At 40.7% G+C, this 576,716-nt stretch overlaps 4 protein-coding genes and 2 long non-coding RNA genes across 16 annotated transcripts; 3 read left to right on the top strand and 3 right to left on the bottom strand.

The window, feature by feature from the left end:
• The first annotated feature begins 70,936 nt into the window (after positions 1 to 70,936).
• Positions 70,937 to 73,923, top strand: FOXB1 (forkhead box B1). Its single transcript, XM_053988899.1, has 2 exons — positions 70,937 to 70,991; positions 71,412 to 73,923. The coding sequence occupies exon 2, from the start codon at positions 71,436 to 71,438 to the stop codon at positions 72,396 to 72,398; it is 963 nt and encodes a 320-aa protein (XP_053844874.1). The 5' UTR covers positions 70,937 to 70,991; positions 71,412 to 71,435; the 3' UTR covers positions 72,399 to 73,923.
• Positions 73,924 to 219,847: 145,924 nt separating this feature from the next.
• ANXA2 (annexin A2) lies at positions 219,848 to 240,496 on the bottom strand. The gene is made up of 12 exons (XM_053987985.1): positions 240,439 to 240,496; positions 236,746 to 236,845; positions 230,278 to 230,372; positions 227,373 to 227,486; positions 225,364 to 225,454; positions 224,773 to 224,852; positions 224,398 to 224,457; positions 223,703 to 223,796; positions 222,892 to 222,987; positions 221,882 to 221,940; positions 221,119 to 221,245; positions 219,848 to 220,217 (listed from the first exon to the last, which is right to left on the bottom strand). The coding sequence occupies exons 1-12, from the start codon at positions 240,484 to 240,486 to the stop codon at positions 220,162 to 220,164; spliced, it is 1,020 nt and encodes a 339-aa protein (XP_053843960.1). The 5' UTR covers positions 240,487 to 240,496; the 3' UTR covers positions 219,848 to 220,161.
• On the bottom strand, positions 236,819 to 280,261 carry ICE2 (interactor of little elongation complex ELL subunit 2). 6 transcript variants are annotated; one of them, XM_053987982.1, is made up of 15 exons: positions 280,175 to 280,261; positions 279,159 to 279,263; positions 276,735 to 277,002; positions 275,529 to 275,648; positions 274,097 to 274,231; positions 273,623 to 273,739; positions 272,390 to 272,549; positions 270,709 to 270,893; positions 269,288 to 270,242; positions 267,155 to 267,333; positions 265,617 to 265,746; positions 261,188 to 261,272; positions 261,043 to 261,093; positions 240,439 to 240,498; positions 236,819 to 236,845 (listed from the first exon to the last, which is right to left on the bottom strand). In XM_053987982.1, exons 1-14 carry the CDS (start codon positions 280,201 to 280,203, stop codon positions 240,462 to 240,464), a joined length of 2,556 nt encoding a protein of 851 aa, XP_053843957.1. In that variant the 5' UTR covers positions 280,204 to 280,261; the 3' UTR covers positions 236,819 to 236,845; positions 240,439 to 240,461. The 6 variants fall into 6 exon arrangements, with proteins under 6 accessions (XP_053843957.1, XP_053843954.1, XP_053843955.1 ...); XM_053987979.1 differs by lacking the exons at positions 236,819 to 236,845; positions 240,439 to 240,498 and adding exons at positions 257,952 to 259,035; positions 259,731 to 259,986; XM_053987980.1 differs by lacking the exons at positions 236,819 to 236,845; positions 240,439 to 240,498; positions 267,155 to 267,333 and adding exons at positions 257,952 to 259,035; positions 259,731 to 259,986; positions 267,011 to 267,099.
• A 125-nt stretch (positions 280,262 to 280,386) lies between these two features.
• On the top strand, positions 280,387 to 296,194 carry LOC128813637 (uncharacterized). The gene is made up of 3 exons (XR_008439114.1): positions 280,387 to 280,485; positions 281,024 to 281,120; positions 296,019 to 296,194. It is a non-coding gene; the product is annotated as an uncharacterized LOC128813637 (long non-coding RNA).
• LOC128813635 (nuclear receptor ROR-alpha) lies at positions 282,500 to 532,075 on the bottom strand. Of its 4 annotated transcripts, none has more exons than XM_053988924.1 (13): positions 531,948 to 532,075; positions 531,725 to 531,854; positions 531,485 to 531,627; positions 394,675 to 394,704; positions 311,989 to 312,074; positions 303,961 to 304,102; positions 301,900 to 302,295; positions 298,994 to 299,115; positions 297,646 to 297,778; positions 296,841 to 296,948; positions 295,385 to 295,495; positions 294,004 to 294,116; positions 282,500 to 292,799 (listed from the first exon to the last, which is right to left on the bottom strand). In XM_053988924.1, exons 3-13 carry the CDS (start codon positions 531,531 to 531,533, stop codon positions 292,635 to 292,637), a joined length of 1,455 nt encoding a protein of 484 aa, XP_053844899.1. In that variant the 5' UTR covers positions 531,534 to 531,627; positions 531,725 to 531,854; positions 531,948 to 532,075; the 3' UTR covers positions 282,500 to 292,634. The 4 variants fall into 4 exon arrangements, with proteins under 4 accessions (XP_053844899.1, XP_053844898.1, XP_053844901.1 ...); XM_053988923.1 differs by having other exon boundaries at positions 531,729 to 531,854; XM_053988926.1 differs by having other exon boundaries at positions 302,089 to 302,295; positions 531,729 to 531,854.
• Positions 324,970 to 344,705, top strand: LOC128813636 (uncharacterized). Of its 3 annotated transcripts, none has more exons than XR_008439112.1 (3): positions 325,020 to 325,189; positions 325,894 to 326,054; positions 343,969 to 344,705. It is a non-coding gene; the product is annotated as an uncharacterized LOC128813636 (long non-coding RNA). The 3 variants fall into 3 exon arrangements; XR_008439113.1 differs by lacking the exon at positions 343,969 to 344,705 and adding an exon at positions 334,307 to 334,452; XR_008439111.1 differs by lacking the exon at positions 343,969 to 344,705 and having other exon boundaries at positions 324,970 to 325,189; positions 325,894 to 327,387.
• Positions 532,076 to 576,716: the final 44,641 nt, after the last annotated feature.

Raw genomic sequence — 576,716 nt, 5'->3', positions numbered from 1 at the left:
TGCTTTACCACAGAATAAATTGTTTTGAGATACCACCTGGATATGGGTACAGCTTTTAGTTACTATTCTGCCAAGATATCGATAGAGATCACATAACTATTCACTTAAAAAAAATATTAAGCTACAGAAACAGCTTTTTGATTAGTCTCATAGTTGGGATTTCAACTACTCTTGTAAAACTATCTCTACTTCAAACCTAGAGGCCCAAGAACTGAAATAGAACTAACTGTTCAGGTTAGACAAGATCAAATGAGACCAAAAGCAAGTGGATGAGAAAGTGTGTGTTTCTCAGAATGACTTGGATGCATTATCTAAAAATGGCGTTCATTATCTAAAAGTGGCGTATGCTGCTGAGCAAAGCCATAAAGGAAAAGAGTTTTCTGCCGAGGCTTCCTCACTAGGATCCTTTTGTACAGTTTGGCATCCTGACAAACATGAGCATTTGATTTAGCAGTGCTGCCTAATTGCTACGAGATGTCACAACTACCTTTCCAACACAGACATTCAGCTGCAAGGTTTGTCTCTTTAAGCAACTCTTGTTGCCCAGATGAGTTTTCTCTCTTTCTTCCCCCGTGACACCTTTCTTGCTCTCCCCAAAATGATCCCCTATGTTTATATATGATGAATTTTCCAGAACAGTGAGAACAGACTTCTTAGTGCAGCATCATTACCCCTTTGCTTGGCACAGAAGTAGAAAAGAGCTTGTCTGAGCTGGCAACCATCAAGCTTTACAGTCTAACAAGTTCCACTACTATAATGAAAATCCAAAGACCTGGAAACAATATACAGAGCTTCCCTGACTAATTTTATTACATAGACACACTTAATAGCTCCTGTTACAATCACATTTATGGCAGGAAAACAGTATTGGATTGTGACTATCACACTAAATCGACATGGATTATCAGTCATTAAAAAGGAACAAAATTAGCAGCAAGCAGCAATATTTTACACTTATCAAATCTACAGCTGGTCAAGGTTCATTACAATACTGTGCAATAAAGTCAGGAAGCATTGGCTCATTCTACAGAACATTTAAATCTCTATTGTATTTGTGTAGGATATAATTTCTGATAGTAATAAAGCCTAATAAAAGTTACACCCCGATGAATAAAGTGTTAATAAATTGACCCAAGACATTTAAATGGCTAATTATATTTGAGATAAAGGAGGATTCACTTGTTTCTATAGATTGTTTGAAGCTGTACTCTAACCAGCTAACTAACCAACTACAGATTTTATATAAATATATCTGTGATATAAAATATTGATTTTTCTAGCTCCTTTTTCAATAGATTAATAATTAATCAGAATTTCCTAACATATTTCCTATTCATCAAACGACTCATACCTCTCTTTAAAATGTCCCAGCTTTGCATAACTTAACTATTCCCTAGATTTGATTTTATTTAAAGGTATTTATTCCAACTATGTTTAGCTTTTCCATAGGCCATTTCGGTAATAAAAGGGGTATTTTATTATAAAATACCAGCGCTCTCTTACTGTATGTAATGCTTGCATGGTATATAAAAAACAGACCAAACAAGCACTGACCAGGTCTGGGTATTCCTGCAGGATAATTACTGTGATGGGCCTCCCAAATTCCTGAGCCTGACTGAAAAGCTATCATCCTTTAAGTCTGAACCAAGAGCTAAATAGACAGTAATCCTACAGTTAATTCCTTATAAAAAGTGACCTTATAAATTCAGAAGTACCTCCCTGATCTCGGGGCATCACAGGAGCAGATGCTGACACACATCCACACCCCCCTCGCCAGTGTTTGGGCAGGGCCAGAGCCAGGCTCCACAGGTGGCACTGGCTTGCACAGGCATCCAGAGAGCTGGGGGATCAAGGATGAGCTAAAGAGAGACAGATTTATGAATAGAACTGAGGGAGCAGTGAGGACCTGTCTGAATCTTGACAAACACAAGGGACAAAATCAACCAGCAGCAGTTGACAGAACAATTTCTTTGGTATCATTCATTGCTGAAACTACACCAGAGAGTTTTGGAAATCTTTGGTGATTTGCTTCTCCAAACCACTTCAGAGATAACAGTTAAAGTAGCAACAGCCTTTTACATGAATGGAATTGCCCACCAGTGTCACAGTTTTTCAGGGTGCTGGTTTCCAGATACTGGAGAAATAGTGACTTCTGTGTGGAAAATGACTGGAGTGATAAAAAAGGGAGGCAAAATGAGTAACCTTGTCAAACCCTGTTAGCAGATACAAATTATTTTGTTAGTGATCAGGATGAAAAGTAGTTGATAATATTTACAGTTTAAAAACCCTGTATATTTTTAAAAGGTATGAACACATGAATCACAGGTAGCTAAAATTTCATTTGCTACATTGCCCTTACACAAACACACAATGAAGTACAAATACTTCAGAAAGGCATTTGGCACTCTAAATCAGTCTACTAAACTAAAAAGTCTAAATCAGTTTACTAGCTATTGATTGCAATAGCTTGAGCTCCCAAGTCATACATCTCTTTTGTAATTGAAGCTTTAAGATCAGGTACAGGAAAGGCAAACACTCAAAATATAGTTACTTGGTTAAAACAAGACCATCCTGCAATTCCATGCAAAATGTCTGATTCTACATTCAAAAGCAAATCTTGCTCATCTTGCTAAGGAAATCACACTGTGTGAAACATGCAATTGATATTGCTGTTGTTAAATAAAATTTAAAGTGTCAATAGCTGCAAAACCAGTATTTACTTTCCCCCCTTTGATGTTTTTTTCAAAATTCTGTATTAAATCCCAAAAGCCTAAGGGTGTTTGTTCTTATTCAAAATAGCTTCAGTCTCATCAATGCACTACCTTAATTCTTTGCATGCTCAATTTCCTTCCTAAAAGATATCTACATTGTGTGCTTTTGAAATGGGTTTCCAAGCGGGTGTTTGCTTGGAAATGCAGTCCAAAGCAGAGAGCAGCAAGTGAGCCTTCCTAGAAACATCCTGCCTGCGGGGAACACTGGGCAGGCACAGCAGTGGGGTCCATGCTGGAACCTGCAGGGTTGTCTTGGATAACTCTTCATCAGTGCTCAACACAAATAGAAGGTTTTAAGATAGGTGCCATTACTCTGCTTCCCACTGACCATCTGCCTGTGGACCTCAGTAACCCACTCCTCATTTGTTTCATTAGAGTATAAATACTTGAAGAAAGGATTTGGAGGGGTCACTAAGAGGGTTGGGACCTTTCTGAACTACATATAACTATCTCCTATAGACAGAGTTGAAAAATATTTCCACTTTCCCCCAGGGCATGTAAACATGAAAACTGCACTGTGCTGATTACCCTGAAGTATTCAGCTCCTCTGGGAAGCCTGGGACAGGTTAAACATCTGCCTTCTCTATCTTCTGGAAGGTATCTCTAACTTCTCCAGCAGCATTAAACCATTTGACCTGCAAGCTAAGTTACAGATGCTCTGGATTGTCCAGGTTCACCTCACCTACACTTTAACTATCTCAATTTTCCCACAGGAGCCTCTATAAATAAGCAGCATGAGATCTTACCAACACTTCTTTCAAATATTGTGTATTTCCCTGCTTTTCTTAATCAATGGTTGAGTTTCCCTACTTATTCAGGAAAGGTATGCTATAAAGGTTTAGGTTGCTTCTGTCATATTGCCCTGGCTCAAGACAGCTTAATTCCAGGACTATTAACAGCAGTTAAACCTGTCAAACTCTTGAAAAGGCAGCTAATTGAAAGTCACCGGAATTATTCATAGCATTTGCAAAAAAAAAAAGGTTGCACAATCTGTCCTTTCTCCAGCAAGCCATTTCAATAGCCATCAGACTACAGCACTAGAGTAAACAAAAATCATGTTCTAGAAGCGCAGCCCACAAACATGAAGAGAGAATCCCATGAGAAGTGGAGGAATCATCTCAGGGAAGACAGATCAGTCCCTGAAAGGCAAAATGCAGTCACATTTATTCAAAGATGACTTTGATCTTTTCAGCTGAAGGTTTGTGAAGCTTTAATTTTTTTCCTGAATATCAAAGTGTTTTCATTACAGCCTCATTCCTTGAACACGGAGACTGAGAACTTCAGCTTACAAAGACCTGTGGGTACTAGAATTTCAAACCATCCACTTGCACTTAAGTCAGTCCCTGGCAAATTCCAGGAGTTCTGAATGCTCAATTTCTCCTCAGCCTTATTTATTTATTGTAGGTAGCTCTTCTCAGCAACTGTACTACGTATCCATACTGAAAATATAAAATTAAAGATGAATATTTATGAGGTGAATTAATCATCCAGAAGTTTTCCTAAGTAACCATGGGGGGGGGGGGGGAATTAAAAGCATGCTCAAAACTATGGCAGCAGTACTACATGAAATACAGAGAGAGGCACAATTATATGTGAGGAAACTGCTCTCAATGGCAAAGAGGAGCCAGCCTGCATTTCCTTCACACTTAAACTGCTCACAAGCATCTGCCTCATCTTCACTGGCTGCTGCAGCCACCTCGGCAGGAAGCAGAAATCCTTGTCTCACTGGAAAACATCTCAATATAATCTTGAGTCCAGTTTTGTATCTGTAACTGGGCCTGTGTAACTTGCTTTATTTGTTGCTAGAGGACACATTCACTACCTTTCTTGAAGACAAAGGGAGTTGCAGGTGAAAGTCAATTGGAAGGGACCAGCTATCTGGTAAATTAAAAAGGTGTGCTCAGCCATGCAAGGAATTTGCATGACTTGTCAGAGAAAAAGCACAGACAGCTCTCAAAACTGAAATCCAGTAAAAAGGAAGAGAATTTCTTCCTGTGGAAATGCTGGCCTGCAGTACAGCAGTAAGATGGACCCTGTACAGAACCAATGTACTGAGGCAAGTGCAGCACAAATTTGTACAATGTTCTGAACCAGAAATCCTCAGCTGCAATCAACTGGAATAACTCCGCTGTATAAAACAAGGTATTTCCATAGTTTCTTCCAGAAAACTCCTAAACCAAAACTGACTAACTTCAGAGAGGGCAGTTTGTAGTAAGGAAGAGCCAGTGTTGTGGTGCTGCCCAGCTCTAACACCAGCACCAAGTCTCTTCTTCTGAAAGGCAGATAAACTGCACACAGCACCACCAGAATGGACCCTGCTCCAGGAACAGTCAAAGTCATAAAACACCAAGAGCTTATGGGCCTTGGAACCACAGCATGTTAGCAAGGGCCTCTACAAATAACTGGATGCCAGCTGCGACTGAAGACACGTCTTTTTTCTAACTTGTTTCAACTCTGGGGAATCATGGATGGTAGCTGAGAAACATAGAATAGAAAACAAACAAATAAAAAGCAGGAACAAAGAGATTAGTGAAAAACAAAAGTAGAGGATAATGGATCAAAAAAGGCATAACACCTGTGTTATGCATAGCACCTAATGCTGACCTGGTGAAGAATCAAATGAGAGCAGATTAAAAAAAAGGTCATAAATCAAACATGTACTAGCTAGGCGAAAATCTCCTTCAAATTACAATGGAATTAGAGGAGAAAATAGGGGACAAAGTAAAGTTTTTAATGGAAAAAAATGTTTATGTAGATAAATGACCCCAACAGCCAGTTTCCATCAGTTCTACCCATCCCATCTCTCTGCCATGTTCCATCACATCATCCTGGGATCCAAATACTGACTTGCACAGATCTGTCATGGATGTAATGCTGGTGCACACTGCAAGAATATGTTATAATCTAGTAACAGTTTTGAGAGACATTATTCCTGCAAGTCACTGCTGGACATTTTCTCAGTAAGTTTCCAAGAAAGGAACCCTTCAAATACTTACTTTCTTAATTAATCTAAATCTCAGTCATAGCAAGACTGTTGCTTAGTGCCTCTTTGCATCCTCAGTTTTCAGTTTCAGTTTTCTTTGGGTCTCTACGTAGGAAGCAGACTGTGCAGAGACACAGAGATAATTTACTGAATTCTCAAGGACAGACAATTCTCCCAGATTAAACAACATTTACTCTCTGTCAGAAGCTCAGTTTCAAAATTGCCAAAGCATGAGGAGAAAAAAGTGCTGCTTAGACCTTTCTGTGCATGACAGGATAAAATGCAAGACTTCTCTGCCTAAAGGAATCCAGATAATGAAATAATCTTTAGTCTTTGTCCCTTCAAGGCACTCTCAACACCTGTTATCCTTGATACTGTCACAGGCAAAAAAAAAAGTGTGTGCATTCATCTCAAGGCTGGTGATTATTTTAGCTAAATGCTCATTTGGATGTGGGGCAATTACCAACACTCCTTCAGGTACAGCAGTAGTCACTTTTATTCTGGCTGATATTTCACAAGGCAGGAGAGTTGATGTTCCCTCATCTCTGTTCTTACAGGAAGATGAACTCCCATGCTACTTAAAATTACTCCAGTGAAACAGCCTGGCCAACTGGTTAAACCCAAATCTTCAGCAATTCATTTTACAGTCAAACACCACTGAATTCATTCAATATTATTACAAACAGCAGCACCTCAGTGTTCAGTATCTTTCTAGAGGAGTGTGTTTATCTGGTACTGCATTTCCAACCACCTTATAGTTCCTATAATCAGGAACTAGATCTCTAACTAATGTATTTAAATTTGACTTTGTTTTTCAGAAATCAAAGGTGGTTGCAAATCACAAATACTCTTGATGAACTGAAAGCAAACACAGTTTGGAATCAGGGATTTTGGTGCAGCTCTGCAAAGGCACAAAATTGGCTAAGTTCAGTTTTATAGGCACAAAGATGCCAAGACAGTGCCCTTTCTTTGTATCTTCAAAATAATTTCAAACAAAAAATCCTTTCCAGGCTCTTCCTGGGGCTAAACCCAACCCGAATTGTTTTCTTGGTCTGTTGGAGAGCTCAGACTGCTTCTCCTGTACTATGCCTTCAGTAAGTATTTTACCTCCATCTGCCCAGAAAAAAAATCAAGCAAAAGCTTCTCAGCCTCCAGCCAGGGTGAAAGTATCCAGCTGTGTTTTGATGTGGAGACTGCTCATTCCTCTCAGCTACTAATTTCTAATTCACAGCAGTTCAGGGCTGTGGACACTCCAACACTACAGATATTCAAAACTGGGCTTGACACAGACATGAGCAACCCTATCCAGCTCTGAAATCAGCCCTGCTTCCGAAGATTCCTCTCACCCTCAGTTATTATGTGTTTTTTTGTGATTATTGGAGGAATTGGTATCACTGGAGGGGCACCTGCCCTTTTTCAAGTCACAGGTATAAATAAGCCAGTCAGTTGAAGGTCATTTTTCCAGAGTGTGACTGCTGTGGGCAAGAGGGAGTGGGCAGGAATACCCAGGGCTGGGCAGGGAAACCACTCACCAAGCAGCTGGGATTGAGTCAGAACACAGCTACCACTCAGCAAAGGAAAGGCACCAGCAATACTGGTTCTGCTCAGCTTGAATTTCCATTCATGTATCTGTACAAACAGCAGCACAGGTCCTTCAGCACTGCTTTTCTCCGCAGCAGGCCAAACCTTTTAAAATTTATGTCTCATAAAGAGAAATAAAGGAACAGCATATTCCTCATTTCTGAGAGAAATCTCCTTAAGGTTTCCTTCAAAATAATAATAAAAACAATTTTTTACTAGGAAAAAAACAGATTTTTATTTATTTAGCTGTCTTTAGTTTTCTAAATGTTAAATTATATAAAAATACAGTACCATATAAACCAATCATTTTAGTGCACAATATAGCACATTGCTTTGATTTTTCTTTTTAGTACTCACCACTCAGAGACTGCTTCAGGTTCTTAAATAATTGGGAAGACAATTGTAGCCCCTCGGATTCCAGTGGTCATTAGCAGCTAAAGATCCTAAAGAGCTGCACTGCTCCAAGCAGCAGAGTGGTTTTATACTCTTAAAGAGGCAATTAATACCTCTGTATTGTTTTGTTCTCATCAGCTGGTCTGTGCTTTAGCAGAGAGCATTATTTATGGTCTAGTTTGCTATCGAGTGGGATTCTTTGCTGACCGATTGATGTCTTCTGACATGCCTGACACAGGAGGGACACAATATTGGAAAGAGAAAAGTGGCAAATAGTCCATCCTTTGAGAGTCACCAATCAGCAGCACAATCCCTCATCATTAGCATCAGTGCCACATTCTCTACAGCATCTAGTTTTGCCTGGAAGATAAATGTACAAGGGTGGGATTTTTTTTTTTTTGTACTATATTTAGGCAATTAATATTATATCACCACATGTGTCTCTTCAGGACATGATCTAAAAAATGAACTCTGCTCTCTCCATACTTCCAGCACACATTCTGACAACATCACAGGAATTTCTCTTTTTTTCTGTTTACTGTCTACAGTAAAGATTCACTGCCATTTGGTCCTCTGGGTATTCTTCCCATAATACTTAACACAGTAATAGATAATACTGTAATGGTTCTGATCTTCTAATTGTTCTTTGTCTGTTAGCTGATCAAACTGGTGAATTGTGGCTGCTGCCACCCGTATCTGCCCCTTTTCCGTAGGAAATTCTCTCCCACCAACTAGTGCCTAGAGTATTCCTAGGGAGCCTCAATCTTGTCCCTTAATTATTATCCTTATTCTGGTCCACTTTCTGCTCCTCCACCCATGAAGAAGTACCTTGAGCTGCACAAAGGGAAGCCCTATTTCTTCTTTCCTTGGCCGGAGACCTGCTTTCTCCTTTCTGATCTCACATGTACAGACATCACAGGCTCCCAGTTCCAGTGTCTTCCTTCCTGCTCCTTGCCTTCCGTTTCTATTAGCCAGCTGGAAGGATTTTCTGGGACCCTATCTCCCAGTAGAATGCCTCTATCTTCTCTGTATCTCACCCCAGAAATTGTCCCTTTTGTCTTCTTCAGCTATCAAAGATTTGGTTGGGATCCTCAAGATTCTTCAACCTGGTCTGTCTTTGGATATTACCTTACTCTTGTGTGCTCAGTGTGTTAATCAGATACACTAACCAAGACAGCCCAGGAACACTGCAAGCAAATGCTGCAACTTCTTTGCTCACCCAGCCAAGTCATAACCAAGCAGACCTGGTTCCACAGGAAGGGTTTGAACAACAGCTGTCCCATGTTCCTGCTTCCACTAGATCTGAAATAGACTCACAGATAAGTTGTAATTGTGTAAATATTTCAAAACTGTTTGTACCAACAATCACAGATGATTTAAGCAGATATTTTCAAAATTTCACGGGGCTTATTTTACTTGAACTGTCACACTTTTGTAATTCAAACTTCCAGGTGGCTGAACTCAGGTACCTTTTTTTTTTCCATACAGCAATATGGTCTTTCTGTCCCTGGATAGATCTCTTTCCCTCACTATCTTTCACTTAAAGATTTTCTTCTTCTTTTCCTGACCAGCATATAAGCAAAAATCTAGAACTACTGGATTAACAGTGAGATGGTCTATATTACTTTGCTGCCTTCTATGGAAATATTAAATGTGGAGATGAATCTAAGATCATAATTACATAGCAGCAACAGTAAAAGAGGCAGTGCTTGAACTGACTGCATTAATTAGACTTGACAAATAATATTACCTAATTTGCTAATATTTTGAAACCAAAGTTTTCTGTTAGTTACTGCCAAACTCATAACCCAGAGGAAAACTGCCCATTTAAAAACATCTACGTTGTACACCTTTGTAAATGAGAATACAGAAAACCTCATGCCCTGTAACTTGTTAACATGATACCCTGGCATTACAGAGTGAAAATACTTTGACAGCTTTAATGTGTCCTTTTCCAGTGTAATGACTTGGTGCTTAAAAATGAATGCTTTTTCTACAACATGATCCCTCAGCTCCTAACAGAAGATTTCAGCTCATTTTACAACACATGATGAAGCATCTTCCTTGTTATAATGTGACAATGGCACTACTGAGCACAACAATTTGAGCTTGAATGTGCCACTGCAAGACAGAAAAAATCTGAAGAGGCAATTCCACCTAGAACTATGCAGCAAATGCATAAGAAAGAGGAAGAAGAATGATTAAAGATGCATTAGCACAGTCTGACAAACAAGGCCCTCGACAAAAGAACGCTTGGTCCTCTGGTAAAAGGGGAGCAGCAGAGATTATCGAGTGAGACACAGCCAAAGAATCTGATCAAGTCTAACAAAGTCTCATGTTTTGAAGTACTTGAGATGAAAATGTGTCTGCTCAGACAAAGTAAATTCTAAACAATCTCACTATAAAATATATCACTTCTGAAAAGCTTTTTAAGTCTAGAAAAAGACCTCTTTTCCTAGTTACCCAGCCCAAGTATTAAATTTGGCTTGTGGAATAGCCAAAAATATGTTACACATGACCTCGATACTTTAATTTCAAATAAATTAACATACAACAAATGGGTTTAACGTCTCATGCCAGCTCATAACACATCACTTCTGCAACTTGTGTGTTTGGTCTCAACTCCGGATCAGGAGAAATCCAACCACAAACACCAGCAGTTAGTGAGATTTTGATTCAGCCCAGGTCAGACCTGTAATAATTAGTGTGCCCTCAGAGAGAAGCAGCTGCTTGGGTATTTTCTTTTGGTATGGACTGATCTTGGCTTACAAAGTACCTTTAGAGAGACTGCCCCAAGGAAATATAAGTAAAGCCGTATCTATATTTGACATTTTAAACCCCCTTTTTAATCTCAGTTCTCCCATACACTATTTTCAAAAAATAAACACCACATTGAATCTCCTCTGCTAAGCAGACTAAGTCATCTTCTGTTTTGCAAAACTGCAGGAGGACCCACATGTGACCTCACAAAATGACTGGTCCCTCAACCTCTACCTGTGTGATGGAGAATTACAACCACCTGACACCAGTTTCTAACATATTTGGTAGCAGCCTTCATTTGACAGCCTTCATTTAAGTCTCTGGATTTCCAAGAAGGAATACATTACTGATTGCTAAACCAGTTAACCAGTTCTCCACAGTCTCAAAATGAAATTAAGACATTAAGATTCAGATTGGGAAAGACACCTGCTTTAAAAACATAATTTGATGAGTCTCTATAAAGATCTAAATACATTTTTTTTAGAAAAACTCACATTTTACATATGATTTGAGGTTTGCAATTGCCACATTAAGCTATCACTTGCTTTTGCACAGTGCATGGACTCTTCAGAACAGTAAAAACTACTTGTATACACAAGGATGGAATAATTCTATTTTAAACAGAAGGCAGTATTCTTTCAGCTTTTGTAAATCTCAACATTTTCTTGCCCCTTCAGTAAATCAGCACTGTGCACGAAGCTGTTCTGAGTGCCCCCCTCGGTACAGAGCAGCAGATCTGTGCAGATTGCCAGCCCCAGTTATTGGTAAGTCCTGCATCATTTACTTGTGTTTCCTACAGAATTAGCTTGCGAAGAGCGTGGGAGAGCGTGGGAGTGATGGACCACCACAGCTCCCCTGGTTCTGCTGCAGTGGATGAATGCCCAGCACCCTGGCATGTCTCACAGGGATGCATAACCAAACTGATCAGGATCTTCCTGAGGGAACTCTTCATTAAATCCTAGCCATTTACAACACTAACTCATTACAAGGAATAATTACCATAGCAACCACTGCACACCATGCATTCGCTGGCACTAACAGTGAGTCTTCTGTGGGGAAGATGTAGGAGGGAAATGAGTCAAAACAAAAACTTGTACAGAGGTTTGGCATAGTCAGGCACAACTCTATTATGTTTCTCTGTATTTTATCAAAATACCATAGCCTATATCAAGGATACTGTTTCAAATAAGCAGCAAACATTTTAGAATTTAGAAATACAACATAGTATGTCAACATTTCACACAGCATTGTACCAAAGCCCTTTGGTGCTTTGACATACAATAGCACTTTACATACTCCCGTTCTTCTGACCTCCCTTAGAATGCCGAGGCAAGCTGGACTGCAGCTGAAGATGTGAGGAACCTGGGGTTGTCTGTTTTTTTCCTTTTCCTCTCTGTATCAGAAGGCCAATGCAATTCCTATTTAAACCCAGACACTCTAAAGACATTTAGTTGTATTTTGCCCCAGTTCCTCAGAGGACCCAGTCACAGAAAACAGAACACAATTTCCCACCCATAAAAATGGAAGTGGCACTGCCCTAACTACTTTATTGCAAACATACTCTAGACTCCGACATCCTTAGATTCTCAAAGGATGGAACCACACAACAGGTGACAAAGACAGATGTAGAACCAGGGCCAAGAATGTCTTGCAAAAGACAGACCAGGGGAGTTCAGATCTTCCCCAGCATGAAAAACAGAGGCAGAGATGCACTGGGGACAGCTCAGTTGCCTTAAACTACCTGAGCCAGCATCATCAGAGAAGCCTTTATGCTCCTACAGAACTCACCAAGAGCTTTTTTCATTATCTCCTAAAGTCAAAATCTATTTCCACTGGTCAGGATTTCAACGACTGCAAGACCAACTGTGCAAGGCCAAACTCGAATATCTTGTGAGACACCTAATGTGTCCAGAGAGCCTGAGACAACTTTAGCTAACCAGTTACAGTTCCATCTGCTGTTTTGAATGCCTGGTTATCACAGAACAGGGAACAAGACCTGGGACTTGTGAGGATGGTGTTTGTCATCTGCACAGAGGAGTGGAGATGCTCAGCTGGAGGTTGTCCAACCAGTTCAAACACATTCTTACACTTAGCAATTGTGAGGCTTAGAAAAATAACTCTGGAGTTTCTGGCCTCTGAAGGCTGGAAAAGTGTGTTTCATTGGGAAGTTTTACAATATCCATTATAGATTCCAAAGGGCAATAAGGCAAAAGGTTCTGCCCCCTTCTGAGCTCCTCCCATTTGTTAAGCTTTCCCTTCCTTTCTACAGGAAAAAAAAATCACCATTATTTTACTTTACAGGATTAAAAAAGCAAGAAAATGAAACCCTGGGGGCTGGGAGACTTGGACTTTAAAGGACTCTGTAATGAACTGTTTCATGGTAGTTAATCACTTTAATCGTGCTTCCTTTCCTCAATAAAAGTTTTCCTGTCTGTACTCTCCAAGTGATCTCCAATCCTCTCTAATACAATGCCTGGAGGGTTAGAGCATGATCCAGCTCTGGAACATTGGCCTGAGCAAAGAGCAAAAATCCCTTATTCTTCTGGCTGATTCTTTTCTGAATTCATTCCAGAATTACCACATTTAAACTCCAGTGCCATGCAGAACATGCTCATATTATCAGTTACAACAGGCTCTTATTGTATTGCTTTTCAGTCATTAGCTTTCCATTTTATATCTGGGTTTATACTTACATTTCAGAAATTATTTTTAAAAAACTTTGGATCAAAACTGGATTTCTTTCATGACTATAACTCTTCTTATTTTGGTAAAATAAGCTCAGGATTAAAAAAAAAAAAAAAAAAGATAAATAAGTATTTGAGACCCACTGCAATGGTTTGGGGAAATGGGAGAAAGAAAGGAGAAGATGTCTTATAAGTTTTGGTCTTCTGTCTTGTTGTCAAAGGAGACGAGAGTCCCAGTAAACTGCTCTGTGCACCTACACACACTTGATCATCAGTGCTTTTCTGCAATGGGAACAAAGGATTCCTGTTAGTAGTGGGGGATCACTGAGCTCTTTTGGCATCTGCCTGACTCCCCTTCTGCAGTGCTTGCTGTGTACACAGTATAAAGCACAAGCTTTCAGGCATTCCTCAGTATTAACAAATTATTGACACTGTGTCTATTTAAGTCAATCGTTATCTGAGGGGTTCCTATTTTCAAAATAGTTTCTTTTAAACTATGTCTGCGTTCAGTCCTATTTTGAATACAACTTTTAGTTTATTATCCCAGTGGAAAAAGTGCATCCCTTTGTCCACATTGAAAAGAATCCATTTCTCTCCAAACACTGAAAAATTTCTGTTCACACTGAAATAAACACTGAAACTTAGAGCAATGTCTTCACCTCCACAACCCCATCCTCCCCCCACATTTGCTTCTTGACAACTACTAACAATAAATGTAAAAGTAATCCTAGTTTTTATTTGAAGCTATCTCAGCTTTAAAAGAACCTTCCAAATATGATTGAGTCTATGATTTAAACCCATAGGTAACCCCTGAAATCTGCTTTGAATAGCAACAAATGCCTAACAAGATCTTGAGCGCTTGCAGCAAAGAAATCTAATCTCTGAACTCCTAAAGGTCAAGATTTACTGCCTGGTAACATGGCTCAAGTGTAAATGCTCTGTAATGCTACAGCAGGTGATTGCTTTGCTCTCTAGACACTGTCAATTTTGCCCAAGTAGCAGCAGATGTGTCTAGCATTAAGCCAGAATGGTGTCAAGGGCCCTTCTTGAACAGAACTGCTTCTCAGAGAAACTGGTCCTAAAGCCCTAGTCTATTAAGACCATACCCAAAAGACAGACATTTAAAACTTAAAGGATGCTGGAGAATCAAGGTGCTTTAGAGCCTCGATTCTAAATTTCAGAGTCCAGTATCCTGGGAGAAGAAATTCTCTTGTGATACAAGCACACATCCTCAAATGTGTAAGCACAGCCTCTACTGCACAAGCCTGCCAAGGCAGCTAAAGTACACCATTACACCAGAAAAGTGTTTGGCTCTGAATATTCTTCCTCCTGAATTTCCTCAGTGAGGTGCTGCCATGCTGTCACAGTTAATGTCAGTGCTCCCACCAGGGGTGCTCCTGCATCCCCTGACTCCCCTACCCAGGCCATTTATGCCCACTACCTGTGGCAGCTATGAAATCCTAAATCTACTTGTTGAAATCCTTCATCATTGCTCTGACCTCTCCAGGCTATAGAGACACAAAAATTAAAGATTTCATTACATTAAATACTACCTGTTTTTATATGATACATTCTAAGTTCAAGAATAAGAAGATAGGGAAAGCACATTCCATTTGCAAATAAAGAGCTGTAATCGGTTTGTAGAGATCCAGTGCTCTTTAGATCTACTTATGTAAAAGAAGCAACACAAAATGATTCCAAAAGCAGCAGTAGAAGTTCCTCACACACTTTCCCATATCATACTCTAACACTTGTGGCTGCAGGCCGAACCCTTTCCCAGCAGAGCTTTTATCCAGCTGTTGATAGCCCTTCCCACCTTGGTGCTGCTGGGCATAGATACTCCCAAGGCTTCAGAAAACACAAAACAGCCCCACAGTATTTCTCAGGCCTGCAGTCTCTAAAGAATATTCACAAAGAAGTTTAGGACAGCATAGCCCAAGAGTCTGAATTTGGTCTTGCTTGCATTTCAAAACAGGTCAGTGAAGACAAATAAGGAATGCAGGTATGATTTTCAGGATGTTGCTGAGGACAAGTTGTCCTTCTGTGCTGATGATACTTCTGAAAGAGATGATTCTAAATACCTGTACCTGGGCTGAACAACATGGAAACAACTTGGCTGCCAAAGTGGAACTTAGTCTGTTGAATAGGAATTTAAGTGGAATATTCTCTACTTGTTACAGGGATTAAGTTGCCCTGGTTAAGTTGAGATTTTCTGTTTTTCCTCCAAGAACATTTAGAAAAGGTTTTCATAGAATTCACACATGATTAATAAATATTTTGACAACTGTGTAATTACCCAATGTGTACTCCAACAAATTTAGCCCATTCTCTGCTTTCATCCAGCTGAGAATTCTTTGCACTTCACATAATACAATTTCTTGGATGAGGTTGCTTTGTGTTGCAAAATTCCTGTCTGGGGTGCTTTGTGCGGACTTGGCATACACACACTTCATGTCTGTAACTTACCTGTAGATATTTAAGATACCTAGCAGGCTTTTACGCACCAGTTCTATGTGAAAATCAGTATTACAATGACTGAGGTCTTTACAAAACATTGTTTCTGCAAGTCTGAATCTTGATTTTGGACTTCCCAAGAGCAGAAAATAATCTCTCCTTCAAATTAAAATTTTCATGGAGGGCAGTAAGCAGCCTTTAGAAAAAGCTCTGACAGACCCTGTTTATGTGTAGAAGTCATACTTGGACAGCTTAAAAAAATGAATGTAAAATCCTACTGCAATCAACAGTTTAAAATTAATTACATTGGCTGAGTCTCTGGCTTTAAATCATACAAGTAATTTCACTAGTGCTAGCAGAGTAGGCATCCCTGCCAGACCTCACTGGGAGCTTGCTCACCTATATAATTTGAAGTAATCCTTTTGAGGTCTTATTTATGGATGCATGGCAAGCACAATGCTATCCAGCCCCATGCTGGGCATACTGTCATTAAGCAGTGAATGGCAGCAAATGCAATTTAACTTCTCTGAACAGCATCATTTGGAATAGTCCCAGGAAAACCCAGCCTAAAACTAATTTCTAGCTGCATCAGATATGTAAGTATTTACAGAGCTCTTTGTAAACATACTGCAATTAAAAACATTTAATAGAGAACAAACCCACTTTACCATATGGCAAGTCATCTTCAGTTAAGGCAAGAGAGACTTAGTGTCTGACAAAGAGGGCAAGGGAGACAGACTGTAAATTCCAAATACTTGACAGAAAAGAGGCCCCCAAAATAGCTTATCTGTGTTGGAATTATGATGATGACATAGAAAAAGTAGCACCAGGCCTCAAATCTTTGCCATGGGATACAAAGACGCCTGTAAAAATCCCTGAGTAGGACCAACACATCTTACATGAAAAATAATTGCTTCAAACAGCAGGAAGCATAAGGTGCAGCATTATCCCAGAATATCCCAACCTGTTAGTGCTGTCAAGAACTGCATCAGGAGATTATTCTCCATCTACACAAGGCTTTCTCTCAAGTTAAAAATTCACATACAAAGTTGGCATGAAGGGAAGAGGCTGACAGTGGAATGGAAGATATACCCAATTCCTGCAGCAAGACCTCTTTCAGGATACATTTGGTACAAGATAATAAAAAGATGACTCAGAAGATTCAACCAAACTCTTGAAATCGCTCAGAAACACAGATTTTTCCAAACAAACCGCAGCTCCAGCAGCAACAGCTCTCCCTCTGTGCCATGGAAAGCAAAGGTCTGCTGCACAGGAAGGTCTCACCAGGGGTACCAGGATTCAGTCACCTTCCAAAACTCCCTGCGGCAGGAGTTCAGAGGATGACCTGGGTAAAACACAAGTAGGGATGGCCAATGCTTTGTAGAAAGTGCTGTAAAATACACAGAGAAAAGAACAAGAACAGGAACTGGAACAGGCTGGGCCTAAGCCCAGGGAGGGAGAAGCTGCCTCACTTCATCCCCGTGCCGACCCACTCTCATGGAATTTGTCAATCTGCAGGGAAGCACATCTGAACGCACTCAGAGTGAGCCTTGGCACAGCCAAGAACACCCCCCCAGAAGCCCAGCTTAGAACCTGCAGTGATCCTGGTGATTAGAAGTACCTGTATAAAGTCCATTTTTTATGTAACTTTGACAGGATGTCTGAGTTGTTAGATGGCTCAGAAACACCTGAGTATTCTTCAGCAGATTAAATGCTTTCATAACAGGTTGAAGTTGAGTGACATTTTTAAGCTCCTAAGTGAACCAATATGCAAAACTAATGAGATCATAAATTTTTCCTCCAGTTAATGTACTAGGTGGAGGCTGGAGAGCAGAGAGAAACAGGAAGATGAGAGGCTGCCCAAACACATCAGGTTGATTAAACTAATTTAATCTGCAACAAAGAATAAGACCCACAGAAGCAGAGCTGTTATTCACTGGGCTACAGTATCCCCACCAAGGATACAGCCTTCAGCTGCTCTGCCTGCCCAGGGTCCAGACTAACTCAGTGCTTTTAAAGTTACAGCAAGAAACTGAAACACAGTGTTGAGCAAGAAAGCCACATCCCTTCATCCTTTTTTCTTTTAAGGTTCAGTAAAATAATGCGCTGCTGTCACAACCCAATAACTGCAGTTTTCTGTGTATCATCTTTGGAAAGCAATAGGGACAGTCTGGCAATGGCTGTCACTGCAGGGGAGGCAGGTTACACATGTGCACCGCCGGAATTGCTGCTCCTACAGCTGCAGCAAACAAAATGCACAGTGTCACTGCAAAAGGCAACATAACCTTATACGTTGTTTCTGTTAGCAGATACCACACATCAACAGAGACAGACTGAAGAAACAGCAGGTAGATCCAGAAGAAACCCACTCAGAGCAATGCTTCAGCTACTGTGTTAGTTACAGTAACCATCAGAACATGAGACCATCTCAGCCAAAATTCTTGCTGTTTTTAGTCCTTACAACTTCATTTGAGATGAATGATTCGTATTCTCCAACCAAAGGTACTATTTTGATTGTATATACATACACAGACCAACTTACCAAAATTAAACCTATGCATATTAAATTGCTCATTATGTAAATGTTTTTTAAAAATAATAGTATTTTATCTTAGTAAAAAATTAGCTACTTGCAAACTAACTGCTTATTTCAAAATTCAAGTTCAGTAAGCCTAAACCTTGGCACATTTGTGAAAAAGCATCCACCAAAATCCTGTCTTTTCCTGGAGGCAGAAGTACCAAGCACTGCCACAATATTCCTCACTGCCAGATGGGGAATGGACTGGCACTGCACAAGGTGTGTTGCAGCTGCTGGGAGACAGGCACATGTAGGCACTTAATGATCTCTCTGCCTTGTTTAGCTTGGAAACTCAGCAGTCCTTGGAAACCCTGAGTGTCCAAGTTGATACTTGCTTTACTTTTTTAGGGGTTCCTCCCTTCTCACCAGTCACAGACTAGAGTAAATCTTAAGCATGATGCAATTGTGGTGTTATTCATATGGTGCTTGGGGAAGATGATCAGGTTTTGGGTTCACCAGGACTTCAGACATGTGCAAGATAAACACAAGATGAGCAAACTCCATGTTTGTTTGAAAGTAAATCCCATTTCCCCAAATATTCCAGGATAGACTCGTTAATTAAAGTGGAAACAGTCACATTTACTCGCTGCAGCATCATCTCTTTGTGCTTCTTCCTCAGGAACAGTCAAGGTAACAAGTCACAAGGAAGCGGGTGTTCCCAACCAACCTGAACTGAATACTTAGACCTGTAAGTCAGATCACAAGAATTGCTTTTCTGAATCCCTTTCAACAGATCTGTAACACTTCCTATATTTCTTATATTTCCATACAAATTTCTTCTTTCCTTTTCCCAGTTCAGTACTGAAAGAACACTACTACTCTGTTCAGCTGCTGTGTCTTTCCCTGTTGATTATCACTGGTTTGAGTTTCCAAACACAACAAGGTTTGTGTCTCAAACTCATAATTGAGACAGAGAAAGGAAAGTCTGCTGCCTGGCAGGCAATCCCAAAGCACAGGAAACCAGATCAGCCCCAAATTAGTTTGTGAATTCTGCTAAATGGGATAAAGCAAGGTTCTCAAATCTTAGTGCCAGCTTCTGTGTCTCAAATCCTATTTTTTCTCAGCCTTGTGGGTGAAGTTCTTAAGAGACTAAGTTAAGGCAATAATATTAAGGAATCAAGACTTTCCAGAGGTAAAACCAGACTATAATACTCTGTTGACGGTTGATATTTGTTAGCCTTTACTTCCCGCATCACCCAACAGATTGGATTTCACATTGACCCAATTCTTGCCTTAAACACACCTTTTTGCCCTGATAACACCTAAATTCTTACATTGTTCACCTGCAGATCATCTCTTTGCCTTGTGCTGTGCACCACTGGCTATTAAGGATTGAAAGGAGACCAGCCTATCTCTATTATAGCCTTGGATTTGAATTACAGAAGTGTTAAAATTCCCAGCATGAGACCACAACTGAAATGAGCTAGGCCTTAATTAAAGAGTTGAAGCTCATTGTTTAATTAAACAGATGTAAGTGCCTAATCATTCAACTATTCCAAGAATACACTGCATATCATTTCATCTCCCCACCCACACAATGAAGGCACAGCTCTAAGACTTCACTACAATCAAACTATTTCAAATAAGCCAGGCTATGCTTTTAACACAAAAAAGAAATTTCCAATGACTGGATAAGCATGTAAAAGAAGAGTGAATGTGAATTTACTGAGAGAGTCATTTCCAGTACAGTGTGTGTGAAATGAGAATCTCTCTGTGGTGCAGCACACCCACATCTCTTGATTTTTCTGACTTAGAGAGGCCACACGATGAAAGGCCTTTCAACACCATGAATGCCTTTCAAACAACACTCCTGCAACGTGTAGGATACTGCATAGATCCTTGTTTGGGCAAAGAGGATAAATTTTCCTCAGAACACTTCCAGAAAGCCTGGGCTGTGTGTGCACACATCCAGGCAATGTCTCAGTGATCTACCAGAGGAACCAACCTACAGTGCTACACTCTGCCTTGTGTGGTCCAGGGGAGAGACCTGACAGCAGAGGAGGGAAATACTTTCCTATAGATCCTTTTTGTGTAGCAGTCATAAGATTACTACTTCCTGGAGCAAAAGAGTTTATCTGAAAGGAGTTTGCTGCATGGAGGGAAAATCAAAATTGATACATTGGGCAGTCAGCTTTTTACCCCAACCTAACAGATCCAATTGTTTATGAGGAGAGCAGAGGGAAAGAGATTGACAGATTTCTCCAGATTCCTCAAGTAGCTGGCAAAACCACGATGGATTCCAGAATGGATTAAAAAACACGGACAGGGAGTCTAAATTATAATATTTAGCAGTGAAAGGAACCTAAGACATAGGCAGAGAAGCTGTAGGTACATTCCATGTTCCACAGGAGAGTCAGCAAAAAAGGATCCTCCTGACATGTCCAGCCACTTGTTTCCATCCCTTGTGCCAGTGGCTACTGTCCTCTTAGGCTGCACTATGGCATGCACTGAGGGTGGCAGTGTGACAGAAAGCATAGTCCCTTGTCTCCCTTATCCAGTGACTTCAAAGCTGTGGTGCCAGCTCATATCCCAGCAACAGAGCATTTCTCAGCTGGATCAGGTTTGGCTGAAAAGAACTCACTGGCCTAGACCAGCAAAGCACAGGGAAAGTGAAAAGATGAGGAAGGTGTTAGGGATTGAGTTGGCTTTGTGAAACAAATCCATGCAGACTTAAGAATGTACATCAGATTATTTCTCTTGCTATCATTATTTCAAATGGCAGTTAATTTTTAATTATTTAAAAGTGAACAGTCAAGTTAATTTCTGCAGTGTTGTTCAGAAGACAAAAGACAACCTCACTGTAGCAGGAATAAGAGGCAAAAGCAGAAGAAGAACTTCTCAGATAAGCTTTACCCAAAGGCTTCATAATGCAGTCCTGGCTGTGCCCAGCACTAGCACTTTGACCTGAAGATTCAGGTACTTGTAGCCAGGAAAACTCTAAGTTTTAACAATGAGATAAACAGGTGGAGTATTCACTGCTTCCTTACAGGGGAGGCAGGATCAGACCTTTGCAAGGGAACAGAAGTCACTTATTCATAGTATCAAGCCAGTGGCCTGACACAGCCTGGATGTCTCAACAATCCAGTAGTGAGCAAAGCAGGCAACCCCACAGCACAGAGAATGTGCAAGGATTTATCACACTTGGCAGGAGGGAGTCCTTTCTACTCTTATTGCCCAGATAAGCAGCCCAGGCTTTAGCCCTTACAAGTATCTGAAAATTGTCTGAACTTTTACAGATACCCAGCTATGAAGTCGATTACTGAAAAAGCACAAGACACACTTGCAGCAATTACTTTTCTGAAACCACACATCAGGTGGGAAATAAAAATATGGCAACTATTACGTGAGGGAGAATCAAAGACATTTGAAAACAAATTGTTCTAGCTTATGTTCCTCAGTAGTAACAGGGTCACACTTGCTGGCATGAGTCTTTCCACAAGAGACCAAATAATTTTGGATAGGTTTCAAAGTGAATACTACAATGCAATCATATAGGTTTTTCCCCCATATGTATTGCTTTTGCAGGGAAAAAATGTATCAGGAGAGAATTATTCCACAATGGTAAATTTGCAGTCTTTGTGCTGGGTTTTTCTGCAGACTGTAAAGTAAAAAGAAAAACAGAAATTTAATCTTCATATCAGCCAGTGCTAACAAATGACCGTGTGCTCCCAGTAATGTTGCAAAGTGACAGGATTCCTGTTGTTAAACTTGATGAGCAGCAGCACCGCTGAGGAACACGTAACAACCGGTGAACTTTCCACAAAGACACTTTGCTTCCCATAGATCTCCATACATAACCTTTACTGGTCTCAGTAGGATCATTACATCCATTAGACTGTGGACTCAGCACTGCTTTAGCTCTTAAGTTAATACAACTGAGACTTTTTTTTTACTTTCCTATTGGGAAGTAGCATGTGCAATTTTAGTGATTTCTTAGATCATTCTATAAGTAAATCAAATATTCTTTCAAGCCTAGTTATCAAAATTGTGTCCTTTGATACTACATCCTCCATCAAACTGCAGTAATCCAGATCAACACATTTTAAACCTCCACTATCTCTCCTAATATCATTCTAGCAGATAGAGTAATTAAATTTGTACATTTTTTAAGTCCTACTCAATAAATCTGAATAAATTAACAACGCATTACTAAGGCTGATACATTAAATTTGCATAGTGCATTTAATGAATATGCAACTGCAAGTGAAAAGGTCTGCTACTGTGAACCTTCCACATTAGCATAACTACTTCCAGCATGTTTCTTAAATAATGCACTCATTTGCACATCACTGACTTGGCTAATTCTGACTTCAGTCAGGGTAGCCTTGTAATTAAGACTCTTGCTTTAATTTTTAATGAAGTTTATGTTACATCAATCCTGACAGTAATGAGGGGACATGGAAACAAAAAGGCTGCTAATAATTAAATTCACAAACCAGTTTGAGGGATAATAATTCCTGAGGAGAAATTACATGACTAATTATTAATTAAATATTCATACTATTGCAGGGCCATCTCCCTTAACTGCTCCTTCTTGTTGGTAATAATGCTGAGATGTGGATGCCTCCTGCAACCATTCTGATTTTAAGGTCTTTGGTTAATTTTAGTGCACCATTAATCAATATGACACAAAAAATAAAGTTGCTTTAATTGGTATCACTTTATTGTTTCTAAATATTACTACAGTTGGTTTAGTTGTGTAGAATTAATCTAGTTAGTCGGTGCCCATTTTATGGCAACATAAATCCAGTTTATATCCATAAACTTCTAATGGCAGGACAACTTGACCTTTTTTTATACATTACTGTTTACAGATAATTACACCAACTCTTTAAAAGGTTGTTTAATAGCTTTGCATTCATCATAGTAAAATGAAAAACATGCATATTATTTAACTCCAGACTGTTCTAAGAAGGTCTCAAAGACCCTAATTTACCCCTGCTGAAAAGTAAGCAATATTAATTTGTGTATTTTTAAGAAATCTATGAGAGCTTTTCCTCAAATGCATACAAACAGATCAAAAGTGTTTGTGTATGGATCTCTATTCATCTTTCACACATGTTAGATGACATATATAACAGAATAACAGCCCTTCAATGACATCTTTCACAGAAAGAAAGATGTTGGTGTGTGGCTTTTCTATCACACAGGTCTTGAATTGATAATTTTCCAATCTCTCATATACAGATACCATAAATTCACATAGGAATTAGAATGATTAATCCTAATTTATGTCAACATTTCTATCAGCCAGGATTCTGCTTACTGAAAGTGTCATCATAGACCTTTAGGATTACATGTTTACTAAAATAAGTCCAGTTTGTAGGAAAGTTTAGCAGGAGGAAAGAAATTACTTAAATGAAGCTTATTAGTCACCAAACTCAGTTGGATTTTGAATTTGTTTTAAAGTATATGTTAGTGCTTTAAAGAGAGAGTATTTTGCATAGCATAAAATTGATTCTCAAATTATTAAAAAGACATAAAGCACGTCCTTTTATCCTGAAGGGGCATTTGGAAATTCTGAACCAGGGCAAACATTTCATTTTTCTAATAATTCAAACCAGTTGATTCATCAAAGTGAAACAAGTCCATCACCATACATGGGGCAATGATTCCCTTTAGCAAGCACTTGTCACATTACTACAATCTGACAGGTTTGTAGGGCATTATTACTAGCTCTGATTTGTACCAATCTATCCCTTTTACCAAATCTTAAAAATCTTTTTAACTTTTCTTTCTTCCTCTACTCTCTTAAACTAACACCTGAAGGCAATTTAAATATACCACTCCATAATGAAATAGCACTTTCATTCACTCTAGAATTAAGATGTCATTAACAACCATCTGTTCCTGGTCCTGCTCTCCATTTCTTCCATCAAAGAAATAATTCCAGGCATGAAACACCTCATTGGAGCAACAATCACCTGAAACTGCTGGAGTGCTGCAATATGAGGGTGGGCCCAGCTTGCAGGGGAAATAGCAATTGAAGAAACTTTTTCAGGTGTCACTTTATGCAGCAGTGGAGGAGAATTGTACTGGGTCTCTCTCCTCATTCCTAGTCTCTACAAGCAGCACCATTTCATTGCTACCTGTGCTCCTGAGAGTGTAATATCTGGTACACAGGACAAAAAGCATCTCAAGAGTTCTTGGGTCAAAGCCCCAGTTTGAGGACCAAAGATACAGGGCTCATACTGAGCCATCTCAGTGGAATTCTGTGGATTCTGAACTAGGATTTGATTGTAGCAGTCAGAGAAGCACAACTACAGCTGTGCTTCTCTGAACATCACCAGCAGTTTTACATTTTTACACACACAAGCTGTGTGTGTAACTTGACATGATTTGCTTTCACAAATCTAACATCCTTCTGCAAGAGAATAACTACCATGTGGGAGGGAGAATCAAAAAGGAAAGGCAAACTTCATGGGTTGAGATAAGAATGGTTTACTAACTAAAATATAATAATCAGAACAAAAAGGACGGCTTAGATAGAAATAAAACCCCAGGAGAAAGAGCTGATGTACAGAACAGTTGCTCACCACCCACTGACTGACATCTAGCCTATCTCTGAGCAGCCATCAGCACTCCCCAGCTGACTCTCCCCAGTTTGTGTGTGACATTCCACACCTTGGAGCATCCCTTTGGCCCATTCAGGTCAGCTCTCCCAGCTCTGCACCCCACCCAACATGCTGTGTACCTGCTCACTGGCAGAGCATGAGGCCCTGGGAAGTCCTTGATTTAGTGTAGACATTACTCAGCAACAACTAAAACATCAGTGCGTTATCAACATTACTCTTGCACTGAATCCAAAGCACAGCACTGTAGCAGCTACTAAGAAGAAAATTCACTCTCTATGAGCCGAAACCAGGACAAGAGTGAACTCTAAACCAGGTAGAAAATCACCCTTGAGAGCAATTCCTGTTGTTCCGGTGTCAAACTCCACTGTGGGGTTGGGCTCTCCATGCTTCCCTCCTGCATTAGTATCAATCCATACTTTCACTACTGACTTGGGTGAAAAGACAGCATGCCTATAAATCTACTGCAAGGTGGGAAGGACTGTGAGTGCTCTCAAGGAATACAATTCAAAGTAATCTTACCAGATAAAACATAACATTAGAGCAAACAGATTCCATTGGGGAAAACTGAAACAACTGGGGTTCTGTTTGGCCCATAGAAGAGGTTTCTCACAGGAGAGAGCTAAAGGCTGATATTAAGGAAATTATTTCCCCCCACATCCATGATGATTTGTAATAAGAAAAACTAGTCATGTACTTCAGCAGGAAAAATAAATATTAGCATTAGCACTGAAATATGTTGTGCATCTTAATTATCTAGGTTTAAAAGCAGTGTAGACAAATGTAGAATTTTACATGTAGAATTCACTCTACAGTGTAGAATGTCTTCTGTAGGACTGATCCAGACTTAAGAGAGAGCTACATATCTTCTTTGGGTATCCCAGTCCTGATTCTAGAATGAGTTCAGTTTTATGCAAAAGCTGTGGTTGTGTATGTGCTTGTGCATTACAACAAAGCCATCAGGATGACTAAATAACTACTAACAAAAACTTGAGGTCAGTTTTGGGGATTCAGAGGAATTACAATGTTTAAATGAGGCCTTCAGCTCCCTAAGAAGATAAAATTATAGGTGCTGAATAGAAGAATGTAGATCACTCCCATTAGACATGGAAGCGAAAAGGATGAGGAGCGAGTTGGAATCAAAGGAAGGGACTGAGGAAGGGCTAGGAAGCAAAAGCTTCCTTGTGAACAGGACACAAAGAGGGCCAAGGATTCCTTGCTGTCTCTGTTCCTCTCTTCTTTTTGTGCTGTTCACCTCAGAAAGTGAACCCCTTGAGGTGAAGACAAAGTAAAATTCCAAGCAGTTCCCCTCTTGCACTGCTGTGGGCTGCAGTGGCTCCGCGCTGCCTGGGACAGAAAGCATTGCTGCACAGGCACGAGATGCGCCCGTAAACCCAGAGCTGATCTGTGCGCCACAGCTCAGCTCCCAAGCCCGGGCCCGGCCTCTTTGCTGAGTTTGCCAACAAAAAAAGTCACTGAGGTGATTTTGTGGAGACTCACCAGCACCTCCCTCTCTACTCAATATATATATGTTTTCAAATATTCTTGGGATATTTTTGAAATAGGTTTGGCTTAAAGTGTAAAAAAGAAAGTTTCAACTGACTCTTTGTTCTCCAGTTAATTCTATTTACGTGAAAATAAGTATTTTAAAATAAGAAGATGCAAATATTCAATTTTGACTATGTTTGTTTGGTTTGGTTTTGTGGCATTTGTTTTTAATTAGAGCTCTCTTCTCCCAAGCATACTGCCATTAAAAACAGCACAGATTTTGGAAAAAATCATTCCCACTAAAATATCTTCCAACACACCAAACATTTACTAGAAGATTTTTACTACCCTGTACTAAGATTAGTAATACTTTGTTTTGCACAAAAATTACTGTAACTGAAATCTATTATTAATGTAGTAATGAATTAGTTCTTAGATATGAAACCATGATGAGTTCTCCCTGTGTGAGAAGATAATGGCCTGATCCTATGTGAAAGCAACAAGAATTAAGACAGCAGATAGGATCCTCTGAAAACTATTTGGCAAGTGAATAATTATTTTATTATATTGCTTTTAAACAACAATTCAGTAAGAATAATAGGCTGAAAATATTTGAGTAGCAGGATAGCTTTTAAATCAAAAGACACTCTAACCAGCTGGTTTTAAGCACAAATCTGTATAGCTTTCAGAAAAAGTAGGAAACACAGAATCCTACTAGCACTGAGGAGCACAAGTGGAGTGTTAGCAGTATGAACTGCAGCGTGACTGAGTAGGATATCACATTATTGTAAATCTGATGAAAGAAATGGCACATGGTACAGAAAATCAGTGTCTATACAATGCCACTTCAGCAATCAGCCCCTTCAAACACCACCCTCCCATGAAGTAATGCCATGTAAAAGAAGTTTTTTATACGTTCATTTTTCAGCAGCCACCATGTCAGATAAGCTGACATATTAACATTCAGTCCTGCAGGGTGTCAATATTTCCTAGAGGAAAGTGGCCTCAGCCACCTCCCAAGCCATTTACAGCTACAGCATTCTGACCAACGTGGGAGCAAGGGCTCCAAGTCAGGGAGCCTAAGAGTGCCTGGCACAGGAAATCAGCTTGAATCTGAGTGTCCCCTAATACATTTTCCTTCTACAAATTCTCAGTTTTGGTAGTACCATCAAAAGCAGAATAGGATGTGAGGGAGCAACCATACTTGAAAATTTGTGTGCAGCTCTTTCAGGAATATACAAACTCAAATTTATCATATGGACAAAATAGCCTGAAGAAGTGAGGCAGCATTTCAGCACATAGAATTCAATATGATTTCATAGTTAATAGCTTAGTATCCATTCCTCATGTGATGTATACTGTAATGCCTAAATATCGCTTCATTACCCTTAACATTACACCCGCAAAAACCTACAGCCCACCAGCATGCTGCCCAGTGGTTTAGTGTTTGAAGACACACAGATGATTTTGGAGACACTTGGGCCATATCAATCCACATTGATTAGTCAATGTCTAATCTGTAGGAAGAATATGCAATTTATCTCCTAGAAAGAAAATGTTTAGGCAAAAATTCCCATGCTGGTTTTTCTGCACTGTTTAGCAGTGCATTCAATAGAGGTACAGAGACTTTAATATAGATTTGAAGTTAGCACTGTTCTGCTTTTAGGTGGGAGTCAAGTGGGAGAATATTTTTGAGTTTGGCAGCAACAGTGCCAGGCATTCCCTCCATCCCACTTCCCAGCATAAAGAAGAGGCAAAGCAAAGGGACTCTAACAATGCTAGACAGCACCAGCCATATCCCCAAATCCCAGCTGGACTGGTTTTGTCTGGAATGGAGTTAATTTTCTTCTAATGTGCTTTGGATTTGCCACCAAGCAGTGCTGATATCACACAGATGTTTTAGCTACTGCTAAGCAGAGCTCACACAGTGTCCAGGCTTTCTCCATTTCTCACTCTGTCCCTGCAGTGAGGAGGCTGGGGGTGGGCAAGAGCCTGGGAGGGGACACAGCCAGGACAGCTGACCCCCGGTGACTGAAGGGATGTTCTATAATGTACATCATACTCAGCAGCAAAACTGGGGCAAAGAAGAAGGCAGGGGGGACTTCCAGAGTGATGGCACGTGTGTTCCCAAGTAACAATTACATGTGAGGACACTCTGCTTCCCTGGAATATGTGAACATGTGCCTGCTGACAGGAGGGAGTGAATGGATTCTTTACTTTGTGTTGCTTGCTTGGGCAGCTTTTGCTTGACCTATTCAATTATCTTTACCTCAACCCACAAATTCTCTCACTTTTGTCCTTCCAATTGCACCCCCACCCTACTGGGGGTGCAGTGGCTGTGGGTGCCAGGCTGCCTGCTGGGGCTAAGCCATGACACCAGTCAGCACAAATCTGTATTTTGGCCATGCACAAGCCTGCCTTTAGCCTGCTGGTGTCCATAGCTGTGCAGCACAACTGGCTGATCAAGTTTTTCAGCCTGCATTTACAAGAACTGCCGTCCATCCCTCCATGCAAAGCTGCCAAGACTTTTAACCCCCAATACACCAATTTCAGATGCCACTGCACACTCCTCCCATGTGCTGACATAAAATCCCAGTCTTGGAGCAGTTCACTTTCTCACTCTACAGAACAGTGTGGAAAGCAGAGTGTGTCCCAAACACCTCTTCTGCCAGAATTTGGGTCCTTAGCAAGAATAAAAGAATACTCTCCAACACTCTCTTTGCTCACTGCAGACTCTGATACTGATGATAATTCAGTTTCTGCTAATGACTAATTCCACAGTATTTTATTGTTAAGATCTAATAGTTTAAACACCTAATGACAATAAACACAGATTTACTCATGCAGTGTCTTCCCATTGTTTTAGATCCACAATTTCAGTGAGCATTCCCAACATGGAATTTATTTCTCAAAACTGGAACAAAAAAATCATCCCAGGATCAAGTGCAATGAGAGCTCTAAACCCACACAAGGAACTCATGGTTTCCAGGGTGACCTACATTAGTAGAGAAATCTGTTTGTAGCCTGCAAAATGCAGATACTCTTTTATAAATATAGTTTGAGTTTTACTTTTTCAATCAGCAAAGCTGAATTTTCATTATACTTTCTATGAACTCAATTTGAGTTTTGTTTCAATAATTACAACAACAACACAATGATGGGAATTTCTTTTCTTTTACCCTTCAACATCATGAACTAGTCAGATGAGAACTTTGTATTGCATAATACATGATGCCCTGACTTACATGTGGTATGCTTTACAAAATTCTTAGACTAATTGTGAAAGACTACTGTTACAAAATATTCTCATCACTGGCATGTTTAATTGAGCTCCTGAGAGGCAGTATCAGTAAGACTTAGGGATAAATAACTGGTAGTCCCATTGGTCTCACCAAGAATCCATTGATGTTTCATAAATCCTAGTCAGTACAAATCTAATTGAGTTACCATGCTGAATTAGCTTACATCTAAATGGCATTCATGTCTACAAATGGAATAATTAGAGGCTAGAAAATGGGATGTATGAAGTGCTATCCCAAGTGACAACAGCAAGACATTTGTATTCATTCAATCAACTGCTTTAAAAAGCAGATGCAATACTTGATTTGGGGTTGATAACAAGACAGTGTTATTGAGTCTAGCAATGATATTAGACAGAGAATGTTAACTGCTTCTTCATATCTGTCTATTTATATTTATTCTAAGAGATTCTTCACTTTGATTCTTTCAGATTTTGCTTTAGGATACAAAGTCATTACATGACTACCATGACTACAGACTCCCTATTTTATATCTAGGGTAATGAAATCAGTTACACTCATTGGCTCTCTTCTTTCCACTACCGAATAGAAAATAAATCAATAAATAACAGAGCTTCAAATAGAAATTTCAAAGCTACTAGTATTTTTAGCCTCAGCACAACAGAATAAAGCAAATAGGACTGTTAATTTTGTCATCTTGCTTAGCCACTTTGTTCTGTGCACTAAATTAAATAAGATACTGTCACACTCACACTGGAGTCCAGTGTCACCCTGCCAGTGATACCCTGCATTACACACTGGCATTTATCAGATGCCACTAGTTGGCTGGTTCAGGCTTAGTTAAATACCATCTAGTTTTTCAGGACAAATATGAAACATGGCCATCTCAAACTGTATATAAAACCTATTAAATTAGGATGAATCTTTGCAATACTGGATAACAGATTCCTTTAATTCAGAAAGTAGTCTAATTTGCATGCATATTTTATTTATTACACCAATTAAGTTTTGCAAATAGTTTGCAATGAGGTCCCTATGACCTAATAATTCACAATTACTCCTGGGATATCCTGCCCACTTTAGCATGTTTTGAATAATATTGCTATCTCCTTGAGAAAAATAATGCATTTTTTACATGATGAATTTATTAAGAGTGCACACACCTTTTTCTTAACCAATTTTACTCTAGACAGGGTTCCTGGAGCTACTTCATAGACCTTTGTCATGTTGGTTAATGAATGCTTTCCTTCAGTTTCCTCTCTTTTCACATACTTGTCTCCTAAGCTCTTGTGGAAATCCCACATATATACAACCTAGATGAGCACTCCAGGTGGTAACACAATATAAATGAATAATAACCATTTGAAGAGAGAACCATAAAAGAGAGTCTCTTTCTGCTCTGGCATTAAATAATGGAGAATAGTTGAAAATGGACATTGTGGGGCAAACTTATTGCAGTCTAACCTCCCCAAGACTAGCAAACTTGCTTCAGATTGATACTACAGAATTTAACTTCTAAAAAACTGCATCAGAAAATGAAAAGTTGATAGTAACGTGAATCTATTCAAATAATGACAAGTTACATGGACTTAGTTTATAAAAACAAACTACTATTTAGATTGTTTTGCTTTAGAGAGCTTTATAAGGAATATTTTATGAGCACAGAGTATGAGAAAGTGCTTTATTTTGGTACAGTGTTCAATCAAGCATTTCCTTGTACTTCACACATATGGCTTCTTCCCTTAAATCATTCAGCTAGTAATCTGCATTTATATATTTTAATTCCAATACAAGCAAATAAAACTCCTCTTTCCAAGAAAGAAAATTTGTAGCTTGCAATGGCAGTTATGGAAGATTATATATTTGCTAAAAAAGAGAAAAAAAATTAGGCTTATTTTTCATGGGACTTTCACATACAAACTTACATATCTGACTGTTTTTGGAGAACGTGCTTTCTATAGGAGTAGAAATCTGCTCAAGAAGGGAGTACCCTGCAAGAGAACGTAATTTTCTTTTTAAACTGTCTATATATAGTGATATGGATCATCTTGGTATTCCTACATCTGGTTTTTTAGACTGTTTACTTGGACACACTCAGATAAAACCCTAAAGCCAATATGTCATAGTGAAAAGCCCACCTTCCCAAGTCCTTTCAGTACTTTTGCCAGGTGCTTTCCAACACTTGAGAAGAGCAGGAGAGGCCCCAAATTCCCTCTGCCCGCCAGCAGGAAGGCGGGAGCTGCCTGCCCACTGCCCCAGAGGATGAGGGAGCCTCCCTGGACATTCCCTTTCCTTCGGTGTGATGAGCTCTGCTATCACACTCTGCTCAAGCACAACACTGAACACACCCTGTTCTTTCCCTGTGCTAAGAGTCCTAAACACTTGTGAGCACATCTCAGCTTCAGTCTTCACAGAGCAGCAGCCTTTTGCCAGAGCTCACCCCCTTGGTGGCAGCTCTCTCCTGAGGGATTCACACCCCCTCTCTGCTCTCTCGTCTCACGCAGCTCTCTGATAACCAAGTGCTGAGCACTGCACTCCTCGTAGAGCCAGGCCCTGCCTTCACATGGGGGAACCTCCTCTGGTGCTCTGTGCACACAGAGGGCAATATCTGCAGCTCTTACACTCAAGATCTACTCAAAAATAGCCAAAATCCTTCCCATTGCTGCCTTCCATCACTACTGGCTCATGCTGAGCCTTTGCAATGGCCCACAAAGGCTCCTGTCCCATCCCTTGGCTGATCACCACCATCTCCTCAACCAGTCCCATAAGTAATCTCAGTTCAGATTACTCACCTAGAAAAATGGCTTCATTGGCACCTTCTACCTTTTCTATCACCTTTAGATTTAGATACTTTTCTTTATGTCTGAAGTTCCCCTTGATAAAATGCACCTGGCAATGTCAGCAGTAAAATGAACAATTCCCAATTAAGCAACTACAGGGGATTGTAAAAGTACTGGTTGTACTTTTAATTAATTTTCTTGTTTTAAGTAGTTAATTCCTTATTCCCAGCAAACAGTTTCTAAAGAGAATGCTGCAAAAGGCCTACATATAGCTTTGCTTAGAGTGGGACATAGCTCAGAGGACAACAAAATGAAGGAGTGACATCTGCATTTTGGTCTACAGAAATTTGTTTTTAAACAAGTGGGACCTGTGTTCATGTGCATGAGAAAATAATCCAAACCCGCAAGAACATGCAAAATAAAAGCCTCTTATGCAGCATAACTCTCAAGTGTCTGGATTCAATGGAGCAATGAGGACTGAAACTGAACCCCTCCCTGGATGAGGGATGTAATGAAAGATCCTACAAAACAAGCTTAAAACAAAGCATGTTTACAATAGTCATAAGTATAATAGGCAATAAGCACAAACTACAAAATATTCCAGTTCTTTGAGATCTTTCTATTTTAATTCTGTGCAATTTCATTAACCCCCTTGCAAGGAGAGGTGTTTGAAGGAACTCTATAATATAGGTCATTTTTAGTAGACATTTATATTCCATTGTTAATTGGCAAAGCAAGGAGGAATGAAATAGCCTGGGAAGTATCCTACAGGGAATAGCTTGCGTTGGCAAACAAAATGAGCAAGTAATCTCACAGATCTGTTTCATTTTCCAAAATCCTTCTACAGCGCCACATTCCCAAGTATGAGCGTGAAATGCAACAAATTAGGATTAGTACAGATAATTTTGTGCTGTGCCAACAGTTAAGTGATTAACAGGGCAGGAGAACCCAACCCCCATTTCTTCTGTGCACCAAGCCAACAGCTGGAGGTGGCAAACACAGGGTAAGACATCAACCCCAAAATGCTGTGGCAACCACGTGAAGCCAAAATAGAACATTTGGTTTCATTGTGATGGAGGAAGACTTGGTTGGACTACATTTCCCATCATGCACAGTGTAGGAATATGATTGACAGTTTTGGTAACTTCATTTTCATAAAAAACAGTCTTGTGACTTGGCTTCAAGAAAAAAATACTGTGTGAAATTGCTTGGTGTTATTTAAAAGGACACAGACTAAATGATAGCTTATCAGTACACAAACTCCTGAGTGAAATTTTCACACAGGAGTAGCAGCCTGAATAGTATTAACAGTGCTTTAAACTGTAATGAATTCCCAGTCTAATTCACTATGAGGTTTCAATTTATACCACATTTAGAGTACTCCAGGTTCAAGTAATCACTGCAGTAATTAGCTTACTTCCAGTCCTCCAAAATAAACCCACTAATTTTTGCAATCAGCCTTCATTTGGTTAATCACCAGTTTAATTGATTTAATTAGTTTGATCTGCAAAATTAGTCAAGTGTAAATACTGTTTTGTAAACAGAGTTTAGCTCCAAGCTGTAATGTAGGGAATTCTAATTCAAAGCTAGAGTTAATAATAAAAACCAACACACACATGATTTTTGTTCCAGTATCCAGCAGTTTTAAGTCTGCAAGACACAAATTTACACTTTTAATAGATTATATGATTTTATATTAGTGATAAAACTGAGGACATTGTCTCTCAGGATTTTATTCCTGACTTATGATTTTTACACTCCAGCAATTGACACTAGAACAGTGTTCTTACTTTCTCTAGGTTAAGAGAGAAAATTTTCCTTTTTAACTTTTTGGTTTCAAAAGGTAATAAAAGGCATTTATTAAAAAGCTAAACCAAAGGAAAATTTATATATAAGGAAAGCTGCAGTTACTCCTAAACAAACATTTCCAAACATTTAAGAAGGCACAAGAGTAAAAGAAGCAGGCCAAGCTGCCAACATACCAGGCAGAGGGAATGTCTAAACAAAAAGAATGCCCTGAAATTAGAAGTTGAACAAAATTTGAAATAGTTCTGGAATCAAAGATTTGGCATTCTAGCACAGCTCCATCAGCTGCTGATACTGACCATCCTAAAAGTCCAGTTGATCCCTCTGAAAATCACTGTGTATTTCCTGACAGACATCCAAACTCACCCCGTACACTTGACGCTCTGTAGGGTCACCACAGAGGCTGCAGAGCATTTGATCAAACCAAGGTAAGATGCTCAGGACAGGCAGGTTGGCACGTCCCTGGGAGGTGACAAACGCTGTCACCCCGCGTGGTGCATCACTGCCACACACAGCCCAGCCTTCCACCCTGGCCTGCAGAGAAAGGGAGTGACTGGGATTTACCAGCTATGACCATGAAAGATTTCTTCCCAAGGATACAAATCCAGGATGCAGATAAGGGATCTGTCCTTAGCTCTGCTGGGCTGCCTCTAACATCACCATCAAGTCATTTAGATTTCCTGAATCTCAGTTCAAACAGTAAATGTAAATAGTGTTCATTCCTAACTCAAAAAGAGATTGCGTCAACCTATTACCAAAAAGGGTAAAATAAAAAATCCTATTGAAAAATCAGACTCTATGGACAAATCATCAAAAAGCTCTCAGATTATTTTTCCCTATAAAAGTGTATTTTTATTCCAGTTTGTTTTAAATTAATTCTTTATTCTATTTGAGTTTATTTAAAATCTACCTTTTTTTTTTGTAGCAAGCTTTACCGCATCTCTCATCTCAATCTTGTGCCTAAACATAAAAGTATGTATACAACTTATTTTTCTCCCATTTCCACCACCCCCTTTTCCTAGCTGAAACCTTTCAAAATATTTTGAAATTGAAGAAATTGAACCACTATCCTCAAATACTGAAGGATTTCCTCCACTGTCTGATAAATTATCTCCTGACAGCAGTCCATTCTCCTAACTGCAGAGACATTACACTTTCAGAGGAGGAAAAGGAAAGAGGGAAGAAGGAAAGAAAAAACATACAAAAACCCAATTACCATTTTTTTTCAGGTCACGTCACTGTATGAAATGGAACGCACCTGACAAAAGATATATTTAAGGAAAAAAATTCAACAGTGAAAACAAAATTCCGTTCATTGCAATTTGAATTTCTCTCACAAAATACCTGCAAATTCACATAAAATGTTTTCTTTGAAGTATATTTAATTTTTTGTTTCTTTGATTAGCCGCTTAGGGGGAAAAAAACAGCAACAACAAATCCAAGAGCATCTCATTGGAGCCCTTCAAACTTTAGAAAAGCATTCATCCAGTTCTGGATGGAAGCAGCCAAGAAAGCTGCAGGGATTGCACCCAGCCCTGTGCCTAAGCTCAGTGCCTGACTTCATTCCACACACTGCATCACTGCTCAGCCCACATTCCACCCTGGAAAGGCATTGAAAACCCACAAGGTTTAAACCAAGAAATTGGTTTAGACTGTGAATTCCGGTTTGTACATGTGTGGTTACCACTGAGGGGGTTCACAGTCCCAGGTGTTTTTATCCTCATGATTTGCATTGATCTCATATTTGTCAGTTCTAATTATTAATCAAATTGACTGAATTAAGTCAGCCACTCTGCAGAACACCTATTTATACATGTGATCAAAAGCAGAGCCATGGTACAAAACCTGAAGAGGTTCCCAAGCCTCCTCAGTGATGGGTCATTTCATGGAAGACATAACCCTGCCCAGCCCCATCTCCTGAGCAAACACAGCCTGTGTAAGTCTCTCAGTCTCTCTGCAGGATTTCTATGTGAATAAGTAACATTTGCTGCATGAAAACAAAACCTCTAATCACCAAGCCCTTGAAGAACAGCACCCTGTGGGATAGATTACAATATTTTAGCATGTTCATTTCATTTGGTGTTTCCACCAGTGCTGCTTTAGCAGCGATACAAACTGCACATGGGGTACTCATTACACCACACTGGAGAGAGCAGGGATCTTGTAAACGTGCTGCATTAAACTGGGGGTTACATCTTCCTCCCTGCACGCTGTGTCTGAGCTATGGCACAAACTTGTGTCCTTGAGAGCAGGAGTTGGGGCATATTCCTGGCATGCTGCCGCTGTCAGTGAAATATGTCCTTTTTACAGATGTTCCTTGTACTACTGGGAACAAACTGCTCATCCACATGCACAAAGACATACCTAGGTAGACAGAAAGTATGAAGAAGAAAAAAAATTATGTCTATATATTGTGTGAAAAAGTAGGTTTAAACAAATTCAGTTTGGAGAGAACTAAGTGTGGACAGCTCCCACTTTCTTAAACACAAGTCAGAGATAAAAACCACACAAATTCTACACAGGTGGGTGTAGAAATGTGCATCACTGGGTTTAACCAAATGCAAAGCAGAATTAAAGCTTAATAGCTTTGTTGACATATATAAAAAACTCATTAACTAGTTTTACAAATAAACTCCAAATTGTCCCTTCATATCCTGTTGAAAGATGTCATATGACTATGAACACTGGGAAATATCCAGAGTTTCTGAAGCCAATTCCTGCTGAAGATCCAGCACATTTCCTTTTCTTGAGAAATGAAAGGTGCTCCCAGAGCTGTTTGATAAATGGGCTGGACAAGAGCTTCAGAGTACACAATGATCTGACATGAAAGAACCCTGCAGATAGGACAGCTTTATTAGCTTATGAGGCTTTAAAAAATATTTTAGCTTTTGCACACCTATAAAAAGAACACTTCTAAAAGTTTAGAGGATGGGAATCTATTTAAGTTCAGAGTCCTATCTCCACAATCACCTGGGCTGGATCTCTGCATTGGCATTTTGGGAGGATCTCCACAGTTCTGTCAAAGCTGCCAGAATATATGAGATAATGTTTAGACCAGATTCCTGCTCTCAGTTTTATGCTCTCTATGGAAAGGTCCTGCATATACCTGGAGGTGTGTGGATGCAAGATATATAGTCCAGAATAAACACTGCTAGTGCAAAGCCCTGTCATCAATATTGTTTAAAAATTCAGTTTAGTAGAACAAACTTAATATTGGCTTAATAGCATGTACTATGTAGAGACAAAGTTGTTGCTTTAGTAGTTAGAAACCCTAAGAGCCTTTGTCATTGAACTTTATCACTGAACTTGGGCTCCAAAATCCTGACCACATCAACCATATTTTAACTAAACTGCAATTTACTTTATTTTATTAGTATAGCAAGTTCTTTTAGCTTTGCTTTCACAAGAGGAAGAAATTAAGGGCTGGAAATACAGTCTGTATTCTTATTTATCTGTGTTATTCATGTTTTGCCCCAACTGATGGATTTTCTAATTTGTAAGATTTCTTAGGCAATCAAGAGTAACTCTGAAACAACAATGAGCACACTTGCTATATTTGATTTAATGCATTTGGCCAGAGTGAGCCTATTTGTGTTTGTTTCCTTCAACCATATGTTAGTAACGTTTCATTAAAATGAAAAAGGATCATACATATACCTGCAAAGCATCCTGCATAATCTTCAGCAGGTTTCAGGCCAGGTAATTTCCTGGTTTGAGGGAGCAAACAAGTCTCAATAGAAGCTTTAAAACTTGGATTTTAACGTTCACATCAACTTATGTTACTGATCATGAATGCTAAGAACTGATTAAGACTGGTCCATAAATATAACACTTAAGAAGGAAAAATAGAGCTACACACAGCAGGCAATTCTGTTGGAGTCACAGTAGAGATTTCCCCTCACCATGCCAGTACTGGTTACCCTTTTCCTCCCTTTCCTTATGGTCTGTGGCTTCTAATCAGAGGAAATGTGAGCACAGTGCAGAAAGCATGCAGCAGTACAGGCCACATGGGTCAAGGAATAAGAGACAGTTACATTCCAGGAGCTCTCAGAATTTCTGGCAGCAGATTTTAGGTGACTTTGAGCACAACACGGTCCCAGACAATTGTTCAATGACCACTCAGGCATAGGCTCAGTCTCAGATACACACCCGAGTTTCAGTCTTAATTCTAAAACAAAGTTACTTACCCTCTGCCTCTGATCAAGGCCTCAAAGTTCGATCGAAATAAATGTCTCCTTGGCCATGAGGACTGTATCCAAGCAAACATTCCCTGCTAGATGTGAAGCGCTCCCCTGAGCCGAGGAGAGTTTCCTCCCAGCCCACGCCCTTCCTCTGTGGCAGGCAGATGCTGGCTCCAGGGGGTGGCAAGCTCCTGTGTCAGCACTGGACTCCAGGCCGCCTCCAGACCCGCACCTGCCCCGCAAACCCAGGCGATCTCCCACCAGGTGTATCCCGGAAAAGTGATTGCACATCAGTACCCTCTCCTTTCTCTCCTTAGCACCACCTCTAAACAGAGACTGTTTCCAGGCATTGCGCTGCGTAAGTGGATGGCTTCAGGGTAGAGAAAAGTTAAAAAAAAACCCCAGCCTAAAATGGGTGGCAAGAATAGAGAAAAAAGACTTTTACAAACCTCCTGGAATTTGTTTTGAATGCTAATTAAGATCACCTCACTCTTCTGAATGCCTGTTAGGTCACACCCCACAGCAATTTTCAGAAATGCTGACAATTACTTGCAAATGCAATCAGCAGTCCCTTGAGCACCCTGCGCATCAGGTGGCAGTCCTTACCTTTGAGACACCGACAACGCAGCAGGAACCTGCACAGAACTTTTCCATGGCATATAAACAGGTTTTTAAACGAATGATCATCACCTCCGTTTTTATAATCTATATCTATACGATCCCTATATTCATGTTTTATTGTCCCGATTTATCCCTCTAAATCATACATCATCTTCCACTGGTCTGTTTCTGCAGCTCTAGGATTGTTAATGTGCCCTGCAGCACGTGGCTGTATCCGGAACTGTAACAACCAAAATGAACTAAGAAAGCTCCTGAGGATACTGGGTGATACTTTGTATTTCAGACTTCGAAGGAACGCATTGGTTTAATGACGAATCTATTCCTGAGCCTCTCCCCTCAGGACTTTTTAATAAGTAGATGATGTCACATGACTGCCACCATCTTCAAACAGAAGTCATTATGCTGAGATCAATAAGCAACAAGGAGCAAATACTGATATTTTTAAGATTATTAATGGAATCCAGGCCTGAAAATTGCAAGAGTCAGAGAGTCACTTGTAGGAATAATGCAATCCCAATTAACAGCAACAGGTTTATATAACTATATCTGAAGATAGCAAATGTCACCCATAAAGGAAAACATTGTCAGAATAAATTTCTTAAAAGTAATGAGAATAAATGAAGATATAAAATCTGCCTGGAGGTTGGCACTTCACCTATTCCCCCACTTTCTGTCTGCACCACACAGTGCAAGTCAGCTGAGCAGAGAAAGAGTTAATAAGTCCTCTTCATGCAGTTCTGTGCTTTCATATGATGTTTATTTGGCTATATTCTACTTGCTTTAAGAAATTATGTTTTCATAAACATAAACCAGTGCCTTTCTTGATCAGCATATTAAGGCATAGCCACAACTCTAAACCTGGGTTGAAAACACAGATTTGGAAAACATTGACCTGTCTTCAAAAGGAGCAGCCTAATGTTCCACACATCTGTGTGTATGCACACACATGCATAGCATATTGGCTACACATGACAGAAGCTGCTAAGACATTTCATGGCATTTGACCCTTCCCTCAATCCCTCATCTTCCTGCAACAGAGTCCCAGGATAATTTGGCAGATGCTCTCACCCACTTCCCTCAAGAGCTGCAGCTTCAGATCCCTGCAAGCCCTGCTGAGGTGTGTGTAGGCACAGATACAAAAAGTGCCATTGAACTGATCCCAAATCTCTGCTGACATCCCTGCTCCATTTGAATGGTCCCTTGGCTGGGTGGCTCTGCTGCTCCTGCTGCTGCCTCACCTTCAGGAGCCTTTTTGGTCACTGAGGTCTTCACAGTCTCTGGGAAGTTTTGCCCATTCTAAACTATAGCTTCATAGTCTCTCCAGTGAAGCAGCTATGTCAAATAAATATGTTTTACAAACAGTGGTGTTCATTTGATGCTGAGGTACCACAACCACTTGAAACACTCAACTCCAGTCAACCTTTATAATGCCTTTTCTTTTTTTTCTTGGTAGCATTGCACATCCTTATGTAGCTACTGTGAATATTCAAATACTGTAATTGGAAATGATTTACTTTGTTTTGAATTAACTAAAATTCCATTGTTAAGCACAAATACTGCTTCACTAAATCATCAAGCTTTTAATAGGTCCACATGAGCAGGTTACCGAGCGTGTTAGGATTTATAATGCTCCTGGGGAGCTGACCACTGTATTATGTTTCCTGCTGCTAGGTAATATGCATGACACATTTCTGGACACTAATTCATTTATTTAATAGTAGCAGTATGCAAAAACAGAGTTCAAAATGAGGCTGACAAAGAAGGTATAAAAGTTTTATTAATCCATAGCTAATCAAAGGCCAGAGGAAAGCATATAATGGTGGCATTTACAGACCATATCGAATGTGAATAAATTAAATTTTTGTTTCCTAAAATCTTACTAATAGGCTGTATTCAGCTTGAAACATTTATACTTTTAATTACAGTGGCAGCCAATTTAGAGTAGGTATCTGGTTGTACTGCACTTAAAACTTCGCATCAAGGATCTCCACAAATCCCCTCATCAGCTATTCTTTGAATCTGATTTGTTACTGTGTGCACTGTGTCCATGCTCAGAAATAATAACATTATTTACTTTCTCATTTAATTATACAGTGACAGGGGGAAAGGTCACTGAGGGAAAGCATTGTCTTCCTGTGAGAGAAATCCCCCTGAAAGACTCAGCATCATGTACATACAATATAACTTTGCAGATCTATCCTTCATATGTTTCTACACAAGAATAAATCGATAGAACTACTTATATGGAAACAGTCACTGCTTCAGGCAAAAGTTTTCATGAGATCATAATCTCATTTCCAACAAGTTATCAAACACTCAGATTGCACTGCAGATTTTGTTTGAAAAAATATCTAATAGTCAGTTACTAATAAACATTAGATGCCTCACAAATATGAAGAAAATAAAAAGGAAAACTAATAGAAAAATGAGATCATACTAATTTGATCTGTGTTCTGAAAGACCCTTAAAATTTTAATCACTTTGATCTAAACCTTTCAGAAAGCAATCCAGGGAGACAATGCTCCGATTAAGAAATGAGAGGAGCACAATGCTTGTATGGAATATTTTAGATGTCAGGATGAATTTCGATAACACTGTCATTGCTTCCTGTTCTGCCGCACCATTTGGAGCTGGGAAGATAAGACATTTTGCTGGAAATACAAAATTATCATATTTAGTTTACTTCTGAAGCAAATGCATGTGTGAAATTTGTAGTTCCATGTCACTGATAAGCCCTAAGCTAGCCAAGAACTCTGGCATTTCCCAAACAATACAAAAGTTCTGTGCAAATGGAGGTGACTGTCAGCTGCTTAAGTGAAGGCACATCCTTCAGTGCTCTGCTGAATCACAGAGTTTTTGCCACACACACAGAACCTTTTTGCAGAGCTGGAAAGAGAACTCACAATCTATTGACTGCCAGCTCAATATTTTAACTGTAGCTGTCCTGTAAGAATGATCTAAAGCTTTCCCAAAGAAGTAAAACTCTACAGAATTGTGGCATTAGATTTTAGTGTCTAATAAGGATTACTTTGTAAAAATCTTTCCTCTCTTCTTAAATGAGGTATGCTTGCTGCCAACTGAAGTTCTGCCTTTATTTCTTATCAGATTTCCTCTTTAAGATTAATTAATCATTATTTGTGCTACCAAATAAGCACAGGACTCTTGATAAAAGCTGAAGGCTAAAAGAGGTTATTTTCATTTTAAATTTTGGAGGCAAAGTAAAACTGGGTTAAGATAGCAATCTTAGTGTTCCCATTATAAACACTACTGACTTGCATTCAGAGCACAAGGCTGTGACTGAGCAGCAGCAGTCGCTGCAGGCAGTGCCAGGGAAAGCTCAGCAGAATTCACAATGGATTTGTCCAACATCCACTGCAACAGCAGTGAATGTTTGAGAGATCAAGTTATCACTGCCTTAAATCCCCAGCCATGTTAGCATACACTTCATAAACCAACTGGACAAGCAGACAACATGGAAAACCTAAAGGTTAAGTACACATTATTGACCTCAAGGACACTGTGTTCTACAGATCATTAAATAAGTTCTTTCCTCTTTCAGCCAGTCAGACTGAGAAGTGCCCTGGGAACATTATTTAATGCTTAGATGTTCTACCTACATTTGTATGACACAAAATCAATACCTTTCCCCTAACCTCACTTGCTTAGATTATTCTCAGCTATTAGCTGCTGTCTAAACCACAATGATTCCATCCTTTGCACAGCCCTGTATGAGGCTGTTCCTACATTTTAATGACAAATAGACACAGATTGGGAACTCCCCTTCCCACATTGGGTACAGCCTTCTCAACACATGAAACAGAACACAGGTCAGAACAATGCATTTTTTTGTTTATTGTTTTGCAGAGGCAACTCTGCTTTTTAGGTGGGAGGGATCCCACTCCCTGAGGGCCATGCTGGTGCCACACAGCTCCCAACAGGTGCCCTGTCCCTGCTTACTGCACTACTCCACTCTCTCTCATGGAATTCTAAACTTGAGCTGAGACTTACGCCATAGGATGCTCCTGGCATCCTTAAACAGTGCATAACACTAACTAGGGGCAAACACTGTTAGCATCCCTCACTTTTCTTTGGTAGCTCCTTCTGAGAATTATTTAATGATTAGGACATTTCATTCTCAGAGCTTCCACTTTAATCCTGTCCTTAATTCTTGACTGAAGCCTACATCAGGAATGTGGCCATGTGCCTGGTTTACATAATGTCAAGGACAATATCCCACCAACTGTTCTCAGGCTACTTTGGCAGCTCCTCTCAGTGCCATTCTTACCCATTTCTCAGTTTAAGTCTTCTGGAAAGCCTGACCCCAATCCCAGCTCTAACCCTAGACTAAGATTTATGCAGTGGAACACACTGAGCTCCAGGTTAAGGGTTACTGAAGGTGAGGGCAGTTCTCGCTTCATTTTACCACTTATTTCTGAGTTCCTCTGTTGCTGTAAATCTGTCCCAGTTGTCTGTTTCCTGGAACTGTTTCCTATGGCTCTTTGGGACCACAACTCCCCTGTTCCAGAAGAGAACAGCCCATCTCAAACAGCTGTCAACCTCAGATACACAAGCAGTGATCAACAGCTGCCAAGTGAGAACCCAGAGCACCACGGACTGGGGCACACCCTTGGGATACTCATCTACTGTTGCTTTTCCCAAATACTACAAGGCGCATGTGCTGAATATGAAAAACTCGGGCACCATGTCAAATCCAGTGATTATCCAAAGTACAGGAACCATTTATGCCCTGGGAAACAGTAACTGAACACAGAATTATGGCTGCACATTTCTAGGACAAGCCCAGATGACCAAGGAAATGGAAATAGTGGCTTTAGTAAGTAGTCTGTTACATCATGCTGTTGACTAACCCATGGTCTGGGAAGAATAAGAAGGTCTAAGAAAGCTTAACACAGGCCCAGCCAATTACTATGTTTAAATGTCCAATAACCAAATGCAGGGTATTTCAAATCCAGTTCTGCCCTTGTGGGATTAACTGTACTTTCCTTGAGATGTGTCATTTTGATGTCTTCAGAGGCTCTAAATTCTCAAGGAAATTTTCATTGATATTTTAAAAATAAGTTGAAGCTGTTTATTTCTCAAATCCCTTCAGTTTCTCTCAGACAGAAAATTGACAACACTGATTTGATGTCAAAAACAGGAAGACTGAGATTAGCACTGAAACTACCTAGAGTCAGTACCTGGCTCTGGAGATTAACATGTGAAATCTAAAGTTCTCCTTTCAACTCTGGTATGAATTGAATTGCCCAAATTAGTATTTTCAGATATACACACAGCTGTTCTTGGAAAACTGCACTTCATCTCCTGGTGAAGGCAGGCCAGAGGAGGATGAGAAGCAAAGCAAACCTGAACAATATTCAGCATGTGGGAGATATGCCCACATTTCTAACCCTTGCAAACATCTGCACTGGGAACCATTTTTCAATTACCAGTTCCACTTCTGAAAAGTTATTATTTACTTAATGATTTCTCCAAATACCAGCAAAGTTGTGCCACACTTTTAGTCCTGATTTCTGTTGTCATTGTCAACTCTCACTTGTTTGTAGGTGTTCTTATGCGCACAGTAGGCCAATCTCAAACAGTGATAATATTAAATATATGAATAGATTTCAAAGTACATGCCATGTCCTTTGAGGACATATCATCTTTAGGGAGGATCCAGATATGAAAAAAGTTCAACTTTAGAGCATCCATCAGTTCCAGTAACCCAAGTCTGAGCTTGCATGAGTTCTTTGTTGTAACACTTGGGAAAAACACCAAGGAACACTTTTCTCAGAAGCAGTTTGTCTACACACTGCATATCAGGCCTCTTAAGGAGTCTGTACGTCAGCGCAACTTTTGTGCCAATCCATGACAGTCCATCGCCTTTAGTGCACCATCAATTTTTCATGAGTTTATGAAAAAGCTTCAGTAGGAAAAAACCCAACCCAACCACAAATCCTCTAATCCACAAGCTGAATGTATCCCTTCTTCGTTGTAACCCTCCTGCATGTTGTATCTTCACACTTTTCAGTTCTGTCCTTCCATTCACTCCCTCATAATTTTCTTTTTTAACTCCAATGTGCTGTATTTATTCCTTATAATTTTTGCATGGTCATCCTTATTAATCTGCTTTGGAAATGTACTTACACTGCTTATCCACTTTTTCACCCTTTACATCAAAATATCCCTTTTCTACATTCTTTCTTTTCTTCTCACACAAGTCAGGGGGTTTTCCTTTGTTCACTTTGTATTCCAAATTCCCTTTTGCAGTCCTTTCCTCAACCTTCTTCCCATATGGCATCAAACAGTGTGTTGGAATTTCATGGGAGTTACAATTCAGCCATCTCCTGGTCCAGCCACAGGCTGCTTTCTGAGCACACGGTCTGGTGTCAGTCATCCCCCACAAACTGGTGGCCCCCATTTCTCAGAGCTCTGTTATGAGCCAGACAAAAAAGAGACTCTGCTACACATTGTGGGAGAAAGTCACATCCAGTGAAGCACTGCAAGTGTTGGGGTCACAGTCAGAGCATCACCATTACAAGTCAGTATTTATTACCCTACCCATTCACAAATTAGATCTGAAATTCCACTGCTAGAAAAAAAGGAAAATATTTTTCTCTTGTCTGTGGAAAAAGACAAAATATTAGAAAGGTTATGACAAAAATTTCCATTTCAACCAATTCAACAAATAATCAACAAGGCCAGAAACTATCAGTAACACTGAGAGTTGTTTCCATCCCAGGAATACCAAATGATCTAGTAATTGTCCGTAGGGACTGTTTCTCTTCCTGCTACTTTTAAAATTCACAAAAAAATAAATCCTAAAAGGCACTGAATAGTGATCTAAGAATGGTTATAAGTGACACTCAGTGATCCATGGCCATTTACACAGATATTCTATCAGCTTTGACAGCAAGATAAGTAATTTTATTGGTCTACTCAAAAAGATTGCACTTCAAATGAAGTTTTATTATTTTATATTAAAAGGCATTCCTTTGCTCAGCTCCAGCGGCACCTCTGCTAGGTGTCAGGTATGATTTTATATTTCCAAATGAAAATAGTTTCTTATGGCTACTAACAGATTCCTGCCTTTACTTGGTGTTAGATACAGTGCTTCAGATACACTGTCCCAGGTCATGTTTTGTTACACAGAACTGTGCAATTGTATTGCTTTGCAACATAGAAATCAATTAGTCTATATCTGTTATTATGAAGTAAAGTATATATATATAAAAAATATATATCTGTATATAAAATATATATCTGTTATTATGAAGTAAAATCAGTGTCTGTACTTGATCTCCCATGTTTCAGCAGCACATACCAAGAATAACCACTGGAACCATGTTACTGAATACAGTTCCCAAATTATTAATATTACACTTTAAATGCACTTCAATACATAAAGCAAGTCAAATACAGAGACATTTGTAAAATATTACTCAGCTGAGGTGTCAGGTCTGTATACACACAAACAACAGAGGTGTGTCCCTGAAGGGTCCCCTCTGATTTTCTAAGGGAAGAGAAAGGTCCTCCCCACAGGTTCTGTGGGTGCATTTCTAAGACTTGTGAAAGCACATCCAGAATCCAAGGAATTCTTTCTGTTTGGTGATGGGTAGCACTGGTAACAGAAGCTTCAATCATGAAAATGCCATTTCACTGAATATTTATTTCTCATAGTAGTCATTAACTTGCAAAAATGCACTGTGTCACACTGCCATGAAAATGCAGCCTTCCCTAAGGACTTCGGCATCTGAACAGAGACATGACAAATGACAAAAGACAAAACAGAGGAAGTGAAGTGCAAAATGCAAGATATAAATACAAGTTTTTCAGTTATCTTAAGGGCATTATGTTGGTCTGGTTTTCACATCCATTTCTGCTGTTGCTTCTGTCTAGATAAGCATGGTGAGGGGCTGTGCCCTTTGATGTTACATCAGTCGATCAGTGGACATATCTAGATACAGAGACACTTGTACACACCTATAGACACATTTATATACCCTCAAGTGCATATTTCCAGGGAATCTGGTAAATGGATTTTCTACCTAGATTGCTCAATACTTTCAGTTTTAGAGGACATCTGTGACCTCACTTTTGAAAAGTTCTCACACCTCCATTGTGTGTAGAAGGCCTTTGATAAGCAGCCCTGCAGGTGGTGAAGTGCCTTTCCTTTGTCTCATGAAATCCCATTCAGTTTTGGCAGGGAGATAAAGAGGAGCATGGTGGTTTCCCTTTTCTTGCTGGCTCTGCAAAAGCAGTTTGGCAGCTCTCTGGAACTCCTGGAGCTCCCAACACGGGCTTCCCATCACCACCAAAGGCGCTGCAGCAGCCGATGCTGCAACTGAATGTAGCCCTGACCCACAAAGCAGGGAGAAAGCACCATTCCCTCCTCAGCGCGGGCACTTCTGTAGCCCTGACCCACAAAGCAGGGAGAAAACACCGCTCCCTCCTCAACGCGGGCACTTCTGGCGTCTACTGCTCCCTTTCCGAGGCCACAGATAAAGGCAGCGGGGTCCTCAGCTTGTCTGGGGAGAGGGAAGAAGATAAGCAGAGAAACTCCTGGACCAATTCACTTCCCCAAGCATTCTCACTCTTCCACTCACTCCTCTTTGTCGCCTTTGCCTTCTCTTTTCTCCCTTCTGTGGGCTCAGCTGCCCACAGGAGGGTTTGCTGTGTCTCAATTACACTCTCTTAGTGAGGGTACCAAAGGCAGGCAAAGTTCTGTTCAGCCCCATGCCCATTCAACTCTCTGGAAAATGACCAAGATTTCCAAATTGCTTCCTGATTTATTGAGTAGGAATTCCAACTAGGCTGCCAGTTCCAGAAAACAAAGAAAAATGAAAAGGTCACCTTAGGCAAGTCAAACAAAGTGGTGCCACAAGCAAGAAAATCCAGAGGCACAACACTGCTAGCGGGGCATCCTTGGGGAACACCTCTGCACAGCACCTGCAGGTCAGGTCAGGAGTTCTCAGCTGTGTCCAAAGGAACACAGGTTTCTTTGCCACAAACAACTGTGAAACCCCAAGATAGTAATAATAATAAAGTTTCTCCTACTACTGTGTTGGCCAGTTCGCATGGAATATAAAAGACAACCATTGTTTTGCTAGTCTGAAAACTCAAGGTGTGCAGATCTATACAACACATATAAAGGAATTGCTACTGTCTAAATTAATATAAATTTATTTTCACAGTATTTTACCTTTTATTGTGGCTTATTTACTTGCATTTTAATTGGGAAATCTTTTAAAGCAGCTTAATTGAAAAGTTAAGCCCAGAAAAGCTGCCTTGACATCTCTAATTTGGCCCCTTGTGACTACACACCATCATGTAAAGAAAAAGAACTGCAGAAATCACTATGACTGCATTTCAGTGCTGAAGCTTTGATTTCAGTAGATTTAACATTAGTGACAAAAAAAGCAAAGCAAAAATCCTTTTCTCAGCCTAACTGCAAACACACCTTCTGTGCCCACAAACATCTGATCTACTTTGTCAGAGTTGCTTCAATTAGACCTGGAACTTCAGGAGCATCCCTGCTGGCCTACCCAGGGCTGAGGAATAGCACAGCCTCAGAACTGGGTGCAGAGAGGCACACTGCTGTGGTGCTCAGCCCGTGGGTGAGAGGCTTTGCCTTTCCTTCTATTGCATGCAAGATGAGCATCACTCATTTTTAACATTATTGCATACACTTCTATGGTCTGATCTCTGTGTTGTAACAAGCTTTAGTGACTGAAGATTAAGAACTGTAGATTATTAATTGCGGTTTGTCTTACTTCAGCCACTACCTGTAGAGATACTTAAATTTCTCTTCTTATTTGACTCCATGGACTTAACTTCAGGCACCTTCTTAACAGCCTTTTAGCAAAGATTTTTGTAGTTTGTGAATCGGAGCCTTGGAGAAAAATTATTTTCCCTCATGAATAAATGTTACAGTTTAATGATAATGAAGCATTTCCAGGGAAATATCCACAGTATTGCAGCTGATGCACCATTAACACCACAAAATAATAGAAAACAAATATTAATCCATATCTCAGCTTCAAAAGGACTTTTAATTGGGCAGTCCATGACATTCTATAGAAACACTCCCTCACTTATCTTCATACTCCATCAAGTGGCAAGAAATTAGGCAGAAGACTGTGAAACAATTGCACGCCCATCACAAAGTGAATGTGTGCAAATACCAGGTGATTTTGTGCCCCGTATATTATTACTAAATACAATCAATGATGTTATTTTTGCTCATATACCTTAAAAGCATAGGAGCACCAACTCTGTGAAAGAAGGGTTCACATTAAAGGAATCTGTTCCCTTCTCACCATTTCCACCACTCACCTCAATTTGTTCCTCATTGAAACCCATGTCCTGTTCCCCTTGTGGCACCTCCAAACCACTCAGAGATCTGCCTAACTCCACCTTCCCAGGCTCCATCCTCATCTCTCAGACCATAATAACTTCTGCCTAAGTCTCTCACAGAAACCTGCTAAAACACTTGTATGTCTCTCTTCTCAGTTCCTCTTTTCTTAATGGCTACTCATGGATATTCCTGACCTTTCAAAGAATCTGCCTTTTTGTTCTTCTTGCCACCGATACAATCAGCTGGCTCTAATCTCTGTCTCATCAGAACCTAGGGCTGCTGCCTGCAGAGGTCAACAGCAAAGCTTACAAAATTTCCCACGAGTTCAGAGACACTGGTTAGGAGGTCAGGTGCTCTTTTACACAAACAAGAAAACATTCAACCTCAGTTTTGGGAAAAAAAAAAAGTCAATAAAAATGCACCAGGAAACATCTGGATGAAAAACATTCCCAAAAGCAATAGTACTAAGTAGAAAATGTTATTATCCAGATATGGCCTTCCTGAGGCACCCTTCCCTTTCTGGGCAAATTCCATGGAAGTCTAAGCTCAGCAAGGTCACTGAAATTATTCGCCGGGCTCCTGTAAGAGGGTCAGTGAAGCAGTAACTGTTCCATGATGCTAGATTGAAATATGTGCCTGCAACACCACACCTGGATGATTCAGAGACCTGCAATGCATGAATCCCCATAAAGATCCATCCTTAAGCATAACCTCTAAATTGTAATTTTATACCAGCCTCTTTTCCACCTGTTTTCTCTTCGCACTGAAATTCCTCCCCCTCAGCTGTGAGCAGTGAATCTTCCTTTAGAACATAGCAATATTTATTGACTGTATTCTTTGTTCACATCTGTCAGACATGGGAAGTCACCACTGCTTTACAAGACTATCAGTTTTAAGTAATGCCATTCATCACAAAGTGGAATAGTGTGAGCAACATTTCCTCAACAGCAATGAATTATACAAGGGTCAGCAAGCTGGAGTCGCGGTTGGCAACACAAACATTGGCCTCAGGTAGCAAACCCATCTTTGCAGCTGTTCTCATCCATATGGGTTCAATGAACTGCAGAGAGTACAGGTCTTTGCTTATTGAGAGTATCTGCTGGAACTATTTCATCTAACCAGCATCATAAAACAACTCCGAAGTAAGGTGAATGCTATTCATCTAAAGCTTGTCTGGTAGCCAACTGCTGACAGAGGGGGAAATAGAAATGGCAAAACAGCAGAAATGGTCGGGAGATGCAGGAGTTCCTGGATTTCAAAATGCAGAGATTAAAACCACAAGAAATGGAAACAAAGCACCTGTAATTCACAGGCATCTGGTCACCCCAACAGTGCTCAGCTTCCAGACAAACAATTCCCAGGAGCCCTCAGTGAATTTCCTCACCAGCATAATGCCCTTTTAATGGACATGCTGTCAAGCAGATTTGTTTGGCAACCACACAATTAGCCCTATTTTTGGTCTAAACCAGAAGATTTTGTTTATACACATGGTTTTGCAAGTAAGATTATTCTGTGATTAAATACAGACATTTTCCCAGAAGCCTCATCACTTGTACACAGCACACACAAGGCTGGGGTCCCTAATGGCGTCTGTCTGCCTCCTGAATGCCCCAGCATTCACTAAGGTTTTACTTGTAATAATGGGTTCTGCAATAAGTTCGTTTTTCTAGAAGAGACTATTAACACCAGATTGCTTTCCTCAGCCTTGTTTCCCTTTTCACTTCCATCAGTATAATCGGATCCTTAGCAGTTTTCTATTTACAACTGTGATTGTGTGAACAATTGCCCAAGAATGGCAGAAGTCCTTATTGAATTGGTAACCATTAATTGCAAAAATACTACAAAGCTGTCTTAGCCTAAAAGAGGAACAGATTCAAAAGACAAGGCCTTTAACAGAAATTGCTTCCATATACAAGAAGCCTAAAGATGCTTGAATTTCCTTTCCTAATGACATTTAACCTAATAAAATTAATTACAAGTTAAGCAATCCCAAGAAAAGAAGAAAAGCTTGTAACAGAAACATCAAAACCTTAAATGTCAGTTACTAACAGAAATAATTTCCAAGTAACACCATTGACCCAGTTTGCTTAGCACAAAAGCTGTAACATTTTGGACTGTTCACTCAAAAAAACGGGATCTTTAAGAGGCACTGTCTCTCTAGTTCAGGATTAGGCTAAGACAACCAGATGAGTATCCCATCTAAGGGATAACAGCTCCATAAATTGTCTTGTTATTAGATAAAATAAGCAAATCCCGTCAAATATGGATCCACTGTACTCATGGGTTGTAGAGGAAAATGATGATATTAAAGGATGGCTTCATGACCATACGTGTATAAAATTTCATTCTTTCAGATGTTTCCTGAGATGAATTCAATTATGTAAATATATGTTAACAATAATTCATAATATTTTAATAAAATCTTTCTCTTGGCTTCTTAGAAGTGCAGTACCAGGTGTCCTTAGGGTGGTGGGTGTTTTTTTTTTACACTTTAAGGACGCACAAGGTTATACACTTCATAAGTAAGGAAGCACAACTATTGATATATAATGCAGATAATGATGCTGGGCATCCTTTGTCTGGTATCATTCCCAGTTTTTGCTGGGAGCACTGTTCATCAACAAAGTGACTTGGTATCAAGAAAGGGGATTCACATTTTTCAAGTTTTCTGCCAGATAGCTATTCTGGGAAAGAAAAAAGTATTTTGATTTTCTTTTTTTTCCCTCTAGTGGAAGATTAAACAGTGAAGGTGTCTTTACTGTTGACAGATTTTGTATTTGTAAATGCAATCAAATCTACCTGAGACTCCTGCCTCAAGTGAACTTACTCACTGAAAAGTACATCCCCAGAGACATTGCTCTCTGCATGGTCCCCCTGTTCAGGCTGTGAAAGTTCATGAAGTTTAAGGTGACCCTTTCTTTAAAATAAAAAAAATAATAATTTAAAAAATTGTAACTAAGTAGCTGCATAGGAATTATATAAGAGATATTTTTCACTGCTGCCAGTTTCATCATCATCAGGATTCTAGCACAGGTGGGAGGTGATCCTGTGTCCTGGAATGCAAAAAGTTTCCCCACAGCAAAGCAGCTCAAAGAAGCCCATCTGTGACACAACTCAAGTTTCCAGGCTGAGCAGAGCAGCCTCTCTGGAGCTTTTGGGCTCTTCCCCCAGTGCTGAATACACACCATAACTCCACTCACTCCCTGATGTCACAGATGCCTCGAGGTCCCACCTTGAGATCAGATTTCCTTTGGGTATCTTCCCTACACCCTGGCTCCCTCCCTGTGCCATGTGCAGAGCTGGTTGTTCACTCTGCTTCTGCTCTGCTGTCCCTAATGCTGTCTTTGACAGGCAGCGAGAGGGATGGAAGAGCAGACATCAGGACAGAAGAGACATTTCCATGGTCACAGAGGTTAAGAACTTGAACACCAATGTACAGGGTCACGCTACACATCACTTTCAGTTCCTTGTTTCCACAGGCTGTGATCAGAAGCAGGTAATTAAAACTGAGTCTTTGACACGTTCTGTCCAATCACCTGAATTTGGAGATAAGGATCAAGCATCAGAAGTAGCCTGTATTTTCAGTTTTCCTTTGATCGCATTCTTTGTTTCATTAGAACTCCACGGGAAATATCTGAAAATTATTTTTCTATTTAGATCCATATCAGCTCCTTAGGAAAGGGAAATGCACAAATTTAACTTTTTTTCCCCCTCCTTTAAACACTGTTGTCATTTAAGGACTCGTGTACTGCTAATGCTTTCAGTTTCAGAGAGTGTTGACTTTGCTGAACACTCCTATTTCATTCTTTCTTCTCTTTCTATTAAGCAACTGTCTCAAAACAGTAACATCTGCAGTAATCATTAAAAAAAGCCCAAAACAAATCAGCAAACCTCTAAATATGCTTTCTTATTTTTTGTAAAGCATGCTTACTACAACTGCTACATAAAGTTGGCTTACAAAATCCCCATAAATTAAGATTCAACGTGCTGTACTCAAGAGCATGTGTGTTCCTATGGAACCTGCACAGCAGGATCAGGGTCTAGATCTGCAGCGCATTCACTGAAACACAGCCAGAGCACAGAACATGCACACAGGTCCTTGAGCCACAAACTTCCAGGCCATTTGAGATACCTTCGTGCAAGAGCTTCCAGTGAGGTCACGAGTGCTGCGTGTAGCAGTGTTGGCAGACCTGGCCCCGAGCATAAACCTCCCCTAGAAATGTGCCCTGAGGCTGAACTCCAAGCTCCATGAGTCAGACAGTCAGGGAATTCACCCCAAGCACCTTTTTCCTCACCCCAACTGCCTTGTTCCCAGCTCCTTTCAATAAAGGGGTGACAGCCAGCAGAGCTCTCTGCTACCACTGTGTTTGGGAGCACTGAACACAACTAAACCCTGTTTATACCAGTGCAAAACCTCCACACAAAGCCAGCCACAAATCACCCAGGGAGCCTCACTGGACCCCGAATAGGACCAGACATACACCAAGTCTGACTACACCCACCAATATTGACAAGTCTAAAAGCAGCATTAGGGTGACAAGTTTCATTGCTTAAAGCACTCAGGATCAGCTGGAATATTAGAAACCAATATAATTTTCTCATGTTTTCAAACTCTTCGGACCACTCAGCACAGGACTGCTTTAGACAAACTGACTCTTCCTCAACATGACAACTTTCCAAAACTAATGTAACGTGAGCAATATTATTTTCTAAGTGTTGACACACTAATGTGCTGAGTACAGAAATATAAAAAGAACACATAATTCACAGGGGAATTATTGTGGGACTAAAAATTTAGCTACATTTTCCATTGATACCACAGAGTCCAATTAAGTTATAACCCCCATCTACAAATCTTGTCTACCACAGTTCTCAGATCTGTACAGTTACAGCCAAACTTCTGTTTCTCCCTGTATTTTTATTACTTTTCTGTTACTGCAGAAAAAGGAAGCGCCTAAACAATGTGAAAATGTGTCACAATTGTATCCCCATATAATTTTAGAAGGTTTTAAGCATTCACCCATACACAGTAACACCATACCTCATCAGAAGGCTTCAAGCATCTGCCCATACAGAGTAACATCAAGGCACTTTAGAAGACTGGAAGTATCTGCCCTTCTTGTCCTTCAGCCCAACCTTTTGTGTTGATGCATTGCACCTGTGTGCCCTCTGTTCCCTTTGGTGGTTGGTCAGTGCCCCTGGGCACTCCATGGCTCATTGCTGTCAGTGCTGCTCACCTGCTGCTCACAGCTGAACCCACTGGGGATGAGGCTGGGCTGCAGCCCCACTCCCAATCACCACAAACTGTGTGCCTACAACAATGCACGAAGGACATTTAAAAACTCCATTTAGGCCAGTATTTACAAAGGTTTTCATCTTCAGGATTAAATTTAATCATGCATTTGCCAGTCATTGAACAGATGAACTGCATAAGCCAAATTCAAGTTCCTTTAGTGACTTAGGACTCAAGTAAAATAGGCTTTAGCAGCTTTACATTACTTTTGATCCCTTGACTTTTTAGAGCTACATAAACTTCTGCCAGAACATGACAGTGGTCCCAGCTCCAGCCACTTTGCTGGATGAACCAGCCACGGGCTGAAGAAAGGGCTTGCAGCTTCCCAGGTAACAGGACACAGAACAGAAGGTGGATGGCTGGGATGAAGGGCTGAAGAGAAGGATACACAGCTTTTCATATGCCATGAAATCCACACCAAACATGACAGTCTAGAAAATGGCACTGGAAAGACTGGTTCTGTAGACTCTTCAGCCTACTCAGCTGATTGACTCCTGCTGCTCAGGGCCCTTGGGGCTGAACTGGGGATATAAAGAGAATTGAAGAGTTGAGGATTGTGGCCACTGAACAACCCCAGTGGTCACAAAGCTTTGCAGAGAGCAATCCCCAAATGATTGATTCCACACCCACAAATTAATAATCCTCACTCTAATCCTGACCATAGAGAAAATACACTTGATTAACATAATTCTCTAATATCAGACCAGACATGATTAAGTAAATTAATTTTAGTGTTGTTATATGTTAATACATCCCAAGGTCCCTTCTTCTCTGCCTGTTTACTCTGTCCTCCTCTCTTTTGCTAGAGGTTCTTATGATAAAGCACTTTTCATTCTAACAAGGTCTCTCTTTAGAATAGCATCCTTAAATTATTTAAATATTCATCTGGTAAATAACACAGTATTTTTAGCAATAAAGTAAAAATCATGTTGCTTTCTGAACCAATCCCAAGGGAAATGTTGGATTATACAAACTGGTTTATTTCTTAGTCGATAGAAGGCGTGCTCAAGGAACTCTGAGCATCAGGACATTATGATTAAAACCAAACTGTTTAACTTCTAATTCTGTGAGGAAAGAAATGCCTACAAAAGCCCTCTGCAGTAACTGTTACACACACAAAAAGTTGATGAGAAACGCAGAACGCTCTTGCCAAAAATAAGGACCATACCTTCAGCATCTGCAGAATATTCCTTTACACTCTGCAGAATAAGAAAGAAAAAAGCCTAATCCCTTACAAAAGTGACCAAGAACCATTCCCACTTTTACCAGTGTTACCAAGGCAAAAACTGCCACTGTTCAGCCATCACGTACCTCACCCACCTCTGGAGTAGGATGCACCTCTAGAGGTTCCTGGGATGCCACAGGACAGCATCCTATGGTGAAGGTCCATCCCCCCACAAACACCAGCCCAACAAATGGAAGGCTGTCATTATAAGGAAAAGGGGAAGACAGAAAAGAATCTGCCTGTGCATAAATCCTTGCCAGGACTTTGCTCATAAATGATTAACATCCCGTGTTGCAGCAGTGACCCTGCTGCAATCCTGTGATCCCTGAGCAGGAGGATGTGGTTCTGCAAGTGAGACTTTGAGTCAGTATCAAAGCTGAGCAGCACCGAGGCTTCCCTGTTCTGTTCCTGTGGATCCAGCACTGTGTGCCTGATTCCCCACATCCTCCATATGCAATATTCTCATTCCCTGCCCTTCTGTCCCACTGAAGCCTGCAGGAAACTTTTGAGTGAAGAAGATAAGTTTTCTATTTTTCCCTCATAAGTATCTTCTGACTGGACACAGGGTATTTCAGAGGTTGCAGAAATTAGACATGGGAGGGCAGGTACACATGATGAGACAAAAGGGCCATTTACCAGTTTACTACAGCCATAAAAACCCCACAAAGACACTATTTCTGCATGAGAAGAAATCAGTTCCTGCTCTCTGAGTCAGTAGGCTCAGTGTAGGCATAAGTTCACTGCTGACGTAGTTGATTTAAGACCCTTTGCTGTGATGGCAGTGTTGGTAAAAGATTTAACCATAGTTTTTATGACGCTATTAAGTTTTAGCCATTTGTGGGTTTTGCAGTATATGAATACTATGGATGCCACCTTAATTAAAAGGTCTTGTCATCTTGTGCAATTAAAAAGAGAAAATGTACTCTCCTATGAATAGCCAGGAACAAATTGAGCAAGCTGCATTATACATGCTAAGTACACAGCAATTTTGTGCCCCGTCCTGTATCACATCTATTCTCCAGCATTCAGTACTCTTTAATATTCCCGTTACATTGTTTTATGTTTAATTGACTTCTGAAGTAGCAGTGCCACGGCATCTCTGACCATTAATGACAACCAAGTTAAACAAAGTTCTACTTTGCAAATGCATACAAACTTTACATGCACAGCACAGAACCGCTGCATCTCCGGATTTTTGTGTACACTCAATAAAAGAGGCATTCTTTTTTTCAGAAGGAAATATATACAGATAATCAGACAGTCTCTTCCTAAAGAGCACATAAGACAAATATAACTTTAAATAGCTTTAATATCCATGCAAGTATTTAGTTGGACAGCATATGCACATAAAGTAAATCACACACATGGCATTCACAGCCTAAACATGAAAGTGCACTTCCACAGCTACCTGCAAGGGATCCCAGCAGATGGTTACCAGCATGTGTCCACTCTTGTCAGCTGCAAATGCATTCACCTTCATCAGTCTGGCTCATTATTTCAATTTTGACTCCAACTCAAGGTCTTTCAAGATAATGAAGCAGCAAGCGATTGGCTGCCTTGAGTTTTGTGGCCAGAGCAAGTCTTCTTCAGGATCCACTAGTAACTTCCGACCATGAGAGAAGTCCATCTATCGTCCATCTGCAGCCTATGCCCTGAATGCCCCAGGACATTATATTGACAGGGCAGCAAGAAATCCAGGCACATCTCCCTGGGCCAGTTAGACAGAAGCATTCTCAGGATTTGCTCTAGGCTACAGAGTCAATAATATTTATGGTAATTTTTGACAGACATTCCTATAGGTCCATGCATCACAGCTCTTTGTGTCTGGATCATGAAGAAACTGAACATTCAGAAGGCACATACAATTCATGTGTTCATTACCATTTGCAAAATACACCAATTCCATTGATGTCAAATGTAGCAGAACTTCCTGTCCTTGGGCCTATTTTTGAAGTTATATAACTCCACTGGAAAACTTGTCCTTAAAAGGTGCTGGGTAAGTTAGGCTCAAAAGGATGTTATCTCCAAAGTCTTTACCATCTGACATCATTCAGATGAAAACGTAAAGTTTACATAAGTAAGGAAACCATTTTTTCCCTTGTGTCTTGCAAGTAAAGTAGGGTCTTCTATTTTGGAGAGCTGACACCTACCACCATCCAAACAAGTAACACAGTGGTCTTCAGATTGGTACAAGCCAGCCATAACTTGGGGGCTGAGAGCTTACCCACAGCTGAACAGACCATGCTCTCACCTCTCCACCAGGGAAACAATTCTCCTCCCCACCACGCTCCCCCTCGGTGCTTTGACTCACACAGGAGTTCCCCACACAGCTGTTCTAGCTTCTGGGAAGATCTTCACAATCTGCATAGAGGATCCTGGCTTGCTGCCTTGTCTCTGAAGTGCCCAGTGCTCCCCTACAGAAGGAAACTCCAAAGCTCCTCCTTGAAAGGAGCTTTTCCTCTTACATCCATGCCAACAGACACCTTTGGGGCTTTGAGGCCCGCAAGCGCCTGTTTCTGGCTGCTCTGAGCCTGCAGCTTCTCCTTTGAAGTGCAGCAGCCTTTGGGGAGCATCCTGGGGCGCTTTTGAGCTGCACAGGCAAGCAACAACTGCTGCAGCTTAGACAAGCATATGCTCCAGAGGAAGAGGCACATTCTAGATGAGGGATGAGCAAAGTTTTGATCACAGAAAAAATAAAGGAGAAAGGTTTTCAAAGGAACAGGAGAAATACTAAGGATACAGGAGGCTTCAAGGCAAAAACTGCAATCATCTTGGCTGTGATAGTGTAAACGAAGTATAAACTAATCAATAATCCAACTGACAAGCTACTGATGATCAGAATAAATACCCTTAGGCATGGATCCAAGACCCACGGTCCCACATGGACAGGAGCCCAGCAGCCAGTGAGCAGCCGGTGCAATGCCAGAAACATCCCAGCTATTGAGCAAGGGTGATGGAGCCACATCACAACACACACTGTCCTGGCAGCACCCTTGGGGCCAATGACACCTCTGGACAGGAGGCTGCTGGCATGACTGGCCTTCAGAGTGTAAAACAATAACCTAAGGTTACTTGTATGTTGAAATGGCAGATGAATGTGTATAACTATGCCACCTTCTGTACAAGTCTGGGTAAATATACACTGCTACATGAGATACAAATAGAAACATATCTTAATTATAAAAAAAAAAAAGAAAACCAAACCATTAACAACCCAAAAACCCACAAAAATGTGGCATATTCCTGGATTTTACTGATCATCACCACTAATTTGTGCACCTCACTACTGGTTTAAAGCATGAAATATTCTATAACAACCTTTAAGTTACAATGTGGGATGAAAGACTGCTTCATCACTTCCTATTTTACTGTTGATTAACTATTCTAGACCACTTTTGCCCTATCATTTTACCTGTGTCAACTATATCCAGTGTTCAGATGCACAACCCTTTCTTTTGAATTAGTGCATGATCCGTAATCCTTTGTGGTCCAGCCATGTAAGCCAAAATTAAAGGGGACAAAAAAGAAAAGAAAAAAAGAAAAAAGAAAAAAGAAAAAAAAAAAAAATTCAACGGAAAGAAAAAGTAAGCCTAGAGGGTGATGCCCAAGCTGCACAGGCTGCTCTCATTACTCTCATTATCAAGCTCTGTTACTCTGCACATGAGTAGGTTCAGTGCCTTCCTTTCTGGAGTATGCTGCCTGCTTGTGAACTTGAGATGCTGAGAGACTTTATGAGCAGAACTGTTGTTTTATTTACTCTCAATTAATCACGCTCAACTGTAAACAAAGTGTCTGTTTTAGTTCTGTTGACAATTATCTACTTGTCAACATCTCCCTCAAGTACCTTCAGCATCTGGCAACAGCACAAAACTGCTACATCAAAATGAACATTTTGTCTTAATAAAAAGATAGACGTGTGGCAGGGTTTCATCTGTTTTCTAGCCCATCAACAGTCAGGCTGTATTGTCACTGATGCAACCAGACAGTGGTCTATTCCTATGGAATATTTACCTGCAAAGGGGAAGGAAAGCCAGATTTTGTTTATATCAGTAAGGCAGACTCACAGTAGAAACATGAACTCCCACACTTTCCCACAAAGGCAGAAGCCAGCCCTCCCTGCAGCCTGCCTGGTGCCTCCTATTCTGCTGGGACAGGTCCAGTCCCAGCTTCACCAGTCACCTAGCTAAAAGCTGCGGAGTAGGACTTGTTTATTTTGTGGTGTTCAGCAAATCCCAGTGTAAATGGAGACCGCTTACTGGTGCTTCCCCAAGTACTCTCAGTGTGATAGTCTTTCCACTACCTGCTACATAACCTGGGCTTTTTTCAGACCCTAGGGCTCCCATGCTGGTTTGAATTTTGCCATTTTAGCCTGGAAGATATAATTATTCCCATCAGCTAAAAATCCTTCCTGCATTTTAACACAGCCTCCTTCTTGCTTAAACTGAAAGCTACAAAGTAAAATGCAGTCTGGCACCTTTTTGGGTACAGTCAGGTACAAACTGGACACTCCTTTTATTCTGGGGGGGAGTAAAGAATCTTGTCAGGTAGACTCTCTAACAGGTGAGGAGGCCCCAGGGTGCTGGACCTGTAGAGAACATCCCCTCACACCTCCAAGGCACCAAAACTGTGTGCCATAGCTCTGGCTACCTAAAACTGTTAATATTATTTGAAGCTTGTTCCCACTGTTGCAAAGTAATAGGAAAATCTGACTAACTCCACTGGAAAACACCCCAACCTAATGCCTGAAAAATCACAAACCTGGTTTTTCCTCCCAGAATAAAATACTCAGGGGTGCGGGGGAGGGCAGGATGCTCCACGGAACGGAGCGGTCAGTGCAGAGAGCGCATCCCGGTCTCGGGCCGTACCGTACTCAGGGCGGCTCCTGGCTCCGGCGCTCCAGGCTAGTCTCGGCAGGGCCGCCGCGTTAATCAATCTCGGCGGTGTAATTGATTCTAATGAGCGCGGCCGGCTGGCTCCGCGCTAACGACCGCCCCGAGTTGGCGGCGGTTCCGGCCGCGTTCCCCGCCCGCAGCGCTCGGCCTGGCCGGACCGCCAACCTCCCCTTTAACCTCCTCCTTCTCCCTTCACAATTAATTGAGATATCTTTTATACTTGATGTGTTGTAAAATTAATGCCTAATTTATGTAATTAGTCAATTAACTGTAATTCTAGCATATGGTGCCAAATGCCCAGAAGGTGTTCTTGTTTCCCAGGTACTTATTTTGATGTCATGAAATGCAGCTAATTAATTTTACATGCATATTAATTTCGGATCTATTTAGCGGCTCCCTTTGTGAAGACAGATTTAATATTTGTCTTTCTAACCTTTTTGGGCAAATTCCGCGCTCGGTGCTGAAATGGAGGTGACTTTTAAAACACATTTCCATCGGTCTCCCTTTCCTCTGCGGAGCCTTTGCTGACACTGGGTCGATCCCTCCTGTGTGAAGATGCACAAGGGCTGATTATCTATAGCTTCCCACACATCTATAACTGTCGCAGGATACGGCTATTGAATTTAAATCCGATTAATATTTAATATTAAACATTTCTGAGGGAATTTTTGTTTGTTTTTTGCAAAGCACAATATCCCACGGACATTTTTTTTTAAATAGCTGCTCTTAATACAATGCTCCTTGGAAAAATTATGAGAATTTAAGTATTGCCTAATTAGAAAATAAGCGTAATCCTGATTGCTGGCTCCTGATGTTCGCAGTTCTCCTGACTGCACCGAGAAACTGCGAGCCCGCTGCCAGCGCGCCCCGCGCTTGGCTGCTCCTGGTCTCGGGAAGCATTCGCGCTCCTCCCCAGCAAAGCGTTCAGGTTACGCTTCTGTCTCTGTCGGAAAGTGATCGCATTCGATTTTGTCCATAGTACTACGAAAGATGAGATTACGCCTCTTCTTTCTGCAGGTGTTTTTTTTTTTTTTTTTTTTTTTTTTTTTTTTTTTTTTTTTTTTTTTTTTTTTTTTTTTTTTTTTTTCCCTGCGCAGAGATTAAGGGGTAAATCGCATCGTGGGCTTTTCCGCTCCCCAGATGCTGAGAAAAGATTTAAGTAGAAAAAGAGATGAAACTCGAAGACTACGCTTCAAAATCCCAGCGATAGCCTTTTTCCCTTTGCTGCAGCAGCACTAATTGCCGCATTACACTTATCTCTGGGGTGAGATAAAGATGCACCTGGCTGAGGGGCGCGGGACTCCGCGCGTGGGGGGGCTGCGCCGCCGCTGCACGGCCTCCCGCCGGCCCCGGGAAACGCTTTCCTGCGGAGCGCCAGGGCGGCACTTCGCTCTTTGGGGCGTCTACGCGAGTGCTGTGGCGTCATAAAACTTTTTATCCCCCTTTCTGGATAAATTAATGAGCAATTTAATTAATAAAATCAGAAAGTAGCGTAAGTGCTATGATAATGAAGTTAAATGAGCGCGCAGTAAAATATTCACTAATCCAGCACATTGGCAAATGCCCCTTTAATTCTGCTTAGCACTAAAAGGGTTTTGAGCACCATAATGAGATTCCTCTGTCTGCTAATTAATTGACACTCTCCTGAATATTCATATGTGCTAGCACCAATACGTTCCTAATTGCACCGTGGAATGGATCTCAGAGGAAAGTAAATCGCCATAGACTTAATTAAAATAATGTATGCCAGATCCAGCTCGCTGAAGACGAGACATTTGCCATCAAACGGTGTAAGAAAGTGGCACCTGGTTTGTAGCGAAAAATGAGGAGAAAATCTTTATCCCTCCCAAGGTGAAGTCAGCAGGGGCTTAGAAGCGCCAGGCTTTTCAGCCTGAAGATCTGAAAGCGAGAGCTTCGCCTTCAACCACTGCTACAAGTGCGCGACCCGTGAGGGCGGCGCGGAGCCCGTTCGCGGGCGGCGGAGCTGCGCACGGAGCACCCGCGCTCCGCAGTTCAGAGCGGGGGGAGCGGGCTGCGCACGGCGAGGTGGAAGAAATCTGGTCAGGGATGCCCTCTACAGAAACGTTCGGGGAAAACCGTTTGTCTCCGGCGAGGGAGGGGAGGAGGGGGAGGCAGGGAAGGAGGGAGGGAGCAGCCACATTTGTAAACTTTTCCTTGAGGGGAATCCGGTGCCTTTGAAGCTCAGCCTCTGAATGGATTGTTCTTTGCACCTCCAGACTAATACTGTGAACTAATATTGTACATTTAAATTGTTCTGCTGTTAAAAGCGTGGCAAGTTGCACTGAGAAATGAGTGCCTGCCGCTGCCTGGCCGCGGCCTCCATCCCGCGCCGGGGGAGCGGGCGGTGGCTGCGCCCGGCGCGCTCCGGGACGCGATGCGGCGGGCAGCCAGAGCCCGGGCCCGCGCATCCCCCGCTGTCACTGAAAAGCAGATGTGAAGCGCTTTGCTAGGTCTTTTCCATCCCTACCAGCTCAGGAAACGAAAAGAAAAATTGGTTACTTGGAAAAGACAGCTTTTAAAAAAATCACCACAGGTTAGAAACTAAAAAGAGTTTATTTGAAGACATACAAATGCATATTTATTATACACATGTAGGCATTAACAATGTAAATTACACCGCCAGCACTTGCTGGTTGTTTATTCATTAGATCTTTAGAAAATCTACATTGCCTGCAGATAGCGGGATGATAATGTGAAATACACAAACAGTTTACCCAGGCAGCTCCGCCCGGCTCCGCGCAGCTCCACGCGGGGTTGCCAACAGGTCCGCGGGGCTCAGCGCCGGCCCCGGGTCCCTTCCGCTACCGGGGGCGCTTCTTACAAGTGTAATTCTACCTTGGCGAGAAAACAGCCGTGCCGACTGAAAAACTGCCGTCGCCCAAAATACAGAGCAAGGCTTTTACAGGTCGCGGCTTAAGAGAGCAAACTTGGACGGAAATACTTCCTCGTAGAAGAAATACGAAAGGGCTCTCCTCTGAATGACAGCGCAGACATCTCGCTCTCAGAGCTCAAAAAGCTTTGCCATTCCCAATGCCTTTTATTCCCATGTAAAATCTTTGCTTGCCAAAATGGGAAAAAATACTTTATCAAATTCTATCCTCTTTAACTGGTTGGATGCTGCATGACTACCATTTCTCTCGATAATAAATACAGAGGAAAAAATACATGGGAAGAAATCGCTGCGGGGAAGTCTTTTCTAAAGTTAGATCCAAAGAATTTCTTCCAGGAATGAAATATTAAAGAAGGTTAATACGGTTTTTGCTGCAGAGCTGAGGGTTGATGGGGAGACGAGAGCTTTGCTCGCGTCGTGAGTATAGCGGGCGAGAGGTGGGGCGGGCGGAGGATGTCAACAGATAGAAGGAAGCGACGGAAACCGTTAGACTCGGGAAACGCAATCAGCGCTTCGCTTGCAGCCGCCAGGCTGGCCTGTCACCGTCCCGCCCCGCTGCACGGGCCCCGAGCGTGCGGGGCGCTCCACTGCCGAGCCGCCTCCCGCAGCACTCGCAGCCCCGAGCTGGCCCCACGGATCCCCTTCGCCGCGGGGTGGCCGCTGAAGCCGGCCCACAGCACAGGGAGGGGGGAGAAGCCCCTCTGCTTTTGCGGACGCACGGCGTGGCCGAGGAAGCGCTGTCGCTTCCCCGTGGGACGCAGGTGCGAGCGCCGGGGGGGGCTCTGGCGGGCGGTGCTGCCCCGTCCCGTCCCACCGAGGAACGGGGCCCGGCGGAGCCGCGGGGGCGGGGAGCCCCGCGCTCGGGAATTGTGTTCCCTGGCCCTGGGCAGCTTGGTGGGTGGCGGCCGGGCGGGGGCGGCGCGGGGCGGGGGCGCTGCGGCAGGAAGGGAAAGTGCAGAGCCCCGGCGCCCACACAGTCACACCGCACCCCCCCACCGCGCTGCAGCTTCGCGGCGGCAACTTACGGATCTGTTTGCAAACATGCCCCCCGCCAACAGAGAGAAAAACACAAGCATTCAAAGTTCTGACCCTAATTAAAGCCCGGCTCGTTAAAGACTTCACACAATGCAGGAAAAAGTTTGTCCGAGCCCGAATTCCGAATGCGGTTATTACTTTTGCTTATAAAGACGGGAAACAACCGTAACGTGCGCGCTATTATTCTTGTGGATATGCAATTTAAAATCATCGTCAATTGTCATAAAAACCATTTCACAATGTTTGGCTAAGCAATAACTTTGTAATTTAAAGGTGGTTTTTGCCGGGCGACATGCACATGCAATTCAAGAAAGATTTACATTGCTTACAGATTTTGAACCGCTGCTCTGACTGCAGCGAGAACGGGACTCAGCCTAATATTTTTTGCTTTCTGGCTTTGCACAGAACACCAAGGCAAGAGCAGGCTGTAGGAGAAAGCATAAATGGGATGAGCATGTCTTGTAAAAAAAGACTCATGATAAAATATAAAGTTTATGAAACTGATGGATCTGGAAAGAAGAGTCCTTGAAAAAAAAAAAAAAAACGAAAAACCAAAACAAACAAACAAACAAAAAAAAACACAAAAAAAAAAAAAAAGAAAAAAAGAAAAAAAGAAGAAAAAAAAGAGACAGAAAAGAAAGAAAAGAAAGAAAAAGGAAAATCAAGTTTGCTCCACCCAGCTATTAACCAAAACACAATACCTTTTTCTGGGTGGTACTGCACAGAAGTTGATTCAGTTTTGACAATGTTGTTTAGCTATCATTTGCTATTTTGAATGAATGGGAGCAATCCCCCTTTTTACAACAGTTGTTTCCTATTATGGAGAGGTGCAGCAGTTGAGGGCAGACATGTGAAAGTGGCTGTTTGATTCCCTTTTTCATCCCCCTGACCCTGCCTTTGTCCCTCCTCACCCTGGGAATGTCACGCCTCACTACTTCACTTTGAGATGCTCTAGAAAGTGGCTTTGTTATTCCCTTTTAGACATACACGAAATTGTTCTCATTCCCCCTGCTGTAAAAGATACTTCAAATTGGGACTCGGTTCACAAGTGCAATGCAATTTGGCTTAGCTCAACCTTTGTTCTGCTTGTACAAATGACCAAACAGTGCACACATTATACAGTTGATCTACTGCTCCCTTTACACCAGAGTTAGCGGCTGGGAGAAAAGCAAGTTAATCCCTTCAATACTAAGGTGGCATTTTCAATATTTCCTACAATGTGAAGAGGAGAAGAGAGGGCAGCTTGAAATGCGACATTTGTTTAAAAGGGAAGATTAAAAAGAAAAAGTTTGCCAGGCCTCCCCTAATACTTCTCCAAATAAACAAATAAACAAACCAATAAATCCCAAACGTGTAGATAAATACTCCAGCACCTCCGGGAAAGCAAGAGGAGTTTACCACAAAGACAGACAGTTCAGGGCAATAACGTCGAGACTCAAGCTGCAATCCGCGCTAACAGCACAGTACTTAACAAAACGCCGGGGAGTCACGGCTGCTGTGCTGCCTGAGCCCGCGGCCCCGGCGCGCACCTGCGCGGTCCCGCGGAGGGGGGCCGGGCCGACAGCCCAGGCGGGGGCAGGTGCTGGCAACGACGGGTGCGGAAGCGGCACGGCGGGGGCAGCGCTGCGTGCCCAGCCCGGTGTGCCCAGCACGGGTTCACGCACTAGGTGTAACCGTGGCACTCCTCGGAGCCGTCCTAGGGAGGTCTTGGGCATGATGAGGGAGGGGAGGCTGAGGTGCTGCGTTTACCGGCGCGTGGATTTACCGCCGGCGGCAGAAGGAAAAGAGGTCTCCCGGAAACCGGCTCCGATGAGGAGCCAGGTGCTCCGGAGCAGCGCCAAGAGCCATGAGCGGGAACAACAGCCTCCTCTCAGGGTTAAGGAATTCGGGTGGTCCCAGCGCGGGCTCTCTGAGCGCTGGAAAAGTGCGAACGGCTTCCCGGGGCCCAGGCCCGACAGCGATGAGCTCGGGACACGGGGGACGCTCCGTTCTCGGGTGCGCCCCGGCGGCGCCGCAGCGGGGCCAAGCGCCGGCTCGGGCTGGCGGCGCTTGAAATCCCCGACGGGGCAGCCGAGGACAGTGCATACGGGCAGCCGGCTCTCGGGAGGGTGACAGCAGCGACGAGCGAGCGGGCGGTGGTGGCAGGGCAGGGCAGGGCAGGGCAGGGGCGGCCTAGCGCGTTGCCCAGCGCCGGGAGCCCCGGGTCCCGAGCGACGCAGCCTGGCCCGGCCCCCCCGGGCACAAAGCGCACTGCACATCCCAAGCTATCGGGAATACAGGTTTGGGGAACAGTTCTCAGTCCGGCCTTGACAGGCAGGGGGAGTTTGTTTAGTGCTCATTGGGAAAGGAACAAAATCCTTTTGAAAGTGCGCTAAGTAGTTTCACGCCAAAGTGCCAGATTTGGTGAAGAATGTGGGGTGGGACAAAGCCCAGCCGTTCCCAGAGCGGCTGGAGCTATTCGGGAAACCGCACCGGGAATTCAAGCACACAGAAAAGCAGGAGACCTCAAGTATCTTGGTTTCCTCCTCAGCTCCCAAGAAGCAGAACCATTAAAAAAAAAAAAAAAGAAAAAAAAAGAGGGCAAGGCTTAGCCGAAACGCAGCCACAACCAACACCCTGCAGTTGACTTTCCAAAACGGGGGAAGCTTGCTCAGACACTGGCATTGTGTTTTGCAGCCTAGGAAACCCTAAGAAGCTGGTACTTCCCCCCTCCTTTCTCTTTTCTCCTAACTGGTTTGTAAATATTAACAAGGTTGTGAGTATTCTCTCACACAGAGTGGATTTTTTTATCCTTGGAAAACTTCTTGGCTTCCTCCCACAGCCCCTCTCCCACTCCTCCCCTCTGCAAAGCTACACACCTGCTTGCATCCACAACGATTCAAAATCAATATTGTATTTGTCACTTTTCTGTCTCCTTTTCCTCTCTCAACAGCCCTGCTTGCCACTGAGGCGAATTGTGGATTTATGGAGGAAAATTAGCATAAATTATTACCAAATCTGTAAACGTGTGTGGTCTTGCTTGTGGGAAAGGGGGCTATTGCAAACCTTCCATGCAGAAAGGTGGTCCACGATGGGCTCCATGCAAGGGCTGAATGGCTCTTGCATGAAATAGATTTCCACTGGGTTTGAACACTGATATAATTTACTTATGTGTATTTTATATAGTTTTCCCAACACTTCCTCTGAACTCCTTATGTGAATTAGATTTCAGAAAAACGACTATTTGTTTTGGTTTTCCACACAATGGATTTGGATTCACTTCACTTTCTCCTCCTCCCTAATGTTGGCTTTCAAAGTAAAAGGGAAATGCTACAATTACCTTTAAATCCTATATTGCCCAAGTCTATCATCTGTTGCTTGCTTAGCACGAGATGAAACTTTGGGTATCAATTACTGGGATGACTTTGACTGCCCTACCCCTCCAATCACACATTCCTTTGCAATAGGAAAAAAAAAAAAACCAGGAAAAAACATTGGACGCCTTACAGCCATACCTCGTTTGCACTTGGAGTAGCAAATGACAACGGAAGTCGACTTTCCTTTAGCTTTACAGCTTGAGGGTTCCTTTTTGCATCAGCTGGTTTGGTTTGGTTTTTTCTTTCTTCAAAAAGAAAAAGTACTGGCAAAGAGAAGGGAAAAGTTTTTGTCAGTTTGTGGATTTTCTGAGCTGTCTTTTAGATAGGTAGATAGGCATCCCAGAAGTGAACTTGGGCCGAGAGACAAAACCTGAACTGGGGGGTGTTAGAAGTTGGGGATGGGGGAGCTGGGTGTGTACTGTGTGTGGGAGGGCAGTATCCCTTACACCTGCTTATTTGTGGGTTCTCAAGACAAAAACAGAAGTCTCCTGTCCGGTGTTAGGGGATGCTGGGAGGAATCCCTCTGCATTTCAGAGTATTGTCTTTCCTACCCTCTAACAAATATCCATCGTCTCAACATCTCTTACCCACCCCACCCACCCACCAAAAAAAAACCCCAAAAAACAAAAAAGAACAAAACAAACCCCCCCCCAAAAAAAAAAAAAACCAAAAAAAAAACCAACAAAAAAAAAAACCAAAAAAAAAAAAAAAAAAACAAAAAAAAACAAAAAAAAAAAAACAAAACAAAAAAAAACCAAAACCAACAACAAAACCAAATACAAAAGTTGGAGGCTGCCTGGCTGGATGAAGCATCTCAGAGCTGATTAACTGAGGAAAGCAACTCCCAGGCTCTGAACACACAAACACTCCCGGGCCCTCTCTGCAAGGGGCAGAGGGTGGCATGTGGCAGGTCTATCCCCTCAAAAGAGCTCGTTAACTTGGCAGCGCGGGGCCGGTCGACTTCTCGGATTCCTAGAAACACAATTATTTACTTATTATTCTCTAAACGGCATCCTCCCCGAGAGAGAAGGATTAGATGGGACCGAGGGCAGCTGGGTTGGGACGAAGGGAGCACGGTTTAACACACACGAGGTCGGCGCTAGTCGCAATGTGAAAATGCGTTTTGAGGCTCCTGCCAGGTTTGAGGGAGCCCTACTTGATGGGGACCATCCCTCCGAAAGGACTCCAAGGCTCTCGCAGAGACCATCTCAGCAGCCGCGCTGCACAGAGCTGCCGCCGCTCTCCCTCCCCCAGCCCGGCTATTTTTGCTGAATTAAGAAGGTGACATTATTCTTCTTTTCAAGTACTTCTGTTAATATTGAAAAACGTGTGCTTGCATTTCAAGCACGCGCGCTCAGCCTCAGCGGCCATTTCAATATTAATGAAATTGTTTAATCTCCTAAATTCATCGTGTTTAAGTTACGTTTTGGTGAGTTATTAACCGACTCCGAAAATACTGTTAATGGAGTTGATGTGTATTCACCACAAAGGCTCTTCCTCCCCGGGCTCGCAGCTTCCCAGACAATCTTCGGTTCTGGCTCTAGGGTGACAGGATGCACCGCAGCCTCGGGAATACACATCATGCAAATTTCCCTCCTGTGCCAGGGCAAGCCTGGGACCTTCTGGGCCTGATTCTCCCCCCAGGATACACGGCTGGCAGTGAGCTGCTCGTCTGGGCTGCGGTTCCAGGATCGGGCCTTGGTTCCCGGGGAGGAGGGAGTACCGTGCACCAGAAAGAGCCGCAGCTCGGCTGTTACACGTCCTGCCTGCTCCCACACGCACAAGTGCTCACCGAGAAGCATACAGGCAGGCGAACAGTCTGACACATATCACGCAAACCCCGCAGAAAGCGTCAAGATGACGATGTTTAGCAGACACGGACCCATTAGTCCGGACCAGCTCTGCGGGACCCTCCAGCCTCGAGGCCGGCCGAGTACTCCCCGGTCCCGCGAGCAGAGCAGCGGTGTGAAGGTGGCTCGTTACCGAGCGCACCGGGACCGTATGTCCGGTCATGAGCTCGTTCGCTCTGGTGTATTGAGAGCAACTCCCGCGTCTTTACACCAACAGGTCCGCGGAACTAGAGCAGCGGTCCTGCAAGGGCTGGGGCGGGGTGCTAGGGGAGGGAGGGGGACGGGACGGGGCTGACTTCCCGGGGCGGCTACCGAGGAGCCCCGATCTTACCGCTCCTCGAAAAAACCTTCGCTCGGGGAGAGCGGATTTGGCAAGGAGAAAGTCCCTCCTTACAGGGGAAAAGGCTCGCCTTAAGTTAGCCAACAATACAAATCAGATAACAATGCAGAACAAACAGAATACCACAGCCAAGCAATTTCCATGTCAAACATCCCACTGCTCAGTACCTCCATTTGTAAGTGTGAATTGCAGACTAAGCTTCCTGCAAAGTCCACACAGAGGTTTGTGCATACCTTCCCCCCACCCCCAGCCACCGGGTACCATCGCACTGCAATTCCGCTGGCGGAGCCTTTTCACCCCTCGCCTCGTCTTCAAATGGAAATGATTCCCATTGGCCAAGGTGTCCATGTAAATAGGTGTAAATGAAACCAGATTATGCCTTTCTCTCCAGCCCCCTCCTCCCTGCTCCCCTCCCCCTGCTCCCAAGGCGATTGTCATATGATAGCAAAGAAGTGGCACATTAATGAAGCGCCTCTACAGGGGTCTTTTCTGCTCATGTCACCACATAAAACTATCAGATGGTTAGAGGAAGGACATGGAGGCAACTAGTTAGCTCATCGCCGCTGCAGAGAAGCAAACAAGCCTCTGCTACAGTGCAGCTGCCGGTGGTGTAAAAGAAGCTGATTCAGCCCGCGGAGGCGAAGGGAGGGGTGTACAGGAGGATTCCCAAAACCAAGCCAGCCCGCTGCCTCCTCAGGACTAAACCGGAGCAGCGTGGCCGCGGAAGGAGCGAGAGACACGCCGGAGGAGAGGGGTGGGAAAAAGTCCGGACTCCCAGCTGCGTCCCGGATGCGGACTGTCAACTTCCAGCAACTTTAAGGTGGGCACATGCAGGGGCTGGCATGGAGTTGGGTGGGAGTCGAGGGGAGGGGATGGGGTCCCCTTCATCCTCGCAGAGACCAGAAGCCAGAGCTATCACTAGAGTAACTTCACGGACGCGGGCTCCTGCGGGAAGGCCAGGCTGAGGGAGGCCAGAGCTTGGAGAAGCACATCGCTTTTCCCCCTGCGGCGGCACAGGGCTCTGGGCTGTTTTCTCCTGCCCTCATCTGCGCCCCACTCCACCCCCCCACCCCACCCCCCGCGTCCCCTATTTCGAGGGCTGAGATCCACCGTGCCCCTTCCTTGTGCCCTTCTTTCTCCAGCCCGGCCCCAGAGCCACCGGCTGACCCGACTGGGTGTCCGTGCAAATCCTCTCGGACTCACCCCTCTACCCCCTCCCCTTGTCGCTGCCCTTCTGCAGATCTCCGCGGGTCGCCTAGCGAAGATGCCTCGCCCGGGCAGAAACACTTACAGTGATCAGAAGCCTCCCTACTCCTACATCTCGCTGACCGCCATGGCGATCCAGAGCTCCCCGGAGAAGATGCTGCCCCTGAGTGAGATCTACAAGTTCATCATGGACCGCTTCCCCTACTACCGGGAGAACACACAGCGCTGGCAGAACTCCCTCCGCCACAACCTCTCCTTCAACGACTGCTTCATCAAGATCCCGCGCCGCCCCGACCAGCCGGGCAAGGGCAGCTTCTGGGCGCTGCACCCCAGCTGCGGGGACATGTTCGAGAACGGCAGCTTCCTGCGCCGCCGCAAGCGCTTCAAGGTGGTCAAGTCGGACCACCTGGCCCCCAGCAAGCCGGCGGATGCGGCGCAGTACCTGCAGCAGCAAGCGAAGCTGCGGCTCAGCGCCCTTGCGGCCACCGGCACCCACCTGCCCCAGATGTCCACGTACAATCTCGGCGTGTCCCAGCCCTCCAGCTTCAAGCACCCCTTCGCCATCGAGAACATCATCGCCAGAGAGTACAAGATGCCCGGGGGCCTCGCCTTTTCCACGATGCAGCCCATGCCGGCCGCCTATCCCCTCCCCAATCAATTGACTACGGTGGGCAGCTCCATTGGCACGGGCTGGCCCCACATGTACAGCTCCGGCATGATCGACACCGCCACCCCCATCTCCATGGCCAGCAGCGAGTACGGCGCCTACGGCGTGCCCATCAAACCGCTCTGCCATGGGGGGCAGACTTTGCCGGCCATCCCCGTCCCCATCAAGCCTACCCCTGCCGCGGTGCCAGCCCTGCCCGCCCTGCCCGCGCCCATCCCCACCATCCTCTCGAACTCGCCGCCCTCCCTCAGCCCCACGTCCTCGCAGACGGCCACCAGCCAAAGCAGCCCGGCCACCCCCAGCGAGACTCTCACCAGCCCGGCGCCCGCCCTGCACTCCGTGGCTGTGCACTGACCCGGGCCGCCTACACGGACGCTGCCTTCTTCCCCTTTCTCCCAAAGTTTCCTCGGAGCTCTCCTCTCTCCCCCTTCTCTCCCTCCTTTCGCTTCTTTCCCCTCTCCTCTCTACTCTTTTCCTCGAAAGTAGAGACAACTCCCCGCGGGAAGCTGAATTCTGCCGTTCGCGTGAGCTCCCTTTCCGCTTCGCCCCGTCAGCCGAGCCCTCCCTCGCGGCTCGGTTTCTCCTCTGGTTCTGAACTTTGTTTTCCGTTCTTCTGAGGCGAAGTGAACCGGCCCGGCCCGCCCCCTCCCGCCCGGTAGGAGCTGCCACTTGCATTGCTAGTTTTCCAAAAGTACTTCAGGCATCTTCGATTTGTCAGCGACCAGGCAAGCCTGGCTCGGCGATGCCTCTTTCCCTTCTTTTGTCTGGGGTTTATACAGGACCAATCTTTAGTACCACAAACAAGGATGGCTGCTGTGTCACTGCATGAGAGCAGCGACGTTTCCAGCCTCCAAGCAGCAAAGGCTTGGATCTTGGAAACGCCGGGAAGCGCTCGGTGTCCTTTGTGTGGGTGCGTGTCCCGTGGCGCCGCCAAGGGCAGCGTTTCAGCGGGGGAGGGCCGCGGCCCCGGGGCTGGGGCGGCCCGAGCACGAGCGGGGCCGCGGTCCGCAGGTGAGGGAGCGGCGGGGGCGGCGCGGAGCGGACCGGAACCGCGCCGGGCCGCTTACGCCACCCCTGCAATGTTTACAAAGCGCCTGTGTTAATGTAAATACTGAACTTGCATCTGTACTGTACATCAGATGAGGTCCCTTTTGCAGTACCTGTTGTAACGTGGATGTTTACTGTAGTTTTCAGGTGAAAGAGAAGGAGGAGTTGACTTGTCTGTTAACTTCTGGTTAACCCGAAGGTTTGGGGGAGCTGAGGTTTTCTTTGTTATTAGTTTTTTTTGGTTGTTGTTGTTATTTTTTAAATTTTGTAGCTATTTCATAGCTTAAAACCAAACAACAACCATAATTATAATCAAAACAAACCTGTTACCAAGCACATATTCCGACACAGCTTAAAGAAAAGCGATTGAAGTCACCGATAAAATCGGGAAAAGTAATACAATAGCAGGTACAAACTCTGGAGGTCATCCTGATTTCTGCTGGAGCTTTGCAGACGAGAGGGGGCTAGGGAAACTGTAAATGTTTCTGCATATGAATGATTATAAAATGTGTAAAATGCACTTTTGTTTGATATACTCCTTTCTAGTTTTAGGTAGTTTGCTGGAAACTGAACTGTTGTTCTGCTGTGAACTGCTTAAGTTAAGAGAAAAAAAAAAAAGAACACGCCCTCTAAACAGCATTAGTGTTTATCGAAACTGTAAAGACATTTCTTTTAAATTTTTTTTTTCCTGTACAGAATAAGCATGGCATTTTAAATATTGGTGTTCTTGTTCCCAGCATGTGTGTTTTAAGACAAAGGTTAAAAAGTGTCTACGTTAAATTATGAACCTAGTCGTCCAAATAATATTTTCTCATTAAAATATGTAAATTCAGATTTAGTTTCTTATTTGTCTTTTTAAAGAGTTTACAAGAGAAAAGTAAAAACACTAGTTCATGATGAAGGAATGGTGTTATTCCAATATTTAGATAATCTAAACAGCCTTTTCATGCAAGGTTAGTATAAACATAGTTATTAATATAGCACAACTTCTTAGATAGAATTGTCATTGCTGGTTTAGCAAAGGGAGAACATGTTCTGTGGGGTTTATATCAATACATCTGTACATCTGTGCATACACACACATCTTCATTTGTGCCCTATACACTTATACCCAATATAAACACGTATTACATTCATGTCTGGGTGTATATATACTCATCACCTATTTCCTCCCAGCTTTTCTCTAAAAAGTGTAAAAATTACTAAGCTTCTGCAATACAGAGCAAACATTAAAAAATCTTTAAAGAATTAGTTACTTTTTTGGGACTGAGAACACTAAATTCTTTTCAGTGATGTTTTTTCTTACAAGTGGCAGTGCAAAATCTTTTTTTTGAGTTAAAGTGAGTTATTGTAGCCTTTTACCTGGCATTTAAACCTGCTTAAGCACAAGTTAGTCCAACCACTGCTAGAATTTCTCCATCCTTATTGATCAACACTTTCCCAAACCGGTAATTTGCAAAGTGTAACACAATTGTACCAGTTTTTCCATAATTCAATACACAGTCCCTTTTAAAAATAAGGGCAAAGTAGTTACAATGAAAACTGGATTCTGAATACTTTCTAGTAGGATTCCCCAAATCTGTTAGGGATTTTACAAGGATTCTGCAACTGTTGAAAATTAGAGAAGACGTCTAGTGAAATGAGTAAATAAATGCTTTGGAGATGAGGCATTCTGTGAGCACAGTTACAAGACAACTGAAGCACTAACTAGCAAGAAAATGACATTGTATTCTAATGAAGCGGCAGGATTCACGAGTTCTACGGCAATGATGTTACAGAGGTTTTGTCTCCGACTGATCTCTGAATTTCTGGACCATAAACACGGTAAGTGACATCCCCATTTCCTTACTACACATCACAAGATTCTTGCAAAAGATTTAAGATTAATGTAGAGGGCAATTAATCCAGTTGTGACCATTAAAAAAGAAAGAAAAAAAAAACCACAAAAAAACAACGGATCCCACACACAGAAAAAAGGTGGAAAATACATGAATCATTGGGCTGATTAAAATGCATGAAGCTGCTAAAGGTTGTCGGATGGGGGACAACTGAACTCATTCATCAAGTCCAACTCACGATTATATCAACACGATCAGTTAAAGAAAGCATTCAAAACTTATCACCAGATCAATGGACACATAACTCGACAAACTTTTCCTAAACAAGCGATGACCTACATTTTTAGACAACGAGGAAGCTTTTCCTCCTTCCCTTTTTTTCTTTAAAGATCTAGCAGTCAGAACAAATCCTCAAAGATGAAATCCGAGCCCGACTAACAAGATGAAGCTGCATTTTCAGAGTATTTTTTTAAACTATACAGTAACAGCGGAGATAAAGATCTGAAACTATTCTACCCCAAAGCAAAATACTTTCAAAAGGTGCAATAGGTTTCTCACTGCATAATGTGAGTGTGTGACTCGCCACCGTACATTTAAAGTGCCATTTTCCCCTTTATCTCTGCGATTGTCCGAGACTGGCCCAGCCCGGGGAACCCCGGTCTCCGCGCCCTCTCCCTCCCGCGGCCCGCAGCGTGCAGCCCGCGGAGCCGCCGTGCTCCTCCGCGCATCTCCGCCCGCTTCCCCATATGTTGTGATGCTGATTTCAAACAAATACGCAGCTCAGCGCGTCGCTTGAATTTACTGCTTTGACTTGTTAAATCTCCCTAATGGCTCAAGTCCAATGTCAATAAACACAGATTTGAAATAGAGCAGCAACAGACAACAGCGCGGAGGGAAGGGGCGGATGGGGGGGTGGTGGGGGGCGAGGGACCAGGGAACCAGCCGCGGCCGATCCCTCCGTCCTGTTTAGACGTTTCGTGGGGGGTCAGGGGGGATTTTTTTTTTTTTTTCTTAAATTTTATTTGCCACGGAGACATTATAAGCTTAATGCAAAGACACCGCTCATTTCAGGCAAAAGCTCTTTTCTTCCGGAGGATGGGTTGGAGCGCGGCTGTGTAAGGTAAGCCCGAGAAGCCAGCCCGGCTTGGCGACTCGGGGGTTTGCTTCATGTCAGCCCATGGTATGTGAATCCTTTCTCGGAGGCGGCTTTTTTTTTTTTCCTTTTTTTGTGGTCTTGTTTTGTTTTGTTTTCTCTCTCCTCGACATGTGACAAGACACCACCCCACAGGACTGAATCCTCTATTGAAGACAGCCAGCTCCTTCTCACTCAGAATATTTATTTTCTCTCGAACCGCGCCTTGCAGGGAAGGGCGGTCTGTGCCAGGTAGGGAGAAAAGAACTCCCCGGCGACCCCTGAGAGGGAGTTTTATGAGCCACACTTTTTTCAAAGTTCCTTGGGAAAGGGAGAAAAAACTTAGCAGCTTCATCAACTTCAGTGCCGAATTATCTCGGAATCTTAATAAAAATGTCACTTTCTGGGTTGGTTGTGGTTTTTTTTTTTGTTTTGTTTTTGTTAACAAAAAGAAACCGAGGCTGTGAAGCCTTGGAGGGGCTGTATTTGTTTCTTTTAAACTAACAACAAATTATCTAATTAATATGTTTCAATTACAGCATGAAAAAGAGAGGCTTTGGACCGCCTGCAGTGGGTTTACAATAGCCCCAGAGCCCACTATAAGAATTTACAATAACTTCACATCTGTTTCTTTATTTCCCACTTTTCGAGTCTAAAACTCCTCTTGAAATCACTTCAAACCGTAGCCCAAGTTATGAAATATGGTCTCTCCAGGAAAAAAAAAAAAAAGGTAGAAAGAAAAAAAGGACAAAACTTTGCAGATCGAGGCTTCATTTGCAAGCTAGAAAGTGAAAGCCCCATTGAAGAGCATTAAACAAATATATTAGAATTCTGTCACTTTATGCAATTGAGTAGATCAAATAAAGGGTCCCAGGCCACTTCATTCACTCTCATTCACTTGAATAGAAAATGCAAAGAATAGCAAACCTAGACTGGGCCACCGATGTAGATTTAGCCCTTTTTTTCTGAGAGACAAAAAGGCTGAATTTTCACAAACACATTGCTGACTCGGGGACTAGGAAACCAGCACTGAAACCCCTTTGGAATTTAAATTCATTTTATCTTCTTCTCTCTTTCTGGGTCCCTTTGCACTACAGAGTGAGTTGCACTGGCACTCTTGCTTGGAAAAAAAATACAACAACAACAACCAGAAAAAAAAAAAATGTTCCAGATTTTTCCAGCGGAGTCACAGTACAGTTTGGAAGGTGAGGTTTATATTTGCAAAGAGAAAAGAGGGAAGAGCTGCCCTTTGCCCTAAGGATCACAGCCCCTTCAGCCCCTTCTCAAAATGCTTAGGCAGAGTGTTCCTGCCCGGCTGTTCTCTGGGGCTCAAGGCTCTGTGTACCCTGGGAGTGCCACACCAGGGCTGCCACACTCGGGGCACACCGAGAGTGCCACACTCGGGGCACACTGGGGCTGCCACACTCGGGGCACACCGGGGCTGCTACACTCGGGGCACACTGGGGCTGCCACACTCGGGACACACCGAGAGTGCCACACTCGGGGCACACTGGGGCTGCCACACTCGGGGCACACCGGGGCTGCTACACTCGGGGCACACCGGGGCTGCTGTGCTGCCCGGGGCCAGGGCTGCAGCCGGGAGAGTGTGGGGAGATCCTTCCCTTTATCCAGTGCCGGCATTGCCCTGGCTATACCCGCAGACGAGGCCGGGCACTGTGCCTGTGCTGCACATCACAGGGCATGGCAGCACAGCCGTGTCCATCTGTGCCACTGGGAGCAAGCAATGGACAGCAGAGACATGGCCACTCTTTTCACAGAGGTGGGCCAGGGGGTGCCAACTGCTGTATCAGGACCAGGTGACCCTCCCCTTTTCTTCTGCAGCTTCTATATGTGAAGGTTTTTATCTGCCATCCTCCCTCTGCTGGGGCCCTCAGCACTGAGGCAGCCAGAGCAGGGCAGAGCACCTTGGCATCCAAGGTGGGCCTCACCACCTCCTCCCTTACATATCCCTAACATGGCCACACCAATGTGTCTGACAGGTTAACTCACACCACAACTGCAGACACTACTAAATAAAGGCTCTCGATTTTGCACTATTTTGTAGGGCCTCAGTATTAATTAAGCAGTAAGTAGAGTATTTTGCATTAATTAGAGCAGCTCTTTAGAGAGATATTACAGCCAAGACTAATCTTACACCACAGGAAAATGCTCAGCATTTCCACTGCCCCCAATTACCAAACAGCACAGACCATCTGCATGTGTTGGGCTTGTTTGCAAGCACTAACCTGTAGACATTTTTGCCAGGGATGACATCAAGGCACTTTGAGGTTTGCAGCTTCCATCCTCCTTGCTGGCTTTAATGACTACTAGTTAGACAATATAAAAGTAGGGATTGAGTCCAAAACCCAGACCTGGTTCTACTCCTAGGTGGGCTCACCAGCCATGGCCTTGACAGCTTAAGGTGCCTTCTCAGACTTTAAAAACCTCTAGCACAACTGTTTCTTGCCAGAGGATCTGGGAACTCTTGCTCCCAAGGCTGTTCTCCTGAGTCCATGTTAGTTCCATATTTTAACAGTCTAAGCTAGTAATTAGGGGGCACATTTATTCCTATTATCAACAGTGCCACTGCATTACAAATTATACATGAAACAAATACAAACTCAAATGAAACAAGCAAAAAGTTACCAGAGCCTGTCTTCTGGAATACCTGAACATAAAAGCACACAAAGTCATCCAGCTTTTGGCCAAAAAGAGCTGCTTTAAAGGTTAGGTCAGACAGGAAACTCTGCTGCAGAATATCAAGGTGGACAAAGCATCCATTTCAGAGCAGGGAAGACAATTCCCCACTGCTAGCCACAGATGGCAACCATTTATTCACACAGTTGCAAGCCCACATCTTCCACACCACAAAAGTGCAATTTTTTACCAACTCAAGAAATATCACCATCAGATTCTCTTCCACCTCTTCCTGTATTTCTCTCCTGCATGAGCATTCTTCTCTGTGGCTCTGACTGTCAAATTTTCACCTCAGCTTAATGATGTGTGTTGCTGGGAGCAGAATTCTGAGAAGCTGAAAGGTGCTGTCTGCATCCTGGGGTCTTTAAAACATTTTTGCTTTCTGCCTTGGAGACATCCCTCCCTGAAGGCTAATGGGGCATGAACAGTTCCCCAGGTGTTTCCCACTGGAGTGCTGGACCCACAGAAACACGGCTTGTGCCTTGTCTCCCTGTGCTTCTGCCTCTCCTTGGCTTTTCACACCAGTAATGAGCCTGCTCACACACAGAAGGATGGGAATCAGCCTGCACGGACCTGCTGAAGGACACCACAGTTTGTGTTTCTTCTCAATTTGTGCTGAATGCACTTGAGCTCTTGTTGAACATAATTTCATAATTAACTCATATAATTTTCAGGTTAAGGAGGTTCTCTGGAGAACAGGGAAGAGGATCAAGAGAGGGCTGATCCCTGTTACACGTAATTTAGTTCCAAATTGGTGTTTTGTTTGCATCTGTGAGAACTCTGAGAGAGAGAGAGAGGAATTCTAACAGACTTGAAAGCAGATTTGAATGATTGCTACACCTGCAGAAAGTTGTTAATAGCCATACTCATTTCCTTATTGAGCTAGAGCTTCCTCATCTTTGCTAGACCTAGAAGGGTTGGGTATATCCAGAGGCTCAGAGAAGCAGACACACTCCTGAATGTAAATGGGGTTGGGGACAAGCTGGACCACCCTGAGCTGCTCTCCTCACCAGCCAAAGGATGCGTTTTAGAGGTACCTTATATTCAGCCATTCATGATTTGCAAGACTGGCACCAGTAGTTTCTCCCTAAGAATGACAAGTACTGTGTATGGCAGAGGAAGACACACAAGTCCCTCAACAGACGATTCCCCAGGAGGGGAGGCTTGTCCCTTCTTGCTTGCCCTACCACTGCTGAGTTTTCTCACCTCTCAGGCATAAAGTCCTGTATAGTTACAGCACAGCTCACCCAATTCATGCTTGCAAATGCATGCACTAAAGGAGAGGTTCAGAGTAAAAATTTAACTGCATAAAAAAACCACAGAAAGTTCCCAGTGAATTAAACAGAGTTAGAGTTTCCCTATCAAGGTTTTTCAGAGCATTCAGATGATTTTCTGATTAGGTAAGTAATTTGTCTTTCTCTCAGTTTGGGGTCACATTCAGTGGATATGGAAGGTCACATGCAGCTGTACACAGGTGCCCTAATGCTGCATGGTCATGGGCAGCTCTGAAAGCTGTGGAAAATGTCTACATTCTTTGTCATTTTTTCTTCATGTGTTAGTCCAGTGCTTTCAGACCATAAGCCAGAAGCCTATTTTTTTTTGCCTCACATGCAAAAGAACTTGCCCAAGAAGGGCCAAACCCAGACCAAACCATGTTCCTCTCTGCCTATAACAAGGTTTGGGTGTTTTTGCATTGTTGTTGGTGGTGGGTGGTTTTTTGTTTGTTTTTTGGTTTTTTTTAAAGTTGGTTGGTTTGAGTTGTTTGTTTTTTAATCCTTGGAGGAAGAAAGGACAGCTCATTATCCATTTTTAGGATGCTAGGGTACTTTTCAAGATGTGGACTCATCTATACGAACATTAATAAAATCACAGTCCTAAATATTTTTGACAAAACTCTAGAAAGTTTTAAGAAATTATCTTTTCTATGTTTTGACTCCACCTTCTCGATGGTGAGGAATTTTTCAAATCCTTTTGCATCAAAACCACATCATCTGCTTCTCATCAGTAATAGCTCAAATGGATTTCCTCCCTCCTTTTCTAACAACAAACAGATCACTGGAAATTCTCCAGCATTCAGGTTCTCTAGGATTGTTAAGCAAGGTATCAGGCACTGTAAAACCTTTGCTAAAGTCTTACTAATACTGAATTTTCTTCTGAAAGCATGACTAAAAGAGCTGGAATTCCAGTGAGGAATCCAGAGAGGGTTTTGCTAAAACAGAGCCATAGGACTGGTCATGTCCACACAGGGGAGACAGCAGGGCCAGAGAGGAGCAAGAGGGCACAAGGGGGGTGAAACTCCTGCTCTGCCCCCACACAGCCAGCACTGCCCAGCACAATCTGGAGAATGGACACCACCAGCTGCAGTCAGCCAGGGGCTGACTGCTCTGAAATTGCCTCCTTCTCTTTCTCACTCCTTCAGTGAACAAAAGGAGGGACAATTAACAGTAAATTCCATTGTCTGTACATAGTTAGATACTACAATTTCTCTTACTGTCTATGTATACTTACATATTATAAATCCCTTTATGGTAAGATGGTTTGGGATAAGTCTTTTGAAAGCACAGGCTCATCTTGCAGAGCTTTGGTTTTGAGGAATTTGGGTTAGGGGTTTATTTTTTTTTTCTTTTTTTTTTTTTTTTTTTTTTTTTTCTTTTTTTTTTTCCCTGTCAGAATATATACAAAGATATGTCTTTTTATCGGCTTGGCATTACTCTAGGATTTTTCCATAAGCTCAAGATCAGGCTCTTTTGAAGTCATTGCACCGGAATCACCAGGGGCACCTACTGCATGTTCAAATGAAGGCTCTCCATTGGAAAATAAACCCAGTGCTGCCTGTAGCACTCCAATTCTATCAAATTACTCCTATTTTTCTATCTGCATTGATGTGTCCGAATTGTATTTCGGAGAACAGCATTTTCCTCCTAACTGGTCACAGGCATAAATTATAAAACAAAATACATTTCTAAAGAGAAATAAAGCCTTGTCAGACCACTGAGTGTCTGACAGCCATCAGATCACACAGCCACCCAGAACATCAGAAAAGAAGAAAGCACATGAGACATCTAGCACTCTCGATCCCTCGTTAGCCCTCCCTTTGCACTGAGGACTGTGTATACCTAAACGCTGCCTTTTCTTTTGTTCAGAATATCAAAAGTCCCTCAACATTATTCTATTTTCCTGAGCATTCTCCTTTGTCAGTTCCTACAACTAAATAAAACAAGCCAAACCCCAAACTATTTCTCCATGATCAAACTCTGATTTTTTTCTTTCCAAGTAAAGATATACTGCTTAAAAGGACAGTTTGGGGGTCAAATGCCGCTGCAAAGAAACTCAATGGGATGAATTTGGGTCAGTAACAATGCGTTCCTTAGTTCTCAATGCAAGTCAGGGAGGTTATGATTCTGTGAATGTGGATGTGGCACTGTTGGGTAGGAGGTCAACAGCACAGAGTTAAGTACTATTTTCAGCATTGTCTTCTCCTTCATCCTTTTGAGAATACAAAGCAGAAGCTGTCAGTATTCATCCACTTGAGCTCTGGAAATACCTCTTAGGAAAGCTGGGAATTGATCTTGCAGAAAAACAGCAAGCATCATTATATAAGCCTGGATCCTTGGAGTATCCTGGCATAAGGTGGAATTCCTGGTATCTCTCAGAACAGCAACAGTAAAAGCCTTTCTCCCTGGAGTGGGGGATGCAAACATGCCTGTCCATTTCTTCACAGTGTCAGGTGAGAGGAAAGGCTGTCCCTTGCACTGCAGACCTTGAGGCAGTGGGTTTGGTCATTTGTTTTGTGTTAGCTCAGGTAATTCATGTACCAGTAGCAGGATGAGGCTTCAGATAGGCTGATTCACTTCTCAAAAGCTCCAAACCATGGCCTCTCACTGTGCTGTGAAAAGAGTGGAAAATGTTCCACTCTTCCAAGCATGCTACACCATGCACTTTCTCTCTTTGCATTAGTAAATGGTAAACGTTAATTTGAAAAGAGAAAACTTCTTTGTTACAAATATTTTTTCATTCTGCCTAAACTTTCTCTTTACTCTGATGGAATTATGATTGATTCATTGTCTGTATGGAGGCAAACCCTCCTAATACACTGCTTTAACTAGAGTAAATGGAGTGAACAAACATTAATCTCTATAGCAAGCTACCAAAACCTGCTTAGTGTACTCCTTATTTCAGCCCAGCAGAGCTGGTGTCATTTCAGTTGTGCAGACCAAGACTGTCAAACACAAATTCATGAACAAAGTTCCTGTGCTGCCAAGATGTGTATGCAAGTACCAACTATGTGCACAGAAAACATCAAGCCCATTAGGCTCAAGCAAATGGGCATGAAAATGCCACCAATTTTTTCTTTTCAAAATAAAACCATATTTCTCAATCCTTGTTGACAGTTCAAAACTTTGGGCAATAAAAAAACTTTTGGCCATGTATTTACTTGTTCTTTGCAAGGCAGCCAGCAATGCAAAGCACCATATATAATTGTGTAAATCAAAGGATTCAGACTATTTTGGATGCTTTCATTTAATCTTTCACTTGCTGGCATTGTGTAATTAACACAAAATCACTGGAAAAATCAACAGTTTGAAAAAGATCTGCTAAAATATTGCTGTTAAGCGTTTTCTCAACTAGTCGCAGCATCCAGACAAAGACATAAAGAAAACTTTAGTTTGTTCTTACAGGCCCTCTCCATGACCTTGTTGGGAACAGCAAAAGGATTTCATTCTGGAAATCCTGTAAGGAGCTGTTAGTACTGGCACTCAGGGATCTTTCTCTGGACACAGAGGCTTTTCAAGATTGTACATTCCCATTCTTTATGCTGTTATCCTTTCAGTCCACAATACAACTCCCATTGATCTCAGTGGGGATGGCTGACAGACAGCAGTACTGAAAAGCACACTGTAGTGTAAGCACTGGAATAAATTTACCTGATACCCTACAGATAATGGTCTTTGTTCCCTAAACTACACCTGCCTGAAGAGCCCTCCTCCCTTATTTCTGTATGATAACCTACCCAACAACAGCAGAGGGAACAGAGCTGCCCACTGACTTGTCAGAGCAGGTACCACTGATGGCTGGCTTGTTACTGCCACACACAATGAACAGTGCTTGAGTTCAGACTGGCTTTCCCTCCGAGACTAATTTGAGCCTGCCTTTCTATCTAGTCAACATTTTAAGAAACCATTTAAGAGAACATTTTAAAAAACTGAGGAACTCAATTAGTAGCAAGAGGCGTTCCACTCCTCTCAATTTTGACTGAAACTGGCCAAAACATTCAATATTGCTTGGGTTGAGAGGAGAGAACATAAAGGCATAAAATATGGTCTCATAACCCTCACTTCCTCAGCAAACCAGGATAAAACTTCCAAGTTTAGTTAATACAACCAAATCCCATGTAGTCACTAGGATTGCCCAGGAAATATTCTCTACCTCCACAACTATCTAAAAAACCCAAGTAACATATCAATCTCATCACCAAACTGAAGCAATTCTGTTCAGCCTCCAGTTCATGCTCTGAATGGTGCAATTTTCAAATGTATTTTCTCCTTGTCCTACTCTTTGTCTTAACTCCTTTGAACTCCTTGTTCAATAACAGCAGATTAATATTGCGTCTTACAAAGAGGAATTAGGATGGATTTCATTAATGCTAACAACTTGGCTATGTTCTCACCATAGGAATATGCCATAAGTAAAACATTTTTTATGCCAAATCTTGGGCTTATGAAACACTGAATTATTTTGCTCAAAACCCCTGTCAAGTTTCCATTAATTACTGATAAATGCTAAAATGGTGCAGCAAATAATCTCCTCCCATTTGGAACATCTGTACTCTCTTTGGGACTGGCCTATTTACAACAGCTATGATGTTCCACAGGCTGGGATTTCTTTCCTTCATGCTCTGAAAGCATTCAGACTCTTTTTAAGGTTTTTTTTTTGTTTTTTTTTTTTTTTTTTTAATTTACTGTTTTCCTACATTTCCCATAACAGGCATGAAACTTTTCTTTCCTTTGATCTGAGTATAGACCAACCCTCCACAGGCAAAGAATCACATCTCCTCCATGTGTGGATGGATATTTTAACTTGGTTCCCAATTGTTATAGGTATATCAGGTTGAGACATCTAATCTCTGGGAGACTCTGCTCTCTGCATCAACACTTATTCCACTGGTAACCTTATTTATATATAGAACAGGAAAACTTGAATTTGTGGCCTAAACCTGAGTCTGTACATTTGTGATTAGAGACAGAACTACTCCCCTCAGAAAGAGGAATGTCCTGCTTTTAAGGAGCAACAAATATTAATTGATTGTTGCTGAGATCCCAATTATTGATCAGTACCTGTGGAGAATTGGCAAAGGAAACAGATGTCAAATGACAGGTTGTGCTGTGTGCTATGCTCAAAGAAAATGTGATCTCTTGAGTGTTTCCAGGTAAAGGCCTGCCTCTTTCAATCCCTTCTCTTCTGCCAGGAAATCCCAGGATCAATTCTAACTCACAGCTGGACTTGTGGCCATCATATCTACATTTCTGTTACATGACCCTAACTGCTAATTCTGCCTGGCTGTACAGATACAGCCATGGAAATACATTGAACAACATCTTAATTCAAACAGAAAAGAAGGCTGCAGAACTTAATACATTTTCCATGGAAAAGAGGGGAAAGTGCCTTCTACCAGTTCAATGTGAAAAAATAAATAAGAGTGAATCAAAACAAAAATGTTTGGAATTGATTCTAAAGTATCTGACGACATGAAAGTCATTAATATTTATGACATCAAATATTAGTTATATTTGATGTCTAACAAAGACTTATCTGTTTCATTGGAAATAGCTTTCTTATTTTGTCATGAATACAGAGACAGCCTTATTAATAAAACAAAATACCATAAAAGAAAACAAGCAGAGACTGAAGGTTCTGCTAGTTTTTAAGGGTTTGTATTCTGCTATGTTATGTACTTATTTTTGATGGTTTTCCCCTTAAATTATGAGCTTGGGGAAAGAGAAGAAAATAACTTGAGTGTAAAGTTTAAACTGCTTATAAATAAGACAGATATGTTTGAAGCTGCATTTCCTTGTCTGGGGAAAAAAAGGAGCTACTACACAACACACTTGAGTATCATAAATCAGTTCACACACACAATCCCTGCAGTCACCGTCTGGAGCATTGCCACAGCTGTGGATCCGGTCCTGGGCATTGTAGCACGTGAGGTCCCAGAGCCTGAGCAGGACTGGCTGCTGGGGAGCCCAAGTTATGTTGGCTAAAATGTGTCTGCTCACAGCTACCACATCTCTGGATTTTGTGTTTCAAAGACAGGACAATGGAAACAGAAATACACTTCCTAAAACTTGGGAAAAGTAGGTTAATAGTCCAACTCATTCATGAAGTGCCCACAAGGTCTCACGTGGAAACAAATATTAGAGCAGATGGAATCTCAGAACACTGCAGAATTATTTAGGTTGGAAAATACCTCTAAGATAGAGTCTAATCTTAACAGAGCACTGCCAAGCCCATGTCTAAACCATGTCCCTCAGTGCCACACCTACACATCTTCCAATGTCTCCAGGAATTTTGACTCCACCACTTCCCCTGAGGAGCCTATTCCAGTGTTTGACAATGCTATCCATGAAGAAATTTTCCCTAATATCCAACCTAAATCTCCTCTGGCACAACTTGAGTCCATTTCCTTTCATCCTATCACCTGTTATATTGGAGATGATGCCAGCCCCCATCTGGCTACAACCTCCTGTCAGGGAGTTGTAGAGAACAAGAAGATTCCCCCTGAACCTCCTTTTCTCCACACTAAACTGCCCAGCTCCCTCAGCTACTCCTCACAGGACTTGTGATCCAGACCTTCCCCTGAACTCGGGGGAGTCCTGCCCTTCTCTGGACATGCTCCAACACCTCAGAGTCTTTATTTTCATGAGAGCCTAGAACTGGACCTAGCACTCAAGCTGTGGTCTCAGCAGTGCCCAGCACAGGGAGATGGTCAGTGCATGGCTCCTGCTGGACACACCATGGCTGGTACAGGCCAGGTGCCATTGGCCTTCTTGGCCACCTGGTTCAGCTGCTGTTGACCGGCACCCCCAGGGCCTTTAGCAGCTTTCCAGCCCCTCTGCCCCAGCCTCTGGCACTGCAGGGGTTAGTGTGAGCCAAGGGCAGGACCCAGCCCTGGCCTTGCTGAACCTCACACAGTTGGCCTCACCCCACTGAGCTAGCCTGTCCGTACAATGGTTTTCCTGTACCCAGACAGCCTGAAACAGACCTGGACTGGCTTGAAAGCACTTGTATAGTCTCTTCTCTAAATTTACAAAGGGTTTACAAGACCCTACAATGCTCCAATATCTAACTATCTTTGTTGCTGGTATTTCTGAGACATGACCTATATATTCTTTGCTGCAAATATTGTACGTTGGGCCCCTTTGTGCCTCTTCTCCATAAAGAATCCAGTGCCATTTGCCAAACTCACAATAATATTGTGCAATTGCGTGCATAAATGTTTGTGAAGAATTTGAATCCTATGGTAGGAAGAATCACAGAAGTATCTAAAACTTTGAATATAAGGAGCCTCTGAGAAATGTGAACCTCAGCTGCAGGAAGCCTCAGGCTCACTCAGAACACAGCACAGAGCTGATGAGCTTTGGATGGAATTCTCTTATCACAGAGGGCCTGTACGAAGACCAGCACCTGGAAGAAGTGAAATAAAAGTGGAGAAACTTGCTCCGAGTACCTGCCTGTACCCTAGAAAGACCAGTTAAAGAAGGTGCAAGTAAAGCCAGTATAAAAGCTCTGCGTGGGACAGTTCAATATCTCAGACCTGCACTTTCTTGTGACCTCAGAAAAGACAGCTCTCTGGCAGTACTGAGTTTGTTCCAGCCCCGACTCCCACTGCTGGGCTAGCCAGGGCCAGGCTCCCAGCTACAGCAACAGTGCCCTCACCAGCCCGAATTGCTCTTTTTGTGCCCTGACTGCCACTTAGATTTATCTATGTATTTTATGTCTTCTCTCTGGGTAGGCAGAAAGGTTTTTTGGGTCGGTACCCTATGTAAATTAGAATACATGAATAAATTGGAAAGCTTATTTAATTATCTATGGACAAAGGAAGCATGACAGTTGTTTTGAATAGATAAATAATTTTGTGAATGAATCAAATTCCAGTGAAAAAAGATGTTGCACCTGCAGTACACTTAGTCTGATGACTTCACCAAGTTTGCTGCCCATTAACTATATTATATATAATAAATTGGTCAGTTGCATAATTCCTACAGCATAGTAGGGAGCATGCTACATCTCATTTTTGAGGTCAAATGCAGTAAGCTGGAATTTTGCCAGGACAGGGAATGTCATGGTGTAGATGAAAATAGCCTGTGCTTTAAGGGCTGAATTTGACTCTGTGTTTTGGAGATATGGGTTGGACTTGCATGACTGAGGAAAAATAACCCACAAAATTCCTGCTTGTTGGTTACAGTATGAGGGACCATGAGAAAGTGAACCAGGACATACGCCAGGTGTCACTCACACTGGGGGACATTGCACCAGCAGAAATGAGTACCTAGGCCAAAACCTGGTTCCACTTCTTTTCTGTGGTTGAATGGCTTCTGGGTACAACACTGATGGTTGTGCATCATGGAAGTTCTTCTTGGGATATCCCTCATGACAGAAATGCTGATAGATACTTAAAACTCATGGAAAATCCTGCATTATTTCTCAATACAGTGAGTCTGCTCTGGTGAGGAAACAGGATCTGAAACTACTGCTACATAAACCTGGTACTGGGGGACCATCAAGAAATCAGAAATGTTCTTCTGTAAGCTGAATCATGCATGTCCTGGCAGAGCTGCAGCACATTAGCTGTGTAAATTCCTTTAATCTAGCAGTGGGTTTCATCTCTGTTACTGAGGGAAGGTGATGCTGTAAGTGCTTTTAGGACATATCTAAGTCATTTGCTAGGCTACCTTATTTATTTACCATTTTTTTTTAAAGTGTGTGGATTTCTTATCTCATGCACACATGCAGACAAACAGAGGAAAAAAAAAGGAAGACAGAGCCAAGTCAGCTCCTCTGTTGAACCAGCAGAATTGAAATTGCCAGTGTTTCACTGGTCTGCCAGTGTTTTCACTGGCCCTGTGCCAGCCAGGTTTGTCACTGTTGTCACAGCAAGGACTCTCACTGCAGTCACCAGGGACAAGGAACACAGGACCCTGCTCTCTCAAAACCTGGAGGAAGCAAACATTTGTGGGAAGACTTGGAGAAGACTGGAAGATCTAAGAAGAATATAGGAAAAAGGAAGAATGTGATACCCCTGCAGGATTTTGAGGGCTCAGACTTAAACCAGACCAAGAACAGGAGGCAGAATTCTGCATACAAGAAGAAATTCACCTTGAAGCTTGGGCTTACACATCTCCCTGTCCAGATGGCAAGGTCAAGTGCAGAAAATAGATAACTGTTAAAAAACTTATACAGCTTTTTTGTTTTGTTGTTTTTTTTGTTTGGTTATATAATGAAAACTAAACTCTGACTCCATGTTTCTCAATAAAACTTTAAAAGAAAAATTCAAAAATAACTTTTAAAAATGTCTTAGTATAACTTTGTCAATCTCCCTCCTAAGTGAGACCCAGCTTTTACCTGGACACTGATACTGGCAATATTGCTGGGCACCTCTTAGCAATGAGGTGTGACTGAGGTGTTGCTTCAGTGCTGCCAATTATAAGAAACTTGTCAGGTAGTTCAACTGGCACCCCCATCAAAACTGCACCCAAATGGTACCAGATGTCACACTCTTTTGAGCCCTTCATGAAGACCATCATGTCTCAACTTCATAGTTCTTTCCACAGTGAAACCAATTAGAAATTTATCTATCCACCATTTGGGACTGAGCCCAAAGCCTCCTTTGCTTTGGCCTGTTCTGGGATGGAACAAGGTACTGCAGTGAGCTGAAAAACCCCCTTATAGGTGCTTCCATGAGCCTTTTGCAAGGGAGGAGAGAAAATGCTCACTCAAAACGCCTCTAATTCTAACCTAACTGGCCTGAGAAAGATCTGGCAGTTTACACACAATGTTTCTGCTGCACATCAGAAATCTTAAGGCCAGATACTGGCTGTATAATTTGTGTGTGACGAAGTGTGCAAATGAATGTCTGTGTGTGTGCGCGTGCGTGCAGGGATATTCCTAGAATTTCTTTTGTTTTTAAGATGTCCTAGAAATTTAACTGAACTCTCACATGGAATAAATTTAAAATAGAAGACCTGGCATGGCTTTACTTGTATATCTTTCTTATGCATTTGTTCAATCAAAATGATAATGTAGACAAACTGTGGACTGCAAAGCATATTATCCAGCAATATCTCATTATTATGCAAAAAATCAGATATTCACAGCAACTGTCTCATCTATTTATTGTTTGGTTACTCATCTGGAAATTTTAATACTTTCTTCAGGGGCAGGGGCTGGCAATAAAAAAATAGATCTATATATCAAACCTTTAACTTCCAGACATCATTGTGTGCCATAATGCAGATGGAGTAGCTATCAGCTCTCTTTACCTTGTTGGTTTATTTACTTCAACTAAGAATAGAGATTTAAAGAGAATACAATAACAAAGTCCACTGCAAGCTAAATTTTCATGCTCCAGTGTGGAAAAAACCTTGACAAACAACAAAAATAATAAAGAATAATTGATATACATCTCTATGACCAATTAATTTATGAAAACTATAGACCCAACCTTAACAACCTTCAAACTTCCGTGTTTTTCCCAAGTACATCAGTGGGCCTGCTGAAACACATCACCAGGCCTGCACCTCTGTATGTGTAAGTCACATCTTGGCTGCAGCAGCATTATTCAAAAATTTTGCTCCTTAGTTTAAAGCACCTGACTGATCCTATTGAACTCTCCAGCAGGATTACACATTATCTTTAAAAGGGTCACAGCCCCAAAACAGGGAGTTCAATACACAAGAACACACAACTGTTGGGAAGCACTTCAGTCTGGTCACCAAATTCAGCAACTGCAGTTGCACAAGTGAGAAAGTGCCTTTGGCAGCCTGAGCTTGTGAAAGCATTTCAACTGCCACCATGTCACTGCAGCTTCATATGCCACATAATGATATAACAAAAAGATTCTACCTTCTGAAAATTAACAAAGCTTGATTTTAAGGGTACAGCAGAATTTTCTGCAGTCATATACAAGAAATGTATGATTCAGGAAGATCAGCCAGACTAAACTAGAGAGGTAGGTGGGAAACTGCTGCCACACACACTGGCTTTTAGCCCCCTTGCCATAAAGAGTCTTTTACCTGCAGTGGGGCAGGCCTGAAAGAAATCAATAGAATTCCATGAGTAGTTCCCCTAGGTACAAGTATACAGTTAAGATGATTGTCACTTCACATCCACAAACCAGCTTGACTTGGAATTGCCATATACCTACAGAAGAATGGAAATTTGAGGAGATATGGAAGAGTTTCAAGGAATTGTGTGAGTACTAACCTATTCCAATGTAATTCAGAATTTTCCTGGTTATGTATTTGGAGCAAAAGAAAATCTAGTTTCTATTTACTGCTTTGTTTTGCAAATTAATTAGTGTAGAACTTAGAACCTGAATAAAATAATAGTCAACATTATGTACTTACTCCTTGCACCTTCAAGTGTTATAAAATGAAATTACCCCTATGCTTTTGCAAATACCTGTTGAAATTAAATTCTGTGTTGCTACAGGCATTTAAACACAGCAAATAAATCACAGGATCATCACTTTACTTTTTAAAATGAAACTTGCTTTATATGTTGCTTTCTGATGGAAAAAACTGCAGACAGATTTGGCATGCTGGTACAACCTAAACAAAGCATACAATGTCACAGTATTCCAGACTCTGTTTACATCACCCATTGCACACACACTTCTGCCTGCCAAGCACGCATTTTCCTTAAATCTTCATTTTCTTTAAACTGTAAAAAAATACCAAAGGGCTTTTCATTTCCATAAACTATTTTTTGGTTGTAGTGAGCAAACAATAATCACTGAAATGTAACATTTAAAAGCCAGTCCTTCCAAGCTAATTCACAGCTCTCCTATTTGTTCCTGATGCTTTTCAATAGAAGTGATCAGTCAAGAAAGGATACACTTGCCTTGGTGAGGGTAACTTAGTCTGGCAGCCAGGAGCTCTGGAAAACTTGTTCTATGTCTTAAAAAATAAACTAACGGTATTGCTTGAAACTGGTTGTGAAACAGCAAGTGATTGATGGGGTTATTACCATCTACTGCTTCTGTTTACCCCAAATTAATATCAAGTAGACTTCCTTGTAAATAATTTAGCTGTAGGTATGCAGTATCCTTAGTGAAAGCAGGAGTGAAGTTCCCCTCTCTGACAAGAAGGGAAGGGTGGGGAGAAGGTGCTTTAAAGATTTAGTTTTATTTCTCACTACAGGCAAAGCAGAAACTGCTTGATATGACAACTTTACATTAATCTTCTTAGATAGCCCAACTAATTCTTCTTAATAGCACAACTAATTTATGGTCAGAAGAGGGTTAGAAATCTAAAAATTTAAAGAAGAATGCAGAATCATGTCTTTCATCCACAGGATATGCCCAAGCGTATATTCAGCATGTGAGGTGATCCAAACTACAGCACTGTTTTAGGAACTGCTACAGCAGGCAGATGTGAGCAGCACTTCTATGCTTTCAACTCACATAAACACCAGTAATTAACGTAATTTTACCATGTTGCAATAGAGAAAGCAGAGGAACATCCCCCCAGTACTATTTCCCCATACAAACTACTGAAGATGTGCAATAATGGCTGAAGTCAATCTTTTATTATCTCAAAAGAACTTTGTATGTAACAATGCTTTTTTATTTCTGCTTATGGATCCTGACCTTTGGATTTACTCAGTACCCACTTTGCCACCTAGCAGTGCAACCTTTTAGCTGATTCCCCATGACACTTAGGGGGAAGGTAAACAGTTGGGCTGCTATTTTCTTAATTCTGCTAATTCTGTTCTTTTGTGGGGGTTTGAAAAGCTGCAGGAGTGGTGAGCAAGTTCTCTGATGATTAGATGTGCAAGTTAAGGTACACAGCTGTTGAATTCACCCCTCGGAGCAATGCTGTCTTCAAATACCTTTCATATACATGCTGTGCATGGGTTCTTGATAACTGGTGCTGAGAACCTTCCAGTGTGGCACTGTGCCCAGCCAGAAGGCAGCTAAACCCATTTCACCCACCCCTGTATGTCAGACAGGGACATTCACAGGAGTTTGGCTGAGTCCTCTGGTTTCAGTCCCTTTCCCTACACCAATAAAGTCCTGTTGGTTCGATAAGCTGCTTCTTTATTTATCCCAAGTGTTAACGCTTCCATGCAAAAATAAGAATCTCTGATCCATGGAGAAAGACAGGCAGAGGGTTTGTAGGCACTGGTAGCTGCCAAAAAGACAGGCTGTGATAAGGCAGGCACTTGGGAAATCTACTGAAACCAGATGGCTTGTCAAAACATATGCTATATAAGAGCACAGCCTGCAGGCACCGAGAGGAAGACAAGCCCATGGCAAACAATGGCATCAAGGAATGACTGAAATCACACAGGAATCACTGCAATGAGGAGCAAAGCCTAAACTGCAGATTCACCCAAGGAACTGCAGATGAGATTAAATCTGTTCTGAAGCGCATATTAAAATTCATTCCACAAACAGGAGATAGAGAGAGATGCAACATTTGCATGCCAGCAAGTTTTCAGCTTTCTAAAATCTGGATCTTTCTACATGGAATAAATCGGTCACATACTATGAGCACAAACCTTTTAACTCATTTTCACTGTAACCGAAGACTTTGCTTTCTATTACAATGTGTGAAAGTCAAGTGTTGCCACAGAAGACCTCAGAAAAGAACCTAAGAACGGAGTCAAGCACAAAATATTTAAACAAATCTTAAAAGTTAGATTGATGCCACATATACAATACATTGTTCATTTCTCTTCCTAACATACCTTAGATTAAATAGTGTCCAAACATGTAAAATTGTTTGGATGCACTGAATACATAGGAGCACAATTATTCCTATTGCCATGTAATTATAGAATGGTTTGGGTTGGAAGGGCCTTGACCAAGTCTTTTGCTGTATCACTGAAAGTGGTTTCTGTGGTAGGAGATAACCACAGCTGTATGGGGCAGCTATTCCTTTCAAACAAAGCAACATGAAATGAAATGAACCAACACCAAAGAAATCATAAGGGTAGGACCAAAGGATGAGCATCAGAGGGTTGGAACTATCAACAAACAGTGAATTTAAACCAGAAAATTCCCATTTATTTGTGTGAACGTGCACTTTGGCCAGTGCACAAGCAGCAAACAATCAAACAGGGAGCTGTGAAGAAATGGACAGGACACCATGTTAGATCAACGGGGAAAGAGGAGGACACAAATGCGCCAGCATGACTGGCCAGGAGCACACCTTGCTGTTATATGGACTGTGAAGGAGGGTGAACTGCATAGATGGGAGAGATGGGCAACCTTTGCTATTTTCCTTCTTAAATACTCTCTTGTCAGCCACAACACTCCTTTTCGACCCAGCAGTTACTTGTCTGGCAACTGAAGCACATCCAATGAACAGTTTCTTTATCTGGATTTTGGGAAGGCACAGAGGCCTCAAAACTGCCAAGAACAGGTAAACAAGAACAAAATAGTAAACTCCAGCAAAAGGCAAAAGAGAAAGGGCACATACAGGCTTTGCTTTTAAGAATCAGAATCAAATGAAGCATTTAGTCTCTGCTGCTATTCCTGCTATTAAGCTAGTTGTGCTGCCACTGTGGACAAATCCTTTGCAGGGAACAGTGTAACTGAATTGTTGTGCCCTGATCACTTTTGAGAAGCCAAAGCCACTTAGAAAGAACACACCAGGGACTCAGATAATTCTGCTGGTTTACCACTAATATAAAATGCCAAGTAAATGAGAAGTCCTGGGAAATTATTTACTTCTGTTTGTTTTGGGAATTACCAATACTACACCACTCTTTAGCTTCATTCCTTCAAGAATGCCTATCCTTTCCCTGTGTGTTGGTCCTTGCCGTCCCAACACAATCATAGCTTTTCATTGAAGAATCTCATTTCTTAGCACTGCAACAGAACATGAACATTTTTCAAATTTCCCAGTGATAGCAAGGGTAGCTTGTTCTTTGTATTTACTACTTAAGTGAATTAAACCAACTCAAATGTGTGATCTCTCCAGACAAAGATGAAGGTTACATAGTTTAAGGATGAAATATAGACCATCCTCTACAAAACCACTGTGTTGCAGTTTAATTAAAAGAATTCATTAAAGTCATGCCCCATCCAAGGTAATTAGTATGCATAATTTATGCTTTGCCTAATACACAGGGGCAGTAGTTTGAATAATAAACTCAAGTTAACCTTAAGTGGAAGAGATTGAATGGTCAGATATTTATTTAGCTCAGGTTTGTTCAAGAGCTAAGGTTAAAGAGGTGAAATTTTATTATAGTTAATTAATTTCTTAAATTTTCTTCATAAAATGATGCCTACCCAGTAGGAAGAAAGCGTTTTTTTTCTTTTCTTAAGGAAGGAATCCAGTAAGTGTCTCTGGTTCCCATCAGCTACCAGAACACTGAGTACACTTATCACATACGTGTAGTTCACAAGGTTATGACTTGAAGGAAGGCTCCCATGAAAATTTTCACCAAGGAGTAAATGTAGCAAAAGTTTCCAAGACAGCAATCCTCAAAGTATAAATTCACAATCCAAAGTCAGTAGCTTCCATGGCACCCTGACCTACTGCCTTTCCACTCCATATTTATTCAAGCTCCTGACTCCCTGTGCACCAAATCAGCAATATGATGTGACCAAACCCCCAAACCAACCCCACACCCTATTCTGAACTCTTCTCAGTAGAATGCAGTTCAGAGAGCCCTCATGTGCCATCATCACTGAGGTGCCCACCAGAGCATCCTCCATAGTGCCTTGAGCTGCTGTTGCTTCTGGAGACCCCACTAACCTTACTACAATGCCCTGAGCATTGAGCAGCTAGAAGTCTCTCTTCCACAGAACAACGTGAATCTGCCCCCTACATACAAATTACTCTATTGGACCTATACTGCTATTCATGAGTGACATCCCTGCTAAGCCCCAGGGACCTGAAGTTCAAGCCCTGAGCTCCAGTGAGCTCCTGTCACAGAGTTCTGCTCCGTATGAGCAAAGCCAGAGGTGTCAGGCAGATTTGTGGTAACAGGATCTCAGCGTTTGGGGCAAGAGATATGAGGTTGGCAAGACTGTCAGATGCCAGATTTGTCACTCCAGCAGAGGAATTATAAAGTTTATTGCTGGAAAAGAAGCCCCCAAAGTATTCTGGTATACCACGGAAACAAGCTTGACTAAAGACCACTTCAGTGACAAATCCTCTTTCAGCCAACAGCCAGTTACAGCTTACTCAGGACAAGCTGTATGCTTGTAAGGCTTAAGGCAGGATAGGGGCACCACAGGAACCACCTTCACATCTGCACTGACTTGCAGCACAAGCTCAGCTTTAAGGCACAGGGGTGAGGCCATGTGGGTTGGTGGATGGGAAAGACCTTGTGGGGTGACAGGAGGCAGAAGTAAAGCTGCAGGGCTCTGCAAAGTTTGAAATGAATAGGTCTGAAAAATGCTCTGTGCACTACTTTTTTTCCCCGATCATTTTTTTTCCAAGTGCAGAAGGGTTGGATGTGATCTATTCATCACTGGAAAGCATAAGAAATGTTCATCCTTGTCAAAGGCCAGTTGAATTAATGTGCCTGAAATCCAAATTTCACTTAGATGCAGGAAGTTCTGTTAATCAGAAACTCATTAGCTGTTACACAGGTAGATTATTTCCCCCAAATGCCTTTGTCTTGTCAACATATTTGACTTGTTTGCTTTCGCATTTCCCCTTAGGCTCTACCCACACTAAGTCTTCATAATTCCAGCATTCAAAAAAAAAAAAAAAAAAAAATCTGTGCTGGATTTGGTCATGTCTTCTGTTGCCTGAGTGGGGAAAGTCCTTGAAGTACATGGGGCTTGAATTAGGCGTAATACTGAATGTGTGTTTTCTTTTCTTTGAACTTACATTTGATTTTTGCTGCCTGTTGCAGAACAGCAGAAAAGCTACAAGCATTAGTCTGAAGTAGCACAGGAACTCTGCAGCTGGAAGTGAATCCAGGTCTTTGTGCACCATCCTGTCCTCATGTCACCTTCTTTCCTGGACAGACAAGTGAGAGAATTGGTATAGTAGATCATGCAATAACCTCCAGATGCTTTTTTTTTTTTTGAGTTGCATTCTTGAGTAAATCTGAAGTATTATCTGCAGCAGGATTTTCACTCCAAAACACAGGTATGATAAAAATCAAATGTTTATTTTGGAGTTTGTATCACCAAATGACCCTTATTTGCTTCCTCTCTGATTTATTTGTATCAATAGACATATGCAAACTTTCTGTACAGGATTAGCTCTTATTTAGGGATCCCACTCCACGGCTCTAAACAACAATCCAAGCGTTGGCTTAAACATCTCCCAGTCCCACACTCCCAACAGGAAGAGGCATTAATAAGAGTTGTCCTGTACAACAGTACGGGACGCCAGGTCTCAATCTTACTGAAAGTGCTGGCAACAGACAGCTTATATTTTGCTCTTAAGAAAATTGAATCTATGTGAAATGAACTCTTAGAGCCAACAAAAATCTACTTTCTTTGGATCTGAATACTCTGTTCACATGGAAATCCTTTAGCTTCTGCCAGTATCTCTCAGCTAAGGCTTGATCCCATAATCACTAAAAAAACAATCTGCAGAAATCTGTGTATATTAAGATTTTTTCCAAGTCTTCTGGAATATGTAGTAATAGAGAATGCCAGCTAGAGAATTACTGCAAATTAATGTATTATTTGTGCTACACATTTCAGACCTTTTATCCTCTTTTCTGTCAATGTTCAGATAACTCAGACTAACTAAATTTTAATGAGGACAAAATGGTGGAAGAAAACAGTTCTCAGTCGCAAATGCATATGTTTGTATAAATTCAATTGAATGAATTTTTGCCATACAAAAAAAGAAACCAAAACACAGAAGAGTCTAACTTCTAAAAACAATAACCATCACCTAACAAAACTCACATTGCTAAGGCTAAGTAGTGTCCAAGAGATACAAATGTATTTTTGAATAATTATCCCACTTTTTTTTTTTCAAAAATGTGAAAATTCTCAAGTGTACTTCCTTGGAAATACATTTGTGAAAATTGGTCTTGGGGAAAAAAAAAAGAGGTCACTGAGCAAGCAAATTTTATAAAGAAGAGGCTAGTTTGCTGCTGTTAAAGTGGAGTCCTGCTCAATCGATCAAATTATTGCAAAGAGATCATGGCATTACAGAGAGAAATTAATTTCACTAGAGCTGAGGTTCAAACTGTAGATGTTCCAATTTCATAAAATACGATTAAAACTAAAGACAAATTTAAATAAACTTTCTTGTATTTCCGTATAATAAAAGAAGACCATTTGAATTGGATACTACTCAGCAATCACCAAATTCAGAGTATGATCCAAAGCCAACTGTTCAGACTTTCAGATTCTGGGGAAGCAACTAACTAGTTTCAGTCAGGAAAATAATCAACTACAGAACAAAAGCAGAGGAACAGGTTTTCTATAATTCATCAGCATTCATATAACTACACTATCGAACCTTATTATGAACTACAAGACATAAAATCATGACAGATTTTATTATATTTATTATTAAAGGGTTTTTGTTTTTAGCTTTGTAGCTAGACTTACTCCTGAAAAATCACAATAATTTCATTAACTTAGTTGTTTTCAACCTATTTTTGTTGGAATGCTTGTTTTCCTGAGGTGCCTTATGCCCTTAAAAGAGCATAAGGCTCTTTTAAAGAGCTGGCCACCCCCTCCTCCTCCCCACATCCAGCTCAGATGTCATTGCTTTTAATAATGTGGCACATGTCCAAAGCTTTATCAGCGTCAATTCACTGGGCACCTCAGCAAGTCAAAAGGTGCTCAGTGCATGAAGCCATTTACTTCTCTTTCTTGGACTCCATTTTTAATTTTAATTAGAAAAGGATGCACAAATAGAAGCAGCTATGAATATAGCACTTTTCCAACAGATTCCTTCAAGGCAGAGATTTAACAGCAGACACAGCTTCATTAAACTTACAAAATTACATTTCATCATCTGATTTTTTAGAATTCAAGTACAATTATTGAAGTGCCTATCAGCAAGTCAGTAAACAGAGTATACGAATATGATGCTCAGAGTGAAACTCCTGTAATGCTCTTTTAGTATCTGGAGCAATGCTATTTACAAATCCTGGCTGGAGTGAGTATGCAAGACATTTACATCAATCTTTATCCATTTCAATTACCAACAAAGGTAATACCACAGGCAGCACACATTTAACATTAGATGGCACATATCTGGGCAGACCTGAGAAGCTGCAGAATAAATATTGATATATTAAAACAGAGTGTATTACTCACCTTCTGAATAAGCCACAGATTTTAATTTACCTACAATTTTGCAATAGCATCTTTCCAAGGAGGAAATTAGATTTTTACATATCATAGCAAATCACAAAGCCAAAATGTCAATTTAATATATCAAGCAATTACTTGTACTGTTTATTTTTGGGGAAAATTTTAACATATATTTACTTAGAAAGCCACATGGGTCCCTCCAAAATAAATAGGGGCTATAATTCTTGCCAAAAAAACCCACAGTTCCAGAGATCTATTCATCAATTTCCTGCAGCATTAATGAGGAAAGGCGCTGAGACAGTCATTCATACTGTCTTTATGATAAGACTAACCTACAGGGCAAATCAAGATTAAGGACAAAGGGAAGACAAATTAATAGAATCTAGAAAGAGGGTTTTTTAATGCCTTGCTAGAAATTTTTGTTTGCCATCTTAAATGTAAGTACTACACTCAAAGTACACATGAAAATGAAAGATATTCTCCCAACAGGAAACTAAATAAATGGAGAGATGGAGTTATTTTTACCTAAAGATTTATTTGGCTAGAATTGGGAGGAGGGGGAAGAGGCTGCGTTACTCATTCCTTAGAAAGCACCTGCGAAATTGCTATGAGATACCTTTATAAGAATTTAAAAGAATTATTTATAATTCTTCTCAGAAAGGCAACTTGTAGCAAAGGTAACTTGTAGCAACTTCAGTTATGAAACAAAAGGTCAGAAGTCACAGTGATCTGGCTCTCCAAGGACATTGCCACTGTTGAAGGCTTGTGAAGTTGCTCAAATCTTAGGAAACTCCTTCCAGAAATATTTGCATTCATACTCTCAACTCCACAGAACTACATTTCCATCTGAATATTTCTGGGGTTTTGGCTTCATGCTACCTGGAAGGGAACCAGTAACAGCCTATTTTAATGCACAAGAAGGTCTTGAGGAGTCTTACACTCTTAAGAAAAAAGGATTAGAAATGATGTAGTAAATTCACCCCCAGGCATTTGAGAATACAAATCCTTGCATAAACCACCCTCAAAGTGGGTTAATAAAATATGCAAGCCACTGGCATAAAGGACAGTGCCAAACATAATCCTCTGTCATATGCTCACTTTTCCTCTACTATGATCTCCATGCGATTCATGCTGAGATCCAGACACTCTTTTTTAAAACCTTGTGACATTTTAATTTTTTTAATAGTTCCTCTGTACATCCTTGCCAGGCTGAGACAGTCTCTATTTCTGAAAGAGATGTATCAGTATTAGGAAATGACCAGCTTGCTGGACTTAGGCTATAGACACTGGAGATGGTTCTGCCAGTGCTAACCTTGGCACCCAAAGTTTTGGGGGATCAGTCCAGATGAATTGGAGCTGGCTCTCTGTGACTCAGCTAAATCCCAAAAACAGAGCTGCAGTGTGGATGCTGGCTGAGCCAACGAGCCTGCCAAGGGCATTTATCACTTCCCATCACTGTAAACCTGCCCGTAGGAGCTCACAACTTAGCAAACATGACCTGCAAACAAGGCCCAGCTTCTGCTCCTGACAGGAGAGGCACAGTCACATGGAACTTTCTGAAGCAATAGCAAGGATTTTTCATTTCAGTCATGGCATAAACTGTCTCACACAATAAAACAGTCCACCCAGCATTCCATGAAGGGAGGTGATTATATTCTTACCTAAATTCTAAACAAATTGAGGCAAATAGATGATATTCAAACTGCTTCTAGTGACATAAGCTTTCATGAATGAGATGGGCAAATAGTATCACTGTGTGTTTTTATTCTCAGACATGTTTTTATTATTTTCTCTACCTTCTTTTTCACTGCTTTCTAGTGCTTTTTCCTTCTCTCACAGACACCACCTTAGTTACTCTCACATTAGCTACTGCCACTTCAGTGGAAATAACAAGACAGAATTTATCACTAAGCCCCTCTAAATGTGCTACTAAGCCCTTCAAGTCCTAATTGATTTAGGAGGCTGGCCCAGCTGATAATGTTCTCTAATCCAGACACTATAGGTTTGACCTGATGGAATAAAGAAACCTTTGGAGAGATTTGAAATGCTTTAATCAACTCTGAGGCTTCATATGCTCTAACCCTACTCTTGGTGTCTGTGCCTGCATCCCTGTGGCCCTGGGCTTCCTCACAAGGGACACGATGACACCCAGAGCCATCCCTAGGCCCCCTCAGGCTCCTCCACAGCAAGTGTTCCTGCTGAGCTCTGCTTGTGCCTGTACAGCAATATCACTACACAGCACATTATTTAACCCTCTTTTCTCTCTGTTTACCTTACCTAAGCAGGCAGAAAAGCTGCAGTCTGGTTTTCTCAAGGAATTTTTAAGTTCAATCTAAAACTCATGCATCATTATTTTGGTTGCAATTTGGTAAGACACCAGCCAGCATCAGGAGCTACACAGCCAAGTGCCAGCTGATCAGGCTTCTTCTCTGTGAGATGCTTAAATAGCTCCACTGCTAGGTTCTCATTATGCAAAAATACCCGAACCAAAAAATTCTCCCTTCCAGCTCTCTCCTTCTGGACTCACCAGATGGCTGAAAACAAACAAACAAACAAACAAATAAAACACCGAGAAAGAAAAGCAAAACTAAATCAAAATAAATCCTGACCACTTTTTGCTTAGCAGCCAGTTGATAAAATCTCCTGCAAGGCCAAGGTCAAGTGGGCAGGTCCAGGCACAGACTACATTTGACACCTGCCAGCCCTGAATGGGCAGGAAGAGAGTCTGCCTGCTGGCATGTAGAGCACGTAGGGAAGAGGAGCGAGTCTCTTCCACATCTTGTTTCTTTATTTGGGAAAAGGAAGAGCTGAAGGCAAGCCAGAGGGCTCTTTCAAAGCACAGGGGAGATGACAGGGAGTCCAAAAAACCTCATTAATGCCTCCTGGGAGAAATACAAATGATGACACATTGTCTTGCAGAGTATCAACAATATTAACCTGTGAAGTTTTTTTCTGACATTAAATACATACAAATGGCAAGGACATTGAGAAATTGTAGATTGTCATAAAAACGTCCAACATGCCCAGAGTCTGAAATACAATGACAGAAAGCTGATAAAGAATATAATAATTTATCAGCCAGGCTCATTGCACCATCCACATCCAACTTGTTTCCTTTTCCTATCAAATTATTCTTTTCCTCTAGCTGCTAATATCAAATCTTGGCAGATTCTTGAAACTCGTTGTAGCAGGATGCTCTGCCTAGAGTGGGGTAAGATAATTGAACAATACCTGATTAGCAAAGCTCTCAGTGGTGAATGGAGCAGGGGTGTCGTGCTGCTTTTGGTGCTGAAAAATGCAGAAACCAGCCTGAATCATCAATCCCAAAGTAAAACATTCTGAGGTAAAGCAAAGTACCTGATAAAAGGAACTAACAAGTGATACTACTGACAACTTATCTAAAGATGCTGAGCTGACTCAGCCAGCCTGCACACTGGCACTCAATCACTTCATACTATCCAAGCCCAGTTCCACTTTTTAATGGCAGGGTCTTCTAACATACCCCTTTCTTGGAGTGTGTGGAGATTCTTCCCTTGTGTGGGGATGCCCCTCAAGGTTATTCTTTGAGGATGAGTGAAGATTTGCCCAGGGTTTTTCATATGGGTGAGTAATATCAGTCTCTACTTGATAATTGGTTCTGCTAGCTTTAATATAATTGTTTCAATATTGCTTCAGCATGCTTCCAGTCTGAAATGTTCACATGTCCCTGAAACAGCACATCTGATACTGGCAGGGTTTGCTCAGCTCTCTGTCCTTCTGAGGCAAATAAATTTGCTTCTGCAAAGTTTACTGAGTGTCATTCTTCTGGACTAAAAACCCCCCAAGTTCCTTTTTATACTGAATTAATTTTAAAGATCTGTCACATCTCAGACACGAGGACTTGTTCAAGTGTCTTAGCTGAAATCTCTTCCCTTTGCACTGCTGCAGTATTGCCCATGCTAGCTAGGTCCTGTCTTCCAGCTCAGTGCGGACAGCCTGTTAATGGGCTGTGCATGCAGAGTCTGGAATCCTTCCAGAGGACAGGAGATCTGTATATGCTCCTGTCCTCACACACTTCAGTCATGGCTCCTGTCAGATCCAGGGATGCCAAAGCTGAAGCACTGGATGACAGCCACAGGCAGTTCTGGACCACAATAAATTAAAACTGAGGAATGTCACATGGCTCATGAGTACCTATTATTCTCATCAGTGCTTGATAACAATCCAGATCTTTCAGAGCTCCCAAACTCACACAACACTGGGAAAGCAGCAGGCAGGTATTTTTATGTTTGACAGTTTGCTCTGTTCAACCATCAGGTGCCACCAAGCCCCACAGCAACTCCTTGGCATCCTTGTCAGCAATTCCACTATGGAGCTCTGAGAATGTTTCTGCCATGTGCCATTGGAGAGTGCCTTTAGATCTGTGAATAACTATTCAAAGCCATTCTTTTGGCTTTGCTGTGACTTTTGGGTGCCTTTCAAGAAAAACAAAAGACTTTCTTCAAAGCAAAATAAATCTGCTCTTTCACCACAATTAACTGCACTTTGCATGGAACTGAAACAAAACTACGAAACGGGGACAGAAAAATCCACAGTGTTCATACTTGCAAGTTTTTACTGTATTTGTAGTGAAAAGCTAGATTTCTGAGGCTGACTCTGCCATGATTATCCCAAGAAGTCTCAGGATTGCACTTGACACTAACTGAAGTGGGAAGCAGTTCTCTTCAGAGAGAGCAACTGGCAAAGTTGTCCATTCCATGGCAGAGCAGACAGCCAGGGCTGTCCCCAAGGCAGCCCACTCTGGCCATGCAAGACCCACAAGAAGCCAGGCTTTTTGCTGGGACAGAGCACAGAGGCCATGGGAGGCAGCAGTCCCTGTCAGGAGCAGCCCTTCCCTGGCCATCCCTGCAGCTCACCACACTGTGCCAGCTCCACATCTCTCCCTTCCTGTGGCAAACACAGCTCAACCCCAGCCAGGCCACATCCTCTTTCCCTCTTCACGATGACAGCCTTGCACTACTCCCAGAGACAGAGTTATGGGACTAAAAAGGAGAAGAATGTCTGAGCCTTATGGCCTCTAACCAGTGTCTGGCAGGTGGGTGTCAATCTGGCTGTGGTTTTCTCTCTGGCCAGTGTGCTCAAAGATGAGGTGCATATGGAAGCTGAATTTCATTTTAGCTCCAGTGGTGGCTGCTTGGAGTGAGGATTTTGGTGAAAGATCTTTGCAACAATCATTAATGGACATCAGTCCCCAGGAGCAAAATTGTGACATCTTTCAACTTTAAGCCAGACAGAAATAGTTAAACAGTTTTGAGAATAAAACCATCTATTTCATACAGGAATTATGAGAAAAATCTGTTAAACACACTGGAAAAAAAAAATCAAACAACAAACCAACTAATTGCTAGTAAACATGCCTGGCCAGCCTCTAGTACAATGGCAGCACTGTGAGCTCCTGGGCACAGGGCAGGGCTGTGCAGCTTTATCCAGCCCCAGACTTTGCAGGAAGGTAGGAACTTCCCTTTGGGCAGCTGTGAAAAGGCCTTGTCTGCCTGATTTACACAGGTATGGTGTGAATGGCTGAGAGGCTGAGGCCTGCTCAGCCAAACACCCATGTGTGCATGAAATTAGAATGTCAACATTTGATTCATGCTGCCAGGCTGTGACTGTGAAACAAATTATGTCAGTGGGTGGCAATTGCAATATTAGTCTAAGCAGATAACATTTAGCTAAAAGGAGGGGCTCAGTTCACATTCTCTCTACCATTTTAATATGTCAATATCATTAGACTTAGAAGGCCTGGAATTTTGTCAGAATGGAAAAAATATGGAGACAAACAAAGATATTATAGGTTGAGAGCGGGTTTATGATAAAGCACAAGCAGCACAATCCAGACAAAGGTTCAGCAATTTCATTACTGCTCCTTTACCACATACCTTCATTATGAACAGTTAAGTCTTTGAATTTTGTCACCCCCTCCTCCACCCCAACCCACCCCCATTTAAGGATTTTAATAACAGTGACTGACCAGAGTAGAATGGAATGGCAAACAACATCACCTAGAGTATGTTAAAAATTGCCTCTTTAAGGAAGAAATGCCATGTACTAATTAATTTTTTTAAAAAATCCTTGGAAATGTTTGGCTTGAGCAACCAAACTTTTGAACACATGAAAATAAGGCTCTAAGTCTGGCTTCTTTCCAATACAAAGAAATACAAATACATTTTTTAGAAGACAGAAAAACCCCAGGTTTTTCTAAGTTGCTCCTAGCATTTCAAAGTGCAGTCCTATGAAATCAACAGTTTTTGAGATGTGAAGTCAACATTTTGTAGTAAAATTGATTTTAGGAAAAAAACCCAAAACATATCTGAAAGCAATACAGGATACTTAAAAGTAACTGGGTTTATTACAGAATTAACGAAGAACTACACAAAACACACCATGCTGTAAAGGTAGAAGATAACCTAAGAGAAAATAGTAGTTTTTCTGGCTCTCATTTAATTATCAAAAAGTGCTTGTATCAGAAGACAATATTGCCACAGAAACTATCATAATCTTAGCTTCATTTTTTTCTCCCTTGTCTTAACTGGCAAAATGGCAGAACATCAACTTAAGGTTTTAATCCATAGCAAACAGCCACGTTGTTAAAGTTAATACTGTGAAAAATCTTACTTGTAACAGTGAAATGTTTATAGAAGCAGCCACTCATTCAGTTGCAGAACTAAGGATCAGCAATCACCTTTGTAGGTAATGTACAGAAATACAGAGTTTTTAGGCAATTCTACCAAAAAATAATTTATCAGCTTGATGTTCCAGCTTACAAAAACTAACTTTATCTAAAAGTCATTCAGAGGGAAATGGACTGCAGGCACCTCCACTGGCCATCACCCTGTGCTCTGTATTCCAGAGCAGTCACACACCTGTCCCAGTGCCCCATCCCAGAGCCATGCCCAGCTCAGCCTGGCTCTCACTGGGACAAATTCCCACTGCCTTCCTCACCTGACAAATTCCACTGAAGGTGATGTGCCAAATGAATCACTGCTGTATCTCCATGGGCTGCACCAAAGACCAGTTTGATTCAATAGGAATTTTCAGTATGCCAGGACTGGATGCATGGACTTCAATGGGACTTAGATGGGCAACATAATGAAAACCCAGATCATTTATCTGTCAAACTTTGCAAAGATTGTTTTAAACTGACTTCAGAAAACACACATTGCAGTAACACATACACATTTGTGGCCTAACTATCATTTTACAAGCTCAAAAGTCAAACTGGGCTGCCAGTGCAGTTACTATGTGGTGTAACAGAGATTTCCACAGCCTTACAAGTTAGTCCTTATCGTGTTTCTCCAGCAGAGTATTTTAAAAATAGGTTTATGTGAAGGGACTATAAAGACTCAGACTATAATATTTAACTACTTGGAAAAAGCCCAACAGAAAATGCAGCTATAACTGACTCCCTGAGTTCAATTACACTTATTGTATTTTTAACAGCTGTTACAGTGTGACCTTTACAAATAACAACAACAAAAGGGAAAAAAATCACAGTTGGAGATTGCAATTTTTCTATTGCTTCACCTACTTCAGGGTATGTGTTTTTGGAATCTTTTCAGAAGGGAGGATTTCTCATTCAAATCTTTTAGAATTGTCCAAATGAGCAAAAAGGTTCAAAAGTGCTGATTTTTCTCTCTGTGATATAAACTGTTGAGTTCCCAAAACCTTCATTAAAAAAAAATCTGCTTGCATTAGAAGTTACATCTTTGTCACAATGGAAATGTCTCTCTCCAGTTCAGCACACTTGCCTCTCCATCTCCCCACCCAGTAATTAATAAGGATATAATAAGCCAAATAAAACAGAAGAAAAAAGTATACAAAAACTGTGGAATTGAAAACTATTTTTGCCTCTTTGGACTACTTTATGTCGAGGACAAATGTCTGGAGAGAACACTGTAGCTCATTTTAAAAGCTCAGCTATTGCCCCTGTATAGAAAAATAAGGGTAAACAATCAAACTTCTCCGAAGGTAATTTGGTAACAGCATTTACAAAGAGGAAAGCAGAAAAAACAGCAGTGAGAGTGCAGGAAAGATTCTTTCTTTATGGTGTAGTGACAGCCTTGTAACTTCTCCATTATGATGGGAACCCCAGCATAAAGATTGCATTATCATCTGTGGTTAACTGTCAAATGCATTTTAATGCTTTATTTGGGAGGGCTAAGTTAAAGACAAAACAATCCTTCCCTTCTTAATCTATCCACCTCTCAGAATGTAAATACAGCTCATACTTGTGTGTCAGAGTGTGGGGAGTTAACTGTATTCTTTCAGCTTTGTGTAGATTCCTGAAGATCAGAGAGCTGAGTAAACAATATTTTGATGTAAACAGATTATCAACATGAGAGGAATGACCGTCTGGTCACCTGTGGGGGTTTATTCACTTAACACTTCCACCCCATAAAGACAATTGTGTGCAATCAATGCATATAGGGCCTTTCACTGGGTTGCTAAGAGATATGTAGTGTCAACAGAAAAATGCATGATGTACAGAAGGGCTGCTCAACAGCCAGGAGAAAACAACACACATGGATGATATTTTAAACTTAATTCAGTGTGTTATGAAGATTGTGACAGGCACAGTGGCTGACCAGAAAGCACTTGAAAAATTTGACTTTATAAAGTTGGGTCTCCCACATGTGTAAAGAGTTTAATTTGGTAACAAGTGAATCACAGCGCAGAGCTGTAGCTGGTTCAAATAGGAAAAGCCAACCCAGCAGGGAAGCACTGAATATTCATTCACTGGAAGGCACAGCAGTCATTTTACAATCCAGGCTTCAATATATGAGCAGATCATTTGTCTAAGATTGTATATGCATTCTCTCATTTTCCTCATCTCTGGAAACTATTTTAGTAAAAGCCCAGAAGCTGTTTTCAACAGTTTCTTCAGAATTTCTAAAGAAAGGAAAGAAAGTTGAATGGCATCACATTGCCCCATACAACCATGAAAACCTGTTTTGTGGGACATTCTTGAAACCAACCCAGAAAGAAACCCTTAAGAGGTTTTGTATTTATTTACCCATTCTCTGCCCACCACCCACTTGATAGGTTTTATATTCAAATGCAAAATACATCTGCTTTTGTTCTAAGGATTCAATCTGATTTTGGTCTGATTTACAGAACAAATCCTGAGAAATTCAGTCTTTTGCCAAATTTTATTTTTCTAATAGCTGCACACAGCAAACAGAAAACATCCAATCCCCCAAGCTTCTCTAAATCACTTGCAATGATAGTTCAGCCTACTGTCATATTCAAAGGTTCCTCAGAGACCACAAAGCTCTGACCAAACATGTTGCTTGCTGGATCATTAGTGCTATTTTCTGTGGAATACAATTCCCAAACTCACTTTTTTCTTTTTTTAACAAGATATCAGAGAGCTCTGTGTTCACCAGGCTGCTCCTGACAGTACATGGGCAAAGTGAGGATCTGTGGTGACAAAAGGGGTAACCCCATATGTATCAGACAGGTCTAGATAGGCTTGTAAATCCCTGAGCTTTCAAAAGGATATATTTACTAATATACAAAGGTCTCTTCTTTGAAACGATTTGTATTTAACATATTTCAGAGGAATTTTCATAATCAGGAAAACATTTTATTAAAGGAATCTCTTCTGAAATGCTACCTAAGTCAATGAAGATTGTTACTAGTGTTTCTGAGCTACACGTAAGCAGATGTGATCTACTCAGAAGACTCAGCTCCCCAAAAGTACTTGCAGGCTTCAGCCCAGGACACAAAAAGCAAAGAAATTCCTCTAAGTTCTTCCACTGGAAGGTAGAAAAGTACTGAGTAGAAAGGAATCAACCTGTTCAAGGAAAGAAGGATAATTAGGTTTTGAACTGTGTCACTAATCATTTCCTAAACAAGTCAGGTTGCTGGATTTCTAAATTGAAAACATACCTAGTCAATAAAGAGAAGTTTGGAATTCTAATTTTGGCAATATACTTGGGTACATGACAATTTTCAGGACAGTAGAAATTTAGCTCCTTATACAATTAGCTTGCAATTGAATTTGAATTAATAAGTTAGATCTGAATCCTAATAAAACTGAGAAGATAATTTCTTTCAATAATAATGTGTAATTACTAGAATAAAAATATTCCAATAGTTTATCAATATTAATAAAGTTAACCTACTGAGGCAGGAACAGAATTTTATGCTCATCTTCAATGAACTACCAGATTGCCTGGAAGATAACTACAAAAAGATTTATCTACCCTGTAGAGAACTCCCACTCTACTTGGAAAAGCTCTCTATAAAAACTAAAATTAGAATATGCACCTTATATACTGGTAAAAATATTACCCAATCAACCCCTCCTCTCCTCCCATATGCTGTGCTATTTTTTTGTAACAATTTTTGAGAAGGAAAAAAGAGAAAAAGACACAACCCAGAAGTGTAGCAAAGCTTTGATGCCATTCACAGCAGTCAGTGCAGTGTAGCAAACACAGCACTGCTCCAGTGAAAGAATGAAGGAAATGAGGCTGAGCACAGATCCTACTTCTGAGCCACACACAGTCTGGGGAAGCATCTCAGAAGCTGGCAGCAAAGTAAATTCTTCTAAGGGCAAATTCTTCCACTACCTGGAGCTGTGTAAGGAGTGTAAAACCCCAGTCTGAATTTTGCTGGTTCCAGGACCCTTGGGCTGTGTGACACAAAGACAACAGAGGATCCTATCTCATTATGCCAATTCTCCTCTAATAACAAACCATAAATCAGAGCTGCTGGAAGAGGTGGCTCTGGGTTACATCAGGCCCAGAATAATTTGGGAATAAAATCCCTATATCTTCAGCTCAGTCAGTGTTGGGATGAAACGGTTTTACTTGTCTAACAACAGTTCTTGGTGCAAAATTAGAAAAAAAAAAAGTCTTCCTGTGTTTACTTGTCAATGTCAAATGACACATCCCAAGCTTTGTTTTAGAAGTCTGGGTCTAAGAACTGCTTCACTACACAACTCTTAGTCTTGGAGCTCAGTATTTAAAGATAAGTGTGTGCCCTTGGTGGGTGTGTGCCAAGAAGGGCAGTGGCACGTGGCCTGTGCCAGTGATGGTGTGACAACAAGGCCAGGGATGTGGAAGATCAGACAGCTACAGAAGCTGAGCTGGGTAGCGCTGCCGACCTCTTGGTCCTGGTACAGTGGAAGCTGTGGGGGAGAAACTCAAGGTAAGAACCGAAGTGAAGACATCATGTCTGGTCACTCTGATGAGAGAAGATGTAACAAGGACATTACTGGTGCAAAAGAACGTAACAAGGACCTGATAACCAAAAAGACTGCATTGCTACGGGACCAGGGCCAAAGGGGTCCAAGTGGAAAACTTTGTGTGGAACTCTGAGAAGTAGAAATACAAGTGATCATTGTAATCACGTGGCTGTGCTTGCAAAGCATGGCCCATGTGCCTCAGCCCCCGTGAGTGGTGCCCCGTGGGAGGAACGACAGTTCCCCTACCTGGCCACCCGGCAGGGAGCCCCACAGGGCTGGAAGCGCTGCTGAAAGGAAGCAGGAGCTCCATCAGTCAAGTGATTGTCCCTCAGTACTGGGCACTGCTGAGGCCACACCTTGAGTTCTGTGTCAGTTCTGGGCCACTCCTGAGAAGAAGGACATTGAGGTACTGGAGCGTGTCCAGACTGAGGCGATGGAGCTGGGAAGGGTCTGGAGCACAAGTCTGATCAGGAGCAGCTGAGGGAGCTGAGAGTGTTTAGTCTGGGGAAAAGGGGGCTTGAGGGGGATCTTATCACTCTCCAACTCCTGAAAGGAGGGTGGAGCCAGGTGGGGGTTGGCTTCTTCTCCCAAGTACCAGGAAGAAAGGAAGTGGACTTAAATTGTGTGATGGTAGGTTTGGGTTAATTAAAGCACAGTCAAGCACTGTAAAGGGTTGCCCAGGAAGCAGAGTAGATAGGAGTGCCCAGATGAGTCCCCATCCCTGGAGACACTGAGAGATGTAGGGTTGTCACCAAATGACACAAGCAAAAACGACGCACCACAGCCTTGGTCACGATGAAGAGACTAATTTATTTTTTCTGACTCCAATCTTTTATAGTTCTCAAAAGATGCCAGTGGATTGGAGGGTGAACGTGCCACCTCTCCAACGACACTGGACAAACTACCTGTACATCAAATTTCTCCACCTCTATGAAAGAATGCAAAACAATAGGTTATTTACAGAAAGTTGTGTGAGAAAGTTCTCTACAAAAATGTAAACTCAGAAGGCTTTAGAAAACTCTTGATAACCAGGGCGACATAGGGTGGCAGTGAGGAACATGATTTTATAGTGGGTTTGTCAGTGGTCTGTTAAAGCCTGGACTTGATCTCAGAGGTATTTTTCCACCTAAATGATTCTGTAATTCCAAGGACTTGGTTACGCCTTTATAAGTAGATGTTTTGCTTTTGGTTAATGCAAAACTAAAATGGGTCTAAAGTTAAACATTTATTTGGTCTTTTATTTCCTGAGTCAGCATATTGCTCTTTGAACACCTAAGTGTGCAATTACACAGTCAAGTATCAATCTGTTTAACTGCAAGACTGCCCCATGTTCAAGGTAGCCTCAGCAACACCAATTCTGAACTGCCTTCCTGCCCCCATTTTGAACAGGAGAAGTATTCTTATATGAATCTCTAGAGGTTTGCTCCAAGTAGCTTGTTCTTTCTCACACAGAACATGTCTGATACAGCCCCACAATCCCCAAGGCTCAAGGAGCAAAGGCTGTGAGTCTCACAGAGCTTGTTCACCTGGAAAGGTCTGTCAAGAAAAACTGGCTGCTGCTGGGACTGTGACAGCAAGTCTGCTCCTGCACTGTCATGCACAGAGGGCCTCACCAGTAGCTGGACCACTGTTCTTTCCAACTTGGTTTTTAGGCAAATTTGGACAAGGCTGCTCATAGAGTGGAGGATGTTCTCAGCACCACTGCATTGAGGCAGTTCTGCTTTAGAAGGCAACATTAAACCTTGTAACTCCTCCGCCCAATTCCCCCCATCCTCTTAACACTCAAGGCCAAAGGGTTACTGCAGCTGTGAGGAGCATCCCCCAGCCCACATGGAGGGATGGGAACTTTAGCACCCCAGTTGCTTGGAGGAGATTTCCTAGGAAGAGAATGAGAGTTTTGATCCGTTTCCATTTAACAGGAATACAGCAATAAAATGCTCTTTTATCTTAAAGCACTGATGCAATTAAGTTCAGACTAGCCGAAATACCAAGCCAAACTCAGTAACATTGCTGGACAACACTGCTAGACAATAGAGGATACTTAGCTTGTCCTACATGAACAGGTAGCCTGAAAAGCTGAGTAGACATCTTGGCCACTGTAACCATTGTTAGGACTGACTGCAGCTGGTGAATACTGGAAAGTAAGCAACAAGGGCTGAAGTGGGGGAACACTTGACCAGCACTAGATTACAGCAACCAGTCTTGGGGAAAGCTATCCTCAAAACATTCTCAAATCCTCTGTCACTGGGAACAAAGGAAATGTTTGCTTCTAATTTCTGAGTCTGTGGACAGATGAAAGGACTGTACAAGTGTGTTTCAACAATACCAAAAAGCTTTTCCATATAAAGTAGCAAATTTACTGTTATGGTTACACTTAAGTCAATTAAAATGCTTTATTTGCAAGGATTTGAATCTCTTACCTTCATTAACATTTAGCAGTAAATGGGAGAAAAAAGGTAAATAAAATATTATCTGGCTTTTTAAAGGTCATTCCAGCTTGATCATTATGAAAAACCAGGTAGGAACATAGAATGTGCCCCTTTGTGTGGATGTAATACAAGCAGCCAGTGCAGAGTAGTACCAGTGGAAGACAGCAAACACCAAGTCACTAGCTGAGAGTCTGTAGTGCTCGTGTTTAATACATGCTTAATGACAGCCACCCTTTGTTCATCTGACTTGAGATAATTTTCCTTTTTTTGCTCAAGCCTCCCATCATAAATCACTCTCATCACAGAGCATTTTACTGATGCACCTATTCTTAGCACCTGCTTTTAAACAACCCTAGGCTAGCAATCCAAACTGATGAAGTGACATACCTAATACTTTGCATGCCTTTACCAAAGGAATAGTCAGCAAGGTTCTGGAATCTGGGTCCTACCTAGGCTGGAGGGTGTGTAGAAGGGCAACTCCTCCACTGTAATTATGCAGTGATTGGAGTGTCTTACTTCAAGAGCTTTTATATTCCTGTTTATTAAAAAGAATAACATGGTTTTCAAAATTCATTACCACAAACCTCTTTCAAATGAAGATTTTTATTGTTTGTAAATAGAGATAAAACTAATGATGCAGGAAGACCCTGAGTTTTGAATATATAAAAAAAAATTAGACCAGAAAAGTAAGAAATATTTGTGCTCCTGTGGGCAAACATTTATTCAAACACACAGTTTAAATTAAGCTTGCTTCTTTCCCTTTTTCTACATCCCTCACTGCTGATACTAACAGGAAAATAGAAATTCCTCACAAACCACAGAACATTCACAGGAAAATGCCACCTAGTACAAGATACAGTTATTTTCCATCACATCACTGTCCTTGGTAAACAAATTGTCCTCAATGCAAAACTACAAATAAAAGCTCTCTACAAATGTTTAACATAAGGGTTCAAATGCTACAAATCTCCACTCAATGCACACTGAAAACTAAACCCCTGCCCCTAAGACCAGAGGAAAAGAGACCCTTAAAAACCTTAAAACTACAGCATCTGAGAGACATTCCCAGAGTAGACATCAGTCAGGAGTCCTGCAAACAACTGAACAGCTCAAACCTCATCACCCTCATCAAAGAGCACAAGTTGCAATGAAATCCCCAGAGCTCCAAGGCAAGTGCAGACTAACTGAATTTACGCATGGGTGTATACTAAAGTTTTAATGAGTATTTAGCTAGTGACAAATTGCTCTGTCTAAATTAAATTTTCATAACCACATATTTTCAAGATGATTTCTTTCATTTTCAAGAAAATGAAGACTCCCAGCAAATATTAAATGCCTTAGGATTTTGCAGTGGATACTTCAAATGGTTTTGCTTCATAGTGATTCAGTGATTAAAATCCAAAGATGATTTGTTTCTTTGTTTATTTCTTCTCCTTGGCTATCTATTCTTCACACAGGTGCTTCAACCACTTTGTATTTCCTGTGGAGGAACCAAGTGGTTCCTCTTGTCTAAAGAAAATAATTAACTGCTTGCTCTTATTTCCATTGGAGTTGTGTGTGTGAAAAGCCAGTAATTCAAGAAGCAGGATTAACAGACATGAACCTCATAACCAAATCTTAAGCCTTCCAGTTAAAACCTTCCTCTATCTAAACTAGAGGACAGCACAGATTGCACTATTAAAATAAATAAATCCACATAGCATCCTATGCAAACACATAGCACCCTAAATCTACATAGCACCCTAGCAAAACACACAACATAATGTGATGAAATGCTACCCTCTCATTCAAAGCAGGCCCACCAGTTATGAAAGCTGCAGCAGTGCCAGACCCACGTGGTGCATGCAATGCCCAAGCTCCCACATCCTGCTAAGCACTCCCGTGGCTCAGAGAGGGGCACCTGCCCCAAGAGCTGCCACCATGCACCAGGCTGGCTGTGTAAACTCGGGCTCCACAGAAATTGCAAGACCTGGATTTTTCAGTCAAGTTGAAGGTCACTTGCTAGAACCAAGTAACAAGAGGGTCAGAAATGCCACAAAATTGTTGCTGAGATGAAAAGTAAGATACAAGTTACCATGACTGAGACACAGACTTCATCTGATTCTACAATGATTGTCACCACCACAGCACACACTGAATGTGACTTGGAGAAAAGTGAGGCAGGAAGGCTCCTGGCTGCTTCCACAGAAAGCCATTCCAAAACTGTATTTCACAAGCAGCTGCTAGGAAATGTTTATCCAAGAGTACTGTAAGAACTGCTTCAGGCAAGGGTCACCATTACATTGAGCCCACTTTTTTGGCAGGGTGGGGAGCAGAAATAAAATATTTTATTCCTTTCTGCTGCTATTTACAGAATGTAAATCATCGAAAATCTGGAGGTAAGACTTTAATTGCAGATTTAGGAATAGCTGATAATTAACTTACATTCTCTTCAAAATGTAGTTTTCTCTATGACCCAGTAACCAAGCAACAGGAAAAGTAACAATAGAAAAGTGTGATAAAAAAGCCTTTTTTAATAAATACAGAAATTATATTTTCAAGCTAACCATTATTTCTTATTCTACGTGTAAATTTATTTCTGTCTCATACTGAAAGAGCCTGGATCAAAAAAGGAAATACAGTTAACATTAAATAAATGGAATATTTGGGAACAGCATGAGGCTACATCTTAATGTGGCCTGCTGTTCAGCAGTCACCAGCAACATCTTGCCTATGTTTTGCCAGGATGGAATACACCCACAGAGGAGAAACACTATGAGCTACATTACTCCTTTTCTAACAGAGATAACCAGGACCAAGTGCCAAAAAGTTTTGAACTCAAGTCAGAGCCACTAACAGAGACTTAAGGGGAAAGTATGTGCAACAATATTTTTCAGTGTAGCTGTTCAGACTCTGACCTAGTCTGTTTTGCCAGCCCATGTCCATCCCCTGCATCAGCACCCAGAGCAAACACAATCACCTTTTCCTTCAGGGCACAGACAGGTTTGTAAAGGTTGCCTCAGGAAACAACTCCTTGACAGACAAATCCAGAATTCTGAGCACCATTGAAAGACTGGGGAAAAAACAGCATTCTGGCACAGAAACATCTGCAGATACATTTCATACTGAGTGTGGGAAGGTTTACACAGCCCTTAGGAGGTGTTTTCTGCTCTTTAATTTGAGGAGCTCTTTCTCAAGAGCTTTGCTATTTAAGGAACCAATTCCCATCTTTCACGTGCTATGTCTTTAACAAGATGGGCCTAATCAAGTCTTCAAACATAAGAAAGATCAAAGCCTATATCTGTAATAAAATAAACGATATGTGTCTGGCGTGTATTGACAAGGCTACATGGCTTCAGCCGTTCAGTGTCATTATTACTGACATTCATCATACAAAAATTGGGATGGCATACTAGAAGTTCTTCCCTAACTTTCTAGCAAAAATGATGTCAAACAGCAATAACACTTGACTTGACCTCAGTTTTACCTCCTTAATACCTGCAGTCATTTGCAAGCTCAAACAACGCAGCAGCACTTAGAAAAAAAATGAGCTTGTCATTATCATACAGTAAATTTGAAGAACAATAATTTTATGGTAAAAACTTTAACTATTCATTGACACAAACACAACACAGAAGGGCTATACAGCTCCCTGATGGACCCTTGAAAATGCTTGCTGGACATCAGCTAAGCCTGACTCCATGCCTTGAGGGAGGTTGCAGTTACTGGGGCATTTTCCAGATAGGCCTGTCTGGGGCTTGAACTTAATTGAGCTCAGAGATCTGATTCTCCTCTGCTCTGACTAATCAACAGTGCTGTGCCCCAATTAAAGGAGTGAACACAGTCTCTGGCATTCCCTGGCACATTCAGTCTCAGTAATTTTATTCTTTCCTTCTCTTCTTGTAACTTCTCAGTCTGTGTTTGTGTAACAATTCTTTGAACTTGCAGCACACAGAGTGGAAGCACCAAACATCAGTTTTTCTTAACTTTTAAATAATGGCTATAATAAATCAGATTTTTAAAATCCTTTGTCAAATTGAAAATTAACAAAATCCAAATTCAACTACTTTAAAATATTTGCCTTTTAAGTCACAAAATAAAAATAAAATCTACACAAAATTTTTAAGAATCACACTTTCACATTGCAATAATTTGAAAAATTTGAATCTCAATTTGGCATAATTGCATTTTACTTTTAAGGTCATCCTAGACAACCTAGGTTATTTCCAGAAGTCTTTCACTGAAAATATGTCACCACTTGTCCCTCAAACACGATACAAATGAAGACCTACTACATTTATGTGACTAACAGGACAACCTGCTTTGTGAATCCTTCCTCTGCATGCAGGAGAAATATGAAAAATAAAACCACTCCCTCCTGAAACACTGTCTCTGATACTACGAGAAAGCCCTGCAGAGCTGAAGTGACTCTGCTGATGGCTCGGGGTGACCACAGCAGCTGGGTTCCAGTTACTGGCGTTCAATAAGGGTCCCACACTTGTGTCTCTCACTGAAGACAGTCTCTAAAGACAGAAATTTGTTGACTCAGGATTGTGAGTCGCAGTACTTGGGCTCTGTATTTTGTCTACCACAGATCGCAGCATTAGTGTCAGACAAAAAAAGAAAATAAATTAAGAAAATGCATTCAAGATAAAAGCTAGCGGCAAATGATTCCACAGATCCAGCATTTAAGAATCTTTTAAGCTTCGCTGAAGGGAACAAACACTTCAATACGAGGTTTACTGGTGCTTTGCATTTCAATTGTGTCACTCTCCTAATTGTTCTAATGTCAACAATGTCCTATGCTGTTTCTGAATAGTCAGTCTTTTCTTAGATAAAATAACAACGTTACCACTTCATCCCACACACTGTACAACTGCATAGCCATTTGTTAGGTCCTGCCTTAAAGCCAATTCAACCTTTTTCTATGATCTCTTTTCAGAAGTGTCAAAGTTCTAGCAATCTAACTTTTTGCAGTTTCTTTTAACAGCATAATCTGGCTTTTATGACAAACTAGCTGTCCACGGGTTATAATAGCCTTTGCTCCTCAAATGTACTGTATCTGCCCTGCTAATTATCTGTCAAAATCCATATGGAGTGGACAGAAACCAGACTGTCAAAGGGAATTGATGCAATCTATTTTTTTCAAATTTCTTACTGTGTTTCTTACATCAAGACATACCTTATTCTGGGACATCAAAAAGTGCTGGCACAGGAGCAATCCAAAGCATTGCCTCAGAAAGGCTTTGAAAGATTTTTATGCTGGACAGCCACCTATTTAGCCAGTGAGTGAGAATAATTCAATGGGAATTTTTGGGAACATCTATAGAAAGTGTTTTCACACATCCTAGTATATCTGTATTAGTGATTAGTCCAATATTTGTCTATTTGCTTTTCTCTTCACACCACAGTTCCTTTTCAGCCCTCAGGAAGAGTTGTCCAGACAAGGCTCAGTCATTTCTTACTTAGTAACAGCACATTGAGATGCCAGCGAGAAACAAAGGGTAGTAGCCCTCAGTCAGTGCAGTCACCATTTCCAGGGATCAAGTCAATAGGGAGGGAAAAATGGAAAGAAAAATTCAACATGTATTTTACCACAGATGAATTAAGTGTAATTTCCAACCAAGTTTTTCTGTCACTATTTAGCAGCAGATGATGACAGAATCCTGCCAGCACTGCAGACTCAAGGAAGTGAGGGAAGAGAGCAAACTTGAGTTACAAAGCAGTTGTGAATTTTCATACAAATCCTTTCACACCACCTAAACAGAGGATTCCAGAGTGCCCACTTTGCAGAGTGAGCACTGTGCACTTCAGAAAACAAAAAAAGCCCTAAACCCCACCAGAACTGCAAGGTTGTCCTAAATTCTGTTTTGGCCTAAAACAGGAAGATAATTTAATCAATTTATATTAATAGCCAACTATAAATATTTACAAATAATTATAGATATATATGAACGTAAGCTAAGTAAATCTAACATAAAATAAAAATACTATGATTAAGAGATGATGCAGTTTAATTTTCTCTTGAAGGAATGAATCCCTTTGTGCTATGCTACAAACAAGTGTATCTACGCATATTTAACAATTTAATGTAGAATCACAACTGCTCAGGGAAGTTCAGATCATGAGGGACAATCAGTATGAAATTCAAGTGCTCAAAAGGCCGTGGGTCTCTGTGTCTGTTTTTCAACTCTGGAATTCTCTAGTGAAGCAGACAGGAGTCAAATTATTTTTTGAGGCAATGAAATCATAATTACATATCTAAAGGGGACTTAAAAAATAAAATAACTGGCAACATTTAAAAGTGATAAATCATAGGGAATGAGGTCTTCCTGAGAAAGCTGGCTCACAGACAAGAGCGGGAATAAGGCAGCCACGGTACAAATCCCACAGGCATCATGATTATGACAGGTTTCTGTCTCCCTCCACCACAGAAGTCCTTATTTTCTAAGGAAAGCAGTTGTGGGGGTTTTGCTGGTGGGTTTTTTTTGGGTGTTTTTGTTTTGTCTTGTTAGACACACTTCCCCGTAACATCTAAATAATGAGGATAAACTATTTTAAGCATCCCTCCTTAATACAAAAACCCCACCTGCTTTACACTCAGAAAGCAAACTCCCTTTTTGCTTGTGTTCAATAAAGCAGAAGAGTATCAAGGACAGCCATCAATTTCAAACAGACCTCTTGACTGTGGAATGCCTTGCTACCTGACTTGGAGCTTCACTGAGGACCAGATCAGGTCTCTGCTCTCCCTAAAGCAGGCAATCTGCAGATCTGGCCCATTCGTGCATATCTGAAATATGTATTCACTGCTTCTCCTGCCTCCTTTTGCTGTTTACTCTCACATCCTGAGAAAGTCTTGAAAAGGCATTTGGCATTTCAAAATGCTTTTGTTTTTAAGAAGAAACAGCAGCAAATTAAACAAATGTTACTTCAAGCAAATAAAGATCCTAATTTTCTTTGCCTGTCACCTGGCCTTGAGACTCATTTTAAAAGCAATGATGAGAATTTGCTATAGGTATGTAATTTGCTGTTCTTGCTACAAGAGTTTACACAAACAACTTTCAAAGCTTGACTGGAGAACTGGTCAGCATATCATTCTGGTCAATTATTTGCCATGCTAGAAATGCATCAGGATAATGACACAGGGAGGGCCTATATGGCAATATTGTTCCCCAGAAGCCTTTGTCTAACAAGGTAATTTATGACCTGTTCTGGAATCCAGTCTTTACAAAACCATTAACTCACACTTGTATTCAACTTCAAAGGGACCATTATCAGTAAAGGTGGCAGAAGGCATCAGACTGCTGCAAGCTAAACGGATAAGTGAGACTCTCATGGTTTTCTCCTCTAGGTCTGCTCGCAGGACAAAGGTACCTAAAGGTGCAGCTGCCCCTCGGCATTTGGCCCTGTTATTTGCAAAGTTCACCACTGAATGTGCTACTTCCCTTTTACAAGGTGAGGAAAACCTTACTCACTCAAGTGCAAAAACTCACAGCACTAGCAGAGCTTTGAAAGCTCTTTCAAGAACCTGTCAACGCTCACCTGGGAGCTGGTGCTTTCCGATGAACACAATGAAATGTAGAGCAAAAACAAAGAAGAAACAACAAAACCCCCACGAATCAGTGCTTTGCATCCAGAATAAAAATAAAATGAAGGCCCTGCAGAGCAGCATGGTTTAACTGATGCGTGTCCTCACAGCTGGAAAACTTTCTGGGGCTCTTGCAGTGGGCTCTCTCTGTTGCACTGGATGAGCAGTACATGTATTTGCATTGGTGCTTCCAAGTTGGACTGAACCCCTTCCCTGAAGGTGGGAAATCAGAGCCTCTAAGGACAGTGCTGCATGTGAAAAAAAGGGCCAGATTCATATTCAGTGCCTTTCAAACAAAAGCTGCTAATTTTGGACAGTTATTCTTGTCACACTGGAAATTCACAGCACAATACATTTGAAAAAAATCCTTGAATAATCCCATTTTACTGGAGCAACCAAAGGGTGATAGGGAAGGCAGGCAGCTGCCCCAGGTGATTAACTGTGCTCGGTGCTACCAATGTGCCTGATTAGGCACTCAGACACCAGAGGCTTAGTCAAGAGCCACTGACAGCAGCACCTTAGAAACACTCCCTTGCTGAGAGTGAAAACTTCCACCTACCCTTCCATCTCTTCTGGAGAGATTAATTAGTTGATGTTTGCACAGTGTTATGAAGATCTAATGAGCCAAGTGTGAGCGTGGGTGCTGACCAGAATGACCTCTAATTGATGTGCTGGAATAGAATATGGCATTGCTATGGGAAGGTGTGAGGGGACAGAACAAATGGCCTTTTTCTGACCCAAATCTCCAGCAGTGACAGTACTCTCCGGCAGAGCACCTGGGACAGGGAACAGAAGCTGGGCGGTGCAGCCAGCAGAGGAGGTGAAGCACAGCACAAAGGGAAGGATTCAAATGAAGGTTCTCAACCCAGAGAACACAAACCAACCCAGGCAGATGACTGCAGCTACTCTCCTGCTGAGGCCATTTATTTACGGACTGCATTTTTCAATACAGCTTCATGCAGAACTGTCTTCTGATTAAAATTCAGCCCTGTCTGGGATAAGACAGAAGGAGTTGTGCCCATTTAAGTTTTATGTACTGAAAAAAATGTAGGCTACTAATTTTGTATCCCTGGCAGGTAAAAATGCCTGGCAAAAATGTTATATGTAATACTATTGATGGATCCTACCTGAAGTTCTAGATGACAAGCAGTACAAGCAGCATTAGCTAAGCTCTGTGCTCCAGAAACAAGCCCTTAACACTATTATTGTCCATGCTATAATTTGGTCTTTTTAGCTGAAGTTATTAAGACATCAGTGGCAGAATTAGCTGGTGTCCTCCAGACATTTCACTGGCCACTGTCAAGGTTTAACCCCACCAGCAGCCCAGCCCCACACAGCCACTTGCTCACTCTCCCAGCAGCTGGATGGGGCAGAGAATCAAAGGGGGAAAAGCTGGGAAACTCATGGGTGGAGACAGAGTTTAATAGGGAAAGCAAAAGCCATGCACAGGCAAAGCAAGACAAGGAACCAAATCACAGCTTCCCATGGCTGGGCACTGGTTCAGCCATCCCCAGGAGAGCAGGGCCCTGTCACAGGTGACTTGACACCATCACTCCAAACGTGTCCCTCCTCCTCCTTCATTGTTGCCCAAGATAAAATGATGTCTTTATGGGTTCAAAGTTTTCTGCAAAAGCAGTGATAGCACTGATGTTTGATATGGCTATTGAACAAAGAAAATTTAAAAAATGTTCAAGTACCAGGACCTGGTACTGTCCACAGTTCATCACCAGCCTGTGTATCTGCATTTACTCTTTCCTAACTCAATGACACATTTCCCACTTGATAATTTATTATATAAAGAAAAAACAGTTTTACTTAAGGTTAGCCAAAAAATCTCTAGCCTTAAGGAAAACACAAAGTGTTGGGGAGCTGAGAATGTTGTTCAGTACAAGTATTCCAGCAAAAATTAGTAATTCCCTGCATCACAAATAATGGCTAACTTTGGTTTTCCTCCATGACTTCAATCTGTTTTTAAACATAGGCCATTGAGAAGAAATCACTACTGTTCTCAGCAATACCCAAGAAGTTCTAATACTTCCACAATAGCCAGCCTAAGCAAGAGATAGTGACCTCACTCCTTAATTTCCATAAAAAATCCCTGATTCAGGAATCTAGGAATTGCTTGCTAATTAACTGGGGGGAAAAAAAACCATAATCCAAAAGCAAGATAAGAAAAGAAAAGAAAGCCCAACCCAACAAAGCCAAGAGCACAAACACAGTCATACCCTCAGGATAAGTAATGTTTTCTGTCCCATCTCACTGCTCTTTCTTGCAGGGCCAACTCCTCACCTGAGCCAACACTGATGCAGTGGGACACCCCAACACTCAAAGCAAAGAATGGGCAGAGACAACTGCAACAGCAGCACTCACCCTGCCTCGGCTACCCCTCTGCAACCCTGCTCTTCCTTTCCCTCTGCTTTCTCTACTCCAGAGGCCCAAGCAGCAGAATAAACTCAGCCTGAAGAGCAACAAACCTTGCTTGCTTGTTGTACTCTCAGTTCCCACTCCAGCAATGCAGAACACAGACTAAAGGGTCACAAAAAAATAGGCTATTAGTTAATAATCATCAAATCCCAGAAAAGCTCAGTGACAATTGAATTTGCATGTCATAGCACAAGCCACGTGGTTTTTGCTTTTCTGACAGTAATTAGTTAACCTGATGTTTTCTTTTGCAGTTTAATACTCAGATGTGCTTTTAAAAATTGATACAGGTTAGCACCTTTAACTACACAAGCCAAAACTATGCAGCAGTTTGCTCTTCTTTGCATCAAAAAGGTTACCATTAAAAATGGTTCCATGACAGACATGGTCTTTCATGTGTCAAATGCTTTCAGGTTGTGGACTTCTGAGCAGAAAATGCAGGGGGAAAAAACCCCAACAAAAGTCCCCACCACCTTGAAAAAGTCCCAAACTGCAAGTTCTAAATGCAAGCAACCAGCATGCAAATGGCATTAGTGATGAAAACCCCAACCCTGAGCAGCACTGTTGTCCTGCAAAGAGTAACTTCACAGAACTAAAGTTTGTTTCTCAGGGCTAAAGAAAAAGAAATTTGTCCCTTCCCTGGGAGCAGCTGGGAGCTGATCCCCACCAGCAGATACAACACCACTCTGTTAACACGCCAACACATCCCTGCTCCCACATCTTGTCTGTCAGCTTATCCAGCACAGAGGCTGCACTCTCAGTGCCACAAATCATCAGTTAATATAGTTCTGCCTCTTCAAAGGGGAAGGAAGGAGATTCGGGGGGTGGTGTGTGTTGGGTCTTTAAACAAGAGGGAGAGATGCTCAAAGTGATTTACAACCCCCCCTTTGAGAACAAGCCAGACCTGAGGAAAGTAATTTTTTTTGCACCTGGACCATTATGAGGCAAAAAGGATGATCTCTCAAGGAGCAAAAGACATTCAAATGTACAAGTCAAAGACCAGGACAATTCAATCTTTCCAAGGATCAGCCTGGCTTAAAGAGAAAAATTCTGGGAAAAATATACATCTCTCTCTTCCACAGAGTAAAAGGGAAAGGAGATTAGGAAACAAGAGGTCTTGAGTATTCAAAGTGCTAATTCAGAACTTCTCTCTAAAGGATTCATGAAACATTTTAATTGTCTGATTTTGCATTCAAAAACCTTGTTTGCAACTCTTAATTACAGACAGCTTTGAACAAATAATTGAAATGCATGACTTGTGGGGCCTGCTTAAACAATTATAATGTGCTTTGCCAATAGGTACTTTGTCCCATTCTCCTCCCCCCACCTTTTTCATAATGAAAATGAGCTAGCATGATATTTGGAGCAAAGTTAAAACCTTGCTAATTTGCAGCACTGAGATCTGGGACTGTGACAGCGGTCGTACCTGTACAACTGCTTATATCAGCAAAAAATACACTAATAGTTCAACTGAATGCAAAAAAGACCTTTTCATTTTCTGCTGAGAACAACCCACTGGGAGATTCTTTTCTAAATACAAATCCTTCATATGTCTGTTAGTTTTGCATTTCCTAAGATTTATGTAGCTATTTTCCTGAAAATTCCCTTTGTATGGTTTAAGCAGAGCCACCATAAATATAAACAATCTTTTCACATAGAGTTCAGAAAATAAGTTGAATCAAACCATATCCTTCTCAGAAGACACAAAATATTTTGGCATGGTGTAGTCAAAACCATTCTAGGCAACTTATTGTGCTCCTCAAACTGTAATAAACTGAAAAACCGAGAGCATTTTATCCTCATTCAGAAAACAGTCAGCAGTTTATGCCTATCCCTGAAGGTAAAAGTGCCCTTGCAAGAAAAGTGAACTTGGTTCAGGTCAGCTTATTCAAAGTCCTGACTTCAGTCGCCTTTTACCCTGCTCTGCTCTTAGTCTGTTGGGAAGGATCTTCCCTGCTAATTTCTGGATGTGGAATGTGATTCCTGTTCCGATGCCTGACATTTAATCCAAGTCTGGGGATGATTCAAGCATATTTCAAACTGTCTTACCTCAGACACTTGGTTCTGGGTGCACACAGGACAGAGGCTCTACAGCAGTTCCTAGAGTTATTTGCACTTCAGTCTGTTGAATTGTTGGTGTGCTGATAAGCAATGCTGAGTAACTCAGAATCAGTACTACTGCATTTGCCAAAACCAGGACCTCCTGTGTTTCAAGGCGGGAGGAGAGCAACTAATGAGGCACTCACTTCCTGTTAACCCAATTCCTCACTACACAGACTCTCAGCTGGGCACAGGCAGCTTGGACACCTGATAATCACTGTCACTCAGCCTCCTCCATCTCCAGCACAGGCTTCAGCTCCCTTGAGCAAACATATCTGCAAACTCAAGGATTTAAGAACATCAAATCTAATTTAATGAAGAAACAAAACTGTAACTATAAATCAAATTTAATCAAGATCTAAAATACAATCAAATGAGGCTAGTAAGAGCTTTTCTAGATGAACTCTAGAAGCTGGAAAAGCTGCAAGAATTTTAAACAATACAGAGATGTAGCATCCAACCATCTGCCACTACAAGGTAAAGACCTTCTGTTGCTATTGCTCCTGGCTAACATGCTAAGAAAACAGGAAAGCAGTTTTCTGTAGGCCCAGTTTTGTATTTCCTACTTTACAATCCACTGTGCAAGATGATGACTATCTTGTTTTTCCAGCAGTATAAAAAGCATGAAAAGGATTCAGAGCCCTGCAGGATTAGACCAATACTATTTTTGCAAGTAAATTTCACCAAGACTTTAGAAATGTAAGCAAGCTACTTTGGGTTTTATTTCCAGAGCCATGTGTCAGTTTAAATAAATACCTTCTGAATATAGAAACCAAGCCTATCTATAGGAAGCATAGGTATAACTTCCTTCATAGGAGTAAAAAAAAAATCGCATATATGCATTAGCAAAATTTAAGCCTAAGTTTATAAATCACCATGCAAGTTTATGGGGCCACATAACAGTTTTGTGATAATTATAATAAATGCAATCTCTGGCAGGAGTTTAATAACTCATTCTGAAAATGCTTCCCATGTTCACTACCCATTTCATTGGCTACTCCCATCAATAACCCAACTAACATAAAAACAAGGTCAGCCAAGCAACGGAAAGACTGAAAAAGAATGTTGAGAAGATCAGATTCTTACAAGCACACCAGGCCTGATAATTCAGTTTCAGATAATTCAGAGCGCAGATAATAACAAAACCAGAGAATGGCACAACTGGAATTCAGTATGGGCATGTAGCATTTCATTTGTGGTTCAGTCAGCCAATATGGGGCACACCATCCACAAAGCAGCAATCATCCCCCTTCCCAGTAAGTTCTGTAATGGCATAATTCCCACAACAAACTCATCCTCCACCAGCAGGAGTTTGAGCTCTCTCTCCACACACAGCCAGTTCTCAGAGCCAGCTCCAGGCATGGGCACCCATGCAGCAAGTCATGAGACACACTTGCACAGAATTGTGCCCTTAGCTGAGAGGCAAAGGATTGTGACTATTCCACTCAGAGTTCTGCTGGGAGGCAGTTATCCTGCATCACTCAGTGAAAGCTGTCACTCAGAAAAAGAACATTTAACAGACGCTTTCTGAGTGGTGTGAGTGTGTTGAGATAAACAGAGTAAATGCTAACAGAGGTCTTCTCTCATGTACTCAGTAAGGGAGTCTTGCTAGTTTTACTCCCTGTATTTTAGTACGTTGCATTTAGATTGTCTTTTAGTATGGACGAACTAAAATGGGAATTTCTCTGTCCCAAGACAGCAGGGCAGCCACACATACTAAGATATTAAATACAAAATTAATTTCCATGGTAGGAGAAAAGCTCACCAGTGAACTGGGAAAGTAAAGAATTATATTACAGAACTGTGATAGAAAACTACTGTGTGGTACTGTATATTTTATGAGAAAAATTGTGGCAATAATTGGTACTTTCAGATGGTCTTCCAAGGTCAGTCCCTGATCCCACGAGTCAAGCCCTATTGAGGGAATTCCTGCTGACACCTAGAGCTCTGCATTCACAAAGTACAGGCTGTACAGTCCCATGAACAGACAAGAATTTTTTCACTTAATAAAAGAGTTGTTTAAACATTAAGCTGGCTAAATATATTAGGGTGAAAGCCCAAAGGGATTTACCATTTGAATTGCTTGGTACAGACCCAAATCTTGAAAAATGTTTAGCAGACAATTTCCCATGAAATGACCCCGATTCCACACAGGTAATTTAGTCTCACAGTTATGTCTGTGCACACAGCTTTGAGTATTTGGGCTTCCTGTTTCCTTTTCACTTCCTCCAAGCATCAATAAAGCACCTCTGCCAAAGTTCAGAAGCACAACAAATGAAAGAGGGGACCACACCCCTTTAGGCAGACTTTACTGGCTTCTTTTATGCAGGAAAAAATACACACACAAAAAAAACCAACCAAACAAAACAAAACAAAACAAAAAAAAAAAAAACAAAAAAAAACAAAACAAAAAAAAAAAAAACACCCCAAAAAAAAAAAACAAAAAACTGAGAGGTGAGAAAGAAGAAAGAAAGGGACAGAATTCTATCCTGCAGCTGCTCAATGATGCAAAGTCCCTGGCTGAGCTCAGAAGTCAATAACTACTGGAAAAGCTCTCTTCTCCAGTCAGGATGCATCCTCCATCCTCATTCTGCAGTCTTATTCATGCAACTCAATCTTAGCATCTCACTGGAAATCTTTGGCCTGTCACAAATGCAACAACCCACCCATTGCAATCAGAAAGGCTTCTCTCCCAGGTGACAGCTTGGGCCATCACGACATTCAAAGCATTTTTCAGTAGGATTAGCTTGATTTAGGTTCCATAAATGTAGAACAAAATGAGTTATTCCAAGAGAATCTGCATTTCTAATAAAACAACCACTTCACTGATCTGTAATTAAAATAAGACTCAAGAGTCTTCCTTTTGATTTGTAAGGTGTACATCAACAATACTTTTCTGTGCAAATATTTCACTTACGTTTTGTGTTTTATCTAATATTCCAGCTAATAACCATTCCATAACCAAAACAGTTCCTCTGAGAAATGTCTGAAACCCTGAAAAGCTAGTAATTATAAATGAAAAAAAAAGTATTTTTATGGCACTGATGAAACACTGATAAATGTGAAACATTTGATAAATGCACAACATTGGAAGACTTTTAAGGTCACCCATTATTTTAGAAGAAGAAATAATATAAACCTTGTTCTGTTTAAGAATTTATATGAAGTTCTCTTTCAAGTGAAATTTTCCATGTCCCACCAACATAATTTTAGATGGTGAAAAAAATATAGACATCTTTAGAGCAAGATGTTTCAGCTAGAAATTTTCAGGAAGAAAAGTGGATGAGTTCACCCTGAGATTCATTTTGCTGAACAGTGAAGTTCAATAGGACTAGTTATATTACTGATGTATTTTATTTATCTCCAGACAAGAAAAATTCATGTATTGATTTGGATTTGGGCATGTAGTGGGACACAACACATTCATGCCAAAGCAGTATTCTAGAAGAATTTTATGTTTGCAGCTGAGGAAACACTTCACTGTATCCTCCAAAATTACAGTTACAGGGCAGGGAAGAGAAGCAGGATGGCAAGTACAAGAAAAAAGCAAACACTGGGCAGCTGACAGCCTAATTGCCATCTCTGTCCCATTCATGCACACTATGGTTGTTTCAAAATGGCACGAATTGACACTGCTTTTAAAAATTTCTCCAAAAAAAAATAAAGGTTTGGAGTGAAAACGCCAACATTTATTACAGCTCAGGTGCCTGAAGCAAGAGAATTATTGCTGAGGTGTTTAAGTGGCGTGTGATTTTCTGTTTTATTTTCATAGAGAAGTGTGATTTTTGAAGTAACTGCTGCAATTGATGTGCAAATTTTGACACAATTTGTATGACAAGTGACTAGCCCAGTGGTACCTCAGCAGATCAATAGTAGCACATCTCAGTTACCTGACTAGTGGGTGTTTGGAAGGAAAAAGGAAAGGTTTCCAATCATGCCCAGCAGCAAAATGATTCCCAGAGGCTTTTGCTCTCTACATAACTGAACACCTGAGCTGTTTTTATGGAACAAACTCAGACAGCATTGCTAATTCCCTGGTGTGAAAGGCTTGGATGCATAGAAGCAGAAGTCAGAAATATGTGGCTTCACTGATGTTAAAACATTCACAGATGACCTAATAGTTGACATATTCCAGTGGGACATGAATTTCAATTTAATTTAATATGCAACCCAAAGTATACCAGGAAAGTTCCACCAGAATTCTCTGGAGATGTAAAGGCACTCACCTCAAACTGATTTTAAAGAATTGGCTACTTTAATACAAAGGAATAAGTACCTCAAGGCCCCTTGGGCTTACCAGGAAATAAAGTGCTGAAAAAAACCACCACAAGCAAGCACAGTAAGATACACCATTCTTCTGACACGAGTGCAAATAGCAAAGAGTTCCTATTCCAGAGAAGCTTTCTGGAATATTGGGAGCTCAAAGAATGCTTGATATTTTGCATTGTACAGTTTCTTGTTTCTTAGGGGCATGTTCCCCTAAAAGGCTAAAGAGAATGTAAAAACTTCTAAAATTTCTTAATCTCAAATGTTTTATTTGTTTTGTATTTTAAAAAGTTTTTTCCTCTCCAAAGGGAAGGAGGTACAAGTCTATGAAAATTGCAATGGGTTCCTATGTAAAATGCTATGCAATTGTCTCTGTTAACATTTTCTCAACCCAGAAATGTACTGATAAATCTTGGCATGTGTCATGGTTGGACACTGGCTCAATGCCAGCGTCCCTATGAAAATGCACCTTCTTTAAATAAATGCTGTGAGATGTTATCAGGAACAGAGCAGAGCAAGCCTAAGCTTAATAACAAAGGAAAAAAACTTTATTAAACTACTACTAATACAGAAAACACATAAACTAAATCCAGGATGAAGACCTTTTAAACTACCCTTCTTCTTCTCAATTCTAAAAACACTTAGCCATGAAACATTACCCGGGATTCTTGATCAAATTACCACCTTTCAGGTAATCTATACTTAAACTATTAAGGGAGAGACAGCTGCCCCCCTGTGTTTCCCTGTCACACATGGCAACCGCCTGGAACAAAAATCTGCCAGTGTGACACTCTCCATTCTATGTCACAGTGCTCTCACCACTATGCATGGACAGACGGCTCATAGGGCTCCTTTAAGGATGCTTTGCCACGGACCCAAAAATACAACAGTTCAGTTTCTCATCCTGGGACTACAGTCCCCCCCATTTTCCCCTGGGGCCAAGGGTCCAAAAACAGGACTCATCTTCTTCCCGAAGACAGAGGGTATCACCATTCCCTTTTCAGCTTTCTTCGTTTCTCGCCATTCTTGTGCTGTTCGAAGCTGAAACAGGTCTCCCTGGGTCACCACTGCATCCCTCTAAAATGCAGTCTCTATTGCAGGAGATTTTAGTTCAGTCCATGGCTAACAAGAAAAGTCCAGCTAAAAGCTACTTCATCATCTCCTCCCACTTAAATATTTCTTCTTTTAACATCTCAGGTCCCAGACCATCTCTCTTCTACTACAAATCAAGGAGGAGTAATACTTTTAAAAAGCCCTCATTTCCTGGAAAGGGTTAAACATTCAGACTCCTTGGACGGCTGATATCTCGGTCTGGTGTTCCGCCGCCTCCCACACTGGGCACCATCCCCCCCCTTCTCCTTCTCCTCTGCCAGCAAATTTCCAGGTGCCGCCAGGCTCTCTGTCTCTTTCCCTCTTGGGGGGGGGGGGGGGGGGAACAAAGGCATCTCCGCTCCGCTCTACCCTTCCGTCCGCAGGAGCTGGCTCGGTTCCAGACCCTCAGCCCCTCGGCCTACCTGGACAAGGCCGCGTGGCTTCCCCTCCCCCACCCAGCCCGTAGCTGGGCAGGGGAGCGTCTGCACTCTCTGACGACCAGAACCAAAAAAGAGAGTTCTCCTGGGAGTTCTTGCTTTTAACCCCCTGTGTTCTCAGAAGCGTGTCCATACTTTCAGTAGTCACTCCAAGTGCCAATAGCCAAACCTGACCACTGATTAGTTTGACTCAACTTCCTAGAAAAAAATCACTTCCATGTCAAACCACGACAGCATGCTTCTGTGAAAAACAGATATACATGACAAATGCAAGACAATTATAAAAAACACTGCATATTGTGTGATTTTCACAGAAATGTTCCCTTTCAAAACAGAAGTTTAATAAAATGGAAGCATTTAAAATAAATATGTTCATCTCAACAATACATTTTATGAAACCCAGTCTAATTATGTTTTTAAAATGAGAAATTGTACACATGTCAAAATATCAGCAGAATAAAATATTTCTTTCTTTCTTAATCATTTACTGCAATTTCATCTCACTCACAAGAAGAAAAAAAACCAGGTGAATCAGGTCAGCTGGTGAAAAAGGTTTGAATACATGGGAGAGGTGACCTCTGCAAAGCTCATCAAGTTCAACAATGCCAAGTGCAAGGGCCTGGGCCTGGCCAGGGCGGTCCCGAGCACAAGCAGAGGCTGCACAGGGAATGCAGTGGGGGCAGCCCCAAGGAGGACTCGGGTGTTGGTGGATGAAAATCTTGTCTTGACCCAGCAGCACCAGGACATCAGCTGTGTCCTGGGCTGCGTCCAAAGGAGTGTGGCCAGCAGGTCAGGGGAGGGCATCGTTCCCATCTGATCCAACCCCTTTGTCAGAGCCCCCCTGCAGTGCTGCACCCAGCTCTGGGACACTCAGCACAGCGACAACATGGACTGGAGCCACTCTAGAGGAGCCCATGAAGGTGATCAAAGAGCTGGAGGAGCTCTGCTATGAACACAGGCTGAGAGAACACCCTGAACTCCAGCTTGGAGAAGTAAAGGCCCTGAGGAGAGCTTAGAGCCCCTTACAGTGTTTAAAAGAGCTTCTTAAGTGGGGCCCAGAGAGGCTGTGGCTGCCCCATCCCTGGAAGTGTCCAAGGCTGGGTTGATGGGGCTTGGAGCAACCTGGTCTAGTGGAAGATGTCCCTGCCCGTGGCAGGGGGGTTGGAAAAAGATGATCTTTAAGGTTCCTTCCAATCCAAACTATTCTGTGGGAGGGATTCCTGCTCTCCCTTGGGAGGCAGCAACAGTTTAGAAAAGGTTGCCAATCAACTGCTGCCCTCCACCCCAGAAGAGCTGTCCGTCAATGCTTGGTACTCTCCCCAGTTCCAGAAAGTTCAGTTATTCTGTTACCCCCGTTGGCTCCTGTTAGAATACCACTCCTCCTCTGTACCCCGATTAGTTCTCTGTATGTCACCCCACTCTGTTTCCTCCCCTTTACCCGTTGCCCGTTGGCTGTTTTGTACCCTAACCACTCCTACTCCTTTGCCCTTAATACCCAGCCCCGCCTTCCCTCGGGGCTCCCGGAGCTGGCTCCCTTCGAGAGAGCTTGTGTACCCTCATCTCCTCCTCCTATTCCTGCGACTCTCCTGAAATAAAGCCTCTAGGAATACAGCTAGCCTGGAGCCCTCTTGTCCTTACGGTGGAGCTATCCGGGTTCCCGCCACATCCTCCCTGCGGACCGGTCAGTTGAGGGTTTTCCCCCGGACTGGCTGGGCACCCGGGTGAAGCCCGGAGGACTTGTAATTTAATACACTATTCTATGATTTTTGGGGAACTGGAACTGCTAAGTCATGAGAGGAACAAGGACCTGGTGCTGTAGTCAAGGTAATGGCACAAGAGGAATAAAAAGAGTCCACTGATTTCTAACTTCAGCCATACAGTGTTTGTTAACTTCTTAGAGATGATGAACACACAGCTGAATCACATCTTTTTAATTGACCGTGATACCTCTGACACAACAGAGGCAGGGACAGAGCTGAGCTGAAGGACAACTGGAGGAACTTAAGTGTTAGAAGTTAAAATTTATTTGTCCCTAAGTATAGTTCTATCCTACCTGGAAGCAGCACAGTAAATTCTCTTACCTTCCACTCAAGAAAATGCTTTGTAAAAGGGTTTTATAACATCACCTTCTAAGCCTGTTCATTTTTGTTCCTCCTGTCTTTTCAGCTTTTCTAGTACAACCTTTCTATATAAATTTATTAGACAATAATTTATAGTATTGCCATCAATGATTCTTCCTGCAGCATTGTAAATATGCATAAAGGTTTACATAAGTGATAAGGCAGGTTCCTGCCCCAAGGGTCTGTGTTAGTTATTAAGCCAAGTCTTTATACTTTTTACATTAATATACCTCAATGCAAATTTTAAAAGGCATCATTATGAAAGAGCAAAGTAGAACAATGAAAAGCAAACAACCAAGAATTACCTACTAACAGATTCTAAATAAGAACAACAGTGTTTTGACAATACTGTCCAAAAGTTCTTAATGTTCAAGGAATATCTACAATATTATTGCCTTCAGTTCAGTTACAACTTATTGATATCAAACTTCACAGCACCTGAAGCAACAGGTGCTACATACACCTGTAGCACAACTAAAACCAACAGTTTCAAACTATTCACACTGAGAAATGGCCTTCAGTCATTTCAGCACTGAAAAGGAAGAAAGTGTTTCTCAATTTCACTGTTATGAATAAGCCTGTCTTACCCCCCTGCATTTCTTTAGCTCCTTGTATGCAGGCAAGACTCTGGGCCAGCACATGAAAAACAGCAGGCTGGCACATCTTTCATGTTCTCTCTTTTAAATTTACTATTTCACTTAAAAACAAAGTCATGACAGTTGATGTGAAAGCCTCAGAAACCTGAGCCAAGAGCCGAAGTCGGTAAGATCTGCCAGCCTCTGGCAAAGCCTGACACATGGCTCTGAGAGCAGAGGCCTGCACTCTTTCTCAAAGGGTGGAAAAACTGAACATGGAAGATGAAGATCCACATCACAGAAAATTCCACAGGAGAGCCTGAGCAAATGCAATAATGCTGTGAACCTGCAGTCACCCCATTTGCCTTGTGAGCCAGCAAAAAATCACCTGTGTGACAAACCTCTTTCTTCCACCTCTATGTGATACAATTTCCTTTTTGGTCAGCATCCTTTAAACCCTTTCTCTGTGGGTGTCCATAAAATGCTGTGGTATCTTAATCTCATACAGACCAGCTACTTGCCTGTGCTTCTGAACTCCTCCCCTGGCATTTACCACTCTGCCTGACACAGTTCCTCCTGAATCCTGCAGGTATTTTATGTCATCCTTTCAGGCATCCTTAAACTTTTATTCAAAAGGAGCACTCAGTACCTCATAGTTTCTCACACTCCATGGCTGTTAGCTCTAGCCAAAGCTCTGCCACCTAACCAAAGCTCACTGAAAATTCTGAAGTCCCCCCAAAAAGAAAAATATGTGACATGACAGGGTTATTAAAACCCTGAATATCTACAAGTTTTGCTCATGTTTCTTTCTCAGATATGAGAGACACATAAAACAAATCAGGGAAAAAATTACATTAGTAAGAAGTTGTTTTTATTATCTCATCAAGATTGGGATGGCAGAAGCCTCAGCTTCCATCTTTCACACCAAGAGGCTCCACAGCATCAGTCAGAGCACACAGGGCTTATCTCTTGGCACACAAGAATAGCCTGTCCTGCCCCTTTGAGAGTTCCTTCTTGGGGGGGGGGGGGAAGGAAATTAATTAGTACTAATTAGTTAGGTCAGAAGGCAACAATTATTTCCAAGCTATGCACTGCATGAGCGCCACACGTGGACTTGCACACACGGACACAGAGGTTGCCCCACTTGGTGTCTTTCTGAAGGACAGAGAGCAGCCTGTGGCTGTGGTGTACACGAGGCTGTGCTGGTTTGTACATTCCCACAGGGGAACTGTACAGCTCCAGTGGGGCTCACTGGTGTCAAACATCTCCCCATTTACACCTTCATAGCCAGGAATGGCCTTGATCAAGAGCCTGTGGCAGCGACAACCTAAATGAATACCAGGGAAATACTAAATTCAGCAAGTAATGTTGAGATAAACATGAAAGGCCTTATTAAAAGCTACCACAAATCCTTCTGCAGATTCCAGCAAGCTTTGAATCAGGCCTTATTAGAGCAGCTCTCAAGCTTTGACCCTGCTGAACCAGATTCAAGGCTCCTGCCCTTCATTTTGCCAGTTCCATTTTCCTCTGACTCATGATCTCATGGACAAAGGCCAAGGTCCCCATGTGAGACCTTCCTCAGAAACACAGGACGTGACTAATGTAGAGTGGTAAGCAAAACACAAGACCAAAGTTGGAACAGTCACAATTACTACAGTGTAAGCCAGTGCATTTAAAAATGAACATAAAACTAAGTGCAGACAAGAATAATTTTCATATCAGAAGACAAATATCACTGGTATAATAATAATGTAAAATTAAAATATTAGAATCAGCTAAACTTAGAAGATAGATAGCAAAATGAATAATATATGCAAGTACAATCCAGAGTTCTGTTTTATGCATACAAGGGGAATAATTAACTGATCTGGAAACATGTAAATGAGGGCTTAAAAGCATTTTCAAAACAGCACATCCAATTCCAGTTACACACGCAGAAGTTGCTACATTATAATAATTAGATTTTTTTTTCACAAAAGATTTATTTATTTTGAATAGGAGTATTAAATATTATACTAATTATTAGTTATTTTACTTTGTACCCAGGGAAAAGGAATGAATATTCATTAATTCCTCAAGCTACCAAACCCCAACAGGCCAGATGATTCCAGCATAGCTACTGATAAGTAAGGAAAAATTTTGGTACAAAATCAGTCTCATCTCTCTCTCTCCACAAATTGCAGCTCTGTCTTTTTTACATGTTAAATGCACTTCAAGTAGCAACAGACAACAAATAAAATCACAATATATCAGTGTTTTTCCTTTAATTTCTAAGTCTTTTTGTATAATGCCCTCCAGTAGAATTTTTATTAGTATCATTTTAGGAGTATTATATCAATTTTGCTGGGGTAGCAAAGGTAAAACTCAGTGTATTCTGGAAGTAAATAATAATCAAAACTTCATACACATATTCTTCTGTCCATTATTCTTTATGATGTCAGAAGCTCTGCTGGTTCTCTGCCATGGTTATATAGCAAGGGTGGGAAAGGCCCTTGTCCCTCAGACTCCAAGGTCCCAGAACAACCCCACCCTAGGGGAGCTCATCCCTGAACACCACAGAGCCCAGATGCAGGCACCAGTCACAGTGTGCCTCAGGCTCAGTCCCTGCACAGCTTCAGCCAGGGGCTAGAGGCTCCAGCTGTGCATCGAAAACCTCCCCAGGCTCCTTGGAAGACCACCCTTGCCTGTCTAAAGATCTTAAGTGGTCAGAGATAGAGAGGAACTATCTGCCTGGAAGTTAATCTGATATTTATGTTATAATTCCCATTTGTGGCATTTCATTCAAATCCAGAATAGTTGCAGACCAACTAAATTTATTTCTCAAACTAGACCTAAATCTTACTGGAATTAGGTGGACTCTCTTGACAGTGTCTTAGTGGAAGACATGAATTCTGTATGAGCCTGGATGCATTCTGTTGCACTATTTCACTCTTCAATTTAAATTGTCTTTATTTTAGAGACAGTGCAAGATGAATTTTAACATGCAAGTTCAGAATCTGATCACTGTCATAAGTAGCCAACTCATTACTTTATAATTTGTTTTATTAAAACATTACTGTTTATTAAAACATCATTGCAAAAAAACCCTCAAAATTCATGAATTGCTTCCACATACTTCTAAGAGGCTAAAATTTAAAAAATAAATAAAATAAGCCTTAAGAGAATTTTTACTTTAGCTGAAATTTAAGTATTTACACTTTGCACTTTGAAATCAGTCTGCAGTTTCACATTTAGATGTTCTCAAAGAAAGTTAAAATCTCTTATTTGGACACTTAATCCAAACAGACATGTAAGAAACCCCCTCTACTCCCTATAAGCAGGATCTACATCTGATCTAGTGACTGAGATGCAAGATTCCCATGGCTTTGAAGAGCGTTTAATAATATACGTAAAATATTTCTTTTGAGCAGCACAAATTTCCTATTGATCCTCTCATTTTACAATAACCCAAATTTTGTTCTCTCTTAAAGACCCCTCACAGGGCTCATGCCTTGGAGTGGCAGTGTAAAACAGCTTTTCTTGGATTGACTGTTTGCACTTTGTTTTCCTTGCACAGGCACAAGAAGTCACCTCTCCCAAGTCCAAAGGATGAACTCCAGATCATCTGCTGAGGAACTCATCCGTGTCATTCCATACATCCCACTGAAAAAGGGCATTCTAGAAGACAGTATGCACTAAAGCTAAAATGACATCAAGTCCCTTGCCAACCCCCAGCACTCTGAGAACTGAATATGCCTCTTTTGAGTGCAGAACTGGACTCACTCTTAGCTCAATGGGAAGAATAAGGAGGGTTCTTTTGTTTGTTTGCCTTGCCTCAGCTAAAATCCAGAAATACAAACACATGAAATCCCAGGCACTCCTCTCACATTGCACATACTGTTTCCAAGATATTGGAATGCAGTGTAGCTCTGAGCAAAGCACGGAAACACACAGTGCGGTGTCAAAAAGTGTGCCAGGGCCTGATCACAGCTGTGCAGGAGCAGTATGTAAACTGAAACCAAATTCTTTTCAGCTTGGCACTAAGTCCTCAAAGACCAACAGTAATTCAGGGAACATGCTCTAGCCCTAAATATGTGAATGAATGGTGAAGTTCTTTCCTGGACAAGAGGATATGTGACGAGTTGTTTTCAGAAGTTAACCAATTACATGGATTTTTCTATTACTCTTTTTTGTTTTAAACTTCTCTTTTTCTTTTATACTCATGAGGACAAGTTATAACATGCCATGATTGGTAGGAAACAACATAGTGATATAAAGCATGTCACCGCTTTTTAAAGAACCTGTATAGATAAATAACATAAAATAAACCAATTAAAACAAAGACATTGAAGTATAAATAATATAAAAACCATCATTTAACAAGCTACTGAAATAAACTAGTAGTTTATGTATTTACTATCAGTCTAACCCAATGTTGTCAGAATCTGGTTAAGTGACTTGTGTGGATACAGAGGTGATAAATTAGTAAAAGATAACTCTGACCAATGTGAGATGCTACTATAAAACATGCAGTGAAATATTTCAAAGAAAATGTTATTATATTAAATGTTACCTTTTTTTGCTATTCAAGTAATTAATTATTCAGACTGTTACGAGAAAGTCTAGATTCACACACTTGTAATGACTAGGAGGGTATTTAAAATTCATTACAGTACATTAAACTTCCACTGATTAGTTAGCATCACTGCAAAATAAATAAATAGCCAATTTGCTTTGATCAGCAGAAATTCTGATAAAATCAGCAAAACACCAATTAAAATGTGAAAAATGCCACCTACTGTTATTATTCTAATGGAACTAAGACATATAGAAGAAACTGATTCAATGTTTATTTTCATATCAGCTGCATCTTCAAACTGTAAATCATCACAGCTTTTACTTGCATCTCTTCCTCATAAGCCCAGAATTAATTCTGTAGATGGATTTACTATGGACTGCATCGTACTAGAATAGACCATCCTATCATTAACAGAATAATAAGGTCTTGCTGTACTTCTGTGAACTCCTGTTGGGAGGGGCAGTGGGGAGCAGCAATTCACTCAGAAATATGGTAAGAGAGATGAAACTTGACATGAGGGATTTTTGCCTGAAACTTTGTTCTTTGGAAGCAGGTGGAAGGGAATGAAATTATTAAGTAGAGGTGCTATATTTAGTTATACATATTTCTTATTCATTGGGTTCCTCAGCTTTGAGGCCCTGAGCCTGCAAATAACAATGCACTTGCCTGTAAATTGGCTGGAATGTTCTGAAGACATGAGAGGTAAAATCTCAGCAGCTGGTCTGCAGTTTTTAGCAGTTCTAAAGGGTATTTCATGGAATGAACAATACTTATACCTACACAAGCTTCTGACAATGCCAGTGCCTCTAATTTCATGTATGTGATCTCCAGCTGGAGTGATTGCTGGGTATCCAATTAACACAAGCTGAGTAAATCCCTGGAGCTCCTGGCTGTTTCAAGTGAACACAGACTGCACCTTTTGAGCACAGCCTCACATTTTGGGTTGACACAATTGCAGCCTTCCAGTACTTGCAGAGAACCAACAGGAAAGATGGAGAAAAGCATGGAGTGACAGGATAAGAGAGAAGGGCTTCAAACTGACACAAGTTTAGATTAGCTATTGGGAGGAAATTGTTCCCTGTGAGAGTGATGAGGCCCTGGCACAGGCTGCCCAGAGAAGCTGTCTGCCCCATTCCTGGCAGTGCTCAAGGCCAGGTTGGGTGGGGCTTGGAGCACCCTGGTAAGGCACCCTTCCCCGGCAGGGGGTGGACTTAGATGATCTGTTATGTCCCTCCCAACCCAGGCCAGTCTGTAATTCTATGATGGCTATAGTTGATTTGAACTACTGCATTCTTATCATCTTAGAAGTCTTGCCAGCTCTCAGAAAAGAGAGCCACACCATCTATCCAACATACCAGTTGCCTGTAGTGCAGCCTGGGCAACATAAAAGGAAAAGCTGTGGCCCACCAGAACCAAATAATTAGTGTTTACTCTTTCCCTATGGGAAGTCATTTTGGTCAGATATCTTCTGCATGAACCACACCACATGAAGTGTTTCTTTATGTACACAAACCAGCTTCCTCCAAAATGGGAAATTTTCATAGTAACTGGAATGGAAACTGAGCAAAAACTTGATCTACTGTGGTCACTAGGTCCCGTACTGACTGTCAGCAGCAGCTGGCACTTGTTTAGATATAAATCAAGGGCTTGCAACCACAGGGAGACATAGCTCTGGAACAAAATATCAGCTAACAGGGAATTAAAAAGCTTAATCACAAGCATATTCTTCTCTTGGAGTAGAGTTCCTGTGAGAGATTAACTCTGAGTGCCCTTGCAAAACAGGATTTGATATCAGAAGGACTTCAATGGAGAGAAACTAATGAACTGACACACAGGAGGAAAAGAACCCCAAACCATCACAGGTTTGGAGAAGTCAGCACAAAGATAAGAAGAGCTGGTGTGTCAGCTTGAGACATGAAGGGAGAAAAGCCAGAGTGTGCGTGCGCCAATGCAAAAGAATGCAGAGTGCACAGCACCTTGAAAAAAAAGGAAAAACTAACCTTGAAGTCAATGAAGGAATTCAACAGTAAAGACCTGTCAGTTATGGGGTAAAGCCCTTGAAACAAATTCACCAGGTAACATCTCTTTTCCCCGCTCTCATTACCTTTCCCTTGCTGACAAAATTTGCTCAGATGGCAGAGCAACAAAAAAACCCTACCACACATCTCCCTAAACCAGACAACTTTGGCCCAAGGCTTATTTTTTCTCACCACCTGCAGTTGTGGCAGCAAAAATGTGAGCAAGGTGACTAAATAGATGGCTAAACAGATACAAAGTGCCTGCTACAGTCAGTGTCAGGCTGCCCTGAGACTCTTATAAAGTTCATTCATTTTGGTCTCATGAAAAACCAATAGATGCCATAAGAGTTTACTCTAATTGGTATTTTGATTTCTAATGAGGAATCATAGCCTAAGAATAGACAGCTTGTACTCATGCTGCAAACCCAGCTGCTGACCAGAATCAATAGCAATCAAGTTGATCTTTTTGGGTTTTTTTTCTGTTTAAGCAGCAAAGGAAGTAGGATTTATTTGCTCAAATGCCTATTAACCAACACATTGTAATGTCTAAACTAGCTCTTCATGAGGGCCCAGGTCTATTTGAACACAAACAAGTGCACAAGAACACATAAAAAATAAAATAAAAGAGAAACATTAATACATCAATCTGTTTTTCCTACTGTCACAGTCCCCACGGCTCACTTTCAAGCCATAAGGCTGGTGAAGCGCAGACACTGCTCTAAAATGCACACCACATCAGAGTCCTGCCACCAGCGCACAAGGTACCTTAGAGCCACATGCAGCTCCTTATTAAGGGGTTTTGGGTACAGTCAGGAAAACATGGGAAAGATGACACAGTTTTTGCTACCCACTTCTTCAGTGTCCAGCACCCACAAGCCTCATGACATAAACAGGCTCATGCTATCTCTCGCCAGCCCATGCCTATATGAAATTTTGTAAATTCTGTTAACAACAAGGAAGGAATTCCATGTGTAGTCTCAGCCATGAGAAGAGAGAACCATTCTATGAGAAGACAAAATTTCATACCAGATCCACAATACAGGTAACAAAAGTGTTCAGAAGGAGAGACCTGGCCTTACATCTCTCCCTGCGCCTGCATATAGGATGTGCAAAGAAGACATTAAAGTTGATGGTTCTGGGCAATCAAGGAACCCTCACAGCCTGTGGATCTCTGTTTCTCCAAGAAAGTGCTGTTTTAGGATAAGAGTGCAAGATGCAGCACAGACTCTCAGTTATCTTATTGTCCTTGGGTTTAAGTCAGCCTTTAACACAATTTCCTTGCAGAACCTGCAATATATTAATTTACATCTTCTGCTGTTCATTGTTTATGAAACCTGCATCTTTCACAATTTCCTTTTCAACTATTATAGCACTTTCAAATACACAGGAAAAATAGATACTTGAAATGTTACTCTGAAGTTCAGTAATTTGGAAGGAAAGTTACAGATACACATACACCAGCAATCGTAAATGGTCTGAGGATTGAATGATTTTTCCACTTCAGTTAAATATATTGAGAAGTATATTCAAATAATTAAAAAGTGCTGGAAATAAGCAGTATTTGGAATTAATGGAAGTTATATATTCACCCTGTTGCATTCATTATTTTTAAATTATAGTTCCCACAGATTAAGAAACGCAGTGAAGTTAAAATGAAGCAATTTTGTTGCTAAATATTGTCATTTAGATTAAAATATATGTGTCTGTTGAATCCAAAAGCTAAACAGTACTACTGCAGCTGCTTTTATATTTGCAAAATCTAAAATAAACTGCCAACAAGCAACAAACAACAAATGGGAAAACATTTAAAAACAATAAAAGCCTCAATATCCCCATCTCCCTGGGTAACTGTTTTCTTACATGGTATTTGTAGTCAATCGTATTATGCAGACATCAAGAAAGTAATGTTATATTAATTGCACATTTCTAAATAGCCTAATAAGGGATATATATATATCTTATAGATGCTGAAATATATGGTTGAGTCCAAAAGATTGTTCATAGCCCTCTCTTGTCCAGTTACTAGCACTCTGTAATTAAGTACCACCTTCATCATTTTGGCAACACAGAATATAATTAAAAACCTTTGATAAGCCATTTTAAAATGAATATGACTGATTGGAAGCAACACTGAAAGAAAAAATGGAAATTCTTGTCCTGCCAAGAGTCTTACAGGATCCAGCTCACACAATTGCACAGGTCTACAAACTCAAACATCATTCTTCCAAATTACCAAATCTCTATGGACTTCTGAACTTTTCAAGTTAGATCCTTCATGTGGGGGAGCAGTCATTTGAAACAAACTACCAGACAGTTTTACACCCATCCTTTCAGGATATTGGTAAGACATCGAATGTTAGCAGCCTGTGTTCACTAATCATGGAAGAACAGGTATTCCACAGCACAGTGGAAAAATATAATTTTAAATACATTATCACACAAATCAACACATAAATAAATCCACATTCATGGCTCAAGTTTTATTTACATTAAAGACCCTACTGGTTCCCTTTGAGGCACAATTTCATCCCAACAACTCCAGAGAGAAGGTAAAGTTTTGTTGTAACCCATTTTCTGTTTCAAAAACTTCAGTGTATTTTAAAGGGAAACATATAATATGCATTTTACATTTACTCCTTCACACTAGTATAGAACTTAGAGAAATATCACCAACCAGTTCTTACACATTTCTATGGTTCCATAGAGACTTTACCAATTTCTTTTTTTTCCAATTCCATTCAATAAACTATGACATTTCATATCAGATCAAAACAAACCAGCTAAGGCAAATGGGGTGGGAAGTATCTCCTAAATGATTTTACTAAATAGGTTACCATTACTACATTTTCCTACACCCTTTACATGCAGTTCTTCATAGGCATAATCACCAGCAGAAGTAACACAACAATACTTCAGAATAAACTCTCTTCTCTGCTGCTTTGATGCAAAAAGTGAACATGAAATTCTAGAAGCTTCTTGAGAATGCATGTTCCAAGGACCTCACCAGTGGCACAATGTGAAATGACACCAGAAAAATTCAATGAGGAAATTGGGGTGGGGTGCTTACCTGGCTCAAGGCTTCTGGGCTGAACTGTAGCTGCAGTATTTTCCATTAATTGCCACTCCTTGTTCCCCTCACAGCAGCTCCAAAACCAATATGCCATTCATTAGCTGAAAGAGAAAAGAGAAAACATAACTAAACAAAAATTTGAAAGAAAGAAAGATAGAAAATGAGAAAATTTGCCTATGTGTTTTACAAGTGAGAAGAGTTTGTTACAGCATTTAAAAAGAAATAATTTCCTCTAAGCACATACTCAAAATACTATGAAATCTTTAGGGGTATATGACTTACCAGTCAAGGAAACAAGTTTTTTCTTTATGCTACGTGGTTATCCTGTTTATTTCCTAATAGTTCTATATCCATAAAAGGCCAAAGGACTCTGACCTTGGCAAGCTAACTAAGCAAGAAAAGGCAATCATGTGTGCAAGGTTGTCACCTACACTACAAATTATGATAAAATATATCTCAGTATTGGAAAAAATAGCTGTATGTCTTCAGTGACATCCACTGTAGTACATTTAAGAATTTGAATAGGACAGCAATTTATTTTGCACTAAAATGTTTTATGGTTATCATAAAGCATTATGTCTTCAGAGACTGAAAGGAGATGTTTTTATGGACTGTTGCTTCTTGTTGCATTATCTTTGTAGATCAAAAATTATTCCTCTGTTTTTTTTCCTTTTTTTTTTTTTCAAGTGGCCCCCATTGCCCCACTAATAATAGATGTCACACAGTGGTTCAGTCTGATAAAAAGTAAACTGTTAAACAAAGTGCACAAGGAACATGTTTCTAACACTAAAGAGTTTTACAATGAATGATTATCCAGTTAATTAGTGAAATAAATAATAATAATTGCCTGTCCCATCTTATTAGGCTCTTAGAAAGAAAATGGAGCCCCAAAGCAGAGTTCTAGCTTTTGATTTGAAAAAACTGGACTTTGTTACAATTTTATTATCACTTTCCCAAAAATCCAGTCCTCTTGCACATGGAGAGGTGGAAAAAATGACAGGCAGATTGACTGATGGGCAAGATGTCCATATTTAGCTTAATAATAGTTTTGAGATGGTAATTCAGTAACCTTATATGGTTACTCTGCTTCTGATTTATTCCTTCTGGAGAGTCTGGACTACCAGTGAGGATTAGATGGAACAAATACCCAGTGTGTGCTTTTGACAGGGTAATCTGATGGATTTCAGGCTTATCTAAATATATGTAAGTTGTAGATAGTGTATAAGTTGATTATGCTTCAATGCTATCAATATATCAAAGCCCCTTCCCTTTCATCACATGTTCTTCAGCCTTTGACCAAAATTCTGCTTGCACATGGCTGACATTGGTCTATGTTTCTGCCACCTTTGGATTGTCCTCTTGTAGTCTGTTTTCCAGACTTTTCGGAAAATTCTACACTTTACACAGAAATAGAGTGTCTGCAAAACAAAACACATCTAAACACATTACTTGATGCTGGAGGACTTTCACTGGCTTCTAATGAGGCAGCGAATCAGCCTGGAGGGTTGTGGTTCCAATGTGATGCTGGCATTAAACTGAGTTATTCACATCACACAACCAATCAACCTCTCTAGACTTTAAATAGCTCTCAACAGCATTTTTCTGAACCAGAGGCCTTCAGAGGATTAGCACAAGAACTTTCTGTTCACTAATATGGTATTACACATTACCCCCAAGTACCAGCAAGCTCTTTGACTACTGTTGTCAGATACCAATAAACAGAACAATCAAGATCCCCTACATAGCCCAAAAGAGATAAGGCTAAAATATGGATATGCTTTCAAGAAAATACATGGAATGGTTGCTTACTTATTTTAACATCACTCCTTGCCATAATCCCAGTGTGATCCATATAAAATGTCCCATACATCCTTATGCAAAACTGCACTCCCAATCCTGGATGCCAGTTTAGGTGCAGAATGTAATCAAGACAGTGAAGAGGACACCAGAGTTTTAAAGAGCCTCCTTCAGGCTGCAGTATTATAACTCTGGAGCCCTTCCAAACATTTCTTTGTAATGCTTTATAATTTTAGTCTTTCAGATATTAAGCTTCAATTTCCAATTAAAAAAAAAAAAAAAAACAAAACAAAAAAAACAAACCCAAGAAATAACAAATCAATCCCACTATCAAACCAGCAAAACCCTCAAGATAATCTTCTAACTTTACCATCCTTTACAGATTTTTAACTTAAAATGTCATGTAAAGCTGCAGACTTCCACACATGCTAGATAAGGAAACTTACTCACTGATGATGTTCGAAAGTCTTTCCCACCACAGGGTTAAAAGTGGCATTTTTTGAAGCAACTTTTCAGATTATATTACCAGAGGAACATTTATACTTCTCTAACTCCTTTGTTTCTTTGGCTGTGCTCCCCAGTAGAGTAAGAAATCATAATTTTTATCATCTTTGTACTGCACATAGCACAGAACTTCTTCTGTCATTATAAAACAGTCCTGGAGCAAATTCCATTGACAAACACACAGAACCTCTAAAGAACTTTCATTTCCCAAACAGAAAAGTGTGAGTCACAGCACATGAGCAACTGCTTCTCTCTAACTCATACCTTATATCTTCACATTAATAAATGCTTTTTCAAGTTATAAACAGCAGCATATTTTCCTAGGGTTTTTCTTTAATTCCTGAATGACACATCCCACAGATGACATGTAATGTGCAGGATGGAACTGGGAACAAACTAAAGTGGACGGAAACAGCCCTTCAGCAAAAACTCATACAAAAATGGAATTCCTAACATGGAGTTGCTAAGGTGTCCACATGAAAAGCACATCTCCTACATTCATTTTTATGTCATGTGCTACAAACTATGTCTGGATAAAACATAAAAATTCCTCATTCTCATGCCAGAAGAAGTGGATTTGAATTAAACAAATAACACTTTTATATACCTAAAAGCTCAGATGAAAACCCCAAAAAAACCTCAGAGCTGTTCAGAAAGGCATCAGTGTTCTTATTCCCGAGATGTTCAACTTGGGCTCATTTCTGATCCAGACTTGTGAGATCAAACTAAATGATATATTTCTGTTTGGTAAATAGCTATATTATTTTAATCTCCCTGTTCCAAGATAAATTAGTGTCAGCAGGATTGTTGCAGCATACGTCACAGTTGGCCACAATACACAAAGTATCCCCATACAATTTCAGAAGGCTTCAACCTGTACAGAGTAACACCATACCTCATCAGAAGGCTTCAGGCATCTGCCCACACCATGGGCAGATTATACTTCAGAAGGCTGCAAGCATCTGTTCCTCTTGTTCTTCAGCCCAACTTTTCATGCCCCTCCCATTGATGCATTGCACCTGTGTGCCCTCTGTTCCCTTTGGTGGTTGGTCAGTGCCCCTGGGCACTCCATGGCTCATTGCTGTCAGTGCTGCTCACCTGCTTCTCACAGCTGTAGCCCATTCCCAATGACCACAAACTGTGTGCCTACAGAGGATGAATTAGATCATCACACCACAGTATCCCAGAAAGCTGATCATTTAAACAGTTCAAACCCAGGGCTTGCTGCAATCAGTCTGAGGTCCTTCCCAACAGCAAGAATCTAGTTATGAAGGCAAGTCAGTTCAGTTGCTGAGGCCTCCAGATCACACTCTGAATTACAAATACAGAGCTGCCCATGTTCCTCACCTGTCAGGCAGTGATGGGTATCTGCTGTTCGATCCATGAGACCACACCAACTCCTTCTTTGTCACATCCATTTAATGTTAGCATGCAATAAAACGGGAGATTGCGTCCACACATCTCTACACAACGATAAAAACTGTCTAAACAAAAACTTCTTTAAATGCTACTCTCTCAGAGGGTGAGCCAAAGCTCATTAAAATCAATGGAAGTTTTTCTTCTTCACTGCAACAAGGAAGAAGCTTTTCCTTTCTCAATAACGTACAAAAAATGTACCACACAAAGATGTGCATTCCAAGAAGAAAACACTGCATCAAGGCAATTGCAACCTACCAAAAACTGGACAAGCCAGGCTCATTTTCAAGCATAGTTTTGAATGGAAGTCACGTTGCACACAACATCTGATTATCATAAAGTTGTACCATACATCTAAAATGAAAAGTGAAAATCCTCACAACATGTTACTTTGGGAGAAGGGCAGCTATTTTGCCTGAATCTTGAATAAAAGGGAAACAGACTCCTCTCTCTGAACAGTAACCAAAAGCTCTCATTAGAAGGTTCCTCTGTTTTCACTGATTATTTTGTTGCAACAAGAACACCTATAGATCTGATTGAATTAGGTTTTTAGACCTTTATTCCAGGTAATTTCCTCTACTCATGTGGACTTTCTCAGGAAATGGGATTTAATGAGTCATAGTCCTTGCTGATAATCACAGGAGAGCTCATTAGCTTTCTGTCAGATTTGTACCCACTATTTGCCCTCAATATGCTTGTGACTTACTAGAGCTAAATAGGACACAACAGAGAAAGCAGACTTACACAGATGAAGCAATACAGTGGATTTGAAATACTATAGAGATAAATATTTCTCCTTAATTTATTTAGAAAACTTAAAGGAAAAAAAAAATCAACACGCTTTCTCTCCTTTTTTAGCCTACTTTCTCTATTGTGTTGGCATTGCTGCCAGCAAGACACGCAGAATTAGAGAAAATTAAGAATGACATTTGAAGACTCCTTGGAGATACTGTAGCAGAGAACCAGCCTAAACAGTCCGAAATACAAGGCACTGGGGTCCAGAATACATTTCTGTTCCAGAATATAAATTTTGGTTTACCACAATCCTGCAAAATCGTCAGGCTATCAATGACACTGATGCACAAGGAGGGGCAGCTGAACCTGTTTTTTGACCTGCCCCTCCCCTATTTACAGCTCTTGATGTCCATTTCAGACCTTGCAGGTGGGGTTTTCTTCCTCTTAGCCCCTCACTGGCACAGCCTCCTGCTGCTGCCTGCAAGGCTTGGCTCTGAGCTGGGCTATGCAAGAACTGAGCCCTATGGCTGCAGCACTGGGAATGACATTTCTGCTCTCCAGTGCTCGGTGGAGCAGCTGGGCTCCTCTGAGAGACTGGGAGATGGGAACTGTAGGTGGAGGAACAGTAAGGCCATACACATCTCCTGAAAGGAGAGGCTGAGGGAAGCTGTCATTCTTGTTTCCTGGGTTGTTCCCAGCATTACTGATGGAATGCTGGTGGTTCCTGCAAGGTGCTGGTCCCAGACAACTTCACAACTGGTCACTTTCTTAGATAGTGTTTGCTTTTATCTCTCTCTACAGCTTTCACAGAATTTCTTAGCTGGAAGGGAAAACTTATCCTGCTTCCTAGAAAACTGAAGGTCACGCTGCACTCTCACAATCTGCGGTCACAAAATACCCCCTTTTCCAAACATATCTGAAGGACACCCAATAAGCAGGTATTGAACTCACAAGGGGTTTTACTAGATTGTAAGTATTCAATTTTTCCAGAAAATAATCCGTAGCACAAGAAAAAAACCCTAGAAATGAACACCCTTCTCAAACAATTCACTGTAGTTCCAATCCCCAAAGCAACAAGTACTCTTCTCAGCTTAACAGACAATAATATTTTGTTTTAACCCTCTCCCCTCAGCCATCCTTTGTACAGCCTCTCCTGTTCTTCACTCTATCTTCTCTCCCCATTGTGTTTTCACATTTTACACAGAGAACAGCAGTGATTGCAAAGGGACTGATGAGGCTGGAAGGGGTGACATACAAGAGTTGTTAAAGCAAAGGGAATTCTAAATTTCCTATTTCCTGAGCTCATCAGAGCTGATACAAGCCCCTTCTCCATAAAATTCTATTGATCCCCACATATTATAATGTTAACAAAGTCTAAATAAATCATGGGAAAATTCTGAAGATGTGTATTTTTAAATGTATTGTAAGTCTGGTCAAGTAAAGGAATTATCACTAGCAATGAATGTGGCAAATTTCTAGCATGTTTATTTTAGCACCATTAACAGACCCCAGATGGACCTAAGTTGAATTCCATCAGACAGGATGAAGATAAAAACACATAACACATTTTGCTACTTATTTCCCAACTATTTTAATGACCTGCTTATTCTCTATAAAGAGGATTGCTAGAAAACAGAAACTTTCAGTGAACAGTGGGTTAAAAATGATCAGAGGTCAGTGAGGAAAACTGCGGCGTGGGTTTTCGCTCTCCCCGGCTGCACGCGGCTCTTGGGAGCCCGGCTGTGGCGTAGCTTCCACGTGCTGCCAGGGTTTGCTGCCGCGGGTTCCCGGACATCGCTCCGTGTCTCGGGCGCGTGGACTGGCCAGCCTCTGTTGCCGTGCGCTAGGGATCCGGCAAAGAGGTAAGGAATTTGTCCATTTACTCTGTGCTTGGCAGGAACGGTTTATTGGTCACACATGGCGCGGTTCGATGGAAAGACGCGACCGCTCCCGGCACTTGCATGGGAGAAAATGGCGCCTGGGTGCCGGCGGGATAGGGTTTTATGGAGGGGCGGGGCGAGAGGATCCACGGCCTGCCGTCCAATAGGGGCGGCTGCCGTGGCGGTGATGCCAGCAACAGTGACCAACCAGAGAACCCCGCAGGGGCGGGCACCGAGCCGCGGGCTGAGCGGGATCGTGTGGCTTGGGGTGGCCAGCACGGGGTTTCCAGGGGCCGGACGGCAGGGTGGTTACAGGAGCGGCACAGGGGTAAGAATCCGGCAGGGGGCAGCATGGGGCCAGAAACCGCGGGGGGGGACAACACGGGGGAAACGCGGGATTACAGAACTTGACTTATTTTAACATAAATTAAAAACCCTAATCTAAACCCAAACTCCAGGATGCAACATCTCCCCGCTTAATAAAATATAAAAAGAAAGCAGTGGTATTGATTCAGTCTCTCAAGCGGTGGCCTCTTCTCCCAGCTTCTTCTGCTGCTGCAACTCCAGTGGCTGCTACGCAGGTGGAGAAGGCCTGGAGATGGTACTGGGGCTGGTTCTTCTCAGGGTGTTTAGGGATAGGGAAACTGGGACAACTTTATTACAAACATGGGGATTTGGGACACATGCAGACTGGGGTGACTGGAAAGTTTTCCTGGGGCTTTGGGGAAAAACATTTTTTAAGGAGGTCGTAGGGTCCTTTTTCTTTTGCGTCGCCTGCGGTTTGATGCAACCCCCCGATTGATGGGGTCATCTGCCGCACTCAAAGGCACCCTGATGTTCTGAACTACCACCTACACAGTTACTTGATAAATCACAGCTCCCCTTAAGGTGCTGTGGCCTGCCTTACTTTTATCTTCACGCGAGGCAGGTGCGCGTTGTTTTTTCAGTTTTTTGGGGGAATGGGGCCTCCCTGCCCCCCTCTCCCCCCTCCCACTGTCCCTGGGGGTGCCCTGCCCAGAAATGGACACTGAACAACAAAATGTCCTCTCTGATTACAGTGGAAGCACTGGCGTTTTGCTGGAGGCTGCTTCGGACCAGCGTTCTTTGGAGGCACGGCATCCAAGGCAGCAGTGTTCATGGATGCCGCTTCCAGGACATACTTGTCCTGAACCTCCGATCCCTCTACATGCCTCTCATCTGTCGGCTCGACCCATTCCACGGAATCTGGAAAATACTCAGAGACCCACATCCCCCTGCTTCCCTCCCTCCCGGCTCTCCGGGAAACATGGGACTGCAGAGTCGGGGGCTCTTGTTCCCCCCTCCCTCCTCTTCCCTCTCTCTCGGGTCTCCGGGATCCATGGGAATGTGGAGGCAGGGGCTCCGATTCCCCCCCCTCTCCTTTTCCCTCCCGCCCAGACGTCTGGGGCCCATGGGAACTTGGAGGTAGGGGTTTCCGTCCCCCCCACCTCTTCCCTCCCGCCCGGCTCTCCGGGGCCCATGGGAAGATGGGGATAGGGGTTCCCACTCCTCCCTCCCCCCTCTTCCCTCCCGCCCGGATCTCCGGGACCCATGGGAAGATGGGGACAGGGTGCGGGCAACAGGACGGAGGCTGCCTCCCTCAGGCAGCGGGGTGGAGATGGCAGAGCTCTCCCTGGTGGAGGAGGGCAGAGTCGATGACTCAGCAGGGACGACATGCAAAGGACTCGAGGGAACACCCATTTGAGGGAGAACAATGGGTGAAGGGAGTAAACTGACCTCCCGAGGGGGCGGCGCCCACGCCCACAGGGAGGCAGGTTGGGGCTGGGTCAAAGGCGGGGACACCAGGAACAAAGAACAGAAAGGGGTTGTGGGAAGAAGAGACCCTGCCATGTGGCTGCCCTCCATCTTGGGAAGACAAAGGGATCAACCACGTGGCCTCGGCCTCCTCAGAGGAACAAAGAAAGGGCTTTAAAGAAACAGAACTGCGCGGGGTAGCGCCGAAACTGGGATTTTCAACTGGGAAAAAGGGATTGGAAAAGGGGTTTAGGGTCGTGGCCTCAGTGAATCGACCGATCTCGCTAAAGCGGGGATGCTGGGATGGCTTGGGGGAGCCAGGAGCACGGTCCACGTTTGTGGAGCTGCCCTGCGTCTCAGACTGACGGGGTGCCCCCCCTCGCCCACCCGGGTTAGGGGAAGAAGGGGTAGCAGAAGGGGATGGGGAAACAGATTCAGGGGGAGTAACAGATTTTCTGGATGGTTCTTTCCTTTCCCCAACCGAGTTTCGTGCGGGGTCTGATTTTACTGCATCTGAGATCAACAAATAGAATTTAGGGAAGCAGTCATCTATGGAGGGATCCCTACCGATCCCCTCTGCTAGCCTTTTTCCCACTTGCTCCCAAAATTCTGTTTTGTGCGCGTCCTCGGTAGACAAACGGGGGAAAGCAAAGAACAACCACCGGACAAATTTCTTCACTAAATTTTTTGGGTAGGGGCCCTTCACCAAAAGGATTTCCTTAACTTGGGAATAAAATTCCTTTTGTTGGGCAGATAGCACGGTCCCCATGCTTCTTCTACCCAAACCACCCCACCCCTGGGGCAATAAAAAAGAAAAAAAAGGCAAAAAAACCGCAGGTAACTCCAGCGGCTGCTGTTCGTGCTGCGCGCCGCACGTCCCAAACTCGGGAACATGGCCAGCCCTCCCCGTATTAGCTGGACACGTTTCCACGACTAATACTTACCAGACTGAAGTCTCTGCAAAGAAAAGCTGCCACCAGGGTCCGGGAGTCCCGAGAAGTGTCCTTTCTGCTGCCCTCATGGCTGCGAAAGTTTACACTTCCTGTCCCACGCAGGACACACTGTCTGACCCCACACTGGGCGCCAATTGCAGCGTGGGTTTTCACTCTCCCCGGCTGCACGCGGCTCTTGGGAGCCTGGCTGTGGCGTAGCTTCCACGTGCTGCCGGGGTTTGCTGCCGCGGGTTCCCGGACATGGCTCCGTGTCTCGGGCGCGTGGGCTGGCCAGCCTCTGTTGCCGTGCGCTAGGGATCCGGCAAAGAGGTAAGGAATTTGTCCATTTACTCTGTGCTTGGCAGGAACGGTTTATTGGTCACACATGGCGCGGTTCGATGGAAAGACGCGACCGCTCCCGGCACTCGCATGGGAGAAAATGGCGCCTGGGTGCCGGCGGGATAGGGTTTTATGGAGGGGCGGGGCGAGAGGATCCACGGCCTGCCGTCCAATAGGGGCGGCTGCCGTGGCGGTGATGCCAGCAACAGTGACCAACCAGAGAACCCCGCAGGGGCGGGCACCGAGCCGCGGGCTGAGCGGGATCGTATGGCTTGGGGTGGCCAGCACGGGGTTTCCCGGGGCCGGACGGCAGGGTGGTTACAGGAGCGGCACAGGGGTAAGAATCCGGCAGCGGGCAGCATGGGGCCAGAAACCGCGGGGGGGGACAACACGGGGGAAACGTGGGATTACAGAACTTGATTTATTTTAACATAAATTAAAAACCCTAATCTAAACCCAAACTCCGGGATGCAACAGAAAACATAATTAAATGAGACCAAAGCCTTGATCCCACTCCTTTTTCAATTAAGAGTTGTCTGTTCAGATCTATCCTTTAATTTCATACTTGCACACTTCAGCACATATTCCCTGTGTACCCACAGCACCCATAGAAACATGCAGTCTTTATTTTACATTTGGGAAGTAGATGTGCAAATGGTTATCTTTGCTGCATCAGAAAGAAAAATCAAATATGCACAGCACCAGCTACTGCTTCAGAAATGAGACCTTGTAAGACTTTCACAAGGCTTCTATTTCACTAATGTCTGAGCACTTCCATTACTGTAATTTTTGGTAGTCGTCTTCACAACCTTCCCTTAAGGTAGGAAATGTTTTTATTTTCTTTTTTTCAGATGAAGAAGCAAGGCAATCTCCCAGTATTCTGAAAGGAAGTTCAGAAAGGAAAAGGGGCACAAGGATTTTATGTCCCATGCTAGCTTACTTTGTCATGAACCAGCCCTGCAAGGTCATCAGGTCACTTGACTGTACATGCAACCACTCAGTTCTTCACCCAGGAACATGACTGAAAGCAATGAGCTCAAATAATCGAAATCCCGTACAGTTTATAGTGTTCTGCACCAAATCTCACTTTTCTCCAGCTTGAATAAACTCTTGATAAAAGTTTAAGTGATAATGAGCTATACACCCATCTTTGGCTTTTTAAGAAAATTACCTTGGTCATGAGGCAGACTAATGGGCAGAGTAACCGACTGAGACCAGGAACTATTCTATCACTGCCTCAGGTCAGAGTTCTGAGCAAAACAATCCACCTGTTTCATGCACCTTACTATAAATGCAGGAGGGGAACCAACCTGTAAGAGTTTGAGATCAGCCAGTGCAAACTTGTATTTATACAAGCTATAACAGCTCTGCATTTTCAATGAGTAATGTAGCTTTTATCACCAGTTCAATAGGGTTAGTGGGTAAGTAGCAGTTTTACATATCTGCTCTTTCTTGTACTTGGCATCTCTCCCCTTCTCAGAAACTTCATGTTGAGATAGTATTTTCTTTCCATTTCGAGTCTTTCCTGTGGGGCCAGTGATGGCCACTGAAGCTGGAAGTTCCCTAGTCCAGCACTGAGAGGGGAGCAGAGTCAGCTGTGCACAGGAACAGGTTGTACTGAGATAAGGTCTTCCTGAAGATCCCAAACGATTTGCCTAATCAGACCAGTTGCACATTCACGTACTTTTCATCTGTCATTTTCACGGCAACAGAAATTGTCAGTTTTTTATGCCATTATTTAAGGGATTTTTCCCCCCCAGGAAGCTAATGGTTTTAAAGTCTGAGACATTGCAAATAAGGATTGCAGGTGTGATTCCAGCTCAGGATGACTTCAGGGTTCCAGTGCCAGTCATTAATCACCTGACCTGCACTTTCTGGGTTTATGATTTTGACAAAATCTCTTCATCTGAATTGTGGCCTTGTATTTAGCACATGTGTTCTTCTATACACAATTTTTAAATACAAAGTGAAAGAGCACGGAAAAATTAGGATCTATGACTTAAAAAAATCTAGTCCTTTTATGGCACTGGCAAACAGAATGCTCTTGACTTTAACCTATGGGTTCCATTTCATATGTGGTGTATTTTTCATACATCATGGGGTTTTATAAATTTGCTGTATAAAGCACCAGAGCTACGTTACCAGCACAATAGAAGGAAAACAAATATGTCAGGGTAATGATGCCAGGACAATTCCTTATTGAAAAAAAAAAAAAACAGTTTATTAATACCCTATTGCTACAAGCTAGATCTTATTATCATCTTGGGTCATTTAGAATCTTATTAGGTATTCTGATGGTGGATGAATAATCCTGTGATAAATTCTTTGCCATGTCCTTCACAGTTGTCATAGCAGGATCATAAACAGCATTTATAACAATCTAGCCTGGAGGAAAAGGCTTACAATGGTCTGTTTAACATGCAGGAAATATTCCGATCGGCTGTGTCTGGTTAAATTTGAGACCCACAGGAGAGATACCAAAGTTAAATGTAGCATGGGTTTCTCTGAAGATTAGCTTTAGAAAAGGCTTTGGGTCAGGGACAGGGGGACTAATGCCAATGATATGGCCACAAGCAGCCTTCTTTCAAGAAAGTCAACTTGAATAAAAATGGTGGCTGTGAGTTACTTTCTTACTGAAAAATCACCACGTCAGGTTACTTGAGCTGCTACTTAAGGAGCATGGTTGAAAATATTTGCCACTGAATTTCTTGGACCTCAGTCACCTACTTCAGTGATTATTATATTAAAAAAATAGTGTATGCACTCACATGGTGAAAAATATGCAGATTTTTCCAGAGCTATAGATATCTTGTTTACAGTGTAACTTCTTGAACTCTTGCAAGCTCAGAACTGAAAGCTTCAGAACAACTACAAAAGTAACATGGGTAAAGTAAACTGTAGGAAAAAGATAAATTTACACTGCTTTGAGTAGGTACTTTAAAAAAAATAAACCCCAAATAATCTAAACATATAAACACACTAAACCTAGTGAATCACTTATATCTGCTGTTACTCATTGCCACATTCGAAGGTACAGTACCAATTCTCCAAGCCTAAGTGCAGCCAGTGCCAGTCAAACTGCTAGAAGTTTTCAGAATTGGCATTAATTTTAAACACTTTGAGTGGTGCAAATTAAAGCTCAACCAAAACTAATCCTGCAGGACCTGTCAGACACATTTTCAGGAGAGCAAAAATAGAAAAGGGTGGTTCATTGGAAGAAATTGTGGTGGCACATTTGAGTCCAGCCAGATGCATACACAAAGTCTTTCTCTACAATAGCTGATGTTGCTCTCTGCACAAGGAACTGGAGCTGCCCCTACCACCTACAAAAATGGATTTTGCAGATATCTATGTGCACACACAATCTTTATACCAACACAGAGACACAACACTTCCCAGGACAGCACACATGGCAAGAGACTTAAATGGGTGCAGGTCACAGTCTCCACATGATGAGCTAAGTACTGTCATTTACTCAGAATTTGTTCACAACTCAAAATAAAGAATTGTCAGTAACTCTGAAGTTTTAACACTTTGGGGATGTACCAGCAGAAATAAAACCGCAGTAATCACAGAGAAAAAAGAAAAAGAGCTTTGAATGGAGAAGTTAGATCAGATGGAAGCCTGCAGGACAACATACTCTCCAAAGGCTCTAGGCTTGGGGTACTATGTAAGTTTAGCTGAAGCTGAGACACACATTTTCCCTTGTGACTAAAATCAGTCGTTCTGGTTTGGTCTTTAGACAAGTCTAGTTAGGCTGAAGAAGAGCTCACCTGTAGCATTCCAGCTGCCACAGCAGAGCATACCTGTGTCAGTCACACTGCAAACAGCATGGTACCTCAGGTTCTCACATCTCTAAAACAGTGGCAGGTGGGATATGGAATTATAGCACTCAGGAAACAGAATTACAATGGCCTCTCTTTTTTTTTTACTAGTAAAATTACTTCTTCTTGAAAAGCCATGCTTCCTAGTGAGGAGTAAAGGTTTTAATTATTTTTTTTTCAATGTGAGATTCACATTGATAATCTTCCTTATTAATTAAAAAAAATCTTAAGTATACTTAAAATCTTAAGTATGACTGTACATTAAAAAAAAGATAAAATTATTTACCTTCTTTGCAAAAAAAACCTCTCCAAGACACCACAAACATTTCCATCTCTGTTTTGATAACAGAAGAGCAGTACAAAGAAGTACCATCTGTGAAGATTACTATATTGGATGCACAGATAGATAAACACTTAACCAGATTGAAAAAGCAGGAACATAAAATTAATACCCTTAAGACTGCAAGTTAACTGAAAGTCTTTGGAGATTTAAAATTGTTAGTACCTTTCTATAAGTGCACACAATCCTTCCAAGCCAGCTCTCTTGGCATAGTCACCTAAGCACATGAATTTACAAAAATCTCTCCAATGTCAACACATTTCAAATTCTAGGTTCTAGTTAGTCTTCTACTAAAAAACTTAACTGTGATGAAAGAATCTCTTTTACAAGCTAAAAAGCATTTTCCTTTTGTCTCTAAACTTAAAATTAGTAAAACCTGCTTATCTTAAGATAATGTCTCTCTGCCTTTGGAACACATCCCTACAGCTGTTTCAGGCTGAGGTAAGATCTCAACATGGTGCAGTTTTCTTCCCCATCCCTTGCTCATGTAAAATCCATTTTCCTGCTGAAATCAGTGGGACTTCTGCCTCTGATCTGGTCTCATCTGAATCATACCAACCAATTTCCTGTCAGTTTTATTGCTAGTATGAAAGCACATATGGGCCAACAAGACCATCTCTGTTTGATTTCACAGCATTTTTACAGTGCTATGCAATGAAATAATCTAGTTTCAACAGATATGACCCAAACTAACATTATTTGACAAAATTTGAAGGTTGCTCTTAAATTGACATAATCCAGCTATTGACATAATCTAGCTCCACTGGACTACCTCTAACACAAAACTGATATGAATTTATTTTTATTTTTTAAATGCACATTACTAGATTCAAAATTTTTTAGCCCTTGCTCAGTGTTTTCATTCAGCTTGCAAAGCCCATGAAGGTAAGTGTCTGGACAGCTTTCACAAACAATCCTCTACAAATCTGTCTGGGGAGGCTGATTTCTGGCCATGTGCTTGCCCACAGCTTCTTGAAGTGTCCTGGTAAAAGGTGCAGATATAACCTATGGCCAAAGGCAGAATACAACCCAGTATGAACCCACTCAGATAGAACAGAGCTTGCTTGAGTTTCCTGGTAGAGATTCTCAAGTCTCTAAGCTGAGTTAGGCAGTCTGCTCTAGGGTAGGGTGATGGTTATGACACAAAAGCATCTTCCCTCTAACCTACTAATTCCCCTCAAGCACAGCTCTCTGGAGTTTCTAGAAAAGTGCTATGAGGCTCAGCAGGAACCATCAGAAGAAAGATTTTTAAAGATCAGGCACTGTCAACTCCCAAATCAGGGGCTAAAGACCCTCAGAAATTTTGTGAGGTAGGGAAGTTAATTTTCAATTGGTACCTGTGACAGAGCCTTGAACAGCAACACTGCCGAAGGAAATTAACATTCAACATTCATCTCATTGCCAAGGACCCTCTCCTTCTGTATACAGAAGTAGTACACAATCCTGATTAAGAATGGAATTGAAATATGCTTGCCAAGTGTGCTGATTAAAATATGAGCCCCAGCAACGAAAGGTTACATTTCTTTCCCAGGTGCTAAGGAGAAGGAGAGATGGTTAGTGACTCGGGGAAAAGAGGCTGAGTAGGGCTGTCCCACTTTCTGGTGCAGAGGGTCCCAGCCAGAGGCCCCTGCTGTAGCTGAAGGCCAGGTGTAACCTATGTTTGTGTGGAGTGAAACTCAGCCAGCTGAGGCTGCCTTGCTGCAGTCACAGCTTCAGGTGCCTTGACTGGAATCAGCATTTTCAGGGATATGAATCCAACCCTGGATCCTGAGCAGCTGTAGTCAGTTCTAATTGCAGTGGGCAAAATGTCTTAGAATTATCTCTTGGATGTGAAAACCCTATAATACACTAACAGGGAAGTTGATGCCCAGGTCATATCAACTCAGAGGTCAGGTCAGCTTTGCACCTCACTGCCAAAATGCCGTTGCTACTGCTCCAGAATGGATACGTGAGAGCAATGTATAAACACTGCAGAATATTCCTCATAGACACTGCACTAGCTCCCATGGAACTGAAGTGAGAGATAAACAGTGGGCAAGACTGGCTTCCAAATCACTTGGAGCAAAACAAAGAAAGATGGTTAATACTAGTGAAGGAAAAACAGTATCCTAGCAATTCCAAAGGGAAGAGATTTTCAAAATTTCCCTTATTTTTCAAAATTAACTTGCATTTGATTTTATATCCTTAAGTCTGAATGAAACCCCTCCTCCTCGCTCACTCCCCAGAAAACAGAAGTATTTGTTAAGAGGTTTACTGGGACCTGGCTTGGCACTCTTAGTGAAACACCTCTTCCATTTTCCTCATGCAATGAGATTCATTTACAAAACCATTTTCATTGAAAATGTAGATATACACTATAACTCAAAATGTGCCCACATCCATATTTCCCACTGGAAACCAGTCAGATGTCCAAATTGTAGCCATGCTCTTCTGCACCTTACTGGGTATCTGTGAGTACCTAAACCAGCTGTCCTTTGGAGCCACTCAGCTGTGAACATGTAAATGCTTCTGGAGTACAAAGCATCGATTAGATCAACTGCCGATACAATTCTGAGTGAATGCTCTGTACACTCCCTGACTGTCTTAAGTGTTGCCAATTAGAGCTTAAATGTCTAATTAACAAGACATAGACAGAGTTCTCTACTGCTGACTTTGGAGGAGTATGACCAATAACTCTACCGGCACAGCACAATGAGATGAAGAAAATGAGAAAGTGAAAACTAAATTAGTTTAGTAATGTCTGGACAGCCTTAATGTGTGTATACAAATATAAATAAATACATTTTAAAAACCATGTATGTTTGTGTGTGTGTGTGTATACATCCCTGTAAACATTCCAAACCCACCTGAATGCATTCCTGTGTCACCTGCTCCAGGTGACCCTGCCTGAGCAGGGGGTTGGACTGGATAATCTCCAGAGGTCCCTTCCAACCCTGATTATTCTGTGATTCCATGAAATAATGTGGGTATAAATTTCCTTGGGTTATTTCTCAATACATTGTTTATTTTTGAATAGACCATCATTAGTTTCTATTGATTTCTGCTTGATTTGCCTTGGCTTCTCCTAGAAAATACAATCATTTTTGAATGTGAAGTAACTACAAAATAAGAACCTGTAGCACAGTTAATTTGGGTGTAATAATAGTAATGATCCTGGAATCTGAGTGTTTGAAAGCATCCTTGTAAGCAAATAATGTATGGACTAGACTGTACTTTTCCTTTAAAAACATATCATGCATTATTGACATTCCTCTTGCAACAGATGAGACAGAGAAAAGGCAGATTAAGAAACTCTACAATGCAAACTTAGTGCATTCATTGCCAGTCTGAGCAGTTAATCAATACACATTATGAACTGCTCTGGTTGGTTTAGAGCCAGTTGCTCAATATGTTGATAGATACCTTGCTCACAAACAGCCCCAGCATTATTTCTCATGGTTCAAAGCAATTTTCCCCTCTTGACCAGGATTAGACTTTACAACTGCCAAGAGCTACACAAATAAATGCAGGGCTACCTAGAACAGAAATCTGCTGAGAAAGACATTTGAAACTGGCAATAGATGCAGGCACTGGAAATAATTTTTCTGTATAGATAGACGATGCACCAGAGACCAGCTCTTATCATAAAAAACTACAATAGCAGATGTCAGTGAAATAATATTTAGCAATGACATGGACATCCTACAAAAGTCAATGAGGAAAAAAATCTGCTCAGATACACGTGTATGTTGTTAATCATAATTAAGGCAAGTGTGACAGTTTCTTGGCAACAGACACCGAGTTCCCTTCCCTGACAAACAAATCCTGCAGGAATACTCTCTTTCATTACATCAAGCTTGCAGTTCTTTACACTAATATCCTCCACTTGGAACACCCCAAGTCATAGGGAAACTTTTGTTTTGTCAATTGGTTTTTTTGCTGGGTAATCCCATGATGACCGCCACCAAAGAGAAGAGCAAGCTTCTCATTAGCAAAGTAAAAAGAGCTTTAAAAGTACTATAAACAAGCACACATTATACTGTTGTAGACAGGGGTGGGAGAACAGGGACAAAAGAGAAATTTACAGCATCCAAGTTAGGAAAATAATGCCAACCATATCCTACAAGGAGATTCAGAGCAGCACATGGAAAAGCAAAGCATGATTGCCCTAAAAGCAGCAAGTGGATGACAGTCACTCTGAAATGTATTTTTACATGCATAATATATCTGATATATGCATAATAGTATCTGTAACACCTGGCTATCAGCACCTATGTGTAAACATTGCCAAGAAAGCAATTTATAGTATATGACTGTATATTATAAATACATATATATATGTGTGTGTGTATATATATAAAGTTAGTATACAAATACATTTACTACTGGTGTTTGAGTAATCAGGGGATTACTGGTTCTTCAACAGCAAAAACCTGATGGTTTGGAGGGAAGCAAGCATTTTCAGAGAACTTCTGTTATCCTCCCTCCTTTAAAAAAAAACCCTTTTTGATGGCAAGGTTTTGGTCAGCAGTCAAAATAAGTCATCTTTTACCATGATGCATTAAATTTTTTATAAAAGGAAAAAAGATTGAATAAAGAATGCTGAACCTTTTAAAGAATAAGCCATAAATGCATGTTTTAGCTAAAAGGCTTGCAAAGAAAAATGGTTATGATTCTAAAAGACGGTGTAAATACCACAGAGAGAAAAGAAATCCTTTACAGTATATATAATTACATTACTGATAATTATATCTCAGTAATGAGGAAATTACAGTAGAACACCAGCAAAGCATCTCACAATAAATTGCACAAGTTTATGGAACAATCTCTTCAGGGAAGTGTGGAAACTCCCTACATCATCTGAAATCCATAACACACAGGAGACAAAACACATTCACAATGTGCTGTGGGGACAATACTGAGCATGAAGAGAGATGGACTGGCCTTTTCCATCTCTCAGTACTGTGCCATAAGCCTGGCAGTGGGGTTTAAAATCACCACCTCTGCTATCTTCCCATTTTGCTGTATGTTCCTGGCTGTATCTCATGTTAGTGAGATCCCACCGGGTTTAGCAATTAGCATGAGGAAAGCAGTATGATAATCAGAAGAAATTAATGGTTTAAAAACATAATCTTACACTTCCCGTGAGACTTGTTCCACACAACTGGATTCTCAAAAAAAAAAAAAAAAAAACAACCAGGTAATTGATTCTTATTAAGAGAATGATCTGCCACAAAATGCTATCCATGTGAAAAAGATGTAAATTTTAAGTGCTCTCAGAATCAGTGTGACTGGCTTTCCGAGGAAGAGAGGGATCCTCAATGCCACCTTTGCTTTTGCACCTATTTGGAACAGCTGAGCACAATGGGTTTTCATCTGCTAACAACCAGCAGCTGGAAAAGGGAGCATGATGTGACAATGAAATAGAAATCTCTAAACCATTTCAGTGAGAAAAGACAATTTCTCCACCTTTCTCAGTCAGTTGTGTGGAGAAGATAGGAGAACTCCTGAGTCATGAATAAGCTATATATATTGCGCTTGACCATGTCCATTGCTGAATTTTTATATACCTCTTGGAAAAACTGAGTTACAGACTTTATTCCCATGGTTAACTACACTATTATTAATAACATTTTGTGTGTTATTTATTCTGGCTTAATTCCTGTCTCACTGCATTGTTTACTAATGTAAAAAAGCATTTAAGTAAAGCAGAAAACTCTTGGTAAACGTCTTGTCCTACTTCTATAAGTGTAGAACCTAAATGGACCTCCTAGGGACTTTTAAAAAAAATTAGATAGAAATGCTCAAGTACTTCAGTCCAAAATAATGCTTCCTTATACTCAGTAGATCAATCTGCTCTTGATTAAAATAATTTTCAAGATTGCCATTCTAGGGGGGAAAGATATGTTTCATATTAAGCTTTTTGACAAAACAGTAGAGGTTCTTCAACTCCACAATTTCTTTATACAGTTTTCTCTATAAAGCATGAGCAGCATTTTTTCTGCGAACCTTTTCATTAGCCGTGCATGCTCTGAATCACACAGAGCAGCGGTGCCTCAAACATTCGCTGAAGTCAAAGGGAAAGGCTGCGTGCACATTTTCGGTGTTGCGGCAAACCCAGCCCCGCGGCGCATCTTCCCTCAGCTGCCCAGCAGCTCGCACGGCACAGAACAGACTGGAAGTCCGTGTGATCCAACGCCACCTGGTGATCCCTGTCCCCCCTCACAAGGGGACTTAAAGTTATATTTCTCGTTTCCAAGACGGAAAGGTTAAAAAAAAATAAAAGTAGGTAACATTCCCAATCACAAAAAGTTGTAATTAAAATTTTTAATTGTCTATAAAATGCAAAAACGTTACTGTTAATCCTAAATCTCAAGACCCCAAAGTTTCTTTTGGTTTTGGGGGTTTTAAATTATTTTCTTTTGTTTGTTTGTTTTTAAAAAACACGGTTTGTATTGTAGGATGGCAAGAACAAGTCACTTGGGGAAGGCTGATCAGGAGACTGAGATCAGCAAGAGGCAACTCAAACCAAACTGAAATCAGGCACCACCAAGACACCAATTTATCCTTTGCCAAACCCCACCGGTTTCATAGCAGGGAGAGAACGGTGCCCTCCCTGCAGCCAGAGTGGCTGCTGGCGCCTCCTCACCCTGCCCTTCCTTCTGCCTGGTACACGAGGCCACGAACTCCACACACACCCCAGCGCGTCCCCGCTTCAGCTGGGAAAGCTGCAGCACATTAACCTAAGGAGGTCTGAGTGGAAGGGATATCTATGCCAGACATCAGGAATCTCTGCATTTCTGAATTACAGCTGATTTTTAACACACACAGCTGGTGTTCTTCACAGACCTGAAGCCCCCTTCAGAACCAGACACCAGTTTACAGCATCATGCCCTTAGTGGCTCCAAACACAACATCTGTAATATTAGTCCAGGAAAAACCAGAAGAAGTACTGTATTCAGAAAGATGTCAAAACAGTTCTTTTCCCCCAGGGACAGTCTGCCTGACTGCCCTGCTGGTTTTGTCATTCTGAGAGCTCAACACAACTCTATTAGGATAAATTTTGTCATAAGATAAATTGCATGCTCAAAATGCCTCCTGAAGTTTCAAAATCCACAATTAACAATTTCATATTCATAATGGTAAACATCAATACATCTTCCTGGGAAAGAAACTACCATCTGCATAAATTTAATGAGTACTTCATTACAGTGCTATTGTGGTAGCAGACTCATGCCACTATCTCTCTTGTGAAGTCTGAAAATACATACTAGAAATATATTGACGACATTGTAGTTTCCTAGGTTGATTTCACAGGCTACACAAAACAAGCAGATATGTTCACAAAATGTGTTCATGATTACAGGGGAGAAACAGACTTGACCCTCAGGGAGTGATAACAGACACTGCTTTTTTACATTTTATAAGACTGGACAATTACGGCCAATGGAAGCTCGCCATGAATTGGGCTGGGGTTTTTTTTTTTGTTGTTTAATTTATACTCTGCAACGGAATATCAACCTGCAGAGAAGCTAATAAGGAGGCAATGTTGAAAAGGCAATACCTTCTAAAATTCAGGGTATTTAAAAGGATGAATATTTGTCAGGTATCTTTCCCTGTTGTCCAGTGCTGTCTTTTACACTTTTGCAAAAGCATGACCGGGAAATATAGTCTCTTTGGTTTTGTTTAATTTCTCAGTACCAGAACCTTGTTCTATCTGCTTGAACTGGGTTAATTTACTAGAAAGCTCTCAAGGAGCTAGACATTTTTTCCAAGCATTGAATGCTGTGTGTCACAGTCAGCCCTCTGGTATTAGGAGTAGATTCCATAACAGATACATAATAGCATTTGATTGATTGTATTCTCAGATGGAAATAAAGGAGAAGGTTGTAGAGAACTTGGAGCTTGCAGAGGATGTGTCTGATGCTTTCTTCTTTTAGAAAATACAGTAAAATCTACATGAAAGATTGCAAAAAGGATTTGATAGAGGATGTCTAAGCAGGAAGCTTTTTTGAACTGGAGGTAGCCAGTCAGACCAGACAATAAAGGTGCACATGGAGTAGCAGATCTGGCAGTTCAATCTGTTTTGCCCCAGATCATTATGGTTATACAATTATACTCATGGCATACTGTAAATAAGTCTGATCTGTATCAAAGATACATTGCCCCCTTATTTGTAAGAACAACTTATAGCAGAGACATTCCAACAAGTCCAACTAATACTATTAGAAATATTAATGTTTACTATTCCCTTTTATAAAGGAAGGATTAACACCACTATCAAAGAAGGAATGGCAAAGGGCAGCTAAAATAAGTCTTTGATCCTCTGCCATATGGTTTACCAAGCCTAATTCCATAACAGTCTTCTCTGAGTCTATTAAACAATTCCATAATTTTCAGACTCAAAGTCAGCCCAAAGTGTACAGAGCTGACCACAAATAAGAATTAGTCAGAACTCTGAGCCACAACAGAAAGCAGTAGCTTATTTTTTTTTCTGAATTTCTAAGAAAAACACTGTGGTGAGATGAGGTACACAATTTCAAAGCAGCTGCTTCATTGGCAGAGGTAGGATTTATATACACTGTATAAAAAAGGAAATTTTCCATAACTGTACAAATGAACAGCCACCCTCTGAAGGGTAATATGCTGTTGGTTTCGGAGGCACTGATGCTTTATTGTTATCAAGGACTTATGGATGTTGTGGGAACAGAAGATATTCTCTGACTTCAGAACTAGAGACAGGCTGTTAAACACCCAATATCTCCAGCATTCTTTTCTTACCATCTAGTTTGTATTTTTATTATGAATACTGTGTTCAACTTCTAATTTTCTAATCAACTGAAACAGCAAAATACTGATTAATCTAAATGATAACATAATTATAGTGAAATCAGATGCGCCACTGACTGAAGGCAGACGTAATCTGAAGAGAGTGATTGGTGCCTTAAAAATGGCATCCTGGGATAACAGCAGGGAACCTAAAAGGATTTTTAATGCTAATGTTACAGTTGATAAGTAAATCCTATGACATAGAGCTATTTAGAAAGATAGAAGGAAACAAGATTAGGGTGGAGGTTTTTTTTGTCACAGAATCTCCCAAATCTTTGTCTAGGAAGTGCCATCAGTGAAGGAAAAATAATTCAGTAAAGGATGTTCATTATTAAAATGTTTAATCTATCACTCCTTCCAAATCACTCCAGTTACATATTCTGTCAAGATCATTTGAAATTTCTGGTTTATTTGCTGATCTGGTAAAGGAGCCCTGGGGTTTCTCCCAAATTAGCTTTTGCTCCTCTAGAAAAAGAAACATTATATTTCATTTTTCTTTTCTATTCCATACATCTTGGGTAGCTTCTGACTGAACTGGAAATCATAAGACTAAGTTAAAAATTGTGGAGATGGCTTTTTAATGTTTAAGTGGCCCTGATTTAAGTTGGACCTTCATAACTCCAACATTTCTCTTCATTCCAGGTATTTAATCAAATTTTTCCCTCAAATAATTTTTAAATGACCAGTGATGTACTCAAATAGCTATTTAAGAAGTCATAACATTCTATTTAAAAACCCAAGCAAATGAAAGAAACCAAGAATTATGTAGCAATAAGATCACTAAACCTATCACCATTGTAGTATAAAGTTCCATCTCACGTCCTGCTTTCAAGTGACTCTGGGCATGTCATTCTCCAACCTTACATCCTAAGAGGTTTGATCACTGCAGAGCATGGGCAGAGGAAATCAATCTCCCTCTACATCTGTTCAGATACACAAGTTTTCCTCGTGCCAGAAAAATGTTTGTAGTGCAAGCAGAGTATCATAATGTTATAGACTGAACTCCCCTCCTCATTTCTCTGTGTTTTTTCTCTCAAACAATTCCAATACAAGTTATTTAATTGCCACTGCCTAAGTTCCTTTTTTGGTAGCTGAATATCATATTAGTGTCCACTATCTTACTCCAAAATGCAGAGTAAGTCACTGTGCTGTCACAGAAATAAGAAAGTGACCCCAGCTACAACCGTGTGAGCACCTGAATGCTGCAACGGGCTTTTGATCCATCCCTTTATGTTGCTCATTACTCAAATTCCCTTAGACCGTACCCTATTTTTTTTTTTGTTTGATTTTTACTTAGGCTTACATGCAGGTTTGAGATCGAGATTCCTAAGATTCTATACTATCACTTTAGCTCTGATTCAACAGTTTCTTATCTGATCATAGAAAATATGAAAGCAATTTTAAATTTAATTTTTTCTTTAAGCCTTATTACAGATGGGTGTATAAGAAGTACAGGTCATTTTTCTAATAAAAATTTGTCAAGTCAGAAAACTGAATACAGTGATGATACATTTGGAATTTGTTGCTCGAGCACACTTTATAAATGCTTTCTGATGCTGGAAGGACCTGAAGAATTTTGACTGGTGAAGTAGAGCAAACCAACTAATGTCCATCTGCCTATGTCCTTTGCCTCTACAGCAAATAATCCTCAAGGTACAGAGAGCTTGGAAGCTGTTGATTACACTCAAACATATTTTATTACAAGAAAGGAAATTCCATGGTATTTCTTTCTTCAGAACAAGTAGTGTCTGTAGCATTTGTTGTCATTGGCTGAAGTTCCACACAGAACTTCCTGCCCATTCCCATTTTCTTTTTAGAGCTTCTGTTAGCACTCAGAGCAATCTGTGATCAAATACAGGCTTAGCATTCTGATATAAATCCATCATATTGGAGATTGCCTGAGTGACACCTGAGTTTACTGAACTTATCTTGTCTCCCATAACACAAAACAATTAAAGATGCACTGCATTAATTTTACTAATCTTTCATAGATATAATTGAAATTAGATTCTCCAAAGGGAGGGTTTGAATATCTGTTTACCAGTAGAAGAGTGACAATGATTGATCAGAAATAAAACCAGGATGTTTAGTCTAATTAATTTCTTGGTTATTTGAATGTAACTCACATTTTATTTAAGGTTGTTTGTCTAGAAAAACAAGATTGCCACTGGAAACAAGAAATCCCTTAGCTTTCTTCTTTCCACTGGCAATCTGCTAACAGCAGCAAATTACATTCAAATTGCACATCAACTAGTATTAGTATTAATTCTAAACTAACCTCAGTTCACTTAATTGTGGGCATAATGAAGTATTACAATTAGCCATAATTTATTATTTAAATAAGAAATATCAACATTATTTAGAGCAGGTGCCAATTACAGCAGCCAGTGAAATATGTTACCAAAAAGGATTTCAATTAGAAATTCAATTTCAGCAAAGACAAAGGTCCCAATCACGTTGTGAAAGAGCCAAGAGCCCCAGTTTGCATGATAGGGAGGGCAGGAATGTGGAGCTCACCTGCTCAATGCACCATGGATTTCAGGGGAGTTCTGGAAAGGTGGCTACAGACACACCTGCAGAGCAGCTCAATACAGCACAGTACAGGAGAGAGAAATCACTACACAAATCCACCACATTCGACCTTAAAATTCCTTTGGTCAAAGTCACATTTCATATCTATATAGTCACTACTGCTTGAAATTCTCTTTGCTTAATGCAGTGATAAATACAAAACCTAGTCTTCAAAGGATTTGGATGCAAAAACTCTAGGGCTGAATATGTGTTCCTTTTTCAGTATTTTAGAACTTTCAAGATCCCTTCCTGGCTTCTTATTCCTGTTCTCTGCAGTTTTGAGCAAAGTAGTAAATGCTGAAGTTTAAATCCCCCCTGACATAAATTTGGATTGAAGATCCTTAGCTCTCCTATTAAAAAAGAATGTATCTAGTTCAGTGTTTCTACACACAGTTCTCTATCAGGATGAGGACGTTCATTCAAAATACTCATGTCAAACTTACTATTAGATGGAGTAACCAATGCTTTTGTCAGAATATGTTTGCCTTTGCAGTAAGGAAATTGCATCCACTAGAACAGTATCTGCCAAAGTGGAAACAAGAAGCATTTATAAAACAGCCTAGAATAATTTATACTAATTAAACTTTAGTATAAAGATGACATACTTGTGCTGCTAAAATCTAAATTTCTCACCTCTCACATATTCTTACTTCTTCCTACCTCAGTTTGTATAATTATAAATGAGATGTCGCAACTCCAGGTTAGCAAAGCATGTAACATCTCAGGGGAAAAAGCCAAAACAACAAACAGGTTTTGTGTATTCCATTAGGCCCTAGAAGTGCTCCTGGGTTATGTTGGACTCGAAAACTGAGACTGTCAGATGAATGTTGCCAACAACAAAACATGGCATCAGTGGTTCTTTTACTTTTTCTGGTATCTGAAAGCATTAGTCAGTTCCTGACTTCATGTTGCAATAAGACAAAGCAAGGAAAAGATTTTGATTAGCTAGGAAATGTTGAAGAGAAAAATTGCAAGCTGAAATATGCTGCAAGTATGCTCAAGTTTCAGCCACAGGCCCATGGTGATAGAACTTTTCTTGCTGTACGTTAAGATAATTTCAGTATACTACAATTATGTGCCTAATTAAAATTAAGAAATTAGAACACAGTTAAAAGGAATGATATTTTGCTCACAGCTAATTTCATTAAAGTATTAATGAACAGGACTCATTTTATGGCTAGAGGGCAACTACTTTCTGCAAAGTACTTCCATGCTAGCTAATTTATTCATGCATGAAAAACAATCCAATGAGAAATGAGTGAGCCGGGAACTGCTGGTCCTAATTAAAATATTTAAAACACCATGTCTATTCTGTTCCATCCAGCCAAAGACCTAAGCTAGGAGCCAGCACGATACCAATTAACATGAAACAAGCAAACACACAACACCCACAGATTCTGATTAAAGTGCATATTATTGCACCATACAATATATTGTTCTACACATGTATGTAAATGTTTAATTAACCCATGTCTAAATCTCTGTAATGTTCAGGAATTGATACTTTAAATCCTAAACAAGTGACAATCAGACTGCATGATGCTCACTTTTATTTATAACAATGCTTTCTTAGCACACTCATTGGAGTAATCCTGCAATTACGGAGTGAATTTCTTAAGGGAGGGAGGCGAGGCAGAAGCAGAGGAGGAAAAAGGAATAGGTAAAAGATTTTCTTCTCTGCATTTTAGACAGCAATGAGATTGCTGGTTGCCAAAGGCTTGGAAATGGAACGAAATGTTGCGTTAGCCTCAGGTAATACAATATTTTTCATTAATAATTGAAAGAAGAGCCTGGGACTAAACCCATTTGTCAGTCTTGGACGCCAGCAACAAAAACAAAATAAAAGCGCTTCCTTTATAAACCAAAGAACTGTTTGTGGGGGAAGAACCCAAGGGATGGTTCCCACTAGAGAAGAACACTGCAAAGGCTCAGAGAGAAGTTGGAGACTTGCAAACTTACTAGAAAGCAGGATCAGAAAAACAGAAAATTCTCTAAACTTCATACACAGATGAGAAAAATCTGAGTTCAAGGAGACTTGAAAAAGCAGAAATTTGCCTCAGTTTGCACCATCATAGGTCTTCCTTTTTGAAAAGTTTCTAGGGTCGTTCCTCTCCCCTCAGTTAAAACATTTCATGAGAAATTTGGTTCCCCATAGATGTTTTTTGGTATGCCATTCCCCTACAAAACTCAAATACCAGCTTCGTAATTAAATGCAGCAAGTGAAAGAAATTAAATAGCCTTCCCTTGCTTTTTTATGGCCTATGGGTAGACTATTTTCTACCCTTTACTAAATGACAAGCTTTGCAACGTTTTGATGGAACTGCCCAAAAGAAACCAGAGCTGCCAGAAATCTCACTGGAGAAGCTCTTATGAAAATCTTCCTATTATCAAATCATGCAAATCTGTTATCACAGCCAGTACCCATGCAAACTGATGTGTGCCCAGTCTTCATGCACCGGCTGTGGAGAGGTGAGACAGGAGTGACCCCACACCCAGGCCAGGTATTTTGACTCTTCCCAGGCCAGCTATTTTGTGCCCTGGACTTGCTCCTCACCTTTCTCTGGCTCAGTGGCAGAAACTGAGTGCTGTAACCCTTCAGAGACCAGGGATGCAAAGATACATGGCTGAAAGGGAAAGAGGCAGGAAGAGCCAGGGAACTCAGAAAGACTAAGGATTTGGAGGGCAGGTGAGGTCTGAATGCAGAGGGCAGTGAAAGGCTGCAAGGAGCTTTTAAGGAAGACATACAGGCCAAGAACAATTAAAGTTCCTGGCAGAGGGAGCAAAAAGAAGTGTTTGTAGGGGAAAAGAGCAAATAAAAGATCTGCAGAACAGAGAAGAACTGAAAGAAGTCAAAGAAAACACAGGTACAAACCCAGTGGAAGGAGATCCACTTCATCTCAGGTCAGGTGAACACAAAGAACAGAAAAACTAAAAAGACAGCAAAGTAATTACCCAGAAGTACTGAAATGAACAGTTTGTGTTACAGTGCCGGGATGGAACTGGCAGTTGAAATCCACTTGTGCCTAAGGCACATCTAAACCACTCCACAGAAAGGTCACCTTGCTCTGACAGCACTAGTTTGCACCAGGCAGTTATAACTTCCTGTGAAACAGATTTGCCCCAAAATCAGTTTCAACACCCCTGCTGCTGCCATTTACTGAAAGTAAATGTAGACTGTAGTGTCTTCTATGACAAAACAATCCTGTAGCCTCCTATAATGTCTTCAGTCTCCACGTGTACATTCTGGTCTACCAATTTGAGCAGCGAGATACACTATACGTCCCACTCCAGTTCCTATTCCCTGCTCAGTCTCTCTGCTGCCACAGCAGCACAACCGAGTCACATTCAGGATCCAGCTTGAGGTACAAGACAGAAAGATGACTTAGGGCTACTTTAGTCCATCTTCACCCTCTGTTGTTCTGGCACTCAGGACAATTACCTGACCAAGTCCATGTATCGGGACCAATGCATGATCATTTTCAGACATCATGGTTGTTTATTGCCAGCTAATGTTGTTTCTCTTTGTCAGTATTTTTAGTGCTGAACTGGAAAAATACACAAAAAGGTTCCGTAGTTCCATATTCTAAAGCCTGCAAAACACCTTTACTGTCCATACAAGACTATAAAGTTTTTGTGGTTTGCCCCCACTGCCAGACTCTTAAAGCATTATCTGCACATCACTGAGTGATAATACATTTGTGACTCTTGTAACTCTATACATTTAAGATAAAATCATGTTTCATGCTAAATAATTCTGCTGCCTGTCCTTCACAACAGATGCACTTGAATGTCTTGTGTCACATGGTAACCACTGAGGGCGTTTTGCTACAAACTACTGCATGTGGAAACAAGATTCTGCTCACTCAGCGTGACTGGCAAGAACAGGACCAAAGAGAGCTCTGGGTTGTCAGTTTGGAGGTTTTTTTCATTTCCTGATTCATCCCATACAAGCAAGCATGAATACAAAGATATGTAATTGGCTTCATCAGTGTTGAAATCCTCCTTGATATTCAAACAGCCGATAGACAAAGAGCTTTTACTTTGCCTCAAACTCTGGTGGAAGTGAAGGAAGGTTTTCCAACAAAACTGTGGGTATTTTCTCAGTAAGGTGTCATCTCTTTGCAAAGACCTAATAGTTTCTTTGAGATCTGCAATGAAATTTGAATAGCCTCTGTATACTGCATACAAAGGCAAAAGTTATTTGTGACAGCCAAACCTCTAAACAATATACCCCTATGGATTTTGGGATTTTTAAAGACACTGCAAAAGCAATGTTTATCTGAGATATCAGATTTCCTGCATTCTCTAATGGGAAACTGTGCTTTCACTTGTCTTCTAAATTATGCGGTGTAGGTTAATTTCAACATTCTCAAGTAGCAGGAGCAAAGAGCAAACTTCAAAGAAGACACTACATTTTTATGCATCTTTAGCCAGACAAACATTAGTCCTTTCCCCTAACTGAAGGAGCTATTCTAAAGAATGTTAACTGTTTTCTAAATATTCCGATGTTCTGTTGTCATAGTTTCATAAAGTAATGAACAGCTTCTTAATATTTAATAAACCTTGCCTGCTGTCCCCAGGCAGGGAGCACAGACTGATGATAGCCAGCTACTAAATGTCCATTAAAATACAATGTCTCTCCCTAAAATGTACTTAACAAACAGGTTTTATCACCTGGAATGAAAGACTGAAATGGTCTTATCCTGCAAGGAACAGATGGGGAGCAGGGAAAGCTGGTACTTCCTGCACTCTATTCTGGCTCTGATGGAACCCTTACCCTGTGACAAGTGCTTGTTACTGGTGCCATTGCACTCTGCTGTGTGGCAAAGTGACAAACCAAAAAGAACTGGGACAGTCAAGGAATGCTGCAGAGAAGCTATTTATAAAGCTGCTGCTAGGGAGTCTTGTTTATTGCCTCTTGTATGCAATGCAAGTCAGAACATATTGCAATAATGATCTTCACTAATTGGATACAGAAGTCATTAATACAGAACAATAATATTTGCACACTTTAGTTCTAGCTTTTTATGTTCTCAAAGCAAAAACTAATACTAATGGGATGTGAAAGAAACAAGGAAAAACATAAATGCAGCTAGGCCCAGATATTGCCCTTTATGGTGCTGCCTAATTTGAGATCCATCTGCGCATTGGACCCTAGCTGGACTGACAGCCATGTGGCCTAAAGATGTGTCAAAGTGCTGTGAAAGAAAAGTGCCACCAAAAAATGTGGGAAATTCCTATCTCCTCCTGCCTGATCCACACAGGTGTGCAAAGGCCACATCCAAAGAACTGTTCTGTATCTGCAGTTATCTGTTGATATCATCTTTATCACTTAACTCTCCTCACAAATTACCTACATTGCCAACACAGATGTCATCAGTTGAAATAAAATAAGTATGTTAATATCAAAAGACAAAAAAAATGACACAATCAGAAATAAATATGACAACCAACTATTTCACCAAAGGCCCGTGTAGCTGACAGGGAGTTTGGCTCTGGTTTTACAGGAAACACAGAAATAGGAGGAGGAGAAGTATTCTGCTTTAAAAATTTAGAGAGTCTTTAAAACTGATCTCAACTAAATCTGTAAGAATTTTGTGCAATGAACTTTATCATTTTAGATTATATTTCTTGGTGTCTAATTGGTTCGATGGCTGAAGAGAAGGAACAAACATGATTAGAGAAACACAATCCGCCTTTTGAAATCAAGAATGTCTTAGAATCTTGAATACCTCTTAAAAATGAATTGGCTTCAGTTGGCTACTTCAGTGCTTTTGAACTACTAGACTCCAACTGGGCTACAGTTCATAACTTAAAAGCTTGTAGAAATTATAGGGCCAATCTTCTCTAGATAAATGCATACAGAATAAAAAAACCTCATGTGTTCCCTGAAAGACTGCAAACATAAAAAGGGAAAAGGTTAGTACCAGACATCACTGATTTTTTTTTTTTCCACTTTCATATATGTTGGTCCTTGGCTGCAGCAGCCTGTGATGATATGAACCTGGGTTCACATCTATCCATAACTGACCAGGAAGCAAATTGGAAATAAAAATGTTCTCGAAGGCTTTTATTTCTACATATCTATGAAAGAGGCAAGCATCATGCCTTGAGAAGAAAGAGCATCTGCTAAAAGGATCCAAAATAATAAAAAAAATTTTATATTTCTTATCAAAGTACCACTGTCCCTTATTTCTCACTAAGATTTCGACACATCTGTTTGTTTAACTAACTACAATTGTGTCTTTTAAAAACACTCCTAATCTAACCAGTTGTATTCATCCTGTACAGCTTTCAAAGTTTTTAAAAGGTGCACAACAGTAGCTTCCCAAGGATATTCTCAGAAACAATTTTGAAATCAGGATGCCATCCTTGCTCCTGGTCTTTTTCTGATCAGGTGAATTAGAAATACAGCAATTTGATTTGTTCATAGGTCTTGCATGGCATGAGAATGGACATGGAGAGAGTTTGCATGCTTGTGGGGATGAAGGAAAAAGAGAATGAATTGAAATATTTTTTTCCCATAAGCAAGGACAGTTGTTCTGTGTCTTTCAAGTGAGAACTCTCGTTTGAAATCTTACAGTCTCTTGAGTCAGATGAGCCAAAAGCCAGCAAACTTCAGATACTGTGAAGAAATAATGGAATAAGGCATATTATGCTGAAACCACAAAATTGTGATGTGATTTTGGTAATTTCTTTCTCTAAACCTTTCAGAAGCATTAGAAAGATAAAGAACCTTTTTAAGAACTCAGTTTTTATCACTTAGATACACTATGTCTGCTGTGATGGTATTGAACATCAGCAACAAACTACAAACCACAGACACATCCAGAAAACAACGTAATGGCAAAAATATTTATCTAGAGACTGGCTTTTCCTTACCTTAAAGACAAGATAGATTTAGAGATCTCAAAGTAGATCAAACCATGGATCTTCCTGCTAAGAGACACAGACAGTAAACAGCTAATAACTCTCATACTTGCCTTGAGTTCAGGCCTCAGTTTTTGCCACCCTGTAGCAACTCCTGGGTGTGAATGCCCAATCAGCCAGGCTTAGTAAACGGAGCTGTGGCTCTCCATGTGATCAGCTGCTGGAACCAGTAGCTCTGTCCTGTTATAATCCTTGTAAGGTAAGTCTCCTTATAGACAACTGGGCATAGATAGTATGTACCCATGCTTAAAACTGAGGTCTAAAAGCAGCAGATGTATCCACAACCAGAAGGAAGAATTAGAACCTAAGCCTAAGATCTGGGAATGCATGCCATATCCCTGGGCTCTGGGCTCTACCCAGCCAAGCAGGAAGGACAGAGGATGCTGCTCTTGGCAGCCCATGAAAAGTGACACTGTCAGTGTTTGCCACAGATTGATGGGGGAATGTAGATTAGCAGCTACTCTCTCCCTATAAATGACCTGAAGGCAGACCACAGCACTGCTGTAGAGTAAAAAAGTTTTCTTTCTCAGACAATTCACCAATACAAATACAAAATCTTATTTGGGGTTCCTCAAAAGTTGTACTGAGATTCTGATGAGAGATTGCCTCCCATGAAGCTGCTGTTGAGCCCGACTGCCAGCAGCCTGAAGTTTCCAAAGGGAATTTCTACCACATGGAGAACTAAATATACTGCCTTTATACACTTGTCGTGGTTTGACATGGAAGTGAATTTTTTTTCCAGGAAGTTGGGTCAAACCAATCAGTGGTCAGGTTTGGATATTGGCACCTGGAGTGACCACTGAAAGTATGGACACGCCTCTGAGAACACAGGGGGTTAAAAGCAAGAACTCCCAGGGGAACTGTCTCTTTGGTTCCGGTCATCAGAGAGTGTAGATCTCCCCTGCCCAGCCTCAGGCTGGGTGGGGGAGGGGAAGCCACACGGCCTTGTCCAGGTAGGCCGAGGGGGCTGAGGGTCTGGAACCGAGCCAGCTCCTGGACGGAAGGGTGGAGAGAAGCGGAGATGCCTTTGTTCCCCCCCCCCCCCCCCCCGCTCCAGAGGGAAAGTGACAGAGAGCCTGGCAGCACCTGGAAATTTGCCAGCAGAGAAGAAGGAGAAGGGGGGGGATGATGCCCAGCGTGGGAGATGGGATGCTGGACCGAGATATCAGCCATCCAGGGAGTCTGAACTTTTAACCCTTTCCAGGAAATGAGGGCTTTGTGAAATATTACTCCTCCTTGATTTGTAGTGGAAGAGAGACAGTCCGGGACCTGAGATGTTAGAAGAAGAAATATTTAGGTGGGAGGAGATGATGAAGTAGCTTTTGGCTGGACTTTTCTTGTTAGCCATGGACTGAACCAAAATCTCCTGCAATAGAGACTGCATTTTAGGGGGATGCAGTGGTGACCCAAGGAGACCTGCTTCAGCTTCTAACAGCACAGGAATGGCAAGAACAGAAGAAAGCTGAGGAGGGAATGGTGATGCCCTCTGTCTTCGGGAAAGAAGATGATCTCTGTTCTTGGACCCTTGGCCCCAGGGGAAAATGGGGGGGACTGTAGTCCCAGGATGAGAAGCTGAACTGTTGTATCTTTGGGTCCATGGCAAAGCATCCTTAAAGGAGCCCTATGAGCAGTCTGTCCATGCACGGTGGTGAGAGCACTGTGACATGGAAAGGAGAGTGTCACACTGGCAGATTTTCTCCGGGCGGTTGCCATGTGTGACAGGGAAACACAGGAGGTGGCAACTGTGTTTCCTGGGGGGTCTGTGGTGCAAGAGAGACTTCTCTCTCCCTTGATAGCTTGAGTATTGATTATCTGAAGGGTGGTAATTTGATCAGGAATCCCGGGTGGTGTTTCATGGTGGGTGTTTTAGGAATTGGGAGGAGGAGTGGTGTTTTAAAAGGTCTTCATCCTGGATTTAGTTTATGTGTTTTCTGTAGTAGTAGTAGTTTAATAAAGTTTTTTTCCTTTGTTATTAAGCTTGGGCCTGCTCTGCTCTGTTCCTGATAACATCTCACAGCATTTATCTGGGGAAGGTGCATTTTCATGGGGGCGCTGGCATTGCGCCAGTGTCAAACCTTGACAACACTACAGTTGACTGTTACATATTATGGAGGAAAGTAGTTTCAGCCTTGAACTTCAGAAAATAAATATCGTATATTGAAATATTTCCTTTGTAGAGACCTCGACACCTTGAGATTGAAAGACTCCCACTCTGGGTAGATACTGTAATTAGGATAAATAATCATGAAATGGATATTGAGTAAAAGTTGCAGCTTACAGCAGTAGGCAGAAAAAAAAAACCCCGAAACAGCAAATTTCTGAATTTCTTCAACTTAGTAATGATCTGCAAGTTCTTTAAGACAAACTCATTTAAAAGTTCCTGGTACTAGGTACCTCTGTCCAACATTTAGAATTTTATTTATCATAACATGGCTCAAAAAAACTCCACTTATACAAAAAGGCTTGTACAGGAGCTATGAAACTGTGTGTCCTAATGGTTGATTTCCATGACACTGCACTTTCAGCTATCTCAATATTCATAGAGGCAATTAGGCAACATCTGTGAAGAAGAGACTTTAAGGCAAAGAAAATCAAGCCTAAACAGTCTGAATTGAATAATGAATGAGAAAACTAGAAGCTTCCAAACAAATAGAATGGCTGACTGCCTGTGGAACACAGAATCTTGAATAAAGATGCCATTGGTGCAGCATTCAGAACTTGTCTTTAACTAGACCTTCCACAACACTCATTTCACACCAGAACATTTCCTGAAATTGTATTGTTCAAGCCTACAGGAGTTCTGAGTAAGGAATGCCAGCTAGGGCCCATCTTGCCCTTGCCTTGTGATTGAATTTGATTTTAAGTCTGTAAATAGTTTTATTGATATCTATACATTAATTCTAGCTATTAGTCCAAGACACTGGCCTATGAGATTTTAGGAATTTTCATACAGACATCTTTGACATATATCTTAAAGATGCCTATGTTAACACTCTGCTACCTGTGCTGTGGCTGCAATCAAATATTGAGAGGTCGGTATTTGTATCCCACATGACTGGATGCACCAACATTTGAAGTAAGAGCCCATCTCCAAAAGGAAAAAAAAAACCCCAAATTTCTAAAAGCATTTTATGACCTGTCTGGTTGTTATTTGAGATTTTTAAAGCATTTTTAAAAATACAAAACCCACCTTGAGCTTAAAGTTCTGTAATGATTGGTATCTGACTTTACCAACACTTTTAAATCAAGAACGTATTTCTTTTTCATAAGAGTCCATAAAAGGTAGTTTCATTTTCCTACCACCTAATAAGCTCTTTCTGTGGAGGAACATTGTGGAGATTATCATCTTCCAAAGCAGATGATGTCTCAGACAATTAAAATATTGCAAGTGCTGATTGCTGGTGATAATATTAGCTCTCAATAATTAATTTCTTTAAGAAGATATCTGATACTTTATTTAGAAAATAATTATTCCTATAAACAATCATTAGAAATATACACATGCTGCATAAACTGGAGATGCCCTGAGCAATGATCCAAAGAGCAAACCTATCAGAGGAACACGTCAACAAGCCTGTCATCAAAATAGCTCCTTCCACCAGCCACAGATGCTGCACTCTAATTATAACTTGGATTAACTTTAAAATATATATAACTGCTGCTAGAATTTTAAGTAGAAAACAGCCTTTTGTATTATTTTGATATCACAAAACCATTACAGACAACCTTCTCCCTCTGAAAAAAAAGGACTTTATGTATGTACTGTAACTCTTTTCTCTGTGGGTTTGAAATTATACACAGTAGTGCCAAAGGTAAGTCATTTCTAGAGGTTTAATACATTTCTGATTTTTTTCCTCCCTCTTGTGAAATATATTTGTGGCCCACAGCAATCACTTTAGACTTTTTAGACACGTCCGGATAGAGATAGATGACACAAGTAATCTACTTATCTTCCTTTTCCATCACCAATAAAAGTGACAGCCTGCCTAATTAGGCCTAATAAAGCAGCAGCCGAGAGAGGGGCTCCGCAGCGATCTAAGGCGGAATGGCATTGACCCACAGATACAGGTGCCGCCTTGAGGCAGTACTGGTATTGCTTTATCTTCAACACATTACAGCCAGCTCATACCATATTCAAATGCAAGTAGCATGTTTTTCTCCTCAATTCTTAGATCAAGAACAAAAAAAAAAAAAAAAAAAGTCTCATCTAATCAAAAAAGGCACTGACAATTTTTCAGCCTCACATTAAAAGCAAAGAGTCATTCAGAACAGTGCACTCCATATTCTATTTTATAATATCACTTTAAGCTATTTCTTTGAATCACAGACATTTCTTTGTTAGGAAGGAAAATCAAAAATTCATCAGAAGAAGTTCTCAGTTTTTTTTTCTTTTTTCTCCACCCCTTTTTTCCTTCCCCCCCCCCCCTCCCCCTTTCCTTCAAATAGGGCTATTGCATGGGGTTTTTAGCTGGAACCAACATTTATAGAAGTTAGGGATCCTTAAGCAATTATTAGTGGTGAGACTTTGACACGCCTGAGAGTTGTCAACAACTGACTTTACATAAAGTGGAAGGGAAATAAACGGTACTCAGCAAAATTAATACACAGCCCTGCAAATTAAAGATGATGCATTTTTTAAACAAGGAAAAAAGTGAACTTTGCATGAAACAGCATTTTAAGTATATCTTTGTAAAAATTATCAGATTGTCAAATGGCATAAAAGTAAATCAAATCTGCAGCTATGTGTGATATTCTACATTTGCTCAAAACAAAACAATCTTGTTTTTTTCTATCTGCAAGTGTTCTTCATTCTTATTAGTCCAGACAGCCGAAGGCTGTTTTTGTTCAACTGGTACTGGAATACCACCACTTTCAGTACATTCCTTGCCAGTGGAGGGTTTGTACCAGGAGAGTTGAATACACAAAGGACTTTATTACAAATTATTATTCAAGTTTCTATCTTTTCTGAATGATGTGGAAAGGCTGCTGTTCTGTGGTCCAGAAAGGTTGTCAATGTTTTGCATAAGAACACCCCCAAGTACCCCACTTCAAATGGCAGCTTGTACATCTGTCAGTAACCCCTGTCAGTGGTATCTGTGCAGGCAGAACTTGGATTTACTGTTCAAAATGGATGCAGAGTATAGTAAATGAAGCAATCCCCTTCCATTAGAGAACTGTTGCTGTGAAAATATGCAGTACCAGTCTGTGCAAAAGGTATCATCAAGACTAAGGCCACTGGAGGGGAAAAAATAAAAGAATATAATGTTATCTAAATAACATATTTTGGAAGGAACCAGACCTTCCAGTTCAGGGCATTAACTCACCTATGAGCACCAGAAATTACTGAAAAACACCCTCTTGTTGTTGTTCCTTAAGAACTGAAACACACATTTGCTGACTGGGAATCCAAAATACTTTAATCAAAAGATTGCAATTTATGCCAATGCCCTTGATTCAGATTTTTTATGACTACAGGAGAAGACTGTTGTAGAAATTTAAAACACAGAAAAAGCTGACTGCTTGTGAGAATAGAGAATTTGAGAATATAAATTATCACAGTGACATTTTCTATCCTTTCTGCATCATAGAAAAATGACCCTTCACACACAAGGCACTGGATAATGACACACTAGTGGATGCCAAAGAGCAGTTTTACTTTTAACTAAGCTTATCTTGTTAAAGGAGTCCTTCAGAAGAAAAGTTTAGCTAATCCCATAGTTACTCTTGAAATTAAATTCCTACTTAGCATAAAATTAAACAAATAATACTTTTCATGCAATCACTGCACAAGGGTGACATGGAAGATACAAATGAGAAATCTGTGAAAAGCTTCTTCAGGTATGTGATATAAACCTAAACCTACAGTTCAAGGGATGATGTGTCAACAGGCACATATTGAAGAAGGACATAAAGAATTGAGACTCATTATTCTGATTTAACTGATTCTAATGAAAACACATTTCAGCCTAAAAGTGTTAATATTCTACTTCTCATTCATCAGTATGATACTTTCACAACAGCTGATGTCTTGTCATTGTTTGACAAAGTTTCTTGTAAAGGAGTTTTCCCAGTTCACTATGACAAAAAAATTCAGAACTCAGACCCCACTAAAATATTAACTACCTTAGGAGCCACAGAAAAGGCAGAACCACTGCTTGTTTAACAGGTTTTCTTCCCCTAATTCTATTGAAAACAGAATTCAGTTTTTAAAAAATTAGCTATCTTAATAAGCCAAATGATGTGCAAATTATGCTGAACTGTAACATCAACAGATTTGTAATTGGAAACTGGAGTTGAGTAAGGGACAACAGACTGCTGACACCCTTTTTAGAAAGAATATGGGTGTACTACCAGAAGCATTTACACAGAGCAGGAAAACAGAGCTGCCACCAAATAAACAACGCAACACAATGAACACAGAAAAAACATAAAACCAACTGGTTAACATCAAGAAACCACTGCAAGGTACTCAATATTTTCAGCTTTGAAATCATTTATGGAGGGATAGAACTTATGTTAGGTTCAACTACCAGAATCAGTCAAGCTATTGCTATTATCAGCTCTGGTGCACTACGTACTTGGAGGCCTCTGACTCCAGCCTCAAAGTGTTCAGTGTATTACCAAAATATGAGTATCTGGACTAAGAAAAAGCCAGACAATTTGATTAAACAAAGTTCTCTGCAAAAATGAGATCATTTTTGGTCTGCTTGCATACTCATATTTTGTTTTTAAGTGGCCACTGTTACCGGTTTCCTGTTTCAAAACAGCCATTATGCACAGAAACTCTGGAAGGTTATCTAAAGGGCTGAGTGGAGCAGGTTTGGTGGCTCAGCAGCATAAATTCAGGTGGGCTTAACAGAGAGGGAAAATAATCCCTCACTATTACATTCAAACTACCTCAAGATTCAACCTCTTAGATCATAGCTCATCTCACTGGTTTAGTATTCTTGGCAAAAGATGAGGGTTGAGGAAAAAGAGGTAGGTGCTGCTCACAGGTAATGTCCCAGCATAATCACAGGTAATAGTAATTAGTTTACTATATCTGTTGCTTCTGTTTTCTCCACATTATGGAGGAAAACAAGTTATTCCTGCTCCTCTTATGTGACGCTGATTTTCTTACTAAGGAGAGCCAGGACTTCTTCCGTAAGGATGTGGAAACAACCTAGAGCAGGCAAACATGAAGTCAACATGGCCAGCTCCACAGGACTGGAAGAGCTGAGAGAGGTAAGTGAACCAACAGCAATCAGAAGGCTGAGGGGTTTGGATTAGGAGGGGACAATTTTGGGTCACTTACTCTGAGAATCAAAAATCTGTGGAACAGAATCAGTTATGTATTTCTTATTGCCCGCATGACAACTGTACTTACTCAAGTCACTGGTTTATAACACAAACCCCAAGCCCTTTCCAATCAGACCCCTTCAGCACTGACTGGGATTGTGCTGGAAGCAGAGGACATCCACCTCTGTGCCAGCCCTCAATAACGTGGCATGTGCTGGCTCAGCACTGCTATCTCAGCCTGAATTGGTAATAGACTGACATAAAACCCTTAACCCTTAATGAAGTGAAATAATGTGATTTGCTGAAAATGCTGGGCCTTCTTTTTTATTGGTATTATTTGAAAGGAAGTAACAGATGTAGGTCAGCTTATGAACATAACAGATGAACAGCATTTCACTGCCTCATGCTGGTCAAAGCTAAGATGCTCTGCTGGGACTGCTACCTGCAAGTTTGCAATGTGCAACATCTTACTCATTTCAAATTAAGGTTTCCACTTTGGTACATTAATGATAGAAGGCTTGTCATTATATAAATTTATGGGTCAACTGGGCATGAAAAACCCATGTACATTGTCTTAGGTGTTTCAAGATTTGAAAGTTTCCATTCTCACTAACAAGCCCGATTTAAATAAATCAGATCTTATTAGCAATTTTGTGCAGTGGTGATATCCCTTTGTGAATGAGGTCATAGATCCAGAAGTACAGGGAAGTTCACTGCCAGATCCTGCATTAAGAAATGGAATTTTCCTGCATCAGCTTCTGAAGACATTCCAAAGCTTCCTGACTTGATTGAAACCTGGTGATCCACTGTTTTGAAGACTTGACCCAAAAGACATCTCTTAGCAAATTCCAAGACGAAGTTACCATATTGAGCCTAAAGTTAAAAGCATTTTGTTTGCTGATACCTACCAAAGACACCACATTAACTTTAGCTGAAAATATTCCTCAGCCTCTTCAGGAAGCTGTTATTGCCTTCTCATTTTTCAGTCCAATGATTTACTCACATAAGAAAAATCTTTATATTTATGTTATGAACTTCAGGAAACAGGAAGAGAAAAAAGCATTTTATCTAGTTCATCCATTGAATGATTTTTTAATCTGAGTCTCAGAATCACCCTCCTTGATACCTAGGCAGCAAATTGCTATGGCTTTACTCCAAGTAGGTCCTGGTTAAGAATCAAAAATCCTCTTACAACATCCTGCAAGTACACATTTATGGTTGAACAGGTTACTAGTTCCACCCATGCAATGACTTGTCCACCTGAAGTGAAGTCAATGTGTTTTGTTAGACTGGGTTTCTGGTGCACGTATTGTGATCAGGAACAAATGATGAAGAATGAGGCCTAGACAGAACTGATGAGCAATGCCAAGTGGTTTTCTAAACACCTGTCTCACCTACATCTTTTCTTAGGCTGATTCTATATCACCTCCCCACAAGCAGAGAAAATACATAAGAGATTGACAAAGTTAAAGTTTAAGATAAGCTACTGTAAAAAGCATTTTAAAAACTGGTATTTTGTATCAAACCTATCAAAATCCCACCTCATGCCCACAGAAATACAGTCCTCAAAAGCCCTGTACACTTACCCATGCTTTATGACCCTGTACCTCAGAGATCAAGGGCATAAGAGAATACAAAGCTATATATTTATGAATCCATCATGTGCCAGGATTTTTTTCCCCTCCTTTTTCTTCTCTCCTTTTGTGAGGGATTGGGCAGGTTTTCTAGAGAGACAGATATTTGTAACAATGCCCTAAGGGTTAAATAATGATGTTGAGGGGGAAAAGTTGGGTCAACCTGCATAGTTTCATATGGCCTTAGTGACCAGAGTGGAGCTGATCACCACAGTTAACGATTACATGGAGAAAAAAATTCCCTCAGTGCTCCATAAGTAAATAGAAAATGCTAACCTTAGCATATTCAAAGGAACATTTTAGCATGCAGTCATTAAGTTATCTCTTGGTTATTTATTTCTTCTGCTTGTTATTAGCTGTGTGAAGAATATTATTCTAATTATGCCAGCCCAATCAGCAGTATTGCATGTCCAGGCTCATTTCCATTAGTTTGAGCTTTGTCTTTCACACTGTGATACTAATTCAATGAGACATCAAACATTTAAATCGACCCAGGATGCCGAGGTCAGGCAGTTTTGCCCTTCCACTCTATTAGCACTCGAGTGTAATTGTGTTTGTCACTCCCTGCATGACTAATAGTATCAGGGTGACTATCAGAGCACAAATGAGCAATGCACTAATATATTATTTTGTTCTATAATATCAATATGTGTTTATTCAGTGGTTGTGTTAGCCAAGTTGAAATGTTCGCTTTAATACAGTAACCATAAACTGTTCACTTAAACAGGGGCTCTCACTCATACAATTACTTTACAGCAATAGGATTTTTACTTTGCAGCACTAGAACGTTGCTTAAGTGGGAAAATTGAAAAAAACATTTCATTTTAAAAAAAGCTTTCAGAGATGCAGCAAATCTCAATTTGGACTAAAAGCATCAGAAAAACTGTGCATAGTTCATACAAGAGCATATAAAACAATTTGCAGTGTATAAATATAAATGTGTTACGAGCTATATGTAATCAGAGAGTGCATATACCACTGAAGCAATTTAAAAGCAGTTTGCATCTTTAAGAACGATTGCTAAAAACTTTAAAGCACCAGACCTTGAACCAGAATATTTAGATACCCAAAGAAAAAGAAACCAAGGGATTTCCTTTACATCACTGCAATGACGCAATCCACTATGGAATTTCAGCATGTGGCAGACTTGAAAGAGTCAGGTAATCACCAGCTGATGCTGTTCATGTACTTAAAGCTATAAATTTGCCTTAATAAATTCCTGAAAGGGAGACACGATTAATTTCCTCAAAACTTACATAAATATGGGAAAAAGAAGGGGAAAAAAACCTAATTATGAATTCAGCACATCTGATAATTATCAAATCTGATAATTTCAGAAAAAAAGAAATTCTTCTCAGTGCAGTAAAGCCTCTGAGTATTTTAAATGCTGCATCATTAACAGATGGTTTCAGAATAACTATCAATGTCCTTATGAATTTTCTTTTCTAGTTCATGTTTCAAAACAAGGTAAAATTTATTCTTTATACTTTCTAGGGCAGAACTTGCTCCAGCTCCGGGGAAAGTAAGTTTTCGCCTATAGCAGCTGTGGTTTTGCACTTTCCTTCTCTAGTGCAGAGGAAAGAGCACACAACACCTTTTGTGCCAGCTTTAAAAATACCAACAGTAAAAAGTATTATGTCACAGCAGCATGACATAATCAGCTCATTCAAGATTAGAGATGGATAGGGGAGCTCTATGTCTTCATTGAACAATTTGCTTCTCAATAATATACAGTAGTTTTCAACATTTGTAATGCACAAATAAACTTCATAAAAATAATCCAAACTTTTTTCATTTTTAATTGCATCCATTAAAATAAAAACAGAAGGACAAAATACACAGAACCAGTCAACTCTGAGAGCCATCTGCCAAAGTTCTGGGATGCTTTCCTGCCTGCCACCATGTATGTGCAACCCTTCCTCTAGGCAAAGTTTCAACATTTGTTGAACTTAAAAATATCTTGTTTGGATTCATTAGAGGTAACATGCTAAAATCTCCCAGATTTGAATACAGACTCTGAATATTAAGATAGATGATATCACCATCATTGTCAGCCTCCCCCAGGAACGTACACTGTGTTTACTCACAGCTGCCTGCTTCACTCATGCTACTTAAAGTACAGGTAAAGCTCTTCCATGAAAAGGTATTCCAGCTCATGTCACAAATTGTTTTAGAAGGACATCCTTGCCCTGTGACATTAACTAGACCTAAGTAACTTCTGAAATTTCAGACTGAATAAAACCCACTCAGTAAAATTCACTTCAGCATGACAAGTTAGAACCAACAAAGCAATCCCACACAGTACACCTGGCCCAATCCTTTTTCTTACCAGGGGTTTTTATTCCTGACTTTTCTTCAGCAGGATACACAAGACCCCCAGCAAACTCCACCAAAATTTCTTCTGACTTCAGGCCAGAGTACAGGGATTTAGGAATGGCTTCAAGCTCCAGGAATGGTACCTGAGCTGAACTTTTAAACATTTATACATCACTGAGCTTTAGTGATCTGCACCGTCTTTACATTGTCAGCTTGTGATGAATCTGCAGCAGACCAAATTTGGCATCATGCCCAATAACTTATCTATCTTCTCCTAATCATAAACTTCCTAAACTAATGCTTCCCTGGGCAAAGATACTGGGAAGAAGATAAATCTTCAGCCATAGCAGCTTGTTAAAATTCACTGAATTTGCATGGGTTAACTGAAAAAAAAATGGTCTTTATAAATATATTTTTTTTAAAAGTACATTTTAACAGTTTTTTAATTGACCTTTCCCTATATGAACAATCTCTCAAGAGAGCAAACACATCTAACTTCACACCACATCAAATATTTATTAACTTCCCTAATTTGTGCAGGAACATTCTATCTCATTTATACCTCAGATAAAAATTACATTTTTGTTCAATCCTCACAAGTTTCTCAAATTAAAAAAACCAACCAACCAACCAAATCACTCCCCACCCCTCTACTTTTATGGAGCATAGAACAGATGGGGCAGCTGTTTGCTGACCTTCCTAAGAGTAGAAGTCTCAAAGTATTAACCCCCTCGACATTGATTTACAACACAGCCTTGGACAAATTACTGAAAAGTATCTCTGTATGTCCCGGTTCCCTGTGTGTTGAAGATACGCTATAAGCCACCAAGTGAAACTCAAGAGTTGTGTTTGTCTCTAGTATGCTTATCCTCTACCATGCAAGCAAATGTTTCTGTTCCCTTCTGTGCCCTTCCCAATTAGAGTTTTATGTATTTCTAATGAGTAAAATCAGCTTTCTTTGTTTTAACTTCAAAGTTTTCTTTTTTATTTATCTTTGTCTGTGACAAGTAATTACTATATATGGTAGAGTTGGTGCATGTTTTTCTATCAAAATATTTATTTTGATAAAAAACAAGGAAAGTGTGGGTGGCAGGAAAAAATGCATTTTCTGCCCAACTCTAATTATATATGTATATACACACATATGTGAAGAGTAAATGTACTGTTTTGCATACTTTGTTTTTGCCTACCCATCCATGGTAATTAAACCCATGTGTATTATATTTATTCCCCTGAGTTCAACCCTCCCTTTTGACAAATCAAATGATTAAACATACACTTTACTTCTAACAAGACTCTATGCAGCGCTAAATTGCTGCCACTTAGTTGCAAGAGCTTTGCTTTTTATAATAAACAACTAACTGTCTCTATTCCCCACCCCCTTTGACTCATGCTTTGATAAGCAGGAGCCCTAAGCTCTGACAATATTTTGCTTCCTCTGGGGAGGGCATTACCCTTCATTCTGCAATGCAACTTCTGTGTGCATCCCTTGGACCACTGGCTGCTTCTAAGGCAGTCACACCAGCATTTTCAGGGTGATGGACACACCCCTAACTACATCCAGGGAAGACCAAGAAGTAGTGATCTCATATGCAGTAAAATCAGAGCACAAAAGAAACTTTTGCCAGTGGAAAGGCTTTACTTTAGCAGAGGAAGCAGCTCTGCAGACTCCCCACTGCAGACAGCACAGGCAGCCTTGGGGTTCCTGCCAAAGCACAGTGGAAGGTTAATAACAGAACTTCCTGCTCAGGCCTCAGTATATTTTGTTGATTTCAGTTTCCATAAAATTGGTTACTAATCCATTAACTTTTTGGGAAGGAAGATACTTAGGTCAAGCAGCCATTTGACTGCTCAATCAACTAGAGGACTTGGGTTGCAAATTGGTGGTGCTTCTTTAAGTTCTACAAATGGATTATGCAAGTATGTCATGTTTGGAAACAGGCTTTTTCAGAAAATTCACCATGATTCTAGAGAGAAACAAAGGAGTCTCGATAGCAAATGAAATGACACTTCAGAGTAAAACATGTCCCATAGGATCAGGATTATGGCCTGGTACTTGAGCTAAGTGCCAGCAGGAGTGTGATGGTGCAACTCTTGTCCACCAAAAAAACAAGGAGATGTTTGCTCCCATCTCAGATAAACAAAGATAAAGTTAAAACCCCCCCTTGAGTTTCTTTGAAAATTCTTCATAAAGACAACAGTGGTTATAACAAAGTATCCAAAAATTTGTATACTCTTCCTGTTAATTAGTCAGACAAACTGTGTGTTGAGGGAGCTCACATCCTTTAAACATTGCAAATTGGCAGACTATTTTGCTAGCCAGAGAATGAAAACTTAGTTTCAGGCAGATATCCTGTTGGACATTTCCTTCCAAAAACAGAATAAATGACGGGGGTGAGGGGAGCTGGATAAAACAGACAATTTAAACATTCAAATTCCCTGCAGTCCCTATTTTATTGGGAAGGGAAGTGGCTCTCCTCCTTTCTAGAGGTTCTTCTTTCACAGAGGGTCAAGGCCTGCAGATTCTTTATAACTTACTCATGACATGTAAAATATTGGCAGTGCAGTTGACCAAGAAATCCATAAAAGTAGCAGTACTACACCCAAGCCCAAGAAGAACTCAAGTTCTGTCGCTTCTGCAATCCATCAGTATCCTACAGTGGGCTTGTGAAGGCTTACATGTGATCCATTCCCAAATTCCACATCCTTTAGAAGTGGACATCTTTTAGATTTGGAGAAGATGACAGTTCATTTGAAGGATAAACATAGGTACATGTTAGAGAAAAGCCAATGTGATGCAGGAAAAAAAAAGGCAGGTGCTTTTGAACTAGTAACACAAAAATTTAAAAATCAGAGGTCTCAGATAATTTCCTTATAAGAGTCTGCTGTAAATATCCATGTTTTAAATCCTCTACAATAGTTTTCTGGTTAGTTTCTAATACAGATTAGAACACATTACTATAAAATGCCACTAACTAGCTTTGAAACTCAATATCCATAAATTTATATATATACATCTGTAAGACAGGGTTGGTTTAGCTCTGTAAAGTGAAACACACAGGTGTGACACTTCAAAGGGATTTGCCTTTATTTACCAGACAAAAATTACAGACACATCACATTTGCAGTTGTGGTCCTGATTCCACTTTATGTGAAATATGTTGTCCCTTTGTTTGCTGCTGACAAGCGTAAAGAGCCACTTTCACTGCAGATAATAATGGTTAATTTATCACACAGAGCAGTGGCTGACCTCTGTGCGTCCCTGGCCCTCCATCACCTTCACACCTGCTCAAGCTAATTGTTAGAGCCAAGTGTAAATGAAAATCAACTGGGCTAATAATGAATGGAGGCCATTACTCGCAACAGCGCATTGCTTTACAAAGGTTTATCAAGTTCCGATAGAACCAGTCCCTTAGTCACAGGTCCCTGTTTTATAAATGACAACAAGGCAAATTCTTCAGGCCAGGAAAGAAAAGCAGGCAGTAAGGTGAAACACCTATATTTGCCACTGGTTTTATAGATCTTAGCACAGCAAATATCCTGACACTGGAAAAGGCAAGCCAGAAATCCTGGTTCATAAAGCAGTAGAAGTATTTTTAAAATTCTGGAACTGGATAAAGAGTTTATTCATTTAACATGGTGCTGGACTCTTAAGATTCATGGGTTCAAGTATACAAACTAATGAACAGGCAAAAATCTGTTGGTAAATAGGGAGGAATTGGGTGAAAATCCGACCCATAAGTCACACTGGAGACTTTCCCTGTAAAGAGCACATGACAATCCACCACTTCAAAAGCTAAAATGTCAAGGAACTTTACCTTGCTCAAAACAAAACATAGAACTTGCTATATTTTTTAGCAAACCTGACATCTTCATCCATTTGTCTTCAGACAATAAGGACAGAAATAATAAAAACATCACAAATAATCATTCTCACACAGTCATAAACTTGAAGAATTTAGGGGATGGAAGGTTGTCTATAACATCAAAACTGAGAACATAGAAGATATAAAGATGTAAGTGCTATTAAATTCTCTAAGATCCCACCTCTGTAATTGTTTTCTCATACAAAAAAAATTGTGAGGCCATCAGTGCGTTTTATGTATCTCCTCCAACCCCCTCCAAGAGAAAAAAAAGACAGCAATTACATTCAGACTCATACAGCACATAAATAAACAGCTTGATAAAGATTAAAACAAAAACCAAAACCAAATAGAATTCCACTTCCAGCTTCTTATCCACGTTCAGATTATTTTTCAAGCAAAAACTCAGGACCTACAGACAGTGAACACTGTGTAAACAAGCTTTAAACACATCTGAACTGGGTCCTGCTGCCTTCAGTGATTTACTAGTGGAAAAGCAAATACCTGTTTTTCTGTAAGACTCTCATTACTCCTCTGTACACATCACCACAATTTTCACTTCTGCTCATCTGAAAGGAACACAGTATGTATTAAAATTGTTCATAATCTGATAAAATAATTTTATTTACCCAGTGGAATATTTTTTATTAAAAGCAAATCCATACTCAACCTTCCCACAGAGTATCATAAAAGCAGAACTTCTGATCAATTCAAAAGTATTATTTCATAAAAAGTTAATACAAATAATGAAAACATGCATCATGTCTTCTACCATGTATACTGTATTAACAATCACCTAGATGCCTTCAAATTAGTAAAATGAAGTGCTTTCTTGCATGGATCTACAGGACAGAATCCAACACCTATACAAATAAGTAAAGAAGCCGCAAACAGTTATTGAACATCACATTACTTGTGGCAGGGCAAAGCTTAAAAAAAATGGAAATGAAAACTTGAAGGTGTGACAGAAACTTGGGACAACAAGGTCAGCAATACTGCTGAAAGTTCAATGCACAGAAGCTGAAAGAAAACTCTATATGTACATATTTCACAGGTTCACAGTGCTATCCTGATTCTCCAGAATTATTTAGTAAATTTGCCTGACTTACACTTTTGGTCCCTATTATATTTTCTCTTGTTTTCCCATCCTCATCAATACAGAGCTAGCATAGAATTGTGCATTATGAGCATGGCTCTCTATTGCATGGTGAGGATAAGAGAGAAAATGCCTCTGGTGTAACCTGGACGCAGCCAGAGCATGTCCAGTCTGAACAGAGTTCCTGGGATCTCATTACACTCAACAACCCCTCAAAGACATGCAAAATAAAAACCCAAACTCATGTTCCATTTTCCTTAAGGGGAAAATATCTCTCCATATGTGCCAGTCTTATGAAAAAACTGTAATTCCTTTTGCCCTTCTCATGGTCAGACTTGTTTTATGGCACAGTATGGTACACTACACTAGCTAGTGCTGTTTTTCCACTGTATAGGGTCCAAAATCTTATTTGACGAGAAGTGCCATACATTCACAAAGCTGTACCTTTTACCCCAGAATATGTGTGTATATTTCTGAATAAGTACTGAGCTATCTTCAGTCTTTTCCAAGAGTACTAAAATACTAAAGAAATGTAAGCATGTACAACTGTTGCTGTTTTTCACAGAAGGTTCTTTGCCATTTTATATTAGTTACATATAGGAGAGACTTTCAGAGCCACCATATCTGTTTCCCATGTTATGACCAGAAAGAAGCAATTATATTTTATAAAAAGTGATAACAGATTGCTAGCCAAGCTACTCTAAGTATTCTCCATCAAATATCCTTAAATATCCCATTCCTTTCCCACAGATTGTCACAGTTGCACATGCTCCAAGTGCAATATCTAACACATTTTCTATAATTCAGTTCAAATGTGGTATTCTTTGTTCAGTTTTAGCTGTCAGTTGAAGGAAATTGCTATAAAAACATTGAAGTAAAAAATAAAATCTGAAAGAAGATTTCAACAAACTTTATGCCAAGCAAGCAGTGCATAGTGCCCCATCATCCCTGTGAACAGACCTAAGGATTTTCCCCATATGTAAAAAATGCTCAATCAGAATGCAAAGCAGTCACTTGTGTACAATCAAAAGGCACATTTCTTTCCAATATGTAGATCTCAAAACATTTTTCAGAGTAAGAACAGGTCTTTGTAAAGAGCATTTAAGCAACTGTCTCATGATGGACTTGATTCTCCTGGTTGAGCCTATTGAGAGGTAAAACCACAGACTCCAACCAGTCTATAAACCAGGTACTGCAAAATATGGCCTTCAGTTCAGCACCACTTTCCCTGTAGTTATCATATTGACTGACAGATGACATATTTGCCTCAGAAGTGGTGTACTCCCTCCCCAGCCCTCAAGGTACAGACATTGTTATCTGAAAGGGTATTCTGGAGTAAAAAGTTCTCAAGGTCATCTCAGCACCTCTATTTCCCCTTGCCTCCTCCCCAACTCAGTTCAAAAAGAGCATCTCTCCTCAGCATTCTCTACCTCCTCTGCTCATGGTCTGGCAGCAGTGCTGAGCATGGAGGAAGATTCCAAGTTAATCCATGGAAGTAATTTTCCAGATATTTTTCCAGGAAGACAGCCAGACCAGATGAGGGTCTGTGAGTAGAGCAGAAAAATTCTTCTGCACAACTGCCCAGGACACTTCAAATACTACAGCAAGGACTCCATCTGTCCATGACTTCAGAAAAGAAAATATATGTGCCAGAGTAAAGAAGTCTGATAAAGCAAGTACTGTGCTCATACTAGCAAACATTTTGTATTATACTCCAAGAGCAAGATCATCCTGAATATATAACTGGATTGTATTTTTAACTTTTATACCCATTAAAACTTCAAAGTATTTTATGAATAGAAAATTTATGCTACATATCCCATGAAGCTGTGCTAACCCTTTGGAGAACTAATCATCCCACTAAACAGAATTTTCCCTCTCAGTAATATTTAATACAGTAGAGAGGCTGATTGTGATAGCAAAAATATGTTTTAGTTTCCTAAAAGGAAAAACCCTCAGAAAGTCCATGCTTGAGCAACTGTTTTCTTACACAATCAAGTTTAAAAGACAGGGAATAAAGCTTGGAGCAAGGTTCTATTTAAATTGCATTGCATACTCTCATATTAGTGAAAAAATATGTACTCGGAAGGGGGGTGGGAAAAAACAATAATCTAGATTATATAGTTAATGGAGAGCATGTGATTCATTAATGGTAGGGGTATTCAGTAAATCCAGTTAAGGAAGGCAGCCAAAACCAGTTGATGCAATCAGAATGCTCTCCCTATCTATTAGGCATACAACATTTAAGAAAATTTACAAGCAGCAACATTAACTACTGTTCCCAGCCTTTACCATTTGTACAATGAAGTCAGTCTTCAACAGACAGAATAATTATGCTAATAGAAGAAAAACTTTCCAAAAAAAAAAAAGGCAGCCAAATCTAAGAGACCTGTCAATGCCAGTGTCATCAGTGGAGTGATAACTAGTAAAGAGCAGATATCAAAGGCTGTCTTTTTCTTCCCCTCCATGCTCTGTTCTGTTTGAGCCCATGGTGGTCACAGCTCCTTTAACAATATTTATAATGAAGGAACAACGTTGGAGATGTCAACCCTGATTATTCATAAAGGCTCCTCCTGCCCAGCTCTCCCCTTGGGCTAACTGTAAAAGTACCTGATTCCCAATTCTCAAACACAAAAGCGCACAGAGCTTGAAAGCTGAGCTGACTAATAAAGTTTGCATATCCCTAAGAACAAGAGCACACAATGAAGAAGAAAAGGAATGGCAAGATTAAACAAAAACAGTAAGCTTGGATGGGAAATAATAAAAATTTAAAGAGGCAGGAACTTAGATACCCCTCTACCCTCCCCACCCCCCCCATACTCCTGTTCATTTACATTTCAGCATGTCCTAAGAAGTTTCTGTTTTATCTCCTGACTGCTGCATCAAGGTATAACATACACCACAAAACCTAAATCACAGTTTGGAGTTGGAATGATGAGAGGTTGTGAGCAATGTAACTTCTAGGTCATGGAGCTTCAACTCAGGAGGAATCTAGAACAAGGGATAAGACTGACCCAGCAAACACATCTGGGTTACTGTTTCACTTTGGACCTTTATTGCATGTAAAACACATATAAATATGGGAAATAGCTTCAAACAAACAGGACACAGCATCCTTACCATAGTACCATGAGCTGGACTCGTCTGCTGTAGAACTTCAATGCATTTCTGAGCACTTGTCAGCAATAGTAGCTCAGGGCTAGACCATCAGAGATTTTTTTTCTTATTCACACACTGGACTAAAAGAATACAAGGCCATCTTTGTCCCTCTGCTCTGTCTTACTTACATTATGACTGACTGCTGGAAAGGGCAGGGGTTTCCTGCCCAGTACAGGCAAGCAGGGAAGAAGGAAAATCAGGGAAAGGATTCCATGCTACCCCAAGCAGCCAGCAAGCTGCAGAAGGAGAAACTGCTTCACTGCTGCTTTCTGGAGGCTGACTGGTACCACAGCATTGCCTCACATTCTGAGAGGCCTGCCTGGTCAAACAAGATATGGGAACCTTGGAGGCTGCCACCTCCTCCTGAGAAGTGTGAAGCTGTTGGACTCCACTCTAAGTTGCTTAAGGCAGAAAGAAATAACAAAACCACTGTATCTCAAGAAAGCTGCAGGGGCATTTTGAGGTGGGAATAGCAAAAGTACATAATCATCCAATAGAGAGTTTGAAGAGGATGCTGGAAGAACAGTTTAAGCTGGAGGAATGGACAAGGCATCATCTCTGCCAAGCTCCCTTCCCGCTGGTTACTTCCACGGCAGAGTGGCTTAGGACTGAGCAGGCACAGGCTGCCCACATGCCCACAGAACTGCTGACAGTCCCCTGGCTGGCAGAGCCACATGGAACAACATCAGAGTCCCTCCTAAGTGAGTGCAGTGGACCACACACCTCCTATCCATCTGAACTGCCAATGAAAAGAGTACCTATAAATAACAAATGGGAAAAAATTATTTTACTTAATCTTTAACAAAAACTGAGTTTCTTTCACCTCGCTTTCACAGACTGGAACAGTAATGGAAGATGGGAGCGAACTATATTAGCAGGATAACACTTTCAAGCAACCTTGAAAACTCTATAGAAAGTGTGAATGAAAAGGAAACAATGAAACAGAAGGAAAGATACATTCAGCAGTAATATTTTAAAACAACTGTTACTGTACAAGTCCACTAGTAGTAATTTTTTTAATCACACATGCACTACACAACCCTTTATGAAGCAGTGGCATGGGACTGGCAAAGCTAGTTAATCATACAGGATACCCAAAATATCCCACAGAAGGCAACGGGGAAACAGCTGATCCATGTAATTTTTTCAGAGCATCTGAAAGCAGCTACCCCCCTCAGCAGGCAGGCTGTACTTCTAGACCATCCATAGCAATTGATCTCTGTACAGATGTGCCATCCCAGTGGGAGTGGCAGAATATGTGTTACGAGAAGCAAGGTGTAAAGCATCTGAGCTTTACAAATACAAGAGATAGCAGTGACAAATTAAGCTGGGTTAAAACTTGTAGCAACTGAAAAAAACCCCACATTTTCATTAAGAAATTCACATTACCCATAACAACTTTTGTAGACTGTAATAGTCTCTCTAGAACAACTGGAATAGTCCTTCTTAACAGCAGCAACAAAGGATCTACTCTCTTAGTGCAACTGCAGACATTTTCCTTTTTGTGAAAGAATCCTCCATGCTATGACAGGTAATGGGCCAGGCCTATCTCAGTTGATTTTGCCAACAGACACATATCCTTGTGCACATTTTCTTGGAAGAATTAAAAATGGGTAAAATTTCAGACTACCACAGCCCAGACTAGGTTTTATCTTACCCTTACAGCTCAAGTTATGCCACCTTAGATGGCAGGACAGTCATAGTACTGTCTCTGGGACTCAGCAGTTTTGCCTTTCAACTTGCATTGTCCTGCTTTGGTTTACTGTAAATTCCACAAGGAGGACGATACCGTGGGTGGTTTTTACCCACAGATGACATATTCTCTATTGAGATATGCAAGGCAGCATTGCAAAAGGTCAAACAGAATCTTCCTCAGAAATGTGGTTCACTTTAATCATTGTTCGTAAACAGGTCAAGAAAAACTGGCTTTCATTCTAATAGATTGGGAAGTTTTGTGTCTTTGAAATGTAATAGCTACTCAATCTCAGATTTCAAATTCTGTCTGTTGATTCCCCTACATATAATGGAAGCTAAAAAAAAGCATTTCATTTTCTATGAGATACTTTTTCTATCACAACCATGCTAACCTGATCTAAATGAGAAATGGCTCCAAGAACAACTTAAGCATTGAGAAGTCCATAAAGTTTAGAAACTGGTGAAGAGACTCAATTATACATGCTCCAAATGAAACTATTTCTGCTCAAGGATCAAATTAGTCCATTTTAAAAAATCCCAGCTCTATCACTCCAGAAGTTTTTCTTGAATTACAAGTCTTTATACTTAGCTGCTGCAGGAGTTACAGACCTTTGTCTAGCTAGACAAACAGCTGTGTCATTACACAGTGATGTGCAGGTGTTTACAATGTCACTGTCCTCCTCTGCTGAATTTTATTAATGTACCTTTGTCATCTGGAAACATAACAGAACACATTCACCTCGATTGCCACCCTGATGACCTCAGTGTGATTCTAGGAGGAACGTGCTCAGCCCAGTATTCATGATACACATCTCACATCTCTAGCAAGAGGGCAATGCATCGAGTGATCAGGGAGATAAGGGCAGTACCCGACTCAGCTCAGTAGCCATAAGGCCATGGCCTTTTTATTAAGTAGCATGATTTCAAAAATAATTGGCCCTCTTGACTAAGCCACAGTGCATCAAATGAAGTTGAGTGCAAAGAAAGTGGCACAGTAAACTCATTACTGTGTACTCATTCACTGCCAAATTGTTAAGAGAGGTCATTTAAAAGGTCAAGAGTGATACTACACTACATGAGAGCTTTAATCTAAACATATAAAAATTGGCAGTACCTAATTACGAAACCAGAATTTATAGGGAGATGGTTCAGAACAAGAAGATAAGCACAATACAGTCAGAGAGGAGTCATTAACCAAAATAGTCATATACCTTGGAACAAGCCAGCCCTACCTTTCTAGTCATTGTAGAGTACTGCTCATCAATTTTATAGTGTATGTCACTAGCCATTCACTGAACTGCTACCTGGAGCTATTCACTATTTTAAACCTCTGCAACCTAAATAGAGATAAGGATGCTAAATCCCCCTTTTTTGACATTGTGAGGCACCCTATTTTAGGGCAGTATGAACTCACAGGGCAGTGCTCCTGACTTGAGTCTTTAGGCTTCCTCCATACCTCACAACAGTCCTTGACAAAGGACTGTCAGCAGCTTTTGGTTTGCAAATAAGCTTTTTAGGAGAATTGTGGTAGAAGTAAACACCTCATGCTTGTTCCAGTTTTTAAACATAAGAAATAAACCTTCCATCTATAAAACAAACTTACAAATCTCTTGCCCTTTTACACCTTTCCACTGCTCTTTACCAGGAGCATTCTTAATAAGGCACTATCCAGAGAAAGCTGGAGCTGCCTTTGGTGAATTGGGGCCAGCTGCTTTTCCAGGTGGTTTGTGTTTGAATAGATTGCCATTCCTATTGAAAGCTTTTTCAGTGTTTGATTCACACCTATCCCAGCTGCCCGGTCTCCACTCTGACTTGAAGACAGAAAGGAGAATGCCTATATACTGAAAAAGAGTTTGCAGCTCACTAAAGGCACACACATATAGTAGAAAACAATTTTAAAGTAACACTCTCACAAACAAGACAAATCTTGCTCAATCTCTCTTCTTAGTACACAGCCTTCTCCGTAAAAACACCATGCCTTAGGAAAACAGGGAATGGGGAGGGAAGGAAAAATCACATAAGCAAACTCTCACACACCACCACCTGAAAAAAAACTTAACTTTAACCCTCCCTGTCCCAGCTGCCTGCCTCCCAGGAGTTACTGCCTTTCCTAAACATTCCAGCAAAGCAGTGGCATCTTTGCAAGGCAGCCCATTAACCATCACATTGGAATTTCCCATTCCACCAGCAAAGTTGCATTTTACATCTGATTACCTAGAACATTTAATCAAACTCCCACTAGGAGCCAAGTACAGGTCCAGAAACTCATGGCAAACTTCAGTGGGTAAATGAAGTAAATTTTTAAAATCATTAATTTCCCAGCCAGTCACTGTTGGTAAAATTAGCTTTATAGCATCTGCAGCCAAACACATAGACATGTGACTAAAGAAGCCAGCTCTCCATTTCCTAAACCACACATTCAATTTAGATTTAATAAGACAGTAATTGCACATTAAGTACTCATTGATTACCTAAAATACATTTATGAAGAAATAACAGCTATGTAACGCATCTCTTAGATACTCACATATCTATTACAAAGCTGTTAAACAGCAATAAATGTTTATCTAAAAAATTAGCATTCAGCTAACATAAAATACACATCCTATTAAATCCAAGAGAAATACACATGAAGACAATTAAAGCCCCTGTCTAGTTGCCTCAATTCTTCCGAGAAATGCTGTTCTCCCAATGTCTTGAGCTGCAGCACCAAACTTTTGAATAGCAAACTTCTTCTTGAAAAGATTCAAGAAATTTTCAAGAAGAAATCTCCAGCCTATCAAGAAATCCTTCTTGGAGTTCATTTACTTGGTGAGAGAACACCACTCTTCACAGCTCTGACTCAGGGATACAGAGGGTGGCTCTTTTTACCACACTCCATCCTTCAGTGCAGACAGGTTCCCAGGAAACTCATTTCCATGGGACCTCAGAATGGTAGCTTCAGATGGAAAAGGAATTTGTGTATTGCATCCTTATTTCTGTGTCAGTAAGGAAAGTACTTGTCTCTGCTGAACAGGTACACACACAATGAGGTAAGCAAGGGAGGTGGCATTCAATGAAGTGAAGAACATTGCAGTCCCATAAGATACATTGCACAGAGCTAAAAATAACACTCAGCCATATCTAACCTGGATCAAAGACTTCTGAGAAAGAGCTGGCAGGAGTCTGGTGAAAGATGCCAAAACAAGCACCAAAAGGAAAACAGAGTGCAGGCCTTAGGGACAAGGGCTCTACACAAACATGAGGCACTAAACAAATACATACAAAATGGGAGCTGCATTCTGAACAGTTTCTTTAAGCCCAGAGAATTGCCTTTAGAGAGAAAAAGCTATGGAAGAAAATGAGGTACATTCTGTCCAGTGGGCACTCCCTGGAATCAGATCTGAAGCACCTATGTAGGGCAGCATAATGAAACTTTATTTCTGCTGCTCACAATTCATCAATTTTCTAGGTAAGTCCAAAACTCCTACAGACTCACTGGCCTCCTGCTGCAGCAATTAACTCACTTTTCCAACTAACTTATTAATTAATTTTAGAAAGCCCTTGCTATTGAGCAATGCATATACATCATTAACATCAGAGAACTCTTTTATTGCATTATTGTTTATTAAAACACAAACTCAGAAAAAGGAAATTGGAAAGAATGAAGGTTATAAAGCAAAAACAGCCAGAGATGGGTCTGGAGCATAGGCATACTCAGTCATGGAAATTCTGTTTGAAGCTTCACTGTCTGTTTTATTATGGATTCTATCGGCAGCTTCTAATTTAGTGCAGCTGTTAACACTCCTGCTACATCAAAAATTCCCTCTGCTGAACTTTTGTAGAGGTTTTTTTTTGTTAGACAAGAACCAGTCCTTTCCAATTTCACAGTTTCCTAATTATGGTATTGCAGTTCTCATTTGTACTATAAACCTGATCAGATTTTTTAAAAAACAGTAATTTACAAGTGTTGGTAGCACTGTTTTTCCCAGCTGCTGCATTTACCCAGTGATACATAAAAAGTGAGCAATAGCTGGTCAGTAACCAGCTTAGCAAATCGTGTCTAAGAATATTGCTGTGAAATATGCATTACAGCACCTTCGGTAACAAACCACCTGTAAAAGCTTTGATCTTCAATTGCTATTCAAAGCCTCAATACTAATTTCTTTTAACTGCATACTTTAAGAAAATTAATATCAACAAATAGCTCAATTACCAACAAATGAAGGGTAAAAACAAGAAGGATTAACGCACTGATTGGACATTCAAAGCTTTAAATAGTAAACTAACTCTGAATGACTAATAAAAAGGCTGTCACTGTTAAAATATGTCTGATAAACAAGACAGATTTGTTTTTCTTCTTCTATGTGTACAATAGCCACCTTTCTTTCCAGTCACATCCACAGAGGTATTTCCCTTTTCTTTAACATATTGAGTTTATTGTAGACAGCACAATTCATATCTTTTTCCAGCAATAATGGTTCAGGGCCCCTCTGAAGCATTTGTTCTGCAAAGTGACATATGGTGACAAATACAGTGATAATGGGGAAATATGGAAGTCTGACAGAAATATTTTACTCCCCATTTCCACTAATGAGAATAAAAACAATGAGAGACACCTATCAAAAAAATTGCAGTAAGCAATTTATTTGGTTGAAGCACAAGCAGTGCTTTTTCTTTCCTTACATCCCTTTCTCTTACTTTGCTTAGAGCAGGCTTTTCATTTTTTTCTTCGTTTTGCTTTATATTGTCAACCAAGAACAGAGTTCCTGAGGAGACAAACAGGGGGTAAAGAAGACAAATCTGTCTCCTTTGTGTGAGAGCTGTAGGCCAGAGTTATCAACTCCTCTGCTATTCAAGATAGATTTGCATATCCAAGGCCACCCGAGGCAGAGAAGGCATTTGGAGTCTGATTTTTTTTTTTTTTCACAAGAACACATCAGGGAGCTAAGAAAAATAAGGAAACTCCAAAAAAATACAAGTAACTGCTGGGAAAAAAAAAAAAAAAAAAAAACCATCCAAACCGCCACAAAACTTTGTGGACGGAAAAAACGTTTTGTTCAAGAATTCATTTCTTTAAAAAAAAAGACATTTTATACAAAATTTGGAAATACTATTTTTAAAGAACTTTCACTGATAGAACTTGGCACAAGAACTGCAGACTGACATCCATGCTGCTTCTGTTTATATCTTAATACAACACAACTTCTCTGGATTCAGGAATCAAGGAGGATGGAGCAGGCAGTCTGCAAACAGGTCAGTCACTTTCCCAGCAGTCTCATCCCAAGCACACAGACATAAAGCCCCCGAGGTGGGTACTCGGCGTATCAACTCTCATTAATACCTACTCTTTGGTAGTATTGCAGAAATGTCACTGGTGAGGGGTGAGGCTCCAGTAAAATCCATCCTTAATTGCAGTGCTTGTCTTCTTACAGGTACAACACTGGAATAGAACTCATGATAGCAATGCAGTGCCTGCAGAAATTACTTTTAGAAGTGTTCTCAGGAAAGTCACAATTAGTACAAATACGTTTAAGTTCAAGTTCACTTTATGTATATCACATAGATACCAGGAATGTACATGTAACCTACGGGCTGCTCTGGAGACTCTACACATTCAGTACTTCCACAAGTGCCAGCTAATTGGCTGCTAAGCTCTGCTGCTGCCCCGTTACCCATTGGCACACACCCCTGCTTTAGTCCAAGTCGGAGCTTCTTGTGCACTTCATTTCCTCCCCAAATCCATTTTCAGTGCAAAAGGGCTGCCATCTATAATGGTATAGGAGTACTCTGGCAGATCAAGGTGCTATAAACCCGAGTAAAGACAGCTAAATTCCATTCCTCAATAGATTCCTCAAAAGATCCTAAAATCCCCATTCTTGTCTGCTGCCCACACTGAACTGCTGTTAAAAGAATCATCTTGACTTCCACAGAAGTTGATGTGCAATTTGTTCTTGATATTATGAATATTATAAACACCTGTCTTAGCTAGACCTGAAACACTACCCAACTGCCCAAATCCAAACTGTATATATATGTATATGCAGCTAGACCATGTTACAGAACAGTTCTTAGGAAAAAGTAGTACACAAAGACAACATTTGTTTCAGCAATTTAAAATCACTGTTCTGAGTCTAAAGCTTTTAACCTGTGATTTGTTTGGTTTAAAAAGAATAGTTGTGGATGTAACATTTTCATAAACATTTATCAGTAGCATGAGAAATTTATCAGTAATTAAAAAAAATCAGAAAATCAGAAATTTATCATTTATCAGTAGCATGAGAAACACTTCCTAGAAACCATTAGATCTATTCATATCTGTATTGCACATTAGAGAATTCTGATTACATTAATTATTTATTAATTTATTTAGGCATATTTTCCAAAGAAAGCGAGGAATGTAAGTTTGCTGAAGTAGAATCTGAATTGAATTTGTATTAATTTATCAAATATGAAAATAGATATTATTTTAGTGCAAAACAATATGTGGTTGATGAACAAGACAAAACAGACAAAAGTCAGAACAGCAGAGTCATGTGAGTCAATCTCCAAACCAGCTGATTTTTTGTTTTGGAGCTTGTGTGTGGTTGTCTTAAACCAAATATTTTTGGGGGTTTTTATGTGTATTTTGCATTATGGGGCTTTATACAGTAGCAGGACACATATACAAATGTTTCTCTATAACAGGATTTCTGTGTATTACAGTGTATTAAAACTACCTCCCACACAAAACCAAGCAACCCCCCACAAAGCCCCTCAAAATCACTGATCCACATGGTGCTGAAGTTGAAGAAAAGGAAGAAAGCCTCCACCAAATACTCAGAGATCCATTGAAATACAGGTTACAGGTATTCATAGCCTGGCATGTGATTTCCATGCTTTCTTATATGCTGGGAAATATTAGTAAAAATGTCAATGCCAACATAAGAGGAGAGTTTTGCTGTGTGAGACACTGGCTGGGAGCAAGTAAAGCATCAGAACTCCCTTTCTAACCTTTCCAGTTGCCTGTTGCCACAAAGAGTTAAAGGCTGGTAGATGCAAAAGGATGAGAAACTGCAGCAGAACAGAGTAGAAACTTGGAGCAGCTCAAGCTTTTCCTCATCTATTTATACACCACCACATTTCTTCTCATAATGGCCTTTCTCACATGGCACATTAACTGTTAATGTAGCACAAAAACGAACCTGTTCTCTCTTAGAAGCTTCCCAGAATTGGTGTGACTGAAGTGAGATTCCTCCCTTGGTGCCCAGACTGGATTCTTCTAATCAATGTCCTATCTTCAGGATAGCAGTTGCTAGAAGTGAAGAATATGGCCTGTAGCTCCTAAAATTAATTGGAGGGCAAGGCACAAATGAAAATCTGATGGCACTACTTTGCAATCCTATAATCCATCAAGAGAAGAAAAACTAAAATTCATATAATTTACATATGTGGTTTTTAAACCTATGAAATTACATCCAACTGAGGAAAGGTCCAAATTCTATTCTTACTCCATCTGTTTCATAAGCATTATGACTTTCCAGGTATTAAAAGACTCATTTTCAGTAGCAAAAAAAAAAAAAAGATTCCGCAGGGAATCTTGAACAAGAATATGCAAGTCACACATCAGGCTATTCTGCAGGAAGAGGATAAACAAAAACCACACATATATAAAACACTTACTCTATGAATACTTAGCATTCTTTCAGGATAAAGAATACATCATAGATGTTAAAATTGTGCAAGTACCACGAGCCACACCCTTGGAAGTACAATGTCCCAAACCAGACACTATTTCAGGACAATTTGGACCAGTTTCAAGTAACTCAGCACTTTCTGTAAAACAAACCAGTTCATAGGTGTCACAGTATACATCACAGTTGAAATGGCCACGATACACAGAGTATCCCCATACAATTTCAGAAGGCTTCAACCTGTACAGAGTAACACCATACGAGAAGGCTTCAGCCATCTGCCCATACAGCATAACATCATTTCAGAAGACTGCAAGCATCTGTCCCTCTTGTTTTTCAGCCCAACCTTTCATGCCCCTCCTGTTGATGCATTGCACCTGTGTGCCCTCTGTTCCCTTTGGTGGTTGGTCAGTGCCCCTGGGCATTCCATGGCTCATTGCTGTCAATGCTGCTCAACTGCTTTTCACAGCTGTACCCATTGGGGATGAGGCTGGGCTGCAGCCCCACTGCCAATTACCACAAACTGTGTGCCTACACATAGGTATATTAATGAGGTCTCACTGCTTTTTCTTCCATTTACAAGGGTCAGCTTTCAGAACAGTTGCTTCTTTAGCCTAGATCTTATCAAAGTACTGCTTTCTTTCCAGAACATTTGTGCTAGAGGAGGAGCTGCAGGACAATGTAGGTCCTGACAGACTCTGTATAGCAACACCTGCCTTGGTTTGCTTGAGTGTCACTGCTGGGCCTTTTCCAGCCAGTGCTTTTCAAGAAATATTTTCAAGAAACTTATTTCACCCTTCCTGGACAGAGGCAACCTGCAACGATTAAGGTAATAAATTGTTTAACACCTACATGAAAATATACAACACCATCAACTATGAAGTTTAGCTCTTCTTTGAAAATGGGGCTGCTGAGTCCATTGCAATCAGTTATAAATCATAAGGTAGACATTCAGAAATAGTAATTCAGAGCCTTTATGAAACTAGAACTGTAGTTTCTTAATCATTTAAGGTCCTGTTGAAAAAGCTGCTAGAAAGGTACACTAAAAAGATCATAGATAACAGACAAGGTTAAGTCTCATGATAACTGCCTTTAAGGCTGATCTCAGGAATCAGTTCTTTACCCTATGTTTTTCATACTGCAGATATTTCTTTTGCCAGAGTGGGTCAACTCTCTTACACCTTTTAAATCTCAGTTCCTAAATTAAATATGCTAAATACCACCCTTCTCAATGGAAGCAAGTCAAGTAATTGGCTGTTGCAGATAATGGACATTTTTTCAGCTAATGTAAATCAATATGCTCAGTATATAGATGCTCAGACAGATCTACATCTGTCCTGCATTTGGTATAATACTTCATTTGCCATAATATTCCCTTTTTTTGGCAGGTGTTCTTAAAAATATTATCTCACATAGGTCTGTGAGCAAGAAGTTGGATAAAAAACTGACAAACAGTTGGAGGTTCTAAAATTGAGTCCAATATACTTTGTTTGAGAATCTGTGAAGTGATAGCATTTTCATTTCCATATGCCCCTTTAGATTATAGAAATGTAGGAACTTCATTTGTTTTTAATTCACTTTGAAAATATAATTAAAAGTATTATTTTTGAGCCAATACAAATACAAAGTTTCCCTATTTCTTCCCATCTCAAATAATTTTTATAAGCATTTGCTCCACAGCAGCTAAATGTAGAATTGGGAGAGCTTGAGGAGAATTTGAAGATATATGTAAAATTAAAGTCCTTCAGTTGTAATGTTACTTCAAATATTCAAATGTTCAAAGACAGTAACATAGCACCAGAAAATTAACTATCTTAAAATTCATGTCTTTTCTAAGCTCAAATGGATTAGCAGCAGATTTGAGGTAATTAATTATAATTACAAGTTTCCTAGGGAAACATGGTATAATAGACTCATTAAGTGAAATGTTACATTTGTTCTGTGTTTGATTCTCAGATTATTTTAACACAGTGCAACATTAGTTAAAGTTTTTTGGGCCAGACACCTTCACTTATGCTGAACAGTTGCTCCCTCAATGAATAGCGCCAACTGACATCAAAGCAAACCCACTTGGGCCCTTAATTAGACATTTTCAGCCTACGAAGGTAAAATTCATTTCTCCTGGGTCAAATTCTGTGGTGTCTATTGAATGTCAGTCAGTGGGAGCTTTTCTCTAGGAAGGACCATTGAATCTGCCTCACAGTTACTTCCCGATACTCTCTTCAGTCCTGACAAAAGATTTACCACCTAACCAAGTATCTAACTAAATAGCACCTGCACAGTTTTGAAGTAATCTTAAAAAAGGGTGCAATTATGTTTTTAATTTTTCAACTATCTTCTGTTTGAGGCTATTGCTAAGCAGAGGAGTATTTTACATCTGCCTTTCGTTATGAAGACATAAATGCCACTGAACTCTTTATGAATTGAATACACAGAAAACTCACTGCAGTCATTACTACATTCAATACATAGAGAATTCCACACAGCTATTAATAAAATTCCTCATACAAGCCACAGCTCTCAGTCTAGACAATGCCAGGAACACGAAAGATGCCTACTGATGCATGCAGAAGATCCCTCTTTGATGCCCGTGTACCATTACCTCAATTTGAAAGTCAAGGGAAACTGATGATGCACTTGCCAAAGAAAGTAGCTGCAAAAATGAAGTAGTGGCTAATTAAACCAGAAAGGATTATTTATTTTATGGTCTTCTGTGCTCTCGGGAAGTTCTGACGCACAGAAGACAAATTAAAGAACGATTCATTTTGTGTCTGTGCTTTGAGAAACATGCCCAGTAAGATTACAGATAGGACAGTGATAGGTCCAGCAGGGATTTCTACCAATTAAGCTTCCACACTCTGGGTGGGTTGAGGTGTTTTGTGAGCCGTGAGTTATTTTTGCACATTTCATGGGTTGCAGTGGATAGCCACAAAAAGGCTACATTAGGAGCAGTGTTACAGGCTTTGCTCAGAGCTACCGTGTGTTCCTGCAAGTCCAGACCTCTAAGGAGATTTCAGTGAGAGAACTGAGAATGCTTAGTTCTCTAATACTATCAAAAGGTTGATAGGCATGCTTTTACTTACCCAACCTTTACATTTCTGCAATCAAGAGGGAAAAAGAAAAGATTACAAGGTTTAATTGAGAACAGATACAGCTAGATGATGCCAGGTTTTGTTCCACTGAATATTTATATTTTCTCCTATATGCCACCTAGCAACCCAAGAAGCTATAAGTCACAGTCTCTTTGTAGCTAAACCGGAGCTTTCACATTACCACCTTATTTTTTTTTTTAATGAAAGGCACAGTTTATATCTGTTCTACACAGAAATAACAGTAGTATTTTAGGTATTTCTCTCATATGTTTTAGGAAACATCAATTCAAAAAACAATGAAATTAAATTAACAAATTTTGGGTGTGTCGCACAGTAATACCAATGTCCTATTTTGTAGAGTGACAATTCAAAGTTACACACACACACAGAGAATTCAGTAAAGGCAGTTTTCCTTTGATAGTTCTATAAGTCCACCAGACCACAGCAAAAGTATCAATATATGTACACACAGACAGTGTGATGTATATCATACAGGTGTGGCACACATCCTGAATATAGCATCTTATCTTTAGAGGACTATGATCAGAAGGCAATCCCTGTATTATACCTTGGTTTTCCCTTGTACAGAGCAAAGACCTGTGTTTGGCACAGTAAACATTTTGGCTTAGGTTTTAAGCATATTTTGAAGATCAAATGCTTTAGAGAAAATGTAAACTTCATGCTATTGTAAAAGCACAGAATCTGGTGTTGCAGGCAAGGCTGGCATTCGGTGCCAAAATGCAAAAGACTAATGAAAGAAAAAAACAAAGCCACTTTTGATGCAAAACCTGTACAAGATGGAATATACTCTATCAAGAGACCAATGGAAGCAAAAATTTACTGAAGGTCATGGGAGAGATGCAGACAGTTGCTTTGATTTCAAATGTCTGTGAGGAAAGCATGAGTGGAAACAGAGATTTGAAAGTAAAAAGAAAAAATGGATAAAGCCACCCTGCCTGAAACAATCACATTTTTAAATCACAAAATACAATTTCAAAACAAAAGAAAGAATTTATTATTAAAATCTTGTTTTTAACCATTCATGCAAATTACCCAGTCATAATTTCCCCTTCTCAGGAAGACATTCAAATAAAAAACAGAAAAAATATATAATTAAACAGGATATGTCTAAAATGTCCGTGTTCCACAAAATTTTCTATGTTTATTTTACCCTTTAGTTAATGCTAACTGAAGTCTTAAAAAGCTTCAAGAATGATTTTCTGGTAAAAATAAGCCAGAACTACTATTAATTTCCTGTCATCACATACCTCACACACACATCATAGAAACATAGGCACACCTCGTTTTGCTGTCCTAAGGCCAGAAGGGGAACCTGCACATCTGCTGGGATTCATGTTTGGTTTACTGCCTGAAGGAAAAACCTCCTTCGGTCAGTCTCAGCATAGAGCTGTTTTACTAAGTTGATACATAAAACTAGGCTTTCCTCCAGTTAACAATAATTTGTTTTAGTTTGATAGGTCTTTCTAAATAATGGTGTGATCAGTAAACATCTGGCTACTTCCTAGCAGATTAAGCCTCCAATGAGGAAAGCGTGTTTATAATTCTAATTTGAAACATAGCACATTAATATGCTGATTCTCATAATGTTTGCCTTAACCTGTTTGGAGAAATTATGACTACAAATATCTTGTACACAACACCTCTAAACTACCAGCTTGTACAAACAACATGAGAGCGGCTGCAGTCTCATACAGATGATTAGAACCACTTCAGAGGCAATCATGATTAGCGCTTTGGCTTGAAGCCATATTTTACACATAAACAAAGCATCTGTTTCTGAGTTCCTGTCCCAGGCTAATAGACCCACCTCCACTATTACTAATAAGCTCATTCAAGAGAGCCAGATGGCATATGTGAAACAGCCCCAACTTCTTCCTGAGCGAGGCAAACCAGAGCCATGGAGGCAGAGCTGGCTCTAAACCGTATTTCCTTGGGCTCTAGGAGCCAGTAAAACAGGGCATAAACTGGCTCCGCTAAAAAAGAATACAAATGCTGGTACCATCCATTATTTAGAATTGGTGGGAGGCCAACATCTGCCCCTCCAGAAGATCCTTTCATGTGGGTATGATGAAGGAAGATGAAAAGTACAGCACACTTCTGCAGGAGTCGGTGCAGCGCAACACTCAGTGTCCCCATCCCTTGTGGGGTTTTTTTGCAGACTTTGCAAATCCCTGCCTGCAGCCAGCACTCCTGCTCAGCTGTCTTTGCTGTACATTGTGTGTACTTGACAATTGGGTGGTTTTACATATTTAATAAAAGTGTCATATTTAATTAGTAGAACTGGTCTCTAAAAAAGATCTTGTGTTCCTTAGCAGCAACAGAAAGTGTTGAGAACCAAACAGAGCAGCACTTGGCTCATCCAGTTTTAAGATCTCGTTTTTTAACCTGTGATCCAAGTTCTCATTTAACTAGTTCAGTTTCTAAGTAGATTACAGTCAAGATGCTCCACAAGCCAAGGAACTGATGCTGCAGGGAAACCCATAATTGACCCAGCCTAGGAAGACTCCTTATATTTTAGTTCAAAGCAAACAGACAGGTCAGAGTCAGTGACAGGGAGAGATGGCCATTTAGGTCACCTGCCCCAGCAAAGCATATGTATAAAGAGAACTCAATTTCCCCTCTTCCACTATGATGCACAGACTGCTTTATTCTACTGTGTTGACAACTGAATTTCAGGAGTGTGTGTCTGCAGGAACTATCAAAGACAATTCACTACACCAGGAGCAAATGAACTTCACTCTAAGAGCAGCAGCAGGTCACATCACCCCTGCAAAAGTAAGGAAGTTTTGCAGAGATAAAGTCCTTTCAGAACAGCACGGCCACAGTGAGCATCCTTCTTGTGTGCTACTATCCTGAAGCTACAGACAAAAAAATCCTTTACTTCTGTCTCACGGGGATACCAGCAGAGTTGCAAAGATACAAACCTTCCCAAATGCAGCTCTCCTCCCCCTCCCTTCACCATCAGAGACAGAAAAATGAACCACTCTGTGAGAGGAAAAAAACCTCATGGAAATGTGCTGAAACCATTGAGGCCTGTCACTCTTCTTCATTAAAGGCATGTTCCATGGTAGTTACCGAAGCTCTGTGGGATCTCTTGGGATAAAAGCTAGAATAAGATGTGTAAAGTATTGTTCTTCGTGTCATTTTGCCATACTGCCAGTCTTGTGAGCTATGAACACAGGGCATTCCTTGATTTAAAGGAAAGCCCTGAAGAAGTCACATTTCAGTGCCCAGGTCAAGTGTGACCCCCACCCTGTGCCACTGTCCACACCAGCAGCTGAGAACAGCCTGATTTTCCTCAAGAGCCCAAAGGATTTACTCAAAGGTGCGTAACCACAATTGTCCTTCTACTGCAAGGATTTCAGCTGTTTTTCCTTGAAGCGATTAATACAGTGCAGGTAAGCAGGAGTATGAGATTTGAATATTAAAAAAAAAATCTCTTTCTGCATATCTAGAAATGTAAGAATGCACTGCCTTATGCATATGGAAAGAATTACTTGTAGGTTCCAGGTTTTCTCTCTCTTCATATTTTGAATTGCACAACACCAGTCATTTTGTAGGGGTAAAAAGAGATGAGGGATAGAAAGAAGGGGCTAAGTAGAAAAAAGGAAGAGAGGAAAAGTGATCAGAAGCAAAACCAAACCCCTTGTTCCAAGAGGAAAAGCAGGTACAAGGTTCTTACAAGCTTCATATAATTAACAAAATTCATAGCAGTAATATCAAGCACTGTCCGCACCAGGCATTACTGAGACCAGCATTCTCTTACATTCTCTGTACCAAATGAAGTAATTTAGAATAAATCTTTGGGATTCATTCTACCCTCTGAGAAAGCTGGTTTAACAGAACAATTGGGAATGAAGTCTTAATCCAGCAAAATATCGTGTGCCCAGAGCAGCCCGTTCCAAGGGACACTAATGGATTTCCCAAAGTTTTTCGAGGAATTCAACCTCAGTCTGCTACCTGTAGGGGAAAAGGAAAACAAAAAGCCCTTTGTAATTTTGACAGACTATGACATTCTCTGTATCACTGCTGGACAATTTCACTCTGACAAAGAGGCTTTCCTCCTCTGCCACAGCACCCTGCTCTATCAAAGAGAATTTCCCCATGGTGCCACTCAGTCTTTGCTTCCTCTAAAACTGATCACGAGATCTTATCAATTTTATCACAGCACAGGGATTTTCAATTGAATGAAAAATCTCAATGTGTTGCCATTTTTCAGAGAAGCCTTCAGATGCTATTTCCACTATTAATCTGAGTAAGAGCACACCAGACATATCGTGAAACAGTGTGAAATGTACACAATTACTCCTTTTAAGCTGAAGACTTTGAGATCTCTTTGCTTATTACTCCCCACCAAATGGTAATGCACAATTTATTTAATGCCTACTCTGTGTGTGCTGAATTAGTTCACAACGCTGCTGAGTGTCCCTTGTGAGCATGTGCTCCATTTGCACATGTCAAGCATCCTGGTCTATTTACTCCTATCCCAACTGCTTAATGTCTGAAACAGAAGCATCCACTACATTCTGCTTGATCTAAACAGATCATTTAATACCCTTGGACAAAAGGGACCTGGTGTTTTCGTAAGCTCCCATGGGTCTAACTATCACAAAGAAGAGATTGTTGAATACACACACACAAAAAAAAAAAGCAATAGGAGGCAGGCAGTCTGATCTTTATGACCCACTGATTATTCCATCAGTAAGTAGCAGCATAAATCTAACTCCCGACCTAACAAAATACTATTTTACTTCCCTTTGCTCTATATTTTATCTTTTATAGCCAATAAAACATTAAACATTACAAAAGGTTATGTTCTCACCAATATTTTCACTAAATGACAATAAATTCCTAGTTGAGCCAAGCAGACGTTTCAGCAGCATCTCTCCTGACTTTGCTGGACACTCTTACTGCAATTCCCTCTGAATACGCTGGTGCCACTAATACTGAGAAAGCCCATCTGAAAAATCTGACACTGAACTTGCATCAGTGTAATGACCCTCTTAATGATTTAATGGCAAATCTATACACTAATACAAAGCTGAGCTCTTTTCCAATGATCTGGGCAGTATTTACCACAGAAAGGAAAATTCCTTCCTTAACCTTGTCTTTTTGAACATCCCCAAATACCAAAATCAGTACCAGCCTTCTTAACTGATCTCCCTGAGCTTTTAGATCAAGGCTCTGGGCTTGTTGTCATTTTTTACTCCACGAGTTAAGAGGAGAAAATTAAAAGAATTGTAGATTAAAAAAAAGAAAAAGGAAAAAAGAAGAGAGATGGAGGGTAGCTCAGAAGGATCGGGAAGGGAGGAGACTACACCTTTAATCTGCTCTCAAAGCAAAGCACACCATTTACCTGGACTATATGTGTATGAAAGCCACGTAGATTGCAGAAAAGATGTGAAAAACAATACACATTTCATGGTCTATTTGGGAGAGAACAGCAGAGCATGCAGTCATTTCCAAACAGATACAGAAAATCCCCACCCAGAACCATCAATGACAGAAGACTCCCAAAGAAGATTGGCAAAAGAGTGTTGGAATGACAGACAGGACAGTTCCCCTGTCACGACACAAGACTTGCCCAAATATTTCAACCTAACAGGTTCACTCATACACCAGCTGCTCCATTTATTCCACAGAACATTGTATATTGTGCATTGAACTATGCATTCTCATCTGAGCTGCCTTGTCCCAAGTTTTCAGATTCACTCTTGCCCTAGTACAAGGTAGGACCAAGACCTGCAGCTTGGACAACTGTGGAAGAACTTGTCCACCTGGGGAAATAACTCAGATACACAGGCTATGAAAATTGGGTCAAAGCTTCAAAACACATTTCCCAGGCAGCATTTGAGCTGAAACACAATCATTAATGTTAATCAGTCCTGAAGAACTGAACTTGGGAACTGAAAACACTTAATGAAAACAGCTCATCAACTGCTGTAATAGGTTTGCTGTATCAGGAATTACTAAAAAACATAGGCTTTTTGGTTCTTTTTTTTTTATTTATTTAAAAAGAAGAAATTGATCTCTGATTTAAAAGGAAAACAGAAACTGAGATAAACTAAATTACCTGGATAATATCATACAATAGATGAGGAGAAAAAAGGGAATGGCAATCAGATGATTCTGTCCCACAGAGTGTTTATTTCTTTTCTTCTATCAGTGAGTCCAAACTGCTGCCAGAATAATTAAACAGAGAACAGTACACCTTGGTAATACTGTTTCAAAGCATGCACTCATGCCTACACATGAAAATGTAGCAAATGTTAACTACCACTCTGCTGGGGGGAGAAGAGGACAGATATACTTATAAAGCACATAAACTACTGTATTAATCCTGAATCAATGAGATTTTCTGATGACATGAGAATATGTGATGACAAAGATTAAGGTAAGAGACAAAGAAAACTGGGATCAAAAAAGACAGGAGGTCTGCAAGCCCAGTATTTGCCCTATTTAGGAGAATCTCTGAACAAGGTCACTGGGGCACTGTCCTGGCTGAAGAGCCTGCAGCACTTCAGAACCTGATAAATGCCTGATGTTAGGAGGCTGTCACACAACAGGAAACTCAGCCACTGAAAGGTGTTTAGACACCTAATTCCCATTGCTGAAAATGACAGGTCTGGAGCTTCCAGGACATTGGAGTGCCTAATGCTTTATACTGCAGACACAGACCTGAATTTAGAGCTGACTCAAGGCTCCAGCTGAGCATGCTACTCACACAGACAGCTCGGGGAGGCCCTTACTGGACACATCACACCAGGGCCCCAGCGTTCCTTTCCCATCTCAGCGATTTCCTTCCATAAATTGCACAGCATATTCCCTTCTTTTCTTTTTAATATTGAATCAGAGGAGATCAATCTGTGTATGTACTCCTGTCCTTCTAAAATACAGTTCTTACACACAAAGCCTAGAGAGGCAACTCTGCAGCTTATTCATCCAACATCAGAGTGTTTTCTGAGCTATGACCTCCACTAATCCAAAATACCTGCCACACAATTGCTTAAAACAAAAGAAAGGCAGATTGCAAATTTATTTCCTATGTTGTGTTCTACTAAGTCAAAGCTCCACTCATAATACACAGTCTGAATTTTTTTGTTAGTTCACCACTTACATTAGTGGAGTTCATTATTTTCAGCCTTGTGACTCCTATGCAAATCTAATTCCTTGTTTTAAACCACTGCATTAGCATTATCACCAATTACAGATACAGCAGTTTATTTCTGAAATAACTGCACTTCTGATTTCTCTCCACAATCCTGTCTCCATGTCTATGGCAAGAAATGGTGGAGGGAGAAATAACTGAAAAAGTACCATTCCATTTTATTAGGTTTTTAAAAATTTTCTTCTACATGGCACCCTCAGACTAATACAGCTCATGTCCAGGCAGGTTTTGAACCAGCAGGATATCTAAGCCTGTTTTCTCAAAGTAAAATAAAATAGATCAAGGTAGAAGAGGAACAGAAAAAAGAAGAAAATTGTCCCATCTACCCACATCAAACATGTAGCATGTGAGAGCTGAAAGCAACCAGAATATAAAAAGCAGTTTCTTTGGTAAGACTTTCTCTAGTAAAAAAAATCTAAAACCCACCCAAAACCCAAACCAGGGTAAACAAACTCTGCAGTATTCCAGGTGTAATTATAGCTCACATCAGCCTCTTTTTGCCTTGATTTACCCTAAAGATTTTCTAAATAAGATCTTTTTATATAAAATGTTTAAAACTGAGCTATTAAAACCTTGACATGTTGAGTGCATTTGCAATATACAAAGTTCCAAGAGACCAGGAAACAACCCTCCTGTAGTTCATCATTTGCAATAATAGCACTACAATGCAGTCACAGTCCAGAACCACTACAGAGTACAGCCTGTTTCCTGCTTGCTGGGAAAACCCTCCTACAATGAGGCAGAAAATTCAGAACTGAGTTCACAGTAAAGCCTAAAACACACATAAAGAGCTCCTAACACCTTCTGAGGAAAAAACTGGAAAGAATTTAAATCCCCTGTTATTAATGTATTTGTTGTACAATGCCAACTGTTGCTTTACTGATGTATTTAAGCTCATCATTGTTCACATATTTGTAATAACTTAATTGCCATACCTTTTGACAAACAAAATGCAATTTACATATATATCTACAGAAAGCCTATAAATTAATAGAACTTAATATTTTTTTTACAAAATGTTAACAAAAATATTTTCCCAGAATACTTACCCATCTTTATTGCTTCATAGATCTAAAATACTTTAGTATTTGTTTTTTTAAAAAATCTATTAAAGCTATCTTAAATAAAACTGTCTCTTTCATAGAATGTAATCACAAAGTAGTTGATAAGTTCAACATTTAATAAGATGCCTATTTTGAATCTCATAATTCATCCTGATTTTTGTACAGAAGTGATAAAATAGATTCAATGAGTATTCAATAACAATATTAAAAGCTGATTTTCAAATAAGTTCTGTGTATGCTTAGAAATAGGCTTTACAAGCCTTACATTTTATTTTTACCTTACAAGTATTAGCTGAAAATAAGTCAGTATGAGCCAGCCAGCTAAGGACACTTAGCAGAGGAGAGTACTGCCCACATTCCTTAGCAATTATTCAGTCGGCAGTCACAGCAATAGTCTGTGTTCCAATCAACCTTCTTAAATAGCTACATATGGTGTTGTGGTTGTTGGTTTTTTTTTTTTTTGTGTTCAGCATTAAACAGGACCTTACGTAAACCACACTCAAAAGATTAATTAATATTTTCTTTTCTTGATCCTAAAAATGCATAAGATGAATTATGAATTTAAACAGCCACCTCACATAACAAATTTTTTCTATATTAAAATTTTAAAAACATTGCCTATTGTGAACAGATCAAAGTGAGAGGAAGGGAGGGTTAATACACATGAATAAATTGAAATATCTCTTTTAGAAAAGCTACTTTAATAACACATTTTTTTTTTATTAGCAAAGGTAGTGAAGAAGCAATGAGTGTGCAATGCTCGCAGTTTTTATATTATGAACACAGCAAAAGATATGGGGTTGTGTTTAATTTTCTACAGAAAATAACAGTATACCTGATTTAAGTCAGGAAGCAGCAGATAATTTCAAGATCGAAACCCCTTCCTTCAAAGAAAAGGAAGAAAATTCCTTTACACTTATTGTTATTATTAACCCACTCTTTGAAAGGTTCTTTTTGGAAAATCTCTCCGTTTTGGAAACTCACAACATGATTAGAATTTAAGAAACCGTTTCATTTGCCTACACCTAAAGACAGCAATTATTAAAATTGGTGAAGTATTTCAGAGAGGAGAGCAGGAAAAAAAATACTGGAAGATGAAACTGAATTTTTGACACGAAGGCTTAGTGTCGGGGAATGTAAATGTTTGGAGAGAGCAGAGTTCATGTGCACGGAGCGCGATTCCAGCGCTCGGTGTTGTTGTGTTTGGCTGCGGGAACACCTTGGCGCTTTCTCCGAGCTCCCTCTCGTGAGCGGCCGCTGCCAGTGCACCCAGAGCGGCCCGCAGCGCTCGGGGAAGCCGCGGCCTCTCCGCGAGCTGGTTCTTAGCCCCGAAAGGACCTTGCGAACAAATGTCTGCTGCCAAAATGCTACCCAAATACGGCTCTTTCTCTAGAAGCGACAGGATAGAAACAGAAAGACACGCCGGACACCCCACCCCGAACCAAAACCCCACCTCTGCTGCTCGAGGTGGTGCTTCTGAAGAGCTCATGTGTCCTCACTGCAGTGGGAAAAAGCTACACTTGAGGAACAATCCCTACAAACAATCAAAGCAGTGTTCAGGGAGCAAACGTTACCCATTAGAAAAACGAAATTATAGACAACTTTTTAATATTAATTAGAAAGGTGTTTTAACAGCAAGGATTCAAAGCTTCCATCTTGCAAGGAACCTTTTGATTTACCAGAATGCAAATGTTGGCTGCGGTTTTGGCTGATCTACATTTAAATTTAATTAAACCATTCTACATCTGATTCTCACTTGTAAAACATCTTGCATGACTCCTCATCAATGCACAGCACTGATAAACTGCTTGTTTATAAGATGTTTATATGCTGTGCAAATGAAGGCAGGAATTGCAGAAATAAGGAATATGGCTTAGTACAAGCATGACAACTATTCTTTAGTGATGTTCTGTTGCTCTGAATTGGACTGTTTAGACCCCGACTTAGAAAAATTCCTCTGAAATATGAGTAAGGGAGTTCTGAAAGAAACAGTAAAGTCTCCCTTATACACAGGATAAGGAACCACCTTTCCATGTCAGAAACATCACTACTTTCTTACTAAGTTTAATACTGGCCCAGAGGTACAGCTCTTTAGCTCTATATTCCAATGTCTGTGTTAAGCAGTAGGTCTGGTAAGAAACACATCAAATTAAATCCTACTGCTGCTATTTGCTGTGCAATTTGGGGTACTTAAAGAAACACTGCCTATGAAGTGTAAAACTTCTGGTTATTGCCTGTGCTATTGGAATGGGAACACCAAAGAGCAGACACAAGAAACTGAATCAAGATCTGACCTAAAAAAAAATTTCTTCACAGATTCTTGGGACAACAAAGACTAGCAAATTTGAAGGTTTGGGTTCTGGCTTTTTGTGGTGTTGGTTTTTTTTTTTTTTTTTTTTTTTTTTTTTTTTTTTTGTTTTTTTTTTTTGTTTTTTTTGTTTTGTTTGTTTGTTTGTTTTTTACTTCTGAACATAAATAGATCTTAGATAATAGTCTAAATTACCTTATCAACAACTGAAATTTTGTTTGTTTTTAATAACGTATTTAATTTGCCATGTGGGGATTTACTAGTAAAATGTTACAACACTGTCAAATGTCATTCTTCAAGGTATTCCTATCTTTCAAAGTCTTGGAGACCTGATTTTTGCAATACATCATGGAGAGACTCATCTTGCTTATTAGCAAGGTTGCAACCAAACAACAGGATCAACATCAAAGCTTGGAAATTTATTCCTATCTGAAACATCAATAAGCCAGTAATTTAAAAAAAATCAACAATTCCAACAAACAAATTGAATTTCTAGAAACCTTCTAGATATCACAGGAGACGAATTTACTTCCTAGTCTAAAAATCAGTAAAAGTAGTCCTGGCCTTTGAAATCCTGCTGGTTTATTTAACATGGTTTTGCTCCTGAAGAAAGACAGCCTGCAGTTTTGAACATCCTGTGGCAGTGAGGCAGAGCATGCCAGCCATCAAATTCTAGTTGTTCATTCCACTGACTGGAAAAATGCTTGCAGTTTGATTTCTTTTATAAGGCCACATTTGAACAAGCAACATTTATAGAGATGACTTACCTAATTAGATTTAAAGAGTGATTTGCTATCTCAGCAATAGTTTTTAAATGTACAAATCTAGATAGAGGCATTTTGTAAACAGGTGTGAATGACACTGCTCCATCAGGCATTAAATTGGAGCTGCTCCTGAAAAATTGTATCATTTGCACATTTAAGTTATCAATATTGATATCAAATACTGAAAATATATACTGCAGTATTTTCACACCAAATATTTTTTGTAGTCTACAGCCAATGATCTTTTAGCAAAATCTCTCACCCTTCTAATGGTGGCATGAAACAGCCTCCTTGTGTACTTCTCACATCTCTGAGGAGATCAAAATTATCTCTGAGGCGTACCCGAGCCTTTGAAACAGACAGCTATAAACCAGATAATGACAGAGGGAAAACACCTGATAGTTACAGGCAGTTTTGCATCTCCAAAGGAGCAACAGCTGTGAAAAGAGGAAAGCATTTTACCTCCTGACAACTCTGTGATACTTTTACGAAGTTGTGCTGGGGATGTGATCACCAGCTCCCGGAGAGCCCCTGGATGGCTGCTCCCCTCAGCCTTCACCCGTGAGGGCAACGCGCCGCACTGTCAGCTGGGGGCGAAGGTTTTGCTCTTCGCACCTTTTCCCTAACACTCGGGTGTGAGTTTCATGCTGCAGTAGGAAAAAGTGTCTCAATAAGACAAGAGCAGCGCATCCTACTGGCTGTCGACGGGCCGGGTGGGGACGCTCCGTGGTGTCCTCAGCCTGGCCCGGCCCCTCCGTCGCGGGAGGCAGGCGGGGGCTCGCCCCTCACAGAGCAATGCCTACCGCGCTCCCCTCCGACCGGCCCGGGCCCGACGCACCTGGACAGCGAGCCCCGGGCACGGATCTGCTGCAGAAAACACTCCTGTTACAGACAGGCTGCTCTGTGTTCTCAAATTATTGTCCCTTGCATACAGGCACACAAAGTGTTTGAACGTTGAGGAGGGATTCAAGTGTTGGCCCCTCACAAGCAGGCAGAGAGGGCTGTGGTTCAGGTTTCAGTGGCACTTAATTAGGGGAAAACTGATCACAGAACAGTCAGGTTTGGAAGGCAACTCTGGAAATCATCCAACCCGGCTGCCCAGGCAGGGTCACCTGGAGCAACTGAAACGCATCCAGGTGGGTTTGGAATATCTCTGGAGAGGGAGACTCTATGACCACCCTGTGCAGCTCTCCCGGTGCTCTGCCACCCTCAGTGTGAAGCTCTTCCTCATGCTGAGGTGAAACTTCTTGTGTTTTAGTTTATGGCCATTGCTCCTCATCCTGTTGCTGGACACCACTGATAAGAGTCTGGTACCATCAACTGGCACCTATTTTGTAGATGTTTATAAGCGTTAATTACATCCCCTCTGAGTCTACTCCAGACTTAACAGGCCCAGCTCCCCCCATGTCTCCTCATCAGAGAGATGCTCCATTCCCTTAATCATCTTTGTGCCCTCCACTGGATCCATGCAGGAGCTCCATGTCTCTCTGTACTGGGGAGCCCAGAACTGGACACAGCACATCAGATGTGGCCTCAGTAGGGCCAAGCAGAGGGGCAGGATCATCTCCCTCAACCACTGAAGAGAATGCTTTTGGATCTGCTGACGAAGTGAATCATTAAACAGATGAAGGGCTTGAAGGAAGAACATAAGCTTTCACCCACAACTAATGAACTTGAGGATGGAAACAACACAGAAAATGGACAGCAAAAGCTAATACACGTAACTGTTCAGACAGTTCTCAAATTAAGGTCTGAAAGACCCATACTCTTAAAGTAAAACGTCATTTTTATTTGTTTTATTAGAAACATTGCACAGAGAGGCAGAGCTTTTCACAAGCACATGTGAGCCCATTTCTCCCTGGAGGGTTAGTGTCTCTGCCTATACACTGTTAGGACCTTTGGCAGAGCCAAGCACAGCTGCCAAGAGGGGCATGCACAGCACAGGGGAGCAAACTGCAGCAGGGCTCTGGCAGGGAAAGTGCAAGTCAAGGGTAGCTAGGAAATTCAGGTTTTCTAGGATTACAGTAAAATGAAGAACAAAAAAGGCATTTCTTTGGACTTGGGTTTCTTCCATCACAGTTTTCAGTCCTCTCCACCACACAGGTTCAGCAGTGCCCTCTGGTAATCCCCTTTTGTGTCTTGCTGTAAAGCAAGGGAAGAAAAATACAAAATACATATCAGGAAACAGCCAGAAAATGTGAAAGCGTATGAATTATATTATAAACCTGTGGGACAGTCTATAATCCACATTGAAGCCTTCTCAGCCTGAAGGAGACTATCTTGACTGAGTTTTACTTATGTGTGTAGTGAAATTATTTAATCATTCTTGTAATACAAATGCAAGGCCAAGAAGAGAGAAATTTGGGTATGAAAAAGAGTAACACAACAAAGGAAAGCTGAAGGACTCAATTCTCCTCTCACTGATCACTGCAAAAGTCATACACCAAGGGCACTATTAAAAAAATTTGCTAGTAATCTACAATTGACACCTTCAGAAAAAGATTCTGGGTTAAGACTTTGACTCAGTTTCATCTACACAAGGCATAATGTAGCATATGCTGTTGAGGGTGAAGATTAGCTTTGAAACAGACGCACAAGCTCTTTACCTATGCCCCAAGTTAGACAAAACCTAGCACCTGTAACTCTTGTCTAATCACTGAAATGGACAAAAGTCACTAGCTAAAGAGCCTTCTCCTTGAGCACTGAAATGAAAGGGAGTAGCAATTTAGATGCTCTGTTTTCTTTCAGCAATCACAGAACTATTGTCTCTTCTTTAGAGCTGAGGTTTGGGACTGGTGAACAGAATTTTCTTTCAGAACACATCAGTTGATTGCACAAAGCCCACATACACTGTCACGTGGCTGACAGGAACTGTACCAGCTGTGGACTGGGAAGATAAAGGTGGGTTTTCCCATTGTTCATAAATAATAGAATACTCTCACTGTGGCCTCTAACACACCTCCCATGAATTCTAGTGGTACCACAAATCCAATGAAGACTGCTGCAAAAGCCCATGATATAAAACCTAAGATGAAAAACTTGCCTGGATGAAATAATAGAGAGATTTTCCGTACTTCCTCTTGAATTCACTCTTGATTTTCAGCATGTCAACCTCACAGCGGGATACCATAATCCTGATCAGGACCTTGTCCCGGGTTCCCTTGCCCTACAAGCAGACACACATTTAGAGCTGCAATAGCTGAAATGTTACCATTAATTAATGGTAGGACAGCAAACTACAGGCAACCAAGATGAGCAACAAAAGATACCATGAATCAAAGTTTCTAACAAAGGTCATTATCATGATCCAAGAATTTGAGCATGAATGTACTTTTCTCATCAGCAGTGTTTAACCAACTTGCAGTCACAAATTTAGCTTAGACTGTAAGCAGCACTTCTGGCTCACCAAGTCTTCCTGGAATAGCTTAATGCCTGTCACCAGGTGTTTCTCTTTCATCCTGTTTCTTCACAAAATGTTTTGAGGCCAATTTAATACCTTATTTTGGTATTCAATGAACTTTTTCTGCTATGAGCTCTTGGTTACAAGCAAAAGATGTGTCTAACTTTGCTAATTATAATCAACTGATCTAATAAAGATCTTTATAATGGGACCCTTTCCTACATTTCCCTATACCAGAGGAATCTGAATAGATAATCCAGGCTCATAAGGGTTAAAGAAAACTTTTGAACAATATTAGATAATTGTTAGTTTATTCACATGCCAGTCACATTTCATATGAACAGAAGTTCCTAACAATGATAACAAAAAAAAATAGTAGAAAGAAAAACCAGTCTTTCCTACCTTCATGGAATCATACAGTCTGTCTGCAAAATACAGCTGTTTGTTCTGAATGCACTGGACTGAGGAGAGAGACAAGAATAGTTAAATATCCTGCCCATGCACAGGACACAGAATATTGCAGCCATTTTTAAAGATCTGATATGTAGTTAAAATAAGGTTTTCATGAGAAGTTCCTCCAAAAAAGGGACACAGAGAAAATATTTTTACCTGACTTGCTACTTAGAAGTAATTTGGTTTAGCTGGTGACTGAACCACAGATGCTCACATTCTTAGGAAGGGTTTCCTTCCATTAAAATTGCATAATTTCAGAATTGTATAATTTCAGAATGTTAGCCCTCCTCCACAGCTCCCAGTTCATGGTTCCACTTCTAGAAGCAATCTCTCCTCTGGAAACGCTCTTCGTATACTCACCCATGAGAAGCCTCCTTTTCAGGGCTCAGCTCTGTTTATACTCCATTTGCACTACACTGCTCTCAGTACACCCTTAGTCTGAAATGGACTTTCCCCTTAAAGAACTCCCTCTTAAACACAGTGACATCCTTGTCATCTTCACCTCATGACACAGTATCAGCCTTACACCCTGCCTCCCTATTTCAGAGAATTCAGTGTCAAGTCAGCTCTTCAATTAGCCCCCACCACCCCTCACTGTCTGCCTGCCTTGCCTTCTCCTCTCACACACACACTGTTCTTCCTCCAGCATATGTGGGTACTGAACAATTTCAACCTTTTTGTTTGCTTGGGGAAACAAACATTAGCCTCTCTATCAAATAAAAGTGGAACTAACAGCAGATCGCAACACAAATGCATTTTAACTGGAAAAGTTTTTATCTTGCAGAGGGCAAAAATAACCTGCAATAGCCTAAAATACACCACTGGATCCAACAATACCAGCACATCCAGCTAATTTCTCATCTAGCAGGGCAAGTCTAGGCCCTACCTTTATCATGATACATTGCAAGAGCCCTGAAAAGATCCTATATAAAGACAGTCTTTACTTCAGGGTAACATACCAAGATTAAGAAAGGCATTCTCCAAATCTCCCTTAACCTCCTTCTTGATGCTCTCCAACATATCATATGGGCTGTAGCTCTTGTACCTGTCAAACACTAGCACAGAAAAGAAAGTAGATGAAATCAAAACCAGACCAAGAACTGGCAGAAATAACCAACCAAAGCATGAATGCAGACACAGGAATGTAGAGACACATGATTAATAAATATCAATGCGAGTCCTTCTGAGAATCTCAAATACAAGCAGAAGTTTGTAAAGGTCCCATGCCGTGGTCTTTTTGTTTTCCTTGAACACCTCCATAATCTGGGAAAATACCATCTTAATCCTGTACTGGTATTTTTTTGAAACAACAGTGATTAAAGCTCTGAAAAGTCCTCAAATGGCTTTTTCCATGTGCTGCTTTACAGCAGTATCAGAGCTGCTTTTGAGTCTTCACTGACATATTTAAGCACATGATATAGCTAAGCTACCCTGGCACAGAGGTAAAAACTAAAGGACTTCTCAAGGTATCTGCATCCATATTTTCTAGGTTTGCAACATATTTGTTTTCAGTGTATGTGACATGTAATTGAGCATTGTTACAACTATGTAAAAAAGAGCTGTAAACACTTAAAATGTGAGATCAACACATCCACAGAAATAACTATATTTTCTTTAAAAATTAACACCTTGCACATGAATTAAGATTTATGAGATTTCCTGTGTTTTTCAGTGCTTTTCACAATAATTTTAATCATATCTGGGATAAAATTGTTACCATTTTGTTTTAACTTTCTCTAACAGGAAAAAAGTCTGTCTCTAGAATAGTACCTTTCTGCAGGTGGGGAACACTTCTTTCAGTCATGATGTTGATCCACTTGGGGACATCAGTTCCCTTTCTCTTCACACCAGCATCGTAAAGGTCCTGGGGTTAGAAAGAAAAAGAAAATCACAAAAAATCAGGAGCTGCACAAGAAGCCATTGCAGATGTATACAATTTCCTTATTGGAAAAACAAGCACTACTGAAACTGTGTCTGTGAGAGAAACACACAAGGACACGTGGTTGGGCAGGTCACGAGGTCAACATTTAAGGATCTAAATCTGACACTAAGACTAATTGCTTTGTATTCACCTCTGGCTACAGCTTTACTCTGTATTTAGCTCTGTTTACCTCAGCAGAACTGCTCTTGACAGATGCAAATGTAACAAACAAGCACTAACAGCCACTGAGTTCACTGCAATGGATGCATTTCCTTTTGTTAAAGGCTCTCTCTCTTCATGTATCTAAAAGAAATACCAAAGATTTTCTGTATAGTGGGTAAGTACTCTGTGAAAGTTGATACCTGAAGGCATCAGGATTGCAACTGGCAGATTCACTGACACCATGCAAACATTACTGTGCAGGACAATCTGAAATACACACACCTACTTCACAAATGCTCTCCACTTCCACAGTATGTTTATGTTCAATATCCCCCAAAGCCTGAACAACTGGAGATATTTCATGGTCATTACCAGCACTTACCCTGGCATCTTGGTCAATCAGCTCATAATCAATCACAGAGGTATCTTCACACCTTTTGCCCTTCAAACAAGGTATCGGTATTTTAGTAAGGTTTCATAGAAAGTAAGCAGTTTGCTATGTGTATACTCAGTTTTTTTCTTTTTTAACCTGAATTTGCTAAATGAGTAACTGCATACTCCACCCCCATTATGAAGCTAATGCTGTGAATGCTGCATTTCTGTTAAATACTTTACCCTTCAACATTTGAATATTTTTTCCCCCCAAAGGTCAGTGAAAACACAGGGAAATTTAAGAGTGCATCAGAAACCCAGTTGTTTCACTGGCAGCCACCACTCAGACACATTAGAAAAAGTGAAAAACTATGAACAGCCCTACCTTGGCCAGGACAACCATTAGCTTGCGGAAGTCACCAGATGTGTCTGATATGATGTCCTTTTCCAGTTCTGTCTTGTACACTAGAAAACAAAGAGTTCTTTTCAGGCAAAGGAGTGTCTCACAAATACTCCTTTGTAAGAAAAAGGGCTGCTAATTACTTGTAGCCGTTGCTAATTACTTGTAGCTGTGTTTGTAGCTGTTTATGTGCTGTTTTATGCACATAAATAGCTACAATCTAAGTCAGGTGTGGAGGACAATGAAAAAGAGCCCATGCTTCCCTACATCAAACCCAGCATTGCTACCAGCTAGTCATGAGGTCCATGCAATCAGTCTCTCATGGAAAGCTTAGAAAAAGATTTCATTTAGACACAACTTGTATTAGTAGCAAATAGCCTTCAGTCTGTTTGCTACCAAGCAACAAGACAAAACTATATAAACCACACAAAATATCCAGAACACCAGTACAAAATGTCAGAGAACCAAAGCAGATTTGAGTTAGCTTTCTAATAATGAAATTCACACTGAGGGGAATTTATCCAAGTAATTTAGTGTAAAAGACATAGTACATGGAAACTTGCGAAGTAAACTCACTTTCCCTGTAAACTCTGTTGATTTCACAGAGCTCCTGGTTTGTTCGGGAGCAGATGATTTCAATGAGTGTGTCTTCATCAGTTCCCAGCCCCTACAACAAAACAGGACTCATTTAGGAGCTAGCAATGAACAGGAATGCTTAAATGGTTTAAAAATATTTTACAGACATCTCCTCTCCCCAACTCTAACAGTTCAGGGATATTTTTTGCCAACTGCTCCTGAGAAAAAACAGATGGAATATTTCTAGTGGCTTAGATATCCTGTAGATGTTCTCTCTGGGCAATGTGCATCTGCTGTGAGTGTCTAACAGTGGCCTCCTCACCAGCATAACTGGAGAAGGTCTGCTTATCATGGCCTGTGTGATTTTTTTCTATCCACCGGGAGCGCAGGAAGAACCTCCAGTCTTATCCTCCTGTTAGGATGCTGTTTGTTAAGCCCATCTCTAACAGAATGTCATTTTGCAGCTGGCAAAAATGGGCATAGTTTCCACAGGATTTCAAGAGAAGTAACATCCTGGGAGAAAGTCTCATGCTGCAGTCTTGAATGTGTGGAAAACAGAGGCAATTATGTGGCAAAGTACCCTTTGGGTAAAATGTCTCCCTTGAAGGGGAAAGAAAGTGGGACAAACCAAAAAAAAAAAACCAAAAAACCAACAACAACAAAAAAAAAAGTGGGGTAAACCAAAGTAATTTTATTAACATGGCTTAAAGCTGAGAGAGCTAGGAAAGCTTTCCACACAATGGCTCTAATAAGCATCTGGGGAAAAAATGAAGATTAGCAACATATATAATTTTCTAAATATTTCTGAAATATTTTCAGAAATGTGTAACAGAAAAATAATTAACTCCTCAGTGATAACTTTGCTTTCCTCAACTTTGATGCCAAAGCTTGTAATGCTCTATGTATCAAGCCAAATTTAAGCTCAGGTAAATTCAGAACTGAGAGGTTTTGCTAATTCCGACCAGGTCAGGAGTAATGGGAACTCCTTGGGAGCTGGGAAAAGCAACCCATGGAGAGCATAGAATAGTCTACATTTGGGACTACTCTGACGAAATTGTTTGGTCTTTAATCCCAAACCCCAGACAAGTCTGAGTCCCAATAAATTACAGATAGCCTGTACTCAGACCAGGAGAGGGCAGCATCTGATTACTCAAACAGGGCATTTGGCCCACAGCTGAAGAGTTACCATGTCCATGCTGGGTTGATTTGTTATGTTTGAGGACTTAAGGAGGTTTTTTTCAGGGGTCGGGGTAGTGTGTGTGTTTATGTAGTGGAGGGGGTGGTTTCGTTTTCTTATTTGTTCATTAACTCTTTTTTAATCACCTGGAAAAGTTAATTAATTGGTTTCATTGACACGTTCTAAATTTCAGACATAACTTAGTACTTGTCTTTAACTCTTAAAAAAAATAACTTGAACAAGAACATCCAGAATGTGATGATTACATAATTGTAACTACGATTTCCTACACCTAAGTTTGCTTACAGAGGTGACTCTACTGGCATGAGCACCTCTCAGTTTTTGTTTCAGATGCCTGCAGAGCAGATATTTCTTTCTGCAGAGACTGCTTTTGATGCCCCATCTTCCTCATCTTCTACATGGGACAGGTCTGGTACAGGATGTTCTTTCCAGAGCAATGATATGACCAAGTAACTGGAAATTACTTTTTAAACCTATAAATACCAGCAGAGGATCTGATGGGTTCTGCTAACAGCTGCTCTCTTAAAGCTTTCTCACACTATGAACCTGTGCATTGTTGTAAGAGCAGCCAGGCTGTTACTCCTGAGCTGACAAGAATGACTTTTTCCTTAAAGAGAGGATTTAATTAAGAGTTTAAAAACCACATAGTTCCATGATTTCTCTCCTTTTGGATGCCTTGCAGCTGGATATTTAAACTGTAGAACTAAAAAAAAATAATCAGTTTGAAAATTATGGCCCTGGATATGAAGTCCATGTTCTTTCTGAGAAAGTGACATCAGATCAACAATGGTAAATTTCAAAGCTTATTTACCTTCATGGCAGCTTTCAATTCAGAGGCATCATACTGTGCTGGTGTCTTCAGCAAGCCCAAGATCACTGCCTCCAAATGACCTGAGAGAGCAGACTTGAGTGCTGCAGAAAGTTCCTGTAAAATAGATGGGATGATGGAAGAAGAGAAATTAAAGCTTACTTCTGATCTCCAGAGAATTTAACCTGCAGGGCTTAAAGCCTCCAAGCCTGCAGCAGTGTTTCTTACACAATTGACAAGAAAACAGAAACATAAAGAGCTTTCTGGCTGTGAAAGCCTAAGAAAGAAATTAGGGCAAAGAAATTTTTTTCTAATCCTCTGAAAATAAGAAGAAATGCACCAGTGTCTGATAAAGTGCTGGAAAGCACAGTGCAGACACACCTAAACAGCTCCACTCCAGTGAAGCACTGGTGCTTTGGTGGAGCTAATAAGCACAGATGGATCTGAGTTTGACTCACTGTGGTCACTGCTTCTCCATCATATTCCCACAGTCTTCCCAAGAGCACTGTATTATATGTGGTTTTCCTCTTATCCCAGCCCTTTACTAGCTAAGACATTGGAAAATTGACTGCACATTTATTCCACTGTAAGGCCCAGTTCCCAACCTGAGGTACCTGATAATTCCTTTATCTGAGGAGATAAAAAAATCATCCCTGAGCACTGAAAAATTTAGTCTGTCTTCAAGGAAACTATCAGAAGATTGTAGCCTAAATCCTTATTGTTAATTGCCAGTCAGCCGTCAGCCCTAGGAAAAGAAACAGTCAGGGATGTTCAGTGCAGAGGATGCAAACCAAATAGTCAGAGCCCATGTCCTCCTATGGGTTTCAGATGCAACTTGAATTATGCTAGTTTATCAGCTTCCCTGTAGTGTATGTTACAAAGCTGAAATCCCCAGGATCAAGTCTGAGGTTCACACAGATCCATGTATTCCCTAAGCTGAAGTTAAATCTATAGCATTCAGAAAGGAATTGCTGCATTTCAGTTGCTGGTTTCTCACTAACAATCACTGAGCTGGAGAGGCAGGGGAAAAGGGGGTAGAAAAGTGACCTCAGCTGAATTGCAGAGAAGTTTGAGCCGGAGAGATAATGAGCCAAGGCATTTAGTTAATTTCCAGTCACCCACTTAATCCAGGGCACTAATTTATGCTAATACTGTATGCACCTACTGCATGGATTGACCAAGGGAGGGAATGGGAGTTTGGAGCATCTGGCTGCTTTAGACCTAGAAACATTTTAGTACAACCACTCCATGTGGGATACAATGCTCCAGCCTTTCTTTGGGTGAAAACAGATTCTTCAGAACTGCCACAGGAAAGACAGCACCTATCTCCATAATAAATTTTAAGGAACAAGTTGCCCAGAGAAGTTGTGGCTGACTTATCCCTGGAAGTGTTTAAAAGGCCAGGCCAGGATGGGGCTTTAAGCAACCTGATCTAGTGGAAGGTGTCCATCTTGGGCACCTACAGTCCCTTCCAACCTAAACCAAGAGTTTCCATCAGACACTGCTCATCCCAAAGAAATTAAAAGAGAGGTAGACTATGTGGCATTTTAAAATTATCATCTATTGACAGATCCTGCAACACACAAAGCAAGCAGCCTAGTACAGCACAACACATTGCTAACAAAATCTGCACAACTGCTGGCAAATAAAACCATCAGACACTGTCCCTAGAAGATATACCTACGTGTCTTTTCATATCCCACTTCCTTCTCACATGTTTATCTGAGTGGTTTCTACTGCACATTTCCACTGTTTATACGATTGTTTTATTCTTTGGCACTTGTTAAACTTCTGATAAATTCAGTTTGTTCTTGGGTTGGAGCAAGGGAAAAAAGTGAGAGAGAAACATGAAAAAGTTGCAGATTTTCTTGATTGTGCATTTCTGTTGTCATGCAGAACATTTAACAAAGCTTTAAGTGACACATTTCATGACTGGTATCCATTTATGTGCAGACTGTCCCAGTGTCCCCAGGGCAGGATGTGCAGGCGTGTGCAAACATGCACGTGTTCAACCTGGCCGTGCCTCTGCATATGCCTCTATCAGTCATGCAGAAAAGCTGGTGAACTCCCAAATTTAACTCTACATTTACATTTGGGCTCAGATGAGTATTCTGGGATGCTACTTGAGGACTACCATTTGGGGTCTGGCAAACCTGGAAGAGATACATTCATCATCATCTGAGCTCTACATAAAGTTTCCTCTTTTTCACTGGCATGAAACTTCAAATATGGTAAGATTCTCAAAACTTCAAAAGAGAAGAGCTCTTGCCTCTCAGACAGCAAGACTCATTTTGCAGAATTCTGCACATATCTTACAGATTTCTCTCCATCAATAGATCAGTACCTAAGGTATTTCTGCCAGGAAAATTTTTAATGACAGTTCAACTCATTACATCACTATTCCACAGCTGCAGTGCTCATAGCAAAATTGACTGCAGTCCTTTCTCTACTAAGCCAGCTGTGTGAACAGAAACAGAACACTTCCCTTATGCTGAGTTGTCTTAAAAAAATAAACAAAAAATCCAACACCCCCCCCCAAAAAAAAAAAAATCAACCAACCAAAAGGAAAAAAAACCCAATCCCCTAAAGCAGCTCTCTTTCATTTTTTCCTTCAAATGGAGGCACTTCATGCCAGTGACTTCTCAGTATTTTTAGCACATTTCACCAGGGAATCCTGTGGATTCCACTGTGATTTCTGAAGGTGCTAGGAAACCACCATCTCCAACAGATTGCAGTCCCAATTGTGCATAATATTATTCAACATATTTCAAAGTTCTACCAGTCCTAAACTGTGACAGCATGGACAAAGTAGATGCATCTTGAATTTCAGTGACAAAACAAACCCTGGCAAATCTAATTGTCCACAAGAAAAATATTCAGTAATTACTATTTCTTTGTATTTTACTACCTTTTTGGTTCTCCTCTGATAGGCAAAAGCAATGTCCTGCCTCTGTTCATTGCTGCGGTTTGTCAGGATGTTGATGATAGTGACCTCATCCACACCTACAAAGACACAAGACAGAGAGTTAGAGAAGCTTTCTTGTCACTTGTTCACATGTTCTTTTATCAGGATGTTCTCCAACACTCCAAACACAGCACATGTGCTGTCTGGAGCAGAGCTCAGCAGTTCTCACTAGTAAGTGTTTATCCTGTCCTGGCCATGGGGAAAAAGCCACCAATTAGAGCCCAGACTTCTGATGGGATGCAGATCTTTGGACACACCTCAAAGTCTAGCTTGTCACCAGCTTTGCCACTCTGTCTAGTGCTTCACTTACATGTCTGTGCACTAGTTTTCAAGCACTCAGAATTCTCCAAAAAGTTGCTCAAGAACACAGACTTTAAAACTTGTACTAACTAATGCCTTACTAATGTACTTACTAATGACAGGGTCCTGTCATTTTAGTGGAGTTTTTTCAATTAAGACTTAATAAAGCAGTTATATTTTCTATTTAAGCCATTCAATCCATCACTCCAAACATGGAAACAGGAAAATAAAACAGTATATTTAATTCAGTAAGCTTCAGAGGCTCAAAAGACAGAAAGGAATTTTGACACTGGAAGAATTAAGTAGGTGCTACTTCTTTTTGAAATCACTGGAAGATCCATGCTGAGCTGCAACTGGCACACCTCAAGGACGTGGATGCTCAAACTCCCAACTTATTTTTTTAAGTACGTGAACTACACATCAGCAAAGGTTTACTTTCAAGGGAGCCATTCCAAATCCATGCACTTCAGTGCAACTGTCAGCTTTTGAAGCAAACAGGTGGCTCTAATCTAGAGGTCAGAACAAGCCCAGATCTTCACCTGAGCTCTCTTTGTTTAATGAAAGCATTATGAGTCCCTTTTCCCACACTTGCACACCCATCAGTGTAAAAGATAATTTCTTGATAAAAAACCCCAAAAAGTAAGGATTGGATCAGCAGCTACTAGCAGGACTCAGATCCCTGCCAGAATTAATTTATTTTCCCTATTACCCAAAGTAACCTGAAACAAGAAACTGCAACCAGTATTATAAAAATGAATCATATAAAGTAGGAATCTTGCAAAAAACCTTTTAGCCCATAGCTGCAGAGTCTAAAATTATAAGTCAAATCCAAAAATTCTCTATCTTTCTTCAACACATTTTTCATTATGAAATACTACATTTGCTAGCCTCATGTCCTTAGCTTGTGCTGAAGCAGACCTACATCAGTGCTCTTATTCACACAAGCTTGGCCTGCAAATGATGCCATAAGGTCCTGGAAAGCATAATGTGTCTAAGTTACATACTCTTGAGTTGAAAACGGGCTGACTGCACATTTCAGCCATAATCTACTCTGGCACATATAAAGTGTTCCCACATTATAAATATAATAATATATATTTATATTATTATTATATATTTATATTATTATTATAATATATATAATTATAGCAGTGCTATAATAAAAGAAAACAAATTCTCCCTGTCCAGAAACGGCCACACACGGACATTGAGCCTTTCAGCTGTTGCAGGCCCACAGTACAAGCCAATGTCTAAAGCCTTTTAATAAATTCTGAATTTAAACCATACTTGGCATTCAAAAAAGCAAATGACATTTTCAAGTTGTAGCACAATTGCTTCAGATTAGAAGCCCACAAATGACTGACTGCATCCAAGTTTCTCATACACATGCCATGGAAATATGAAGTTAACTCATTGCTCTGGCATCCAGTGGAAAGTAAGAGCTTGTACTTCATTCACACTGGGGAATCGTGCTGCACGCACAGGATGCTGACTCACAGCTGCTGAGGTGGGGCAGAGCAGGACAGCAGCTCCAACACTTTCCTCTGCTGTTTGCTAAAGTCTCTGAAAGTTTCAAAGCAATTAAACAGAGTTTATGTTCAAATTTATTCTGGCTAGGTAGATTTTATCCCTGCATTTCTATCAATGGGGAATGGAAAGAAAAATTCTGCTTAATAACAGCTTTTCTTGTGAAAGAGGCAATGTGTGGTGGCATTGGTAAGATCATAGCATTGGAGCTCAGTCAGCAAAAATGAGGAAATGAACAAGAATGGAGTCAGAGGGGAAAATTTAGATAAAACAAGACCATAATTTCAGCTCTGCTATTTTGCTTAGCAAGGGTTCACCAAACCCAAACCATGTTGCAATGAGATATTTCTATAGTGACACTTTAAATATTTGGAATATGTGACTGATGCAGTTTGGTGGATTTCAGGCACTGCCCTCTCTCACCAACAAGCTAGCAGATATCCTCTATAAACTTTTACTTCATGATCTTAAAAATTCCATCAGAAGTTATGGGCATGTTGGATATACTACATAAACAGAAGATCTTTCTCTAAGATTGAGCTGACTGGTTCACATGTCATCATTGTTTTAGCAGTTTCTGGATATAATGAATTTATTACAGATCTATGTTCTGAGCCTTTTCCTACAACAAACCTGTGCCTGAATTCTGCCAGCCATGGAATAAAAAAGTATCCCACGAAACCTCAATAGAAGGCTGCATATAATATTCGCAACCTAGACTGACAGAATTATTTAACAAGTACTTGATACACACAAAGTGTCAATGCCAGGAAATAACTCTGAAACAGAAGAGACACTTCAGCAGTTGTCTTTGCTACAAGATAAAAAGGAAAGGAAATCTAACATAAGCTCTTTTAGTGCCCTTCTAGATAGTTTCTTCCGCTTAGGTTCATGTACAGCAGCTAATCTAGACAGAGAGCACAGTAGAGCATTATACAGAAATTAAACAGCTTCTTGTCCTATGCAGCAAAAAGCCAACACTTACAAAGGACATGCCAAGGCACTAAATGAATTTGCTGCAGAAACACTAAAGAGCAAAAAAATGAAACATAGCCATGGCATTTATACCAAAAGGAACAAGCCAGAACTGTGACAAGTTATTTGTACTATGCAACTTCTAGGTTGAACAATTGTTAACTACAAGGTTCTATATGACCTAGAGACATTTTTGGACATTTCCCTTCATAGGCTGGTGGATACATATAAACCCCCTGCATTTAATTCAGCTCCACTCAAAGCCCTGAAAAGGGCTGGACAATGTATTTGTGCAGTATAGTTTTTGCAGGTAGATCTAAGCCTAAATAAACACATCAAAGTATTTTCCAGAGGTCCCCACACATGAACAGATGTTTTAGCAACCTCTGAGGAATTAATCTGAAGAGTGTGAATGAATGCAGAAATATTTAGATATTACATAGAGCAGAGAAGTCACACACTCTGCCCTAGATCTTTTCCCTAGACCAAATATACAGCTGTGATTAGGCAATAAAATAAGTTTTAGCCATTTTACACAATAATCACTAAAATGGATATTCACGACTCTAATTCTGGGAGTTTCCATTACTATATAATAATTACCATATAATTATGTATATGGTAACTCTTCCATCCTGGCCTGCCCTGATGGCAAACACCAGACTTCAGGCACTGTTTATATAAGGTATAGCCAGAGATAAGATTCCACAAGTTATCATTTCCAAGGCAGTGCTATAATTTCCAAGCTATTGGAAAGTCTTCTTTGGTGAGTGTGAAACACAGGCTCATTATAGCATGTACAGACCTTAATTTCCAACCCAAAGAAAGCCCAAGGGTTCAGACACCAGGTGTCCTTTATCCTATAGAGAGTAAAGCCCCCCAAATGGTTCTTACATGCTTGTTTTGTTTTGTTTTTTTTTTTTATTTTCAACCACAAACCAGCTTGCATATATATTTATAACTTACCTCTCTCACTGTTTTAAAATGAACAAGTCATATTCCTCTGCATCACTCTGTGATAACTTACATGGCTTATTTCTACTTCCCATATCCAGTGCAAACTAATTGCTAGAAAAATGGTGATATTTCCTAGGAAAATGGTAGCTGCTGTGGATGTAGACAGTTTGTTTATTATTGGTGTTATATTTTTAGTTCAAAAACTACTTAGATATTTCCCAGAATTATTTTAAAACTTGTTCTTGCAGGTAGCTCTTTACATCACTGTTCAAAAAAACCAGTTCTTGTCTGGATGAGTTGGAATTTTCGTTTGAGGAAAACCCTACACATATTTTAAGAGAGCTCACATTTTATCAAATCTTCTGAATTAGCAGGTGAAAATATCCTGTTCCAAAGCATTCAAAGTGCAAGGAAACAGTACCTGGAAGAAGGGTCATAACTCTCTCATACTTAATTTTCCACAAGAATACTTCCATTGTGAGATTCTTTAGGGTGGAAATCCGGTATCAAAACCATAAAGAGATTTTCCCCTTAAAGCCACCTTTCCGAAGTAAGTTCTGGGTAACAAACTAATAAACAGAGAGAAGCTCAAGACTACAAACATGCAGGTCCATGAGTAAGCTCCTTATTATTCCCTCAGAGAGTTGAAAATCATCTCTTTACTGAAATGTTTTCATGTAACTTAACTGCACTGCTTAATTTGCTGGGAGAAAATGGAAAGACAACATGAGCTTGACTTTCCTGACTGGAAAAGCTTTTGTACTGCCTAGGAGATTGCAATTTCCTTTTACAATAATTAGCAGCTTGAGAGTTCAAGTGTGTAAGTGTTGCATCCCGGAGTTTGGGTTTAGATTAGGGTTTTTAATTTATGTTAAAATAAGTCAAGTTCTGTAATCCCGCGTTTCCCCCGTGTTGTCCCCCCCCGCGGTTTCTGGCCCCATGCTGCCCGCTGCCGGATTCTTACCCCTGTGCCGCTCCTGTAACCACCCTGCCGTCCGGCCCCGGGAAACCCCGTGCTGGCCGCCCCGAGCCACACGGTCCCGCTCAGCCCGCGGCTCGGTGCCCGCCCCTGCGGGGTTCTCTGGTTGGTCACTGTTGCTGGCATCACTGCCACGGCAGCCGCCCCTATTGGACGGCAGGCCGTGGATCCTCTCGCCCCGCCCCTCCATAAAACCCTATCCCGCCGGCACCCAGGCGCCATTTTCTCCCATGCGAGTGCCGGGAGCGGTCGCGTCTTTCCATCGAACCGCGCCATGTGTGACCAATAAACCGTTCCTGCCAAGCACGGAGTAAATGGACACATTCCTTACCTCTTTACCGTATCCCTAGCGCACGGTAACAGAGGCTGGTCAGCCCACGCGCCCGAGACACGGAGCAGTGTCTGGGAACCCGTGGCATCAAACCCCGGCAGCACATGGAAGCTACGCCACAGCCGGGCTCCCAAGAGCCGCGTGCAGCCGGGGAGAGCGAAAACCCACGCCGCATGTAAGTTTGTACCTACCTGAGAGTCTCATGGTGTATTTGAAATGACTAGATTTGCCCTATAATCAGAGCTGCAAAAAATTATAAAGTCTAGACAAAACTCTACATATATACAAAGCATCTGCTGCCAAACCTGATGAGATATATTTAACTCTCTCATCAGCGATTTTTTTTTTTAAACAAACCATAAATGATTCAAAATTAGAACTGAACCCACTTTAATAGGGAATTTCTCTAGTTAAATTGAAAAATCTTATGAAAGAAAGCCTTGTGCTTGTTATGGAGGGGATATATTTTACATTTTATAGCAAGTCAAACACATGCTTTGCTGGCACTGATGGAAGACTTAGCATTTCTTTCTGATGAGAAATTGTTTGGCTTTTAAATTTCTCTCTGACATGAAGGCAAAAGAATGGCTGGTTCCATCTAAGCCCAGCTGCTGCTCCTCTGGTCTGGAGCAAGTGGGGAAAGCATGGCACTTCCTGTCCCAGGACAGGACAGGATCACAGCCCCAGGAGTGCCACCAAGGCATTACTTCAGAGCTGTAGTTCACACTCCTGGCTCTCCTGATGGTTTCAATATACCAGAGGGAAGCCTATCTAATATCCCAGCTCAGAGAAGCTCACAATGCCCTGGCCCTGAAATACTGCAAACTCATTTCAGAAACTAGTTTTAGGACCTTCTTTGACCCCAAATTAATACAAGATAAATGAGTAATTAGTTCAAAATCCAGGAGAAGGATGTTCAAACCACTCCTATGCATCTGTCTTGAGAGCTGAAAGGAAGAAGAAACGTCCAACCCAACAATCCAGTAGAAATCCATGATTCAGAGCACACTCCCAAACCACTGCCAAAGGAGCTGACACTTCATTCTCAAGTGGCAGAAAAGAAGAATTTTAAGTACTGATGAGTCAAGAGAGAAAAAGTGGACACTTTCAGTGAAAATCTCAACAACTCATGGCTACAATCTTAAAAGCATATTCAAAGCACGCACTTACAGGGTTCAAAATCTAACTCGGCCAAGATTTCAAGGAATCCAACATCTCCTAAATTAGGTATCCTTGAGTAAGGATATCAAAATGTTGGTGTTGAGACAAAATCCTGTTCTGGTTTTTGCAAGCCAGCCTTCTACCTTACCCCAGGATGGAAGCCCCAGGCCCTGGTGCTCACCTTTGGTCTTGATGGCCGTTTCGAGGGCTGCAGCATCCCGGTCAGCGTCGAAGTTTGAGTAGGCCTTCACTGTGGCATAGGCACTTGGAGGGAGAGAATGCTGGAAGGAAAAGAACAAAAAGTACAAAAAACCCTTCAGAGTTAAATTGTGCAATTAATAAAACACATGGCTCTCAGTTACCTGGTGTTTAGCCCAATGTTTAAATGCAAGAACTACCATCAGGTATCTGTGAAACTGGATTTCTACTAAGAGCCACTGAAGTTTCTTCTCCTCACGTGTATTGCCCAGAAATCCACTCACAGCCATGCTTATTATAACACAGAATATATACAAACAGATATTATATTTATTGCAGCAAAACCCCAACACCTTCCAAGCTTACTCACGAAACTTCAATATTCTAAAATCTGGAGTTTTCTGGCTAGATCTGAAGGAAAATGACTACAGGAAGCTAATTCCAAGAAAGTTAAAGTCTACAGTAGTTTAGATTTGAAGTCAATATTTTTCTTTTGATTACAGGCTACAAATAATAAAGAAAAAAGAAGGAAATTGAAGATTAACAATGATAAAGTCAGAAAAAGTTTTGTGCATTGTCTCATGAACTTGGAAGATAATACAAAAAAAAAAAAACAAGAAACTATTGAAGGCCATAGTTCTAGAAAGCAAAAGTTATTCATAATTTTTTTAAACTCTTGGCCTCGAGATCCTTGCTTTAAGCAGCATGAGGCTTGCAAAACCAAATGACATTTCAAATTACCTCTGCTAAGAGTAAGAGGACTTCCAGGTAAGATCACTTAGTAAACAAATGCAACATTTTCCAATTTACCAGATTTTATCAGCTGTTTATCATGGTCCTCTCCTGAGGATTAGAGCTGCAAACAGAGGGTGACCAGAACAGATTCAACTCATCTCAGCTGCTTCAGTGTAAGCTAACAGCTTGTTATCGCCTCCCAAGGAAAGGTTAAATTAAACCACAGATTTTCATACAAGTAGCTGGGTAATATTCACAAATCCCATTCTGCTGAGTTCAATTTAGAAACTTAAACCTCTGGCACAGAGGTAGAGCTACTTGCACCTGAAATTGCCACAGCCATTTCCTAAGTGAATGAACAACTAAGCCTTCTTGGAAAAGATCCCCAGAAACTTTTGTTTCCATCTCTAATTCCAAAAAGAAGCTGGGTTCATGAACAGAACTAAGATATCCTAATATGCCTGGAAATTTTTATTACATGCAAATTTTTAAGAGGAGCACTTTGAACTAAAAAATTCCATGGTTTCTGACTAATTTTGACTCCATCCCTGTAGAGGTCATGCTGTTCTGTACAGATTCATCTGGCAGCTACCCCTGTGCCTTCTGGAGACAGTCTGTTTTATGCTGTGCAGACGGGAAGTCAAAAAAGCACCAATAAACTGAATCATTTTCTTTTGTCCCTTGCCATTTGTTCAGTCCAGCAAAGTGGCCCCAGTTTGGCCCAGAGCCACACCACAAAACACAGCCTTTGCTTTTAGTGGATCAAGTAGGCAATGGAAACAGTAAATGGAGATGTGCAACACAGCCTCAAAGAAATCTGTGTGCCTGAAAGATTCCTGAGCCAGGCTTCCACCTAGCACCCGGGGCACTGCTCACTAACCTGCACTCTGCATCATCTGAAGCAATTCACCTGGTGACCTTAGCAGAGCTGGGCACCTCTCCTTCCACCCAGCTCTAAGTATTTCCTGAGTAATTTGGATGGAGTAGTTTACTGTAAAGATGATAGCATACACTAACAAAATCCACAGCATATTTGCAATTTGGTGGCCATTTTTCCTCTGTCCCTCCACCCAAGGCATGTACCAAGTCAGACTGAGTTTCCCTGACACCTGACAGGTCTTATCAGGGTGACTGCCTATGAAAAGCAGCCATTTCAATTCCAAGCTATTCAATTACTCTGGTACACTACTGTACCACAGTAGTAGTACTCTGTTTTCAGACAAGACAGCTTTCAAACTGACTTTCCATTTAGTTCAGTATAAAATTCTTTACAATGTGGTAGTAAAAGTCCAGATAATGTGCAACTGTGCACCACCTATCTGGGCCAAACTAAAGCAGAGAAATTGGTTTTCTCTCTATGCATACTTCCTCTGAGCTCAAGAAATTTAATCCTATTGGGAAACATGAGGGAGAAGCAAATATCACTAACAGCTACAGAGGCTTAATTTAACCTAAAAACACCAGGACCCTTTCACAATCTCTACACCTGAGTATTCTGAGAATCTTTCTGTACTCTTGTGGAGAGATCCAGAAACTGGGAGCACAGATCAACCTCAGCTCAGTTCCATCCTCTCCTGAAAGGAAGGTCCTTTACCTTCACTCAAAGCAGCTGCTGTACCACTGATACAGACCACAGTACAGCACTGGGGTTCAGCCACAACCACTCTATACCCTCAAGGTTAAAACTTTTAAGATTTTAATTGCTGGCCCAACTACTCCGTTTAACATCAGTTAATTTGAGACATCACTGCTTAGAGGAACTGGTCTAATCCTGCAGAGCTACACAGGTCAGCTACTCAGTAATTCTGGCTTCCAACTTACAGCACAAACCAGCTGCCTGAGCCTTCTGACACTCTGCAGCAGGATTTCTGATGGAAATGCTGCCATGGAACAGTATTCAAATCTGACTCTTGCAACTGCTTGCAAGAATCAAGGAAGAAACATTTCTGCTCTTGAGAATATATTGCTTAATTATTATTCCAAAAGTAATTCTCCATTGAAAAACACGACCATGAAAGCTGAAGACTTCACTGCTTTTGCACTACAGAACCAGTTTTACTACTTACCTACAGTGCGCTGGCCAGTTCTTTGCAACAGCTCTTCCACAAACATAGTCTGGTATAATTAATTTTGCAACAAGTAACAAAAATTGGCAAAACATTTGCTTGTACCAAGCCCAGATCCAGAGCTACCAGCTGTAAGATTTATATGTGTAGCAAGTTCATTAGAAATGTGATGAAATAATGCATAGATAGGATTCACTTCCTCTTCAGTGACAATCACAGAACCACAAATTCACGGCGTGGTATGCTGATACCACACTGGTAATCTACCATCTGACTGCAACTTAAGAAATCAAACAAAGACTGTAGCTTTCTGGTATTTCAATAAAACGATAAACCAAGTGCAGATGTGGTGAAAAACACAGAAAATAAGTTTGAGAAAATAATTTTTTTCAAGAGCTGTTTGGTTTTGGTGATAACCATTACAGGAATTAGATCCTCAATATTTTTGTTCTCATAATCTTCTCCATTTTTAACTGAAAAAAAAGAAATTCAGAGGGTATCAGCAAAACCAAATTTATTTCCATCTTCTGTTCTCATCCATAACTTGCTTGTTTCTTTGGAAGAAAGAGGGACACAGATGCAAACCAGCCATTGTTTGCCCTGTGATCTCTTTGATAAGGCCCAGCAGGAAGATACTGCTCGTGCAGTTAGAAGAACTGTCATTAAATCATGTAACTATCCTGTGGTTTACAGCTGGTTTGTGGATAAAAACTGATCACTGCTGATTAGGTTTTTAGCAAATAAAAGTTTAAGAGATGCGTGGACTCTTGTAAACTGTACAGCCCAGTACAATTGTTGGTGCAGAGTCCTGTAAAAGGAACAAGATGAGACATTTAAGTCAAACAAACTTTTCTTGTTTAGATAATAATACTTACATCTCCTTCAAGGCTGAGCTTGCTTAAAATTTCATGAACAGTGGACATCTTGAAAGAATGCTGGAGGAAGAGAAAAAAAAGACAAAGTATATTTAAGTATATTTACATTTACATCAGTGTGTTCCACCAGCCTTGAAGCACCAGCCTTGAAGCAGTGGATCTGCTAACATCAAGCAGGAAAGATTTAAGAGTGTCCAACCACACCACCATCATTAATGCAACAACAAGAGGTCTTCATTCCATTGTACAATAAAAATTTCTTAAACAAGCATTTCTTCTACATTTTAAATACTCAAACAGGAATTTGAGAAATCTCTGCCTCAGAAACAGAGCTGCCTAAGCTGATAACTCAGTACCAGGAGAATTATTTAGAAACATTATAGCTTGTCCAGCTCAAAGTCAAAGAAAAGCAATTACTATTACCTTTTAAATCACATGCCCAATTCCTCAAGTACTCAGGAAATGCAGTGGAATGATTTCTTTTCTTGCAAGCATTTTACAAAACCATAACCCTGCTACCCAGTCATCCAGGATGGCTGTTGAGATGAAAGCTTTTTTCCCAGGAACTCTACAGTCCAGCTGCAGAGAACATTATCAAACAGGGAAACGAGCTAACTTAGGAGAGGACAGGAGAAAGGGCACCTCAAAACCAGAGACATTCCACTAACTGATAAGTGAGCCCGATACCAAAATTGCCTTGTTTTCAGCTGGGTGCCACACCCTTCATTCTACACTGTCACCGGCTCCCCAGGCCCGCTCCTTGGCTCCATGCCCCACAGACAACTTCCAGCTTTTGTGCAGCCATGCTGGCCATGTCCTTTCAACTGGCTTTCAGATGGCTTTTAATCCTCCATCATTCACCCTTCTGATAGGATGGGGTTTCCTCAGGACCAGCCACCCAGGCCAACTGCCCAGAGAAACCAATCTCCTCTCCACTCAGCGACCAATTAAGAGCTTGGAGAACCAGAAAAGTTTGAAACAGTTTCTTGATAATGGTGATATGGTTACAACTCTAGGAAAAAGTGTTTTGTTCCTGTTGTTGTTTTGTTTGTTTGTTTTAGCTCCTGTAAGGAGAAAAGCAAAGAAATCTTTTGGCAAAAATAGCTAGTGCTACAAGAATAAAACACAGCAGCAAAATCACAGTACATTTGTAGTGTAACTGCTGTTATCTCACATTTCCTCACTGAGAACACAGAAACTTCCATCTTCTGAAACAATCTAGTTTTAAGTAACAAAAGCAACTTTATTTCAACAAAAAAATAAGATTTCAGGGGAAGAAAAATAAGATCGAGAATAAAATGACAGTCATGCACTGATATATTTGAGAATAAATGTTTTTTCAGGGGTAAAATCCAATCCAGGCCTTTAAAGACAGGCTGCAGAAGTTGTAATAAGCTGTTACCTGCTGTTGGCATTATAAACCATGCTGGGTAGAGAGGATTGATATATATTACTGAGTTACGAAATTCCTAATGTTTACACTTCATAAAATGAAGAGTCTGTGAGACCTTTGTACTCTGACAATATTTCAGCTATTACCAAAGAGGAGCAGCTGAAGCCCTTCAGTCTTTCTTGTCACAAAGAAAACACCAAGTGAGAGCTGAAGCAAAGCAAACGCAGCATAACCTTTCACATGAAAAAAAAAACCCAAAATCACGGAACAGTTTTTTGCAAGACTACTGTTTTTAAATCAATTAAAAACCACACTGAATCAGGTTTCTTGGAACAAAGCACTTGATCAGAATCCAGGAACAGAACTAACACACCCTCACATAGAGCTGGAACTCCAGGTTCATATCACCAGAACACAACAATGCTATAGCAATTGACTGCCCATTAACAGCAAGCTGGCAAAAGAAAAAAAAAAATTGAGTTCTTGCAAGAATCCTTGCAAGAAAGATTTTTTACCCAGAGAACAAATATAGCTCTTGTCACACCCTGCTCTGTAAAGCCCTCGTATTTGAGAACAGACTCTCACTGTTCTCTGATGGACTGATTTTATCTGATGTAGTTTTGACAAGTTCTGGATGGCTTTGAACACGTAAAGAGAAAATACTTGCACTAGCCTGCTTTTACTTACACTGGAAAGGAATCAAGTTTTACCTTCCAGCTGTAAACTAATACTTCAATACCTTAAGACAAGTTTCTACAACCAATTTCGAAATGCACATTACACAATCCTGAATCATATTATTCTGCTAAAACAGATGGCATGTTTTGACCTCAGCCCTCCCAGAAGGCACTGGTTTACAGGTCTGTTATTATAATGGCCCAGTCTCTATTCACCAACTTATCCCTGAAACTCTTTGGTAACGGAAGAATGTGTGTTTAAAAGCGGCCCCATATATTGATTTCCAGGGCCAGCTCACACACATTATGGAAAATCCCCCTGTGATACATGGAAAAGTTTCAGGTATGCACAAACAACTGCATTGCTCAATAAGCAGAATTAGCATTTTAAGAACCATTTATTATACTAGGCAGAGATATGAGCAAAGGGTGTTCCCAGACGTCTGAACCAAGGAAACGGCATCCTTGGAATGAGAGAATGGAAACTCTTCCACTTGGAGCACATTTATGTCCACAAACTAGGGCAAGCCTGTTAACAGAGATGAGGCAAAGTGAGGAAGACCTGCAGCATCTGCTGTAGTTGAAACAAGGTCTCAAAATCATTCATAAATATACAGTGCTAAGCAGGAGTACAAATAGGCCAGGTTGCATCCCCCAAATCACCCAATAAGGTTTAGCACATAACTTAAAGCCACTATTTGGAGAAAAAAAATCTTCTTTAAAGAAAAGCATTTAAAAATCCATTAAACTGCACTACCACAAACATACTTGAACCATTTTCTTCCACAGACATTGCTAATAACCCAGGAACTTCCATTCCAGGAAGATACCATGCACATACAAAATTAAGGACTTTTGCTTCTTCAAACTCAAGTTATTTTCACTTTTGAGACTTAACAAGAAAACCTCTTTGGGTTTGGGGTTCATCAAATATTGGCCAATGGAAACTCTACCCACTAGGGCTGTTTATCAAAACCAGCTCTAGTGGCAGAAGGCACAGACAGGGATTAATCAGGCCACACTGGTTCCAGTCTTTCACTCTTGACCTGTACATCGGGGTCTGCACCGCTGTGTAGATACAGCATTTGAATATGAACATAAGAACTAATGTTAAACAGAAGTAAAGCTGCCACGTATAAGCACACAACTCACTTCTACATGACTATGCTGAAATTATTTCACTTCTCGTTCAGTTAAAATACCTGGTAACATTTCTCTGCACTACTTCCCCTCCTCACTCAAGGGGGAAGTGGTGGCCGAGTTGACTCACAATCCAAAAGGCAGCAGCAGGATCTCCGCAATTCTGCTCATGGCCGGGCAGGGTGGGAGGCAGAGCCACGCCCAAGCCTGGCCGTGCGCGCAGGGAGGCGCACGGGGCTCCGCGGCGCATCGCGGGGGAGCGCTGCCCACCCGGCACCGCCCCGCTGGGCTCTCCTGCTGCCCGTGCCAGCGGCTGCTGCGGCTCCGGCAGCCGCACCCTGCGCGGGAAGGGAAGGGAAGGGAAGGGAAGGGAAGGGAAGGGAAGGGAAGGGAAGGGAAGGGAAGGGAAGGGAAGGGAAGGGAAGGGAAGGGAAGGGAAGGGAAGGGAAGGAGCCGGTGGCCCTGGCGGGCTCGGGGCTCCGCCGTGCCTGCGAGAGCAATTCCAGCCTCGCTCAAACTGAATGAACACTGCCTCCAGCGAGCCTGGCTGGCCGGCACGGCTTCTCTGCAAGTCTCCGCACCGAGAAACGACCTTGCAGTACCATAGTCAACCCAGCCAAGCCTTTGTGTACGTTAACGACGAGAAGAAATTACTGTCTGGGGCAGTTCGGCGAAGTTTGGGACCGGTTCCTCTTTCCTGAGCACTGTCGCCACACCACCCAGAGTTGCTGCGAGGCGCACGAAACTTCCCGAGGGCTGCCTCGCCCGCGGCCCCATCGTCCCAACGTGGAACCGAGCACAGAAAAGTAACAGGCGGGCAAGGCCGGAGGAAGAGGAGCCGGGCGCGGGGAGGGCGGCGGCCGCCGCAGCCACCGCCCCGCTCCGAGCCCGCTTCGCTCCCGCCGCAGCAGCGGCTCCCGCAGCGCGACCCCCGCCCGCAGCCCGGCCCGGCCCCGCGGCGCTGCCGCCTGCCCCGTTCCTGCTGCGCTGCCGGGGCCGCGCTGCCGCCGAGGGCTCACCTGGCTGGGGCGGGCTGGGCGGCTCTGGCGGCGACTTGGGCGGCTCTGGCAGCAGCTGGGGCCCGCGGCAGCCCGGGCGGGGTTTTGTAAGGCCGGGCGGGCCCTGCCCGCCCCGGCGCCCCCCCCGGCATGGCGCTGACTCACCCGGCCGCGCCCAACTCCGCCGCAGGACGGGGACGGGGTGGGCAAGGGTAGGGCAGGAACAGCCTCTCCCTCCGCACCCGTGCCCTGCCGGACGCCCAGAGAGCTTCCGAGGTTGCGGCGACGCCGGGGGCAGCACCCTGGGCTGCAGCGGTCGGGGCTCAGCCCTCACGCCCCAGCCCCGCTTCTCCACCTGCCCGCTGGCCGCCCACCGTGCAGATGCGACCCCCCAGTGCCTCCGGGGAAGGCGAGCTCGTACGCATCCCCCCAGCGGGTGGTTGTTTGCAGCCCGGGCTTTGGGCTCCTCAGAGCAGCGCGGCTGTGGCAGCGCTGGGCTCTCGGGGCAGAGCACAGCAGCCGAGTCCCAGGTGCCCAGCACAGGGCCCGCACCTCGAACGCCCCCGCCCCGGCAAGCCGGGCACTCCCTGCCCCGCGTTGAGAACTGGGCTCATCCGCAGCAAACCACCATCCCTACAGTGTGCAGGTGGGGCCCAGCCTGCTTCCTGCAAGCCGTGCTCAGAGTTCAAAGGTATCTGAGCTGGGAGAACCCTAAATGACGTCTGACACAAGCAATAAAAGCTAGAAGAATGAGACACAAGCTCTGCTCTGAGGCTGACTCATTATCATGCTCAGATAACCCGAACAGGCCTACCACACCCAACACAAGAACATGAAATCAAGGCTTCTCCCAGCCGGGTAGTGAAAACTCCATTATAGAGTCCAGGTGTTACACTTGTAACAAAGGACAAATATAGTTTAAAAGTATTTGCAGATCTTCAGTTGGATCACTTGAGATGATTGTTTCAACTCAACAGCATGGACAACTGGCTTTAAATGCTGCAGAAAAAAGCAAGCACTCCCCATTCCCAATATGAGCAGTTATTCCTGTAACTTCAGCATGGTTTTCTTAACCCCTGCAAGTGAATAGATGTACATATTTCTTTCAAGAATATGTGGTCACTCAGTTGATTTGAATCTGCGAAGAGATATTTGTCTCTGCTACTAGAAGTAATTTTTGTAGGCATAGACAGAGATGGCAGACATGGGGTAAAAAAGTTTTAGGCTTAGCCAGGTGCATAAAGACAGCAGTGGCAAAAGCTGGCAAACACAAAAGAGACAAGAACACAGGCTGAGAGACACAGGCTGTAATTGCTAGAGTGAAACAAGATCAGCAGTACAAAAAGGGAGAAATATTGGAAAAACTACATTCGACTTCAAACATGGAAGCAACAGTGTGGACACATGAACTGGTCACTCCAGAAGGTGAAAATAATGTTAATACACCTTTTCTGGTTAAACAGAAGTGACATAAAGGGGAGAGCCACAGGAAAATGGGTATCATGGAACAGCATTTTGTCAGAAAATGCCAGTGCCAATATTGCATTAGTCTGACACATTAGCTTTGTTTTTGGCAAGGCCACTGTGGTTATTTCTCTGTGTATTAAGGAACCTGTCTTTCAAAATTAATTCCTGGCTATCCCGCTTCAACCAGTGTCTGTCACTAACAGTTAAATAATTTCCCCCTGCTTTTCACGTTTCTTAGGGAAAAAAACAAAACACTGGCAACTTGGAAATATTATTCAGAGATCAAAAATACTTACAGTCCTAGAAGTAACAACCATTCTGTACTGCAGTGTTCATTAGAGACTTTAAATAGGGATATGCAGCCAGAGAGCTAATTTGTCTCCTAATGGCTGCATAATCCCTCAGGGACAGTTTTTTTAACCCCCATCTCTTGTCAAACGTTCTTAATACAAAAGCACACACACACCACAACACCCTCAGCTGAAAAGAGTGTTTCCAAACATATACATTGCATTATTGTGTACAATCTGCTGAGTCGCATATTATAATTGAGGAGGAACATAATCATTCTCTAAACATTTATCTTTCAGTCCTCTATTGTAGCCGGTTTCAATGACACTACTACTTCTACTTCCTTAGAAATTTATCTTTTTAACAATTCAATACATCTTAAAATATGAAGTAACTTATATATCACCATTAATTTTGGCTAACTACATCTTCATATGAACAGACTGCAAAAAATTGATATCAAGTGAGCTATTATTATAATCAACAGCTTCAGAAATGTCTCTAACATCCAACTCAATCATCAGTTATTCAACCTCAGAATCACACACTGACCTCAGTTCAAAACAGACAGGAGCCTCTCTGAACTTATACAAACTTCAGGGACTGCTGAAGTGATTTCAAAAGAAGAAAGATTGACAATAGAAAAAACCCCAGTACATTCACAGTCATGAAGATACAAACATACCCAAACACGTTACAAATTCCCTCAATTGCTCTCTGTATATGTAGGTCAACTGACATCAAAGGCACTTGTCCCAGCTGGGGAATTTAAGTAGTATGAACAGCAGAAAACACAGTCATGCTTTTGGCAGAACAACCAAACCCTAAAAACAAAGCCATTGATCCTGCCCATGGAAGAATTATATTCTTCATACCTTCAAGGAAAATCCCTGCAAAACCAGTGATTTAAAGAAGGCAGCAATCAGACTGAGCAAACAGGAAAGCCTTCTGTTATCTGCCAAAAAGGGAAAGGGAATTAATTAATGGGAAAACAGCAGCTAAGTGCCTGTATCACTTTTTAAAATGAGACCTAAGCCTGTATGTCATATAGGATATTTCTGAGGATTCACCCACAACTTGGAGGGTTTGTATAGCACCATCCCAAGGGGTTCTGGTCCAGGACCACTGCTCCTGAGCACTATTGCCAGCTTTAGGATGGATAAAGGGCTGGGACAAGGACTGCACTTAGTGCAAGCCCAGTGTCTCTGTGTCTGCCTCATGGGTATTTACTGGAAGAAATGTGCTTCAAATAATAAGTAAGGCAGTGCCAAGAATGGTTTTCAATTTATTTTCACATTGTTTGGCCCCTGCACTCCCTTAAAATATCTGCATAGAAGGTGGTATTTTAAATTGCCAGCAACTTCTTCAGCTGTAATTCCCTATTTGTGACCTGGCTTCTTGCATGCTGACCACAGCAATCCAAGAGAGCACACTTTGCTTGGCTGGGGCTGCACAGAGTCCTGTGGATGGAAAAACAAACATAATTGTGCCAGCTTCCCTTTCTTCCCTTCTGACTGCTGTGATTGAGCTTCAGCCTGTAGTCTATGGACATGCTGTAGGTCCATTTGTTCTATCTTCCCAGTGACACTATCATTGCCAACTCTACCATTGCTTTGTTATTGCTTTAGTATTGTTTGATACTAATTTTCTTTTTTTCCTCCCTCTCTCAATTCAATATACTATTTTCTTCTACCTCACCAACATGATTTTTTCCTGTCATTATCTTCTTATCATATTACTGAGGCTTGATGTGCTTAACTTGAATATTCAGTGTAAGTTCCCCTCCGACCCAACCTTATCTTTGCAATAACATCCTTGCATATGGGGTCCCTCCAGCTGATTTTTCTCCCACTTCTGTCTATTTTTCTCCTCCATCTACACAGATCTTGCTCACCTCTTTCAGGATGCTGTCTACAAACAATCAACACTGCATTAACACTGAAGGTATGAAGGACACAATTCTGTCAATATGTATTGCCTACTTAAACCTGTTGCTTCAATTAAAAGAAAAAGAGAAGGGAGGGATCAGGAGAAAGGACTTTCTGGTCTAGGTGTGACTGAGCCTTTATCTAGTGTTGTTTGTTCCCTGATTGTGTTGCAAGAGGATAATATAAATTCCATTCTAATAAGCATATGGATCAGGCAGACCTCTGGGTGTTGTTTTTGCATCTTGATTATTTGTGTCTAATTTGGGAACTGCTATGATACAAATACACACAGATTTGTTATTGCCTCTCACGGTAATTACAGGTTACAAAGACAGTTAAGTATAACTTAAAAGTTGTGCTAGTTGGGTTCCCAGGGTAACACTTGGGAAGTTATTATGTCTGTGGCTACAGATGAAAGAAGGAAGGACTCCTGCTTAGCACACCTACACTGCATTAGTAAAACTCTATAAACACTGAAAGGGTTGTTTTGCTTGGAAGAAGGGGAGTTGTGTTCTGGGCTGTTTGGCTTTTTAGGGGGGTGGAGGGAGTTTACTCTAAATATTACAGAATTGTAATCCCACATTTTTGAAAAATAGATTGAATACCAGAATACCAATGCCAACTTTTATCTAACACAATACCAGAGAACCAGACATTTTGTTAGGTGCTCCACCTAACCACCTAAGCCCTCGGATCAACTGTATTCTGTGCACTGTCATTCCTACACTACATGCACATTCCTGCACAAATGTTATTCTCCACTCAGAATTTCATTTACTTGAAATAATCCCTTTTGAAGAGCAAGACTTAATCTCTGGAATGATCTTCTGTGTTGGCCAGATCTCTAGTATTTTGTTACATGTGTGTTCTACAAATGAAGCATTATAATAGGTAATGTGGCTGGCATTGGCTGGTTCAGTGTGGGAACAGAGAGTGAATGTAGGCATAAGCAGTGTGCTTATGAACAGATCATCCAGGTTAAACACTGGCCCCCTGGGCTGCCTGCCTTACAGTGCTGTGGTTTGCTGTATGATCTTTGACTGTTGCCTTCCGACTGATCAGGCCCCATCTTTCTACTGCTAACTCTTCAGAGCTAAGTTTAAGCATTGCATCTACTAAAGAAAATGGAAAACAACATTACTTCATCAAGATACAAAAATAAATTAGATGCATCAAATTGTTTCCAGTTTATCTTCATCTGTTTCACACAAAGCCTATGTTACAAGAAAGGTGATGTAACCTTGTTTAAGGGGTGTATTTTAGCAGTGTGACTGACAAAGACATGACATATTTCACATGCCCTGAAGTTACTTCCCATGAAGAATCTCCAAGTGCCTCTCCTAAGAGCCTGACAGCAAATGCCCTTCAGAGCTAGTAAAACATCTACCTCTCCACCAGATGCCTGCATCTTGAAGGTGACCGCTACAAGTTTCCTTTTTATATCATGATACTGTTTCATCACCAGATTTCCCTTCAGCTACTTCTCAATAATTGTGTCTGCTGTTCAGTTCCCCTCTTCTGCCACCTTCAAGCATATCTGACTACAACTTTAGCTTGAAGTCTAACTTATTGTCAACTGTTTTCTTAGTTTGAGCTCTAACTTATTTTCAAGTATTTTCTTTCTCACCAGTGTAAATAACACTACCATGCTCATTCTTTTAGTTTTCCATCTCAGTGGATCCTTCAACCCCAAGCCTATTGGCACATGGAGTTTGCCCCCACAAAGAGCCAGATGCTTGAGTGACTTTGGATCCCAAATAAAGACAAGGGAGTAACAAAGCAAAATATTAGCTAAGATTATAGTTACAGTCAGAAAGAAACTCCTTTAGATATTCACAAAAGCTAATAACAAGCAAAGCTGTCTTGGGACAGACATAGAGCCTAAACAAAGTCTCTATCACTTGAAAAAGCTCATGAATTTTAGGTCATTGTGGTGTAACCCATTGCACTGGCTGTCTGTTGTTCAATGCAAAGAACATGGAATCATCTGTGCTCTGTCAAGATGCTCAGAAGGAAGCAAACCCCTCTATTATTCTCACCTGGCTGACACAGCTAACACGGGCCACCAAATTGAATTGTGTTGTAGACTTGTCCTCCTGACTCAGCCCAGGCTACTGCACCTTCTTTCCTTCTGTTTGGCATGAGAACTAGAGTAAGCCAGACAGGTTTGCACATTAAGTGACACAGAGATCCAGCCAGGAATATGCGTTAGGAACAAATGTAAACCAGTAACTCAGGTAACAAGTGTAGCAAAACCTAGAAAAGTAACTCCTCTGGCATATGCTTCTGATGAGTATTACTTGTATCTGGAGCTCGAGTCCATTTCTAACCTCTACTGTGAATCACCAGCAGTTTGTGGTTTTTCAGTGCACCTCATGGGAGTAATCATCTAGTGACTAGGAGAGGTCTCCTAGCTACACACAAACACAGAAATGAAACACATGCCAAACCCCTTGGACTGGTATTGGAGGCTTGAATAAACTCCAGCATCTTTGCACTGAATGAGTGGCAGGATATAGAAACAAACAGTCACTATGTGTGTAACTACGTTTCAGTGCATTTCCCCAGTCCCTGGGGACTTCCTGATGCCCTGCTTGAGAGCCAGCTGCCTTTTCATGCAAAGATCACACAGTCTGAGACAAAACCAGGACTGTAAAGCCTTGTCAGATATTCAAGTTTACTTTCTGTTCTCAGATTATCATGAATACCCTCAAACACAGTTTAATGTACTTTGGGTTGGAGAGCTGCAGTTCCATCTGAATCCAGGTATGATACTGTCTTTGGTCCTAGAACCAATCCTTTCACTGGCTAAAAAGATCAAATGTCAAAACCAAACACACTATGCTGAGTTCAGCTTTCTCAGTAATATCAACACAATGCTGCTGGTATAAACAGGCTACCAGTATATATTACAACATTAAGGAGACATTTTGAATCCATTTACATATCACAGTGCTTAGAACTATCACAGCTGCCAGCTCTAAAATAATGTTCCCCAGACAGCCAGCACACTGGAAAACACTGTAGAAAATATTACCAGTGCACGTAGGAGCCCCTGACATCATCCAGAACAGAGCAGCATGAATAATCACTGCAGAGTTTGGCCTGTCTTGCCAAAGGACAGAAACAGCTACAAAAGATAGAAGCTGCCCAAAGTCCTCAGGGAATTTTTTCCTAGGAATAGTGTTAAAAGCTTTAAGTCTGTTGTGCTTCATTGTTTCCCATCATTATGTGCTCTTTCCACTTTAGTGACTCATAACACAAACAGTCCCATGGTTTGTATTAGTCTTCTGGTCTCTGCCAAAGTACTGGGGAGGCTGTCACACCTTCAATATGGTACCTAAAAATCCTGGGGAATAATTCTGAAAGGTTCAAGGAATCTAAGCACCACCTAAACTTACTCTAAAAATGCTTACACATCAGATTCCTATGGCAAATCCACAGGCTTCTAACTACATACTGCAAAAATTATCTCCTTGTTGTTTAACATCATGCCACCTCTGAAATGACCCAGGAAAACTAATTTTAACATCACTTACAGTGAGAATTCATTGAGAGAAGTCAATATACAATTTCTACCACAATCTGGAACACAGCTGGAAATTTTCAATTAAAATCAATGATTCAGTGAAATAGCAAGAAAGGGTTTTTTTGTGGCTTGTTTCAAAACATATCAAGTTTGTTTTAGTACAAAATAGCATAAACAACAGGATTTTGAGAAAGTTCTTGCATGATCTGAACTTCATTACCTAAATTAGGAGCAGCTGAGGTACTAGCTGGGAATGAATGATGCCTTGCAAGACAAAGGAATGTCAAAGATTCCTAACTACACAGTACTGTCTACACTAATGTTTACACTTGCTCTTTCAAGTGGCATCTTACAGCTTTAGAGAAAAATTAAGGCAAGGAAAGTTGACTTCAAAAAGCTGTTAATTGAGTGGCTGTTACCAAGAGATTTGTTTCTGCCAGGCAGGCTAAGACTTGTTTTTCCAGGTCAGAAGCACAGGTCTGAATTCTAAAACCAGAGATCTCTTCCTCTAATGAGTAAGAAAAAGTATATTAAAAGCCTATTGTTTTAGCATGGAGCACACATAATACTTAACATTTTCACATTTGATTGCAAGCAAGCCTTCAGTAAACACTCCCACTGGAGATGGGTAACTTTCACTGCTGTGTCCTGCATGTCAGTAGCCACTGCTCAGATCAGGGACAGGTGAGGAGACAGAACAAAAGGCTAAAGTGCCAACACAAATAGAGATATTTTTTCAAACAACTTCTCAACACTAAGGCTTATTTTTCTAAGGCTACTACTCTCCAGGAAGTTATTAATACAAGAATGAGCAGCCATTGGTGTGTATAGAGTAACTGAGTTCAGAACAGCAGAGGAAAGAGCCCAGCTGGCAGATCAGCAAGGACAGACATAGAAAGCCAGCCAGCCATCATCGTTTCTCTGGGGAGGGAGCCTGGACCAAAGAAAGCTTGTGGGAAGGGTTTGCCGGTATAGAAAGTTAGAAGCCCAAATTGAAGCCACAGCCTGAAACATGCCTGAACACACACACACAGAGGAGCATGGAGCCACAGACATTCTTTAGGCCAAATAAATGTGTACAACACTTTATTGTCTTAGTTTGTCTGGGCTAGTAGAAAACCTATAAATGGAAGACAATGTATTTTTTGATAACTAAGATACTGTGTGAATTATCTTCCCTGCAGAGGACAGGAAACAAACTTATTTATTCATGTACCCATATGCAAATTTTCTGCTTGTTATTTAAAAACCAAAGAGGCTGGTGACAGGTCTACTCACCCACAAGATGCTTCTTCTCCAGAGACAGCAACAGTGTCAGTACAAAATTCTCTTCAGGTTTCTCAACCTCCACGTGCTGCTTTTGCACTAAAGTCACTCTAATCAATCTCTCTGTGCATTCTGCTTAGGTTACTTGCAAACAAGCTGAAGAATTTCAACTGTGATGTGAGCACTTGTTAATTAACAAATGGCTACAAAAGGTGCTCAAAGTAGCATGTGCAGCTTTTGCAGTAACTATATCTCTTTTTAATTTCATTACTTCTGCTATAAACAAAGAATATCCAGAGAGCTGCACAAGGTTACTGTCTTCCTGTCAGTCAAGGGAACGAACTGCAGTTAATGCAAGGTTCTGAAATAAATAGGTTTTGACTGCTGAGGTAGCTTTTAACTACAAGACTTGCTCAGCCACGGGCTTCTGACAGCTTTTTCCTTCCCTCTTTTTTTAAGCTCAAATTTAATCCAATCATTAAAATATTTGTTGAAGTGCTCTGTCTGCTTGGCAGCATAGTCCCCACCACAGACAGAATGATGGGTGACTTATTTCAGCAAGAATTTTTTTTTGCATTCCTCCTGTGGTTTTTTTTTTTTTTATTATTTTGAGTTGTTTGTGCAAAGATTTGGTAGGTGGAGCTTTTCAAGCAATTGCAGCAGACCTGGCACAGGGTGGCACTCATGCTGTTCACTCAAATATGGGACAAACAAATGTTAAAGATAAAAATTATGAACAAACAGGAGTTTACAACCTTTTCAAGGCTGCATTATTCCAAATCATTATTCCAAATTTTGTTTTCAGCGATGAAATTAAATTTTAAACAAGTATTCTATTTTTTTTTATAGATGTTTTAAAACAGGTTCTGAAAAATACACCAGAAGCATTGATCTCAGCATGAATTTGACTACACTGTCTCTTAACATGGGTATTTCTAAATTTATTTTCAGGAAATCCCTACATTGTTCTCTCTATGCTAAAGTATATCAGAAGAACTGACATGGGAAGAAGAAAGAGAACTTCAGTAAGAAAGGCTGTGCTGCAGCATTCCTTTCAAACCATAGCAGAATGCACTGCAGCAGCAGCTGTGGCAGCAGCAAACCCTAAGAGAGGAGAGTAGCAGTCACAGCAAGACTTTCTGTTGGATCTGTTTGGGGAAACAGTTGAACTCTCAGGTACACACATGCACCCTCACATCAGGGAATTAATCTAGAAACATAAATTCCAGCTGAGAGTATGTGCTGCCAGCAACTGATTCTGTGCCTGGATAGAGAATTCAACACTTTTTCCTTCAGTTTTAGGTCTGAAAAAGCACTAGAACGGTCAATACCTTTCTTTTTTTTCCACAGTTGATCGCCTAAAGGTACTTGCACATGAACCTACATATAAACTCTGAAAGTCTATTTTGAGATCACAAAAAGTCTTTATAAGGAAATACCCACACATTCTGTGTTTGTACAGAGGATGGGTATTTGAACCCTGTGATCTCCCCAGGAACACCTGTAGTACCTGTGGAATAGATGGGAAAGTCTTCATTTGGCATTACTTAATCATCTTTGATGCTGTTTTGTGGAGGAATTCATGAGCTCCTTTTCTACCTGAACATACAAGTCTAACTATTCTCACAGTGCTCACACAGTGCAGTGCTAGCAAAGGACTGACTGCATTTAGATAACATTATCAGCATCCTTGAGTATCACAGAGTCTCATGTTTGTTATTTCTCTGAAGGCATTAGTTCCTAGAAAACTGAAACTATGCAAGAATTCAGGACTGTGTGGACAAGGCAGTGGTGGGGAATGGACAGGGAGTCTATAGGTGACAATTCTAAGTAAAATTTCAAAAATACAATTTCAGTTACATGCCCTTGAGTATCAAAAGGCTTGAAACACTCAGAAGTATTTCAAGGTTTATTAAAACCTACAGCTATTTTAAAACTCTAGATTACCTTTGTTAAAGGCTCCTGATGATACCTGCCATGGTAGAGCTTGCTCTTTTCTTTCTTCTCAAACTGTATTCACTTGGCAGTATGTGAGAAATGAGAGGCTTGTGGTATGTGCTTGTTCTTGAGGCACAGGCAGGTAAGGTGACATTCCTGGCCACTCATGCTGCCATACAATGGAGGAATCTCATGCACAGGTGAAAAACTGCTGAGCAAAGAACCTCTGAGTAAGTTCCAGTGAAACTGAAATGTATTCATGCATGTTTTGGAACAGCTGGCTCTGTGCACTGCAGTGAGAACGACCCTGTCAAGCTGAAGGAAGCAAAGAGGCCAATTAGATCTTATAGCTTTGGTCAACACCAGGATCCTTTTCCTTCTGGCTCCTCTCAACAAGGATATTGCCCATTTCAAAAAATAAAGAAATACTTTTCCTCTATTAGGGCTATCAAAAATAGGAAATGCACACTTGTAAAAACATGCTGTGAATACTCAGAAGGATGTGGCTGCTGTATTTCATTTCAAGAATCAGAGAAGATGTCACTAGGGTCTGTAACAGCCCCTCTCTTCCCCACAGTTACAGCTACCTTATGTTTTATTAATACTGATTTTAAAGTGACACTGTTCTTCTAATATTTATTGAAACATTTTAATCACAAACAATAACAAGACTGTTTTCTCTACTACCTCTACTGTTACATGTCAGACAAAGCTGCCATGCTGTCTTGGGGAAGAATGGGGCTTCCAGGCCTTTTTTTTCACTCACTGTTAAGCAGAAGCATCAACACTGAGAAATGCCCTGAAGGCTGCACTAGGAGTGCTACTATTTAATAATCATTACACTAAATTATTCCACAATTTAAAAATTGGCAGTATATTTTATTCAATAAAACCAACAAAAAATCCCTCAGCAAGGTATATCACAGTATTTCCTCAGTCCTACAGCAAGATGGGGATTAGCTCACCCTATAGACACTGCCATGAGTAAGAGCAGCCTGAGATTTATCTACAGACCTTCATAAGGCTCAGAATGGCTAAGCAGGGCATAATTCAAATGCTTTATGCTTAAACAGACTGTCACCTGGCCATCAAAGGGATTTTCTGGCATTGAGAAGGAAATTTCATTTGAGATGTATAATACAGCAATATATTTTTGAAAACATTTTAGTGCAATGATTTGGATATACAGGAATAGAATTTGAACTTGCAAATAAAGTTTAAGAATCTCTGTAGAAAAATATATTTTAAGAGCAACTAAAAAAAAAAATAGGTGAATACATTTTTAGGACAGAGAAATTTAACATACCAAGCAATGACAGTGTTTCTGGGAAGGACTGTACCCACACTATAGGAAAGGACAAATTTCATTAAGAAAGAGCTTAGTTATATAAGTTCTCAGAGAAGCATCTGAGAAAGTTAGATATGTAGACTTCAGCAGGGGAGAGACTGAAAATGGTGCAACTTCTACCAGCAGAACTAGAAGCAAGCTTAAATGCAGGTCAGCACTAAGCATTTTGAAAGACTACACCTGACCAGACTTCTATATTCTTTTGGTAACACGCTGCTATTTAAAACACAGGGCAAACAAATCAGAAGCAAAAGAAATACCTCTTCAAATGGCTCAATAACTGCTACTGAACTTCACAGCATGGAGGTGGGCAGAGTCCCTTGCTGCTGGCATTTCCCACCTTCCAGCACCAGAATGGATGACTGGTCACTTGGTCCCAGTTCTCTATGCTTCCAGCTGCTAGGCTACATTAGAAGAGAAAAAATGCAGCAAATCTTTCCTGATATATTTTACACAGACAGCTTCTATTGTATTCCTGAAAGTGTTTGCAGCCAGACAGAAAAGGTGAAGAGATTTAGCCAGTCAAATATTAGAATGGAAGCATAGTGCAAATGACATCTACAGAAATAAGGAAAAGTCAGATTTCACAGCCAATAACCTACTCACAGTAACAAAGAGCTGATAAAGTTCCATGGTTTTGCATACAGGCCACCCAATCACCTCAAATGCTAGGTCACCACATCTCCAGTCCTCCAAAACTTCAAACTGTCTGAACACAATACAAAGCTACCGATTTCATCTTCTAATGAACACCAGTGAATGGGGAGAACCAGATATCCATCAGTGATCTCACAGAGCAAGGAACACTTCTTCTCAGAGACCTTCCTCCATTTCTGGTGGTTTGTAGCTCAAAGCTGAACCAGGAGAGCTGTTCATGGACAGAGCTTCTTGGGGTCTGGCACTACTCAGTATTTTTGTGTCAGCTGGATAATGTGACCAAATCAATTTTCCTTGAGTTTGCAGATGACACCAAATAGGCAGAAGAGGGAGGTAGAGGGGACAGATGAGCCACTCTCCAGAGAGACCTGGACAGCCTGCACGACCAGGCCAACAAGGATTGCAGGAGCCTTAGCAGAGATGAAGCCCTGCACCCACAATACAACAATGCCAAGCAGCAGCACAGGCTGCTCCAATGAAGTTCTACAATTAGTACAGTATAATTAGTAATATACCAGTATAAGGTAAGAGGCATGGAGACAGAAGAACAAACAGACCATACATTTCTATCTCATGAAACTGCATTGGGAAACCAAATTCCATACAAGTCTGGCAAAAAGTTTTATATATACAAACTGAAAAGTGCCTTGAATCCCCCAGAGTCAGTTATCTGGGAAAAATGACTCACAGCTAAAGTATTCCTATTATGAGAAGTCTCTAAGGGCATTTAGAATTTTGAATCAGAACTATTTGTAAATTGCAAACACAAGTTCAGCTTATCAATAGCTTAATACTGCAGATAAAACAAGCAGTGGTCCAAAAAACGAATAAACTGAATAAATACATCTAACAATTGGAAAAAAAGCCACATCAGAAAATGCTTTGTATTTCACAAAGAAGTTTTTAATATACATTCATTATTGAAGCCTGATTTAAAAAAAATCCCTACCTTCAGGATTTTTTAGCAGGTATACTCCAGTAAACAATTTTTTTTTTTATTTTTATCCTCATGACATTAAAACACGTCCTATCAAGTCCCAGTGAGAATGCTTGATCAGATGTGTGTACTTGGTAACTTCCTCAGTCCAAACAAAAGACTTGGAAGAACACCTTTAAGACCTCTGCTTTTTGTGACAGCAGTTTAAACATGCAAAAATGTAGCTCTCCTGTTATTGTTTCACTTCTTTAGCTGTACTTTTAAGTTTTCCAATGCAAATTTATGGCCCTTACTATTCAAATAAACACAGCTTTTGTCCTTCATTTGTTACACCATTCTAAAAATGTATTTTTGTGAGTTATTTAAAAGTCAGTAGACACCATATGTCAAAAAAGCTAGGTAATTAAATCCAAGTTGTTCCTCCTATACACAATGCATGAAGTAAAATATATCTTTAAAATATGTGAGAACAAAAATCTGTAGTGAATCTGGAAGAACTGGGAAAGCTGAAAAGCTATTTTTCTCATTACATGGTGTTAGAGGTTGTTGTCAGCCACTGCTTCACTGTTCAAGATGCAGCTTTTCTATAAAAATCACCAGACCACCAGAAGATACTCTGCTCCCCATAACCAGCCAAGTGGCTGCAGCCACATGCTTTTTTCCTCTGATTTTGAGATTTTCACTTGAAACATGTTCCCTGAGGTACCAAAGGGTTAAAGGTTTAGAGAATGCTTCAGCTACTGGAGCCATTTCCCCTGCCAGCTTGCTCTGGCTCCTCTGAAGCTGCAGGAAACCTCAGATTTTTTGTGTCCTCTTGTTCTTCTTCAGGCTTATTCCTACTTCAGTTGCATTTTGTTGAATTTAGTTTTCCACTTTTTCTTCACTTTACTTTGCTTGCAGAAATTCTTCCTCAGCTTCTTTGGAGCCACACCTTCATTTCTAACAGGCTTAGCTGGCTTGCCTTTTGTTTCCATAGCTACTGGCCTTCCCTCATGTGGTGTGTCCGACTGTCCTTTCACCCCAGCCATCTACACACACAAGGGGAGAGAATTGGAAAAAAAAAAAAAAAAACAACTCAGAAAACCAAACTGGAATTACCAAAATTAATCATCTTCAATCTCTACTGAGCATAAACATACACAACTACATTCAGACAACTGCCTTCTAATTCATGTCATTTCAAACAGAGTCACAGGGCACATCTGCACAGCTGGCCTTCAGTCACCAGTGAGAAGTGACCAATCCTGTCTCCTCCCTGCCTATGTGCCTGGATTTCCTTCTGGCAGAAACCAAAGTGCACAAGGTAATTAGGAACGGATGCACAACAATTTTGCCCTCATATGAAGTCAGGCTGTGGCTAAAACATGTAACTCAATCTATAAACCATCTCAAGAGTGCACAAAGCTGGACACAGTTAGCACATGGCTTTTACACAAATGAGTAAGTCTCTGCTGAAGAAAAATAATGCTTGAAAATTTTCTGACTTTTAAAGGGCCATACTATCTCAAAAATAATAGAGGTGAGAGCAGGATCTTTGGGAAATTTCTAAAGCATGATAGGCATCACTTATTCACCAACACAAATTACAAAGCAGGATGGTGGATTCCCAAAAAAATTCTGACCCCCAATGGTGACAGAAAAACTGTATCAGCTGTTCCCCAAGGGACTGAAATAGGTTATTCCTAAACTGCTGATCTGTTTTTCCATCAAGTGAGATACTGACCTTCTGTTTCCACCCTTCCCGGGGTGCAGGTGGAAAGGTGCACGGAACTCTTCCATGAATTATGTGGTAGGGCAAAGGGAGCCTGGGATCCAGGGGAACCCATGGGACTGAGAGAGTGGCAGGTACAGCAGGCAGATCACAGTGAGCTTTGTGCAAGTTATAGGATGATCTCGTGCTCTTGTCAAGAGAACTCTTGTAAATTGCAACAGATGAATCTCCTGCAGCATGAGTCAATAAATAAGAGCCCTCCTCCAAACTAAAGTGAGAAAAGTCCAGATGAAAAATATTACTTAAAAATTTTTGGATTTTTTTCTTTGATCAGAATAGTTAATATGTTCTAAATGCAAAAGCAGAACATCTTTAGATGTCTAGTCCCTTTAGATGTTTTATAAAACGACTGTGCACAAGAAAGCATTAAACTGTATTGATAAATACCTACTAATTAATGTATTCATAATATACTAATTTATCAACAATATACAGACTGTCATCATATTCATCTAAACATGTAAGCATACACTGAAAACCATCCATGTTGGGCAAACTGTAATTCCTTAACCAGCACCTTACAAAGTACAATGCCCATGTGGACATAGACACAAAGAACAGATGAGCTTTCAACACACACAGGATTAAACAGGTTTTCAGGAAGATGAAAGTCAACCAACTGCCCATACCAAAAGTCTTAGCCAAAAATCATGAACCTACAGAAATTATAAAGAGCAGGAAAACCCCTCTGTAATTTGAATGAAAAGGCTTCACACTCAGTGCAAGAAGCATGCTTCACAAAATAAATGAAGACACTTGCAGGCTGAAAGCCTTGAAGTAGCTACGCAAAGAAGCAAGAGAAAGGATGCAATGTTGTACAGAGAAAGGCTGCTGTAAGTCAAGGTAAGCAGAAGTGAACACAGTGGTATTTCTATAAATAAGGAGAAAGACTGCCAAAACCCAAACACTCAAACTCTATGTGTCAGCCCATATACATAATATTACACCTCACTCCTGTGAACTGTTTACTCAGCTCCTAAGAGTCTGGCTCCCTCTCTTGAAAAAAAGAGGTTCAAAGACCTCAAGTTCTTATTCTTTTGTAGCATTTCTGCAACCCTAGTAATACCAAGCACATTTTACACAGTACTGCACTATGCTATGATAGACCTAAGAGAACATGTAAAATATTAATTTCTTCATGTATATGAAGAAATAAAAATCAGAGTAGACAAGCATTCTACAGAAGAAACAGAAAGAGCTGGGCAATGTGGCAAACAAATACAATGAACAAATACAATACAAACAAATACAATAGAGAACTTACTCAGACACCTTCTTCAAAACATGATGAAGTATATTTAATGAATTTGCAGGTCTGTGAAAGAAAAAAAAAATAGCAAAAATAATAACTTGCAAGGCTTGTTAGGGTTTGAAAATCATTGCTAAAAAAACTTACTAAAAATACTCACTTAATCAATCCAAGTTTTTCTCTTAAAGTTGCTGGAGAAATCTTTTCTAGCATAATAAGCTTTGATGTAAAAGCATCAATATGTCCTGAAAAAAGACATTCAATTAATACACTAAAAATAAAACCAAACAAATATAAGAACATAATTTGCAGACCTAATGCCTTTTTAGAAGGATAAAAAAAAAAAAGCTTTGCTCTTTTGGTATAGAACAGTGAAAAGTATTTATCAATGTTGCACCATAACAGAGAATAAAATGTACAGCTGCTTTGAGTACAGGCATTTGTACCTTTACTGTCTTTCTAAACCAAGAGATGCCTGACTCCAGCAAACCTTACATCTTGGGTGGTGTGTGGGACACACAACCTTATCTTGCCCTGGCCTTAATCTCATCAGTTAGTTTGTATCTTCTCAAGTTCATTTGACCCTTATCACTTTGCTTCCTCACTGGACAGATCCCAAAAGCTGATCTTTAACAACAAATTTACTTTTGCATTTAAATATACTTGCTTTTCTCTTCTGATCTATTGCATGACTTTCTGGGGATGCTGATCTTTGTCTCTTGATTCTTCCCCACCTCTTCACCTGAGGAATTACAATTTACAACTCAGGCCTTGATCAAGGCAAGTTGTTAAAGACTATTCGTCTTTGACACCATGAGAAGCAACAATTCGAAGCTCTCCTCATTACATTTTTAAAATAAAGGCTGCCAAGGAGAGTTTAGCCAACATTTCACTTGATGAGCAATGAGGATCACCAGCATAGCTTGGACATGGATTTGATGATGACAGTACCTTGCCTTCTGGTTCTGCCCATGCTGAGGTTTCCCCAGAAATCTATTCTATTTCAGCTCCCACAAGGAGGATGAGAAAAAGGCAGCATAATAAAATATAGCCTATTCAGTGCAATTTACTGTCTTACTACAAATCTGCTCTCTTAGGAAGAGTAAATGCTTCAATTGCACAGTTTAAACTGCTAAATCAAAGCATTGCACATTCCAAGCTATACATCACTAAGTTTATGTGTTGTGTAAGAAGACTAAGTAATAACTCTCACTTCAACAAATTAACAAAGATGCACCAGGACAACTGATTTCTTTTAAACACTGTACATTTGTTACTTTTCTTGATATCCGTATTTTGTGCAAGACTAAGCAGCAAAATTTCATATTCTACATTGCTGACTACAAAAAGAGACCTGAAGTCACTATTAAAAATACAATTAAAAAAAAAAAAAATCTGTTTGAGTTCTGTATTCCTCCACCAGCCTCTCCTCAAATCAGACTTCTCTACTTCTAAACACACTGAGAACATAACTGGGAAAAAAAAGTAATTACAAAATATCTATTAACTACTTCCACCTACTTTATATAATTGTATCTTATATTTAAGAAGTGACTGAAAATACTTGACATGTAGTAGAGTTACCCAAGACTAAGTATTTTTTTCCTACCCATTCTTCAAATGATGTTAATTTAAAAGCCAGTATTATTCCATTCACATGGTAAGGTGAAGGTAAACTGTTCTTGCAGAAAGTTTTGCTTAGGCACTTAATGCAAATAAGTGAATAATGGTCAGGGTAAAATGCTCCTGTTAATCAGCAAAGCTTATCACAAATTTATTTACTGCTTAAACAAGTACAAGTGCCTTATTTGGGAAGCTTGTCACAGAGATTACTGCCTTTGCAGATGCAGGATTTCCTATCTGAGCAGCAAGGGGACTTTACCACCAAGCCAGGTGGTTTGCTAGCAAGAGGAAGATAGGGCTCTTTGTTTGATGATAGTATCTCTGCTTTTTTTTTTTTTTTTTTTTTTTTTTTTTTGTTTTTGTTTTTGTTTTGTTTTGTTTTGTTTAGGAGAACATCCTAAAAAAAACCTCAGCTTCATCTTCCACTCTGCAGCTGCTGCAGGAGACCATGGTTACACATCTGATTTCTGTCTCAGCCCGAGTCATGGCAAAGCTGAGATCCTCCCTCTGTCACACACAACAGTGCTGGATAATTATGGGGCATAGACCAAGGTGCAAAGAACTTTTCATCCATACTTACTTGGCAATACAAGAGATGGTTGAGACAGCAAATTAAGCTTTTTTAAGAGCCAAAAACACCAATGCAGTTTAACACTGAAGTCTGCTTAAAACGTAAAGGCTTAATGGTCTGATCAAGAATGCAAGTTGTAGTTACTGTGTTAGTAAGATGATAGTTTTCAAACCATATTGTTCCATACTTCCACACTCATACTGTGAGGTAAATTTAAAAAGAGCAGTATGTTTATGGCTTTACAAAATGTTTGATTTAAAAATACTTTTACTATAGAACACAGCATTTCACTTAATTCAAATTACAGCATGATTTCAGAAGTTCTCTGCCTTTCTCCTTACACTAAACAGATCACTGCAGTAGTCTTACTATTAGGTATTGGTGACAGAGAATGAGACATACACCCCATTTTAAGTTGCCCATAATACAAGGATACCATCACCCTCAGAGAACTGTCCCTGGAGTTTCAGGACAAAGCTCTCTGCTGCAAAGAGCCCTCTGAGTAAACCTGGACACTTGAAACACTGCATTTTTCACAGTTCCCTTAGGAATACAAACTGAAAGGCAGAATTTCACAGCTACCTTGCAATATACCAAGAGCAGAAGACTTCCCAAGTAGAATACGATAACAGCTTCCTATTAAAAACTGTGGTAGATGCTCTTTCATAGAATGGATATTTACTTCCACATTTTTTTTTTACCTACTCTGTAAGAAACTACATGGCAGTACCAAGAATCTGCCCCACAGGCCAGGAATACCCATTTACTGTGCAGGACAGTGACAACCCACAGAATCCTGTGCCTCCTCAGAGCCCACAAAAGGAGAACTCCTGTGCGCCCCAGGACTTGCTTCTGGGAAGAGTGTATCCAGGAGCTGACAAACAAACATGACTGGAATAACCAGTGCTTCTCAATCCCAAGGATCCTTTATCCCAAGCATGGGAATAGAGATGTGCTGGAGGCCAGGCCAGTGCCGCCTGCCAGCCCAGGGCACCGCCTGTTCCACAGCCAGCAAGTACCTACAGGAGATAGACAGAGGAAAGCTGGAAAGGGAGGGCTCTGTGGCTCTTCATCTGCAACAATGCCTGCACACCCAGCCTGCTGTATCCTACATTCCCAAGAACATCCATAAAAGGAGGCGGTGGCTGGATGAGCTGTCTGCAAACTCCTGTGCAAGCCATACCTTCAGTTTCCTGTAACTGATGGGAGATTAGATAGACACTCACTCCTGCACTTTGTGTACTTTGCAAACATCAGCCCTCTCTCAACAGTTTACTGTTTCCTCACGTTGCTTACCACTCTGAAAATGTTAATAAAAACTTTGATAACATTTCCTACAGGAAACCCGACTGCAGGGCAGCTCAGTGTGCTGGATATATCCACAGTGTAAATACTCAGAATAAACTCAGTAGAGTGCTCTGCTTGTCAGAGAGAAGCAACGCCTCTGTACTGTACATTAAGATACAGTTACAAATAGAGAACTCTGAACATCATTAGCTCTTCATAAGGATTTCTTTTTTAATGGAATGGAAAAACCACATCAACTACTGCTTTTAAAGTTTAAAATTAGAAACATAATTTCCATTGAATGAAGAGAGCAGACTAAGACGCAAGTGGCGAATACATTAGATTCCACATCATCCTTACAGTTCTATGGTAGCTAGCATAGTTTGTATGTAGAAACTGGAAAACAGAGAACCTAGCATTTCTAAAATAGCTGATTTCTAAATTCTGATGTGAGCCAACAACAGCAAAAGTGTAATTCAGTGCACAAGTGGAAAGGTTAGGCAACCACAGGCCACAACTGCTGCCATAACAACCCTAAAAACCAGATTTGTTTCTACAAAAAAAGCAAGGCAATCCCCACTGCAGAACATTTACTCACTGTACAAACAGGATTGCCCTCACTCAGTAGCATGTGCCAAGCATATTCTAAATATCAACTAACCACTTTGTTGCAAATTTTCCCTTTTAAAATCTTATTAGTTACAAGATAATTGGTAACAGAAAGTTCTCCATATAATAAAGTGGTTGTTAAAATAATCTGGTCACATTCTTTATATGTGTAATATTAATTTCTCTACACAACTTACATCTCAACAGACATAAAAACTTCCCTGACTTTTCTGTACAATGACAAAATGTCATTGTACAAATATGAATACAGCATTTTCTACAGGACATATATACTATTTATCTAAAACCAAAGCTGCTCACCCAGCACCCAACAGAAATTTTAGACAAAGAACTTACTGAAGACAGACGTGAAAAAAAACTAGAAAGTTGAAGTAAGAAAGAATATATGGAATAGACCTTTAATATATGTATCTCTTCTGTTATTCTACAAGTACTCACACATATGTGTCTTAAGCAAAAACTCAAAACATGAACTTACCAATATAAAATAAGCATTTAGAATGCAGCATACTCTGTGTCCACAGCTGGCACACTTCACTTTCTGTAAGAGCTTCAACACCGTAGTAGGCTTGGTACTCTACTTTTGGCAACAGGAATATGGGAGTTGGCTGAAAAAGAGAATATAAGAGAAAAATTAGCATCCAAAAACATCCACAATTTAACTACATTTTGTAGTTTAAAATAACCACAGTCCTCCACCACAGCTGAAGTAACAAAGACATTTCAGAGATTTTGTTTGAAGGTTCACAATTTATGAAATCCACAGTACAAACTTTGGAGTACAGAGACTTTATAGAGAAAGGTAAAATCGACAGGGAAAAAAAAAAAAAAGAAAAAAAAAGGCCTGGGCAAGCTCTTACAAATAATAAAATTCTGATGCTTAGTAATATTTCCATGTGACTAAATTAATTTCAAGTTTACACTTCTGTGCTCTACTCCCCTCTGCAGCAATTTAAGAAAAAACACGCAACATTTCTAATTAGCCTATAATTAGCAGAATTCTGCCATTGATCACTCCTGTCAGAATCTCACTTGAAATTAGAACCTAATGCTTGGACTCTCATTTGAAATCAGAGGCTACCCTAACTAGTGAATTAATGAGCACTGTCAATTCTCACTGACAACCCACAGTTTAAATTTCAGCAGAAATTTAAAACAAAAATAAACAAGTAATTGGTTTGTGAATAATGAAGCAGTTATTCCCAGGCATTTATGAGCAGTGGATCAATAGCAAAAAGATGGGATTTCTTCACAATAAGATTCTAAGCACAGACTCTTGGCAAGTAATTGGTGTTAAACGGATTATTTCCATTTCAATGAAGCATAGACACCTCACAAAACACCTGCCTGCTGTAATTCTGGGATTCTCAGGAGGGACATACCACAACAAATTTGCTGAATGATTCACAGGACTCTAAAAAATTACAAATTACTGAGAATTACAGAATAAAGTTTCCTTCTCTTCATGCTGCAAGGAGTATTTTTATTACAGCTGCATTCAAACCACTTAATTCCATGAGATAAACTATTTGCTAAGAAATGCCACAGTATTTTCAAGCAGAACAAATAGAATCTCTTTTTGTGTTCTCTGTTGTTCATTTTATCTCCTATTTCTCTGCTTAACAAGGCATAATAGCAAGGCTGAATCCTGCTTGAAAGTATTTATGATCATGAACATTCCCAAAGCCTTGGGCCAAACCCCTAATTACTCCATTAACTTTTAAGAATAGTTCAAAATTATATATTTTTTTTTACTTAAGTATCTTCACCCAGGCATATTACTGTAGTAAAAAATGGAGAATCACTTCCTTAACTTCTAATCAAGTAGCTTTAAAGAAATCACAAGTCCTGCTGTAACAAATATTTACTTACAGAAGACACACTGCAGAGTCTCAACTGTCTCAGTAAAAGCATAAATGCTATCAAGGACTGGGAATCCCAGAAATGCCAGCTGAGTGCAACTGTTAAAAAACAAACAAACAAACAAACAAAAAAAGCTGAAAACAAAATCTTTACCTTTTGGGCTTTTTTCTTTTTCTGGTATTGTGTCAGTGACTTGACTTTCTGCACACTGCAACGCACGAGTAACAACAGATCATTCAAACTGAAGAGCTTGTACACAACATTGCCTTCCTCAGGTGCTTGATACTCTGAAGGGTCTTCCTCAAGCAGCTGAAGTTCACTTGGCAGCTTTGCTAAAGAAAATAAATAAACAAGAAAATTCCAGGCTTGGACATTTTTTACAATGAAGCTGATTAGCTTTGTTCCCTTGCAGTAGAGTTTTTTGTTCAGTTTTTTTTTTTTTTCACTCCAGGATCTGTTTTGTTTCCTATGATTTAGGGGTGAAAGCTACTTTGCTAGGCACAAAAAATTCATATGTTAAAAAAAAGTTAAAATAATTATATTTGGGAAATGTTCGTTCTTTAAGAGTATATTTTTAAATAATCCCACATCATTAGATTTCTCATGCAAACAAAAAGAGAACTCCAAATGTGAGACTCCATTCTTGTATAAATATAGTTCAAAAGCTGCTTTTTAAGCCATAGTCACTCAGCACAAAGGAGAGAAAAATTGTATTTCCAATGAATGGCTCCTGAGAGCTGCCATCCATTTATCAGGCACTGAAGTAACTCAGGTCTCAGGTCTGGATGGCAGCACAAGTCTCCACATCACACAGAGCTCAATCTGGACACCAGCACATTCAAGAGGTGCTACTGCATCTCCCAGGGCAGCTTTGAAAAAACCTCCCTTCAACCCTTAGAAACATTTTAACAAAATGTTTCAAATAAACACAGTAGACTCCACATTGGTTTACTGAAAATGTTTTGTCCTGCAGGTATGTGGAAATATGTCTCAAAACTACACCTACAAATTGCTGTAGCGCTATGAACAGATTAATTTTTAACATTAGATTTAGAGTTTATGTGCATGCACAGTGTGGAAGATATTATCCAAGAAACTGGAAATAATTTTCTGTTAGTAAAATATATAACTCAAATCTGGCTTTGTGCAAAATAGACATGCAAAGAGGTTTCTCAGCTTGCCATAGAACTTTCAAATTGCAGAATTATGCTTTCTATTCCTACACAGTCACTTTTCAGCACATTGGCAATATTGGTTTCATAAGCTCTATTAAAAAAAATTCTATTATGAAACATCTGAATTCTATACTCCATCTTTTTAACACAGAGAGAAATAAAGCATCATTCCTCTCAGCCTTTCAAATTCAGGGAGGAGACATGGTCTTAGTGATTATTCAGTTAAAGCAATAAAAATGTAGGAAGTGATAACACAGTTTCAACTAAAATGGAATTAACTGTGTTAACCTATAGATTAAGTAATTAATTCCTACATGATCAAATACACCCCTCCTCAGAAAATACCAAACATGTTTTCCCAACAAAAAGCACAGATTTGTTGGAATTAAATATCTGAGGATCTTTCCTGACACAACCTGTCTGGTTTCCTGCATATTTATCTAACACAATAAAGAGTTTCTAACTTCGGCTGTACAGAGTTCAGATGCAACTTGGGCATGTGAGGGAAAACCTCCAGGGCCATGGTCCCCAGGATCTTCATGACTTGTAATTCTGGGCTAAGGTCCAGGTGCAGCATAGATTCAATAGCCAGCTAATGGCCTGAAAACTTGGAGAGGTGGATTGTAGTGAATCCTCATTTGCCTTCTGGGACAGAGTGCTGGGAGTTAAGCAACAGCAACTGAACCAGGAAGCTCAAAACTTAAGATATAGAAATTTAATTCCCCCCCCCCTCCCATTTTTAATTGCATAATTTGATTAATTTTTATTCTACAAAAAAATTAAAATAATTGTACTTTTGATTGACAAGAAACTACTTTTGCAGACTAGACTACTCAAATATTTAAATTTTCATGCAAAAATAACTCATTCCACTACCAAATGATTTATCTTCTTAAGAACCTTGGTATAACAACTTATTTCTCTACAGTAAAAGAGTATTTCACATTCACCTCTGTGGACAAACAGCTCTCAGTGTTCCCTTCTGTGTGCAAGACAGTAATTCCCACACAGAAAAGGTACTGTTAACTTGAGCCACATCACTAAATAGATATGAGATGCAGTATTGACACGTTGGGTTCAATCTTCCTCCTTACACAATGACCACACTTACTCTTTGGCACTCCCTTGAAAAGCCACGTCCAGGTATTTCTAGAGGAGCCAGGGGGATTGGAGGCTGGGGCTGGCACAGTTTCTGTGCTGGAGGTCACCAATGTTTTTGGAGACTGAGGCAGCTGGGCTGGCACAGCATTAGAATTATCACAGCTCATCACTGGCTCATGAGCTTTTTGGGAAGGGGACTTGAGAAGTTCAGTTTGCATTTTCAAAATTTGCCCGACAGGATCCAATTCTTTGGATAACTTTCTTGGAGGTTTCTTGGAGGCTTTTTTCCCCGGATCCATAGTATTTGAGCAGTCAGTGATGCTTGCTAAAGGACTCTGGATGGGGCAAGGAGCTCTGGCAGTCTCTGCTGAGGTAGAAGAAACAGCAGTTGGTACAGCTGGTTCACAAGAAGCAGTGGTTTCACATTCTGAATCAATCACCAAGCGCTCTTCATCCGTGTCACTATCACATAAAGAAGTGTAAGTCTCTTTTTTCTGTGCAGCATCAGGCTCTTTCTCAGAACTCACTGCAACAGACAAAGGATTTAATTTTGTTTCATTGTCCAATACTTCCTTAGAAACGACATCCAGTGCTTTGTTCAGTCCTACCTCCACTGACTGAAAGCTTTTACATGGAGAATGTTCCTGAGGGCTGAAGCGTGGAATGCCATCTAATGATGGAAGCTGCATGCTGGCACATGCTGAACCTTCTTGCTCAGAAAGGGTGTTTTTCTCTTCTTCATCTCCTCTGTTTATGGCAGATGAATTCTTCCCCTCCGTTTTTAGGCCATGAGATAAAATTTTAGCAGTGTTAGTAGCTGCAGGAAAGGTAGTTTCCATTTTACAAGCTCTTGAGAGCTTGGTTGCTGCTCCAAAAGTTTCAAGCTCTGTAACATCATCATCGAAGTCCATCCCTGTGTCATCTGGAGGAGGAACTGTCCTGCACTGGTAGGTGTCAGAACACACCTAACCACAGGGATGAGAAAGTCATAAAATTAAAAAACACCAAAACAATAAAACAACCCAAGAAACAAGACATTGCCAAACTGAAAACACAAAAAATGTTCTACCATCCATATTTGACTGTTAGGAAAGAGGAACAGTAATTGAAAAACAATTTTTCTTGTTTACAGTTGAATATCTTGGGTCCTATGAGTTGAAAGGCCTTTCTAAAGAGTAAAAGTTCACAAAACTTTTTCCACTGAAGCAAACTGATCAAAAGACATTTTATTAAGTAAACATTAAAGCTGAGATGCCCATGTAGAAGCATTTAAAGGAACTAGACTGACATTTTCTAACAGGGTCTAACTCAGCAAGAGAAAAACCATTAAGAGAAAACCTAAATTTCTCTTTATCACAGGAAAAGCAACTTAGGAATTTTAACACAGGTTTTTGGTTTTGCTTATTTTTAATAATATGTGAATCTACATACATCCCACTGAAACATGTTGTCCTCAGTTGGTTTGTCCATTGATACATCAGAAATTGGAACATAAGATGTTTTAGTTGCTAGGAAATCCATTGGAACTTCATGGAACATTTGATTCCTCTCTCGTACTGTCATTTCTTTTCTCAGTAGAGGTGGATCAACATAAACCACTTTAGCTGGTTTGTTACCTTTTGAAGAATGAAAAGAGATTGAGCACATATTAAATGAAAGGAAGAAAGACTTATGTAATTCAAATAATAAATCTTTCAGCTTCCAATTACAGTCAAATCCACTGCACATACACACCAGAAGAAATGAAAAATGATCCTTTCATTCATTAACAACAGAAGATAAAAGTATGTCCAGATATGGTGTGAATTATTATGATCCTGCAGCAGCAATACACACCACATTAATAGCTGACCGTATTTCAAATGCAGTTCTAAGGAGAGAATTTATAAAATAAGAACTGAGGATTCATCATTTCCTATACAGCATCATCAAATGTATCCTGTTTTGCAAAAAGATCTTTTCTTCTTCCTTGTTTGAAAGTCAATTCTATTTTTTTAAGTCTCATTGCCCAAGTGATAGCTGCTGTTTATTTCTCTTCTAATTGCTTAACTCTGCTGCCCCACTCCTCTGTTTGCACCTTAACACACTTACCTATATGAATCACCCGAAAATAAAAAAATAAAAGCAATATACCCTGCCCATCACAGCAGAGAAAGCCAAGGCACATGGTGAACACAGTCTCCCTGTTTTATGAACAAAAGTAAATTACAGCAAGGGGCTGGTTACAGGGAAATGTGGAAAAGGAAGGCACAGGGAAACCCTTCAAAACCACTGTGTATTTCTACCACCACTTGAATGCCCTTTAGGTGTTAATTTTGGATCCAAAAATTAAGTTTAAAAACTGTAATGCTGGTACAAAAGAAGTCAGGCAGTTTCCTTTACTTATAAAGTCATTTAATTTCCATAGGAAAGTGAAAATTTGTAAATGTTGCAGGTATTTGATAGCTTATTTACTATCTGTAAGTCTGCTATAGAAACTTGTATAAGAAACACAAAAGGACATTCCAACACAACAAACATTATAAACATTTGAATAAACCATACTGTGTTTAGAAAAAAAGGGTAAGGGAGGAAATTTATATTCAGATTAATGAAGAAGTGCTTGACAAGGAAAGTAAAATAGTCAGGTGAGTTCATCACTTTATTAAAACAATTTCTGCTGCAATTGAAAAAATTATCATCATGGACATTCATTCCTTACTTACTAAGCTATGATGTAAATAGATCCTTTTAGTTTCAGAAAATGTTTGATCTTTGCTTTTTCATAAAATTTCAGAATTTCTCTGGTTTTTTATTTTACAGTTCACTTGATAATTTTAACAGCTTCATGCAGTTGTTTTCCTTCAAGAACAACAACTTACAGCTTTGAAAAGCAAAACTGGTTTTAACTGGTTTTTGGATTTGGCTTTTTCCCCCCCAGGTGGAAAATAGCTGAATGCCCAAATTCAACAGTTTATGGTGGTAACTGCAGAGGTTGTTACTATTCTCAGTAAAAAGGTGGAAAAAGGTATAGGAAACAATATCCAGTGACCCTGGATCAGCTTTCCAGCTTTTTTGGACAAACCACACCCCCCACCCTCCCCAAAGTTTTAATAACAAAAACATCCCATACCTGCAACAGTGATCATTTTAACACAAACTGGAATTTCCCACTGTTCCTTGTAGTTCAGTCCATGATTATTCAGTAAAGTAAATAATGACTGATTACTTAAAACAACTTGAGGACAATATTTCAAAGCAAGTTTTTCTGCATTTGAATCTGAACTAATATTCTAAAGAGAAAAAAAAAGTTATTTCTTCCAAAGTTGTTCTGTTAAGAAATACACAAACTTAAATTTACAAGAAAAACTCCAAACCCAACCAAAAATGGATATATACAACCCCTACCCCGCATAAAGTCCAGACTACCAGAGTGCCAAGCTTCAATATGAAATGAAGGAGAAAAAAACATCCCTGAAGGTTTTCAGCTGAATCTACTGCATTCACTTTGCAGCACAAGAAAATATAACTTTTTAACTTGCATTTTCAGTTAGACACATTTGAATTACTAGGTTGAATAGGAATTTAGATAATCATGAAATATGGGAGTGTGCTGAAGCAAAAAAAAAAAAAAAAAAAAAAATCCCCATAACCAGATTAACCCACAAATATACAAAAGAGATCTTCTTACAAGTTAAGCAACAGCACAATAAAGAGATCTAATATTGAAGTATGGTTAAAACTGCACAGCTGTTTCAATATTGATTAGATATAAAGAATTAAAACAAATATAAACCCATCAAGAATACAAACTCAGAATTGAAATAATAAAATTGTTACATTTTACAAGTATACATTTCCATGAAGGAAAGAGGCTGGGAATGCTCATGAGGTTGAAGAACATCATCAAGGACTACAAAGATAATGGGAGCCCAGGAGCATTGAGGACCATGAGAGAAGTAAGAAAAACCCAGCTATGCTCTTTTTCCTGCCACCTCAGACATCATCAGAAGGGCTCTGTTTACAGCACTAACATCTTTGAGGCTTATACCATTCTCCTGCATCACCTCTGCTCCTTTCTTCCGCAAGTGTCTCTGAAATTACAGTGCTTCTGTATGAAGATTGATTTTTGATATGTGAAGATTCTCCTTAAAATAGCTGATAAATTATGTGGAATGAACAGTCAAAAACCTCAGTTCTACAGAATGAAAACTCCCTGATTTTCGCAGTAGAACACCAACAGAAATACCATATACCAATATTTAATGGTCCAAAGCAGTCTAAAAACTGTTCAACACATAAAAAGGATCAGATTGCACTTCTGTAAAAAATATGCCTTAAAAATAACAATAAAAAGGTTACTTACGTTATGCATAACATGAGCCTTTTTTTCTGGGGTTATAATAGATGTAACAGTGCTATAATCAGTGGGCAGCTGAACAGGCATGGAAGGGAAATCTGTTTTACCACGTCTTGCTGTACCCTGAGGGAAATCAAGCAGCATCAAAAAACAGCTTTGACAGCAATCATGCTCACCCAACACTGCATTTCTTATGAAGAAAAATATTAGAAATATACACAGGTCCATTATAAAATTACCTGATATGAGAAAACATACTATTAATGTAATCTTTTTATGGCAAACATCTGGTGAAAAGGGTAAACAGACTTACTACCAAAATAATTTTATTACAGTTTTAATTAATAAATTATAAATTATAACCTCTAACTCAAGAACTGAGTAATAGCTGCAAAAATCCCTAATCCTTGCCTAACACAACTCTGATGTAGTTCTACTTAAAAACCCCCACAAACCCAACCTGTGTCCATAAGATATTACCATTGCAAGAAGACTTTTTTCTAGCCTAAAGGTCAGCTGTGTATGAAACTTTCCTCCCATGATACTCATGATCTCCTGCAGGGTGTAAAACTCTGGATACTTCTGCACATGTCCAATACATGCATGTAGCAATTCCTAATACAAAAAGAAAAATAATTTATGCATCTCTATCTTTCATAAGAAAGGAGGATTTTTGGGGGATTTTTTAATTTTGAAAAGTTTCTTCTGCGATATCAAGTGGCATTTAAAAACTTACAGGTACCAATACAGATCTATACTACTCTCACAATCACTGCTATGAGGACTGCAATATATTCCAGATTCTCCTCAGCCCTTCATAAGCAAGGCTGACAATGTATGCACACAACTCAGGCCAATCATTAAAATGTGCAGTTTAGTACAGTCTGGAATGTGCTAAACCAGGTAATTTTCTTTTTAGTTATTTATCTTGGCTTTTAGAGGAAGTAGTATTTTTTTTGTGTTACCACCCAGAATACACTAAGCCTAGGCAAAGGTCACAAATGTAAAGGCATAGGATGATTCAATTTGTGTTGGAACTCACTGTCATGTCAACTCTACATAATTTTTTACAATACATGAATTAGGTTTTTAGGATATTTAGATTTTGTTTAGCTACGAGAGTAAGTTATTTCTGAAAGTATTGGTTAAAACACAATATGGGCCTCTATTTCATTTTTAAGTTCATTTTACTAACAATAAATAGGACTTGAAGTCTGAAGACACATTTTGTGACCAGATAACAAGATACAAAATTGCAAAGCCAATCCCAGTATTTAGGGGGCAAAAAAAAAAAAAAAAAAAAAAGAAAGCAAGATGTTTGTCTTCACATGTGCCCAAACTCTGTGTTAACCCAGTAAAGAGAAAGTTTAATGAACTTTTTTCAAAACCATGCTATAAACCCAAGAATGATGCATGAAGTTGCATTCATGTTTGATCTTAGAATCATCAAAGTGGATATTTAACACAGCATGAACTTGCAGAGGGTTACGATTAAAGCCTGAGTAACTTCCAATTAAAGTCACTTTATAACGTGCTACTGTGACATGCTACTAAGTTTTCCTGTGGAGGTAAGCTTAACATTCTGTCCAGTAGTGTATATCTAGGAGCCACTTCTTAATGGAAATGCACACTTAAAATGCAGCTCCTCCTTTCCCAAATATAAAGAAGCTATTTATTTATCTGATGAATAAATATTTTTGCAGTGATTTCTTCTATGACATCTTTTTGGCTCCAGTGACCCATGGGTCAAGCCCCACCGTGCAGTGTAGGGGGAACGGCCACTTCCCCATCTCATCCCAACAGCAACCAGCAGGGCAGGGAACATCACATCCCTTGAGCAGTTCTACCCTGATCATGATCCCAAGATGATTTTTAAAGACGGGCTGGAATTAAGCATGGCACTGGAGATTACCTCAGTGTAACGCAGGGCATCTTCAGAGATGGCATCATAATCTTGGGCGCAGCTCTTTGCAGCGTTTTGGGCAAATTTCATAAATTCTGCAATTTCATTGTTTACTACTTCTTTCATTTGCTAGGGGAAGGAAAAATCTATTTTTAAGACAAAACAGAATTCTCTATACTAGATATGTAACCAACAAAATTTCCAGAGAAACAGTACAGGTAATGATATGAGGGAAGGAATAGATTTCACTTGCTACTCAATTTGACAAGTGTTCAGTTTCACTTAAGGAAAAAAAAAAAATTGCAAGGCCCATTTCCTTAAAAAAAATCCCAAACCAACAACACACCATCCCCAACAAACAGCAAGTTTCCTTTGATACAGTGATTTATAAATAGAGAGGTTATAAGACATGGGTGATGAAGTTTACATGGTAAAGTCACAAATATATCTGAGTTCTGATTTAAGGAGAAATTATAAGTAACAACAACACAGTAGTTACTGATGTATCTGGAAACAATATTTCCATTGTTACAGCATAAAACAAAGAAAGGAGCATTAATAAGGAAGCATGGGAAACCAAATACAATGGCTCAAAACAATTTGCTGATTAATTACATGTTACAGGACTCAACTAAAATGATCCTCCCACCCATCACTAAACACATTGCTGAGGCTCAGCAGCAGGGGTGAGCTCAGCCTTTCCCCTGGTGAGCACAACAAGGCAACACACAGGACCCTCCCCTGCTAATGAGCAAAGCTCCCACAGCTGGCAAAGATCACATCAAAGTGCATCCACAGCCTAACACTACCTAAGACTGCTACATGCCACTACGAAATGCTAAAATCACAGTAAGGACCTTTTAACGTCCTCCTCAGAAAGAAAGGGGTTTTTTGGGGACTGGGGGGCTGTTTGGTCAGTTGTGAAAGACCTACACTTATCCTCAGCTGTTCAGATCACTTAAAAAAACCACAACAAACCAAAAAAGCCACAAAACCCCAATTTCAATGAAATTACCAAATACACTTTCAATTTCTATTAAAAACTTTATCCTGAATACTTCAAACCTTTATTACCTTTCATAATACCATGAATTCTATGACAAATTAATTATGACAAATTGAACTCAAAAGAAATTTTTCCCTTTCCCTTTATTCTTCATAAGAAAAAAAACAATGTATGACTCCCTCTGTAATGGTAATATATTCATATCTTACCATATATGTGAAAAATTCCCTTTGGCTTGCTTCATTAACTTGGAAATGGTTTCTTATTTTTGAGAACTTAGTCATCAGATACAAGTACATCTTCTGCTCCTTCTCAGTCAAACAAGAGGTAAATGGATAGGGGAGTCTGGGATCTGGGAGAGGATGCTCATCAGCTGAGCTTTTAGCCTCCCCCTCAAGTGACTCTGCAGCCTGCATGCTACAAGCCTGTCTGTTTTCTGAAGAGTTTGCCAATGCCTCCACATTTTTCTTTGCCTCTCTGAAAGAAAAGTAACAAAGAAACGAATTTGCAGCTTTCACGTAAATACTAATATTAGTCAGAAACAATAAAGGCAGCTGGGCAAGCCTGAACTGCTCTGAAAAAAAACTGTTATTCCAATTCCAATCTGTGGACTGTTCTTATTCTAAAACGTCACCTGTACAATCAGACTAACCCTTAGTGCCGGCAGCAGGTCTGCAATTGGTTTAAAAACAAACAAACAAACAAGGTAGGGTGTTGGTTTTTTTTTTTTTTTTTTTTTTTTTTAAAGAATGGTGTTAACAAGCTAAATATGAAACACATTCTTTGTTCTGGAAACACACATTGTTAATGAAAGGATAAAGAATCTCCACATTTCATCAGTCACTGATAGCCACTGTTCAGAAACTGCACTCAGAAAGGTCAGACTTGCCAGTCAGTTCCAACAGTAAAGGAGAAAGATTTAACTAGAAAAAGCCTTTCCTTAATTGCAGAAGAAGAAAATTTAAATTACTTCATTGTAACAATAGAAATTCCAGATTTCAATGAAGAAATTCTTACAGTGTACACAAATTAAGTATTTAATTTTCTACTCTAAACAATGCTGGAATCAGTCACTAAAAATAATAGTAGACTAGGACAAGGGGCACGGCTGTTCTGACAACAATAAAGAAGTAACATAAAGCTCATTCTTAAAAAGGCTCTAGTAAACGAAGTCCAAACAGCCTAGCCCTGGTCTATTTAAAATAATTTTACTTAAGAGAGAAAATATTTAAGGCTAACAAAATGAACATTAACTGCTGATCTTGGAAAAAGCATATTTTTAAGATACTATTTCAGCAGTAGAAAACATCTCAAGTGTCATTCAAACCCAGCAGTATCACATCCACAGTTCTTAATAACACTTCACAGCTGTCTCTCTAAATATGAGAATGTGTCCATCCTTGTGGCACAAACTGGCAAATTTAATTAAGCTGTAGCAGCAACAAGATGCTGACTCAGATATGCCAGTGTAAGAACATCAAGACATTCTAGCAGCTTAAATTGGCCATATTCAGCACTGAATGAAATGGCAGCACATCAAGATCATTTCACTATGCACTGCTGTCACAGTCTTCATTGGGGTGCAAACCAAAATAATCTGACAGAGCTTTTCTGTCCATATTTACAGCATTATACTTTATTTGCACTGATGGCTTAAATTTTCCCCCTTCATTTTATCAGCAACCCGCTTTCACTGCTTCTGCACCAAGAGAACATACACTTCTGTAAGGATCTATGAGAAACTCCCCAAAATTAGCAAATTTCCTCCAGCTTTTACTTCCACACTTGCTTCAACTTCTTGACTCTGGTCATACAAGCCAGCTCCATTAATTTCTGATTTTTACCAGGTGCAACCTCTCTGGCTTCTTCTGGCTGTGAACCCACTCAAACCACACACAGCTGGCCACAATCCCCACTCCTGAGTGTCCACTCCAGAAACTTTTCTAAGGAAGAATCCCACAGCAGTGTCAGATGTGCCAGTAACAAGCTGTGAGGCTGTGCTCTTATCTTGACAATTCAAGGAAAGTTGCTCCAATAGGTATGAACCAGAACAGTGTTCTGTAGCTGAAGATGTGAGATGAAGCCATGTGATGTAACAGGCAGCCCCCTCAAATGCACACTCTCACTGTCGGTTCATAAAAACACAGTAATTCCCCTTCTGAACAAACTATTTCCCCATATGCTGAACTCCCCACTTATGCGGTTTCCCATCCACATTCCCCCCAGAGTGAAGGTTCATGCACCAGGTGTCATGTTCACCTCCCTTGTCAGCTTAATAACTTCTTAAACCAGGAGTCTAAATACAATCCTCCAAATGCTGAGAAGCATGAGCCACACTTCTCACTATGTGAAATAATGTTATTCTACTTCCTCAATCTAAGAAAATATGAAAATGACACCAAAAGTGCAAAAACAACACTACCTGTACCACCTGTGTTCACACAGCTTCATTTCCCAGAGCAAAGCACTCAATCCAGACTCCTCCTGCTTTCTGAGGTTTCACGACAGACAAAGCACAGGCCAACAGCTGTAACAAATCCTTGAGTGCCAGGAACATGCAGCTTTCCCCAAAACAGTATGGGGATGTACCCATAGCATGATAACAAAGAGCAGAAAATGGTAAAATAATATACCTGTTTGATAAGTGCCAGAGTTCAGAGAGGCTCAGAGACAAGGAATATTTTTCATAAAGTTCATGGGAGAAAAATACTTCTTGGCCATTTTTTGGTGGAATATCCCTAATAAAATAAAAATTTACAATAAATCTATTGCAAAACAAAAATTAAAGGCCACACCTGCTCCTGAGAAACAAAAACAAAGATTATTTTATATGAAAAAAAAAAAGCCACCTACACATTTGTTCCAGATTTCCTCTTTATGGAAATTATGTTTGTATTAATGCCTTACGTTCTTTGATAGTAAAATATATATTCTGTACAGACAAGAGAATTTCATTAATACAAGACATCAATTTTAGGTATGGTGAGAGAAATTCTGATGGAAGTTTCACATATTCACAGGTTCATTAATCAAAAACAAACATTGGGTTGAAATCGCTGGAATTTTTGAGAAAAATACACCAGCTTTACCTTTCAGAAAGATTTGTTGTTTTTCATGCTAATCTGATCTTCTATGTTGCTTTTTTATTTTTTCTAACACAGCCGTTCAAGTGAACAGGGTTTATACAAGCCCAACCTCCCTAACTACTGTGAAAGGTACGAGCAAAGATTTTATTTACGTTTTACTTCACAAACTAATTCCAACAAACCTCGCCTCTCAAGGGTTAAAAAGTCGAATTACATATTTGCAGAGCTTTTCGTGTTAGAACCACGAACAAGGTCCGTGCCCAGAACCCCCGCCGTGGATTCACGGGACCTCAACGCCCCTCACGCCGAGCCCAGCCGGACTCACAGCCCGGCGTTACCCTGGTGGTGCCCCGGCACCGCCCGCGCTCCTCCCGCTCCCACGGCGGGAGCGACGGGAAGTGGCGCACGCGCCCTCGGGGCGGCGTCCGGCGGGGCGGGAACCGAGCCCGCCCCGCTCCCCCCGGGAGCTCCGCCCGTTCTGCGTTCTGCTCCCGGCGGGGCAGCGCGGAGCCGCGTCCGTCGCCCGTGCCTCAGGCCGCTCAAAGAGAGGGAGACGCGCTCACCATGTCAGCGGCGGCCCCGCGGCCGCCATCTTGGCAAAGCCCTCAGGGCAGCAACTTCGCGGTTCCTCGTCTCACCGCCGTGCGACCCGTCTCAGGGCACTGGCCAATCAGCGCCCGGCGCATGGGTCAGGTGTTCTGAGCCAGCCAATAGGGACACGTGCTAAAGTAGCGCCTCAGAGTGTGGTCGCCATTTTGTGGCGGGCGGGGCGGATGATGGCGCGGAGCTGTACTGTGCGTGTTCACAGGCGTGGCCTGGGCAGGAGGTGGATGTCTTGGGCGGCACATCCCACCCCTCCCCGAGTGTTTCAGAGGTGGGGCCCTGGGCAGAGGATGGGTATACCGTGTGGCTTCTCCCGCTCTGGGTGTGCAGTGGTGGGGGGCAGCCTCTCATTGAGGGGTTGGAGGCGCGAGGGCTGAGGTGCCCATAGAGAAGGCTGGGTTCAGCAGCTTCCTTCCTCTCTTAGGCGTTCAGTTTCCCTGGCTCACATGTCGTGAGCAGCGCCGCAAAATCTTTTTTAACGGATGGGCAGGCTTCCCGGTGTGGCAAAATTTGGAATTCGGGTATTCTCAGAACCCATAGGTCTGGGTGATGGAAACTCATTTGCTTGTGGTGTTACAAGAAAAGGTGATGCCGGTCATTGCTCTAAAGATGGGGAAATGATGAGGGCAGAGCATGTGCCTGGTGTCCTGTGATAAAAATGGGGCACTATTACCCAAATCTCTGGGAAAACCTAGAATAATCATTCAGACTGATTTCCAAACCCACCAACAAGGGAGTCTTCAGCTTGCCTACAAATCAGTTTTAAGGATAGTGATTTTAATTCTGCCCTCTTGATTTGTTTATCTTAGAGAAGCAGAAAGGTTTTCTATCCCACTGGATAGACCCATCCAGAGCCCAGCCATGGAATTACCCCCTTGTAAGGAGTGATCTTAGTTCCCAACCCAGGTATGGTAACAGTTCTGAATTACAGGAACGCTTATCTTGGTGAATGTGGCAGCTTAAATCTTCCTACTTCAGGCTGAATCGCTCTAAAACCTGCAGTATCTGGTGTTTGTGCTTTTTTTTTTTTTTTTTTTTTTTTTTTTTTTTTTTTTTTTAAATTAAGATACTGCTACTTCCTACTGGTGATCTTTGTACTTCCATGATACAAACATGAACATCAGGAAACAGGTTTCCACTGTGAGGGTGATGAAACAGTAGCACAGGTTGCCCAGGGAGGTTTTGAAGTCACCATCCTTGGAAATAGTCAAAAGCTAGGCATGGTCCTGGGCAACCAGCTCAAGGAGACCCTGCTTGTGACCTCTGAAGTCCCTGTAACCCTCTCTAGTTCTGTGATTCTGTGAAATAATCAGAGGTCAAACCCACCACCTCCTAATGTACAGTTTAGCTTTCCTAATGGTTTCCTTATGGGCAGCCACAGGAGTCTTCAGTTTGTCTCACTTAGAAAAATTCCTGTGTTTTAGGTAGAACTATACAGTTCTTGATAAAGCTGTTCCCTAACCTGTATGTTGATGGCTAGGAACTCTCCTGTGACTGGGAAAACTGGGCAGGATCATGTCCTGAGGATAAGAAAATTAAATCTGTGTTTTCAGTGTCTTGACTGCTGTAGAACACATGGCACTGCTTAATGCTACCACTCTAGAAGTTATCACTTACACCACTTTTTTTGTAGAGTTGATCTGTAGGTGAAGGCTGCTTCCAGATACAGTGCTTCAAAGATGAATGCTAGAATCTATTTCTGGATCATGGTCAGGCATATAAATACTGAGCTGTTAAAAGCTCTGTCAAGACTGAGGCATTTCTGAGTAGATGCAGAAGGACAATTTCACATGCCTGAAGTCTTAAGACCAAGCATGCTGCTGACACATTCAGGTATTCCCAAAGTTAGCACAGCAGAGGGGAGTGGTACCTTTGACTTTCAATGCCTAAATTGTATTAAAATTTAAATTTTAAAACCCAACTCCTCATTTAGATCTGACCTAAAGCAGTATTTCTGCTGAGAGTGTTCACTGGGAGAGTTTTGTGCCAAATTTCTTGTATTTTGCACTTGATGTAGTGAATTGTGGTTTCAAACAAGGCACCTTCAAACACAGGGAAGCTACATTAATCCATGTTCATTCTGAGAAGGTTTAAAGCTCTCATTGGCCAAAAGGTGTTTGGGGGGTCATCTTGTTTCCCTGCTGACAAAACATGGTGTACGTGCTAAACCAGCTCTAATATGAGTAGTCTAATTTTGCATCAGTGCATTCCTTAAGGAATAAACCTAATAAACCATAATTCAGAAAATCAAGGAAGATGCGACTGACAAAAAAAATTAAGACAGATTTTCCCATTAGAAGCTGAAGTTTTATTACAGGATAAGAGTACATAAAGCACATCTAAAATCGATGTGTTCAATGCACTTAATAAAGGTAATGTAATATTAAAGGTACGGTTTCTAAGTACAATATAACAACATTCATATTAGAATGAAAATTGGAGTATTTAAAAGACAACATTAAATCTCTTATTTTTACAGTCATATTTACAAAATGAATCAAAATACCTTTTTCGGGACCGAGTAAAATAACAAACTTGAATATAAGCAGGCTATCGTAAGAGTTGGAAAGGTCTATGGAAGGGAGAAGTGAAGTGACTGGGTAAAGATCATTAGCAAAGGTTTAGTACAATACCACATCCTCTTGATGGCTTACATTTTACTGTGGCTAGAAAAGGAATTTATACATACTGTACACATAACAGACAGCACATATTTACATGTACAGTATAATTGCATTAAACTTGTGTGTATTTACAGAAATTTGAGCATATCACTCAACGAGGTTTTTAAGTCTGTGTGCTTCATCTTCAATCTGATGTATATTTGTAATCAGCATTTATTCTGGTGTTGGTATGTTGAACATTTAGTAAAGAGGGAGGATAAATGTTAACCAAATGGTTTTGCATAAATATATCAAACTATTAAAACAACAGGGAGAATGTGTTCCTGGCATTACCTATAGGTTGGTACGTACAAATTTAAGAGTGAGTCCTTCTCTTTGAAAATATCAAAAGGTGACTTAAATCAAGAAGGGAAAACAAAATTGTCATGGCTTATATTTAAATACGATTGTAGCTTCAAGAGGTTTTTATAATTGTCCTGATAGTGTTTGCAGTTAAACATTCCACTTATGAAAATATACCCATGGTGCAGTAAAGTTTGTTTTTGTTTTTAGGTCAACAGTATGTTTGCTGTTTAAAAAAAATTATTTATATATATATATTCCTTGGATTGAGGGTATAAAAGCAGTGCATGGAAGCCAAGAACCATGGCTTTAAAATTCACTACCTTCTATTATCAAAAAGTGCAGTAAACAGAAACATTGTTATTAATAAATTGCTCAAAAATCTTTGCTAAAGATCTTATAAATTCAGTAATATTACAGAAAAATTCTAATAAATATTTAAAAGGTTAATTACCTCCTTAGTTAGATATTTGATATCCATCAGTTTTTAAGAATTAACATGAAAATATCTAGAATGAAAGGAACAGGGGATAGGAATATTTTGAAGGGTATATGACTACGTAAATTAAGGTATACATGAAAAAATAAAAACAAAACCCCCATACCTGACAAAACGTCACAAATTCCACTTCTTAATTAACTTTAGTTGCTACTGGCTGTCCTTGGATATGTATGCATGGTGTATAAAGCATATCCAGGGACTGAATTTAGCCATCCATCATGGCAGATTTACAGAACATTCCTATTTACAGTATCTGGAGTTAAGTGTGTAGGCATGGCCCAGTAACATCCACAGTCTGAGCGTGTACAGATCCTATTTAAAGTGAGGAGGGAGGAAGGCACCCAGCAGAATAACATCTATAAATTTCCAATGCAACAACAGGATAGAATTCTCCCAACAAGCCAAATAACTACCTCCCTTTCAGACAGACAGCATTTTGTAATTATTTTATACTGGCAGATTAGATGTTTTTCTTATTTTTAATACAATACAGGCAGACTGTTTTAGTAACCAAAAGGATAACAAGCTGGACAGAACAATTTTAATAACATTAATAATTAATAATGTTAATAATGTAGAAAAAAAATCTACATTTGATATCAAGTATCTGTACCGGTGAAGTAATTTTCTCCTTATTAAATATACTATAGAATAATTTATATAATGACACTATGCATTTAAAGAGAAAACCATGTCCCAAATCTTGTACTCTGATACAGGTACTTGTTGGGCATATGTTGGTGTATATATATATATACACAAATATATATATTTATATATAGTTATACTCAGTGAAATTAACAAGACCCAAAGGTGGTATTGTCTAGGAATAAAAGGGGTTTGTTTGTTTTTGTTCACAAAAGTAACTTATCTAGCACCACACATCAGAAAAACACAAAAATAGCACACTCTAGTTCTAAACAGCTATGTCTAAAATAGATTATATAGTAAAACAGATATTATACAGCATAATGTGGTATTTGATAAACAGATAAATATTTGCACTGTGTAGGCTGTTTATAGTATAATTTTATCTATACAGAATGAAAGCAAAAATTTAACTGTATAGAGGTGAGCAGAACAACATTAAATATTATGACTCCAAAGCAGAGACAAAGTTAGAGTTGAAAGAATAGAGCAAGATAAAATGTTTACAGGCCATTACAAGTCCTTAAATTAGTAGTAAAATAAGGAATCAGTTGCTCAAGTTTAGGAAAGCAGTAAACAAGAGATTTGCATTTACATGCAGATGTCTAAAACTTGTATTTCTTTTAAATCTATGCACAAAAAGTCATTTGTTTTTATTGCTTGACATTCAGTTATGGCTAGAATATTTTTAACCTTTTTTTTTTTCGTACTTTGGAAACAAGAATATTGTTAAAGGTGCCATAAAAATGGACAACATTGAAAACAGTTTGCAAATAAACCACCTAACACTGCAGTTCTTTATACATTTTAAAAAGCCTTGTCTGGGGTTTGTCATATGTTAAATATATTTAATCTGGGAAAATACATTGTAGCTTGAAGCCTCCCATTGGCCCAAACATCCAATACAAAAACACATCTCCAGAAAAGGAGCAGGCAGACAATACAGTTACATATAAAGAAGCAGCCAGTTAATGTCCTAATACTTCAAATAGTAACCACTGTTCTGTACCTTGTTTCTAAATCAATGTAGAAATGAGGAACATTTTGGATTTTAAAAGGTGTACAGTACGTATGCCTTTTTGTGAAGTAAAATTCACTGTATTGCTTATGAATTCTCTGCATTAGATATAGATAGCATTACAGATTGCAAGTTCCTGTAAAGTTTGTGCATCTACATTAAGACTTTGTGGGGTAATTCAGGGTAGTGTTTCTCAAACTGAAAGTCACAACTGGTTGTTTGAATGATGCCCAAGTGTTTAGATCATGATCAAAACACCCGGCACACCCAGCTCGGTTCTTTGTGAAGTGCAGGCGCTCCAGCGCGAAGCACGTGCTCGTGCTGGCTACAAGGAGCGCGCTGGGCTGGGAACTCGGGAACTGCAGCTCAGCCCCACGGAGGGCTGCACGGAGGAGCTGCAAGAGCCGGCTGGGGACTGCACTTTGCATTTGCAGCGGCCGGAGAGTTCCCAAGTACCTGCAGCAGCTGGGTTCCTTCACTTGGGAAATGCTGCCAGTCATTCCAGCTGATTCACACTCCCTGCCCCAGGAAACCTAAGTCAATTCCAACACAGAGCCCTGTGCAGAAATATAGCTCATAGAGATTGTGCCTTCAGAAACCTTGAGAAACACTAACATAGGAACACAAGTATACATAGGACATGTGAACACTGAAAACATGCAGATGTTAACAAAGTGTGATGTTACACATCAAGTTGAACAACTTGATTGTGGAGTTCAGCTCGAAGAAGTAATAAGATTATGAGGGAAGACATACAAGTGAATATTGTGGCAGAAGAAGTGAGCCTATGAGTATTGATCTGAAGCCTTTATCATTTTTTTTTTTTTCTTATTTGGATAGCCTACTTATTGCTATAAAGTTATTGCTATATTCTACCAATGATAAAGGCAAAAAAAAAAAAAAAAAAGGACAAACAGCAACATTATAGATGGAAAAGGTAGAATACAGCTTCTGTTTAGATGTTAAAATTCTATTTAGTACCTGAATAAAGTTCCAGAGAAAGACTGTAAATTATGTTATGTATTTTTCTCCTCAAGTCCAGTGACTTAGCATTATGTAGCAAGCCATTATCACAGTACTAGAATTAAAGCACATACTGCAAGGATTTTAAAATAAATACTCATTTACATGTTAAAACTTTTCTTTTTGTTGTTGTATTTGGTATCTATATGCATTTGCCCTCATTTCCACCAAATGATTAACTGACAGAAATATTTAAACAAAAAGAAAGAGGCTAATATTCAAATATATTAATGGATGTAACTTTAAAAGTGATAAATATTAGTATTAATAATTAAAAAATAATTCTAATAGTTATGTTTCTCCAGCTAGGGAAAATAAAGATGTTCTGTGCAATGTGAATCAGCTAGCACAGATAGAATTCCATACTCAAGAGAAAATTGCTTATTATTTTTGGATATTGTGTAGTAAGTGCTGTTTCTGGCATTTATATTAATAGGTTTGTCTATATTGAGGAGTTTAGGAATGTCTAGGGAAAAAAATACACGTCATTTGTACAGCTTACACTGTGTAACCTGTTTTGTTCATCAAGTACAGACTGGGGATTGTCTATGTGAATCCAAAAAAAGATACTGTAATACTTGGATCATCCCACTACACAGTTAAAACATCTTATAGGTTGTCCGTTCTAAGAGTGTTTAATTGATGTGCAAGTATGTAAAGAATCGGGTGCACTGTCAATCAGCAGGAGGAATCCTCTTCTGCTGAAGATGCCAGAACACCAACTGATCACACTTGCTAAGCGCTAGTCTGCCTTGGGAAGCCATTCCAAGCTAAACTCAGCTGTCAGCTTGTGAAACTGTAAGGATGGTTTCCCTATTTATGAAGCAATCTAAAGTAACCAACTGGTAGCTGTATACCCATGGAAAAAAACCCTCAAAAATACCAGAAAACTGGGGCTTTCTCCAAGCAGACACATTGGATGGAGAAATCAAATTCACTCTCTTTCCAATGTAACCAAGGTGTTGCAGTCTTGCTCATTTTGTTCGTAGTTGTTTACTTGCATTTTCAGAAGAATGTGAAGCCATAAAACAAACCTAACTGGGACAGGCTTCAAGCATCCTATAGTTTGGCACTGGGAGACTTCTAAACATTGCTGGGTTTTGGTGCCATTGTAAAATCACTTGGAATTGCTGTATTTGATGTACTAGATATGAAAACCTATTCAGCCTCAGTGTTTCTTTCCAGTCAGGTTTTGGCTTTACCACAGAACATCTGCAACAATGACAGACAACATTTGAAGTGTTGTTCTTGTATTCCTGCAGATATGTGCTCCTTTCTATGTGACTTCACTGATGAAACCTAACCATGACCTTTTCATTCTTACTGTATTCTCACGAACTGATTCATTTTCTTTGATAATAACTTAAATACTAAAAAGCCGCTTTCTATTGCAGAACACTGAATTTCAGCTGAAAAAGTAGTCCTATCATTATAAAAATGTTCAGAGGGTATTGAAATTAATTTCAGTCATTTATTTAGTGGGTCAGCATTTATTTTCTAAAATATAATTGCAAAATCTTTGCACTATTTGGAGCAGTTCTGTTTTGATCACAATACCAACCAAAAAGCAGCTTTACTGCAAGAGTGAGCAAGAGAATGAGGCACACATAGAGCATTTGGTTAAAAAAAAAATATCCAGTTCTCTTGTGCCTGGGGGGCAGGGGGAAGGGAAGAAATACTAGCATATTTTTTAAAAAGTAATTTGTTCCACCAGCAGTACTGGCCACCCTGTTGAAGAGTTTTAGAAGATCCCTGAGCACATTAGTTTCTGACTTATAACCCCAGCTCCAAAATGATAGGGCTTCTCTTGTTGATAACGAGATGGATTGTCATTCACAGTTAAGTCAATCATAAGGTGCTTAATCTATTTACCCTTTTTTTCACCAATCAGCACAAAGAACTGTCAGAAAATAACTTTTATTTTTCTTTTTTAAATAATAAAAGGGCACAAAATTTAAACAATCAATGTTTTGTGACAGTGGTTTAGGATTATTATCTGGCTGCCCCTCAACAACAGACAAGTGATTCAATCGACATTCCTTAGCAAAAAAAAAAAAAAAAAAAAAAAAAAAAAAAAAAAAAAAAAAAGAAAAAAAAGAAAAAAAGGAAAGAAAAGAAAAAAGGCAAAAAAAAGAAAAATCCTGTACAAATATGTATTTTTCCCTGAGGGATCAAGGTTACACCCGCAAGTGCTCTATGTACATATTGCACTGTAGAGGAATGAAGAACATGTGCAAAAAAAGCAACAATGATTGAAGCTTACTAATCAAACCTTTTAATCATGACTGCTATGTCATCTTGCATTTTGGAATGTCGGAACACAGCTATTCCTGTAATCTAAAATGTAAAAATAAAAAACAAGAAAGAAAAAGAAAAACACACCTCTACTATGGCACATTCAATGAAATAAAAAGTTTTCCAAAGACAAATAGACAAATTCCATCAAGAAAATAATACAAAGTTTGTTCGTTTGTGGTTTTTTTTTTTTGTTTTTTAGAAAAATTACATTACTTTCTTTCATTGTTTCACATTACAAAATCTTTTTTTTTTTTTTAATGTTTACACAAATCACATTTTATTGCAGGAATATTTCAAGTGCCATCAAACATTTATAGAAGGGTTAAAAAAATAGAAGTCTCTCTAAAGTGGTCCAGACAAGGCTTTGTATAGAATAAATCTTTTTACCACCTTCTATTTTTGACTTAAGTATTTTGAATACATTTCTTTATTCCATTGACACTTAACAGCCTAGAAGCAGCCACTCACGCATCCCACACATACACTCATGTGCACACACAATGGACTCCCTCACACACACACAGGTGCACATAGACAGATATCTTGGTATTCATACTAAGATAAGCTAATAAAGAACAACCAAACTTAAAAACAGCCTCCCTTTTTACCTAATTCCATCTGGAGCTGATGACATATTAGGGTGGTTCATATGACAGTATAGTCTAGTAGCTCTTCCTAGAAAGCCAGAAAACATCTCCAGGGATAGATTTAACTCCCAAGGAAAATATCTGTGCAGGACTAGGTCCTCTAAACTTAAAATATTATGTTCAGCTATCCTAGTGTTTTTAATTATAGTGAACTGGGCAGATGATGAAAATACTCATGTGAATATCCATTGACCTCCAGTGGTTTTTAACTGGTTGATCATCTGATACCAGGCCACAGTCCCAGGGGTTTTGCAGAGGGCATTTCCTCTGCTGTGCTAGGTTCTTACATGGCCATCTCCAGCCAGCCATTCTGGTGTTATCCCCTTGCATAAAACCCTCCTTGGCAACAGATGTCTTATCAGTGTGTCTGCTGTTTTTTCCCCTCTCCATGAAGGGCCACCCAAAAATTACACTCTATTGCCAAGTGGCTGTTAACTGTGACCAGGAAAGCAGAGTTACTTGGGGTGTGTATGTTCAGCCTGATTTAACAAGGTCCCAGTACACATGAGCTCCCACAAACGAAAACAACAGTACTTTCTGGCCTGGAAGATCAATCTCAGCTAAGGCCTTATTTGAAACCTTTGTATTGTTATGTATTTTATTAGTAAATGCTCCAAGACTTATATTGTCAATGTTTTATGAATGTAAATATGCTAAACAGATTCCAAACAAAACCACTGGCACCTAGATGCCTGGTAATATACTAATATTCATCATGAAAAGGTAAGAGTAAGATGTGACTGAAAACTAATCCCCATATTTTGCCTGGTAGTCTACATTGTCAGAAGTAGGAGGTGTATCTTGCTCTCTAAAAAAGTAAGGTGTTACTTCACTATTCATTAGTTGACACTGAGATTAAGTTTAGTTGATCTTTACAGGACTAGCACCTAAGGCTGGTCACATTCAGAAAACATTTGTTAAAGAGGTGCTTCAAAAATAGGAATACACATTAGAATGCAAGTACCATATAATGCCAGTTACTCCAATAAAGTAAACAATGATCTTAGGAAAAGTGTTTCAGTGGGAGTGGAGAGAGCATGTGCTGGGCTGTGAGCCACCTCTTCAGGAGCAGGCAGAATGGAGCAGGAAAAAGACAGCTCAATGGACTTTTTCCAAAAGCCCTCTCCTGCCTCCATCCCAGTGCTCACAGCACTGCAGGTGTTCCCCTCCCACACTCCAGGGCACACTGCCCTGAGGAGGCAGTGTGATGCTCTGCTCTCACCCTCCTTTCAAAGTCTAGAGATGAGTGATAGCTGTAACCTTCCCTGATGTGCTAGACTGGAACATTTTTATTAAGTGTCATAGATAAATGTTTCTATTTGACCCCAAAGGAAACATGTTCAAATCATAGAATAAACCTATATTTTGCTAATAAGAACCCACTGATCTGATTCTGCTTTTTACAATACTTAGGCTTCGGTGTGCGTCTATTCACTTGTTACTTCTCAACAACTATAACATAACTAAGAGATTGTTTACCCTTGGAAGTTAAAGCAGTAGGGCACATTCTATCTCACTCCTTTTCATTTTTTGATGTTCCCAGCTTTTTCTTAGGTACTTCATCAAAACTGAATTTGCGATGGCCTACATGGCATCCAGTTATGCATCTTCATCTCATCCAAACCCAATTATACACCTCTGGCTCAAACAGCCACAGTTTGTGATGTTGTTTATGTGAATCTGCTTCCTTCAGAACTACATTTACTGCCAGCTTTGCTCAGAGATAGAATTCTTCCTGAAGGGAATGGTAATTAATAACACTGCAAGATTCAGCTTATTGGTTGGTTATGCAATACAGGAATCAGAATTACAGAATGCAGGTTTCTGATATTAATGATTTCCAGGCTGGTACTGAGTACAAACTAATGTTTTCTAGCAACAGTGTGCCTTTCCTTTCTTAGTCTGTCCCTATCTGATCAACTTTAAAGTGCATCTTTTTAAACATGGAGAGAACAGACTTCTCTGCTCAGCTCCCTGAAACTGAACTGCTGGATGCTGGAACAACAGGGGTCAGTGTGTCTCACCTCACTGAAGTCAAAGACAGACCTATGGAATTCGATAGGCTACAGCTTGGCATTTGAAGGCATTGTTTACGATATGGAGTACAAAAGTATGTAATATCACATGTAAAAATTACTTTTCCGCAAGCATGTCATACACACGTACTTTTACTGTAGATACAGAATTCAATAAATACTTTCAAACCTGGATTTATCATGGGCAGGAATACACTATTTAACAGCCTGATTTTCAAAGATGTTGTGTTACTAATTTGTAAATGATCGGTAATTAATTAGTTCAACTCTGACACTGGAAATTCAGAACCTTTGAAAATGAGGCTTTTGACTTTGAAACATTCAGGTTTGAAAGACTTGAAAATAAAAGTACCTTTGAATTTAACTTCTGAAAAGATTATTTTAATGTAGAAAACTGTCATTATTTTCAATTCTTTAAAAAATCTCTAACCATTTCAGGATATGACCAGCCTCTCTTTAAAAGTAACATGGAAAACAGCAGCATAAATACCTCCCAATGTACCAGTACCTGCCAAACCTTTTTCAGTTAAACTTGAATTTCTGGTGCACATGCAACACAACAATGAACACGCTAGCATTTAATTTAAAGAAAAAGGTGCAAAATGAAAGTGCCTTATCAATTCAACAAGAAAAGCTATACCAGTAACTACATTTTATATTAATTAAAACAATATATAAACAATATCTCTTTTGCTATATATAGTCTTCATGCCCATTTACCCTGTAATATATTATAATGCTATTGTTGCTATTGCTATGGACCCTTTTCATGCCGTTCTGTCTACTGGCAAACAGTGGTAGGTGAAAAAAAATTGTCCTTCATGAAACAATGAGCAAGTTGTGCAAACTGATGCTGAAATCTCTGCAATGCACACCAGTCGCTGATTACTAGGTGGACTCTGTTCTGACCAACAAATTGATTGTTCTGTCAAAAGTCTGGGGATTGAACTACAGGAGAAAACAACCTTCTGACATTAGTACCCTCAGTCTGTGTAAACAGAGGTCAAGGATTGAGAAGTTGAGACAGAAAAAGGGTCCATATTTGTAGGCATAATGGAAATCATATGCATGAGAAAAACAAGTTCAACTTTGTTTCATTGTTTCCCATCCTTCGCCTGACCCCGACCGCCAAGAGATGTGCAGTGTGTTGGCTCCCTAGGTCTGTGCAGGGCCATATAAAGTGTCTTGGTTTTCTTTCTCTTTTTTTTTTTTTCCTTTTCTTTTCCTTTCTTTTGTTTTATGTTTGTACTTCAGACATTCTAGAAGTGCTTAGGTGATACGTTTACCCATCAATTTGCATTGCTGGCTCAAACTCTGAAGTGAACAACTCCTTGTAAAGTGGAGGAAAATGAAGTCGCACAATGTCTGGGTATATTGCTTTAAATGCCATAAGCTTTTCTGTATGTCGTCCACACAGTGCTCTTAAAGTAGACACTTTGCATATTAACTGTAAAAAAATGAACACAAGTCACATGGTCATACATGGAACTAGGCCTCCCAATCTTGCTGTAAGGATTAAAGCTCTCACAAACCAAATTATTAACTTAATAAGGAAATTTCAGATGCACAGTGATGGATATTTGCTAGAAGTATTTAAGTAATGGACTCACAGGTATTTGTGAAATAATCTTTTTTAAGTTCTTAGGAAAATGTGGCATTAGGTTTCCTCGCTGGATTGAAAAACAAGTATTTCAGGGCTGGATCTTCACTCAATAAATTATCCTCTTGGAAGACGGCTTTTATACCCACTCTGACTATTATGGAGGAAACTGGCAGTGCAATAGATTAGACTTATTTACCTTAATTCAAATAGGGTCAAAAATATGAGGTCACTCCCTGAAGTTACTAAGTATTTGTACCAAAGCATATAGAAGACTCTTCTGACAAAGGTATCCAAAATGTACACTGAGAGAAAATTACATGAGCTAGGATTTGAAATTAAGAAAATCTGCAGAGCCTGGGCTGGACCACCCTGCTTCTATTGTAAGTAATTCTGTGGTGTGAAATGAAGCATAAGCTCTGGCTGTGCAGAGGTGTAAAAGGAGCCACCTCTGCAAGCTAAAAGTAAAGTGCTTATATTTCCCCAGTTCTTCAGATTTACTTGTAACATCACTCCAGTTTCCCAATTCTGAGAAATTACACGAAGATACTCTAGTATAATAGTAGGTAGTGCCTCTTTTTCCTAGGCATCAGTATTTAGAAGAACTGAGAAAAAGGCTGTGTGGGGAACTTCTCATGGAAGTCTGAAAAAGAAGTTTATTTTGTGTGTTGCATGTTATAACAACTTAATTGTCATGCAGGCTGAGATTCCACAAATACTAAGGCATGCATGTTGTAGCACTGAAATAGTATTCTGTGTGGCAGGAGTGTTGTGTAGGAGAACTATCAAAAACCTTCATCACTTTTCATAGAGTTCCACATAAAAATACTCCCTTTTCAGACCATTATCAGCCTTGTTCCCTAGAACATCACCATTTCACCTCTTCTACGTTTAAGTAACTAGGTTCAACTGAGCAGCTCGATTTTTGAACAAAGAATTCTGGGTTTATAAATAAATTAGCTGCGTATGAGCTTTTACCCCATAATCAGGGCAATGTTCAGATGAAGCCACTCTTTCACAGTCCTGTGACATGGCACAGGATTACTCTTACCTTTGTTAGAATTCCATCTTCTCGGTGGTTCTTCTGTAGGACGTGCTGAAGTGCTAGCTGGATCTTCTGTTGGAGTTTTTCAATTTTTACTTTCTCTTGAAGCCATGAGCGATCTGAATATAAATGGAGTTAAAACCTCTAGTAATGCACACATGGATCACAGCGCACCAGGAATTACTAAGTCTGATACAGATTCCTTTGTCCTGTTTGCAGCCTTCCTTCCAGTTGTGATATACTTTCATATAGAAAATGGGCTTCAAAATTAATAGGTTTTGAAATATATTTATTACATGCACTTAAAGTTACTTTTATAAAGCCCTTATTTAGGAGAATGCAATGCATCTGAGTAAGATCTATTATTCATATGCTAAGAAAATCTATAAAATGCAGGGTGTTAAATGAGGCTAGCAATGTTTTACTGGGAAACAAATAGATCATATAACGAACAATTAGTTGGAGAGGATCTTCTTGCTAAGATCTTACAGAACTTACAGAAGACCAACAAAATTTACAGATCTTACAGTGACTAACAGAAAAATCAGATGCAAAGATTCAGCTATTAAAAAAAAAAAAAGCAGCTGAACATTCTGGCAGAGAAACAGTATTAGCTGCCACCTTCCTGGTGTGACAGAACCGTAGGGTTCTGTAGCTTGCTAGCACACTTCCTGTCTGGCCAACAGCATGAGAACATATTTATGATAGACTCATTAAATCCACCATTGCTAATAGAAGTTTCCATCACCACTCCTGAGTCCACTATGCTGCAGTCTGAACTCACTGTTTCCTTCCTCAGGTGTCAGGCCAGGCACAAACTGACTTTCTGCCCCAGTACCTTGTTCCACCTGACCTAAGAAGCCTTTCCAGGACCTGGAGCACACTATGCACACTCACCTGTGATTAATAACTTATTTTAGCCACAGGCATGGCAGACCCAGGCTGACTTCTGGGGTGACTTGGATGTCTTGAACCACAATTCTCAGTGTCCCCAGTCACACTAAAATGGCAATGCTGGAAATTTTCTGTTGTGCTGCAGGTGCAAGCTCATACACATGAAAAGCCAGCTATGCGAGTTCAGTAACTGCCTGTCTCACCAGGATTGGCTCATGAGTCTCACTCAAATGCATTTAAGCCTTTGCAAAGAAGTTGAGTCCTCAACAAGAGGAAAATGTGGAAAATAAGGGCTTGTATTAGGATTTTCAATTTAACAGATTGGTTCCTAAATTCATAGTTTTAATGTATTTATTAAAATAAAAAATTTGGTGAGGTGACACTCAAAAAGGTGGTATTTCCACAATGTCTGAGAATTGTAACATCATTAAAAAGGTCTCAAAATAAAAACAACCCCTAACAAATAAATCTAGAGGAAATCTTCATCTCTTACCTGCTGACATTAAAACAAACGCAGAAAACAAAGCTATCTCATCTTCTGTCAGGTGCATAGAACATAAACTTTTTCCAAATTCAAACACAAAGCTAATGAAGTCTTCACAACCTGCCAAAAAGAAGGGAAGCTCTTGTTACATTGTTTAAAACTACTTCAGTGCTACAGAGTTAGTGATTTACTCTGATGGAGATGAGAAATAGATGCAAAATACTTCATAAATGGTCTTCTCCTTAAGGACTGTGGAGTGATGGCAGTGAGATCTCACTCATCCTTGAGGGTATTACTCCACTCACAAGTTCCCAGCTCCCACATCCTGGCAGCCAAGATTCTGAAAGTTTTGCACACTGTGTCTTTTCTACATTGGATTCTCATGGGGTAAATATGGATAAATCTCAAACCATTTATTTTCAAGTTCAAAATTGCTCTTTGTTTCTGTTCTAAATGGAACTTTGTCATGTCAGTGTGGACTGAAGAAATTCTGATTTTAAGATTATTGAGCACACAGAGTGGGGGAAGAGAGAGGCACACAAGGGACATGCAGGAAGCAAAGGGAGAAGCCAAGGTCTGACTGAATATGGTTCATGCAGAAGAGGAACTCTGTCTCCTTCCATCCATTCTCTTGCTCACACAGGTGTTATTCAGGTTACTGCTGCTGTCACACATGCAGTTACAGTCTAAAGTGAGCCCTGCTCTGAAGAGCATCACAACCTGAGAGAAGAGGATTTCCTCAGCCTCCCCAGCCTAAACTTCTGGATACAGCTGGTAACAGATCCAAGTTGTATTTCCTTAGAACCCAGAACTGTTTGTGCTCTGACCTTATACCTTGAGGTGTTTTAGAAAGGCAGAGAATACTTCAGTAATTGTCCAGCATTCTCCACTGATGTATTTTCACTGCCTCCAAAGTGGCTTACAGCCCAAATCTATACCCAGTGAATAGATCCTTTTAAAATTAGCAAAAATACATGGGAAAAATGAAAATTGCATGTAGTTTACTTTAAAAAAATGATTTACAGTACTTTACCAGGAAATAACCAGACTTGGCAGATTTTAAAACACCATTAACATCTTCAAAGCAGTAACATCAGTATATCCCAAATTAGCTTAAAATCTGCTGCCTTTTACAACAGGATATATGAAATGTTATATTAGATATGGGCTTCTCAACAAGTGAGTCCAAACTGTTCTACCCTAATCAAAATGCTGAGCTTCAGCACCAACAGTCCTTTACTGCACAGAGTTAAGCTGTTTTACCTCCTGAAATCAGCTTGGCCTCAAACAGAGCCAGCATGGCAGCTTACAAAACAGCAGTTTGAGCTCCACAACTCTTTTATTTGAATACTATAGACTGATTTTTCAAAGCAGCTGTTTTCCCTTGCTTTTCCACCTTATTATTTCTATTCTGGTTTGTTTTTTTGTTTTTTTTTTTAAGACACAACACTTCACATTTCCTTACCTAAGGACTTGAAAACCTCTGGGCTAGCATACTTGCCATCAAAGTAGACTGTGTTGTTCTGGGAGTCAAAGGCACGGCACATTCTGATGAACACAACCTCTAAAGACCCTAAAACAGAAACAATGGATGTTTGACTAAGGAAGGAGAGCCTTCAGTTGCAAAGAGCAAGTGAGGATTTAATAACAATGTTCTGCATTCATTGTCAGTTTAGTAGAGTAGTAAGTTGCTGTGGTGTAACAGAGCATAGTTTGGTTTGCTGGTAGAATTACAAGAATTCCCATAAACCCCTTTAGAAGTTTCACTAAAGCAACTTAGTTAATGCTAATAAACTCCAGTGATATTTTTAGATTAATTAAGTCTCTGAAGCCAAAGCAGCTCATTTATATATACGTTCACCAAGCCTTAACAACTTGGTCCAGTATTTGTAACCTGAATTACTCCTAAAACATCTTGCATAGAACAATTTGGATTTTTACCTTGAAATATTCACTATTAGCAATAAAGGGAAAAAAAAAAAAAAAAAAAAAAAAAAAAAAAAAAAAAAAAATTCCAATTTTTGTATCTTAACACACTCACTGCTCCCTTTATCCATAATGAAAATTTGATAGAACTGAACTCCTTCTCCCCACAATAACTAAGATGATATTACTTCAAAGACAGAAAATTTGCAAGGTTTTCCATTATTTGATTTTAAATATTCATTATACTGCATATGAATATATGTGAATGCAACCACTGTATATAACATGTAACACCTTTCTCAGGCAAAACTAATAGAAGCACACCTTAAAGCTGACCCACATACCTGCTTTTAAAAGCACAATTTGATCATTTTGACACAGTTCCATAAAGCCATCAATGCGTTTGGCAAATTCCACTACATACTGTATAGCTTCTGTTATTTTGACTGCGCATAACTGCCACATTACCTCCCTTTGCTGTTTGAGAGAGAAGAGAAATTCCAAAATTACTAACCAAGCTTTGGAAAGCTCATTGTCAGAAAACAAAACTGAGCTAAAGAAAACCAAACAACAAAATGGAGTGAGTTCTTTCCAACACTCCTGGCTACAGTCTGCTTATAAGACAAGGGGAATTGACTTCAAAACCAGGGACTCATATGGATGAGTCACAATGCAACCATGGAAGACTTCTTCAGTCATGTCAGAAGAGATCCAGCTTGGAGTACTTTTATCATAAGCCAAAAATGTCCAATTGTAATGATTTTGGTCATTTCAGTGGGAACTTTATTCACTGTATGAAAATAAAATGCCAATTTACACCAGAAAGGCATGATCATATTTTTCCTATCACCTTCTCTATTTTGTACTGAATGCAAATTCTCAACCTAGCTCATCTTCAGAAGCATGCATACAAAGATGTCCATATATGAAGATCATCTTGATAATAACATAAAGAAGGCGTGGAAGTAGTGAGTTTTTCCAGTGTTGATAATAATGAAATCACCTAAACTAGAAAAAATTATACTCCTAAAGGTTAAATATTTTTCAGTGGAAATGAAAAATATGTTCAAAGAACAGTGTGCTTCAGCAGTGCTTCCCAAGGTCATTTTTCAAAAGTAGCTAATTGGTAGGAGCTTGTGGATGGAAGGCACGTTGGAAATAACATTGATTTGATCTTCCAACACCCTGCTGGCATAGCAGCACTGTACTACTGCTCCACAGGTAAAACCCAAACACTGAGGGACAACTGGAGCATGAATCAGGATTACTGTGACCCCGGAAGGCTGGAAATCTGATGGAGCTCTGTGTTTATAAACTCAAACAGAAACACAGCATGTAACATCACAAACTTGGTGGCTTTGGCTTCTGTTGTTCCTGATCCAGGACGTTACAATTTACGAGAAGAAAATAACATGCCAATTAGGATTGAAAAAATTCCTATTATTTTCTATGCTTCTTTATCACAGACAGATTTTAGGAGAATGACTTTGCCTTTTCCTATACCTGTAAAATGCAAATGATATCCTGACCACCTTGCTGCTTTTGATTCTAGTGTATTATTTTTTTTTAAAACACACAGAAATACACATTCCTGATAGTAAGGAGAAAGCAGTGAAAAAGTGAATTTTGCAGTGTGTTATGGAAATACTATGCTATAAAGAAACCATGTCGTATCTTCGCATGCTTTTATACCTTGTTCTGATAGTTCTCAATTTCCTCCTGCAGAAAAGTTTGCCATGTTATCTGCTGTAACTCCTCTCTCAAGTACTGGCAAGTTTCCATGTGTGACTTGGAAATATTCTGTGCAAGATGTTCTAAAAGAAAGAGCAGAAAGCGACACGCGTTAGAAATGCAAAGCTATACCTTCAGACACGAGAAAAGCTCGTATATTTCAGTTGCAACAGGGGGAGGGGAGAGGGTGAGCTAAGAGAGAAAACTGCTTTGGTTTGAGTTTCCTTGGAACGGGCTTCGGGAAGCGCAGCCATTTAACGCGCGGCCGGAGGACGCGGCCGTGCCCGCAGCCGCCGGCAGAGGGCGCCAGTGACCCAAAGCTGGGGACCAGCGGCAAAGCGTGACAAAGGGGGGACACGGACACCTCTGGGGCACACCCGTCACCGGGCTCGGAGGTACCCCATGGAGTAGAGCCGCAGGAAACTGTGGGAAGAAGCGGGGTGGTGGACCCCTCGAGCGAGGGCACACACCTGTCCGTGGACAAGGCCGTGCTGAACGTGGGACACTGTCAGGGCCAGGACAGAACAGCACTGCCAGCCAGGCAGAGCCGCCAGTGCCAACGCTTTCCAACAGGAAAATACAGTTACCACCTGTCTAGCGTTCTCTCAAGCAGGACTCTGGTTCCAAGAGGCTCCCTGGGAGGGAAAAGTGTCTTTTCTTTTTCCTACTCTCATATAATTTAAAAATTATCAGGAAAACACATCTATTAGAGAATCCAGATGATTAAGATAACACACTAAAAAATCCCTAACACTAGGGGTTGTTTTCCTTCAGCTTTAGTCTAGTCACCTAGTTTACTACACATGATTTTAAATTTCCATGCAATGTTTTAATTCCAAATAAAATTATTTTCTGCTACTATACTTGATTAAAAGACGTATAAGGCAGATTTACATTTATTAATAAAACCTGGTTCCATTAGGAACACTTTCAAAAGCCTGAATAGAATTTAGATACCCAAGTTCCACTTTTATTTAATTTCCTTTTTCCTACCCTGAGCCTTCAGGTGGGCATGTTCTCCAGTTTTAGCATGTGACAAGTAGAGGCCTGGGGACTTGTCTTACACAATTCTGCTTTGTTTGGCCACTGAAAATGAAGGCTCAAACCAAAGAGGAATGGTGGTCACTACAACATGGAGGTATTCTGAGGGACTGCAGTACTGGGTCTTCTGTGAAACTGGCTTTGTTTGGTAATGATCAAACCCAGCTCTTCACAAACTGAACTGCTAGAACAATGTCTGTCAGTAGTTTGATTAAGGTATTACCTGAAAACTCTTTAACATACAGATGAAGTAAAAGCAGATTATATGTGCTGCCTGGGTAATCAGTAAGGTAGAACAGAACATAGTTTATACTTTGTCACCATAGCTTTGATATGTTTCAGAGCATTTTTTTTTAACAAGTGTGTAGTCAAAACACTTGTTCTCGGTAGCAGCAGCTGACAGCAGGATCCCTGTGCCCTTGCAGGATGCAGGAGGTGAAATATTCCCATGTTATTCACAAAGCTCCACCTTACTTCGGGACTGTACACACCTAAATATTTTCATTGAACAGCCACACCTTTCTAAATTGAAACCTTCATCTGGAAGACAAACATTCTTCAAACATTGTTCAGTAATGTTAATGTTGGGCACCCAAATCATGCTGTGCAGGGTTTAAATGAAGCACTACTTAAATAAAGGTAAGCAACAGGACAAACTTTGTTAGGCCAGTGTTCCAAACTCAACACTGGGCCTACAAAGGAAAAACCCTATTTTTTTTTCTCTGAGTTTAATGTATATCTTTTTAATACCTTCCATGAGAAAATCAGCAATCATTTCACTGAGACAAAGCTGGTAGTGTTGCCTTTGTCCTGACATTTTCTTCTCCTTTTTACCTATCTGAAATTATTTGAACTGATGCCAGACAGAGTATTTTGGCTGTCAGGACAAATTATATTGTAAACAGCATTCTGCAACATAAGGACATTAAAAAGCAAGCTTCTTGTGACTTCTTCTCTTTGCAGAACTTCTCAAAAGAATATAAAATAAACCACACAAAATTTTAATGTGGAATACCTGGTTTTTGAACTATTTTTAGGTTTTCATAATAAAATAATTAGAAAAAATGTTGCTTCAGCAAGTTTTAAATGCCTGGCTGCTTACATAAGTAATGGAATCATAAAACCTCTTCTTTAATGTCCTGTTCCAATTTGTTTATAACCAGTTCACACAGCACACTCTTAACTCCAGTCTCAGCTGTTGACAAATCATACTTGTGGAATTCAGCCCTAGTGTAATCATTAAGGGAAAAGTTTAAAATAAAATGTGCTAATTAATGCAGTTATTATAAGGCTCTCAGAGAAATTATCAAAACTTGTTACATTCAAAAATGTCCTTCAGTATCTGTGGCTAGATTCTCTTCATTAAGTCACAAGAACTGCCCTCAGATTAGCCCAGTGCTTTTCTCAGGTAAAGAGCAAAAGAAAATCAGCATCATCACTTTTTGAGTGATGTACTGAGGTAATGAAAAAGAAGACAAATTGTTAAAAAATAATCTGCAAAGAAAGAAATGCCAGGTCTGTTATCTCAACACTAAAAATTAGCTTCTTAATCAGTATTCCAAGGGTTTCATTACAAGGACTGAAAGCAAAAGCAACACTGGTAGCACTGATCAACAACAGTCCCCTGGGAGCTTTATCCATAGCAGTAAGGAGTTCCCCAAGTGCCCTGAGATCAGGGTATTTACTGTGCACTTCACACAAGAATGCCCATCCATGCCCACAGCTCTACGGAAGCAGCATTCTCACTATCACCTGGCTACATGTGCCACTTGAATCCAAAGGGTACTGTTAAGACAATTACAATGGAAGCTTTTCTCTCTCATTACCTAATTCTGCCATGGACACAGTTGGAGAGGTCTCCCCATTTGTAAAAGAACAATAAGGGAAGAAGCCCGATGCTGGTGTGTAGTCACATATTGGTTCTGGTTTGATTCCATTAATATCAAGACCCGACTGATCTGGAGAAGGCTGTATGTCTAAGTAGAAGCTGCTAACTGCAGAGTCTGCTTTGCTACCTTCAGGGGTATGCCCATCAATGTAATTACTGAGGTCGTCATGTAGCTCTGTTAACCCATTGGTGGTGATATTGTATGTTGGTGTGAGTGGTTCTGCCTCTCCTGGCTGCTGCTGGTGATCCCGCTGCTGCTGTTGCATTCGATGTTTCTGCACCTCGGCGTACAGGCTGTCCCTCTGTTTTTTTGACATTCGACCAAACTTTACAGCTGAAATACAGACACACAAGAGATTACATCTCTACACATCCATCACCACCTTTTCATTGTGAGTCTTTCAGCATTACATGGAAGGACACAGCACAAACCCCAAATCTGCAGGATGGGCAGACCTAAGAACCACTTCTCAGTTACAGGTACACAGCTGCAGCATCTGCTCTTTAACAGACTGTCTTGACATGCCACTGATATGGACCATTACAAGTCACTGGTTTAGCTTAATTCATTGACTTTCCACTTCTGTACTGGAAAGATTTTCTCTTGTATGTCCATTGAGGTTGACAGATGCATCTCTTCAGCATTCAAACCCTACCTATAAAAGAAGCTAAACCAGAACACACTGGCCTGAGACAACTCTGCAGTTCCAATCAGCTGTACATTCATGCTGTGGAATGAACCTAGAGTGTGGTGCCAACATGTGGGGTCTCTCTGTGTATCAACAGCAAGCTTTACTGGGATTGGGACTAAAGCATGTGGGAAGAACCACCAAACCTGCCTTCAGCGCCTCTGTGGCAGGCAAAAATGTTAAGTAGATGAATAACTGTTAAACTAATGTGTGTGCACACACAAGTGCATGTGTGTGTCTCCACAACATAACTATGACTTTGAGGAGCATTAGCTGTAAGCCAGCAGCAACTGGTTTATAGCATCCAGGGAATTCCCAAGGATGTAGCATGGGATTTCAAGGACCTATATCAGCTCTAAAAGCTTCATCCTTTAGAAAGGTTACTACTGCCTTCTGCTTTTCTACAGGAAAGCAAACATTTTGGAGGAACTAGTCATTACATGATCAGCTGTTTCAGGTTTTTAGTCTCATGGCCAAAAAAAAAAAATAAAGACAATGTAATTCAAGAAGTAAATGTAATCTGGGAGCAATCTCCTTGATCAGGCCTCATGTACCTAGAGTAATGTGTATGTATTTGTAGAACATGCAGCGCTGCTGTCACTGTGGCAGGGGAAAAGACTGAGTCAGATCTTCAAATGGGTAAGTGGTGGCAGCTCCATTCCATCTGTGGGGGAGGCGTGCAAGTCTCAGCTGCAAAGCCAGTTCTGACTGAAATACATAAGCAACTGTTTGGCAGAGGAGGGCTTTCATCACTACTCAAGCTCCAATTTTGAGCTTAATATTTAACAGCACTGGAACATCTTTTCTTCAGAATTCTGTCTTTGAAAAAACACTGCATTACTTTTATCTTTGCATTTTTCCCATTATTCATTCTACACAAATTTAACTTCAGTCGATACTGGGAAGCAGCTCTGATTTGTACCCATGCACCAGGCAGTGCTACAGGAGGTCACTTAATCTGGAATGAATATATAGAGAAGGTATTAACATGAGACTAAAAAACTGCATCTTCAAGGAATGACCAGAGACAAAGCTCTTAACTGGGAACTATAATAGGTAAGTAGGAAAAAAGATAAATCCAAGAACTTTTACATGCCCTGATTTATATATATTTGAGTATACAGCAGCATCTAAAAACATACAGCATATAACACAGAAAAATATGAAGCAACATCTAAAACTCATGTGATGATCTCAACTATCAGGCCAATGCACAATTAGCATATAAATGCTGGTTTTTGGTTGACCATCCATCATACCACATGTTATGTTAGTTTTTTGCAGCCAGGCCCCGAGCTAGTAGCGCTTACCATCCCGAGACATCCCCACGGCAAGGCATTTCTGTAAGCGACAGTGCTGGCAGCGGTTCCGGCTGGTCCGGTCGATCAGACAGTTCTTCTGCCGGGGACACGAGTACGTGGCATTGCTCTGCTGACTCCTCCTAAAAAAGCCCTGCCATGCCATGGCAAAACACAAGTCAAGGAGCTGTTAACTGATGGAGCAAATGAAGACTCAGAAAGGTAGTGTACTTAGCAGAAAAGAAGTTCAAGTGCTCTACAGTCAACTAAAGGAAGTTAAAATTAAAGGTTTTGTTGTTTATTTTCCTCTCCTAGAAATAAACAAGAAACTAGCAAGAAAAGGTTCATTAAAAAAGCGTTGTAACACATAAAGGAATTACACTTTTTATTCACTGATTTTACAGATCCCATACTACATATGGTACACCAGCTCTTTCCAAATGAGTTAAAACTAATTACAGACCTTGATTTCCTATCTTTCCTGGGTTGGCACAGTTCTCCAAAATTGGGAGGATTCAACAGATACCACCTTGTTCTGCTCTCTGGAGTGACAGTGGCAGGCTGTGATGTTCAGCCTCACCAGTGTGTGTGTATGTGTTTAAAAATAAACAGCACAATGCTGAACAGTTTCTCCTACAAATAATTTCTTAACATGTTTTTTATAGATTCACAGAATCATTAAGATTGGAAAAGACCTTTAAGATCATCAAGTCCAAACATTATCCCAGCACCACTGTGTTCACCACTAAACCCCAACTGCCACGTCCACATGCCTTTCTAAACACTTCCAGGGATTGTGATGCCACCATTTCCATGGACAGCCTAATCCAATGCCTGCCCACCCTTTCAGTGAAATTTTTTTCCTAACATCCAAATGCAACTTGCCCTGCCACAACATGAGGCCATTTCCTTTTGTCCTGTTGCTGGCTCCATGGGAGAAGAGCCTGACCCCCACCTGGATCCATCTTCCTATCAGGGAGTTGTAGAAAGCAAGAAGGTCACACCTGAGCCTCCTCCAGATTAAATAACCTCAGCACCTTCAGCTGTTCCTTAAGAGACTTAAAACCAGTAACAGACCCTTGCCCTGCTCTGCTGCCTCTCTCTGGACACACTCCAGCCCCTCAATGTCACTTGTCATGAGGGGCCTAAAACTAGACACAGTGTCTGAGGTGCCTCACTGGTGCCCAGGACAGAGGGATGGTCACTGCACTGGTGCTGCTGTCACCTGTTGCTGCTATTGTGTGAGTTAGTTTGATGCTGACAGCCCAGGTTTTGTTCAACTCTGTGCAGGATTTGGATTCTTAAGAAGGGGAAAAGCTAAAACATGTTTTATGTATGATCTCTTTCCTGAGTAACCCCATCTCCAAAGAAAGCTGGAGCTGGGAGGTTACGCAGAGCTACAACTTTATTGTCTCCTCCAGAGAGGTGCGTGTCATTAACCACTCCGCAGCTGTTTGCTTTGAAGTCCGTTTCATGCTTTTGCCACAGACTGCCCAAACATAAGCTGCTGTGTGTGTAATACCTACTTCACAAGGATTCTGCATAGATGTAGTCATTCTAAAGAGGCATTTGAGAGCAGTGAGCACACTATTTTAGTTTTATGTTGCCACATAATGGATTAATTAACAGTGCTGCAAAGAAAATAGCTCCTTGGAAAGGCTGGGCACCTTTTAATTAAAGCTGGACTTTTACCAATTTGTTATTTACTCGAAGGTTTCATGCTGGAGTCCCTCGGCACATGCACAGATACTTGGTGAAGCAAACACAGGAAGGACTTCTCCATGACAAGTCTCAAGCAGTTAAGTAGTTCCATACAAACTGGCTGCAGACAGAAACATGGCAAAACACTGAGACAAAGCCCCTGCTCAGTCTTAGCAGGAAGACACCAGTCTTTGTTAATTACACTCCTTTTATTAAAGCTTTACTAGGGAAACATGGAATATTAAAAAAAAAGAAAGAAAGAAACTGAAGATGCTGTCTTTAATCCTGTTTTCCTGTACATAATTTCCTACCCTTTTTTCTGGTCTTTCTTTCTATATGACTGAACTTTCAACCACTTTTTTAATGTTTGTCAATAGATAATTGTCACCAAGACTGAAAGTATTGCACATATTGACTTCCAGTTGAATGCATTTCACCCTATAATAATAATTCAACCTGAAATACCATGGAAATGTCTACCATTCCAACATCACAAGTGATCCCTCTAGAGAAACCAGCTCTTGGGTAAGTAGATAGATTAATTTCCAGTGCTGGGAGCACTGTCAGTGGATCCTGTCACTCCAGTGTTCACCACTTAACTCCAAGTGCAAAGCCATTCACCAGAAAAACAGGATTAGGGATTGAGCTGACCAGTGACTGATCAAGGTTCTGCATCAGTCCCTGAAAATTTGAGTTCTCCAAGAACTCTTCTAGTTACACTGAATGACATGCTCATACATGACCTGCATGAAACCCTCTGCCACCTCTGAGATTCTGCAAGTCAGCCTAAACAATATGTGAAACCAACATGTCCCAATAACCTCAAGGATCCATATGTTTTCCTTTAGCTGAGATATATATATATATATATATATATATACACAGACACCGATTCTAAATTGCCACTTCAGCATATTTTATTAAGAATAGCCTTGTCAAGCTGAGGATTATTTTTAGTATTATAATGGAGAAAATACTGGCCTTTTTCCTTTTCCAGATTTTCCCTAGAGACACAGCTGCTCAATACATTTTAGTGTACAATATATCAGCTAAGTTACAGCTTGAAGCTAAATTTCCAGTAGAGCAGAAATGCCTGAACCCAGGCCTTTAAAAGCACTTGCACTTTACAAACCAGAGATAGAGTGCTTTTAAAAACAAACCCAAGAAAACATAAGCAGTAGGTAAAAGAAAGAAGAAACCTTGCCACAAACTTCAAAAACTAATGTAAACTTGTCCAGAGCTCAGAAACACAGGTAATCTGAGACTTGGGAATGAATTGGCAATGAAGGTCAAGTGAGGATTTTTTGTTCTACGGTGCTGTCATTTACTTGTGAGTTTTCTAAGCTTTCGGTGGTCCTTGGGCATTCACATCACTGTAAGACACATGGGGAAGCCCCTATTACAGGGAGCCTTCTGTAAGTACCTACAGCTTCTTTCTAGGCTTTTTCTCTCCTTTATTAAAAGGAGAACGCTCTATTCTGTTGTTCTATTCCCTCTCTTTTGCCAGAGGCACAGAGCTGGCTATAATTTTTCCACCAGGAAGGAGGAGGTGGATGCATCCTTGGTACACGTGTATATGTTCAAGCCTTATGCAAGCCAGCCCAGGTCACATGCTTTTTATTGCATGCATGTTTACAAACATTATTTCATGTGACCTAATGGGCCAAGGCAGAGCCACCCCTCCCGATCAAGCACAGAGACAAAGCCGGTGCTGCACTGAAGCAGCCCCAGTGTCGGAGCACTCTGGTCCATGGCACTCTTAGGCCAAGTCTCAGCTCCTCCTGATGTCAGCACAAAGATCCAGCCCCAGCCACTGAACTCTGCACATTGCCTTTTCCTGCAGATGGATCCTCTTGGTGCCAGAAGAAGAGCAGAGCACGGAACAAGCCACAGCTTGATCCCTGTGTTTCAGACTCCTATTTATACCAACACAGTCTATGGGTGTTTGTTCGCTGCCACAAAATCAGGTTTGGGGAAAAAAGTGCACAGGAACTTTTCATCTGCAAGTCAGTTGGAATAACAACTTCTTAAAAAAAGGACTTTGAAATGTAAATAGCAATTTTTGCAAAGTCTATTAATAGTTTCAGTGACTCCTCTGCTCAGCATTGGAGATGTTGGTGTCTGAGCCAGTTGTGCTTCCCCCGTGTCCCAAATGGCACCACACACGCTCCCTCTGCACCACGCATGGGCTGAAACGCTGAGCTCATGTTTGGTCTTTTGACAAATTTTCATTTAATGAATTGATTCCTACAGTTCATTAACATACCCACTTCCACTTCTGTATACACATATGTCTTAATTAGCTGCTCATTGGCTGTTTAATTACAAGAAAACAGCTGACAGCTGCCTTGCTGCATCCTAATGGCAGACGTTTTGGAATGACTGTATGCGAGCCTGTGACAACAAAGGCTTATTCATAATCCCATGATTTATGGCTAATACTTAAAGACTTCCATGTATCATTAAGTTTTGCAATATTCTGAGCAATTAACAATTAGTTGGGGGGGAGTAATTCTTTTACTGTTTTCTGAAGCAAACCAACACAAATTTTCTTCAAAGAAACATCAGAAAAATACACTGCAATACAAAAGGCAGGCAAACAAACATTCAAATTGGATTTTAACCCTTTTATGACCACCAGCACATATTTTAGTTGTAATGGGAGGAGAATGCTCTGACAATATTGTTTAATAAACTGTGTTAATAAAAGATTTGGTAACAAAGTCATAGTGTCACTGAAAACAGCAAAACCAGTCAGTTTTACATAATAATGACGACAGGAGTGAGCTTGTGTTTGTCAACAAATGGAAGCAAGATGGGCAGGGACAGCACACCAACTATTATTTCCTGAAGTAAAGAACTCTCCTTTGCAGTTACAATGAACAAGATCACCTGAAGTCTTAGAAGACACAAGAGACAAAAGCCAGTACTGATTAACCTCTGAAAGCATCTGAAATGCCCAGAAATGCCCTGCATGAGGGTTTTTGTTAGACCAGCTACCATGTAGTCAGGTAAAGAGAGGGACTGCTACTGCACTGGTGGGTCAGCTGGGCATGAACTGTTGACAGCAAAACCAAGTAACTGCACCTGCAAATTAAATTATATAGTTCATTGTATGACAATGTGGAACTGAATTCAACTTTCAGCTAGGAGAATAGAACATGGATGTATACAAAGCACTTTCCTTTCCCAGCATGGTCCTTCCTACAGCATAAAAGGTTGTTAAGAAATGGTTGAGTGAAGTGCCTCACACAGGTACCAGTTTTGTCAGTAGTGCTCCTGCAACTACCCTCTCTTAAAACATTTATTTTATTTGTAATAAGGCACAGAAGACCTCCTAGATAAAGTATAAAATACAACCTGGCTAAAACCTCAAATGTTCAGTTGAGGAGGAGATGACGAAGGGGTGTTAAATTTTACTTTTTTAAAGGCAGATTCAAAGTACTCAATGCCTTTGCAAAACAGCGCCACTAACTTCATTAGAACAGTCAGCAACATCATAGCAAGGGAGGAAATGAAAACTTCCCAAGACACACTAATGGGTTTTACTACAAATCTTCAAGTTTAGTTATGTGAAATGCAATGTAACAGCTCAACCTGGTCAGAACACTTTCAACTCTGTGAAATGCAAGGGTTGCAAAGCGGCAGAAGAGCAACGGGATCAGCAAAAGTCAATCTGACAAGAACTGGTCTGTGATTCCATCTGTGATACAGATTAGGTTTTGAATAAACTGTATTTCTGCTGTTTATCAGTATTTACAGAGTAACATTTAAGGTACCATTAGGATTAAGTAACATTAAAGTTCACACCAAACTGGAGTGAAACCAGTCCAAGCTGAAAACATCCAACTTTGCTGTGGCTGTTGCTGCCTGTAGATCATTCCTGACAGGCTTGGCTTGAGGGCAGCAGCACAGCTGTTCCCTTCTGCCAGCCACAGCCCTGCTCCTGCCATCTGATGCACACAGGTGGGTTTGTGGCACCTGTGCAGAAGTCACAGTCACTCCACTGACTTCTCTGGGAATGTGCAGGACACTGGCTGCAGGAGCCAAGGTACAGAACTGGGAATGAGCTCTTTGTAGCCAGGTACTTTTTACAAAGGAAGCTTTAGCATAACATGAAGAGCAACATAAGCATGCTCAAACCTGCAGCAGTCACAGCCACAGAAAAGCTGGGAAAAGAAAACCATACCAATCCACACCTGGCTGCTTTGGAAGAAGCCAAGCTATGCCAACCTTTTCACCAGCCAAAATAGTTCTGTTGGGTGAGACTTTGTTGACAGTACCGTGGAAGAGTGTAGCAGAAGAATCCAGAGCATCCAGAATCCACAGCAGGTCATTTCAAATGCTGCCTAGGCCACGATCATGTAAACTCTTCCTGTGACTAATGCCCACTAGCAGTGCTCCAGCCTGTCACTACTTGCACGTCATCTGGGCTCTGGCACTAAAGAAGACCGAGCTTCTTTAGGAGTGAGCTTCTCAAAGGAACATAACTTGGTTAACTAAGTTGATATTAATTGGCTTTAAAATTCTGTCTGAAGTTGTATGGCTACAAAACTTCACTGTGCTCCTTCAAGAGGAGGAGAAAATGCCTAAACCATTCGATGGGCCACTTTTACTTCTCACCTTCTGCCTTCAAGGTTCAAGCGGGTTTCAGTGTGCTGAACACCCCTGCCTGCTTGCCCTCCCTTTTGCCCTTCTCACCAGCTGACCCTTCTGGTGAAATTCTCAAAAGCAGAGGATTGCACAGAGCTCCAAGAGAACTTGATTTATACAGCACTAGAAGGGAAATAATTTGTTCTAAAACATAGTATACTGCACACACATTTCTCACTAAGTGCATGAAGATGAAGGAAGGAAAACACAGCTGGCAGCTTCCCTGTCCTTGGGCTCCTGCTCTGCAAGAAGCCCCATGTGGGGAGGCCCAGCTCAGCATCAGCACCATGTTAACCCTGCTGTGTCTGCACTCAGGTTTGGATGTCATGGATCTCTCTCCCAGGTACTCTGGTCCCAGACCATCTAAAGATTAAAGAGCTCTCAAACCCTGAACATAACTTGATCCTTGATAAGACAATCAAACAGCAGAATTCTCACAACAAATGTCTGCACTTCACACAGCTGAAATTTGACAAAGACTGCTTAACAACATAAAAGTCACCACTCTGTTATCAATGCATTTTTAGTGCATTCCTTGCATTTTCCATAGCAACAGCAGTCAGAAAGGGCAGAAGGTGCTGTTCCCATATCATTCCAAGATTCTTAATTTAGTTTTTTGTTCCTTCATTGTTACCAATACTTCCACAAGACTGAGGGGATGTGTTAATGAAAACACAAAAATCTTCCTGGGAAAAACACAAAAGAGACCTTTATAATGTGAATGCAAGGAAGTTACTTTTTGAAGATGGGTTGTAGTCTCAAGCAGGTCAGGAAAGCAGACTAAAAACTATAATAATCATCAACTCTTCACACCTCAAGTATAGATTAAGAGGAGAAAACATCAGTATGGGATTGCAACATACATCCATGAAGACAGCAACAAGCCAGAGCATGCTGTGCACACTGTGTCACCCCAAGCCAGCGCTGTAATTCTGCACTAGAGATCAAAAGGAGTGATCAGCTTCACTCTTGCCTGGTGTTGGCACTGTCCAGTTTAATTCCTGGTTGTGACAGATGCACGGAACAAAACATAAATGCTTCTAGTGCAATCCTGGTTCACTAGATTTACCAAAGGTACAACTCCAGGAAAAACTTCAAAGCCTAAACCTTCCACAGCACTGATTGCACTGCAAGGAACAGGCAGTGGTCTCAGCAATATCTGAGCATGCTGAACACCAGGAGCAAATGCTTCTGTGAAACACCATCTCCCCTGCCAAACAGAAGAGGTTTGTAACTGCAGCAGTGTGCAAAGAAAACAGAGGGGAGAGTTCTCACCTATTTCAGCAGAGCTTCTTAGCAATTTACAGAGCAAAACCAGACAGGGAGATTCAAGAAAGCCAGACTCGTGCTCCCTCAGCTGAATGCACTGAGTAGGCTCTTGGTGGTGTGCTTGAAGCAGATCATCTCTCTGTACCTCTTCTGTTTATGCAGAGAGAGACAATGCACAGGACACCTAGCACAACTGTGTGATTTTGAGGATTGTCCTAAAATCTGCAGCAGTGTAATTGTGTGTGTGTGTCATGGAAACATCCTATTTAAAGTCCAAATAAAACCAGTACTTCAGAATCCCCAACTATTTTATATTCAACTTAATAGAGCAATGCTTGCTCTTTAAAAAAAGAAGGAAAATTATCACTATCAAAAGGCTAAATGCTTCTTTTCAGACTTAATATTTTAGAAGCTTACCTTGCAGCCTTCACATGTAATGACACCATAATGGATTCCTGATGATTTGTCTCCACAGATCTTGCATGGAATAATTTCAATTTGAGCTGCAACAGAAGCACGCAACCAGTTAATTACATTTTCTTTTAAACACCTTATAAAAGCATTCCCTGATCAGCATTTGTACAGTGAAAACTAATAACCTGCTAAACATTATACTGCATTAACTATTCATTGCTGAACTGCAAGGATCCCCTAGAGCTTTGGACTAAATTATGGCTGCTCGTTATATAATAGCTTTTGGGTTATTAAAATGGGTCATTTGAGAAGGTGTTTAAGAACCCACAAGAAGGCTAGAATCAGCATTTCAAAGCCAAAAAGAACAGGAGAGTTCACATTTTGGCCAAAGAGCTAAGATGACACTAGAAAGGTTTCTTCCAACTGTATTCATGCAAGACCATAGCAGGTAATTTTAAAGCTTGCCCTGCCTGGAAGCAAATGCACCACCTTCACCACAGCCACCAACATCCACCCAGCTCACACGACTGGCCAACCCTAAGAGATGTTACAAGGTGAAAAGCAACCCCATTTTGCATGAGCAGTCCAAAACTTACCTATCTGAATTGAAAGGGAATTATTGATAGCTATTTGTGTATTATCTACCACAGAACAAACAAGGCAGGAAAACAGCAGCACTCAGTTTACTAAAACCAGAGGAGTAGGCAGTCTGGAAAATGCCATTCTGTTATAAAGCATGAAAGCCCTGATAAATATAATTGCATACATATAAACCCTCCCACTGAATTCAGTTTGGTGTGTGACTATCTCTAAATCGAGCACCTTCCCATGTAAATACATGGGCCCAAGAAGGGACTCCTGCATGCTCAGGGACACCTCTCAGCTGCTTCTGGAGTACGTGGCTGCAGTTGTTCTGCTGGCAAGTTTGGACAGACTGTGCAGGCAGTGCTTTAGTGATCAAACAGCAGCAGGGCACACATCACACGTGCTTGGTGGTGCTCACAAACACAGGCCACACACAGGTGGGTGACTGAAATCCCAGGAAAGCCCCTGCTCTGTTGCAGTGTGTTAGGATGAAGCTGCATCAGTTTTCTGGAAAGGGCTTAGTTGGAACAGTACAAGTGCAACTCTTGCTGTGCCTGAAACTGTGACACATTAACAAGTGCTGTTCACCTCCTTGATGAGCTCAAATCCATTCTCAAGCTGCCTATTTAAGAGAGCTCCTCTTTCATCTAATTTATGGCTATCCAGTCTGTGACAACACACAAAATCACATTTAATACTACTGTCTTACACCTCATTGGCTTAACTTCAGCTCTACTCTGCTCTCAAAAGGTCACGTCCACTCTAAAAACATTGTATTTTGCATGCCAATGAATCCCTAACTGCTGCTTATTATTAATCAAGAATCATCTTGCAGTGCTACCATGCGCTCCATTCCACTGCAGCACGACACAGCTCAGGATCTGGCTCAAAGCATAAGATAATTATAAAGCAGAAGCCCAGAAGACTTGCAGCACAGCACCAACTGTGCTAAAATACCCCTTCAAAATATTCTCCAGGTGACATCAAATGCAACAATGCTTGCCCTGAGCAGCACCCAAATGGGACTTATTTGCTCCTGGGAACCCAAGAGCAGCTAAAATACTCTGCTGGGGAAGGCTACAGGGCTTTTGCCAGGCAGTTCTGTATCAGCAGCTTTCCAAGTAGTCCCATAGAGCAGGACACCACTGGTATCTGCCTCCACCGTAAGGATCTTGGCATTCCTGACCTTCAAACCCCACCATCCCTGCAGCGATAAAATAACAGGCTGAAATTAAGAGGTCTGTTTAGAGCACTTAAGGAAGGAAATATTTCTTCCCCAAAAATGGTTTTAATTTCACTTTGCTTTCAGCTAACACATTAAACACAATAGAGCAGGAAGTGAACTAATAAAAGGGAAAAAATAATGCATGTGCTGTTTCATTAATGTGCTACATTAATTATTACTGGAGCCTCCTATGTTTATGAGCTTGTAGCAGAAAGGGTGGCATAACCCCTCCTTTCACATCAACAAACTGGAGAACAGATTGAAATTCACAGAAACTCAGAATTTGTATCATGTGCAGTCCAAATTCAGAGAGCAATCCTGTGGGCAAATTCCAGAATAGCTCTACCAAATCCCAGTTGTGCCTTTTCAACATATGATTATTTTTCTCCTCTGCTGCAGTGAACCAGCAGCCTTCTGCAGCTCCTTGGACAGGGTAGTGACAAGGCTTATCTCCACAGCTACATGGCAACGTATTTTTTACATTTCACTTTCATATACATAATTACTGCCTTATTTTGAATAGGTATGATATAATTGGATCTAGTTTATCTACAATCAGCAGCATGTTAGTTAAATCACCCATGAAGCCTGTCTATGCACTCCCTATTTCTTAAGCAACAGGACATTTGCAGAGCATTTCTGAAGGAATGTAACATGCCTTCAAAGTGATGGCCTAAAGCTAGGTTAGTAATAGTCTAAAAGGTGCCATAATCAGTCCCAAATACATTTTCCAGGGTGCTTTGCTGGTATAAGAGAATCTCCACAGATTCACAGGCTCCAGCTGTGCTAGCATTTGCCCAACATCATTTTTATGAGTGCTGGCACCAAATCAGGTATAGTTTTAGAATTCCCAATTTCCTCAAATTTACATCTTCAAGGTACTTACTTTCAATTAGGCACACAGCATTTAAAACTGCAACTTACTGCTGCACTCTGAGATGCAGGACAATGGGATGAATCTCAGAAGCACAAATCGCTGGGGACTGCCACAACCAATTGTAGTACAAATTAATGCACAGAGAGATCAGATCAATTACTGCTCCACGTGGTGCCTGTGCAAATCAACTCATTGAAATGGAACCCCTGTCACAGGTTCACACACTTCCCATACAGCATGAAAGGACTTAAGATACTTTAAATTTACTAAATGCAAATTGCCTGTGCCAAGATTATGCATTTTTTCTTACAAGGGTGAAAATATTTTCCCCACTTTTAACTTTGACATGCAAATATGTACTTGCTAAAACCTTGTTCTTATGCAAACAAGGCAGGTGGGAAATATTTTTACATGTCAAGAATATGTTCCGACTTGGTTTCTCACATTCCCAGAGTTACTTAAACCTTCCTACTGTGCTCAAATTAATTGTGCCTGCTCTCTGCTTACATTTATTTATATGGTATATTTTTCAAGATTACATAAAATACTCTAATTCATGCTTTAGACTAGAATTAGCCTAAATTACAGTTTACAATTTCTGTCTCCTGGGGTGGTGCTCAGGCTGATTCAGGCTGGTTCATGCATGAGCAAATTATTTCTTAAATATGAACTGCAGAAAAAAAGAAACTCTTGTGGTTGCTTAGGAACCGCCACAGATACCCAGGTGACAGATGTAGTTTGTACTCCCAGATTAAAGGCCTAAGACTCTTTCACACCCTGAAATAACAGTGCTCCACAATCCTACCAAGGCTGTCCTGTGCCAAAGGCAGCAAAGAGGAGGAATAAAGGCCCAAACAAACCACCAAGAGCAACAAATGGAAGCTCGAGCACCGAGACCTACCACCAAACAAGATGCTCTGAAAGGGCTCCTGAGAGAAAGATGGGACCTTCCAAGGGTGGAGGCAGCAATCCCTACAAACTGATGTCAAACAAGCTCATCTCCATAGCAAAGGGCCTCTGCCATCCACCAACACCCCTCAGTTCATGTGCCTTCAACTTGGAGCTGTTCCTATCACCAGACTGCCTGGTCACTGTCCTGCTGTAATGCCAGACGTGCTTCCAGAAAAAGAGTGTGGACCCTGATCTGCTCAAAATCAGTCTGAACAGGAACTTGAAGCCAAGTATTATAGGGGAAAAAAAGCCAGTGTTTTTCCTCCTGAACATTTATTCTTCCTCCATCCACTGTGTCTTCATACAGCAACTGTCTGAGGTAGCTCTGGCATGCTTAAATAACACCACTGCCTCCACCTAATTCCTAGTGAACATGCCAGCAGCCAGCCAGTGAGAGCACTCAATGACATCTTCTGCTGGAACAGGAGAATACGCCTTATTCCCTCCTGCTCCAGGAGAGTTTGTTCCCCAAACCCAGAACAGTTTCACTGGGTTTGCCTGCCTTTTCCAAGTTCCCTCCCCCAGCCAAACCCCCTAGACAGCCTCTCCCTTTTAATTAATTCCCACATCATGAAATGTTACTTTATTCCTTGTCCAGTTTTTTCAGTAGACAAGTAAGAAAATGTAATTCTGTATCTGTAAGGGAATGCACTGTACAATTCATCATAATCTTTGATTTCTCTCTAACTCTCTGGGCAGACAGATCAGGGCAAGAGCCTGTACAGCAAAGCAAAGCACAGGTCACCTTTCTCCCCAGTTCTGTCACTTAAACAGAAACACACAGAGCCTCAGCACAGGAAAGTGCGTTACCAGTTCACCTTGAAGAACACACTTTTTAAAAGAAAAAAAATTGTTTTCCAAAGACAGGAGTTTTTTCCTCTCCATTAACATTTGTGAATAAAATACTTGTTTCTAATTAATTAATTGTCCTGGGGTAGAAAAAGGATTTTTCCTTCCCTCCTTCTGCTTTCACACTGTTATTTTAAAATTGTACATGCACACAAATAACAATTTTTCCTGATTCACAACAGGTAGGAAACCTCAGATTTAGTATCCTGGGAAGGGCTCTTCAGTGAATGCAAAAATTGGTCCCGTGTCTGCCTTTTACGGGAGATCCACCCAGCTGACCTGGGTGATCTAGAAAGTTGGGTAATTAATGAAGTTAATTGTCTTGTTTGCTCTAGAGTGAAGGCAGGAAGAGAGGAAAGGAAGGAAGAGAGAAAGAGAAAGCAAGAAGGAAAAAGAGCATATGATTCATCTTATTCATAACAAACAACACGAACCCTTGAGTGGAGAAGCCTCCTCTTCACTAAGTGAAGGAATTTAATGATATTTTAATTACAAGCCTAACTTTTAGAAGGTGAAAGTCAGGTAAATCCCACTACATCTTACTATTTTTTAATTTAAAAATTAGCATTTTCTGGAAAGGAAAGCCTGTGCAGAAGGTGCTCCCTTCTCCCAGGGTCCATGGGCTCCCAGCTGCCTGGCACCACCGACACACGAGCACTTCTGAGCAGCTGTGGCCACAGCTCCCAAGGCAGCCAAATGCAGAAGTTCCAGGGATACACTCCTGCACTCAGCATGGACAGACTCAAGCACATGCTGCTGGCTCTGCCAGACCAGTCTCTACTCCTTAAAGCCTCTGTGGGCACTGTGCATCCTCCTCACATGCACGGCTCTCCAGGGAAAGCATCCCCAGCTGAGCACAGCTGCCCGCTGAGCTGGGACCTGCCCAAGGCTCCAGGGGGCACAGACAGCAGGCAGGGCTGCAGCTGGGACTCCTGGGGCTCAGGAGCAGTCCATCCCCTGGCTGCAGCAACCCTGCCGAGGAGCCCTTTCCCTGCATGTGGCTCACCTGTGCCCAGCCTCTCTGGGTGTGCACGGTTTGCAGCTAATTCAGAAGGGCTCTGCAATGAACATGACACAAACAAATTGGGCCAACCTGCTTCTAGAGGGATGCAGCTTGTGCCAGACATCCCTGCTAGTGCTGTTTGTAAGTATATTGATTAAATTAGGAGGCATACATATTCAGTGACATATTCATCCATATTCATTGGCTCAAACAAGGGTACTGCATGTAATGTGGTATTTAAAGCAACATGATATCTGATCACAAACTGAATTAACACGGAATGATTTTACTATATAATATTCTAATCTTCCTGCATTTTCAGCTTCATTACCTAAATAATTTGCTCTGTCATGTACCCTAAGTAATTTGAGCTGGCTGCAAATTACTCGCCTCAGAACACCTGCAGCTTCCAAAGGCTGCAGTTCCACCGAACCGAGCACTGGTGGCAGCACAGCTCTGCCCACCCCATCCTTGTACTCTGTGAAGTGACCATTTGTCTCACACAGCCTGAACACTGAACATCCCCCCAGGGTGCTTCTGGCGATGTGGGTGCTTGGGAGACATCCGAGGCGATTCTAGAACACACGGCAAGTGTTTGATCAAGAGCCTGCTCACGCCTTGTGTGAACGTGTGCTTACTCCATACACGATCCCCACCACAAAGACATTTTGAGCAGGCCTCACTGGAGGCTGCAGTGACAGACCTGGCAACAAATAGCTCAGAAGAACTACCAAAAGAGATCTGTGTCTCATGGCTGGATTTTTCTGGGGTTCAGTAAGGTTGAAATTCCAGCAGAAGCCTTCCCAGCACATGGGATATTCTTTGCCTCTTTCTCTCTGTTACAAATTCTCTTCCCTACAGCTGAGCTCGGCTGCACATTGTCCCTCAGGGGGGTATCAGGTGGGGAACTTGCTCAGATTTTCAATTTTCACATCTTTGGAACCACTGATGCTCTCAAGCTTGGCTGAAATGTTTTGGAAATGGGGAGGACTGGGGCTATGGGCAGAAAAGCAGACAAACACAAACAACCTTTCCAAGCCTTGTTTCCTTAGGAAATCACACTGGTAATAAAATAAATACTGAGGTTATACTGGTACAAATCCTTTGAAGTCTGTGGGTGTGATGGGTGGAGTAGAAACAAACATGGCCACCAAAGTATTAATTAAAAGTAAAGTTTGAGCAACACCTCAAACACACAAGGCAGAAATGCTGCAATGCCGAGACGAGCTCTGTGGGCCTGGGCACATCTGGATCCCTCAGCAGGTCACTGACCCTGCTCAGCATTCCCAAATGCTGCAAACATCCATACTGAAGGAGATACAGGATAAGTAGCATAGCACCATGTGAGCACTTCTGGGGCCTGGAAGACTGACTTTGAGGGATCAATATAAATTCCTTCAACATCTGTTTGATTTGGGCACATGGAAGGGAACAGTGCAGTAAGAGCTCATATTCCCATGCCAGGATCACTGATGTTCAGGGTTACTGTTTTCCTTTAAGCCACACAAAATTTTACTGACACATACTTTAATTTAAAGAACTAGAGCTTTGCTATTACATGAAGCACTGGCTTCAACAAAGACATCTGAATGCCTAATGAAAGAAGGCAACATGGAAAATAGTTTGGGTTTTCTAAAAGGCAAAACTGTTTCAGTGAAGTTGTTGCGGTGAGGTCTCTATTTTTAATGTTATATTCAAATAGGAAATAGCTGTAAACCCTTAATATCATAATATCACCATAATATTCTAAATTCCTATAAAGAAATATCAAAATGATGTCCCTACACAAACAATGTAGGGCTTCTGCAAGTGTTCAGGAACACAAGCTAAAAACTGATCTAGGGTTTTTAGAGGAACTCAGATTATGTTTGCTCCCTCTTGTTCACGAGTACAACGCTGTATGATTCTAACGTCCTTCTGTATAACACTCATATCTCTCCACTATCTTGTCCTTATCCACCCAAAAATATTCTCACTCTCCTGACTGAGTAATGAATGCAGCTGAAAGTGAAACGATTTGATTTTCCTTGTTGAAGGAATGACAGGTAGAGACAACTGCAGCTTGGGACTCCAGCCATGTTATTAAACCAGACCACACTGCAACATCAAACCACTGAAGTCAAAGCCTGGGCTCAACCCGAACAGCCAGGCCTGCCACATCCACAGGGGTTCTGCTGTCCAGGAGCACAGATGAGCAGTTCTTGGGACAGTCGATCCCTTGGTACATCTGGGGCACACAATCGGCATCTTCCCATTCCGTGAAATCTACGGAGTTCCCAAAGCTCCAGCTGTGTCACTGCTTCCATGAACTTACACACAAATAATGAAGATGGCAGAAATGTACCCCAAGAGATGTACAATTGCAACAGCTTCTTCTGGGGGTTCCCTTTTGTCCCTCACCAGGCACAACAAACGGACCCAGTAACAACACATAGCAAGCAAACATTGAAGACTGATACTTTTCACATGGTCAGAACAGACTTCCAAATTTCATACAACACCAGTTGGTTTCTGCCCCCTTTTGGCTTCTCGCTTTCTTGGTGCTCAGGTGCTTATGAATAAACACTTGATTTTTTAAGGATAAATATTTGCCTCTTCTTCTCTGGTTGCAAATTAACAGGAGTTACACTGGCTATGATGAACACAGCTTGTGGCATAACTAATTTCACCAGGCTAGATGGAATTCTTGTTAAATAAAGCAATTCAGAAAAAGTTTTTGATAAGAAAACACAGTGACACTGAAATAATGTGATTCTCTAATGAAATATAGTATAGTTTTAATCATAGCTCTGAACTGCATGTCAAGAAAGAGGTGCTACAGAGACTGTAATCTCCCTAGTGCTGCTATGCTGTGAGCATGGGGATGCTAGCTGCTGTTTCATTTCCTCTATCTATGTAAGCAGCATAATCACCCCTTATCTTTACCTCTAGCTACTTCAGATGACTGGTACTTACTGCCAGATCTTGGGTTTCGGTCTTATGATCCCAGGGACCGTGAGCAGAGCTCCAGCCCCACAAATCTGATGTGTTCTGCACTGCTGAGAGAGAAGCTGCTACAGAGCTGTACAAGAGGAGTGCTGGTGGCCTGACTTCTATTACTTTGCTTTTTTACTTTCAAAAACAAAGCTTGCAGGTCTAATGACACAGATACAAAACATTTCTCTTGATAATATGACAAAATACCAGTTTTAGGAGCAACATAGGTGTGAGCTATTATCACAGGAACTGCCAGCACTGACTTTTGCTACTCTGAAGTGCTACTGCATTTATCCAGTAAGCAGCAAGCTGGGGTTTGTGTCAATCATGTTTGTTTTTACAGGATTCTAGAGTTTGCTCATCTTTTGACATTTTTAATTTCTTCCTACAGATGATTCCTAACCTGGAGCAGGTGTCAAGACAAACACCTGCAGCAGAGCACAAGGACACTTCTACTGTGATCCAGCCTGTACCACTGTGCCACCCAAACCAGCCAGTGCATACGGTCTGTCAAATGAAAAATGACATGGAGAATGAGCTGGGAGCCAACACGTGTGTGCACCTCGAGGCAGTCAAAGTGGCCTTGAATGCTCAATCACACTGAGGTTTCTTGTAGTCTTTGTCACTTACTGTTCTCTTGCATTGGGAAAACCAAATTTACACCAACTTCTCCTTCCTGGTGTCTGTATGCTGGTCTTTCATTATCTACCACTAATGGAGAGGAAAACAAGAAGTGAAATCTGCAGGAGAATAGGATTAATTTATTTGCTGGAGTTAATTAGACAATACTAAATGAATTCTCCCCCTTTCCTTCAAAAAAGAAACCTGTACTGAAAAGCTTAAATGTATTTGTACTTCTGCCCCATTTCCTAAATCTCTGCAAGACTTAAAGACTGAAATAAAGTCTTGAAGAAATGTAGCATTTTACAGAGAAAAGTCTGAATTACTGTAACATTTTATTCAGATTAATGCACAGATCCCCCATTTGATGTCATTTTCTACTTTCAAGTGTTGGACCTGGTCTTCTGAAGACTGGAATTTGTTAACTCCAACACTGTTCTCCCACCTTCTCTTCCTCTAATTAACTGCACTGGCTTAGCAGAAAATCTGGCATTTCTGTTTATTTGCTCGTAGTAGGAAAACAAAGAACTTATCAACCACTCACCAATGTTAAGCAGCACTTCAGCAAGTCAGCTACAACACAGCTATCACAGCTCAACAAGCTCTACCTGAATTAGTTCTCCTAGGCTGCAAGCAGCCCTAAATGACCAATTTTCAGAAGGGAATCATTCTGGCCCTATGTCCTAGGGCAGAGTTCCGTACGCAGGAGCGCAAGAGGCGCTCAGCTGGTACTGGAATTACAGCAGCACTCGATAAGGAAAGGTCTTGTAGAACAGCTGTAAAGAAGGTCTGACCTCCTTCTATACAACATGAAAGCTCCATCAGTGGATTTGTTAAGAAGCTACACACACTTGCGCTATCCATTTACAAAACTGCATCTCAGTTCAGTGATCATATCAGACTGCCTACCAGAACAGACCAGACGACAGCCACAGGTACCTGGTTAAAAAAATTAACAAGGAAACAACAAAACCCAACCAACCATGCAGACCTGACAAAAAACAATCATTTGCAACATAGTGTAAAAATTATTTACAATTTCAACTATACTCTTTGCAAGGTGACAGGCCCAGAACCTGAGGGAACTGCAACGATCCTACAGCACCAGCTGGCTGTGGGTGGGTACCGCTGCAGCCTCACCACTTGTACAAACGTGCACGGAGCTTTCAGACCAAGCACTAACAATTCCTGACACGACTCCTTAGAAGGCTGTCTCTGATTAGCAACCCATCCCCACCACAAGACCTCCATCACAATGCCCACGATGCTTTCCTTGGTACTTTCCATTCGGCCAAGTCAAGTTCCACTTTAACAGCTCATTCCTTGGAGAGAGAAGGGCAGTTTGGGAAGAGGAATATGGAACTAACTCAGAAGAGGTGACAAAGCAGTGGAAAGCTAGAAAGTGTCCTTTCACAGTGTTTGCCATGATTCAGCCTTGTCCTGCTTTTTTACTGGGCTGAATGAATTTTATAAAGGGTTTGACCTCTGCAGAAACGGCAGGATCTGTCACTGTGCATGGAGAAATGGGACTCTGCACAATTAAGTAAAGTCAGAAAAACATGGCTGGTGCAGAAACCACATCCCTACAAGAGAGCTGCACTTTGATGAAAAACCACTCAAAACCTGAATTTAATTCTAGAAGAAAAAAGTTGCAGGGAAAAAAAAAAAAAGTGTTTCACCCAGACTAGAAACTCTATCATTCTGATGTGACTACATATGCATTTTTAAGGTATTTTCTTTTTCTTTTTGGCTGTACATGAATTTGATGTCATTAAAAAGGCTTCCTTTGATGCTGTATGCCAAGTAGAATCATTAGTTTGTCACAAAGGTGCACTCTAAATGTCTAGTTCAAATTTTCATTTTTGGATGATTCATCTAAAAGATGAACAATAACAACCAAAACCAACTCCAGAAGTCTAAACAGTAAAAACCCTTTGAGCTGCACTCACTCATTTATTAACTCCCTCCAACACCTCCTTCCTGGATTCATCACCCAGCAGCCAATACTGAGTGTGATTTCTTCAACTCCAACTGTGATTTATGGCAATTGCAAGCAAATCACAACCAGATTCCCCCAAACCTTACACAAGAGGATCTCCTCAAGTCCATATTCTGCATCTTTCTAGCCTGACACTGATCACTTGTTTTTAATACAAAGATGTATTCCACTATGAGTATTTCCAGTATATGTGGGTGGGTGGTTTTGTCACAGCTCCTCTCGTGAGTCCTCTGCAGGGATCATCAGAGGATGAGTGAAACTGATGGACACTAGAAGAAGCCACATCCTTGGCTACTCCTCTAGGTTTTGAAGGGGGAGCACAAAATAGATTAACTATACCCATGTTCCCTCAATTCCAAAGAAAATATTACTGAAGTTCATGACCAAGCAGTGGTTTACAGCTGATAAGTGTTTCCTGATACATATTAAGGCACCAGCAAATACATTAGATATTTAAGAGAGTCATAGCCTTTTTTTTTATGACAGAAGGTCAAATCTCTGCTGAACAAATATACTTGTTTTTCTCTCTAAGAAAGACACTTAATTCAGCCCCTGCCCCACCTCAGAGGGAGCAATATTAGTGTCTATGTGGGATCAGAAGGATTCCTCAGATGTTCTCCTGGAAAAGGGCACAGGAAGAAAACACTATGACCCACCCCCAAAAACTGCACCAGGGAGAACATACAAGATGCTATCACTGGAGATGGAAATCTTATGGGCTTTGACTTACAACAAAATAAATGCATCATCAGTCTATCAAACAGCTTCAGAAACATTTCTGTCACAGAGAAAGCTTTATTCCCAAACATTTCCTTCAAACCATACATTACAGTGACGTCCCCCACCAACTATGCTCACGCTATCTCCCTGGACTTAGCTCTGTTTCTCAGCCTCTTTACACCCTCATGATGTCTATATATGATCTACTCAGTGTCTGAAAACCATCTTCATTTCATGACAAGGATCATGAAAGAAAAAAATGCAGCTGCCCACAAAAACGTTTTAGAAAATTACAAGCTTGTGGAAAGAAGAAGTCTAGCAAAAGCTCTTCCTTTGCCACAATCAGATTAGGTGCTACGACCTTCATTAAAACCCTTTCTGCCTTCTCATTTCATAGAGTTTAATTTCCTGCCTCTTGATGATTAAACCAACTGAAAGGTAGTAGATAAAGCAAGTTGGCTTGCTGTTTCAAACAGATATATTAATGCTTTACGTTTAAAAAGCTTTCAAAGTGTCTTCAGAGGCTGATTAACAAACACCATACATAAACCCACGTCTGAGGTCAGACTCTGGCAGCAGATATGTGACTGAAACTTACTCCAACAGCTCTATTCAAGGCACAGAATACCTCCACTGCATACATTAAGGGAGCTTAAAGTTAAGCTTCACATATTTAAACACTAACAAAGTCTACTTAATGGCAGTCTTCAAAATGACAGTGGCCTCCTAATCTGCTGCAGATAAAGAAGTGCCAAGATTAATGATTACATAAGTGCATCTCAGAGCCCAGAAACAATAATCAGCTCTTCTGTTGTTATTTGTGTACAAAGGCTATTAGAGTCATCTGACATTCCAAAATCCAATTTAAAGTTGTTAAACCCCTTTCACGTACTTATTTGAGGCTGGAAAACCGAGAGGTTCAAAAAGGAAAAGGAAGGGTTTGATTTCCTAATTCTTTTCCCCTTACTAATTTTGCTCTAAGCCAAATCTCTCTTTAAGAATACCAAAAAAACTTTAACATGCTTAGATAGAAAAAATTTAAAATAAGGACTACAAGCAAACTAAGTAACTATTCCACAGAAAAAGACCCCATTGAATTGAGGGTGTTGCTGACGTTGTCCGTGCAAACTCTGACAATGTTCGGCAAATCAGGGTGAGCACACGAAGGTGCTCAGGCACCAAACACCCAACTTGGTCGGTTAGAGACCAAGAATTCTGGGTGACACAGAGAATTCTGGGTGAGAATTCTGGGTTAACACAGAATCTGCCAGAGACCATCCTGCTCTCTGCAAAGCACGGCACGGACAGCTCTGACTGCAGCCTCCCTAATCACCACACACAACTGCTTTCCCACAGAACTCCTTTAAAATCCAAAACGACCTTCTTTATTTCTGACAGGTTAGAAACAAAATGAGCGAACTGTCTTCTCCGGGTTGCCGCACTTGTCCCTCGTCTCGGCAGAGAAGGGGCTGGGGAGAAGGGGCTGTGCCTGAGGAGAGCAGCTCGCTGCCTCTCCGGGGAGCGTCCACGGCAGCCCCGCTCGTGGCACAGCCCCCCTGCCGAACTCTGCTGCCTTCCAGCCCCACGGGAGGGGACGCAGAGGCCGGCCCAGCTCTCACACAGGGTGGGAATGGCCGACAGACCCAGGACCAGCTGCTGAGACCTCAGGCTGAGGGCAGCGCCTGGGCCTGGCGCTATCAGCCCCGCCGAACAAGGCCTCGCTCCGCCCGCCAGGGCCACACCGAGACCCAAGGGCCAGCGCTGGGCAGCGCAACCGAGCGTGTGAGGGGCAGAACACACACCTGCTCTGGCCCTTCCCTCAGCCCACACCAGGAGCAGAGCAGCCCGAGTGTCTGCTACAGCCCAAGAGAACCGCTGTGGACTACATGCAGAAGTTTTCTTCGCAGCTACAAAGTGCTTTTCTAGTGTGAAGGCAATTAAGTGAAAACTGCATCTGTGCAGAGGGTATTCAAAATGCTAATACCTCTGCCCAGATAAGTCGCCAACTTTGCCTGCTTATTTATCTCCAGCTCTTAGAAATTATTGCCATGAATGCTCCACTGCCTTCTCACATTATCTTTGCAATCCCGCTTCTTCCTCAGAAAAAGGCAAAAAGCAGAGCACGTAAGAGCTGTACCACTCCGACCACACTGGGGAGTAAAGCGATACCAGCTAAGAAATATCAGCTGATCTCCTGCAGCACAGCCACCGCCACGTTCTGCACTTCTCAAAGTTCGCTCAGCTTTTCATCTAACCTAGAGAGGTAAGAAAATCTGCTCTGCCATCAGAGGCTCACATACTCTAGAAATAACAGCAGTTTGCATCATGAATTATCTAACACTATTTACCACTCGAGGAAAAGAAAATCTATCCTGTTTGGTGCTGTGCCATTTGGCCACCAGACTCCAGAATTTTAATGTCTGTTATCTCTGCAATGGAGATAACACAACGCTGGTCTCAGATATCTGCCTCGAAGGTGGTTTCCTTACCTCAACACAAGACATCTTGTGTTATATAAGTCTCTGGTCACATGCATGACATGTTTTCCAAGGGAAAAAAAGGCCCACAAAAAAACTAGGAAACTCACTACTGAAAACAAAGAAGGTTGATGGAACTTACCACCAACACCTATATGAATGCCATAGCACTTTTTCTTATAAAATTCACAAAACTGCAAAATGGCCACCAAAAAAAAGTCCCCTAACAGGAAACACTGACACCTTTTCAAACAAGTCTGACAGTTCAATAAGGAGAACACAATCCTATGACCCACAGAACCAGGCAAAATACAAGTATGAACAGGAGAACACCGAGTAAGATTGTTGATTCAAGTGATGCTATGTGTTATGTGTGACAGATTAAAATGAAAAATCCAATTTGCTTCACATGGCTAATACTATATTCTGAAGGCCAAATCACTCAAAAAGGTAGAAGCTAGCAATTAGTGAATGTCAATTTGTGTTCCCCTCCCAAAAAAGGAGGCTTGATAAAAGTTTGAAGAAAATAATAGAAAGAACACCTGTATTACTGCAACCATTTCATCCAAAGAGAATCCAAACACGTTCATCAGCTAAGCTTCATCTTTGTCAGGACAAGAAAACCTTGTAACCAGAGCTGAATGAAGCCATACAATAACTTAACAAGTGATGAACACAACCTCCCAACACTTTCAAGACAGTCTTTACCCATCATTCCTGCTGATGTCTCTTCCTATGCTTGTGTTCTGCACAGAGCAGAAAACAGACAACAATGAACACCAGGCAACTCCAAATTTTGCTGAAGTTTTAACACTGTTCTATTTCAAAAGGCTCACACAGTCAGTTACTGTACTGTCCTTGATAAAGACCCAAACCATTTAAGCAGAACTCCCCCCATCCTACTCTCTGAAGAGTACTTGCAGCATAACTTTGATTAGCCAAAGCTCCCAGGGGACAAATGGAAGCAGAGGTAAGTGGGGGCGCAGCCAGAGGTCTTCTGAGAATAATAGAAGTGAAAGGAGAGGAAACGAACTCCACAAAGAACTGTTGGCTCAGCTCAGCCCTAAAGTTTCCCTATTCCTCAATGGAGCATTCATGAAATAAAATAAGCTTCTTTAAGCAAGCATTCCAAATGATTGCAAAAACCATTTGACAAAGTGAAGAATTATTGTCCGCTTTGGTACTTGACTCTCCAGAGAGAGACAGGTGTTGTTCTTACTGTAGCAATTTCTTAACCAGGGATACAGCTGTAGCAATGCTCCTAGTAGTGCCTCAGTGCTTAACAAGCAGCCAAAGTCTTTCCAAATCCATGATTCCCTAAGTATTATTTGGAAGACATTGCTAGAAGAAGTTCCAAACTGAGTAAAAAATACAGATTTATCACAAGCCTAAACATGGGGGGAGAAATCTGTTTCAGGAGTTGTGAGTGCTTCACACAGAAAATACAAGTTTTTATTTATATTACTGCAGTTAATGCCAATTAAGTAGGAGAGTCACTTTGGATTTAGCACAGAACCTGGCCCAGGGCACTGGCACACAGAATAGGAATAAATACTAATCATGCTTGCTCACACTGAGAGGATTAGATAACTACAGACATAGGAAATTAAAACCACAACAAGATGACCCCACGCTCATGATTTCCCTGTTGTAGCAGATCAGTCAATATGAATAACTGACAATGTAAATTGAAATCCTCAGATAAAAATAATGGTTTTACTGCTTTATTTCTCTTCACTTGCACACAAATTGAGTTGACTATCTCTGACAATGCCATGGTTTAGTATTCTAAACACACTATCTCCTTTAACAATGCCTGGAATAGAAACAAGCTGCTGAGCCAGATCCTCAAGGGTGAAAATCAACATTGCTACACTGACTTCAGTGGAAGCACATTGATCTCCACCAGCTAAAGCTGTGGGCCCAAGTGGGCAATTAGGTTTCTATTATATACTAATTTAAATAATGTACCACAGAACATTTGCTGTACAATAAGGCAAGTCTACATTCTTCTGTGGAGAAGGGCAAGCATTTGCTGTGGCACGATGAGAGTTACAGATTCTGGTTTCAAAGAGCAGGATGAAGTTTCGGTATAAACTACTCCTCATAATAACATTTTTAAACCTGCAATTACTCATACTATACTCCTTTAGGAAGCCTATAATTATTTGTTAAGTTCTTACCAATGTCTAGTCTAGATCATAATTCCTAACACTGCCTCCTTCAAAGGAACTAGTGATTATGTTAAAATCTGGTTCTTGTTAGGTTCCTGCTACACAAAGTGGCTGTGCTCTAAATGTTACGATCTGTGTTCAGTTGAGGAGGAAAATCGAACAGATTTTGCCCCAATCCTGAACATTTGAACAAGGCCTGAACAAAAAAAAAAAAACAAATGAAAACCCAAATAAAATCCCAGACACGTTTCTTTTGAGGCTTCTGAGGTGGCCGGGTTGGAACAGGGGCTGTGGCTGACAAAGGCCAGAGGACAGCAGCAGTTTATGGCAGAGGACCATCTGCAACATCCTCTCACTCTCTTCAGCCAGGACTCACACTCCAACCGCAAAACAAAAAGGCATGAAAGCTGGGGAATAGGGTTTAGCAACAAACATGGCAAGAAAGATTTTCAGGGGTCATGGGGCAGTTCAAGTGAAAAGGTTAAAGATACATTAAAGATATTAACAGCAGTCATTAAAAGATGCTTTCTCTTCTGCAGCCATTTTTTAAAAATACGAAGATTCCTTTCAGTATCCTTTTAGGTGTCATTGGCACCCTTCTTCCTGCCTTAGTCATCAACAATCAAGTTATTAGCATGCCAAGGGCCCTGCACAAATTTTTGTGGACTTCTGATGCAGTCAGGAGGAGGGCATCATTCCACAGTTACACATTCTCCTACACTGCAGTCCTTCAAATGAAGCAGCAGCATTTGGTATTTTGTTTTCAAAGCTGGATGTACACCTCAGCACAGCAATTGGGAAATCCTCTGAACACCTCTTTTGAGAGAGGGATCATCAAAATAGGAGGATTTTCCCCATGTGTCTGACTCATGTGAAAGTCATGGCAGACAGGCTCCACCTGAAGACCAAAATCACGCCCATAATTCCAGTTGGTCTTTTCTATGGAACCACTCAGGGCAGAAAGGTAAAGGAATGTGGGCTCACGTAGGTCAGCGTGGTGCAGGGTGAGATGAGGCATCCAGCTTCACACTTACAACACTTTATTCCCTTTACAAATGTACTTTTCCTGGCAACTGTGCTTCTTCCCTGGTTGCATTTGCAACTACTCAGAAATAGTTTAACTTCAAGCAGGAAAAGGTTATACAGAATCAAGCATTTTTAATGATAGTAGCCACACACAAAAAACTTGCCATGCAGGGAAGATGTAAAATGTCCCCAGAGTAAAGACTGATCCAAAAACCTCGTCTCTGTTCTGGACACAGTTTGCAACTGTGCTTTGGGTGGGCTCTGCAAACATGGGGAAAACTCAAAGCACGTGATGTGTACTCCAGAGAAAGAAGGAACTGGAACTTATTTTGGTTGAGCTTTTCATGAACTTGACCCCACTAAGTCCACAAGCATTTTAGCCAGCACCTCCCAGTCACTGGCAGAGCCTCCCCTCCCTCTGCCCCCTTCAGTGCCCCTTCTGCAGTTGCACTGCCAGAGCCAAATGAGGAACACTCAGGTTGAAAACTGTTCTTGGGGGATTAACTTTAACCTGAATTAGTTTCCTGACTTAATTCCCCACGTGACAGCAGAGATGCTGCTTGTGCTCACACAAGGGAGGGGTGCATTTGTTTGGCAATGCCAGCTTATGGGAGGCTAAAATACACACAGGCCTAAACCCTTGGCCTGCTAAATTGGTCTGAGGAGATCTGGGGTAGCAGGCAGAAGGACAAGGAACACAGGGTTGGTTTTCCAAGAAACAGAATAGTCTATGAATAAGTCATTGGTTTCTATGGCCAGTATTGATGTGAATCTTTAAGCAAGTCACTTATTTGGTGTGTCAATTCCTCCCTCAGCTGTGAAATGAGGACAAAGCTTTCTTACATCATCCAAGTGTCGTAAGTTGAAAATTAATGACTGAGGCACTTGGACACTCCGGTGCTGAAGGCCAAGTCAGTCCGTAGCTACAAGAGCTGAGTGATTAGTGACAGGGAGGGACTAAGGAATCAACATATTATTTTTGGTGGACTATTTCCTTAGAGGATAAATGAGAGTAACTGCTACTTACTTGATTGCAAGGAATTGAAAGAGCTCTGTGTAGATCCCTCGTGGGTGGACACCTAAACAATTAAATAGCCATGACCTAATTTTAGTCAGAAACCTTATGTCACAAAGAATTTACAGGGAGGCGTCTTCCCTATGTGCAAAAATAATTGCACTGTGCCAGTGTATTAATATAGCTGTATAATATTTAGGGATACACTGTATCCCATTCTCCTTCCTCATATTCCCAATTCCAAAATTTCTGACAAGAAGATGATACAAAACATCATAGGATTAGGACTGAAAGAAATTTTGTGAACACATTGCTTCCAGCATCAGCATGATGGAATCAGTTCAAGGAAAATTTACATAAACAGAAACATGAGGGTGGTAGATAACATTATGATCAAATTCACCTTTTGTGTGATAGAGATGATGGAATTTCACTCAGCAGGTTTTGTACAGACCAGATATACTAGAAGGCACTTCTTTTTTAAGTGCCATAATTATGCACACAGAGCCATCAAGTGATAGAAAACACATCCTGATTCTAAAGTAAGTTGCTCCAATAGCTTGTTTTCCTCACAGTTTCAACATGTCCTTTCCTTCTAGCTTGAATTTTCCTGAATTCCTTCAGAAGTAAATGGGAAACATTTCTTCCTATCAGGCTAGCTCAGGATTGCTACTACAGGATTGCAAAGATGTGACTCCAAGACCCTGTGCTTTAACAAGGATTGTGTGTGTGAGCCACAGAACTATCCCAGAGTTGGGCACACACTGAACTCCTGTAAAATGTGCAGGACTTGTTGAACACACCACGAGTTAAATGACTGAACAGCTTCACAAAGCTGGGCACATCCTTTCTGTAATTCAGTTCATACCTGGAGAACATTAGGATTAGAGGCTTCCTATCTGTGAGGATCTATTAAATACCATATTGTGCTTAGATACATGAATAGGAATAGAAGCCATGTAAATACTTCAAGTGGTAAACAGTGTTTCAAGTCTTACTGAGCTTATTATGTCTCAAGAGCTCATTATGTCCTTGCTAGATTAGAAGCACATATTCAAAAACAAACACCAACCTAAGGAAAACAAGAATTCCCAAAGACAGCTCTAAATTGAAATACCAGCCTCAGGATTTTTGCTCCTGCCTTAAGATTTTGAGGCATTGGGCTGATATTCTAAAAATCCCTGGAAAGGGTTAACACGCAAATTCTGTTTCCTTAGTCCTTTGGGTGAGGGCATTAGCCATAAATAATTACTATGAAGCTGTACCAGTGAGTTAAAAAAAAGCACCAGTAGAAAGTGAAAATCCAGCACTACCAAAACACAAGGCAGACTACAACGTCTGCAGCCAGCCTTGGTTCCTTGCACTCAAACCAAGAGGAATTTTGTTGGACACATACAGGGTGGGACTGAGTGCACCCTCAGCGAGTTTGCCAGTGACACTAAGCTGTGCACAGCAGTCCAGCCTGGAGCCTCTGGAGTTAAGGACCTAGATCTGCTGGATGGAGCAAGGCCAGGAGGCCACAGAGATGCTGAGAGGGCTGAGCAGCTCTGCTATGGAGACAGACTGGGAGAGCTGGGCCTGTTCAGCCTGGACAAGAGAAGGCTCCAGGGAGACCTTAGAGCTCCTTCCAGTGCCTAAAGGGGTGACTGGAGAGGGACTTTGGATGGAGCATGAGGTGATAGCACAAGGGGGAATGGCTTCAAACTGAAAGAGGAAGGTTAGGTCTGGTATTTGGAAGAAATTGTTCCCTGGGAGGGTGGTGAGGCCCTGGCACAGGTTGCCTAGAGCAGCTCTGGCTGCCCCATCCCTGGAAGCGTTCCAGGCCAGGCTGGACGGGGCTCTGAGCAACCTGGGACAGTGGAAGGGGTCCCTGCCCATGGCAGAGGGTTGGAGTGAGCTGGTTTTCAAGGTGCCTTCCATCCCAGCCCATTTTACAACTGTGTGGATGCAAAAGCATTATTGGCCTCCCAAAGCAGATCCTACTGCTTGTATGGGCAGAGAGTTAAGCACCCTGTAAATTGTACTCAAGACTCAAATCCTCAGTGTTGTATCTGCTTTTCTTCAACTATTTATTTTCTAAATTTGTGTGGTTAGGCAATGAAATGTGAATCTCTTGATTCCTGGCTATGACACAGGCTTCTTGTGTGGCCCAAGCCACGTCCCTTAAGCTATGCTTCAGTCCCCTACTTGTGAAACAGGTAAAACACATCCCTCAGTGATGTTTTATGCATAAATTAATTCATGGAAGCCGGTTTTTCAAAGAGTTCACTAATTAACATTATAGACAACCCTACAGATAAAGAGATTGTCAGAGAGCTCTGTCTGGCAGCCCTGGCCCAGGGAAAAAACACATTCCAGAAGTGATGATACAATCTGCATACAATTCCAGAAACCAAGTTTGCTGAATTCCACAAAGTGGGTTTTTTAAGACTGTGTACTTCTTAGTAACACAGCATAAGGATTTCATACAATGTAGGGCATCTCCTACATTTAGTTGTACCTGGAATGAAATGCCACCATCACTTTTCAGCACAATTTGTATGTGCCATCTTGACAAACTTTCACTGGAGAAATTCTGAAACATTTAGAAAACATTTACATTTGGAACAAAGACTTCAATGGTGGAAGCTCTATTTCTCACAAATATACATTTACAAGTTTCTGAGAATGCAAAGACAGTTCTACAAATGCCATGTTGATTATCCTGCATTTCCAGATATAAGCTCAACAGGGCAGATAATGTATTTTCTGTTTATACAGTGTTAAGTGCCTTGCCTGTGCTTAGAACAAGTCCACAAATAACTTTATTTTCTAGTATTCATAAACCAGTACAGTATCTAAGCACAAAACAAATTAAATACAGTTTTCATCCTAAAATGACCAGAAACGGACTAGAAAGAGGACCAAGTGCTTGTTCTGCCTACACTGACTAAACAGGGTAAAGTGAGAAGGACTAAACCACAAATTGTTAGCTGTTTCCTTCCTTTTCTTCAAATGGTACAGCATATAACTTGACAGATTTACAGCCTTCACTATCACGCAATTTACTCAACCTAGAAGTCTAAGACCTTTAAAATCAGGTCATTTAAAAAAAAACACCTTAATTCAAACAGTCAATATTGAAAGACAAACAGGAGAAAGTTTTTACTAAGTCTGCAATTACAGTTTTCAGGAGCTAAAGTAGGAGCTGAAATATACTTTCAAAAAACAGCTAAACTTGTATCATGAGTTATCACCTAGCCCACACAGCAAATACTGCTGGTTTTCTTTGAAACATACAAGCTTACTGATTACGGGAACTAAATAACAATTACTGCCTTGATTTTAAGACCATAATCCATGACTGGAAAATGATTTGTCACTGTTGCTGTGTGCCAGTGAATTCACTTGCTTCGTTTCCACCTGACCATCTCTCTGTAAGGCAAGTACCTAAGCAGTAAGACCAGTTGATGACAATCCTCAGAACACAGATAACAAACGAATTTTTTTAGTTTCTCAGTCAAAACTCAGGTGAACTTCATCTTTGTCTGGTGTTTGCATATAAATGATGTAATTAATCCATCAAAAGCTCTGTTGCAACATGAATGACATTCAAAATCAGCATGCACAAATATTGTCATTAAGTTTATTTAAAAATAAATTGCCTATGATTTCATGACCAACTGACTAATCAACACCACCACTTTTCTAAAACACAGACTCGACTCCATGTTGTGCATTATTACATAAGGGGGGAGAGCCTGTCTGTTCCTTCACACTTCTGGCCCAGAATGACAACTCGGAGCTGAAACTTGACCAGGGCTTCCCTTTTGGCTTCCCACAGTCCTACAGCTGGAAGGTGGCCAGCTCCAGGGGAGTTCCAGCCTGCCCGTACCTCAGTCCCATCAAGGGCAGTTTGTCATCTTTACACAGAAAAGAACAGAAAGGCTACCAGAAGAAATACACACATTACAATTTTGCAACTTTCAACTTTTTGGAATCACTGTTTTATAATATGGAAGGGAGAAGTACTCCTTGCCCTGACAAACTAGATTTGCCACTGCTAAATTCAACTAAATTAAAACATCCACGTTGGAAATATTCACTAGTAGGGCACCAAAGTAGAATTTAGAAGCTCTGAATTGCCCCCAGTGAGGCAATAATACCAATTTTTAAATTCATTCAGCTATTTTTCACTAGTCTCACTGAGCTTAATGATAGGATTTTTTTGACCAACATATTTCTACATTACAAGTGGAGGCAGCAGGAAAGAGCCAGACAGAAACTATCCATGACCCAAAGTACCAGGGCAGACATACCTCTTAGGTGTGTGCTGCCTGAGTGAGAGGGGTTTAAAAACATGCACTATCAACTGGGCTGCAATTTTCATCTCTGCCCCTAAAATTTAAAGTCTTCCCCAAACTGAAGAGAGCAGTTTGAGCCCACACAAACACAGGATTACCAGGCCCTGTCTATGCCAGAGATCCTCCCAAATTAGGTGTTGCTCAGGAAGAGCAGTGGGAAGGCACAGGCCTTGCCACTCCTAGGGAATGTCTTAAGATACATTCCCACGGTTTTTCACCTTGCCAGAGAGGGGAAAAAAGCCAAGCCAGGCCAGCAATGGCTCCCTGAAAAAGCTGGGAAAAAGTAGCTATGGCTCTGACCCTGTGGTGCTGGGAGAAGGACCCTCCCCTCACCCCAACACACAAACTGTGGTGGCCCTGCAGTCTGGGGAGGCAGCCTGGGCTGGCAGCAGCTCTCCATAGAGGTGGGAACGATCAAGGAATAGGCAGTGACTCACTCGGTGTGATTTATTGCCAGGCACTGCTCCCAAATGTGTTAATAAAGTTGCAGCCAAATAAATGCACATCCCTTAGGTCTTGTCTTTGTTCCAGCACAGCCAAGACAATTGAGTATTATTTTCAAGTAAAACAAGAATGAGATTCTAGACAATATTTCTACCACAATTAATATTTATGTTTTACTGTTCTACTTCACAGCACTGCCAACTCTTGAGTATTGAATAAAAAAAAAAAAGCACAAAACAAGAAAGAAGTAAGAATACACAGAGACACAGAAAGCTGTAAGATTTTTGACTAATATTTTTTAGTGGTTCTATTTGGGTTTTAGTTTATTTGGGGTACTTTCAGGTTTCAAACAGAACAGAAAGAAGCATTCCATAATCACCACATTCAACTGAAGCAGTTAACTCAAATAGTCCATGGCAAAGCTCTACGTGAAGGTCTTCTAGAAAGACAGAAACAAAGAAAATGCAGAGGAATGATGATTTTGCAGAACGGGCTTTCCCTGCTATTACCCACAGGTAGTTTCTGAATTGAGTCTGGAGATTCCCTTGTTTGAAAAACCAGATAAGCTGCACGTTAGATGCATACAATCACTATATAAATAGATTTATACAAGCTATATCCATGATTAAAACCACCAGGAATATTTTCAAACAATAGCTGAGAATCAGCTATATCCATCTGTTTCCAAAAGCCAGAGCTGGACAAAATCAAAGGAGTGGGGCAGAACATGGAAACACACTATGAACTGTACAAATTAAAAAGAAAAGCATTTTCCAATATGAATTTTGTTTCTTATGGACAAGTGGAAAATATATCTTATCATAAGTCAGTAGTTTGTCAAGAAACTGCAGTGAATGAATGAGAAATCATTTGATCTACTGGACTTTCTTAAATGTAGTGATTTTATTTTTTAATGACAGGGGTGCATGACTTTTGAGATCACTGTTCTAACCTACCTGATACACCATAAATAAAGTCTCCTGGCTATCAGTGTTAGCAAACATGCCAGCACTGGGAAGTTAGTAGCAAGGACAGCGGGAGAAGCTTGTTCACCACTGTTGCTTGGAACAGAGCTGAGGAACCACAGTTTTGGAGGACCTCATGCATAAAATATTATATGTAAAAAATGCAGACAAAAAGAGGGTCCCATTCCAACAATCTTTAGTGGAAGTTACAAAATTGTATCACCTTTTGCATTTTCCTTGCTTCCTACTGTTCCAAAACTGCTGACCAACTCACTCCACAGTAATTCTGGTTCTGTGTACCTCGTATGTGATTTAAGTGATGTCTGCCGTGTTTTGTAAAAGGACTTAAGAGAAAGTCCAGACAGCTTCCTTGCTTCATGCTAGTTCATTTTAATAAACTCAAATTTACTGGGAGTCTACAAGCATGACAGAGCTTTCATGGAGACTTTCCTAAAATCGAGTTTGTGGTTGATTTCTGGTTAATCACTCTGGTAACCAGAACAGTTTCCATATGTTTAGGGAGCTCATGATGAACAATTAAATGCTTCAGATACTGCAGCAGCTCAGCAGGGTAATTCCACACCTCTTTCCTCCAACACAGCAAATCTGAGAGCATCAGTTTATCCTCAAGTAAAACAAACAAGAACAATTTAAGTTTCCTGAGGGTGCCAATGATCATCTAGGGGTGCCCCTGGCACAGAGTGCCACACGGTGCTGATGAAGTCAGAAGTGTTTTGGGGATGGTGGGCAGGAAGCAGAGCTTTAAGAGACCAGACGTGAATTTTGGTAGATGGAAAGACAATTAGAAGTCTGGATGGAGAGACTTTCTTGCAGTTGTCACAACCCTCTGGTGTTCTTGGAACTATTCCAGCTGGCTACTAAAGCACCCAAGGTCTCTTGAAGAACCAAGAATGCAGTGTTAGAAGGGTGCAGCACAGAGATGTCCCACAGGGCTCTCTTTCACTCTTTCACCCCAATCTGAACCAGCTGGTTACAAGGGCCTAAAATGCACAGTCCTGTTGTTACCCCTCAGTACACTGATGAAGAGATTAAATAAGGCACTGGCAGCTTGCTTTCAAAAGAGAGTGAAAGAAGAACACAAGAAAGTGAATTAGAGATGAAGAACGTTAACATGAAGGAGAAGAAATGAAAGTAATGAAATGAAAGAAAAGAAACTAGACAGCAAAGGAAAGAGGATCAGGCAATTACACAGCACTTCAGCAAGATGACAGTTCTGCATGCAGCCTTATGTGATCCCAGGGCAATGTGAATTCCAAGCAGGAAAATTCTTGTATCCACCTGAAGGGGATAGTCAAAACGGAAGGATAAAGATGGAAATGGCATAAGTACCATGCTCCAGAGTAAAAATATAGATACACTATTTATTTCCTAATCTGCCTTTGGGAAACTGCAATGAGCAATGCTCAGGTCTATTATGTCCTCTAACTCTTGGAAACACAAAATCTTATTAATAAAGCACAATAAGCAGGCTCACACAAACTGCATGAAAATGTTGGTTTGGTTTTTGTTTTGGTTGCATCTCGATTTCACTTTTGATGACTAGTTAGCACTCTATCTTAAGTTTCACACTATATATACGCACACACTATAAGAAGTTAAAGCTGTAAATTTTCTTTCTTACCTTTAGTTGACTGCAACAAATCACTTTTTAATCAGAAGAAATTTACCTTGAAAATTTACCAATCTGACACGAGCTAACAGACTTACGATGAAGAAGCAAGGTTTTTTTCCTGCACAAACAAGTAGGGCCACTGCATAGCCAGATTTTATTGCAAAGACCTTAACATGATAAAGGCAGAAAGCATTAACTGTATTAATGGCTGTTCAAAATGAAATGTCTTTGCAATATAGCAATACATTATCTAGCTTCTGTTCACTTCTTTGATTAAAACACCAACCAACCCAACAAACCACTCACTCTTCATAGTTTAAGAGGCCCAAAGCTCTTTCATGAAACAATTCTGTTGTCACTTTTATATAGGGTTAGTTGATACTTTCCCCCTCCTTTTTTTTCAGTGAGCTAAATATAATGAATGACTTCAAAATGGAATTAGTTCAACAGCATTCAGCTGAAAGCATTTATTTATATGAATCCAGTTATAAACCATAACTCAAAGGCATATTGTAAAGAAATTTACTTCACTGAAAGTTCAAATAGCAGCCTTCTATATAAAAGTGGTATTAAAGCTTACACATTAGTACAGTCACCATAAATTCTGATTTTAACAGGCTTGGATAAACATATAAATTTTGGCTCAATGAGTCTGCTTCGGCTGTCAATACTCTGAAATAGATACAAGCTTTAACAAACCTTTAATTCAAAAGCCCATTACTGTACCAACTGAAATAGAAAGACCTGAGTATCAAAGAGGAGTTCTTCCCAACTTTCATGATATTACTTTTGTAAGACATCAATTGATCTACAGCCCTGGAAAGAAAACAGCTCGCTCCTCTCTCCTGGATAAAAGTCAGTGCTGTTTTTTCATCCATCACAATATAACAGCACCAAAATACACCTTTTGCATCTGCTTAAAACAAGGAAATAAACACCCTGCAAGTCACAAAGCCATTCCATGACATGTCAATTTACTTTTTCTGGTAGATTCACTACAGGAAAAAAAATGTTTTCATTAAAAAAACCTAAACGAATATATATATTTTTAAGCAGTCAATAAGAGAGAAATCGGGACAAAGAGAAGGAAGAATTTTTACACATTTGCATACTGCTAATGTTACTCTGAGGTGCTCTTCCACTTCATAAAGAAAACATGAAGAGATTCTTGCATCCAATGTCCTGAGATTTAATAAACTGCCAGACTAACTGTTGGTTACTTAATGACTAATAACATCCACAACATTTAGCAGCAGCTGGTAAATTGTGTAACCAACTTAATTTACCCTCTCTTGACATTAAAACCAGTTACTGTTAATAAATAAGGTCTTAAAACATTTGGGTGGCTTCTTTAATTCAATGAACAATGTATTTGGAACTACTGTGATGGCATTAGTGGGCAGGTAAACAAATACCTGCTTATTTTCATTCCCCCAGTGCTGCTGATATGGTCTCTTTTAGAATACAGTCCTTTGGTTTCCTGTGTTCTGTTACTACACGCTCTTTCCCCTGAAAAACACCATAATATTTAAACTCAGCTTCTTTTTTTTTTTATGGGGATGTTTTTTATTCTTTCAGGCCATGCTAAATCCCCTCTGATTAGCCTGTTCAGGTATCTGATCTCATAATGAAAATGATATGATTTTGAGTAGCAGTAACAAGCACATCTTCACTGAGAGCCCTCACGGCATTACTGGTCCAGCTGAAAGGAGGGAAGTTTTCTTCCCCGGGAATTGCACAGAGGCAGCTCAGCCTGCATTTGGTGACAGGGACCAGCTGCACATTTGGTGCAACTCCACTGATATGAAGAGAAATACAAACAGGACCTGCTACACCAACCTTGGGGCCACTTGCTGTGAATCCAGCCAAAGAACCACTTCCTCTAGACAGCCTTTGGGACAACAAAACACCCTTGAGAAGAAGTGCAAATGCCTAAAAGAGACTAAGTTTGGAATCATTTCTCCCCTTCAACTAATGTGATTTATGAGCATTCAAATTGCTTGGGACATGGTATTATTTTCAAAAGGAAAAAACGAGTAGGTACTTAAAACTAAATGAATCTCAGGACTACTTTCTACTGACATTGCTTACAATGGGCTTAATTATTTATGGGAAGAAACCATCCCATTGTATATCTGCCGGAATTTTTGAAAAACAAGTAAAGGGAATAAAAATTAAAATCTTCTTTGTAAAGCACTGGATTAGCAGCAAGCAATCTGGGTTTTGTCTCCTTGGATAAATCTAGATAGCTGGATCAAAGAAGTCCTTTGTGAAATAGACACTTAACTGAGATGTTTGGAGACTTGGAACATTTTCCAAAGTGATAACTGTTTTGGTATCCAGCTTAAGACAACTTTGAAAGCATTTTCTGAAAACTGGAATTAATTATAATTAAATTAATTCTTCTCCCACATTATATTTGGTGATTACATTTGAAGTCGTGCTATGTAATTTCAATTATTAAGGTGTCTTTACACTAGAAATAGATAAAAGTCCTCAGAAACTCTAAAACTTCCACCAATGAAAAAATGCTTGGCTAACAAAAACTGACTCCAGTTCAGAATGAATGCCTTCACCAGCACACAGCAGCACTCCTCATGTGAGATACACAGCTTTATGCCAGCTTTGGACATGCTCCTAAAACTTTAACTTTAGGCTCCACAGAGACAATCTGGACATCTGTGCACATTGCTCATTCAGGATATTCATTCACACATAAAGAGATCCCACTCCCTGCTAAAACAAAATTTGAACTTAGCACAGTTAACCCAATTGCTAATGCTGCGGCAACAGCCCAAGACAAGAAGTTAAGCCACACAACCCCACATTATTTTTGCTGGCACCTCCCTGAGAAATTTTTCAATTCAATTCAATGAGGGGAAAGAGAAACATATTGAAGGATTTCATTTTGGGATTTTGATTTTAGGAGCTGCTGGCAACTGTCCCTGGGCAAGAGCATACACACACTCTGTGACTTATACTGTTAACCTGACACTGGGTATTTTGAAGGTGGGACGGAGCCACAAAAAGTTCATTATTGGTGTGTTTCATTTTCTGTTGGATTTTTTTTTTTTTTTTTTGATAATTTCAAAGTGAACTTTCCTTCAATTTAGCATATAAATGGAATTCATTTGATTAGTCTTTCTAAGATGTAAACTCTTGTCTCGTCCAAACACAGTCTGTGCCAGACAACAGGTCAGGACTTGACACAGTGAGTGAGAAAAGCTCCACCTTCTTCACACAGCACAGCACAAACATGGCTGCAGTTCATTCTGCAGAGCATGGTACTTGCACAGCCACTACATTCACTTGACAACAGTGGTCACTGTTTAAACCAAATTATTATAATTCCCTAAGAAAAACCTTGACTTCAGCATGCTGAGCATCCTCAACTCTCCCCAGTGCCCCTGTGTGCAGAATGAGCAGCCTGTGCCACCAGGACTCCAGCGTAACACAAGATCCAGGGAAGCCACTTTGTTGGTGAAGCTCTTCAAGCACAGCCCATTTCTCCCCATCAGCCACACAACAGACACAGAAATGCGCCTCCTTAAAAATAGCTGCATGATACTTTTCTCTGAACAGAAACACATGAATTGGTTGTCCCTGTAACGTCTTCCTCAAAATCCCAAAAGTGTCCGTTTCTGAGGGGTCGAAAGCTCAAGGTAATAGCTCCTTCTTCCTCCTCAGCCACAGGGCCTTGCCATGGTACATGTACTGTCCCAGAATGGAACTCCTTCTCCAGGTGACACTACTGCAGTGGAGTAGGGATTGGTTTTAAACATTTCTGGAAGAATAATTCATTCATGCTGTCATCACAGCCACCCAGATCTCTACATACACAACTGCTGCACCTCTTTGCAGTAACTTTACAGAGGATCCTGACTTTTTCCAAAGAGATAATTACAGTCTGCTTGCTGACAATTACTTCCAGTCTTAAAGCAAACAAGACAAACAATGGCACAAATCAGTGATCCACGTCATATCTTAGGCAACAACTTAATTATCAGAATGAATGTATTTAAAACACAGCATTAATGAAAGGAAGATTCTAACAACACTTTACCTGACACTGTTTCACAAATGTAGGAGCATAGTCCAGGGAGCTATCTGAATGTCAACTTGAAGGTAGTATAAAATACTGTGACCAGTAGTAGCAAAGGTGTTTTATTGGCAAAGGAAGTGCTAAGCACAAGCCTGAGCCTTCCTTCACAGATGTCTCTGCCCCGGCCTTCTGGAGAAAGTTCTGTCCTTCCACTAAATGCAAATGCTTGTCTCTCCTGAGGTGCTCAAATTGTTATTTTCAAGCCTTGATGTCTTAACACAATTCCCAGCAGTTCTTCTTAGCCTTTTACATTCTGACTTCTGTTTACTGATGCACTACTTCTCCAAGTGTAGTAGCACATCAATTAATTATACAGCAGTCTGCCTAATCAGGTTTCCCCAGGGTTTTTAACAGAAACCCTTTGTATTTCTTAATGATTCCACGAGATTGTAACTATTTTTAGTTCTGCAGTAAAAGAAATGAGTCTGCTGACAATACTATCTCCTAAAAAGGTGGAACTGCTATTAAAATGGTTGATCCAAGCACACTTGAACTTTGGAGAATTCAGATTTAGTCTGGATCTTATGATTAACATTTCTGTGTATAACATATGCAGTCACCACTTACAGAGATACAAATTAAGTAGAAAGCCTGGAACTGAAGAACAGATGTGACCTACTTATCACTTTAATATTAAAACAGATACATTCAAGTTAATAGCAAAGCCTCCACTACCTTCAATACAATTCACCAATTGGTCAATGAGAGTCCAACAATTTCCTTGACCAACTTCTCATGACCTGTCTTGTCCTGAAAGAGGACATGCTCTATATACCCAAGATCACTTTTCTTTAGGTCTAAGGCAGACATACACAAACTTTCTCTCTAATTTAAGGAGGAATTCAAGATTAATAAGAAAAAACAACAAAGCACCACCAAATGACAGAACCACAACAAACTACTAAAAGCACAAATCCGCAGAAATACATCAAGCTTTCACATTATAAAAGCTTAGAAAAACAGTAAAAAACAGGTGGAGGACTTCTCCTGTGCCAGAGCTGGTTACATATTTGGCTGAATTGTGTGTTGTACTAAGAAAGACCTTAATTAAAAACATTAAGTAGACAGCTACCTTACTACAAAAGAGTTTTTCTCACAGCCCATAGGAAGAGTCTGTGTTGGAGGCACCTCTGGAGATTACCTGACGCAGCCCCTGCTCAAAGCAGGGTCAAATAAGGCTCAGGGTTCTGTCCCATTGAGTATCTCCAAGAATGGAGACTCCACAACCTCTCTGAGCAACATGACACAGTAGCTGACCACTGGCATAACAACAAATAAATCAAAAAGCAGACTTTTCCCTTTCATTAGAGCATCTGAGGCCCCCTTTGCCCACCCTCCCCAGTGAAATGGCACTGCTGCAGACACAGCTCCCATCTGTCAGGCAGGCTGACACACCTGAGTCACAGTGAGACACAAACTGCAGCGCTGACATCACGTAAGCTCCGACGCTCTTACCGAGTGCACTGGCATGACCGAAGCCTGAGACACTGCTCCTAATTCTTACTCTTACCTACTCCCCAAATCAGAAATGAAGATGTGCCAGAGATCATTTCCACATTATGAAAGCAGCTCTTTATAGCATTCCACAGGGACCTGTCTGCAAGGATGAACTGTATCTCTGTGCAGTTCCTTTTGTCCTGTATTTGTTCTTTGATGTACAAATACGCCACAGACTAAGCGGTGATCTCTTTGATGTTGAACTTTTATATTTTATTGCAACTAGCACACTTACAAGAGGAGCTGCCAGTCATTTTTTCTTCTAAACATTCAAATTTCATGAGACATTTGCTTTATGAGTCAGATTCATTAGTAACTTGTTTTAAAAATTTCCAGAAGAACTGTGCTACTCTTCTGGACTGATAACTCGATTAAAAATCAAGACCTGATCAGGTTTTTCAGGTATTACAAATTAATACATGCATTGGCTAATATATCTGAGTATATTTAACATAAAGAATAATTATGTAGTCAGGTATGTATTTCTTCACTCTCTTTTAGGTAATTCTGGATGGTGCTGGAATCCAGCAGTGACCAGGAGTAGCTGCACTGGGAACAGGACAAACCAAGGCATGCAGGCTGTGGTACCTTTCTGGCTACTCTGCCACCTCCAACACTTTACAGTTCAGGGACTTGCAGAGCCAGAGGCAGCCTCTGCAGTACAGTTTTTCATAATGCACCATGTACACATCAAATTTTAGGCTGACAATACCACGACAGATTAAATTACAAAGTTAGTTACTTCTGCAGCAAAACAGTAATCAACACTGGCAGAAATAACATGTTAGGAAGTGCAAATTTACCACCACTAAATGCTACAGCTTTCAGTGTGACATAAAAAAAAGCATTTCCATTCTGAAGCACTTTGTGAGGGTTTTTAAATCGATCCTACAAGCTGAAATTCTTTGGAGTGAGATTTTGGTATTCACAAGGTCAATGCTTTAGAGTGACCTTTATGTTTGGCTATTTTTCCCTTCTGTAAGTATAAACACTGTGGTTGAGCGAGAAAACATCAGAAGAAAATTAGAATATTTTGGAACAGCAACATCAAGGAGGGAGAATTTCCCCATACTGAGCTCTAGGTTTCCACAACAAAAATCAGTCCTGCTACTGATGGTCCTCTCCAAGCCAAGTAGTTTAAAGGTGCATTGTCAGTGTGCTGGCCAGAGAAACACACCATGCTGGACATTTTAGATCTCAAGTTAGTTTTAAAGTGAATAAACCATACAATAATTTTAGACTGTTTAAGTAAGTGAGCAAAAATATTTAAAATGAAACAAATCTGTTAAAGATATGGACTCTTCTTTTTCCAAGACAATTTGCAGCCCAGAAAGGAGAAGAGTTGTTAAGAGCTAGTGAGGTGTGTGCAAAGGAGGGAGTGCTCCAGCACCTGCCATGCCAGGCAGCCAGGTGCTGCACTCCACCTTTCTGGCTGGGAAATGCAAAGTTAATCCCAGAAATACCAGCAGATTTTAAAGAAATCTGGACAGAGCTAGCCATAGCAGCAATACCAGAAACACCACATCTTCAGGGCCTTTTTCAGGTTCAGGCAGAAGTTAGTTCTCAGTGCTTACCCAGATTCTATCATGTGCAATAAAACAACTCACCAAGAAAAACACAAGGGTGAAATATTGCTCATGTTACTGAAAGGCTTCACACATAGTGTCCAAGGAAGCATCCCATGCGGGAGGCAGGAGAGAGAATTTTGATCCTCCTTGAAGAGAACAATAGAAAAATCAATTCCTTAATTTAGCTCCCTGAGCTGGCCGCTCTCCAGCCCCCGAGGCCCTGGTGGCAGTCCCGCGACAGAGCCGAGCCGTGCCAGGGGCGCTGCCAGCCGCGGCTGCTCCCCTGCTATCAGCGCGGCGCATCTGGGAGGCAGCAGCGCCCTAGGCCTGTTTGCCTCTGCCATTTAGTAGGCGCCTATGTATATGAGGCTTCTCAAATGAAACATCTCTGGCTCTTTAATTAACCTGTCTGACTTTCTTATTATCTGTTGATACAAGAATATGTCCAGTAGTTACAAACATCTTTATGTACTCATATTTTAAGCAAATATTTATTTTAATTCAATAAGGCACCCACGGTAGGAGGAAAACTCTCCCCAAAATTTAACACAATGCATCTCCATCAATCTAATAATTGCAGGGTGTGTCCCTTTGACAGAAAACAACGCTGAGCATGAGCTCAGCTCCTCCAGCCCATCACAAACAATCTGCCCCCTCCACATGGCAGAGGGTGCCCCTGCAGCAGTAGGGGCAAACACACCTCCCCAGCCCTGGAGAGCTCCAGCCTGACATTCCAAACCAATACTGGACAGTGTTTTCACTTACATTTATGTGCTCCAAAACCAGTAACATCAGGTCCAGCATATGGCCAATTCTACGGGACTCTAGAAGGAGGTAGTCCAAGGAGAGGCAAAAACAGGGGCACTCTACAACAAGCAGTTTTCTGCAGTGCACAAGATGGGTTAATTAATTCCCAAGCTGAGCAAAAAGTAACTACAAATGCACAAGAAAATGTGTGTTTTCTCACAATAGCTACTCTGATAAATCAAACACAGACAAAGATGGGCTAATTAATTTAGCCAAATGGAAAACGCACCCATTATGAGAAGCATTACAATTGTTACAGGAAGACAGCAGCTACTGCTGCTCCTGCCAAGTAGTACAGCAATTTATACCGTTCAAATTTTCACCAGAACTAAAGTACACGAGCATCTATGTAAAAAAAGGAAACTCCAAATGTTCTGATGACCAGACCAGGGATCACTTTTTAGTGGCTTTCAACTCTCTACTTAGACTAGAGGCTCCAGGTGAAGAGCACCTGAGGCTTAAAGAGAATTTAACCCTCTTTTGGGGTGAGAAGAAGATAAATGACCCTTTGAATCAGGTCACATTAGGCACAGGGCCAAGAAGAGGAGGCTGGACAAGAGAGTGCTCCTCTCTTCAGAACTAGGAGTGAGGTAAACATAAGCTTACGTAAGTTTTAGGCACACTTAACCCATGGCACAGTATCACCTCCTCAGATCCCTGGCAGTCTCACAAGAGGTGTGAATTAAGTGCCACATGAAATGGGAACTTGATTTCTAATTGGATCATGTAAATTGTACAAGGCATTAAACAGCAAACGATACCCGGATGAAGGCAGAAAATTGCTGAGCCAATGAAATACACAAGCTCTTGGTATCTGCAAGAGCAGAAGCCACTGTCATAATGCATCGCTCCCCATTTCACGCTGTTAACAAAATTACAGTGAGAACAGCGAAGACTTTAGGGCTTCTAGAACATCAGAGTACACTGCAAAAGACAGTATGCAAACGGTGACAGGATCTTTTCTCTTCTTTGGCCGAGAGTGCAGAAAGTATTCTGCACACACCAGGTGTGAGCAGAGGTGGCAGGAGGTCCAAGCACATGGCTTTGGGCAGGGTGCCCACAGTGCCTCTGACCAGCACCACTTAGAGCCGGTGAAAAGCAAGGCTGGCATGCAGGAACACGACCCCTGCCTCTCTGGCAACCAGTCTACATTCCAGCTTGTGGCCCCTTCAGTTTGAAGGAACGCTCTGACCAACCCTTTGTCACAGTGTATCTGTCTATGTAAAGACTTAATGTCACTTTTCCACCCCTTTATTTGAGAATTATCAACTTCTTCTAAAGTACATAAATAAAGAGTCATGCAGTTGGTTTTATGAAGCATTTTGTCTCAGGATTCAGTGGCAAGAAACAGCACAGAAGAACACAAACAGTACACAATAATTACACGGCTGATACCCTGTAAGTATGCTGACTATTCTATTTGCATTGTTCAGAAGTGAAGAGGTTAGACTTATTTACATCCAAGCAGCTTTAATTAAGCTTTCAGATAAATGCTCTTAAAATGAAAGCTGGGATGATTATACCTCTCTCCACATTGATTTTAGCCTAGATGGCTATTTTGTCATGCTTTGCAGCATGACAAAAGGCCCAAAGGCTGGAATCACACAAACAGGAGAGCCACGAGCGATGGGTCCTGCACCACTCACCACCACACAGGAAAGAAAACAAAAAACACAGTGAAATCTGAAGTTGACTGCTTAGGTGTGGTGGACCTGGGCCACAGGTGCAAGGGCAGCAGCAGTGGGAGCTGCTGACCCCTGCCAGTCCCCACTGAGATGCACTGACAGCAGAGAGAACACGGGCTACACCTGACCCCAACAGTGCTGGGCAAACCCCAGACTTCTCTGGGGGGAATTGTGCACTTGTGAGAGCTTTACATGTCAGAGGTTCACATTAAGCTGCAGGCAGAGAGTGTGAGGAGCATTACCCATGGCAGACACTGCAACAGCATGGGCAGACCAGCTCTGTGCTCCTGAGTGGCAGCACACAGGCACCAAGAGAGTGGTGGGAGAACCTGAGAGAGATGTCCCAACTGGCAGGGCTCTGATTTCCCTGCATATCCATTTGCTCCTATCAACATGCCTGCTTCACCTTCCCCTGGCACTGAAAAGGAAAAGGGAAGCAAACACTAATTTAATTACATTTTTCAGGAAAGTGGAATCAGTGGTAACCTGTGCAGGCAGACAAACTCAGAGTAGAGTGGTGGCACCTCAGGGGTCTTTCTGCAGTGCACTGAGCTCTCCAGCGAGCTCCCTGCTGCAGCTAACCCCCTCTGTGGAGAGGGGAACAGCACAACACCCCGTGAGTCACTGCCGCCCTGAATCACTCCCTCGTGTTCTCAACAGAAGGTGCAGGCAACTGGGAAACAGCCTGAAACTGTACCGAGCTTGCCAACCTGTATTTTGCACAACTTCCCAGCCTAAATGCCTCTAGCAAGCTACAGACTTTGTTCAGCACAGGCAGCTTACAGGATGAAGCACGAGGAGAAAGTCCATCTCCAGACCCCCAAAAGGCTTTCTGCTTCAACTTTCTAGTTAGTGCCTTTTTTCATCCAAAAAGCAGAAGTCTGCAGGGTACAGACTCACCTTTTTTCACATAACTTAGTTATTCTTGGAGGACGGAGTGCTCCCCTCCCCTGCTAATGTTTATTGCAAAAAGGAGAAAAAACGCTGATCTTCAAAAAGGAAGAAGACAGTTTCTGTACCATTAGTTATGTGCATATCCCTTAGATATCAGTCCTCAAGGAAAAGACAAACCACAAAAAGGAGAGAACTACTGCTTGCTTGATCTCAGGAGTTATCAGCTGTAATTGCAAATTACAGCTCACAGATAAATACAAGAAAGGTGCATACTTTTTCCTTTCATTGTGAATAAAAAAACCACAGAAAAACATTCTAAAATGTATCAAGTCTGACTGTAATAACATTCTTGTCATATGCAGTTATTTTGCACACTACAAAAACTTATCTCCTGGGAATGGAAAGGAAAAAAAAAGAACAGACTGCATCTCAACTGCCTCCAATACTAGATAGAGAATTGCAATGTATCTACTCAGGAGAGACACGGAAATTTGCCAATTTTGATTTAGTACATATAATTTAGAATAAAATACACCAGTTTAGAACTCTGTTGTGTAGTCAAGATGAAATACTAACAAGCTGATGGTAATTACTACACAACAGTGATCATTTTTACACTGTAGGCAAGAGAAGCAAGAAAAAAGATTTAAAACTGCTTAAGGTTAAAATTGAGTGCTACATCATCCTAGAAAAAACCCTCCAAACAGGCTAGGTTCTCTATAATGGGGAATGAGTAAAGAAACCTGTCTTTTTCACACACAGTGGGGAACTACTTGATATAAAGAGGACTCAGTTCTTCACTAAGGTCTCTAGTCACTATTCCCCAAACTAAAAAATGCCAAAACAAACATTCAGCTCCCCATTGCAGAGCCAGGCTGCAGAGCTGCAGGCCATTCCCCTGCACCAAGTGACCCAGCTGCCATCTCCTCCGACACCCCTCATCAGCTCACTGAATAAAGCACGAGGACATTTCATATCTGCCAGAGCCTACACCCCAAACTCCAGCCTCCTCTATACCCTCCTCTACGACCTCATCCCCTCGGGGAGTCATGTTGTTTGGTTTCATAAAAAAAGGGTACAGAAGTCCTTGAGTTGTGTCTGTGGACCGCTTGAGTTTTGCCCCAATTATTCAGAATTATCTTGGAAGAATTATTTTTAAGGCTGTATTATGAGCCGTTGGGAACAGGCTCACCATTTTAGCTAGAAAAGAGCTGTATGTAAGTTTAAAGAGCCTGATCTAGTGAGATGTTCAGCACCCACAGTTTCTGCTGACCTAAACAGGACAGAATCTCCTTACTTGAAATGAGTGTCCCCAACTGAGACTTGTACAGAGCATGCAACTGCCTTTGATTTTCGCAGAGCGAGACATAAAGACAGATTTCCTCTTTTACTTTTAAATCTCAAGAGTCTTTCAAAGAGCCTGAAAAGTACATTTCAGCAATAAAACCTCAAACCAATCTTATCCTGTGAATGTAATGCAACAAATGTCTTAGATACAAGCAAGTCATTCAGATCAGTCATATGAAATTAAAGCAGCAAGAAAACAGCCTGTCAGCTAGCAATTCCAAAGGCCAGATTCTGTTAATATTTAGTCAACAGAAGTTCTGTACTGGAGTATTTGCTAAATTGGATTTCACTTTCAATAGTGCCACAGTGAAGGTAAATTTAAACATACTTCAATTTGCAGAGCCACCCTTTTTTTAAAACCTATGGCAAGATATTTTTCCATAGGCATTTTTTTACTGGTGAAAAACACTGAGTAACTACCAGCGTGCTGGGAGGCTGGTGCCAGGATACATGACAAAAAATACGTCAAAAGGTCAGGCATGACAGACTGGGAAAAGCTCACCCAAATGAAGCAGTAGTGCGTGCATCCCTGTCTGCCCCAGAGCAGCCCGGCTCTGCCGGCTCCACTTGCTTCAAGGAAAGCACCTGGGGCAGTGGGACAGCGGCAGCCGGGGAGTGCTGCCTCCAGCCCCGCTGCAGCCGGGGAGTGCTGCCTCCAGCCCCGCTGCAGCCAGGGAACTGCTGCCTCCTGCCCCGCTGCAGCTCGGGCTCTCTGCGAAAATGCAGCAGATTCCAAAAATCCTGTGTATTAATAAGGAAACCAGTGGAGTCGTCTTCCTTAAACAATGACTGAGTTTTCATCTGGAGACACTGTCAGTAGAAAGGCTAGCTATATTTCCAATGATCCAAGCACAGACCCCGAAAGCAAAACAATTTCCCTTACAGCCTAGGAACAACAGATTCTACTCATCTGGTCCATCTTCACAAAACAGCAACAGACTGAACTTTACATCAACACAGCAGTAGTCAGGATTAGCACCTCAAATGCCACCTTAACAATAAATACACCTGGATTGAAATAGCTTAGAAAATTTACATCAGCCTTTCCAGCAATCTTTATTTAGGAACGTTCACAAGAATGATAATGCAACTATTGCCAGGTTCCCATCCATACTTTATAACTCATCACTGGACTGAACCCTTCTGTCCAGGCCTGATGATGGCACAAGACAAGTACCTGAGCTCTCACCAGCGCTGACTGACACACCTCTGTACAAAACAGGGACCAGAACATGGAATAATCCCACAGCAAGGAAACGATCTCTCCTGGTCTTAGGTTCACCTCTGGTTCTGTACTGGCCTGACAAACGAAGCCTTCTTTCTACTCCAGGGCAGGGTATCTGCTCATCAATTCAGCACTTAGCACTACTCTCCTTGAAGTCACCCCTGATGCTCCTGCCAGGGAAGACTCTCTGGAGTAAGATCTTCACCAGTGACTACGGCGGCAGAATGATCGGATTTCTTTGCAAACTTCACTGGTGAGCATGTAAAGTTCCTGGGCCCCTTAATAGTGTCTGCTGTTTAGCTGACTTGCCTGTGTTACAAACTAAAAATGCAAGGCTTCCTGGATACTCTACAGGCTCAGAGCAGTTGATAAATAATTTCTAAAAGTTGATAAATAATTTCTAAAAGCCCATCAATCTAGAAAATACTTATTCAGTCATTAAGAACTTTGATGCTCCATCTCTGCCTGTCTTCTTAGAAATCAGTTGGAAAAAAATCCTCTTGCTGCTCTGCCTGAAACGAGAAAGTTTCACTTCCTAACAGGCAGCCTGTCTCAAAGACATGCCCAGGCTCTTCCCTGGACTGCTCTGTTCCCAGCACTTTAAGTGTGTGCGTGCAACTCTGCGTGACAGCTGGCCCGTCTTTACCCACCCAAACCTGAACGCAGGCTCAGGACTTTGCAGAATTAAAGAGAACACGTTTGCCAGAACGTTGCATTGCAAGAAAAATACAACTTACAAATTAACTTCACGTGGTATCAGTTTGGGCTATCTAAACAGCAATAGGAAAGGCATTAATACTCCCCCTTTTTACTCAAAAAAGAAAATTAAACCAAACATGAAAATCCCATATTCTCCTGAAGACCTTCATTTTTTGCACTTTAACTTCAGAACTGTAAAAGATTAGAAGACACCACCACAGAATAGAGAACAAACAAGACACCCAATTCACCTCCAGATTTTGCATTTTCCCCTTTTACTTTCAAGCTTAAACAAACTCCATTCCCTATTCTATTGGTCTGCTTCTCTCAAATCATAATATTGGCCTGTGGATCTATTATTTCATAGCAGTCAGAGGCCCTTTTAAGACAAATGGCAACACATTTCCTCTAGCTGAACCCTGTCCAGCAAATTAGAGAAAGGATAAGAAACCAAGGAAGTTTTTCAATGCACTAGAAAACTAAACATTATGAAACATGCATTAAATGTACTATAGAAGTTGTCTGTAAAAAGCACAAACACCTAAGCATTTCCATAATAAAGCCACTAGGAATTACACTTTAAAATCTAAAAGCTGGGCTCTACCAAGATTTTACATCAGTGTGGAAATTGGTTTAAATGAAACTCCCAAGAGAATAAAAAATATATTTCCAAGTTGAATTACTGTAAATCACCTGCCTGCTCTTTTACAACACACCTTAAATCTCTGTGCAGAAGCACACAATATAATCACCCCCCCCAATATTTTTGTGTGTGTACTTCCCTTCCTCTTTTAAAAATTTTATTTAATTTCATGGTTCTTACAGGCTTATAAGGGAAACACTGAAAAACTGTTATCAGAATATGTAGAATTCCAAAGGACTGCTACAATATCCATGTAGTTTGCACTTAAAAAAAAATACACTTCCTTTTGTTACAGATGCAAGTATTTGAATCAACCCAATTACATTTTCTTGCCAAATACATTCAGCATGGCTAATGATTAATGAATATAGTGCTTTTCTTTTTGTTCACATAGGCTTCTCTCCAAGAAGAAAATGAAGCCGAGTAATTGAAAATTACCGTCCTTAAACACTATGCTGCTACTGGTGTGCCTTGCTAAGTGGAAAAAAAAAGAAGCAATCTCTAACTGAAGCAAGACTCAGTATTCTTTTTCAAAGTAACTAAATTTTTTAAAGACAAATTTTGCCTAAAATTCATTTTAATCAGCACACATTTAGTATTTTAGTGGGGGCATTAAATTCATATCTCTTTAGATTACCGTGTAAGAATACTGCATGTAAGTAAGATGGTTACTTGGTTTAGATTTTTTCCTTATATTAAAAAAAACCCCAAACCTATGACTTTAAAAACACTGCAATGCAAAGCTCTACTGTGGACCTAATTTTATTAGAAAACAGGGCAGACTACAAACGTACCTCTAAATTTTTGGTATCTCATCAAAAACTTCGTTTGACTGTCCTCAGTCTGCTACTGCCCCTCATTAAGGACTCGAATACACAAGAAGAGAAAACTCCAGGTTTAGAAAAAAATAAGTCACTAAGTAACTCTGGTCTTTCCTTTTATTCCAAAGCCTTTGAAAGATGAGCAGCTGCCTGAAGACGGCATTTTAGCCCCATCAGCTGCCCAGAGCATGCTGCACGTCCTTTCCTCTTTGCTAGAGTCAGATTTTACAGAGCACGTTCCTTCGCGGGTTTGCAGGAAGCCTCAGAGCATCTCGTGTCCGCTCGGAGCGGTGCAGCCGCAGCCCTGCCTGCCCAGCGCCGTGTCGGCACGTGAGCTCTCCCCTCTAACTTGCAGGCTCCCGCCGGCACCGACCCGGCGCCGAGGGCCCGTCCCCCCGAGCACTGCCGAGTGCCGCCGGCCGCCCGGGCCCCGTACAGCCGGCGCCGCCCCGGCCCGGGAACGAGCGGGGCCGGACCCCGAGCGGCGGCCCCGGCGCGGGGAGCGCGGATGCCGCGACTCCGGCCGGCCCCGCTCGCTGCCCGGGCCGCGCTCGCCCGCGGACGCGCCTACCTTTCATCGCGGCGAGCACAACGCACATCATTTGTCAGCGGCGAACGGCGGGGAGCGGAGCGGTGCGCGGCGGGCAGGAGGCGGGGAGGGGAGGCGGGACGGGCCCTCGGCGTGAAGCACCGCCGCCGCCTCAGCAGCAGCCGCCGCCTGCCAGCGGAGAGCCGCGCCGCGCCGCCATCCCCCGGCCCATATGAGGCTCCATGTGACCCGCTGACACGGAGCCAGCCCCGGCCCCCCGCCTTGTTTACAGCGCTCGGCCCGGCCCGTCCCCTCCCCTGCCGGCGCCGAGGGGCGGTCACGGGGCGCGCCCGGCGCGCAGCACCGCCCCCGCCGCCCCGGGGCCGCTCCGCCCGGCACGGCCCGGCCCGGCCCGGCCTGGCAGGTGCTGCGCGTCCCGGGGCTCTGCGGGGCGGCCCCGCTGCCGGGACGGGGAGAGCGGGGCCGGGCCCGGCGGCAGAACGGGGCGGTAGAAGCAGGAGCACTCCCGCAGCAGCTCCCGTCCCTCGGGTCCCGGCCCGCAGCTCCAGTGCGCGTTTGTTCCCCACAGCCCCCCCCGAAGTGTTGTTTTAAGTAAAAAATAACCGTGTTGCCGCTACAGCTTGGCACGACGCTCTGCACTTAATAGTCGCTGACTCGATCAAGCAGAACAGCATTTACATTTTAAATCTGTCTGGTGATGGGTTCATGCTTTCTTAGGATTTACTTGGAATGTCTGAAGCATGGATACCACTGCTGGAGTTTTCATCTATTCTATAGCATCAGATGTCACTGTACTGTCAGTTTGTGAGATGAAATTTTACATTCATGGATATACACACATCCACACTACAGGAGGGATAGCGCATGACTGAGCACACAAAAATAATCCAACCTATTAAAAAACCCCACACTTTGCTGAAAATTGCATTAACAAAACCAGTATTTTTTCCAATTCCTGTCTTAGCCAGTGGAATAAATTGTCACGAAATATAAAGCCACACTAAAAACTGATGCATTACAAGCTGTTTAAGAGGGGACAGAATATACCATTTAATCGAATTGAATCCGAATGTAAGCATGTAATGAAAATAAGGGAAAATAGTTACAAACAGAAGGCAGAGGAACCATCTTAATATTTGAAACAAAGCCCTATATTTAGAAAGCTTTATGAGATGAGGACACCGAAACAATCTACTATTAAATGGCCCTTAATGGCTAATTCTTACCTGTTTCTTTAATGAGTTCTTAATACAGTATGATATTATTCAAACGTGATTTGATCCAAGTGTACTTACCATTTATCAGTCTAGTCATTCAAGCCTCATTAATGCAAAATTAATGTTTTAAATTTTCCTTCTTTCAAAAAACATTAAAACATTAAAAATTCCAAGAGCTACTCTGCTGCAGTAGTATAAATTCAGCAGGTATCTTTGTCATAAAGTTTTTCATCTGTATTTGCTCTCCTTACATTAAGCTATTCCTACCAATAGCACGTGTATAGTGAGATACTGCTCAGAAAATTTTCAGTGGCAGACCTGGTCCCAGATGGGTTTGTGCTTGTGGAGTTTTACCTGCAGCACAAGCTGTAAAGTTGCAATGTACTGAACAGAAACCTTACAGGGCATTCTGGACTGAATCAAATCCCACTAACAGTGGTGCTCAGAGCTCTTCAGGGCCTGGAAGATGCTGCTTTTACACATGGGCCAACTTTGCAATTTAGATGCAGCCAGAAAGCTTGGAGCATGCACAAGAGAGAAGAATGATGTCTTAATGCATTGTAATGTGGAGTTAGATCTTTGTAAACATTTTACTCTGACACAGCAAGTAATGTCAGATGATGGCCTGAAAAATGTCATAGTCCATTAGCACTAGTTGTCTTGTCAGACATTTAACCTTAAGGTACACAGCATTACATTATTACTGATCTGGATTTGTTTCCAGCCTAGCTGAAATACAGCTGGTAATCTGGAATGACATCTGATGTGCCAAACACCTTCAATAATAAGCAGATGACACACATTTACATTCTTACAAATGCCTTACAAAGGCGACTTCATAAAATTATAGAAGATTTGTCATCAGACATTTTAAGTGAGAAGAGCATACCTAAAATAGTTTATTATTTGTTATCAATATCCCATCTAAAGCAATCTGCTGACTTTTGAATATGTAAACACATCCACTCACACTTGGGTTTTCTGTCTCGGATTGACCTCATCATGAAAACTCCATCCAAAATCCATTTCCTTCCCCATTTAGCAAACTACTGCAATAGTGAAAGTCTCACTGGAGTTCAGACACGGTATCAGTGACAACACAATGTGCCAGTCAGATAATACTGAGCTGAGCATTACAGTACACTTGACAGGCAATTGCTCTCACTGTTTGTGCAGCAAGGTTTCATTTGACTGATAGGAATGCTTCCCAGCTTCCAGAAGCTTATTGTCTATCCTGCCTGTTCCTTCAGCTTTTGATAGATACCCATGAAACTACTGCAAGACTGCAAACTCTTCACAGGAGTGAGAAACTGCACCTCAGGGTACACTCAATTCTTGCCTTGATTTCTGCATTCAAAGACCTCCTGAACATGTCAAATGTATTTATTAATGGTTCAGACTGAGCAGTGGCCTGCAAATAGACCCTGACCACAGCACATGCTCATCTTTGAGCCACTATGGCACAGCCTGAGCACACTCAAACATCCAGGAACTACAAACCTTAGATTGCAGCTTTAGGGATGGGAACAGATTGGGGAACCTTATCAAGCATTGCTCTGTGTTGTACTGACATAAAAGGTGTTCAGCTTGTCAACCTAACCACAAGCCTCTGCAACAATCTGAGGGAAACAACTGTTTCTAGAAATCTTTTCAACTCTGCTGCAAAAGAGAGAAGCATTCAATTGCTAACAGAGAAAGAGGAAACACCTATGAGCTATTAGCACTGGTAATGCAAGAGACAGCATTAATTGAGTATTCTAAGCACAGGACAGAAAACACTGAGAAGCCTCCTCCACCTCTTTTTAAACCTACTGAGCAAAGTAATAAATTCAGCTTCCAAGATGAACCAACAACTACTCCTAACTATTTGTCCAAGGACATCCCCAAACAGAAGTAGTTTAAATGCAACTAATTAAAGAAAGATGTTTATGTTGTTCTGACTTGAAATGTGAGTGGGGAGCATTTCTGCAGACTGTTGGGTCAAGCTTTGCATTCTTGCCTAAGCTGCATGGTTAGGCTTAATTTAGGAATAATTTTGAGACCTCATTATCACAAAAATTTAAGATTTGAATGACAAATATGGGGCACAACCACTACCCTTCTTCCCTACCTAACATAGAGGAAAAAAGCATTCTTAAAAAAGAAAATGTGTCATGTAATCAACCCCTGTCTGAAGGAGGTTTAGCCACACAGAGTTGTTATGAAGCTGAAGCTGTCAAACCACTCTGAGGTACAGCATTTCCCCACTGCTCTATCACTGCTACAAACACAACTGCATGCAAACCTCGTGCAGGTCAAGGGCTGCATGCTGCATTCTCCCATGGAGATGAAAACCTACTTACTGGGAAGGAAATGTGATATAAGAGCACTTCAATAAATCATCCAGAGCCTCCACATTTTCAGCTTTAGCAAAGACAACTTCTTCACTTCTTTTAAAATGACCTAGAGCTAGGTTTACATATATGTTTTCACTTATGGGCTTAGACTGGCAGAATAAATCCACATAATCATGCATGTTTTTAATTGTTTTTCTGTAGGCTTCTTTTAAAATGACCTAGAGCTAGGTTTACATATATGTTTTCACTTATGGGCTTAGACTGGCAGAATAAATCCACATAATCATGCATGTTTTTAATTGTTTTTCTGTAGGCTTCATAGGCTTGCAAAGTTTTTTAAAATGTTTAGGAAATCTTACATTGATTCAAATAGGCAGCAATAACATTTAGAAATGCTCAAGTACTCTTCAGGACTTCAAACACTTATAGAAAATTTGAAGTGCTCCTCTGAGGAGTTAAACTCTGCCCAGAGATGGTGGCAACAGCTGCTGGTAAAAGGGAAGAAGCAGATGATACTGAAAGCAATGCCTTTCTCCAATTGCAACCCAATCACATGTCCTACTATCAGGGGAAGCATTCAGCTCCCAGCTCATATTAGTGTTGCAGGTCTAGATGTGACTAGAGTTTAAAACCTACAACAAATTGCAAGCATCAGAACACTCTGCTTTTGCCCTTTTGGCTTCTTACTCAACAACAGCCATATGTGAAACCATGCAGGTGCAGTGATCACAACATCCTTGTTTACCAAATACACCCAAACCAAGTGTAGGGAAACTGCAGCTCTTGATAATCTTTAAAAACACAACTCACAATTCTGTCCACCCTGTTGGCAATGAATTTTTAAGTGGCTACCAACTGATATATGCAACACCCGCAAAAGAAAATGATTGCTCCCTAACACATATCCCCCTCTAGATTTAGTGGTATTTTAGTCTTCATTTATTTCTAGCCCTCCAAGTAGCACACTGTTGAAGATGAATCTAACTGAGGTTGTCCTCATTAAGTTGCCTCTTTTTCATCTATTTAAAACTGCTACTATGCTGACCCTGCAATCATTCCATTTGCTTCAGACAAAATCCCTGCCTCAGTTCCTGCTGAGGAGGTTCCTTCTGTGCCTCGGGGCCTACAGCTATATGTCTTAATCAAGTCATTTTAGAGACTACCCCACAACTCCCAATTAAGTCCATTGCTATCCCCAACTGTTGAACTGCTTGCTGTGCTTAGCCAAACAGCTGCTGCAGTTCTGCACCTGGTGAAATGAAGTATGAGTTGACAAAATGTTTTGGGGTTCATCTGGATGAAAGTTAAGCCTTTCATTATTATCAGCTAGGCATGCTGTTAGTAGCAAAGATTTTAAAGATCTAGTCAACTGAATTTTCACCCAGCTTCCTCTCACCTTGAAAGGCTATCATATTTGCTGCTTTTCAAAATCTAAGGTAATAGCAGTACACTTTGGAAATAAAGTGATTAGAAAGATGAGATTATCACCAATTCATCATCTGCCAGCAATTTCAAGTGGGGCCATGGAAAGAACACAAAGTTTTCAAGAAATAGATCAAACTGGACTTGGTAGCCTCCTCCTTTTGTCTACACCTAAAAGGGCATTATGAAGTGATTAGTATTGGATTACTGATCACACTGCCACTGCAGAGTCCCTGTTTGATCTCAGGAAGATTCTCATTAATACAGTTTTGAAGGATCAAATCTTCCTGCAGTGCCCTGACATTAATGTTGCCAAAAAGCAGGAATTGTTTGAAAGCTGTTAGAGCTCTCTTTTTCATGCATAATCTTACCGGAGTATTTGGCCAGCGTTGCTTGCCAAAAACTGCGGCTATGTATTGTTCTGTATATCCCTTTAGGTGGGGAAAAGTCAACAGACGGTATAAACCAACTGCTGATTGGCAGCAGCACAAAGAACAGCAAGATACTAATTAGCCTCAAAGAAGTAATTATTAGACCCTTGTTTAAGGATCCTTGCCATATAATAATTTTTCAGAATAGACAGGCTCTCCAAAGAACCACCTTTTCCTGTAAATCAAACAAGAGGGAATCATGCTGGTTGTAGTGGAACATCTTCAGTGTAGTTTAGAATCTCCCTGACTCCTTTTCTCCATATCACCTTGGTGTAGGCTTCTGTAGCACAGAGACAGAGTGGGCAAAGCTGCTCAGTTACCAACTGAGCATCTACCATCTTAAGCCTAACCATTTTTAACTCATAATTTAACTCATAATTTAATTCCAGATGAGAACAGATGCCTGGATGCAGAGATCTGTCAGCTGGACAGGTGCTGGGGCCTTCAGGAGGCCTGCTGAGAGTAGACAGAACCTCTAAGTGCTTTGGTCCCTTTCTGAAAAATACCTTAGCAGTATTAGGAAAGTTCTCACTTCCATAAAAAGCCTTTGGTCTATAGAGTTTTTATTCCATTTTATAGGTAACAACTGGGTATCACAAAGTGTTAGGTCCATTTCCCAAACTTTTGTGCATACAGCCATTCACAGAAGAATTGCAATGCTCACAGGGATGCCCAAGACCAGCCTGGAGCATTTGTTACCCCCAGCAAATTTATGACTGACCTGACTACTGGATTTAGATCATTAGCCAGTTACATAGCAGGGATAAGTAACAGGTTTTTGCCATTTTTTTAATCTCTGGGCTTCCCTTTCTGCCCTCTTTTGCATCATCAGGGATAGCCAAGGCAATGGTAGTAGTGAGCAGAGCATGAGATGAAGTGAGACAGGTTTCCTCACAAATGTGTCTGGCCAGATGCAGCACCAAGAAGGAACCCTGGAGTTTCCTGGCCTTTTTCTGATATAGTTCAACAATCAAGATGATATGGGCATATCCCAGTGGATCCTCTGCCACTCCATGTGCCATGGGCATTCACAGCACTTCAGCCTCTTTCTTTCCTTGCTGCTTATGTTCTCATCTGTTGAACAAATGGAATGCTTCAGCTATTCTTAAGAATAACCAGAGAAATGTTAATCTACAGCCAGCCAGAGTTGTGCTTTCTGCCCATAAACTTTGGAAATTATGTCTAAGTCAAGTTGCCAGAGAACAATTGAAGCAGTCTCACATATGGGATGAGGATGTTCCACAGAAGGAATTTGTGTTGCACCCACTCCCAGATTGAGCAGAAGTAACCCGAGAGCAGCTGTAAAAATGCCAACATTTCAACTGCTCCATGTCATGCCCAGTGACAGTCAAACCTCCCTTTTACGCTTTATGAGACCAGCAAGCAATTTTTGCCCATTTTCAACAATGTGATTAAAATTGTGAGCATTAGTGGGACAGACAAGCTGTGCTGGGCACTCAAGAGAACTAATACGGAAATTATTTTTCTTTCATGGAAAGTAGAAGCAATCTGTCCAGCCAAGCCAACCAAGCAATGATTCTGCATTATGAAATACTCTTTTTATAACTATTGATGTTTCAGTTGGTAGTGCCACATGTCAATAGTGAGTTTACTGCTCACATTTAAAGTACAGCTTTCAGGACAGGATTCATCTAAGCTGACATTGTCTGATCAGCAGCATATTTCCTGCTCCTGTGAGCATATACATTATTTATACAGCTTTGCACTATAGATCTTGTACCTTTTCTATGTCTCAATGCAAAATGCAAGCTTAGAACCAGACATGCTTTCTAGGACAATTAAAATTCCGTGTTGGGACTCTCTCCAGAATTAAGTCTTCAGGCCACAGTTATATGGGCTTCTAAGCCTGTCTGACACCCTCTTTTCCAGCACAGTGCTTAACAGAGAGGGGATAAATACTGTGCTTTAGCATTTTCTCCAGTTCCTCCTCAGATTAATACTGAGCTCCAGAACAGAAACATTGGCAAGTCCAATATATTCTCTGCTTATGTCCTAGTAGATCATTGCTAATTTCTCTCATTTCTCACTTCTTCAAACTTTAGAGCCACTTCAGCAGTTCTCACTCTTGATGTCTTCCTCCACAGCACCATTACATTCTCAAAACTATCAAAGAAAATTCATGACTTCTGATTCCATTAGTAAAAAAAAATAAATGGCAGCTGATTATGGCTTTTAAGACTTCAACTTTAAAGAAAACACAAACTTTAATGATCTATTTTCAAAAGTCAATACACCTTCAACTACTGTACTTCAAACAAAGAAAACACTGCTTAGAGTGGTAAATAAACGATGATACAGTTCCTGGGCATGAAATCCATACAGATAATTCCTCTGCATAATTCTGATTATTAGACATGATAACGTGACACTGTTGAAGGATACCAGACTTTAATAGAAGCAAAATAATAAGATGATTCACTTACAAAGGAAGGTAATTATTTGAGAGCACTCTTTTTCTAATAATCACCAAGTTCAGAGAACACCTGCACAGAACCATCTTTCACTTTGGAATGGGGAGTGCGGTATTCTAAGCTGATAAATTTGATTACAAAGCAAAGCACATAGAGCAGAACACTTATAGAGAATCATCTATTGCTTCATCTAAAATTGGGTTTTATAATCTGCATTTGTATTAATTTAACTCATGACAGTATTTTTTTTATCCTATTTAGAAAGCAAAACAGGGGAAGGATTTAGAAACCTTCTCATTTTCTGTTCTAGTAATTTGATCTGAGCTACCAGCACTTGCTTGATAAGAATCATTTTAAACTTATAATTTAAACCTTATTACCATACACCCATTTTACAGAAAAGAAAGTGCCAAACATTTTTATACAGGCACATCATTGCTGATTATTTCAATTCCATTTTAAAGGATCTTTGACAGGGCTACTGAAAGGCTTGTCAAAGAACAGGGAAACATTATGATATTCTTTCTCCATATCCCTTTCCAGAGCATGAAATATGAGGGACATTTCTAATAGAATCAAGGCTAATTTAAGAGCTGTTAATCTTGACTTTAAGGCTGCTGTAGCTGGGGAGGTGCCTCTAGCACAGGGCAGCTGTTCTTCAGCACACTCCTCTAGTCAGGTTCTAAGACATACACAAACTTCTTCACTCCAAAGCCCACGTATTGCAAGCATGTACTCTACAAGCTACAATTAGCAGAGACACTTGAATTTCAGTACTGCATTGTTTGAGTTCTTAAGTGTCCAATAATTCAACAATGCTTTTAATGACCCTATCCATTTTTAGCTAAAGGACAAAACATTTGGGTTTTTTTAACTGACTTCTGAACATCATTAAAAAAGTCTTTACTGACATTTTTGGGGTCTGTTTCTACAAACCAGTGCTTTTGCTATTTTAAGAGTTGTTTATCTGCTCTCTAGCATGAACTACTGAAATCTATCTGCATTTTCAGTTCAAGTCATCATCAGAGCTCTTATGCTTTACATTTTTTCAACAAACTACTTCAATTACACAATCCACAAGAAGTTGCATGATAACTGTAGGTAAGGCACAGCCTGCAGCACCCATCTGAACTGTCCTGCTAAAACCCATGGGGCCACTCTCACCCTTCTGGGGTGCACCAAAATGCACAGGGAGGAAGGTTCTGAAGCACTGCTGAAGATAGTTAATATGATACAAAATTAACAGAAATTGATATCAGGAGGGGAAGTACCTGTGAAATAGGTGAAATGTGAAATAGATAAGGTGTGGCAGACTACCTCAATGTGAAAAATTGAGAGGATTTATGCTATTGTTACTCAGAAATCATCTTCATTTTTCTTCACAACCTTCTGCTTAATAATTTTGAAAAATCATAGAGGAGAGGCATATGGTAAAAATCAAAGAATATTCTGATAGAAGCTATTACTTAGGGATTACATTTTCCTGTAGCATGTTTCTGAACAACATGAAACACCAGACAGCTCTTTCTGAGCCTCAGTTTTGAGGGAATGAGAAAATACAGTATTCCCTGTGACGGATTCTTGACTCTCCTCAGTATCTGTGCTGCATCTGCTGCAGTTCCATTCAGTACAGAAGGGAAGTAGGGACAAGTAGCAAATGGAAGCTGGAGATAACAGAACCTGAAAGCTCTGACTCCAAGTCAAGTGCACTACAGGAGTGCCCAGGAATGCTCAGCAATGCCCAGGACAGAAGAGACACAAGCGGCAAGTGCAGGCAGCTGCCTGGGAATGCGTGGGTGCCTGTGGTGGCTCTGCCAACATCCCACAAAATGCTGTAGATCCCTTAGCAAGGATCACCAAACCCTGCTGGCAAGGCCACTCTATTCTATTGTATTTGATTCTGGAGCTGGGAATTTTTTCTCCAACACAAGGAAGGAAAAACGGAAGTAATTCCAGATCCTCGGTATCTTTGCCCATTTACACAGTCAAGGGCTTGGAGTCCTCTCTGAAAAGGAGAGAAATTGCACAATGTCCTCCCTATCTCTAGAGAGCCCTAAGGATGTTAAGGGAAGGGAGGAGTAACCACTCCTGGGGCCTCAGTGCCTCCTTTTCCAAATGCCCCTTTGCTCAGAAGGCAGGATCAGCTGGCACCAGCCTCTGAGGAGGCCCATGGACCCTCCCAACCCACACAAGGCTTTCAGATGTGCATTGACCTGGGACAGGGAAAACACACCATTCCAAGGCTCTGGACACTTTACTTCTTTCTTCCCAATCTTGTCTTTCTTGCTTCATCTGTATAAATGTTGGTCACGCCACACAGCATTAAAAGCTACACAAAAGCATTTATTCCATGTTGGACTTTTCCATGCAGGACTGGTACTCTGCAAGGAGCAATATGTGCAGTTTCAAATAGGGGAAATAAGTGCATTATTTTCACCTTCACAGACTTTAGCCCTTCCTCTTTAGCTGTCTAGTGATCCCAAACTGAAAACATGCCAAGGCACTGCAATGTAAATGCTTCATTGGTTTTGTCAACCAAATAAGAAAACAAATGTATTCAGGCAATCATTATGTTTAAATTAAGCCTGCAAAACATTTAACAGTACTAAGAAGGAAAAAATACAGTGAATGTTTATATGATGAAATTGAAAGGAAAAATTTATAAAGCCTAAAGATTAAAAAACAAACAAACTAACAAAAACCCAAAAAACCAAACAAACAAACAACAAAAAAGAAGAGAACCCAGTTTCCCTGACACAAGAACTAATTCTCATATCTGCCCCCAAAAATCCATGCAGGATCAGTCTGTATGAAAGAGGAGGCAGTTGGGGTTCACAACATGGGGACTGCAAGCCAGCATGGTGATCAGACAGGCCTGCCCTTTTCCTAAGTGAGAAAGGTGCTGTCTTTGTAAGGAGAAAATCATAGTGTGAGAAAGGTGCTGTCTTTGTAAGGAGAAAATCATAGTATGTTTCATCCTGCTATACCAAAACCTATAACTGCAGAGGTGCATCACCAATGCTTTGTGAGCACTGATGATCACACAACCATATAATTACATATTGTCACAGATATTTCTCCTTCTTTAAAGGCTCAGATACTTGTTTTCACTACTTGCACTGCTGATTCAAGTTATTTCCCACCCAGCCATTTAGGTGCTTTGCACATTTGTTTTCTCATGAAAATAGAAGGACAACTTAAGGAAGCACCAGCTTGACATTAGTTGGTCCTACCAATACTATGGTAGTTTCTTGGTAATTTCTTTTTATGTGCCATGATACTGAGTAGGATGCAATCACCCAAAATTTTGAAATAATGTTCTGCCACATTTTGTATGCTTGTTGCTGGAGATGTGACAGATTACTGACGTGATCCAAAATGCAGCAAGACATAAAAACAAACTTAAAAGACACTAGTAGCATGAGTGGCAGAATGCCTGTATGCTTCTCACTCTGCTAAGCCAGGTGAAAAATCTCACTAGAAATTGACCTAATTCTTCTCCCAGCTGATGAAGATAAAGTAATCAATAGGCAAGGACTGGCAAAAGCAGCACGATAAGAACTGCTGGAGTACAGAGGGTTCACAAGAGCAAGGATCAGGATAAGCAACACTGCAGTGTCTTGGTGCTCACAGTGCTCTTATAAAAACCCAGGCCAAACGCAACCAGGTCACATCTGAAAGCAGTACCTTGCCTTTTTAAAGAATATTATTAGTTTACTTCTGGGTTATTATTTTTCCCTTATCACTAGGACAAATCAGTATTAGCATGAATACTGTTGTTGCTTTATGGAGATCCTGAGCTTTGCCAAAGGGGATTGGTGGGAGCACTGTGCTGTGCTTTCCCCACTGGCATCAGGAAGTGCTGCAGGATGTGATTCCACACTATGTCACAGCACTCCTACACGTGCACGTCAGCTGCATCCCTCTGAGAGCTGCATTTGCAGCTGGGGCTTGCAGGGAAGTGATGCTCAAAAGGCACATGCAGAAATGAGGGGCAGGACTGCCACCAACTCCCTGATTTCATCATGTCTCTGGCTGAGTTACTGTTTCTAAACTGGAACTGCTGGCTTAGGGGAGTTCTCCTCCATATCTATGAAACCAACCCTGTGCTGTCAGTGTCATGGCTTGTGTTCAGGTTCAGCAGAGCTCCCTGAACAACTGTGCTGCACCATCCTTCCCTCTCTAATTCCCATAACAAACGTGGTGGTGTCTTGACAAAACAAAATTAAAAGAGGCAACACAGAGAACACAAAAGCTTCCCATCACATCACTCTAGGAAGTTTGGAAAGCATTCATTTTTTTAACAGTAAATACCAACCAATCCTTTCTCCTGGTTTCTGCATGGCTAAATATGGATCCTCATTTGCTGTCTCAGCATATTTTGTTCAAATGTAAGGATGATAAAATAGTTTGAGGACTAAGACTTAAGATCAGAAACTTAGCAATGGGGCTTATAATGTGTTTCATGAGGTGTCAGATGGCCTGTAATGGAACATTTGGAGTAGAATTCAAACAGATCTGTGGTTGTAAGAGTTATTCAACAGTGAGTTAATGAGAGCACTCCTTTATAAAATGAAGAACTGCAAAGTACTTTTATTGAACCGTACAATTTTTGAAAAGCATTTACTATGGAAACCAAGTTCTATGAAAAGATCCAGAATAGGAGGGAAACCACAGGTATGGCATCTGAACCAGCTTTCTGACCAGCGAAAAAAGAATTTTAAAGCCTGGTGGTAGGGGGTGATTGGATAGGAAGATAAAAAATCCCTCTTTAACAAAAGCAATGTTGAAGCTTGCAGTTTTTCTTGATGAAGAGCAAGCTGTTGCACTCCTCCTGTATATGCATTTCCCTGGCTTGAGAATATTTCATTATAGAGGGTTTTTTAAAAGACTGAGCCATTTAGAGTGGTTTTTTCACTCATCATAGGGAATTGTAGGCTCTCCTGGTCATTCTCCTAGCTGACCTCCCTATAGAAAAATGCTGGCAACACCATTACAGGAATTAACAGAAATCAGCTCCACCAGGAATAGCTGGATGAGCCAGTGGAGGCACAAAGTAGAAGGTCTGCTGTGAAGTGGTACAGACCTGGTGCAGGCTCAGGAAATTACCACAAAGCAAGAGCCTTTCACCTCTGGGAGCCCCAAACTTACAGATTAAACTGCCATGTAGTAATAATTAATAAACCCCATCAGAACATGGATAAATGGGCTCCCACTGAGTAAGCACTCTACTCTTCAGCTAACAACACTTTATACACCTGAAATGAGCTTTCATGTGCACACCTGGAAGGTGGTAATTTCCTTTGTTCTCTGCATCTGCAAAAACAGCTTCATGCAAAAGGCTTAGCAGTTACAAGGTCACAAAGGTGCACTACCCGTAAGTGCAGCGTCAAAATATGAAGAAGGAGGAGGAAAAAAAAAAGCCCACTTAAGAAAAACAGTCTACTGGGTTTGTACATCAGATCTAGATGGAAAGCAAAAGAAAACCTATGCTGCTTTGCAACTTCTTTTTGACCAGATAAACCAAAAATGTGCTGAGGTACACATTTCAATATTTTATGCCCACACCCAAAGGGTGCACAAGGGGTGGAGAGGAACAGGACTGCGTGTTCTTTTTTCAAATTGCACCTATTATCTAATATAGTAGTAGAAATATTTCCCACAATAATGATATGCATACGCCTCAAAAGCTGTTTATTTGGCAGCCTTGATGTATACTTCATTAAAGCACAGCCTGGCATAGCACCTTGCTAGCTGCTTGCAATGATTTAGGCAAAAAATCCAGAGCCACGTTCCATCCACGTCGTAGCACAGCAAAAGCCAAGCATGGGTTGTCATTTTCTGGATGGATTTATGTAGCTTTAGAAGCACAGACTGTTTACATGGATGACACAGCCTAAAGTGTTTGTCCTGCATTGCAATACTCTTAAGTGAAGACAGCTGGATTCTATTCTTCCAGGAACATCAATCAATACAGCTGCCAACTAAATTCAAATGAGGAAAGCAGCTATCATTGAAAAAAGTCAAAGAAGAGGCAGAACTGGATGTAACTAGATCATATATTGTGTTTTAAAAGTTTAGAAAAAATATCCACCACTACTTGCAAATTGAATGAATTAGATGTGAGATGAAAACAAAAATGTTGCACTTGGAGTTGCCAAAGAGAATAATGGCTCCACCAGTAACATCAGCAATTCTTTCCCACCTTCAGTAGGCCAGGAGGAAGCAAAGGGTACCTTTTGGGTGCTGTGTTGTTCCTGGTGTTTCTGCAGACCAGGCCTGCAAGCTTTCCACAGAGTTTAGAGAACACTTCTTCTTGCACATGACTTGCAGAAGACTTCATTGTGCACTCGGGAGCATTTATTTCAGATTACATCCAAAAAGCATCAGCACAGCCCTACAACTCTGGCTGTTCGGTTCTTCACCTGCACATCCTGCAGGATGGCTCTCAAACACCTTTGCCAAGTGGCACTGATAATGATGTGCTGATTTCACTTCTCTAACAGAGAACTGCCCCAGACACTTAGGGGCAAACTGTTTTGAAAAGAGCCATGCTGTGGGAGCAGTTAAAGAATTACGTAAAACAAAATACTCCATTCAGCTTGCAGCTTAAGCAGGGAGTGAAACAGAAAATATACTTTAACACACAAAAAAAGCTGGTAGAGACCTTCATATATTTATCTCCTGTGGCTTCTCTTTGGGTCAGAAATGACCACAGAGCCAAATACAAAGCACGTCAGTGATTACCCAGTCCTATTTATAATTCCCGTGTGCCAAACAACTATGACAGAAGGCTCACCATAAACTCCCTCATTTTCCATTTATAAATAATACACAGTTTGCTGAAAGGATTCCACAAATAGTAGCACTGTACATCTGCAGTAACATAGGAAACTCAGCAAATGTGCATTATTGGCAAGTTGTTAAATACCTTATAGGCAACTTTGTGGTTTGTCTATGGCTGCATTTAGTGCAGCTCACATGATCCAATTTGTGCGTATTTACTGGGTGTAATGTTACTATATTTACATTACTAGCATATCCAAATATATTTTGGGAGGGTAGAAAACTGAGGGAGTGGTGACTGAGTCAGGATCCCACATACTAGATTTCCATTTGGAATAGGTTTCCCAAGGCATCTAATTTCACTTGCAGCATTGTATGTCTGGGACTTCTCAACATCTAATTGGTGGAAAATATTATGTCTGTGTTTTTATCCAATTCCTAAAAGGCATTCCCTTTATATGGTTATAAGTACTTTAGTCGGGTGTGCCAGCAGACTTTTGGTATTGCCATACAAAGAAAGCATGCTGGATTTTCCATAATGGGCATAAATTCCTGCAGCTGCTGAGTCTTGGCTTTTTAAACTATCAACAGTATGTCCAGCAATATACCCTAAAGTGTCAAAAAGTATTTGGAACATCAAGTATTTGAAATTAATTTCCTAAAGATCTGTATGGATCAAAAGAAATTCTTGAGTTAAGACTGAGTCCTGCAGGAATGAGGGAGAAGAAAAACAAAATATCAGGAAATCTATTGCCAACTTTGACACGATAAGAAGGAATGAGATATATCTCCAGAGAAGCTTCATTTGTTAACAATGAGTCCCTGGCTGGGGAGGTACATCAGAAAGAAGCATTTTGCTAGGAGAAGTAGAGGTAGTTTAAACTTAACTTTACAAGGATCACATTTGTTCCTGATTTATCTCCATCCAAATTGCACTTTACAGTAGGAATGACTTGGACTCTGAACCATCAGACTGAAATCTGATTCTGCAGGAGAATGATCAGAAGCTCAGGGATGGGCACCTGCTTCATTATTATCTTCTTTCCAACTTAGACCAGCAGAATGGACCAAGGGAGATAAATCACTATTATTATTATTAATGCAGAATTAGAATTTAGCTGGCATACCTCTGCTCTAAGAAATTAATCACTTTGTCTGGACCTGGATCACAAAAAGGATCACTGAGGAAAAACTGTTGATGAATTTAAAGAAAGTGGAAAATCAATGTCAATAGAAGATGTGACCAAAAAAGAAATGGATAGACCCACAGCACCAGTTTCAATTACTAAATCTTTGCTTCGCTCCAGCTATTGGCAGGGCCAGCACACAGTTCAGAAGGAGCTGTGACATTTAGCTCCTCAGCAGGCTATTCAGCAGCTCAGTGATCCATCCAGATCTGCTGCTCTGATCAAGGCCCACCCATGCTACAGCAGATGAAAGAACACTCCAGCCAAGGTGTTCCAAATGCTGTTCAGCTCCAGAGGGGTAACAAACAGCTTACTCATAAACTGCAGATCCAAAACCCCACCAACTTTTTGCATAAGTGGGAAATAAATTAAATATGTGATTTCTGAAAACAAAGTTAGCAGTTCTGGCTTTGTATTCACTTTGCTTCAGGAATGTACAGTTCAAAAGCTGAGACTGTCAGAAGCTTGTGGCTAATGTTAAAATAATTATGATTTATAGACATTGTTTATAAGCTAACAATTCAGACATGCTTATTTGTAAGCTAAGGACAGAATTGATCATGTAAAGACAATGGTTTAAGATCCTGCCATCACTACAAATAACTCCTATTAACTGAGTGTATAATGGCAGGACAGATTTTTCCCTATTTTCAGTATTTATGGCATTGAAAGCACTGAAGAATTACTGCTCAGGGAATGTCAGGATTTATTAACAAACCAAGAGTGTAAACAATCTGTATTCCAGGAAGAAAGAACTATATGAAACTGCCATCTACCACTTGCTGTACAATATAGACAGAATTCAATTAAGCCCATGTAAACAAAGTTTCAGACACAAGAACAAAACCAATGATGCTTTTGCACAAAAAGAACAGCTCCTTTGGGAAAAGATGAAATCAATATACTTAACCTTTACATTCCAGAGGACTGCCAAATCATCTCACTTTGGCAAGCATTCTCATGTAAACAATCACCAATTAAATTAAAAATCTGGGAGAAAAATCTAGTTACATTCCTTCTGGGAATGACTTTTGTGGATATAAATCAAACACCAGTGGAGGGTAAGAACACAATAACAATTCCTATAAATCCAAGGTTTATAGCCTCCAACCATCTAAGACCATGCAGTCCCTAAAAGCCAGTATCCTGTAGGAATATTCAAGTAAGCTCCAAACATGCTTACACATGGAATACAAATAGCACCTCTAGCTCACTTATCAATAAGGTTTCAGCTGGAACACGAAGAAAACAGTCAAAGGTGCTGTGACACACTGAGTTGGAGAAGCCTGGGTAATACACTCCACAGGAGAGCAGGCTTACTGTGAGGAGGCCTTTAATAGCTGATTATCACTGTGGATTGCACTTGGATTATCACCAAGCACTTCTATGCCCTGCAACACTGAATCTGGCAGTGCTGACTGCTGGTGGAGATTTGTTGGAGATGAAACAAAGATTCTAAAGTTTATCTTAAAAATCTATCAGCAGAGGGCATGGGAAGGAAGGGGGGTCAGAGCAGGAGAGAAAGTCTTCCCCATTCAGGGAGCTCTTGAGTAACAGCTCTTGATTTGGCTCCCTATCTTCATGGGACAAGGCCTGAGAGATCCTAAGTCAGGAGAGCACCAGGGAAAATGCATGCTTTTCCTAAATCCTTAGAGACTGCAATTCCAAAGAATGCTATGCAAGGAAGAATGGGATGAACAGGGCCATGAGCACTGTGGTGTGCAGCCTTTGACAGGTTCACTGTTTTGAGGGTGTAGGTGTGACATCGTTTCTCCACATTTCCCTGGACTATTACACAGGAGATAATACTTGCATTCAGTTTTCCGCCTTCAAACATGCTCTGAATGGAACATACAGAATGTTTCCTCATCAGCCCATCACACACGTGGCGAGCTCTTGGCACACACAACCAGCCTGTTTGCTCAAGAAAAACATACACACACCTATGCAAATACAGCCCCATGGCAGGTTTCTTCCATTATCATGTCTCAGTCTCTCATTGCAAACCCTCAAGAAATCCTAATTTATTCTGGCACTGTTGCTTTTGCAGCTCCATTTTGCAGCTAGTGGACATGAGACAACTGGAATTAGATATGCCTTTGCCCAAGTCAGAGGAAAGTTTATGGCCAACTATGTTCTCATTAGCTTTCTGGCAGAGATTCTGGAACTATTGCTGGCCTGTACGTGCCTGTATTAGCAAATGGTGCGCATAATGTTCCTACCACATATCTAGCTGGAAGCTGTTCTGGCTATGGCTTCTGCCATTTTGAGTATTAAACATGCCTTTGACAGGTTTAGGTGAAATTTTAAAAACAGTCTCAGGAAGACACGCTCAGATAAATTCTAGCTCAATTAATTTTTGTTCCAGTTCAAACAGGACATTATAAAAGGTCAAGTCGTGTTTGGAATATCAGAAACGACATTACTAAACTAAATTTTGCAATTTCTAAGCAATTAATACTTTGGTTAGCAAGTCAGAGACCTTCAGACCCCATTTCCTGTCTGTGCTTGTCAGCCTGGTTAACAAAACCCAGAGCAGAAAGAATGAATTGCCTGGCTCTGTGTTCATTTCCAATATTCCTGTCACCGAGTCATTTACCTCTGCTGCTGACTTCACAGAACACCAGTCCCATCCTGAGCTAGTGCTGGCTTCAAAACACAGATACACTGCGACTCAGACTGCAGTTCTGGAGAGGCTGTCAGGCACAGGAAATACTTATCTGTATTATACATTGATCCTCCCCAGCTAGACAGCAGTGTTACCTTCTTGGGTGTGTGGATGGGCCATGGAACTCCAGTGGGAAAGATTGCTATTCCTGAGATGCACAGTAAAACTTGGCTACAAAGTGCAGCTCTGCAGTACAGATGGCAAACCCTGCAGTGGCAGGGCCAGGTCAGCTGCTGTTTTCTCTCAGTAATAACATCAGAAATTGATGTATCAAGAATCAATCCTGTCTTCTCCTCCAAGAGTTAGATTTGGTACAGTTTTGTTAAGGAAGAAAGGGACAAGTCTTGCAGAGAGATAACAAAACCAGGCACTGCAAAGCAGTGATGATTCTGCAGAATGAGCCTCTTTTGGGAAGGTGCAGGAGAGCACATAAGAAAGTAAATATATTTAGGATAGGTCTGAGAGAGAGAGACAGGATCCTGTTCTGCCTGAATCTCTGCTGAGGAAACCTTTCTTTCCTTCGTAACCACCTTCCTCTTGTCACTTAACAAGTAGAAAGACTGACTGAGGAAGAGCAGTAACAATGCAGGAGCTATCTGAAGAGGAGGTAAGGGTGGTATTTAGACAAACCACAAGTTCTCATGTTCATTATCTTCTCACCAAATGAAGTCTTCTTACCACCTGTGCATTGTTCTCATCCAGTTGCCCTACTTCTGTTCATTATGAAGCATTCATTAACTGGTCCTAGGGATAGCAATTGAGAATGAATAATTATCTCCCTAGCACAAAGAATAAGGGTCAGATTCTTAAAGGTGACTGCTGGAGGTTTAAAAAAAAATAGAAATGAAAAAACAATCAGGCCTATTTTGTCACTTGGTGGTACATAAAGACAGCCTGGATTTAAAGAAAGAGATGGATTTTATTTTTAGTCTAAAAACTTTGCATTACCAAAGCAGATTTTAATGAGACACTCACAGATTTCAGAGGCTTTATACTGTCACTTCTCCTTTCCACCTAGATATCTATGGCCACTCTGTGTGCCCTTTATTCAGGTCAATTCAGTATCAGTGGTAAATCAGTTTCCACATCTGTCCCAGTAAACCTTAGCACAGTTCTCACACCTCTGGGTATTGTGATTTAAAGCAGCAGCACAGCTGTGGTAGCACTGTTTACCAGTGACTGAAGGGCAGAGCTAAGGCCACTGAAGGATCATTCATCTGGAACATACCAAGCTCCTGCTGTTGTGAGGTGGCTGCTGTTGTTACCTATGCTAGTTGTTCTTTATTGTAATACAAACTTTCCTGGCTAAAAATACTGCCATTGTTACCCTTTGTTTTAGTGTTCCTGGAGTAATCTCCCCGCCAGTAATTACAGAATGCAGTGGTGAATCACAATGGCCCACTGTAGCCTAGCAGGGGCAATCCCAATCCAGAAAGTCTTGAACAACATCACAAAGGTCTCCTTTGCAGCAGTGAATGTTTCAGACAGTTGATTCTTTCCTTCATCACAAACCATAGTCTTACCTTCTCTCAAGACTTCTTCCAAAATTCCAAATAGTCCTTCTTTTGGCAGTGGCAGGGCCTGGCGTTCTGCACGGAAAATATTTTTCCTAATAATAAATAAAACTGTGTTCTTCTATATAAACAATAATGTAAAAGGCTTTCTACTGAGGAAGGAAGGGAAGAGAGGCTTTCTAAAGTAATTTTTTATATTTCGTGAAGCAGCTATTAGTAAGGACAAGTCTGGATTTCATGATAGGAGGATGGACAGAGGGGAAAGTATCACATTTATGAAGTATCTCATTAAGTTCTATAGTAAGGGGGAGAGAAAGAGAGTTGCAAAATGTGAGCAATACAGTAGAAAAACATTTTTCTGATTGGAAATTGTTAGCATTAACACAAAAAGAATGTTAAGCAGCATCATCAATCAACATTACTTGTTCCCTCCTAAAGCAGTTCAGAGTTAAAGCTCTATCTAAAAGCAGTACATTTCTTACAGCCTGGATATCTACACAACAAAAAGTTGCTAGTAGAAAGTCAAGCAGTTAAACTGAAGTGTCAGCAGGGGCTACTTCGTCCCACAGAAATTTCAATTAGCTGACAGTGCCAAAAGTTTTCCTATTTGCAAATGTTGCCAGCAGCTAAGAAGAAAAATAAGAAGCATATTTGGGAAACAAGTAGGACCCAGTGGGTCTGTGAAACAATTGGAAAGTTGTCTCTGAGGGAAGGGATACCCGGCATCAAGGACTCTCACAGGACAGTAGAACACACAGCTGAAACAGGGGTTCCTGGGACCACCAAGCAGCACCAGAGTGGAGTCTGAAGAAAGAGGAAAAGCTTCCAGCAGCAGCTGAGAGCACTCCCTGGGCCTTCCTCGTGTGCAGGAAAAGCTCCCGTGCCCCAAGACAGCCGTGCCTGTACAGCACCGAGGGTTTGCTCCGCGGGCAGGGTCAGCGCTCACCCTGAGCAGCACACGGGGTCAGTGTGACCCTGAGAGCAGCACACGGGGTCAGCGCTCACCCTGAGCAGCACACGGGGTCAGTGTGACCCTGAGAGCAGCACACGGGGTCAGCGCTCACCCTGAGCAGCACACGGGGTCAGCGTGACCCTGAGAGCAGCACACGGGGTCAGCGCTCACCCTGAGCAGCACACGGGGTCAGCGCTCACCCTGAGGGCAGCACGGCTGGACACAGCCCTGCACTGCTGCTGGGAGCGCCGCTCCTGAGGCAGCTCCAAACCCGCCCCCAAACTGCACCACAACCAACACAAAGCATTCCAGATTGCTGACAGGGGCTACTCAGGCCGATTTTGCCGAAAACGTGCGGGGCACATTCACACAACACAACAGCTGGGAGCTGAGAAAGGATTTGCATCCCTTCAGTTTGCATGTCTTCGTTCTCCTCCTGGGGATGAGAGTGCTTCCCTGCCTTGTTTACATTCTGAGCTACCAAAAGCTGTGCAGTGCTTGCCCGTGGCAGTAATGAGGGCAACCCTCAATACAATTACGCAGATGGACAAATTCTGCTCAAAATTTGGCATTTTTCACACAACTTGTGCAACCAACACACTCTCAAAGGACAGACTGGTTCTTACTGGCAGGTATGACTCCCTTGAGACACTAATTCCTGAACTTTTTCTTTTTCCTTCCTACTTGGTAAAGCTCATCACCAGTTAGCTTAGCTTAGCTAGAAATAAGAGCAGCCAAGCTTATGCCAAGACTCATCAAGTTACTACAAAATACCTTTTCATTTATACTTAATTTGACTACTTTTTTTTTTCCTCTAGTAGTCACTATTGAGTCCTATAAATTAATCCTTGGAACTGTTAATGTGAAATATGAGAAAGAAAGTAAATTTAAAAAATAATTGGATCTGACATGAACCTCTTCACAATAAGTACTCAACTAAGCTATGGCTTCTGTATTGGAAGCCCACCAAATCAGTCCTGAAATGGGCCAAACTCCACGTGCTGATCAGGAATGAAATAAAATACTAATGAAAGTTTCAGAGCACTGTGTAAAGTCTTGGCAACAACCTTTAATTATTAGTGACCCAGAGATTCACTCTATGTATTGAGTATTTTTCCGTTTGCCTATAATGGCAATTTTAATTTTTTAATTTTAAGATTGAATTTGTAAAGTACAATATTGGAATCAGCAGTTATCCAATAAAGAGCTGAAAAGCACACAAGATAGTCCCAGGTTCTTGCTTTTCACCCCTATCCTGGGAGTGGAGCACTTTTCTAGAAATCCTTTTGCTGATGGATGAAAAACAGTTCCATATGTATGCCAGTAGAGATACGTAATTATGAGAAGCAGACACTAATCCTCCTCCTCAAAGCAAAACCAGGTTTTATGTAGCATGGGTTTCATCACAGTGTTTTTCAGGGGAAAAAAAACATTCTGTCTAGGCTCCCTGTGGAAATGACACTTGTTTCTAAGCAGACCTACAGATTTGCACTGTCATCCAGAAAGACTTCCAGAGATCTGAGCTGACAAATCCAAGCTCAGAGGAGTGGTTCATAACACTTATTAGTAAGCAAACCAGGCTGTGTTTAGGAAGCAAAGCCGAGATTCCTTTCCCCAGAAATAAATACATTTGCAGCAGCTAATTGCTAATGTCATTCCAGAGCTTTTGGAATCTCTAATCCTCTACTGCCAAAACTACCCCAAGTGTTACTCAGCCTGCTAGCTGGGGAGCAGGGGAAGGTACAGGACTGGGGCCTACGAAAACATTACAAAAAAGTACTAACAGTAAAAGTAACATAAATATTCCCTTCACAGGAACTTGGCTATGTGTCTATACTAAAGCACAGATGGAAACTGATTTGCAATCACTGGCAGAGGCTTACACAGGATTTTTTTGTGGCTGACATTTTTAATTAAAACCTTTGTCATTATAACAGTAAGATTTTGTAATGTAGCTGCTTACCTAAATGCTTTAAACTTAATTTACCACCTCCCCCTTCAGCTGCCAAGTTACACTGAAATGCAAAGGAATTAGGAATTGCTTTTTCCCTGAGGATTACATGGTAGCTGGCCTAAGAGAGATTCACAAACACTGCACGAAGGAGTTAAAAAGCTCAAGAATGCAATGGTTAAATTTCTCTAAGATGAAAAATGTTACTACTTGTGGTGCACTTGAGTCAGGAAGGATGGGCTGTTTGTACAGGAGACAATAGGAGTATTCCCTGGCTTACAGCCAGCTCATAATTCAAAGAGAGGCATTATCAGCCAAAGTTATTTTTTTTTTTGAATTATCACCTGCCAGAGCTTGAGAGTTTGTGGCTAATTGTTCCATTCTTGACTACAGAATGAATTAAAGAACAATGTAAGACAGGGAGTGAAAACATAAAGCAAACCCCTGAGCACACAATGAATAGTTCAGATGTGTTGGGTTCTTTGCTCCTCTGTTCATAAGATGTGGTGAAAATCCACTGCTCCAAGGAAAAGCACGCACAAGTGATAGATGTTAAACCCTACACCGTGTGCTCCCAGGTTACTGGACTCATGTTGGACTGCTTGGTTTATAGAATAATGGGTTTAAGCAAGGAAGAAAGGAGAGCAGAATTACATGAGAAGGTTAACTCAGATTTAAGAAATAACTGACTGAGGCAGCAGGTGTCCAAGGAATGATGAATGGGCAGCAACATAAAACAGACACCTTTCATTATAGGTGGATGAAAAACACTGTTCAAAAGGGTATTACAGAGCAGTTCTTGTGGCTATTTCTCTATGCTGGCAAGATATATTAAAGGTCTCTCAGTACCAGCTTGTGTAAATGAAGGACTGAAAACCAAAATTCTCAGATGCACCAACCACCATTGTTTGTGCCTTCTCAGCCAAATCATCACATTTCCAGTGTAAGGTTTTTTCAATTTTTAAATTCTTTAAAATGTATTCTTTTCAAACAAAAAAGAAATGTAACATTAAAAATTAAAATGTAAAGAAAGAAAAACACATTAACACATAAGCCATAACACAGTCATTGTCCATGACTCCTTTCATTCACTTCAGTAACAGTATGTCTGCAAAAGAGCATAGAGAAAGAATATGAAAGATAGATAAATACATTGGAATTCTGAGGGGGAAAAAAAAAAGAAGAGACATTCTCTGCTTGGGCTTCCTGTTTCCATTGAAAATGAAGAAGAAAAAGGACACATTTTTCACTGCCAACAAATAGAACTAAGAAAGTAATGACCAAAAAGGGCAGCAATGTTTAGATTAAACTTTCAAAAGGAACACTAAAGGTATGATGACCTAAACATAAATAAATGCTCCCTAATACTATTAAATGGTTTTGGGTGAAGGAACAAAGTTGACTGACATTAGAGAATGAAGCAGGGCTGACGCAGAACAGAAACAGTGACTCAGAGGAAAACATGAGGAGATTCTGTAGCCCCACTCCTATGTAACACTATAAAAAAGGATGGGTAGGAACATCTGTATTTAGCTCATCATAGCCATGCAAATGGATGGTGGCACCAGAGATTGCTGAGCAGTTCAATGCACCCAGAAGTCAATGTGAAGAACTACTGACACAGTTACACAGAGCCTGGCAGCAAATGACAATCCATATATTCAAATCTGAAAGAAAATGTGAACTTGTAGGAGCTAATTATTGCAGTCTTTTTTTTTTTTTTTTACAAGTTACTCAGCCAAGCAACACATTGTCAGCACTGTACAAATCACACCAAGTTAGTATTTACTAGGGCTAATTTCAAGTGAGTAAGCCAAGGCAGCAAAACCTTTCCTGCAGTATTATGCTGCCAAAAAAAAATTCTGAATCAAAGGCTCTGTGTGCATAGATAATGACAAGAAAAAGGTCACACATGTACACCTGCAAAAGAATTGGGTTCTGTGTGGAAAGCCTTTCCTTATGGTGCACCTCCTTGTTTTTTTTTCTTTTCTCTGTATATCTCCATTGCTTTGAGCACTGGAAGCAATGAATTCCAAAACGAGCAGTATAGCTTTTGGGCCTGAATCCGTACAAGAACAACAGAGAAGAGCATAAAAAGCTGCATTTCACTGCTCATTTTTATGATGTACAGGGGTGACAAAATAGCCTTTCTCCCTTTCACCCTACCAAATGTTTTCTCTGTATGTGGTAATTCACATTATAACAACAACTACTACTACTGATATTGAACTCTAGCACTTCTTTAAAGAGTGGAATGAAATTCAGGTTCTTATACTGGATATGCTACCCCACAGAAATAGGAACAAAAAAACAGAAGATCAATCTGACTTGCCTTTACAAACTGAAGAATAATATAAAGAGCGTTCTCCAACCACCAGTTAATTCTGAACAGAATTTAGAGGTATTGCTACAAGTATAATATGATTAACCTTCAGCAGTCATTTTACAGTGTAAGGAATGAACACCTCTTCCTTTCCCAAAGCTCTTCACTTGACAATGCACCTGTGCACACAGGTGGCCTCTGGAGCAGCAGAGGAGTCCTCTGTTGCTACGATGTGACAGAGATGGGCAGCAGCCATGGGGACCATTCCAAGAGAACATAAAGGCTAGAGGCAAAGGACACTTGCCAAAGGCAGTTTAGCAGAGCTGGCACAGCCAACACCACTTTGGCCAGGAGATTTTCCATCCCATACCCAAATTGCCTTTGCACCTTTGGAGTGTGTGTCTCCCAGAGCGCTCCCACTGGGAGCAGGAGGGTGCTTTGTAGCAGTTGTCTCCAAAACTTGCCTTGCTTTGGTTTGCATCTGTGGCCCAAGGGCACATGAACAGGGTCCCTTTGGACTGAAAGATGCCCTCCCATGCAATATGGAATGCACTGCAAGAGGCTTCCTGCCACCACATGTACTCCAAAGTCAACAAACAGACCAACCCCAAAGAGTGGGGATGTCCGATCCTCTGGGGCAAGCGCTGGGCAGTGTTAGGTCCATTCCCCTTCAACTGTACCTCTTGGCAAAGCAGACACAGCTTTAGGCTTCTGCAGTCTTTACACTTGATTCCATGTTCAGATACAAGTAAGTTGTAAACAGGTACAGAGAAGTTTGCACAGAGTGTATCAACATGAATAAAAACAGATATTGATGCATCTCCAGTAAATCTCCCTTTGGCTAAGAAACCATAATTTCCTTTAGTAACACTGTTAGCATAAGAGATAACACAGAGAGAAAACTATGCTGGGGAAAAATCAGAAAATTATTCTGTTACTATATGGAGAAAAAATCCCAGTACAGAGTCTAGGCAGTACAAAGTTTATGACATCATAGTTCAGCACCATTCAAATAGCTTCATCCTTCCTTTAAAATTAAATGACAGCTTCACACCAACACACCTGATATATTCTGATATACAGTGCAAGGCCTATGTATGTGTGTACTTACACACACAGGTCAGCATTAAAAAAAAAAAACCTAGGAAATGCAGCAGAATGTAGCCAGACTCACAAATTCACTGTGCCCATCAGCAAGGTGAAATGAAAAATGGCTCTTACACAAATCTGTGTAAAAATTCACTGCCTCTTTCAGATAATCAAACACCCATTTCAGTCACAGAAATTGGAAAGTGATAAATTCCCTATGTGCTCTGTGTTTGTGTATAACAGTAAAAAACCAGCACGTGCCCCCGGGGCCGGGATTTCACGAGTCATTGAGCTTGTCACCAGGTGGATGTCTGTCATTAGCCACAGGCGGAGCTGCTGGGAGACGGCAAGGACAGCTCTGAGAGTCACAGGGACCGATGCTCGGGGCAGAGTCAGGCTCTGCCATCTGAGCTGGGAAGGACAGAGCCAGCACCTCAGAGAGCTCAGCCACCAAGGGCTGACCAAGAACGGGGCTTTCTCACAGCTCCCACTCAGACTCCACACAGGGGCAAGTGCAGACCCCAGAAAGATGAACAGCTGAACAAACCCTGAGAAAGGAACTTAGAGCATCTTTACTACTATGAAGTCAATTTCCAACAATGAGAAATTGTCTTTGGTTTTGGTGCATGGAACAGAGTCAAAAGAATATTGAAAGATGTTTCCTGCGTGATGTGAAAAACTGGATTTAAATCCCATACATGAGAGTGCAAAACAAACCATTTAGCTAATTCCACTGTGAAATTTAAAATTCATGGTAAAGAAATATATTAAAGGCTTTTTCACAATCACAAGAAGATGAAATATAGTTGAAACATGCATGTAAAATGTGTACATTTTCCCTACAGAGATAATAAATACGCTAAATAGCTATTTTCTTCCTAATTATTTGCATAATGTGATAGGATAATGTATGCAACTAAACTCATAAATTAATCCTTTAGATTTTTGCATGTGAGCTATTTCAGAGTAGAGTCATATTGAATTTAACCATAAAATCAACACCAGGTTATTCTATAAAATACAGCACAGCATGATAAATGCAAATTTTTTTTTACTGCCTATTAATCCACATATATGGGAAATGTCAAGCTTAGTGGGGCACTAGTGCTGTGGGTATTGTTTGAAGTGTAAGGATGATGGGGGCTGGAGAGCTAAAAGAGATTTTCTTGTATCAGTATTTCCTATCTTAGGGAAGATAAAATTCTCTCTACTGTGACCTGTGCATTTTGTTCCAGATGCATCAAATGCTTCCTTCATCTTTTATTTAACAGCCTGATGCCCACCTCACCTGCCAGCAGAGCAGTGACAGACTGGGATGTGAGTGCAGTGTCCATAAAACAGGATCACGTCCTGATCAACCACGGCTCATCCAACACGCCCTTCCTCACTGACACAGGACTGGGCCAGAAACTCACCCAGGAGGCTCCTCTCTCTTCCAGGAGCCAGCCTTGCTTTCAGAGGAATTTTTCAGCCTATTACAATGTGACCCTCAGTTATAATTGCAAAATGGGTAAGCAGTACTCAAGGCCCTGCTACACAGCCCTGAGGATCCAGCAGCTCCAGAGACACAGGGTATGTAGAGCCATGAGTGCAGCTCCTCCCAGCTTCACTGCTTTTTAAAGCAATTTCTGCAATGCATGAGCTGAGTGATAAAGTTAAATGTGTAAAGACACTTCAGGCTCCACCAGCAACCCTGATATTTATAGTCAGCCCTTAGTAAGCACAAATGACTCTGACTTCAACATTGACGCCACCTCTTTATCAGCTTAAGTATTTGAGGATACTCAGACTAGAGAGTTTCTATTAACTTAATACAAACCTCAAACAAATGTGCCTAAATTATCACCACCTGCTCATTGAGCCTAATTCCTCCTCCCCCATGTGTGAGACTTCAGACCTTTTAATGTCTGAACATTGACAATGTGACAGTTTTAAACTTACATCACAGAACACTGACACAGTGAATGTGCCAATTTCAAGATGACTGCCAGGAAAACATAAACTGTTTGACATTTAATAAGCTTGTGTTTTCACAGAAATACAATGTGTTCTAGATGGTTTGTTTCCATGAAAACACATGGTTAGAAACGAAATGAAGAATAGTTCTCTCAGCACTAAGCACCAAAAATTAAATTAAAAAATCATCTGACAAAAACGCACTAAAAATCAAGTAGCTTAGGATTCGCATTTATATTAAATAACCAATGAAGTGTTAAATAGAACAGCTCATGGAATTATTGTTACATCTTTTAAAATGAGGAACGAAGACACTTTTTTGAAATTCATTTTAAAGTACCAAGAGTGCTCCATTTGATAACTCAAAGTAAAGAGAACTAACACAAAGAGAGGGATGTTTGGGAGAACTTTATTACCCCAACTTTACTGGCAAATAGTCTGATAAGATCCTGGTTTCTTTCCTTATCAAAATTAATACTTTTATAATAGAGTGAAAAACAACTTAATACAGTATGCTGTACTACAGTGGGAATAAAGGAGAAGCTACAGCACTTGACAGTGAACAAAGTGCCTCTGAAGTGGCTCTTCTGGCTCTAAAGCCAAGGGCAGCTTTTCTACTGATTCCAAAAAACTTTCCTGTTTTTTTAATGTCACTGCACCTGTCTTTGATCGTGTCTTTGAGGGAAAAAGTTTTGTGAGCAAAATGAGGAGTGCAACAATTAAAGAAGTGAAGGTTTCTAGTAAAAAGAAAAAGGTTGCTTTTATGAATATGATATGTTCAGAGCATAGACAGTGTCAGGTTTCAGTTGGTAGCTGCTGCTGCACCGAGAGATTCTTGGACTGTCCTAGAAATGCTCTTTTGAAAGAGGCTAAGAACTCATACTCTGATTTTATAATCTGGGCATGCTTATCTTGATGCGTGGAAGTAGAGGTGTGATGTGTTACAATCTCACTGGAAGCAAACAAATTTCAGAGATTTAATGGCTCAAATATGAAAACTGCCATCATTCAGCTCCTGTGGTCTTTCAAAACACTTTGACCTTCTGCTTCAGCTGAAGCTTCTGTTTCTCTTCCTACCTCCTGAACAGACCTTCTGGTTGACAAAATGAGCACAACTAAGTCTGATTCGGAGAGAAGCATCATGGAGGCTCCTGTGCCAGTGCCATGAAGTTATTTGGAACATGCAAGCCAAATCTGACACCACAGAGAAAATAGGATTTACTGGACAACCTACACCCACAACAGATATGCAGAGTCTTTTGGGCTTATGCAGAGTCTTTTGGGCTTATGCAGAACATACAGTAAAAGATCCATCACACTGAAATGCTCAGCTTTGTGATTTCAGGATCTTGAGAAAAGGAAATAAGCAGTTACATGTAAATCCTACCAGAACACAACACCACTTGCTAGGCTGGATCCCAAGTTTAACTGCTGACTTAATCTGGAGTGAGGAAAGCAGTTTATTTATAAAGCAGGTGCTGGGTTCCCACCTGCAATGCTGTCATACAACCTCCAATACCAGTGAAAAGCAGCAAATAAACCCACAGTAGAGGGAATTTCTTTTGTAAACTGGGTCTGCCAGGTATTAGTTGCACAAAGAATAATAGTAACAACTTCCCAAATTCCTTGTTCTCAAGTTGAGGTTCTCTGTTTCCCTTTTAAAAGGTTCCCTGTTAGAACAGGGATTTTTTGGTGTCAACATTGCTGGCTTCTCAAAGACAAAATGTTCCAGAGAAATTTACATTACTGCTTCTAAAGACGGGATTTCGTGCTAAAATGTACTCTCAAAACAGCTGACAGTGAGGTGGTGAAGTCCTGTTGACAGGACGTGGAAATTTAAGGTTGAAGTACCTGAACTGCCTCATTTCTAGGTCAGCTCCTAAAGTCATGCCACCACCATCCCACATGAAGGACAACTCACCCTGCTCTGAGTTAACAAGGGCTTTTCTTACCTCCCTTCTGAAAACTGCAGGAAAAAATGATACCTTCAGTAAAATATATTCTGAAATACCTAAAGCTCTGTTTAAAAGGAAAATTTTTTTCAGCCAGCCTTTAGTACTCTTATATCCTCAAACAGCATGTAAAATTGTCTTTCTACTTCCACCTTTACTTCAAGGACCATAACTCTGGACTAAGCCACCAATACAGGCAGGGAAGAGGAAAAACGGGTCAGAGTGAAAGAAATGTGAAGACTTTAAACAGGAAACTTGCCTTATCTGTAGAAGTTGCCTTTACAGCCAGCAAGTATCACACCTCCATATCAGTTAGGTAACATAACAAAGATAACGAAACATTTCTTCAGACAAACATTGGTGAGAAGGATGGTTATCAACTGATGGCTTTATCTAAGAGGAAATCACTAAATGCCTTTGGTCATGTAGCGGCTTTCTGAAACCAGAGATTTCCCTACCTCTGTTGCATAGAGATTAAATAAAGACTTGTTTGAATTTCCAGAAAACTGCAAGAACACCACCACTCTTGTGAACTGACTTTTGAAGTTGGTGGTAAACACCTCAAAAAAAAAAAAAAAAAAAAAAAAAGAGAGAGAGGAAACTTCTTTGCTTTGAGGGTGTGCCTAGTCTGTTGTACAGCAAGTGACAGTGCTGCACCTCACAACTGATAGTTTGTGCTCACTTTAAACAAAAACTTCTCATACACACAGGAGAAGCTAAGCCAGATAACAAAAATGTCTTACAAGTCTTCATTTTTTCCAGCCAAGTCATCATCCTCTTGGTCAAGGCTTCCTACTTATTTCACTTCTTATGTTTTTTACAATAAGTCGTTGAAGGTTCAGTTCTAGGTCAATTTGAGAATCTAGCCATTAATGGCAGTAAGGTTAAGAAAAGAAACTTCCCAAAGTCCCAGATGCAATCCCTTAAAACAGTAACTTCTATTTAGGTGAGATCCTTTCCTTTGATCAAGTGAACTGTGAATCCAAACCCAGACAATAAAGTAATTTAAGGCAAGGTGACTGCAGTGGGGTTAAAGACCAAATCAAGGTTCTACTACAATGTGTTTTAAAAGCAAGAGGTGAAGTAGCAATGGATATTTACACTCAGTTCAAAGGTATTCACACTGGAGAATGTGATTTTGTTACTGACATAGTCTCTCTCTCTCTCTCCTCCCCTGCATAAAACATATTTAGAAAAAAGGTTATTTCAGTACTGTGATGCTCATTTTGATGTGCACTAATCAGCACAACAGGACATGCCAAAGCACACATATTTCAACTATTCTTTGGTAGTGAATGTACAGTAAATTCAAAGTAAGTAATTTTGGCATTACAGAAAAATGGTGTAATTTTGTCTTATTGGGAATGCACTGTATTTTTTCTTATGTTTTCAACTGAAAGACAACTACTAAGACACAAAGAGAACATTTAACTACTCCTCTATACCAGACTAACACCAGGCACCATTTTTCCTGAGTCTTTCAGTTTAATGAAGAATTTTGCAGAAGGAATTTTGTGTGTGGGCATAGTTTGGGTAAGCAGGACCATCTTCCTACCCCTTGTGCAAATTAAAAAAGCAGCTGACATTTAAGAACTCAAACTCACACCAAAGTATCTGTCACTATGATTTGATCCATGTAAACCTCAAAAATCACCTGTACTCCTAACTGTAACTCGTATCTGGCAAGATTTCTGAAATGCTGTCAGCACAGTTCTCCCTCCTTGCTCTCCCACCACCCCCAGTTAAGCAATATACACAAATATACATATTTGGCAATATAGCTCAAAACTATTGAAGTGTTCTGAAAACAAAAGGAAAAAAGTTGAAACGTTGAGTTTTAAGGAGTCTGTATCCCAAATTCCCATAGGATTCTATTTGATTTTGGGCTGATCCATTTCTGTTCCTTTTCACCTGCAAGTTTTAGCTCTTTAGACCAACCCACACTGTCCTTTGAAACTTTTTGTCCTATGTACTTCATCATGTTAAGAGACTTACAGGGAGAAAACCCTGAGCAGCAAAACTATATTTAAATTAGGAGCTTTACAATTATCACCATCATTTGGTCATAACATTAAGAACAAGCTCCTCATTACAAGCTGAAGTGATTACCTGATCTGCCATGAGGAGCTGTCTTAGTTACTGTCTGCATCAGACTGTGCTCCCAGCTGGGTCAACATTTAAATAATTCTAGGTTGATGTGCTTAGAGAAAGGCTGCAAAACTTCCAGTATTTTCACAGTCCCTATTAAGCTTAGCTATCAACATACATTAAAGAGCCCTTTTCAGGTTCAATAGTTGTGTCAGGATGGCAAGTGCTCAAGTCTAGCAATGCACTGTCAAATAAATGAGTCTATTAGGAATGATGGAATCAGTCCCTGGTTTCAAAATTCAGATAATAAAATGTGCTTTTTTTGGTTCAGATACCAACCTTGGAGAAGTCTCTATGACTGCTTGCTTTAGAATCATTAGAATTCAGCCTTACTACAAAAAATGCAGTATTGTGTTATAAACAATGTCATGAAGTGAAATGAATGTAAGCAGAAAACTCCACAGATTCTTCTAAAAGCGTGAAAAAAAGTAGCAGCAATAAATCTGTAGGAAAAAAATATCCACTTGGACTTTTGATGTTTGAACAAATGGTATAAAGATCATGTTTTAATCCTAATTTTAACACTAATTTAATCCCAACACTTTGCTGTATATGGTGGCAATCCATTCACAAAGATTCACCTTTCTATAAAGATTGAGGTGACTTCAAGGAACCATTCAAATCAAACCAAATGCACAAGGCTTGTTTAGAAAGTACAATTATTTCTTAGGGAGCTATTGCAAAGCATGTAGTCAAAAGTATTTCTCTGTAAGCATAGTTAGAGTAGGCTAGATTTAGACTATTCAAAGCCAAAATATGCAACCTATATATTGAAGAAGAAAGTCATGAGCAATAACACTTCCTATTTGCTTTCACATTGTTTGCATTGAAAAATATACAGAATACAAAAGTAGATTTGGAGAAGTCTCATCTGTCAGTTTTTTGGTGCCCAAGACACTCAAAAGCTGAAAAAAAAACCCAACAAACTTAATGACTTTGAAAAGAACAACTCCTACTGCTCTCAGAGTTGGATTAAAGTCATAGAATGTGAACAATATCAGGTACTTTAAAACTTAGATTCAGCCCATAACACAGTTCTCTTCTATAACCAATGAACACACCAAAATTGTGGACAGCTGTTCTTATCAAGCTGGAAACATTAACTTCATGTAACAGCTGCAAGAGTTTTAAAGACATGAGATTTTAAAAACAACCAAAAAAAAGGCAATGCTAAGAGGGCTGATGAAAACACGTTTCAGCCAAAAGGATTCACTGAAGCAGCTGCAATAGGATTCAGAGCAATCCCACACTTCCCCTGTTAAAGTGCATTGCACCACAGGAGGTGGTCATGACTTCATTCACCATTTCCTACATCAGAGCAACAGCTTTAGGAATTAACAGACAGAAAAAAGAAGGGCACAAAACATGCAAGAGCAACTTCTGTGAATTTATAAAGCAAGACTTAGGTACAGAGAAAGAACACTACAGGCATTCCCAATGTATTTACTGCCTGCATACACAAACAGTTCAAATTTATTTTGAACTGTCCATATCTTTTAATAATAAGTCCATTATCTTTTAATACCCATCAACCACACTGACAGAATTCAGACCTCTAATGTCAGAAACCCCTTAATGTTCTCCTAACACTTCATCATTCCTTAAAACATGGGCCTCCAAGTATTTTTTAAACATTAAAGAGAATGTCTCTGCCCATCTTGTCTGCTTCTACAGGAGCAACCAGAAAAAGAAATGAAGCATGAGCAGAACTGGAATTGATTTGCAGACTGTATTGATTTGCAATTTAGAAGTATCTGATCTATAATCCAATAAATTTTCATACTGGATTATTAACATTTTGCAAATACTTATCAGTCTTCATTAAAATTACTTTTCAACTCATTTGCTGTTTTTCCCTTCATGTGGTTTGCATACTACTTCATTATTAAAAGCACCAAGAACCCTGTCTGAGGGTATTTACCAGAAAACTCACAGTAAAGTAAGCCCATAAATAATGGTTACAGCCAAAAACCCCAAATAGATAGAAGCTGCTCCATATATTCAGAACAGAACCAGAGAAGAGACCTGATATTATCTTCAAGTGCAGCTAATAGACAGAGTTCCCCATGGGACTTCCAGGGCAGTACATTTAATTGCCTGTTCTATCAGCCTTAGAGAAAATGAAATGTTCCTTCCAAGTGTGCCAAAGGGTTGGGGCCCAGGCACATGCCGTGCTTTTGGGCAGCTAAGAGAAGATTAGAGGCAACAGGTTTGTCTCAGCTCTGACCTGTTATTCTGTGAGGACACAAAACATACAATAATAAAAAATCTTTTGATACTTTACCTTTATCCATGGCTATTTCCACATGGGTAAAAGGGCTGGTCTTTCTCACAAATGTTGGAATTTTTACAGAGAAAGTATTTCATAGGTGCAGAACTGCCAGGAAGAACCAGATAATCCACAGATTTCACCTACAGCCATGTCATGGACATTACACACCCACACCCACTGCCATTCTCTGTACTCTTTCTCCCAAGCCAGCCAGAAACCCTTTCTGACTTTAAAAATATTCCCTCCTCTCCTCATTATTTGACAATGACTTCATCTTTGCCCCTGTACTCAATAATTTGGCCACCCAAAAAGAAGGCAACAAACAAGTCACTGACACAGTGTTTTGTGTGGCAACCAAACCAAACCTTCCACAGAGATGGCCTCAAAGAGGAATTAAAGGCAGAAAGCTGAACTGCTGATGGAGAGGCTTGCTTTGTCTCACAGCAGGGAAGTTAAAAAAAAAATTTAAAAAAGTAAAAAGAGCGAAAGAAAAAGAAAGAATTGTAGCTGTAGTTCAGTAAAAGTTCTGAACAAGAGAACAGCCCTAGATAGCTGTCTTCAGATTCTTCGTCAGGGCAAACAGTGCTTCAAGGACAAGCAGGAAAGTAGCAGCTATTTGAGGCAACTTCATTATAAAATCATTTTTAATAAGCAATCTGAACAAAGAGAGGGAATGCTCTTGCAGAGAAGCCCTCAAGGGATCTTAAGGCTGCCCAGTAAAGTTATTAGGAGGTTACACACAAGGGACCAAACAGCTATTTTATTGGCCTCAGGGGATAGGGTTTAGTTTTCACCTGTTCTCTTTAGGCCTTGGTGCTAACAGCAGATCCTGTTAACCATCAGTTTTCTGAGGGCTCCTGTTTTGTGAGGGAAAAGTATCATTTACTTACTTTAGTCTGCACATGAAACACGTGAGGGGAAGTCAACAGCGAATGCACAGTAGATAAGTAATTATAAATCAGATCAGAAAAAAGAATCACAATGGCTTTCCCTTTAATGCAATTAAATAAAATAACTAGCAAATGTTGAAAAATCTTTAGCAGTGACAGGAAATACAATATGGAAAATAAAATCAGAGAAGAGAAATCTGGGTCTTGGGTTCCATTAAGCTGCAAATATTAATACATGCTTGTAGAACTTTGGTGAAAAACAGTTCTAGAAATGTTGGATATCTGAGAAGCTGAAGAACTGTCTTCTGCCCCACATCTGCCTCTGCATTTTTAACAAGCACTGTGCTCTTCTTAGCAACTGCTCAGAGTGAAAGAGAGGAAGGCCATGATGCAGGCAGGGATCTCTGCCCAGGACAGTGTGAAGTGCATGCTCCACGAGCAGGACATTCCCTTTTTTTGGCTCATTGTGCTGCAGCAGCACTGCAAGGTCCAGGCAAAGGCTCAGGGGCTTGTCAGGACAATGGGCAGTGGTGGAGACACCTGAACTCTGGCACTCCCAGCTTCCCAGCTCTTGGCACACACAGTGGGCAGTAAAGCTGACCTCCTGATGGCACAGTCAAGACTTCCCATCTGCAGTGTAAACTTGAAATGTGAATTTTCCCCCTTAGTCCAGAGTTCCTGTGTACTGTCAAAGGACACTGAGCCAAGATACACCCAAGACCAACACCTACAGCCAGATGACTGTAGTAACAGCCCCAGAGCTTGAAGTGAGAGTGAAGAAAGGGCTTGGGATCTCAGATAGCAGAAGGGATCGGTTTACTTCTACTCTTTGCCAACAAAGTTGCCAGTTCTTCATGCAATATTTTATTTACTACTAAAAATTAAAAGCACGCAGTTTCCACTTAATTTTCCTGTAGGAGCTCATGTCATTAAAATCAGCACCTAGCTTTGGAAGTATTTCTTATCTTCCAGAAATTAACTGAAAGGATAATTTCAGTTTAAGTGAGGAACAGTTCACCCAGAATTAAGGAATTCATACAGAGATGCCTACTGATATAATTGTTTAAGAAAAATTACTCTAATTTAAATATCTTGGTAAATCACAAGAAGAAACATGCTCTTTCTCTCCAAATCGTGGTAATTCAGTCTAAATGAATGAAGAAGTTGTCACTTCTGGCCTCAGGTCAGAAAAGCCATGCTCCACACTGGTGACAGTGAACTGTAGGAGCACTATCACTACAAAGTTGAACCCAGTGAGCAGCCCCTAGTTCAAAGCAGCACCTGGTTAATCCAGGCCAAGTAAGAGCAGCCCTGCAGGTCCCCACCTCTGCTCTGATGAATGGGTGTCACTCAGAGCCAGGGCTTCTGGTGCTTTTCTGCTGTGAAACAACATTCCAAAGGAGCTCTGGACAGAAAACTGAGGAAGGCTTGTAAAATCTGTGCATTTTTTACTATCTTACCAATGCAAGGTAAGCAAATGACTGCATGTGTCTGGCCATCAGTGCAGATACGAACTCCAGCTATGCAAACTCCTTCAGAGCTTCTGACTGTGGCTCCTCACAACTCAAACAGTGAGAGGAAGAATATTCCATTGCATCCTAGACTCAGTGCAACACTCACCTTCTGGGTCCATCTGCAGGAAACCCCTTACTTTGAGAGGCAGCCAAGTTCAAATTCATTTAAGAATGTCAGTGCCCAAGATAAAACAGGGATCGGAAGAAAAATAAGGTGATTGATTTGTGTGACAGCTCTGAGTCACAAGTGGTCTGGTAGAGGCCATGACACTAATTACATGAAGTGTGGCAAGATTTAGATTTAAAATGCCAGAAACAAAATACTCCACACTTCAGGACAGCCTAAAGCCCAGCGGGTCACTATTAAATGCCAGGTCCTTTGCAGCCTTCTGTTTCCCAGAATTTCAGATTTTGATCATCACTGATACAACAACGCCTTTCTGAATTTGCAAAAAGGGTGAAGTTGTGCAAAGGTACAATCCACTTCCAGTACTTTTCTATTCAGAGTATGAGACATGGCAGAAAGAGGGTTGTTGTACAAATATTACTGCCAATCAAATGATCAGAAAAGAATCTAAATGTCAGTCATGTCTTTCTCGAGTCAAAAAGAACTGAAAGACCAGAAGTCCCACTTTGTATGGAAGATGAGACAGGACTTGTCCTCTACCATCTGACAGACTACAGCTTATCTAAAGTGATGGTTAACCTGACAAATAGCCATGTGAGCTCAAGAGAATTATTCTACAAACAGACAGAAGGCATGTATTTCTTTCTTCAAAAGGCTGTTTAATCTTAACTTGAACTGAGCAGAGAAGGACATTTTGGGGTGGATAACATTTATTCCCTTAGTGCTCCTTGGAAGACTATTGCACTCCCTGTATATAAGTGTCAGATTTTGAAACATTTAAACTGTAATAAAGAGAAAATGTGGAGAAGCACCAATGAAGTGGAATACTTGGATAAAATCAGTTGCCTCAAAAAAAAATAAAAATCTCTCAGGTTTTATTTAGATAGCTACATTATGAAAGACCTGCATTTCTTCAACACTACTATATTGCATGTGTACAAATGTTAAGCTATTGTTAGATTCAGAACCAGCTGAGCACCTGCCATCAGCACAGGAGTTCAGTTTCAGCTGACTGGACACTTCTGTCAGACTAATATAAAGAAGGGGATAAAATGTACCCAGACCCTCAAACAATAAACCCAGAAAAAATTCAGTACTGGAGACAGATCCCCACCAATTTCAAAACCTGCACAATTAAAACAGGTGTTAGGGTGAAGTCTGAAAAGGATTAATCTGATGTTTGAAATGCATAATGTATCAAACTTTCTGGCATTATGTTAAAGAAGTTGTTTTTTTTCTCCACTAATTTCTTTCCTCTTTTCCACTCATTTTCTCCACTCCATTTCTTTCTCCCTAATTAAATCACAGGTCATTAGAAATAAGTGGCAGTTTACAGTCAGTCAACACTCTCATATGCCACACATCGTAAAATTGGAATAAGGCAATTTCACCCGTATTTCTAAAAATCAGAGCAGGCAAGGTATATACACTACACAAAGTGTTTGCAAGAATATTTTTTGAAATTTCTCTGCAGAAAACTTACTCTATGTAACTTCATTTGGATAAATTATTTATACTGATACAAAGTGATAGGCAAATTCTAGAGCACATCTTGGTGCACAAACTCTTTCTCTGTCATTTGTAGTTGTTAACAACTCAGACTTTATAATTCTTGTATTTAGGTGTTTATATTATTTTTTTTCTAACTCATTCCAAACCTGTAAATTTTATTGCCTTTTTCTAGTCAATTAAAAAACCTAATTCTAGGCAACAAGGGCAAAAAAAGCTTTTTATTGTGCATGATGCTGAAATGCCAAAGATGCGCAATTTACATCCACTCGTGCTCTAAGAGAATTTATCGTAACAGGAATGAATTCTAAAAGAACTTCAACCAAAACAGAATGAAACCTCATGCATATTTGCTAGCAAACGTAGCTTACATTTTCATCATGCCAATTACAGCCTATTGCTCCTTCTATTTTAATCCCTTCTTAATGGGCAAGCTTATCTTCCCATTATTCAGGCAACTTTTCTGTTCATGCTTCAGCAATTGCATGACAACTGATTAACAAATCGAGGAACTACTCTTTGACAGTTCTCTTAGAAAAGCACAGAGTTCTCAACATGAAAGACACTGGGACCCTAATTTCTGTTTGAACTAGATGAAAGGCCTTGTATGGTGAGCACTACTAATCATCTCTCACAGTTGAGAAACACATATTTTTTTCATCACAGGCCTGAAACAGCTTCAGCTGAGATACAGGGTGACAACACTGCACCAGTCTGGGGTGGCTGAGGATCCTGTTTCTTGTGCTCTTTAGCTCTGTGCTCAGTACTTCATCTTCCCTACAAAATTCCCAAAGCTGGAGCTGGAGCCGTGGCTCTGTGGGTCAGTTCATGGCACTGCTGTACAAAACCCAGGGTGGTTTTGGCTGATTCCCAGGGGTGTTACAAACCAACATTCACCTGTACACAAGAGAGCTCAGCACTGAGCTGGCACAAACACTCAGCACCTCCAGAGAGGGGGTGGCCCCACACAGGGCTGAGCCCGTGGGCAAGGCTGTGCAAGGCAGCTGGACACTGCCTGGCCTGGACATGTAGGGAGCACTTCAGTGTCCTGTGCTGTGAATGCCAGTCAGCACAAGCTCAAATAGTCCCCAAAAATACCAGGGTGAAATTCTGCCCTCAGCTGCCTGCCTGTAGCTCTAAGTTCAACAAAACCATCGTTCAGCCAAAGAGGGTCTGGCCCTCAGAATGCATTAAGCACAAAGCCCACCCAAGCAAAGGAGGACCATCATGCTCTGAAAGTTTCAGATATTTAAAATTTGTTTCAAAACTCACACAAATCAGCTTCTCATTTGAAATTCTCAAATCTGCTTTTTAACTCTACACAGTGAGAGTTCATCATTTCAAGTCAGATTTTTCACTCTATGACTATTATAAAACCAGAAATGAAGTAAGAATGAAAGCCATGTAAGACACTAGCAGCTAGCATGAAAATACTTGAAAATGCATAAAAAGTGTATGTATTTGTAAATTTTGAGCAGCCTAGCACCTGTTTTGTAAGAGGGCTTTCATGAAAGTAATAGCCGCAGCTTTAGCCTAAACCTGTTTCATATCCTGGGCAAGTACAATTCTTGCACTACCAAACTGCCAAACCTCCACAGCATCTAAAGAATCTCAACATGCTCCTTCAGCTACAAATCCCAGCATTTTCTCAGAACTGTGCTTTGAGCTCTCTGCAGGATAGATAAGAGTTGATCCCCAGAAACTGTCTTTGAAGAGGATTTGGAATAAATGTATATGTAAGTAAATGCACACATCCACAGCCATTTCCAAGGTCACCACTTATGTGGGCTGCTTGCTTGTATGGTTGAGAGCAAAACAAGAACCTCCAGTTGTTCATTGAGTTCCTCAAGCACAGGCAGAGAATGATTTATCTTCTAGATGAGTGCATAGGAAGGGACAGAAGCTCCACAATTAAATTATTTTGATTTGAATAATACTGCATATGTAACAGACATAAAAATAACCATTCTCCTCACCTGCATTTTCTGGATATGTTAATTATCAGCCAGCTGTAAAGTAGATATAGTACAATAAGGAATTCTGCCTTTCCTCACAACTTTCTTTTTCTGCCCTCTGATTTAACAGACATGTGAGTACCACATATACAGACACACATTGTACATCCAACACCACTTTGGGCGAGGACTGAAACCCCTAAGGCAGAAAACCCACCAGAATTTTTAAAATGGAGCTTTCTCAGGCCAGACTAACACCAATTAGTCTGAGCACCATAGCACGGCCTAACAGAAATTCCATTTGTGAAAGAAGGCCAAATCAAAAGATATTACTTACATGTGTGAGTCTTCTTTGTTACAGAAATACCTGTAGGGAAGAAACGACACCAGTGTTAGCAAAGCAACCAAAGTAAATTCTTTTGACGTATAATTCATCATTAATCTATTTTATCAGACACACAGCAGCCACTCTAAAGGAGGAATGAAAATTGCCATGATTTGTATGTTAAAGGTGGAAGGATCTCCCCTCTCTGTGAAGATTTTAATGGTATTTTCTCTCCTTACACCTCCCCAGTAAATGTTTCAAAGTGCATTGCTTCAGCTTTGTTGCTGCAATGCATATCTCCACACTGCTGGTTTAAAACTGGAGCTGATACAAAAAGAAGACACCAGCGATGCTATGGAAGCCCCCTTTATTTTCATGGCCAAAAATGTTCCTACACTCCTATGAACCCCTGCCCATTAAAGCACCCAGAGAGAATGGATTTGAGCAGCACAAGTAATTTGCTGTGTTATTAAGTCCAAGCAGTTCCTTGAATGCAAGCTGTAGCTTACGCTCATTAAAGCCAAACAAACAGCTCTCTCAATATGATTATTGCTTGTCATAATTCCTAGCCAGATGCAAATATATCCAAGCCATTAAAGACAGACTTTCTGAAGTAATAAAGATGTTTTCATGCTAGACAGGCATGTGGCAGCAATCACCAAGGATGGTCCAGTGCCAGTGAAATTTGAGAGGCATTTCAAAGAAAGCAACAGTGAACAGAATGAGGCAAAATTCATAATACCAAATAAAGATAAAATTAACTCTGTTAAATGTCATTGGAATTCATGCTTGAATACAAACAATATTAGTACTAAACTCCACTTTAGTAGATAACTGGTGACATACTCAGACCCATCAGTATTTAAGCTTCACTCTCCTTGGGGGTTATTTTATGAGATTATGAGAAAAAGGTTACTGGAAGCAGTACAAGTATTTGAAACCTTTCAGTTGTGATCAAGGTCTGTAATGTAATTTTGGAATTGGGATTGTCTGGCTTAATATTCATGAAAGAGAGAGAGAGAGACCTGAATCTCCTTTGCTACCCTCCAACTCCTTCAACCATCTCTTCCAAAACAAATTACTATGGACAGAAACAGGTTTTATTTCAGGCTTCTTGGTTGTGGAGCATCTAAGAGAGGCAGTAAATTACAGTAACTCAGAAAAATGTACACACCTTATTTGCAAATACAGAGCTAACTTCCAAAGAAAATTTCTGGAAAAATAATTTGCAAAAATAATTTGCTTTCAAATTATTTGTGTTTTTGAGATACATAAAACCCTAGTGCCAATCCCAAATACTGAGCTATCAAGTTTGACATAACTGTCATGAGGACTTTTTTTTTTTAAATAGCACTTATGTTGCTGTTGGCATTTGGTTTTGAACTACCAAGCTCTACAAGTGTGAGCACTGGAACCTTTGTTTTCCCCGAAAAGCTATGAGGCTTCAGGCTTTGGGAAGTGAAGTTCTGAGCAGTTCCTTTTGGCAGTTTTGCAAATGTGAGACAATGGTAAGCAATTTACAGAAATCAGAATACTAGAACTTGATTATGTATGGGTATTAACTTAAATTGAAAGGCCCTGGCAATGTGCATGTGCCTCACACAAGGAATCATATTTGTTATAACCACAAACTGTAGAGCCAAGGCAAGCAATAAAACCCAAACAAAAACCCAAGAACCACAAAAATAAATCCCTTTAGATATAAATATCTACTACAGGGGGCAAATTCATCCTTTAAATTCATAATTTGTAAGAGCAAAAGGTCTCAGGTTTTCATTCCAGTCCCACCATCACTGGCTGGCTCAGAGCAGGGGACAGGACAGGACAGGAGGGTGTGACAAGGACATGAGCACTGTTCTAGAACAACAGCTTAGGGCAAGCAGAGGGCCCGAGTGAGAAGGAGCATAGAGAGCTGAAGAACCTTCATCAAAATGCATTAATGGGATTCATGCAGTGTTTGGTATGAGTTCAAGGTTTTTCCAAGGCCCTGGCTCACCCTGTGAACTGGAAATTACAGCCTCTTGGCCCACTGGCTCTTCCACCAAGAAAGAGCATTTTTGCTACTGTTTGACTTCTTGAGTGACCCCTGAGCAGCAGGTACAGCTCCTGACAGCATCCTCATCTTCACAGACTGTCCTAACATCCCCTTGGCAGACACTCTTGCCTTGCCCTTGCCTATCTGTCTGATTCCTATGATTTTAGGGATGCTTTATGGAATGAAAAAGCAGAGAAAAAGGTCTTTAATCTGAACACCATTTGCAAAACTTCCTCTCCCAACACTAGTGCTAATAAATGGATAGAGCAGTGCTCTTTCAGCATTATGGGAGCCATATGTGTACTTTTCTCAGAAAATAATGCTTTCTGTAAAATCACTTTGAACAGAAAGTGCTTATGCTGTCACTTCTGATTACTCACAGCCTCTTCACAATGGGATTTGCCACAGCACAAAACAGACTTAGCTGTATTCGCTGACTGAGGACCCACTTTCCCTGATACATGAAACACTGCACTGATGGAAATATTACTGCTTGTATTTTTCTACCTTTTTTTTTTTTTAACATGAGATGTGTCGTGGGTTTTTCCAAATCAGATGTTTCCATAATAATTACCGATTATCATCTGGTAAAACCTTTTAGCTGGTTAATGCAGATATTTTTAGATAACCTTTTAAAGGAACAGCTTAGAGGTAGATATTTTTGCATCTCCATCATTCCACTGGTGGTTGCATTGAAAATAAAGTATTTTGCTTTGAGCTGTGGTTTTAAAGTAGCTGCAATCTGGTGGAACAAGGATAAATGTTGCCAGTGAGTTCAACAGGATTACCTTTAAATTTATCAGTAATCTTCACTGATATAAAATACATTATGAAGTTTTAAGTAGTCTTCCTTTTCACACAGGTAACTCTAAGCGACTAGAAAAACTGAGCAAAAAAGGTACCAGCATATCCAAAAAGTAACTTAAATTAGATATAAGATCTTAGTTATAATGTATCTTATCTTATCTTATAGTATAGTATAGAATAGTATAGTATATATCTTCTAGTATAAGATACATTATAACTAGTGATTTAAATATAAACACTGAAGATGAAACACCGGGATCAGGTTTCCTTGCATTGCAGGAAGCCAATGACTGCTATCCAGAACATCCAAGGTAGGCAATAATAACCTAGAAATGAGTGTATTGTGGAAAAAAAACAGTCAGAAAACCACTTAACATGAAAAGGGGGAGTTACAAGACCTCTGGCTCTCTCTGGGCCAGTGCTACATGCCACTTGCTTCTACATGTGAATGCCTCTCCTGTGCAGTCAACACATCAGCTCTCTTAACATCAACAGGGTCTCTTGAGAAACTAATTCTGCAAGCCCAACATACACCAGTAATTTTCTTCACAAGATCAGGCATGATTACCAAGGATTTCTCTTGTTTGTAAATATTTGTGGGGCAGGATGGCCAGTTTATGCAAATTTGAGTAGACACCATAGAACAAAACCTAAACCAAACACACCACTGAAAGGCAGATTTATTTTTAATAAGTAGAGCACAAAGAAGCTACTGATTCCTTTAAAATGTTACTTATTATAAAATCCCATTTTTAAATGGATTTCATTTCAAAATGTGATAGGCTGGATAAGTAAGTGACTGCTTGCCAGTATTAGCACTCTCCTACACTGCCAGCATTCCATTCTCACTGAACAACAAATATAAAAAACATAAAGAGAGGAAGAAAAAACACACTAACTTCAGTGTTGCTAATACAGAAAGACTTCCTGACTTAACCAACTAGACTTCAAAGTAAAGTAAAGGAAATGTCATGAAAATATCACAGTATATCAGTGCCATGGTTATCAGTGAGTGAAAGTTTCAGTATTACAGTTATCACAGAATGTATCACTTCCGCAGTGCAATTTGACATTCCTGATCAACACCAAATCTTAAACAAATTAACTTCTTACACTTTTCATCGTGGCTATGCAATGCTCTTTACAACAACAATCGATTTTTTTTTTTTTATGAAAAGAACTTCTACACCATTTCCCTTCCCCCTCCCACTAACAGTATGTAATTTGCCATGATGAGTGGTATTTACAAAAATAGCTTGCTGGATGCAATGAACTTTGAAAAGAGTATCTACCAACAGAGACAGGATATTCTTTTGCAAGCAGTTAGCCTGACTGACCTTCACTAGCCAACTTCAAATAGAGATAACAATGTCTTAAAGTACAAAAAGAGACTCAGATATTTTATACATCATAAGCTATTTCTCACAGTTGCCCATCCAAATAAAGCAGCATAATGAAACACTGCTTACTCTGTGAACCCAGATCCCTGCTGCTGCTGTACAGTTGTCAGCTCCCCATATTTCAAGGGGAAAACACACTTTGATGTACAGAAAGATAAGTAAAAAGGCCTTTGTCTGGCAGAATACATTACTCTGCAAAATATCAAAGAAGAATATTCTTGAGTACAATTTTCTTAAACCTCCAAGAAAACTCTCCCTCAGAAGTCTGTATGGATAAACACCGGCATAACCAGCAGAGCTCACAACTCATCTCCAGGACTTCTGTTAAGCACCACTGTGTTTCCCCTGGTTCTGCTTTTTGTGTCCAAATCAGGTGATGAATACTGCTCTGATGACAGCACATTCTGCAGATGCTCTAGGTATAAGATGCTTTGCACATGTGGGTGTGTGCAATCGATATATGTTTTTTTGTTTTTTTTAACTTTCTCCTACCCTCCCCTCAGGCCAGCATTATGTCCTCAGCATCTTTTGGAACTCAGGCATTTTAGAGGGGATTGGAAATCCCGGGGGGGAAAAAACCCAAAACCTTAAAATTTTAAACTCTAAGCCTCCTGCCTGACATATTGTGTAAAATCAGAAAGAAAACATATCACAAGCTTGGATCCCACTATGTTTCATCCTGTCACTCCAATTCTTTTTTACTGTCACCACACAATTATGGCAGAAAAGCTGGCAATTATGGCAGAAGATTATGTGTAATACTGGGACACTTGCAGAGAACCTACCAAGGCAGAATAATAGATTTAGGTGTATTCAGAAAGGAGTTCATTCTCTCAGAAACTTTAATAGTGGTTTCTATTTAAGTCTGTATGGAGCTCTGGTTTGAAGGAATTCTGTGATCCTTGGGAGCTATGTTTACACTGACCAAGGTGAAATAACACATATTCAAATACTGCAAACACAACTTAATTAACATCTGAAATAAAATCCTGTAGAAAACAGTGTCCTTATCTAGGACAGAAGAGCTGTTAATGATGATCAGCACACACTACTGAAAGTCGTATTACTACACCAAGTAATTTCACTATTTTGTTTCAAGACTAGACTCTACTGCTTAAAGTTCACTCAAGAAAAAATTAAAATTAGATTTTAGGCTAGCATGGATCAAGGACAAGAGCCACTAGGCATGTACAAACAAGAAAGCTTTCAAAAATTATGACACCACTCCTCCAAAATAAAGCCAAACCCAAATGTCTCTTTTAAAAAAGCCCCTCAACTTAAAATATGATGACATAGGTTTTTAAACACTCCAGATTTCCCCAGACTTTTTCACATCTTTTCTTGAAAAGGAAAGATCTTACCATGTGAAACAAGGTTCTAGGTTTTTTCAACAACTCTAGATCAATCACATTCTGAAGTCCATAGGTATGTAACAAAGTCAGAGGAATCAATGTTGACCTAAGTGCTTCAGTACTGGAAAATAAAACTCCAACCTTTCTATCCTAAGATTCATAGCTGTTCCTTGTACCTAAGTTCTATCAACAAATTATTCACAGCTTTATTTTTAAGGGGTTGCTTTAGTATTACTGCTCGAATGATATGGTTATATCTGAATTAGCTACAGAAAGTTTTTCAGAACACAATTTTTTATTTTTTTCTTAAATGCAGATACAAAGTATTTGAAATAAACAGATTAAAAAACCCAAAGATGTTTTAAAAATATTTTTGACATTATTTTACTGAGGTAGATGATTTTTTTAGCGCTTGGAATTCAGACTGGCTTCCTACTTCTGAGAGTGACTTCCTGCATCATCTGGGCATTTTATGATTTCATTTTTCAGCAGCTGACAGCCTCCCCTACCTTTAAAGTGAGAGTAGCACCTGTGAAAATGTGAATACATATGACTTCTTTCAGAGTTACAGAGTATTCATAAGAGAGGAGCCACCACGGTCCTGAGTTGTCACCTGTACAACTGGCAGTTAAAAGAATTCCCTGCTCTTTCTAGACTTTTCCCAAATAAAGAATTCTTAACAGACTCCAAACTGATTTTCTGATACAAAACTGCTCCTAACTGTAAAGATGATGAACTTTAACCATTTCTTCCTTCTTGCACAACCTCACTGAGAGTCCTTCTGAGCCTTAACATATTTTTGTCCCCACAAATAAAGTGTCTTTTATATTAGGAAAAAATAATAAACAACCTGCATTAATCACCCATAATGTTCTTACATGACAAATGTCACCAGAGAGTGGATAAAATATCTATCCCACATTTATACTGTATTCCACACACTAAAAGTCAAAGATAGTTCAGAGCTGTATGTAAGACTGTTTCCAGCAGGAATCTTCACAGATCAGCTTTGTTTTAATGACTACTTCTTACACAACTGACTGAGTCAATCACAAGGATTTCCAAACAGCCTTGCAGAGCAGCACAGTTACATGGCCACAATCCAGGCCAATGTACAAAGCTGCACAAATCCAAGCAAGCCCCTCCAGTCTGTGGGATGGACAAACAGGGTATAAGCAAACCCAGCATTTCCTAAAAACAGTCACAGACTTCCTGAGTGCTCTATCTCTCCTCCAGCCTTGCTGCAAGCCCCTGTTTCACAGAGTCTATCAGTGACAGAAGAGCCTTGGCAGGAGCATGGCAGATACCACTGTAGGCACCACACTTTTTCCTTCCTGTGACATTCAAAGAACAGAGTCCCCTTCAGCTGAAGGCTCTGTCCTGTCAGCACATTAATAGGAACAATTTGTTCAACTTGCATTAGAGATACAGGCAAGAAGCTCTGCAATGTGCGCAGTATTCTGAGGGGAATCAATCATGGAATCATTAAGGCTGGAAAAGACCTCCAAGATCACTGAGTCCATGGCCTACCACTGCCAGTTTTATCCCTGAGCCATGTCCCACGTCCCCCAAAGCCAATCCTCACTGCTGGCCAGCCCATTCACTGACTGCAGTCCTGTCTTAGTGTGAGCTTGGCCAGTGAAAGCTTCCCAGCAGGTGTGAACAAGACACAAGCAGCACCATTTGTGCAAACTCCCTGCTTGCTGATATTAGGAGGAGTCAAGCAGCAGCAGGTTTGGCACTTGCACATGTTCATGTGTGTGCTGGAGACCCCACAGTGCACACCACTGTACAGGCAGGGATGGGCTTTCCTCCTCCATTGTGAAGAATAAAATTACTTTTCACTTGTCTGCTCTCCCAGATCTCCCCTACCAGACATTTCATCCAAGGACACTTTTCAAGTCATTTCAAAGCAACATTTCACTTAAACACTGCTCTTATCAAAGCCTTTCAGGCTGCTTTGTTCAAGACTACTGACAACCTCACATTTAAAAGCATGAGTCTGGCCTTCAAGAGTTCAGGGTATTTCCATAAAATCCAGAAAATTGTCAAGCTACAAACAAAGTGGAGGGTGGGGGCTGTCTTCCTGTATGTTACCTCAGGCCAACCGTGAAGTCAAACTGTCCTTCCAGCAGAACTGAAATTCTAAGAGAGAGGCCCAGGACCTGAGATACCAGCTGAGATAACAACCACAAGGCTGCAGCAGTCCTGATTCCACCAACCCTCACCTCGAGGCAGTCCCTCTAGATGGGAGATAAGGGAAGCCTCAATGCCCTAATTCTGTGCCTTCAGGTACCTAGATCTGCCACGTGAACATCTTCACACAGACTGCTGAAGCTCTTTCAGTATGCAAACAAAACCAAAATGTAACAAAATCTAATGGCTGCAGTCCTTTTTACTCACAATTTGTGCAATATTCATTCATTATTTAAGAACATTGCAAAGCTCAACACATTGCATTATGATTTAAAATTGTCTGATGGACATTCTTACATCAGGCAAGGGAAAAAATGGGTTTGTGTGTAGAACACGTTTCCACATAAAATTTTTCTTGTTTTTCTTATTATTCTATCCTATCACATTTTCCAATAAAAGCTGCTGGTTTTAATGCATCCATTCATCTTCTATGCTCTCACAGACCCTTCAGAGACAACCAATGACATGTTTGACCAGAAGATAAGCTGTTCATGAGTTGCCCATAAGTAGGATGTGATGATAAAACTCTGCCAATGCTGGCATGGAAAGCAGCTGGTGTAGATGGGCTGCAAGGTGACCTGTACTGAGTTACATCCAAGTGTTTTCTCTCCTTTTGATCTTAGTCAAATAGGTTTTCTTCTCTTTAAATAAAGAGGTCATCAAGACTGCTGTCAGTTCAAAATTCACAAACTCATTACCAGTTCAAACATCAGTCTTAACTGCTTGGTTCTCAGGAATAACCATTAAAATAAAGAGTATTTAAGATGAGTTCTTAAATATAAGCAAAACATGCAAATAAATAAATAAATAAAAATAAGCAAAACATGACTAATAAAAAACTATAGATAACAATTCTTCTAACACTCTTCTGTGAGACATTACATTTGTACACTCATCAGTGAAATGAGAGAATCACCTACAATTTATTAATGTATTCAAAGCAGAGCAATATTTTTGTGTGGCCAAACAAAAATTCTACTTGTTCCTGCCCCTTGAAGGCAGTGGTGATGGTGTATGGCAGGCAATTTCTGGCCAATGGAAGTCCTCACGGAAACACAGTAGAATACATTAAGGATGTTCTTAACCCGTGTCAGACCAAATGTTCAGCTCCAGAGTTTTAACTGCCACACAAAGTGAAGACAATGGACAAATATTATTTGTATCACTAAGTTGCCAACACCAGTGAGAAGAGCATCTTGCCACTAAGTTTTTTTCTGCACCACAAGGCCAACAAATTTTAGCAGTTCCTACTGTTCTACTACAAATGCTGCCTGGTCGGCTCTGTGATGATGATCATTATAATGACAAACAGATCCATGGGCATTTCAAATGTGCAACACTGATGGCAGTGCAGAGAGGCTGGCCAGGTTATAAAATTGGGGTGAAAAAGGATGTACGAAAGTTACAAAACAACTGGAACTCACTGTATATGTACTCACTGTGTATTTATCTGAGAGATGGCATTTTGAGCAGCACAATCCCCCCGATAGAACACTGAGAGGGTTTCTCTGCCAAGCTGGAGGAAACAGGTGAAGGACACCACCAAGTGATTTATCAACCCCTTCTGCTCTGACATCCAACTAACTCTGGGACACCTCCAATCCAAATATAGCCACAATAAAGTCCAGGTTCACTTTTGAGAACAAGCAGGAATATCATACAAGGTGAGATGCTTGCAAGCCACCAGCATTTTTTTGTTTGTTTTTGGTCAATTCCTTCTCTAATTGACAATCAACGCGGGCAATTGCACTTTACCAAGTCACTCCTGTGACTGACTATATGTAGAGATGTAATGTTTGCAAAGATGTGAGGAATTCGGTCAAAAAAAAAAAAAAGGACAAATGAACAAAAAAAATCCAACAATGACACTCAGGCAAATCTCAAAATACTAAGATTCATCCCACATTAAAAAAAGCAGGAAACTCTACCATGGTAGAGTGTTCTCCTTGGTGTTAATGTGTTAGCTTTTTTGCAGAACTTCCCATCATCAAGTTAGTGCTTATATACCCTCAAAAACCAAACCCTATCTGCAGTTTACAAAGAAACAGAAGCTAAAGAGTTACGTAACTACAAGTCATGTATTTATAAACTGGGCTGCCTGGCTTATAGAACAATCTTAATTTAAAAACTCCCCAAGCAAGAATTTTCTCACTGCATCTTTCACAATCAGTTCATGACTTCATCAAGATGACTGAGATACCACAAAATAACCAATATAACGTGTCTGAGGACCAGAATTTTAATGTGCATCTCATACTGCAACCCACATATATTTTAGAAATTAAATTTTGGCCTCTGTTTTAGAAGTAGCTCCTGCAATAGTGTTACACAGAAAACAAATGTTTATTGAGTGTTCTTCAAATCATCCTGTAACACTGACTACAGAGGATCCAGCATTGTTTTGTAGATTTCTACAGGATTTAAAATGACAGCTGTCTCATATGGTGGATATTCCTCCCTGCAACTCCTTTCAAAATTAAGGAGTGCATTAGGCTGGCTAAATTCCTTTGTTCACCACAATGACTTTCACCTATTTAACATCTTGAATAAAACTGGCCCATTGTGCATCAAATGAAGCCAGCTTTGGGTATCGGGTTCCTACTATAACCAGATTATTTTATTTGAAAGGTCATCAATATTTTGAATACAGATCATATTTTCTTTGTTCTGCTTTTCTGTAAAGTATTTATAAGGTAATACTTTAGATCTAGAAAAACAGATTCCTCACACATTAGTTTATCAGTCCCAACCGAATACTTTCACTCCAAAGTGCTTGTACATTTGCCTTTCAGTATTCTTCTGAGGTTGTCTGCTATCACAGTAACTTTCTTTTTTTCTTTAATATCAAAATATACTGAGGTCGAGTCTCAACTTCTCATTGCTTTGCTCCCCTGAGGAAAAGAAGTAAGATTCTATTATGTCGTCTTCAACAGCCGTGATGAATGAAGGGAAAACAGGGAGAGAGAAGGATTTGTGCTAAAAGCTCATGCAAAATTCGAGACTTGAATATAGCACAAGTAGCACTTCAACATCTCAGACTCCTTCAGAGCCAAGATCCCTGGAGAGTTGAGTTTAAATCACTAAACTTATTTCAGGAAAGTGGAGAACACTCTGGAGAAAAGTCTGTCGACTCCAGCAAAATTAATAAACTGGTTGCTCCTGATGTGAACTACATTTCTTGACAGGAGTTTGACAAATTTCTAATTCCCTCCTAGCTACTTGTGAATGCTGCACTTGTTGCTCCTTTTTAACAGTTATTTAATCCTATGGCACAACAGAAGTCGTAAGAATTGTTAAGTTTCACTCACCTTGCACTTTCAGTGCCATTAATAAAAAGGAAAACTATGACCTTCCTCAATGTCTGTCAAAAGAGCAGCCTATTCTTTCCTGATTTTAAATGTTCATGTACAGAAAAAGTATGTAACCCCCATTGGGTGATTGAAGAAATCAGAATTAAAAAATGGAAACAAATCTCAAATGAAAAGTCCGTAACATTATGCATTTTTTCTAAAATCAGGGCCAGGTGCCTCATATTTGCTGCAAATCTAAACAGAATTAGTGGCATTTAATTGTCACCTAACTACATTTATTTAGCACAACGACACTGAGTTTGGACGGGCACTCACTTTTCAGGGGTTTTCTTTTCACATTCTTATTAAAGAGCATCATTGATTTTGCTTCTGTGTGTTTAGGGTGCTGGGGTTTTGTAGTGCTCACTGCCCTGCTGGCCAGGCTGGTGATGCACAGGACAGTCAAAACCTGTCCCTGTACTCAGGGGCTACTGGGAAAGCTTAATTCCTTTACAGAGATGATAATGCTGCAGAGCTCAAATGCAGCTCACAATATATGTTCTAAGAAACAGAAAAAGGTGTTAATATGCCCTTGACCTTTAAGTATGTTTTAGAATTTTTGTAATAAAAGTGCCATGAGATAGGTGAATTACACTGAATCAAGCCATAAAACAAGGTAGAACAGAGTGGATTTTCTTTTTACAGCACATACTAAAAAGGGGTATTTATTATCTCAGGAAAATCCTAAGAAGATAAGCCAAATCAATGCCCCCCAAAATGACATAGTTACTTCACAGCACTTTTTATTACAGTATAGTGAAGTTTTGTTTACTGCAACGATAGGATTAGAGAGTATAAATACCATCCTGATGTAGTTTTCACTCACATTAGGGCTCTGGAATGTCTGTAATGGTATGGCCAGGTTAGTGGTTATGCTTCCCAGGATCCTGGACCTAGGAGCTACTTTCCATTAAGTAGGAAAGGTCTTCCATGAGGAAATGAAGCTTTTCTCTGAAGCTCTACTCAGAAGCAGGAAAATGCCTGCTGTGGATGGAGGAGGGAAGAAAAGGTTAAGAAGTGTCCTAGAAGACTGCACAGAGCCATGTGCTGTACACAAACCCAGTGATCACACCACAGCTACCACCACCTGCCATTTGGGACTCTGCACTTGTGACTGGTGTGCTCGCAGCTCTGCTAACAGGGAAATGTGTTCCTGTTTGGTGGCTGGGTAGGGCAGCAAAACCCTGTGTTCCACTACTACAAAATTGCAATTTCTGACTGCAATGCACCCAGGCTTCAACCTGGGGATGGGATTTGCAAGGCAGCCCCACTGCCTACCAACTTCCACATGATCTGGGCCAAGTCAGTCTTGAGTTCTTTCAGGTCTGAAAGGTTTCTTGTCTTTTATACATTACAGTCAAAAGACAGCAGAGTACCTCAAGCAAGTATTTACCACTTTCAATATGCACATCAACTTGGCACTGAAAAAAGAAAGTTAATTTTAGATAAAAGCCCCAAGCAAAAATTCTGCTTCCAGCACACATTTCAGCCTGACTTTAGCCCTTTTTCCCCTGTGTGCACTGAACTCAGGGCAGCTGTGGGTGCCATGTATTTCTGTCCTTACACCCAAGGCTGAGGGAAGGGACCTGCTGGTGTCTCTGCTGTGAGTGACACAGCAGGGCTGACCTGCCAGGCTGGAGCAGGATGCTGAGGCCTCAGGGACTGCATTCACCTCCAGCTCTGCCAGCAACTGACTGTGCAACCATTGCACAAATCTGCATCATTCCTACATATTATCATCTCCTACCAACAAACAGGTTAATTCTTCCTGCTCCTTCCTCTTTGCCTTATCAGTCCTTATGATAATGTTTTTAAGATGGATCCTTATTCTTGATATGTTTGGATCAATTTTATTCATTTATGCTTCTTAACACTTACAAAATATTCTGTAGAGCTCAAAATCACTGGGGAAAGTCATGATAAAAAATTTTGAGAAAACAAGGAAATGTTGTTAAAATAGTTAATTTTTAGTCTATTCTGTACTTCATATCACTGTTTACAACACCTAGCAAAAACTGTAACTATCTCTAACCACATTTAGCCAGCAAAATTCTTGCCTTAAACCTTCTGTTTTCTGAAGACAAGGATTCCCTCGGGAATACAGCAAGAGCTTTTACAAATGTTTGGAAGCAATATGAAGCTGTGTACTAGTGTAAAAAAGCATGAAAATATCCAAATAATCCACATTATTTATTCTAAGGGCTCCAGGGAAATTAAACAAGGGTGGTGGAAAAGGCATAACTTTCCTCCTTTACATAGACAGCCAACTTTCACCAGTATTAGCAACTGAAGCTCAAGACAAGAAAATTGAGCACTGGTCTGTAAATTCATTCTAATGACATCACTGCCAGGATTATCCTTTTGGGGATGGCTTGTGTAGGGGGCTGGGAGGAGAAGGCAAGGGATTGAGCAAGGGAGATTTGATTATGTTTGAGCTATTTCGATTTGAAGATGCTCTTAACTGACAAAACAGAAAGCGTCTTATCTGAGAAGGGATTTTGCTCAGCTGCTTTAAAAATCCCCCATCCATGCTGAAAGTCAGCACATTCCCTGGAGGATCAATGGGCTTGACAAACTCTAGACATCCTCTATACCATCTTAGAAAAACAAAAAGTATTTCCATATAAAAACTTTCTCCAGGCAGAAGCATGACATGCAAAGGGTTGTCCTGGGGCAATTAAAAAAGAACTTCTCATAAGTAAATTTAGTACTTGCAAAAGTTGCTGCAGTGACAACATTTGCTACCAAAGGGTTCTCTTTAATCCAACAAGCTGCAGCAGGGCAAATGTCTCCCCTGCCACTGCCCTCACAGCAGCATGAACGAGATGTAAAGGTGGGGTGAGAGCTCATCAGGCCCATTCATCAAGAAAACTGACTTTAACTCACAAGCTGTCTCACTGATTTAAAAAAAAACAAAACTCTCAACCAAACATTTCAAGTGCTTAAATGACTTCCTACATTTTAAGTAGTGAAGTGTTGGTCTTTCTGAAGGGGCCAAGGCAACTGCCAGCTGTAGTCAACAGAAGACCTGAATGCAGTTGGTACATGATCAGTGAGAAAATGACACCTGCTTCAGATTTCTTGCATTTCCTGCACTAAAACAGAGTTAATCTAAGATGTTACCACACAATAAGCAACTTCAACAAAGCTGTTCCTCTTGTTCTTAAAAAGACAAAACATAGGAAAAATGTAATTTAATAAAAAAGCCTTCAGTTTTAAAAATCTGAAATTATAGATTATTATCCTTACAGGTAGGTTTATGATTGTTTGGAGAATACAGAAAATTGAGCAACTACCTATTTCAGAATACTAAAATTTAGCAACACAAGAGCAACTGGCTGAAATGTGATCCCTAGCTGGAGATCAAGGCAAGGGCTGCCAATTCACAGCCAGGAGGATCCCCTGGCAGCTCTCAGTTGGGTCATCAGCTGAGCACTGCCAGTGCCCAGACTGGATCTGAACACCCCAGACTGGAATCAGTCATGCTCATGTGTCTCAACTAACCCAGAGCTGCTGCAGCTGGGCCATAAAGAGAGGAAGGGCAACTTAGTTGAAGTTTAGGTACCTGATTAAGGTGTCTGCAGTTCCTATAACCTGCAGATAGAAATGTGAATGATACCTCTGTACATCAATTAAATATTTACTTTCCTTTATGTGTTCCTGAGGAAACTGAAGTCACCACTACTGTGCATACTTCCTACAACAATTCCAGCATTCCTCCTTCTTTTACACCTGGCTGCTGCCAGGTGTGGCACCAACTAACGAAACAGGTGTTGGGGATTTCAGCTGTTCTCAAAGGGGACTTCACAGTTGAGGGATTCTGAGATTCTCTGGGGCCACCACACACTGCACATGGCAAAGCCCCACCCATTCACTGCAACGTGGCCAGTATGGGATAAACACACCCTGACCTGCTGGCTCAGAACTCTGTGGTTTGGCATGTGCCTTAAGGCAGACTGCACAGTTTATCATGTTCACTTTGGAGATAACACAGCCTGCCTACACCTCTACCAGTTAATACATGAATAAACTGATCAAGAAAAAAACAAGTAGGATAAGCTACACTTAGAAGAAATTAATTACTCATTTTCACTATAGTTATATCAAGGTATGCATTAAAAAGTGATGGGATGTCTCCAAGTGGCTCTTGTGTTCCACAGCCTTAAATATGAAGCTTTGCTACCTTAGAAATTATTTGTTAGGAAATATTACTATGCGTTTATCTCACCACAGTACAGTAAACTGGACAGACTTACTTTAGCATTCTCTCATGTCCAAATACTTATGCTAACCCAAGTATCCCCAGGAAAATGTGCACTAAGTGTTCTACCAACACTTTAAGAGTCAAGGTGTTTGTTTTCTTATATCTCCAAATTGCGTCCATTAAAGAAGCTTAGAGAAACTCCTGCCTAAGACACTTGACAGAAAAATAACACATTACCTGGTAACATCAGTAGCACTGAACAGATGCAACCAGGCATTGAAACAGAAGGTGAGAGAAGGACACAGGAGAGACAACTAAAAAAGAACCCCAAAAGTAATTTGGGAGAACTTTGAAAGCACAAATCCACTAACAACTAATCAAGAACATTGGATCAATTCTCCAAGTAACTCCAGTGATATTTCCAAAAAGGAATTTGATGTTTCAGTGCTCACTTTCATTTGTGCATTTCCATATGTGTGAATAGCTGGACGGGTATTTTCCCACACAATTTGGCCAGGAATTCAGTTTCTGGTTCAATCTGCATTACAGGAGTAACCTTGCCTCACAGGATTCTATTGGTGAGGACAAACACAATCAAGTTTGAAAGGTGCTAATACATCCCAGAAAACTCATATAAACATCCTGATAGGTTTCTAACTAGCAGCATCATGGCACAACATTCAGCTGACAGATACAGGACAGTAGCAGCCAGTTGGTTTAAATTAGTAATTGCTATCCGTTGTTGGTTTGTTTGCGGGTTTTTTTTTCCATTTCCCCCTCAAACCTCTGGCAAATATAATGAAAAAGGATGACATGGCAAAGTGGAATTCAGAAAAAAAATCTTCAAAACCAGACAAGATTTATATTTAACTTTTTGTTACCTGAATCGCCATGTCCAGCATAGGTCAGACAAGGAATTTGTTAACATTTGGAAAGAGCCTCTTTTGGAAGCCTTGAAAATGAGCTGCATTCATTACTAAAAATCACACATGACTTGTATAAATATTTACTGAGCTGAAAGAACACGTTGGCCAATGTTTTCCACAAATCAGTGGAAGGGAGTCTCTAATTAATGAAAGCAAAGCTGTAGGGTTTACTAGGCGCTTACGGCCAGTTCTGGAAGCTGAACATAAATGCCATGGTTCAAACACTGCAGTCTATTAAGCCCTAGTGCTCTCTTGCTCTCAGCTGACTGCTTGCAAAGTGTGAAGAGGATTAAGGTGGATGGGATCACTGCCAGCTTGAAGTTGTTAAATTACTGCATTAGCAAAAAAAGCTCCATAACTCACTGCTGTTGAATATTTTTCCTACAAAATTCTCAGCCTCTGGAAAGATAAAAAGGGAGGGGGAAAGGGTTTGGATGGGGGTTTTCTTGGGGAAGTTCAAGTGCATGTACTGCACTGACAATAGCAGGATCATAACCACCTGATCCACTGAATACAAATAATAACTGGGGGGAAAATGCAATAATTAATGACCAAGTTTTTGTGCATTCCATCAAGTACAAACAGCTGTCATAAACATCTTAATTGAAAGAGCTGCTGGATAGGGAATTTTAGCACTGTAAAATGCTTCTTCCTTCTGCTGCTCCACAGAACTGGAACATATCAAGGCTTTAAATTTTTAAACACAGCTTTCATATTCTTTGGTCCACAGAAAAATCTCTGAAAAAATCAGCTTGTTAAGAGATTCATCTAGCACAGCCTCCTACCTCCCTTTCTGTCTTGGAATGCTTCCATGCACTGAACAGACATCACTCTACTTAGACACCTTTTTAATAATATATTCTAATTGTTTAAACACTACATAACCTCATTCAAGGGGATACTATTCCTTATTATATGCAGCGTGTGAGAAAATCTTCTGGCTAAATTGTCACATCTAAAAATTTGGGCAGACCTCAAGGTTTGCCTCAGTTTTTCTTATGGGTGAAAGAGTTGCCATAAGAAAGGGCTGAAATTTTTCGAAGTCAGAAAGACAGATCGTTTCTCAAACCCAAAGTGTAGCCAGAGAAAATGTGGAAAAGGAGACCGACTCTACAGTTTTAGTAACAAGTTATTATCAAATGAATAGAAGAATTTGGTGCATGACAAAACCTTCTCAAAAGGGGAGTCCACTGGTGTCTTCTCATTACACACAACATTTTCGAGATGAACAGATCCTACCACTGCTGCCTCCTCTATTAAGAAAAGTCACTTTATTTGCCACACCATATTTGAACATCTGGGGGTTTTTATTGCCTCCTCTTGCCAGTAAGGATGACTAATAACTGTAATTTGTAATTTCCCAGCTTTTGTGGCTTCTGTTTCAAGCAGTGTTCCTTATCTTTTCTAAGTTTCAATTTGGAGAAAATTGTCTTGTATACCATTTTTCCGCATTTTATGTCAAATTAAAACCTTCTGACTCCTGACTATAGCATAGGTGACCAACACACCACCCAACACAGTGATTGAACTTTTCTGTTTTGATAAGGATATCAGAAGCATTATCTGCCTGTGCTGGTCAAGCAAAGCAAGCTGGAATCAAACTCTCTGTTGAATTTGAGACTGAACCACAAGGACAGGTACCAAAACAGGAAACACCACTTTCCCCCTGACCCTGAGAAAGCCTTTTCTCTTCAAAAGCACACACTGCAGTGTCCCTGCCAAAAGCTGGCATTCATTTTCTCTCTCGGCAGACATTAGTTCCTTCCTTTAGATGCACAACAAGCAGGTGACTCAGGCCTTTGAAGACCTGGATCCTCACCTCCCTCCCAAGCTGGAACTTGGCTCTTTTGCTGCACAACCCCTGGAAAACAGCTGGGGACAGCACAGGTCACAAGGAAACTCTGGGCCTACCCTCCCCTCACTTCATGTCTTCTCCACAGGTTACTGAAGACAAGAACCTGTTTTATACAAAATACTGATCTTTTTATCTACCTCTTAGAAGATGAACAACCATGCATGTGTTCCCTCAAAATGCTCCTTACTAAGCTCCACTACGAATTGCTTATTTAACAACAAACTAGAAAGCACAAAATACCATTTGAGTTATACCAGCTTACTAGGAAATATATTAAAAACACAGATTTTAAGGAATGCAGGCCAATCACCACTGCATTTGCTCAACTCTTTCACATCTAGAACACAGAAGCTTAAATGTTTCCACTGGAAAAAGACACCAACACACACAGAAAACACCACAAACCAAACAAAAACCAAAATCACAGAACTACAAAACTAAACCAAACCCCAAAACTTGAAGAAAAAAATGTTTAATTAATTTTGTACACAAGCAACTCTTCAGAGAACAGCAAAAGGCCAATTTCTTACTGAATTGGAGCCTGGTAAGACATCGGCTGGCACAGAGGATCTCAGGCCTTGAACACAGCACAGAAAGGCAGGCCTGGCCTGCAGAAATGCCTTGGCAGACTCTTGGGGTGGGCTTGTTACAGCTGTGTTTTCAATCACCCACACACCCCAGCATTTCTGTTCAAGTTATCCCACTTGCTAAACCAAAAACCAAGGCTCAGAAGATGACTGTCTGGAATGTAGGCTCCGACCCTCATCCCTTTTGCAGGCATTGTGGATATAATACACAAGGAAACTCAAAGCCATGGCCAGCTTTGGCTCACAGAGGCAGTGCATGCAGAGTCTAGACCTAGCCTTCAGTGCTGGCAGGTTTGCACAACAATCTGCAGTATCTGAAACCAAGAGAGCCTCTCTTGTTTCACAACCTTGGGGGAAAGTGAAACATTATTTATTCTGGTTAACACAGAATAAAAAGAAGAAAATTTTAAAATGATGGGAATATCTACTGCTTCCCTAAAAATGCAGAATTTAAGCAGTCTTTTATTTCCTTCCTTCCTTCTTCTTGATCTTTGTCTGAAGGTGTTTTTTATGAGCAGGAAAAATAGAAATGGCAATTGCTCATTTTGGCATCAAGTAGAGAAGCCAGTAAAGCAAGGCAAGGGCACGCTGGTCCCAAGAAGCCAAGCTGTGAGCTGTGCACACGCAGCTCTTTCATCTCGAGAGCACGCTGCCAGGGTATTCCAGGAACGGTGCCCGTCTGCTCCTTTTCCTTCTTTGAGTTTCACAAGCATAATACAAACCACCTGAAAGTACCACTCTGTTCTGAGACACAATCAGAGACAGGAGGGGAGAAGTGAAGAAACTCAAGTTGGACTGTACCAAAAGAGTGCTCCAGAACTCCCTAGCTCAGCTCTCTCTAACTGGGACGTGCCAACAGAAAGGTTTAAAGTCTACCAGTGCCATGGCCAAGCTACTCACTTTCAGCACTGCCCAGATCTCAGCAGAGATGCAGAACTGGAAAATTTCCCAGCAGTCTTCCTACCTAGGCTTCCAGGTCTGGCAGCCTGAAAAAACAGTTTTTTCATTCTAAAATACCTCAAAGTGAGTACAGACACCCAAGAATGTTTTAAGCGTGGCAGCCAATGACTTCCAGCAAATGTACATTGCCCACGTGACACAAATATTCTATTGGCATGAAAGTTCTAGACTAAAAAAGAAGAGATTTCTCAAAAAAAAAAAAAAAAAAGGTATCAAATATTACAAAACACAGTAAGGTGCACTTAAACTTATTCAAAAACTATTCTTTTTACCTGGTAACACTTATAAAACACCATTAGTATGGTGTTTTTCCACATGAAAGAGTAACTCTGTGCTCTTTGGCTAGCATTGCTTTCTTTAGTAGTATTCACCAATACCTCAACTAATACTACCTTTGTACAGAAATTTTTAAGAGTTTGTTTCTGGCTTTCCTTCTTCAGATGAGCTTATATGAGCTCCTTCACACTAGCATAAGACAGGCAATGATGACATTCTTGCACCCAGCTCTCTGAACAGCAGTAAACTGGTTGGTGCTCCCTAACCAGATCATCCTTTCTCCTCTCCTGGCCCCACATTTATGTCTAACAACACGTGGCTTTCCTAGTATCTGCTTGATAATTACCTTCAGTGAAAAGAAGACCACAGACACTGAAAAACATGAAACATAACAGTAATTCTACCTCAAGAAACAAAACAATCACTTCACCCTTTCATCATAAAGCTCTTTTCCAGGTATCCACGAGGTACAGCAGACTCAATTCCATGCTAACATTCACTCCTGCTTAATCAAAGCCAGCACTGCAGAAGGTGATGGATCATTCAAGCTTTATTTACTGCTACTTGACTGTGTTTTCACATCTAAAGCTGTTCAAGTCTCACTTTTTAAAATTAAGGTGGTTAAGGAAATTTCGGCCCAATATTTATACAAGCTAACACAGAGTAGAAAACTTTCTCTTCTTAAAGTTTTCTGATTTCCTTCATCCTCAACCAGCACTAATGGTTTAATGCCACCACATTAGTGCCACTGTGCTGAAATGGCACCTGTGTGACTCTTAAATCAATCTGTTTGGCAAAACACCTGCACAAAAACACCAACAGAGAAACTGCCTTCTTTGCCTCAGTCTTTAGGGGGAGGACAGCTTGTCCTCAGGACAGCTGTCCTCTTGGGTTGGCAGATGGTGTCAGGGAGCAGAATGGTCCCCCTGTTATCCAGGAGGAGGAGTCAGAGAACTGCTGATACATAAATCCATGGGACCAGGTGGGATCCATCCCAGCATGATGAGGGAGCTGGCAGATGAGCTTGTGACGCTGTTCTCCATCATTTACCAGCAGTACCCAGTAAGGTGATGGAACAGTCTATACTGAGTGTCATCACACAGCACTTACAGGATGGCCAGGGTGTCAGACCCAGCCAGCAGGACTTTAGGAGGGGTAGGTCATGTCTGACTAACCTGGTCTCCCTTCTATGACCAGCTGACCCTCCTGGTGGATGCAGGACAGGCTGTGGATGTTGTCTAGTTGGACTCCAGCAAGGCTTTGACGCTGTCTCCCACAGCACACTCCTGGAAAAGCTGCAGCCCATGGCTGGGCCAGGAGCACTCTGTGCTGGGCTCAGAACTGGCTGCATGGCCGGCCAGTGGTGAGTGGTGCTGCATCCAGTTGGGGACAGTCACCAGGGGTGCCCCTCAGGGCTCTGTGCTGGGCCAGCTCTGTTCAATATTTTTACTGACGACATGGATGAGGGGATTGAGCCTTTCATTAGTAAATCTGCAGATGACACTAAGCTGGGAGCGTGTGTCCATCTGTCGGAAGGTAGGATGGCTCTGCAGAGAGACCTGAAACAGTTGGATGGATGGACAGAGCCCAATATGATGACATTTACCAAAGTCCAAGCACTGGGTGCTGCATTTTGGCCACAAAAACCTCCTGCAATGCTGTGGGCTGGGGATGGTGTGGCTGGACAGTGCCCAGGCAGAAAGCGACCTGGGGGTACTGGTCTACAGCCGACTGAATATGAGCCAGCAGCCTGCCTTGGTGGCCAAAAAGGCCAATGGCTCCTGGCCTGGATCAGGAATGGTGTGGGCAGCAGGAGCAGGGGGGTCATCCTTCCCCTGTGCTCGGTGCTGGTGAGGGCACACCTCGAGTGCTGTGTCCAGGTCTGGCCCCTCAGTTTGGAAAGGACGTTGAGACGCTTGAGCGTGTCCAGAGGAGACAACGAGGCTGGTGAGGGGCCTGGAACCCAAACCCTGTGAGGAACAACTGAGGGAGCTGGGGGTGTTTAGCCTGGAGAAAAGAGACTCAGAGGTGACCTCATCACTCCTACAGCTCCCTGAAAGATGGTTGCAGTCAGGTGGGGTTGATCTCTTTCTCCAGGCAGCACTGACAGAACCAGAGGACACAGCCTCAAGCTGCACCACGGGAAATACAGGTTGGATATTAGACAAAGGTTTTTTACAGAAAGGGTGATAAAGTTCTGGAATGGCCTGCCCAGGGAGGTGGAACACATCCCTGAATGTGTTTAAAAAAAGCCTGGATGTGGCACTGGGTGCCATGGTTTAGTTGAGGTGTTAGGGCTGGGTTGGAATTGATGATTTTGATGGTCTCTTCCAACCTTGTGATTCTGTCAACTCTCCCATCAGCTGTAACATCCCACTTGGGATGCACTGAGAACTGGTGTAGTTCAGTTGACTGGCATTACTGACAGAGTGAAAGACAATGACCTTTCCATTTAAGCATTAAAATGCTGAGCATCCTAAAGAGAAAACTTAATTATATTTTAAGTCCTATCTTTTTAGCCAAGCAAAGAGACTGAACTGAAACATATGCACATGATGCTTTTGTTCAAGAGACTACCTAAAGGAAGGGATGTAGTCTGAGAAGATAGGAACCTGGATTTTGATAAGTCTCATGCAAACCCCAAATACAGACAAGAAATCATCAGTATTGGTTACAGACAGGGTGAATTTAAAGAGAGCTCACAGTGCCTTCCTTGCTTATGAATTTAAATTTGCACAGAAAAGTTATGACCAGTTGTTGGTCAAGTGGAAACAAGACCTCATTTTACTTGCACATGTGAAGTACAAGTTTATTGAAGCTTGGAAAAACAGACAATGAGTAGAGGATAACAGTATCTCAAAGTACCACAGCTCTAGCCCTTGCCTGAAATGGGCAAGAATTTATAAACAGAGATGGCTGTCTCTTCATTAGACTTAAGTAAAGGATATTAAATGAAAACAAGCAAAAATACGTCCTGAATTTCATTAGTAACCACCAATCTGTATTTTGAGGTGCCCCTCCCATTGGTTTTGAAGTATACACTGAACAATATTAACTGAAAGGCACCTGAGGAAAATAACAATATCTGATTGTCCAGGTACAAACAATGTTCCTTCTCAACAGACTGAACCTCCACAAAACATTTAGCCCCAAGAGGCTACAAAATAGGGATGTTTATTGAACAGCAAAATATTAGTTATTACTCCACATCAAGGAAACATAAAAAGGAAATAAACCTTGTTTTTCATGGGATCCAAAATGGACTGAAGTGTTAGGTCCTGCTGTCCTCTTAAGGATACCACAGAAGTGAGAAACTTACCCTCTGGAAAAAAAACCTCAGCCTATTGTTCTTAAAGGTAATAATAATAAGAAAGAATATTCCAAAAAATCCTATTAAAGGATAATTGACAATAGCCTTTTATATTAAACTCTAATGTTCACAGTCAGACCACTGAGGCAGCCTTGGAAATATCAAAGATCCACTAGATCTTATCTTGCCAAGATGTAAAATACACCCCAAGGAAATTCTCCTCTCTCTCTGCTCATTCTCATGCACATCAGTTCCTGACATATCCTTGGAGACTGCTTTGGGACAGGCAAGAAGCTGCACTACATAAAAACCCCAGGGATTCCAGTGAGTACCTCTATGGCTCCTAGAGCTCTCACAGAAAAGAATTTCCCAGTGCTTGGTAAGCAAGAGGTTAATAGCCTATATAAAAAAAACACCTCTAACAAAAATGTTATTCCAATTGCATTACGTTTAGGAGCCCTGAGGGTCATGGGGTAGATAATCAAAAAGGACAAGGAGGAAATTAAAAAAGGGAAGAAGGCAATCAAAAAGGGCATTTAGAAGGACCCATAATCCTCCATAGGAAGAATACTAATTATACTACTGCATCATCTTATAATTAACCCTGATCTAAATTTTTTTTTTTTATTTTAGCTGTAATAACTTTCACATGTACAATGATTTGATTGCTAATTCTTGCCAGTTGTTCTTGAACAGCTATTTTAGGGTTTGTAGCTACTTTTTACACAGCAGTTTAACTCTCACTTATAAAAAATAAGACAAAATATTTAGATAGCTGAATTTTTTGTCATCAGTCATTCCAATTAGCACATTGATTTCCTTTTATTCTGACAGTGCTGCCTGGTACACTCTTTTTCTTTCTTCAAAAGTCTCTTCTATTTAGGAGTGAAATTAATCTACAATATAAATCAGTGTGTTGCACCCACTTCAGCAGACAAACTTGGCCATGCATCTTAGTGACAACTTCCATCTGTATTTCATATTTCATTTAATAAATGTGGGATATCGCTGTAGGCAGCAAAGTGAATTCTCAACATACCTTCATTCCACAGCAGACCCCTGCTTGGGCTCACCTACATTCTTGGGCAGCTGGGCACACATTGCTGTGATATTTCCAATGACTTAGAAACAAGTCTGAGCTCTTGCCAAGCTGCAGAAAAGGAGCAAGGCCTAGGAGAACGTGCTCCCTCCTGGATGAAGGCTTCTCATTTATGTATGAAGCCAATGTGAAATCCCAAACTACCTGAGATGTTGACACACGCAGTGATTTCACACGAAAATCTGGCAGCGAAAATATTTAAAAAGTGGACTCTACAACCAATCTGGAGGACTGAAAAGATCCAGAAAACAGCTTGTCTAAAGTCAGCCCCCAAAGGAAGGACTCTACAGACATCACTTATTTTTTCCCTTGATCCTTTGGATTCATTCTAGCCATACATCCTCTCTGAAGATAAAAAGCAGATGTGCTCCCCTCTAAGATTCAGATGTATGAACAAGGACACATAGCAGCAGAAATTACTTCTAACTGAATTTTTGTAGCATGATATGAAGTTATCCTCTGATGTTCCATACATTCTTCATCTACAGCACCTTTGTAATCAGTTCTTAATGGTCACTAGATTCTCACACAATTAACTTTTGGAGGACATTATTCCCAAGCCAGGGCCAATCTAAGGATGGTAGTCTCTAAGGCTTCCTCCAGAGGCTGTGTCATGGAGCAGGAATGTTTTCTTATCATTTTTTTAAAAACACCTTACTACAGAAAGGCAGGGCTGAGGGTTTTGGCTCACATGGTTTATGAAACATCAGCTTCACAGAAATCTGGAGACTGCACTGTGTGGTCAGCAGAATGTACTGTCTGGAAAAATATATTACTCCTCTGGAGGAAACAGAACAACAGTAAAAACCAAAAAGGCAGTCCCTGTTATGAACATTGATTTCCTGCTGGTGAACCAAAGAAGGTATTATTTTCAAAGCAAGAATTAAACCCTGATTAAAGGGAAAACCCAAACTTTAGTTCTGCATCAAAAAATGTCTAGGCACGGTATTTGTTTGCAGAGAGCAAATAACGCAACAATTTCTTCCCATATCAGTCAAAACACCTGCATAAGAATTCAGGAAAAAGGAATGGTACCTCCCTGGAAAACGGGTAAGAACAGAACATCCTAAAGTGTGAGCAGACCTGTCTGAAAATATCAAGCCTTTTTTGTTCCTTTGAAACCCTATCTTAACCTAAATGCATGTTCTCAATCAATATTTAATAACACCAAAGTCACATCACCCTAAGGCATTCAATGTATTCTCCTATTCCTATTATTTTCTATGTGATAATATTTAATATAGTCACTGAATAATTTGAATTGATAGTTGCACTCCTCAGATAATCCTAAAAACTGAACTTGAAGGCAAGTGTAAGCTTCTATTCAGCCTGCACCACCAGGCTGCTGAAACTGAAGCTACAGAATTAGGGAGGAATTTTTGTTTAATGCAACATCTCCTCCAGTTCAGAAATACTGAGTGCAGCTGCAGTGATTTTGTCACAGGAAATTGTCACACTAGTCAGTGTGTTTTTTTTTTTTTTTGCTGGCTTATCTCACAAGGTAACAGCCAGCAGTGAAATGAAGCACAGAATTACCTCATTAATGACCTATCATTCCCAATGCCTTCTTTTCAAACTCAAAAAAAAGAACTGAGAGCAAACACACTAAACAGCTAACATTAGGAAACATCATGAAATGGCCAAAAATGGCCACACTACGAACGAAGGTCAGCTCTGAATGGTGAACAAGCACACGCTGCTACGCCCACTCAGGCTGTGCATTCACAGAATGCAACTCATGATATTCAAAGTTTTCTTTGTTAAAAGTTGTGCAGTTATTAGCACTTTTGCCCTGGGTACCTGAAGGTGGTGCCTGCTTAAGCACCTGCACACTCAGCAGTCACAGTAAGTAGGAGGAATTTTCTGCCTCTGTGGTTAAACAGAGCCCTCATGTCTCGCCAGAAGCCTGACACGGAAACATTTTTCTGTGACTGACAGAAGCAAATAAAGGATTAATTCATCTGCTTTCAACTATTCCTTTTATGAATATAACAAGAATATAACTAGAAAGGGTAATTGCCACTGAGAGACTACCTGCTATTGATTTTTTTTTTACCCACAGCAAGCAAAAAGTACCTCTATTATAAAGAATAGGTATTGATTGCAGTTAGAGAATTAAAAGAATATAAATACATTTGGCAATACCTAGAAAATAACAGTGTCAGAAGACCAATTTGCATAAGAAACAAAACTTAAAGGGATTATCAGATATTTTGTGGTGTTTATGTAAAACAATTGCTGGCTTAATTAAATGGCTCCCTTCTAAGAAAAGAATCATGTTGAATCCACTGTGCAAGTTCCACCATATGGGCTGGGGCTGACTGATATGGAAAAAAGTAATCCTTGTTGGAAATGTTCTTAAACATTAAAGAACATTTTGGTGTGTGTATGCATTCTTGAAACTACTGCTGCTGGGCTGCCCTGTGGTGCTACAAAAATACAGCAACAGGGCTGTCTCCTGCCCAGGGTACATTTGTTTTCAAAGGTGTGCAATGTGTATTTTCTGGTTTGAGGCAAAAAGGTTTAATGATGTGGCTCAGAGAGCCAGGAATCATCTGAGAAATAAGCTTAAAGTACCAGTCAGCTAAATACAGGCTAAATTGATGCTAAGGAGTAATGTATGAAGGCAACTCAACAATGACAATGTTAGCCTGGAAACAGGGGTCGGAGATTTGTATGTTCAATTTTTGTTTTCCTCCACATGAAAGCCCTTTTCTACTTCTTCCCCAAGAACCAGGCATAGTGGGAGCCCCACCTCCAGGAGCTATTGAGATGGGACACTGATCTTTGCAGACACTATAGCAACTCTCTGCTGGCTTTTCTGCAGCTTTCAGCATGTATTGAATGCTGATGGCAGCTAGAACCTGATTCTTCTCTCACTCATTTGTTAAATAAGCAGGCTCCCAACTCCCTCCTGTGCAGCATAAAACAAAAAAGGGAGACAATAATTTTAACACTTTAACTCAAATAAAAATGAACAGAATATTGATGAAACATTTCTTTACATAAATTTCTCCCTGCTGAATTGCAAAAGCATTCTGCAAACAATAGATGTGTTATTCTAAGGGGGAAAAAAATCTCATTTAAAATGTTAGGCAACCTAAGCATAGGCCCACTACATCTCCCCCAGCTTTGTTATTGGTTATCCAAAGCCAAGCAAGCCTGTTACCTGGATTACTGACAGGCTGACAATGGAATTACTCCTAGTATAAAGCTGCTTTGCAATCAAATTTAATTTCTGAGGTTTGTGGGGATTTTTAACCACTGAACTACAGTTCACTTACTTTTTGCACAGCAAACAAACCTACCGTTCTCAGAATTTCAGTTTATCAAAGTTGTTCTGAAGTTGTCAAAGAGGCAAAAAAACCAAAGAAACCACATAAGATATTCCCCCTAGCTCAGTGCAAGAGTATCAAAGCTCAGAGGATTTGTGCATTTTCCTGACACTGCTCTGTTCCTCCTTTCTCTGAGCACTCTCCCACCAATAGAGATAAGAGCCCAGATAAGACTCTCCATGGCTTTCAAGACCCTCACCCTGTGAATGAACTCAGAAACGCTGTCTTGGGTACTGTGCACTCAAAATATGGGCCTGGGAAAATGAAGGCTTGGTTACAAGAGCTGAAATGTTTTTCCTGTTCAGAAAAAGCTCTGAGCTCACACAAATGACACTGAAAGGCAGAACGGGTTATGCAGATTTACATTTCATTGGCAATTCTGTGACATAACTTGGAAATTGGCAAGGGAGAAAGACAAGCAGGAAGAGAGAAAGATACTAATTGGTGAATATCCAAAGAAAGTTAAGTGAGATTAGCAGTAATTGATACCCTGCTCTCTAACTAGGTTGCTCTGTCTAAAAGACACTCAAGGCAGATAAGGACATTTGGATAACTAGGGAAATACACCATGGATCTGCAGAGCCCATAAACAGGCAAGCTACAGGCACTCCAAGCCTTTGATGCAGTTGCCCTGAGAGCAACTGCTCTCCCACAAACACATTTTTTTCCCCAGCAAGATACCTGCAGGTGACTAAATGGTTTTCATGCATTTCCAATGGCAGCTGATTTTCTTCTCATTCTGCTGTAATTGGCTCATTTGCTTTCAGAAATGCTTTCAGACCTGACTTCAACCTCAGTGACTTCTAAGCAGCATTGCCAGACTGGAAGAAGAGAGCCATTAATGTCACCAGGTGTGCTCTGCAGCCACTCCGTTTACAGAAGTGAATCACTGTGACCTATAAACAACTGACACTCATTGAAATCTCTCTGGGTAGCAGAAATAGAATTTTAGTTACAGACTCTGTAATATGCAAAGTATACGTGAGTGAACTGCTCACAGAGAAAAATCTTTATGGCAAATTCTCCCTTTTTCCTAGTTATGAATAGGCTTTGGCTTTCATGAATTCACTTGTGATTTAAAGGAGTTTGACCTTTTGAGAAGGAAAGGTAAATTAGCAAACCATTGCCATTCCAGTCAGGATCCAGTCTCTCAGATCACAGCCATGCACTTGATTATTTAACCAAGGGGGATGTCCTAATCCCTGACTGGTTACATGTATATTTGTAATTAAAAAAGAACACTGAAGGATGGATTAAAGACTTATATAAATGACTGAAATTCAACTACTGGAGAAGACTGAGCTCATTCTAATACACACCAGAGCCAGTTTTGAAGTGAATGTAGAGGGTCCACGATCTGTACTCAGGGGACTCCCCATCTCCTCAAGTGCAAGCACTTGCCTTGCCAAATTGTGGCTTTGGGTGCTTGTCTCACCTGGAGGACATTTAGCAATTTGGGAGTGAGCTCAAGCCTGCTTGGTCTGCTTGTAAAACACACTCCATATCCTCTTCCCCATAATGTTCAGTGCAAACAGGAAACCCACTAGAGCTAAGTTTGGGACCAAGGCTTCTTAATTGTGTCTTGTACTTCCTTTTCACCAACTTCTCAATCTCTTATTGAGTATGGATGAGAATAGAAAAATGTAAAAATGTTTCAGGGATTTGCTGGAAAAAGAATTGGAAAAAAACTCCAAAAACTTCCTGACAAAAATAATTGTAAAGCCCTGTGCTTTTCAAAATAATCTAAGTCATTTCATCTGAACAGTACGTTTCAATGATTCTCACCTGCACTACCCTATAGTTCTGAGACAAGGCCAGTGATTCCTGTTTCTCAAAGTTTTTACTGTGAGTGAAAAATGAGCATGAGCTACCAGGAGCAGAGCCCCCTCCAAGAGGCAGAGTGACAGCACCTGAGCCTCTGCCCCTTGAGCTTCAACACAAACACAGGAAGTCAAGGTTTGGCCCTTCTCTCCCACACAGCCTCACATGACAGAGACTGCACATGAAATCATCCTGCAGGACTTGTACTGATCTACCTGGCACTGCACGTGCTCAGCTATTCAAGAGAAATCCCACTGTGATGCAATTCCTCACTTGCACAGTCTGTGTTCTCTTTGGTTGCCTAATCTCAAGTCGTCCTCTGCTCACCATGTGTTTTATTAAAAGTTAGCCATGAGAACGTATCTGCAACAACTATAATGGGTAACATTATTTCCCCATGCCCTTTGTTGCTTTAGAACACCCATTTCATAATCATTTCCACAAATGGGTATATATGTAAGGTCTATAGCATTTTCTATTGATCAGTTTATGAGACTTTCACATATTTGGGTACAGAGAAATTAGCTGTCATATATTCAAGCTCATGATCTCTACATGACTGGCATCTTTCAGTGGTTTTGCCTCCAGTTACACTGCATTGACAGAAGGTATATTTTCCACAGGTAGCTGTAATTTATTCCTGAGCATTCACTGGTCATTAGTCAAAACATAGATCTGAAACTAAAACTCTGTCTGAGAAAAAAGATTATGATGGAAAAAGAAAAATGAAAAGGAGAATCAATTACCATCCCCACAGACCTTTTTAGCTAGGGGAACACTTGAGGTTGTACACTCCATTCTCTAGGGTCATTTTATAAATTACCATCAGATTTAATGTAAGGGTCATTAAAGTCTCTGAATGATGCTAAACATTTAACTGCCCCAGTGGAGGTGGAAACCACAACACACAAGCTATACTTTCAAAAGCAAAATAATCCTACACAAAAAGCAGTCAAATAAAATAAATAGCTTCAGGGGCATGTAAACTAAAAACTGATCTTGTGCTAGAACTTTGACTGTCCATTTAGAATACAAAATTCACACTATATCAAGGCTTATGGTTTTGTTTGGAAAGGCCATTCATATTCCTTGATGTGAACCAGTGGCTGGGAGATCATTAAAGGCAGGAGTAACAATTCTGTTAGGTTTGGTCAAATCCAGCACAGCCTCTGTGAAATGGCCCTCTCTGAGTGAACAGAGGTAAATAACAGTAATTGCTTTGTTAGACTGCATGCCAGAAATAAAGCCTTTTATACTTATGCAGAGTAAAAGTCCAAACCACGGCAGGAAGACTCAATTTCAGCAAAGAGCCTGTAATGAAATAATGCTGCTGGTTCTGCTAGCCAGAAGCTTATTGGGGCCTTTGAAATGGTAATGTCCTTTACTGTACAGCGGAAACCTGCTACATGAAGAATCTTGTTGCACAGAAATTGATATTCTTTGAACAGATCAGTCTATTTTCCATAAAAACTCTATTTTCAAGTTAGTTCCACTGCATCCCTTCAGCCTCCCCTGCTCATACTCTGAAGGCTTCCCACAAGGTAACCAGTGTTTGCTAATCCTATTTGGGCTTGACAAGACAGTGAGTCACAAGGAAACTCTTCCTTTGCCCGGCAAGCACATGTGTTTTCAACATCTCACTCAAACATCAGGTTCTTGCACATGCAAAGAAAGTCTGAGTCATTTGTGTACCTATGGCAATAAGGTCACCTGTGGTGTTCTCCTTCCCATGCTCTGCCTCTCCAAGAAAGCTCTTTTCTTCCAGACTTAATAGCAGGTGTGTGCAAGGTCAGTTCACAGTTAAATCTTCTAACAGATATTGTTTTTGCATCAGCAATTAATTTCTGAAAGAAACTAGGCCACCATTAGGCAGTAACCATTTTTTGGGCATTAAACTGGGCAGCATCCTAGACAATAAAATTTATAACTCCTCACCTATGCACCCTCTATGACATAATACACTGCTTAATGCAACAGATAATCTTTCTACTCTAATAAACAGCTTAGCTCTTAAAATAACAATAAAATCTCCTATTTAAAAGAAATAAAAAATTAAAATATCACATGAAGCAAAAAGTAGAATATAAGGTTAAGTGACTTCAAAGTATTGCTTAGGTTCTGCCACAATGACCTGGCAGCATAAATGATGTTCAGTTAGCTTTAACAAAGGGGTCAGAAGTAGAAAGCTTTGGAATCCTATCCCAGAGTCCGAATCTGCTTTTCAACACCTGAAAAACTCTGTGAATTTTTTAAAATTTGAATTTTACATGGGATGGGGGTGATGGGAATGTTTGCATGTGAGGATCTGACAAACAAATTTGTCAGTTGGGTTATGTGGTGCTACAGTACTAATCAATATCAGGAATAAAAGCAAAGGCCTCACAGCTCAGGCTTGGTTCCATCAGACCTTCAAATGTATTGTTCTGTTTCATAATCCCCTCTCTTCCATTTACTTTTCCAGAGGAAATTATGGTAAGGAGGTCAAAGCATGCTGCAGAGAACATCTGCGTTCACTCATTTTGAGGCCAAGCTGGAATGCAGATTGCACTGCATTTACACAACATGAACTTTAGTTACATCTAAACCAGAAAGAGACAACAACCAAAGTGGGGTCCCAAGTCTGCACACTTTGTACACACAGAGTTGTGTGTACTCCCTGTACAAGTTTCTGAAATGCTGCCTGAAGTTCACACAGTGTAGTTCTGCCATGGGCTGCAAGAGGGAAACTTTGCACCCAGAGTATCACTGGCAGAAGAAAAACCTATAAATATTGAACTCATCTGCAAGGAAAAACCCTCTCTTTTCTCTGATCTCTGCTTGAATGAAGGATGTGGAGGTTACACTTCATGAAGGTAACTCCACTCAGAAAAGATTTAATGAAACATCTGCCAGTAAGCTCCTGCTAGTGACATTAATCAAAGAGACGTTTCAGAGAGAGGACTATGAGCCCATCTGCCTATTTGCTTTCAGTTATGAATCTGTTTACTCTCTGAGAAGGACAGCCGGTGGTAGCACAAGATCTCACATTCTCATAAAATGCAGATAAACATATGAGGAACAAGATCAAAGAATGCTCGCTTTTTTTTCTGCCGTCTTCCACTAGAAAATTGAGCACTTTGCAGCTCTCTGCCTGAGACAAAAATAAAAACCTCAAGAATAATATTAGATGGCTGTAGTGAGCAAAAGGCTCTCTCAGACAGCTACGCTGTCTTCATCAGAGTGAGAGAGACTGACTGCTACAAGCGAGTATTGGTAATACTGAATCTCAGAAGTGTTCCAGTCCTGACCAACAGCCTATTCCACTGACTCCTTTTCACTATCCAGAATGTTCCCTTCTGTTATTTCTGTCTGTTCTCAATCTTGTGATGTGACTAGAGTAGATGATTACGCTTACATAATAGTATCAAATTAATTTGCAGAGCACAACAGCAGAGGAAATTGTTTCAAGTTCCGAAATCTCCCCCTCCTCAGTTTATTTCAGTGACATCAGGGGATTAAAGCAAAATGGGTCAGTGGAACACAACCAAAACATCAGTCCTGACCTTGTAAACGAGAGTGAGAAAGATTGCAAACAAAGCAAGAGGCTTATAGCGTGTTCTGTGGAAAGAGCCATCAAGGTGAATCAGCTTTCTAATCGCCTATCAGCATCTGAAAGCTGACACAGGATGGCAGGTAAAGCCACACTGCACACAGCCTTTCAGTAGAATCAGGTGTTTGGGTAATATTTATCCAAAATTCTAGCACACAGACTCAACCGGAGTTTAACTTTCTGTTAGAAGATAGCTTAATGTGGAGAGTAATAAAATTTTAAGTCCCTGATGCTTTAAACCAAGGTGGGGGCATTCAATAACCCCCCCTCTGTGCATTCCAAGAGGCCTGACATGACCCATCTCAGTTCTCTGGATTCACTAACTCTGCACTCCCTCACTTTCTGTACAAACAATTTACTGCTGCTGGGATGCTGAGATGGGAATAATCTTAGAGGGCTATATCCATGTAATTTTTTAGCACTCCAGAAAGTCTTCTGAGAGTGTACAAAGATGGTGCCTAACTAGCAGATTTATATTGACTGTTAAGAGTTGACTTGGTGCAGGAAAACAACCACTAACCAGGTTCACCAACCCACACAGCTGGAACAGCTGGTTTGTGATCACTGCTAACCCTTTATGTACAAGGCACCCACAAAATATTTACCTTTCCTTTGGAAGATGTTTCTTCAACAGCAACTCCTTAAAGCTGGCTGGATAAATAAAATTTGGGCCTGCGTCCAACTTCTCAGAAATAGTCAAATGACTCCTTTTGCTAGCTGTTTGTCTTTTCATCCTTCCAATGCAGACACCTACTTTCCATCCCAAATCTTTTAATGGAGTAAATTAACATAACTTCTGGTTTAATAACAGCTTCACTTTTTACACTCAACATGCCATAGCAGCATATTTTGTGTTTTTCCAGATCCACAAGCTGAGCTAAGCACAATAACTGGGAGTGGTGTGCATTTGCATGCCACTGTTGCAGGCTGTACCAAACAGTGGCACTCCTGAACCTGGAGAAAAACAGCATTTTAAAAAGATATCTAGGCTCTCAAACATTCAAATTTTATCATGACACATTTAATTTCTTTCTTGTATTCTATTAACCACTCCATTGCACATATATGGTTTATATTAGATTTATAATGTTCAAATTGTAGACTTCCATTTTTACTGAACTCAGCATCCTCCAATAAGGGCACTGTCACACATCCATTCAGCTCTCAAAATAATTCTGCATAACTGGAAGTTTTCTGCAACAGCACCTACTTACTATATTTGATCAAGTGTTCAGTGTCACAATATGTTGATGCATTTAGTCTCTTTTTTCACCAAGGTGAAAAAAATGGCTTTTTATTGTTTCTAGAGCATATGAAATGACAGCAACTCTCCATATGAAAATTTTATCAGTGATCCTGGAAAAATTCTGAAGATCACACAGAGGAAAGTACTCTGCAGTTCTTTCCTCAAGTGTTGTAAATACAACAGAAGGTAGTCATGCTGGAAGCATGACCTAAACCCACTTTTCCTGTTCGCTGTTCTCTATCAACATTATAATGCTTTGATGAAATGCAAGTACGAATACACAGACATGCTGTAATTTGTTGTGCTTTTCCTTTCCCCTGTAATGTCTGTAATGTCTACATAACTAAGAAAACTTGTATTAATCTAATTTACACATAATAAGAAACACATAACTTTGTTCTTTGACCATATAATCATGAAACTTGCTTGTCATGTTACTGGATTACAGCAGTATAACCTGTGGTCATCTTTATTAGATGTTCAGTCTGCTCACAGATATTTATATTGCACATGTTGAGAAGAAAGCTTTAAATATTTAAAATTTTACATATCCTTATGTTGACACTCTCAACAACATACACACTATTCTATACTGCTCTCTGTAGCTAAGACACAACAGCACAAAGAATAACATGGAAAAGGAAAAAAAACAGGAATCATATTTCATGCTTCCTCCATTCTGGCTTTGTGTATTTTTCTTTCTTTAATATTGCCCTAAGGACATTTCTCTTACATCATTTCTCCATATAAAATGAAATGGACTTTCATGGGGGCAGAATGAAGAAGGAGTTGTAGTGTTTGTAAATTGTCTAAATCAGAGAAGCTTCCAATACTGTCAATGAAGGATTTACATCTGAAACACAGCCAAGATGCTTCCTAGACTGATTCATCACCAAGGTTTTCTTAACTGAACATGTTATTTCCTTCATGCTCATACTGCTGGATAGTGCCAAATGATTAGTAATTCAGAAAGACAGGCACTTAAAATTCCATTGATTTACTCTCTGCCTCTGCTTGGTCACCCTACAATCAAAGTACCAAAACCTGCTACACAGGCGGGAGAATCCGTTACAAAAGTTTTACATTTATTGATATAGAAACCTTTCACTTTTTCAGCACCAAGGGAACATTGCACTGCAGCCTTTTGACCCTCACACCACAACCACCAATGCTGCTTGCAAGAGCCCTTGCTCCAGGTCTGCTCTAACGTCAAGCCTGATACCAACAGAGAACTCAATACCACCAAAGGCAGTTCCTCTTCCCCCCCAGATCTGGAGCAGTTGTTATTCCCATGGATATACTATGAAGACTCTCAGCAATACTAAATATCACTGAAGTTCACAGGCTGCACTTAATAATCTTCAAATACTGAATCACATAAATGGAAATCTAGGCTCCAACTTCTGCGGCAGGCTGAGCTGAAAAGAGCAGCACTGGATCAGACAACGCGAATTCTGGCTCATGACTTTTGTATGGAGAGAAGATATTGCAGATATCTTGAATAATTCTGGTTAAACTGCTGTGGCTAGTCTGCCAGAGCTCTCAGCTGAAAAACTTTCCTGGACCAAATATTCATGCTTTTAAATGGAGGTTCACAGTGTTGGCTACTAATGCAATCCAGCAATAAGAAGCCTTCATGTCTAATTTCTCTGCATGTAAAGCCATGAGAGTATGATATAGAGTCTAATCTATCAAACAGCCATGACATCTATGACAAACAGCTGCTGAAGATAAAAGCAGGAAATCAGGCAAAAAGGATGTTTTGGATGGCTATCTCTATTGCTTTATCATGGACTAAAGAGTTAATTGTAGTAGCTGTTGGGGGAATTTTAAAATAGACAAAGATCTACCAATGCAGAGCACTTCTGTCACACCCTTTAAACCTTCCTATTGTTTCAAAGCATAAAGGGAAGAAGACAACAATGCCTCTTTTTTTTTTTTTTTTTTTTGTTTGTTTGTTTGTCTGGTCCAGCAGAGGGGAAGTGGAGGAAGAGGCAGGAACGGATTCTATTGCAGAAATGCCTGGAGGGTCACACGGATGGTTGAGGTTAAGCAAAATGCCAGAGATTTCATCCAGGTGCTTTGAGCAATGTTTTCCTTAGGCTTGCACTAAAACACCAATTCTTCCCAAGCATTCCAGCCAGCATCTACTGGTGAAGTCCTGAGTAGGAACCTCTGCAACAGTGTGTTTACCCTTTCTGATGTATAAGCAGAAGATAATGCTGAGTTGTACCTCTTCTCATTTTGAATTTTTGCCTAGGAGAAACTCCAGCCTCAGACTCCTGTGTACTCAAGATGGATGATAGTACTTTGAGGTGACAGCTGAGGGCACTGTGCTGTAATATGCAATTTATGTCTCTAATGTGTTCTTAAGCCACTAGAAACTAATCACAAGGAAGCAGAAATCATAAAATACATGCAAGTACTTGTACCATCTGAAAATATTTCCCCAAGTATCACAGAGAGCACCAGAAGTAAAATGAGATTGGCATAATCTGGACACTTGACTGAAATGGGCAGAGCTTTCAGAAATCAACTATTTACATGCCTGAGTCTTAGACCACTCAAATTTCTTGACCACAGTAGGGCCAAGTATTTTGCAGAATTAAAAACATCCAAAAAGAGGGTATTATTTTACTTGACTTGTGATTTTAGGAATACTTTTAATAGAAACAAAGCAGAATTACATTCTAAACCAGCTGATCAGCATCTTGTCCATTCATGGGATGTGCTCTCACACACTGAGAGACCCAAGACAAATCCCTATTGACTTTCATGGGGGTTTGCCTGAGCAGACAGGCAACAGGGCTCTTTTAAAGTGTACATGTACTTGCCAGTGCAAGGAACCATGTCCTGATTTCCTCAGACAGCAGGAGCCAAATGAATCTAATGAATGTAATTTTACCTGCTGCTGCTGCGGCTGTTTATAATAATAAACCTACTTCATTCCTTGGTCTCTGCAATTTCTGTGGAAGTTGACCCAAGATTAAGTCTCCAAGAAAGAAAATACAGAAGTGTTAGAAATCACAGCTATTTCTTGCCTCTCTGCTAGATGCTGTCTAATGAGTTCAGCAAATGATATTCAAGATGCTGTTTTGTGATTAGAAATGCCACTACCTGATCCCTGAAGGCCACAGCCATGCCCCCATGCCCTTATGTGCAGACTTTTTATTAAGTTGTGGTCTCTGCTCCTTGTGTTTGAAGTGTTCAAACATTCAAAGAGTCCAAAAATGCTTTAAAAAATTATACCCTGTAAACATACTCCATGTTCACAGAGGAGGCAGCAGCCATTTTGATGCCTGACATTTTGAATAAAATCAGAGTTTTATATGAGTTTCTGGACCACAATCTGAAAAACAATTCTCTCCTGGATTTACCCATTTTTTTTCAACCTATGTATGTAACACTGGACAACTAACCTAGAAATCCAAAAATCCTAGTACCAACCACAGAGTTTGAAGATTGATGACACAGATTCAGAAATATCTTTGGAAGCATGGAGAAACAGAAGTGAAAGGTTATCTTCTATGACACAGTCTGATACAGTCTTTCTTCAAAGATCTAATGCAGTATTTTTTCCTACAGAAACAGATAAACCCAGAAACTAGAAAAATTGGACAGAAAACTAGTGCTGGCTTCCCATGCAAAGGAGTGAGACCTTTTTTAAAGTAGCCATAAGACTTCCTGTCAACTAATGCTGGCAGATATTTCAAGAGGACCAAAAGAAGAGAAAGTTTATTCCTGCTCCTCAAACCACAGAAGCACTTTTTTCTCCTCTGGGATTTTTGCTGTAGTTCAACAGAAAGCAGGGTTACCTTACTCATGCCCACAGCTCCTTGGAGTTTAACATACCAGCCTAAATATTCATATTGAAGTTGTGGCTATGAGATTTTTCACTCAGCTGCTTGTCTGATTTGGAGAGATGGAAAGAAGAAAGTGCAGGAACCAACCATCTGTGTTCTTACCTGACTGCCATGTAAAACTTAACCCTTACGAATTCAATGTAAGATGGAATTCATAATAGAAAGGAAAGAGGAATACCATGAGAACCCCATGAAAACAGAGATCATGCTCAGGTTCTTCCAGCACCTCGAGTTTGACAAATACAGCAGCATCCACACGCTGGAACTGGGCTGCACAACTCAGAACCATCCCAGTTTTACTAAGGAAATAAAACAATTAACTGTGAAGAGGCAATTAAAACAAACAGACATTCAGCAATTACTCCATGTCCCACGCTGTTGCCAAGGCCTTTCGAGCAGCAGCGGTGCTGCTGTAATGTTACAGCAGCAGGATTTTGAAGTTAGCAGCAACTTGGCCCTTCCAGCCAGGCTGAGTCACTCCCTCTCATCAGACAGAAATGACTTTACACCCTGGAACATCAGAGCCCTGATCTCCACCTGTGTTTCCTTTCTCTTAAGCCTATTTTTTGCTTCCTACCTGCTGGTGCTGGTGGTTGTGCTCTCCCAGCAGGCTCGGAGCGCCACTCCCACTGTGACTGGCACGTTATTAACGGAGAGGTGGCTGTTGCCTCTCATTACACTTCCACTGAGTGAAAGCACCTCAGAACTAATTTAGCTTTCACTCACAGGGGAAGACACAGTACTCCACCAAGAAGTTCGCTACTCTGCTGCCTTTAGCAATAAATTCCCCTTCTTTTTTTCTTTTAACATTAATAAGGTGAGAGAATAGAGTATTTCCAAAAGAAATTAAGAAATGCAGAAGATAGATGCAAGTGCAGAGGCTCCCTGTGAGTAACCACCAAGCCCAAGTCAGAGAGATAACATGAATACTGAAGCAGATGTACAGGGTGGAGAAGAGCTCCACAGGCAAACAAGCAGTAATAAAGCCTGTGCCTAGTGCACAGAGTTAAGCAGGTCTCTCAACCATTTAAACTTTCTTCCCTGTTTGTGAGAGTTCTCTGTGGCAACAAATGCAAAACTCCTGTGAAATTAACGAATATGGAAATAATTTTGCTCCCCAGGCTGAGAAGGTCAAACAGAGTCAGAAAGTACTTCATATCCATCACTGTAAGAATAGAAACCTAATTAGAGACCAGACTTTGTCATCTAAAAGAGATCAAACTCAGTTAAAGCTATCATCTGAAACATATTTTTTACAGACTTTCCCTTGATTATTAATTCATTTACTTGCACTGCACAAAGGTTCACTTAAATGAGCCACCTCTTAACTGCAATCATATTGGATTTTTGAGGATCACTGTTGCACTTTCTTCTTCTCCTATTTCTAATATGTCTCCTATTTTTGTATTTTGGTGCTCTTTAAGACAGGATATTTTACATTTTGTATTCTTCTACATAACTTTAACAATGTGCATTATATGCTTACAATTTTGTGTTTTACTAATGGAGTAGCAGTGAAGTACCAGAACCCCAAGCTAAGAGATTGTATTGTACCCATGGGATTGGGAACATGTTACATGCAAAGATACCACAGGGTCTCCTCTGCCATGGAATCAAAGCCAGCAAGAACAGGGAATCGAGAGCGATTTCTCTAGCCATGTGCATTTAAAGATTTTCTACCTATAAGTCAATTAAACAGAGCAGTGGAAGTGTCAGTTAATCATTGCATAGATGGATTTGGATTAGAATCAAGGATTGACATGTGTGTGCCTTACATATAAGGAAAACCTTAATGATTTTAATGGATATTTTCTTATTCCTTCATACTTGAATAAATTTATTGCCCAGAAAAGAGTAAAAGAGATTAACAATTACATTGGGCTGGAATGCTTTAAACTTATTGTGCCACTGCTTCAGCCATGTTTCTTTAATGGCTAAGTATAGAATGAGGATAAAATTGAATGTACTTTATCTTTCATTTTACCCTAATTTGAACAACAGTTAGACTTAGTTTTTAAGCCCAATATTTTGCAGTGATATTTTGGTTAGTGTTTATCTCAGGCTCATACACCCTCTACTTCTTACTCTGTACTAAACACTGAAGATAAAAATCAAACAGAATTAGATCTCTATTCCTCAGGCTAGTGATAGATGCTGGGTAGAGAATCTGAGTTTAAATTTTTTTCTACCCCAAAATTATCTGCATCCAGAAAATTAATCAAACTTCCTCAAAAAAAAAAAAAAGATAAAGATAAAAAGTTAGAGAGCAGTTACACAACCCAAATTTCTTTGCATATAAAAATACTGCTGTAACTTTTTGCTTGTTACTACCTATGAAAGTATCAATTCCTCTTTCAATTATGCAGTTATTATTCCTGGAGAGCATACTACCAGACAAATGACTTTGGAGATTTTAACCACATTATTTATGTGTGACATTAAAGTTCAAGATTTGATCCTAAATTATCCAGCTTTGGCTTGCCCAGCTCTGTGTCTGCAGATGTTTGTACAGATATATAAACAAACCCCAAACCATAGCTATTAGATCTTGGAGTGCAAGCTACACCAAGATGTCTCACTATCATTTCAAAAGGCTTCCCACTGTCAGGCTGAAATGCCCAGGTGGGAAGACTGCTGTGAAATATGTAGGCGATGCTGCTGACTGCTTTTCAGAAGATGAGGAGCATTTGAAGGCATCAAAGATTCCTGTGTGGATGTGTGTACATTAATCCCTGCCTTTGTGATACCTACACTGAATATTGTAACACGTTGTTTAATAGATTGCAAGACTCACCTCCTTACAGACTGAACCTTGTTCAGATGTCAGTGCTCCCACCAGGCTTCTGACTGATTTTAGCTATTCTAAAGTTAACATAATGCTTGCTGAGAGATTATGTTGTTTGAAGGCTGAGTTTGCATCTTGCTTCCAGATTTTTGTCTCTATTCCACTATTGGCAGAACTAGAAGTTCTAAATGTCCCTGAGATAGAAAACCTGTAATGAAGAAAGGGTAGGGCTTTTCTGAAAATGGAATTCAGCTTATGCTTGCTTTAATAAGAAGTAATAATCCATTGTTAAAACTTCATATCCCCACCCTGCTGTAAACAGGAGAAAGATGCTGGAATACTTGTTTTGTTTGTGGTGAAATATAGAGTAGGAAAGCTCAGATGTGACAGTGAAGAAAGACACAAAACACCCAGACTTCAGTAACAGCTTTTCAAAGGAGCAGTTTGAGTTTTCATTACTCTGTTCCACTTCATGATTTCAACTTCATTCTTCATTATGGCCTTTCAACAAGCAGTATAAAGATAAATATGTGTTTATCCACCTCACAGAGCCAGCTGCTTTCAGTTTACCACACAGCCTCCCACAGCACTGAGGAGGGTCACACTAAAGAAGTATATTTAATAGCTCAAATAAACTAAAACCCCAAGAACAATGTAATTTAAATACACTTCCCAATTTTTTCAGCATTGCTAAGTGGTTTTATGGTTAATGATAGGACTGAGCACCAGCCTTGGCTGAAAAAGAACATCTCACTTCATGAAGGCCTGCAGGCCTCCCTGCCCTCCAACCACACAAAAAAAAAGGTGGGAGAATGTGTAAACAGTTTGTAGCACTGGCCTGCACCAGTCTGGACTCATCTGGAAGTTGCTAACAAACATACCCAGATTTTATGTCTATTTTCATATCCTCTTCAGGACTTGTAAAGCAGCACTCATAAAGATCAGTCACTGCTTTCTTTATGTGAGAATGACTTCTGGCTCCTTTTTAAATCCCTTCTGGCCCTTCCATACAGTCAGCGTAAGAATTTTCCACTGATAGGACTTGCCAAACTTCCCCTACATCTATTTCCATTTCTCTTCATTTTTCTTTCTCCTTTCATTTTTTCTCTCTGCATGCTGACTCCCTGGCTCCTCGTCTACTGAATTATGCTCTATTATTCCCACAGCCTAAAGAACTCACAGCTGAAGCATTATTTCTAACCTTATTTTGTATTCCTAGCACGTCCTATAATCTGTTTTGAGTGTTACTTGCCGCCAAGATGCTGACACAGCATCAATTTTGTTTTCATGGTGTGACTGGGTAAAAGTGTGCCTTACTACAGGCACTGGGTTAAAAACAGTCAGCTCCCTAACAACAACACAAACACATTTAGAATGAGCCTTATTTTTTCAGGTGTTATTGTTTCTAAGTGGCAGCTGCAAAGCCTCAACCCATCTTGTAAAAAAAAAGGGGAAAAATGATAAACTGAAATGGTGTCTTTGTTGCATATTCTTTTTATTCCTTTCCCAATTTTAGTATGCCATTTTTTTCCCCAGAGAATAAGCATTCATACCTGACCCACACCAAAAGTAACTGTTAAGCATGAGGGGGTCCCCAAAAGCTTTTCTGACCTGTAAAAAAAAAAAAAAAATCTTCTTTCTTTTTCTCAGAAATTCCTGGTACCTAAATGAAGTCATTTATACTATAGTTCCTTGTTGTATGTATCCAAGGTATTCCCACCTCTTTTTCCTCTTTTCATGTGAAATTATACACATAATACACATGTATTATGAATACATGTGAATACACATAAATCTAGAATCCCATATCCAAGCCTTTCTGAAGTTTTAGAGGAAGTCTGGTATGTGAACCACTGTCCCATTTTATAAAAAGACCCTTTTAACAGCCAAACCAACTTCTTTAGCACTTTGAAGAAAGCCAGTAAGAACAGTGAAATATTAACTTTTGATAACCTACACTATCCATTTTTTATGAAAGTCTAAGGAAGTTATTAAGAAAGCTTAACTCAGTGAGTCACTAATAAAAAATATTGCAAAATCATCACGCTTATTTATTTGATGTATAGATTGCAAATATTAAGTCACTGCCAATCATGCAAGTTCAATGCATTAAAAAAAGTCATGGCAATCACTTTTCTACTACAGCTTGTAAATAAGCACCAGGTAAACTGGCATTAACAATTTAATTAAGAAATAAAGCACAATTACAGAGGAGTCAAACACCTGAGTAACTACAGGGTTTAATACCCAGCAATACAGGTTGTGTCCAAAGATGTATCACTTTCAAAACAATTAACTAATAATGGTACTGGGAAGCCAAGCTTGCCTCTGAAGAATGAGGTAACTGTGGGATGCACACTGTCACCACCTGAAAAAAAGGGGATTTTTACCTCTCTCTCTTCTCCTTTCTGTTTAAAGCAGAGAGGAGGGTGCATGAACACTAAGAAGGATGCCAGTTAGGGTGTCTGGCTCCTTGACTTTCAGCCTGACCTTGTGGAAGAGAGGTCACTAAATGACAAAGTGCCATGGGTCTCCTCAGAGTGATTCAGCTGTTCTGCACCCGGGACAAACATTGCCAAACCCAGGACAAATCACTCAGCAGGGTTGCCTGCATTTAAAAGGCTGCTCAGGGAATTTCAAATCTAAGACCTGCCACCTGCTCTTGTTCTGGCCATCACCTTCCTGCTTTAGGCACAAGCTTTGCACATTGAAGGTGCTGCCTTTTGTCAGCTCCTGGATTCATGTTAAGAGGCACAAAGGTAAGTGTCCCTATCAGCTCATCACCAGGAGCCACGTGCAAGGCTTTTGCTACCTTTACTATTTCAGCTGAAGAACCTACCTTAGCTAGAAATTCCCAGGTCTTGGCAGGCACGCAAATTCCATCTCAAACAACACTTGGAGGGACTCTGTGCTACCCTCTTGCTCAGTGCAGAGCCTGCTGACCCCACCAGACTTTAGCCCAATAGTGGCAAAGGAGGCTGCACCTGGACACGGAACTAGCAGAACACGCTGGCTTTCAGTCCTGTCAGAGAACAGACATGATCCAGTTACACCCTCAGCCTCCTCCAGCCAGCAGCTCCTGGCTCAGGGATTTGCACCCAAGCAGTGCCTCAGCTCCTGCCCAGGCCCTTGAGGAACATCCTATCACACAGTGAGGGCCACTTCACACCTGCTGCAGCCAACTTCAGCCTCCCCCACAGCCAGTGCCGAGGTGCAGGGACCTCCAGGGGCCAGTCTGACCTTGTGCTACCTGAGCATGAATCCTGGCATTTAGTGACCATCGTTTGTGACTCCTTTTTGTATCATGGGGGGCGGAGGGGGAATAATCCAGAAAACATGGGAAACTCAGTATTAAAGAGTCTTATAAAACTACATCTCTCACAGATTTCAGGCTCCCAACTTCACACTGGGGACTGGTTATGTTTCAGCAGCATAAATAACATAAATAAGTTATAAACTTGGCATCTTGGTTCAATATGAATTTTTATTTACTTTCCTTTCTTTCATAGCAGAGTGATTTTTTTTTTTTTCAAACTTCTTCAATACTAGCTCTAATGCCAAAAGCAAGAAGAGATGGGTAGGCATAATCTGACCAACCTTACTTATATTCAGCTTGGAAATATTCCATTCAGTTCACCTAAACTGAATTCTCAATGATATACCTAATTATCTTGGTCTTAAATTTTTTTTTTATGACCCATTTTAGATACGCTGGTTTCAGTGCTAGCAAAAATACTTACTGATATTGATGGGCTTCTGCTATTTTTTCCCAATTTACATTAAACTACCCAGGAGGTCCTCTAATCCTTACCACAGCCAGGAAGCCCCAGTAACCTGACCAAACCAGGTTTTCTATAGCTTGACGCACCCTCCTTTTCATGTGGCTTTTGTTTTCTGTTGGCTCTGCCTTTTTCTCTGACTCACTGCTGGCTACACTGTCACACAATCCCACACACTCATTCTCTGCAGCTTCAGCCTCAATAACCAGCCCGTTTCCATTTTATATACATGCTGTATCCATTTTTTACCTCAGCAAAATACTGATTTCTATCTGACCCTCCCTTGCAGTGTACCACACCTGCTCTGCAGCATGAGCCAGCTCCAGGTGCTGATTCCAATGCCCTGTAGAAACCCACCCCTTGTGCATGATTGCTCCATTACTTCATCCCTCTCTCTTCTTTGGATCCATTGTGTTATTCTCACTACAAAATTTGTATTTCAAAAGCAATCTTTGCTTTCTCTCCTACTTCTGCTACACAGACAATTTTTTCACGCTGAAGAACTAGAGCAATTATTTCTGTATCCCTCAAATTACACCCTCATCTTTTATGTACATTGTATTCTCTGTTGAACTAAAGTCTCCAGTCTTTGGGACCCCTGTATCTATTATCCTGTTCTGCTCAACTGTAGCTTCTTGCAAAAACATCTGAAGGTTCTTTCCTTTCTACCATTTCTTAGGAACTTCATCAACTGCTCAGGGAGACTGTAACCCCTTTCGTTAATCCTCTGCCTTCTTGTACAGAGACAGATCCTGACTAGGTAACACAGATATTTCCTAATTGCTTGATCTGTGCATTACTGTAAAAGGGGTAGAAGGGAACTGGGGAGCTTCTGAAAAGCTGCAGCTGAGATTTACTCTCTCTCAGTCTCACGAACAGCTTCAGAGCACACCCTTTGAGGTACCACTGCTATTTCCCTACCTCTGCTCAGGCTGCTGCACAATAAAAATACAGCTTTTGCCGGTGAGTCTTTGGGTGCTATTGAAATATATGTGTTAAACAACACATTGCATAACACTGCCTCATTGGTGTTTACTTCTTTTTGCCTTTCACCCAACATCTGTATACCTAGCAAAGCATAGCACAATTTAGCAGAGATAGCTGAGAAAAAATACCAGGATTCCCTTTTTCACTTGGGGTAGTGCATTATGCGCTGCTTCTTTTATTTTATTTCATAACTAATTTAGCTGCTTACAGTATATGGTACATATGAACATGGTGAGAATTTTTTTTTTTTTGCTGTTTATCATCTCATCTTTCACAGGAAGAAAATAAAACCAATACAAACAAAACCCTAATATTTATCTCAATGCAAGAATAGACCAATGGATCAAAGCCAAAACAGTCCCAAAAGGAAAGCAATAGTCTCTTTTTCTGTTAATGAACAGTCTGTTGTTGCAAATTCATGTAGGCTTTAATTTAATAAACACAAATGGATGAATGTGCTTACAGGATGTCATCCCCTTCAGGCTTGAAATCACTGACACGGAAGAATTGTCACACTTCAGTGAATTGAGTGCTACTCCCTACCCTTTCAAACCTCATTCACTGTGGCAACACAGACATGAAAAATAAAATTTAATTTTAAAACTAATTCTTATGCCTTTTGCTGAGTTTCACTCTTTTGCATTGGAATGTGGATTTTAAAAGTTACGTCCTGTTTTACCTGCCTTGTAGATAAATTGGCTCAGTCTGACTAAAAAAAAAGAAATTAAAAACTCCCTTAGCTTGAACACAGAATTTTAACAAATTAGAAAAACCAAAACCATTTGGAGTTCATTTGACCTCATGTGGGTAGCTTCAGAAAATGAGTCCACTAATGTCAGTAAGCTTCAGTCTCCACATAAAATTTTGTGCAAGTTCAAATGTATTTAATTACCAAATGCTCTGACTTTCACTTAGAGGCTAAAACTTGCAATCTACAATGAGCATAGCACTGTTTTTAATCCACTCTACAAAACAAGGAGCAAGTGCTAAATTTTGCCTACCATGCTACTCTAGCTGGCAAGGGTTAACAGTGCTTTTGTAAGCACTGCTTTCCTTTGCTGAGCCAACTGACACTTTGCTCCAGCCCCAATCCATTAGCAGGGAGTACATTTTGGGAGGAAAAATGTAATATAGAAACCAACTTTAAAAGATGATTAAGAAATCTTCCTAATCTGTTTTACAGTTTGTCTAAGACAAGCTTGTTAACTCAGGCATGCCTCAAAACTTTTGAGACAGACCAGATTTTTGGATTGTTTTGGGGGAGGGTGGGTTGGTTGGTTTGTTTGTTTTTTCCAGGACAGTCTTTTCAAAATCCAATCAACTTTTTCCTTTGTTGGTTGCAGGAGTTATACCTAGCTATAAAAAACTTCATTCAAACATTGCTTCCTTTAATCTGCACAGAGAAATTGATCCAAGTACTAATTCAAAAACAAATCTGTGACTTAGTAAAATAAGATCTAAGACATTTGCATCTTGCTGTTGTCTAGAACTGAGAATTAGTTATCAGAGAAGGAAACAAAAACAAAAAAAAACAAAAAAAAAAAAAAACCCAAAAAAAAAAAAAAAAAAAACCAACAAAAAAAAAAACAAAAACAAAACAAAAACCCCAAGAAGTGTACTCTGATGCTTCTAGCATGGAACTCTGCCCTACAGAAATCATAAGAAATGGACAACGTACATAAGATCCAAATTTTGCTACTCCTAGAGCTACAGGGGGCCAAAATAAGCTGGAAAAGTGAAGGAAACCAAACATTCCACAAAAAATGTAGGCTACAACCTTCATACCACATCAGCTTTGCTAATTTAAGTCATCTTCAACATTTTCATGGAGTGATTACCTAGCACGCCAACCACCTCAGTCATATCACCCAGTAGCGAAGTATATTTTGACTTAATTCATTATAAACGTCTTGCTTCAAAAAGCTCACCTCAAGGGATATAGAAAATTCAAAAATGTCAAGGCCATTACTTGTTAAGAAAGCAGCCCAAGAGCTACAGCTTCATGCTTGTCTTTAGCCCTTATGAGACACAAATGGCAAACTCTGCTGGGTACCACAAATGGTGGCAATAAAAAGTACCACAGAATGGACATTTTAAAAATAAACTAAAAAACCCACAGTGGCAAATGATGAAATTTATTGACTGATAAAATTAATCCCCAAAACGTTCAGAAGACTGAAGTGGGTAATTCATCTGAGGGAAAGTGACAGAAAATTCCAAAACAGATATAACAGAACTTCAGCTACCCTTGGAATGTTCACACACACTTCCTAAAGAAGGTGGAGTCACTCTAAGTACATCATTAACTCGTTCCCAGGCTTCTTCTACCTATTAAACTCATTAAATCCTCAAGACCATCTGAGATCAGCCTATCTATGGCTTTGTAGGAGAGATAAGAATAGGCTCAACTCACAACCTTCACAGCATCCCCTGACAGCACAGATGCCTGTTCTGGTAGCAGCTGAGGCACAAAAGCAATAGCTGTAGCTGGACTGACACCCTGCTTCTGATGAGCAGGTTTGCAGGGGCATGCTGAAGAAAACACAGAACTTCTGGTTTTTCACTTAGGTCAGGCAAGGCTGGTGGATGGATCTCTGCATCAAACTTCACCACACAGTTTAGGCATGCCAATCTCAGGTAAATAATTTATTTCACTTGAGTAAACCAAGCAAGGAATGTTCTTCCTGCTTCTTTTCATCTTCAAACACATTTCCTTCACTCCTTTGTTACCACTGCTGACCACCATGGGTTCAGGGTTCAGAGAGATCCAGCACAGTTAGAGACACAAATATCAGTTGCTTTGGGATGGCTAAAGGTGCTGTGCTCTCACAGCTGGCAATCCCCTAAATTATGCACAAATGACCCCATGTTTGCATTAATGAAACAACAGTGGATTCCTTCCATGTGAACACTAAGCTATATCTTCAGATGAAGGTGACAATTACTGAAAAAAAAAAGCCACAGCCGTATTATGGAACTCCAATCTGCCTGTCTCTGCATCCCTGGAATTTGACCAGGTTTGGAGCTGGAGAACAAAAGAAAACCATCTCCGTGAATCACAGAAGGTGCTACTGGAAATCTGATGATAAAGCTCATGCTTTGAAGCTTTGTAATTTTGACTGCAGATCCAATTACACATGAGCATCCAAATAATTAAGGTGCATATCCTAATTGAAGCAATATTTTCAGAATTTCCATCTTATCATGCAACTTTTGGTGCCTTCTTGGTGTTCTAAGCAGCCTCATTCCCAGGTGAAATTAAAAGGACAAAAGGATATGTTGCAGCATTAGGGACCTATCAGATCACCTGCTGTTTGTTATTTTTTTTTTTTTTCAGAATTACAGCTTATGTTTTCCCAATGTTTTAATCATTAATTGCTCCTGCTAAGTGAACCAGCTCCAACAAAAAAGACACCAGGACATAAGTAGCCCAAACCTACTCACTGGGGAAGTGCAAGAATGAAGTTTCAGTTCTATTCTGAATCTTGCTTAGTGGCAGTAGCTGTTGAGTCAGGGGTCTGGCCCAACAATCTTGACTGGAAATTGCCTCTCTCTGCACAAAGAGCTGCATCTGAATGATCACATGGAAGGCATTGGCTCAAGCAAATTGGGATTTCCTGCTAGGAAGTAATTTTGTGGAAAGACCTTACAAGTGACTCAAGTTAGAACTCTCACACAAATTCCCTAAGCCACCTTTCACTACAAAACTGAACTGACCTGGTCTGGTTTTGCACCATTCTGTACCTAACACAATTTTGTGCATGTGAACTAAGTAACTCTTAAAGTGTTAGGTAATGAATGGTGGGTGTTAGGTAATGAATGGTGGGGAATATTGGTCATGGACAGATATCAGCAACAATATCTCTGGATTTCATTTAGCACATGTTTACAGAAAATATTAAAGCAGGATACACAATAAGAATGCTAATCTAGTACCAGAATTTCCACATACAATTGCTAAGATACACAAATCATTCTAACACTGATATGTAAACTCACACGCAAATTTGGTTCTACAACTGCTATCAAGTGCTGTCACTTACCCCATCTCTAATTTCAATAAATACATGACTGAGGGGAGGGGAGCTACCACTACAATGAGTAAAATCTTTAGTTTTGCTCTCCCTGCTTAATGTATTTGTCACCGACTGCTGGAGATCCTTAAGGCCATACGAAATGCAGGCAGTGCCCACTTCATGGCAATGGGTTTGGAGAACTCTAAGGAACAGACTGACATGCCACTTGGAGGAGTTTTTGCACACATGGGCCTTTTTAGGTCCACTGATCTGAGCCCACCTAGAGTGATTTACTGTGAACATTCCCATGAGACCACAGAGCTGCTTTAGCTCGTGGTGGTTGACACTGTGCACGGGCAAGGAGTGGGAGCAAACCACGCTGGGCATGTTAATCAGGTGCTGGAAATGAAACGTTGGCTGAACCCTGGCTAGCACAAACTTCATGGTCTCTCATGAACTTCCTGTGACCCTCTAAGGAACACCGAGCTACTGAAACACAGACCTACTTACCCTTCCTATAGTTGCTGCTATTTTCTTTGAAGCAGTTTTTCCTGTAAGCTGAAGTGTTTTTTTATTTAGACTGACTAATGTTGATGGTACCTAATTTTTAGGTTAACTATACCTCTAAAAAGGCATTTTTCACATTTTACTACAAACCATTGCTCTGAAAAATAAATGTTGTAATGTTCTAGATAGGCAAATAAAGTTACTGTGAAATTAAGAGCTTTTTCTAGGGACAACCTAGGCAGATTGACATAATCCTTTATCAGCCATATACCTTATTTTCAAAGTACATTTGTTGAATATTAGCAAGTACTAACACTGAATGCCTATAAAAACGTACCATTATTCACATTTACTTCAGATTTATCCATGCCTGTACAAATCACTTCCATTTAGAGCAATTAAGCTGAACGAGGCTGAAGTAAACAACTTTGGAATTTAAGGTTTAAGGCTTTGGAGCACAAGTAAAACAAACCAAAACCTGCAATCCAGTGCCTGTGCAGCTGCACGCTGTTGGCTGTTTCACTGCTGGAACACCCTGTTGCCTCCACGAGAGGAACACCGAGTGTGCAAACTCGGAGTGCGTGCGGCAGGGCCCAAATGCAGATATGAATGGCACCGCTCGGGCTCTGCCCTCAGAGCGTTCTCCACTATCCCAACGGCACGGAGGCAGCAGGCAGCGGCTTGTGCACTAAATCCAGCTGCCCCGGAGCCCCGAGCCATCGCTCAGCCCGGGCTGTGCCTCTCCCCGCTGTCAGCACCCTGCCAAGCACACCAGGAGCACTGCCAGCCTGCCACAGCTCGCCGGGCTCAGCCCGAGCCCTGGGACGGCTCGTCTCGGGACAGCCGCACAACCGCGGGCCGGAGCGAGCACCGCGGCACAGAGCGGGCAGCAACCCACAGCCAAAGGTGCTACGGCTCTCGGTGTCACAAAACAGACCTTCCCGCCTTCGGATGGAGTGTACATTTTCTACAAGTTGCTTTCTTTACTTTTCTTTTAATTTATTTTTTTTCCCCCCAGGGCGGAACATTGCATATTTGAATCTCCACAATGAGGGAGAGCTGTGAAGTGAATTAATCTCAGCTGTTCGTATACATAATTTAGGCTGTAATCCAGAGAAAAATGATGCTGAGCACTATTGCCCCGCACTCCTCAAGTAAACTTAACAAGCAGGCAGGTAGGAATTAAAGGATTGTGCAGGACCGAGGCACAGACACCTGTATCACTGCTGGAAATCCTGAGTGATACAAAGGAAAAGTTGTTCATCTAGAGTCACCACCATGATTCAATAAATGAAATTAAATGACTGATCCCTATCATAATAGTATTTTGTTTTTGTTTTTTTTTGTTTTGTTTTGTTTTGTTTTGTTTTTTTTTGCTGCAGTATAAAAATCACGAAGGATAGAAGCACACAAACAAGTGTGAGATGATCAAACATTTCTCAGTGGTCCCTTCCAAACATGATTTTGTTCAGAGGGACCCTCAGATTTTGTTATAGGACAAAGTCTGTTCTTGAGCAAATACAAGTGAACTGCTGCAAGCAGGATCCTATTAATTTATTTTCAGTTTGAGATGTGTCCATATGAATCCTTGACAGCAAAACAGTTCAAAGGCAACATAAATTATAATTAAATAAATCCTCACTCTTCTGAAAACTATCCCAGGTGATAAGGATTTTGGTACTGCTACATAAATGTTGGATTTAAGATAAGCAATTTATTTTCATTTGCAGTGTAACAGAATTCTGTCATTATTAATCTAGGCTGCCATTTGAGTAACTATAAGAAAAGGGTGAACAAGGGGAAGGAAGATCAGCACTTCAGAAATGTGGCATCTCATTCTGTTTCTCTGTTGGGCCTGATTTAGACTTTACAAAGTAAGATGAAGATTTTAGATTGTTCTGTTGAAGCAAAAAGAGGAAGAAGTCTAAAAGAGTGTTTCTCTAGAGATAAGAGCTTTATAAACAGCTTTGCCTAACAGTGATAACAGCTTGGTCCTCTATACTCATTTTTATAGCATTGGAAGCTACAGAAATAAATACAATTTCACATCAGATTAAAATTAGTCCATCTTCTTAATTCACCAAAGGTAGTGTTAGGTGATTAAATTAAAAAAACCCCAAACGCTAATTTATTTGTAGGAGAGATTTTTCTTTCCCCCCCTGCCAATTAGGTGGTGGTCAAAATCTTGAATATCATTATTTTATTTTAAAATCATCTTAGCTCCAACAGAGATTTATGGGATTTGCAGAAACCATAATAATTTTAAGTGGTGGTGTTGGCTGTGTGGCCTTTGCTTGCTTTGGTTTTTTGTTATGTCTAATTCTAAACAGAGAGAAGTCTGGAAAATCCAAAAGACACTATTCTCAACAGAGAATTCTAGCCCAAAAAAGAATGAGTGTCTCTAATTTTAGATACCGAGGCCCTAGTAACTCATAACCTGTGACAGTGAAAAGTCTGGACAGCTGCACAAAAAGGAATATGCAAAAACCAATGTACCTGGAAATTTGGCCTTGGACATCACAGTAGCAAAAGGCAGCAAATACAGGTTACTACAGAGGAAAGGATCTAATTCTTATTTCCTGGTAAAGGAAAATTATAAAGGAAACACTGAAAACAAAACAAGTCACACAGTCGCTTAAAGGATCTACATTTGATCCCTTAGGTTAAAGGACAAAACCAGTTCTGAACAACCAGTTCTGGATGTCTTCCTACATGCACTGAAGCCCCTGTACAGGACATAATGAATCAAAGAAAATTTAGAAAAAAAAATTAAGAACATAAAGAAAATAGTATTAAGTAAAATGCAACTCCTTAAATAACTGAGCAGCTCTCAATAAGGTAAAAAATGCAATGGAGGAACTTGATAGAATCCAGGATACAGATCACTCCAGCTTAGCAAGGAGCTGTTTCTAACCTGGCAAATTACTTTATTCCTGGTTAGGACAGTAATTAATACTGCCCTTGCTACATTTCTGTCTATCTGTAAGCACAGAGGAATTTTACAGACCATACCAGAAATTCTGAACTAGGAGTAACCTGACTGACTCCGTGTCCATCATGAAGAAGCTACCAGCAGTGTGCAGCTCTCTAAGGATCTAATAGGGGTAGAACACCAAATTGTGACATTTGAAGGGGAGAGAGCAATGGCATGGGTTTTGAAACTACACAATCCAACTTCTTGAGTATTTTAACTCTGTTGAAAACAGCAAGGTAATTCACAGTGTTTCTTTCAAATAATAAATACTTTAAATAACTGGAGATTTGGATTTTATCTGAAAATCATTAAGGGATAAGGAAGGCAAAGCAGTGCAGCATATGAATACCAAGACACCTTCTATCATCCCCTTTGTCACAAGCACACCTGAAAGTAACGGGCATGTAGAGAAAGTCCTCTTGAGTCCGCCTGTTGTGAGGTTTTAGTATAACATTCAGAGGATTCCTTGGTCACCTTCACTGATCCTTTGAGACTGAGCCAAAAAGCTTAAATTCTTCAATTATGCTGGCAAGTTCCAGTCAGTGTCAAGCAAATTATGTAGTTAATAAGGGATATCAATTTGTGCAGCCATGTAAGTACTGACCACCCTCTGCTCGTTTTTAATAGTTTTGAGAACAGCAACTGAGGTCCTGCTGTCTGCTCCTAATAGTTAGACTCTACTGTGTGCACTGCTCAGAATATTCAGAAGCAGCAAAGTAGGACTCTCACTGACTATTATGTAATGCAAAAGCACAAGGGGCTCTTCAGAAAAACACTCAGAGCCCACTCACCACCTCACCTGCTGAAGACAACCTGAGGGAGAATGGGGCATTAAATTCTGCAAGCCCCATGACAAGAATATGCAATATGAAGGTGCTGAGAGGGAAACAGTACCACCAATTTGGAGGAACACTTGGACATTAGACCAGCACAAGACAGAAGAACTAACAACTAAGAAACAAAAGGCCTGCTCACTTATGGCTAAGTACTGGAGCATAAACATATATAGTACTGTCAAAGCACAGGAAGTAAAAGACGAACAGATGAAATGCATTAAACAGATCATCTGCATTACAGAGAAATGTCAGATTTGTGAAAACACTGTTTATCTGAGTATCATGAGGATGAAGACCTAGGTAAAAATACATCAGACTCCCAGGCTTACCAAGAGAGCTTATTTAAGAGGGAGGTTGCCAGGAAGTCAAACAGGTTGTTCAGCAGCATTCTAGGGATCACAAGGAGGCAGAAAAGCATTCTTGGAGCTCTTACTGCCCAGTAAGATCCACCGCATAACCCCACCCCCAGTGCCAGCTGTTCAACAGAGTTTCCTCTCAGGTGATCTATTCTGCCTCCAGAGTCCTTTAGACTTGAGTGCCACAGAAGCACCTAACATTCTGGGTGTCGGCTTGTAGGTTTGTTTAAACATCACTTAGAGCTTCCTATCTCTTCAAATATACACCACAGCCCAAAGTCTCCAATTACACGTTAGGAAATGCTGTGGTCCACAAAACATAAACTGTTGTGGGTTTCACTGGCTAAAGCCATTAGATTCACATCTTGCCCAGGCAGCCACACCGAGGACATTGCTCCAAACTCACCTATCACAGCATCAAAAGCAGAGGCCTGTTCGGTTGTGTCCAACACAGTTCTTCATGGCATTATTAAAATGCATCTGATTCTCTTCATAAATGCATCCCGTATTGGGAATATCAAAATAGGCTCTATATTCAGACAACAGATGAAGTGAGCCAAAACAGGATATATTTAGTAATAGGAAAAAAATCTCTTTATTAGTGCTTTTTTGTTTTAATTAGAGAAAATTGCAATGTATACACCAGTGCTGCAAGGCAATCTTCCAAGAGAGCTAAGTGAATGTATGAAAATACTTTTACTGAAATAACTTATGCTGAATTAAATGTTTTGCTACTTTATTTGATTTGGCTTACTGATCATTTAACTGTCACCGAATTCTGAACTTAAGAAGTGGCAATGTTTAATGACAGTAAGACGTAGATCATGTGATTAATGCACTTCCCAAGCATGCTGGGAGCATTTGGCTTGCCTTGTACCTTACACTGTGCACCCAAGGCATGCATTCATCAGCACTACTGCTCTGTCTGTCATGTCTTATTGCTGAAGTAGTGCACCATTCCCAGTATGTTTGCTTTGAGCCTGCCTCAATCAATTTACATTACACTGCCCACCCAAACCCACATTTTTGAGGTTCACCCAGCTCTTGATGATCAGGGCCCTGTATGTTTAATAACGTTTTGCTCTGCCAGTCTAATTAACTCCGGCACGGTATCTGCAGTCAGATAAAATGCTCATTTCACACCACATTAATTTTTATCAGCTGAACATTAAGCAACACAAAGCTATCTATGCTTGGTTTAATTTACATACTGACAGAGCTACAAAGAATTACTGCAGTGACTGCAAAGCAAATGAGTAGAACTGGCATCAAACATGGCTTCTTCAAAATGAAATATTGATTTGCAAGGCTGGCATCCCAAAGCAGAAAAGAGGAAAATAAAGAGAATGAGAAATTACTTTCCCCTGTTGGCACTAGGGAAAAATAATACACAGTTTGTAACCTGTATTTCCTTAAATGCTATAGCTTGAGAGGGGTATTAAAATTAAAACTTATTCTTCAATTGGCCAAGAAATTTAGAGGTGGTGGTAACATTTCTCACAGCTTAGAAAGAAAAGGAAAAAGGGGTCAGGAAGGTGGGGAGGGACACAACGACCGTGTTAGAGAATAGAACTTAAAAGGTTTTCCTGCTCTTTTCACTGGCAAAATTTAGCTGAGCAGTCCTTTTTTTGTGGACTATGACCATGAGTCAAATTTGAAGGCAGAAACATATGAAAGACCCTGGAATTCTAATATCTGAATAAGAACACAGAAGAAAAATTCTGGGAGCCTGGGATTTTTTTCAGAGTCTAGCAATGACCCTTCAGTGCTGTTTAAAAGCATCAGTGACCCCACAGTAGCCAGAATAGTAAGTGTTCATATGAGTTAATCTGAACACATAAAAGCTGGCCATGCACATCAATCATTGCCAGCTTTTCCAGAATGTTGCACCACAGTAGTGAGGTGAAGACCTTAGCTCCAAAAATAAAGTATCCTGTCTCTGCTCAACTGGCCAAAGCCAAGCCTTTACTAAAGCTAATTATGAACTGCACACCATTTAAGTGTTAAAGAATACATCTTCCTTTGGGCTTTATCTAGTCTTCTGTTTGAGGTTAAAAAAATTAGCAAGTTCAACTGGGCTGCATTGCAAAAATCTCACAGATCTAATAAATGAGCAAAATTAATAGAGTGGCACTCCGCCACTTCTGCCTGTAGGTTAACGTCATCTTTTCAATCCTGGAGTTGGTGTGTGCCACTGAGTGACCCTCTAATGCTTTTTTCCTGCTCCTCAGCCACCCTGAACATTAGGAGTGATGCTTCAGTAGCAGGAACATTTCCACTCCCAAAAGTGCACGAGCAGGTCCCTCGTTCACAGGCCAGGAAGACAACTCATAGATCCTAGAGGAGCACTGAATAGCTGATGTTCAGTGTTCCTTTCCTGAGGAAAAATGTCCAGGAAAGAACTTGGTAAAACTTCAAGAGCTTTCCTGAGCTTTGTTTAGTTTGCTGGAGAGCTACGATTTGGGCCCTGTTCAGCACCATGGTTTTCTGGCTGCCCCAGAAACTGCCCTTGGCACTGATGTAGTTAAAAGTCTGTGTGACATTTGAAATTGTCCCTGTCCCTGTCTGCATGGCTTCCTGTGCTTTCCTGCCCTGCCTCTAAGTGAGCAGAAGAGCAGATCTACATTGGACTGGGAAATCATGGCACTGTTCCCTGAGGAAACTGGCTACTCCTGTGAAATTTTCCTTTGCTGCTGAAGTCACCTTTATGAGGAGCTCTTTTCTCTTCAAAGAGCAAATACAGTTAATAACCTCCTACCTAGAAGCACTAATATTCAGCTTGACTGGTAAGTGAAAAATATTTTCAAAACAGGACATGGTATTATAGCTATTTCTCTTGACTGCAGTGCAGTTTATTATTCTATTCCAGCTATTTTGGGAAACAAGTCAACTTAAAATGTCGTATTAATTATTTACAAAATACTGACACAAATGAAATGAAGATTTGACTGAGTAACAGTTTAGTGCCTCACCCTCCCTTCTTAATGAACGTAACAGGGAACTGCTGAATAATTTTCTGCTTACTCTACCACAATCTTTCCTTCTCCTTCCCCTGCAAAATAGACCATCAAAATTCAGACATCTCTGAATCTTGGACAGGTCAAACAGCATAATCAAATCTAGATTGCATCTACAGCTAATGCTGGGGAACTGTTTGGTTTGATACTTTATAGAACATTCCTTCAACATATGTTACAGTCAGTGTCTCAGGGCACACTTTATTTTCAGCTTTGCTTTGAAATATGAGAAGGAAAATAGCCCTGAAATACCACTTTAACTAAAATCAGTCATTGTTTTGGAGTAACTACAATACAAAGAGTATTGACCCTTTCTGACTTCTTTGTCAGATTACGAGCTGGCAGTTTTCTAAAACATTAAGTCAGTCAGAGCCCAAAGGATAACATGACTTCTAATTCAAGGTAACTGGAATAAAGAAAAGAGAAGAGAGGCTGATTAATTAGAACTGCATAGTGAACTAATTTGCATCCCTATTCTCACTGGTTTTCTAAAAAGAGAACCAATGTGTGTTTGTGCCTCACATCATCTGGCTCCTTCCCACATTAAAAATGACAGGTTTTGCAAGTGAAAAAAAAAATCCTATAAAAAGGTATATTTCCTATTGGGACACAGATGATTTTTACTGAAGCAAAATTTTCTTCATCACTAGTGAGTTTGGGATAAGAAGCATGGAAATTTATTCTTGGATTTCTTCCAAGAAATAGCAGGACTTCCAGCACTGCTTTTATAGAAAATTTGAGAGGTTAATCTAAATTATTTCATGCATCCTGCCACCACATCATCTGTCATGTCACCACTTCTGCCCAGCAGACAGAGCAGTGCAACCCTTCCTTGTAGCTAAAGCCTCACCTGTGCCTGAGATGGGCATCTGGCAGCACAGAAATGATGCAATTCTGCACCTTCCCAGCACCCCTCCTCCCTTTTCCAGCCACAAAAAGGATATCCATAACAACTCTCCCTAGAGAGCAGCAGGGAAAATAAGGGGATAGACCAAGGAATTTTTGCCTTATTTCTATGCTCCTAGCTCAAGAAGATGCAAAAAACAGTGAGTCATCACACTGAATTTTCCATTCAAGACTGCTGACTGAAATGATAGAGCTCCCAGCTGCACAGTAACACCATGGACTGCGTTGGAGGAGATCCCTCTCAATCCATCCACGTTTCTGTTTCAAATCACGTTTGTACAGTGCTGAAATTTTACTAGCAATCCCAGCTGCTTTAGTCAAGTGTTTTGGAAGTCCAAAGATCCTCATAAATTTCCCTTAGCGTTTAAGGCTACTTTAACTCATTTGAACTGAAGTGGCTCTGATACTTGGAAATAAATCTCACTTTATGACTTGGAAAGACCTGGGCAAATAGTAGCCAGTTAAGTCCCCTGTGACTTCCTGCCTCAGAAAGTGATATGAGACCTTGCCAGAGCTATCAAACTGAACTTGAACTCTGTTTCACGTCTGCCTGAAATGCAGAGGTGGGAAGAGTGGTTTTATGGTCCACTGGTCTTATGGTCCACTGTTTCCGCAACAACTAACTAATCAAAACTTTCTTTTTCCTTTTCTTTTTTTTTTTTTTTTTTTAATTTCACTAACCAAAAGGCAGTTTTTCAAACTAAGACAAGATGTGCCATGAACTGTTTGCTTATACCCTAGGCACACTTTCTAAAGCATTCCCCATTCTGTATAATGCTGGGGGGGGCGGTGGAGTTGTATAACATTACTTTCTACCTTTTTAGAAGGGGAGGATGTATCTCTCTGTACGTATCTAATGCCAAAATGAAGAGATTCCTTTTCACCACACCATTCAATCCAACTTTCTTTCCCTGGGCTCTGCTTTTGCCAGCACTTTGTATAGGCTCTGTCTTTGGTGACTGAAGTCAGTAGTTTATTGCTATGCAGGCTTCAGGAGTGAAACATCACTGGCTGAGAGGGAGCAAGTATTGGTCTTGACAGTTTGGATGCTGCTTCCTTTCTCAAAGATGACTTTTTTGACAGCACCAGAAAGCTTTGTCTGTTTTCAAACTCTAAGATATGACAGGGATTTAGAAGGCAGGATAAGACAGACCATGCCAGGTCAGTGTTTTTTGTCTACACAAGCTTACGGTCTCTCTGAATTTATAAACTAGGAGAGGAAAAGATGCTGGGGAAAAGGAGGGGGAAGAGTATCTCAAATGCCTGCAAAAGGTCTACTTTGCTCAGTCATACCCTGATGTATTCAAGAGGAACCACACAGCCTTTGTTAAGCTATACATACCACACTTAACTGAGAAATGATTTCTAATAAGTCCTGGAGAGCTACAGGTCTTTCTATCTCTCAGATGGGAAACAATCATATCTCACAGCAATTCATTACGTATTCTTTTTGTACCATGAGTTGTTTTAAAACCGTGAAATTAGTTCTGGCAGAGTGTACAGAGAAACACCCATGAGATGAGGCTGAACGAGTTATGTAAGGTTTCCACACATTCCTCATCAATGTTAACTCTTCATGGCTAGAAGTCAGCTTTTTTAGATGGAGAAATATTCACATGGTATATAAAGGAAACAGCTTTTTTCTTCTCTCCCTCACATTCTGTCTAACCAAAATCTCCATAAATACATTTGGCACAGAAACCTCCTTGCTCCATTGTTTCTTTGATACATAGTAACCATTAAATATAATTTATAAACTGATTTACAATATTTATAAATTAGTTGAGCTGGAGCTGCCTGTGGTACCAAGTAAATGACCCTTCTGTGGGTATACTGCAAACTTTCAAAATGGATTAGAATCATTAATATATAAATTGTCATATAGGAGCCTGAGTGCCAGAACACAAGATCAGTGTGCTGATTTATCCTGGGTTGGACTCTCTAACCTGGATACCCTGGACCCTCCAGCAAGGGTCACAAGCCTTTTCGAACACTACTGCCACTCTATTAATGAGTTTTTAGCCTCTCTAAGAAGATTATTAGCCTTGGAATGCTAGCAGGACATTTTTTGGTAGATGTCAGTTAGTGAATTGAAAGCTCTTAAAGGTGGAATTCTTCTCTTGTCCTGCTCAGCCTGGAGAGCTTCAACAACAACTGGGGTGAGGCTAATGGCACGGCTCAACAAATGCTCACTTGGAGATGGGAAGTGATTCCTTGTGCTCTCCTGCAAGTGGGATGGAGGGTCAGGAAACTAAGGTAGAGCTGGAGTTCAGCTCTGAGAGCTATGAACGAGGTCAGGACAGAGCTGCAGCTCAAGGAACAGCTGAGACAGGATCATTTGTCACTCTCCTCTTAAGAGTCCACTGCTGACTAAACCAACAAGCCTGTCTGTGATACACAGTCTGCAGAGAGAGAGGGAAGAATTAATGAAACTGAGTGTCAGGACACAGCAGGGTCTGTATAAAAGCACATACTGCAAAGCCAACCTTGAATTGCAGGTACATTCATAATTTATCAGTATGAAAAAAAAATCACAAGAAACTTGCAGTGAAAGTTTTAATTTGTTAAATTAATGTTGAAGAGATTCTGTGTAAAGTCCTCACTGCTTGCTAAGCCTTTATGAGTGCAATCTAATGAATGAACTGCCTTTGCAGACCTGCTGAAGAACAGGAAGTTTAAAATGCACTTCCTTTTAGCATTTAACAAGAAATTCAAATTCTTTGATAAAAACATAGCAGAACTAAAAAAAATACCCAAAAAACAAATAAACCAAACAGAATCTCCTACCACAACAGAAGCGCTGCTGTAGAAGGATTCAGTAGCTTAGATAAATACAAGTAATAAATTTTCATTACATACTAGAAGGGGACCATCCCTTTTGAAAATAAAAAAACATTGAAAAATCTACATGTTATATACATCTTAACTTTTAGAATTTCTTAAGTTTCCAGGAGAGAAATGGTCTCACTTAAGGCCATGTGATGCTAATGAAAGAAAAACAGTAAGTTTGCATTTTACTTCTGACAATCTTCTGTTGACACACTCTGTTACATACATAATGAAGAACAGAAGTAAGACACTTCCTGTTAACTGATGGGAATAGGAGTTCTCAATGTTATACAAACAGCAAGAAGAAAAAAGTTTCATTGGCTTGTACTAAAACTCCATTAGGCCATTAAAAGAGGAAACAAAGTCGCCTGAACATTTCTCAAAGTAAATGGTACCCTGGAGTTCAGCAAAACTGTGGGGCTGTTTCCAAACATCTTATTTTCCTCTCTTTAAAAGTTATGGAAAATTGCTCTGAATATGATGCCAAAATGTAAAACTGAAGAACACAAAGGATATTAGAACTGTCTGAATTACAGATGTCTCCAAAGACTAATAGCATAAATATGTGAAGCAGGTTGACCTTAAATGTCCTTATTCTCAACCTGTTGGAAGGTCTTTGTTTCTCATGGTTTACTTCTATACTCAGACTGACTGGAAATGATGATAAGCATTCAAAGAAATCTTATCAAAATAATCTAAAATTGCTCCTTCATGCACCTGAGCCCACTGCATGTGCTAATAATGGGTGAGATTGCTAAAATCCTCACCAACTTTTCTCTACAAGGAGAGGAACTGTTGAGCAACAGACACATCCAAATCAATATCCCCAGTGGAGTAGGAGAGCTTGTGGCACCAGTCAGCATCTTCCCTCAGCCATTAAAATTTAAAGAACCATTCAGTCGCAGACAATAAAAAAAAGAAAAAAGAAAAAAAAAAGGAAACAAAAAAACCAACAACAAACACTTCTGCTGATAAAAAAGGGAAGAGACAGAAAATCTTTCAGGATGTCCTTCCTTGTTTACTACTTCAAACATTGCCACATGAGAGGGCACAAGGAGTGAAGACAGAGAAGACTTCCAGTGGTGTAATTCAGCTTTAAAGTTACAAAAGAAAAGAACAGCCCATACCTCTTGGAGTTATTGCATGCTACCTTTATAAAATTCCTGTTATTTCATTGCCCATTGCCCTTAACAATTTTTGGTTTATTTTTTGTAATGAAAGCGTTATCACTGAGGTTTGGAGAAAATTAAGACAGCTGGTTGCCATTGTTTTAATTACAGCAAAATAAAAAGCTACGTAATTTAATCATTCTCTATTTCTTTGTCCATTCCAGAGGAGACCAACACAACTGATTTCTGGATGCAGTCATGGGCATGGCTAGAAATCACTTTTTCACTCCAACCCATGTTTTAAAGATAGTTCTGACTAGATGCTTCAAAATGCCTTTCTGTGTGCCAACTAAACTGTGCAGGGACAGAAACTCAACCTCTCCCTCCAAACCTCTCGGAGGGGAAAGGAATCCCCACACTACTAATGCCTGCTGCACTTCACTAAGGTATTTTTCATAATTTGGTACTTCTTTCCAACCAACAGTGAAGTGGGACTGCAGCTCTGCAGGCACAGCAATGCATGGCACACACAGCCATGTCTCACACTGAACAAGGACAGCATTGGAGAGAGCCCTCTGAGATCTGCTCTGAGTCACTGGGAATGTGCTCTGGACACTCCTGGGTCTGTTCTTAGTAAAGCTCAGCCACAGGATGCCTTGCACTCTCCTTTTCACAGCACCACACCTGCTGAGTCCCAGACACATTTGGCCAATGCTCCAGGCACATGATGTGGTCCTTCGAGTCCTCTGCAGGGCCAGCATTTGAACTCATTGATCCTTGTGGGCTCCTTACAATGCGGGATATTCTGTGATTCCTCATGGCTGCTTCCACTTTGGTAAAACTGAGATGAGATGAAGAGTCAAATCTTCCAAGAGGTGAGGTTTAAACTAATCTCTCATTGCAAAAAATGACCAGCAATTCCCTTCTCCTCCCACCATTTGAGCTTCCCTCAGTTTTTATCTGTGTGTGCATTTGGGGGATAGGTGGAACAGGAAGAGACCACCTGCAGTCAAGTGAATATTTTTGGCAGAAAATACTTTTTGTCTGACTCTGAAAACCACAACATGGCTTGAATTGTGATTTTATCAAAATTATGATTACTTCAACATAATCTACAGCCTAATATGTGGGTCCAGCTCATGAGTTTCAGACATGCTTTATCCTAATATAGCTGAACTCTACCTCCAACAGCCAAGGGAAGACTCTCCATCACGTGAATTATTTCATTGCTCACAGTTAAGCTAACAACTCAAGATACCTCACTCCCAAAGTAGGCAACAGGATCTTCAGTTGTAAATGACCAGCTATTCATGAGCCCAATCCAAGATCCAGTATTGCAGCATATAAAAGTAAATGCAGACCCTTCCCTGTTAAAGCAATCATACCAAAACCAACACCAGAACCGCATAATAACAAAGTAGAATAAGTGACTACGGAAGTAGAAGACAAAAACATTCTCTATTTCATGTGATTTCCACATTTTTATGGTAGAAGACCAGAATAAACCATAGCACCTTTTAACAAGAGTGGAAAGCAGCATAATTAATTTGCCTTCACTTGCACAAGTATTTCAGCTATGACTTTATGGCTCATCTCTAAAGAGCCTGGGTACAGCCAAAGCATCTTTCATATGTATTTTGGTTGATAAAATACTGCTTAGAACACTTTCCTTTTTCTTAGAAAAGGAAAAGTTGTCAGAAGTCTAAATTTTCCACCCTTTATTTATAAGGTACTTAGGGAAATACCCATCAAGGTGAAAATAGTGCCTAGTTCATTGTATTTTCTTTCTTTCTTTCTCTGCCTCCCCAATTTTTTAAAGCTACTCCCACACTGAACATTTGTCACACAGCATCGTAGCTCTCTGAAATATGTCCCTGAGTTATGCTTTCATTTACAGTCCTTTAAAGAAACAGCTCCCCAGCTGTGACAATACCAGAGGCTGAGTTAACTAATAAATACTTCAGGAATTTAGTTGGGAGACTGATGATCCCTTCACTAAAGTGGAAGATAGAATATAGAGGAGAGCATTCCTCTTTACAATAAAGCATAATTCCCCAAGAGATTTGGACACAGCACACAAAAATCTTTCTCTCCAGTTATTAAGTTATTTATAAGGAATATACTGAGACTTAAAGTAGTTCCTGAGACTTGTTCAGAAAACTACTTTTCTCTTCTTTGTAGGAAGTCAGAAGAAGCCTGACAGCAATCTAATCAAAACATGCAAATGAGGTCAACTTTCTTGAAGGGTTGTAGGATTTCTCCGGAGAAATTTACAGAATGTCCTGGCACAGAGGTATTTTCTTAACTTGCTGACTTTGTCTTCTGTGGTTCTATATCATTCTATAAGGCCTCCTTGTCAGTTTGTACTCTCTGCTGGCTACAGATGCCCCAGCTGGGGAGACACTTCATTTTTAATTTAATACTGAACACCTCAAAGGATGGTGAGCTTCAGGAAGCAATGGAATGACAGAATCTTACATTTAGCCTTCCAAAGTAATAATAAAAATAATTTAAATAATACAGTATTCAACAGTCATACTTAAATTATTTGATTAATTAACATCAAGTACAAAACCAAAGCAATTGTTTTGTCTCCCTTCTGATTACACTCTACTGCAGTTCATATAGAAACTGACTTTGCATGCAGACCAGGATGAGAATAAAATAAAATCTCCCTGTTTTCTTGACTCTATTCCTTCTCTTTGCTGTCTGAACCATCCCTTTCCATGGCATTTGGTGAGAGGCTGATGAGCTGAAGAATCTGTTAAGACCCAAATGCTTGCAATGAGCATTAAGCAGAAACCAGAAATTACCTTAGCTGAGAATTAGAATGAGCATTTGGGAACCCTTCCTAACCAAAGGACTGGGTTCTGCTAATAAAAGCAAAAACAGCCAGCACCCTGCCATGCAAGGGTTTACACCAGGGACATGTTAACATGAAAGATAAAAAGTATCTCTGGTTTTCCAGCACAATAAAAGCACACCTTTCCCTGGATTACCCACAAAAACTTACATGGAATATCAAAGCCTTGCATGGAATATCCAACCACCTTATTTTGGTTTCCCACAGGTTGACAAAATGGTTTAACACATTAGTCTTCCTGCAGCTTGCATTTAGAGCAAACTACCTGATCAAGGTCTGATTTTCTCAGGTTACATACAGCTTCCTGCTCATCATGTCTCTGCTGAAAGAGCAGTGAGGAACTCTGGCACCCAGCAATTTGTACCAAACCACACTCAAGCTCCTCTCTGCTGACAGACCACATTGCACTGAGCAGTACCACAGAGGCTGGCCCCTCTGATAAAGAAAAGCACTAAAGAGACTTGAGCATAAGCAAAGACAAGTGTCTGAGCCCATCAATGCACAGGGGACAGGGTTTTTAGAGAGGCAGATACAACAAATACTGCAACTTCTATGAAACAGGGACTGATCAAACACAAATATCCCCATGCTGTAAATGTGATCTAATGAGGGCACTGTTACAATTATGTTTATTATTATATCAGCTATTATCATACCTGGGTTATTAAAATACACATCAGTAAGGAAATGCAATGGCATCAATCCCATTTGCTTATTATGTAGGAAAAGACTGTGATACTGATGCATTTTTAAGACTTCTGTTCATTAAACATAATTGAGCAAGTATCTGTAGAATTGTCTGAATACTTTATTTAACCATTTATTTTTTATTATTTTCTACTGCTTACTTTAAAAGCTGTCCCTATAATTCTTACAGAAAGTATAAACTTCTGTCTGCCCCTCAATTCACATGCAAATCAGAAGAGGCAGAATTTATCTCCATAAACAAATCTGTAATGATTCTCATGCCTACACACTTACAAAGCAGATGCTTAACATTCTGAGTTGTGCCACTCCAACAGCGCCTGACAAGTGGAAATAACAGCAGAATACTGATCATGACATCAGGACTACCTGGAGACTTGTTTAATTCCTCCCTTCTCCCACCCCCAAGCTCTCAAAAGCAAAGCCAGGAAAGGAATTCTCTCTAGACTTGTACTAGGAGACAAAGCAGTGCGAACTCTCAGCTATAGTGGTGCAAATTACAGCCCAGGTAAGTGAGGGGCTCTGGTTTGTTAACCCTTAACAGTTCTGACCTGGACACGATCAGCACACGTTTTCTAAATCCTGAACCAGCTACACATTCCTCAACAGCAGGTTGTTTGGTTGCATTATATTAAAAGTTAATTTTTTTCTTTTGACAACTCTTGACACTAAATCTCATTTCACATAAATGCTAAAGGAAGAATTAACATGAAGTAGAAATTTTCTCTTTGCTTTACTCCCACTCCCCATTGAGAAGGATGTAATTTATTGAAAACTGGCAGATACTTTCCTGGCACAGGACGACAACTTTTATAAGAACAGAACCATCTTTTCTTCAGTTATACCACAAGTGCGAGCATAACTCTAGACTTGAATGTGAAGTCATTTAACGCTTGCAACACTTTCGAGCCTCAGATCAAACAGCATTCATTGAACCCCACATTTCTCTCAGGTTTTACCATGTGATCACACTTGCTTTATAGTGGAGAAACAATGAGCAGATTCCCCAATCCCAGGCAGTGGCTTAGCCAAGACCAACACCCAGGAATCTGGAAGTACAGGCTCTCTCTCTCAGACAATGGGCCACAGTCTCTGGCCTCATAAAACCAGAGTAAGTTAATGCATCTCCATGGAGTCAGAGCCACATCATGTAAGTACAATCAGAATCAGACACAAAATATTTAATTAGATGTGGATTTTTTTGCATGTGGATTTTTCAGCCCACAGTGATTTAATAAAACTGAGTCACTCATCCGTTACAGAAAGAACAGTACTAACTTCTTATTAAGAGTACAGATTATAGATAGTTGAGATGAAAGGGGACAAGGGGAAAGGTTTGTTTGATTCCTATACAATTCTGATTTTTTCACTGGATTCATGCCAGTGTGAATGCAAACAGAACCAAGCCCAAGCTAGAACCCCCAAATCCTAGGAGTTGGTTTCTGCAAATATGAGCTACCTGACCTTAAGCACTAAAGCCTCTATGCCAGAGTTATGAACAGCCCCACTGAATTCCAGGAACTAGGCACACACTCAGTTTCAAGAAGATGGAGTGACACTGCTTCATTGACCCTAAAAGCCACCCCACAATCCTAAATTTGTATTATGAAAAACGAAATTACCTAAAAAACCCAAAGAAGAGGTACAGGAGCTACAACTGCAATGGCCTTTCTGTATCTCCAGATGCCAGCTCATCAATCTCAGCCAGCTAAAGTAAACAGCCACTAAAGCAAAGCACATTTGATCCTGAATATATTGATTTAGAGATTTCAGCTGTGGTAACAAGTCAATTGTTCCACTAGAAGAGTAAGTGTTCTAGGTGTCAAACTGCATTAAGAATATAGAATACTTCTAGGGAGCCTAGTTTAAAAAAGTTACTAAGGAATTACATGGAGATCTAACTCAAGAGTTTTACAGCCCAGACTATGAATTCAGACTATGAATCTTTTGGTTTATGGAAGAGCTTCCAATTCACATTAATACCTTCAGAATGAAGCCCAGGCTTTCAAATGCACACAACTGAATCCTGCAGTTATGATTTAATTAAGAAGTGACTTGTGGATTTAGAGCCAAAATGCTTAACAAGGGGGACAGAAGGAAAGCACAAATAGCTTCTCTCCTCAGTGTGTGCTGGACCCTACACTGACATAGTGTGTCTGGAAGCACATTGCCTAGGGCTGGATCTCAGTCAACTGGATTGATTTAGAATTTTAGGGACTTCTCAATAGCTTAATGAATAGGTCAAAGAAATCCTTGTTCACTTCCACAATCTCCTTACCCCTGTGAAACCTGTCATAAACGTTCAACAGAAATTCTGAATAAGCAACAGGACTTCTCCACAGATTTCAAAAAGCTGTCCAAGGCACAGGCATAAAGCCAACCGTGGGGACGGAAACTGAGCAGATTTCATTCTTGCTGGATGGCAGAGTTGCCACTGCAACATGTTCTCCTCGTCAGCAGCCCACAGTTCTGGCAGGGTTAACCATGACAGACTCCCTCTTCAGAGTGGGCTACTGTACAGCATCCAGACACTGATTTCAGAAGGTTCTTGACTGTACTGCATCAAAAGCAGAAATTGTCTTTCCTCCCTTTCTGACACTTTCTTAAATGTGTGACATTGTTCCATTTTAAAACTGTTTTCATCTGATTACTGTTTGTATCCATAGTGCCAAGCAGCAAGCAAACAACAGAAAACATGTAGTCCATCACCTAAGCAGAATGCAAGATTGCCTACTTGAGAAAATTGTCCAATCTGACAAGTAAATATAACTGGAACACAGCCTTTAAAGGGGAAGGAGAGGCGCTATTCTTAAGATGATTTTGATCTTGTGACATTTTCTAAGCCCAAAGAAAAACATCTTTATGGAATCATCCAATTCAAACTCCTCCCTCCCCAAAAAACCTGAACTCACCCAACCAGAACTTCCAACAGTGCCAAAAATTTAAAGGAAAACAAAGAAGGATTAATACCAAAAACAACAGGGACGCAAGAAGCTTGTCAAATGTCAACTGATTCATTACTGATCTTAGGCTTTGCACGTAACAAAGGGAAAAAAAAAAAACAAAACAACACCCTAATTTGTGTGTCTCTACAGACTGCAAAGCCCATTTCAAGCTTTGACAGAGTGAGTTCATATATTTCTCCACCCTGTACAGGTATTTGAGCCTATCAATGTACTGTTGCTGTTTTTGTGTTGGAAAAGCAATCTGGGATCACAACCCAAAACTACAGAGTGAAAGAAACAAAATTTATCCACTCCCATCTATCTAATACGCATAGTGAAAAACACCCAGCAGCTTTTATGGCTTGGCTTCTGCCTTAAAGAATCTTGAAGAGCTGTTGGCAGTTTAAGGAACACCAGGAAACAGGTGAAAACCATTTTTGTTTCTTCTCTGGCAGGGATACCTAGAGGAAAAACTCCTCAGTTCTGATACTACCTTTAGGTATTTGCTGCCAAGAAATAAAGAAGGTTGGCACTGTTACTTACAGTGGGAAAACCAGATATGGTTTAGGACTGCTAATTAAATTTTTATGCTACCTTAGTATATACTAAGTTTCATATTTTTACCTCATTACATAAAAATATCTGAAAATGTAAACCTAAAGCTTCAAAACCTTTAACGTATTAGAAATCCTAATGTTTTAAACACATGAGTATTTCAGTTTTAGTCTTTCACGTTGCCCCTAAAAAGTTTTTGAACATTGTACAAGACAGTCTTCAAAAACTCTCCATGGAATCAAAGGCTAATAAAAATGGATACTTGAGACTACACTCCAATGTGACCTTTGAGCATCTGAGTTTTTCCTGAACTCAGACCCTTTGCTTGTCATCCTCACAATAAAAAATACTTCTAGCCAGACTGGTGTGAGCTCTGAATTTATGGGTTAGCTCATTTACTTCATCTTAGTCAACAGACCCCAGTCACAGCTTTTGTAAGAGTGCCATCTTTGAAAAGAAATGTTAACTTTCAGTTTTCACTGTGACAAGCAGAGTGAAAAACATGTTCCAGTAAAATGACACTTGACACAAAGACTTCCTTCAGCTCTACAGGTAAATTTAAAACTTTTGAGAAATAAAGTTTTTCAAAACTTAAATGTGACGGTACACTCTTAGTCACTTTCAGGTGTATGACTCCTTTCCAATTTGTTTCCTACCATCAGGAAATAGTGGAAAATCGTAAGACAAATTACTTCCAGTATAATTGTAATTTTTTCTTGCATTGTGAGTGTACTGTGATTTGCTTTGATACTCATCTGTCCAAAAAAAACCTAAATATCACAGCTTCTTTAATGCTTTTATCTTCACCAACAAAAGCAAAGAGCCAAGTACCAACATCTCAAACAGAATGGGAAATTTTCACTATCACTTCAATGACCATTACTACAAGAAATCTGGATTTAACTGCTATCAATGTGAATGCAATTAAATCCAAACCAAAAAACCTAAACTCAAAAGCCAAACCCAGCACCCAGGAAATTGGTTTTCCCCCACATGTGTAAATCAGCTGCCATTCAATGCACATTTTATCCACTCTAAAACTGGCTATAATTTGTAGAGTATCGATCAGAGAGTTACTTTTCATGTATGATTCAATGGCTAAAATGTAGGAACATCAATGCAATCATCACACAGATATCACCATCCACTAAGTACTAGTCAGCATATGAATACAAGCACTGTTTGCTGCTATTTCCCTCAAGCTGGGACAAAATTACTGTCTTTTCCAAGATACCCAGCATATTTAATACTGATTTCTATAAAAAAGAAGCTTCCTATTTTCTGTCTCTAGTGCTTGCAACACTACAAGCTTGGTCTCGGTAGACAAAAAAAAAAAACAGAATATATTAGATGGAAGCAAAATTACCATTCAGAAACTAACAGCTTTTGTGAATCAGTTCATGTTTTATGTTTTGAGGAGATTTTTAAGGTTTGGTAAGCAATTCAACTACTGCTGAGGAAAAATGCAGGTGAAATTCTTTCTGTAAGACAATAGTTGGGGGGGGGGGGGGGGAAGAAAGCAGCAAAGCAAAGTGGAGCGTGTTTGTAAACTGGAGGTATTTAAACCTTGTTTGCCTATTGACTTCACGTGTGGGGGGAGGCAAACTGCTCTGTGAGACTGTTTTATTTGTTCAAGCGTTAAATCATTACTTCCCCAAACCTCCTGGTGCTGTGGTACGGATTGGCAGGAGCCCCAGGAGGGCTCTGGAATCGCGCACAGCGATGTTTGCGAGCGTGGGGCCGGGCCGGGCGCTCTGGGGAGCGGCTCGGAGCCCCTCCGACCGAGCCGAGCCGCGGCCGCGCTGCGACTAAACCAGGAAAACCTGCTCCCTGCACCAGCCTTCGGAATTCTCCGAGCTTCTGCGCGTTGCCACCATTTAATCTGCATTATGAGCTAAGCGAGCAGTGATTAGAATATCAGCATCATCTCCCCTATGTGAGCTGCACTTCAAGGAGGGTTTGGGTTTACACTTGCCTGTGCTGCACAGAAACAGGCACAAGGTACTTCCAACGCTGCCTATCCGATTAGTAGAAGAATAATTCCTTTGAAAAAACCCCAAGCAAAGCAACATTTCAAATTGAGTTTAAAATGTTTGTCACAGAAGCTAATTGTGAGGAATATTAGCTTTAAATTTTTTACTGCTGTTTAATTTTTTTTTTTTGCCTTTGAAGAAATTTCTAAGTGTGACAACAGATTTAGCAGGTACTGCATTTGAATACAGAAAAAATATGCAGAGTTCCTCTATTTGTTGTTTGCATGAGACTATAAAACAAAAGTCATAATGTAACTGATAACAACATGGTCAGATAAACAGTTCTTTGAGCCATGTCTTTGTGAAAGCTTAGTGGTTTCTACCAGATTGCAAGCACAATGATACTGGCATCTAAGTAATGGGGAAAAATGAAGGGCTCTTTGTCCTGCACCCCAAAAGTGTCTTCTGACACAAATAAAACAACACTTATGAGTTTAATGCTGCTCTGCAGGGCTGCACAGCTGATTGCAGGACTCTGCAATGCTGGTACAACTAATGAGCTGCATCTGCATCTTGGCATAGTGTGGAAAAAAGCAAGCAACCTAAAAAATTGATTTTAAACTTAGCCACACAAGCATTTTATTCATGTGACATGCTAAAATAAGGTTGCTTAAACTTCGTTTCTGCTGTAGTTAAAATTACCATGCAGCTATAGATTGACAACTTCAGGGAGAGCATGACTGTCACTCATGAAGCCCGCACACACCATGAAGGTAAAATTTTATTGAACTGTTTGTGACTGAAAAGCTGACTAGATAGAGTGAGGTTTTTTTTTTTTTTTCTTTTGGGTTTTGTTTGGTTTTTCTTTCCCTCCAATTACTAAGTATTGCAGTAATCAGGCAGGCTCAGAAAACAGGAGATCTTTTTTACTATAATCATGTATGGGCAGTGAGAATCATCTGAAACAAAACAGTAGAAATTTCTGGTTAAGTAGTTAAAAGAACAATTTGTCCATGTCAGAAGTAGCGTTTTAGATCAGTATTTGCCTTCAGTCTGAAAAGGCTTTATATGTCCTAATTCTCAGCTTCAATTACTGACCACATTTTGGAAGCAAGAACTTTAATGTGATCCACTCATGTACTGTTGAAAATATATCCAGGATTGTGCCTGTGCCACCCCCTGACTGCAAAGCACTTCAGTAAATCCAGATGGAATCTGTTCCTTGTCTGAGTCTGAGTTCCTGTCTCTTATGAATCAGTTTGCAATGACAACAGCACCAATAAAGGGGTGAAAATATAAATCCATTACAACAGCTTTGAAATAGTTATCCTTTCCAATAATTTTCTTCTCACAACTACAAAATAAAACTCCCAATTATTATGGGTCTGTATTATAAAAACTGTCACCCACAGGTACCCTGAGCTGCTCAGCAGCAAAGCAATACTGGAAGGGCCATCAGCACCCTGTGGAAAGCACATACCAGGACAAGCAAAGAGGCAGGGGTTACACAGTCCTTGTGCAGCCCTCTGATGTCCTTACAGACAAAGAGCTCTCAACTGAAAGAGGTTTGCTAGAGAGCTGAAGAAATCATAGCTATCCCATGGCATGGATTAGTTCAGAAATGAGGCAAAAGATTTATGTTTTCATTTGACCAAAGTGCTCTGCATATATGATGTAAAATTCTCATAAGCTGTCCCATTAAGAGTTACACCATGAGTAAGGGGAAATACTCTGCCATTTTCATGTTATTCAATTCAGGTTGAAAGCTGAAGAATGACTAATACTGCAAGATTTCTACTACACCTATTCCCGAATGAGTCCAGCCTAACTTGAGTAGCTTTTGCCCATAGAGCATTGCTGGTTAGAGGTGTGATTCTTTTTTTCCTTTTTATTTATCCACAGTACCATACCATCAGAAACTGTAGCAGAGATGTAATTTTACCACAAGTGTTTTTGCTTCTGTTCCTTACTGTATTCAGGGAACTGACAGAAGCTGCATCATCAGCAACTCTTACTCATTTTTTCCACTACAAATATTTATCCATAAGCCTGAAACTAATCACCAGAAGAAAAATGGTATTTCCACCCCTCCTTGCTTGGGACAGGGGAAGGGGCAGAGCAGGGAGCTGCAGCAAAGTAACAAGGGTTGATAAGCACTAGATAATCTGTGGGTTTAAAAATTCTAAGTACAACGAAATCCAAAAAAACAGTAGAGTAGACTAAAAACCTCAAAAGGGCAAAAGCAAATGATAATCTGAATAGACAACATATCTAATAAGAAACTCATTAGAGCTTACATCTGAGGCACATGTAGGATCTGCACAACAAAGGGGCTCATTCGTTAAAGCACTGATGATGATTAAACCAAGTATTTATTTCCATTCATCTGTAACAAGGACAGATAGAAATCTCTACAATCATCTTGGCAACAAGCTCACTTAGAATATCACTGCTTGCTGACATTATCACATTACTAACACAGTGACTGAAGGGGGGAGTGAAAGTGATCCCTGAAATTACTCTCACCATTTAAAAAATCTCAAACCCCAGAACAATGAACATTGCAAATAATAAAAACCCCAAATTAAAACACCCAGAACCAACATCTCTGTCCTGCTTTAGACCAAAAGGTCATTATACCACGACCCTGGCCAGCAGTTTCACCTCTGAAGTTTAGGTTCTCTCAGCCCCACTCAGAACACGCTGCAGATCTTGCACTGAAAGTAGTGTCAGCACATTCAACATAAATCCAATAATCTTAAGTATGGCACAAATTCAGCCTTTTCACTTGGGTTTCTTTAGTTACCATACAGCAAAATACGAGACATTTCCACACTCTACAAAAGGCTACAATTCTAACTGGATAAGCTACAACCAGCCACAATGGTTTTCCTGTAAAATTTCTACCAGGTGCTCAGTAATAATGAATAAAAATATAATTATAATAATTTTTAAAGTAATTAGTAGCAAAGAAAGGGAATTGGGTAAAATATTTAAGGCCATTAACCATTCATTTCCTTGACTGTGAGTGTTGAGCTGGCATTCTGGTGGCAATGTGCTAAGATCTGTTGATACCTCTGCCGTATTTCAGCTTCAGGAGATAAAATCTATTTTTTCATGTGAACCAATCTGTTGGACTCTGGTTCTTTAACTATGGCAAGATTCAAAGCTCCCCCTTCAATGAGGTCTAACAAGAATCAAGCACACTATGTACAGGACAAGGCTGTGCTACAAGCAGAGAGTAGCAATCAATTTAAGTGAACTCAAACCTGGAATATAGTCAAACTCTCTGACATCTGTAACCTTGCCACTTTCATTGGCTGTAAGCATCATGATAGGCATCATGAAGTCCCAGATATTCACCACAACCTGAACTGTGTCAAGGTTTTGGTTTTGGGTCAGCTTCGAGCTGATTTACAGAATCATGCAAACCTTTAGGTATTGCATGAACAAAACTGTGGCTGTACTAAGATATGTTAAAATTTTCGAGTCAATCTAAGTCCTAAATAAAGAAGTAAACCCATGGAAAAACTAAGCTCAGATGCAATTTTCCTACTGCCCAGAGGACCAGAAACCAGTGGGTTTTGCTGAATGCAGCTATCAGCCTCCGAAAGCAGACAGATTTGTAACTGTCACACACCCCCACATTTTAGCTTTGCATGCCTGACATCCATATGCAATTGATCTAAGTAATCTCAGTAGCAATCTTGACCACACACAGAAGCACCCACATACTTCTCACACCCACAAACACTTTCTCCCAAAAGCAATTCATGGAACATGTAACAATATTATTAAATAAATGTTTCATCATTAAATGCATGGCCCAGAATTAGTGATGTGGGGAGCACTTACTTTTGAAATCAAACATCAGACTAACCAAAAGTGCAGCCCAATAAACTCTTCTGACTAAACAAACAAAAAATGTTATCATTTTGGACAAAATCAAATCCTGAAGATGTATGGGATTTGCACAGCACTGATTTGTTGTTTTTTCCATTGCATGTTATTCAAGAACCTGTTTGTGGACACTGGTGTTTTACACAGCAACCAGAAATGGCAGAACTTTTGGGAAGTGTGGCAGTTCCTTATAGCCTTTGAATTTGTGTTTATGTCCCCTCAGTAACAGGCATGCATAAGGACATGGGGAACAAGCATTGCATCAGGACAGATGGGAGTGTAATACAGATCCTCCTCCCCCTCCTGCTGCAGAGACCGGCAGTAGGCAGCTCACAGTGCTCCAAAGTGCAGCCCTCCAGGCGCTACAGTTCTATTGGAAGAGAACGGCTGCAAGGAGGCTCCATGCCCTGGGACTTAGCATATCCACAGAGGTTGTGTACATGGTGCATTTTTACCCAGTGCTTGGCCAGCACTGCACCTGTGCTGCAACAACATTCTTGGGAGATCCCTATGCATTCAATACTTGCAGTAAAAACACAATAAATACAAGAACAATTGTACTGTACATTGCTCAGTCTTTACTGGAGATACAAATTTGGGTCTCTTATCTGAGGAATTTTACCACTTTTTTCAACCCAAACCAGAACTGGCACCACACATTTTACTGATGGGCTGTCAGTGAACTGACATTTCTGCTACTGATTTACCTCCAGGCCTCTCTTTCTCCCTATAGTGTACATGAACTGAATGCTTTGTACACAGTCAGTTTACTCTTTGGTATAATAAAAAGATGGAAAGAACTCTAAGGTCCGTATAGAAGGACATTCTCAGAGAAGTCCTATATTTCTTTCAAAGGAGTCCACTGCCTCCTCCACCACTCCCATTCCCACTATATCATGCATGAAAAACCTGCAGAAGACTATAAATAAGGATCTACTCAGGACTGGAATATTTAACCCTTCCAATGCAAGAAAAACCCCAGTATTTCTAAACATCTTCTCATACTGTTATGTTCATACTCAATCTGCATAGAATATTCAGTGCAATGGCCTGAGCTAGATCACAAATTTAAGCTTTATGGGTATCTGGAACTCATCTGTTGAGCCAAGAGAATATAATGAGAATGTCTGCTGAAATCTGTGAGACACCTGTTTTCCACATTCCCCTGTACTCCCTGGAGCAAGATGTATCAAAAGAAAACAACAATGCTTTATGAACTCCTCTTTCTCCTTTCATGTTTTCTGAGAAGATAAACAGCAGTTCCCTAAAGCCAACGGTTATTGCACAAGCACAGTAACTGTATTTAAGACATATATATATATATATATATATGTATCACAGAACAGCTACAAATGAAAATTTAGAACATTTACCTTACCTGCAGACTATTACCAGAAAATTTCACAACCATGTTCTATGTTCACCCTTTTTTCCCACTCAATAGAAAATGTGAATTGAAACCCTGGATTTTTAGAAAATTTTTCAGCTATTCAAAATATTCAACTCCAATAATCTGAGAACTTGAATATATACATAGTGATACATTTTAGATGAATTTGTGCCATCTATGAATATCTTACCAAGATAAGCATATAAAGTAAAATATGCCAATTCTCAAAGGTCACTCAGCATTATTTTAACAAGGTTTTCACTGACTTTCCATTAAGTTACTGTACTGGTAAACAGGAACAGGTTGCCCAACACATTATGTGCACAGGCAGTATGTTCGTCTCATTTCCCAAGATGTGGTAGAAAGTGTGGCTGGGAAAAACATCAACTATCAAGCAAAAAGCATTTTCATACTCAAGGTGACTGTATCAATCTATTTATATAAAGCTATTTAGTGGAATACTTATGATTTAATAAAGGGAAAAGTGTGTGTTTTTATTACCTAAGTATTTAACTATTTGGTTTAATTTTGTAAATAATCAGAGGCAATTAAAAAATAAGCAAAGTCACTGTGATTCCTCATATCTCAGACTGTCTGAACTATGCTCAGGAGAGCAGCCCACTTGAACTAATACACTCCAAGTCAGGTTGCCTTATTTCCCAGCTTGCAGAAATTCACCGTACTTCTCACTGAGTTGAATGACTTGTGCTCAGGGTACAGGCACCAGTCCTTGGTGGTTCTTCTTCTGCCTTCCCTCGCTCCCTATTTCCAATACAGTAACAACTAAACTCTATATGAAGAAGGCCCTTTGTTAAAAGAGCGTTGAGCTTTTTCATGGCCAAATTAAAAAAAAACCACAACCCAGATGCTACAACTGAAACCAAGTTTTAGAGTTCAGTTGGCATTCTCTGCTTTTCTGGAGACTGTCTGCATAACTTGAAACCATTACAAAGAGCCTTCAACCACATGTCCCAACACATTTCCACTCAAACACCCAACAGGAACAATTTTCATGAAAGGATTTCCAAAGCTTCCAAAATAATCTAGTCTATCCAACAATAACCTGGATTCTCTCACAGTTTATCCATCTCATACCCTTGAATTGTAAACTAAGCAGGCCTCTTATTCCTTAATGAGAGTCCTCCAAAATATTTAAATCTCACACAAAATAACACTGCCTGAAACAAGTGGTGATAACATCAGATTCAGATTGTTTATAGCGTTACAAGAAATGCACAGCATGCTTTGGCTTTCATTCTGATGTCTTTATCTGCAGGATCCTCAACTGACTTTCATTTTCTGTCCCACCTTTCACCCATCAAGGGGAATAAAGATCTCTCCACCAATAAACTTGTTCAAGGTATTTAATAGATTTGCACTTCGAGTGGGAACTGAGGGCCATCCCTGCCCATCAGCTTACCTGTGGAAAGTGCCTCTGAGTGTGCTTCACAACCTCTTGCAAATGTGGTTAAGAGATTTTTCACACAAAAGACTAAAGCAAAACTTTTTCTTCCAACTGAGGCATATACCTACGAAGAATTAATTGAAGGCCACATAACTTCTGACCAGTTTTTGTCTGTAGCTGATTTCTCAACTAAAATGCCGAGAGGATGCTTAGCCCATACTGCAACCTTAATCCACCACAGGTGTGAACAAAAGACCAGCATTCCTTCTAAAGCCTGCACACATGGCAGCAATGTGGAATTGAAATCACGTCTATTCAACAAAATGAGTGCCAGGGAAAAAGCCTGGATCTTTACTAGAGCTGTGTATCAGCTTGCATCTGTAGCACATGTTGGTCACCCGGGTGCTACAGCAGCTCCAAAGGCAAGGACAGAGCCCTGCCTGTCAGTTCTGCCAAGCTTTCAGTCACTCTCAGGGCTGACATATAGGGGTATGGCTGCTTTGTGCTTTTGCTATTTACTGCTAATAGAAACAGTGGCATAATTTTAGCATGAAAATACACAGCAGTTCAGCCAAAGAGAAAACAGACACTGCCCTCTGAGCACAGCTGGGGACACAGTTTGTGTCCCAAGTGAGCCAGCCCAAGGAATCACCCGTGCAGCACAATGGGCCGAGGTGGGGTGGCATTTACAGTGCAACTGATTTGCAGTCCAAAGCATGAGATGGATGTGACTTTTTCTAAGGTAATGGTGAAGCCATTTCAAAATTGTTCTCATGCATATGAGGACATGTTTGAAACACACTCTGACATTCTTTAGCATACAACAGAATCCTGGCACTAAATAACCTCTGGAATATCTTTTTCACTTCTTTCTACCAGCAAAATCAACAAAAACTTTCTTTTGGTTTCCATACTACTTTCCATGGAGTTCTATAATCCACCACACTGTGATGACTCCCTTTAGTGCCCTTATGTTGCCTTCAGAATTGTCCAAGATTCGTTAAAATGTGAACTCCCGTGCTTGCCTATGTAAGTTACGTTGTGTGAAGAAATGATGCTACACACAAACTACCAAGTGAGAAATTCAAAGGGCCTTGACACAAGGAAGCCACAAACAGTCACCGTATTTTGCACCAAGTTGTTTTTACAGCCATTCTTTGTAACCATTTACAAAGAAGTAAATCAAGCCTGCACTAAATAAACACCTGGCTCTGGCAACACAAATTCTTAGACTGCCTTTAATCCAAAGATGTTGCAAATCACATTTACTCCCTGGACTTCTCTGACACATGCACAGGTGTACACGTGTTGCTGTCTCTTCACAGAATTGAGCCAAACTCATAAGAAACAGAACACAAGAGGCCTCAACAGCTTCAAGTATATCCTGTTTTAGAGGTCCAAACTCAAGTGAATTTTGATTCAGTGGCTCAACTTGTTAGAGACAAGAGGAAGCTGAAGCCAACACAGAACTGTGTTAGTTTCTGCCTTAAACCAGAACTGAAGTCCATCATCGTTAACACCCTCTTGTATTGTTCACCTTTATAAATGGTTATCTTGCAGTACCACACACAGATAAACCCCAAACTGTTAATGACATATCACATTTCCTTAATTACAGCAGTATAACACATTTATAACGAAAATAATTAGAAATTTTAAACATTTATAAAAATTATTAGAAATTATAAAAATTTCATTTTTAACAAAAATAGCTAGAAAACAAAAAACCCAACCACTGTATTTTCTGCTCTGAGTACAAAAAAATACCAGAAAAAACCCTTTGCAGATGAAATATGGGAGTGATGGAAAGAGAAAATATTTCCAGGTTCCTTAAAACAACTGAGAAAAGCTGTTTATATGTAAATATCCTTCTAAAATGCTGTAACTGCTTTTTGGCTGTACAGGAGCTTGAACTGCTTAGTTTGGAGACATTAACCATTCCAAGGTACATTCCCATTTTACTGAACACTACAATCCATTGCAGTGCTCTGCTCAACATCACATCACATCCTTCCAGGCTGTGCGCTCCTTTTACTCTTGGTTTGGGTGTCTCTTCAGTGAAGGAGAGCAAGCTGTAAAGGGTAACAACCAGCACGTACTCAGTAGTTGTAACTGTCATAGCTGAAGTACAGCAATTTGGGTTTAGCAATTTGGGTTTTACTAAGCCAGTGGCACCGATGTGCTTCCACTTAACTTGGACATGTTATATTTGATCTAGAACAAGCTACTCCATTACATGAAGACCGTAAGCTACACAGTAAGAATTCAGAATTTTTTTCTCCGTGTTTATTTGTGTATTTCTGATATTAAGAATTAGGCATTTGGGTAGCAGTAAGTCTGGGACAGTAATGTGTTCAGAGCTACAGTCACAGGCTCTGCTAATAATGATAAACAATGCTGGAATATCCTCCACATGAAGGGCCGTACCACTCTCACAGCAGTCATCAGTATCTTCTCAAAAACCTTTTCAGGAAAGTCTTTAGCACCTGATTTATGCACAAAAATGCAACTATGTCCAAAATACAAAGATATAAATGACTGACAGTCTGCCCATTGGAGTCTATTAAGAAAAATAAAATATATAGTAGGACAGAAAATTCTCACCCGGTTGCTGTCGAAATATTTATACAGCAGATCCTCACAGAATTATCTTTTCACCTCTCCATGTGGGAATACAAATCCCTTAAATTTAATGATGCTCTTGGTACCAATTGTCAGGGGATACACATGCATAAATAGTGTATAAATAACCGTCATGTTCAAATTCAAGGAACTGAAATGCAAGCAGATATACACTTTGCTCGCAATTTTTTCAACCAATTTTAAGCAACATCACAGAAAACTCATACTAAATCTATGTTAAGATCATGCTCAAGATCTAGAAAATTGGGATAAGGACAAACCTACGTCTTAACCATTAGGCTGGCACTTAAAAATCACAGTAAGATTTTTAACTGCTATGGTCCTCTAAGAAACATTCAAAAAAATGGGAAATTTGCACATATTGACCATTCACTAAAGCATAACAAGCTGAATTATGACCTCTATTTTAACAAAAGATTTCATGGCTTTGGGCAGCTTTGGCTCAACCCTGATTTTTTTTTTAATTATAAGGAGTACCTTTAAAATGATAACAAAGCATAAAAAATTACTGTCTGAGCTCCTGAAAATTAATGTTGAAGCAAAACATTTACTCCATTAGAAAATAATAATACAACTCATCTATAATCTATTATTGAGTGCTTGAAGAATAGTTTGTACTCAAGTGGACAGAAATTCTCTCACAACCCATTTATTGCAGAAGAAAAAATTTAAGAGTAGTGTCACATTTTGAAAAATGTTATTTTATTGGCTGTAATTTTTCATGGTACCTGTGGGGACTGGATGACAGCTCAACACTGCAATTGTCCTTCATGCTGATATCCCTTTTTTAGTTGAGACTACCCTGAGAATACACTAGAAGTGATTTATTTGTTCCTGGACCTGTAAAAGGTTTCAGGAAGGTGGAAATGGATGCACAGCTAGCTGAGAAGAAGTAAGAAATGAACCCAGCACACTTACTTAGGCAGGAAACTAACAACCAGCAGGGAATATTTAATCACTTCCTATTACAACTGAGCAAGAGTTCTGATGGCTTATCTCCTGCTTGCTGCTTGCAGTGCGAAAGCCAGGCAGCCCAGCATCAGCAGCCCTCTGCTCCACAGTAATGAGAAATCCTCTGGCACCTCCTTTACATTGTCATCCTCAGGAGCCAAACCTGCAGCCCTGTGCTGCACGTGCTGCTGGGACCAATTTTCCAAAGGAAGCAACCCTCCCACGCTAGATCTGACTTAATGAGTAGTATTCAATGTTCCCTACCAATGGCTACTGTTTTAACAAAATCAGCTGGTTTAAGATGGATACTTATGCTTTTTACCATCCATACAGCACACTTGTGTTCTGCAACTCTACTGGACTTGCTGACTATTGAGTCAATCAGAACAACAGCTGGCATTCCCTCAGCCAGGGCAGGTAAGATGGCAAAAATAAAAGAGAGGCTAAAGTCATATTCGAGCTTTGTAACAGTTTTATAATCATCAGACATCCTCCTGAAAGCAGGTGTTTGCTTAAAGAAAGAAGGAGATATGCCTTTAATTTAAGTAGGCCGAGTTTTATTACTATTCAATGAAATTCAGCCTTTTGGAATAGCACATTTCAAAAACACCCAGACAGCACTCTGCAGTTTAGCTCAGGCTGGAAACTGGGGGCTGAGAAGGACTGAGGCAGTCTATCTAGACACAACCAAAGGCAGCATCAGAACTTTGCTCTACAAATTATAATGGTAGAAAACTCTCATTTGGTTTGATTCTCAGCAGGTAACTCGCTAACAACAGTAATTATAATCAACTGTTAGTGACAAGACAAAGAACTAGAACAAGTTCCACAGAATTTCCTGCTTTTGGGTTGTTCAATTTATTGCACCATACCTACACAAGAAAATTGTCTACCATACAGGCCTCCTTCTCCCTCTCAAGCCCAGTTATTACTACCTGGACTATTCAAGCAAAGCATTCCCAGTGGCATTGCTGCAAGTTAAATACTCTTAACAGGAGCTTTACAGCCCCCCTGTAGAAACATGCAGATTTGGAAAGAATGCACTGAGATCAGCAGTGCTCATAGCATGCTTTAACCTGAAAAAAAAAATGAAAACAGAAATAGAATGTCTGAAAAATCCAAATACCACATGCAAATTTCAGCTCCCGGGCTCCACCTCATAGTGCCGCAATGTGTAGCATCTCTCTAATATACATAAATGAATTAAATGTATTGTGAAGCATAACTAATCATTATACTTCTAATACCTTCAGCTGAAACGTGGCCATACTGTATTCCTTGGATGAAACAATCAGAGATATGCAAGCACAGCCTTCTGGACCCAGGCAGAGAGCATTCCACCTGGAGCACCATATAGCATCTCACCCAATACAACATGAGGCCCTGACCCCATCAGGGCTCACATAGACCTGTTATCAACAGATTTGTACATCATTTGCTGAAAAAGGACAGCAGATTTTGTCCATGCTGCAAATTATGTTCTTGTGCAACAATAATCAAGTTATACCCTATTTGCAATACATTGTCATTTGTTTGTCCAGACTTGTTACTTTGGATGATTTTTAAAGAACATTTCTCACTTCATTTTCAAAATACATTTCAAATGCTCAGCAAACATGAACTTACTCCCTTTTTGGTTCACAACTTTTTCAAGCAATTGAATTATTTTTATACTTCAGAAAATTAGTTTCTATTTGTGCAGGGAAAAACAAGTCTTTATTTTGAACTACAATGAAATTGTCTTTTCTTATAAAATCCATTCAGATAGAGCCTTCAGAAATTATGACGTCTACTAAAAACTAAGAGAAAAACAGACTAATTATCAAGGTAATGGATTTGTTATCTCTAAAGTACATAAATCATAGGATACTGATAGAGCAAGCTTGAATATTATTAGGTTTTGTTTGAGTTTTGCTTGCAATATTCAGGGCTACTGTCACAAGAAGGAAAGCATAGCTTTGTGACCAGGACATTATACAGGAACACAGCATTTCTGTTAACTTCTCTCTTAATTCAGTAGCTTTCCTAGGCAAACTGCATTGCTGCCAAATAATTTTACATTATAAAAACAAAGTGCATTCACAGAGATCCAGAAATGCTCTGAAGTTTAGTCTTTAAAATCAAAACAGTAGCACTGTCCTCAGATAAGCACTCTGAAATTTTCTTTTCTTCCTTACACTTGGACACCTTCAAAATTAGACCACAGTAATTACATGATTAGACAAGGGAGATAAGCATGTAGTTACTCATTTTAATCTTCGAACTATAATAAAAAAATATAAGTCTAGACAGTTTCTGTCAAATTAGCTCTGTAGAAGCAGTTGTTTCCTGCATTTCAAGTTATATTAGGCAAAACAAAGCCAGAATGACTTGGACACTGCCACAAACTGATACTTCAAAGATAAAACAAATGGATAAAGAACCACAGGCAGCTCCAGACCTCTAAGACTCCACGGGCAGAATTTATATCCATGTATCTATAACAGAAACTATTCCTGCCTAGTTGTAGTTTTGAAGGACTTCTCCAGAAAGCATCAGATACAATGTTTAGCTGTCAGGATCCTGACTATCCTTCTAATGATGCTCCCAGGAGCAAAAACTTGTAGGAATGGAACAATTTGGGATGCCTGACAATTCAATAAATATCTTGACGATTTTGGCTCCATTCTGTTTTTAGAACCATAGAGCCCTTGTAGGGGAAAAAAGTTTTTTTGAAACTAAGGGCTGTGAGTTTTGATTCAATATTGTTCAAGGCCACTCAAGCAGATTTCTGCAAGTCTGCTGCTAAGCTTTTGAACTCAGCTCTCAAGTGCAATGTGCTCTAAATATATGACCTGCATTGAACTGCTGCCCCAGCAAGCTGTAGCTATTATTCACTTCACAATACAAAGTCCACAGCACTTGAAGTTTTGATCTACATGATATATTAAATACTTCTCCAACACTACTTTCTGTAAGAGAGCACAGCCATCCAAACTGTGCACAACACCATTTATCAACTACACCTCACAGAGACATTTTTCAAGTTCTCCACCTCTTTTTCACCTAGATACAATTCTTAAGCAGAACACAGCAAAAAAAAAAAAAAAAAAAAAAAAAAAAAAAAAAAAAAAAAAAAAAAATGTTGTGTGAGATACAAACCTGCAGTATTTGCTGTCATTGAAGACTTTCCCTTTAACTCCCATTACAATCTCTGTCCAATGTTATCAGCCTATGTTCTCTGTTACTAATAATTTATGGACTGATTCAATGGGTTCAAAATTAATTGTTCACAAAGTTGAGCAAGAATCTCTAAACAAATGTAATTACAGTTTCCTTCCAGTGCTTTTGCCTTGATCCCATGTAACCTTACATTTACAAAAGGAATTCTCTTAGAGATTAAGGATAGGTTTTTCCATTTCACACCAAAGCTATGCATGGCATGAAGTAATCAGACAAATCAAGTTTCTCCTTTGTTTTAATTCACAAGACAAATACACATTTTACATCTGATCATAGGACATTTGAGGCCCTCTCAAAACATAGAGAAAATCAAATATTTATTCTGAAATGAATGAAAAAAGATGCTTTCTCAACATACTGGTATCCTACAGTGGTTCTGTCCAAAGAATATTCATGAGGTAACTGAGCAAAAACCTCTTCGAATCAATTATGGTACTAGAAATGTCATCAGAATGCTCAAGACTTGAATTTTTTTTTTTTTCCACCATGCTGTGAGCACCTGTGACTTGGTGACAACCCATTTATTTGCAGTGCAGGAGACCTGCAAGTTCAAACCTAACTCTGCATCCCAACTCTCCCAGGAGACACCTTCATGAATAACAAGCATAAGAAGGAGCAAGCCCCTCATCAACTACACTTGGTAACAGACTGATGAAAGCCTCAAACACAAAAAGCAAAAGCACTAAGAAAGGACACAGAAAAAAAGCTTTGTGACTGAAGGAAAACTAACATTGTTAAAGTTCAAAAAAAAACATAGGTCCAAAGCTCTTTTTCTCTTACAGTTTGTTTGGTTTGTTTTTTTTTTAAATGCAGTCCAGGATCAAAAGTCCGACCATAACGAGGCATTAGAGAAACCCAGCCTTGGGAGAGGATGGAGGGAGCAGACAACTGGAAACCCTGAGAACTGACTCTCATGGCCAGGAGAAGGTAAGGAAAGGCTACACATGGCTCCCTCAGCTCCTGAGGATCATCTGACTCTCAGAAGGACAAACAGGGAACGGAGACCAACCTGTGGCTTACTGTAAAATCAATAAAGCTCCCAGGACAAACTCAAACTAGCACAGGTCTGTGCTGTACATCTTCACAGCTTGTGTGAGTGCAGCAAAAGGCATTTGAAGGATGCAGTCCCCAGTCAGACCCTGAGACCACTGAGAGGGACAGAATTTGGAGCACAAACATACTGCATTGTTTCTCCTGCAGGACCCTGTAAGTAGCAGAGCCAATGCTCCTGGTCATCAGGCATTAAGAGCATTTCCTGCTCTCTCTGGAGCACACAAGGAAGTGATTTATTCCAGCCCTGATGCTGTAACTGCTCACTGGCTTTTCTACACAGCTGTGCTTGCAGAGGCCATAGGACATGCCAGATAGTTCTCCCTCATAAACCTCCACCACTTTCCCCTTATTTAAAATTATGATGTCACGTTTTACCAGTGTAGCTACAAATGTAGGCCTCATCCTCTTGATCTCTTCCTTCTTTAGGATATTAGAGAACTGTGTGACTTCTGGGTCAAATTAAAACAAATGGGTCAAGATTAATTAGTATCACTGGAAGTTACCATGGCTAAGTTGGAGTCTACTACTTTATTCACACATCAATGGTGGAACTAGGGCCCTGCTTTATTCTCAAAATACCAAATTTAATCTAGTAGGGACAGGGCACACATTTCCTCACATGCTCTCCATTTAGCAGTTGCCTTTTTTAAAATGCTAGCAGGGGAAAGCACTGCTAACAGAGTCAGTGTCTGTGTGAGGTGCAGTATGCACACACGATGTTCCCTCTCCTCCACCAAACCTGCTGTGGGCCCTTGAACAGACCTTTGTCCGAGGACAGCTTTCTTCATTTTAGAAGCAAATACCTCTGGAAAGAAAAGGAGAGGCTACTTCTCCCCCTTCTCTTGACATTACCAGCCTCCTCAGAATAAGAGAACCCTTCCTGAAGATTCTAAAATGCCAGGTTTTCTTCATAGCTACTTTTCTACTCAGATGTAGGTATTTGCATATCTGTGTTCCAGCTCCACCATGCTAATTTCCATAATAGTTCAGGAACAGCTTTATTCAGAACATTTCCAGAACTGCCAGAAGTGAGAAGTACCTGGTATTTTACCAGAAGCTCATTCCCTCAAGAGATTTCTAGACAACTTTATCAGAATAAGCTCTGCAAGCTGTCTATTGTAAGGTTTTTTACTCTAACAAAAACTATTTATTGAAAAGCAGGAAGTCAAGGCAGAATAGAAACAATAGTAAGAAAAGCAGAATAGTTTTTTACTTGCCTCTTTGGTGTCAGATAGGTGTCACATGAAATTTTTATCACAGAAATTATCCTTTATCATAAATAAATAATGATATTTTTTTCTAAATTAAACCATGTTCTTTGCCAAAAGAAACAGCTATTTACTTTCCAGACCTAAAATTGAAACAGGATGGTATTTGCCACAGTGTTCATCTGCTGGGTCACTCACAAAAACAAGTTGTGAATGAGATTTGGGATATTTAATGGCAGTCACTTGAATTGTCCCTGAACTGAGATTTTTTTTCTTAAATTTTTGCAGATTTTAACTACAGGGAGTTGTGCACTTCTTCAGCATGTCTCTAGCATTACAGTAAAATTTACACAGCTCCCAAGATACAAACATTACATTATTATGTTTGATATAAGTTAATGTGATTTTTCCCTGAAATGGTTTGCACAGTCTCTACAGCAAGCACAAACTGTTGATTTACACCAAGTGCATTCATTAGAATTAAGGAAAACATTTAAAAGTCAGTAGTTGAAATAAATTGAAGAGGTTTAGAGGCCAGACTTGCCTTTGAACCATAATTGTCACATCACTCCAGTATGCCCTGTAATATTTGGGTTTGTTCAGATTAGAAGAGGAAAAAACCCAACTGCATTAATATTAACACTGGTTAACGGTCAGTTGTTTTCTGAAGCACAGCCATCAGATGAATCAAATACAGTGTCAACAACACAGAGCCTCTAGATCAGGGATGAGACAGCTTGGCAAGATGATGGGAAATCATGGGAATGTGATCCAAGATCTTTTTAGCTAAACATGACACCTTTGTATTAGACAATACTGGTAATGCAGGCCTGTTATCCTGCATAGTGTGCAAGAGAAGCACATGTGCATAGCCACAGATAAGAACTGGGAAAACTGACACAGCTGACCTGTTCTCTGTACAATCTCAGTACTGACTTGGACTGGGAAAAGGGACATGTAGTTGGATATTTGATTTCTTCACAAAAAAGGAGCAAACAACACAGAGGCATTACAAGAAAGGCATTAGAAGAAAGCTGGTTTATTCCCCTTAACTAACAGAACCACCACAAAACCAGGACTTCCTGGTCACCTGTGCAAAATATGAGAACATGGACTGAAATCTAACACTGGGCATTACTCTGAACACAAGGAAAAGCCTTCATGCTTAGAAAGGGTAACAAAAATTCATAGTCCACTGTCAAGAAAGCAAGATGCACTTCCACAAACTGCTGAGCAGGCCACATAACACACTAAATGAAATCTAGACTCTAAGTACCATGTGTGCTAGACAGTGAAATGGAGATCCAGGAAAATCCAAATCTTACTGCTTTCACACAGTAAACAATTCAAACTGGCTTCTCCTCCCCATTCCTGTATGTACATGAACTTCATTAACAAACGTTCATCAAAAAGGTGCTTGAGGACAAATCAGTAATTGCAGTAAAACCAAATCAGAAGTTACTGAGAAAATCTTCCATAAAGAGTCTGTGAAAACAAGTCCCTTAAAGATTAGCAGAAGCTAAATCCTCTGTCAGAGACGTTTTTCTCAACAGCAGTAAAAGAGCCTTAGTATCAGAAGATCTTAGAAAATATTCTTTCTTGCTCTCAGAAGAAGTATCTGAATAGTGCTGCCTTGTTTGGAAGCACAGATTCTATTTCCTCCCTTTTGTTTTTATACAAGCTATACTTTCCACAGCAAATACAGCATTTAGCAACTACCAGAGCAACAACATTGATTCATTCCTCATTTCACTGGTAGTATTGTACTAGGACAGTACCTTTAGGAACATTTGCCTAGAATCAATGAAAGGTAATTAACAACATTTCAGCTAGCTACATATTTTCAAATAATAGCCCACATCATGTCTAGGGGATACACAGAGATAGGTTATTTTTTTTTTTTAATGCAGAAGGAGAGTCATCTTTGCTAGTTATACAAGTCAACATTTGCTCTTTCAATCTGTAAGAAATTTTTGTAGAAGATTGGTTTTAAATAGTCAGAATCTTGACACATGTCAAAACCTTTCAAACTCACAGTTTGAGAAATTAGTATTTAACATGCTGTCAAATGAGGAGCCATCATGTTTATTGTCTTAAAGTAATTTGGACAAGTCTTTTATTTTGACTTGTCACTTGAGCTTATATCACTAAGAGAACGCAGCATCTGTCTCACTCTGAACTGCTGGGAAATAAATAACTGCCATTGACAGGCACTAGGAACAACACAGGAGCTCTCCCTCCACAGCAAATGGACCAGCATGTGCCAGCACCAGCACAGCCACACTCACCTCCTGGACTGCAACAATATGTGTGCTTTTCTGACTGGAGTTTACCAAGCTCCCCTGCATTGTATGCCCTGAGCACAAGTCGATAGCGAGACAGAAAATCACTCCCATGTTTAGCTTATGAACATACCCCCTTCTTTGCCAATGTTTATGTTTGTCTAATACTGTCCAAACAGTTTCCAGCACTCAATTTCATTTTCACCAAAGCAATTCCTTTCCAGAAAAAAAAAAAAAAAAAAAAAAAAAAAAAAACCACTTAAATTGGCAAATTATGTACCACCAGAACTATTAATCAACAGTTGGTGTAACCTAAAAGCAAACAAGGGTTTTGTTTCCATGCCAGAAGGTGGCTGTTCACTGAATTGGAGCCTTTTTCTTCATCACAGAATTGGCAGTATTTTCTATGCAGAAAGGGAAATCTCATCTTGAAACCAGCTACTGCAGATTGAGAGGCTCCACACAATGCAGCCCACCAGCCTCCAGAGCACGGCTGCACTGCCACTTGGAAAGCAGAGTACCCACACAAACACTTGTACTGTCCATTGGTTTTGTGCCAATCTCCAGCTGTTTGTAAAAACCATACACTTGTAAATGTTATCACACCCTGGTTCATCAATCAAGCAAACACATGAGAGCCAGAGATTAACTGCCTCAGTTCATGATCCCCATGTTAAGTCTTTTCCCTGAACATCTCATGCAATGTACTTTTGTCATTAATATCTCAGAATGCTCATGAGAGTCCAAACTGCAATGCAGAACTTTTCCCATGTAAAGCTCAATACAGAAATAAAAATAACTTATAACTGATTTAACAACAGTAACCTATTGCTCTTTCTTTTTGTTATTAAAAAGAACATCTATGGGGCTGATCATGAACAGGTCACCAAGTTCAGCACTTGTGATTAGTTAGCTCACTTAGCAATTCTGGAACAGATGAATCATATAAAAGACACTCTTAAATCACACACAGATCCTTCTGGTGCAAATACTGATGGCATACAGCACCAAAACCTTGTTAATAGGAAAAACCAAATTCTAAACTTTAAATCTTGTGGTTTCTGGTTTTCAACATCTTAAATAAACATGAAACATAAACGCTTCTCCTTGAAAAAAAATTTGCTTCTGAAGATCTTGGGAAGACAAACTCAAATGGCTACTGACTGACAAGAGACTGCCAGCAGAACAGTCTCCCAGTGGTCAGTGCCACTCTTACAAGAGGTGTGACAGACACATGTTGGACACACAAACCTGTCCCTCCTGTCTGACAGAGAACACAAGCATCAGCTTAATGCAGCTACCAGGAACACTAACACTTGAACATTTTTATAGAATCTCTAAAATGGGAGCAGACATCTCTTCAGGATCTTGGCTGCTCCACAAATCCATACGCTTGAACACCTACTGGATAAATCAGAAATCTGAAGAATTTGCACAAGGTACTACCTTAATCCACATACATTAAAGAACTCTTGGCAGCAATGCCTAGGCACTTACTCTAATACAAATTTCAAAGAGTTAACGTGAGCTGTTCCATTCATATATCATTTTTTATAATTTTTATCCTGGATTTTTCAATAATAAATCAAATAAAAGCTAAAAAAACTAAACAATATATACTGTTACAGACTAATTTTTTTGCAGTCTAAATTTTCTACAGCTGTAATCCTTAAACTTCCTGAGAATTTTCCATTAGATGCAATTAAATGAGCTAGTGAATTCTAGCTGATGAGTTACAGGCATCCTTCTTGAGTCAGCAATCAACAGGACTGCAAAACTACAACATTACTGTCAACTACAACATTACAGATTTGTTCTAATTGTAAAGCTGAATGCCAAGCCTCAAAGTGACCCTACTAAAAGCAAAGCACATTGTCTATCTACTTCTCTATTTCCATTCACACCATACATGTTACTCCATGTTAAGATGAGCTTTTCTTCAGGCATCCCTAAGGGGAATCAAATTAAAATACAACATTTACTGGTTAAAGATGTTGACAATGTAAATTTTGGCCAGTCAGAAGTTCCAAGTTGTTCGGACATTTTATAATTTAACGGTTCCAAACTGTTCAGACATTTTATCTTTACAAAAAAAAAGCTGCATTAGGAAACCTTATCAGTGGCTTAACTTTAGATTCAGAGGTGAGGAGTTCTCCCAAAGAACCTGATTCCTTGAGATGATACTTCATAACGTCATATACTTAAAAACTTCACCTTGCACCCTTCCCAAGGCAACACATAGCCCTAAAAGCCACTGGTTGGTTGACTTATCTGAACAGCAAAAGAGTCATTTGCATTCCTCAAGACAATGAAAATTCCTTGGTTATTCTACCTTAAGAAACAAGAAATCAACAGAAAATTCTCCTTGTCTTATGTCTATAAGCTGATTATATGTCTACAAAATAAATCACAAACTTTAGATATTTTTCTGATTCATCACTAAGTTAACATACATCTCAGAACACTTGATAAATAATTTTCTAAAGCATTAAAAATTCTGGCTTTCCTAACATAGACTTCAAGAGAAAATCCCCGCTGTCCTAGATTTTAAACGAAACACCTTGTGATAGGCAGTGACTTGGTGAAGCACAGTCAGGCTTCGAATGTGAACTGTCCTGTTTGCATCAGCTCTTCAGCTCCCAGCCTCTCTGAACCACACTTTCATTACAAACTCTGCCCAGATGATGGGCACCTCTCTCCCTAAACTGCCTTGCATCAGATACAGCAGCTACCTCAGGAAACTCACTCAGTCCCCTGTACCTCTCATCCTACGGGAACTGTGGAGCCTTTTGCTGTGCTCTGACCTGCAGGAGCACCTCTCAGTGCTGCAGTAAGCTGAGACCATCCTGACGCCTTCTCACAGCTCAGGCACTGTGCTGCTGCAGCGTGGGCTGTGCCCTCCCTGAGCAGCATTCTAGCTGCTGTCAGAGTGCAAGTGGAGCTTCTTCCCCAGCTGAGCTCGATCTGGCTGCAAGCAGGGATCAGCACAGACAATCAGGTGCACAGCAAGAATGGGGCATAGAAAAAAATGCAAATAAGAATGCAGACAAATTCAAAGTGAAGCCGTAATATAAGAAACGAAGAAATTCAGATAGTTTCCAGAAATTGAACAGGGAAATCTTATATGAACTCTCATCTCTTTTATTGAGAAAAAACTCAATAAAAACCTCAAATAAATCCTGATCATTAGTGAGTTTTGAAGCAACAAGGTTATGTACTGAGCAAGGACTCTGGAGGGCATTTATAAAGCTTCTCAGATGGGAAAAGCATGACTTGTGTCTAACAAAGCTACGAACCAAGGCATGCCAGCCTTCACAGCACAGATATACTCAGCTAGAGCAATAGCACATAACTGGCATTTACAGACACTCTGAACTCCTGCACCTGCCTTAGAAAGCACAGTGGAATATCAAAATTACAAAGTCACAACCTGAAACATTTAACTACTAGAAGAAGAAATTCAGAATATCTTTGCTGGTCTAAAAGAGCAACAAATGATGCAAATGAGAAGTATCAGTACTGCAGAAGCAGTGTGGGGATTGGCAGGTACTGGTTCTTTTCCTGTGGCAGTTCCATGAGCTTGGATCTTTTTCAAGCTGGTTACAAGAGTTCTGTCAGACAGTAACCTTCAGTCTTTAGACCAATTTGCAAACAATGTCAGTTGCCTGCTGCCTTAGAGTTCTCTATTTCAGTACAGTAATTCATGGGTTTGGCACATTATAGAGAGCAAAACTGTCAAGGGACATAAATATTGTATCAAATAAACCATCCCATTCCACAGAGTCTGTCTCTGACACCCACCAACTGCAGTGTTCTACTTACCGTAATTTCTATTTCTGTTCTCATTTACTCAGCTCCTGTTCACATTTCATCCACCATTTTTAAAATCTCTGGTTACTAAATTTCAAATGGGCAGGTAACTGTCTAATTTTAGTGATATTTAGGCTCAAAAGAAGGAGAGAGTTAAATAAGAATAAAATTATTTGCATTAATAGGACTGCTGATGCATTGAAGTTATGGAAAGTACTACTACACCACACTAAATATATCTGGAATGGGAAAGTGCTGCACCAGTGGAAAATACATTTTATGGCCTTGGCTTACTTTGGGATTACTAAACCATGGATGCTTTGTACAGTTATTTACACAGTCCCATGACGTAAGAAGCTTTCTATTAAACCTGAGCAGGGAAAGTTTTGGAATAGCAAAGTTAAGTAACACACCCCCAGATACCAGAACATTCCTTTTGTGGAGGGGAAGCTCAGTGCAACCAGACTGAAAGCTCACTGGAGCTGCACAGGGAGCTCAGCCACCTCCTCCAGGAAACGATCGTACCAAATCTTGTCCTCTTGACCAAGTAACTCAGATCTTTCAGGGGACTTTTCTTGATCTCAGGAGCACTAAGAGCAAAGTCTTTGTCTTTGAGCAGAAGTGACCAAGAAGGGAACAAAAGGAGATATGCTGCACAGATATAATCTACTTATAAAGAGAACGCAGCTGATTTTGTGGAAGAAAACTTCTTGTGCTTTTTACATAAATGTCTCATCAGCAGGTATCTGAATTAACAGTCACTTTTGTGAAAAAAAAAAATTCAAGTAAGTGATGAAAACATCCCCCCTTTTCCAGATTAAAACCCCATTAGTCAATTACCTTTTAATCACATCTCTGAACAGGTAATCAAACAGCTCAGGTTATTTAAACAAGTCCTATGCAATGAAACCGACTGCCTGAAAACGTTTTTCCAATACTTGAAATAATCTAAATAATTATGTTTTCCCCCCAATACTTTAAATAATCTAAATAATTAATTTTTTTTTTTTAAGTTGAAACCACCCGAATTCAATCCTTGACCTTATTAAGAGTTTGAGCACTGAGCCAGCTAAAAAAGCTGGCTGATTGCTGAATTATCTTATTCAGTGTGACCAAAATTACCACAAACTCTCACAGAAGCTGTCTGAGATGTTCCAATTACCAACCAACAGTCATGAGAAACTGCTCTGCTGCTAAGTTCCCAGTCAGCACCTTCTGAAAGATGGATTGTTTAGAGATGACACAAAGAAAAAGAAGAATCTGAGAACAGAAACATTTAATTATAATTATTCACATTCATAAACACTGCATGCTAGACAGAGCCCCTGTGCAATTTGAAATACACCTTATGTTTATTCACACCTCACAGGATATTTGTTTGAAATAGGTCCCCAGCATGAATCTCTGAACACTTCCTACAGGTCTGCCCAGTATTTAATTGAATGACAGACCAAAAGAGACATGGTGGACTCAGCTATGAGAAAAGCAGAAGACAGACAAGAAGCAAACTAAAAAAACACAACCCTGAATAATTTCTAGGCTAAGAATTCCTGTGTTACTTTTCTTTTTCAAACATAGATATATATCTGCATATGGAACCATTCACATCTGCTTGAAACAAAAAGAACAGTACATAAGTAATACACCTGCTGAAAGGAATATCTACAAATCCTGGATTTGGACAGCAAGGATGACCCTTCCAGAGATTACTCTAGAGCTCACTATTAATCTCTGGGCTGCTACCACTGCTTAAACCTGTTACTATTAGTTTTCATCTCCCACAGTTTCTAACCAATGAGGCTATCAGAAATAAACTATTGTGAATTGAAGCCATGCATTTGGAGTTGCAATTACATGTAAACAAGGCAAGCTTTGGCCCAAACTCCTTGTTCCCATAAAAGTATCCCTGAGAAGAGGCGATGCCAGATAAGGAAAAGATTCAGCAAGAAATACAGAAAAAAACGAACTTATAAAAGAACAAAGAACGGAGGTTGTAGACCTCTTTAACAATTTCCCCCCTCATGTAGGTGGGTATGTAATTTATTTAAGAATAGACCAAAGAAACCAGAAATCAAGGCATGAAAATTAATTTAAAGTCAGCTGGAGAAAGCTCAGCTCTTGCAATAGTATGGCTTAGGGCAAAAAGTGACAAACATTTTGTTCTCAGTTACACATTTCTTTGTAGCAACTCCAGCAGATTAAAGGCACAGCTGCCCAAACCTTTCCATGAAGCTTCAGTTACCACAAGTTTCAATAAAACAGCTTCAGGTGCTGAGAGACAATCTTTTCCTTGGCCCTGATTACTTTATGCTCCAAGATTAAAACCGATGCACTAAAAAGAGACCAGCGCCTCAGAGGGAGGGACGGAGCGCTGCGGCAGAGGCGCGCTCAGGCACGGGCCCGCGGCGCTCCCCCCCGCCCCAACGCGGCTCCGCACCGCGCCGCGCCTTCTCCCTGCTGCCACCTGGCGGCCACCGCGGGCCGCGGGAGCGGCCCGGGCTCATGCCCGCCGCGGAGCCCCTCACGGCTCCCGGGGGCTGTGAGTCCCAGCTCCCCCCTCCCGACTGTGGCCGCCGAGACGCGGACAGTTTTTCATAGTACCTTTGTTTCTGTGCGATTACAAAAGCACACCGCCCCCCTCCCCGGATGATAGAACCGCCCGGTGACACCTCCGCTCCCCCACAGCCCCTCGCAGTGGGCTGCCTCCGAGCCCGGCCAGGCTCTCAAACGAGCCAGCACTGCCATCTCCGGCCGCCGCTCGGGCCTGCCTTCCCGACTGTGCCATGGCACAGGTCAAGAGCAGCTAAGACAGACCGCCGTTATTTCTATTTTGTCTGTAAGAAAGAACTACAGTATGGATGTTTTGAAAGGAGGTTCTGACACAATGAAGAGCCTGTTTTGTCATGTATATGAGTTTCAAACACGATTTTCCCCTTCCTCAATTAAAAGGGAAAGGTTGCACCTGTATATCATCTCTACAGCTCTTTTATCAATCAACGGGGTTTTTTGCTGCCAACGAAAAAAATGCTCTTTGATAAAAAAAAGGCAAAGCAATCTTTTTCTAACGCATTGCCTTAGAAATCCCTAAAAATCCCCGAATCAAACCAGTAATGTCCCAAAAGCAGCAGCCAGCACTCAGGAGAATGAACACGGCAGGTGTCAGTGACCAAACAGACGATTCAATACGATATAAGTGTCCAGTAAAAAAAAAACCCCAAACCATAGTTATTTTGTCAGGAAAATTTAGTTTGTTTTATCAGGAAAAAAATAATCTACTATTTTGAAATCAAACCAAGCATCGGACAGAAAATCCAACACTTTCTCTTCATGTTAACTAGCCCGCTTGGCCACTTCAAAAATCTCATATTACTGCTAGTTAACCAACCATGTAATTCTAATTTGTTATCACAGAGCAGGTACTGTACATGCTTATTTAGTCCATCCACATGACAGGGTAATTTGTAGTTATATAATTTCATGGTAATTATAGTTGGAATTACTATGTACAAACTGGGTATTTCCAATGTAATTATCCAAAACTAGAGGCTCAGTATTGATATGATTAGCGGAACCCTCGGAAAACAAGTATTATGTAAGAGTGACTTGGAGGTTGTTTTTCACTCCTCTTTTAGCTTTGTTATCAACAAGGAACAACAATGCAGAAACACAGAGACCGAAGCCAGTATTTTGTGGTGTGGGTGGCACTTACCTCCCATGAGCTGATTAAAGTTGCTGATTCTACTCATATTTCTGATCAAGGATGACACAATTGTCCAAATGTTACCCCTCCACGGTAAAATTTTAGTGGATAAAAAGAAAAATTATTTTCATGTTAGACTTTAATTGCTGGATTTGAAAACACCCTACTTTCTGCTGTATTCATTACCACACAGTGCTTGGTTTCTACCTGTGTCACAGACACAAGAGCACAGAGGTAGCTGTGGAAAAAAGCAGCTTCAATATCTGAGACACAGACATGTCACTGCTCTATCTGCCTCATTTTTGTACAAGTGGTCCAGGAATTAAAGGGCCTATCAGGCTACATAAATTCTGTAAACTGTTTCTCCCCAGTTATCTTGAGTTTGCAGCTTATGGTCTCATTTGAGAGAGTTAATTCACAGGAACATCTCCCAGGGTTAGAGTATTTGAAGCCCAAGAGATGGTGCTGTCTTTGTGTGCTGAGATAGTTAAACCTTTGCATGAACATCTGGAAATGAAGCACTGGGCACACACAAATATGCAGAATATCAATTCAAGCGTGCCAATAATATGATCAATACAAATAAAAGCTAAAAAATGGAAAATTCACAGTCCTGTCAGGGTTGAAAATTCATGGCAAACAACAAAAAAGTATTCTCAAAGTCTGCCTATTATGGACAAAGACATGAGTGAACTTTGAGTCTCATCAGCAAGGATGGAAAAATAGCTGGCATAAATTAACTTGAATGCAGTTTTAAACTAGAATTATTTCACTACAGCTCATCTCATACAGATATTCTACCACACTCACCATGACATGCTGCAAATGTATACCAATAGTTGCAGCAGTGAGACAAAATGAGTGTACTCGGTCAAAATCCTGGAAAACTGACAGCCAGGGAAGACTGAAGGAGTGGTGAGGAAACAGCAGCTCCACAAGGCTATTTAAGTGAATGTCCCTCATTCGTGAACTTGTTTATTGTGCTAGTAATGTGGCCTATGTTATTACAAGTGGTTTTTAATCAAAAGAAGTGGAAAAGATGATCTGTCAGAGAAAACTTTGAAGAAATAGCTTAATGCTCAATTTGTTCGATACTGTAAAAAAAAAAAAATCACACACTGTTGTAACTGAAACAAAAGCCAGCTGGCTGGGGAGAAAATGCTATAGGAAGGGCACAACTGCAAAATGAAAAAGTCTTTCTAAGCACCAAACTCCCAACCAAAAGATGGAGAAGAGAGAGCAGAACGCTGTGGTGGATGTTGTTCTGCCCTACTTCAATGGAACTGGATGTTAGTTACAGCTGTTTTCAGAAGTGATGGTTGAAACTAGCCTGCAGCAAACTTTTTTCCTACTTGCTTTATTTCTCTCAGACTTTTCCTATCTGTGTGGTTTCCTTCTCCTTGTTCCCACTCAACCTGCAATGTTCCACTTCCCGGCTCCAGAAGTAGCTGCTAGTATTTTGGCAATGCAGCCTCTGGTGTGAAGCACATAAGAAGCCCTGTAGGCAACACTCACATGGAAGTTCCCACACCAAGGAACACAAGAGGCAGGGTGAGCGAGAAGGCAGCACCATGCTTTCCAGCACTGGACAGATCCCTAAGAAACCAGTTTATCAGGCCACCAGATTACACTGCAGCTCAGAACAGAACGTAAAAACATTTTTCAACATTTAAACTTGAAACCTATCCAGTGTGGAACTCCTGCTCTAGAAGGTGGCAAACCCAAGCAAACTGGTGCATGCAAGTTTTACCTCAGGGTTTTCCCTTGCTGTGGGGTGCTCTGGGGACTAGGGCAGGGGAAGGACCCCGGCAGCCATCAAGTGAGAAACTGAAACCCTTTCAGACCAGGAGCTATTGGCAGCAGTGACTTTTCTGAGGAGTAAGGCACAGGCAAGTAACCAACAGAGGCTGCTGTCACTTACCATGGGGCTGGGCTGCTGTTTGAAACAGCAAACAACCTTGTGTTTTGGGCCTGATGCTCCCTTGCTCTTAATGACCCCATTGTCTAGATCCAAACAGCAGCAACAACCCCCTTACAATTCCATCTTTGTTATGATTGCAAGCCAAATCATATTGCTTTTACATCACCTCGAAGAGAAAGCATTAAGGACCTCCAGGGAAATGAAAGAGCAGCATCTGTTCCTGGGCAGAGCCGCAGGCAGGAGCGAGCCCCTGACGGCAGCTGCCCGGCAGGCCCCGCCGCCAGCAAGCACCGCCACCCTTGGCCACGCCGATGCCCGGGAGGCTCCACGCCCCGCAGGGCACCAGGACACACCCGGGGTGGGTGACAGCCCGGCTGCTGCACCCACCCGCACCTGGACTGTGCTCTGAGGCCCCTTCTGCGGCACGCAGGCGACAATTCCCCGGAGCTAAGGGAGAGCAGCGCTATAAATAGAGTATTCCCAGAGCCTCCACACGCACAGTGCCACTCCGCTGCTTTAACTCCTTTATCAACGCCGCGCACCGACAGCGGCGAGGGCGCAAACCCGGCAGGGGCTGCGCCTGTGCTGCTCTCACCCAGAGCCCCGCAGAGAAGAGCGGGCTCAGCCGGGAGCAGAGGGGCCAGCGGGCTGTGAGGCCAGCACACCACGAGCTGCCATCCTGTTTCCATACTCACTGCGGAGCTCTGGCAGCCTCCAGTGAGCCACAGCCCATCTCCTGTGCAGTCCAGCACTGTCCCTGTCACAGCAGAGCCCGGCAGCCAACAGCACGGCCAGCAGCACTGCACACACACAGCACGGAGGCTCACATGGAAATCACGGACACCGGACACCCTAGGCCCAACCACAGAGGCTACTCTTCCACTCAGGGACAGGGCCGGCTTTCAACGGGCAGCGGTGGGGAGCTGCATACACAGGAACTGGACATCACTTCCCAAGAGCTTGGCAAAACACAGTGACATCCCCACTGACAAAATGACAGAGAGGCTGCCCCTGCACCAGGAAATCCTTAAAGAGGAACAGACACTGCACCTGGATTTCACTTGAGAGGCTGGAAAGCTATCAGAAGAATAAGTAATTTTCATTACCTAGTTAAATTCTATCCCTGCCAAACGACTTGCTCAATCTCTAGCTAAGGCCAACGTAAATCTTTATTTCACACCTGAGAAAAAGACACACACCAAACCATGAGGTTCAAGAAGTTTGACTGTACCTACAAAGCTGATTGAGGAACTCTGCCACAGTGAATCTCAGATCTCTTGACACCCAGCCCAACTACTCCCTCTTCTAGACCCTACTAACGAGGGACCTGTCACTCACTATTTTAACTCTCAACCTTGGCACTGCAGAAGGACCTGGCTCCTTTGAGAGGAGCCCGAACAGCAAATCCATAAATGATGCTGCTCATACTGCCATGGAAATGTGAGAATTTCAGATGGTATTCTCCAGCAAGGAGCTGAACGATTATCTCAGAACCCTTTCATAGGAAAACATGCTCTTTTCCTGGAGCATTCTATTTTTTCTCAAAATACTCATGCATGATAAATACTCTCAGGCATCAGTTTACTTAATTTTCTTTCAGGACAGAGCTTGTTAGAACCATTTCAGACTCAGCATCAAATCTATAATTCTTCACAGAAACAAGCCTGTCTGCCTCAGTATTTATCCACTGAAGATTTTGTTCTCTCTTTTATCATCCCCCACAATGACTTACAGCTATATTTCCTGCAGACAACTCTTGCACAAGTGTAGGGAGCCACCCGCTCAGATCCTGTACCTCTCCCTTTCCTGTTTACACTGCTTCTTCTCAGAGAAAATGTCTGCCTATGCTGCCACAATAGGATGTTTGGTAGCAAGACCTTGCCCTTAGCACTGGCAGAGAGCTTGAAGAAGGTTCCCCAAAAGCCTGAACCAGGCATATATTGCCCCAAAAGAACAGAATTTTGTGTTGCTGTACAAATGTACAAATGTGATACTTCTGTGGTGTTACACCAGCATCCTTCTTTTTCACCCACTGTCTTATCAGAATGTCACTCCAGGAAAGAGAGTACAAGGAAAAATCAGTGAAAACTGCTGTTAGGGAAGTGAGGGATGGTCAAGCTCAGAAACATGGGTGAGATGCTTGCCTTCACATGGGATTGATAACCCACACTTCAGCAATGCACAGAGCAGCACTGATATGAGGATTAAAGGTGAAAACAAGACAAACATCCAGGCTTTTAACTGGGAGATCCATGAGGACTGAACGGGAATGTTTCTGAGAGGACTGAGAGCATTTGCTACAGTTCTGGACTGGTCTCTTACAGCAGCCATCTCCTTTCAGTGGCGAGTACACACATGCATATATTACTTTACCTTTTTCCTCCCCTTTTTTGTTCTTTGGTTCAGGTTCCAGCCCAGTGGAAATGCATTGTACAATCAATCCCCTGCTGTGCTACAAGTCTCCTTTTCGGTTCAATTAACGAGCCATAAATAACACGATGAAGGTGTCAACAAAGAGCATAATTTATCATAACTTGTCAGAGCAGCGATTCTTAGGAGAAGAATGCTCATTCACAGTCTGGTGTAACACACAAAGATTTATTCCTTGCCTGGTACCTCCCTCTACTCCCTTGGCATGCCAAAATTTATCTTGTGCTGCAACCCTCACAGGTGTACCACTTTGACAAATATGCTGTGAAGTCTGGTATTCATCACAGGCAAGTCTTTGTTGGGAAGGAGGCCGGCAAGAAATAAATTTGTTTTAGAAAGAAGGTGCTTGTGATTCAATGTGCTCAGGGGTATGGGGAGAGGCAGACAGGCTCATTATTTTTAACCTCCCTGTGTCTGCAAGACAAGAAAACGAGGTAATGTAGTTGATGTGACATTACAGTTCCTGACTTCATTACTTGCTGCCTGGTTAAACAAGCACCTAGACTACTACTACAGTCTTGCTTAGCTTCGCTTTTGCCTCACACTTGCCTCCAATATGAAGGGCAATTGATGGCTGCTAGTGCATTTTATGGAGGGGAATTTGGCTTACGGCCAAGTCCTTTACATAAATTAAAGCTCAAAGGCGGTTATTAGAGGGCCCAACTGGATATGAAGCTACTAAAGTCATTTTGGACACCCAAGGCAGCACTGTAAGACAGCAGACTGAGGCAGAGGAGAGTCTCTCAAACAAGACAGAGACCTGGCTTTATCCCTATGCAAGGGTAGAAAGCTAAATCAGTCTCACTGCTCCAGATTTACACCACTTCAAAGCCCAACTGCAGTTCTGTGTCTTCCTTGTGAACATAAAGTACAACATTTACTGAATGTGGCCTGAAATGGAAACTCATAGATCCAAACTGGAATTTTCAGCATACAAGAATGAAGGCAAATTCAGCTGCACCTGAATTGGATGTCTGCAAGAAGGCACACTGCCTGCAACAGCCTGAACCAGGCATGAAGACTTATCATTGCCAACAAGTAGAGTTTGACATTCTGAATGCAAACTGGCACAATTCTACCAGCACTGAGACTAAAGGTAACTTGAAAGCAATTCCTTTTTAGGGTGCTAATACAAAAAACCTTCCAAACAGTCATACTGGAGTGATACATGCCTAGCAGTCTTTTAAGTGTGATACAGAAAGAGAAGCAGAAAGCTCAACAGTAGAACTTTAAAAAATCCCCCAAAACTACCTTGATATGATAGAAATATTTGCTGGGGAAAAAAAAAAATCAAGACTAAAGCATTTTTTTTACTTCTTGATCTTTGGACTGACCAAATAATGTTGTGGCAATAAATGTCATTCCCCTAACCTGTTATCCTACAGGTTTGCAAAGTGGGCTCCCTCACCTCTCCGAACATACAGCTTGCAAGCAGAGGGCCTTCCTCAGCAAAACTGTCCATTTCTTTTAGAGCATTGAAACCCTTATAATTTAATACAGTTCTGTTAATTTTGTGCTTTTTAGAATGACCTAGTGCTACTAGAGTGTTTTTATTAAAAAAGGAAAATGAGCTTTGTAGTGGCTGCAAAAGCCAAGCACATAGAAAGGCACAGGCAGCCTAGAATTGTACACTTGCAAGAAACTTTCATCTGCCTTTTCCTTTATTTTTTTTTTTCTTAAGAGAAAGAAGTTTTGAAATTTGGAGCTGACAATCTCTTGTTTCAAGAAATACCTAATTAGCATAACAGCAGCAACATGCTACACAAATTAACTGCTGTGGGGTCACAGTGGCCTCCCACTGACACAGATCCAGGCAAACATTTATTTTGCTTTGTTCTAAAGGTTGCCCTGGTTTGAGTGTCCACTCCCTCACTTAATTTACTACCAGTTTCCTACAAGACAGAGTCGTTCCACATTAAAAATACTTCTAAAAGCAATTAAATCTAAGAAGCTGGATGTAGCTCCTGGTTCTTACCTAACACAATTTAAAAATCACGTGGCAGACAATTTCTGGAGAAAAATTGCTTTCCAGTGACAGAGCAAGAGCATCATCTCCTTATACACCTCTGATAATTCAGTGTTAAGCCATTTTCATCACAGTACAAGCACCTCAGTCTCATTTTGCACAGGGCAAATATGCTCCATGTTAACATATGAGAACATGTAGGATACTAAGCAAGGATTTCTAAAGAGAGCCAAAAAAAACCTCATTGCAAAATGCTTGAAGACACAATGTACAAAAATAGTTGGATTTGCAGGATACATATCAGGTTTATGTAAATATGCACAGGGATAAACATGTGAAGGATATGTACCAATACTTTTAACTGTAAAAAAAAGCCCCACCGTTCTAAGAAAATCTTTTGATCAGAGCATGTTGTCTCTCAGCCCCCTGTCAGACTTAATTAAGGGAAGCACATGCACAACACATGCAGGGCTTAGGTCCCAGCATGCCTGATACAGCTCCAGAGGTGGGTGGCAGATCAAGGTTGAGGCCACTTCTCTCTCCTCCCTCATCCTGGTGCTGACTGACTCCAAACTGAGTCCAAACTGACTCTTGCCAGAAGTTACAGCTGTGGCTGGCACAAAAACAAGAACTGTATTTCATTTAAGAGTTGGAAAATACCTTCCATTCTGTATTGGAAGAAAGATGAAAGACTTGGGAATGTTGTAGAAGTGCTTTCGTAGAACAGTTGACAGCCTGGTAGCCTAAGCAGATACCTGAGACAAAGGTGCCAAAACAAGCAGAACTGGGCCTTGAACTTCACCAGCCCACATCCTCATCTGCCCATAGCTAGAGAGTCAATTACCACCTATATTTAACCCAGTGAAGGGTTAATCATTATTTCAAATGGTTTATTCCCCAAATCAGACTGAGTAGGAGCAGAGCTCGTGCTGATTTAAGTATGCCTGTTTCCCACACAGCCCAGAAATCTCACTGGCCATGCTCTCAGCTGACAGCATCCTTCCTGCCTTTCTGGTTGCACTGCACTGACTAGTCCTTGTGGAAATACTCAAACTCCCATTTTAGGTAATGGATGCTGTGTTTTAGTTAAAACAATATCTGCATAACTTGGGCTCCAAACGGAAAACTTTTTAGAGTCAGCTTTCTTGCACTTCTCTTTTTTAACAAGTATACTAAGAAAGGTAAAATGTATTAAGAATAGTATTTATCAATAGATTTAGCAATATAAATTTATCTTTTTATCAGACCACAGGTTATGATGTGAAGCCAGTGTCTAGCAATTTACTGTCTGTTATCTTATATCAACATTCTAGGTACATTGACCCATGAAAAATAAAATCACAGTTGCAAGAAAAAAATAATGTACATTTACATAGTTATTTGCTTATATATATGTACTTGACAGGCCATTTTGTAAAAGCTTAAACAAGCTCCTGTACAGACCACGATTGCTTTGAGCTCTGTATCTGAACTCATCTTCTGACTTCAGCAGAGCAGGAGCAAATACATTTGCTTGTAAAACAAAGGCAGACCTGTTTGGAGTTGGACACAACAATCAATCCACTTGCCACAGAGGCAGTAAGTGCTCATTTACCATTATATGACCTGTAGCAATGCATATTATGGCTTTTGCCAGCAGGAGCCAGGGCAGCTGCAGCAACAACTCTGTCAGCAATCAGTCACAACCATCCTTGGCAACCTTTTGTTTGCTGCTCAGTAAGGTGACTTTGTAACAGCAGGATTGAACATTTCGTGGAGACCATCCTTGAGTTCTAAGTGTTAATGCTGATGGCTGCTTCAAGTCAGCATTTACCATTAAATTTCCCTATAGATTTCCTCTCTTGCATTCCCCACTCCTAGTTCAACTTGATGCAGTGTGAGGAAGCAGAAAGGAAACCCTCTCTCTGCTGTCAGGGCCTGTGTTCTGTATGACTGTCATATCCAGAAAGGGCTCCAGGGAACACTAAACTCGTTTGGAGTGCTGTCCTTACTAAATTGAGTAAGGAAGTTACTAAATTCGGTCTGAGATTATTTATATGCAGGAGATGACAAATTTTTCCTTACAGTACTGGAGGCCTGATTCCCCATCCATGATGCCAGCAGACCTGACTGATATTCTTACAAATTTTTAATAACTCTTTAACAACTTAATTCCTATCTATTTACAAATAGAACTACTATACTGGAATATGTAATTTTCTTATTTTTTTAATACTATTAACCCTATCCAAGGTTTGATGACAGACAATCTATTAATCATGCCATCAAGAGGCAAGCATCTGTGGTCAGTAACCAATACACAAGCTGGGCCAAGGCCTATCAGCTGCTGCACTAATTACTTCTTGAATGTAGGCACTGTCAGCTGCAAGTTTCTAATGTAGCATTTTTCCCCAGATACATCACCCACCTTCAGGGGAAAAAAAAAGTATACTTCTGCAAAATTATAAACTGCCAGTAATCAAGTAAAATACTCTGTGCCCTACCATCAATGTAGGTTTTACCTGGGCCTCTTCCAATCACCAGGAAGCCAGGCAAAATGTGCACTTCTGCAGACTAATTACAGCAGTACAGGTGAGACTGGGTCCATTCCCATATTCACAAGCCTCATTTACAAATTACAGTGTCTCTAGAAAGCCATGCAGTAATTCCAACAAGCCACTTCCTAATCATAACTCCTCATTTACTATAATTTGGAAAAAAAAATTCCAACACTAGAAGGTCTGCAATCTACAGACTTTTGCTATAACTAAAGTGCTCAGGCACATGAATACTGCTCTAGAGGCTCTAAGAACACTAAATATTGCAAAACTGATTCATCTGAAGCCTCAGATAAAGCCTTGGCATTTTTAATTTCTTAACTGCATTTACATTTTTAATTACTTAGATTTCAATAGATTTTCTTATACTCTTTATATAAACAATTTATATAATTTTCAGTTAAGAAATTAAATTTATGAGGAGTGGTTTCAATTATTTTATTGTCTCATTTAACATCTATTAAACATGCTTTTCCCAAATACTGACTTAATCTTATCTCACAATCATGCCAAGGAGTGATTTTAATTTTATTTTGCTTTTAAGAGTGTTTAAACGAATGCTTCAGCTCAAGGTTGGTTTTTGGGTTTGGGGTTTTTTTTCGTTCTCTCTCTTCACTGATAATAATCAAAGACCAGCCTCAGTTATTTTATTTACAAATCCACCTCCTTCATGAAGCACAGAATCAGGTCATGGTCTCTTGCTTTCTTCCAGCTACCTCATCAATCCATGGTTAATTGGAGCACCCAAGTCTTCTCCCACCCCCAGTGGTGCCTTGTCAAGAGCTGGGGGAGTACCTGGTCCCTGGCACTATTTGCCTGTCTGAGCTCATTGCAATCTGATGCAGGGAGAGCTCTGCTGGCAGGAAATAATGCTTATGGCCACAGAGGAGTGCTCTCCACATTTCTTCCCTGTCATTATCTAGAAAAGACAATTACTTAGAAATTGAACCTATGGAGACTCATATTCATTTACTAATGTGGCATTTACAAATGTTAGACAATAAAAGCTTACAAGTGATAGGCAAGCATGTGTAAAAGTGTGGTATTAAAGCCCTTATGATCTCTCTCCTCTGTGGTTTACAGTTACAAAGTCCATCTTAATTCTCCTCCAGGTCAAGATGCTCCAAGCTAATCTACATCATGTATTTTTCAGTTTTTCTGAGTTATGAATGTTGATGCCAATATTAAGACTGAATGCTAAATTCCCTTAACAAGTAATCATCTGTGAAAATTTTCCCTGCTCAAACAACGTATTGAAAGTGATTTCCTAAGGATAATTTTTTTCCCTACACTGTCAATGCAGGAAAAAAGAGGTATTTTTTTCTAAATGACACCAAAGGTGCAAAGCAGGAGCAAAATAAGGGAGGAGAGACACACATCTAAAAGTCTTGAGAAACAACACACAAGTATGCTATCCTAGGGCCTCCTGGCTTAGCACTGGACAGATCCATCCAACTGATCAATCATAACATTATCAGTAGGAAATAGTAAATATACACCAAACCCAGACACACAGTCCCTTGCACATGAATTATGTACCAGTGCTACACTGGTTCCAATTAGACAACTGAAACTACGGAAAGGTTGGAAGGGTCAGATTCAAACTATCTAAGCATGAACTTTCTAGGAGGATAACAACTGTCCGGGGAAGACAGAAATGTTGGCATGCTAGGAAGACGTGTTTTTACTAGCTGGACTAAGTCTTCTGTCAGTATTTCTATTTAGGAAACAGTCAGTAGCAACATTTCACAATAATTTTACTGTGTCAACAGTCTAAAGGTGGGATGGGTCACAAGCAGCATGAATAAAGAGAAGAATTTAAGTGATCACAAATTGGAGAGTGATACGAAATGAATTCAACAAGGATGAAGGCAAAATGCTCAGCTTAGGTGGTATAAGCAGCTGCAGAGGGACTCTGGGGAGGATCTGCTTCTAAAAGCATCTGAAAGAAAGGTGCTGCTTGACTGGAAAGATCTTAGAAGAGCAGGAAATATGGACATCAGGAAACATTAAAAAAACTCTTGGATTCATGGTATAGATACCACAAGACTGGATAAATATTACATGAGCCTCTGAATAACTGTGAGCTTGCCAAAGGGTCATCACCTTTTTTTCCTTGACACCTGAAGACAGCACTGCAAGTACTGAGCTTGAACTTCAACAGAGCAGATTTTCATCAGCTGTCAGAAATACCTGGCATGGATCACCTGAACAACTACAGACTGTCCATCTCTGGAGTTCAGGTGGGCACACACCTGCTAGTCAGACCTGGAATGATTTCCAGATGAAGTTGACATGTTCAGGCCTAGGAATGGCTATGTGACCTCTCAAGGTACCTCGGAGTGTACTCACTATTACCTTTTGTGTTTGCCATGGAAAAGAACACTGGAGAGAGCAATAGCCTACAAATGATCTTAAAATCACTGCATCTAGATACATGGCTTATTAGAATAGAAATGGCTTTGATAAGTATCTCAGGGATCTGAACAAACAACCCAGAAGGTGTTCTGTCGAACACTGACTATTAAAACTAAACAAAGCAAGCAGATGCTCTGTATCTTGCAAAGAAATTAGTAATTAACAGCATGGCCTTCCAACCATGTGCAGGACCAATTATTCAATTACCCATGGCCAACTGTGAGCTAACTAACAGTATGTGGATTTCCTGCTTTATTACACACAGTACCACAAACTCCATTTACTGTAACACTCCTTCCTTCACTCCTCCTCATGTCATTGTGCAGCTGTAGCTCTGTGCATCTCTACTCCAGTGCAATCCATCACAAAAGCTATTATAAACACTAAAATCATTGTTAATAGTAACAGGACAATTAATAAAGTTTCCATATACCTACAAACAAAGAGAAAGCAGAAAGGACACAGACATATCTATCTAGATGATGTGCAACTCATTTTTTCAGCTGAAAAGAATCTCCCTTGGTGGTGTAAATAAACAAATCAGAACCCAGCTAATTTTTATGAGAACAAGGAATGCAAATGTTGTACCAAGGCCCTCCTACACTCTTTCTTCCAGCAGCTTAATGATGTTATGCACATGAGGATAACTTCCTTTGATATGTGGGGGCTGCCACGTTTGGCGCTGAATTCCAAGCCAGTGGCATCAGCAACTTTTGAGTGGCTGTGATGGATCCCATAGTGATGAGAAAGAAAAAAAATCTTAAAATAGAAGTGGATAACTGTTGAAGGTACTATAAAAGCTAAACACAGTATTTTTGAAGTGCTTCTTAAGCCAAGGACAAGAGCTGTCAACATTTTCAAATACACCCTTATCATTTTTGCAAGTACTTTAAGAGCTTGAGTCTCACAGGAAATCAATGGGACTTGGTGTTGTTTGCACAGCCTCATTCAATTCAAGTTAAATCAAATTAACTAAAGTGAAAATTACTATGTATTAAAGATCATTGAACTCTTTGAAAGACTCCTCATTCAGAAGCAAAGTGGCTTTCATTAGTTCTCATTTTAATTTGTTTTGGAAGTGTTCATTTTGGCAAAACATCAACCTGCAGACTATTTGTCCCAAAAGCACAAAAACTCAGATTAGAACCAAAATAATAAGAATAGAGGTTCACAAAGCTCTTAGCAAAAGCAAACAAATATTGCAAACAGTGGTTTTATCAAAGACAACATGGCAATTACTAGCTAGATTGTTTTCCTGGGCTGATATCACACCCCTAAAACTCTAAACAAAACAAAAAACAAACAAACAAACAAAAAAAACAAAAACAAAAAAACAAAAAACAAAAAACAAAACAAAACACATGGAGACCAAAAGCAACACCCCACTGAGAAACAAAGAAAACCCTCCAAAATCAACTGAACAAACAAATCCTTCACACCTGCTGTACATTTGCAATACAAGCAAAACCCACACACAAAATTCTTCTTATGTCCTGAATACAATTTTTTTCAAATGCAATTAACACTTTTTACTGCCAAGTTGGACCTTGAAGTCCTGAATGTCTGACAATATTTTTCTTCTGAGTATCATCCAAAAGAAGGGAAGGAAGGGATGGTAGGCTGGGGGATGGCCTAAATGATGTCTGAAGTAACAAGTGAAGTGACAGTAAGAGGTCTCTAAATGATCAAGTGAAATTGTCCCATAGGTATTTGCATTGCAGGGGTGTCTTAGTCTTGTCAGGATGGCAACCTCAGTTCTCTGGGCAACAAAAATGAGCAGAAAACAACCAACACCTCAGTCCCAAGGAGCCAAAAGCCTCCCAGGATGGGGGAAGAAGAACACAAAAAAACACAAGTCTTTACCTTCTGGTGCAGAATCAGACTCCCTTCCTGCACTTCAGTGATGTGAGTGATCCTACTCTTAGCACTGAACTACAGGAAGCTCACAACTTGATTTTGAGACAATTTTCTTGGCATTCCTCTTCAGAGAGCACTAGCATTAAATACAAAATTACACCTTCAAGCATCGGAAGGAAAACATTTTATTTCTAACTTGCTTAGAAAACAACAGTCAGGTGGGACCACCTGAATGACTACGCAGTGATTTGAAGAGCAGCACTAGGTAATTCTATATCCTGAGTCAGATATGATCTTTATTTCACCAAGCAAAATGAAAATACACAGCAGAAAATGTGCACCACCAACTGTGGGTCACAATGGTAACAGCACTTTAAATATTGACACTTTTAAAGCCAAGGTAAATTAAACAGCAGGTATGATTGCAGGAAAATGAGAAATGTTTCCCTATGTGTCTCCAATTGCACAGAAAGAACCAAAAACTTCCTTTTGTGCCCTGAAACTGTATGTCGCAGTAGTGGTGCAATGCAAATTCTCAAACCAATAGGCAGTGTAGTAAATTCAGCCAGGTCTCAGGACTCTATTTTGCCACCTGGCCCTGCAGCAGAGAAGTATCCCTCTTTAAATGGGGGTGTCATCACACAGCAAAGTCTCCCATGCCTGGGAATTCAGACTGAGCTAAGATCAGCCCACTTTGTTAGTGCATAATCTATTTGAAAGTATTTGGTTGCACTACATCTACCTAAGTTAGAACATATATTAATTATGCTGAAAATTGCAACTTAACTGAATAACATGGAATAAGAGATTTTTTCAGAAATAACCTCCCGGTCCACATGTACAATCTGCAGCAGCTTAAGATGCCAAAATCCTCAAGCTCAGATATTTACTGCACATGGAAAATCCAGGAGTCTTGTTTCAAAACTACTTGACAATCACTTCAAAAAACAAACCATCACAAAACTCATCAGGACTAATTGCACATGCATGATTTCAAGTTTATCTGAAACACAGCTATTACATTGCCTTGCTGCTTTATTACCTCTGTCTAAACACTGATGTATCCATTATGCTATTTTTTGTTCATTAAACCTGGCCATATTATACTTTTTCCTTAGTAGGGATGAAAAAAAACTACTTAACAAAAGAAAAAACAAAAACCCAAAAAGCCCAAACAAGCCCCAAAGAAACAACAGAAGTGCCCTGGGGCCTTAAAACCGAATTTCAAGGTAAGTCTTCCTGTGCTCCTTGCCAGAAGGAAAGAGGAAGCAGAAATACCCAGTGAAATATGCACAGCCAAACAGAATGAAGAAAAATCCCCCCCAGCTAACATTAGGAAAAGAGCAGAGATGTGGAGAGATGAAAACATCCAAACTAAAACAACATTTAAAATATATTCTATAGAGTGGTGACTTATTTTGGCAAAGATTAATTCAAATGGATGTTTCTGTTCCTGTTTTCCTACCTCTGGTTCTTTGCCTGGGCATTCCTTTATGTAGAAAAACATGAAAATATTTTTAGCTGACCCACCCTGAGGGAGAAGAGACTGACTTCTGAGAAGTTGGCCACTCTCAATTTTTTTCTTTCCCAGCAATTTTGTTATTAATTCATTGTATATCACAGCAACAAAACCTTTCTTAGCTATTAGCTGATTTTCTAAGAATTCTGCAAAGATTGGCCCATGCCATTTTAAAATGTAGCACTTCCCTTCCCATGGCTGCAAGGACAGCCTTGCCCTTGGGTAGGAAAGACTGTGACTGAGTAAGCAAGATGAGACTCAGATCTGATCCAACACCTAAAAAGGAGTAAAATACTTTAAGTTTTGCTAGCTGAAAAACTCCTTGAGAATGTGATATCTAACATGGTAAAAGCAAAGACAGCACAAGTTGCAAGATGTAAATCCTTCTGTCTGTGTTATCTGATGAGCAGAGCACAGATCTGCGCAGTTCACAATAACATGGGTGATCACAGATTTGATGGCATAGGAGACCTAATGACGCAGCTACAGAAAGAACCAGGAGACTTCTATAGTTTTTCAACAACGCTTTTTCCAGTTGTACACTGTGTATTCCAGACTGTTTATAGAAAACCAATCAGCTCTGCTCAGCCGTGGCTTTTTCCTTCCTCCCACACATTTAGAGACCATTATTTAATTATTTAGTTTTGGTAATAAAGTCTGCAGGCATCACTGTCCAAATAAAATCACAATATCCCCACCACAAATGCAGAAGAGTCTGGCACTTTCTTCATTGACTAGAGAACGAGCTGGCAAAGCTAAAAGCTTAAGCCACGCTTTTAAGATTTTTCTGATTCCTCTCTCTCTCATTCTCCCCCACCCTCTACCCCATTAAATCTTGGAGTAAAAGAAGATTAGCACAGATGGATGAAAATATTTTTTCCACTTCAGCATTTGCTGTCACTATTCAGTGCTAAGCGGGTTCTCATATAGTGTCACTGGTAAGATGGAAATTCCTACACTTCTCTTAAATATAATCACCTTGCCACAAAGCAGGAAAAGAAGAAAAACTGGCTATTTATTTTGCCTGGATTGTGTGTGGTTTATCCAGCAGAATCTGTAAACATTGTAACTTCTCAAATTGATGCGTTGTCTTTCATCGAAGTTCAGCTGGCTGCTTCTGCACCACACCAATCTGTTCCTGGCTCTCTGTGCCCAGCCAGTAAATTGACCTGGACCCAGCAAAGATGAAAATATGCAGACTTAAAGTAATCCCCCTTGCTGAGCATGCAGGCACATGGTGGGATTAACTGGGGAGGGAGCACGGGGCAGGGGGTGGCTGGGGGCTGACGGTCACCCCTCCTGCTGCAGCTGCAGGAGACACAGAGGGATGGCTACAGACACAGCACCCCTCCTGCTGCAGCTGCAGGAGGACAGAGGGATGGCTACAGGCACAGCACCCCTCCTGCTGCAGGAGGGATGGATGGAGGGATGGATGGAGGCACAGCACAAGACCGGGCTGGCAGGAGGAGGGAGGGAGCCAGGCCCCATCAGCAGAGCTGCACACTCACTCACACCCTCCTCAACAAGTGCACACAAGCCAACACAGCCGCAGGAATCTGAGTGCTGCCTTGCCATAGATAAACAGGCCTTTCACCAGGAGTAACCAAAAGAGGGACAATGGAAAAAGAACATCAGCATGGTAATTTTACACATTCCTAATATCGCAACATCAAATAAATGTAAACCAAGATGTGAACAAAGTCTTTCATCCCTGATCGGTAATTAGAAAAGAATCATCTTGCTAATGACTTCATATTCCTAATAAACATTCAGATTGCAACTGAATTCAGTCACAGGTGATCACCCTGATTTCACAAATAAGAGAAATGGTCACACTACAGGTTCAATGTAGCAGCATTAAATCTCTTCAAACCACCCTCATCTCCAACAGGGAAAAAACAAGTAGCTGCTTAGGCAGTCCTGTAAGGATAAATTACTATTGCCATAAACAGCCAATGTTAAGCTGTACTTTGGTTATTTAACACTATTAAATATGTAATGAATAAAATAAAACAAATATTTTACTTAATAAATATGGTATAATAATTAAGCCTCAGTAGTAACCACATTTCCTCTCAGCTGTAAAATACACATTTTAATTACCAACAGTTCTGCATAAAGAGAGAAAAATCCACTTCAGAAATCTCTGCATTTGATCTAAACTAGCTTTGTCATTCACAATGGGAGTATCTTCAGTTCTGAAGCCCATGGATTACCTGAACAAACAAAGCAAAAGAAGCCCATGATATTGGGGAGCTCTACAGGCCATCAGCACATATGGACACTATGATGTTCTGCATCTTCCCTTTTCCTGCTCCTTTTGTTGTAATCCTGATTCCCCTGATTCCTTACAGCCCATCTCTTCTAGCTATGAAAAGAAGCCCCTTTAGCCTGCTCTGATTTTACATAGGATGAAAATAATAGAACTTATTTTTAATGGATGCATATTATCATATGCACCTTTTTTTACTCTATATAAAATCTGTGCCAATTTAGTTCTTTTTGTATTATAGAAACTTCGTGGGATCTCCCTAGTGCCCACCAACAACACTAATCAGGCTTGGATTTGCTAAAACATTCTGACTTTTAGAAACAGAGTAAAAGATTGCTCTCATTTCCTTCACCCTTCCTTACCAAGGCCAAAGCTGATTTTTAAAGGTGTCCTGATCAAACACCTTAATCAAGGTTCAATTCAGATACATTATAAGCAGGTACATCAAAAAACCAATCCTGAACTGTAGAGAGGGTCAAGCATTTGCCTGTTCTCCCACAGTATCATCTGCAATGGCAGATCAGGGTTGAAGTGCACAACTAACACAAATTGTTCTTACAATATCTTGATGCCAGCTTAGGAAGAGCTGTGTATTTACATAACACTGGGTTGTGGATCTGAACAAGCTAAAGGTCTTAACTGCCCAGCTGATCCCAAATAGCCAAATATTTTGGGATTGACTGAAATTGCGCGCTTTTCGCATGGAAGAATTCCACAATCCTGGCAACCAGAATTCAACTGTGGTAAACTAGTTCCTCCATAACTTAAATACACCAAGATGATCAGAGATAAATTCCACTAGATAGGAACTATCTGAAGCAATTTTTGCAAGTATTTTGCTAGACATTATATGTTCCTCTCAAAGCATCTTTCACATATTTACAGATCACAGACTGTATAGAAAAATCTTCTAAATTATGAGAGATTCAGGAAATCACACACTTTTGCATCTGGAATTCAGTAATTACTTTGCTTCCTTGCTATATTAAGTGTATTGAATTCTAACACACCAACTAGTTTTAAGAGAAGTCACACAGAAGTCTTTTTTTTTGGTCATACTGCTAACACTGGTCTTTTGGAAACATCTCATTTGAATTTACTGGACTGTAAAGTATCACTACTTTCCAAGATCGAAAAAGATACTGGAAAAGTTCCTGGAAGCTCAGTTACAATCTTTATCTGCATGTCAAGATACAAAACTGTATTATAAATACACAAAATATTTAGGTAAGTGATTATTTCACTGATATTCTTAAAAGCAAAGGAATTGGGTTACCCTCTGTATATTTAAGAAATGAAGATTCAAAATGTGCAAAAAACAACATTCAGATTTCAGTGGATAGTACACATCACACTGGTCCAAATGTGCAGCAGTGGAAGCCTCAAGGGTTGAGATAAGGACAGGGAGAGATCACACACCCTTTACCAGATGGGCCAAACAGACTCACCCTCAGATCTTTGTGTCTGCAGAGCTGTTTCTCTCAGATATGTCACTGTCCTCCCCGTTTGCAGTTGCTGCTGTGCAAGGTTTTCCTCTTGGTGGATCTGTTATCCCAGAGGCACGGCCACTGTGGCTGATGGGCTCAGCCCTGGCCAGCAGCAGCTCCATCCTGGAGCCAGCTGGCATTGGCTCTATCAGACACGGGGAAAGCTGCTGGCACTTCCTCCCACTACCAAAACCTTGCCACTCAAACCAAAGCATGAGCAAAATAACATCCAAATATTCTTCCAAAAAGACTTTCCAGCAAACACAGTAAAGAACATGCAAAGTTCCCCTTCTGCCACTGGTTCCAGGTGACAACCTGACCCCAGAACAGCAGGATTATACAGAACATGTATACATACAATGTATGCTCTTTGGCACAATCTACTTACTGAAAGAGAAGGGGGAGGAAAAAATACTCACTACACTCACTTTCTTCTGTAAATGCTCATTTCCCATGTGTTTGGTGAAAGCACATGCTTAAAGAATCTACACATGGAATATCAACACAAACAATTCCACAGCATAGCTCCATTACAGAAATTATTTTTAATATCAGAAGAGAAAGAAAAAGCTTTTCTCAGAGAACACTGCGTCTTCAAGCACAGTTCAAGGTCACCTTCATTATATTGTATTTACTGTCACATAGTTCCATATTATTTAATATAACAACTCAGTATCTATTTGAGATATGATATGCTCAAAGGCTTTGAAAAGAACTCTATCGTCTGAGGTAGGAAAGGGTAAATAATCCTATTTACAGCCAGATTTCCAGAAGTATTTACCCTATTTCTGTGTCAGATGACTCAACTACAGTACTTTAAGTTTTTCCTCCAGATTTTACATGTTTTAAAAAGTAGCAAAGACTGTTCCACCTAGCACACTCTTCTAGCCTGTGATCAAACACCCTCATTACATCCAGGCAATTTAAATGACGCTATAAATAGAAGCAAGCTTTATGCTCTCTCAATACATAAAATACTAGCTGCCACTCAAAACATATACAATAGAAATAACTCCTTTTATTTGTTTGGTCTGAGTCTGCACAAGAGTTATTTTTAAAGATATTTGTAGCATAATAAGTGTTACTCTGTTGTAACTTCCACTACACCCATTTCCTACAAAAAAAAAAGATAATTTCTCAGTGATGGGAACCCTGTGTGTCAGGACACAGAAGAAGTAAGTGGAAAAAGAAAGCGCATTCCATCATTAGCATCCCAAGATGTGATCGGATATCACCACATCTGAAGTGATCACAATAATATGAAAAAGTCCATTTTATTTGCCCCCTTAGAGTCAGGGTTCTCATGGTGAGCAGGAAGCTCTCTACCCCATTGTGCACCCCTGTGTTTTGGTTATGTCCTGCAACACTCAGCTGACCCCTTCTGCTCCCAGGGGTATGTGCACAGCCAGAAGTGATCTCTGAGAAAGGTGCCATGTCCTGCTGAGCAGCATCTGGGACAAGGGTCACCCTTCTGTCACCCATATTCGGAAGCCTACAACATGCAGAACCATTACAGATTTCTGGTAATTATGTTTTTTCTCTATCCCTCAAGAAGTCAGCTTGAACAGAACCTATTAAAACTTTATTAAGAGTCTGGAAATGAGTCAATGGGTAAGGAGTTCCAAAACTCCCTTACCATAGAGTTCTGCTCCTTACTATGTATGTATTCCTCATATGCAGGCTTTGCCTGCACTGTGCACTGCACAGACTTGTTCCACATTTCCACATCACTGTTTTAAATCTTTTTCATCTCTGTCATTCCTTTGCATTGAATCTTAAATCACACTGATTTCCTTTGCCACAAATCATAACAAGGACAACAACAAAATCAGATTTCACTGTGAACAGATTTAAATTGATTTTTCAAGGGATTTAGACAAGCAATTCTGGTAGAGTCTATTACAAATCCTTGCCAGTAATTAGAGCTGTTAAATAAGAGCAACCTGTTCTCTTCAAGGTGCTATCCAAAAGAGGAAAACACTTCTCTTCAGGAGGCCTGAGCCAAACCTGGTTGTGCATATCCCTTTGCTCTGTCTCAGGACCCGACAAAAGTATTTTTTGCCTGTCCCACCCCCCTGCCCAGCAGGATCCTCTAAGGAACTGAAGGGTGCCCACCAGATACCACCACAGATCACTGCAACTCCACTACCGAGATCTTGCCTTGGACATTCCAGGAGCACGTGCTCTCCCACACCCATCCCAAACCATTGTTCAGGTACATTTCAAGGCAACTTTCATTTACTCATGTGAGACAACAAGTTCCTTTATGACCATGGTATTAGAGAATCATCAACAGGTTTGAGTTGGAAGGGACCTTAAAGACCATCTAGTTTCAACCCTGCTGCCATGAGCAGGGAGAGAGAAATCTGTCCCTGGGTGTGCTAGAAGCACCAGTCTTTCAGTTAACAGCCCATGCTTCAACATTTCTGTTAACAATTGTTCTCAGGCCATATTAGATTCATTGTGTGCTCTGGCTGGCTAATAATCTAATCAGTAGTAGTCAGTAAATGAGTAATTTTCCACCACTGCAACACTCTAGCAATATATTTAGGAGTGGGAGTACTCCATAATGAGATCCTTACTGACAAATACATGCTCATTCAGAAATTGAACAGCTTTCAGAATCACCTTAATTAGAAAGGAAAATGGATTAAAATACAATCTCTCAAATAAGAATTTCACCTTACTGAGGAAATAATTTTTTTTTCTCTTTAAATGTAAGCATGTATTACTGACTTTGAGTAGAATAGCTCTTTTTTAGCTGTAAATATGAAAAGTCCTAGAATGATCATCTCATTAATTCCTTCCCACACAAAACCAAAATCATAAAAAATTCCTGCTACTTAACAAAGATCTTTACAAGAAAGCTGTTGGCTATTGAGTACATCCAACAATACTGAGCTGAATTTCACAACTCATAAGTCACTGGGATTGAAATATTATGTTTGCCAGACTTTTGTCACTAGAAACATTACCTGAGAGTCATCCCTTTACCTATCTACTGAACTAGAATAAAGTGTGACAATAAATGCTTTTTGCCTAACAGACACAGTGTGTGCATGTACGTCCTAAAGTTACCTAACTGGTATTTTTTAACAACGACACATTCCCTTTGTGCTTGGTCTAAGTTTATCTGTACAAATTATAAAAGGCTTACTTACAGGTGTGTGAGAGCAAGAAACCAAAATAGGCACAAGGAAATGTAAAGAAAAAGAGGTAGGTGCTTTCAAGGACAGCAGAGTGGCACATCAATGCTGGTGAGGGACAACTGTAGTGGAAATAATTTGAGAAGAAACACAATACCATCTCTTATTACAGTTCCTCTACAGTTAAGACTCACTTCACCAATAAATCTCAAGCTTCAAGTACCTACATTTACAGTACTTTCCACATGGAGGAATTTCTGTTCTCAGCTGCCATTATAACACAGCTTCCTAAAGACCATTCAATGTGATGTCAAAACTGGGGCTTGATGCATGACTGAGTGACACCTGAGTCACAGCACCTGTAACCGAGTCCTGCAGCAGAAGTCTTCCATGGTAAATGTTCCCAAGCATGTGACTGGATTTGCTTCTCCCAGTGATTTAGTTTAGTTGTTGTTTTAGTGACTCTGCCAGCTGTGCAGCTGCTGTCTCCAGACCCCACCAGTGCCATCACCCTGTCAGTTCCATCACTACCTCACTCACCAGCTATTATAGCATAGAAAATGTTACTGCCTTAACACAGGATAACATTTATTTTCAAGAGCTCTATCAGAAGTTTCTAACTGCAGTCACAGAGGGGAGTAGGAACTTTCCCCTTTACCATCAAGCCCCAAAGAGTTAGTTTTCTATTTCTGAGCAATTGATACAAACTTGGGGAGAGGGGAGGGAAGGGGCATCTCTGCTGATCCCTGGAAAATGAGCTGTAAAGGAGACTTGGCATATTCAAATCTTTAGATTATGCCCAGAAGCATTTGGTCTGGGGCCCAAGAAGGTTCTACAGCATTCCTGGCTTTGTCTCTAACCTGCTGGCTGACCTGGGACAAGTCACCTAACTTTATGAGACCTTTGAAAGCACCTGTGCCCATCACAAAGTGATGCACAAACATCTGTAACTGTAACAGAACTCTCTGGTAGTACCACGTGGTGAATATATAATACATGGCCTTTCAGTGACAGACTTCCTCTCTGGGTACAAACCAGAAGGCAGTTGCTATCAATCCCAGACCTAAGAGACAACAGGGTGCTTGGCAGGTGAAGGTGTCAGAGCACAGCTGCAGTGTTGGTCCTTATTGATAACATCCCACACAGCTCAAGCAGAAGTTGGTTGACATTCTTGGTAGAATTTTTTTCTTGTGTAGACCCTGACAGGAAGGCTTTTGTGGGAAGAAGACTAAGCAGCTTGTGAGACTTACAACTCAGTCATCACCACCCCAACAGGGAGTGCTTCATCAGCCACTTTAACTCATCCTCCCCTCCAACTCCAGCAGAAAACCCTCTTTGGTGCCATAAAGATATTAGACTTTATCAAGGGCTTCACTGGGATTTGAGAATGTAAGAGTTAGGTAATTTCAGGTCTTTACCAGTGGATATTATAATATGATACTGTCAGGACAGTGCATCTCCCTGTAGGAGAAGAGACTGGAAAACATTTTCAAAGTAGCAAAGGAAAGCAGGATTATAAACGTAGCTGAAGGAATGAAAAGGGAAAAAAATGAAAAAGGACAAGATGAGAGGAGAAGAAACATGCAAGAATAATTACACCAAAACTTTTTCTGGGTTTGTACTTCCCTGTTCAGAGGCACACCGCTGAGACAATGTGGCTGGCTCTGTGACAATTGTGAAAAAATAAGCCAATTTGAGCTGGTTGTTAGCAGTCAGAGCACTGCATCTCAGATAAATGGCTGTCTGCTCCAGGTATGGCAGCAGAACTTCCTGAACCATTCCTGAGATATTTGCCAGGATTGCAGCAGCTTTTAGCCATCAAAAACAGCAAGAAAGTCCTCTTCAATCTCCCATCCTTGTGGTAAAAGGTGACCTTGGAGAAGATTTTCTTTTTCTTCATGCTCTCTGCTCCCCACGCCAATTCCATCCTTCTTCCTGTCTCAGAGCTAGACATGTTGTCTTATTTAACAGTAGATAAACCCAATGCTTTTCCCTAGCACAGTTGCTCAAACTGATCTGTGTGGGTTGTCACACCTCCAACTGTATCACTGTGTCTAACTCAAAGTGGTATTTTCAGCCTGCTCTGATGTTTGCCAGGAGTCCCAGTTTGGCTCCAGAGCTCTCGTCTGTCTCTCCTCAGTTGAGCTAAGGGCTGCCTGTGAGGGAACAGCATGTGGAGAACAGTCCATGCCTGCCCCTGTGCCTTTCCAGGCAACACACTCACTGAGGCAGTTTTTTCCCGCAATTATTTCACCTGCTTCACCTATTACTTTTTATCTCCTGAGGAAGAAAAACAAACACATGACAGCCACAAAGGAAGTGTAAATAACAACCACTCCGTATTTGTACTGTTCACCCACCCTTCCCTACCAAGTCTTACAAAAAAGAACATAATCTTTTACTAATTTCCTAATTTCATAGTAAAAGGAGCCACACAGGGCAATCCTTGTCAAGCACTGAGGAAGAAAGCTTGAAAGAAAAAAAACATAGAAGGAATTGAGGAGGACAAAGAACCAAAAAAAAAAAAGGATTAAACTCCTTAAATCCTGAGGGAAAGAACCAGACATTTCAGCTCAAAGAAGAAACAGAACCTGGGGCCTGCTGACCACTTCTGAACAACCACACAGGGCCAAGAAGTTTCTTTCAAGGGCCAAACTTCACTAAGAGAAAAGTAACTGCATGTACAGGTAGGTCAGCGGGCCAGCATCCACGCTCCAAGGCTTCTTGTAAAACATTCCCTACTCAAAACTTCCTCCTGTTTTCAGACTGTGCTGTGGTTTCCTTTGTAAACACTCATATCATCACACATAATGAAGTATGCTATTTCCAAGCAATAAAACAGTATGATTTCTATGGCAATAGCAAGGAATTTGGCAAGGCTGTTTGATAGACTTCATCTGGTGAGAAAGTTTTTGAGAAAAATAAGACATAATTGAATCTCTAACCACTAAGATATTGTAAAATTCTCCACATTACCTTTCCTGGTGACCTGAATGCTCAGGACCCTCTCATTTGGAGATGTGCCCCTAAAGACCTTATTTACTAATGGTAACGTGCCAAGGCTGCACTGGAACTAATCGCTGTACCAGTGTAAGTGAATGTCTGCCAATTGTATTTACAATACTACTTTTAAGACAAAACATTTAGTATTCCAAATGGAGTCAAAGCTCCTTTGGGGACACCACAAATTTCTATGCGTTACTGCAATTTGTCATGCACTTGTGATTTTAACCTTACACTCCAAATCACCATAGTGCAAGCCAACTTCTACTCCCAACAAGTGATCTTGACTTTTTATTTTACAGAATATTACAGAATTTTACAGACTTTTTATATTACAGAATACCACACCAGCTACACATGGGGACTGAGATAAATCCAGGTCAGATGATTCACCCATGGCCACCCAGCAGATCAGTGACCAAGACAGCAACAGAAGCCCCAGGTTCCCAACTCTGCACTCTCTACTCTCAGCAGCCCTGAGCCTCTCAAGGGGGGAAGATTTAAATCATCTGGAGATGACCTGCAAATAACCCATTCTTAAACAAAAGTAATCCATTCAGAGATCTACTTTTATGAATATACAGGCTTGTTCTCCTCTTTCATTTCCTTTGAGCTTCCGTGAAGACTTCAGCAGTCTCAGCCTTATGGGACAGGGATTGGCTTGTGGCCACAGATTTCACACTTGGTTTCATGAGCTAAACCTGAACAGGCCTTGATTGCAAAACCTCTTGCAAGCAGCTGAGTTGCAGATGGATTTCTGGGGAGGGCAAGAGAAGTCAGAATTAAAAAAAAAAAAAATCTATCAAAGATTTAGAAACACTTAAAAGACTAGAAAAGCAACTTCCTGTATCACAGTTAATGTTTCAAACCATTTTTCAGCTGGAATAGCAACCCTCTAGGGTTAAGAGCCAGTATGTTTGTGCCACTCGACTGGTGGAAAATTGTAAAACACATTAAACCTGCAGAATCTTTTACAGGAAAGAAAAATAAGTTTCCATAAGTAGTGCTTGAGTGGGGCAGATTTTAGTATTTTATAAAAATAAAGCCTGAAAGAAGGTAATGACATTAGCTACACATTAGTCTCCAAACATTAAATAAACTCCTATGTAGGAGCAAGCATGAGCAGTAACTCAGCAGTTTCATTTCAGAGGGGCTTATGCTATCACCTCAGGTTCTGGTGCCAAAGCCCTGTGTCTCAGAGTTAAATTACCAACCAAACAACAGTTTAAATTCATCAAAAGCAGGCATTACATTTAATGGGATTTCAATTAGTGATGGACCAAAATCCAAGCCCTGCAATCCTCTCAAAATGTAAACAAGCCTACAAACCCAAGGCTTGGCCTGTCTCATTTTGAGATCAGAATCAAGTACAACAAACAGCAAAAGTAAATCTTGCATTTTTTCCAGGTCTGAACAAGTCCCAAGGCCAAAAATCTTTGCAGTTCTTGCAGGCATATCACAGAAAACAGCAGAGGAGGGGAAAAATAACCCACAAGTGTGTAAAATTAAATTAAGAAACAACCAATTATAATGTTGAGCAGTGGCAGTCTCTTGGTACAAATCTAGCAGTCACTGATGGATATCAGTGTCTTATGACCTCAGAGCTCTGGATACTTGAATCAACATGAGAACACACAAACATTTTGTTTGTAGCTCGCTTTTGCATTTGGCACAAAAGGAGACATGCACATGCAAAATAAAAATTGTAAGATAACTTCTGGATAATGAATATTGTGGGCAGAGGAGTAACAGATGGTGGAACAGAACAACCTCATTTTAAAAAGACAAAACTTCCTTATGATAGGACAGAACTGCAGAGGTGAAGAAAAGAATTCAAAAGCAGAGATGCCAAACAAGCAGGGAGGGCAGTGGATGGTGCTGCCAGAAGGTGTGGCCCAACCCCTTCCAGAACCCTTTTGTGTTACCATAAACATCACAGGGAATGATCCACTGAGCCAGCAGTCTGAGGCACAGCTCTTCAAAAGGATTTGCATTCAGCAAGCAGTAAGACAATTCACATTGCCTGGGTCATGAAAACACCTTGTGAATTTTTAAGCATACACAGGCAAAGTAAGAAAAGTCCCATGGAAATTAACTTACTGCACTAGAGAAAATTGACTTTTATGTCACAGGCACGTTGTTTTTCTGACTGATTGTGTCAGAAAGCTCTTATGAAAAATACTTAACATTGTCTGACAGACACATACTCTTCACTGTTTAAGTTATAACCCCATAGTACAGACACGGCTATTAGGTGGAAATTATGGGATCTCAGCGGTATTTCTGTGACATGGCATGCTTTATTTTGTTTAACTTAACAACAAACTAATTATATTAACTGAATTCAGTAGGAACAGCAGGGGGAATCCTGTTAATTTTGTCTTAAGCATCAGAGAGCATCTGAGGGTGTTAAAAAAATACACAGAGAAGGAAACAGAGGAATGATTTCATAAAAGGAAGGAATCTTCCATTTCCTCTGACGGCTCATACCGAATTTAAAACTGCCATGTCTGATTTGATATTAAGAGGCTTAGACATATGGTTAGTGTTTGAGACAGGATACTGGGCTTGATGTGACCTAGTACAGCCCTTGCTACATTTTTTTTTAGTATAGAGAAATGCTATATAGTGGTTGCCATAAAAAGACACCACTTCTACCCTGGTTAGCACCTGGGGAATTTCAGCAATGCCATTCTTCCTCCTCCTCTGAATGTGCAAGGCAAGAACTATCTCCAGCTCAGAAAGGAGCTATTAGATCATCACTCCAGTCTCTTCCTCCATTACCAGTGACAAAGTCTTTGGCTTGAAACTCAAAACATTATTCTCAAATTACTTTAACAAGGATTACAGGAATCTTCACTGGTTTCTCCACTCTATTAATCTGTGCCTTTCTTGACTTTCTGTATTAGTAGAGCACCCTGGAGCATTTGACAGTCCCTCCTCCACCTCCTTCTATTTTATTCACCTAGCCAGGAAACCTGCCACTCCCTGAAGGCAGCAGTAGCAGCAGCAAGGGAAACAGCCATACCTTGCATTAACAAAGCTCCCCATAAGCAGATCCAAGAAGAGAAATAGGCAAACAGAGAGTAAACAGCCATAGTTATTACTTACATAGATACTTCCTCTGCTTCACATTGGTGGTAACTGCTGAGCCCTGAATACCTGTGGGGATCCAAACACTTGCACTCCCCAAGTAGAAACAGAGTGGTCTCAAAGGGACAGTGTGCCAAGGTGGAACGATGCTTTGTGATGAAAAGTACCATTCAACGACAGCAAAGGGAAGGGTTAGAAAAACGCACATTTCTTGCCCTAACACAGGAGCTCAAGTCAGTGCTGCCAATGGAACCTGTGTCAGCTACGGCCTTCTGCCTTCTGTCCCCCTGCCAGGATACAATCTACACCTCTGGAGCTTTTGGCTAGGGGAGCAATGTAGAGGATCCAAAGACATATTTATAAACCAATGAGGATCATAATTCTGGCAGATTTCTGACAATTGACAGTTCCACCCCAAATGATGCTCCCAAAATGAAAATTTAATTAACAAATATGCTTAACTGCATAAGAAATTGCAGTTGTATTATCTGCAACAAACTAACAACAGTATAAGGGCTTCCATGTAAGTTGGTGATCTGATCAGTTGTCCTTTTGGAATGAAATTCAAGCTAACTTTGATAATGGATAATACCAGATGGAAGAAAAGAGACTACCTTTGCTAGATCCTGGATTAACCATTCATCTCCTGAGATATACAGACATGATAAGTAGTTTGTTTAAGTCTTCTGCAATATTCAACATAAGGAATTCAGCTGTGAGTTTTCATAAATTTGCGACCTGAAGAAAACACTTGGCAGCAGTCAGTACAGACAGCACTCAGAAGGGTGAGCTTATGGACTTCTGGCACATCACTGCAATTAACTCTGAAAAACACAGCAATTTTTTTTCTCATGCATTGTGGGCATCTACTAATTAAGCTGGTGAGAAAAGTATTATTTACACATTTTCTAGTTGCAGAAAGGGAGATAGAGACAGGTTATAAGCCTTTCACAAAGTCATGTAACAATCTGGTCACAGAGCTATTAACAGATGCCTGGATTTCTGAGTCCTTTTATCCCCTGCTCCCTTGGCACAGAACACCATTCCTCTTAGCTTCTAATTTTGTGTGGAAGATGTTTTTGAGAAAGTGCTGCTAAGTTAAAAAAAAAAAAAAGATATATTGGGAAGCAGGATTTTTCTCTGAACTAAAGAGATGGGCCTCGCCTACTGTGGCCTCCAGGTACAGCCAGGACTTGTTCTTTAAGTCCAGCTACACAGAAAGCTTACAAAAAGCTGACCAGAATGGAGTAACTCTGGCACACTGTGTACGGGGGGGGTGAGGGAGGGCAGGGAAGAAAGGTAGCAAGAGGAGAGCAGGGAGGAAGAAAACTGACAGTAGGATAGAAGTGAAACCAGAGGCACACCCCCAGTCTCTAGTAGAACAAGATTTCTACTGACTGTTCTCTTTCTACATCTTGTTTTTAACTCTAAAAAGCTCAAAAGTATCATAACACTACTTATAAGGAACATATTCCCTCATTCTGAGGGTTTTCACACAGAAGAAGGAGTTTACCAAGGGTTATTTCTATCCGCAGCAGGAGCAAACTCCAACACGCATGACAGTTGCAATATGAAATTTCACTATAGGAAACCACATATGCCTGAGAAATTTGGGCATCTGAAATGTGAAAAGAAATAATCCAATAGACTAGAAATATTTCTGAAATTCTGACAGTTATTGAAGGTACAGAATATATAACAGCTAATGCTTTTATACAGGAAAGACCAGGAGGGGACCCAGCCAAACTCACAGAACAACTGGCAGAACCCAGTGCCACAGGCCATCACAAAGGCCAAGAAAGCAGGAGAAACCCTGGGACACTGCACAATGAATGCAGCTCCTGACAGCAGGGCGAGATGAACGGCTGTGCTGTGCTCAGGCTGTATCTTTTTCTCAAGTGGTGCTGTCACACACAAACACATGAACCAGAGAGCTGATCTGATGCATTTCCATCACATCCTGCTGGCCAAAAGCAGGGAACATCACATGATCACTAAGGGAAGACAAACGTGTTTTCCTCCTTTTGAGCACAATCTCCCTCTGTTTCCCCCGTTGGTCTCTTGCTGCTGCTGTTTTACCCTGCCGTGCCTTGGGGCACCTGCAGTGTCCCACCCACCCTGATGGAGTTCTGGGCGCTGCCTCCCGTCAGTGCAGCTGATCACAGACCCTTCCTGCATGGCCATGTGCCAAGGCCTGCACAACCCTGCACCTGCAGGATGTCACAGGACAAAACATGGTAATTGTTCAACACTTCTGAGTATCTCACAGGCACTCACTTCATAACACACATAACAAAACACATAACAAAACTGTTGCATCCTGGGATTTGGTTTTAGGGGTTCTTATTTGTGTTAGCTAGTCGAGTCCTGTGTACCCCCGTGCTTCCCCCGTGTCGTTTTCCCCCCCGCGGTTTCTGGCCCCATGCTGCCTGCAGCCGGATCCTCCCCCTCTGCCACTCCTTTAACCACCCCCCCCACCCGGCCTCGGGAAACCCCGTGCCTGCCACCCCAATCCACACAATCCCACTCAGCCGGAGGCTCGGTGCCCGCCCCTGCGGGGTTCTCTGGTTGGTCACTGTTGCTGGCATCACTGCCACGGCAGCCGCCCCTATTAGACGGCAGGCCGTGGATCCTCTCGCCCCACCCCTCCATAAAATCCTACCCGCCGGCACCCAGGCGCCATTTTCTCCCATGTGAATGCTGGGAGCGGTTGCGTCTTTCCATCGAACTGCGCCACGTGACCAATAAACCATTGCTGCCAAGCACAGAGTAAATGGACAAATTCCTTACCTCTTTACCGTATCCCTAGCGCACGGTAACAGAGGCTGGCCAGCCCACGCGCCCAAGACACGGAGCCGTGTCCGGGAACCTGCGGCAGAAAACCCCGGCAGCACATGGAAGCTGCGCCACAGCCAGGCTCTCAAGAGCTGTGTGCAGCCGGGGAGGGCGAAAGCTAACGCCGCACAAAACCACTTTTTTTTCTTCCCTATTTCCACTATTTTCTTCCATTATGTAAATGACCTGTTATATTCCTACTTGTCTTGACAGTATTTCTTGACACAGGAAAGATTTATTTACTGTTAAACACAGAAGATATAGCATCCATTAACAAACATGAAGGCAAAGAAGAATTCCCCACTATTTTAACACGCAAAAATACATATTTTTCATGTTTTGTGGAATGAGCTTGTGACCTTTTCTCCTCCTCAAGGCTACTTATGCTTCTGAATAATCCTGTATAGCTGCAAATGCCTCAACAAGCATCAAGTCAGGACATTTGCTTGGAAAATGCCCCAAGTCAGTGCAAGGTGCAAGGATCAAGTAAAATTCTTTGAAGCCAGCTCCAGAGTGATCTTTATAAAACTGATGCACACAACAAAAATGTAGGAAGAAAGCACAAGTAAATCAACTCTGGTTCATCTTATGCTGTTGAATTCTGAACAACACTACATGCATTCCCTTCACCACAGTTTCTCTTTAGGCAATAGGAGAAAATTTATGTCAAAAGTAATGCAAGGCCTTTTTCAAAGCTCAAAGTCTGTAAAAGAACAATAAAACTACATGCAGACTACCAAGACATGATGAACAAAAGTACATTTAAAAGATCCAAAGCATCCATCTGTCCTGAGCACAGTAGAGTTCTGCAAGGGCAGAATTTGGTCACAAGGCCTCTTCTGCCAGTGTTGGTTTGCATTTTGATCTATTTGCTGAAGTGCATTGAAAGATACAGCTATAGCAGGTCAGACCATGATGAAACTTCACCAGCTTATTAATTTGCACAACTTGATGGAAAATAAATAAAAGGAGGCAGATTAATCAACACATGAACTGCATACACTGCTAGCTTCTCTCCCTTAGAACTTTTTAAGAACAACGTGTCCATTTGTAATGTAAAAAATGTTCAGAAGCTTTACCTGAGTGACCAACAAATGGAATAAACTGACAGTGCTCTCATTTCCAGAGCACAATTTCCTAAGTAATTTCCTCTTCATGTTAAATTTTCAAATTATTCAGTTTTGAACCCAAATCTACCTAATTAAACATGTAACAATTTTGAGCATTAAACAGCTAATAGTAGAAAACAGCTATGCAAAACCTCCCTATTTCAACTGACTTCTAAAATACTTCCTGCTTGGTAATGCACAGGCTGTCAAGTACTTTACAGATTCCCAGCTTAGCCTGTGCTTCTGTCATTTCAGAGCATAAATTTAAGCACAAATCACTGCAGAGATTTCTCTTACTTTCCATTCCAGCTCTACTAGATGCAGCCTTGCAGTCCCCCTCCTCAGACACATTTATCCACAGCTCCTGGAGATCCACATGCTGCACACACTGACTGAATACACTACGAACTTCATTTTTCCCCCAGTATTAAGAGCACATCAAATTGCATCAGAGGCAGTCTAAGGAATGCTGAACACCTCTTTGACAAGCCATACGTTAATTGCCCAAAGGTCAGAGTAACTATTTTGGAAAAATGTGGCTCTCTGTTTAAATGAGTAACAGCCAAGCAATGCAATTATGAAATAATGGCAGCATTCCCAAAGGATCTCTATACAGTGCATGAAAGGAGTACAAAAGATCCATGAGATTTTGTGCTTAATTTCTCACAATTTCAAGATATTGCCTTTAAAAGTTAATAGCAATTCTTAAAACATGCACTAAAAGAACATATGCCACCATATTTCCAACATTTGGGAGTCCATGTGCTACAACAACAACAACATTCCTTTGCTATTAAATGCCAAAGGCTGTTTAGTGATAAATTCAAATAAAAACCCAGTAATTTGCAGTAGTTTTCATTCAGAAAGAGCCATGTGACATTGAAAACCATTACATGTCATTTATAAACACTGTAAGAAGAAAATTTTATTTCCTTATTGGCCAGTAATGACTGGGCTAAATTCAAAGCTAGTTCAGCTTGCTCAGGGCCACAGCCAGTTGGATTTGAAAGTCTTTAGGGTTGAAGACACAACACCCTCCCTGGAAAACCCACTGAGGTCCCTGAGCACTCCCATCCCCAGCAGGGACTGCCCTTGCTGCAGGTGTGCACATACCTGGGGAAGGTGACCTCCTTCCTCTACAGCTGTCCATTAGAAAGCTGAAGAATTCACTGAGGTCCCACTCTGTACTACAATCCCCCTTTTCCTTGAGCCAGCTGAACATACCCAGCTCACTGGTCTCTCCTCATGCAGCAGTGCTGCAGCCCCCAGCCACCTTAATGGCCACAGAATCCCTTGGTAATTGAGGTTTGGAAGGGATCTCTCCTTCTCTCCCATATATTCTTTCCATAGAAAGACTTTCAAATGTCTTAATTTTGGCATTTATACAATGGCAAAAATTTAGAAGTCTTGAGGCAGCATCTGAGAATCACCCCTTCCTCTCTTTAGGGGAATTCACTAGTAGCTCTTAAATCCTACCCCCAAGTCTGAATTTATACTTCCAATCCTCCAGGCACATGGCAACACTAAGACATGTGCAGGACAGAAAAACGTGCATGAAGTATCACCACACACATGGCACTTGCCCAAGCCTGCTGACAGTCTGAAAGAGTACTTGCATACCATGAAGGGCCTGACTGATTCCAATGATCTAACATCGATCTGTAAGGATGGCATTTTAAATACCAGTGTAACTAATTATTTATAGCTGGTATCAACAACAAAGTCATGTTAACTACTTCCCCAAAAAACTCTCCAGGTGACAAAGCCCACAAAAATTTGGTATTTATATGTACTGAGAAACAGAAACCTAAAAGCCACTCATTTCCTTCCTGACAAATTTTACAGTGCAGTTAAGCTTTAGTGCCACAAAGTAAAAAGAGCAGCACAATCAAAATAAATTCTAATCATCAGTTATACATAGAGCATTCTGCATTGGATTCAAACCTCTCACTTGTTTACTGTGGGAGTTTCTTTTCCTTTTCCCTTTCCTTTTTGTGCTTAATCTGGAAGATTTTCATTAGTAAAACATGATTTTTTTATATTCCATTTTCTGCATTCTTCTCTCATGTTTTAGTTTCTCATCATTTAAGATAAGAGCAGTATCTACAATCACTCTCCAGCTTTTTCAAACCTCACAGAATAGGTTATAAGCCACACATTCACAATCATCATCCAGATAATTAGAATGTCTGTAAATATAAAAGCAGAAATGTTACCTCAGAAGAGCACTCCCTAAGGAGGGGGAACTTCAGAGTTCATGGGATTTGAAACTAAGCTCATATTTTACTAAGCAGATACGAAAATTTTCAGAACTTATTTTTACAGAATTCATATTGTGTAGAATGCATATACAGAAAAGCTACTCTGAAGGCCTTTTGTCTGAAAAGGGCCATTTCAGAAAAAGCTCTTTGATTCCTTTGAATGAGGTGATGTTATTAAAAAAACACAAACAAACAAAAAAAACCCCAAAAACAAAAACAAAAAAACAAAAAAACAAAAAAAAAACAAACAAAAAAAAAAAAACAAAAAAAAACAAAAAAAAAAAGGGGGGGGAAGAATGTGAGGAAGAACAAATTATTATACAATTAAATTACTTAACCACAATGTAGGATTTTTTGGGGGCAGTAAACCAAGCCATTTTCAGGTAAGTTTTCCCACAGCTACAACAGATTAGAGCCATTAGAGATCCAAGAGCTGAATCAAGACTCAGAACCTGGTGCTGTCCTAAATGTGCAAAGGCAAAGCAGGTATCACACTGCAAATATATTATAATAATATAATAATGTATACAAGCAGATGCTGCATTGCCTGCAGGGAAACTGAAGCCCAGCACAGAGAAGGGAGCAGAAAACCACTAAGGTCTGAAGAGGCCAAAATCCTTGACTTGAGTATTTCTGAAGTATTAACCTTGCTGCAAATCTTCTCTCCCCCATACTTTTTAAGACATAAACATTCGCATCACTGACAATCCAAGGTACTATTGGTCAGCATAATGACTATTAACATGAAATGTTACTGGATTTTATAAAAGCCCTGTTTAGTCAGTATCACAGTTGATTAAACTGCACATGGCAATTGTCATCCCCAGTTAGTTACACCAGCATCACAGTGGTTAACCCAGTGTTAACAACGCAGCTTGACAAGGGCAGATCCAGCACTGAACTGGCTCAGGCAATTTCACACTGCTGTAGGAACAGTAGGTCAGCTCAGAGCTTCTCTCAGGAGTTCAATTGTGCTCAATTTGCAGAGGAAACAGACTGGAGAAACTCATGACACCAAGTTTCAGAGAGTGCATGATTTAGAAAGCCTTTCCATTTATCTGGGAATACTGAAAAAGTGAGCATTTATTCTGTTCCCCACCTAACAGAGGAACACAGTAGCTGACCAAGACAATGGACAAAGGCCAGTTAACTTCAATATTGCAAAATCAAATCCTTAATTCATCAGCTTGCCAACTTCCCAAACCTCAGCTGCCTGTGATGTCTACACAGATGAACACAGAAAGATAAGTAAATACAAAGAAGTCAAACTATTTGCCTGTAGATGACATTTTATTAAGCCTTCTTGATTTTTCCCACTACTTAACCACCAAGACATAAATTAACATTTGACTCTGCTGCTTTGTGCAACTCATCCATAGCATGAAATCCCAACTCCCAGTTTCTACCCCAGAGATCAGCTCTGAAGTCTGCCTGAAAAGAATATGCCTCTGTCTGATCTTTACTTGCCTAAGCACCAGCTGACTTCAAGCTCTTTTCATGCCTTTTTTTTAACAAGTCTGAAAAGGTTTTGCCATCACCACAATCATGAAATGAGAAATGTTGATCCCACAAACAAAAAACCAAACCAAAACAAAAAACCCAAACAAACAAACAAAAACAGCTGAGTTTTGCCAAGTAAAACAGAGACACTTCTGTTGGCATGTTTTTAAAATTGACTATTCAAGATGTAAATCTGCATCTCATGGGCTACATGTTTGGCCTAAGTGTCAACACACACAGATTCTTTGCCCTGCAAGGTAACTCACTTCATTTTTTTTTTTGACTGACTTCCTGCCAAAAAAAGATTCCTTTTCTGATTTGAGATAAGTGAAAAATTTAGCACGCCGGTGTGCTTCCACAGGAAACACCAAAAAGCCCTCACGATTTTCCACAACTGACCATCGGCAGTACTTCTGAAAACAAATTAGTAAACAAACTATCTTTTATATGCTAGAATGAAAATACAGTAATCTCAAACTTTCCCAGGCATTTGATTTTTAACTATCATTTAAATTCAGATTGGGCATTGCTGAAGTACCAGAAACAAATGTCACCTCTGGGCATCCTGATTGGCCATGGCACCTGTACCACATTGTAAGGGCTCAGACCTTGGGGTATGTTTTGGGGTACTAGAACAGTTTCACAGTCTTGCACACGTAGTGTGTAGTTAAAGAAGGAGCTCTAATCTTTAAGCTCCTCTTGGTTTCTTGTGGGAAATGCTCCAAGAAAATTATGATGTTGAGAAAGACCACCTGATTTCTTCAAACTGCTTGACACTGACAGCAGTGTGCACCCATATGTTTTTGTATGCTTATTCCCATAACCCCTACGTATTCTGCATGGATATGTATATTGACTGTCAATGGTACTTGGTTAAAATGATTATTGCACACAGCATGGCCAACTTTTAAATGTAAATTGTATGCAAATATATGCAATGCCATCTTTAATGCAGATGTAGCAAAAAGTATTAAGATGTGTAGGGCCTAATTAGGTCCTACATCAAAAACATAGAAAAACATGACTCCAAAGTCTCAGCAAAATAAATGTGAGCTAGAAATCCCAGTGTACACTCCTAGGGAAGCAAGGGGAGTAACTCTTTCCCAGCGACTTCTAAAGAAGGCAATGAACTCAAACTAACAATTTGTCTGTTTTTTCTTCAGACAAAGCAGTTTCTTTTTAAGCAAGATGCAGATAAAATGGCATGGATTCTTCATTCTCTTCTATTTCCTAGTATTTAAAATTATTAAAGGCTTCATTTCTTATCTAGACCATATATGAAAACCAGGAATAGGGACACAAAAATTCTTGGGCAATGTAAGTCTCAGCCTAAATAAAGGAAAAAAAAAAATCCCAGAAAACCACAGCTTATTTTTTCTAAGCCAGGGGCTGCTCAGCACTGGCCCTGCCAATGGGACTTTGATGACTGAATTCATCAGAACAGAAAAGCATTTGTACACAGCAAATTCCAGAGACAAGAATCGACCTCAGGGACTTGCATTATTACTATACTGAAATAAATGAGGTACTTGACAGCCACTGATCAGGTGTATTACACTGACTGGGATCTCCCCTGCATATGCACACTTCTTGGCTTCTCAACACTTCTGTTCCTAAAAAGAGAGGGTATTTTTGGGGTGTGACTGGTGAATTCCACGGAGGGCAAGGATTGCAGAGGGCCTGTGGATTTCCAACAGAAAGGAAACCCATTCTGCATCACATCAAAATGAAAGCCAGTGAAGACAGATATATTTCAAGAAAGGTACAGGTGAGTGCTGTCTCTAATTTAAGACAAGTCTACCATCAGAGACCAGAAAAAAATCTGACTCCAACCCCTTTCCTGAAAGGAAGCAAGTTTCAACTCCAGTTGTTCATGAGCAGCAATGGAAAAGTCCTAATACCCACTCCACCCTCCAGAGGTACTGGAAGAAAAGGACATATGACCACAGTAAACGCATATCCCCTTTTAAGGAAGGAGCTAATACCTTCTCTTTCTGCACCAGCATGTACAAACCTTGGCCAACTACAAGCCAGAAGCTCTCATCTGTTCTCTCCACCCTACTGTCTCCTCTTTTCTAACACACATTTGGAATCCTCCTTTAGCTGAGCTGCTTGGAGGCATCTCCTAACCCCACCCCACAGCTGCCCACAACTGTGCCTTTTCCCAAAGTCACAGAATGGGGCTGCCACAATTTGGATATTCAAGTGGATTATAAATCTGCAGAAAATTTTATGCTGCTTGCTTCGTATCTCTAGTGGCAGTCCAATTTCTTTGAGGAAAGATGCTACAAATTATTCACTGTGAAATATAAAGCTTGCTTTTCATTTTAATTTTGTTCCATTTCTATCTCTGAATTTCCTTTATAGCTATGTTTCCAGCATTATAAGAAAAAAAATCCGATGCACCACGTCAGCCCAGTCCAAGCCAGACATAACATCCTGCGTATGCTGCCCAGGGTATTATAAAAAATGCCTTTCATTTCTCTCCCCCAGCCATCATTGCAAGGCCCATTCCCCTCTGCTGCCCATGAGCCAGCAGCACTTTCCAGCAGGCTGCACACTGGAATTCCTGAGCTCTCACATTCCTGCAGAACAAACACAGCTTACTGATCTCACAGAAGGACAGACTCAGCAAGTGTATTCCTTCCATCTACCAAAAAAATACAGGGTAGAGGCCTGAACTGGCCACAGTTCCATTTTTTTCCAGCATTAAAAGATACCAGCAATCCCTCTCCAAATCCTGTCTATGCATTGCTTCAGCAGCAGAGGAGGGAGGCAGGCAGCTCCCTGCTCCGCAGCATGCCGCGGGATGGGAGCAGATCTGGGCAAGCTGTAATTATGAAACGCCGAGGAACGATGCTAAGGGTATAAAGGAAAGCAAAGCTGGCCAAGCCCTCATTTCCCAGCACTGACAGAGCAAAGGAGGAAGCAGAGCAGCTTCAGAGAGCAGATCTTGAGGACAGTGGCACCTTCTCGAGCACAGGCACCACAGCCACCTGGGCTCTCTGCTACCTTTGTACAGATGATTTGTCATTCCTGCATTCTTGCCAGCACTGCAGCACTGTTCTGAGCCTCCTATTTGAATTAACCAGGCCCAGAGGATAAAACTTTCAAATTAAACACATTCCTACAGGATTTCAGGCTCATTGTGTATGCACCAAGGAAACATAACATCCTAAAAATAATACATATACAGAAAGAAAGCACATTTTGCAGGCATATTAAAGTGGAATATGAATTATAAGCAAGCTCATGGGAGAAGGCATCAGATTCCATGCAAAAAGGAGCTTTTGTAAATAACATAGCATCATTCTTTGTAAGCTATCGCAATTATCATCAACCATTTAATTTAGCTCACCAATGCCTCTTCTCATTGCTGAAATTGTCCATTTTTCCCCCTCCTGAATTTTAAAGCCCCAGATTTTAGAGTTCAAGCTAACAGCTGTATAGATTACTAATCAAGAGCCAGAACTCAATTTATATTCATTTCACTAGATATATGTCTAAACAGCAAACATGAAATAGCAGCTCACCAAGCTGCCATCATTAGAGCACAATATCCAGAAAACACTAAAGCTTTTGTTTAAGAGTTAATTGGTGTCAATGCTCTAAGTTTGTGTGTACTGAATCACATTGAAATCTTAATTTGTCACATTAAAAATTTCAAGTAATATACTATTGCTCCATACAGATTTTGAAAATGTCACTAAAGGCAATATCTGTTTAGTTTAGAGTATTAAGGCAACAACTTTAGCATTATTTTTGTGGGGTTTAGCCTTTAGACACAGATTCGCAGGGTCCTGGTGTTTCAGATTGCTAAATATGACAGAATATTTAAGCACTTTGCACATTAAGCCAAATAAAAACTTCAAAATCCCTCACTGGAATTAGTAATTTAGCCCCAAGCTAATCAGAGATGTTATTCCAGTAGAACCAAAGTCTTCCAAGTTGGTCCTCAGCTTAATTTCACTGATTAAAATATATTAATTCTAGTGAGTTTGTTTTGCTACAGTCCCCTTACAAGCCAACTGAAGCCGGCAAGGAGAAACTACAACCTGAAAAAAAGCCCCAACCTTTTGAACATCTGAGAAGCACTTATTCTGTTATGTCTTATATTAACTTGTGAGACTAGCTTTAAACTCAAGTTTGGAACTAATCAGAAGACAGTGAATGGGAAGCTCTTAGTGGCTGAAGTGCTCATTGGAAGAGTTAAGGCTCCTCCTCCCAGCTGTGACAGGCCAAACTCTCACCCTTCAGCAAGAGTTAGTCATGAGTTCAAGCTTAGGCACTTACACCAGTGGTCTCATCTTGAGAAGCATCAGTCAGCTCAGGTTACACAACCAAATACTCACAAGCTGGAAAATTCAGATCACTTTTGGTGCTTCAGCTGTTCCTCCTGATTCTAAAGGTATGCAAATGCATCACACTATGTCCACGAAACATTCTTATGCTAAGACAAATAACAGTCATAAAGTGAAATAAATAAATGCAAAATTATAATATCAATAGATGAAAAATGGTGTCATTCCATTGCCACCAAATGTACCAAACCTTTTCCAAAGGTCGTTGTTTCATCCAACCTCTTTTTGAAGAGCTTCATGAGGAGTGCCCTGCCCTGGGCCACAGCTCCTTCAGCTGTGTCAATGTCCCTTGAGACTCAGAGCTGCCTGTGCCAGGGACTTCAGGAGTGTGGCCTAAAATAAACCCAAGTTATGCAGTTCAGGCAGCACAATGATGAGACACATCATATTACATTAAAAGTATGCTTGGGGAAGAGAGGAAAAAACCAACCCACTAGAGAGATCTGGGCAGAAGTTGGTTTCTGAATGGCACTTCCAGCCCCAGTGTTGGGGGTTAAGATTTCTCCTTTTGCTTCTCTCATGGAATGTTGTCCCATCTGTTGCTTAGAGACAATAATGACCTGTACTTAGGAGAGACAGAAGAAATGGTCAAGGTGAGGGAAGGGTGCAGCTGGCTACTCTCTTACTTGGGGGGGGGTTTTCTCCTTGGATACCTGGAGATTTTGGCCGGGGGGACGGTGAGGGGCTGGGCTCGGCTCCTCTCCGGCTCTCATTCTTGACACTGGATGGGAGACAGGCCGTGGTCACTGAGGGGACAACTTGCCACCACTGCAGAGCTCTGTCTCCTGCTGCAAATGAAGCTCTGCTTGTGGAGCAGCTATTGAACTGGGACCTTATTAACACCCTGCCTCACTAGAAAAGAACCCTCAACATCTACTCTGGTGCCTCAGGGGAAAAACTGGAACCCCAAACCCCCCACCCCCTCCAAGGGAGCCCCTCTCAGCTGCGTTTGGGAGCCTGGCTGCCACTGCCCAGCCCCACTGCTCCTTCACTACAGTGTAACCCCACACTGCCTGCCTGCCGGGATACCCCGCTACAGCTGCGGAGTTTCTGATACACAACATGTGCTCCTCTGGGATCTGTTAATCCCTGCCGAAGTTCCTGCTCAGCCCATGTTCGCCATCTATCCCACCCACCATCAGCACATGAGGGAGCCTGGCCGAGCCCGCGCCACAGCGCCCCCTGCAGGCGCGGGGGAATCACCGCACCCACCCTGCCCAGCCCAGAGCCAGCAGCGCCCCTGACGGCCGTGCCCAGAACTGCAGCAAGGGGAAAGCGCCGCAGCCGGGAGAGGCTGGACTGGGATTGTGCTCGGTTTGGTGCCAGTGCCAGAGCTGGGGTTTGTTCGCCTTCTTACACACACACATACTAGTGAAGAACTACTTTTCCCATATCTCTGCCTGAAAGCCCCTTAATTTCAAAGTTAAAATAATTGAGAGGGAAGGGAGTAGTATTTTTTTCCATTCCAAGGGAGGTTCCCACCTTCCGTGGCAGATACCTGTCCTTCAAACCAAGACACCCAGGAACAGACCCAGAGTGAAAGATGCAAACCCTTTACAGAGATCCAAAAGTTACACTCAGCTGTATCCTCTGAAGCATCATCTAGGCACACTGGACCTGTATATATGTGAATAAAGTTTCTCTAACCACAGTTAACAATCAACATTTTTGTCTCTCTCTCAAAAATTATAATATTTTTTCCAGATGTTTAAACCTGGTTATTGGGTTGATTTGACTGGTTAAAGCCTTGGCCAGAAGAACCACTTCTACACTGACACAGAACTACAGGAAGAGAATTATTATCTATCTGCTTCCAAATTTTTCTTTTTACCAGTGTCTTCCCCCCCCTCCCCGAGAAAAATAGATAAAATAGATTGTTTCAGCTATATCACAGGTTCTCAGACTCCAAATATCTCATACCCAAGACAAAACATTAATTAAAGAAGTGATTAGGGAAACATATACTTCTAATTCTAGAATCCACACTGTGATATCTACAATGCTTCCTATCTCAACAATCATGCATAACCCTTTATAAACTAGCAAAAATAAGAAACTAAGAAGAATCTAAAGCAAACGCTATAGCAACACCCAGAGTCAAATACAACAGCAGACACTTTTAGTTATTCTTTAACTAGAGCATGGCAACACTGAATCTGTGAATAGGCACCAGAAGCATGTACAACACTGCATCTCATAACCCTTGGACTGATGAGATCCCATTCTCTCTTAGAGCTCATGCCCTTGCCATCGAAGAAAAATTACTGCCTCCTATGGCATTACCTGCAAAGAGGACTAGTCATGCAGTGCCTCACTCTGCCCTCAAAGTCTAGGAAAACACAATTCCAGCAGTGCCTGGCATTGCCTAACATGACAGCTTTTCTACCAGCAGCTGTAATTAACTGTGGGACAAGACAGGAATACAGCAGAATACACAAGACACATGGAAGGACATTTCCAAAGCCTTACAGGTGAGTTCTAGTGACCAGCTTTTGTACACAAATAAATCCAAGCCATAGCCAATGCGATGTGGGCCTGCAAGCAATGTCTTGATTTAGTCCTTTTAGATCAAAACCTTGAGCACATTTTGCATGCACTAAAAAAAAATCAATATCCTCACGCCAAAGATGCTCAGTGTTTACAGACAGACCTTGTAGCCATCTGATCTGAGTTACTGCCCACTGACAGACTGGAGTACAAAGGGACACAATTGATACATTCAGGTTCATGAAAACCAAGCCAATCTGTGAAGGTAGCACAGCCCAGTCCTTCCTCTGGAAGCAAGGAACTGGTGTAACACAACACCCTGCACAGCTCTAGGTCTGGCTTAGAGGCAGCCCACTGCATTGATTTGTCAGCAAAATTGTTTAAACATTGATATCCCCATCCTTATTGTGCACCTCTGCACAAAAAACAGCATTCCCTTTATGTTCTCACTGAAAGGGACTTGTCCATGCATATGTGTACATGTGTACATGTTTATGCTTGTGTTTATGCACAATCCCAGAGGAGATGCAAGGATTTGGAGGGTGGAGCAGCAGGCAAAGTTTCAATTGCACAGTGTTACACAACCATATTGCCAATGTTTAGTTCTATTTTTAACTCAAGGATGAAGAATTATCAAATGCCAGTTAAAACCTGTAACTTACGGATAGCTTTAAGGACATACTATAATACATGAACACTAACAGCAATCACATAGATGAGCTAGATTATATACAGATCATGGACTGGAGAGACTAGATAATAATTCAATTCCCTTTCCTAAAGGCAAATCTTTAATTCTAGTGGTTTGAGTAAATAGCTGGAGCAATAGTAAAGCTGAAAAGCTTTAATTCTGTCTGTAATTTAAGGCAGATTTTGGACTAATGTCTTCAGTCTACATCACAGCAACCACAAAACAGACCTTAAAAGCTACCTGCTCAAGAAACTTGCCCTACATCTTGATAGAGAATTTATCTTTTTTTCTGTTTTCCCAACCACACAGGCAGTTTCTGTTTTCCCAATCAGACAAAACTGTGAATATAACATAACCACTCTCTTCCTCAACAATGTCCTTTAGTCCTAAAATAACAGTGCTGCAGTGAAAAGGAAAAATTGGAAAAGGGAAAAACTACAAAAAAACTACAAAAAAACTACAAAAAAACTACAAAAAAACTACAAAAAAACTACAAAAAAACTACAAAAAAACTACCAATAATCAAAAATAAAAAACATAGCCAAAAAACCCAACAAAGAAACCTCAAAACAAACAAACATGCGCAAAAAACCAAGCTAAAGCATTTCTTTGGCATTTTCGCTCCCTGGCAAAAAAAGACATTCAAGTAAGCCAAAAGGAGCATCTGGATTTGAAGTCAATATTGCACCAGAACATATGAAAACACCAATGCAGAAAAGTACAATGCCTAGATAACTAGAAGAAAATTATTATTTATGGGGTACAATAGCAAGAAAAGTTTTTGTTTTTCTTTATTCTCCAGTGCTTAGTGAGTTCTGCTGGCAGCTTCTCCTCAGTCTCCCCCTGTAAGATTGCTTGCATACTTATTGCATCTGCTTCTCATTTAATGACCATCGTTTTGGTCTTGCAGAAGAACTACAAGTATCCAAATCTGAAAGATTAGGCAAATGTTTTGACAGTGCTGTGCGTCTCATTTTCTTGGAGAGAAAGAATACAGAGGATTTTCACTTTTCACATAACTTCACTGGAGCTCTTAATCAAAATGCTAAAGAGAATCAAATAGCAGATTGAACATACTTCTAGTGACAAAATAAAGCATGCCATTTTGTTTCCGAGAGCTTGCCAATTCCCTGCACATTGCTATCACAAGAACTCAAACACAGGACTTTAAAATATCATTCACATCACATGGCAGCTGTTTCTAAGCTGAGAAACCAACAGAGCCAGGGAGCAGCAAATGACAACTAAATAGTAATGTAGGCTATCAGGAGGCTCTGGAGGGAAGAAAAAAAAAAAAAGCTGGTACCAACTCTAGGCTTTTACCCTGGGTGCGCTGCTTGTTCTCTCTGTTGAGGTTTTTGTTTGACTCACTGCAATAACAAATACTCATAAAATGTAAATTCACATCCAGATGCTAGAGAGCTCAAGTCTCATGTCAACGCTAATATTCCAAGTAGGGCCCTGCATGTATTCTAAAGGTAAACACCACCAGCCCCGACTCAAATCATTATGGACTGTAAATCAGGCCTGGATCAAGCTGAGCTACAACTGAAATATATTACTAGAGGAGCTGAACTCTAGGAAGTATATTGAGAAGCCAGCAGTAGCAGTCACATGGCAGTGAAGGAGGAGAGCTCACTTAACACACTCATTGAGAAGCAGGAAAGCAAATGCTCTGAGGAGGGATGAAAACCAGGGCTACAAGTTTTATGAGGAATTGGTGTCTCACAAAACTTATATTTTGTTCAGCTTTTCGAGGGCTGCTTTACTCACGTGTCCTTCCAAGGCCTAGTTCTTCTGGAGCTCTGAGTTCAGGCCAGCTGCAAAGCAGTCAACAAGTTAAACATCCTAAATGGCAAATAAGGATTCTCCTCTGTGCTGCTGCCTCTAACAGGCCACTTGCTATGCTGTCAGGGAAAAGAAACCACTTGGGACCTAGTGGCCTCTGTAAGGAACATCCCATTAAGGACCCAAACACATGAGGAAATTGGTTAAGCTATGAACTTTCTTTTACTTGCAGTTCCAAGAGCTCATCTGGGGAATCAAAATCAGAGGGGCCTTTTTCTCATAGAATTTCAGAACCACCTCTGTTCAGCCTGTAAATCCTTCCACTCTGCTTCTGGCAGGGAAAGAATTATTTACTGTAAGGAGATGGCTTAGTTTGGTACTTCCCACATTTTCTGAATCAACTGACAGCGATTTTAGACATATATGAAAAAACTTTTTGATCTGAACGCTTCACAGCCAGCCAAGATTATATCCAAGAATACACACAACTTCCTTTTTGCACTTTTTTTACACCTTTCCATCTTCATTACAAGAGAGCTATTAATTAAGAGTCAAATTTGGCCAAACTCACCTACTCATGGAAAGCAATAAAAAAAAATTACTATAGAAAAAAATTCCTGTATTTTTCCCATTGGATGGTTGGTGTTACCTCAACAGCAACCTGGGAAACACATGCTGACCACCACAACCGGCTCCAGAAAGTGTCTGCTGCAAGGGCTTGAGTGAGGACAGAAATGATCCTCTCAGTCAATCACTGTCACACATGACAAGCCAGCTGGTCACTGGTTCCATCTGCCACACTTCAATCTGTGGAACAGTCAGGTCAAGAGAGACTGCAATTGTAGAAGCAATTTCTATACCAAGTGTGTGGTATGCCAGGCTCTGAGATATTGGAATTCACAGAACTTGGGATAAATCTGCACCAACCTATGGACAGAAAACATACTCTTCTGAGCAGCTACTTAAAACTTCAGGAATGGTTGATGTGTTCAGGCAGTCTGTGGGAGCCAGGACTGCTGGAGCAGCTGGGAAGGCTGTAGCCCACATTCCCCCCTTCTTTTCTGTCCAGCACACCTACAGCAACCTCTCAACCACCAGAAGCTCAGAGTTTCACCTTGCAGGCCAGGGTGTTTTGCTGTTGGATTTTTTTGGGTTTCTTTTTGTGGTTTGTTTGGGTTTTTTGTTTGTTTGTTTTTGTTTAGGGGGAGGTATGTGTTGTTTGGGGGTTTTGTCAGTTTGTTTTTAAAGAGACTACAGACATTCTATGGGATTGTTTGCACCTTTCTCTCTTACTCAATGACACTTCTGTCAAGGTGACAAGTCAAATGAATAGATGAAGTAGTGGAGCTTCCTTTCCTATTCTTCCTAAACTTTTACTGGTATCACTGAGTCACTGCAATGCAAGACCAGAAGTCAGAGGTGATTCAGTCTCAGATCTGGCTCGTGTTTTCTTTCACACCATGCCCTTCTGTTACCATAACACAAACTGAATGACAAAAAAAAAAAAAAGATACTAACCTCTTCCAGTATAAACACTCCTTCTGTTTGGCCAGCTTCCCTGCAAAACAATCTTTTTCTCTGATTTCACTGAATCTTGCATCACCATCATGTCTGTCTTTTAACTGCATTTGTCTCTTATCTGTCCATCTCCACTGTTTTTCTGCACAGGATTTTAATGATTTCTTCAAAGAACACTGGCAAGCGTAACAATCTTTCCCTTCCTTTCAATTTGACACATGCCTAATGTCACCCTCTTTTCCTACCAAAGATAAAGGATACATCCAACATTTTTTCTTCCTCCAATCATCTGTTTTCCCCATGGCAATACTTGATCACTTTATCTTTCTGGTGCCAACTATCTTTCCTTCCTGTCTACTCTTATTCCTCCGTCTTCTCTTTTGACTCTGATCCAAGCCAAGCCTTTATCTTTTCCATATTAGAAATACTGACTTAATGCTATCACCTTAATGCTCACAGATTTTTACGACCAAGAACTCTTGCTGTCGTGCACTACAGGAACTGCAAAATGAATTCTCTGTCACATAGACCAAGCCTGGAATCAGTGCAGACTCTGATCCACAATTTGGAACCAATACTTTACAGCTCCTCTCCTCAACCTGTCAGCCATCTTCGGTGTAGCCAACTGTGCTACTTATCTTTCAATAACATCCTTCCTTCAGCTCCCAAGTTTGGTTTTAACTCATGCATCTTATTTCTTCGACACTTATTTGCATTCTATCTTTCCATGGGCTCACACAGCACTGCTCATTTCATTCACAACGTATATTTAGCCACCAACTCTACCAATTTCTTAACACCATCTCCATCCATCCTACTCTCTCTGCTTATGGCTGCACTGCCACAAATGCATCTCTCACCATCTCCCTTTCCAAGCTGTTCCATTGCCTCTTACATAGCTCACTACAGACAAACACCGGGCTCCTATCTCACACTGCCAGTGGTAACACAGCATCTTATTTCACTTACCCTGGGTTCAGAATATTAGTAAGGCCCTGGGTCTAAATCCTGTGAGTACTGACTCATGGCTTCATCAAGAATCTGTCTCTCAATACTGAACAAGGGTACTACACAAGTCAGAAAGCAGAGCTTGGCAGCTCAGCTGCCTGCAGGTGTACAGAACATGCTCAGAATTAGTTACAGGAGGAGGAAAATGCTACGAAATTCAAAACAAATAGGGCTAAAGAAATTCCTAAAAATGCAGTTAAGTCACCAGCATTGAGGAGAGCCTCAAACCACAGTACATTGTAAGTGAAATTTCAGCCACATCCAATCAACAATCATTTTGTCAATAGGCCACAAATTCCATTTTTTCTTCTAAATCTTATCTACACTTTGACCTGTATTTGACAGCTTGTCTCATCTAGGATAAACAATCTCACCTTCCTAGAAAGAAGTCGCTGACTTTTGCTTCCTCCTAATTGCAGTAACATCCTCTTCCTGATGGCTTTCATCCACACATGTCTTCCTCCAAGATTAAATACCAGTTAAAAACAGAGAGAGGGGCAAAAAAGAGGAAGGAATGCCTGTTTTCAGCAAACTGACTTCACCACTGGGGCATCTCACAAGTCATTTCCACTTTTTCTCAGGTAACTGTTACTTCATATTTTCCCTTACACTATCTTAAAAATTCACCTCCTTAAACATTCAACGTTCCCCTCTCTAGGTTTCATCTTAAATTTCACCTTCATTTTTCTCATTTCACTCATATTCAGGATTTTTGTTTATTAGGTTGGGGTTCTTTATAAATCATATATTTATGAGTGCACTTTTTCAGAGCATATCTTTAAACACATTAGAGAGATGGGTGTTATCTTCATGCTAAAAGCAATAAAACTAACACAGATTTATAACCATCACACAAGATGAAGCAAAACCAGCAGCTAACATAGTTATCCCTGAACTCCCTGATCTCTGATTAAAGACTAGTGTGCAGAAATCACTACTGACTTCCTGTGCATATACAAGTAAATAAGTATTTTTTTTCAGTTGAATACAGCAAACAGGTTGTAAAATCACAATGCAACTTTTACACTGTAACACTTATCAAGAGCACTCCTGGCATTTGAAGCAATTTTATAGCATGACACCAAACTAGAGTATAACAAAAACTCCATTTCTGAGTGTTCTTTTATTTTCAGGCATCTGGGTAGAGCTGACCATTTTCAGATTGTTTCTAATAACTATAGCATGCTATGGACAACAGAATCTTCAAAGCTTTCATTTCTAAAAGAGGGAAAAAAGGTGTTGGAAGCAGTTTAAAGCATCCATTTCCCTGTACTTGTTTTTGTGACAGGAGAGTGCACAGACTTGGTCAGTCACAGGAATTTATTTGTATATCTTAGAGGCTGGGAAGGCATCAAGATAGCTCTGTAAAGAATGCTAGAAATACATAATGCAACTCTTGCTGCAGCTTTTCTTCCCATGCATGTTCTGAAGCACATTATTCTTCTATGGCCAACTTAGAAAATTTTCCCTGAAAAAGCTTCTCTTTTCAGTGTCCTACATCTTGTTTCCTATTAAAGGGAATTTTCTTGTGTGGTTTTAAAGAAACCCTACAAACTAGTTTCACTTTGGAAAGACCACATAGATGCCCCCATGTTCAACAGAGTAGCTTTGGAAGCAGCAGCATTAAGGAAGTCTGTCCTTATTTATGTTGACATTTGCACCATCAGTATTAATCAGCTTCATTATCTATGGCAGTAAATGTCCCTGGAAAGAGAGGTACTTTCCTTAAGTAAAAGGATGGCAATGTGTAGAGAGTTTACCTCACACGTGCTTCCACAGAGCTAGTTTAAAATAGTTTAGCTTCAGATTCTATTTCTTGTATGCTATGATGTTAACCTGTAGTATCCCCTGATCAAACTGAAACAGGTTCAAATTGTACTGGTTTTGCACAAAAATTATTTTTGTAGAGACTTCACTACACCATCGAGAGATTCTGGCAGACTAAGACACAATAGTGCTCTCCACAGAAAAGCAAACAAAAAAGGTAAAATCTAAAACCTTCTTTACAGCTCTGAGCTACACAACTTGAGAAGTCCTCGGCCACTCAGCCATTGAAAACTTTTGACAACAGTAGGATCTGCAAGGATATGTGGAGAGGTGATGGCTGTGACAGTTAGTTGGTGTCCTTCCCATCTGAATCTCATTTGCTGAACTTGAACCTTAGCAAGAACAAAGTGAGTACAGCCTAATTCCACACAGGTACCAACACTGATTTTATCAAGTTGCTTGTGCGACCAACTCCGCACCCCAAGTGAGAACAATTCCTGGCACCACTCGTGCAAATGTTTCACTCTAAGAACTCCTCATAGATCATTTCTGCTATGTGCTACACAGAAAATTTTAATGCAAAAAGCAGGAGCAGATGGTGTACCTAAACATGACCTCTCCACTGCAGGAAGGAAAAGAAGAAAGCTTGCCCTCAGCCTTGTCCTCACCTCCTCCACACTGCTCCAGAGAAGGAGAGGATGTCTGGCTGGGCTTGGTGTTGCCTGTCGTCTTTACATCACATCCACTGCCAAGATGAAACCAGCATTTCTAAAGCAAACACTTCTCTTCCCAGCAGGATTAATGCTAAGAGGGTTTGACTTTAGGCTGTCTAGTAAGATCCAGAAAATATCTTCTCCATTTTTAACTTCCCTGTTTCTGTTTCTTCTCATTTGAAGAACATTTTGGAGCAAGAGTCAGGGGACGGACCTCTTTCAATTTCTTAACCAGCATGGAAGTAAAAAAAAGTGACCTGGAGATTTCATCTATGTTTTCCCACTGACCTGCGGCATTTTTTTGGCCACGTTGCTTTGTGGATCAAAGCAAAAGGGGAATAAAAAAGGAAAGAAATATAAGGCATAGAGCAGTACAGCTCACCACAGTTTGGGGTACATACTTACCAGCACACACAGAAATACATTATTTGGGAGTACCAGAAGGCCAGAAGCAATAAGGAAGAGAAAAATGGACAGATACCACTTTCAAGACACAAAAAACAAAAAACAAAAACAAAAAAACAAAAAAAAAAAACAAAAAAAAAAAAAAAAACAAAAAAAAAAAACAAAACAAACACAAAAAACCCAAAAAAAACCAAAAACAACAACAAAACAAAAAAAAACAACAAACCAAATCAAAGACCAACATGGACAAAGGATATGCACAAGGAAAAGCTATGTTTTCCATTAGGAATGCTTTTATTTTCACACAATGATGTGAGAAGAGCTACTTTTCTTCCTGCAAAAATCTCCAGTGCATCAAATCCAGGGAGCCAAACCTGCTTGTGGTTATTCTGCTCAAGAGGAAGGAACTGCTCATCTGCACAGCTTCAGAATTTCTCTTGTCCCAGCCTGTGGGCGAGTCTGACGTCAGTCCCAGTGAGCCATAAAAATCCCCTTCAACAACCAACACTCTCCTGTGTGGGAAGCCTACAGCATTATTTTAAGCAAGGACCCAAGATTACCCTGGTGCTTTCTCACAATATTTATCAGAGAGCCAGGGATGAGACTGTACCCAGAGGAAATGCATGTGTGTCCATCTCAAATACTTCCTCATGGAGAATGGTACATTCTAAGGGGATGTACACATCAAGTTCCCCCAATCTACTCTAGGATCACCGCTGTTGTCCACTGTCTCAATATAAATGTTTCTGCTATATAAAGAAGTCTTCACAGTGAAAATAAATGTGGCGTTTGTGCAATATTCTGACAATGGGGGGCCCTTGGAAAAAAAATCTTCATTTCTTGTTATAGGCAAGTTATCTCCAGCCCCCTATATATAGTGCACAGCCCTGGCATCTCTTTTACCCAGACTACTCTGATTTTCTAGAAGTATTTTGATGAGAGATCCTGGAAAAGACTTTTATTTTGTTTTTGCTAGGAGGCCAGAATAGGTTTCAGGCTACATTAACAGCAGTAATAATGCCACCACAATCTCTCACAGCATCTTCCCTTACTAATGAAGCTGAAGCCATGCTTTCTTTTTAAACAGCAAATTTTTTTTTAAATAACTGTCATTGCACCTGAAACCACCTAATTGAGGCAATTAAGTACGAATACAACCCATACCTATGATTTAAAAGAAAACTATTGCCTGCTTAACTTCTAAATCATAACTCCTTCTTGTAAATTGAAACCCACATTTTATTCTTAGAAACATCCCTACCACACCACTTGAAATCAGTGCTGAGAAATCAGTGTGTCTGTAAACTCATGTTGGTTTAGAGAAGTGAATTGACACATCACAGAGCAATGAGTTTACTTTAAATATAGACACCCCTCAGTTGCGGAGGATTTTCTGAGTCTTCCAGACTAAAGACATTCTAATTAAACAAAAAACAAAAAAAACCCAACAACAACAACCAAAAAAAAAAACCCAACCAAAAAAAAAAAAAAAAACTCAAAAAAAACCCCAAAAAACCCCAAAAAAACCCCAAAAAACCAAACAAAAAAAATCCCAAACAAACAAACGAAACAAAAAAAAAAACACCTCAGAGAGTAAACTTAACTGAGATCCATCTACCTCTCTCATACAGTCCAACCTACACTTCAATTTCTACCAAAGGAGAAACGAATACAGAAACCATCATATGCCTTTTAAAAGTTCCCCAACTAGTTTCATAAATAAAAATCAAGAGAAGCCCCAGCTCAACAATATGCTTAACTGGTACTGAATCTTAAACACAAACTTCATAGCACTATCCTTCATTTCACTATTGAAAACACTTAAACTCATGCTTAAAACATAAGCACCTACTATAAAGTGCTTTGTTTAAACTTGGATTATATACTGGCATAAATTCCAGAAGGCTGAAATAGATTTTCACAGCAGCTGGCAACTCAACAGGCAGACTAAGGTAAGTGACTAAGGTAAGGTTTCAAGAAGCTTTGGAAATAGAGCTTCACATTTTTTCCCCCGAGTAAGCCGAACGCTCCGGTTTGTGGCGGCAGCGGCCCGGCAGGAGCAGCAGGCAGGGATGTGATGTGAGGAGCGCGCCGTGCCCGGGACACGGGGCCGGATTCCAGCGCTGCAGCCCGGGCAGTTCACCAGGGTGGCTGTGCCACCTAGTGATGCTTGTCATGTACTGTCGGAGCCGAGAGGCAGCGCCGGCAGCCCGGGGCCCGAGCCCGCCCCGCCGCCGCTCGGGCACCCTGAGCGGCGGGAAGGGAACTGAAGCAGGCGGCAGCCCCTGTCCCACAGCCCCCGAGGCACAGACACGGCCCCTGTCCCGCGGCTCCCGAAGCACAGACACGGCCCGCGGGCTTCCCAGCCACCGGCAGTGTCCCAGCAGATGCGCAGGACAGCCTCGATCAACCACGAGCAAGGAGCGACCGCACCAACATCACCAGGGCAGGATAGGCAGCTACTTCGGAACGCGGGCGTTATCTCAGCAGCTATTTATGACTTGGTTTCTTCTCCCTATACACTGGAGAGTTTGTCTTTTACACAGGAAAAAATTTGTTTAAACTAAAACTTTGTTTAAATTAAAAAAATTATTAAAGCCTCCAAGTTGCAGGATAGCGCCCATCAAATCCAGCATCTTTGGTAAGAAAACCTCGGCATGTTCAGTAGTGCCTTTTGTCCAAAGAGATCCTAAATGAATTCACAAGTAAATGTAGAGCAATAACCCTATCAGGAATGCACATGAAAAAAACTAACACACAAAATCTGACAAAATCTCTAACTGCTCGTCTAAATTACAAACCATTCTGGCTGTGTAAGAATGCAGTAGCTCTTTAACACGTGGCACACCATGCCAACACTACAGAAACCCAGCTACTGCCCAAGCCCTGCTGTTCCTTAGCTCAAGCAAGAGGTGAAAGGAGACTAAGGTCACAGAAATTCAAATAAATGAAGCTAGTGATCACTTAAAATCTAATTAGCTGAAAGGAAAGTAGTCCAGTGGTATCACACTTGGTAGCTAGGCCATCCTCACAGGCTGCCTACCTGCTCCCCAAAAAACAACTTTAAATCACTAGTTCCCAGCTTCTCCCAGCAGCATGGGAGCTCCCCTATGCAAACACTGACACACCAGCTTAATAAACATCTGGCAAAATGTCCGGTATGATGATCTTCCTCTGACACAAAGTTAACGGGCAAAAAAAAAACCCAACAAAGCAAGAACAAAACCTCATTGTACACATCAGGCACTTCTTGCTTTCTAGATGCTCAGGAATGCTCTGTCCCCTCCTGTGCCTGCAGCAGCCCCAGCAAGTCGCTGTGTCTCAGGTAAGGGCTGCACTGAGCCTCGAGTGCTGTCTGTCGCATGGGCTCGTGGCACACAGCACCATTCTGTTTGCACAGCTATAAGCTGAGTTTATGTTGGTACAATTAGTGATAAGACGCTGATAAGAATCAGCCATTACATGGACATATGCTACAGTAACAGTGACAGGCTGGACCATAACATTTAGCACTAGAACCTACCAGAGTTTACGACCCGTCTGCCAAACAGTAAAATGGCAACGAGCTGTTGTGGTACACATTGTAATACATTCTTAGAAAACCTACATCCTGTTATTAGAAGTGACAAGAAAAGGATTTTTAAATGGCCTCATTATCACTTAGTGTACACAAAGTTACAGTTTGAACAGTAAGATTAACTCCTTTGTTGAATTATTTCAACCTCTTGACTAGGTGGATTTAAAATAGCACTCCGTGTATGCCTAGCACCTCTACCTCTTTATTTGGTGCTAAATGAAGACAAAACCAGGCAGCTGAATAGAGCAGTTAGCCCTTATTCCAGGGCTATCAATAGACTGCAATTGATTAAAAGGAGGGAGAGAGAGACATCCTGTAACACACTAAATTTAGCCACAGTAACCCACAGCCGTTTCTTTGAAATGCCGAGGGGCTGGGGAAGCTGAGCTCCACATCAGCCATCCCTGAGGCACTCGGGTCTCTGAAGCCACTGCAGCAAGCGAAACTTAGGAGCCCTAAGCTGCTCTGCTGTTTACAGCTTTGTTCCTTTACATCCTTTCCACTTCAGCTCAGTAGCAATCCAATTTTTAATTTCAGTTCTGCCTCAATTATGGCCCTTCTTGAAGTTGACCGTGACTTTCTAATTGTTTTTTTCTGCCCTCAGCTTTCACACACCAATTAGATACGAAATGCTCTCCAGCTGCACCTTCAGTTCACACACAATTAGGGGATGCACAGAAAAGCAGGGCTGCCTGGTGACAGAGACATTTCCTGTGTTAAAACCGTAGGAAATGTGACACATCCTTAAGAGCACAGCTTGACAAAGCACGTAATCCCAGCCTCTCCTACACGACAAATGTGAGGACACTGGAGCGAGTTACCCGACTTCTCACTGCTCACTTGCAAGAATTATTTGTGGGGGGAAGAGGAGGTGAAGAGCATGGAGCTCAGTAACCAATTAAATTACTTATCTGAGTTCTGCTAAAGAAAAGAGGTGGAGAAAGGTCACCTCCTTTTCTAAGTGCCCTCACTAAGTCTAAAGGTTTCACTACACCAAAAGGAAACAGAAAATATAATTAATTACTTGGAAATTGTTTTTAAGAAACCCCAAGCAATTTAAAACATAACTTCTATCTATTCCTTCAGCATGTGCCTATTCAGAAGTCTTTCAAATGCACTATTTGTGGTATAATAGATAAACAAGCATTTTTCTCCAAACTGAAGAACCTTTTAGAAAAACAGGTTTCTTACTCAAAATAGTATTTGAAAACCACTACAACATTTAGCTTTCTCCAGTCACATTTACTGCATCCACAAAGAAATTAAAATCCCCATACAAAGGTACAGCATTGCCTCAAGACACAGGTTTTGAAGGGAAGGAGAAGAATCAAGAGTAAAACTGTTTCAAAAACATTTCACTCAGGCATTTGTAATTACAGTTCATTCCAGAAATCAGGACAGATATTCAGGATTACTTGAGATCTCCAAAAGATTTGCATAGAAGTGTTTCTCTCCCTTCACATTCGTCTTTCCCAGGACTGAATACAAATCAAATGAGGGTCTCATGCACAAGCAGGTGAAGATATTGCTGTGGATGCAGTGCTATTTAACATATCCATAGCAATCCTTGTTCTCCTTTCTCCCCAGGGAGAGAGGGCAAAGCCTTCCTGCAGGAGGGGTTCTGCTGCCACAGGCACCCAAAGCACACGGTTACAGAGTGCTTGTAGCTGCAGCAGGAGCTCTAAAGCAGCCCTTCTCTCATCCTTCTGAAACCATTCTAGGTGCATCCTTGAAAAGGCATTGACTTTAATGGTATAAAATTCAACAAGACTTGAAATTAACCTTTTAGTGAATCTTTCACATTCAATGTGAAATAACAGAGCAAGTTGTGATGTGACATTTTTGTAGGTGAAAACATCAAAGGCAGCCCTGCCACAGACTGATCTACCTTTGAACACCCAAGGGTATCTGAGACTGCCAAGTCTCTGTAGACTAGACAGAGAGAAAGAAAAAAGGAAGAGAAAGAGATCTAAGATATTCCACTATTTAAGGTGAAGTCATTTTAACTAGGATTTAATTCAATCTTTTACACTTTGTTACTGCTGGTGGTTTTTTAATACACAGTCAAAAGAGAAGATCAGGATAAAAGGAAAAGAATATTATTTCTGACTGTCAGGCCATAATAAGGCATAAATACATGAAAATTTAACTGGCATCGCTTATTCTTTCCTTCCTCTTTAGCATTCTTGCCTTAGGAATTTCTTTCTGTTGGAGTTATGCAATAAGCAAACCAAAAAAAAAGGAAAAAGAAAAGAGCAGTATCTGCCTTTCAAAGGGCTGCAGAAAAGGTAAGTACCTGTCCAATAACTCAAACAACTGAATTAATGGACATTGACTACCCCTGCCCTTTTTCCCAAGTACACACATTAAATGCCCTCCTGGTGTTGAGACTTGCTGGGCTTGCTGGAGTCAAGTCCCTCATGAAAGTACTCCAAGCCAGATCCCCTCCTGACCCTCCTGTGCTCTGGCATTACAAGAAATGTCACTCCAGTGTCTGGTTGCAGCTCCTCCTGTGCTAAGGGGGCACCTTTGGCACACCCAGCCATGCCAAGCCCCTGACCCAGAGAGCTGTGACCAGTGAACTAATGAAAAATTCAAATTGTTGTTAAAATGGTGCACTACTGGATCCTACGAGGTTACAAAGCACAGTGAGTGATAGGAAAATAGCCTTTATTTAAAAAAAATAGCCTTTACTCACAGGGTTCTCCTTCAGAGTGAGAGCACTAAATGTGAGGTGTTATTGAATCAAACCACACAGCCCAGTCCAGCCTGTATGAGCCATGATGTTTGGGGTGCTGGAGCTGGGGTTTGGCTCCTTGCTTTACAGCAAGGCTTTTCTGCTCCACCTGCAGCAGAAACCAGGTCAGTCAGCTCAGAGGGACCCCAGGCTGGGCCTCCTGGCTCTGCTTGAAAGCCACAGGAGAGGAATCTCAGGCCACCTGCATCACCTTTCAGCAACAAAGCCATGAAGAAAACTGTGCTTTGACACAGAAAGAGGATAAATTTGCCAGGTATGGCACCTGGCTGGGAAGTAAGCACCTTTTTCTGCTAACAAGTCAAGTGCTTTATGTAAGAAATGTGCTATGGCAAAAGGCTAGACTAGGTGACAGAAAAGAAAATAAGGAAAAGACCAAAATCAGAGCCAAAGCAGATTGAAGAGAAGCTCTGAATATCCACAGGAGACTGTACAGGCAAGTAGGAAAGAAGGAAATGTGACACCCCACTTCTAAAGCTGAAATTGTTGTATCAAGTTTATTAAACCATACACTCTCTGAGAAGCAGCACACTCCCCAAGGCATTTCTGGCAGAATAGTAAACAGCAAAACCAGGAGCAGTCCCAGATTTTGCTTGGGTTTGAGTCACAGACTCTGGCTTTCTCAACAGTGGAGGTCTGCACAAGAAAACAAGAGTCCACATTCCTCACTCGAACCAGGACAGATTGCCTGACAACAGAGAGGTCTTCAGAGAGAACAAGATGAGGATGTAAAATAGAAATTACCTCCACCAATATCCAAACCCAGCCTCCCAGAGACAGTGGAACTTCACAGTCTGACATATACTAATGACATTTTGATAGCTAAGGCTATTAGAAAACATGCCAGAGAGAGAAGAGAGTAAAGAAAGAGAAACCTGCTACTGCCTTCAAACTAATACCAACTTCTTTATAAAGAATAATCCCAGCTCAGCTGTGCCTGAACTTCTTCACAAACCAATATCCTACACAGCCTGTGAGGAACCTCGACCAGGAGGAAATTTCTCACCTCCTTCCAGACAATGTGAAATGAAGTGAACCACTTGAAAAAGTCAAGAATTCTTAAATGACCTCTTTTCTGAATCAGATTGAATCTATTTGAACTTCTCTTCAAAAAGATCCTGAGATCTCACATAATGGGGAAAACTGTATATAAAAAACAATTTCTCATGGCTCTTTCACAGTCACTAAGAGACAGTGGAAGAAAGACAGCTTGGAAGTGAGCTGAGACACAAAGCCCTAGATGAAGTTGCTAATTCTCACCCAGCTTCCTCCTACACATTGTGGTATTTTGACCTTGATTTCATCTCTATCAATGATAACTTCAATGCAGCAAAGATTTTTCTGATGATCATTTTCTTTCTCAGAGTCTGTGATGCCACAGTAGAGATAGGATATGGTTTCATGCATGAAAAAGCTGAACTGTTAAGTTTAAGATCAAAACTGTCAATTTTTATTCTACTTGAACACAGAATTGTGACATTTTGGAAAAAAGTTTCATTTGATATGCTCACTGATGCACCAGTGAAGCTCTCAAAATCATCTTAATAGCATGAGCTAGGTGTTTTCTAGGTGGATTGAAGCAAAATCAGCAAATTCCCAGCAGAAGAGCAGAGACTCCTATTTTCACCAAACCTCCTGAATCACCAGCCAAGGTTCCTATCATCTGCATTAGCTCTTCTTTTTACTGCACAACTGCAATTGCAACTTACTCTTATCTTCTCCTCTAAACTGCCTTTTCAGCTTTCCTCTTTGGAGGAAGAGTTACCACAAAATAAAACCAAAAAAAAACCCAAAACAAACTCCCCAAAACATAGCAAATACAGGACTTTATGACTCAAGCCACATTTCCAGTGAGTCAAAAATTCAGTATCATAGCACACCACAATGGCAACAACTTACCAGCACAGAACAACATGATCAAGGACGGAATTTTTCTTTATGTCCCATTATCTCTTCTTATCACTCTCTAAGGGAGGGCTGTTAAGTTTTATGTAGCTGCATTGCTAAATTCTCAGAGAAAGGAGAAAGAGAGGCCTGACCATGGCCCAGAGCTGAGTTTCTGAAGCCTCCCCCCACCCCGGGGCAGGTGAAGCCCCAGGTGAGGCCCCAGGTGAGGCTGGTCAGGGCCATCAGTGCAATCAGAGCCTAAAAAGCATCAGCTGCATCCAGTCCATGGAGGAGACAAACACCAGGATCTGCTCCAGAGCAGTGCTTCAACAGAAACTTCTGCAGCATGGCACTGAATGTGTGCATGTTGCTACTGTACTTGTTCCAGAAAGCAGAAAAAGAGGCTGAAATAAGGCTTGTGAAAGCATCAACCAGCTTCTTTGATACATATCAAATCCCTTTCATACTTATTTTGAAATAAAGACAAAAAAAATAAGAAAAAAGAAAATAACAAAGATATGAGGATTATATCAGCCCTTGTTTTGGAAGAAAACAACAAAGTGTTGTGGTCTGTGGGGGGAAGATAGAAATGAAGGCTTCTCTGATGCATTTGGGTATCAGGAGTGTGCATGTGTGATTAAAGAGTGCTGTACTGTCAGGCATCACTCCTGCACTCCTAAAAGCCTGATGTCTGAACACACACAAACAAGTGCACACTAGCAAAGTATTTTATTGATGCCTTCTACCCCATTACTTCAGGGACAGTCCCCAGGGTCGCTGCTCACAGCCAGACTGACACAACAACACACAGGAAAACACAGGCCCAGCAAAGCATCCTACAGGCCCCAGTCCTGGAGCAGCAATTGTGGGCAGGCACTGATGGAGGGTGCCAGAGGCACACCTCTCCCAGCAACCTAACAGAAGGCACAGAGCCAGGGAATGACTCTTCATTCCTGCCTACAGACTAAAACTCTGCTCTAGTGCTGGGGGAAGGTTTTGGCTCTGCCTAAATTTCTGAAGTAACTGGTGATCTGGAATTACCAAAGGCTAACTTGGAAATGGACTGGTTAATAGAAGCTTTTTCAGAAATCTTTCCTATTTCTGAAAATTGTGGTATTGGAGGAGCTTCTTGAGGGCATGTGGTCTTCAATGAACAAATGATTTAGTGGGAAGAGAGGGACAAAGCAATAAAAATGGATAGTGCAGGGATATTCCACTGTAGAAAAAAAAGGAAGGAATTTTCACATGTTAATAGCAGGTATACTCAGAGTTAGTTCTATTGATGAACCTGCTTCTTCTATTGCAGCCAGAGATTGCAACACACAATAATTAATAGTTAATTTAACTTTCTGGTTTTTACAGCCAGAGAGACTAACCTGACAAAGCACAGCAGTTCATAACATACTGTGGCCTGAGATACATTTCTTTCTGGAAGTGTGTCTGAAGATACAATAAAATGTCCAATAACTAGTAGATTGTTTAGATTCTGACATGGTAACAATAAACCATTCCAAAAAAGGGAAATTACCAAATGTTCAAATTTCTGAGCAGACACTCCTGCGCTCTGTTCCTTGCTGCTCATGCACTGCACTCCCACACTGCATCCATGGGCATGGACCTGAGCAGAGGCAGCATCAGGCAGTGCTGCTCCAGCACATGCAGATCTGCAAATCCACAGCCCAATTCCTTCCTTTTTACCTGTGCAAAATTTCCACTGGGAGACAAGAGACACACTGAAAAAACCTGGGCTTGTGGCAGCTCTAAGTTTGTATAATGCAGCCACACAACATCACAGACAGGCTTTGCACACCATCCTGGTTGTCCACATTCCCTGTGTCTTTCCATGAACCTGGTCTCTTTGGTGGTTCAACAGAACAAAAGAGAGCTAGGGGTACAAAGAAAGATTTGTCAAAAAATTGTACAACAGAAAACCTCTGCAGATTGTTTGAAGAATGATGAAAAGAACATTAGAGTGAATAGCATACATGTCCTCAATGCATTTCATGTCTGCTCAGTTTAAAGAAAAAGTGCCATTTTGTTTCTGAATTGATATAAGCGTTAGCCTTCACTTTTCCCTCCTCAATTCTGTGTAGACATTCCTTAACTAAGAACTAGTTGTGGGCTGGTACAGCAGAGAAAGAGAAAATCTCAATTTACCTGAAATATCATTTTGATTAAATGCAAGATCCAGTTTACCACTGGGATGTACCTTGAGTCACACACTCAAGTAGTAAGTGCATTTAAATGTTTGCTTTAAGTCCAACTGCTGTTTGCCTTTATCTTTGGAGAAAACTGGTACTCAGTAATAAAGCAGAAGAATGCTACAGTCCTTTGAGAGAGTCCAGGGTTTCTCATAGATTCTAAAAATTATAGAATCAAAAATCACTATAGTTTTGAACTAGTTCTTAGTCAACAAGAGGATTTTAATGCTGGTTTGAACTGCTAGTCAGAATCCTAAATCTCTGAGATAAAGATGGAAAAAGCTAGAAAACTCTAAAAAGCTTTATCCTGCCATATAAATGGGGTCTCTGAGGCTTGCTTAGATCTAGGTACTGAATTTATGCCTTGTAAGTCTCCCTCCCCAGGAAAAAAAAAAAAAAAAAAACACAAAAAACCTCCCAGTGTCCGCTGTCAGTATAAAGTCTGTAGAATGGGATATTCTTATTGAATGCCCTGGTAGTAAAAAATACAAATCAGGAATTAACAACATCAGGGATCTCTCTGAAAACTGCACTGCATAAATTTGGAATTTTCTCAGTGTAACATAATTCCAAGAGAAACACTCGCAGAGGTGCCATTTTCCTACCATGTTTTCAATATACATTTTCCATTTTCTAAATAGGCCATGTGTAGTAAACAAAGAGACTCCTCTGTAGGGAAAGCATTAGCAACAGTACAGGATCAGCCATTCCATTACAGGCTACTTCAATACAAGAGAGATGATTTACAAGGCTCAACACACATGGGTGCTTTCTGCTGTTTCAAAAAGTTAGCAAAGCTGACTGCTGTCTGAAAACAGCAGATTTGTTACAGAATTTTTCACACATCAGTTTTAATTTAGAATAGTCTGCCATCAGAGGAGCCACACAGGCAGGAGGGAGCATCCATCCTTCAGAAGCCTCCAACTGCTTAATGGGAAAATAATACTAAACAGCAAATTGTCCCCATTGGAGTTACTACTAAACACCCATCCACCAGCCTCTCTCCACAGGGGTAGTGGCCAAAGGCTTCCAGAACAAAGCCAGAGCACCTCACCAGTGGCTTGGCCCAACTTTGTGCAGTGTGTGTACATGTCTGAGCACACAGATTTCCAACTGCCTGGGACATTCTGTAGTCCCTGCTGCAAAGGGTCCTGAAAGTCAGTTAGCACAAAAAATACGATGGAAAATGAATGTGCCTGGTCTTGCACTGCATCTCCTTTCTTCTGTATTGCCACAAATCAAGAACAGGCACTGATACCATATTGAAAACTCCAGATGCAGGTGGCATGACATATTCAGGGTTTACCTAGACTTATCACACAATAGGGCAAAAAAAGCAGGAAAGAAAAATAATTAATTCTAGAAGTATAAATGGCATAGGAAATTTATGAGTCACTCCCTTCTGGGGTGTTATTTCTCCTGTCATCAAGGTCTGGATGCACAGCACAGAAGTGTCATCAGGCTGTCAGGTAGGGCAGAGCAGCAGTGGAGCAGGATGTACAGCACATCTCCATGCAGAGTCCTCCCACTTTGCCTTTGTTACCTGCATTCTTTGTTATCATTTTTCAAAGAACAGGTAGGGTTGGCACAACAAGAGTAAATGTATTTTCAGTAAATGTATTTTCAAACTCCTTAAATTATTTTTACGAATTATCTGACAAAAGGGTACCTTCAAGCAACATCTAAATTTGCTTCCTAAGAGTTAATGTCTGCATTACAAATTAGGCTCAAAGTGATGAAAATGGACCTCAACAAACATACTTAAAATAATGCATTTTGTAAGTATTCTAGGAAGAAACAAAACCAAAGCAGAGACAAGTGACAGAAACTGCAATCCCAAATTTGTTTTACAAAGTCACAATAAAAAAAGGGAGACATGAGAGAGGGAAAAGGCTGGTCCATCCAGGGAGAGAAGAAGGGGTGAGTGGAAACAGCTGGAATTGTTCAGCTGTGTCAACATTGGGCTGTTTCACAGATTGACTAGCAAAGTGTCATCTGAAACCAATTACATTCCCAAAACCCCATGGACCCAGTTCATAACATTGATTAATCCACATTGCGAAAACATCCCCAAGCAAAACTAGAACAGCTGTCAGCCCTTGGAGCTCAGAAATAGCATTTGATTGAAAAAAACAAAAACAAAAACCCCCCCAAACCACCAAAAAACTACCATGCACTCTTTAACACCATCTTTGTGATTTACAGATCCTGCCTCTAGCACTTAACAGCAAACACATCTCCCCCAGTGCCCTCCCTGCACTGCCTTGGCTGCTGAGAGAACAGGTTGGCAGCAAGAGGCCCAGGCCACTCCTCATCCCCCAAAGCACCTGCCTTACAACTAACTCACTCCTGAAATGCCTCTTCCTCTCCTTTGCAGCCCCTGGGGAATCACAATTTACCTCCTGAAGGATGGAAAGGTTCTGTTCCCACTCCAAATGCCCTGAAATGATCCTTTCCAGGCAGACCAGTTCTGCAGAAGGCATCAGCTGAACTTGCCGGGCTGCCAGCACTACCTGGGCATGGATGAGGCTCAGCTGCTCCACTCACCGAGCCTTGGGTCAGCTCCCATCCTCTCACCTTTCCAGAGCTCCTCCTGCTCACCCCCAGCTCTGAGGAGGTGCCTGCTTGAGGAAGATCTGAATGGGATGAGGTGCTGCACTGCTGCCATCTCCAAGGGCCAAGGACCATCAGCTCCTGGCCAAATTCCCACTCTGTCCCTGTGAGCAGCACCCACCTGGCTCCCCCTCCCAGCTCCTGACTGGCCACACAGACATCATTTATCTGTCCCACTCCCCAGGAGAGCATTAGACAGAGTCTGATCTGAGTCTACAGAATACTTCCAAGCTAGCCAAAATCAATGCAGGATAGGAATAGAAGGCTGCATAAATAAAATCAGAAGAAACAAAGGGGTAATGGAAAGATTTTCAATTTCCACAACTTCCAATTGAAGGCTGTGGGTAAAAAGAAGCTTTTTCTTGGTTGCATGTTAATCGAATATTTTTCTTAAATAAGTTATTTTACATGGGCTTTTTGTCAGATATATATATATTTATTTTATCAGCTATTCTAAAATAACATTTAAGAGAAGCAGGAATGCTCCACCAGCTATTATCAAAGATCAAGAGACCTTGATATTGCATTTGGACCTGCAATATTCTTCCTGCAATTCTATCAGCAAAAATTGCTGTTACTGTGGAACATCAAGGGAAATTCCATCCTGCACTTACATTTTTATTTCCCAACTTCAGAGCAAGGACTCGTAAGACCAGTGAGGTAAACACCAGTGCAAAAGTGCACAGAAACAAAAGCACAAAATCATATTGCTCTTGTATGATTTCAAGCCATTGGTGAAGTGACAATTCTGCTTCCAGTGAGTTTATGTATATGTAACTCATTCACCATGCAGCTTTTGGAAGAGATCTGCATTCAAATACAGATTCACAAGAAGTCTTTAGCATTACTGTACAGTCTGTACCAGAATTTAAATTAATAAAGTCAACATCACTGGACTTAACACACTCCTTATCCTGACTGTAGAGAAATACTTCCCTGCTTTAGAGAAGCTGTTTGAGAGGACAGTAATTTTATCAGAATATCTTTTGGCTTATCCCTTCCTTCACTCAGTCCTCTTTTTTTTTTTTAATTTCTAAGGACTTGTCAGAGATCAAAAAACCCACATTGTTCAAATTCCAGTATTTCATTACCATTTCAAAATCAAACACAGAAGACACACAATCTATTTTATCAACTCATTACTCAGAAAATAAGTTATGCTGGAATGGCTATTTGTGTGGAGACAATGTTGAAAGAATGTATATTCAGAAAGGCAAATAAATTTCCAAATTTAAGAGAGCAAATTACCTTTTAACTCTTTACAAAAATACTTTACAAAATAGTATTAAGCGTACCAGTAATAAGTTACGCTTCATCAAACAAAAATAACAAAAGAAAAATACTACTTCACACATTAGAAATTCTGTGAAGACACTCACAAGCTGTCCTTGCTTCCCATAAATGTTGGATATAAAAAAAATAGCTACTGCGTCTAATATTTCATATTCTGCAACATGAATAGACAGTGGCATTAAATACAAACCAGAAAACTGTGAGACCACAGCAACCCCAAATTCAGACAGATGGTTCCCCTGCAGTAGCCAGGCTTTTTAGAGGGACCAATACCTGATCTTCAAAGAACAGAAAATTCAAGAGCTGCCAGGTATGGCACTCTGTGCTCCTGAACATGCAAGCATTGAGTTATATTTTCTGAACACTGAGCCTTACTATCATTTTCTCATGAAAAAAAGTTGAATGTTTCGACATTTATCTTCAAGAATGTAGAATTAAAAGGCAAGATTACCTCCATCTTATCAAAATCCAGCATGAGAAAGTGAATTTCCCAAATAATTCTTACAGCACCAATGACTGGATTCACATGGGCTGTTAATAGTAGCTAACAGACTGAGAGAATAATGTGTAAGGTATTCTTAAGGTTATAATGAGAAAAATTTGTACAAAGACTTGTAGAATTAGGGCAAAGTACAAAGAGATTCAAGCTGTATCACTAGCAGACATCCATCAATTCATAGAATCTAAAGTTAAAAAAAGACAAGTGGGATGATCTATTCTTGCATATCCTAAGACGTGCACATCACAGGTCATTGCATTTCACATCATTAACCCCAGCACTGGGCCCAGAGTGATTAAAACTTTCCTTACAGAAAAGCATCCAAGCTGAAGCTGCAGATGTCCGGAAATGGTGCAGCAGCTCTTCCTCCCAATAATCCCTTCCCATATTTAACCAGATTAAGAATTTAATATCTTTACCTACTCTTGATTTGAATTAATGTATTTCAGCCACTGGTTCCCATTTCCTTTAGCACCCAGTATTTGCTTTCTCTGAAGACTGTTAAACACTGGTGCCTACAGACACCCACTTTTCTCATTGACGAATGTGACAGATGATGCTCTAAGTGAAGACCAACCATTTGTTCCTATCCCAAGTATTCTGTGCTGACTTCCTGAACTTTACCCTCAACATCCCTCCTAAGACATGGGTATCAGAATGACAGCAACTATTTTAGAATTGTCTTGTCAAGGTCCACAGGCATATAAGCAGCCAGAGCTTCCCTCCCAGCTCCCATTCCCATGTACACAAACAAATATTGCATCACAGCTCTCCACCAGCAGCCTGCTGCCAGCTGTTAGTCAAGAGGACCATCTCTGCTCTGCTTGACAGAGTCTTCTCCCACTGGAATATATCTTTTTCTTAGGCAAGGTCATTTATTTACTTTAGATCCTCTACTTAAACAGGCAAAACAACTCAGAGCTTTTTGTGTAAACTGTCTACAACCTTCTTATCTCACATTGTGCCACTCTGTGCTACCTGGAAATGAAGCAACAATAATTAAGAAAGATTATTCCAAGTAATTGACAAAAATATTGAACAGTGTTGAAACTACTTCTGATCCTTGTCAAATTCCTGTAGCACCTCACAGTGATTCTCCATGAACGTGTGTCTGAGATGAGGCAGTTTAGCCAGAGCTGCACTTAGTGCACAGATTGCTGCAACAAAAAAAGAACTTGCAGGAAGAAGCAAGAAGGGCTTCAAATCAAACCCCAGAGAGCACTGAGCACACCCTGTCACTGCATGGACTTCTCTGTCAGAAACAAATGCTACAAATGACTTTACAGAAGTTCTCAAACCCAGGAATCACATCTGTCACCTAAAGGTGAAGATGCACTGATGTAAAGCAGTAATTAAAACAATTAGGAATTCCTCGCACAGCCACCAAGAGTCTTCCTGGTTCCCGGTTTTCTGAAGAAAATATGGATCATCACCACAGACTGGTTATCTTAAAGGGTCAAGTACTGAAGAGGAGGTATGAAATGGGTGACTAAAATAAGCAAAGGAGAACAACAGAAGGAATGTCTTCCTAAAGAGAGGAATGACCATATATAACATGGCTTTTTTTAGCTGGAGTTGATGTGTTTGATGTCTGAGGACTTTTCATCAACTCTGTCATCAAGTGGTATTTGCCAAATGGAGGGCTGGTGTTCTGTGAGTGCCAGCAGTTATTTATTTGAGCTTTTGAAAGCCTGGCTGTTCCATTTATCCTTGCAGGGGCCATTACCAAAGGGTATTTTGCAGTAGCTGCCTCCGATGTGACGTGACTGTGCTGCTCCCTCGGTGTCCCTGCTCAGAACAAAGGGACCTTCCCATGCAGATCACCTGTCCCCAGCTGGGGAATGGTGACAACTTGGTGACCTCTGAGACCCCAGGAGGTTTCCCCAGGCACAACAGTCACTGGGCTGGCTTGTGTTTGCACATCTTTGTAAAAATAAATATGGATAACATCTCTATGTCCACAATACCTACCTTTAAAAATATGCCTGCAGGCTTGATCTTTAATATCTTTCAAGACAGTGCCCAGAAACACCAAAAACCACACCTCTGTAACCAAACCAGTGTAATATAGAAGTAATAATAGTAAAAACCAGAACAATTGGCTGACATATCAGTTCTTCAGATAGCCTAATCCACCAGCAAGAAATACAGCAGGTTCTAATACTCAGATATATCAAAAAGATACATCATTTTTGATGCAGTGAAAATACAGGTACAATGAAAGGTACAATGAAAGAGTGAATCTGAATAAATACCCTTCCTTTCTTTTTCCAGAAAATCATTTTCTGCTTCCTTTGACTACATATTGAGGAAAAAAACCCACAAAACTCCACAAAGGCATACTGGATAAGAAATAAGGGAGTGCAGGTACCCTAAACTGACCTTCTTTAGCCTCTGCCTGGGACACCATGGACTGGATCAGAGCAAGGGACATACATGTCAATAAAGCTGACAAATTTCTGTTTGATCTCTGCAAAATTTGGCACTGAAATCACTAAAACCCAAAACTCTGTGCAAATAGCAAACTAATTTTGTTAGTACTCTACAAAAGGGTCTAGAGACTAGAAATTTGCTGACAGAGAAAGGTGCCAAGAAAATGTCATCAACACCTTCAGCTGTCCTTTTCTTTTCCCCTCTAAACCTTTAGGAAGTATCTAGCAATTTAATACAACACTCAGATGTAGAAGCCATGTAGGATTTAATCAGTTTGGATTTAACACGACAAAAACTTTATTTTCTTTTCTCTGCACTGGGACTGCTGGGACTGCCCTGCCTGCATCTTATGCAGCCTCCAAGATCACCCACGGATATGATACAAACACCTGCTGATACAAATCTGGGTGCAGTAAGGGCAGAGAGCAAAATGTGCTCTGAGTTCCATGGCCCAGCTCAAGGGTGAGCAGGTTAATGCAAAAGGGAGACCAAAGCTCCCCGAGGCTCAGCACAAGGCAGAATGGCAGAAACAGGGGGGAAGGTTTGGGAGGAAGGACCTTCAGACCCTCAATGCCTCCCCACCTGCCACCTTCCAGCCCTGCTGGCTCATTTTTAAATCACCTTCTGCTGTTTTCTCACAGACATTCTCTAAGTGCCTTTGCTCCTATTTTTCTTTTATCTCTTCAAGTCGCTAATTTCACGAACCAAGGCTGAAGTGCAAAATACCAAACCATCTATTTGAGTGGAGAAGGATCTGATTGCTGAGCTTTCCAACCAGGCCAACATCCCATGTTACATTTCATTATGAACTATGCCTTGGTACAAACATAGCTTTTCTAGTGTATTTGCTAAGAAAAGAGGAAAAATCCAGAATCCACTTGAGGACTTGTCCATATTATACAACAGGTGAAAAAACACCTCTAAGATCTGAACTTACATTTAACTGCACAAGAAAACCACCACACCACTGATTTATCTGCTTTTCCCTAGATACCATTTTACAAGTTGCTTTCATACCAAGAATTTTATTTAAGTTAAATTAAAAATACATTTAAAGATTTACTTGCTAAAAAACCCAAACAAAACCAAAGTGAATGAGTCTGCATTTTGCTATTACTGAAACACACTATCACCCACACCAAAGATTGTCCCACAACATATGACTATGCAAGAGGGAAAATGTTTTCTGGTAATTGGGAATATTATCCTAAAGGTTTCTAGAAGCTATAGATAAGTTATATAGATGAATAAAATTGAACTGTAGTGCGTAACCCTAGAAACGTTAAAAGAAAAATTTTATTTAAAAGAAAATGCTTTGGTGACAGCATGATCTGAAAGGTCAGCATATAACTGAAGTTATATACTGGACTTTTACAAAAAATGACACTGTGCTTTCCACAGAGCTCATAGATTTTATTTTAAATCCTTGAAGCCTGTTAAGTTCCTGAAGAAGACATGATTGTCTTGTTTTTGTCAACACACCCACCTACCCAATCAACCTTCAAAACATCAAAATTCACTTTACTCTCACTATCTCCTTGATGTAAATTATTCTCCTATTAATAATTCTCTTTTGTTATAATCAACCTTTCCTACCTCACATGAATTGCTCTCATGCTAATATGACTGAGTTTGATCTAACTTCTTGAAAAAAGTCCTCATTGGAAAAAAAAGTAAAAACATTAGGGGCAAAATTCTTGTCCCCCTTCAAACACTGGAAAAGACCTTGGTGTTTGTGGTGAATTTCATCATTTCATCTGCAGGATTCAGAAGCATCCTTGTAACTAATTCAACTGGGCTCTTGACTGGAGAAACTGGCCATTATTAACAGGGTTTTGCCAAATCACTTTATATTCCTGCATTCCTGGAAGTGACTGAAGACCTGCTTTGCTCCAGAACATTCCTCCCTCTCCAGGTCTTGACAATTCCCAGCATCCCCAAGGGGGCAATTCTTCATGATGGCCAGATAAGCCACATTCCAAACCAGTAAACATACCCTGAACGCCTTCATGGAGAACAGCACTGAGCAGTCCCCAGGATTTGTTCATTAATTCCACATTACGTCGCCAATGCAAAGCAAAATTTGTTCCACCCCTGAATTGTTCTTTTTACCCTCACTGAAATGGGGAGCCTTATGCCAGGAGGCTGTTGTGCCACTCATGGAACACAAAAGGTATTGCAAGAGTTAACCTGTCTGTTACCTGCTGCAAACATGATGTTCCACATGTGGAGAACTGGACTTGTCTGCAGGAAAACTGAGGATGCTCCCCAAGCCAGATGCCTACAAGCTCTGCACTAGGACACAGGCTTCCCAGTTTTGCAGCGAATTCCTTTATTATACTCAATCCTTTCAGTGCTTTTCCAGTTCCATGGAGATATTGCTAAAGCAACCCATCTCTCTAAGACTTCACGATCTGTTCAGCGCCTGCAGCATAGGGGCAGAGGTTACAGCAAGAGTTCCAACACCACCAAATACCACGGAAGTTCCACAGGTGGAGAGAAAAATCTATGGATCTACAGAACAAAAGTTTCTGACTGGTGTTAAACCAAAGTCAGATAAGATAAATATAAAAGTTCCCTTCTGAAATCTATTAGAGATGCAGGAGTGTCAAATACAGCCTTTTGTGTTCACAGGGTTTTTTTTTCTGCACTAGTTTTAACAAGCTGTTTATGGGACTGGGGTTTATTTGATTTTTTCCTTCCCCCCCTCGCGCCCCCCCCCCCCCCTTCCTGGCTACCTGAAGTCTCCCCAGGCACCTCTGAGTTTGCAGCAGCAATTCCCAGGAGACTGCTCTGACATGATAATAACATCCAGACTGCAGCTACCCTGCTGTGAAGTCCAGTCAGTGATTCTCTGGGGCTCCTATGTGGGTTTGTTTGGGTTTTCCTTAATCTTTTATTTTTATTATTAAAGATTTTTTTAAATTTCTCTTTGTTATTGTTAAAGATACTATTTTACCCAGGGAGCTCATTCAGGTTGTCAAGCAGAAAAGGATTTTAAAATGCAGAGGCAGCCAATGAATTGTCCCTTTTCCTGCTTCTCCATCTTCCTAGATGCTTTTAGCACAGATTTTTTTTTTTTTTTCATCAGGCATATATAATAGGAGCCAGAATCAAATCTCTGATGTGCCCAATAGACACTGAATTACAGAAAGTGTCCCTGCAGCATCTGGTGAGTTGGGCAGAGTGGCTTTTTGTATCATCACTGCAATATACTGTGCTGACTTTTCTAAAAACAACAACAACGGGAGTTTTCAGCTTTGGTCTGTGATCAGATTTTAGCTCCTCTACTGCACCTCATTTCTATGAGGTAACAGCAAGAGCTAACAAACACACTTTCTAACTTGTGTTTTATGTGAAAATCCAAAAGGCAGGCAAATTTATGAGTACTGCTGGGAGATATATGACTGTCTGTTGGCAATGAGCACTGGGTGATGAATTATTTTAGCAGCACAGGTCAAACAATAGCACTGCATGACAGCTGCAAGCACACAAATAGTAAGGAGCACAGTTTAGCTGAAACTGAAAAATGTTTCCTAAAAACTCTGTCCAGCATGACAGAATGACTTTTTTGAGGGGGAGATGTGAGGGTATAATTTATATGTTGTTTAGAAACCTTTTTCTGTTAAACAGTTAAGACTTTGAAAAGATGGAGTTTTCCTCCTCCACACCTACGTCTTCCATTTCAGAATACCAGTATGGAATAATACTTGCAGGATGCAAAGGAATGTTATCACAGCTGAAGTAGCATTGTACCTCAGACACTCCTTCACACCTAAAACCATTCGTGGAGCTGTATTCACATGTGTAAACTTCAAGAAACCCCCTATATACAGATATCCTTATGGTGCTAAAATAAGGAATATTAGCAAGACTTTGATCCACATGCTTAGAGCATGTTGACCATCAATGCTCTTATGATTTATGTTCTATTACTTTGTAACATGTTTTAGAAAAAGTCAGGAAAATACCCCTGCCTGGAAGAGTGCAGTCCAGATTTCCAGGAGAAAAAGACAAAACTAGGGAGAAAGTTCTCCCAGAGAAGGGCTGGGGCCCTGCTATTATAAAACAAGCTTAAATAACTTGAAAGCAGTTACAGAAAGGAGTTACATGCTACACAAGTGTGTAGGTATGTATTCTCTTTTTGGTGGAGTTAACTCAGGGATGTATTAATTGAAGAACAAAGCTATGCATTAGCTATTTATGCACTTATGCAATCAATACTGAAATACATGAACATATAATTACATAATTATCACATTAGGAAGTCCATAATGAACGATTTAATCAGTTAAAAAAGACTATCATATATATGGCCAAATGATAATGAAACTGCACCACATGAATAAACCTGACTGGGAAAAGGCAAGTACCTTGCAGAAACTGGTAGGGGACAACTAGTTCACACATCAAGATCTATCACGACTAAAATATTTAAGAATCCTGAGGACATTTCTGTACTTCAAAAGAATGAAAACAAATAAAAACCCAACCCACTGACACAAGGACTTGAAAAAAGAAATGATTACATGTGGATTAATGTTGTTAGAGGTTAGAGCCATAAAAATCACTAGTTGCTTGTAAAGACAGATGCATGATAAGATGACAGATATTTGAGAGAGCTTTTCTGCTCCAAAGACTCATTTCGTGGTTCTATATTCGGAAACGGCTCCATTCGTTTTGTTTGCTTGGACTGGTTACCATCATCCTCAAGATTTTCAAACTATGTCTATGCAGCTCAAAAATGAATAATTTATCAAGTTCCCTGTATTTGCATCTGGAGCCTTTACTCAGGGCTGTGTGGAGCTGGCACTCCAAAGGCTGAATGAAGCTGGCTCTCCGGGCTGCACAGCAGTCCTGGAGTCCTGCAGTGTCCTGGACACGGCGGCCACAGAGCTCCCCGTGTCCCTGCTCCACAAGTGACATGCCTCAGGGCTGGCAAATGCCACCATGGGCACAGAAGTCACTGAGGCCCTCGCTCTGCAAACACCTTACAACTACAGAACTGGCAGATTTAGCCAAACATGCCAAGTTCCACTGAGCTGCATCTGTAGAGCAGGTCACGGATGCCAAAGAGGCAGCGCAGCTCCAAGAGCCCTGGCAAGCTGGTAGGAATAATGGCACAGAACTGGCACCACTGGGGGTGACTATGGAAACAACCACAGCAGGGTGAAGAGCAGGAAGAGACGGACACAGAGGAATGAAAGCAACAGGGAGAGTTAAAGATCAATAGACAGAGCCCAGCGAGGCCAAAAGCCCTCCCCCACTCCTTCTGCAGTATGTTGTGCTCTATTACCACTTGAGAAGCCCTCTCCCTTCTGCTGCCTTTGCTATGCCAGTCACTGCAATTGTGTCCCAGTCCAAGGTGGTAACCAGCAGTAGTGTATTTATTAATAAAGCCATAAACTGTACCAAGCTTTTGCTGACTGACAAAAAGGTTGCGACAAACACATTTCCATTATTCTTTAATTTCAGCAAGGAGAAGCAAAGAATTGGATGGGAGAAAAGGACATGTTAGGGAGTGGCAAGGCACAGTCTCTGGAGAGCTCAAACCAACAAAAATGCATAGTCTCCACTGTGGAATAAAATATGGCTTAATAAATCATCATCTGAAGTTGCCATGGTAATAGTAAATGTCTAGTTCCCTATACTGTTTAACTCCATACATCCACTCCTGCAGGAGAGGAATAACACCCATTTCTCCTCCGTACCAAACACTGGAGATTCTTATTTAAAGATGAGGACAGAGTGTGCAGCTCAGAACAGGCAGGCTCACGACCTGCAGTGTACTTGAGGTGAAGGAACACTTTCTTTATGCAAGTCAGCTCCACACCACACACCCACTGTACTTTTTGTAGAACTCGCTTCCTGGTGCAGTTGCCTCCAAAATGCAGCTTGCCAGATCACCAGCAAAGCAGCCCTTGCTTTCTAAAACTGGAAACTCTGCGATCGGCTGAGCAGTGCAGCCCCACATGGAATGCTGTGTAATAAATTATCATAGCTGTAGGTAAATATAGACACACAGACAGAATCCAAAAGAGCTTTCTATGTACCAGCGACTTCTTGGAGGGAGGGGCTTAAATAAAAAGAAAGAATCTGACAAGGAAAAGGATGGTGCGTGGGTCTCTCGCAGAATAAGGTCAGCTCCTACAGACTTCCTCAAGCAAGTTTCTTAATGTTCCTGTATCTCAGTTCCCCCATCTGTACAACAGTGTTAACATGTACTCTGCTTATCTAAGCTTATTAGCATGTAGAAAGTGATTTGTAATCTGAAAGTTCAGAGCCTATGAAAGAAGAAAACTTTTGTTTCAAAACTTCACTGCCTCTAAGAGTCTGAAAAAAAATAGCCTGGCTGGCAATCTCTGTGCCAAAAAGCACTGTCAGTGTTTGTAAAGCAGAGATGAAACATTTCCACATCACATAAAGAAATAAATTGACTAGTCATACTTAAAGCACTATAATAAGATAAATGAGCAAAAAGACAGTCAAGAAAAACCAAAGCGACAGTGGCATTAGGAACAACCACTGACTGGAGAGGTGCAGCCCAAAGGCAAGAGGAGAGAGAAGGTCAGGTTCAGCTTTGCAGCAAAGGAACACACCAGTGCTGAAATCCAGCAGATTTCAGTGTCTGGAAATCAGCTGGGTTTTTCGAAATATTCATTTTAAACGCTTGCTGTCCCACCTCGGATCACGGTCACACCTATGGCACGTGACAGCAGTTTACATAAGGTCAGGTTAAATATCTTTCCTGGTTTCTCATAAGTGAGGTCCCTCAGACTACATACACACCATGAAATCTCATTGCCAAAACCCATGCCACAGTTCTTGAAATATAATCTGTGAATGAAGAATACTTGTTTTCATTAAAACAGGTCCTAGAAGGCAGTGCCAGCACAGTAACTGTAAGAGCAAGCAGTTCAACTGCTCTCTCCTTGGAGGCCCTTAAGTCTTTGCTACTGCAATTTCACATTAAATAAGATACGACGTTAGCCCAGAACACAGCTCTTGTAAAATTAGGATTTTTCAAGAGGAGCAAACAGACTCTGTTCCTCCTGACTGTTCTAGGACAGTGTCAAGCACCAGTACTTTTCTCTCAGTCTTTACAGAAAGCTCTGTATCAGGCTATATAAATTCAACGCATATAAAAGTAGTTCCTGGCTTAGAGCTATTTATCACAACTCCACATTCTCTTCTTTAAAGGAATATACTATCTGAAAAATGGGATAGGAATTTAACCAAACTAAAACCTACAGTGAGTCTGAATGCTTTCTAAAATGAGTCTTTCTTAACCTGTAAAAGATTAACTAAAAGTAAAAACTTCTCAAGACAATGATACAATTTCACACATTGTAATCAGACAAAATCATCACTTCATTACAGACTTGATCTCATAGGTAGAGGAACAGATGTGCATCTGTTTGCAAGAAGTGCAGCAGCTGAACATTTGACTTTCTCAATAGAATATTTCAAACACCCATTTCCTCCTCTCTCTGCATGTCTTTTGTGTTCCTGAGACACAGAAGTAATGCCAAACCCTGAGAAAACCAGCAATGCACAGCTGTGAGAGGCTCCTTGGTTCAAGGTGCACCTCACACACCCCGAGCTAAGAGCTCAGGGTTTTGGGGTGCCCCCACTCCTCCCTGACTCAACTGATCCAGCCTTCACTGTCTTCTAATGCAAAGCCAAACTCCAGATAGAAACATAAATTCGTAATAGGTTCAGGGCAAATATCCAACATACCAAGGTTACATCACAGTGGATGCAATGTGCAACTCCAATGGAAAGACAGTGAAAGGAATCAGAGTGATCCTTTGAGGAAAGTGTGATTTACAAGCTAATGCAAAACCAGCATTTCGTGTCCTCTGCACAAAGACATCCATGGCTTGACATTAAATATGGAAAAGATTTGAGCTTGGGGAATTTCCTTGGAAGTTACCAATGCTATTTTTCTGCAAACGCTTTGCCTTCACTCTCAAAGAGGCCAACATATCAAAATATTGCCAAACTGCAGCATTTACAGGTCAAATGATAACTCACTGAATTAAAAAAGAGGACACCATTCCTTACTTGAGAAAACCTTATGCCAACAATGGACATAAAAAAAGGCCTCTAAGTATGTAACAGAAGAGGTAAAAAATAGTGAAAAACCAAAATGAATGTGCAAGTTAAAATCCAAGAAAATCTTCATCCCTTTACTCTTTTCTTCCCTCTCAAGGGACACAGGACTCATGAAGTCTGCTAGGCACTTTCTTCACAACGTCAAACAAAGCAGACAGTATCAGAACACTTGGATACTAAGCAAGAGAAAAATATTTTGAAAATTATTTTGTCTCTTCTGAACAAAAATGCTGCCAGTGTCTTCAAAGACAGCTACAAGCTTATTTCTACGTAGTCACATTTACCTCAAATTTAAGAAATTGCTAAAACATATGGTATTTTTAAGATGATAAATGTTTCTCAATCATCTGGCTCTTCTGCATGTATCTTAGTTTTTCTGGAATGCAGGTTAAAATAGACACCACAACACAAAGCAGTTACAGTTTGCTATTTCTCTTAGCCATTCTGTGGACAAAAGACAAAAAGTGTGCAAACATTCTAGCTTCTGGTGGGCAATACTAGAACAGCAGTCATTCTGCAGACTCCACTCCAGAGAGGGGAGCTCCCCAGAGGGGCAGCAGGAGCAGCACCTCTACCCCAGCCAGGAACACCCAGCTCTGACACTGCCCCATTTCCAGCCTTGGCGTGGCACTGTATGTGTGACCTGACACACGTGGCACTGCCAGCACTCCTCTTTATGTGCACAACAGGCAGGACACGCCAAGGCTGGCCAGAGATCCGGGCATAGCCTTGCAAAGGACAAGAAATCACACAGGAACTCTGGTCACAAAGCACTGAAGAGGTTAACAGAAAAAAAAAAAAAACACAAAAAAAAACAAAAAAAAAAAACCTGTATTAATAAAACATGAAGTTATTTAAAATAGTTCAAGTGTAGCAGAACACACTTTCAGTTATGCCAGACTGGATGACGAAGTTTGTGTGATTAATTCCATTCTCTTCCTTTTCATCTCAGAAAACTGTCAGCTCTGTTGTAGCAACAACATACTGTTACAGTGGCATCGTGAATAGCTCTTGGATAGCAAACAAAAAATATTAAGTGAGCTTTGCCAATTACCTACCACAGGTTTTGCTCACTTAAGCTGCCTTATTGCCTTAAAATTCTATTGTCAGTATATTTAACCTTTTAAAAGTAATAGGTACCACTTAAAAGCAATTGCTGCTTTAATTGTGAATTGGGGTCATAAATCCATTCTTTAAGAAGCATTTTTACAATCTGCTGAATTCTTTTGAATGTGCCTCCTTTAATTCCCTTGCAGGCAACTTCTGCTATAATGAAATTTTTCATTTGCAAATTAGATTTGCTTGTAGCTAGAAACAAAAAGCCATCATCAGAGAGCTAGTAAAAGGAATGCATCCTTACCTAGTAGGAACAATTAGTTGCAGTGACTGCAATTGTAAAGGCTGCCTCTTTTCTTCTTTCTCCTCCAGCTCTGTGATCTGAAGCAGGACTCAGAAACATTGGCACAACAGAAAATTGTGTTTCTATAGTACAGTAAAATAAATGCAGAGCCATGCCTCTTTATAGGGTCTTAAAAACTGGACTGTATTAGGCAGGATCCATTGCTAAACATAATTTCTACATATGTGTACATATACTATGCATAAATATCCATGTTACAGTAGAGAAAGGAAAATTTAATTATTAATGCAGAACTACCACTCAGCAAGGGGCTGAAGCAGAGATTCACATAATAAATACTCATCTTAAAGGCAACAGTAATCGGCCTGACCGATGTCACAAACTTCACAATGTACTCAACTTGGTTTGCTGTGCCTTATTGACAACAGGGAACTCAAAATAACACAGCAGCCAACCCCACCCATAGCCCACTTCCTCAGGCAGAAATTCATGGTCACTTCCATTTGACTTCCAAAAAACCCGCCAACAGCAAACAGGCATAAAAACATCAACCAACCAACCCAAAGCTACTCAAGAAGTTTGCTGAAGAGTTAAGTACTGAGAAAGGATCTTCTAAGTTCCAGCCTTGTACCTTGACACGCATAAACCTGGCTAACCCCAGAACACAGGGCATGGTTTAGACTTGAACCTATGTTTTCCCTGATAAGCATTTTGTTTTAACTTGTAAGACTTAATTCTTCCTTGAGACCAAAATAATCCTGAGACTGTACAATCCAGTTGGTATTTCAGTAACTAAACCCTATGCGAGAGTCGAGTATTGTATTTTTAGGTTCCCTGCAAGAAGCATTGTTCATTTTTATCCTTTCAGTGGGTGATCTTTATCTCTGGCAGCCTTTGGGATCTTTTCTTCCTGTTCAAACACCAAGGACATTCTTATTATTCTTCACTCTAATGAATCCTGTAGCCTTCGGAGTGGGCCACAACTCATTTGGGGAAATTAGTGAAAGGGAATAGCTACCAGATGACAATGAGGAGACCTGAGAATGATCCCATTTTCAGGCATGAAAAGGAAGTCACTGGAAACATACCTGCCATTAGGCACAGCAGGAGCTGGGAGCTTTGAAACTAACATTGCATAAAGAGAAAGTTCTGCTTTTGGAAAAGTGGAAGATTTTATCTGGATACGTAAATCTGTCAATCGCCACATACCGTATTTCTCTTTGCAGCATGGAGGTTTGCAAGGGCTTTATTTTTTTCTGTCAACCATTTCAAACACAAAATTCTGTTCTTTTTTCCAGTCAGCCCCGCACATCAAGCTCAGGAACTCTTGCTGAAAAGCTCTTCCGGCCTTTTATCCTAAGGCCTGTAGAAACCAATTTGAGAACCATAAACCAGGTTATGTGCAAACCGCTGATGAAACCATCGCTCACTGCTTTGCGCGGCAACGCTCTGAAAAACTAAAGATCTAGAACTCTCTAAGTCTCCTCCCTTTTCTGCAAGGAGGCTTTGCCAGTGCTCACAGACCACTGGGATAGAGCAGCCAGCAGAAGGTACAAGCACAATTTGCCAGACTCTATCAAACCACTGTGCCACAAACTCTGTAACCTGCCCAGAGCCACACACAGTGCCTGGTGAGGGGGAAATAACCCAGTGTTCCTGTGGCTCCATGCCAGGCACACCGAGCTTGGTCCTGGAGCAGCAGGGACACAGGCTGGGAGTCTCTGAACTTAGCTCTACCTCTACCACTTGGCGACCAGTTTGTACATGAAGCCTGAAAGAGCCCACACTGCCCCAGCTGCAGCAGGTTCCAGCTCCTGGTGCTCCTGCACTTGAGCACAACACTGATGGGTCTGAGCATCATCAGAACGCAGCACTTGCTGGTGATGATCCCAGGCAGCCTGCTGCATCTACATTCAGTCCTGGAATGAAGGAAGGACACGTTGACAGCCATGAATTTGCAAATTAAAAGTTGCTCCTAGGCAAACATGCTGACCAAGCTGGCTGATGTGTAGCAGTCAGTTGAGAAGGAATCAAAAATGCTGAAGTCAAGTCCAAACACCACACTTATACTTTTTCTCGTATCTGATAGACTGAATTTCAAGGTAAAATTGGCTTAAAGAGGGTGAGTTAGGAACCTAGAACAAGTGCAAAGTAAGCAGTCAAGCTTTCCTGTTTACATAACATTTATTCCTACTTTAGCATGAAATCTGGCACAATTAAAAAAAGCAAACCTGTAAAATCCAAATATCTTGGATTCTTGGCAAACTATTTTTGGTGAAGCTCACTGTTGTCCCAAAGGTCCCAGGAAGACAAGGACTTGAACAACCTGTCCATTACCAGCTCTGAAGAAGTCTTGGCGTCATTTGTCTTCGTGTTAATTCCTCTAACAACTTGTAGCAAGGTCTTCAGAGCTCTTCCACAGCCTTTCATCCAGAATGGAGCACTCTCCTGAACCCTGGCTAACCAGGAGGGTGCAGGAAGCCACAGCAACTCCTTACACATGGTAGAAAACCTGAGATCTCCTGTTCTGCACATCTCACAGAGGTCTCCTCTTCCTCATCAAAAAGAATCAGTCCTGCCTCAGGCTGTGCACTGGGTATTGCACCTTTCTGTAGCACCAATGCCATTACACAGCCCTGGCTCCCCAGATCACTTTCTCTATTTGCCTGGCTCTCATTTACCCTTTATCTTGTTAACCATCATTCCTGTGCAATAAACACCAAGATCTCCTATAGAAGTACTCTGGTTTTCTTTTTCTTTCTGCCTTATCACAGTTATACTCCTCTCCGTATGCTGGTGACACACATGGATGTAGCTCTTCTGGAAAGTACATAGCATTAAAAAGGAAAAAAGATAAACAAACAACCAAAAGAATCTAGTGAAGGCAGAGAAGAGGGACTGGCAAGACAAGCTATAGAGAAGAAGATGGCCTGATATGCTGCCAGAGGTAAAAGAAATGGAATCAGGTCTGAGTTACAGACCAGTTATATTTACAGCTCAACCTGTGATTCCATTTCAGCTGCTCAGACCTCTGCTGATAGGAAAAAAAAAAAAAAAAAAAAAAAAAAAAAAAAAAAAAAAAAGGGTGTCTTAAGGATGACCCTGGGGAAAAAAGAAACAGAAAACCTGCCCCCAGAGAGTGATAGAACTTCACACAAATTGACCAAAATTTAAGTACTCCAAAACCAGAAGAGAAACTCACCCTTTATGAACCTTTACAATTCTAGCCTCACTCATAGCATTGAATAGGTCCAGTCTCCAGAACCTGACACAGCCCCATCCTAAAACTATAGAAAAACTGACACCTCCTCCCATCTGCCCTTAAAGTTCTGCAGTACACTGGCACAGCAGAAGTGAGAACAAGGAGGTGACAATTCCGGCCCTCTCCCACCACGTACCCTTGTACCCTGGAGGAGCAGAAGGAAGCCCCACTGTTATCTGAGTGTAGGAGGCAAAGAAGAGAGGTTCAAGAAACAGGCCAAGGTTGAAGGGATGTCCTGACTGCAGAAATGGTCCAGGATAGCAGCACACAGACTAGAAAAGAACACTCCTCTTGCATCTAACAAGATAACAACCCCGATTTTCAGCAAACCTGGGAAAGCAATGCCTCTAGCAGCAAAAGGTAACTCGCTGTGTCTCCTCCTCCCTCCCCTGCTGGGCCAGGCAGCCAAGGCTGCTGCAGCTCCTCCAGACCCCAGGCAGCAGCCAGCTCCAGCACAGACCTGAACCCTGCCAGGGCCCTGAGCCTAAACCAGCACAAATCTACAAAAGCTGCTCTGTCACGTGCTTGTACGTGCTTGAAAACAGTTACGTTCATGATTTTAAAGGAACAGAATGAAAGTAACAGTACCTCCAAAGGACAGGAAAGGACAGAGGTGCATCTAGTCTAGCATTTTTAACTACAATGCACAGCATTCTGCAAATTTTTATTTATATATCAGAATATATCCCAGAGACAATAGCTTCCATGGTGATTGTACCTCACCACAGTCTGACAATGTTTTTACAGTCCAAGGGCCCCAACAACTGTAAATGGTAAAGGCCAGCTGGGCAGCAGAAAAATCAGGGCCAGCAAAATGGAATGTTTACAGGTCAGACCAAAGCAACAAGGGCCTCCTGCTATGTTACAGGGAAAAAGCCCCAAACCTCTGAAGCACTTCGAGGTAACTCCAGAGGAGGGTTGAGCAAAATCTTTGAAACTGGCCATCCTTTTCACACACAGCCATAGTAAGCCCTCTCTATTCTTCCACTTATTATTTAAATAGCATTCAAGTCATCGTCTCATTTTCCATTCTTACTTCAAGCTGATGACCTCCCTGCATTTTATTTTAATTTTTAAAAGCCTCTCCTAAGCACTTATTTTGCCTAACAATTTTTTTTTATTGCTGGCATGAAACATCTTTAGATTTCCCCCTGGAGGGCCATCCCTCCTGCCTCTATAACCGATTTCTTGGAATCCAGAGGCTCCACAATTAATCTGAGAGATACTTTCTGTAAGGGATGTATGACATTTAGGGTTACAGTAACACTGCCTTTGGTTATGTTTTGGCTTTGTTTAGATCTTTAATACTGAACTTTACTTCAGTCTAAGAAGAACTATGTGAAGTGACTGTTAAATGTCCTTTATTTTCCTCCATCTTGAAGACATTTGTTGTTGTTGCTGTACACAACTTGCACACTTCCTGAAGACTCCTGCGAGTGATTCTGCACAGGCACAAACTAACAGGTACTGGGTATTAAGCAGGACATTCCAATTCCTGTCACATTCACTGACTCTTGGCTCCAGCTGCACTGGAAACCTGTGTCCCAGAAAGTTGGCACACAAAGAAAGCAGCCCATGAACAGTGCAACTTTGGGTCATTTGCATGAGAGAAGGGATGAAATCCCTTTCCCTTAAACATGCTGCATTTGCCTTGCAACGACCCTAAAATGCCACTTTGCATATGTGGCATGTTTCATTAAGCTAGAAAAGATGCAACATCAATCTCCTTTTCATCTCAAATTTGATAGAAAGGGTTATTTTTTGGTTTCTCCCCTCAATTAAACAATATGCTGATCCTTGTATTTTTATTTTCCTTAAAGTTAATTTCTTCTTAGAAATAGTAAGATATCATGTTCTTATTAAATCACACCTTTGAATGAAAGCATCTCAGGCTTTCTATCTGCCCTACCTCTTATTTCAAAACCCACACTTGCTTCTCATGATCCACAAAAAAGAAAAAAAAAAAAAGAAACCTCCTTTTCCCCAGTCTGATTCAAGCTCTATAGATCTTATTCAGGCAACTAGGAAAATTAGCAAAATCACATATGTTTGGCTTTTTAGTGGGTTTGGGTTTTTACTGCATCTCAAAGTCAGTAAGTTGTATCAATTTCTTTCAAACATAAATTCTGACAACTTTTTAACTTCAGCTCTCACTTAGACATCTTTAATTTTCCTAAATATCTTATAGTGAAGCTTCCAAAAGCTCTCCCCTAAACAACAATGCTTAATTACAGAGATGATAACCCTGATCCCAGGGGACACCTAAAAATAACAACTCGTTTTTCATTTCTTACTAATTTTCTCCAAAAAAAAACCAAACCAAAAAACTCCTCACCATTTCTGTAACCTAAGAAGGTGGCAAGACTTCAGGCATTAAGGCAGGAAATGTATTTCTCACCTGCCTAATGAGCACGTTTTTGCAGCCTGGGTACCTGGCAGGGCACAGTCTGCTGTCACAGCCCTCGGCTATTGCTGCACCCCAGCGTTAGCCACCAGCACCAACTCCAAGGGGCACAAAACCCAAGTGGCTCAGAGCCCTGACAGAGCCTCCTCTGCCTGCTCCCCATGAGGAAAAAGGCTTCATTCTGCTCCTGGGGACCAAAATCCAATAAAAAAGAGCATGAGAGCATGGATACTCCTAAGTGCAACAATAGTATGTCTTTCTCTCCACTGAATTAAATGTGATTTTGCCTCATTAATCAACCCAAAATGTTTTATCTAATGAAAACAAAACCAGTGCTCACACTAATCGCTGTGTCCTTGTATTTCCTCTCTTCAGAGATCTTCACATAAAAACCACATACAGTGAAATAAACCCAAAAATTCAGTGAGTTTTAAAGTTAAACCACAGACAGGTGTTGATTTATTTCTCTATAAAGAACCAGATTTTTAGAAGCCACTGTACACAGTTCAGTTCAAGAAGAGGTCCTGGCACTGCAAAATGTGTGCTGAGCATTTTGCTCAATTCAGGAGGGCTGAGGGGTACAATATGCTGGGGGATTTCACCTCATCTGTTACCAAGGGAAGGCTGCATAAAGGATACAATTTCAACTCAGTGCCTTCAATATTTCAACATTATGAGGAAAAAAAGCAAACCAAAATAAGAATATGATTTTCAGTATACACACCTGCTGTCAAGCAGCAAAGAAACATATGGCCTGGCATTTACCCTCACTTGCCAAAGCGGGATAATGCCTTGTGATAAAATTATTAACAAGGGATAACAGACATTTCCACAATCCACTATTTTGATTTTTTTTTAATTCTTTCTCATATTCCCTCTTAAAATTTAAGCTTGGGATGTTTGACAAAGTATATAATGATTTTTTTTCTTTCTCCTAGCTTATGATTTGTAATTTATGCAGGCTCTCATAATGTGAATAATGAAATGGTGCTTTGCATAGTTTTATTCCTATGGGTTATGAAAGGAAGAGCATTGGCACTGTCCTGTCATTGCAAATGGTCCTGGATTTCTGATGTCTCACTTCAATTGATGTTAATGAGAAAAAGAAAACTCAGGCAAAATCTGCTGTTGGCACAGCATACAAGAAAAAAGCCTCACAGAATCCCACAAGGGGGAGGGTGGAAGCAGGCAAATCTCTAATGCATAAAGTAATAGAGTTTCAAAAGACCTTTACAAGCTGTTAAGTAGCAGTTGGAGAAGAGAAAAAAAAATTTTAATTATCTAAATGGCCACACAAGATTTGGGCAAGACCTATACCTTAACTAATATTTCCCCATCCCACAATCTGTATATGCCTGCACTATGAATTTCAGCTGAACAAAATTAAATATTTTTTTAAAAAAAGTTTAAAAAAAAGTGGTGTCACTCCATCTGAAATCATTTGAGAGGTCTGACAGTTTCTTTGGGTAATAAAAGTTAAGATATTAATTTCAACAATTTTGGCTTAGACTACACTGAACTTTACTGACAGAAAATGGCAAACCTTCAGAGGCTCAGCCATCATGGCTAATAAGTACTGCCATGAATCAAACTGATTAACTGGATTTCCCATAGACTTCCAAAACATTTCTTTGTAATTCACAAGCAAATATACATATGTGCCATGAGCTTGTTAGATAGATGACAAATGAAGAGAAAAGCCTCAGTGTACATACAGCTGTTCTGACTTTGAAATCCCTGAATTCAAAGTCTTGGGAACTCCTCTGGCACCGTTTCCTCCCGTAACACTTTGGTGAGAAGGCTGAATTTCTGGATGAACACTGCTCATTTGCAAGTGGTTTCCCTCCATGATTACACATCAGTAAACTCATTAAAGATCAAATCATTACATCCAAAATTACAGGGTACTTTTTTTTTTTTTTTTGTGAAAAGTCAGATGTTGCAAGTTAGACTGAAAAAGAGAGGCAAAGGAAGAAGGACCAAGACCCTTCAAAAAAACCAAGCAGGAAAAATGAGAGGACCATGGGACTCCTCACAGTGTTTCTGTGAAGCCACCAGGTCCTCATAACCTCTCAACTTCCAGAGAAGAGCCTGGTATGGAGAAGAGCTCCCAGGGCTGGCAGGGCACCAAGCTGGGAGCTGAGGAGTGGCTGTGCTGTTTTACTGGGGAGAGGAGGGAAAGGTTTGTGTGGCACAGGGAGAAGGGAAGCACAGCCCCACATGTCAGCAGGTGTTCTAAAGCATGCTGGGCTACACTGAGAAAGGAACTGAAATATTGGAGGACAAGGTAACAGCATCCATCAGGGTAACCACCCTCACCAGAAAGAGAGGCTGTACAGAAGAGGGCTTGTTCATTACAAATCAGTAAGGTACTCATTAAGACTTAAGGAAAACATTCTTTCTTTCAGAGATGCATTTCAATATCCACAGTGAAGCTCCTGATATTTTCTAGAACTATCTGCATTAAATATAACTCAGAGGAATTCACATTCCTACAATGTACTGAGAAATAATGTGAAATACTGTATTGTTTTAAATATCCAGCCATTATCTATTTCCTACTTGGAAGCTGAAGGACTCAAGGGGAAACTGATTAGGGTTCTATTTTTAGTTAAAGATACTTAAGTGATAAGTAAAGCAAGG

This window comes from Vidua macroura, chromosome 12 (assembly GCF_024509145.1).
Source record: "Vidua macroura isolate BioBank_ID:100142 chromosome 12, ASM2450914v1, whole genome shotgun sequence".
Taxonomy (NCBI): Eukaryota; Metazoa; Chordata; class Aves; order Passeriformes; family Viduidae; genus Vidua; species Vidua macroura.
Note: the sequence above shows the minus strand (reverse complement) of the source record. Positions and strands in the feature narration are given on the sequence as shown.

What these genes read in the sequence shown, in the direction of transcription:
- LOC128813635 (XM_053988924.1), bottom strand. Translation starts at nt 531,533, where the DNA reads ATGAAGCTCTTCAAAAAGAGGTTGGATGAAACAACGACCTTTGGAAAA. An exon ending in AACAACGACCTTTGGAAAAG is followed by an intron (nt 394,705 to 531,484) that starts GTTTGGTACATT and finishes TCTTCCCTACAG; the next exon opens with GTATTTCTGTAACAAAGAAG. An exon ending in AAGATGGAATTCTAACAAAG is followed by an intron (nt 292,800 to 294,003) that starts GTAAGAGTAATC and finishes ATTTTTTTACAG; the next exon opens with TTAATATGCAAAGTGTCTAC.
- FOXB1 (XM_053988899.1), top strand. Translation starts at nt 71,436, where the DNA reads ATGCCTCGCCCGGGCAGAAACACTTACAGTGATCAGAAGCCTCCCTAC.
- ANXA2 (XM_053987985.1), bottom strand. Translation starts at nt 240,486, where the DNA reads ATGTCCACTGTTCATGAAATTTTAAGCAAGCTCAGCCTTGAAGGAGAT. An exon ending in AGCTCAGCCTTGAAGGAGAT is followed by an intron (nt 236,846 to 240,438) that starts GTAAGTATTATT and finishes TTTTCCTTCCAG; the next exon opens with CATTCTCTCCCTCCAAGTGC. An exon ending in CAACAGAGTTTACAGGGAAA is followed by an intron (nt 224,853 to 225,363) that starts GTGAGTTTACTT and finishes TTTGTTTTCTAG; the next exon opens with TGTACAAGACAGAACTGGAA.
- ICE2 (XM_053987979.1), bottom strand. Translation starts at nt 280,203, where the DNA reads ATGGCGGCCGCGGGGCCGCCGCTGACATG. An exon ending in GGGAATTTTTCACATATATG is followed by an intron (nt 275,649 to 276,734) that starts GTAAGATATGAA and finishes TCCTTCCCCTAG; the next exon opens with CAAATGAAAGAAGTAGTAAA. An exon ending in AGGCTCATGTTATGCATAAC is followed by an intron (nt 272,550 to 273,622) that starts GTAAGTAACCTT and finishes TTTTCTCTTTAG; the next exon opens with AATATTAGTTCAGATTCAAA.